Here is a 530,105-nt window from a genome sequence, read left to right as displayed (position 1 = left end):
TAAAAAGCCTTATATTTGAGGAATTGCGGTGTGCTCAACTCACAGAAGACAAACACACACTGGAAATAAATGTCACACTGGTAAATTAATATCAACAGAGGCAAATAGAAAAAAAGGAGTTCTTTCTCTCTGTGTCCTTCACATAATTCACCAAATAGCAGACAAAGACATCTACTAATAATGTTCATTAAAACCCTGCGGATATATAGTTTGCAGTACGTGAATCCATTTCCTTTCCATGGCCTTCCTCTGTCTCTAAGACCTTCCAGTCCCAAACGCCTCAAACTATGTAGCGCATGCTGTTCAAAATGTAAATATAAAATAGTTATGCCACTACCATTTTCTAATCTTATGTTGTTTGAGTCGTTGTAATATTTCATGTCAAATGACAGATTGCCTGGCCAATCGGTTGAGAGCAGTATTTTTTTTTTTTTTTTCATTGCGGAGGAAGTTTTGAGTCAATCACACATGAGTGGCTAAAAGAGATCGTGCAAGGAGGAAAGAAAGCTTTGAGATCCCCTTTTGTAATAAATTGGAATTTTAAATTCAACTCCGCTTTTTATTCGTGTTTGGTCAACTACTTGCTTCACTCTATGTAGTTAGCCGTCTGAGCACCTACTCATAGGGCTGGGGTCAGCAACCTGCGGCTCTGGAGTTTACAGTTTACACAGTACTCGCAAAAAAGGTTCACATATTAGGTTCTCCGCTGAAACCTAAGGGTTAGGGTTAGGGTTAGGGTTATACATAGATTGAGTGAACTTAATTGGATCTTTGGTCGGACATTTGAATGCTTTAACAATCTATTCAAATTTTCACTACTTTTTGCACAACTTGTCTAATAAGCGAACGACAAAAACAAACCCCAAAAATACTTTAAGATACATGTTTTGATTTGATCAAAAATCATATAGGTCATATACAGTATTGACAATTTTTGAGTTAGGTTCAAACATCAGTCTACCGCTCTGCCTTGTCATGGAGGGAAGGAGAAAAACGTTTCTGTGCTCTCTATTGTCTGTCTCTTCTAGGTGCAATTTACATTTTCCCTTGATTAAAAAAATAAAAAGACTGACAACAAATTTAATCGTCTTTTTTCTTCCTGTAGAGCATCGTTTTACTGTCATGTGTGAATATGTGAGAAGTGGCCCAATAAGCAACACTGTGATACTTGTGAGAACCGTTTTGAGATTTCTACCTTTATAGTGAGGACATTTTGGAGAAGTGAGGGCATTTAGGTCGGTCCTCACTTTTTTAGACCTTTTTTTGGGGGCCAAGACTTGCTTTTAGAGTTTGAATTGGTTTGAATAGCGGTAGGGCAGTGCTTCTCAAATAGTGGTGCGGGCCCCCCTGGGGGGGAGGGGGGGGGGATCCCAGGAAAAAGGCTTTGTTTTTGTCATGTGGAATGTAATTGCAATAAAGTCATATTTTTCATCATTTTCTTTCAGTTTCAGGCACCTTGGTCACTTGCTTCTTTTTTTTCCGTTTTAGACTAAGCTATAACCCGTATAAACACGACAAAAATAATTAACATTTGTTGAAAGTTGATTTATATTGCGTTTTTCTGTTAATGTTAAAAAGGATACAGGTAGGTATACTTAAACAGTTTTCATCAATAATAACCGTATTTATATTCAGTGCATCAACGGGGGGGGGGGGGGGGGGGTCTTTTTTAGGGGGGGCCAGTCAAAATATAGTTGAGAAACACTGGGTTAGGGTTAGACAATCATTTCTTATGGTTAAGTTTAGGGTTAGGAGCTAGGAAATGCATTATGTGCATTATGTGGTAAAAAAAAAAAAGAAAGTACTCACAAGTATAGCCGTACAAACGGATTGTGAGTGTTTTTTTACACAGCAAAGGGGCAGTTGAAGCTCTTTTATTATACCACCGTAAACCCTGGAGTGGGGGTGACACATTAATAGTCTTTTAGGTTACAATTTTAATAGGATGATGATTTAGATTATAATGAACAAAAGTGAATAACAAGCACGCCCTTGTTGATCCTGGTCATATAATACGGTATGATATTGATGTTGCCTATTCAGTCAGAGGCAGTAATTCCATTTCCATTCTCATTAGCTAACTGAGACTACTTTCACTTTTGTGTAGAAGTGTAAAAGCATATTCCAATTGGAACTACTGATTCAGACAGCGAGAAGCCTTTAATACGATGCCACGGCTATTCCACCTCTCAAGGGGAAGATGATAAAGCGTCTAATATATCACAGAGAATAATAACCATTTCTACCTCACTAGAGTTTAAAAGGTGAACTATCTCACCCTGGAGGAGAGTCTTTTCGGAGGGATTTCATATGCATGACAACATGAAACTGCATGGACGATCATACAGAGGATGTCCTCTAAAAGTACACACTTTTGTCGCTGCTTTTGAGTGCCCCAGGCATAGAGAAATTCTTAATTTAGTTGGACCATCTGTGTCGTGACAAAGTTGGGTTAATTAAAGCCTCAAGTTTATTATTAGTTTTTAATAATGGCAATGTAGATAAGTGGAACCTCCTCAGCATTTGATAACTTTGAGGAAAATATGCGGTGTGACTTACACAATTTTCAGCATTATTGCATGATGATATTCAAAAATTCAAACACTGTCTTGCTTTCAATGACAGTGATTTATAGCATTTGAATTGCCTGTAAAATGGCTGTGATTTATTCGAGAGAAAAACAAATACAAGCAAAAAATGGGGAAGGCAGATGGAATTTATAGCACTCAAGTTACTTTAGGAGCTTCATATTCTCAAAGATTGTTTGGACTGCATTAATGAATATAACAAAAACAAAATGATGGCAATATTTTAGCAGCATCGGTACAATGGCTGCTATGTATGACATGTACCATGTATGCACAATAGAAAGGTGCAAATGGATTTCAAATGAATTATAATTTGATAGCCAAAATTGGCTTTTCTTGCTTCTTGCTTCATCACTGGGCTTGCACTGGCCAAATGACTGCTTTTTAAACAGTGACGGTTTTCATTCATCCATCCATCTATTCATTCATTATCTTCTGCAATCCATTCATTATTTTCTGCTTTACCCCTTACTTAGGGGACAATTTCAAAGGTTTCCATTTGCAACTATAACTTAATCCATTGATGTCTTATCTTACCGCATTTTCCACACTAAGATTCTCACCGGATTATAAGGCGCACCTTCAATGAATGGCCCAGTTTGAAATGTTTTTCATATATCAGGCGCACCACATTATAAAGCACATAGGATAGAATCTACAGTATTGGCTGGCGTTGCATGAATAGAGCTACGCTAAAGGGAGTGTCAACAAAACAACCAGATAAGTCAGTCAAAGACATTCTGATTAAGGCAATCAGAAGAATAAAGATGATTTGTAGAACATTCTACCTGAAGAAAAAATACCTCTTGACTACCGTATTTTCCGCACCATAAGGCGCACCTAAAAGCCTTGTTTTTTTTTTGTTTTTTTTTAAAGCTGATGGTGCGCCTTATAATCAGGTGCCCTTATATATGGATCAATATTGAGATTGGGATTCATAGATGGGGAATGAAGTGATAAAGTAAGCTTTACCCGTTTCTTTTGTGGGTTTACAAGGTTGGTCATATTGACATTGAGTTATTAAGCTATTGAGAGTTTAGAGTTATTATTTGAGTTATTATTGTTCTTACTTTGAGTGTTACTATATTGTGATTGAAAACGTTTTAAAATATGTCATTAATTGAGGGTGTGCCTTATCGTGCGGAAAATACGGTACATTAAAAGACTGTAGATTAATGCTCTAACCAATCAAGAGTTTGAAAAATAACATACAATTACGATTCAATTAAATCTTCATCCTATTTTTTTTTAATCAAATTGCAATCAAAAACCTTTTTGTGGCACATGTTTTGTTGGTTTAAAAACATGTTATGGATTCATTTGATTAAATTGCGCTTTCTTTTACAAAAACTTGCATTTTTTTATCCACATTGCTCCCATATAAATTGCATCAAAACTGGAGCATATACAGTATAGCATGTACAAATATCAAACAGTGCGTTATCAAAAGTTTAACTGTAAAAAATACATTTATAACTGAAATACAGGGATAAAAATTGCCATGGTGATTAAGTTATTCTAATTTTTTCATCCCCCTAAATTGAAAACTCAAGGTTTATGCGCCGTATAAGGCGTACCAGTATTACAAGGCTCTCTGTCAGCTCCTGAGAAAATACAAGGCTTTTAGCTGCGCCTTAGCGTGGATAATACAGTACTATTTTTGTGTTTTTTAAGTTAGGTCGGTAACAGCATAAGTCAAGATCTGGTTGATTATTGGTTTTGTCATGTTTTCTAGTGCTTGTATTTGTCAGTGTCTCTCATTAGTGTGCATGTCAATCTGGTTCATTGTGTCAACCAATCGGCTCCCTCCAATCACTTGTGTCTTGTCTAGGTGTTCCTTATTCAGTACATTTACATGTGATCAACAACCCATTTAAAACTCAAATATTGGCAATGTTCAGATCTTAAACGCGTGTGCAACAACTAGAATAAACTTGTATTTGGGTTTCTAAAAACCTAAATCAGACTGCTGAGTTACTCCTTTTCTAACCAGAATATATGGTCACGTACACTCATTGGGGTTACCCTCAATAGTTTGTGCTCTATGCATGCTTTAACTGCAAAGGTTATGGGTTTTCTTGAGGAAAAAACACTTAAAATGTGCCGCAACACCATTTCAAGCTCGCCATAGCGAGCAAGCAGGGGTTGGTGGGTGGCGGCAAAGCCACTCACGTTACTTTGCCACTTTCCGGTCGAAACTTGGATTTACCGCTTACCATTTCGAGAGTGAGGAAAAAAACAATTACCTTGTTAACATACAGTACATAATAAGTATGTATTATATTGACAGTAAGAGTATAAGAGCAAATTTGAGTTTCTGGAGCATTCAGAATATCTCTGTTTACATCCTTTACCCAATAGGTAGTGTTGATTGTGTTATCCCAAATCTCAACATAACTTGCTGCAATGATCTTTGTGTTTACTTCTCAGAAAAATAAACGGCTTCAAGTTATGCTTGCTAAGTAGCAACGGAACATGGGTGGCTTTAACTTCTGCCTATGGCAATTTTCCCCCCTTTCTTGGTCATTATAATGAGGTTTAAACAGATTAGCAGCAGTTTTCTCTCAAGCCATGCAAGTGCAGAGTTGCACGATTTGATATTTCCATAAACATAAGAGACAAAACTCAGATGCAACAAAGACGCTCGCTGTGGGAGCGAGGAGGAAATCACTAATGTACAACTGTAGTGAGTAACATGATCATATACAGTATATTATTGACAGTACAAATTAAGAAACTGAAATGATGTTTGTGTCATGATGTTAGCCGTACCTAGTCGTTTAAAACTACACGATTAACGTAATCACCTTCGATAAAGTATGGAAATGGAGATATATGAACGAATGTATAAATGCACATAATTTTTTTGGGGTGGTTTGCTGACATGAGTTCCAGGATATAGTGTTTCTTTCTCTAATTAAAATCAGTCTTCCTCAATGCCCTGCCTCAGTTAGCAATACCAAATTATCAGCAGCATTGTCATGTATGTGCATAGCATTTTCCCAGACAGCCTGTTCAGGCCGCTTCAAAAAACAAATATCATCAGAATAGGAAGACATAGGACGCGCATACTTAGCTTTATGAAAGGTGAGGAGAAAACTATTACACGGAGCTTGCGTTTTTCCTGCAGTTTCTCTCGCCACCTCGCAACCAGGCTATTAGTATTTGCTTCTTGACTAGTTTCTTTGTTAGCAATCACTTGCGCTACAATCACATGCTCTTTTCATGCTTCTCAAATACTGTACAGGTTGACTGAAAATTATGGACCGTATGTCATACGGCCCTGTTTTTTTTTTTTTTTGCTAACTGCGAACATGAGTGGTAAATCGTAGACCACATTTAAGTGTGCTTCAAGCACTTTAGCAGGCAGGCTTGGTTTCCATAGATATACAGTATATATATATATATATATATATATATATATATATATATATATATATATATATATATATATATATATATATATATATAGTATACAGTATGTGCGTGCGTGTGTGTGTAATCCACATTTTCTGCAAACAGCTATTCACAACGCATAATATGTAATCTGTATTTGCTTTAAGTGTAAAACCTGTTATAGATGTTGTGAAATAGCTGCAGAGAGAGCTATAGAGGACTGGTAATCAGGCTGTGAAATTGACAGATGCCCAGTGACACTCACACATAAGTGAGCAAGCTTTAAAATCAATACAATTCAGTGATCTCAAACAAGAAAAGGTTGTTTAATTGCAGGCCGCACTAATTGAAATCAATGGCTTATCTGATGACAGTTAACCTTTCCCCCGTAAGATTCATAAACAAGTCAGAAAGATGGTCGAGCTGCAAGCATACTGCTGGCTTTCAACATTTATTTGCCGTATCAGCGCCTGTACATTTTTTTGCTGATTCACACTTTCCAAGATGCTTATAGGGCCATTCAATGAGGGTTCCATCCCAAGATCAAAAAGCTGGCGCACTAACTTTCTAGATTTAATGGAGGTCCATCTGTATGTGTTGTCTAATCAATAAAATCATTGAGGATTAAAAGAGCATGTGCACGTCGATAGCATACGAAAAAGGTCATTGTGCTTGTAGCTGATTTATACTCAAAGGAAATGCCATTGTCAAAGAAGTAGATCTCAGATTCCATTATTCATACGTACTGTATGTGCACATGAATGTGCCACCGCTCAAACTGTATCAAATTTACATGTTAATTCGGACAAAAAATGCTTATTTGATCAAGAGTGTGTAAGGCCACAACTGTGTCAACTCATATAACAGAGGAAAGGGATGTTTTTAATCACCAGAGGGAGCGTCGGTAAATTTTGCAAGTCTGTCATTCGCCAGTGTCTGGACCACACACCCACCACTATTTCAAGCCCAACCAAGATTATCATCATCAATCTTTTCTAAATCATTGTTATTTTTACAACACTTTCATTATTGCTAAATTACAATTTGACGCTGCTATTCTCGGACAGTCATTCAGTCCGTTGTTGTCAATTCGTCATCATTAATTTAACTACACAGCAGATTACTGTTCATAATCACTATTTTAGGACTGTCGGATCTTTTATTTTATTATTTATTGTTTACTTTAAAGGATGAATGGTCACTCATTTCAATAACCTCAGTTCATGTACTTTTCAAACAGAAATATTAGCATTGTTAGTTTCATCAGTTTAGGAAAAATCAATAATGACTCCAAAATGCCTCCTTGAAATGGGCATTATAGCTCATGTCTGGACATGAGTCATAGCAGGGATCCGAAACAATTTCTCAGTTGGAAATCAATTGTATTCCATTGCATATGTACATAATCTGTGTTGATTTGGCACCAAAAATGGATGCAGACATCCCTAATAATAGCCACTTCCAATTTATATAACATCTCAATGATCAGCCTTTCCTTGGCAAACTTGAACAAGAAAATGATGTTGAACGTCAAACTCCATACATCCAAAGTGGGAGGATGGACAAACAGCACAGCGCTCCTTGGCTATCTGCGTTGAGGATGTTCAGAGCATAAAAGCACCGGTCAGGATTTTTTCAGAGCGCTACCCTAAAATAGAACGTCACAGCAGCCACATTTGGCTGTCAAGTTGGTCCCATTGCTGGAGGTCCGGTGTGGTCCATTTATAGGTCTGTCTGTGCATCCATCTTCATATGAATTAATTTGCGCATCCTCGGCAGGGTTGCATGCAGACATGTGGGATTTTTCACCAACTTTCAAATTGTGTGAAGATATCCGAGACTTGTCACTATTCAAGGCCTGACTCAAAGAGCCACTTAATGAGCACGTGTTGCCCTGTGTGGTCAGCTCAGGTATAGCTATCTATGCCGCTTAGCTCCAGGGTAAGAAGAATATTAAGCTTGCTAACATATGTTGATGTCCACATTTGAACGTTGCTGTGGACTGCAATGGCCGGTTAGCCAGTTACCTGTGCCAGCTCGTTAGCTGAAGGAGATTATGGCCAACAGCGGCGGTCCGTGCGTTCCACACTTACACCTTCAGTGACGTCCGACTCGAATGAATACCCCTCAGAAGCACACATACGCATTACTGGGCATTGCATCATTCTAATTGTATAAAACAATGGCTATTTTCCGGAGCGCTTAAACGTCAATTAACCTGCATCAGCAATTAATCTCATCACTATAAGTGATTCTGTCTAAAGAATTTAAAATGATTTGTCCACAAACTTTCATCAAGTCCACCAAGAGCAGGCAAGCCTTAACAAGATTGTATGCTAAATTACAAATCACATTTTAATATTAGAACATCATTTTATTTCTTCATGTTGCCGAGAGAACTATAGACTAGCTAAGGAGGCTGCATTAGAGCAATCCCTCCACACAGTTGATCAGACCATTGAGCGGACACGTATGACTCAACAATGTCACTTTTATTCCTCTTACAATATCCACTGCCAAACGCGGCAACTCCAGGGAACTCACCTGAATGGTTTTCCAACATAAACAAGACTAATGCAAGCCCCCTTCCTAGGACATTTACCTGCCCAGTGCCCAACAAGTGCACGAAAATGAACCTACCCTAGCATACACACACACAAACAAAATCCACCCCATACACTCCCAGTGTAGGGGCAACAAGGAATTTACAACAAAATATGAAGGAAATAAAATGACAAATACATATTTAAAATGAAAACAAAATACATCAATCAAATGCTTGCACTCACAAAATGGCTGTCTCTAAAAACGCTTAATTCAACACAAAATCCGTCCTTCTTTCTTTCCTTCAGAAGACTTCAATGACTTGGTTGTTCAGTGTGTTTGTTTGCTTGTTTGTCAGTGTGTTTCAGTTTCAACAAGTTATACTTTGCTTTCGTTGCTCTTCATGGCATGAAACACAGCCTGATAGCAGTATTTACGGTGACTAAATAACAGACGTTGCAAGTGATATTGGCAACATAAGATGGAATTTGTTTATATGTACAGTCGGCCCCCGGTTTACTAACACCCTCTTTTACGAACGTTTCGACTTACGAGCGTGGTCCGCGGAGTTTTTTGTCCCCCACTTACGCACAGACCATTCACCTTACGAGCAATCTGACATGCCGGCCATTGTATTTGTTCATGTATTTTTGCTTTGCCACGTCTTCAAAATCAGCAGTAAAAGCTTGTCACAGCAACGTAAAACGATATTGCTCTTACAATGTCACAGTCACTGTCTCAGTCACGGTCTCACTCACGGAGATGCTATTGGCCGGCGTCACGTCAATCACAGAAATGCCGATATGCTATTGGCCAAACGCCTTTATCTAGCTTGATGGCACAGCTGGTCGGGACTGAAGGAAGGAGAGAAAATGAGTGAAAAACGGAAGGAAGGAATGTTGTGAAGACTTTGCAAACTTTATCTGTTAGACACGGCTTCTAAAATTGCTAGTGGCGGTAAAGGAAGAAGTAAGAGGATGATGACAATAGAAACCAAGCAGGAGATAATAATAAAAAAAAAAAAAATACGAAGGAAGCGCACGCATGGCTCGTGAGTGTGGACGGAACCGCTCGGCAATCTTCTAACTTTCCTTGCCGGGGGACGGACCTCGATCGACAACAAAATTGAGAGACTTCTTCTATTATGGATTAAAGAGAAGGAAACCGCCGGTGATATGTTCTAGTTTTGAGAAAAGTTCCCGTTTAAGAAAATAAATCAATAAATTCTGCGGGTTGGTCTCTGCTCCCCTCCGCCTCCACCCAGCTCAAGTCACGTCGCCCCAAAGGTAAATGTCATTTTTCCTTTGTATATTTATGTTATTTAATTTAACTGTACAGTAGGTTATGTTACTCATTTTTAATATGTGTATAAAGTCGTGACGTTTTTACCTAAGGTTTTTGCACATGTTGCACGCATTCACGAATTAACATAGGTTTGGATTGCCCGTCATACGAGCAGTTCGAGTTACGAGCGTAGCCACTGAATGGATTAAGTTCGTAACACGGGGGCCCACTGTATATTAATCACCCTATCCACATTTAAGTGACAGAGCATGCAAATATATGGGTATACAGTTCAAGAGGACCACCTAGTGAAAGTTTTTATTTTCATTTTTTGTGCTTTATTTGTAAAACCTAATAACCTAATGTTGAAATTTAGTTTTTCTTTTAACAAACTTTTTAACTCCATAGCTCAGCCCTCATTTGAGAAGAAGGCAAAACAAACGTTCACAGTGTGTTAACTTGAGGGAGCGGCTGACAATGAGGAACCATACAAGTGAATGGAAAATGCTGGACTGAAAGACGGCACGGAGACGCTAATCATGGCAGCACAAGAACAGGCCCTGAACACAAGATCAATAGAGTTTGGGCTCTATCACACCAGAAAGAAGGCTGTGCAAAGCCCTGGAGGTAGTGCAGCACATCACAGCAGGGTGTAAGATGCTGACGTGCAAGGCATACATGGAGTGGCATTATCAAGTTCCTGGGACATCTGTACCAAATATAGATTGGAGGTACAAGAATCAAAATGGCAGACCCCCCGGTGTTGGCCAACCAGCCCAATAGTAATAATATAATAGTGGTGGATAAACATCAGAAGACAGCAATTGTGAAAGATGTAGCAATCCCTAGTGACAACATCTGGACAAAGGAACATGAAAAGCTGTAGAAATACCAAGGGCTGAAGGAAGAACCAGAGTAAATACGGAGTGTAAAAAAAATAAATACATAAAAAATAAACTGTTGTTCCGATAGTAATCAGGACACTCGGGTCAGTTATCCCCAGGCTGGAAGGGTGGATTTACCAGATACCACGAACAACATCTGACTTCTCTGCGCAGAAAAATGCATTACTGGGAACAGCTAAGATCCTGCACTAGAACCCTTAAGCTCCCAGGCCTCAGGTTGAGGACCCGAGCTTGAAGGGCATACTGCCCAGGGTGCGTGTGGACACATTTTTTTTATATTAAATATATGTATTCAACATTAATACTTCAAAGAATAAATCACAAAATTTACTAAATGACATTTTAAAAATGCATACTAAGACATGCACAAACATATTTTTAGATAAAGGCAGGGCCCCAAACATTTTACTGCTCCATAATCTTTCTCATTAAGATATTTTCAAGTGTCAAAAGGAAAACAAATAATTCATAATATCGCTCGCCATAGCTGCATTTTGTGTCAAAGCATTGGATCAATTTCCTCAACCACTTACCCTCAATAGGGTTGCCAGCTTGTAACAAAGTTGTCCATAATTTTCGTCTGCTATACCTACTCTATATAAACAGTATTTGCTTTGCTGTTCAAGAAAAAAGGCATTCTTCTCTATTCATTGAATTATGGAAAATAATGATTCAGCACCGAAATTTGACTTTTGGTCATGGTTAGCCTCAAGGTCAGGTGCATTGAAGCATGGGGTATGGGCCTCAAACATTTTAGTGCTCCATAATCTTTCTCACAAAGACATTTTCAAGTGTCAAAAGGAAAATAAATGATTCATAATATCGCTTACCATAGCTGTATTTTGTTTCAAAGCATTTGGTATTTGATTATTTTTCTCAACCACTTACCCTCAATAGAGGTGTGAGCTTGCAATAAAGTTGCCATTAGTTATCATCTGCTATACCTATATAAACAACATTTGCTGTTCAATAACTAAGGGATTCTATTCTATTCATTGAATTAAGGAAATAAAATGGCAATAAAATTTCACTTTTTGTCATGGTTAGCACAGTTGCAATGAAGCATGGGGGATTTGTAGCCAGTTTTTCATGATTTATTAAATGCAACAGTCCAGAACTTAACGTTTTATGTGCTATGGATCTAGTGTGAGAGGACTCGGCAGTGGAATTTGACTTTGCAATTTACTCTTATTTATGTTGGATCCCCAATCTATGGCGCCTGACAGAACCGCCAAAAATCCATGCTGATCCTGCTCGTGGTGGGTCTTCAATCTTCTGAAGTCACCACGACGCCAATTTTTTTAAATCGTGTTTTTTTTGTTTCTTTTACCGCCGGGTGGAAGTGATTTAGGCACGTTACTGCTACCTGGTTTGGAGTGCAGATACTGCAATTATCATTGTCTGACTTTGTGCATCGAACCAAGATGTTCCAACTACAAAACCCCATAGCCTACACCTTTTTTACATAATCATACATTATCCGTATTTATGTGTCTTGAAATATGCAATTTTCTTTGAGAAGCAGTTTTGCAAATGAAAAACTACACTTACTCAGCAACTATCTTATTTTGAGGAGCAACGCTGATATTACAACAATATACCTGTAAACAGCATTGTGACTTGGAAGAGTGTAAGCTAATCCATAAATTTGTTTACAGTGCAGCAGATGTGGTCATACATGCTCACAGACGATGTGTAATTCTAATGATGCCAGAAAACTGGCCTTGCTACCTGTTGCATGAGTTGCAGCCCAGCATAAGTAATTCCGAACTGCTAAATGTGATGGAAATGTGTGTTTGCTTATTGAGAAAGTATTGAGGCAGTAAGAGCACTTTTTTTCACTTTACGACGTGGACTGCGAAGTTTTTTGGCCCATCTTTACTGCATTTTTCTCACTTTACGACATCAACAACCATCAAAACCTGGTGGGTTTGCTGTGTTTATGTTGTTTTGCCTCCCTCTGCAGGCGATTTGAGGTAGTTGCTTATTTTCTGGTCACATCAAACTGCCTGAGCTGCAACACGTCACTGAGATGATGGTCTGTGTCAAAGTGTCACTAAGATGCCGACATGCTAAAGATTTGATCCTAGTGTGAGTGCTTACAATATCTTATTGTGCATTTAAGTGCTTAATATAAACTTTAATTGGTTAGCTATTGGTCCCAAGATTGCCCGTGATGTTAAAGGGAGAAGTAAGAAGATGATTAGTATGGAAACGAAGCTGGAGATAATCAAGAAATATGAAGAAGGCTTGGCTAGGCTAGGCTACCCTCGCTATGGATTATGGCCGTAAGTAGCTCAAGTCAATGTCACTCAAAGGTAAAAAAAAATGTAATTTTCCTATATATATTTTTATTTCTGATGTTAATTAATTGTATACATATATAGTATATTTAAGTAGCACTTACTACACTAGTTTTTTAACCATTTTTAATATTTATATCAAATTTTGATAAATTTTACATGGGGTTTTATATGAATTAGCTAATTACCGTGGGTTTTATTGCCCACCGTACAATGGTTTCATCTAACGATCCCGACCCCGGAATGGATTAATTTCGTATAGCAGGGGGCCAGGGTACTGTATGTACCTGTGCCCTTTTCTAACCTTAGCCCTTCAAGTTAAGTACTGTCATTAGTATGTTTAGTGTCTTTTTTTGTGAAGTTATACTGAAAAATGAAAAGCTATTGTCTGACGGTATGTAGCCTTCCTTAAAATCAGCAAAATGAGGATATGTATACCCTGTCGATTCTTTTTTGACTCATTTAAAACCAGAGCAATCCATCCATATTTGAACAAGGGTTTGATTCATGCATAGACACACTCCCTGATCTCCCTGGCTAATCCCCTCATTGGCAGAGGCAAGGACGCGTTGACAATTTAAGACCTCTTTCCTAAAACCCCATAAATAGTCTTGTTGACCGATCACAACATCACATCAGGAGGATTTCAATAAACATCATCAAGTAAGGTAATTTCAAAAGTGTAAAATTCTTGATTCAAAAGTTTCCATTGGTGCACAGGGATGGGTCATACTCATTGTGCCCCAATCATCCTTCACCAAGTTGTTCAGATGCTTTTGTTCTTTAACTTTGCTGTTTATATATTAGGTTTCACATTCATTCATGAACCTGTATGGAGCAGAATTCCACCCAGGGGGCTGCACTCGATATGGCATGTGCCAAAACCAGTGCTTTATGTGGGCTAATATGCAGCGGTACAAAGTGGGTGTTGATGTCTCACTTAGTGCACCGGACAGTGTTTGGTAAGTTACTTCAAAACTGTAATGCGTTATTACTGTCATTTCAAAGTAATTAGTTACATTACAATATTAATGTATTTGAAACAATGCAACTACTGTTGCATTACTTTCACCAACATAACTGGGAATAGGGATTTGCCATTCCAAATGTAGCTCACTACACTCATTACAGATCTAGTGGAAGGTTGGCTTAAGCCTAAAAGCACTACACATCATTGAATCTGTATTGTAAAACTTTAAAGTCACGTTTTTTTTGTTTTTTAATTGTGTTAATTGTGTTTATGTTACAAACATTTGCGACTTGTAATGCTATGCTTAGAGATTGCTTTCCCCATACTAACAATTTAGCTGCCCACTTGAAAAAGTTCATATTCATAACTTTGATATAAATGTATTGAGAACCATCAATAGTTTTCATTTGGACAACAGCTTTTCACCTAATAGTTCGGTACTGCAATTTCCTATGAAATGACAATGTATCTTGTTTTTTTTTTTTCTTCAACATATTTTATACTATAAAAGCTACAGTTTAGTTTGCTTAAAAATAGTATTTTTTTGTGGAAAAAGGTGTGCTCCTTACAAATCAAAACTTAATAAATATCATTGTCTTGCAAACATGATCCACATAATATGATGATTCTTTGCACTTGTGTAGATTGAAGCAGAAATTGTTAATTAATTGAATCGATTTGAATCGAATCGTGAGACAGCCAAAGATTCCCAATCCTACTAAATAGTACCATTCCCAGGTTCTGCACAGAGGCAACATTGTCCAAAAAAAAAAAAAAAAAGGCTGTAACGCTCGCAATTTAACACTTAAGGACTATATTGCATTCAGCAGTTAGAGCAAGGCTTCGTTACCATCATTGAGATAGCAGCTGCACGTATGTCGGACGCAAGGCCATTTGAAGAGCGAGCAGCATTTCTTTTATCCAGACAAGTTGTGATAATGATAACTTTTCCATAGGGGATAGATAAAGGCTACGCAGCAAGGTGTCTCCAGTAGATTGAAAAAGAACAGTGAAGCACCAGGAGTCATCAGATGAAATTGCACTTGACTGTGTATTTCTCACGCATTTGAGCCTTTGCCATTCGGCAAAAGGCACGGATACGAACTACACTCGAGTCTGTTAACTGATTGACTTCATGAAGCTAGGCGCTCCTAAGTGTGGCTTGATTCTTTGCTCCAAACAAAAAAACTGGGTCACTGGGACCAAAAGGCACAAGTCTGTTGCAAACTCTCTCCTCTTGCCTCTTTGCTCGAGGGAAACTGAAATGACAAAAAAAAAAAGAAGACAGAAACTGTTATACATTATTTGCCTTGCAAGAAAATGAGCAAGCCATCATGGCAGGTGTTCAATTAATATATTATTTCTATGTATATATTTGGATATTTATATTTCCTCCAAGACATCTCATGAGAAAGTAAGTGAACTTTTTGTTTGGTGTCAAAGTTGGGGTTAGCAAGTGCCTGTGTTTTTGGTGTGCACACAAACAATGCTTCCAAGCATGAAGTTTTTGCGTGGGTGGTTGTTTGTTGCAATTGTTTGAAATACAGTCTCTGCCTGTCACTGTCTCTGTGTAAGACGAAGACATCCATCTTTACTGTGACATGAAACAATCTTTTTCAGCATGTGGAATTGGCTGATTGAAGACAAGGTTGTGATGGTAAGCCCTCCTGCTATTGGAGACCACCTCAAATGAACTATTTCACAGATATGACTTGAATTTGTATTATTTGAAACTCACTGTTAGAATAATTGCATGTAGGTTATCCAATAGTTGGTATGCAATCACTTAAAAAGTGTGTTATGTGATCAGTATATTGGTAGATTAGGATGACTGTTTTTCTGTTACTTTTGGTTGCAAAGAAGAGAAATTGACGCGTCTCAAGCAGCTTCGAGAAAGAGACAGGCCCGGGATCAACGGGGTTCTCGTGACCTGACCAGTCACGCATCCTGTTCCTAAGGCGATAACAGCATGAACTCTAAACTGCATTCCTCACCATCATAAACCAATTGTTTACATTTTTTTCCAAACGTCTCCCCCAATCATTTAGGGCAACAATGACGTTTGTGCCTAGGGACCTCTTGATCTCATGAAAAGAGAGGGTGCAGAGAGGCTGTTTCAGAACGCAGTAGAATGAGCAGTCCTTCTCTGTTCTCCTCATGCATGAGAAAGAAAAAAAAAGCATTTTTTCCTTCATGTATAGTTTCTCACAGATGTCTAACAGGTGAACCTGACACCCACGACTGAGTAAAAATTATATTTTATGAATAAATGTAGTTGTACTTTTTTAAACAAATAAAGTGTTTTGTCTCAGGTGTTAATTTGTCACAGACATAAATGTGCATGCTACATACCATTTATTGTTCTCTACAGAAGCTGCTGATTTTAGACTCCCAGTTGATTACTGAATTATCCTACACCAAAATGTTCTTGTTCTAAACTATTGTCTGAAAAGGAACAGTAGGTTCTTCCCATATGACACTTCTACATTGACACATTTTTCTCAAAAGTCACATCCGGGCCATTAATATTACTCAGTCATCTTGTGCTCTTCTAATCATAAGAAAAAAAAATTCATTTATAATCCATGTCCGAGTCTGGGGCTTTGGACTATCAAAGTCTCATTGCAGTTCATAAAAATATATCTCTGCCCCAAATGAGGGAAGCAATCTGCAGGATCTCTTACTTTTAAAATAAACTCCAAAGGAAGGTAGGCTATTGTTTTTTTTATTCTTCTGTGATGGCATAATCCAATGTAAATTCATTGTCTTTAGAATAAATGAAAGCCTAATTTTTGCCAGAGCAGAGAACTCAGTGTGATATATAGCGAATGTCTGAAATGACCTGAATGTACTCACATTTTGAATCCAATAAAGAGAATAATCGTCGCTTTCAAGTGCACTATAAAATGATCCTTCACCTGTAGGGTGAAACAGGGCAGTCATTAAGCCTGTCCAGCCCTCACAAAGTCAAAATTACAGCGAAAATAAAGCATGCCTACAAAAGGTGGGCCAGTATGCAGCAATCAAACAAAAGCAACAATTCAAAATTACATGATCATTACAAAGAGTGCTTCATAAGTTTGACACTTTATCTTATATTTAAATGTTGGTTGAAGATATGAAAATCCAACTTATGTTCTCTGAAAGCTTGTACGTTTTTTGTTGATTGATTGGCTGAGTTGAACTGCTGGTTGCCTCGCCCTGTTTCTCTCTATTCACTCCACGACTATTATAAAACGCAAAGAACCCCGCTACCTTGGCGCCAACAGCAAAACATGTCACAGATTCCTCTTCTATCTGGCTTGCTAGCTAATAGCATTTGGCCACAGATTATTACCCATCTTTGATTACAAACTTGTCGTTGCCAACAGGTCATCACACGTTTTTCAAATTACCCTAAAGTATGTGATTGCATATAGGTTATCGTATGACTCCAAAAGTTTGAATGAGATCATGTTTACTTTTTTCAGCAATATTGAGAATTCTTTAACCTGAACACATTCCTTCATGTAAATAATTGCAGCAAAGGTTATAAATTGATGTTTTTGCAAAGATCCAGAAGTATCAGTCACAAATTAAAGACAGCTCTTAAAATACAATTGGAAGGTTAGGGAAAGCAATGCTCTGCAAAGCACATAATTACAAACAGCATTTAAAAGGATTTAAAGAGAAGAAAAAGGTATTTCTTCTTCCACATGTGGCATGAGGGGCTAAAACTGTTTCCTGGTGGTGAGTGTTAGACCCTGCTTTTACAGCGTGTGGCCAATTTGCAATCAAGGCCTCACTATAAAACAGATGGTAATGCTCTTGCCCTCTCCCACGCACTCCTTGACTCGGAGGTCCACCCACTTGGGGGGTACCTTTCGCCGCCGTTCTTAATGCACCAAGGTAATGTCGGTCGGCTGCCCTCACTTGTGTTATTTTATCTGCTAGTCTAGTATTGTGCTCCAGGCTAATTGTAAAGTATGGTCCTTGGCGGTTTCATGCAGTGAGTTTGCCGTGGTCTGCAACACAGTGGCTGTGTTCCCGTTCTCCCATGACTAAACTATCTGCTCCGCAGGTATGAAGTACAGGCATTGGTTTTTATCGATAGCGGACACAGCTGCTTTGTTTTGGATTGTTACCACTGTGCCTTTACGCTGGAGTGGTGCTCACTTGGCATGACCAGAAGGGCTTTGCGCCCAGCTTTCCCTTCCTCTGATCCCGTGGCAAGGACCAACGCCTATCGACCCTGTCGATAAAACGAAATAAAAAGTTAGTTAGATAAAATTGTACGCGGAAAGAATAATCTTAGGATGTAATGAATAAAGAGGTGCTACTTGGACATGTAAGCATATAGGCTGATGACAAAAACTGCTATTAACAATCCGGGGGGAGAAAAAATTGAATTTGAATCGCTCAACGTGAATATTGTGGGGGTTATACATGACATTACTCTGTATAGTTTTACTCAAATCATTAAATTTTGCTATTTCTGTGTTGCACAATTTAAAATTACATATCTGTAACATGTCTGCCACATCTCCAGTTAATAGTGCATTTTTTTCTAGGTGGAGTTCTCCTGCCGCAGCAAGGGGGTGGGGTCACGACACACACGATGGCTATTGTCATCAAGGCCTTTAAGGCGGCCAGTCCAGGAGGACAATCGCCATGTTATTCCATGAGCCACTCCCTAGTGAAGCCAGTGTGATTCCCAGCATTCATGTTCCCAAGAATCTGCCTTTGTGCATTTTTGGTTTGTACTTTGATTTATTGTTTGTTAAAAGCAAAACACAAAGTAGTATTCTCAGCATTTGTAACAGGCTTCTATTATGAACATTAGAGCCGAACTTGATACTCTGTAACAAAAACTAACAGAAACTAAAAGGAACTCAAATAAACTAATAAAAACTAATAGAAACTGAAGTGTCACAATACATGGTTCTGATGACCCGTTGTATATGGTGCAACGAGTTACATCATGCGTGAAGGAGACACTCGACACCTGGCAATGGCTCACAGCAAAAGCGTTGTTTCAATGTTCCGTTGTATCCGGTGGAAGATTACCTGGGTGCGGGATGGAGGAGTTGTTACGTCCCGCATACACAGCCTGTGACCGTCGATGTGTCAACAGCAAGCAGGTTAGGGCGGGGCTACGATTAGTCGATTGCACTCAGTGTTCATAAAGAGGGGAAGGTTCCTCAATATGTTGTGGGGTTTGAGAGGAGAAAAGTATTTGCACACCTCATTGACGAAGAGGAAAAAGTGAGAGGAATCTTAGATTACACGTTAATTTGGAATAACACTTAGTTTAATTGTTTGTTCATACACTATACATTGATATTCAGTACATACAATTTAGATTGTCTACATTGTTTGTCAGTTAGTTTCTGTGTTTGTCACTTAGTCTATGTATTTCTCTTTTGTTTGTTGGTTTAGCTGTTTGTCTGGCTGCATTAAGTGTTTGTGTGACTGAGCAAGGAAAGGCAAACTAGTCAGAGAATGGAGGAAGGGCCAACTAATAGTCAGATCTTATGTGTGGAAGCACTTTTTCCTTTTTGCCACAAAAACGATCAAGTGTCAGATCTGTGCTCAAGAGCTGGCTTTTACTAATAACACACTTCTATGTTACACGCAAGACACCCTGAAATGACATCAATCCAGGTACTCCTGCTGCTCCAGTTGCTTCTGGAGTAACGGGACAAGGTAAGACTTGGCAAGTGCAATGTGTATGTAGTCAACAGATAGAAACATCTTTAAATGTAAATTTTACATTGAAAAGGTTTTGTGAATAATTGGTGTTCACATTGTTCAAAGGATAACAGGCTGGATGAGGCCTTGGTGGACATGATTGTGCAGGACTGCAAGCCATTTTCCAAAAGGTTTGAGACCTTTTGTTCATAAGCTGGACCCAACATGTGTCCTCCCTAAAAGACAAGCACTCAGAGGCATGGTTGATGAGAAATATAAAGATGCAAAAGCAAGGGCAGAGCTACAGACAATTGTGGAAGTCAACCTGACTACAGACACGTGGACATCTGTCAATATAGATGCTTTTCTTGGGGGTCACATACCATTCTATTAATGAAAAACACCAACTGTCATCTGTACTGTCACAGAATTTAATTTAGAGTTGATGACAATTTTTGTTGTCCTGAGGACCTGCTTGATATGAGCCTAAAAGGCACAACGACGGGCAAAGATATTTTTGAAGCCGTGTCAGATGCAGTTGAAAAGACGGGGCTGAAATGGGATGAGCTCTGTGGAGTAACAACGGATGGGGGTCCGGCTATGACAGGCGAGTGCAAAGGAATGGCATTGATGGTCAAAGAGCGGAGGTGAGGCTCTTCGAATGCACTGTATATTCCACCAAGAAGCACGGTGCGCAAAGAATGTTCAACTGGGCGATGTGATAAACACTATTGTAAAAACTGTCAACATATTTTGAGCTAGAGGACTGTACCACAGAGAATTTCAAGCTTTCCTATCTGATATGGATGCTGAATACAGAGACGTACTCTACTACTGTGACGTACACTCTGCGCTCCAGCGGTTCTATTCTCTGGGATTAGAAATCGATCGGATTTTGAAAGAGAAGGGCGGACCTCTTCATGATCTGAAAGATCCGCCATGGCTGGCAGACCTGGCATTTTTAGCTGATCTTAATCATCCTCTGAACAAGGGCCTACATGGCAAAGAACAGCTTATGCCACACCTGTATGCGCATATAAAAGCCTTCTATGAAAAGCTCCGCCTGTTTGAGACACAACTCCAAAACATGAATGTTACGCACATCCCAGCGCAATCTGAAATCAAGTCATCTTATCAAAAGGCCAATATTTTCACTAAAAAGGAAAAATGTGTCTGTGAGTGCATCTCACGTGACAGAATTCAACTAACGTTTCAAAGATTTTTCTGTCATTGAGAGAGATCAAGCTTTTCTCCACCCCCTTCCTGGTGGACGCAGAAGTGGAAGAGAGTCTGCAGTTAGGACTCATTGTAATGCAGTGTGAGGATTCTCTGAAGAGTCAACATCAGCTTCTCTCCCTCCCTGACTTCAATCGGAGTTTTGATAAGAACAAGTTTCCTCAGATGAGACGCCACGAAAAAAAGAATGATGAGCCTGTTCGGCTAAACATATGTGAACAAACAGTTTCTCTGTTAAATCAGAGCAAAGGCAAACTGAGAAACAGAATGACTGATAGCCATCGCTCTGAAGTCCTTCGTGTCTCAACACCAAACTTTCTCCTGATATGTCCAAAGTCCAAAGCACAACATCACTGCTACCATCGAGTACAATGTTCCTCATATCATAGGTGAGTTAGAAATACACTCATATTCATGTTTGTCAACATGTCACCTCTCGTGTGTGGCCCGGCACTTTGTTTATTTTTCGGTATTTGACCCTCATTAAAAAAAAAAAAAAGGTGGACACCCCTGCTTGAAGTGGTTATTTTGGTCTTGTTGACACAAAAATATTTTTCACCGCCGTATTTCATTTGAGTTGGTCGCATCATGTTTATTGAGAACATTTCACAACTCACCAGTTCATCACACACCATGTGAACTATTCCTGTAAATGATTTCTTTTAGTTTTTATACATTTGAGAAAACTGAAGGTGAGGGCAAACGTGCAGTGCACACTGGCATAGCCAATTGTATGCAGCCTGGGTGCCAAAAACTGGTTCGACCGACATCTCAACTTCCAGGGCCCATCTAACTGCACCCCGTCAAACAGTGAGTTAAAACAGCGAGTTAAAACAGCGAATATATAAAGTAGAAAATAATTTATGCAATCTTGAAAATACTAATGTAGCAATTTATCATAATTTATATTTTCTCCAAATAGACACATCCTTCGGGCAGAAATAGCAAGCGTGGCTGCAGCCGTTCCACGGAGCCGCCCTTCAAGACGCACCAGCTCTCCATGGAGCAGTATGCCAAGCCCATGCGCAACCAGAAAAAGGCCACTCAGACCACTCAAGGTGAAGAAAATTAAATAGAAATATATTGGTATGTTTAAGGTTAAAAGATAATGTATTTACGAGTTCAAATTGAACAATTAGCTTTTAAATATGACCTTAACAATTTAACAAACAACAGTATGCATTCAGGCGTTGCCCCTGTCGGATTTAAAAACGTGTCTTGATGACGATCGGCATGGATTCGATCATGTTCTTTTCGCCAGCTACGTAACTACCACTAGAAAGCTCACCAATCTTCTTGTTTGCAGTTTGCGGCAAAGTAAGCGCATAGCAAGAGTCATCTAGAGCAAATTACTGTAACTGCAAGGCAGAACAGAAACATTTAAACTGAAAAGACAAGACTGTGTTCAAACAGTGGAAGCTTGACAATCTCAGAATGGGCTGCGTGGTGACGTCATGACACAGTTCTTTAGGTGGAAGCAGACACGAAGCGTACCAATTTCATATAAAAGGATCTTTTATGTAGATTTAAATTGTAGTAAATGAGCATAGACTTAAGTGAGTATCAGTGCTTACATTTTTCTACACTAAAAACGGCAGTTACGAATGTAACAGCGGTTCTATGAGCCCCGGATAACCGCCACATGTGGTGCTAAAAGCACGGAATAAGCCTTCGTGCAAGCGCAAGACAAGAATGCATACCATCAAAAACTTCATGTACTGTATATGACACCGGGGACATATATAAGGCAGAGTCACTCCGTAGTTTGTCCCTCTGAACATACTCGCATGAACAATGCAGAGACAAGGAATCCAAGTGACAAGTAACACTGGCGGTCATCCAGGTCTCATAGAACCGCTGTTACATATGTAACTGTTGTTCTAATTCACCCCTCCAGACCACCAGACACAAACAAATTCCACTTGTTGTTATACAACAAACACGTGGAAATAGCCCTGGCGTTGACAATAGAGCGCCTGACTGAATCAGAGCAGCAGCTCAGCATTGGCTGGGGCCCCTCAGAGTCCACACACACATGCGAAGTCGATGAGGGCGGGGATGCCAAACTCACCCCTCTTACTGGGATTCGACCGAGCTGGAAGATGCCAAACGCACAAGGACGTGCCGATCCCGAAGGAATCGCAGGAAGTGGATGAAAGCCAGATGCACAGCCCGAAGTTCCAGGACATTGATGTGGTCTGCAGTGTCCGCCGACGACCAATGCCCCTGAGTGAACCTGTGCTTCCAAACAGCACCCTAGCCGGAGAGACTGGCATCTGTGGATACCACTTCCCAACAAGGCGACACCACTCCCAGGCGAACACCCGCAACCACAAAAGCACGCCGGTAAGTAGACAGCGATGAGACACCCATAGGCATCGGTGCCAATGTCTCTTGGCATATCTGTAGGGAACAAAGGTGTAGGAGCCCCAGAGGAACCACTGCGGTGAGAGAAGTCAACTTGCCTAGTAGGCATAAAAAATGTCCGAATGGGAGGCGCCTGTTTAGGCGGAAAAAAAAACCCAGGACACGCAAAACATCATCCATTTACTGAAGTGAAGGGCAGGCCTGCATGGCGACGAACAAAGGTGGTCTGTTGTGAAGGAACCAGAGCTGACTTTGCCAAGTTCATCTTGATCCCCAACCAAGACACGTGACAAAGGAGCACGGTAGTATCCCTGACCACCTGAGCACGACCAGGTACGGGAAAACGTTCATGCCCCTCGCCTGCAGGAGAGCAAGGGCCGCCTTCACAAAGCGAGTGAACACACTTGGTGAAATTGAGAGGCCGAACGGAAGCACCCGGAACTGCCAGTGGGCACCCCTGTGAGCAAAGCACAAGAAAAAGCCTGTGATGTGACGTGTTGGGGACATGAAAGTAAGCGTCTGTCAGTTCGACTGACGTGAACCATTCGTCGAGACTGACTGACCGCAATACGTCGGACGTCGTAAGCATGCGAAATCGTAACCTTCTTGAGGTAACGATTGAGCCCTCTCAAGTCCAAAATCGGACAAAAAACACCTGTCTTCTTTGGGACGAGGAAATAAGGAGAATAAAGTATTTGTTTTTTTAAAATGGCAGTAGCGGGGGCAACTAAGTAGGCAAAATCTAAGTTTAGTTAAGTCATTCTAAGTTTGCAGTTTTGATGTGACTTCTGTGTTACTTATCACTGTTGTATGTGCAATACATTAACAAAGCATTATTTAGAAAGAAAAATAATCACGTCATTGCAGCATTTTTTTTTTTTTGGTTACAAACCTTTTGCATCCTTAAGATTGTCTCTCCAGCAAGTCACAACAATGTCCTCAGCAGCCCTCTTGTTGTTCCCTTGTGGAGAGAGTTGAATACTAAAGATGGTGTCCATCAGGTCAGCAGTCATGTTTTGAGGCTTATAACAGATGAGGGGATGAAAGCTATCTGGATGTTTTTGTATTTTCTCTAACACCCCAAGCAATTCACATGAATAGCATAAACCGCAACTTAACTTGTGCAAAGTTAAATTGCCCCTTGCTAGTATGTGTCACGCAAATTACGGATGGGCAACTGGTAGCACACGGGCTGCATAGCCATAATCTGACCATTTCAATGTCTTTACACAAGTTTTTTCTACCTCTCTACAAACTATAACAAATATTTCATAAACCACTGACAAAATGATGTACTTTTTTCTTGAAGCACAAATTCATGGGTGCCAAACGGTGAGCATATGTCAAGTGTAGTTTGCAGTTCTTCCCAATCAATACTAGATCTAAAATATAGCTTAATTGTGGTGGAAATGAATATTAGACAGTGCATTTGAGTAGGTTGCATTTGAGTTTACGCTACACATGTATGGCAGAATCATGTTGTCAAGCTGATCGCTTACCAAAACATTACAATAATTTCTCTCAAATTAATCAATTATCCATTTGCCTTTACTTTAGCATCCTGTAAAATATAATAGAGTTGGCATTGTTTGTTGTAATAAAGATAAATTGTTGAAAAGCAAAAAATTCAAAAATACCCTGAAAATAATCAAACACAAATTTGAGTTGGATAAAAAACACTACATTACTTTGAATTGTTTTGCTGTTATTTTTGATTTGGGATCGTAGAAATTCTTTCATCAAAGCATTTCAAAATGTCACTAACAGTATCAGGAGTATATTCAAACGAAGAATAGTTGGCAGTAAGGCGAGTCGTCAGCTACAGGCAGAGTGCAAACATGAGCAGGCTGTAATAGTCAGCGACCTGGAAGGCTTGGTATAGGGACTCAAGACAATCTGGCAAGTACTGTGAGGGAGAGACAGGGTTTGGCATTGGTAGTATATTTTTCACGCTGCCTTTGATACGTTCAACCACAGCATACTACTCACCTACCATCGATCCATCAGCTTCAAAAACACTGATTTTGTGGACAGCCGTCCCAGAAAAATTGTGGCTGTTGCTATAAAGATGACCGACCACAGACTGAATCCTATGGTTTAGATAAGAGATGTCATGAAAATTTTAAGCGTAAAAAGGCAAGTGAGGTAATCCTTTTGGGAACATATTGTAAAGTGTTATAAATGTGAGTGGAATACGTGAAGGGTCAAACTAAACTAACATGCTGTAGTTATTGGCAATCGCTTATTAGCCCCAGGTTTTTTTTTGTTTGTTTGTTTTGTTTTTTTTAAACCATACTCTCCCAAAAAGATATTTATTCTTTGTGTACAGCTTTTGTCGTGCCACTGAGTGCAGTGAGACAAAATGATCCATCTACAGTATCAACAGCAGTGAGTTTTTCTGACAAGGAGAGGGGGTAATAATGAGTTCAAAGACACCCCTATGCCAAAAACACAAATAAAAGTAATTAAAGACAAGAGTAACATCAATCTGGCATGGGGGTGCACGGCTGGTCGACTCAGTGAATGATTTCTGCAGGGCAGTATAGCTGAATGTCTGGCTGCCTGGGCCACTATCCCGGCTGTTCTGAGCCAGAGTAAAATGCTTTAATTGGGAAAGAGTTACTGCCCCACATTGTTCACTCTTAAGGATGAGTAACGGAGGCTGTTTATGACAATAATATTATACAGCCAGGTGATAAAAATGAATGTACATATTTGTCTTTGGGCATGGAAGTGTTACACTAAGGCCACCGTATATTAGCAATATAATAAAAAAAAAGTACCAAAGTTTGGTCTACAAATCAACAGTACAAAGAAAATGGTTACCTAAAAACCAGTGGAATTATAACAGTAGTGGGCCGTCAGGGGCAGCAAGGCCTTCTTTGCTTGGCTAATATAACCTGACATTATCATAACTATAAAAAACTATAACAATTATAATAACTTACAATAAAAGTCAATTTCATTTTAAATTATTTTTACTATATACATATTTATATTATATATAAAATTATTCCCCATATTATGTTCTTTTTGTGTCATATTACAGTATATCAATATGGTTACACACCTCCTAAACACTGTACTGCAGTTTTAATGTAAAGTTTTTAGCCAATTAGAATTCAGCTAACGTGTGTCGCCAGGCAGACTTTCAGACGTTCAGCATTCGCATGAACAGTATGACTGCTTCTGTGCAGTGTGCAATGACATATTGTGTACGGGCCCATATTTTGCTAGACAGCTGCAATATGGTGTTATATTTGTGTCACAATTGCGAGCAAAAAAAAAAAAAAAAAAACATTGAGCAGAGAAAATAAAACTGAGCGAGTGAAAACAGATTTTGAGCGCGGAAAAAAACGATTGAAAAGAAGTTGCTCGCCTCAAAATCCCTTTTTGCTCGTTCTCGATAGCCTTCTCTCGCTCAACATCTCATTTTTTTTCTTTTTCGCGCGCTCGCAATTGTAGCACAAATATAACGCCATACAATGGCTGAAGAAAAGTAGCATTGGCGTCCATGTCAATACCAAAAGATTTAATAGGGACAGCCGTTTCACATGAGTTGATGTTTTTGACATTTTATGTCATTCATACTCAATTGTCATGTTTGGTCGGGTTGTGTTGTTGTAGGGTTTTGTTCCACTTGCGTCTGCCTTTGTTGTCTGCGTTCTCGTTAGTTCGATTTGGTCCACCTGTCTGGTGGCTCTTTGTCCAGTTTGCTCCCGATTCGGTCCTGCCTCTTTCCCGTGAAAACTTCCTTTTTTGAGCCACATATTTCTCGGTTTTTCTGCATTTTCTTGGTTCCCTTCCTTCCTCTTCCCAACTCACCATGCCCAGATGTGACACTTACATTAAATGGCCATTTGTAATTTAGCATCCGATCTTGTTAAAGCTTGCCTGCATTTGGTGGACTTCATGAAACTTCGTGGACAAACAATTTTAAATGATTACTTATTCTAAGTTACGCCACGTAGAATGATACGTTTTAATTGCCGGTGCGATTTTATTGATGTTTAAATGCTCTAAAAAAAAAAAAAAAAAAAAGTGCACGTAGCCCAGTAATTTGTACGAGGGGTCCAGTCACTGAAAGCTTAAGTGTGAAACGGCGGTGGTCCCAGCTACAGAAGCTAGCTCTTGGCACATGGAATGTCACCTCTTTCTTTCTCAAAAGACATTGCTTTTGAGAATATTATGACAAAACTGGTGTGTTCCTGGTGGATTAGCTAAACAGAAGCACTTTTTTGAACGCTTGGAAAGTTTGACTTTGGTCCATGTATAGCACATTTCTCCAGCCGAACAATGACAGAATTGAGGGGAGACAAAGATTAAGAAAACACCAAAGAAAGGGCAAAGGAAATAATTTCTTCCAAGATTTTATTTCCAATACTCTGTGTATGGTGAAGTTAAAATAATACCCAATCCATTGTTTTGATATGGAAACAGATGTAAAGTGAAAGTAAAGTGGATCAATGTTTTGAGAATTCTTTTACATATGTGACCAAAAATTTTACTCTTGAATCAATTACTTAATAGAGTGAAAAAGCATTGTAATGCATGACTTTACTCTCATTTGTAACAAGTACAATATTACTATTTTTGTATGTGTAATATATTACATTACCATATTACAGTAAATAGTAATGCATTGCAGTGATTACATTACTTTTGTAATGCATTTCCCTCAACACTGTCCTGATTCTGATTTTATATTTACGTATTGTGTATATAGCCTCTATACTAGCTATAAACTAAAGTGCCTGGGACAATGTCAGAACATTAAATAAAAAAAAAAAAAAAAACAAAGCTGGCACCTCACTCCAGTCAATATCTTGCCCACTGCAAGTGAACAATGTAAAGTGGAAGTCTGACAGAATTCAGATAATGCAGAGTCAACCATCTTGTGTATGTAAATGTGGATTCTGTTTGAAATGCCTCTTCAAAATGGTAAAACTTCCAAATGAAAGTTTCTTCTTTAGAGTCCTTCATGATGCTGGACCGTGTTTGACAATGGTGTTGGTCTTGTCAATTTGTTTGAGTACTGGTGCTTACCAGTAATCACTCAATTAATCGATGAAGAAACTAATTTTTGTCACAAATTCATACTACATATGGCAAATGCTGCTATATTATAAATTCCCGTGTATAATGCGTATAATGTGTAATATGCAATGTTTATTGTGTATTTTCCACCAAAAGAATATTGATCCCAAATCCAGGAAAAATATCATTTGAGCTGGGCACTGAGAAACAGGAGTCGAGTTGACCCAGGTTACAATACAAATTCTCCCAGAATCCCCCATATTTTAAAATGACAGGGTTAAATTTAAATGCCTAGTTAGCTGGTCAGAAGAAGCAGGGCCAAAGTTAGACCATGTGCACGTTGGGGATTTTGGCAATCCCCACTTAGCATCCATAGGCATTGTGGTGCAAGTGTACTCACGGCCCATCATCTATATTTGTGTTTAAAAGTGGACAAAAATCGAGGTCAACTCAAAGCAGGTTAGAGCAACAGGAAGTAATATGAAGGGCTATCAGTTTATGGGAAGACCCCGATCACGTCATTGATTTCTCACAATAATTAAGAAACAGCTGCAGTAAATATATAAATCAAGTGTAATATGCAGTGAATATGTCATATGCATAATCGTTAGTAAAATTCCTTGATGTTCTATCACTTGTAAACAATTTGCAGAACAGGTCTGTGGCCTACTCATGTGATCCTCAGGGGCTACCCAGTGCCAGCGGGCACCTCGTTGGTGTCCCCAGTTTTAGAGGCACATGTGGTGTATCACAGGCCGACAGATTCAGCTCTGGGGATATGTGTGGTGTAATCATTCATAAATATAGACAATAAGTTTGTGGCATTACCTCAGAATCATTATAATAATGAACTGATTATAATCACAATAATAATCACTAGAAATAAACACACACACACACACACACACACACACACACACACACACACCATGACCCGCAAGTAAAAAGGTATAAATGAGAGGTGTTGTCCCACCTGGCTACAAAATCTGGGTGCAAATGGCAGCGTCTGTGCCACTGACAGCAGCCAAGCTAACATCTTCCGTAATGAGCACCATCTTGCAGTTCCTTTTTAAATACTCTGTACTGCGCTCCACTCTGTCCCTTTTGTACTTTAATGGAAAAAGAGTTATCAACATTCCATCCCCACAAACATTCAAATACCCCCTTGTACTTGTGAGGTTCTACCGAAGTGGCGATAAAAGTGCAGGCGAACTGTTTGGACATCAGACATCTGACATCAGATCCTTATGGAAACTCCATGGTTTGGTTTGGTCTCAGCATTGGATCTCTGCCCTTTGCAGATGCTGTGGTGCAATTGGCTTCTCCAGTGATCTCCAACTCTATTTGAAGCGGTTGGCAGCAGGGTGTAAAGCTGTCGGGACGAAGATCAGCGCCTTCAATGCAAGGATCTTGAGTCAAACCTGGCCGGCTGGAGGACAACTCATAGAAAATCTCCCCATTGCCCTCCATGGTGGTCACTCTTGCCCGCTCAGTGGAAATTCTTCTTGCCATTGTTGTTTGCAGATAGATGGGTCTGCTGGTCATTGAGGAGGCAACTGTATACAAAGTCCAGGGAGAATGTCACGATTCGATCAGAGACTGAGGAAAAACTTAGGCTGGGTTCACACTGCAGGCTGAATGACCCCATTTAAAAAAAATTGTGTCACTTTCCCACTTGAATCTGATGTTTTGATAGCAATGTGAACAACACATTCGATTTTTTTTCTAATGCGGCCATTTGAATATATGGTACTAAATCTGATACGTAGCCAGTCTTTTGACAAACAACCTCAATCTGAATGGCCAGGTCGCATTCATTCGACTCACCCGTAACAAACAAGTGACAAATGTCACAATTCTGCGCTCAAAAAGGCACAAGCACATTGGAAAAACCAACACAATAGCAGACGAAGCAGATGCAACTCATTTAAGGGAAAGCGAGGTGTATTTTAGACTTTATGGGTGTGTCCATATTCTTCTGGCTGGATCCTCTGAATGGTATATTTTTTGGCCACATGGCGTCATTTCCGGCGCAACAAGACTGCACACAGTGTCCAATTTCACACGGCCTTTAAGCACAGACTTCAAATCTGCCTTATGATTCCATTGCATGCGTCTCCACTCCACCGCGTCGCTGTGCAGCGGTCTGGCATATTTACGCAACTTGAAAAATCTGGTCCGCCGTGGTCAATTCCACAGTTCAGAAAGCTCCAAACAGGATAAGAACTTGATCAACTGGGAGGCTCAGTCCGACCCATACACCCGAGGCCCTCCTGGGGGGAGGAACCTTGGGGGGCGGTGTCAATTGCCGCAGCGGGAGAGTTCCCACCCCCCCTCGGAATCAATGGCCACAACGCATGTTGAAAGTGTGGATTACCTGGACGTTACTATGTTCAAGGGCCCGAACTTTCCGGTCACGTCGGTACTGGACTTAAAAGTCCATTTTAAGGAGACGGACACACACGCGCTGCTGTGGAGAACGAGCCTACACCCTACCCACTCATTTGGCGGCATCATTGTTGCAACTGCTATGAATTTTCAGAATCTGCAGCCAGGAGGAGTATTTTCTGTGGTCACCTCTACGTGTCTTGATGTCTTGAAATGGAGGGTGTATCGCAAAAATTTGGGTGACCGATTGGTCCACAGTGTATTGGCACCAGAAGTGGGCTGGAGGGAGAAATGTCTGATTCTGGGCTATCAGCCCCTGCTCTTTGTGCAAAATGGCACTACAGGTCGACTAATTCATATCCCGCTGGTTCGGGAACTGTACAGACCGAATTGTGTGTACCCGTTACGATGCTCAGATAGTGGGATGATGTATGTGGGGAGTAAGTCACTATTGTATCGTCTGAACGGGTTGAAGGGAGATTTGAAGGATCCACAGGGGTTGCATCCACGCTGAGTGCAGCATTTTGTACTGCACGTCTTTAAGTCCCTGGAGTGCAAGACACTGCAGGTGGGTCCCCTGTGGGATCATGGGACGTGTAGGGGGGTAGTTTGTGAGTGGATACAGAACTGGGTACGAGACATCCGTTCAGATTGAATGAGGGATGGAATTGGGATGGACCGAACGGCATGCATTAACTCATCGGGGGCCTGGATCACATCTTTTTATGTAGGCTGTTTGGCCTGATCAGGCGAGGGATGAGTGGCTCCGGCGTAGTGGGGATCCCGCCGGGCCCTCGGTGTGGAGTGTGCACTACGGGTTGGGGTGTCCGTCCCGCCCCAGATCTATAATACAAACCTAAGGGTTAGGGTTAGAGAAGAAAAAGACTCTTGGGTATCCTTCAAGAGCCACAGCAACCCTATGTCCCTGTTAATGACAAAACGTTACCATTTTATGTTCCAGTACTCTATAGAATGGACAAAAATGAAAGCAGGTCAAATTGGACATTATAAGCATTCTTCACACTTATAAAAATAGTTCACATCACCACACACCGTCACCACCTACTCAGTGGGAATCCCATGCAGGTAACGCTCAGCAAGCAGGTAGACGCAGCATCATTGCATCCCCTGCTCCCAACTCCACTATCGCCCCTTACTACAACAGTACAAACTATAGGAGCGTTCATGTGCATTGTAACTAATGACACATCTGAAACAGGTGAGGGGGAGGGTTCAGATACTCCAAATTGACAATATTTCGTGTTCTGGTCTGCTCATGTTGAAGTCACTTATTAATATATACAGTTACTTTGTTGTTATCCATTTTACTTAAGTTGTGAGTTTGTGTTTAACTGCTGTCTGCTTTTCAGATGGCTCAATTATTTGAGAGTGCTGTGAAATAAAAAGAATTGTAAAAAGCATACCTTAGTGCTACAGCCAGTCTTTTGAGGCTCGATGGCTGCTCTGAATGTGGTGATTTGGCGTCTTAAATCAGAACCAATAATGGACATGAGCTCATCCATTTTGGAAACAGACATCCCGAAATATTGGTGATGGCGTTCGCTGTCGAACCACAACTCTCGCCCAAGATGATGAAAGTCACTCAGAAAATACACACAAAACAATGCAAAAATATGCACAAAACAATAAATACATCAATGTGAATCTTGCATTTGAAACGGATTCCTCCAGTCAATTTGAATGGCTTTTTAACCAACTTTGCTTCCACACATCCTTCACAGAATGCAATCCCTTTTTTTGGCAGCAGTATTTACTCCATTCACCAGATTTTTGTGTTCCTTCGGCTTCGTGGTGTGACCACCGCACTGGTGCTACAAACTGACCACTACTGATACACGGTGAGATACAGTTCAACTTGGCTTCAATATCCAGCCTGGATCGTCCATCATCTCTTTGCATTCCCATACCTTGAAGTTCTCCCTTTCTTCCATGTATGTAGAAATAAGATGTTTTGAACTGTACTATATTCCCTTTCTTGGTATCAGCTCCTGCTGAGAATAGAGCCCCAGACAGCTTTGGAACATACAGCAGATCATACATCGTGACATTTTTTACATCACTCAATATGAAGGTCATTTTCCTGTTGACAATTCCTAGGGTGTCAACCACCCTGCCATCACTTAGTTTTACAGGCGATCTTCTTCTGAATTGCTGGTGGTCCTGAACAATTCCTTTATCACATGTCATGTGATTTGATGATCTGGAATCAATCAACCATTCAACCTGTTGTGGTATGTCACTGCTTGCCTCTTTTATGTTTTTTGAGGAATCTTCTTCCTCCTCACACACTCAGGAAAACCAGTTTATGCATGAAATGCAAGCAAACATCAGAGCCTTTAAAACCCAGCTGGTTTTATTTTCGAAGCAAATGTCAGACAAATCCTTTGCTCATTTCCCCAGACTGGCTACGTTAAAAGAGGCACTGCAACGTGTGAAAAATTAAAGTCACTGGATGAGGAAGTCTGCCGTCGTCTTTTTGATTTAGGAAAAATTGACTTGCACTTCAGTTGGTGTCAGGTCCCTTCTCACAAGACCCGGAATCAGTGCCACAGAAGCTGCAGTTTGAACTGAGTAATCTCCAATGTGACATGGTGTTAAAGGGCAAGTTCAACTCCTTGAAACTGGATAGGTTTAATGCTTCATTGAATGCAGCCAAACATCCAGAGGATGGCGCAGAGGATGCTGGTGTTGTCAGACACACACTTTGAAATGGAGACAAAAGTTTATTAGAAAAAAAAAAATTACATTTCATACAAGTTCTACATGTCTGCTGATAGTGTCTGGGACAGCAGATGGCTTTGAATGCTCTGATTGCACACCACTGCTTCCATGAGCAATAAAAATTGTAGCTTTACTTTTGAAAAAGTGTGCTCTTTATCTTTATGATATTAGAGTAGCATTCATTCATAGATTAAGGTGAATAGAAAGAAAAGATTTACATGTCATCATAAATGCTGACTGTTTTGATCAGTTGAGAGATACCATATTTCAATGGAACTCTCAAATTGGTTGGTTTGCATACCGTATTTTAATAGCCCGTTGAGGGCTCTGAAGACAATTGCTTCTGACATTACATGAAAACACTTCTAAGATGAAAACATCAAAACACTGTCTCCACGTCCTCTGTTCCTATCTTTGCTTCTTTTCTGCCTCCCTTTGTCAGTACCTAAGCAGTTGTTTCTCAGTCATCCATCCTTGAACATCAGCTTTTCCTGTTCCCAACAACTGCATCATGCATAAAGAAAGACTGTTGTCACTATTATAATTGTGACATGTGGCTCACAGTGTACCTATCAACTATTCAAACAGCGAAGTAAACAAGGCTCAATGCATTTGACGTTGATTTTAGTGTTTTGCTGTGTGAGCCTTTCTGGCTCAAATATGAACAGACTTGAATCATAGTACAGTCAGTACTCCGAACTACAGACCTCAGTCAAATGCAAATTCCTGAACCCGGAAAAAAAACATATGCATTAAATTTTCATATGATATTTTACGTATCCGGAAAGCAGAACCTGTTCAGAGGGCCGCTTTAGGGCAAACACTGGAAGATCCCGCTCCGTGTAAAGGAGAAGTATTTTACTTTTATAAATCTAATATCATCGGCCCCAAATCGGTGACTCTTTAGTGTTATGGGTTTGGCTGTAATTACGAACAATTTTAATGTTATTCATTTACGTCCTGTAGATCATGGTGTCCATAAGAAAAAGAATGTTAAAGAGTGACAGTGGATAGAAAGTAGGGCTCATATCAGTATCAATCGATACCTTAACCGTATTTCAAGGTATTGGTACTCGTGACAGCGCTTTAAGTTTTCTGAGAAGACGAGTGTTTTTTTTTTTTAATTATTCCTTACCATTCAAGAGTAAATATTAAATAAATGTAAATGTTACGTAAAACAGATGCAGTAAATTATGTTTTATTTCAAATTTGATCATTTATATTACATTGATTTTCAAGGCAACACTATTGGTTTTTGTTTTGTATTATTTTAGTTAAAAAGAAAGTAATACTTTAAAATTAAAATTAAGGAATCAAACATCAAATAGTTAAAGAAATCATAACTATTACTTATTGTGAGACAAATCACATCATGGATACTATAATTATTTAATACTGCACTAACATAACTTTAAGCTGATGGGAACTTTCAATGCTGATATATGACATAGCTTGACATAATTCTTTTCCAGTTTCGGTCGAAGTAGGGAGCATACATTTTCCTTTCCAGAGACCAAACACATCTGATGTCTTGGTTTTCAAAGATGGATTTTCTCTGCTTTAAATGTGGTTCCAGCAATATGTCTGTGAAAAATAGCTCACCCAAGCTATTTCATTCCAGTGTTAAATTAGCTAATCACATCAACCTTAAGGTACCTTAGCACTTTGCATGACCTTCAATTTTCCTCACCATCTCTTGGTGAGAACAAGCTTTACCAAAAGTGTTGCTTGTTTGAAGCCACGGAGACGTTGATTGAAGGTGGGAGCAATAAAAACACAAACTGGTTACAAATAAACCGATGACTGCAAATTTCCCCATAGAACCCAATAAAGAACAACTTGTTGCTTGAACGCTCGTTTTTTAAAATTAGGTAATAAATTAAAAACAGGTCTGTGCTCTTTATAGTTTTAAGAACAAATAGAAGTTTGAGCCTAAAAGAAAAAAAAGGGCTGTCACACTAACTTAAAAACCCTGTTGTCTATAGCCACCCTTTACACACACATGCATACTATGAAAGGGAACCCCCTCATGTTTTCTGACTACACATTGCTGGAGTGAATGCTGCAGCAAGGTCCCCGCAATCCTTATAAAGTGAAATATTTTTTTTATTTTTAAGGTCTTAAAATGCCCTCAATTTTAGAATTAAGTTCTTAAATTTAATGTCTTTCCGATCTGTCTGGTCTCGTGCTTAATTTTCATTTTAACCACCGAACCATCTGGCGGCAGCACCTCGATCTACGTGCTTGCAACTTTAGTGACTGAAGAGGAATGCAACGCGTTACGTTTGCGTTGCCTAGTTTCAAGCAGCAGAGCGAGAGTCGATTGGCGATGGGAAAGTGTGTGTTTAGTGACAGTTGGTTGGAGGACGACAGGTATCGGGGATGGCTGATGAAAGTAGAGAACGTTCATGAAGCAAGGTTTACTGTGTGCCAAAAACAATTCAGCCAGGGACAATTATAAAGCCACTTAACCATGTCAGGATGGAAAATCACAGCTCCTGATTTGTGTCCATCTGACGAGTCTTGAGCTCTCTGATGAGCTGTTCAGCCTCACCGCACCTTTGCGCTGCTCTCTATATGTATGTTTGGGTTTTTTTCTGTCGTCTACGTCTTAAGTTTTTTCCTCTCAGAGGACTTGAAAAGGTCTTAAAAGTCTTTAAATTTGCTGCTAAGATATGTGCAGATCCCCTGTACAGTAACTTTGCAACTGAAGACATTTCGCAAGCTTCAGTCTTTATAGATGGTGTGTTAAACAGTGCATACAGAAGATCTGTGAGCAGAAATTTGAAGCCAGTTGGTTTTAGTACATTACATCATCTGTCTTTTCTTTAAAATTGTTAATTCTAACTGTCTTCCACACAACTGTGACATAAAACGTTTCAGTTGACATAAATTTCAGTTAGTACCACTATTTGAACTGATGGTATTTTGAATAATTAACTGTGATAGTTTGATTACTTTTTGCAATGGAATAATGTAAATTACCTGACAAGTTAAAGTGTATCTAAAAAGCAAAACCATATCCATTTTCATAAGCGCTTATCGCAAGAGTTACAAGAGATGGCACTCGAGCAGATAATGAGGGTTGTGTTTACCTGATACGTCACATGAAGGAGGAACGACCTCATAGTGATCCTCTACCACCTGCTCTAGAGAAAAGACACGTCCACCTTATCCAAGGATACGTTCAGGTCTTTTTCCTCTAAGTTTCATTCCTGGTTTAGGGAGGACAAATTTTCCACCAAGTTGGCCAAGTAAACAACACCGTTTTATTCATTTGTTACGAAGGTTTACAGTAGAAAATGCCCAAGTGACCAAAAGGTGTGTTTAGGAGCACAAGGCTTTTATCGTACGATGTTGTCATCCATAAATCACCCGCAACTGTTATCATCAGTAGTGGTTTCCAGAGGGAACAGAAGAAACAGATGCTACCGTGTATGTTCTTATAACATGCCTTTTGCTTTGTTGGCAATAGGGCTGTCACTAACGATTATTTTAATCAGTGATATTTTTTGGTCAGTCAATTAATTGTGACTTTTTGACACAGTTTTGCATTTTAATTTCAGTAAGAAACCTGTTTTGTCTCCCGAATTCACTTTTTTGTGGTAGGCTTGTGAGGATAAGTGGTCAAGATGAATCTTTTGTGGCCGGCCAGCATTGAACGGCGTCATGAAGAGGGCGAGGTGAGGTGATAGGTGTGGCTTCAGTAAATAAGTCGTTTTACATAGAAATATATGGACACTAAAACTCACATATAATAAGAAATCAAATCACCAATGTGTCAAATATAATTTACCATATTTTCCGCACTATAAGCCGCATTGGTGGTATTTAAGCCACAACATCAAAAATTGAGTAAAAAAAACAAAAAATAACTTTTGTCATGGATAAGCCGCACTGAACTATAAGCCACAGGTTAGAACAGATATTTGTGCAGAAAGATGGCATATGGAAAGTGTTTTTTTTTCTTTTATAATTGTTTTTAACTTAACATGGCTGCATGTTTAGCACTAACAGAGTTCAAAATCAAAAATTGATAGCTTCTTCTTCTGTCTCCCTTTGTTTAAACCCGCACATAAACCACACTGGACTATATACGGCAGGTCTCAAATCATGAGAAAAAAGTTGAGGCTCATTGTCCGAAAAATAAGGCCAATGCATATTTACCATTTACCATGCATATACCACCATTTACCATTACCATGATGTCGGTCCTTTAAAAAGTTATGTTTTTTTACAATGACCAAAAAAAGGTGTTTTACCTTCTTAAACCAGTTGTTGGATTTGTTAACTATTAGATGACAATTGGTTCAACATAAAGCCTAAAGCACACTGACTTGATTGGCTGATTTCTCAAAGTCTGTTCTGTAACAGTGTCATTACATAAGTAAAATATACAACTGGTTCTAGAAGCAAACACCATGCTGGCTCAAAATGCTGGCTGTTATTTGGTTTTGATTTGTTTTGTGGCACATTTCAAAAATCAATGTCTTACTCATAAATGAACACCGGGATTAATGACTTTAGGTCGTGGGACAATAAATAAAATAATTTTCTTCAACAACACCAACTCTAATGAAGTTGGGACACTGTAAAATGGTAATAAAAACAGAAAATTATATTTGTTAAAATTATTCAACCTGTATTCAATTGGATATAACAAATATAAGATATTTAATTTTTAAACTAATAAACGTTTTTTTGCAAATATTTACTTGTTTTGAATTTGATCCCTTAAACATATTCCAATGAATTTGGGACGAGCATGCTCACCATGGTGTAATGTCACCTTCCCTTCTAACAACACTCACGCTGGACTGTGTAATGACAACTGGGACAGGCCCCAGCAAGCTCACAATCCTCCGTGAGGACAAAGTGTTTAAGATAATGGATGGATGGATGGTTTCCTCTGGTTCTGGAAATGTAGTGAACTTTGAACTCAAAAACTGAGGTATGCATTGTACTGTATATTTAAGAGGACCGTCCTCTCCCCTACCAAAACTGATGACAATTGAAATTTAAGGCAACACAGTGGAACAAAATGTGATTTTTCTTGTATAAAGAAGGGAATTTTGAATTTTTTGTGTGTGCTTCATGCTCTCCTTGTGCTTTTATGAATTTTCTTTTAATACTTTTGTGTCCTCCAACAGTCTAAAATCACATTGGCTCATCTTATCAAGGTTTACTTGACAGAGTGGTTCATAGCACCACTGAGTAGGAAAGAGCTGTTGTGCAAAGGAAAAGTATTGCTTCAAAAGTTTTATGAGATGGATCTGTTGGCTAAATGCAGTGTAATTTTAGATGAACAGTTCTGCTTTGTTAGTCAAAAATCAGTGAAAAAATAATGAATGTCACTGCTGGGAGTGCAACAAAGAGGACAGACGTGTTTGAAGGCACGCAAGCATTGCTGCTGGTGTGCAAAGCTACAGCACCTCTGGAAGCCCCCACTCATTTATTTATGTTTTTGTGGCTGAAATGAGTGTGCCGTTGTGTTGATCTTTCAGGCACTTTCTGTTATTACAGGGGATCCACAATTTACACAGTTCTACTTCTTCCACTTTGTCAAAACTTGACGTTAGATACGCCCTTGCCCAGTGAGTCTCAAGTCAATAACTGCGTCATCGTTCAATGGATGACATGTAGTTAAAAATTATAGACAGTGCGTTTACAATGGTACGGCCACGACATCCTCTTTCCAATTGGCGTAAGAATGTATTTTTCTAGAAGGCTTCTCAGTTGGCGCTGTTTTCCTCTCTTACATTTGTGAAACTATGTTTTAGTGGCGAAGTGACTACCATACAGTTTACTGTAGCTGCAGTAACCTTCCATGCTGGGAGAACTTTTTTTTTAAATACTTGTAACTTCAAGATGGCGCGTCATGCATTCTCTATAGCTCAGGTCGCGGGGTAGTCGTCTTAGCAAGAGAGCCAAGACTTTCCTCTCCCAAGCCACTTCATTCAGCTCCTCCGGGGAAGATTCCAAAGCATTCCCGGGCTAGCTGAGAGACATAGACTCCAATGAGTCCTGGTAGATACCTGGGGCTCCATTATGGTGGGACATACCCTTTGCAGAGAGGCGTCTTAGAGGCATCCTGAACAAAAGCCTTATTCTAACCAGGTGCCTGAGACACTTCAACTGGCTTCTCTCAATGTGAGGAAATTGCAGTTGGACTGATTCCCTCCACGATGACCGAGCTTCTCATCCTGAACTCCAAAGAACTCCCCAAGAGACATGGTCAAACACCTTCCCCAAATTCACAAAACACATGTACACTGGTTGGGGAAACTCCCCTGCACCCTAGAGGACACATCCAAGGGGGTGTAGAGCTGGTCTACAGTTCCACCACCGGAATTAGAAGTACACCGCTCTTACTGAATCCAAGATTCGACCTCCCAATAGAACTTTCCAATGAGGATTTGGAGTCTGATGCCTTTGCAGTTGGAGGACACCCTCCCATCTGATTTCTTTACAAAAAGGAATCACTAGCACAGTCAATCAATCCAGAGATACTGTCCCCAATGTCCATGCGATGTTGCAGAGGCGTGTCATCCAATAAAGCTCCTCAAAATCCTCTAGGAACTCCGGGCTGGTCATCCACTTGGATTTAATGTTCCCCGCCTCCCTTGGAGGTGTGTGTGTGTGAAGAATATTTATAATGTCCAGTTTTCTTTTATTTTTATCCGATCTGTACAGTGCTGGTACTTGGTTCATCATAAAATGGTATCAGTCATCGTGTTCATCCAGGGGGACATAGGGGTGCTGTGGCTCTTGAAGTATACCCAAGAGTCTCTCTCCCATATACCCCTGACGCTGAGCTCGACCTCTATTGGCGGATGTTGGTCTTGAGGTCGTTGTACCAGTCATACTCCTTGCCCCTGTTCTGTCCCTAGAACTCCAGGAACGGGAAGGTCTTTCAGGGGCAGGACCTAAAGTGTGGCAAACAGAGGAGGCAGGAGAAGGGGTGGACTCCCTTGATTCTCCTATCAGAGATTCAGGTCTTGCTACCTCCTCTGTTGCTGCTGCTGCTGGGGGGGGTGCCATATTGACAGATTGAAGAGAATTGGAGAGAAATTGCAGAGGGCTTCAATGTTGGAACTTTCCCAATTGTTTGGGTACCCTCAATGGAAAGCATATAATTAAAAGACCCCATGGAAGCATATATTTTAATTAGACTAAAACATCTTCTAATGTGCTTTTAGCGTTGGTGGTCTACAGATTTCCAGTTATCCAAGTAGGAGACTATGGCAGCTCGAGTGATGGGGGCACCCATGCTAATTTAGCTCTGGGAATTGGCCTCGCAAATGCTGCTCAGCATGTGCTGCCAGATACTCCTATCCCAGGCACTGAAACACCTATGCCACATGTCATTGTTGCTGATGCAGCATTTCCACTTAAAACATACAGTATTTGATGAGGCCCTACCCTGGACCTCGACTAGAAAAGAAGAAACGCATAATTAACTACCGGCAAGGATGGTGGTGGAATGCGCATTTGGCCTTTTGGCAACAAGATGGAGACTGCTATTCTAAGAAAATAAATGTTTTACCTGATAACATGGTCACTGTTGTGATGGCATCCTACACAACTACCTACTAAACCCTACAAATAATGCCAGTCTGCTCGAAGAAGCAGAACAGCATGGGAGGTGTTTGAGGCCCGTAAGATGACAACCTGGCCAGCGGCCAGCTGTAGAGGCCAGGGCTGTGAGGGAGGTATTTTGTCACTACTTCGGTTCACCTGAAGGCAGTGTAACATGGCAAGATAGGATGGAATGAAGTTTGATTTGTTTTTCTTCAATAAAAAACTTAAATGTGCTCTGAGTGTCGCTTAATATTACCCATTGTGACATCTACTGTATTCCTTTGAACACGTATACCTTGTCTATTAATATATTTTATGAGACACTATACAAAATGTTCATTGTCCTTATGGCAATAAAGGTAATCCGTGCAAATTAACCCTGGGAATTTGTATTGAATCCTAATAGCATTCAGTGTTCTAGGTAGACTAGCTTATTAGCAGGGGGGTTGACCGTGTACCTGCATGAGCTTGATTGAACCAGAGGCTGAAGCATACATTTTCACATTATGTATCAAGTACTTTTTAATGTATTTAACTGCTGTGAGGCGTATTACTGCTATTTCCAAGTTAATCCAATTTTGTTCGATTGTTATAATGGTTAGTCGGTGGGAGGAGGGAAACATCTTCGCCTCTTGGGGCTTTGCCCTGGGTCCATGCATGTTTTTGGAGAATGGGATGAAACTGGAGTGCCCGGAGAGAACCGATGCAGGCTCGGGGAGAACATACAAACTTTTCACAGAAAGGCCGGAGCCAGGTGGCTTTGAACTCAGGTCCCTTAACTGTGAGGCGGACGTGCTAACCACTGCCCCATCAAACCCCCCCTAGACAGACAGATCCAAACACAAACAACCACAGAATTCTGTGCTTCTGCAGGAAATTGGAGCATGTATAATTTGCAAGTCAAATGAGTATTTTTCACTATGCCTTGGAATAGGATACCAGTACAGTACTGTGAGAATGCCGAAATGACTTTTTTTTTGTGATCATAAAAAGCTGACATCTTGAGAGAAACAGTCCTGGAAACAATGTCTTTTCACAAGAGTAAAATGGATTAGTAATGAAATCCACTGACAACCAAAGACATCATTATCCCAGGCAAGCTGTACAATTATTCACTATATGCCACATGTCATTTTGATATCTTAATATCTCTGCTGATTTGACTTTCCTTGCAAATACAACAATGGTACCAAACATTCCCAATGCAGGGGCGAATTAATCTGCCTGTGTGTGTGTGTGTGTGTGTGTGTGTGTGTGTGTGTGTGTGTGTGTGTGTGTGTGTGTGTGTGTGTGTGTGTGTGTGTGTCAGGTTTTGCAAGGAGGAAAGTATTGCTCATCATTGTCTCCCAAATTCGAGTGTTGGCCCATGGTGAAATGAGGTCTCTCGAACAGACGTCCCAACAATTGTTGTGCAGTGCCATTGTTGTTTTACCATCTTTTCCCTCCTCCCATCAATGGGATCTTCTGTCTTGCCACAGTTGACAGCTTATCTTCCATTCAGTCAGCCACATTTCCCCAAATGCAGAAATCCTTGCATCTTTTGGCTCCTTTGAACAAGTTAATATCTGAAGGCACTTTTGCTATCTCCGAGCCAGAACGACTTATTTAATGGCATAATTAGATTCCCATCTCACCATATACTCCCCCTACCTTAGGCTTTCCGTTCCTCATTTACTTTGCTTTCTTAGGATTAAAAGGGCACATCTTCAAAAGTTCTAATAAAAGCGCTATGTAAGTGCATAGTTGTAGCATCTGTGTTTAACAGTGTAGCAGATAAATAGATTTAATGAATTAAATGAGAAATAAATTTGCCTGAAAGTCCCAATACCCACCGCACCCCTGTTCTGATGTTATGAGTAGTTCTGTTTCATCCCAAACGTGCTATGCCAGTGTTACGAAGCGTGGTCAGCAGGAAAGGGAGACACGCAAGAGTTCAGGGCAGAAAAAAGACGAGCGAAAGCGATGAGATGTAATTGGATCAGCACTTCCCCTCAGTGGGTCCAACCAGGAACGGGATCAAAGAGCTGTTTTGTTTTCGAACAACATTGTGCTTTGTCAACAGTAGATACCCACAGTCAAGTCGACAGTTAGGGCATGACATGCTGCTGGTAATCATTTCAAAATAAAAGAATACCAAGGCATTCATGTCCATATATTATTTGGCATGGTTAGGTTTATTTTGAAGTTTGTTTTCGTGCTGCATCATGTTTTACTGTCATGCAGACCTTTGCAGCAAATGACCTATTATTCCTCAAATTTTAAGATCTTGCAGTATAAGAGCTCATCCCAGTGCTGGTGGACATGCTAGGTACTGTACAGTGAAAATACAGAGCCATTCCAGGTCTCCTATGCTGCCAAATTCATTAATTACCATAATTCCCCCAAAATAAGACGCACCTGTGTACAAGACGCACACTTAATTTGGGGGTCAAATTCTGGTATTTTCTACGTGACTGTGTATAAGACACCAACACTTTAGCAGCAATGTAAAAACTAAAGCAAAACAGAATGAATCACATCTTTTGTAAACTCTTCATATTTCCTTGTGTTCAGATCCGTAAGTTCTATATTTGTTGCACGTTAAGTCAATCGTGTTTTCGATTTCCCACATTGTGAGCAGTCTGCAAACACCTTACCACTGTCATGTTAAATGCGCTCAAAGCTGTTGTTCTTCCTTTTCCTCGCAACGTATTTCGAGTTCATGTTACAGCATCCGTGTTTTTAAATGTGGTTTATGATTGCGTGTGTATATGCCTAAACGAGTCAAATTGATTAACTTTCCGTGTTCTCTAACCGGTGCGCTCTTAATTGAATCAGCTGGAGACATCATGACTTTTTCCTCTCGGTTTTCGGAACATTCCAATCAGCCCGCTTCTTTTATTGAAAATAAAGCCGTAACAACCTAAGCTAAGACGAGCTGCTGTTAGCTGTAACAGGCACTTGATGCTAACAGTTAACTGACGTCCCCTCCTCTAGTTACACCATTACGTTAATTATTGTTTGGAAAAATACGGTCGATATACAAATGTACATCTGCACATTCAAACTCAACTAAAATGACATACTAAAATAACATAATTAAGTTACAGTGAACCCACGTTTATCGTGGTAGATAGGTTCCAGAACCAGCCGCGATAGCCGAAAATCGGTGAAGTACATATATATATATATATATATATATATATATATATATATATATATATATATATATATATATATATATATATATCTTTTATAAAAAAAAATGGTATTTCAAGTGTAAACTATCTATTATAATGAACTTTGATTGTAGTCGTAAATCCACTAATGAGAAAAAAATCCTTTTAGGTGTACTTTACAATTTTTTAAATAAATATTCTTATTTATACTCAGCGCATTGAGTGGCTGGGTGAGAAAAATTATTTTATTTTATTTTATTTTATTTTATTCCTAGGGGGGCTTAGCAAAACATAATTGAGAAGCACTGCATTAATATAAAATGCTACCGCTTGTGTGTGTGTGCGTGTGTGTGCTCGTGATTGGTTGCTCACTCTCAAAGTCCTTTGCACACCTATTGCAGATTTGGCCTTGATTAGTGATTATGTTCGCTTCATCCAAATGAGGTTTACCACATTTTATAGACTTGAGGCCTCAGCATTAATCAAGTCACCAAATCCTTCACATCTCCTAGCACTCAATTGTATCTATTGTAAACATCCACGTCAGTTTGAAAGAACGTGTGGAAGCCGTCAAGTATTCCAAAATCCAATATAATAGCGGAACACACACACAAAATGAAAAGCATGCAACTGATCTATGATTCTAGCAATTTGGCGCAATAAGTGTGTTGTGTGACTGGGGGTACTTTGTTTGAAATAGAATCTGACAAGACTAGCACCTGAACTACTGTATGGTAGTGCATGTGGGGGCTAGGCTTCGAGTTGAGGAACAGCTCCAGCTGGGCTCCTGGGAAGTTTCACCCAGTTAAGGGTTCCCATGTCGGTCATTAGCAAGCTTCATATAAAGTAACTGCTGCTGTATGGTGAAAGAAAATCTATACTTTTAAAGGCAGCCAATCTGACATTGTTGCTTTGTGGATTGGAGCGTGTCTTTCCTGCGGAAATCTTTCCACCTACAGAGCATCGTGCACTTTATATTTTTGCTGCTGAAATAGATGCTTAACAATTGTGTAATCCTGCTCTGACTTATTGCAGTCCGCAACAGTGGGGAAATGTCATCATGTACAATATAAGATGCTGTACTTAAAGCAACGTGTAAATTTAAAGTCATTTTTAGTAACTGAACACTTCATTCCACTACTGGCATTCCACTACTGGCGTTCCATTAAAGGCGTTTACATTATATGCTTAATTTTTCTTCTTGTTTTACTAAATATTTTGTCATACATGCAACATTCTACCTAAGCGCTGCACCTCCCCAGCCACAGTAAGTTAAGGTAGTGGGGAAACATGTACAAATAGGAAACAGGCGACGAAGTGAATAATCGATATCAACCTGTAATATATCAATATCAACATTACATTTTAATTTTATTTCACATTTTACAAAGTAGATTTTTTTTCCCCACAAGTAATTATACATAAGTTCGTAATTATACATTTTTTGTAAGGAGTAGCTGTAGCACTGTAATGCACTCAGACGCCAAATAATTTTTTTCACAGATCTTATTTGGCATACAAACCGAGGGAAGTAACAAAAGACGCTTGCAAAAGTAGCAAGGATGGGAGAAAAAAAACAAACACATGATTCCAAATCATGCAAACGCTCTGAGGTGAGCAAGCGATAGACAACAGCGAGGCGTTTCAGCAGCCTTGCAGCTAATTTCTGACTGGCTGCAGGTGTGTTGCCAACTGAACCGCCCCCATCCTTTACTCTGTCTCTCGGCGTGGAGAAAGAAGCAAAGACATTACCTTTAAAATACCTAGGTACCTATTTAAAATAAAACATTTTACAATAGTCTTAGTCTAAATTTATAACTCATAAATCTTTTCATAAATACATATAGTGAAGGGCAAACTTCCACCGTCTGATCTTGGGTAAAAAAAAAATTGGGATACAATCCCAAGTAAGATTATCAGCAAATCGTCTCCGAAGACGTTTATTTCCAACAAATTGGATGGGTCCGAAGACGACAATCCGTAGAAGAGGATGTTGTAACGAGGATGTTTGAAGAATTGACGAGGAAATGGAAGAGAATGTCCGGGAGTTAAATGGGAGGATCTATTTGGCATGTCAGTCATGATGACTTTTAGGGCTGTTAGGCAAATTAATATTCACCTTTGTCAAACGAAGAAAGCATTTGAACTTCTAATTGTTTGATTGTTGCTACATTAGTTTCAGCATTTTTGCCTACGCGCAACAGTATGTTACTCGACATGCAATGTAGAAATGCCTCTTAAAGTACCGTAATTTGTTCATTTTAAACACATGCAATTCTTTTTAATTGGACAGTCATGATATATATATATATATCAACATCCCTGATTTCCGTCATTTTTATGTTGTGACGTGGAATACTGAGATTTTTCATCCCCTCTTTATGACATTTTCCCGGTTATGCGACCGAAATAGCTGTCATGACCCTAGGGGCTTGGCTGTATTTGTGTTGTTTTGCCTCTATCTGCTGGTGTTTTAGTTAATTGCACTTATTTTCTATTGCCGTCTGCTTCCAAGAATTTCGTTGTTGATACAATTATACTATTGTTACGTGTAACCCAGGGACATGAGTGGGTAATGGAGCCCAACCAGACACACGAGACTGTTCAAGGTACAAAATGGAGTTAATTAAACAAAGGTCACGCGACAAAACACAAAGTACAAATAAGATCTCAAAGTACAACAAAAGGTGAGGCGGAAGCGTCTAAACCAGGCATGTCCAAACCCGGTCCTCGAGGGCCACCTATCCTGCATGTTTTTGATGTTTCCGTCATCCAATGCAGCTGATTCAAATGATCAGGTTTGTTGTCAGGCTTCCGCTGAGCTTGCTGATGAGCTGATCATTTAAATCAGGTGTAGCAGGAGGACAGAAACCTACAAAAGATGCCGGATAGGCGGCCCTCGAGGACTGGGTTTGGACACGCCTGGTCTAAACGCTAGAGTCCAAGAAACACAGGGCACGAGGAAGCGGGGTCGACAGGAGGACAACTGCAAAACCAAGTACTGTACAACAAAAAGACAGGAAAAAGGCAAAAAGTCAAATAAAGTACAAACCAAAAGCACTTCAAGGGAAGGTAACTCGGGAATAGAACGCTGGGACAATCCCTGAGCTTCTCAGGGAGTAGCCAAGGAATAACCCGGTGTTGTCCTCTTGCACGATCACCTTAAAAAGGCCTCAATGACATTTGTCATCAGTAGTGCGACCGTTGACACGCGCCCACGTGACGGCAGCAGAACTCCGCCTCAAACACAGCCACAATCGACTGGGAACATGACAACTATACATATGACAATAAAACTCTTGAATCTGTCACTCCTTAAGTCAGACTTATAATTGCGTTTTTGTCATTCACCAAAATTGCTGGGAAAAAAAGGGTGGGAGAAGGGGGGGACTTACAGTATGAGCGAAGTCGACTTGTACTTTGAGGAATACGGTACACTTGTAGACTTGAATTATGATTACAACATGAGCGGCGATCAAGTGTTTTTTCCTCTCTCGACCACCATCTCACGCTCCTCAAATTCTCACTCATTAAAACCCTCCAGTTCACGCAGGTCCCTTACCACACTTTTTTTTTTTTTTTTTGCCGACCTCCTCTGAAAGGTTCCCAGCACATTTCAAGTTGCTTCTCTGCCCCTTGTCACTTTATTTTTTATTTGTACCCTCATTTCCTCTTTACAGTCTTCTACTTTGCCCACCTTCATAGGAGTCTCATACACCCACTTCTACCGCTTTTAAATCTTCTTGATCTCAGGGCTGTCTCTCTTCGATTATCTAGCAGTGCCTGCAGGAAAGAGTCACGCTGAAGTTCAATTCTGTCAGCTTTTATGGCTCTTTTAATGTTTTTGCTTGAAGTGCAGCTTTTTTTTTCTGAAAATGTCTGTTCTCTATGTTTGTTTCAAGGCACCTGCTAATTGGGTCTTAAACCAAATAAATGGTAGTGTTGTTTTTGGCAGCCTGTTTTTGTTTTCGTAAAGTCCTTTTAATTGGTTGCCCTTTTGGTATTGGTCAGTTTTCGGCAGGTTCATACATTTTTAGTCTCAAAGTTTTAGTCGACTAAAAATCAGAGCGTTTTAGAGGTACTATAGTCATGTAGTCACTTTAGTCATTTAGGTCAATGAAAACTAATAACATTATTGTCAAGTCATGGAAACAAGAAAACTGATTACCGGCTATATTTTTGTCTAGTCTTTGTCAAAGGCAATGCATGTTATTTTAGTCTTTATCTTTTATTTTGGCATGGTCTATTCTTCCTTTTTCACTTTTAGTGAAAGGAAAACTGATAAGTGTCATTCTAGTCAAATGAAAACTAATGACATTTTTGTCTCGTTCCCACCAAAAGCAGTTGTACTTCAGCTTTTGTTTAAGAAATGCAATTCTGTTTAATCATTTGATTAGTCAATTAATTTTGATCCAACCAAATTTTTTACCTGCAGACTCAAGAATACATCCATTTAAGACATGTACTGATTTGGATTATGTTATACAACATTTTTATTTGACCAATTATGCTAGCAGTGCACACACACCCATTTAAATAAGACAGCATCTGCATGACGGAACATAATCTTAATGCATTTCAACAGTAATTTTGGCTCAGTGGTTAGCACGTCCACCTCACAGTTCAGGGACCTGAGCTCAAATACACCTCGCTTTGGCCTTACTTTGTGGAGTTTGCATGTTCTCCCCGAGCCCACATACATTCGCTCCAGGCACTCTGGCTTTCCCCCACACAAAAACATGCATGGCAGGTGGAATGGACAAACTACAATTTCAATTTATTACATATTCAAAGTAATCTAGGTAAGAGATTTACAACACTCCAGTAAAGTCTCTTTTTTTTCTCCCTTACGTCTATCTAACAGTGTGTGTGTTTCATGAGGTAAACCGGCACTCCTCCCTTGGTTTTACCGAACAAGCGGGAGTTGGGGCGGGACTAGATTACAACTCCTGCCCTCATTAGTCTATGGTCACGCCTGGAGCCAGTCACTTGTCCAGTAAGAGTGCCCATCTCCCTCATAAAATACACACGCTGGTAGATAGACGCAAGGGAGAGGAGGAAAGATGCTTCGCCGGAGCATTGTAAATCTCTTACCTTGAGTTGTTTTATAATAAATTGGAATTTCAAGTGTCAATTCAGATTTTTTTATCATGTTTGGACAGCTGCAGGCTTCATTTTAATTTTACTTCTGGGTGCCGCTAATATAACCGGGGCTCTCTGTGAGACTACAGCCAAATGGATGGGAAGGGAAGGGAAGGGAAGGGATAACACTACAGTTACTGTTTAGGGTTTAATAAGTAAGGATTTAAGTAAATGTGTATTGCAGTAATATTTGTCTTCAATATGTAAAGTATAAATACTTTTCACTTTTCACATTTAAAAAACTCAGGTACACACTTATACACATGCATGAAAAACACAGACTAGTCAAAAATCCGAAATCTCCAAATGGCCCTGGCTGTGTTGCTGTTTATTTTGTTGTAAAAAAAAAAAAAATGTTTGTATAATTGCAATTCATTCCACTGAATCAAACCAAATGGAATCAAATATAGCCTTCTTAAACTATAAATCACCTCACGGATCGAGATTTTTTTGTATTAGAGATATGAACAGCACTAATACATGGCAATGTTTGACTATAGGTCTATCTATTAGATTCTTTACCAATTAAAATGAAAGGTGACAGACTTTTACATGGAGGTGGAGATTGCTAACGGCCCAGCTGTAAAAAAGTAATGATCTTCAGCACAATTTGATCAAACGAATGAATCCATTTACATTCTTCACGTCGGTATACATTTTAAATATGCATTGCAAATACGCAGCGCACGTGAAACACATGTAAATTACTCGATGGGAAAAAAATTACAGGTTTGCCATGCTACTCAAAAGAAGCATCAGTGTGAGGTGGCCTCACAGCTTTCTTTTTAATTATCCACCTGAAGAAGTATTGTTTATGGTCACACTGACGTAAACAACTTGTGAAAGCTCTCTCGCAAGTACTGATAGGATATCACACCGTCTCAAAAGAGGCTATTATTTCCGAAATTTGACACCTGTCCCATAGATGTTCTTTGCTGAATGGCTTGTCTGTTCGTGACAGCCATTAGCACACCTTGCACTGCTGAATAATTAACAATCTGATGTGAAATGACATTTATAGATATGAACAAATGGGCTCCTGTCCCCTTTTCCCCTTTCCAGAGCCCTCTCACTAAACTGTTCAAAGTGCTCTGGGGTTAGTTCAATACACATCCAATGGGGAGTGCTGAAAAGGTTAATGAATTCAACACTGAAGACATGACTCCTCTTACAGTGGGCAAAGCAAGACATGGTGGGTGCAAATGGTTTCAACAGAATGGTGATTGGGGCACAGCAATGAAAGAGTATGTCACTGCCCTCTAAAGGTGGAATTTAGCTGGTGCACCGTGGTCACGTCAGTGATCGCTGTTCATATCTTGCTAATTTTGCTGTTGCAATTTATAGTTCTGATTGATATTTTATTGTGATGAAAATATACTTCTTGAAAAACCTGTGTTTCCTTTTTTTCTATTCATACGTGTGTTACTCAGAATATACACTATAAATGTGTATGGCATGTATGCATACACTATCAAGAAAAAGGATTTGTCACCTTCTCAAATTCTTGCCGTGAATTAGATTTTGGGGGAAATCTGATTCCTTTTCACTGATCACACCAAAGCATGGTTACCTCTTGAGGTGTTCTATTAATAAATCAGATATAAATAAACCTGTTCAACAAAATGAGGTAGGTCAAGAGACCTCAGTTAGCTGCCAGAAAATGTCATGACCCATAGATATTCAAGAACAGATGAGGGATAAAGTAATTGAGATATGGAAATTTGGACAAAATGGTGCCAAAAGCTTTAGGAACGTGAACACCATGACAGCCAATATCCACAAATTGAGAAACCTTCCCAAGAGTGGCTGGACTAGAATAATTAGACCAGTGCTTCTCAAATATATTTCACCAAGCCTCCCTTAGAAATGGGAAAACTTTTCGCGCCACGCCCCACTCGACACGCTATAAATAAGATTATTATCCATCAAAATTGTATAAGTACTGTATACCTAAACCTGCATGCTTTTTAACAACAAAAGAAAAAAGTAATATGAATCCCATTTCAACAACGTTTAGTTATTTGTTACAGCCTTGATGAGGGTTACAGCTTAGTAATTACCACAGACTGCATTTTTTTACTTAATAAACATGGTTTGGACAATGTAGTGTTGCATTTTATTGCTTGTGTTGTTAGACACGTACTGCATTTTGTTAACATACGGGCACATTCGCGCAGGACGTACAGTCGTTTCCCACATAAGGAAATTCTGTTATATATCTGGAAATAAGAGCAATTACCTAAAAATTCTTCAAGCGGGAGGCAAAACAACAAAGACAACCAACCCCACAGGTCATGACAGTTTTGATGTTAATCGTAAAGTGGGATAAATGACTTAAAATGGGGACGAAAAAAGTCCGTATTCCACATTGTAACGTGAAAAAAAGGTAAGCCAGGGACGTCGTAACCCGGGGGTCCACTGTATTTCCAATTTTGAATGTCATTCAATGAGTTCGACATTGGCTAAATTTGACACCTTTAGGGTGTAACTCTCGATCTCCCGTTTGCAAGCACTGAGAAGGGGCGGCAGCGTGACATCATCATGTTTTGACAATCTATGCAATATGTTAGCCTTCTAGTGTTTTGTTTTTGTTTGTTTTTTTATGATTTGTCATCATGTTTACACAATCTTTGCAATATTTTAGCCCCCTAGTGGGTTTTTAGTTTTTTTTTTGGATGCTTTTCCTGTCACACAACAAAAAAACATCTATAAGCAAAATTTGGGTCAAAATTTCACCCAGGGGTCAATTTTGAGTGTGACTCTGAATCTGGACCTCCACAGGTTAATAAAATTGATAGATTTTGTTGTCAGCACATTCAACTATGTAAATAAAAGGTATTTAATAAGAATACTTTATTTATTCATATGTAGGATGAGTTATTTGGGTTAGGGTTACCACGATGCGGGCCACCAGCGCCCACCATTCTGTCGACTTTGGGCAAAATATTATTTGCAAGGCAATAAATCGAAGCTGAAATCTGATTGGACAAAAAAAAAGGAAAAAAAAACAGAAACAATAGAAGCCTAGAACGAAGACTTTGACAATAAAAGTGCTAGAAATAAATTATGGTCTTTGCTGTGCTGCGATGTGTATTAGACATTGCGGAATTATTGCAGTTTGTATTCAGGACAGTAAGCATCGCTGCATTGGAAGCTCACACTCCCCCTCCCTTGTTATCTTGTCAGTGAACAACAGCACATTCAAATTCACCAACAAGTAGAGCGAAATAAAGAAGGGAGCCAGAGAGAAGTCAGGGGGATTTGTGTGCCTGTGTATTCCCTTGTTTCAGTAGCTGAACAGGATCTCACACTGCATCTCAACGGCATAACAGAGGGTGTCAGCAGCAAGAGACCTGAACCACTGACCAGAAACAATCCCCCAGGCAGGCAATGCTTTTCTGCTTCTCCTTCACAAATCACTCCATCCCTCAATCTAACCTGCTTCCCTTTAAACCAAATTGACAAGCAAATATTCAGTTGCCAGACAATGGTACGAAAAAACCAGATGCCTTGTGTTTTGATAAAGAAAAATAGCTACTACAAATAAAATACATTTATATAACAACGAAAAAATATGTCATATCAGCTTACAGAAATCTACTGGAGCAGAAACCGGCTCAAGGGTCTGTGCTGTAATTGGCTGCAAATAACTTTCACTGTGTGTCTTCTGCACCCCATGAGATAGTTTCGGATATTTTTTCGACGTGGCAGACTTTAAAATTACAAACAAACAGAGGTGGGCATTTTACACTTTTTCTTGCTGGTCCATCATTCATATTTCGTCCAAACACCGGACCTCCTTCAGTCTCCGTCGGTTCGTTAGGCTGATCTCAGTTGTAATTGATGGTCTGTTGCTTTGTCGGCCACATTTCACCAGCACTTCCAATAGTCCCATTGCTCCATCATCAAGTTAAAATTTGCACTTAAAAAAAGTACCTCTTTGTGATATCATCTCTGCAAGTAAACTTTTCTGTCAGTGGGGCAGTAATTTGGATGTAAAACTTTATTAACCTAATATACGGTCATAGGAAGCGATAATCCTCATGCTGCCCTTAACTAAGGCCTTGTCTAGCTGTAGCCGGGGTTCTTGCAAACGGGCAGTAAATGTCTCCGTATTGTTGTATTTGCTATATGTGGCCGGACTTTTTTTTTCCCCATCAAAACCGAATGTTTCAAAACCTCCGGCCAAAGTGGGGATTTGCCCTATCCTCTGGTTTCGCGTAACCATCTTAAACCAGAGATTTGCGTCATCATGCGTCAGAATTTGGCGACACGACGGCCGCCTAGCGATATGCCATAATTGTAAGTCAACAAAACAAACACTGTTCTGGATTCGTATAGACGTGATCTCTTGAAATGGGCAATCCACAATAACGAGGGGGAGACTATGCGGGTTTAAACTAACCGGTTACATGTACACAAGGCCTAAGAAACCATTGTTCTCCACGTTACGCACAGTCATGGTTCCATCAGAACAAAATTCACATGTGAGCACAAGTCATCCGTCACTTACACTGCAACCAAGTCCAAGTAAAAAGCAAGGTTTTTCTGACCTGGATTTGCTAAGTGATGCATTTTCTTGGCCTTTTCCTTAGCACACAGCTCACACCTTGATTTGCATTTCCTGGCTGACCCAACAGTTCTCTCATCTGCCTGCGTCCCTGAGGTGGACGATTTTCAAATCAACGTGCGTCCCTTGGACTCTTTGTTTGTTGACATCACAATATTAATCAGTGTTCATCTCCTCTTTTATTCAACAAAACTTGATGACTCCTGAACATGTTTTACAACATCCGCCATACTGTGCTGTGTGATAGCATAGCGGGTAATTCTGCTGCTTCCTCATACTCATACGGCCACCAGTTGATTAGTTAGCGGATAAAACTGCAGCAACCTTATGGGAGTATTTTTGCTAACTTTGCTGCTCAGTCTGACTGTGTCTTACGTTTCCATATTTACAAGCAGTTTCGTCGTTAGCCAACAAAACAATGGATTCGTTGGGTGACAGCTGACGAAAACCAACCGCTCTCTCATGTTTAGTCCATCGTTTCAAAACGGTACCGTATGTAGTCTGTTTTTTGGTGGCCGTCTCCCAGCTGAGAGGCCGTGGGTTAGATCCCCCGACCATCAAACCATGTCGAAGTGTCCTTGAGCAAGACGCTCATCCCCCAATTGTTCCTGTGTCATCAGTGGGTAAATAACCTGTTAATGTAAAGCGCTTTGAGTACCCAAGGTAGAAAAGCTCTGTATAAGTGAAAGTCCATTTACCATTTACCAAGTCCATTTGGTAGGCAGTGGGAATAAATGCATCATTTCTTATTTACAGCCCATCTTCATTCCTCTTGCTGTCTCACAGCCAGGACACTGTCACAGACATTTCCGCGAACATCAACTTAGCAGACTGAACACCATTTATTTCACATCTTTCAACATCTCAGTCAATATTCTTTGTGACTTTACCAATAGGAGCTGGAGAATAGGAAGTACTGTGGAATTTCGATACTTTAAATGGACTTTCACTTATATAGCGCTTTTCTACCTAGAGGACTCAAAGCACTTGACACTAACTAGTCATTTACCTACTGATGATGCAGCATCAGGAGCAACTGGGGGTTCAGTGTCTTGCTCAAGGACACAACATGGTCTTGACGGTCGGAGAATCTAACCCACAACCTCTCAGCTGGCAGACGACCACTGTACCACCGAGCCATGTCGCCCACACTTTATACTTTTGTTTTTCCCCATAGTTTCAAGCTGTCACCATGTATGAAACACACATACTGCAAGCATTTTAGTAACATTTTAATATTCTTATTTTTAGTAACAGTTAATCATAGGTATAAAAAAACACCCAATGATGTTTTTATATACAGTAATATCTTTTATAATTAGCAATACACATTGCTTTAGAAAAAAGGTAATTCAAAAAAGGCATAAATACAACAATGACTAAAGTAATCAAAAACGTCAACAAAATTTAGATTGAGAACTATATATATAAAATGTACCACTTTTTAAATGAGAAGTCAATTGATCAAACAAATGACATGTATAAATACATAAAATGAACAATAACAAAAAGATAAAAGTAGATTAAGGGTAATAATACAATCACACTGGTGTAAGCGGAGAATGGAATGAAGATAGTAGATACAAATAATATGGATGGATGGATGCCTACCGGCTTTGCTTCTACTTTATTGGTTTGTAATCTTGACCCACACCCTATGTTATTTTTGGAGTGACTACTTTTCATTTCTGTAAGCAGAGACATAGGTTATTAGGCTTAGACATCAACTTTGATCACTTAGCGATGTGACTCCGCCTGGCCCTCTTCGATGCCTTTGTTCCGGAATTTCTGGCCTGGATTCAGTCTGAAGTCGTGCAGCACTCTCACCCTTCTTCTTGAAAGACTTTCCCTGCTAGCGGCAAATGCAATGGCATATAAAGCAGAATAATTTGGTAACTGTAAGATGTGGAGAACACAGTGGATTGATTGAAACTTGAAATCCCAGCCACAGTAATGTTTATTCCTGGGGTCAGAGCACCGGACCTTGAAACTTGTGTTACAAACTTTGCAAATGTCACTAGACAATAGAAAGAAAACAAGTGAGTCATGATTCCCCATGACTTGAGCAACAGTGATGTCAATTTCAGTTGACAGCAAGTGTCAAAATAGCTGTTCCCTGATATTGATCATAAATGGGTAGATTTTGCTGCTTAATTCATGTTCTAAAAATGTGATATTTATCAAATTTCTGTGAGGGGTCTTAGTACTTCTTTAAAGATGACTGACATTGTTATTACTAGTGCTGGGTATTGTCGTATTGCAATACACGTATTTTGTTTTGCAATATATAGATATTATCGCTCAGCAATAGTTATTACATGTCAGGGTTTTTTTTTTTTTTTTTTTTTTTTTTTTTTTTTTTTTTTACATTTGCACAATAGCTGTGACCCCGCACACGGATGCTCTTTTTGGGGGTAAAATGAGGATGTGTCATGCAAAGAAGGGGCCACACTGCATTGCTGAATTCTGATTCATCAACATGAACAAAAACATTCAAAAAATGTGCTCATATGCAAATATTGTGACTCTAACTGATTTCTCATATTTGGTCAACCTGTGCCTGGAGTATTAAGATTCATATGCATTTATTGGAAGTGAGAGGCGATGAGAGTTTAAGTGAGAATAATCTGCTGAGCGCCATCATTCTTTCGAACAATATAAATTACTTTTCGTGCCTTCCATAAAATCCGTTGAAGCAGTCTGTGTTCCAATTCTTACCCATTCTTACTGGCTTGCTATTTATCCGTAACCCAAAGTCAAGAATATGGGTCTCCTGAACAGGTTTTGGATATCATTGTTATTCAAATGTATATGCATTGTTATCTAAATATAGTATTGGTGTGTGTTTTTCCTCACACATTTCCCACAGTGCAATAAAGTTAGTATAACAGTTAGTATAAGAGCAAAAGTAAACTTTCAAATACCCATTAAAAACGACAAAATCATAGGTGGAACAGGGGGTTTCAAACAAGATCGAAGTCGAATGACATCTTCACAAAGGTTGCTGGAAAATCCGTGCGTCTTCTGTGTGGAGAAAGTGCGGTGGTAATGAATTAGTATAATCTGAGACAGCATCATGAAAGGAAACACACAGACAAAAACAAGCATATGAACATGGCAAAAAGGCTTTTAAAAGTGATTAAAAACAAGAAGAATATAATAGGTAGGTGCACTTTGTGCGTGACCCCCTAAAGATCTAACCCTAACCCTTCGCCAAATAGCACCAGTAATTTCACAAGCCATTTAGAGCAGTGCGTTAGTAATGGGTTACTTAATGAAAAAAAAAAAAAAAAACACGCAGAGGATTGAGAGTGGAGATAAAACAAAGCAGGCAAAATTAGCGCTCTCGCGCGAGACTCGTGGCGGAGTATTTCATACGTAGAAGATATGCTGCCGCTTTCCACGGTGGATTCACCAACATTTCGAAACTTTGCCAGCAAGATCCCTGTCGCAATTAGCAATATTGACAACATAAGATAACGCTCATTTTGACTGTACAGTTGCTATTAATTAGAATATAAATAGTTCTAGTCAGTGTGTTTCAAATGAACCATACAAAAACTCATGTTAAACAGTCGGTTAAACACAATAACGAGGATATAGGCTAGCTACTGATGTTAGCTGCACTGAAACCATCTATTTTCGGAAGGTCTTTGCCTAACCTAGCCAACTAAATTTGAAAATTAACATTGTCATTGTGGAATGCACTAACTATTTCTGCCTAAAGTATAAACGATTCATCATTAGGCAGCAAAGCTCAGTCAACTAATCATTGAATAACTAATCATATACTAACTGTAAAGCCCTTTGAGACTTCAATGATTCAGGGCTCTACAAAGAAAATTTGATTGATTGATAAAAGGGCTTAAAATACAAAAGAACGATTCTGTATCTTGTCATGTCTTTAGAGGTTTACAACACAGTACAGATGAAATGATTTGTACTGTTTTCCGTCTTAAGCCAGCCTCCCATCGGATGTGTAATGAGCGTAATTGGGGAGAGTAACATCAAAGTAATGCAATAGTAGTGTAATGCCTTACATTTCAAATACAACACTATTGTAAGATAACTAATTATTTTGAAATGACAGTAATAAGTAATAAATAATGTGTTACAGTTTTGAAGTAACATGTCATTGAAAACTTGTAATTGTGATCATTAATGGTAATGGTAGTAATCGTTTATTTTTTTGTTTTTTTATTTATTTATTTATTTATTTATTTTTTGGGGGGGGTGCGCACTGGGTCCTTTGGGGTCAAGGCAAAACAGGTGTTCAGGCCCCCTGAGCTTCACTTCCAAATACACCACATTGATGTCAGATGCTGTTTTTATCTACCATATTTTCCGCGCTTTAGGGTGCACCGAATTATAAAATGCATGTTCAATGAATGGCCTATTTGAAAATTGTTTTCATATATAAGGCGCATGGATTAGAAGCTACTGTAGTGGCTGGGGTTGTGGTATACATCCATTAGATGGAGCTGAGCTAATGGGAATGGCAACAAAACAGTCTGATATATCAGTCAAACTTTTCAATCAGAAACTAAGAATAAAGATGATTTGTGGAAAGTACTATGTGAAGAAAGGGAGAAAATACCTTTTGATTATATTAAAAGACTGTTTAGATCAATGCCAAAATGAATCAAGAGTTTCAAAGAATATAATTATCATTCAATTGAATATTTAATTTACATTTTTTAAATCAAATTGCAAAAACAGTGAAAAAAAAACACACTTTAAACAAAAAACAAGCAGTTTATGCACCTTGTCTAAATTAATTCAAAACTGGAGCATATACAGAATCCATCTGTAAAGAAACTAGTACTCTGGCACCTCCAAATGGTTGCATGAACCGACTGCATGATATTTGCAGACTGGGAATGGCTAGACTGTACTGTATGTGCTCACTCACTGACTGACCCTTATAAAGTAATAAATGATATATTAAAACACGAATTGATTTCAAATGAAACGTCTTGGCCTTTCAAAGCATTGCAGGGTGGCACCAATAATTTTGTTCAGGTATATATAGATAGTACATTTTACGTGGTCAAAAGGGTAACAGAACTTTCCCCTTAAGTCATTCAGTCATGAACCGCTAAAATATAGAATTACGAACAATATAGGTACGTAACAGCACACGTTCTACACACAATCCATTCCAGCATGCCTGAAAAGGGGTAGAAAGAAATATAATCCTTATAATATTTATTCAAATTGATTGTCCTGATTTCTGCGTGTCTGACAATTGGTAAAAGAATTTGTTTGTTTGTTTTTAAAACATTAACACTTGTCATCTAATTTTATAAATGCAGTGGCACACACCATTTGTACAAGGAAGTGTGGGCCAAAATATTTCCACAGAGATGTGTAAAACTACTTGGTTTCATGTTTCTGCTCAAGTTGGCCTAACCAAGTATTATATTCAAGGGGCAATTACTTTTTTCACACAAAACCAAGTTAGCTTGAATATTTTTTCCCACGCTCAATGAATGAATGAATGAATGAATGATTTATTTTGAACACATATAATATATATATATATATATATATATATATATATATATATATATATATATATATATATATATATATATATATATATATATATATATATATATAGTATATCGTTTGTACATACACAATAAAAAGATACAATTTAAAATACATTAGAAAAAGATACTCTGTTGGAAAAGAAGTATCCCTATCCCTTCTTAAGCATTGTTGTATTATATTATATATTACTATTGCTACATAGACATATGTACACATCTGATACTAGCTGTCTTTGGGCAGTAAGCTGGGGACAAAGATTGCCTTTTTGTAGTCAACAACGAGGCTGAGTGGATAATTTTGTTTGGCATACTTTGAGGAATAATGTCAAAGGAAAGGCTTGTCTTGTCACCTTCTACCCTTAGACGAGTGAATATCCTGCGTAAGATGATTAGCAAATCATTTGACCACCTGTGGAAGAGTACCGAGCATGTTTGAAGAGATGACGAGGAGGAAAAAGAGCACGTCCGAGGTTGCCATTCATTGAAATGGGAGGAGCTATTTGGTGAACTTGTACTCTGAGAAGTACGGTATGTTCTTTTGTGCACAAGAGTAATGCCAGTTGGATATAATCATCCAGAGTTACCAGAGATGTCTTCTGCTTCGGATAAATACCAAAAAGTAATTCTAAAATCTGGTCAAATTCCTTTCGTTGGATTCCCAGTCTGGCTGCCCTCCGCTTTCACCACTTGGCCTTCCTGGTTGTGTGCCTTGAATAGAAGCACCTGTGGCTAAAGACAAAATGTGGCAATGTTTTTAACTTTCTGGACCTGGTATTCCCCTCTCTGGTGCTTATATGCTAAGCTTGATTGCTTCGAGAAAAGCAGAGCAGACATGACAGTCTCACCCCCTAAATTTTCTTGAATGTTATTTGAAGGACAGAATAGTATTACTTTCTGCTGGTATTTGTGTTTTGGGGGTTAGTTTGGGGGTATTCAGTTATTTTCTGTGTTTTTAATTGTGCTTTGAGTTGTGGGGTTTTGTTCATGTGTTTAAGTTCATGTTTTTGTTCCCCCTCGTGTCAGTCCTCGTCAATGTGATTGTGTCCACCTGTCAGTGTTAACCTGCTTCCCTTTTGTTATGTTGATATTCGTAGCAGGCAATGATCGGCCAGCTTGGAGTGTGTTCTCTGTCAGAGGGGACGTTAGGGTCGAGCTAGTGAGGACAAGAGAGAGAGAGTAAGGCAGGTGTGGGCAATTCCAGGCCTCGGGGCCCGGTGTCCTGTATGTTTTCTCTCTCAAACACACCTGATTCAAATGATTAGGATTATTTACAAACTCCAGCAGAGCTTGTTGATGAGCTAATGGTTTAGATCAGGTGTGTTAGGGAGAGACAACTGGAAAACATGCAGGACACTGGCCCTCGAGGGCTGGAGTTGCCCACCCCTGTTGCCCTATCAACACGTAGCCAGGGTTCTGACAAATGGGCAGTGAATTTCCCCAATTTGACATATGTGGTCTGGCTTTTTTTTTTTTTTTCCCAGCAAAACCGAATGTTCAAAAACCTCTGGCCGAAGTGGAGATGTGCCCAAGCCTCCAGTTTCTTGGTTGCGTGTAACCAGCTTAAACAGAGATTTTTTTCCCATCAAAGGCAGATACTGGTGACGTCAGAGACAGAAAGAAGTTCTTTCTGATTGGACAGAATTTGGTGACACTCCTGCCGCCTAGCGACTTGGCATGCTTGCAAGCGAATGAAACTGCACTGTGCTGGATTAATATAGATGTGAATTCTTGAAATAAACAAGCAATAACGACAAGGGGGAGACTATGCCAATTTAAATAAGCCGGTTACATATAGACAAGGCCTAAGCGAGACCACACGGAGCAGCGTTAAGCAGCTGTGTGTCATTTAATTAAGATTTAAGACCTGTCGACAAATTAGTTTGATGTTGAAGTTTTGTGTGTTTTCCTGGTGTGCGTCCGCGACAGGTGAGTTGTCACCCAAAAACGCGCATTAGCATTTGCTAACTCTAAGCCAGTGAGCTAGGTCATCCACGCGTTAGTTTGTTTAGAGTGACTGTCTCTGTTTAGTTGATAATTGTGCCTTATATCTCTCTGTTTTAGAAAAACCAAACCCATACTCACACACAGCCTTTTAACCAAAGAGGAATTTGAATTAAACTGGGGTAAATAATGAAACCCCCGGCCTCCTCTTCCTTCTGCCAACTCGCCGCCTTCCCACTTTCCATGTCATCAATTGGCGCTCTGGTTGGCATCCTTAGCTTCAAGGAAATAGACATTCGAACCCCCAAATCCACCCAAGGCTATCAATATGGCCTACCCAACTGATATGACATTACAAAGTATTATAAGTTACATAGTGATACCTTTTAGAGTACATATATTTGCAACTTGTCCTTTAACACTTTACTGGGCACAGAGCGGCCGCTTTCAGCCGATAGTTCTAAACAGGCAATAAACGGCCTTTATAAGGCACACATTTTTTCTATTTTCAAGTCCTAAACAGGTAAAGCGTATTCAGGATTTTAAGGGTACGTTAGAATTTAAGAAACGGCTGTTACGGACGCTTTCGTTGGTTATGCCGTTTGCGGCCATGAAATCATCAAACTTTTTCAAGATGTTTTACAATAAACGGGAGATTTGATTCCGGTTTCTAACGACAGACCTTATGGGTCAAGGTTAATTTGTCTAGGTAGTGGTTATCGTAACATTACAAAAATTCAATAATTGCGTGAATCCTGGAGCCAGTGAACGTCATCAAAATCTGGGCACCTTTAGTTGCTGATCGTTTATGGCTTTTGGTTCCTTGACCCTTGTTTTCACTGAGTGGTTTCATTGTGCCTACACTTTAAAGAGTTCTACTCATAAAAATGAATGAAAACAATGATTGTTTGTTCTTTACCTCCTTCTCATCTGTGTCACTCGAGTAAATAATCGGACTTTTACATAGGTGTGAATTCGAGATTGAACGTTTGTGTACATATAGTCTGTGCCCTTTGGTTTGCTGGCGCTCGTCCATTGCTTCCTTCCTTGGAGAAGAGGTATAGAAAACAGATGCTGCCTTGACATGCCTAATCTGAACAAATACTTTTTTGTAATCCCTAATGGTGTACTTTATACAAAAGTAAAAGCTTCTACTGCCAACAGCCTGGTGAGACGTTTCATAAATATGTTCCATCCAGCTTGCAGCTGCATTAAGATTTTCTCCAGGGCATTTTTAAACTCCAATCATGCAAGATGTCCCCTCACTGAAGAGAAAATGTTCTTCTGTTTGTATAATTGATTGCTCATCCCCTGCGTAAAGTCACGTCAACATCCTCAAGTGCCAGATGTCCTTACACTACAAAATGACTATTTATGTTATTTGGTGAGAGTGCCGTTGAGCCACAGGTTTCATTAGGCTAGTTTAGCTATGGCAGATAGAAACAGATGCTTCATAGTCATTCATTTACACACTCAAAGGATCTATTTCAGAGTGGAGTACACACTTTTAAAAAAAAAAATCAACTTTATTCACAGAAGGTTATATTATACAAAAAATAATATTTATAAAAAAATAAATAGCATACATTTCAAAGTGATTGACTATCAACAGTGCACTTTAAATGGACTTGTTGTTATAAACATAAACATTTGTGTACATAATCCCTGATTTTCTTGACTTCCATTCTGCACTGTCCTATACCCTTCCTCTCTTTTTGAAGATTTTATCCCAAAGCTGACTCAGGGTTCTTGAGCAACTTCTGGAATTCTGGTGCAATTTTTTCCTTGAAGTTCCGGTGCACATGACTTTCCCTCAGCTTTTCTTTTTCTTTCGATGCACTCCGTCTTGCGCTTCTCATCTTTGTTTATCCTTGAAAAAGTGAGAGGGGGGGAAAAACTGGGTTTAGGCCAATGCGCTAATACGAAACATCTGGAGGAGTTGGTGTGAGGATTTTTTTTTCCCATCTCCTTGTAAAAGCTGTGTAATAGTATGCTCTTCCTGGGGGGTTCTCTTGGGAGCTCAGATGCATTTTAGTTTTTAAAGCCTCATGTGATATGATGTGTGGAATGTGCATCCATTAAAAGTTCACTCTAAAGTTGTTGGTATCATGTGTATGGTTTTACCTTTCCCAGCACCTAAGAAAAGCCCTGGCCATCCTTCCCTCTGTGTTTATGCAGATCTTTTCAGTGGCGTTGTCCAATCTTTTAAAAGAGACACTGAAAGAAAAAAAAACACAAAGGAAAACTTTAACCAAAGTTAGCGCAGCACAGGAAGCAAACACCTCACGTTTCACTCGGTCTTGCTTACATCAACTCCGTTTTATCGCAGCCGGGTCTCTTTTCAAGCACTTGGAAATCAGACATATTTCCTTTGATGAATTTGATTGTGTTGTGGCATGAGCAACGACCAGCAAAGTCATGAGCTGTAATCAAGATTATTTAGAAGCAACGAAACGGTTAGGCAGAAATCAAAGCAACGCAACTTAAAATTCCTTTTTGCAGCTGAACTCACCTCGATAGAGCTGTATGCAAAACCCGGCTACGACAACCAAGAAAGCGCAGCTGCTCACAGCCAAGGCCATTTTTATGTCCCGATATCCTCACAAGAACTTCACTCGGAAGTGTGGGGAAAGAAGTGGGAGGCTTCTGACGCCGTCCTCCTGTTTTATACTGAGCAGTGAGTGGGTTTTTCCCAGAATCCATGCATTTTCTCATCAAGCCAAACCTGAACTGGAATTTCCACACGGCCCATGGGGACGAACGAGGGAGAATGGGAAGCAAGAAGTGAAAGTGAGCGGTCACATGATCACGTGAATTCCCGAAAATAGACATAGTTACTAGCATACAGAAGGTGGGCAGTACTCTGGTACTGACGGACGTCCGTCACCCAAACGAGCTTTACACGCTTAGTCGAAACATGCTTTCTACTTGATGTGAATGTGACAGATGACATAGTTAAAAGTGAATTTTAAGATATGTAACTATCGTGTGAAACGTTTTTTCAAGCAGTTAAGAAAGTGGATGGTTAGATGGACCAACTACAGAGGCTAAAAACTATTTGAAGCACAATGATGAAGGCTAATGGACATGATTGCTTGTTACAGTCTAGTGCCGGTAATTTAGTTTGTTTTAGGCTCTTTGACTTAATTTGAATGATTTAAGTGAAGATTGTAAAGGCCAAGCTAGATAGAGTACTGTTTTTTTTTCAGATATTTTATTATTTTTTGTGGGAAAACAGGTTTGATTTTATGGAGGGGTTGCGGGCATTCATGACGGGAGTGAGCGACGGCCCACGATTGGCTAATAGAGCGACGGACAGACGATTGCAAATTTCTGCATACAAATAATGGCGGGTGGACAATGACCGAAGGGGGTGGGCACGAAACCACTAACAGACAAGCAAAAAACTGTAAAATGCCCACCTCTGATTTCTAGTTGCAAAGAAAGTGGGGTTAGAATTGACACAAATAGTGAGCCTGATGAGCGCCTCCAGCGTAGAAGTCTCCTTCCTGGCCGTCTTTGATAAGTGGGTTCAGTCCCAAGCGGAAAAACCTGCACAGCGCCGCCTCACTGAATCCACTCTGGGCGGCCAGGATACCACTGTACTGCACTACTACTATATTCATGTTGATGGGTTGCGTTTATTTTCCTTTAACTCACAATGAAACCCAAACTAGCTTGCTGCCGATATCTGGCAAAACTGTTACGTCTTGAGTCTGATGTATGTGACAGCAGATTAAAATATTGGAGTGACCTAAGGTAGGTCACGCCAATATTTTAAATGGCTGATTTCGATCTTGGGGCCACATTGACCGTGCCCCATGGAAGACAACTATTTTGAGCCTGCATAGTGCTCCACTAGCGCCGTCTGGTGGGCCGGGCACCACTGGCCCCAGATGCTGGGACGCCCCTGCTCAAAAATAATATTCATCCAAGGAAATTCCCGATTTGTTGATTTCTGTGGATAGATTTGTTTTTATTGGTTGTTGATGTCAGTTAAGTGTGCTGAATGTATGAATGCATGACTGAAAGACGTACTGCTACTGCTGTAACACCTTAATTTCCTGAAAAATTAATAAAGTATCATCTATTGTATCTAAACCTCATCTGTTCAACAGTTACAGGATAATTGGTCTGATGTACCATCAAATGACAAGAGACATTTTCTTTGGTATCATCAGCTGACTGGGAGATGCAGCTACTACAAATAATGCCTATGTTACGTCAATAAATGTTTTTTTTTTTACCTGTTCTGTGTGGCTGTTATTTTTTTTTTTAAAGTAAACACCAAACAATGTCAGATCAACACTCTACAAAGTTGAAATGTATAGGACATCGGAGTTCATTTTACCTAACATTATTGATAAGGTCAAAAGCTATCACCATAATTTTTTTTTTTTTAAACCTACATTACAGGTTCAAAATATATGAACATTATTGAACATTTACTGGTACACTTGGTGAATTACTGGTACTAAATGTAATTCTAGAAAAGAATACATCATTCTTGAATTTGCAATGACCCGCATACTGCCATGCAAATCAAAGTGTATTTCGAAGCAGTACCAAAAACAGAACAAACAAACAAATGACTGCAAAAACCACAACACAAATCAAGCCCGAATTGCAGCAGTTTGTTTGTCCCATTCATCCTACCAAGTAAATTGTCAAAGGGCTTTCATGCCCCTGGCAGCGTCAGTCAGGGTAAGCGGTTCTAGGTGAAGGCCCAGACAAATTAAAGCAGAAATTGTAACGACAAAATACGGACAGTGTTTTCTTTCCCCTGCACATGGGCCATTAAGCCACCCCTCTGGAGTCAAGTCGACATGGGCCTCAATTGACAGCTGGCAAATTGTGCGATGGGAAATAAATGACAAATTCAACTCTACTTTATTTTGGTGGTGATGGGAGGCCATGGGAGCAGTATTGGGTAGGTTACTTCAAAACCGTAATGCCTACCATACCTGGAAATATGGATTTACCCTTCTGAATGGAGCTCATTTCGCTCATTACACATCCAGTGGAAGGTTGGCTTAAGCCTAAAAACAGCACAAATCATTTGATCTGTATTACAAACCTTTAAAGACAAGATACATTTTTTTGTACAGTATTTTAATTCCTTTGTTGCTTGGCTTCACAACATAGTGATGCATTGTTTATGCTTTAGGCAAAAACAGTTACTGCATTCCACAATTTCAATGTTAATATTCAAATTCAAGTTCAGTCAGCTAGCTTGAGGATAGACGTTTCAAAAATAAGATTCAAAGAGATTTTATTGTCACTTGTGAAAGGTTGGCTTAAGCCTAAGACCTGTACAAATCATTTAATCTATATTGTGTTGGAAACCTTTTAAAGACAAAATGCGAAATCTTATTTTTGTATTTGAATTCCTTTAGAACTTAGCTTCACAGCATAGTGATGCATTGTTTATGCTGTAGGCAAAAACAGTGCATTTCGCAATTTCAATGTTTATATTAAATTATATTATATATACCAACAGAACTGATGGACCGACGGTGTAATTTATTCCTGACCGGAAAAAAGGATGTTCTGACGATGATGGAAAGGGGGTGGTCTGCAAGCCAACTTATTTTAGTTCAATAAGCGAAAAGAGGCCTGGTGGGTTGATGGACATATGATGTAATGTCTATCCCAATTGATTGCAACTCCGACATTTTTAAACAGACATTTAATTTCACACAAAAAGGTAGCTAAGGTGTCATTGATGTATATCGAAGTGTAACAGTTGTATTTTCGATCAGTCTCATAGTAAAGAAGGTCTTACATTCCATTATGATCACAAGTTACAATGTTTTGAACAACAATCAAATGTTCATGAAAGGGTCTCATAATCACAAAGCACCCTACAAAATTATTGGCATCCTTGGTTAAGGGACATTGTGTAAGACTCAGATCATTTTTCATTAAAAAAGAATAAATTAAATGATTATAAATTTCAAAGACTTGCAAACAAATGTGTTCTTGACAACCAACAGTATGTTTTAAATATAGTCGTAGGTCTAGTGAGCATTCAATTATATTACATGGAGGTGGCCCTCCACCATGTCTGTTATAGATACTGCCAATGTTAAATGCAGTACCTCCTGCTGTCCGTTATGAAAAACGGTCTAAATCTTACATATTGTCCTTTTAATGTCAAATAAATTATCTTCTAAATCATATAGGAATCAAGAAAATCCAACTGTGTATTCAAGCGCATTTATTCAGAGGGGAAAAATATCCCACATTAAGAAAAAGTTCATTTTCAGGCTTTTCACACATCCAGGAGTACTACCTATTATGGTGGGTACTGAACTATATAATTCTTTAACAATTTACACTTTTGATAAATAAATTCAATTAATACAATCAAGACCACATATCCAGAAATATATTTTTATAATATTTATATAAAATACAAATTATACATATATATATATATATATACATATATATATATATATATATATATATATATATATATATATATATATATATATATATGTATGTATATATGTATATTATATATATATATATATATATATATATGTATGTATATATGTATATTATATATATATATATATATATATATATATATATATATATATATATATATATATATATATATATATGAAATACTGTAGCAGATATGCAGATATGTTGACATTAAAAAGAAACACTGCTCATATACAGAATTACAAATACCTTGATGGTGTTATCATACATCTTGAGTAGAACTCTATTGTGTAAAGTCATTCTTGCAATAAATTCATTTATCTTGAGGGTACTTCAAAAAACAGGTAGTAGGAATCATTGGTTGAGGTTCAACTAAAAATATAATATTTTGTTTTTATGATGAATTTCTGTTGCATTAACAAAACCAATTCTTCCATGTAATCAGCATTTGCTATGTAATCAGGTTATAAAAACTAACTTGATATTCAATGTGATTCTCATTTTGCAAGGGCATTCTTGAAAAGACTTCACATGAATCTTCAGTTTGCACATTACTGTTGAGCAACATGTGACAGGATTGGCATCAATTTTGATCAATTATTTAAACTAAAATAGATAAAATCAAACTTTGTTGCCAATCAATCAGTTTACAGACCTTTTCAGCTCATGCAAGATGTTTAATGGTCATCATTACTGTGCTATCACAAATCATGTTCCTATTATTAGGCTGCATTCAGGAAGAAGAAAGTGCATTCACTATAGCATGTGTGAAATGAAAACAAATGTTATGTATTAACTAAAAAAAAACAACCCAAAGATCACTCTGTACCTAAACCCGTTCCAAATAACTGAAAGGGTTAACCCAACCGGGGCTGAAAGCGCAGATCTGCTTAAGCCTCTCTTCATCTGCGGTGTCCCTTCACCTTTTTGTTCCTGGCAGGGGTCTTGATAGGCATACTGGAAGATCCATTCTCCATTACCTCAGGAGATGAAGCTCCTGGGGGAAACGTGGGAGAAAAACGTCTTGGCTCTTCATCAATACTTGATGTGAAGGTCTCAGCAAGGGAACATTTCAGAGGGCTGTAAAGGGGGAAAAATACAACAAGTTAAAAAATTAAAAGGGAAAAAAGAAAGAAGAGATTACAAAGGAGGTAAACTAAAATGTTATTACCGGAAATTGTGTATACTGCAGTGGCATGATGTCAAGGCAAAGCACAATGATTAATCACGTGTCTTGTAGGAGTGCCCGTCTCCCTCATAAACCTCAAACACGCTTGTTAAGTAGAAGTGAGGGAGGCCAAGAGAGGAGTGCCCGTCTCCATCATGAAACTCACAGGCTTGTTACATAGGCGCAAAGCTCGGCCAGGAGTGAGCATCCCTGCAGTGGAGCATTGTAAATCACTTACTTCCGAGTTCTTTTATAATAAATTGGAATTTCAAGGGTAAACTCTCATTGTTATCATGATTGTTCGGCTCCAAGCTCGAATTAGATTTCCGGGTGCCACTAATATAACTGTGGCGCATCGTGAGACTACAGCCGAATGGATGGGAAGGGACAACAGCACAGTTACTCTATAAGGTTGCATAATTTAAGATTTAAGTAAATATACAAATATTACTGCAGTAATATTTCTCTCTCTTAAGACGCAGCTGAATGAAGAAATGAGCCCAGACTTGGGAATCAAACCCACCCTGTGCTCACTCTTCCATGGTGGTCCGCTTCCTACACGCACTAAAAGACAAGAACAAATCCCGCTAGCGAGGATCACTTTTATTTTATTTTTTTTGACACCGGCCTTTTCATGTATATCATCACGAGGCAAGCAGAGAAGGACCTGCAGAGACGAGGACCACTGCTGCTTTAAAACAGAAGAGCATAACTGAGGAATCACCTGGCGTAGCTTCTACCCTGTGAGACAACTAAGACATCATTTATAATAGTGTCATAACTACAGGATGGAACCATCTGTGGATAACCACTGTGGAATAAGAAGAAAGCAGCACTGAGAACTGATAGCACACACCTATACACATGCACACACACTGACCACTACCGCATTGTGTAATGGTTGCCAAATTGCTGAACCTTCAGGACAGCAACACTTGTAACTGAGGGCTACTCTAATCAATAAAAAAGAGGACTTGACATATATGTGGCACGGCCGTAAGAGATTGTACTGTAGCTGTACACATCTCTGTCAGTGCTCCTCGCAAGCAAAAACAGTCTAAAGCACAGGTGTCAAACTCAAGGCCCGAGGGCCAAATCCAGCCCGCCAAGTCATTTTATGTGGCCTGCGAAAGCAAATCATGTAAGTTTCCATGACCCTTGCTAAACTCTGATCCAAAACTTTAGCTTGTCGTGTATAATGAAAAATAAAGTTGAGATTTTTTGGTTTGTTCTGTTACAGTAATGTAAACAATAAATGAACAAACTAGGCTGCTTTACTTCTGATTTCAAAACATTTAAGCTATCAATTTGCTGTGTACAGTAATAATATTATGAGACAATTTAAAATCGACTTGGTTTCCTCAACATATCGGCCCACTGAAGGAAGTTCTCGCTACAAAATGGCCCGCGACAAAAATGAGTTTGACACCTCTGGTCTAAAGCCTCTTGTCTTCCTTCCTTGTGTGTTATTTATTACATGTTCTAGGTTGGCGGAACCTGACAGATAGCCCTCTTAAAGACAAATGGACTTTTAAGACGCCCTGTGTGGATGGAGAAAAATGCTAAATGTCTAGCAAAACCTTAGCCATGAGTTTAAAAACTAACTTTAAAAATTGTGTTGGAATAGGATATAAAAAGCAGGTTGTCAGTTTTAAATGTGACACAACCTTCATAAGCACTCCGGTATCAACCAGGGCAAAAATGAGCAGTGTTTTCTCACACAAAAACAAAGGGAAACATAGTCTTCCGTGTGGCAAAACCCAAGCGCTTTAGTGCATATGATAGCACCGTAATGTTAAAAAAAAAGTATGTTCTTGAGTGTAGCTGTGAGAGATCCATCCATCCATTTCCTATAGCCACTTATCCTCGCAAGGTTCACAGGCTTGCTGGTGCCTATCACAGCTGCCTTGGAGCAGTAGGCAGGCGACACCCTGAACTGGTTGCCATTTGAATGCAGGGCACACAAAGACCAACAACTATTAAAGCACCCAATGACACCTAGGACATTTTAGTATGTCATGCTGTGAGAGATGCCAGAGTCAAAAGCACTGTTTCATTTTCACTGATTCTCCAGCCCTGGTTAAAGCTAGATGGAAAGTTGCAGCGTATGTATGCGTATTACCTGCTGGGTGTGCATGGGCTACTGTTGTGTCGGCGAACGGGCCGCAATCGAGGTTCAAAGGAGAAACCTTCTTTTAAACTGTCCAGGACTGAAGGAGCCACATAGGTGAAACCCTGATGGAAATCAAAAACATTTTCACCTCAAACAGATGGAAAATATTCCCATGTAACTTATTATTTTGAAAGACATTACAGTATCACAACAGTGTGCAAGTAGCAATGACAAAGTACATTTGACTGAAAAGCTTTGGGTTTGACATCAAAATACGGTTATGAAAGCTCAACATTTCACCCTTTATTTCCAGGTAGCCTATAGCAATTTAAGGTTGAACCCATACATTTTCTATCTGAGAGAAAGAGGTCTTTGTGACCTACCTGTGTTTTTAAAGTCTACATTTTGCACAAGACGTTATGAAAAGACATGGAGAGGATGCACCGGAAGATGTGCACCACACAAAGGAATAAGGGTTTGCCAACAAAAAAAAAAATCTTGGGAGAAATGTTCACAAACAGTTCAGACTAAGTATTTTACCACAGTCATTAGGTGTGAACAACTAAAACAACAAAAAATCTTGCTCATGATTACAAACATTGCAAATGTCATCTGGGAAACTCAGTGGAGATCATGGCAAAGCTTGAACCTCTTACATGATTGCCGTTCGTTAAGCTTTTCAAGGTTCAAATAATGAAAAGTTATGTCTCTGGTTTCAAATGGTGTATGTGTATTCAGTGACGGCACTGAAATTATGCCTCTCTCTACTTGTTAACTGTCAATCAAGTACCACTATACCCATCTACAAATCACCAATGCACAATTGTTATGCTTACAGACCCCTGTATGTATTGTATTGGGTCACCAAAGCCAGAATCAAATTCTAGGCCAGATGACACTAACCAGTGTTGTAACTGATGTCAATGAAGTTTGATGAAAGGAAGTTAGTGCTCACATGACTACAGAATGTTTTTTTGTTTTGTTTTGTTTTGTTTTACAAGAACTATAAACTGAACAAGTACATTAAAAAATTACATCAACATCCATTGATCTATCTGAGACACAACCTTACTCATATCACTATGCAACAGATTGTTTCATAGTTACTCGCTTAAAGCTGAATTATCAAAACAGTTACCATACATTAACTAGGTCACTTTGGATTTTTACCAATATACTGTAGACACAGATCAAACAGCCATTGTGAGTTTTGTTGATGTTTACAGGCCTGCAAACAAATTTGATTATCAAGAAAAGTCCATTTGATCATTTGTCCAAATATAAAATTAAGGTTGTTATTTTAGTTTAATCACAAATAAAGGGAAATATTTCAGGCCTTAGTTTTGAGGCAGAATATTTCATGTTGATAATTTTTTGTGGCCTTTTTTCCCCATCCCTACTCACTGCAAAGGTGAGCTCTCCACTTTGACTGAGTAAGGTGTCATCTGGACTGTCCACTGGGGTCTGTCTGGTAAACCTGGTGTCAAATTGGCTCACGTCTTCATCGGACTGCTACATGAACAAAGAAACAAATGGAACACTCAATTAGAAAAAACAAAAAAGGGTTAAAAGAATACATCCATAAAATATGGATTTGAACTCAATAGCAGCTTTCAGACCAAAAAGAACAGGAACTCTGAATTCAAGGTACCTAGCCCTATGTTTTTTTTGTTTGTTTGTTTTTTTTCAAATCAGACTGACGACGTCTGCACTACTCCTCCTGCACAGCAAGTGGCATTAAACGTAACACTAAAAGACACAAAGCACAATGATGCACGAAAGAAGCGTCCATTGACCCTGCGTTGTAATTTGTTGCAAGTTGCAACACGCTGCATGCCGATGGAGCCAAATCAGTGTTTTCTTTTATTCAAATTCAGCTCAGTTAGTATCATAATAATAAGTTGATATACTTTATTAGAGGTGGGAAATTGACTGACAAAGCTACGAGTCGCTGACGGAACCCCAGATTTCTGCCTTGTGCCTTTCTTCTTGGAGTTGAAGCAATTTGCCATTGGATGTATCCTCGTATCTGTAAATACTGATATACACACCTACCCAAAACAAGACACCGCCAAGTTCAAGCAACCAATTAGCATTTGTTAGCACAGCATGCCCTGCTTCATGGTACTTGCAGGTGGTCCTTGTAAAACCTTCCAAATACAGTGTATGAAAAAGGGGAGTACACAAACTGCCAAGGTGCATCAGAAAGTTTTTCAATTGGTTCCTGCGGTCTGAAGGCACTAAGGAGACATTAAACAAACAAATGTTTTACCAGCTGTGGCTTGTATGGTGGCTCAATTTTCTTGTTTAATAGGTCATCCCACTTGATTTGCTTGAAGAATGGATGTGCCTAGGGGAGGGGGGTACAAGATTATGTTTAAAAAATCATTTCATTGACCTTTTGTTTATACAGTGGACCCCCAGTTTACGACGTCCCTGCCTTATGTTTCTTTTTTCACCTTATGACGTGGACCGTGACGTTGTTTTGTCCCCTCTTTATGGCATTTTTTTCGCCTTATGACATAAAAAAAAAAAACAATTTCTCTTCTTAAACATGGCGGTCAATGTGCTTGCGTCTCTGCTAGTCGCTCCGCACTCATACGTCACGACATGCATCACTGCCTACGTCACTACAATACTGGTCTGCTATTGGTCTGCGTCACAACTCCCTAAGATACTGGTCTGCTATTGGTCGGCGTCAAGGAGTCACTAAGATGCTGGTCTGCTATTGGTTTTGACATACATATGCACATTTTTATATTGGACACATTCTTACTTACAGTAATTATGGTAATGAGACAAGCTAAAGGGCAGAAGTCAGATGGCTGTTAAAGATGGCAGCTAAAAGCAGCTAGTGTTAGCTGAGGTTGTTACATTATTATTTGTAATTAAAAAAAAAAAAATGACCACACTGAAACAACGTCCACGTGCACCCACACACAGGAATATTATGGTAGCTTTTAATGAGAAAATAACACTTGTAGCAGAGCAGTTTGCATATTGTGAGAGTACTATAAGGTTTGGGCCCTCACTGACCAAGCAGGACAACAAGGAAGTCCAACTCGTGGTGAAACTCTACCAGAGGCTCTCTCCAAGGCACATTCAGCTCCTCCGTGCACGGTCTCTCTCTCACTTGTTGAGCAACTCACTCATCCGTAAGCAACACACTGGTCTCACTCATTAAACCCTCAATAAACATACAGTGCGTCCTACACGCACTAACATAGAAAAAGACTAGAATTTGACCCTAAAATTAAGGGTAGGTCCTACACATAGGTGCGTCCAGTATTTGGAGAATTACTGTACATCCAGCACGATACCACATCTAACAATTCTTTCAGGAAAAACATTTTTGGTTATACGTAAATGAGTGATGACTTAATAGATGTTCAGCTCACCTGTATTTTGTTTCACAGGGTATTGTAACTGTGTTATTAAATTCCCCAAATCCACCATAAAGGCTTTTTAAAGCAAGTTGTGTTTTGATATAGTATGTGAAAACAATTACAAGACTGATGCAGAGAGACAATCTACTCTGAAATGGCAAAATAATCTTAACATTTGCCCTTGGGGGATCAATCTGACCTGCAGGCTAATTTTGAAATTAAAAAATGAACTGCATCTACTAGGAATATCCCAATCACATTTAGTTCCATCAGAGTCTTAGTCCAAGTAACCTAATGTAAGTTGAAATGTGAGGATTGATTGATTCTTGTTCCGAAACTTCTGAAAAATGAATTGAGGTGATAAAAAAGATCTATCTTTTTTAATCTACATTATTATTGCAGTATTATTTTTGTTTGAAGGTAATGGCAACTAAGAAAATTTATGGTGGTACATGCACTCAGCAGTTCATTTGAATGATTAATGTTCATGTTCAAATTAATGTTTTAAGGCCTGAACAAACTTTTGAGCAAATATGAGAGGACTGGTTAACTCGCGTAAAAAAAAAAAAAAAAAAAAAAAAAAAATCGAAGATAAAAAACATTTCTTTGCTTTAGCCAGGAGATGGTGCAATCACTCCAACGAAAAATAAGTTTATGTAAGTCTTCAGGACTGGACTCTTTCTCAAATAGGTGAAATTTGGAGATTTAAACACTTTAGCCCAGTAAAATCAAAAACGAAAAAACTAAAATAGAAGAATCAACTTAGAAGTGCCAAAAAAATAAAAAAATACTTGAATTTCAGAACCCTAACCCAACATACAGCTGGATACCGTCTTATTTTAAACATGGATTTATGAGCTTTGCGAGCAAAAGGGTCTTAAAGGGTTTCTTTCTCTTCTACACCTACTCTAAGCACGAGTGAAATTGAAACTTACTTTGATATCAGCACCGTCTGCTTTACTGGACCCAAGTCTTTGGGATGGATTCTTCTTCAACAGCTAGATACAGAAAAAGAGAAAAGAGATTCACGGTCTGACGATAATACAGAAAAAGAGAAAAGAGATTCAAGGTCTGATGATAAACTATATATTGGTCTCTTTTTAAGTCAGAGCAACTATTGTACATATTCTATTTTGCTCATTACAAAATAATTGTCTGTAGATTATTCAAACTATTTGTTTGACATCTTGTGAATAAAACTACATCTTCCACTAGAATTGTAACACAAAATGTAATGCAATTGACCAGTGATGAAACCAGAAGTACCGTATTTTCCGCACTATAAGGCGCACCCTCAATTAATGACATTCTAAAAGTTTTTCCATATATAAGGCGCACCGGATTATAAAGCGCACCCTCAATTAATGACATATTTGAAAACTTTTTCAATCACAATATAGTAATACTCAAAGTAATAATAATAACTCAAATAATAACTCTAAACTCAGTCAATATGACCATCGTTGTTCAACTGTAAACACACAAAAGAAACAGGTAAAGCTTACTTTATCAGTTCATTCCCCCTCTACGAATCCCAATCTCAATATCGATCCATATATAAGGCGCACCTGATTATAGTGCGGAACATACGGTAGTAACAAAATGTAAAGAAATGCAGTATGCTTTCAGATCTCAAGTTGTAATGTATTTTCTATTTTTTCTAAAATATCAAGATTAGTTGTCAATATTATTTACCCTTAGTGGATTTGGAAAAACAACTACTGAAGGTCATAAGATTAGGTATTAAGTCATAATTTTCCCTGAGTAATTGTCAAACTGGTTTAGCAAGAAGGCTCAAGTGAATTGATTGTTCCTGTATGCAAGTTACCTTAGGTATGTTCGCAATAGTGACAAAGTCAAACATTAACTTGCAAACACAAATCTATCCTTGCAGATAGCTGGAAACCACTCATCATATAGCAAAAGCCGTTGACTTGTTTGATTTAAGTCTTTTTTTCCATGGGGTATTGCTCTGACAATGTGCATTATTACTTTTATATAAAAACAACTCCTAACAACCAACGTAATTAGACCTGTATCTGATCTTTTGGGGGTAGTGTGAACAATGCAGATGCGATTTTTTCAAAGGCAACCCAGGCCACTTGGGTATGTGGTCTTACATCCAATAAGTGTCCCATCTTTAGACATGCACTTCAGTCTGAACAACAAGGTCACATTCATCCGACTTGCATGTAACAAATAAGCAGCAAACATCACAATGTCCTTAATGGGCATGCGGGACAATTTGGGGTTGTTTAGCATTCAAACACAGGTCACATACACGTCGCATTTATCTGGAAATGTGAAAGACCTCACACAAAAATTTGATTCCACAAAAAGCCCTGCAGTGTGATCGAAGCCTCTTGTTTACAGACCTTTTTGATGAGATCCTTGGCATCGATGGTCAGATATGGAGGTAGATTAAGTTTACATTTCAAAATCTTATCAATGGTCTTTTTTCGGTTTTCCGCTGTGAATGGAGGCTAGAGAGAAGGGCAAGAACACATTGAAGCATATTTATCAACATCAGAGTTCATCAAGAAAATAGTCTCCATAATCAATGAAAAGAAGTTTGTGCATTGAAAGCTATTGTATTCAACAATCAGGTTCGTCACTGAGGAAAAAAAAACAAAGAAACACAATTTCTATTCTCGAGGTCTATCTCATTCATCGAGGTACAGTTTTGTCAGTGCTTTTGTTCTCCACAAATTAAAAGCATTTCCCAAATGTGTGATAATGTGAGCCTCTTATATTAGTAATGTATTAGTAGCCATATTTATTCGATTATTATGGTGCTAATCGGATGATTATCGGACTGGCAATATACCACAACTTTAGAAGTCACGGTTATTTAAAAACGTCCAACTCTGTCAAAACCCATACTTTTTTTTTCCCCACTCACGTCGTCTACCTCAGCGATGCCCCAACCTTTTTATCACTACGGACTGGTCAATGCTTGGGATTTATATTATATGTATATCACACATGAGTCCCCCCTCTGCTGCAACAAGCAATCGCAGTGTCCTTTACCTGGTTTGTCAGCTTCAGTACCACTGTCAGTTTGCTACTGCGTCTGACTACGGCGGGTAAAGTGGCTAACTTTTTATCACATGCTACTTTAACGGAGTGATTCATGTGATATCGCACAAGGTAGGATGCGAGCTGTCTATCAAGCTAAAGTGTCAAGAAGAGTCAAGAGGGCGAACGAATGAAACATTTATCCCAGTCCAAACAAAGTCAGCTGTCTGGGAAGTTTTCGGCTTTCGAAGACAAGCAAGCAACACTGCGAGTGAAGAACAAGCTAGTAGTATAGCAAGTGAGAGAGAGAGAGCAAAAAAAAAAAAAAAAGAGAGAGAGAGTGCGCTTGTTTGTCTAAGCGTGGTAAATATTCAACATAAAATGACAGAATACACACAGTACTATAGTAGTTGATGGATTTGATCATTTTTAAATATTATTTTATACTAAGAGAGCATATTTCAGTAAAAATTGGAGGTGTTCCATTAGAAATAATTCATGTTTACGTTTATTGGTGAGCAAAACCCGTGTTGCTCCATGCTTTTTTTGAATTTACATATTTAATTTAGCATGGTAAATAGTTGTTATTGTACCAAATGCTGTAGTATATATTTTGTTTAAATTTGACCAAATTACCAAAATAAAAAAATATTTTAAAATGGTATATTTTAGAGCTATAATTTCGATTCTGTGATACCGCCGTCCACCTCAGACCAACGATGAAAGTGCTGTGCTAAAATAGACTACTAAAAGAGAGAATACACTAAATAAATAAGGCATAACTGTAACAAAACAGAAACATAAATCATTAATTATTGGATGATAGAGACACACGCTTGCCTGTTACTAAAATGATAGTTCTTAGCTACCCTGGAAACGTTTTCTCTTACCGATCCAGTCATCATGTCATACATCAGAGCCCCAAGGCTCCACCAGTCTACCGCTCTGTTATGGCCTGACCTTGTCAAAATCTCGGGAGCCCTGCAACAGACAGTTGACGCAAAAAAAGAGTGAAAAATCATACAACTGATTCCTCTCTACAATAGACCCTATAATAGACATACCATGGCCCAAAAGGTTAAAGACAAAGTATCGACTAATTGTTTGTATTCAGTGAAGAGGAAGTCTTGACGTTAAAGGAATCTAAGAGTTTGAGCTTAAAGTAGTTCATTAGATGTTGCTACATTCTATGTATGAGAGTGTGAGACTGTAAAGTGAACAAAACAATATGGGGTGCACGGGAGTGTAAGAATGGAATGTTTCAGAGCAAACAGTGCTAGTCGCGGGGACGAGATGACCTTGGCACCTGGTGAAAAACAACTTTGAGGAAAACTACAACCAGGAGGAGTAAGCAAGCGATTCTGCAAGGGAAGAAAGACCAATGAAAGCAAGCTAAAGTTAACTGCAGTATACACATAGCCAATAAAATAATGCCAGGATGCCTTTGTTGATGTGCCATTTGCATATTGTGTAGTATAACTCATTGCTGGGCAACTCGGATGAGAGTACGTCTGCTGGTGGCAACAGCGGCGTACAGGGCTGTATTGAGAGGGACCCGAGACCCAGGTGCTTGTATTAGATCTGCGTGCTAGGAATAAATCCACTCGTGTGTGAAAATGCCGGCTTCCTGATACCTTTCTATTGCAGAACGAGCGCGCAAATTGTTGGATGAGTGGCAGTTGGGTAAGGTCACAAATTGGAGTCAGATTACTAACTTGAGTTTATGTTGATTTAGAAATAAAATTCCAACAACGTGTACTATGTATGGACTAGTACTATTAAACATGTGAATGGGTAAATATAAGCCTTTATATAGTGCTGTACCATATGATATCGAAAGTGCTATAAGTCCATTAATGTAATTCCATTCACCATCTAATTGTATACACAGTGGTGACATGGAGTCAAGGCCTTCATAGCTTTCACTGCAGGCACTCACACAATCAGAAGCACTGGTTGTCGGAGAGTCGTTCAGATACTTTTTTTGTGAAAAAAAAAAAAAAGTAAAAGTCAATGCCTTTTGAGTAATTATGTACTCTAATGATGAAATAGTATAATAAATATTGTTTTGCTCACTCCTTAATGTCGTCATTTTCATGACCTTTACTTACTACTGATGACACATGACTTTCGTGACAAATTAGTCAGGACATACAAATTTCCACTTTAATGCTTGTTTATTTGGGATGAAGTGTAAATTAAATATGAAGAATGAAACATGATTTTTTTTAATGTGGCCAAATGCATTTGGGATTTAATATCAATGGTAAAACATCTGGTGACCGCTAGGCCAACCAAATGGCAAACCATATTTGAATTGACACAAAAATCTTAAATTTCCTATAGTGAGTTTGGCAAAAAAAATAAATAAATAAAAACACAAACGCCTGTGTTACTCACATGTACTCTATGGTTCCACAAAATGTGTGTGTGAAGCTTCCATCATGAATTGACTCCTTACAGAGGCCAAAGTCAGTTAGCTTGATGTGTCCTTCGAAAATAATAGTAAGAAAAAACATTAATTCGCACCACTGACTGTTACAATTAGGAATACGCAATGGTGGAAATTGACTTTATGATATAAAATAATGAAAGGCCATGCCTTGTCAATAAATTTTGATTTTTCAGAACATTGGGTCAAATAATGAGGAAAGGTTCGAAGAGCACATTGACAACTAAAACAAATGAGAAGATTAAGAAAAAATAAAATAAAAATGAAAAAAAAATCCAGTGTATGCATGCACTATAACCAAGACATTTTGTTTGATGTTACCTTGATGATTAAGCATGACGTTCTCAGGTTTGAGGTCTCTGTAAATGATTCCATTGGAGTGAAGGTGACCAAGAGCCAGTATGATCTCGCCGAGATAAAAACTGCCCAGACACAAATTGCTTGAATCAGTTCCCAAAATCAAGGTATAGTGTACACAGACATTAGACATGATTGCAAAAAAAGCAATTTCCTAACCTCAAATTCCAACATTGACCTACAGCGGATGTAGCAAACTAGCAGACAGACTATACCATTTTACAATTTCAATTGGGACTAGTTGGGACTAGGCATGGGATGACTGGCAATATAACGCGGTTCTAGAAGTCACTGTTATTTAAAGCTTCTGCAACACGACCCTAGATAAAGTGGAAGATAATGGATGAATGGATTTTCTTATTTTAGTTCAAATTGGATTGGACGTGTTCAATCAGAAATAATTCATGTATACTTTACTTTATTGCTGAGCAAAATTCGTGTTGCTAACTAAAGGTTTGTTTTGATTTTATTTCCATATTTATTTTAATGTAACATGGGAAATGTTTGTTATTGTAACAAACGCTGTATTATAAATGTATTTTGTTTAAAAATAAAAGTGGTTTTATAAATTGGGAAAATGGCAATTTACCCAATTTTAAAATAATATGTTTTGGAGATGTAATTTCATTTCCGTAATAGCGCAATACTGTGATATATTCGATCACTTGTAAACTATTTGCAGAATAGGTCTGCAGGCTACTCATGTGATCCTCGAGAGCTACCCAGTGCCCGCGGGCACCACATTAGTGACATTAGTGTAATAGTTATAGAATTTATAGCCAACTTCAAAGAGTAGTGTTTGTCCACATGTTATTTGGGGGAAAAGACATGTTTCTTGCAAAACAAAACTTAGTAAATGTAAAAAAAAAAAAAAAAGACCACTTTTTTTTATTCTGACTTGCAAAGCAGATTGAAGTTGTGTGATGATTCTTTGCACATCAATAGATTGAAGCAGAAATATTTTTTGATTGAATCAAATAATTTTGAATCGAAAATCGATTCTGAATTGAATCCGAGACCCTAAAATCATAATCGAATCAAGAGACAGTCAAAGAGTCTCGCTCCTAGTTTTGGGATATCAAAATATTAATCATCGTCCATTTACGCTTTTATTCAGAAAAACTTGACCACTTAAATTTTTTACAATTTGGTTCGCCATGTTTGCTTTGATCTCGCAGGTCAGGTTTTCTTGTTTTTACCCGAGATCTTGTTGTCGTGAGATTTGGTCTACAGGATCTCATTATAGAAAAAAAAAAACTCCTAAAAGTGCTATATTCAAGCTCGAAATAACAGCAACTCAAACAACATTTTTTTTAGTATCAGTGACTAGTGAAGTAAAACACGGGTCAGGTTACAATGAGCCAGAAAGTAAAAAGTGAAAGCAAAATGCTCCGAAAGATAGAGAAGAGGAACAAATGTTGACAAGTTGAAGTTAAGTTATATCAGTGGTTGCGATATGAAGAAGATGATGATGGATGCTACAGTACATGTAAGTTCATTCTATTATTTTAATACATTTTACTGTTACATTTGTTAATATCTGTTGTTGGTTTTTGCTCACATCTTGTAAACACAGTTTGAACCTTAAAGTTTGTGGGCTTTTTGGGACTCCATACATTTCTGTCGGGACCCACAGTATTTTAGTAAAGGTAAAGTAGAGGTAAAATGACCACTGGGAAATGCAGTGCAGCCTTCCAAATTAAGCACACAAGTTAAAATAAGATATACAGGTAAGTCAAAATTACAAACTGAAGTGCTTTAGGAATTCTTGACACTGAATAAGATGTGTAAGTTTCCTATGCCTTGGGCTTCATAATGCAGTAACAACTTTGGGTTAACCAAAGCTTCTGTAAGCAACTCCTCTGATTGCTACCACCCAACTGAGTCTGCTGCCACTCTTCTGCTCGCCCCATTACTGTAATAACCGTAAGAGTGTGTATGTTGTCTGTGTTGACTCTAAGAGAATATACTGTAGGTTGAAGATAATTTGCAAATGATTGTATTGTTTTATTTTCATTTTGCACAATGTCCCAACTTGATTGAAATTGGAGATGTATCCGTAAAATAAAGCTGTATTAAATAGTACGTTTACATTTTCTGCAACAGGATTGACAATTCCTTACCAAGCAGTATCCTCCATGAAAATGCCTTCCTTCTCCAATTGCATAAATAGCTCTCCTCCTGGTGACATACAACTACAATTAAGGTATAACAGTCCAACTCTCAAAAGTACAGATACAATGCAACCTTTAAAGGAAGAAGACAATCTTTTCAAAAACAGCAGTTAAAAAGTCGATTTGTTCAAATTTGGAAAAACTGTTTCCCATACAGAAATCTAGGAATAGACTAACCTGTCTAAACTTAAACAAGTCTAATCAATTTGCTTCTGAGATCTTATTTAACTTGGGATTCACAAATCCCAGACGACAGAGCCTCATTCTAAAGTAAATAGCCTACAAGTAAGGATGTTCTGAAAACCTGGGGTGGAATAGGCTGACACGCATTTTAAATGTGTGTGTTTATCTGTGTATATGCATGTGTGAGCGCTAATCAGAATGCAAACACCGTTCTGAGGAAAGACTTAAAAATTAAAGCGTGGTAAGGCTATTTCATTGACCCTGGTATGATCTAGTGCAGTGGTCCGCAACTACCGGTCCGCAGACCAGTACTGGTCCGTGGATCAACTGGTACCGGGCCTCATTGGCTGCACCCAAAAGGATGTTTTGGAGATTATTTAGTTTAACAGTTAATACATTTGTGCTTGAGCTTTGTTTTTTTGGCGCCACCTTTGGCTGCTGTTGATATTACATACATAGTGAGAAGGATGATGTGGTTTTTAGAGTAGCCAGTTTTTAGAACAGTAAACCCAACAACTCATGTGTGTGTGTGTGTGTGTGTGTGTGTGTGCGTGTGTGTGTGTGTGTGTGTGTGTTCGGGGCGGTTCTTAAATATTTTTTCATAATGATTAGAATTTGCTTCAAGAAATGATTTCCATAAGATTCAAACATATAGATTCAGATTCATACCGTTTTCATATCGTCCAGCCAAATCTGTCTGCCTGTGTACCTCAAATAAATCTACCATCCATCGCATCCACCGCAATATAAAACTGCTTTTAGTTGATCTAAAATTTGGTCTACTTTTGGAAACAAGATTGCAAAATGCGCCATGGGGGTGCAGCACAATTGCAACAGAATTTGTATTGAAGCATGGTCTGCCGAAATCACGGACATGATAGGCTTGACCGACGTCGTCACGAAAATGATGACACTCCCATTTCTAGGCATAGCGCAGTCAACTCTCTTACTAAAATGTCAAGATACGCTAGCGAAGCGGCCTCACTATTCACTGACACGCCCAGAAACCCACAAAGCCGCCTGCCAAATTCCCTAACATGGAAAACTCGACTTGCACCTGTACTAAAATGAAGTTACGCTGGTTTTTACGCCAAACACACATGCCAAAGAGATACATTGCTTCAGTAGGGCCTACTTACCACTTAGGTACTCCAGTATGAGGTAGAGTTTACCACCAGTCTGGAAGGCGTAGAGGAGATCCACTATGAAAGGATGTCTCACGGTTTCAAGGATCTCCCTCTCTGCTCGTGTATGGGCAGTGTCTTTGGCATTGCACACAATTATGGCCTCAAAACAAACATATGGGAGGGCCAACTGGTTAGGGGCAAATGTGTACTTTCTTTTTTCAAGGAGGTTACAAGATGTATTCAAAAGTACCTTTCTGAGAACCTTCATGGCGAATACTTTCCCTGACATGGCACCTTGAACCTTCCTCACCTGAAAAACCTATTAGGAAAATGCATGTTATCACTAACATAGGCAATGTGTTTGTGTGTTCTTAACAGTAATCAAGAAAAGGCAGTCTCTTTCTTTCTTAAAAGTTTTACAGATTTTTCACAAATGAGGTGCTGTTGGGAAAGGAAGAACCTGAACAAAAATTCTCAAGTCCACAAAGTAAGTTTTTGCGGTATCTTACCATAAAAATGCATTTCAAGTACACAAGAAAAGCTTCATCATGCAACAAGACAATGAGCCCAAAATGCTGCCAAAACAACAAAAGACTTTTTCAAGGGAAACAAGTGGTCGTAGAGCTTTCAAAAACTAGACGATAACTCAATAGCGCATATGTATTTTACCTTTTCAAAACTCAAGCTTAGTTTGTTCACACATATACACCAAGAAATAAAAGTAGGAATGACGAACTTTTGTCTGATATTCATCTTTCAATCTGCAACACAAATGTATTTTGTATAACACAAAAATAAAGGAACTGACTTTGTTCCAATACATTTGGAAAGGACCCTATATTAAAAACATGGCATTTAAACAGGTGCAAGGAATGTATAGCTTTCAAAGTACACTACATGGGAAGCTGATTTGAGGACATTTGTAAGCTCATTCGCACTGCTTTTCATAATTTGTGATGGTCACTAACATGTTTGAAATAGTAGAACTTTGATGTGTATATTGTCAAAATCATGTGAAAAAGTAAAATAGTAACACAGACACGTGTTGACAGTTTAGCAGCCGTTTTTTAAGAAACGGGATGGTAGTAACTATTTCCTGGCATTAGACTCAAATAGAAGAAATTTTGTAAACTATTTAAAGTAAATTATCTTTAAAACAGAAAGAAATTTTCTGAGTACTAAAGCAGCAAGATCAAGTGAAATCCAAACAAACTAGTATCAACATTTATCAGGTTTACTTCAAGACAATTCACTTTCTAACTTCCTGAAAATGTACACATGCGCGCACACACGCACACACACACGCATGCATGCAGGCATGCACACACACACACACACACACACACACACACGAACCTTGCCATAAGCTCCTTTTCCAAGCACAGTGAGTAGTTCAAAGAACTCAGGTCCAACTTTCTCACTGTCTCGATTGACACATTCACTAGTCAACTCCACTTCTTCTTTCGGCACACTGGATTAAAGAAAAAACAAAAAAATAGAAATGACACATGACAATTTGAGTATAAAAATGTATTACACGTGATGCATCCAGTTGTCATTTAATATTTGTCAATACACATGTTTGTTGTATGCATACATGTATTCCATATGCAGGTCAAAGGAGCAATATTCTACAGTTTGATAATAAGATGGTGTTTGGACTTTTGTGTCGCATACTGTATTTGCCAAAACAGTTTGCCCCAAATCACCCTAGTTTTAAAGGAGGGGCATTTTGGGACTGGATGTGACATCAGGTCATTGACGGCCATCCCTTGCCCCACCAAGTGTTATCGCAGATCGTTGTCATCATTGCTAAAAGCCACATTGCATATTACATATTGCATATTGAATGCTTTTTGCCATCACCAACAACAACATCAACAAGTTACAGTGGATAATTTCAAGAAAATTGATGAAAAGATGAACTTTGAAGGCTGCTTTACTCACATATTTCGACTACAAACATCACTGGCTCCCAAGCAGCTGTCTAACCGTTAAGTTTTTTGACAGCACAGTAGGACCTTCTTTCTTGTTGAAATGTAATCCAAACATTGCTCTGCTCTTTTGCTGTTCAAAAATTGATATTCTCCGCTTTAACGTGGTTCCAGTCAGACTTGTGTAAATAGTTAAATCGATTGTCAGAGCCCCCCTTTAACGTGCTAACTCGATTAGCTTAGCATGATCAGTTGTCACACTGGTAATTTTTCGACAGCACAGAAGGTCATTCTTTCTTGCTGCAATGTAATCCAGATATGTCGAAGATGATTAAGAAGATCCTTGTCAGGAGGAAGAACTTCTGGGAATACTTCAAAATAAAAGCTTACCAAGGCCGTTTGTATCATACACTATTAGTTAAAATGCAGTTTATTTTGAATTGACTGGTCTTTTCATAACGTTTGGCGGATGTTTGGTTGTTTCATCATAATGAAGTAGATACATAACAGGCAGCTCATTCTCCCCTTGTACTCGTTGTACTTCTTGCCCAAAAATCTGGAAAAAAAAATAATAAAACAAAACAAAACAAAATCATGTTATCCCTATTAAACACGGTCCAGTAAATGTGTCTATCCTGCCTGGGTCATTTTACTTGGTAAGTTTTCACAGAGTGCCCCGATACCCATACTATCCAGTCACCTTTCTGCGATAAATTTGTATTTGGAATTAATAGCTTAATGCACACAAAAGTGTGCGTAAAGCATGCATACAAATATTCTCATACAAAGTAGGGATTTTGCAATTAGAACTTGTGAGGACATGCATAAATTAATGAATGGACCGGTCTGACCATGCGTACACATAAAACCTAACAAACTGAAATAGAACAAGAATTGCCCAGACATAGATGGAACCATAGCCAGTGTTGCGACAGTTATCCTGGAAAATGAACTTATTTATTAAACTGATTACATGGTTCTTAAGTAACATTTATTTTATTGATTACTTGATTTTAAATTGTTTAGAATACAAGAATATCTATTAGTAACTTTCGGAAGATATCAACAATTGAGTTTAATATTAAAATGATGTGGTTTGGCAAATATTTCATTGGATGTTCATTTTTAACATTAAGGATGTGTTTCTTGATAAAAATATAAGGAAGGTGGAATAAAATGAGGCTTTTTGACTTGATCATTTTTAACAAAAGATGTCAGCTTCCAAATACTGTATAGCGTGTAATTCATGGATTCCAAAAGTCGGTGTGGTATGCAAAATTTGAAGGCTCAAATTTCTGATCCTTACATTTGATATCGTAAGGCACTAAAGCAGGGATCACCTAACTTTTTGAAACTGAGAGCTCCTCCTTTGGTACGGAGTAATACAAGGGGCTACCAGTTTGATACCCACTTATGAAATGACAAATTTCCTCAAAGTATCTGACATAATGTTATTGTTACAGGTTAATTAATGTTATGTACTTTTGTGTGAAAACCGATCATGTTAATGATTGTTGATGATTTTTTGTTTTTTGTTTTTTTTCATTAAAAAAAAAGAAAAACAGAAATACTGTGGAACAACGCACTGTGAGGGTTTTTGACTTTGAGTTGACGGACATGCTGCGGGCTCTCCTACAAGACACGTGATTGGCTCCCGGCACAAAACTGACCAATGAGGTCAGGAGTGGATTACAACTCCGCAAAGATGTTACGAGAGTGCTGTTGTAATGAATTGGAATTTCAAGTCTAAACTCTGCATGCTTGTTATCATGTTTAGTCAGCTACAGGCTCCACTCTAGGTTGACGTCTAAGGGTTGTTACACCGAGGGCAACTCTGGCCCACCAAGCTCCCTGACAACGGCCAAGGGATGGAAACGGCCAAGGGATGGAAACGGGGAAGGAGGGTTTCCTCACAGAGTTCACCACGGGGAGTTTTTGGTCCCAACTGACAGCGAAAAACGAGGGAACACTGTAAATGTAAAATTCCTAGAAAATCACAATGTTGTAAACTATTTGCAGAGCAAATATGTGATGCTTCAGGGCTACCTGGTGCCCACGGGCAGGGTCTTGCTGACCCCTGCCTAAGGGGCCTTGGGGGAGGGTTGGCGTGTCAAACTAGTTGAAGGGGTGTCTTTAGGGAGAGTCTCTGACCTATCATGGAATGGCCCATGTGCAAGGTGTGTTAAGAGTGAATTTGTCACGATAATTTTGTCGAAAACTAGTCGGGTGAAGCCAAGGTCCCCTGAGCCGCTTGACTTTGTCAACTGTGAAGTGATAGAATATTTCCATTTAAAGAAGCTCTTTGATGAACAAGAAAGTGCCTGTAAAATTAATTATGTCGATTGTTCAATTCCAAGCTTAATTTTAACGTACATATTGGCATGATACAGACCATAAAATAAGAGTACAATACCACTCCACCCAATGCAGGCCAAAGATAAGAAAATATTTGATAAGGGCTGTCACTATTGAATATTAACATAATCAGTTAGTTTATTGATTAATTGGATAGTTGATAGTCGATTCCTTTTTATTTACCAATTATTGCGTTATTATTTGGGATTGTTTAGTGATTCAAAAAACAGATTTACAACAAGTAAACAATACAAAATGAGACGAACTGACGTTGTTCGCAGCTTTTTGAAACCCATCTGTTAGTGGTCACTCAGAGTTTTCAACGTAAAAGCAGATGTTTGCAAAAGTGTTATTTTGCATCAACATAATAATAATTGGTCTGCTTTCATGAAGGACGACAAAATTCAATAAGTAATGCTGACCTGTTGAAATCAGAGGATTTGAAAGATTATAAGTTCAACAATCGCGCTAAACAATTGTTCGATTATCAAAATAGCTTTCAATTAATTCGATAGAGTAGTTATTGATTAAATTTTATAGCTCTACTGCCTTTTCTGCTGGCCTAAACATACTCAGAAAACAGTAATTCATAAATATTTTTATTCATTTGTATTGATATTTACTGTATATTAATTTTCAACTTCAACTTGCATTGTTTCACGAAAGCAGCAACGAGACACCAAATGTCGGCTGGACACTTAAAAGCTACGGCAATTTGGGGACACCAGTTGAACATTCATTCTTGGAATTTTAAGTGTATTCTGCCTGAAACACAAGCAGACAGATGCAGCTTTCTGCATTAGCATTAGCCTCCATGTCCATGTCCATATCTACAAATGGACACACAGAAAAATTGCTCACCATAAGTCTTCTTGAAGAAAGAAGGATGTTTTTTATTTTCAAATAAGGAGGCACATTGCGGCTCCACATTGGTTAGTGCAAACACTTGTATTTTTTTTACAGATTTTTGTAATGTTTATTAGTTGTTAAATAAATGGCAACCAAACGAAATGTCAGAAATACCAATAATAATTTATTTTAAATGCTCTGGAGATTAAAGGTTGCTTGATTAGCCAAAATTAAGGGTTGTGTAATATATAACCGGATTTTCCAGACTATAAGCCGCACCGGTATATATGCCGCAGCACCAAAATATGAGAAAAAAATAAAAAATAAAATAAAGGATTTTTCTCACGGATAAGCCGCACTGGCCTATAAGCCACAGGTAATAACATTAGATACAGTATTTATGCAAAAAGATGGTATATGGAAGTTAACGTGTATATATATATATATATATATATATATATATATATATATATATATATATATATATATATATAATAATTTTATTATTTAATTTTTTTGTACTTGTCTGCCAACAGCATCCTCTTTTTAACAGACTGAACATGCCTGCATGTTTAGTCCCAACATATTTATAGAACATGGATGGATATTTTCAACACCAACAGAATACTGTTTGTTAGATAGTAGTTCAAAATCGAAATACTTCAATAGCATTTTCTTTTGTCTCCCTTTGTTTGATAGATTATTTTTGTGAACATATAAACACATTACACATAATTAATATACACAATCATAATTACATAAATAAAATCATGTGTACTGTATATAAAATTTACACGTCAAAAAATGTACCCAAAATTGTATACATTCTCTTATTCAATTTAGAAACATATATTTTTTTAATAATATATTTTTAAAACTCTTTGAGCACAGCCATTGATTAATATCTTTTCAGTTCTATTTCATAGTTGTTCCATAAATTAAAACCTCGATTAGATACACACATTTGCCTGCTGGTGGCTAGCAAAAAGAAAAATAAACAACAACAGATAAGCCGCGCTGGACTATACGCCACAGGGCTAAAATCATGAGGAAAAAGTCGCGGCTTATAGTCCGAAACATACGGTCTTGATACTCAAGACCTGGTGTCATATTGATGGCATATTATTAACAATAATAATTATCATCACCATAAATATGATGTCACTGAAGGTCCAGTGTTCAAAGAAACCTTTGGAAAATGTCTTCATCAGTTCTTAAATTTGATCATTATGGGCTGATTTGCTGTCGTCAATATATTGGTTCAAACAAATGTACCTTTAGTGGTATTAGGCATTTACATAAATGAACATGAAACTGAAGTGGTGAAGTGGTGGTCTCTTTTTTCCATGGCTGTATGTTTAAGTGTGTGTTTAAGATGAATTGAACTCACTTGTCAGGTTCTGTTAAGATGCCAACACAAACATCATCCTAAGGATGGGGGGGAAAGCCCAAGTAGTTAAAACATATACAAGTACAGTGTTTTGTGTATTAATGTGCAAAGGTCTTGGGCCACCATTACATATTTTGTTTCAGCAATGTCATAATGACTACAAGTTAGCCAAATGGTGCAGCAAAAACCCCCTACACAGGCTTAATTTTTAGTAAATGAAAACCAATTTACAAAACTTTACATTTGTGTTTTTTAGTCCATCTGTTTTTTTTTTTTTTTTCTTTGTCTTACAAATCAAATAAGCAGGTTTAGGCACCCTGCCACTCCAACCTTTTGTGAACATTGGTTTAGTATTCACTTGTGTAAACCAGCTGTGTGGGCTATTTTGTTTTTCGGGTCATTCCATCCCAACCCCACCCCCCAACCTACCTCCAAAAGAAAAAAAAAAAAAAAAAAGCCAAGTCAATTTTAATTTTAATGAAGCTGCGTGGAGGCTGTGGGTTCGCTTTCGGTTACTGTCTTCCTAAGTGGGGGTCTGCATGTTTACCCCATGCCCGTGTGGCCTTTCTATGAGCATTTCGGTTGCCTCCCACATCCCAAAAACATGCAAGGTAGGTATTTTGGACCCTCTAAATTGCCGCTGTGTGTAATTATGAGTGTAAATTAATGGCAACCGATGGCCTTTTATACCATTACATAATATGGCATACAGCTTTTTGTATTAAATACATTCAGTGAACTACCAAATACAGTGCAGAGCTGATTGTTTTGATGGAAAAAAATCCTGTATTGCGGAAAGATGCGTTGTGAAGATTTCCTGCATGCTAGATAGGCGAGTTATCTAAAATTGCACTTGCCACTGGAGCTCCTTGGAAGTCGAAGTAGTACTGCAGAACACATATTTACCGGTACTTAAATCTTATACTGGAAATGTATGGGTATGCCTTCTCTTTCCGTGTCTTGGCTGTAAAGATCAAAATAAACAGCTGCTCCGGTGTTCAACTATAAGCAAGTAACAAGGAGCTTACCAAACATGATTTAAAAGCAGAGTTTGCCATTTAAATTCCAAAGCTTTTTTTCATCTTTTACGATCTTTCAACCGCCTGTGTGCTCAAAGAAGCACACGTCCTCTGCTATGACCAAAAATAAAGAAATAGAAGGATTGCCGTTCTCACCTGAGTGGGTTACAACTCCAGCCCTCAATTGGTCAATTGCCACATAGGAGTGCCCTTTGAGCTTAATGACTGAGTGCTTGGCCAATCAGGTGACAAATCACTACTGGGGTCCAAATATTGACCAAGTTAGTAGGTCAAAACATGCACCAACCAACAGATGGATATGGAATCCTTGTTGAATTCCCTTTCCGATGGTATCGGTTTTGTGATGAATGGCCAAGTAGTTCCTGACATATAAGGCTTAAAAGAGGGAAAGACACACCGTTTTTTTATTTATAAAAAAAAATTGTTGTATGTAGATTATTTAGTATTGCGTCATCATTATCAACAAGTAACCCAACTTTCACTGAAATCAAAATTGGCTTGATTAAACCCACCTAATGATTTGCCATGGAATGACCCTCAAAAAAGCAATGTGTAAGACTGAGCGACATCTAGTGCTAAACCAAGAGAATGCATTGATTTTGAAGCACGCCCACAACGGTGTCTCAAAGACCTCACTTCAGAAATGGATTACCACTACACTAATGTTCGTGTAGTTTTCTTGTTCGGGAAGCCATAATAGAAAATGGCTGTATCAGCCTCCTGCGCAGCATGACCTAATAGAATAATATTATAATCCTATAATAGTTACTGGGAATGTACCATCACAATTTTTGAGGCGAAAATGCATTTTGGGTTTCCACGCAAATCACAATTAACACCGAAACAATACAACCAAAAAAGAATGTTGTGTTGACGAAAAAAAAAAAAGCAAACAAGTGCCTGTCTGAATTTCACATGAGCACAGAGATGGAGATGGGCGTCAGTTGGTAGGAAAACACTGTCAACGGGTTGGGAAAAGAGAGCACTGCTGAGCCGACACTTCATCCCTGGGATTAGGGGCGAGACAAAAAAAAGACCTACCCAAGAAAGCACAACATCAAATTACACTTCTATGGCATGTTGCAAAAGCCAACTTTCTAATAAACACACACCAAAAAAAAAAAACACAAAGACGACAATGCAATAACTGTAAGAGGCTTTTATTTGAGTTTGAGTCATGACTCAGTTATTATTGCCACTATATTACATCTCTACCAACATTAACACACCGCCACTTAGGGCTGCACAATTAATCGAATTTTAATTGCAATTACGATATTGGCTGCCACGTTTAATTAAGATAATCCTCGGCAATATTAACATTTAAAAAGTCAAACACTTTTTTTGCATTACAAGTGAAATCAGGTACTTTGTCATCCTACCACCAACATGTTTCCCACATGTTTGCATAAAAGCTTTTCTCACGCTAATATATTATTTATCTATGTGAAATGGCATTGAGTTTCTCACCTGATTCCTAATACATAAGGAGATATCTGTCAATTGAGAGGCACTTAGAAAAATCCCATTGGCAAAAAATTGGAATAAATTCGGTTTGAAATGACCAAAAATGACATTTTGACTGCTAACTGATTCAAATTAAAAGTAAATAATATGCTTGCTTCGAAGTAGGCTTATTTTTTTGCATTGGGTTGCACTCAGCAAGTAAGTTAGCTATGTTGCCCTGTGTGCTAAGTTTTTGTCATGTCTTGTGAATTTTTTTTAATATTTACTTTCTTTATTTTATTTATTTTTTTTTCATTTGTAAGGTCTGATCCATGGCAAGGTCCAAACCAAACACCCAATGCCTCAGCGTGACACAGTTGATCAGTAACACAGTCCAGCTCTTATTTAGTATTGTTTCAGAGCAAATTTCGAAATTCTTTTGTTTTATTGAATTGTCAATAAGACATGTCTTTCTTTTTGAAAATGCTTTTAATGCTGTACTTATAACTGTGAATTGTGTAAATAAAAGATGTATTTGCCTATCATTCCAAATATAAGTATTAAAATTATTTTTAACCCATTATATGACTATAATGAAGACAATATTAAAATATATACTTTGTTTCAATGGTTTACATAAAGAAGTTTTAAGCATGAAAGAATGATTGATATTATGCGATGAATACTACTAAATTATTTTAAATTAGGACAAGCAAAAATAGGTTTGCTTTGGCATATTAAATAACGTTAATACTTAAAGATCAAACGTTCTGGTTATACCAATTGAGTGTTTCTTTTTTCAATTGAACAAAGCCTAAATTCTGACAATGACAAATTCTGTCAATATTTTTAAGTTAAGCTCGTGTTTTCCTTTTTTAATGTAAGAAACCGCTATAGTCAATTACACTGCCATTGTACTGTATGGTACAAGTCTCCAGGGTAAGCTGCTAACGAAGTATGTGGTGCGTTCAAACAAAGTCTGACATTTAAAACTCTGACAGAAAAATCAGTCAGAGCATTCAACGTTAATAACTGTAATTGCTGTAATAATGTGGGCTTTATAAAGACTCAACTACAGTACATCGAGAAGAATGGAGGTGAAATTATTTTGAATTTTACTTAATTACAATAAATGATCCATTACAATACCTACTCAAATAACTTGGCTTCTGTCTTCAATCCTAGTGGTTGCGGTCAATAAAAATGGAGACTAAACCTGTCTTTATAATATACAAATACTTTAACATTTAACACCCAAGAAAAATGAAAACAATTAAATTAGTTCCCTTTAAAACAGCATTAAAACACGAAACAAATATCCCAAGCCATAGTATGCAGTTTTAGCTCATTTCCATCAATCATTTACAGACCTGAGCAAGCTGCTTGTGACGTTACAATATGTTCACGAGGTAGATTGCTGCCGTGGTGTTGTGTGTGATTTTTTTTTTTCGGGGTCTTGGTTTGCAACCATTCATTCTCGTATTCTGTTTTCGGTTTCAACCAGACATTTATTTTGGTTTATGGCCAAGCATTCTCATTTTCTGTTTTTGGGTTCGGCCAAAGATTGTCATTTTGGTGACTCCCTCATTAGATGTCGCTAAATCTTAACACATTGTCCTTTTAAGTAATATTGGCTGCTGTAGGGGGGAAAAAAGGCTATTATACGATAGTGGCACCATCAGACATTTGCACAGAAATGTACACTTGTAAAACATAAGACCAGAACATTTTAATATAACAGTAGTATTTAAAGAGGAAAAAAAATATCAAGACAGACCTCTGTATCACTGATATCTTCAGTCTCCAAGTCTATGTTGAACACTTCCGCCATCCTGAAATGGACACACGTCAGGCAATGTACATGATGTTTCTTAATTCAATGTCACTTTTCAAAAACTGTGTGTGGCCGGCAACTAAGTGACTGGCAAGGGTAGGAAAATAAAACCGGTTTCACTTGAATGGTGAACTCTTCAAGTTGTCTTGCTGTGGTAGTTTTGTCAGGCCATGGCTTTTTACATAACAATTAGCATTGTTATTTTTTTGTGTTTGTATTTATTTTATTGCAATTTGCAGATGATGCCATTCAGTGGAAAGAAGAATGTGATTAAGTAGCTAAAAAGTTTATTGAGAAAAACTTGAATGAGAATGAGTTGAGGACACGTGTTCAAAGCAGAAGTCTCAAAGCGTTTGGCAAGAAATAGTATACATATTGATGGGGGGGTATACATGCACTGGATTAGTGGAAATTAATTAAACATTAATTTCTTGGACTTTTGTGTTCGATTTTGTTGCAGATAGCGTTTTTTAAGGAAAATATATATGGTAACAACGTGACGCAGAGCTCCTTAACATCTTTGTGCTTTTTAAGTGGCTATACAAGTATCTTACGATGTGTGCAGTTAAAATAGGCCCATTGAAAAAAACAACGAATACATTGTGCGCTGTCAATTGAACTGTTCAGCCAGTATATATAATTCGTATTAATTATAAGACAAATATAATGTATTAAAACACACCTCGATAGCGTTTGAACGCTTAAAAGATATTTTTATGCTTGGAAGTCATTCACGAGCAATGCTAACACAGGCGCAACATAAGCACGTGAGGCCCAAACAACCCTTTTTGATAATGGTTGCTTTCAAAATATGCAAAGACTTGCCGAGTTGCCATTGCTTCCCGACCAACTCGTGACCTGATGTTTACGATTGTCACTAAGGATGACACCTGTGTTGACAACATAGCTTAGCCCACTGTAAAATCCGCTAACGTAAAGTTAACTAGCTCACCTGGCAGCACTTTCCATCCGGAGAGTCCTTAGCGAACTCTATTACTGTGGTTATGTATGTGCTATTTATCTTTAATAAAAAAAAAAAATGTTTGCGATTACAGTATTTGGTCCTTCCACAATGTGGTCAACAACCTCATAAGTGTGTTTCACTCTCGTGGAGACCCAGGATCCCCTCGTTCGGGCTTCCTGGTTGTTGTCAGTGCCACGTCATTAATGACGCCGACGTCATGTGTGACGTCAGGGGAAGTACGTGCAGCGTACAATAGGTTTCAAAACAAATTCTGTGGTTTGATCAGGGATGTTATCTACATATGCGTAGTATTGTGAGTAATGCTTTACGAAAGTAATGTATTTACTGTAATGCATCGCTTTTTACTGTATTGCAGTAATGTAATGCGTTACACACACAAAATAGTAATATTGTACTCGTTACAAATTCGAGTGAAGTAATGCATTACAATGCATTTTGAGTCTGAAAGTGGTGTGTGTTGTGTGTGCTCCACCCACCTCTCAATTCGCCTAAAACACCGCGAGATCGGATGAGAAAAGTACGGGGGAAAAGGTTTAGTTGATATATTTCTGGTCGATGTGTATCATGATGATGCATACAAAACTCATGTTTGCCAGTACCTGTTTTTGCCTACAGCATAAACAATGCCTTACTATGCTGTGAAGCTAACTTATAAAGGGATTAAAATACAAAATAATTTTATCTTGTCTTTAAAGGTTTACAATACAGATGAAATGATTTATGCTGTTTTTAGGCTTAAACCACCCTTTCACAGGATGTGTAATGAGTAATGAGCTACATTTAGAATGGCAAATCCATATTTCCAGTTATGGTGGTGAGAGTAATAGAAAAGTAATGCAATGGTAGTGTAATGCATTACATTTCAAACACAGTAATATTGTGATGTAACTAATTACATTGAAATGACAGTAATAAGTAAAAAATAATGCATTACAGTTTTGAAGTAACTTGCCCAACACTGAATATGCGGGATCTTTAAAGAAATATCACATCCCAGTGACATCTGGTGATTATGCTATACAAAACTGCATCAAATTCAACTATAGGAAGACCGTGTTTAGTTAATTGTCCTGTAAATCAGTAGTTCTCTAAGCGGAGTCCAAGGACCCCTCTGTGGCTCTGTGGCCTGCATGCAGGGGGTCCATAAAATAATGGTGAATAAAAAAGTGCTCGAATGATTTTTTGTTTGTTTTGTTTCCGCAAACATTTGCTTTGGGGGTTCTTGTAAAATTTTATTTTCCTGACTCCAAAATTGTTGAGAAAACCTGCTCTAAAGGATGATTAACCTGCATGTTGTCCACAAACTATCGCTCAAACTCAGTTAAATAGATACCCCCCCCCTTTTTTTTCATGAGAAGTGTGGCAGATAGAGACTTTGTTTTAACAATGACAGCTGTCTGTAATTGTGTTTGGACTTGAGTGACAGACGTTGAAAAAGTAAATAAGAAGGCCCCAGCGAGATTTGAACTCGCGACCCCTGGTTTACAAGACCAGTGCTCTAACCCCTGAGCTATGGAGCCCGGGCCTTTTTGCGCAAATTCATATAAATTGTTTACTTAAAAACATACAAACAATATTGGACAACAAGTGTACGAGCAATTCGTTGTTTCACCAGGCGGTGGCCAACGCCGACTGCACATCCCTGGCATTGGCCCTGTTGACTGTATTAAGTCATTAAATAAAATTACAATAAAGAACGAAATTATTTGTTGTAGAATTGCCACACGCTAGCACCATGCAACTATAAGGTAATCATAGTGGACCAATTCAACACGACAGCTGATGATTCACCGTACGTCCTCCTGGTTTTTGGCTTTGTGCGAGTTGCGGGTTGCGAGTGTTGAATAGCAGCGAGTGGGGCGGGGATCGTGCAGTAGCCACCAGTTTTCTCCACAGATTAGCCCACTGCGGAGTTAAATTGGACACGGAAGAAAACATCATCGACCCGAGAGGTTCAATGTAATCATTGATATTGGGGTTTTCTCTTGGGTCTTTGATTCATTCGTGGTCTCCAATTTCGTTTGCACTAGAAGAGAGGCGGTTGCCTTTGTTTGTGAGCGAAGAGAAGCAATGGTTGAGTCAAGGGAACGCAAGAGCTGAGTTGCCTTTTGAAAAAGCGTGCGTCGATGCAGGATTGTAACCGATTTTTGGATGGTGGACCCAGGAGATCACATCAGCAGGTGAATGGCATTTGGTGTCTTTAACAAGGGAAATTCGGTTTACTAGAGTTCGCCATCACAAGTAATTACTCGCTAAAGGGTTTTATTATTATTATGATTATTACTATTAAGAAAACCCGGCACTGCAACGTGTCCATTTTGAAGTTACTTTTTTATTTATTTGCAAGGAAACCGCTGCAAATTCACAGGGACCGCGACTAGTCGACGGAACAAGTTCTCGCATCCGGGTTGCACCCGAGATAGAGAGTCGTTCCTACTAAGTGTAGGCTTTGGTGGGAAGCTACTGTTTTTCTCTACAGTTACGCCCGAACAGGAGGAAAAACATTAGCAGCCGCCACATACGCCCCGCGGAGGACCTATGTAGTGCGTGATTCCACGGCGAAAACAGCCAAAATTGCCTTTTTATGCTTAGCTCGCGTCAGCACACTCAGATGTACAGGGCTGATTCTCAAGATGGTAAAAGGCCTCGCTTTAAAAATCAAAAGAGTCTTCAGAGATTATATCAACGCGTTTGTAAGGATTGGTAGCAAAACAAGCATCCGATCAATGTAGAGCGTCTTTTGTTTGTGTTTTATTCGTGATCAGTTCACTTATTGCTGCGTTGTAGCAAAGACTCACAATAGAAGACTATTGTGATTTTCTTCACTGTGTGAGCATGCGAGGAATTTGGCTATTTGTTCAGCAATGCTTCGCTTTCTCTTGGCATTAGCTCTGCAGCCGATTCATGTAAGCTACAGCACCTCGCATTTATATGTGATATCTCAGTTGGCTGATCGAAATTGTTTACTGATGATGTTGATGATGTTTGGCTTTCTCATCTTTGAATATTTGTTCAGGGCCAACAATAACAACATGCTCGTGGCCTCTGCCGTTGTGGTTTGGGAATGGCTCAACGAACACGGTCGGTGGCGGCCTTACAGCTCAGCCGTCTCCCATCAAATAGAAGCGGCCATTCGCAGTGGAGATACCCGCGGGGGAAGTGTGGTCCTCGGCCAGGTGGAGAGTCGACTCTCTCCGTACATCATTGATCTCCAGTCAATGCACCAGTTCAGACAAGACACAGGTAAGACAAAGATCATGTATTCATGTTCCTAATTTCATTGTATACTTGCTGTACAATGACAACAAAGGTATTCGGTTCTATTTTATGTTAATGTAAAGGTTAGCGATTAATGGCTAGTATGTCATGTATGCAGTCCATCACAACTGGATGATTGTTGTCACTCGAAATTGATAAATTGCCTGCACATATAGATGGGGCCAGCTTTTGCCTGAGGATGGCTTATCCTCAAAATTTTATTCATGAAAGTAAGGTATATCGTGTAACATACTCTGTTGTTGTTTTGGGGCTTTTTTGACCAAAAAGTAGTGGCATTTGTTCAAAACAAAATGACAGACGCGGCCTAGCGGGGCAGAGGTTAGACGCTTCACAGTTTAGGGACCCGAGTTCAACCCCACTAACTTCAGCCTTCTTGTGTGGAATTTGCACAAGAAGAGAGGTGTGGGCTCTCTCCAGGCAATCCGGCTTCCTCCCACACTTCAGAAACATGCATGGAAGGTGCATTGGACATACTAAATTGTCCTTTGGTGTAAATGGCACCTGCGAGCCTTGTGAGGATCAGCGGGTCTAGGAAATGAATAGATGAATTGACAAAATGGCAGAATAGCTTCAGAAAGGATGAAAATAAGTCATTCTGGAAGGAGGACAGGTGATGTGTAAGACCGTGTCTACTCTGTTTTGAGATAATTTCTCACCCGAGGCCAGACTGATTTACTGGTTGACTGATTTCATTAAACAGTTGACATTTAACCTGTATAAATCCTGTAAAAAAGTTGTTAACAGTTGTTGAAAGTTGGTTCATATTGTTTTTTCCTCTTGTCATTGTTAAAAGGGATATAGTTTTAGGTATGCTTCTATAATTTTTATAATAATCCTATTTATGGTAGGCATGGCATTGGTGCGAAATGTTTTCTTTTTCCGAGGGGAGACTTAAATGAATGTTTGTAGAGTAAAGCCCAACAGTATAATCCATTTCTTATATAACAGTAAATGCTGTTTTGTGGTTTTGGAACTCAGGTTGTTGGAGCCAAAAAGCTTTTTGTGTATTTTAATTTGTTTATCTTAAGAGAGTTAAACAAATTGTCAGAAGACATGCCAATCTATTATGGTGGGTGGAACCACGGTTGCCATGGTTACATAAATACTGCCGGTTGGTGATTGCACTCAGGTGCGACAGGGCAAGTGGCAAACAGTTTTCGATCGTGCGTGGTCATTAAGGTAGATTTTCAGTTTGGTTTGTTACTCGAATTATTGTTTTATCAGTATATTGAAATCGAAATGTGCTGCCAATCAAATGAATCATAAGAATGTTGACGAAAATAAACGGATTGGCATATCCAACGCAATTGCAAGAGACTATTGAAATTATTTGATCGAGGCACGCGTACTAACAAAACCTTAGCCAGTTGCCCCGCTGTTCAGCCTATAGGCAAAGGCTGTACACAGGTATTTTACTGATTTCTTAAAAATAAATCAATACAATTGAAATACTAAAATAATATAATATTCCTGATTAAAAACACACACACACTAATCATTAGTGAATAATATTACCATCCTGGCTGGGGGAACCCATTTAAACATTTGTATAAAATCTTAATTTGTGGTTGAAGGAAAAAAAAAATCTGAATGCAAAAAATCCAAATACTTTCTCTTTCTGACTTTTTCATTTTCTGTAACCCTGAACCAGTTTCATAAATATTTATTCACTTCTAAGATCAGTGCTGTGTTAAAAAATAAATAGATAAATAATATCCAGGAAAATACGCATATTGAAATAACGTGCTATTCAATTTTAGGAATTTCCTGCTTTGCGTACATTTCAGCCAGTAGATGCCCTATATATGCTACTGACAACATAAATTTAGTATACATGAGTGGTTCTCTTTTTATAGCTGCTTGGTCCAGGCACATTGAAGCTCCCTTCCATATACCACAATTTGCATCTTAAAAAGTTGAAATTATGGCTATATAGTACAGTAGGGCAATGTGAGATAAACTTCTATGTCGCAGAAGAAATACTGAGTGACACTTACTGAAATGCATGTATGTGATCTACTTTTCTATGTGGTGTGCAACAACAATACTCAAGCACAGTGTACACATGCAAATAAAAATATTCACTTGCACTCAACACAGTATACCAAGACAAGAACAAATAATCACATTTACATTTTTGTCTCTTGATCTCAGGAACTATCCGTCCTGTGAGGAGGAGTTTCTATGACCCGACCTCAGCCCCAGGACAAGGCTGGCAGTGGGAGTGGGAAAATGATGCAGGTTCATGGACACCATATGACATAGAGGTGGCCATTGCCATCGAAAATGCTCATAGCCGCCAGCAGCCCTGCCTTGACCTGACATCCCTTGGCTTCTGCTACCTCATTGATTTTCAGAACATGACACAGGTACGATTTTTTTTGTGTGCGTGTTTGTGTGGATGCGCACGCATTTGTGTGTTTGTGTATGGGATCCATAATACATACTTAACACTGGGCTTTATGTTGGCCAGTTGTGTCCACTTCATTTTTAATATCCAAATATAATTGACACCGACCCCAACACAGATTAATCGAGAATATACATTTTCCAGCGATGTGCAGTGGTTAGCACGTCTGCCTTACAGTTCAGGAACTCAAGTTCAAATACCCCTCGCTCTGGCCTTCCAGTGTGGACTTTGCATGTTCTCCCCAAGCCCGCCTTTGTTCTCTCCAGACACTCCTGCTTCCTCCAACACTCCAAAAACATGCATGGCAGGTGTATTGAACATACTAAATTGTCCTTTGGTGTGATTGGGTGTGTGAATGGTTGTTCGTCCCGCTGTGCCCTGCGATTGGCTGACAACCAGTTGAGGGTGTCCCCCGCTACTCATAGTCAGCTGGGATAGGCATCAGCAGGCTGCAACCCTAGTTAGGATAAGGACACCACAGCTAAATAACTTGCTGAGTGCAAACCAATGAAAAAAATAAGCCTAATTAGAACCAAGCACATTACAGTGGATCCCCGGGTTACAGCGTCCCTGTCTTAAGTATTTTTTCATGTTGCAATGTGGAATACTGAGTTTTTCTTTACGATATTTTCCCTGCTTTTTCAACAAAAACAACTGTCATGACCCTAGGAGGTTGGCTGTATTTGTGTTGTTTTGTCTCCATCTGTAGGCGTTTTTAGGTAATTGCACTTATTTTCTGTTCTGTTGCCTAACTGCCTCCATGCAACGTATCACTACAATGCTAGTCAGCTATTGGTCACCGACTCCTCACGGAGATGCTGGTCTGCTATTGGTCGGCCTCACCTGTTTCAAAATGGCGGCACGATAAAGCTTTGTTCTATAGCAAGTGGTTACAAAACCGTATTTGATTTATAAGGAAACAAAGCTGGAGATAATCAGGAAATACAAAGCTAGCCTAGCCTAGCCTACCCTTACTAGGGAATATATATAATAAGCGCCACTCAAAGGTAAATAAATCCTTTCTATATTTTTGATTTATGATGTTTTCTGATTGTATACATGTATTTTATACATAGGTAACACTTACTATACTATTTTGGTACCATTTTTTTATTGTGTATGTTCAATTTTGATGTTTTTTACCCGGGGTTCTAAACACATTAGCTATTTAACATAAATTTGGCTTGCCCGCCATACGGTGAATTCGCCCTACGAGCCCAACTGCGGAACGGATTAATCTCGTAACACGGGGGCCCACTGTATTTACTTTTTAGCAAATTTGAATCAATGAACAGTCAAAATGTCATTTTTGTCTTTTCAAACTGAATTTATTCAAATTTTTGGGGATTTTTTCAAAATGGGTCTCAATTGACAGTTAGCACTGTAAATATTAGGAATCGGGTGAAACTCAACGCCATTTCACACTGGTAAATAATATATTAGGGTGAGAAAATAAGGCTTTTGTCATGCAAACATGTGGGAAACTGTGCCTCCTGATGGTAGTGCTTGATTTGACTTGTAATAAAAGAAAAGTGCTTGAGTTTTTAAATGTTAATATTGCCGTGGATCGGCTTAATTAATCGTGGCAGCCAATAGCGTGATTGCAATTAAAACTCGATTGTGCAGCCCTAATTTAAACAAACAATTAAAAAAAAACTGCATTCACTTGAGATCACTTAATACTTGCGGGTTTTAGTTTGACTGTTTTATACTAGTTTACATAATTTCTAAATTTTGGTCACTGCAGGAATTTAATGCACTGTAATTTTTCTAGTTTCCAATGAGGCTGTTATTTACTTACTAATCTTCATTGGAGTAAAATAATTAAGCGCTTTAGATTTTATGAAGTGGAGAATGATGCTTTCTGCTGACCAAGGAAAATAATTACTTTGTAATTTAAGTAGCGGAAGTGCCTTCTGCTGACTTTAAAAAGACTGTTTTTTTTTTTGTTTGTTTGATTTTTTGCAAGCTAATAAAAAGTAGTACAGAGAATGTACGTTTAATAAATATTCCTGGTGTTGCATTACAACATCCATGTGCTTTGTGAAATACAGAAATTTGAAAGGTTAATAAGAAAAAATAATGGATGTATTAATTGTGGTATTTGGGCTTAATTCTATTTTGTGCACAAAACCACATGGATGGAGCGAGATCTCTGACGACGAGATGTTGAGGGACTGAAATGCCAAGAGCTTTCTCATCCCTGCACAGCACAAGATTTATTTATTTATTTTTTTTTACTTATTGGCTTTTTCGGTCACAAGTGCAATGGAGTACATACAATAGAATGCATGACTTTGAAACACGCAGCCAAAAGTGGTGAGAAGGCCAGCTAACGCTTCAAATAAACCTTACTTGTATTAAATAATGTATGGACATGAATGCCTTTGGAACAATTTTAAACTGTTCCTGCCTTCCAGAGCGAGTCACATCACGACTCCTGATATTATTAAAAAAAAAAAAAAAAAAAAAAGCAATGTTGTTCTGAAATCATTTTCAATCGCCAATTCAGAGCACTAAAAAATATAATCATGCTGCCATTTTATTTTACGGCAACCTGTTGGAGTCGTCTAAAGCTGCACTCCCCAACCACTGATCCGTGGATCGACTGGTGAATGAAAAAAATCTTTGAAAACTGGAAAATGTGTATGGGCATTATTTTATACTTTACAAATTTTGCCAAAGCTTAATCGCGTCTCATTGTGTACTTAATCTCATGACATCTCGTTTTACGGGATTTGTGTCTTGTCCCATCTCTACAAATCATGATGTGGGCTAACTGAAGATATAAAAATATTGTGATGAAATTGTATGGCACATTTTCCATATCAGCCAAAGAAGAAAAACACACTTTTTTGTGTTTTGTAGGTGAATAGACAGAGCCAAAGGTGTCGAAGGATTCAGCGACGTGCTGACATCGCCTATCCCCTAGTGTCTGGGCCCCTTCCATTGCCAAAAGGAGGAGGTGTAGGAGGAGGGCTCACAGGTGCCCTGCTAGGGGTTGGAGTATCAGGGTCCAGCATGAGAACTGGAAACTCTGTCTACGCAAACGGGGGCATAATGACTACTGGACTAGGACAGCCTTGCTCCTGCCAACAGTGCATGCTTGTCTTTAGTGTGAAAACAAACACAGGAGGAGCCGGCGCACTAACCATACAGCGGTCCAAGACCTCAGCGCCCACCTCCTCAAAACCTGTGAATCCACTTAAATCGGCCACACTGGGGAGAGGACAGCACCTGAAGTCCAACTGCAACACCTACCAGACGCTGCCACATGGCCTTGCCATCTCTAAAAACACTGCATCTCCAAGAAGAAATGCCCAGCTCTTTGCTCAATCTCTTGCTGCACTCACCACAGGGACCTCCAGTCTCGCTATTTCCTCATCTTCCAGGCCACCTCCTCCATCGCTCCCGCCCCCTCAGCCACCATCGTCTAACATGACTGTGAATCCTCCGGCCATTCCAGCAAAACAGTCCTCATCTTTAGCCAATGAATCAGTGCCAACTGCCACATTAATTACCCCATCTAGCACTGTGACCACACCCCCATCCCCTGTGCCATCTCCGTCGCCAGCAGTAATGAAGCCACAACGTGCGCCATCGTCCGTATCCAAAGTTTGCCATGCCCCGCTACCACAAAGATCAAGCTTAGCTGGACTTAGTAGACCAGCGCTGCAGAGGATTGCCATGGCCCAGTCAAGAGCCCTAATAGCATCAGGGTAAGTGAAGAAAACTTACACTGTACATTTCAGATTTTCATCTCAAAAACCTTTGTCTTCTCTAACTGAAAAGTTTGTGGCATCTAATTTAAAAGTCATTCAGTTTTAGTCGTAAGTTTTACATATACTGTACATCGCAATTGTCGTGTCTCCTTCAAACATACTTTTCATAAATCTAGGACTCCAGCTATCGGATAAATATTTTTTTTTTCTTTAAAGATTTCTCTCGGTTGGCCCGGCGGACTGCATGTTTCCAGCGCTCAGTAGAGAGGGGGGCCAACCCAGAGTAGTGGCAAGCGAGGACTAGCTCTGCCGGTCTTGGTGCAGGCCGGCTGTGGCGGCAGTTACTCTTTGCGGAATCGATGCTCTGACTCTGCTTGGCCCGGCGGTTCACTGTGGCCGGCGATTACCGTTAATGCTGGACTCAAAGTGAGAATTGACCAAGAATAGTAGCTAGCTGGATTTATCTCTGCCAGCTGCTCCTGCATGGCAGAGAGGGGCTTCTTCCTCCTTCCTTTGTCCGTACTTCTTCCTCTCAGCGAATTAGGAATTGAAATTTAGCATTGACATTTTAAAATGTGAGCAGTTTTGGGAGAACCGGAATTTTAGGCCAACTCGACAGGGGATACACATTTTCCTGGGGGTAATGACCCTCTGGTTGGCGATTCTCTGCCCAGAAGCATTTTGATCCAACCAAAACAAAACCCCAAAAATAGAGATGGGCTGAGGGGAGTTTGTGGACAAAATCACTGCCACGCATTAACAGAAGCCCAGAAGTGTTGATTGAGATATATTTCATCTGTACACATGGATCATTTATTTCTAAGGGGAAAAGTAGCAGACCCCACCTTTAAAGGTAAAGTGTGTAGAACTCATTTTAAAAACCTAGTACTAGACTTGTAGGTCAAGTACTCGCTAATTATATTACATGGGGGGCGCCACTCAGATGGAGGCTGTCATAGTTTTTTTAGCTACGGAAAGCAGAGGAGGAAAACTTTGAAACGTAATTCAAATTGCGTTTTGGATGACTGTCATCGTCTTGTGTCCTGCCAAGTGAGTTTCTGGTTTGTTTGCCAATCACAATCGCAAATAGAAACAGAAGAAGGAAGAGTCACTTTCTCGCTCTCTCGCTAGCTTGGTGTAGGCTTTGTTGTAGGATGGTCTTTGACACACTGTAGTATGCATGCTTCAAAATCGCTGCATTACCTTAGTTCACCATTAAATGCCACTAAAGCTCCCACACATTTACCTTGAAGGAGAGATGGCATAAAGTTTAGGAGCGTTGACATCTCGGAAAAAATCGTATGTAACTAAGTCAGTGCTCAACTAATGATCACCGTTTTAAATGATACTTTCCAAATTAGTCCCTTGGTTCTGTAATCTCACTTTTTTATTGGCTTCTCAATTAAAACAGAACTGATATCAAGTATATGACCACCTATTGATCAGGTGAACTGTCAAGCTAATCTAGCTTGGTTAGTTTCTCAGCTATTTATCTTAACATGTCAGACAGATGAAAAGAAATATAGACGTTTCTTCAAGTTTCAAACCTTGCATGTTGCTATTGTCTTTTTCCCGGTTACATCGAAACGATCATTCTTTATTCCAAAATGTTGAACCATTTTTCTCTTCACAATTGACTGCTAGTAACGAACCACTTTGCTTTTTACATTCAGCAAATTCAGTTGGCGAACTTGGGCGTGTTCAGAAATACTTGCTGAGCGTGCACTGCTTCGCTCTGACCATTTAGAAACACAGAAGAATGTTGAAATTTGGTGTTTGTAAATTCATTGTACACCAAAATCAGAGTGCCGTTGCGCTCTCATTGAAATTTAAACTCGGGACACTGCACACCAGTGGGTTAACAGTTCAAGCACGGGCCGCTGGTTAGAACAGGGGTGTCAAGGTCAATTGGACAAGGTGGCCAAATGAAAAAATTAACTCGAAAAAAAAAATTAAGTCGAGGGCTGGACCGATTGGAAAATTCATTAAAATATTGAAAAAGACTGTATTTACTCTAGGCAAACTACCGTATTTTCCGCACTATAAGGCGCACCTAAAAGCCTGAATTTTTTTTAAAAAGCTGATGGTGCGCCTTATAATCAGGTGCGCCTTATATAGGGATCAATATTGAGATTGGGATTCGTAGATGGGGAACGAACTGATAAAATAAGCGTTACCTGTTTCTTTTGTGTGTTTAGAGTTGAACAAGGTTGGTCATATTGACATTGCGTTATTATGCTATTGAGAGTTTAGAGTTATTATTTGAGTTATTATTGTTATTACTTTGAGTATTACTACATTGTGATTGAAAAAGTTTGAAAATATGTCATTAATTGAGGGTGCGCCTTATAATCCGGTGCGCCTTATACATGGAAAAAGTTCGAAGACATGCTGTTTTGTTGAAAGGATCGGTGCCGGTCGGCGCTCAGGAGACAAAGACAACACTCAACAAAAGACCAACGTTCCCAAATGCTATTTAGCCCAAACAACTGGCATATTTATTTTGACCAAATGCAAGTTCTCAAATAGTTGACATTGCGTGAAATCATCATATGAGCCTCTTACCTATGCCGAGAAGGTGGAGAGCCAACACCCAAGTAGAGCTCCGCTTGTCAACCGGCTGGGCGTCCGTACGTAACCCGCAGCAGACTCTACTTGTTTGTACTCTGCATCTCTCTTTTGTATTTTTTAGTTGCGTACGCGAGGAAGGGCGGGTGGCCTACCCGTCCGCCCTGGCGGCGCAACACCTGTTTCCCGATTTGATATTGACACTTAAGTGTGTCCTTCAGGCTCTGAAAAACATCTTGCTCAAAAACATCTTGTACAATAATATCTGTCAACTTCCCACGACAATGTTCTTCTTTGTTATGGGAACAAGACAGTAAAGCGGTCAAATGTCCTGACCAAAAACAAGTTAGTGAAAAACAGCATATATAACCATGGTTGCACAATATATTTGGGTTTTCAACGGCTATGGGAAGCATCACTAATTACAATTCCTCTCATTCCACTCTTGAGGCTTCACATATTAGTTGATATACCCGTCAAACGTTGATGGTAACACTATTTCATTTCCCGTATGTTCAAAAATATCATGAAAGAACATGGACCATACTTCCTGCAACGTTAGGTTTCGGTGAATATATTGATGTGTTAAATATCCTTGCCATCTAGCATAAATGTATACATGAGTGGGATGAGGCGTCAACTTAACAGTGTAGATCTCGACACCAAAGTGTCCGTTGCGTATGTCAAGGTGTACAATCATCTCATGCGTTGCATAATCACCCACTCCACCTCAGCTCGGATACGTCTTACATAGATACACGTTAGCAGGTTACATATTGATAGCAATACTATTACAATAACCAACAGAATCAGAGGGGGCACCAAAGTCCTCCTAGCAGTGACCGACATCCCTGAAAAGATGTCCCACCAGTGATGGGCTGAGGACTGTTGTACTATTTTAGCAGCATGTTGTACCCGTCCGCTGGCTACCAATGTGGACACCATGAGTTTGGAGATGTTAGACGTATGTGATTGTATAATTTCCTGAACTTCAGTGGACTGTTCCAATGCACATTTGAAACGCTCCAGTGAGAGGTTCCAGGGATTACCATAACTTTTGGAAGCCATACCCCTACCTGATGTATAGCCTCTGACGCATGTTGCCCTGTGTTAAATAACATTGTTCTAGTTACTTCATTATCTGCAGCATTAGCCACACCATACAGTGTTCCCGTTCCTCCTAAGAAAATATCATACCAAGCTCTACGTTTTCGTGTGCAGTGTGGTATATCGGGGAATTTTATTTCCCAGTACACTCGGGTCTTAACCCTAGCTTGTGCCATGTGTGTACAGGTGTCCAATATTGGTGCTATGTGTGTTCTTGTAGCATTAGGTTTCCCAGGTATCACCCATATTACATACAAAAATGTGTTCCGTCCCGAAATTTCAGTGTTGTCATAGAAAAACTGGGTTTTTTCTACGGTAATTGTCCACCTCGTCCCGTTATGCTCATTGCAGTCCCTGGTCATCCTGTTGAAGTGGCACATGGGTACCACTGTAGTGACGGTTAAGTTGCATCCTTGTTCCATCACCGGGATGTCCCTTCCTGCAAGGCACTTTCTGCATTTCCACATCTGATAATTGCTGGTGACGTTTACCACGTAGCAGGCGTGGTAAGCTGGACAGGTGTAGTTTCCTTGAGTACGGTCCCGGGTACTGCTTTTCCATCTTATGTGGAACCGCTGGATCTGCTCCAATTTGTCACTCTCCGTCATTGCGCAGCAAAGTTGGACCGTGGCACCAAGGACAAGGATACATGTGACCCAGCAGAAGACACTGTCACCTCTTGGGCCCTCAGTCTTCCTTGGTCTGGCTATGGCGCCTCTCCAATGATGGTTTTCCAATCAGCAAACACCACCACGGCATCTGTATTACGACAAATAGTGCATACTACAAACATATGATTAATTCTCTCTTGTATAACATTTTGGCACCGGTACATTTATCCATTTTTCCACTCTAGGATATAAGACGCTCACAGTAGCATCTTGCCCTTGAGCTATAATTTCTGCTGGTCGGGGAGGACCGTCTGGCTGTTTTACCCAAACTTCTTTCGAATGAATTTTCCACCCTGTGGCATGCCATGTGGGCATCCACATAAGAAGCCCCTGGTCTACTGACCACGAATCTGTAAATATGCAGAGTCCTTGCGGCCCTCCTTGTATAATTACCATGTGTACAGCTTTCAAGTCAGCCCATTGACTACTCTTTTCTTCTACTACTCCACTCTCAGCTGAATAATCAATTTATCTAATCTCTGAGTGTTGGATATCACTCACGTCTACATTTTTGTTTATAATATAATTCCATCCAGCCCTGCAACCCTTCTCAGTTGCTGTCAATATGTTCAAACCGTTTATCCATTATCTACCATAATGCGATTTGTTTAAAAAAAAAAAACGCTTACAAACTATACTATAACAAACAATTAACATATCAACTGGTTCATCCTCCTTTTGCACAGTTGAATCTATTTTACCATAAAATCTGATCCTATCATGCTAATCTCTCCAAACAACCATTACACATAAAGCATCGATCTTCCACCTTCTAAATTCATATCTTGTAAGGCGCCAGGCTTTCCTCAGCATTTGCGTACCCCTTTTCCCTTTTTTTTTTTTTGAACAGGGCCAGTATACAAAAACAATTCTGCCCTCTCTGCCTCCCTCTGTCTCAACATGCAAAATTTACCACTTGGATCATGAAATACAACTCCCCATCACACATCCATGCAGACCTCTATACAAGTGTGGTTGGCAGAGAAGGGTCACATTTCTGCCTTCAGAAAGTGGAAAATAAATTATAAAATAAATCGCAATTGCTGTAAAAAAAAAAGAAAAGGGGGGCAGAGGCCCCTGATTGCCACCCCTGCTCTCCGCGCCCCTGCCCTGTCCCGTTAGCTGCAATTCTCGCAAGCAGCCCTGTTTGATGTCCACTTGGCTGTCTTATTTTCTCTGCAAGTCATTTAGTGGCCGTTGCCACTTCCAAATTCAACTTTTTCTCTTTTATCAATTTTGCTATTTGAAATTTTTCTTCAGCTTTGTTCTACCAAATTCAGTGGTCTCTATCAATTTGCCAATTTCAAATATTTTCCACTTTGAAGAAAAACAACAGCAACAACAACAAAACCAACTCTAGCAACAACGACAATTCTCACAACTATGACAACAACAATAACAGCAACACATGCAGCAAACTGTGTGAACATTTCAACAGAGCAAGCTTCACAGGCTTACACTCACAATCACTTCTCATTTTCATACCACAGCCTCCCAAGCTGGCTATCATACAACAACATGCCTACATATTATTAAACTACGAAAACACAACATCTACAATCACTTCAACATCATCTAGCTATCCACCCCTGGCATAGCCTCACATATAACACATCAACTTTGTGTATTTTATTTGTGTTTCAACCACTAATTATTCATTGCCAGTTAATCTAGCATTCGAAAACATCCTAATTTTTAATTCAGTCTCAACTGATCCCATAATACATTTTTCCATTTTCCTCATTTCACCTGTGTGCTGAAAATCAACCCCGCGAATAGACCAGTTCCTGCCCACAAACCTCAGGTTTGAAACCATCTCAAATCTGTCACCTTGACTTTCAACTATACAAACTAAATAAAACATGATCTAACAGTGTCTTTTAGCCACATTTCAACCAATATCGTCTATCTCCAACAATCCAACATATGAACATGCAACACACCAACAGTTACACACCAGCAAACTGACAAATACACACGCAGATCCACATCACGCAACATGCAGTTTACAACGTATATGCAGACTTTATTAAGCACGTACAAGACACATTTTTGCGCACACCATTTCAAATGGCATCACTCCTTTGGCTTCCTATCAACCCTCAGTACTCAGATGTGGAGCTGAGACCCAGTCCCGAAAAGGGTCTTGCTGCCGTGGCCACGGTCTTGCCTGGTTGTCAACTCCGCCTCTGAAAACCTCAGGTGTCTGGGCTCAAGAATATGGTGGTAAACTCAGGCACAAATTGTTGGTGTCTGCCTTCCACCGCTAATCTGGGTCTCCTGTCTAGCTGTGTTAGTTGCCGACAGGTTGGTGGCTGCAGTCAAATCATCATCTCCCCAAACATCCCCGTTCCACTCCTCCGAATTCCACTGCGCTGATAGCCCAATAGTAAATGAACGGGTTTGCGCTTGTTCTATTTTACAAAATTTCTTCTTTCGCCCTCTTCGCGCTACTCGGGAGATATGCATTACAACTTTTTCCGTTATACTCTGCATTTTTGCCAAATTCTTCTTTAATTTTTTTTCACTATAACCTCTAACTGGATAACCTCTTGCCCCTTTTGATTTTCTGCGCTTCTAACTTTATCCAATTCCAACACGCAATTTTTCCAAGCTTCCGCACACCTCCACAACATCTGCAACGTGCCTTCCAGCAGAGCACGAGCATTCACTTCCACCCGCTTCAACATATCACACAATGCCAGCGGAGTGGCGGCGGGATTCCAAGCTTCCGCACACATCCAAAACATCTGCAGCGTGCCTCCCAGCGGAGCACGAGCATTCACTTCCACCCGCTTCAACATATCACACAATGCCAGCGGAGTGGCGGCGGGATTCACTCCTGTCCACGGTCCAGGGCGTCCCCCACGCTCCCGTAAGACAGCTTCTACTTCTCGGAAAGTGGTGCCTTCCCACCCGGGCACCACCTCCTCCTCTGGTGCCACTTCCGCACCCTTATTTCTCTTTCTAAAACAACGCATTCTGTTTTTATCTCCTGCGCGTAGCCCGCACAATCCTGCCGACAACGCCAAAAATGTTTTGTTGAAAGGATCGGTGCCGGTCGGCGCTCAGGAGACAAAGACAACACTCAACAAAAGACCAACGTTCCCAAATGCTATTTAGCCCAAACAACTGGCATATTTATTTTGACCAAATGCAAGTTCTCAAATAGTTGACATTGCGTGAAATCATCATATGAGCCTCTTACCTATGCCGAGAAGGTGGAGAGCCAACACCCAAGTAGAGCTCCGCTTGTCAACCGGCTGGGCGTCCGTACGTAACCCGCAGCAGACTCTACTTGTTTGTACTCTGCATCTCTCTTTTGTATTTTTTAGTTGCGTACGCGAGGAAGGGCGGGTGGCCTACCCGTCCGCCCTGGCGGCGCAACACCTGTTTCCCGATTTGATATTGACACTTAAGTGTGTCCTTCAGGCTCTGAAAAACATCTTGCTCAAAAACATCTTGTACAATAATATCTGTCAACTTCCCACGACAATGTTCTTCTTTGTTATGGGAACAAGACAGTAAAGCGGTCAAATGTCCTGACCAAAAACAAGTTAGTGAAAAACAGCATATATAACCATGGTTGCACAATATATTTGGGTTTTCAACGGCTATGGGAAGCATCACTAATTACAATTCCTCTCACATGCCATTAATTGAGGGTGCGCCTTATAATCCGGTGCACCTTATAGTGCGGAAAATACGGTAATTGAACCTAATATAAACCTAACAAATGTATCACTTCACGTTTGGATCGGATGAATGAAGCAATATTGTCTGATGGCTCTGTCAACAGGCACAACCCTAAGACCAACTTCCTTCATATGAAAATGCCCATGTCATCCACATTAAATGACTGAGACAGTATTACTGAAGGCACTAGCAGTTTATTTCCTGAGGCTAATGGCAAAAGTAGGCTTAATTTACTCTCAAAGTAATAAATATCTGCAATTTCAATAATCAGTCACTCAAATATCTATATATTTTTAAATATTGAAAAATAACTTGTTGGTAATTCACTATGGCGGATTGCCCTTTAACTTAGGTGGTATCATTTTCACAGCAATATTGACCATATAACCTACCTGACAAAATCACCTTTGGCCATTGCCTACCATGTGCTTTGGTTCCTCTGCAGACACCTCCATACAGATCAGATCACTAACTTTAAGCATAACATTTTCAATAATACTGTCCTTGACAGCAGCCTTGCTTTGTGATTTGTGTGTGTGCTTTTGTGATTTAAGACTTCATTTTAATTGTTCCACCTGTTGTCGCATATTTTCCATTCATTTCTTTTGTCATCGTAGTCCGCGTTTCGATTCATGATGCAGTCTCAGACTATAGTATTTCATTACCGCCACAATTTCTCCACACAGAAGACACACAGGTTTTCCAGCAACCTCTGTGAACATGTCGTCCGACTTAGACCTTGTTCTAATTGTCCACCTCAGTTTTGCCGTTTTTGATCGGTGTCACAAAGTTGACTTTTGCTTTTATGATTGCTAATGATTCTGATGAATAATGAACTGAAGCTGCCTCCAGGTCAGCTGCCGCCACCGCTGCATTGTGGGAAGTGTAGTATTAGTGCAGGTCAAAAACCTGCGGTTCACAAGCTGCAGTAAGCCAGGATGCTGGGTCACTTAATAAATCAATGTCATTTTAGGGGCCAGAGAAAATCTTATTGCGTGCTAGATCCATCCTGCAGTTCATGACTTTGACAACCGTGGTTTAGAAAACACAAAGGTTGCGTTAAGAAATTAACAGGAAGGGAACGCCGCATCACCTCTCCAAACACACCATTCTTATGATTCATTCAGACCAAATGCGTAAATAACGAAACAGGCGACACGTTTGAATTGCAGTCAATATAGTTCGCACAACCTGACCCAAAGGCACATCGGACAACGCGAAGGATGCGTATGCAGCAACATGACACTTTAAATTTTGCTTATTTTGCCTGTTTAAAGAAATTAAAAAAAATTTAAAAAAATGTAATTTGCCCCATCGCGACAGCCAATCCTCTTCGGGAACGTTCAATGTTGCACACAGGAGGCAGGATTTAATCATGGAAGCTGGTTTGTAGACACCCGGACCTGCGCAACACAGCCAAGTGAGGAACTTGGGATACCTGGTAGGGACAGTATTTACTTCCCTTTTTTGACCGCTGTTGAACTGTAGTGCAACATTAACATCACGATATTTCAGCACAAAACCTGAAATGGAGAAAAATGTGGCATTCCTTTGTGCTGAGTTCCTGTTCTGTATATTCTTGCTGTCAGTAGAGCTGCAAAATAATTATGAGTGTCAAGAGTCACTCATTCAGCTCATATTTGAAAGCAAACCCTATTCAAGGGTTTCAGTCCAGTTGTTTAATTTGCACCAGGCTCATTTTGTGTTTATTCACACACCCGCTTAAAGGCTTCAGACTTGTGGGGGAAGCAAAGAATGGTCACATCATTTGTTTGGTGTATTTTCTTTTCTTTACAGTTTTACAATATAAATTATGTGCACCTTATATTGGGCACCCCCAGCCCCCCACCCCAATACACTTTTTTGAATAAACAATAAAACAATTTTACATGACACTTACACAAACCAAAACAAGATGATCAGAGTGCGATTGTCACTTTGCGATGTGCTCATTGGTTAATTGAATGCCGTCACATCTTTGACCAGAAAATGGCATCCCCAAACGCCTTGCGCAACTATTATTTCTTCACTTAAATTATATTTAAAAAGCAAAAGAACACAAAGCTCTTAATACTTCAAAAAATGTAAAAATTGCTTTTTACTTTTTAAGTCAGTACAATGAATGCGCCAAGCAAGATTGTGTGCAGTATGCAGTTCAGTTCATGAAACCATCACTGAAACGATGACTTCCCTAACCATGCTGGTCACTTCCAATGAGGAGAAAGTGTTGCTCAATGCAATACATAGAGGAGACTTTCTCTTAATAGCTGTTCCTGCATACTAATACTTTATTACTGAGCCAGTCCTGGCTGCATGTATGTATGCAGTACTTGCTAACTAGACTATTATGCACTTCCATGGTCCTAAGTATATGGCATTTTCAACATTTCTCTGTGACAAACTGTTACCAGCAGTGACAATTGACACAGGTGGTGACATTTACGACGGATTAAAATGAGGGACACAATATACTGTGATGAAAATCCAAGCGTTGAACACGAAGCTAAGTGAGCCATATGTTAACACCATTGATATATACAAACACAGTTCTAATGTCATGTATAAATGCGGATTGTTAAAAGTAAAGAATCTTGTCTTGCAAATTGCAGGGGTTTGGTGTTGATAATCGCTTTTCACTTTAAAAAAAAGGTCGAACGGTTTTGAAATGCGTGTTTTTTATGTTATTTTTTTCATCCGTATGCCCTTTTCTCCAGACATTTCTCTTTCTTTACACTGTGGTTCGTCTCCCTCATCCTGCTCCTTCACTTCCAAGCAGTCTGGGGCCCTAAGAGCCTTATTGTTGGTCTCCATAGTAACCTTTGTTGGCTTACACAAGCCTGGGCCACATTAGCAGCACAATACTGAGTCTCTGCTACTTTTCCCCTCTTCCATCCCCCACTCTCTGTTTTGCCCCGTGATTTTTATTTTTACACTGGGTTTTATCTGCTGCCATCCAATGCAATAAATTTTGGATGTCTCATGTTTTTATAGTTTACTTTGTGTTCAATTTCAGAGCTATAGAAACATTCCTTTCACACAAGACTTTTCAGTCTTGGTGACACGTACGTGGTGGGGTCATGTGTCGGAATGGTGAATTATCATAATGGGGAGAGCTTTTGTGTGGATATAGGGTAGACAGACACCATTCTCTGAAAGGGGAGACGCATATACATATGCACACTTTGTTGTGTGTCGGTGTGTGTGTATGTGTCTTCGATGTATCCATGAATGCGCCAAAGACCAAGGCTCACAAAATGTTGGTGAGAGGGAGAGAGGTTTAAACCAAAAAAACGTGTCAGCAAACTAAAACTAAAAACTGATCACATGACACATTAGGACAGGGAGAAGTTACACCCAAACACCATTTCTTGCACTCACAGCTACATCGCCCTTCTCTCTCCTATGGTAAGCGTAAATATTGACTGACCTCACAAGAGATAAAGTGAGGAATGTTTGCTACCCCTGCAGTTCCACATTCCGGGAAGCAAAAATAAATAAATAAATAATGAATGAGGACAAGGAAGCTCTTTGGGCCTAGATGCATACAGACTTATCCATACATAAGTTCTGAGAAGTGTTTTCATTTTAATTATTCCAGACCGCTCGTGCTAAGAATCCAGCTTTTAAAAGCTAACTGACAGTTGGTCCACCTTTTCCCTTTACTATTTTATTTTATTTGAGTCTCTAAGTGTTGTATTCACACCTGACTTCCATACAAACATGGTGGATTTGGTTCCAACTTGATGACTGCATTCAAACTGTTCTACCTTGTGATAGAAATTTGAGAATTTAAATGAAACAGGCTAACTACATATTTGAAGTTGAAGTGATATATATTTGTATCCATATTTAGCTCATATGTTAAAAAGAAAAGAGACCCTTAGTGTCTATGTGTGGTTTTGTGTGCATTTGAGTGCATGTGTGTCTTGTGTGCGTGTGTGTGTGCGTGAGAACTCAAGTGAGAGAAAGAACGTGTAGGAGTCTGTTATTGTCTGACATCTAAATCAGCCCAGTTGATGTCCATCTGGGCCCAAGGGAATAGAGAAGTGTTCAGGGCGCAGAGATTGTGGGAGTTTGAGAGACAAAGCTTAAGTCTCCATCCCCCATCAAAGAATGGAGGTTTTTTGTTGTTGTTGTTTTTTTTTTTTCTTCAAGTAATTCTCTAGTGCTTCTCTCCGTTTTGCCTACTTTTTTTTTTATTTTTGTCAGATTTAATTACACAGAAAATGGCAAGTTAAAATAACTTAATTTTGTTTGATTTCTCAGATAGTTTACACACACACGCACATGGTTCTCACAAACGTAGCCGTAGAGGAATACACACACACATGACAGGTGCAGTCACATCCCCTCAAATTGTTTTGATGTAACCCCCTGTTAATTTTGCTCAACCTTTGTCAGAGTGATCAATCTGTGAAAGAAAAAAAAAATTAAATGGAAATGTGGGCGATGACGTCGTGAATTAATGCCTTGCCGCGTGTTCGCCATGCTGCATTAGAGATGAGATGGAACTTAAGTCTTTAGGCATCAGTTTTTTAAATTTAATATTTAATTTTCGAAGTATTATTTCAAAAGGTTGTAGCTTGAAAATGGTTCACAATAAAGGAATACATTTGAAGTTGCTTGGTGCAATTTTGCTACTTTGGCGCTTAAAGTGGTCAAAGTTCCCACTGGCTACCAGACATTCAACACAACGCAATGCAATTTTACTTTTATTGCACATTCAATACAAAATACAATGTGATTTTTATGGTTCAAAGTTTGGTAGTCTATTATTCTCTTTAAAATTATTTTCCAACTTCAAAGCATCTTATGTCTCTGTCGTGTCTGTGTCGCCTGCGTGACTGTGCATTAAGCCATATATGCCTTTTGCTCGAGCTCTTGCACAGCTAACCAATCAAATGCTGCTATGGGCGGAATGATGCTGGAGCAAGACTCCCCTGTCACTGAAGTGCAGCTGTATTAGTTAGTTTTTCTTCGCCGGACTTTATTGCCCATAAGAATTTGAAAAATGTTGACCCTGATAATAAGTCCAGCTGATAATCATTCTCGCCATAGCTATAAGTGTAGTGAAATGTATGGGAGAATTCCATATATCAAGCCACTTTATAAAACAGGCAAACATTGTGGGAAAGCCAGCCAATGCTTCAAAATGAACTCTGCCATAACAAGTAATATATGACCACAACAGCCTTAGGATACTTTTATTTTGAAATCACATTCAAATGTCAATTCAGGGCACTAAAAAAAACCACAAGTGGGCCACAAGTGCAATGGAATACATTGCAGAATACACTGCATGACAATAAAACGCAATGCCAAACTGAGCTCGCCAAATAATGTATTGACATGAACGTTTTTATTTTGAAGTTCTTCACAGAAATGCACATCGCAAGAACAGTGCCAACTCTTTCTAATACAAAACTCCCTTACCTGAATGAACTGCGACACCCATTACAGACAAACAACACAAAGTTGTTCTGAAATCACGTTCGATCCAATGCAGGGCACTAAAAAACTACCTAATTACGCTGACATTTTGTTGTGCGGCGTCTGTTGCCTGCGTGTAGCGCAGCCTCTGTTATAAATTAGCCACTAACTAGCATCGCTCCATTTCTCGTCTCGTCTTGTTCTCGTGTGGTGGCCCGACAAATTATGGTGCCCTTTCCAGAACCGGTACTGGTCCTGTATTTCACTGCCACTGGGTGGATACCTATTATGTCACAGTTCGGACAATTCAATATATTGATTAAAATCTTTAATATTTGTCATTAGTATCATTAAAAGTGAGTTAACTGGAATACTTTCTGGACTAATCATTCCTAGCTTTGTTTTGGAGAACCAAAAACAGGTAAATGAAGCTTTAATTAATATGAAAGACAGTTCCTCTACCACAATAATTGTATAAACTTCCTCAATACCACATAATACTGATAGCTAAAATATTTTTTTAATAGCATGCAAATATAAAATACATTTAAGTTTCAAATATGCAGAGTAAACTCTTTATCAAAGTCTGTGTACATGATTTGTCAGTGAGAGATGATTGGCTTTGTGACGATGCAGGTAATCCTAGAGTGTGGCTGTATGACGTCCATTCCTGAGCAGATGGAAAATCTCTGGATTAGCTCGGAAAAACACACACACACACACACACAGCCATCCTTGGTCATAACCATCATACCGTGTCAGTGTGTTCTCAGTAACCGCAATACAAAGACCGCAAAAGATGCAGACAAAGAAAGGAAAGTGCTAGATGTGTTTTTTTTTGCTGGACTACATTTTGGATACCTTTTTTTTTTTTTAATCCCCTTTTACTATTCATTAGATTTCTTTTTTGGGGGGAGCAAAGTCGGATGTCCTTTTGAGGCTAGGATAAAAATGACTGTCATCTGTTTTTCAATGTGAGGCTCTACATTTGTTTTTATTGATTTGAGACAATGAAGCGGTAACATAATTGAGAAACGGTAAGTCACTCAACACAACCGTGAACAATTTGTGACTTATTTTGCAGTGTGCCCACTGTGCCCGTGAAGAATCTCAACGGATCTAGTCCCGTTCACCCTGCACTGGCAGGTGAGATCTTGTGAGCTATGCTGCAGCATTCAAAATGACATTGAAATGACAATACACGGCACAATAACTTGTCAAAAACCTTTCTTTCGAACTTAACTTCTTCGATCTTTTTTTGTTTTTCAGGTATCACAGGTATTCTGATGAGTGCCGCTGCTCTGCCAGTGTGCCTGACAAGACCTCCTAAACTTGTTCTACACCCTCCACCTGTCAGCAAGAGTGACATCAAACCCGTGCCAGGCTTTGGCCACTGCTGCAGAAAGACCACCAAGAAACAGGCCCGCAAGGGTAAGCACGGGTTTCCAGAGTACATCAATAGAGATTGCATTGTGCTCTCAATGAATACCCTAATACATATAAAACTGTCTCATCAAGTATGCTTTCATAACGTCTGTAGGTAAGACTCCAGAGGATGTGGTGAAGAAGTACCTGCAAAAAGTAAGGAGTCCACCAGATGAGGTAAGACCAGTAGATACGCTTCCAGATTAGATTCAAAGATTGGGGAAGCGTGAGAATTTGGTTTGGTCTTACTGTTTGTTTGCTCCTCCAGGATTGTACTATATGTATGGAACCTTTAGGGGGCCCTTCTGGATACAAAGGTCCAGGGGTGGGACCTGTGTCCAGAGCAGAATCTGTTGGTCGACTGGCTCAGTGTGGACACCAGTATCATTTCCAGTGTCTGGTGGCCATGTATAATAATGGCAACAAGGATGGCAGGTGTGTTAAAATCTTCTTTTACTAGTAAAGAAAACATGCCTCAACAATTCAGCCCAAAATTATACAGTTAAAATTTGTGAGTGTCCTTCCCCTTTGGTGCTTTGGGGGTTGCATACACAAAAACTCTTGATAATGCCATCTTGCCACAATTGTCAACTCAAGTATAGACATAGAACACAGAATTAACAATTAAAATGTCATATCCGGTTTTGTTGCCCTGTACTTAAGACTCCTTCTTTGCTCCCTATTGATATGAATTCAATGAAATCCTTTAATATACCGAATGTCACCCTTTTACATCAGTCTTCAGTGTCCCACCTGTAAAACTATCTACGGTGTAAAGACTGGAAACCAACCAGCAGGGAAGATGGAGTATCACATTATCCCTCACTCACTACCGGGGCATCCCGACTGCAAAACCATTCGCATAATCTATAACATTCCACCAGGCATTCAGGTATTTGAAAAGAAGTCACACTCTTCGTTTGTTATTTTGAATTGCATCCTTATTCTTTAAACAGTGAAGATCACTGTGGAATTTCGTCTTGTGTGTGGTCAGGGACCAGAGCATCCGAATCCAGGGAAGCCCTTCACAGCCAGAGGCTTTCCAAGACACTGCTACCTTCCAGACAGTGACAAAGGGCGCAAGGTAAACATATTTCACCATGCTATTACTGATGCGTGAACGCATGACTTTGTCAAAACGTTTCCGTGATGTCCTTTTATTGTTCCATCGTGATTGTGCCCCATAAAATGAAACAGTGCAAGGTTGCATGTTTGTGGTCTAACCTGGTCTGGTATGTTTTTTGTTTTTTTTTGGTCTTTTACTAGAAAATTATTGCTTGATTTTCTACTCTGCAGAGTTTGACCATTTTCAATTACTTTGTTCATATTGTCTCTCCATCTCTTTAGAGCTGCAGATATCGAATAATGTGGAATTTGGATAGCTGACTTAAAAAAACATCTTTTAAATAATCTGGTATTTGGATAGTAAACGGTATTTCAGTTGTATAGTGCTGCTTTTCCCTACAAGGCTTTCAAAGTGCTTTCCATTAGACTACTCGTTCAACTACTGATGACACACTATCAGTAGCACCCAGGGTTTCTGTATCTTGCTCAGGGATACTTCAACATGGTCACAATGGCTAGGGACGGAACCAAGAACCTCTGAATCATGAGATGACCACTTTTCAGCCCAATAAATTAAAATATGCAAATATACTTTAAAAGACATTTACCTTTTATGCTTTGTGAAAGAACAACTGAGAATACAGAAGAGAATATTACACATTTCACTTTATAACAAACAACTATCTGCCATATTTCTCCAAGTACAAGTCAAGTTTTTTTCCTCATTTTCAACCTCCATATTAGGGGGTCGATTTATGACCGCATAACTCAAACCACACCAATTTTTACCAGATATCTGTGTTTGAATAGCATGAATTTGAATACAAAATAAAATAATGTCATTTACAAGGCTTAATACGGTCAAAAAATAAAGCATTGAAGCTTCAAATCATTTTATTGTTGCAACTGTAGTTTCAGCATTTGCGTTTACGCGCACGTTTACATTGCCTCGCTCTTGTATGTTGCAACAGTATGTTGTTTGAAATGAGGTCGACATGTGCTCTGAGAAGTTCAGTAGTTTTTATTATAAGATAATCAGCATTTTTTCTATACCTCAATTTTAACCGTTCATGGAAGTTGCCTTTTCTGCGATGAAAACTAGTGAGTGTGGGATTAGGTTAAAAGTAATTTTAGGATTTGTTTCACTGCGACTGTTCGTCACATATCTGAATGTTTGTCACCAGGTATTGCGCCTGCTTCTGGTGGCGTGGGACCGTAGGTTGATCTTTTCAGTTGGAACTTCAAGCACCACTGGTGAATCTGACACAGTCATATGGAATGAGGTACACTCTTGAGTTTATCATTATTAAAATATAGTAGACCTGTCATATTAGATTCCAGCGAATCAATTGTCCTGTTCTTCTTTAGGTTCACCACAAAACAGAGTTTGGCTCCAACCTGACAGGTCATGGCTTTCCTGACCCTGGACACCTAGACAATGTTCTGGATGAGCTCCGAGCTCAGGGCATCACAGAAGATGATGAATTGACAGAAAAGTGATCAGCTGTGGAACCAGAGTTGACAATGTGGGCAAGAAGGAAAATTGGCCTCACCAGATACCAGAGGCTAGTTGGAGGACAACAACAGGCACCCTGGCAGTATTTAAAAGGGGTGCATTGAATTTTTTTAAGCCTTTTTGTTCAAGTAACCACTTTTTTAAAATTGTGATTTTCTGACTAGTAGTTTGCCTGTTATTCCAATACTGTACAGTTAAATACTCTCTAAAGCCCATATTTCAATGAGCAGTGAATGCTTGCAAAAATAGTGAAATGTGGGTTAAGATTGCCGATGCTAGAGAGGACGTGACACTTAGTTCTTCACACTGAGGAATGCAAATAGTGGTACTTAATCTGTTTCACAGCACCTGTTTGGATGAGTTTAAGGATCCTTAGAGCAAAAGAGAATGGTGAAGCGGTTCATGAAACAGCAATTTAAAATCAAGGCTCAGCCTGCACCAACATGTAACTTAATTCATCACCATAATTATTCAAGCCATCTCCAATGGTGGACAGCAGACAAGTGAATGCAGGGAAAAGGTACGCGGACCTTTTGGCCGCTAGAATCGCCTGCTACTGTTGCCAAGAGTTGGCAAAGTGTTCCAGAGATTTCCATACTTCGGCAAAGGAGTGGCAAAAAGGTGCTAATCTTTGCAACAGTGTCCCGGTTACCGTAATTCCCCAAATACAAGACACACTTTTTTTTCTCAAAAATGAGGGCCAAAAGTATGGGTGCGTCCTATAAACGGTAATGTAAAAATGTGATTTTTTTTTTTTTTTTTTTCACCATTTGTGGAAGATTCATCTGTTAATCACATAAGCTGAGTCTTTATAGACAGATGGGCATTTTGATATCGGCCGTATTCTTACTTATACAATAACTACAGTAATGGGACGATCTGGAGGGCGATGTTGGTTGGCTATTAGCAATATTAGCTTGTTAGGGCAATATTCTCAATAAAAGAAGCAAGAAGACTGAACAAACGTCCAAGTCCATCCTTGTTCACACACAGGAACAAAAACAGAGAGGATCATATCAAAGTTATGATGTCTCCAGCTGATGCAATTAACAGTATTCCTGTTAAGAGAACACAGAAAGGTCATTTGTCAGATACACACAATCATAAACTTGGTGAACCACCGATGCTGCTCAACTTCGGGTTATTTATGGTAAAATGAACTTGAACTGCGTTGCGAGTAAAAAGGAAAACTGCTTTGAGCGCATTTAACTCTCTTGAGGCATTCATTGACTGCTCACAATGTGGGAAACCTGAAACAATATATAATTTACGGATATGAACACAAGAATATATGAAGAGTTTAAAAAAGATCAGATTTATTCTGTTTTTCTCTATTTTGTACATTGTTGCCAAAATGTGGGTGTGTCTTATACACAGTAACTTAGAAAATACCAGTCTTATACATGGGTGCATCTTATATTTGGGGAATTACAGTACCGTCTCTCTTTCGCAACAGTTTCCAAAGCATTCACACGTTGTCTCTAAGCATTACTAAAGGTCTATTGACAAACATTCCCTACATTTAAAAAAAAATAGTGAATCCTATCTTTGCAAGCATTTGCTGCTCAGCGATACACACCTTTAATATGCATATGGTGGAAGAAAGAGGGGTTATTTGCTACTCAGGATCTAGGTACAAACAGTCCACAAGTGAAAAGTGAAATGGTACTAATAACAAAGGACAAAAACGAGTTTACTCCGTGAAATAGTAGACAATGGTATGACTGAAAAAATGGAGAGAAGGGACCAAAAGCGAAAGATGTCTGTTGTGGGAAAGGGGATTGTCCAGGAAAACTGGCTGCAAGAGAGGACAAGGATTTATGAATGTATTATAGGATAAGAGTAACGCTAACTTGTATGGTATTTTACAGTTGCTGAATATGACAAAAATCGAGAAGGAAGGCCAAGTGATAGGTGGAACGGCACCCCTTTGTTTTTGTCCCAAATGAAGTTGTGCCATGCTGCTCCCCCTTTTGTTTTTTCTGTTGGACTACTCTTAGCCTGCAAGTATCTGGGGCCCATTCATGTCGCCACCTACTTATGCTTTTCATCAGTGCCATGATATTTTTTTGACCTTTTGGTTATCAAAAAGTGGTTATTGTTGTGTATAAAATGGCAATCTAAATCAAGGCCCTTTCCCTTAACCCTCTGTTATGTCCTGCAAATGTAAAGCTGAGGTACAGGCACACATTAGATTACTCTGAGGTGTCAGTGTTTATGTTGTAATAACCTAGGTATTGAATTTCTTTTAAAAAATCTGGAGTATTCGTAGTTATTTTTCCCCCTCCTTCTGTGTAAAATGGCATATTTGTTCCTGTGAGATTTTGATTCCAGACATTCGTACCGGCTTAGACTGCAACAGATTTGGGCACCGAGGCAACCTCTTTTCTCAATGGTACGCACTCCGCCCCAAAAAATAAGGTTGCACCGGTGCCAACCAGCCTTTTTAAATCTTTCAGCGCTAAGCGTTAACTGACAAGGCGAGCCATTTTTGAGCATTTTGACATATTTCAAGGTCGACAGAATATTGTATTTTATGCCTATGTAGACATTGATGGTATCATATGAAATATTGGATTACATTTGTTACCATTTGTTACATTTGTTTACTTAACAACAGTTGTTAAGTAAAATTCTATCTTATTCCACATTTTTAGTTAGCATTGTTTGAAAATAGGTCATATGGTTGACAAATGCTGTTTTGGACAAAAGGAAAAAAAATCCTCGCACACATGTTTTGATAAGTTTTTTTTTTTTTTTTTTGGAGTGTCTGAAACCTCTCAGCAGTCCTTCCCTTTGATAAAAGATGAACAAAAACAGTGAAAATGTGTTTTTGATGGCAAAATAACAGTTTGAGTATGTATATAACTACATTAGAGCAGTGCTTGATTGGCATATGATTAAGAGGAGCGCTGGCCACGAGTGTCAGCTACCCGTTGTTTAAAAACAAACAAACAAAAAAAAAAAACCGTTAAGAATTCTTGTTACCGACACACAACCTAAATATTTTACATGACGAAAATTCTCGCCCATGGCCCTGAAAGAGTTAAGGGAAGGGAAAGCTATTAGTGACGCTCTGTACCTTCGTTTCAAATGTTTCATATTTGCTTAAGTGCAATTTTGTGAACAGAGCTTGAGTCCGTTACTGTAGGTGAAGCTCCTGAAAAGGTTATACTTGATGTAAGAGACTCTGTGTGACTATCGCAAGCATAACAAAACCACGGTGTTCAAGTCACAACCAATACGGACTCCAAGAACTTCACGATGACCAGATCATTAGTCCACTTACCTACCAGTATTATCTTAAATTGCAGGCATCTATTCTTTTCTTTTTTTTATGCGATGCACTGGAAACTTGGATGCACCTAACTTTTGTGCTGGTGCACCAAAGGAAAAAAATACGGGCGCACCGGTGCAAACTACAAACAGTTAGTCTCGAGCCCTGATAATGGCAAGTGATAATGCACTGCCCACTTCTTGTTTTGGGTCTGTAAATTGCCTGATATCTCAATGGTTCGAGTAAGCGCATGCGTGTCGCGAGAGAATAGCTGTGTACTGTGTATACTACCAACATGCTTTAAGTAAAAAAAAATATTAGCTATTTCTATCTTTTTTTTATATATCTATATATTTTCTGTAGTAATGATATCATTTGGGAACTTGGAGGATGATGACGATGATAACGATGGTACTCACTGTATGGTTAATCCTGTTATCTGTTAATGTGAACTGTAGCGACAACTTTTATGGACAATAGTATATTCCTTACATTATCATAGATTTAATAGAATTTGTTGTACATTTAATGTGTATTCATCATGAGTTTTTCTTTTTTGGTACTTTGGTTTACATTTTTTAATACAATGGATTTTTCCATTTTCATTGCATACAGAAGTGAGGCTGATTTGAGACATCTTTTCTTAGAAAAGGAATGTGATGATTTACATTTATTTGCGTGTCAAATGAATTTGTAATAACTACAAACCCTTTTACACTTTCATTTTTTGGATGGTTTGAGACTGTGATTATTTTGGACCGACGCGTTATCTTGACTATCCTTGCATCTTGTCCAATCTCTTGCTCTGTTGACGTAAAAAACATGTCTTCATTACGTTGTTGACATCTAATGTCTTGATAAAGAGTGATATTCTGATGTATTGTCAGAGTGTTTGAACAATTTGAGCAAAGCAGAGAAAGGCATCTAACTCATTATTCGAGCTGTGATCCACTTTTGGAAGCAGATTTTTTTTTTTTTGCCATTTGCAGTTCATCCAGATGGCAAACATTCATTCCTCCTAATGTGAGCTCTCGGGATTTTGCTGGTCTGATGGGACACAGATTAAAGTGTGTCCTCTACTTGAAGGACTTAGGTCATTACAATAAATGCTGGAGAATGACTGATTAATACATGTTAGAATAAACTATGTATGAAATCTCAGAGACTATTTCTGTTTTCATTTCATTGTATTTACCTAGTGTCATTTTATTGATGTCACTTAAGGTGAAATTCAGTTTACATAAAAATGCTGTATAGTTTACAGCGCAACAACCAGGGTTAGGCACTTAAGTCAGCGCTGACGGACGCCTGTTTTGCCGATTAGACCGACAGATGACGCAAATACAAATTAAACGGCAAATTAAATATGTTGGAATTGCAATTATCAGCCGCCGTAGTAATCAGCGGGATATACATTACGACAGATGTCCGTCAGTTCTACACGCCCCTTTTAGCTTACTGAAATATAATTCAATTAACTTGCGTGATTATCTGCTCTATTGCTGCAATTTTATAGCAGTCTCTCAGTCTTTCTTTTCTTGATGTAACCCCTGTGGAATAGGTTTTCAGCCAAGTACCCCTTTACAAGTGCAAAGCATCTTGGCGTAAAAAAAAAAAAAAAATATATATATATATATATATATATATATATATATATATATATATATATATATATATATATATAACCCCTGTGGAATAGGTTTTCAGCCAAGTACCCCTTTACAAGTGCAAAGCATCTTGGCGTAAAAAAAAAAAAAATATATATATATATATATATATATATATATATATATATATATATATATATATATATATATATATATATATATATATAACTTTTCAGCCAAGTACCCCTTTACAAGTGCAAAGCATCTTGGCGTAAAAAAAAAAAAAAAAAATATATATATATATATATATATATATATATATATTTTTTTTTTTTTTTACGCCAAGATGCTTTGCACTTGTAAAGGGGTACTTGGCTGAAAACCTATTCCACAGGGGTTACATCAAGAAAAGAAAGACTGAGAGACTGCTATAAAATATATATATATATTATATATAATATATATATATATATATATATATATATATATATATATATATATATATATATATATATATATATATATATATGTATTAAAACATGTCATCAGTGTGTGATTTATTAAACTTTAGAAGCTTTCAAACTTCATTTGTGTTGGTTCAACATATAGTGTCCTCTTTTGGATCATAGAAGAGATCTGTTTTAAAAAAGAAATAACCTAATAATAAATGTTTGTCTATAAAACAATCAACAAAAGCTGTCAGGCCTTTTCTCGAAAACAAATTATGAATAATTATTTGTCCACAGAAAAATGTTAAACATAAAGTGTCCTCTTTTAGGATTACGGTAGAGATTTGTTCACAAAATTACATCATTAACTCAGTTATTCATAAATATTTGTCCCCAAAAAATAATCAACAGAATGTGTCAGAGCTACTCTCAAAAGGACATAAATTTAAATAAATACTTGTCCACTGAATGATATTAAACATAAATCGTACCCTTTTTGAATCACAGTGGAGATCTGTTGAACAATAAGTAATTATTAGTAATGTTTAATCACAAAATAATCAACATAAACCTGTTCTGAATGATGAAATATTTATGAATAAAATGTGTCATCAGCAATGTATTACACGTTAGCTTTATTTTTTTAGATCACGGTAGAAATTTTTGTTTGAGTTATTGTTATAGTTTAACCTGACACGAGAAGCGAAGTGTATCATGTGATTATAAATATACACTTTAAAATCTGACTAGTTAAGAGTGGAGTATAGAAAGTGCAGTAGTTGGGTATCAATCACTGGGCTGCCAATATTACGATTAACGTTTCGATTAGTAAACTAGTCACTTCACGCAGATTGTGGTGAGACACCTACAATCGAAGTTCATCAGGAAAAAAAAAAATCGTAGTTGTTCCTTCCTTCAGTCTGCTTTCAATCAAAACTCATACTGTACTCAATCTCGCAGACCAAAAGTTAGAAGCAAAGTTCTGGGATGCGTTTCTTTTTCAAGCAACCAATAGGGCTGCACCAAATTTGCATTATTTCTCTGATTGGCTCTTGGCCCGGAAAAGCAAGATAAAAGCTTTTAATTGCCTGATTAAAGACTTTTTTTTTTTTTAATTCACGTCAACATTACTTTAGTGTATGTGACATGACATTTTGACAAATGTTAATGAAACTTTCTTCTATATTTGTAGGGCAGGCAGTTATAAATGAGAACCGACATTCTCCAGATGTGCGTCTTGCAAAGCATCCTTATGCTACCACGGGCATGATAACAAACTGCATACATAACCCATCTGCTTTCTGTGAGATGAGATTTGGTTTAATAAATATGATAATGCATAACAACCTAGAGTTAAGCTCTTCAGCCAGCTTTGTCTTCTTAGTACACTTATATTACTGTGATGTGTTTCTATTGCAGGGTGACTGCAAAATCATACAATTAAACTTCAATGTAAATTCAAAAACATAATTAGCATAAGAATGCAGACAAATATAGTTTAGTTACTAAGCAAGGACGATACAGACAAAACCAAAAAAAAAAAAAAAAAGGTCAAAGTTTGCCCTCTGGTGGTGGCGACGAAAAAAATCAAAAAAACTGAAGGACTGTTGAAGACCGAAAGGGTGCGTGGCTCTGGAATGTCCGCCCAGAAAATAAATAAATAAATAATCTCACAAACATATGCAGGCAGCAAGGAGACGTGATTTAACAATACAAAGTCAGGTTAATACATGTACACACACTTACAGTATGTTACAGATTCAGCCATTCACACACACCAATGCCAAGTGGAAACCGAACCCACCTTTTTAGTAGCATCTGCCAAGTGCCTTTTATGAAATTTTGTGTGGTCACATCTAACAAGTTTAATTTTCACCAAATCCTGTCATGACCTGGCTTTCTGCACGTAATAGTTGCCGGTTTACAGAGTTCCTTTTCGATGTAGCTGGAACGAGCCTTCTTTTCACACCTGTGGACAATTTACTCTTTACAGCAAGAGTAGGGAATTGCAGTTTCTTGAGAATTGTTTTCTACTCGTTTTCTGCGTCTCCTTGCTACTCACATGGTTTAAATCAGGGTTTCAATGGCAGGGGGGTGTGGATAACCCCAGGGAAAAGGATTAGTTTTTCCCATGTGAAGTGCCATGTGAAGAAGGTTTTTCTGCATGATTCAGAATTCCACGAGCACATTTTTAGGCAAAAACACACGAGGGACCGCGTAGATAAAACAGGTGTCAAACTCAAGGCCCAGGGGCCAGATCCGGCCTCCCACATAATTGTATGTGGCCCACGAAATGCTAATTATGACTACAAGTTTCTGGCTAAAATATGACATTTTCAAGTTGTCTTCAACTTTTACCACTTCTTTCTTGTGACCAAAACCCCCTTCAAAATGTATCAATGTGTGACAATCATAATTCACATTTCTTGGACTTCATATTCAAAGCAGCCCTCCAACAGAAACTAAAACTACAATGTGGCCCATAAAAACGAGTTTGACACCCCTAGCATATGTTATATGTCTTTTTTTTTTCTTTTTTTTCAAACTTGACTTTCCCTTGAAGACTTTCACCCGCGTTGGGACAATGCATCCCACAGCTTTTCAAAAAATCGCGGTGTGTATAGAAATCTTAGCAATAACATGAAATGGCATCCCAATGGTTCATTACACACCTATCGACAGATTCCAGCTGGATTCATCATCTTTTCCATGCACAAAAAGCCAGTGCTGGGCCCACTGTCAACAAGATAAACTGGGTTTTTACTTTCTCATGAATGAACCATCTTGCACTGCGGAAATATATTAATAATATGTGCAATATATATGTGTCTTACTATATATTACATTGATTACTACTGTATATATTGTAGGCGCTTGGCGATAATTTTCACTTCTCTGGAACGTTTGTATTATTATTATTATTATTATTATTATTATTATTATTATTATTATTATTATTATTAAATTCCTAGGGCCTGTAACTTAATCTATTGAAGTGGGAATTTTTAAACAAGTTTTAGTATAAACAAGTACATAATGTATGCCATACGTAAAAAAAAAAAAAAAACCGTTGTGAAAGGGTTAAAAGCCCTAACTGCATTGACATAATTCATCTCCTTTCATTAGCCGTAACTGGGGTTCTCTCTTTTACGCACGTAATTATAAAGGAAGTACAGTAGCAGCAACGTTTACTTTAAATGCACCAACAACTTATACTGGTCCACAAGCAAAACTTTATATTGAATGCGACAATAAATTGTGCTGGTCCACTAACAAAACAGTCGAAGTCAATAATATTGAGGCGCGTGCACGCGTGAGTCCGAATGCGTGCTCGTTCGCGTCATTTCCAAACGCACGTTCACGTGAACGTATTGAATGCGTCACCCGGGCGCCGTTGCACTGTTTATGCGCCTACCTACGCTGGCATTTAAGGATAAATGTTTCGATTTCAGGTGAGTATTTTTCCCATGATACAACTGCCGTGTTCGGGAATTAGTTTCCGTTGTTAAAAGGAACATGAGTGGCGTTTCTCGGATCTAAGCGCGTTATACGCGGAGTCTTGCGACTGCCACATTGGCGGCCTGTGAAGCAGCCCGCTTGCCTGCGCTAACGAGCCGCGAGAGGAAGAGAAGAGCAGCACCTCACAGTCTTTGCCTGTAGACCGTGGATGTTGTGTTTTTTCATCAAGAACCCCATGTCCGTCTGTCATTGTTGTCTGTGATGTAATGGATGCCCAAACTGCACGTAGTCTGTCACGTTCGGATGGGGATGAATTTGTAAGGTCGTGCGCAAGATGACGTCAGGATTAGCATTGTTGCTAACGTGTTGCCTGTAACCTGTGTGGTGACAGATAATGCGTACGTGGATTCTCACGGTCGGTGCAATTTAACATCGTGCTAGAGGTACACCAGAAACACACGCTGATGTTCTGTCTGTCTGCGTTTTACACCGAGAGAGTCAGTCGTTGCAAACCCGCTTGTATAACCCGTAGTTACGTAGATAGTGTTTCTATATTGGTAATATGTTTGTACTAAATATACATTGCCATTTTGGGTGTTGTCAATAATACACGTGTGCTGCTTTAATATTTTAACCAAATAATTATCTCACACTTTGGTCTTGAATTCAAAATGGTCTTGCATACAATCCAGAGAAAAGTAGCTAGCTCGCTAAGCTACAATAAATTGAGCAAAGTAGTTAGACTACTATAGTGCTACTTCAGTTGGGTGGGCTCCTTCAAAAGCAAAACATTTATTTTGTCTGTACATAAACACTGAGTGCTTTCACCCAGGGTCGTACAGGCAATCTGGTTTAGAGGGCTGATGCCTGGTGGGCCTTTCCATTTTGAGATTGTTATGCTTCTTTTTATTTTCCTACTCCAATTATCCTGAGAATAGCTCGCAATTAAGAGGGAACAATTCATTCATTCACAATAGTGATGGATCCGGCAATACCAACGCATCAATGCGTGGGTCGAGCTCATGGAACCCGGAATGAAAAAAAACACATTGACAGATGAAGCCCAACGAAACAGTAGATTTTGTCTGCCATTTTCAATCGTCGTCATAATCGTCACCTGGCATGATCTAGCACCACCTGTGTCACAACAACAGCTCATCAGCTGAATAAATCTTTCACATTCATGAAAGAATGTTTAAACTGCCATATATTGGGAGCTCGGAAGTGTAGTTTACGCACAGTCTAAATGGCAGCAAGCATACATACTGTACATGCATGCACCCAGGAATGACTAACTGAGTGCTAGAGCACGAGTATGCAGCAGCTACTATTAAGAAAGTGTCATTAATGTATTGCACTGAGCATTACTATCTCTTACTGTTTGTAACGAGCTCTGTTCAGAAGAATTTTTGTAATGTAGAGTTCAAAGATGATCTACAACCAATTTACACCAGATATGCAGTTTCAAATGTAATTTCAACATCCAATTGGAATTCCCCCCGCTGTTGTATTTTCCAGTCCCTGGATGAAGACTGTACGTTGGAGGAAGAAGAAGATGGACTCGTAGAAGAAGATGAAGATGATATTGACCAGTTTAACGATGACACCTTTGGGGCTGGGGCTATAGGTTAGTTTTGCTTTTGATTGCATCTGTCACCTTCCCTTGGGAATGTAATATTTTCAAATAAGACTATTTTTTTTATTTTTGACAGGAGTGTATGTGACACTCAACAATAAACCACTATTTTTTGGCTCATCTCTTCCAGATGATGACTGGCAAGAGGAACATAAGCGGCTTGCTGAGCTTGATGAGCGAGATGAACTTGGAGAGGATCTTGGGTTAGAATTGGGAGTGAAAGATGAATCAAGTTCTGGAGCAGCTGAGAGTTCATTGTCCAACTCCGTCACATCTGGGGCAGGCAGTCTTCCCTTTCACTCACCCCTCCCTTTACAACACCACTCCTCTGGTGGCATAAATCAATCAGGTAAGTTATGTCGGAAATACATTTCTTCAGAAGTGAATGAAAACTTTGTTGGAGAAAAAGCTTGCTGGGTACCTAAATCTATAAACACAGCTACTTACTGTACTAAAACGGAGAGGATCATAAACTGTGAGGTTCAGGTATGATTATGATGTCTCCAGCTAGCTCTTTTAGGGTGGCAAAATATGGATGTATATGCTCTGGTGAGAGAACATGGACAGTTGCTCCATTCAGCACATTTATTAATCGTGGTCTGCAATAATACAGGCAAAGAAGAACAAACATTAACATACATACAAACATACTGTACATACCCCATTTAATCCACTACTCAGCAGGCAGCATAACATTCTAAACTTCCAAACTCACAGCATTCAGCGCTAGCCAAACACAAATAAATGCTACATCATATGAACAAAACTCCATTAGCATAATTAGCATGCTAGCCTAGTATAACAACATAAATGTACAGGACGTCATACACAAGCATACGCCTGCTCTATAACACACAACTAACACCCAAAATGAACATCATAAGGAAATAAACTCACCTTTCATCACATACACACAATCACAAATGTGCTAGAACATGTATTATGAGCAACTTTTTCAATTTATGTCACAGGCTCAATGGTGTCACGGACGAGGAAAAAGAGAAAATTACGGTGAACCATTCACATTAGACTAGTGTTGCGTTCATGGAACACTCACAGCGTGGGAAATTGCACATTGTAATTTCGTTTGATGTGCAGTTTGTGTACAAACAGATAAACAATGTGGGCTTTCTAACATGTACTATACACCATATTGCCTATTGGCACTTTTGCTGCGCAAACCAAGTTGCCATGACTGCCGTTCAAAATGTACGCAAATTACATAAGTCAATCATAAAACTGAATTTCAAAAGCTATTAATTTCAAGGGAACTACCGGTACTTGGCACAAATGAAAATGCGAAAGAGCCAAACGCATAGAACACACACATTGCTGTTCTAGTATAGGTCTTTACTTTTCACACGCCAACACAAAACTGTACAATATTGTCTAAATCAGTGGTTATCAACCTTTTTTCAAAGATGTACCCCCTGTGAAGTATGCTTTTAATTAAGTACCCCTTAATCAGTGCAAAGAATGTTTGGGATAAAAAAAAAAAAAAAAAAAAGACTTAAAAAATCCTCAATGTCTGATATATTAAACTTTAGAACCTCTCAAAATGTATTTGTACTAGCCCCCAAAAACTAATCAAAATAAAGTTTCCTCTTTTGGATCATAGAAGAGATCTGTTATCAAAAAGAAATAACTTAATTCTTAATAAACATCTGGCCACAAAAAATAATCAACAAAGTGTCAGACTTAATCTCAGAAAAAATAAATTATGAATAAATATTTGTCTACAGAAAAATATTCCATTTAAAGCGTCTTCTTTTGGGATCATAGGAGAGGTCTGTTCACAAAAATAAATCATTAACTTGGAGTTCCTTCAAGTACCCCCAGGGGTACCCATGGCCCATTTTAGAACCACTGGTCTAAATCATTAAAGTCAAAGTTACAATGTCCAAAGGACCAAAAGTTCATTCCAACGACCCCCCTGGGTGAGAGGCATGGTCCTAATGCCCATTAAATGCACCCACTTCATACAAAATTATTCATTTTCTAGCAGTCTGCTTAATAAACAGAACACATTATGAAAATTCAGGTAATCTCATCTTGTCCTTGTGGACTCCCTTCTGGTAAGACATCCAGTCTCGTGGGATTTCTCTCACAAGTGTTTGCTGCTTTCTGTTGGTCGAGCATACGAAATCTAAAATGAAATACTTTTAAGATTGTGACTGTAATGTTACAAATGTGAACAAATATGAAGTAAGCAACGGACTTCAACCAAACCCTGTATTGGGCTGTTGCCGTTTACTGTCAGATTTGGAAGATGGAAGAAGAGAAGGTGACTTGGCTGAGTCGCTGGCAAGACTTGTCCTGGAAGCTGACCCGGCTATTGCTGGAGTCGGGACCGCAGAGAGACCTGTTTTTTCCCCAAACCGAAGGTTGGGGAATGACTCGAGGTCCAGAGTCCTGCACCAATCATCCCCCATATCACATTTACCTCAACCCCATCAGCAGCCTCATCTACGCCAGCGGCCTCCTGGGCCCCCCACCTTAGGTAAGGCCTAAAAACAAACATGCACGTGTGTTCTGTGTTCCAGTGTCACCTGTGACGATTTCACTCTTAAAAAATTGCATGACGGTGGATCTGGTAAAATCTTGGTTCATTCTATAATATGCTTTGCCGATGTTTTCTTGCACAGCTGCAGGCCATCATCCCTCCTCAGTACTCACCTACCAACAGCAGCAACATTTACTGCGTTCTGTACCTGGTTCCATTGGCCAGGTTAGTACTAAATGCTTTTTTTAAGAGTCCGTACTTTGTGTGTGTGTGTGTGTATATAATAAAAAATAAATAAATTCATAACTAAATAAATAAATACACACACACACACATACTTTCATAAGCTAAACACGATTGCTAGCTTGGTACAACTCCACAGCTGTAAAAAAAAAGTTATGACTGTACATACCAGGTATCTCAAGTTTTTTGCTCACTATTCCATAAGCCTCCCGTCCTAACCACAAAGCGGCATAATAATTTACTGCCTGAACAAGATCCTGTGTGCGAGGTACCTTCTCAAAGATGGTTGAACGTGAGGCGCAAAAAAGAAAAAGAAAAAAAAATTCCATCCTGCATACACAAAGCTACGGTGACTTTAATTGAATCGCACCGCCAGAAACTCTCATCCCATGTTTGGTGTAAAGTTAGCATCACTGCTCTTGTTTGTAGTGTAGGCATACTTGAGATTACCAGAATAGCAGGCCCGACATTTAACATCTGAGGCAACTGTCTTAAACCTATGCCAGTCCAGATAATCCATCCTAATACCAAGACTGATGTGTGAGAGCAAGCATGAAGCCTCATTTGAACAAGCAATAAGGCATCCAGACTGATGGAAAATCTAAAAAAGAAAAATTACCGCTAATCATGGGAAAATTCAACCTCATTTTTTTGCTCCTTGTGTGTGTGTGTTCCTGTATGGCTATACAGTGGAACCCCAATATACAAATGCTTGTGTACACAAAATAATCACTTTACGAGTAAAAATTCGGCCTAAGTTTTGCCTCTTAAAATTCAATATATGACCGATAACTCGCATGCTCCAAGAGAAAACTTTTAATATGGCGTTTATTACGAGCTTGGAACATATTAGGCAATTTACATGTAAAATGTGATTCAATATTGTTAGGTAATCATTTCTGATGGTTTGGGTTTGGGCCTAGGAAATGCATTACGTCCAGGTATGCCTTCACAAGTATAGCAGTTCATATGTGTGTGTATGCAGACTTCACCCAGTTAGCCTCCAGTGGTTGGTCAGATGAGCAAAATGGCACCCATGCTTACAGCTTCCCCGAGGGTAGATGTGACTACACAAAGTAGTTTATCACCACCTCTGTTTCAATGTGTGCATCAATAATGTATCCATTGTTGATCATATTTGAGGGTCCAGAAAAGTATGATATTAAAGTGTGTGTCTATACATATATACATTTAAATTTATATATGTATTCTTTTCCCTCATTTTCCAGATGAACTCACGTAATATCTGGGAGAATAGTATGGGTTTCGGACCAGTCAGTGTTAGCCCGGGATTGGTTACACACATGGAGGTGAGTAGACTAGTTTTACATTTTTGTTGTCGTTATATTTGTCATTTAATGAATTCAAATATAATCTTTTGATGACAGACTTTTTGTGTATCACTTGGAAATAAAACCATACCAAATGGAGTCATGTTGCATTGTTGGAACCTTTTTCATTATTTTAGATTTGACTTAGCAATAACAAACAGCAATGAGGATAGGCCCCTTGGATTTTTGTGAAGGTCAAGACCAGGACGATTGCAGACTTCCATATTGGAATTTTGTTTTTGCTTGCACATGGAAATAAGCCGGAGCAAGTTAACAAATTTGAACATTTTGCTGTAATCGACTGCAAATTATCTGCACCCAAGTACCGGTACTAAGATGTTGAGACTTAATTCATTGTAGTTCATGTTTCCTATTACTTCTGGTCTCCACAGTTGTAATTCCTATACTTTTCACCTGGTTAAGATGTAAATACCTTCAAATTGAATCTGAAACTTTGCCGTCTTTGATCATTGTGAAGCAACATGCGTAAATGAAACACCCATTCATAATTTTGTGGGAATGTCACTTATTTTTGTTACGAAATTTCAGATTGCTCATGTGCATTGCAACAAAATAAATTACATGAAAATCTTAAGCACACACTTGCAATTATTTGCACAAATAACAAACGTAGTTGTTATTTCAAGCTTATTAGGCCACAGATGGACTGTTTGAGTCTAGCCCATTTCTAAACAAATTAGGGTGAATGTGACCCCTGAACTAAAATGAGTTTAACACCTGTGCTCAAACTATTTGGCAAAGGTTCTGCATATTATTCTATTTTGTTGTTTTGTTTTTAATACCCTGCGCTTGCTATTGAATGTGTCTTCAGGATAGTCCATTAATGTCAATAATAAAGGAGGTGGGTCTTCCAAAACGTCCATCTCAGGGGAGGAATGATGAAGGGCGAGATTTGTCAGAAAGGGTGCCACCTCCACGCTCCTCTTCTCCTGTGATTGGCTCCCCTCCAGTAAGGGCAGTGCCAATTGGGACTCCACCAAAACAACCAATGGGTCACTCCTTAAATCATCAGGTAAAAAGCATATCACAGCTCCTGGTAATTCACATCATTTCTTTCTTTCTTTTTTATTTTTTTTTCTTTGTTGAAGACATTGTAGAAATTCTTTTGACAAAATGCTGTAGGAACATGCACAAGTCTGTAGAAGCTCACTTGCAGGAACATGCACAAGTCTTTTGAACCTTACTAAAACCTTTACTTGTAGAAACTGTCTGCCATTTGACAAGATGCTACTATCTTTCACCTGTTCGAGCTATCCTCGGCATCACATATTTCTAGCCCTTGACAAAATTTGTAAAATCCCGTTGTACTACTTTGTAGTTACTGTATTTTTATGTACTGTATTTTCTGCACTATAAGGCATACCTAAAAACCTAAAATGAAGTTTAATATTACATTATTTATATTAATATTGTATTAATAGGGTATTCTTCAGATAGTACTGTCCACAAATCATCTTTCTTCTTGATTTCTAAATGTCTATTAATAAAGTTTGTCTGTCTTACCTGATCGCTTTGTTGACAGTCCCTTTAGTGCAGTTCCATCTAGTGGATGCATAACGCCTTATAGTGCGGAAAAAACGGTACACGAGAACACAATTTTTAAAAAGTTTGTGTATGTGTGTGTGCGTCTGTAGATTCATCATCCTACAGCAGTTCATGTGAGAGCACCAATCCAGCACAGATACCCTCCTCCTTTCCCTGAACGTTTGTCACCCAACACCTTGCTCAATTTTGCTGTGAGTTTTTATCCCCCTCTCAAATCTATCGATCTATCGATCTAATAAAATTAATTTTAAATGATAATTAATGAATCGATCTTCGTTTATCCCATTGTTTCCTAAAGTCATGAGAACAAAACTAAACAAATGTATCACTTTTATGTTAAGGTTGTAATTACTTCATTTTTTTCACTTAAAACTTGTTGTAGTAACTTGTTTTTTTTTCCCCTCCCCCACAACAACCATGCCTCTATGCCCCGACACCACAAGAACTCGCCATTGTGTCGTGGACCATTTCCACCAGGAATCAATCCCATGTTGTCGCAGATACAACGAGCCCAGCTTCTCAACTCACAGGTCAGTGATGTACGCATTTAAAATGAGCTTGATATCTTTGACACCAAAATTGACACCAAAAGCCGGCGTGTCCGGAGAGAACCCAGGTGGGTTCGGGGAGAAAAAATTCAAATCTGATATTGATTCCAGGGGGGGATGAAGTGAACGTGTACTTATTCAAATTATCTACACCTGGCTTGACATAGCCGTGCCATTTTACCCTTTTTCTTTGCATCAAGTGTGCAGTCGAATTAGCCAAGATTCTGCACTTTCTCTGTTATCCAGGATTTCTATATTCCACTTTTGTGCAATACTCCTCAGGTCTGTTCCACAACTGCAGTAAACGTTTGTTTGAGGTTATTGTCTGGAAGCACAACTAAATCTGAAAGTTCATACACTCTTTACACCCTGTACTGCGACGTTGACATGTTGTTCAGTAAACGCAGGTAAATGTATATTGTAATTGAAGAAAACTGAGTTTGTTATTGTGGCGAGTAATTAGATCAGATGGTACAGCCATCAAAAAAGAATCCAGTTCTTTTCAGAGGGTTCCCATATTTTTCTTTTCTTAGAACTGTAAGCATTCATTTGAAAGTACTGTTTTGTATTTTGGGGATTTTTTGGCATCACACATCTCCATGTTTCTAGGTGGCCGGAGTTCCCCGTGGTGGTCCGGTGCCTCCTTTGTTACCAGCCGGAGGTGGTTTCAGACCATTTTTTGGTGGCCCGCACCCTCCACATGGTCATCGAATGGGGCCGCCGCATCCTCACGGCCATCCCAACCACATGCCACCCATCAGGCACAATGCCACTCATCTCCATCCTCAACATCGACGCATACTCACACAGCGCATGCAAAACCGAGGCGGGTATGTATTTTTCACATTGCAACATTTGGACTTTCTCATTAAATATCTGATCTGTACCATTTTACCTCTCTGAAGAGACCGAAGTAGAACAGGAAGTGACTGGCGCAGCAGGGACCCATATAGCAACCTGATGACTCAGAAAGAGAAGGAATGGGTCACTAAAATCCAAATGATGCAACTTCAAAGTACTGATCCTTTCCTGGATGACTACTACTATCAGGTGTGTTTGGATATGATAGTGTTGCGTATTTTCTTTTGAAACTTTGAATTGTGCATGTGTCTATACAGTGGAACATCTGAGGTTTTATAGTTTATGACAATAATGTGATTACATTCTATTGGGAATATATGCCTATGACACTAAACACTAACGCGGCGATTCCACTGCATGCGTCTGCGGTCTGCATCCACACACCCGCACACACTGCGGGCATCTGCAGTTTGCCGCGATGCGCCGTGCAGCGTAACAAGATTCCTTGGGAAGTCAAACTACGCATGCACTGGGATCATCTACTGGTCGAGTGGGGGGACGTTTTCTAAACTTCTCGAAACAACCGAAGCTCCGTTTGTGGAAAGTTTGCTTGGATAACACTTCATTGCATAAGCCTTAAAAAGGCTTCTCGGGTCTCCTAAGGTGACTATACACGGGTCCCATTCACTGTGAAGCTGTGAATGCTGTGCTAAAAAAGCGCATGGTCAAGCTTTTTTTTTTTTTCCAGCAATACTCTCGCACTCTCCCTCTTGTGCGCACGTCAACTAACTCATCAACTAACTCCTAACATAATAATTCAAAACAGAAAACAAATGTGAAAAAATGAAAACACAATGCATACTAGATATGTTACATATGCTCAATTTACAATAGGTGAGTACATACAACGTTTGTTTTAACTAACGTTAGTGCTCCTTTTGTTTCGATGGCAATGGCACAGACAAGCAGAAGCAGGCGCGTTTCACTTCATCCAATCAATCAGCAAAGGAGAACACAATTTTGCCTCTGTATCCAGATATAGACCACCCCCCCCCCCCCCCCCCCCCCCCCCCCCCCCCCCCCGTCCTTTTACCGGTGCTTTCTGAACTGTGGAATTGACCATGGCGGCAGACCAAATTTTTCAAGTCTCGCGTAAAGTTGACGGACCGCGGCAGAGCAGAGCTGACGCATGTAGCGGAATCGCTCTCATTCATTAACATGGGTGCGTCGTGCGCAGTGGAGAGGACGCAGTGGAATCGCCCCGTAACAACGCATTGTTGATTTGGACCACTGTTGTTTACCGTCACAGGAGATATCATACAGTATCTTGTGAAACGTACCTCAGTTCAGTCAGCATATTTGGCTTAAAATATTGTATGTTTTGTTTTTCATGACTTTTTTGCAACAGCTTTTCCAAAGGAATGGTCCCCATACTTTATGTGGGTGACACCACAAAAAAACCTTAGCATAGCTCACAAGAGCTCACTTCAATGAGCATCAAATCAAATGTCATTATTTTAATTCCATTCTTACAGCAAGAATTTGCTGTGAATTCCGATTCATTAATTAAAAAAACAAACAAAAACAAATTAAAACAAATGTCAACCAGGATAGGATTGTGTTCAACCTCAGGGGTTCCACTGTCAAAAGAATACAGTATAGCAGTTTTGTATATTGTAAATTCAGGCCAATCCTGCTGCAGTAATTTACTGTTATTCTATGATTGTAATGCATCCTTAAATTTTTACATAGCACTACTATGAAAAGATGGAGAAACGTCAGGAAAAAGAGAGAGACAGCAGTAAAAAAGATCACACTACCAAGCTCATCACTCCACAAGTGGCAAAGATTGAACACACCTACAGACCAGGTAAATTTAAACACTACAAGAGCCTGTTCTGGCTCCTTATGAGCCATTGTACCGTTTCTGTGGTTACAAAACAATTCATTTCGTTCATTTAAAAGTTTGCGTAAATGTGAAAGGACAACCGGAACCTGTTGCGTTGTGCACTTCCTGTTTTCCCATCGAGCAAGAAAGGAATGCTTGAAGAGCGACAACTCCCAAGTCCTCAAGTCTTGAGCCAAGCGCAGCCTTTTTACTATTCTGCCCTCGCTGACGTTTCAGCTAGCTAGGCAGATAGGCAACTCCTCCAAAAAAGACACACCTACTTTAAAGCATCTAAAGTGATTAAAAAGGGGAAGAATCACCAACAGGTGTCTTTTTTTGGAGGAGTTGCATATGTGCCTAGCTAGCTGAAACGTCAGCGAGGGCAGAATAGAGCCTGAACAGAGGCCTGTACTTTAAGCGCATTCACACTCCAAAAATACCCCGCTACATCAGGTGATGAAATGCATCACTGAGATGCCACCAGACACAATGCTCAGGAAGACTTCAGAAAACCACTGTCAGTAAATACAGTTGGTCACTACATCAGTAAGTGTGGGTTAAAACTCTACCATGCAAAGCAAAAGCCGTTTATGAACACCGTCCAGAAACGCCGCTGGGTTCTCTGGACCCGATCTCATGCAAAATGGACTGATGCACACAGTGGAAAAGTGTTTTGTGGTCTGATGAGTCCACTTTTCAAATTGTTTTTGGAAACACTAGACGTCGTGCCCCCTGGGCCAAAGAGGAAGCGAACCTTCCGGACTGTTATCATTGCAAAGTTCAAAAGCCAGCATCTGTGATGGTATGGGGGTGCATTAGTTCCCATGGCATGGGTGACTTACAGTTCTGTGAAGGCAACATAAATGCTCAAAAGTTCATACAGATTTTGGAGCAACATATGCTGCCATCCAAGCGACATCTTTTTTTTACGGACGCCGCTGCGTATTTCAGGAAGATAATGCCAAGTCACATTCTGGCTTTGAAGTAAAAGATTCCAGCTTCTCCCCTGGGCTGCTTGCAGTCCTGAGCTGTCTCCCATTGAAAATGTGTGGCACATTATGAAGCGTAAAATACGACAGAGAAGACCCCGGACTGTTGAACAACTTAAGCGGTTTATCAAGCAAGAATCGGAAAGAATTCCACATGAGAAGCTAAGAGAATTTGAGAATTCCTCTCTTCCAAAATGTTTGCGTGTTATTAAAAGGAAAGGTGATGTAACCAAGTGCCCTTTCCCAACTTCTACTGGATGGGTTGCAGCCAGGAAATTCTAAGTTCATTATTATTTGGCAAAAAAAAAGAATGTTTATCAGTTTGAACATTAACTGTATTGTCTTTGTAGTGTATTCAATTGAATATGGGTTGAGAAGGATTTTCAAATCGTTGTATTTTGTTTTTATTTACATTTTACACAATTTCCCAACTTCAACCAAATCCGGTTTGTATTTCTCTCCTCAGTGGTCACAATATTTTGATGTCACTTAATGAAGTAAACTTTATCCATAAACTCCCCAAATTTGAGCTCTCTATTGGCATTAGATATTCATGGAAATCTTGAAGACAATTGATAGCAGGATTTTGACAGTCACGTTCACACCTCGTCAGTTTTCTGTTCTGACAGTTTCGTCGTTCTATTACAACGATAATAATAGTAGTAGTAGTAGTAATAATAGTAGTAGGGAATTTTAATCTAAAGATGTCTGTTTTGCACACCATAAAATTGCTGACATTATGCTTACTCAGTTAAAGATATGTAAAATATTGAATGACAGTTTGTAGCTTTTTGTTTCAATATTTATTTATATAGTAAATTTGAGGCAGCACACTACTGTACTTATTTTTAATCTGTTTGATTTTAGAAAAAAATAAGATAACACCTGGCAAATGTTGAACTGAAAGAAATGCCATATGAGTTAAGGGGGGTAGAACTCATGATATGTTGAGTAAAGTTTTTAGGATTGCCTGCAGAAAAAGGTAATCCAAGAGTACAGATCTGTTATGTACAGTCTCTCGAGTGTACTTTAGTTCCTTGTTGGGAAACGTATGTTAATAAAGAGTGCTGATGAATCATGTTTTCTTGCAGTTCAGTTTGCAGGGTCTTTGGGTAAACTGACAGTTTCAAGTGTCAACAATCCACGTAAAATGATCGACGCAGTAGTGACCACGCGCTCAGATGACGAGGTACGTTTTATACGGTGTCTGTGCAGTTTTCTTTTAGCAGTCATTACAGCATTCTAAAGCGGAACAGGTCGATGAAGAACTTTGAGAAACATCAAATAGTTCAAAAGATGCACAGACATTTTGCACACATTAATGATGCCACATCAGCAGTTTTTGGTTTAGTTTGAGTAAAATAATATGAATTATTTGTTAGCTTCAGACACATCATTTAAGATGTACTGTCGAGTCACTTTTCTTACATCATGTTTGCTTTTATTACCAGGAGAAGAGGGAAAAGCAGGTCTGGAATAAACGACGACAGATTCTCTACACTGTGGAAAAGGTAAGATGGCAGTCATGTACGGTGGGCCCCTGTGTTACGAACTTAATCCGTTCAGCGGCTAGGCTCGTAACTCGAATTGGCCGTATGACGGGCAATCCAAACCTATGTTAATTAGTGAATGCGTGCAATGCGTGCAAAAATCTTAGGTAAAAACATCACGACTTTATACACATATTAAAAATTAGTAACAATCAACTGTACAGTTAAATTAAATGACATAAATATACAAAGGAAAAATGACATTTACCTTTGGGGCAACGTGACTTGAGCTGGTGGTGGGTGGAGGCGGAGGGGAGCAGAGACCAACCCGCAGAATTTATTTATTTATTTTCTTAAACAAGAACTTTTCTCAAACGAGAACATATCACCGGCGATTTCCTTCTCTTTAATCCATAACAGAAGAAGCCTCTCCATTTTGTTGTCGACCGAGGTCCGTCCCCCGGCAAGGAAAGTCTTGCCCTTAGAAGATTGCTGAGCGGTTACCGCCATACTCACTAGCAAGGTTAACTATGCGTGCGCCTCCTTCGTATTTTTTTATTATCTCCTGCTTCGTTTCTATTGTCATCATCCTCTTACTTCTTCCTTTACCGTCACTAGCAATTTTCGAAGCCATGTCTAACAGATAATGTTTGCAAAGTCTTCACAATACACCGACCAGCTGTGCCATCAAGCTAGATGAAGGCGTTTGGCCAATAGCATATCGGCATTTCTGTGATTGACGTGACGCCGGCCAATAGCATATCCGCATCTCCGTGACTGAGACCGTGACTGTGACCTTAATCGACCAATAGCATATCGACATCTCCGTGACTGTGACCTTAATAGACCAATTAGCATATCGGCATTTCCATGACATGCGAGAAAATTTATTTTTGTTGATGCAGCAAAGCAAAAAAAAAAAAAAATGGGGACACACTGACCAGCATGTTGGATGGTTCGTAAGACGAAAGGTTTGTGCGTAAGAGGGGGACACAAAAACGCCGTTATCCACATTGTAAGATGAAAAATACGTAAACGGGAGGTTCGTAAACCGGGGGCTCACTGTATATGTATATTGACCCCTTATGCTGAAATGCTATCCTAATGCTAATGCTCACCATTTTCAGATATACAGTTTGCTGCTTGAGGTTCAAGACTTTGAAAAACGTTTTGTCCTTGCACCAGAGGAGGACAGGGAAGCTTTACTGGAGCAGCACAAAACCAATACCGTGCAGCTCTGTAACTCGCTGCAAGAGAAAGAGTGGGATGACAGGTAGGAACAATGGGCAGTCAACCCTGGCTATCCGCAGGTGTTAGAAACCCAGAGCGACCATGAGGAGCTAAAATTAGATACCGTATATTCCGCACATAAAAGCCTTCAAATTTTCCTGAAGCTGACAGTGCGCCTTACAATCCGGTGCGCCTTATGTAGAGATTACACCAGAAGTATTCATTTTGGGGGGGGAACAAAAAGAATAAAATACCTTAATTGCCATGTAAATTATTCATTGTTTACCTCTGCATTTGAATTATAAATGTATTTTTTTACCTTTAAAATTGTTTAAAACACACTGAAATTTTGATATGCTCGTATGTATTATGTATATATGGACAAGGCACAAAAATGGCATATTCTTTTAAACTCTTGATTTGTCTTAGTATTGATCTAAAGTATTTTCATGTAATCTAAGTATTTTCCCGCCCCCATTCTTCGGATAGTACTTTCCACAAATTTTATTCCGATTTCTGATTGTATATTTAGAAGGTTTGACTGAAATGAGATTACCTTTCCATCCATCTAATGCATGCATAATGCAACCCCGGCCACTACTGTGACTTCTATTCTACATGCCTGATAAAGCGATGCGTCTTATGTATGAAAACAGTTTCAAAATATATAATCTGGTGCGGAAAGTACGGTAGTTCTCTCCGGGCACTCCGGCTTCCTCCCACATTCCAAAAACATGCATGATTGGTGTATTGGACATTCCAAATTGCTCTTAATTGTGGTCGTGAGTATGAACAGTTGTTTGTCTCGGTGTGCCCTGCAATTGGCTGGCAGCAAGTCAGAGACCCTGGTGAGGATAAGCGGCTGTTGAAAATGATTGGGTCGATGAACTGACAAGCGGCTGTTGAAAATGATTGGGTAGATGAACTAACGCAAAAGAATCAGAACATTTTGGAATATTTTGAATCACTCATGGATTAATGTAAATTGGTACGTGTTTCAGAGAATGATTCTGTTATACAAAATGGTAATTTGAGAATCAGCGAGGGTTGACATCTGAACATCTGAACCTGAAAGACTTTATTTGGCCACAGAAACACGTATTGCACAGACTAATATATTCCTTATGTTCTCTGGGAAGGGTGAGTGATGAGCGCTGTGTCATGATCATGTCAGTGAGGAAAGGCAAGCGGCTCATTTCCAGGCTCCTCCCCTACCTACCCCACTCTCACGCTGCTGCCGTTGTAATGGCAATCGCCCGCAACCTTGCAACCCTGGCCAAGAAGGACAAGCAGGACCAGGTAATTAAGAGATTTTACATACTTACACTACTAGAAAATCCTCTGGGAGAATTTTATTATTTGTGACTGAAAGCTGAAGCACACTTAGGTTCTACAAGAATTCAAAGTAAAATTTGGAATGGTTTTGAGTGGCCTAGACAAAATCTGGACTTGAATACATTTGAAATGCTGTGGTATGATCATAAAACATAGGTTTATGGCCCATTTTTGAGTCTTTTTTTTCTTATATCTATCGATCGATCGATCTATCTATGCATAATGCATATGCAACTGAGGGTTCAGTGACACTTAGACATGATCTTGATGGTCGGGGGATCGAACCCACAGCCTTTCGGCTGGCAGACGACCACTCTACCACCGAGCCATGTCGCCCAAAAATCCGAAAAAGTTGTATAAATTGGGTTTGAAATGACCAAAAATGGCATTTTGACTGCTAAGTCCATATCCACTTGAAGTGATTCTGGTATTTTTGTTTTTTGTTTTTTTTTTCTTGCAAAAAAAAATTTAAGGCTGTTGTAGGTGTTCTTACAGGTCTATTGTAGTATGTGTGTGGGTCTACGTAGGCTTCATTTTTTCCAAGCATCCAACCTTGTTTATACACTGCTTGTTTAAAAAAAAAAAAAAAGCGCAGTAAATAGATGCAGTCTTCCTCAAATGTCGTTGAAAATCAAATTCCAATCTTTAAGATACTGAAAACGTGTGTCCTATATTTGGGGAACTGCGTCAAACAGAGCATATGTGTTTACTTGTGGCAGTGAACATTTTTTTTACAGGTACTGTATATTTGGACTGATATGTCTGCTCTTACTAGGTTCTCTGCTGGTTGGTAGAGCCAGTCTCTGTGGTGATCATGTCAATGTCAAGCACCGCCCTTACAGACTTGCTCCAGGAGCTTCAGGGCAGTGAGGGTCAACTTACCACTGTACTGCACAACAAGGTACACACTTTATTGTATTGATTTATTTTTTAATGCAATACAACCAAAAAGTCTGGCCGGCAATATGTCAATCAGGTCAAGGGGCCCTCCTCCAAGATGTGGGCACCAATGAGGAGTGGATTTCAATTTCCAAGCGGGAGTGGGTTGCAGCTCCTGCCCTCATTGTTCGATTGTCGCGCCTGGAGCCAGTCACGTGCTGCGTTTTGTAGGAGTGCCCCTTGAGCTGATTGACAGATGCCTGCTTGGAGGAAAGAAAGCTTTGAGATCCTCTTAGCTTTTGTAATAAATTGGAATTTCAAGTGTAAACTGCTTTTAAATCATGTTTGGTCAGCTACTTGCTTCACTCTAGTTAGACGTCCGAGCGCCTGTTCGTAGATTAGCTGCGGCTCACCGTGATCCCGACTAGGTACAGCCGATACATGGAAACGAGAAGGGAAGAAAGTACTACGAGTACTCTGTCATTTTTATTCATTTAAGATTAAAGTAAAGTACAGTGGGCCCCCGGGTTACGAACTTAATCCGTTCAGCGGCTACGCTCGTATCTCGGATTGCTCGTATAGCGGGCAATCCAAACCCATGTTAATTCGTGAATGCGTGCAACGCGCGTCGAAGCCTTAGGTAAAAACGACACACTGTATACATATATTAAAATTGAGTGACATAATCTGCTGTACACTTGCATAATATAATAAATACAATGGATAAATAGCTTTTACCTTTGAAACGACGAGACTTGAGCTGGGTGTAAGCAGAGGGGGGCAGAGTCCAACGCTCAAAGTTAACACGGCGATAGATATGCTATTGGTCTTACAGTGTTACAGTAACTCTTTCAGTCAGGGTGCAAATCACGCAGATACTAAAACATCATCCTCTTATTTCTTTCTTTACCGCTGCTAGTAATTTTAGAAGCTATGTCTAACAGATAAAGTTTGAAAAGTCTTCACAACATTCCGTTTTTCACTAATTTTCTCTCCTTCCTTCCATCCTGTCCCATCAAGCTAGATAAAGGCGTTCGGCCAATAGCATATCGGCATTTCTGTGATTGACGTGTGACGCCGGCCAATAGCATCTCCGTGAGTGAGACCGGGTGACCTTAATCGACCAATAGCATATTCGCATCTCCGTGACTGACTGATAATTATTCGCACTTTTTTTTTTTAAACGGTTGGAATGTATTGACAATTAATTTTAAAAAAAACACACATTTAAACCAATGACAATTCTTTGTCCTGCAATCGGCACATTTAATTTCATGTCAGCTGTTTTTCCCTTTAGCTGTACAAACACTACACTTAAATGGTAATATATTTAGACACCGTGAGTGAGACAGTCAGTGTGACGTTGTAAGACCAATAGCGTTCACGTTTCTGCCACAAGTATCTACTGATGATTGATGATGTCGCTACTGTTGATTTTATTGACGCAATCAAACGAGAACATTTCCACATACTCAATGGCCGGAATGTCGAATTGCTCGTAAGGCGAGAGGTTTGTTCGTAAGCGGAGGACAAAAATCTCCCTGATCCACGCTCGTAAGGCGAATTGTTCGTAAATCAGGGTGCTCGTAAGCCGGGGGCCGACTGTACTTCAGTAGTTCGACATCGGAGGAGTGCTCGTGACGTGTACATTTACATTTAACTGGTTATTAGAGAGCCTTCACAGTGCGTCTCTCTGCAATATAGCTTTTTTTTTTTTAAATAAATGCTTACAATGCAATAATTCCGCACACACACACCACGCTACAGTGTTGTAGTGTTATTGACTGTGTTATTGACTGTGGTGACCTTTTGTAGCAGTTTATACTCCTCTGTACTGGCTCTCCCATACACGCAACAAGCAACAAAGATTGAATGTGTGTTTTTTTCTGGTCAGTTTGGTGTGACGCTGCTCTATCTGATCTTGAGTGAAGGAGAGAGGATGCAAAGCTCTAACCCCAACTGTCAGCTCATGGACGACAATCGATGGTGAGATAACTTTGGGATGTTTCAGTCCTCCTTTGCGCTCTCCTGCTTTCCACTACCTATTTGGCCGTTTCTTTTTTTTTTTAATCTATAGTATTTACTGTTCCTCTTGTAATTCTACTTTTTCCAAACCCTGATGGTTATTCAGGACAGAGCTGGTGTTTGCTGTCACCAGGGAGTTGCTCAGCATTCCCTCTTCATCCCTCTCATCGCCCCTCTTCACACCAACCAACCTGATCCCCCTCTTCTCACGCTTTATTGACCGCCAACGCTTGGATTTGTTACAGGAAAAGTTACAGTAAGCCACAACCATGTCCACACAACAAGTACAGTATGTACAATTTACAGTGTTGAGTCACGCTATTTTTTTTCTTCTTTTCTTCAGGATGTTTGCATTTAGTATAAATGAGAAGGCAGGGCCTTGGTCGTACAAGAATACAAAAATGTACACAAATTACATTGATCGAGTCAGTCATATAACTGAATTAGAAATGCTTTTTATTCCAATGCAAAACGTTAATTAGATGCCAATGAGTTCTTATCAACGCAAAACCTTTGCATATGCTAACGTATACCAAGCTGAAATTAATGGCACAAACGAAAATCTTAACAAGCTAAACGCATACAAGGCAGCGCTATATATAAGATGCTAACATTAGATCGCATATTATCCACAATCACAAGTTGTTGGATCAATAAACTTGGTAATTTTTGGCATATTATCATCAATGACAATATTTAGACAAAATAGTACAACTTGTGGGCCAGGTTTCACCAAGAAACATAGGAACTTGTGCGTCACCTGACTGCTCAGTTGAAGCTACACCATCCCTCTCGCTACAGAATGTAATATCAACAGCGGCCAAAGGCGGCGCCAAAACTCAAAGGTCAAGCCAAACAAACCACAAATGAATGAACTGTTAAAAGATAAACTAATAAGTTCTAAAACATCATCATTTAGGATGCAGCCCCGTACCAGTTGATCCACAGACCGGTACCGGGCCGCGGTTGAAAAAAAAAAAAAAAAAAGTTTACATCCATAGGCAACAATATGGCAACAACAACAGTTGGGTGCAAGGACCAACCCAGTGAACAACTTCTCGCATCCATTCCTAACATCGTGTCATGTATTGTAATTAACCAGAAGGAGACGTATTCCACGTTGCATACCTTAATTAAATATATATATTGTGTCTTTCTCAGGATATCCGACTTGCCCAGGTAGAAGTCTCCACATCATCAGTCCAACCCACCCCACACTTGATGCAGACGTGTGTGTGTGTGTGCGTGCGTGCATGCGTGAGTGTGTGCCTGTGGGTGTGTGCGTGCGGCATAATGTAGTCATTTTAATCCTGTGTGTGTTCATGTGTCTGTGTGAGAATGAACGTTTTGTTATTATTGAAACCTGCATTTTTTTTAAGTCTAGAATTTTGATTACAAATATGCCCATGATGAACCTTCAAATTAAAAACTATTTCTATTATATAAAAAAGTACACTGTTATCTTCTTTTCCAGTTCTTTATATGCAGTGATAAATTCATCTGCTTTAAAGTTTTGTTTGTAAACTCTTATTGGAGGCTGTATTGTGTGGTTGAACTTTTAAAGGTAACCAGAAAGGGGGGGGGGGGGGGGGGGGTACTTTTTCAAAGTTCACATCATCAGAGACAATTGGGGGGGGTGCTTCTTGATCAAGGTACAAACTTTGGGGGGTTAGTCATAAACTGCTCCTTGTCAGAAGTGCCTTGGGATAACCTTTGATTTGATGCTTTATGCATGAATAAAATTGGCTTACTCAGAAAAATTAACGCTTTGGGTTTTTGTTTTTTTTTTAGTTTCTCAATTAAATCGAATGTGAACGTTTTGAAAGAGTTGGGTAAGTTTATTTTCACATGCACTGAAAAGATCACTGCATAAATTGGGAGGGCACTTGTTTAACACTTTTGCAAATATAAATTCAACCATGCGGCTCTTTTCATACAATCATTTTTACTCACTTAGGCTACCCACAAAAAACTCCTGCATTAAATCCATATTCAAGCGGTTAAGACTCTTCACACACACACATTCATTTGGTTTGAGGGGATAACTTTTCAAGTTTATTTTAAAATTTAACGCTGATAATACCAAAAGTTAATCAACATTTTATAGGTACGCTATAACAGGTGTATATAGCTGGAGTCCCAACAAAATGATAATTACTGTTTATTACAGACGTATCGAAAGGAATCTCAAGCATATCATTATTTTAATTCGCAAATGCCTTTGGTGCTAATCAATACACTATGTTCTAGTTATGGTGAACTGTGTAATATTAAAATTAAAAAAAAGATTTTTCTTTGTGTCATTACTCCTCATTTGTTACCACTATATTCTCTTGAATATCTACAGTATCATAAATCTAGCTACAGTATCATCGCATTTCACTTGATTTACAAAGTAAACAACTTTTTCTATAGCATTTTGACAACAGCTGCAACGGTAACGAAGCACTGTATAGAAGATATAACCGGACTACGCTTTATACATGGTAAATATTTGCTGGTCTCATTTGTGGCCCGTCGATATGTGGGGGACTGACCAATCAGAGTGACCTCTGCTGGCCAAACAAGCAACAAGCACTGCAATTGATCTGGAAAAAATCAAAATCACGAACGCTTAAGTGGAATTCTATTATGAATCAGATTAATCTATTACAAGTAAAGATTTTAGATTGTTTACTTTCATTGCTTGGCTTTCCGTAACAGTCCATCTGGCCCCTTAAAGGGCTTTTGTTATCTGAAGCATTCACTGAACAAGTCATTTGTAGAGGCCATCGTATTCTTCGAAGTCTTGTTACCCTGAACGCTCACTAGTTTATGGCCCCGCACTTTCCACTTTGTGTTCAAGCAGTAGGCGGCGTACGCCCTTTAGTCAAATTTTATTTTTAGCATTTTCTTTTTCCTCGACGTCAGTGGTCTTCAACTTTTTTCAGTGATGTTTTCAGCCAAGAACCCCCTTAACCAGTGCAAAGCATTGTTAGGGTAAAAAAAAAAAAAAGACTCAATATGTCATCAGTGTTTGATTGATTAAACTTTAGAACCCTTCAAACTTCTTTTGTATTGGTCCACAAAAAAATCAACATTAAGTGCCCTCTTTTGGATGATAAAAGATAAATTATCAAAAAACATAACTTAATTATTAATACATTTTTGTCCACAAAAAATAAACATAGTGTCTAACGTGTTCTCAAAAAGAAGTAATTATAAATATTTTTTCACAGAAAAATATTCAACAGAAAGCATCTTTTGAGATTACTGTAGGGATCTGTTCACAAAAACAACGTTTTAACTTAATTGCTAATATTTGTCCGCAAAAAATAATCAACATAGTGTCAGACCTGTTCTCAAAAAGAAATCCACAGCAAAATATTGAACTTAAAGTATCCTGTTTTGGGATCATAGTAGAGATGCGTTCTCTAATAATAATAATAATAATAATAATAATAATAATAATAATTCATTTGACAGGTAAATTGATGTGGCATGTGCCATGTTGGGTCTGTGGCGAGGCGAAGAAACCACACATTGCTGTGCTAGTGGAGATCTTTACTCTTCGCATGCCATCACAAAACTGATACAACAAAGTCCAAAACAGCCAAGACAAAGCCAACAGGTTCAAAGCATCAAAGGATCATAGCAACATGCCTACTGGGTGAGAGACATGGTCCTAGTGTCCGCCACAGGTCTAACTATTCTAGTATAGAGGAGAATCTGGGTTTTAATAATATGAAATTGAATTACCTACTAAACACAAAATTTGTTTTATGAACTTATATTTTCCTGAAACAATTGATAACTTCAATAATTATTTTTTAAGGATTTTTTGCACGTTTGTTTGTTTGTTTAATTTAAAATCTCAAATATCCCCTGAAGTTCCTTCAAGTACCTCCAGGAGTACTGGTACCCCGTTGAAAAACCACTGCTCTACGTGATCAGTTCAAGTCCCGCCCTTAACTCTTAGTTTAATTAAATTATTTTTGGTTTTCTACTAAGTTAACAATTTATTGGTGATAATCAGGAGTTGCTTGTCAAAAACCTCAACGACCCTCTTTCTTTCACGTTTATTGACGAACAGAACCTATATGCAGTTCAACGTTTTCCATTTGGCTTGTGACGAATCTGCAGTCAAAAAACACAAAATTACTGGACTGCCGTTGTCCGAGACCACATGTGTAATCAGTCGCCAGTCAATTTTAAGATCCAGATGATGTGTGGAACACGGGCGCAAAACTCGTTCTGCGACATAACACGAAAATTGAGAAATTCTACGCATTCTTTTCTTGATTCGATCTGAAGGTGCAATTATTGAGAGGCACTGGGGTGGGGATTGGGCAAAGGTACTGACGCTGCATGGAAATCCTCCTCGTTGCAAGCCACAAATTTGGACGAGCTTCTGCAAAGGCCTTGCACAAAACAAGCGCTGGGACGTCAAATTGGATTCTCATACCAATAGCCATTGAATCGCCCTACACATAATGTATTACCAATTTAATGTAATATGCATCGTTGGGCAACAGGTGGCTCCGTGGCGCAATGGATAGCGCATTGGACTTCTAGGCTCTGTGCAGCGATTCAAAGGTTGTGGGTTCGAGTCCCACCGGAGTCGCATTTTTTTAAGCAGTTTTGATTGTGTCGTTCTCATCTTCTGTCATTTAACTGGTCGTGTAAATTAAAAGGTTCTTTGAAGACTTTTCAGCAGTTTAGATTTTGCCGTCACCGAATAAGTTTTTAAAATAAATTAGAATATTAATAATTTCAATACTGATACCAGCGAGTATTTAAAGGTTGTAGTTTGTAAACGTTCAGTCGTGGACACCTCTAAAGCCCCCAATAAGATCACGATCGTGTTGATTCCTACCAGTAGATGGCGTACACATTAAAGTGTTTAAGAATGTTGAACCGCAGACAGGAGGGCACAGAGCACCAGAGACCAAGACGCAAGAGGACTCAAATGATGGCCGTTCTTATGAAATCACTGCATTTGATTTTTCTCATGGCTGTCTCCGAAGCGGTAAGAAATCCCACCTCATTCTTAAACATTAATGGTAGTGAAAGTTTTTTTTTTTTTCTTTGCTGACAGACTTTTGGTCATTCATCAGAGTATGAGTATGATGAATGATAATTCATATAAATGAAAGTCAATTTACATGAGCAAATTTAATGCTGGGCCAGTGTGCTCTGAGTAAATCCGCGAAGCCCCGTTAGCTTGTTTTCAATTGTTTGGCATAGGGCTGCACGATTATGGCCAAAATAATAATCGCGGTTATTTTGGTCAATATCGAAATCACGATTATTAATCACGTTATTCATCAACATGTGTATTATATGCATTTTTTAAACAAGCAGTATATAAACAAGGCTTCAAGGCTTGATACTTACAAATAATAGCAATAAACTAAAATATATAAATAAAGTCAATAATTAAAACAAATGTCACACAGCTAACTTAGGTGCTGAGTGTAAACCAATGGAAAAAAGAAGCCTACTTAAAACCAAGCACATTATTTAAGTCAATTTTAATCAATTAGCAGTGGAAATGTCATTTTCGGTCATTTCAAACCGAATTTATTCCAATTTTGGGTCTCAATTGACAGATAGCACTGTATATATCAGGAAACGGATTTGGATTTGGCTTTTCCCTCCAGGTTCCTGGAAGCTTGCAAAGCGCTTGATTTGATTTACCGACAGAAGTGCTTGACTTTTTAAAAGTTAATATCGCCGGGGATCAGCTTCACCAATCGTGAAGCCGATATCGTGATTAAACCTCGATTCATTGTGCAGCCCTAGTTTGGCACAGTTTTTAAAAGGATATAGAATTGTCCATTTGTTTTTTAGCGAAAGATGTTTTGTCGCCTGTCCGACTAACAAGGCTTGGAATTAACCACATAAACTGAATCGATATTTGAAATTTACTCAACATGTTTTTTTCACTTCATTGAATGTTATAGACCTTTTTATATCATCAAACACGATCCAACTAATGTCAATGGTAATATGATACTTGTAATAGTCATGTGGAGAATGGCTTTAATAATTTTGATAAGACCAGGGCTTCTCACACTTTATGGAGTCAGGGACCCCTTTGAGAAAGCAAATTTTCCAAGGAACCCGATTGCAAATGTTTGCGTAAACAAACAAAAAAAAAAACCTTTTTTTTATCAGCAACATATTTAGTTTGATAACAAGTATATTTGATAGTTTTCAGTTACACTGAAGTTTAGAAAATACAAATTGAAAATTGCACCTCCTTATAACAACCGGGGTCAATTTCGCCCCAAAAATGTTGCTACCGTTTATTTGCATTATAAAATCAAATGCCGCTTTAGTGTGCTGGCTTCCTTGCCTCGTTAGCAAGCAATCGTAGACACAAAACGCATTTTGACACATTTCAAAATGATTACATTTATAAAAATATATCAAACACATATACTGTATATTCAACACAAACATATGTGTTTTTTTTTTAATATATATATATATATATAGACCCCCGCCAGTCAGGCCACGGACCCCGGGCGGTCTGCAAACCCCAAGTTGAGAACCGCGGCTTTAGCCACGGCTCACGCGTTCGTATTGCCGAGCTGAACTAAATCGGCGCCTGCGATGACTTGCGCGACCCGATTCTTTTCCAGGTCTCTACGCCGTGTGAACAGATGGTGGTCGGCCTGCAAGCGAAGATCCAGGAGCTGACAAATGTCATCAACCAGCAGCACCGATACATAAAGGTGCTGCACGGCCATCAGGCTCAGCAGCTGAAGCACATCCCCAATTCACATCTGGGACCCCAAAACCTCCACAGAGGTACGCCTTTCTTTCCGCCTGCTCACGCTCAACAGACTAAATAACGCAACTAGCGTACAATGGTATGTTAAGGCGGTCCGCGGCGTCCTTGGTGTTTGCTTTGGCACGTTTGAAAGGGTCGCTCCGTAATATGTCAACGTTCCTACAACACTCCGCAACAAAGCGTGCCCAGTAATAAGTGGGAAATGATGCATTACAGTTTGAACCTAACCGCCCAAGAAAAACGCTAACTCAGGGTAATCCCCCCAAATTCTAATCAATGTTACGATGAACAAAATAGCGTACAACTGCGATGAAAATGAAAGGATATCGGTAATAGAACATGTCAATTATTTCTAACACGGGTGCATTAATTGGTGGCATTTCTGGCTATGAGCGCCTCACTCAACACATGCATTCAAAACGCGTCCATCGCTTGCTCCCGACTTGTGTGTTCAGACTGCTCCGAGGTGTTTGCCGATGGAAACGCGGCCAGCGGCTTATATGTGATCCGCCCCGATAGCTCCCCCGCAGCGCTCAGTGTCTACTGCGACATGAACAACGGAGGAGGGTGGACAGTTTTTCAGCGGAGAAGAGATGGCAAAGAAAACTTCGACAGGTGTGTGTAACTGTGCCAATACGGAATAAAAAGAAGATCGAAAACGTCATTCGGAATAAGTGCGATAATCCGTCTACGTACGCAGGGCTTGGGTGGAGTACAAGCACGGCTTCGGGGATCTGCATTCTCCGGATGGAGAATTCTGGATGGGCAATGATGCCTTACACCAGCTCACCTCACAAGGTGTATCTCACAAGGCATACAGTATCTCCGCATTCGCTCGAAGTGAAATGTCACAAGTTAACAAAAGGTCTCTTCTAGGAGAGTACGACTTGCGCATTAATATGGAAGATTTTGAGGGGAAAGAAAGATTTGCCGAGTACAAGAACTTTAAGGTGGACAGCGAGACGGTAAGGTCGCAAGCGCCTTATCTTTAACCTCCCCGTGGTGTTGTGAGAAAAGAAGGACGCTTCATTTCTCACAACACTTTGGCTTTTATTTAGACTGAACGTGTCGTTTCTGAGCGCGAGCAAAGATACAGGTTTGAGGACTTGTTATCTGTGTGAACGCTTCGGCGCTGATTTACTCGTTGGCACATCTACAAAAAGTCACTTTCAGCCTTTCATGTTCAAAGTCGTCACCCTTGAGTCAAACACATACTGCGGTCTTGTGTTTGTATAGTTATCTTTTGTAACATCAGTCCCAAAACCTTTCACATACCCAACCTACTATGCCACCTTTGAATCTGCTCCTCTCATTAGGATAAAGTATCTTATTCAACGTGGGTAGGCAGCTCGGTGGAAGAGTGGTTAGTCCGTCCCCCTCACAGAGTCCCGAATTCATTTCCACCTCACGCCGGACTTCCTGCGTGGAGTTTGCCTGTTCTCCCCAAGCCTGCGTGGATTCTCTCCGGCGCGCCGGCTTCCTCCCACATTCCAAAAAACATGCGTGGCAGGTGTATTGGACACTCTAAATCAGAGGTGTCAAACTCCAGTCCTCGAGGGCCGGTATCCTGCATGTTTTCTAAACTTCTCTCTCTAATACAGCTGATTCATATGATTAGAATCATTTTCAAGCTCCTGTAGCATTTGCTAATAAGCTAATTATTCCAATCAGATGTGTTTGGGAAAGAAAAACGGAAAACATGCCCTCGAAGACTGGATTTGACAGCCATGCTCTAAAGCACAGGTGTCAAACTCAAGGCCCGGGGGCCAACTCCGGCCCACCACGTCATGCCCGCGAAAGCAAATCATGTAAGTTTCCATGACCCTTGCTAAAGTCAGTTCCAAAACTTTAGCTTGTTGTGTATAATGAAAAATAAAGTTGAGATTTTTTGGTTTGTCATATAAACAATAAATGAACAAACTAGAATGCTTCTGATTTCAAAATTTGTTGTGTACGGTAATAATACTATGAGATCATTTAAAGTCGACTTGGTTTCCTCAACATATCGGCCCAATGAAGGAAGTTCTGGCTACAAAATGCCCCCCCCCCCCCAAAAAAAAGAGTCTAATCATGATCAAGCTCTTGAAAATAATCCTAATAATTTGAATCAGATGTGTCTGAGATAGAGGGTTTGAAAAGAGCCAGGGTAACGGCCCTCGAGGACTGGAATTTGACACTTATGCTCTAATTTGTCCTTAGGTTTGATTGGGTGCCTGAATGGTCGTTCGTCCCTCTGTGCCCTGCAACTGGCTAGCAACCAGTTGAAGGTGCCCCTCGCAGACGGCTGGGATAGGCACCACTAAGCAGCTATAGAAAAATGGATGGATGCATTTTATTCAACTGTTTGACCATTTTTACTGTTGTGGAATCTGCGGTAGTGTGCCCATTGTTTTGTTATCAATCTCTGACATTAACGTCACATTTTTCTGACTTATCTGTGGAAGGACTTGTACCGGTTGCATTTGGGGGAGTACAACGGGAATGCAGGGGACGCCCTGGCTGATGTGCGCAGCACCAAGAAAGAAACTCCAGGCAGATCGGCCGGGATCAAATTCAGCACCTACGATAAGCAGCCTAATGGAGACGGCAAGTGCATCAGGCACAGCAAGTCAGGCTGGTGGTTCAGCAGGTCAAAATCTTTTCTCCTTTTAATTGACCCACGTGCGGAAAAATGAATGGGCTCCATTGCATTTTCTTCTCATATTGCGAATTCTCCTGGGCAGGTGTGATTCAGGAAACCTTAATGGTCATTACTACAAAGGACCGTACCAAGCGATGACCGACGACGGGGTGGTGTGGTACACTTGGCACGGATGGTGGTACTCCATCAAATCAGTAGTCATGATGGTACGGGCCGCCGACCTTCAGCATCCAAAAGCCAAGGCACTTGGACGGCTGCACCCGGGGAAAAGGGCAGGCCACATCCCTCGCCAAACACTTGGCCGTTGACTGAAAATCACGCTAACTTTGCAGTTACAACAGCAGACTGTACTATGTAGTTCTTGAGATGACTTGACTGTACTTCTGTTGTTTCATGTTTTGGTTAAAGCGTCACTGCAGTTGGATTACAATAATTAAAACGTTACCAAAATTGGATGTCATGTTGTATCTATCCCGTTTCCAAAAATGAGAAAACATTGAGGTATTCGGGGTATATCTGAAGTTTTTGGGAATGATAACGGGCACTTTTCTACATTAGGTCCTCAAACACCGGCTAATCGTTTAGCTACTGATGACACATCAGCAGGCGCAATTGGGGGTTCAGTGTCTTGCTTAACCCTTGAGCGCACATTTTGCAAACTATACACATTGTATTTTTTCCCGTTTGTTATGAATGCTTTTAAAGGCGTAATAATTTAAGCGACGGTATTTACGAATATTTCTTGACTTCAACCACTCGAACTGTCCAGTGGCGTTAGTTGTATCCATATATGCGTATGTAGGTTACATTTAACGCCCACAAAAAATTGAAAAGTGGTACGGTCTGTTTTTTTTAGCCTGTGAAGTGATGACAACACTTTCATAGCCATTAACTGGTCTCTACCGCCACCTACTGTCTTGAGGGTTAAGGTTACGCAAACACAAGTCAACAAAAATTTTCGGTTTGCTTACAGTTAGACCAACACTCAACGGAATGTTGCAATAATTGCAGGAAACCGTTGTAATAAATCCTATTAAAATGCATCTCAAAAATTTTAATTCTAATGTTTTTTATGGTCCAAAATATGATTATTGCTGTACACAAAATCGCACGTCCTGCTGCAATCACATAGAAATGTCAGAATCGATGCATTTTGAAAATGTACACGTTTTAATCATCTGTTGGAAATTTCAGCTCCCTAGTGTCCCCCCCCCCCATTGATTATTTTATGATATCATAAAAAAATATCAAATTAATTTCCATAATTCGTAACATAATGCCACAAGGGTTAAGGACACTCCAACATTGTCACGATGGTCAGGATGGAACCCACCACCTTTCGGTAGGGAAACAACCAGTCAACCATTGAGCCGTGCTGCCCAATTGGAGGGTTTAAAAAGAAAGAGAGAGAGAGAGGAGAGAGAGAGAGAGAGAGAGAGAGAGAGAGAGAGAGAGAGAGAGAGAGAGAGAGAGAGAGAGAGAGAGAGAGAGCAAAACCCTTAAAACCCTTAAAGCGCAGGTGTCAAACTCAAGGCCCGGGGGCCAAATCCGGCCCGCCACATTATTTTGTGGCCCGCAAAATGCTGATCATGACTTCAAGTTTCTGACTAAATAGGTAAAATTAACACTTAATTTTTTTTTGACTTCACAGCCATAATGGCCTTCCAACAGAAAATAAAAGTATAATTTGGCCCACGATTAAAATGTGTTTGAAAACCTCCGACTGCACCGTGAGGAAAAAACAAAACAAAACAACAAACAATTACCGTCATTACAATGAGGCATTCATTATTGAATGAATTTCTGTATGCCTGGTTTTGCGTACTCATTAAACGAGAACTTTCACATGTATTATACACCTACATCACAGGTGTCGAGGCTTGTAGGCCCAATCCGCCCCACCACATCCTTTTATGTGGCCCGCAAAATGCTAATTATGAGTTCAAATTTCTGACTAACTAAAATGTATTTGACTTCACAGCCATAACGGCCAGCCAACAGAAAGTTAAAGTACACTTAAAATTTTTTTGACTTCACAGCCATAATGGCCTTCCGACAGAAAATAAAAGTATAATTTGGCCCATGATTAAAATGTGTCTGACACCCCTGATTTAAATTTCTGGGTGTCCAGGGATTTTTCACTAACCCTTATTATCACCCAACGACTTTGAAAGGATCATAACATTGTAAAATATAAATATATATATATATATATATATATATATATATATATATATATATATATATATATATATATATATATATATATAGTCAAAATGTGCAGTGGAATCTGCCCTATCTATCTATCTATCTATCTATCTATCTATCTATCTATCTATCTATCTATCTATCTATATTTTTTGGGGGGTACACTTTATGTTCGGTACACAAATTGTAAAAATGCAATAATGGCAAAGGTAATTACGCTGTATATTTATGAAATTGGAATATTTATTATGTCATAATTTTTGAAGACTTTTGCATTATAGGAGTCCAGGCTAAGCCAATCATCGAAGTCGTTAAAAGGGTTGCAAAATTGGCCACTTGCGAGTTGCCGTTGAAAGGATTAAAGCAAAAATTGGGGGAAAACACGAGCTTTTCAATATGTCCAAAATTGACAATATTTCCAATTTTCAAATGAGCCTGACATGGACGAATTTTGACACATCTTAGGAGACCTCTTGTTTGCAAGCATTTAGAATGGATGGCAGCATGGCATATTGAAAGTTGTCATGTTTTGACAATCTACCGTATTTTCCACACTATAAGGCGCACTTAAAAGTCTTGAATTTTCTGAAAAGCTGACAGTGCGCTTTATAATCCAGTGCACCTTATACAGCACATAAACTGCAAGTTTGTAAATTCTTCTATTTTTACTTCTGCATTTCAGTTACGAGTGTATTTTTTGCGATTAAAATTTTTATAACACCCTGTTTGAAATTTTGATGTGCTGTACATATACTGTATGCTCCAATTTTGAAGGAATTTATATGGGGTCAAGGTGGCTTTTTGCAAAAGAATGTGCGATTTTTAAAAATAAATCCAGAAACTGTTTCTGAATCAACAAAACAATAAATTATAAGGTTTTTGGTTGCAATTCGATTAAATAGTTTGAGTATTTATCTGAATCATAATGATATTTCGGATAGTGCTAAAATAAAACGGATTTTTATTCATTTTGGGAGTGAGCGGAGTTGTGAGAACACATATTCTATTAATATAGTTTGACTGACTTATCTGATTGTTTTGTTGACATTCCCTTTAGCGCAGCCCCATCTAGTGGATGCATAGCGCAACAGCAGCAACTACTGTAGTTTCTATTCTATGCGCCTTATAATACAGAGCGTCTTATATATGAAAATCATTTTAAAATAGGTCATTCATTGAAGCCTTATAATCCAGTGCGCCTTATAGTGTGGAAAATATGCAATATTTCAGCCTTCGAGTGTCTCTTTTTTTGTATGCTTTTCCTGTGAAATCACACCTGAAAATCATCAAAAAGCATATCAAAAAGCCCAAGTTGGGTCAACATTTTCCCTATGGGTTCAAGGAACGTGTCTCTAAATAAATGATTTCACACTGTGAGAAAGGTTAGTCAAATGTGACAACATAAGTGACCAGCTATAAAATCAGGTCGTGAGGTGATTTTTCCAAGGTGACAATTGTACTTATTTAAGAGGGATTTTAAGGAATCAAAGCATGATATAATCATTTTCTTAAATGGGAGTTCGGGTATCATTTGGTCAGGCAGAGTTACAAAGGAGAGTTACATTCCACATAGTAGAGTAAGGTTGGAAGGAGCAAACAAAGAACAAGAACATCCAAGTTCAAGTCTATGGGTTTAGGTCAGTTGAACTAAAGGAGAAGTCCTCGTTTGCTCACTTAAGCACGTGAAGTTCTTCTTCCGGCGGCCTGAAGCAGCCCAGCGATTGAGCTACGCTCTTTGGAGACAACTCTTTCCTCTCGAAACGAAAAACACAGGCTGACAATCCTTGTGAAGCCACCAACATGGAAATGAGCGATAACGGTTTGCCGAGCAAATAAAGTACACGTCCCGTCAAGTTTTCCCAGCTTCATCCTAGTTTTGGACATGACAGAAAAAAAGGCAGATAACCATAAGGAGAGGTGCTATATACAGACCCTGAGCAATGCCTGTGATTTTCTTGAGCTTTGGAGTCAGAAGCTAAACAAGCCCCACGCTAATATCCAAGTGCATCTTGCCATGTCTCTGCATTCAAAGCAAGGGATATTTGACTCCAAAATGTTCCAAAGGAATCCTGCATTCAACAATTTGTGGCCCTTCCATCCATCTGGTGCTGGGAATAAGCTCTTTGGAGGAAAGAGGGTGCCGTTATCTCGGCGATAAGGGCGCACCGGCTGGGAAGGACGCCGAGTTCCGCGGAGAGCTGAAGGGAGACGTGGGGGACAGGCGGCGTGGACTCCCCACTAAGTCGCCATTGTGCAGTTTCCACAGCAGCTCCTCGTTCTCCATCGACAGACGCTTGTTGACCTTGGACTCTTTCTGCAGTGTCTGCTGCAATATGGCTTGCTCACTGGACAGCTGCCTGCAGTCACAGTCGGAGACATCTTTTTCAAAGGGGCACACTCATTGCGAAGAACGTTCTGGAAATGGCATTAAGATGCGGAGGCGACTTTTCTTTTTTCTCAAAATTTGCCGTGTCCATTCTTTAGAATATATTGCAGACAAGGCTATCTGGTGAGCAGTGAGGATAGCGGGTTATTCAAATTTAAAGGGATAATTTTACAGTCACGGGTGGCACCAAAGTCTGGTATCAGCATTTTCTTCTTGCTGATGTAATGCAGCTTCAACCTCACGAGGGCGCCGTTTGTTGATATAATTCCTTGAGCTGTTATTTCAAATGTCTAGCTATCTATTTATCTATACACATAAATGTATATATTTTTTATTATATTTATATTAACTCTTTCAGTGTCAAGCGTTATTTGGAAAAAGAAACCTCTAGAGGGCCAGTATATTAAGCCTTTTCACTCATCTGTCAAGGTTGACAGAATATTATGTGCTATGTCTAAGTAAATATGGGTGCTGTCATATGAAAGATTGACTTCCATTCCTTACTTTGAATTGCATGTAGATAATAACTGTGTTATAAGTGTGGAAACACGTCCATCTATCGGTCACAGTTATCACTACAGTGCTCAACTGGATTATATTAGGTAAACAATAGTCAAGGGTGTCAGCTCTCCTCCAGAACCAAAACGCATTTGCCCAGAATTTTACTATAGTTATTACAATTTAAAAAGACGAGAATTGTCGTCCATGGCACTGAATGAGTTAATAACCCAAATTATTTCAAGGACGCCCAGGGGTAAGGCCACGGACACCCGTTGTTCGCGGACCTCCCTTTGAGAACCTAACTTTAAAAGGATAGACTAATGAACCAGCCTATCTATATACAAACACGTGTACAGTATATACGTACCTTGAGAGAGCTGCATGTTTGTCCATCCTGGCTTTGTAGTCCTCGTTTTCCTGCTGAATCTTCGTCAGACATTCCTCCAGTTTCACGTTAGTCTCCACCTAGGACACACCAAGTGACACACTTTTAAGCCTCGAGAGCACCATGAAAAACATTGTTCTTTAACTTGGGATTGATTTGATGACAATGCCTAAAAATGAATACAGTACTACTAACCAGTTTGTCCATTTCCATGAGCTTCTTTTCCTTTTGGTGCAGCTGGTTATTCTTGATTTCTAGCACCACCTTCAAACTTTCAAGCTCCTGCTCCAGGTAAACGACGTGGGAGTCCTTCTACATACATGCACACATACACAGCTTATTATTACAGGAAGGTATTTCTCCGTGTACAAGTTGAGTTTTTTTTCTCTCATTTTCAAACCCTGTATTGAGGGGGGGTCGACTTATACCCGCATAACACAAAATATGACGTTGACGAATGACGTTAATTCAAATGTGAAATAAGTCATATGCCATTTACAAGGCTTAAAATGATTATATATACTTCTACTTCAATATGGTATGCCTCCGTTTTAGCGTGTTTGCACTTTCAAATGCACTTTTGTCAAGCGCCGCCTTATTGCCTCCTTGTTGTCAACAATGAGGCTGCGAGGATCATTTTTCCAACGGACTTTGACCCATTATGAAAAGGAAAGGCTGGCTTGATGTTTCTCCTTCAGCCCTCGGACATGTGCTTGAACAAGCCGACACGGATATCGGCAGGTGGGGGGAGATAGCGGATGGCAACGTTCCATGCTCTGATCAAACAACAGTTGTCACTTGGGTAAAGAACGTCCCAAGTAAGACGATCAGTAAATCGTCACAGAAGACGTACGTTTTAAACAAATAGGACAGGTCAGAAGATGACTACCTGTGGAAGAGTAACGAAGATGTCTGCACAAATGGTGAGCAGGAAGGAGAGGATGTCTGGGATTTAAATGGGAGGAGCTATGTGGCGAGTCAGATTATGATGATGACTTTGAGAGCTTTTCAATGAATTCATATTCAACCGTGTCTAAAAACGAAAGCACTTCAAATCATTTTATTGTTGCAACATTAGGTTCAGCATTTGCGTCCACGAGCGCACGCACATTGCCTCGCACTTGTCTTGTTTCCGCCCCACCCCCTCACTCCATAACCGCAAATAACCGTATGTTATTTGCTATACGATGAAGAAATGGGTCTAAAAATACTGTAATTTTGTGATGTTAATACCCATGTGTTTTCATTGGACAGCCACGATAAGTGTAACTACTAAAGTCAGGCGTAGACTTGTACTCGCGTTTTTGCAAAATTCACTCAAATTGAAGTAAAAAAGGCAGTTTGAATAATACACCGAGAAATACGGTACTTGCCCTAATGCAACCATGAGAAATCAAGAAGGCTCCTCTAACCTCTTAAGCGTATTGGCTTCTATTATATTGTGCATATCCAGCAAACGATGTGATTTTTTTTTTCCTTTCCTGTCAAATGCATGCATTACATTCTTCTATTATTCAGTAAGTTGCAAAGTGATTGTCATCAAGGAGTTCAGCTTTTGTAAAGTTGTGGGAAAAGTATTGTTCTGCAGGCCAGCAGAGGGCAGCTGTGCTCATATCTGCACAACCTTAGTTCTGCTCTTTGAACTTAGTACCGTTCTTTTTCACAAAGTCGTGAAATGATTATCAAAAGACTCATGTGAGGCCATGTTGCACCAGTAAAAGTCCCGACCTGATTTTTGTCTGTCAGTATCCGCCTCTCTTCCTCTGCTTTCAGCTTTTCGTTGAGGGCCGCGTTTTCGGCTGACAGCTCCGATATTTTGTCCTGATAGAAGGAAGAAATGAGAATTAACATTTGATCCTCAACAAAATCAGTCCCCAAAATATAATTTGGTCCTGTCAGGTGAAATAATGAAGGGTTATCGAACAATTTTTTTAAATCCAATTCCAATTAAATTGTGTTAAATACAAACAGAATCGTGATCAACCTACACTTAATACGACTACTATATTTAGCAGTGGCGGTGCGTGCATGTCACACTCAGGCCTTCAATGATGTCCTAGCTTATGGAATTATATTTGTGCCACAATCGCGAGCAAGCAATGAAAGATTTTGAGCGAGCAAGGATAGATTTTTAGCATAGAAAAAAATGAGCGAGTTTGGGTGAGCAACGATGGATTTTGAGCACAGAAAAACTTTTTGCTCTGTCACAATCTCAAATTGCTCGTTCACGAAAGCCTTTACTCCCTTGCTCAACATCTAACTCTCCGCTCGATCAAGTCGTGTACTCTCTGCGCGCTCAGTGTGGCACACACGTCACGAATGTGCCACAAATCCAGCCAATCAGAGCACATAGATTTGACTGCTTGGTCTCCAGTTACTGTAAATTGCTTGTTATGTTCACTCGGAAAGAGCAAACAAGATCGCGTCACACCGACTTGGGTGGGAGGTGGACTTATATCATTAAAGTACAAAAACTAACAAGGTACTTCTATCAAACGAGACAGTAAAAATAATACTAAAAATAATGCACATACATTGTTTCCAAAGAAGTCCTTCTGGGTCAACACAACAAGCAAGCTAACTGACTTTTGGGTAGTAGGCTGGTTGCCAGCCAATTGCAAGCATTCATGCACCCAATCACACCTAAGGACAATTTAGTATGTCCAATTCACCTGCCATGCATGTTTTTGGAGTGTGGGAGGAAGCCGGAGTGCCGGGAGAGAACCTGCACAGGCTCGGGGAGAACATGCAAACTCCACACAGCAAGGCCGGAGCGAAGTGGATTTGAATTCAGGTCCCTGATCTGTGAGACGGACGTGCTAACCACTGCTCCACCGAACCGCCTACCACAGAAGATGAAATCCCTTAAAGGGCCTCTTTCATTGAAATTCAACTTTTTGGAGCTTTTAACAATGTTACAATATTGCTTTGTCACCCTAAATACCCCCAAAGTGTTATTTTCATTCGTTGATGCATTTTGAAGGCTTCCTTGCACATTCTGCGCTCTCAAAATCTGAGCAGATGACCAGGGATTAAGTCTACTTGGTACTTTTACTTCCTGGTTAGAAATACAGCCACCACAAAAACCCATTTATCAAAAAAAGTGAATTTCGAAAGCGTCAAAGGTAGGATTCCAACATTGATATGCACACATTTAACTGTGGAAAACTTAAAATCACATATTGCCCTTTGATTCCTTGCAATTGTAAGATGAGGAAGATTGTCTTTAAACTGTTCCAATATTTCATCAAAGAAGTTCCTCAGCTTTACGTCTATCAATTATTAGGCAAGCTCTTTTTGTCACCAATAATGGCACCCCGCCTTTCCCAAATTTCCATATTCATCTGTGGGATGTTACGGACGCGTATTTTGATGAGCATTGGTCAAGTTTCTCCCTCTTTTTTTTGCCACCTACCCCACCGTTTTTGGAACGTGCTGCAGATGTGGAATTCTAATAGGTTAAAAAGGAATTTGCAAACCATTGTCTTCTATTTTTATTTACAGTACGATTTAAACATCGAGCCGACTTCATTGGAATTGGGTTTGTATTAAAGTGATGTCCCAGTTTCAGTGCTTTGACAATCAGTATTTATGATGAAGAGGTTTGCTTGAATAAAAATTTCAACTCCTCTTACAGAAAGTGTGGTTTCTGTTTCCTGTCGCGTTTTCTCCAGGTTCTCCAGATCGGATTCCTGAGTTCTTTTCAGCACTAAAATGAACAGTTTGAGAAACACACATTCATATCAAATGTATATTAGAGTATATCAACCATTGCTAAATGATTGTGTCTGTTTTATATTATGCGTTAAACTCACCTTGTAGTGAGGCCTCGTGCTGCTCTTTGATACACTCAATGATTTGGTTGTGAGTTTCTTCCTGGTTCTTCCTCTCAGCTTCATGCCTGGTCTTCATTTCCTCCACCTGGCGAAGTGGATGCAACGGTCATTTAGTTAGTGATCACTGAGCTCTGCTCAAAGTACATCACTGTGAACACTTTTTTTATCGTTAAAAGATATTATGTTCGTCGTAAGGCTGTCAAACCGGACCTTTGGAGATTAAAATTCTATAAAGCATGAAGGAAAAACGAACTCAGTTGACTCAGTTCTACTTAACATCGTTTGGCAGACGAGCTAACTTTGCAACCAATCTAAGTCACCGGCACAAAAACAGACAAAAACGGGCATCGTTTTGATTGAAAAAGTTGATTGCCCTGTTCAAACATCTGGCAGAAGGTTAGATTTTCACTGTGTTCTGTTGAAATAAATATAAACCCTACTCCCCTGTTATCCTGTTTGACCGGCTACAGGCTCCACTCTAGGTCACTGTGCGCTAGCTGGTTTTCCCAAACCTTGTGGCAGCCTCACGGTCTCTAACCTGCCAAGCTACTATCATCACATGTTCACTGTAATTTTTATGTGTGTAAACAAGGATGACCTCGGACGCCGGTTCAGTCTGCTTGCTTCTTTTATTGAAAACAATGCGGTGGTTGCAGCTAGCAAGCTGCTTGTGTTAGCCGAGGTTGTTCGCCACGGCTGCTTACAACCAACCGACTGCTTCTAGTCAAGCTCGTCCCATTACCGTAATTACCATAAGTAAGAATACATCCAATATAGAAATTAGCATCTGTTCGTCATAACTTGGCTCACGTGCCTGAGTGATGCAATCTTCCTCAAACGTTGTTGAAAAAAACGTCTGATCTTTAAGTTTGGTTAATAGGACCCACCCATTATTTGGCCTTCATTTTTTTTGGGAAAAAAAAACATCCTATATTTGGGAATTACAGTATTATGGTTAATTTTGCGACCACAGTGAGGATAAATGGCTATAGAAAATGGATGGACGGATGGATGAATTAGTTTAAAAAACAATTGTTTGACAGCACTTGTTTGTGCATATTAATCTTTTATCAAATCATCTGATTCATCAAAATGGACATGAGAACTGAAGCAAGTTTGTTATCACTGCTATTCTACACTGTCATTGGTTGGTTCTCGTGGTTTGTTTAATACAAGTGAAAATATATATATTTTTTATTAGCTACAGTACAAGTATGTGTTGCAACAATTACCATCATATTTGTGTTCCATCAACCAGCTGCAATTATAAGATGTTGTGAAGTTGTTCTTCATCTTTAGTGTCATTGTTGAGTTCTTTTTTTTTTTTGTCCCATATAGACTAAGCCAAAGAAAATGTAATTAACAATGTCCAACCCTCAATGTTCTTTTGTGCCATCAACACGAGCGCCAAAAGTGACAACTGGAATGTGTGTGCATGTATATAAACTCTGAATTTTAAGCAACAACTTCCTTCTTATCTCAAGACGTTTGGAAGCAAAGTGGCAAAGACCAAGCTTTTAAGATTTGTGCGAGATTTTGCCAGCAGCTGATTGTTGGCTAAAGAATACTTAAGTGTGTTCTCTGACCTGCTGTTCCATTAACATACAACATTTGTCCGCCTCCTCCTGGTACGTTTGATGGACTTTGTCCCACTCTGTTTGGTAAAACGTCCTTAATCTGACAAACACAAACAAGACAGAATAAAAATGAGTTTATACATAAAACTATGATTGTACATTTTCTGCGTGTTAAAGTGCTGTACCTGTCCTCCAGTTTGATTAATTCCTCCTTGTGTTGCTCATCGAGCCTTTTCAAGGCCTCCTCCAAATTTATGCGTGCCTCCTCCTTTTCCTTGTGCAGACGGTCACAACACTGAGACGATGCCACTGTACGGACAAAAAAAATCATGCGTTTAACATTCAATGCCGCTTCAACAACAATTTGTCGCACTTTGAATGGTAAATGAACCTATGTACAGTAATAGGTCTGAAAATCACAGTAATTGTTGCATGTGATTCTGCTGGGCTCATCTGAACAGGCAACTTTGAACACGTATGTGTTTTTGTATAGTTTTTAATAATCCAAGTCAATTTGATGAGTTTCAACTGGCATATATTAAAAAAAAAAAAAAAAGAAAAAAATCCAAATCTAACTCATCGTACAATTACAATGTCTGTATCCACCTTATTCCTTAGGGCTATCATTGGGAAACGATAATGTTTGTGTATGTCTTCCAGTTTATAACTTTCGGTTGTCAATTTTTACTGGTCACGATGGGTGTCGCTTCATTAATTTGGTTAACACCCACCAACCCCCCTACCTGCATACCGTATTTTCTTTTTTTCATAGAAACATACCAGGCACGGCTTGGAAACTTGTTGCGCTTTAGCGGTTGCACTAACATGTGGGAACTTGCATAAAAAGTAGAATTTGTGACTACAAACCAACGTTTTGAACGTGCAACCCTTGCAGCAGTTAATATCGCCAAACGTGGCAGGATGGGGTGAAAAACAGAGAGGACGGAGACTAACTAGAAAGCATATGTTGGTTACAGAGAGGAAAGGCTTTGATGAATTCAAGGACATCTCTATCCATGGTAGACCAACTAAAGTGCTGATGGAGAACATCAAGGGTTTTTGGATTCCTGGATGGCTTGTCAGTTTGGATGAGCGTGCCCACCGCACCTCAGGCCGGAGACTATCTGATACGAAAAAGCAATTGAGGGGAAAGGAATTAGGGTCAGGCTGTCCTCTAACGACTGACTTTATAATCTCCCCAATCTCCTCAATCACTGTATGCAGGGGGAAGATACAATGGGCGCAGGGTCCCTGGTTGGCTTGTTCTAATCCGGAAACTACTTGAAAAGGGTGTCTTGCTTGACAGTGTGGGAACCAGCGTGATAGGACAGTATGAAGTTGAATCAGGTGAAGAGCAATGTCCAGTGGGATTGGTGGGAGTTAAGTATCAGATGCGGATCGGTTATATTCTAGATTCCTGTGGTCAGTCTTCACCAGGATCCAGCCAATGTCGTAGTTACTCTCTGCAGGAGACTGTTGTCAAAAGAATGCACATAACTGGAGCTTCCTGTCTTCCTGGGACCGCTGAACAGGATGACTCCTAACCTGACGTTCGAGGCTTCCATCTCCATGATAAACTGTTCGTCTGGGTCCGGCATCTGGAGAAAAGCCCATTCTTGGGGGCCAGAAAGACCTTCCCGGCCTCCGGTGTCCACCAGAAAGGAAGCTTGGAACTGGTGAGGGCAGTAATTGGAGCTGTCACTGTGCTGCAAATCTGAGGAAACGTTGTAATTGATTGCTGGGTGAAAGAACTGGCCAGAAGATGACAGCAGAGAAGTTGGCCGCACCTAATTTGGATCTTGTCTCGTGAATATATATCCTAGATAGACAGGGAGGAGGCATGACATTCACAAATATAAACCTTCACAAATATAGAGTTCGTGAAAATAAATCGGACATGAAACGGGAATCTGTTGGATAATAAAAGCTCCTCCTCCTCCACAACACAAACAGTGGTAAGCTGCACAGAGAGGACATGCCTGCTGTTCCAAGCACAAGGTGCCTCAGCGTCACCTCCTTGTGGACATTGACTCTCACTGACTGAGCTGACCATAAATGAGACACCACGTACCAAAGTCGATATGAGTAACCAACTCTATGCACCGTCCAGAGTGGACAGAAGAATTTGTCCTTGAAATGGCTGGAGAGGCAATGCAAAAAGGCATCAACAAGAACGGGGATGAGCCAAGGATTAAGGCTGGCTCTAGCTAGGATTTAATGGCATAATCAGCCACCACTCTGTCCCCTTGTTGCAGAGACATGGCCATCCCGGCCCAACTCATCGCCTGCACTGCTGAATCCAAATATATTCCAGATGTCTTGCAAAATCATCAGGAATAAAGTGCAGGCTGGTGATTATTGTCCTCATTCCACTAATCCCCACAGCCATGTCTGCCCCGTCAAGTGATTAACTCATTCAATGCTAGGGACATATTTTCAATAGTTTTTTAATGCTTCCAGACATTCAGTCCCAGATATTAAGTATCTGGGTTCGAATGTCTGGACTGAAAACATGAAAATACATCCCTGGTATTGAATGAATTATGACAAAGGCTACCTTAGCCTGATTGGAAGCGAACATTTGGCGCTGTAGCGGGATTTGTAGGGAGGAGTTAACAAAGAATGCTGCGCAAGTCTCTGGGTCGCTATCATAGTGCTCCGGGGTCCCAACCGGGGGCCTGAGGACATTGAAAGCAATCGGCTGATGAGCTGGAGTGGAGGATGTCGTAGCCTGAGCCAACGAGGTGCCGACGGCTATTAGTGAGCTGGCGTGAGTGTTGGTCCAACATTACCTTCATTTTGCCGAGGCAGTCCGGTTCAAAGGGCTTGCGAGCTGAGTCCATGACTAGCCAGAGTGTACGATCGCAATCAGAGAGTGGACCAAGAGTGTGCAGAGACGGTAAGATTGGAGAACATCTGTATTAGTAGGAAACTGGCCGCAGTTTGACAACGAGTGGCTTATACATGGAGGCTTGGGAGGCAGGGGACAGGCAGATGAAGCCAAGCCAAGGCAGAGAGTCCGATCAGGGAGGTGAAATAATAGTCAGCCAAGCAGAGCGGCTCTTTTTACTGGGGCAACAGGCGTATGGGTAGTCAGGTGCAGGCAGTGTCAAAATCCAGGTAGACAGAACAGGGCAGCAGGCGTTCAGAAAGTCAGGGGCAGACAGGGGGAAGATTCTGGGCAGACAGAACAGGAATTTGGGCGAGAAAGCTTGACATGAGGGTGAGATGATTTGACAGGGCCTAGCAGGAAAATGCAGGGTAGGTAACTGGTTTCATCTAGTGTTGATTAGACTAATTGAACGGAAAGTGGTTAGATAAGAAGGAGAATGAACTGGCTGGACAGGCAGTCCGAGACCATATGCAAGAGAAAAAAAAAAAAATATGTTCAACAATTTCCAAAAAGAACAAAACAATAAGAGAAACAACAAAAAGCTAAGTGTGAAAGGCCAACCGTTATGACATATTTGTCATGCTGTAAATGCAACACTTTTCTTTAACTGACATAAATCACTTAAGTAGCTCAAAAAGATTGTGTGAAGGGAGTAAAGCCAGATGTGGCTCTTATGCAGTGACATTTGACTCATTACAAACGTGAAAGGAGGAAGAGTATTACACAGTCAACACCTCGCAAGAAACAGCAGTCACTTTCAGTTCCACATTCCAGGTTCATTATTCTTATCAATGACAAATGATACATTCCTAGACAATTGCTAGTGAACTATGAATTATGTAGTCAACTCATACCTTTCATGACTACTTTAGCTCTCACAAGCATACGCATGCCTACTTGTTACATTTCAACAAGACACAATGCAGCTCTCACAAGCGTATGCATGCCTACCTGTTACATTTCAACAAGAGAAACACAGATGTATGTACATTCCAAATCAGATGTTTTATCAGTTTGAACTTCAAATTCTGATTAAGTAATATTTATTTCTCACTGCACCAATGATGGTGATGGCTTACTGATTGCCTTGACAGAGCGCACGAGACATTGACCACATACACACGTTTGATCAAAACTTGGCATGTAATGTAACTATGTACTGTCTGTTGCTGGAACAGTTGCTGGAACCCATTGAATAGGATTCAAATATTGTTTGTGCTTTGTGTGCATGCAGCTGCTGAAGTGGCAATTGAAACATAAAGCCAATAACAGCTGAGGAAATCCTATATGCCGGCTCGTGCTGCACCGCACACATTGGGCAATGTGTGCATTGTGGCGGCAGGTGGTTGTATTAAATAAATGCGCATCATCTATTCTCAACTTTTTTCTCCAATATAAACATATCCATCATCGAGCAAATAATAAAGTAGGCAATAAAAAAAAAAAGTGTTATTGTGCAATAAGGGCAGTAATAATGAATGGTAGAGTAGATGGAGTGCAAGAAACTGTACACATATGAGGATGCAAAATATCAAGTATTCCAAAATATTATGTATTAAGCAGCTTTCCCGCACTGTGCAGGGTTTGTAAGGTGCATGTGAGCATGCGGTAAAGTGACTGGTGATGAGGCAGATTAGTGCGTGAGGGATTTATTCAGAATCCGGACACTACATGTCAAATCAAGTACCGGTACTTTGTCATCCTACCACTAGGTGCATGACAAAAGTCTCTCCTCTTACTTACCTGAATACTTATTCTGAAATTTGTACTTTTAATCTAAAAGGCCGTGTTGTATTTCTGTTTCCTGTTTTACTTCTGAAGCTGTTTGTCTGTCTCGTGCATTTCGTGTTCTGTCGCTCATAACACGTCTTAGGTGTCGCCCTATTGCCAAATTGCACAAACTGCATTGACTACATTATTTATTTTCGCAAGCCACGGAGAGCCGCAACTCCGGAGCTGCTGGTTGCCGACACCCACCTTAAACGATAACATGTCACAGGAAAACTATTAAACTGTGAATGGGACACGACAGGTTGTTCCTGTTTGGACACACTGCAGAAGTCTAAAGATGTTACTGAGTCTGGGGTGTGTGTGTGTCTATAAGGTCTGTCACCGAAAATCATTTATCATTAACCTCATAAGCCCCATATTTCACCTCAAAGACAGTATAATATACAGTATATCCATAAACTTAAGAACTTGTGTTTTTATTTAATACACAAAAATTAAATAAAATAAATGAAATCAATTAAAATGAGTGCCAATGTCACTTATTAGCTTGCTGCATTACTTAGGATGACCATGAATAGTGAACATGTACAGTAGATCATTTACAACATCCGGGTAAGATAAGAAACAAGAAGCTATTTGTAGGTAGGTACCAGGAGAATAATAACGTTGAATTACAAGTGACGAACAGGGAAAATACTCAAAACAGACTTCTTTTTTAGACACAGACTTCTGATTGCTGGTAAAATCTGAAAAGGGGCTTTAAATGACATTTATATTTTTTCCTTTTACAGAAGTCTATGTAGATTTCTAGTTGTGATACAGAAACAAAAGCATATGGACATGCGCTACTGCAAGTGTGTCTAAATCCAGTCCTCGAGGGCTGGTATCCTGCATGTTTTCCAAGAATCATTCTCCAATACACCTGATTCAAATGATCAGAATCATTATCAAGCTTCTGCTGAGTATGCTGAAACATGATAAACTTGAATAATACCGGCCCTCGAGGACCGGGTTTGGACACACTTTCTCAACTCTGTGCCACTACTGCAGCTATTTGCAGCTTTTTGGCCTTTCACAAACTCATTTACCCACCTTTGATTGTTGCTGTTAAAACTGATTCAAATTAAACCGGTTATTTTTTCATGTAGCACAATGCATATTGCAGTCATTGATTTACTCAATGTTAGGACTAGGCAATAACATTTGCTCTATATCGATATACTGTAATCCGGTGATCCCTCGTTACGTCGCGTCTCCCCAATTGTGCCCTCGGTGCATCGCAGATTTCTTCACCAGAGTGTTGTATATCTCTTACCTACGTTTGTTTTGTAATAAATTGTAATTTCAAGTGTAAACTCTGATCGTTATCATGTTTGATTAGCTACAGGCTTCACTTTAATGAGACTTCCCGGCGCCACTAATATAATTGCAGCTCTCCGTGAGACTATAGCCGAATGGATGGGAAGGGATAACACTACAGATGCTGTATAAAGTTTAATAATTTAAGAGTTGAGTAATTATGTGTACTACAGTAATATGTATCTTAAATATGTAAAGTATAAACACTTTTCACATTTAAAAAACGTGGGTACCTCTACTTTGCGGCTTTTCACTTATCACGGGGGGGTTCTGGCACCCATTAACTAGTTTGACTTGTCTCCTTATTTTTCATAATATTTGAGTTAAGTCTTTGATTTAAAAAAAATAAACTACAGGTATCAAATTGAGTTAGTGAAGGAATGAGACGAGGGAGGGAAACCCTTACCCCCAAGTTCCTGCAGAACTTCTCAATGCAAGTAAATACATGCTGGGAATGAAATGGCCAAATGATGCGTATGTAAGATTAAAAATAAATTAAATTTGACGATGGGGAAACACGGACTAATTAAAATGATCAACGCTGATTCTATTTGTGGCAGCCCATGCGTGTGAGCCAAGGTCTATGCATTCTTCAGCTGTGTGTAAAGACATGTGCAAAGGTCAATCAAACCATAAAAGGAATGATTAGTCTGTGGTGGGACAACTGATGGAATGAACATGTATTGTTCAATATGGCCCCCATCAAAGGCTGAACAGTTGCGGTAATCGCGGTGAAGCACTTTTTTATCAGTTCGGTATATATTAAACACAGAGAATCTCCACTGTAGGAGAACACTTGACCGGGACATGCATCAATTCTTATAAACGATACTTAAAACTTGTCATGCACCCCTCGTACTTCCACCCACCAGGTCTGGCATGTAAATGTCTGTACTTCATAGTAATACAACATTTTAGATTTTTATTTATTTTTTTAGTCTTTAAGATCAAAGGAAGTTCTTTGTCATTAATAATTGGCAAGAGGAAGTACTGCATTAATAATACGACATGTTAACCTTACATGGCAATGCATGTAGTCATGTAAATGTGTCCTGTGGGGTTTTGACAGTGAATTGTTTTCTCTTTATTCTTGTCATGCAAAACGGCAATTATCATTATCCACCTTTGGTGCACATGCTCGTGAAAAAGGCATCTCCTGATGTACTGCATCTCAGGTGTCATGTTCTGGGTACCTATTGATATGGGCTGTGTTCCAGATTGGGGTCGGAGTCAAGGGCCGCACACCTGCCCTCCATCATAATCAGGGGACTATTTAGGTGCGGCCAAAGCAGGAAGACATCACCGGATTATTGGTCTTTGCAGCCCTCCAACGCCCATGCTTTTCTGCAGTTCCTCGCTCCCTCGTACATTTTGCCTCTCTGCCTGAGTCTTTCTGTTGTCACATTTCTTACCTTTGTTCCTGCCATTGGTGCCAGTCATTTAACTTACTGCTTTGTATTTTTTTGTTCACGTCCTCCTGCTGGTTCCGCTCCCATTCATGGTTGGTTACATGCACTTTTGCATCGTCACTTTTGTTTGTACTTCAAATCTATTTTTTCTTACCAATCCCCTTTTTGAATCGTTTTTTTTTTTTTTTTACTGGCCTCTGATTTCAAGTCTGGGTAAATATTCAAAGATCACAATTAACTTTTCTTTTTCTTTTTTTTACCTCAGTCACAATGGCCCTCTGATAGAAACTACAGTATAACCACAACGTGGCCCACAATAAAAATGAGGAAGATTTCCCCTGCCATAGAGCTATTTTTAAATATCCTGAGTTGACCCCACAGGTGTGAAATGCAAGGCCCAAGAGCCAAATGCGGCCCAAAAATGCAAATAATTCTTTCCTTTCTGGCTAAAATACCCTTTTTAATTTTTTTGCCCTGACACAAGATTTTTTGTGAGCAGTTTTTGTTACAGATATAATGGAGACTATTGAATTGTGCAGCTTATTGTACATGTGTGTCTGTACTCCATTTGTGATTGCTTACCTAGCTCCTCTTTGAGCTTTGCCAGTTCTAGTGACAAGTTCGTCGCTTGCTTGAAAGCCTCTTCACGCTGTAGATACAAGAATAAAACAACGCATAAGGACATGTGTTAAAATAGTAATAAAAATAATTGTATACCACTACTTATAAAAATAACAAGAATAATACAAAATAATCTGCCACTTGAGGTCCACAATCTAACATGATCCAAAACACGAATTGTATATTCTATTAATTAATAAAGAGGTAGTTTCACAACATGTAGAGTGCCTTTGTTTGCCTGTGTCCCCGTGTCCTAGACGCATAATTTTTGAGGACTTTCAAACAAACTTGCATTACTCGGACGCATCATTTTTTTGACATCAAAATATTAATCATCATCCATCTACTCTTTTAGTCAACAAAACTTGACGTCTTACAAACATTTTATTGACAACTTCATCCGCCATATTTGTTTTGATATTGCGGAAATAACGTTAATCGTGGAAAAACAAGAACACAGCTTGGTTAAGTAAATGTTGCTCATGGCATTTATTGTGCAAGTGTACTTATAAAGTGTGTACTGTAATATGTCGGGTTGCTACAGAAAAAAAGAAAGCTGAAAAAAGGGAAAATAACCTGACACCTGGAACAAATGAGAAATTGGAATTTGCTGACAGAAGGATGTCTATACCATGAATTCCTCAAGACACGTTCAATCACACACGTGCCTGCCAAACCATTCATACAAACGCATATTAAATCCATTGCACATCGATGAGCACATGCAATGCTACACTCCACAACATTTTCACAAGCATACAAGCACAAAATAACATAGCAGCAGTGCAATTTACAAGAGGAATGAATTTTACACACACTCTCTCACACACACACACACGCGCGCGCGCACGCACACACACACACACACACGTGCACACACACAGCCATAAAATCCATCTGTTGCTTAAGAGATCTGTTAAGTGAAAAAACATACTGAGGTGAAAGACAACAATGACTAAAGAAACAAACTACTCCGTTCAAGCGAAGTGATACAAAGCTGGTTGTAAAAAGCACATCATAAAATAACAAGATAAGAATAGTTAACGTTTCACTGTGAATAATGAATAAAACGCAAACAGTGACAAAAGCAACATTGAAATCGAAGCGAATGGCATTCTCTAACGCGTTACATTTTTGTCTTAACACTGTTTTTTTTTTTACACTTTTGACTAGGTTTCCCATAGAATATGAACACACACACCTTACGTTTCTTCTTGCGAACACGAGGAGCTTTGCTGGCAGCGGAGCCCATGATGCTTTCATTAAAGACACGGTGATACACAAAGGCATTCAGACAGTCAGTCAGACATTTAAAAAAAAAAAAAAAAAAACTCCACACACTTGTGTCTTCAGCTCATTTCTCTCTCCCGCTTCCTCCCGCAGCATATGACAAAACATACGTCAGCCACCGTCTCCCCAGTGTTGTGGATGGCTGACTCAGTGATTTGAACTCCACCCACAAACTACCTGTTTCTCAGAGGACTCCTTGTCCTCCTCCCTCAATCCAGCCCGCCCCTTCCAGTCTGGAATACTGCACTATGTAGGAATTTCACATACTGTGACACCCACTTCTTTTTCCCCCTCTTTGAGAACTTAAGTATTCTGAACTCCTGGTTTCTGGTATCTAGTTGGATCAGTCATTTATATGCAAAAGTGAAAAATCTGCAATAAATGGAATAAGTCACCAGTTGCCCAGAAAGGACGGATTGAATCAACAAGTACAACTTTTAAAATCCTTAAGTAAATGAGTTAATATTTATATTAAGTGTGTGAGTAGCTCAATCATAATAGAGGTTAGCGTGCATATGCAGTGGTACCTCTACTTACGAACGCCCCGTTAAGAAAAATTCAGCTCACGAAATGTCTCGGCGGAAAAATAGTCTCTAGTATCGAGAGAAAATTAAAAATACCAAAGGCAACATTACTGGCATATAAAATGAGAAACGAGACACCAGCACTCGCACTAACATGACTGGAATGTAATATATTATCACAACCTGTGATTGCTACGGTATGTTAGTTTGTGATGCATTTTTATAATTAATTACAATGCTTGCACACAAACGAGACAGTTTTTTGCAATTTACATTTACTGCGGTTCTCCACTTTTCATCTTTGTTTCATTCACGCTTCCCACCAACAATCTACACAATTAAACTAACAAACACAAAATTGACAAACTGACATCTTAGTAACAGCTGCCAGTACACATACATGAAAACACATAAGTAACATACCACTTAGGGCAGTCGCGTGTGATGTTCGCGTTGTTAGCACGTCGTTAGCACTTTAGCAATGACTTCACACAGAAGCACTTCACTTCACATGACCCTAAACTAAATTTACATGCTCAAAATAATCCAAATAAAAAAAAAAAACCTTGAACTGGTTGCCATCCGATTACAGGGCACACAGAGACCAACAGCCATTAAAGCACTCAATGACACCTAATGTCCAATGCCATGAATCTATCGTATTTTTCAAACTATAAACCACAATTTTTTCTCATGACTTGAGACCAATGACTTAGAGTCCAGTGAAAAAAAAGAACTTCCATATACCTTCTTTCTGCACAATATCTGACCTATGTGAATATTTGTGTCTTATAGTCCAGTGCAGCTTTTATGTGACAATTTGTTTTTGCTCAATTTTTGATTTTGGGCTTCAATACCGGTACATTTTATAATCCAAAAAATACGTTAAGTACAATGATGTAATTTGTCCTAATAAAGGCAAAATAGCAATTCATCTTAGAGTTAAAATGTAGGAATTCAGTGAAAAGTTGAAATACAAATGTACAAAAAAAAACAAGACCAAAAAAAGCTATCAAACACAAACAAGGTAGTTTTCGACACCAAATTGGATTTTAGGAGAAGAAAAGCCTGATGACGTCAAGTACCCTAAAAAAGGCTCCAAGCCTTTCTTGACAACAGCAAAAGGCACCACTCACACCCGAAAAAACCCTCTGGGGGAGGTGGAGGCCTCAAAGCTTCAGTCGTTACTCACCAGTCACCTTTCAAGAGCAGGAGGCAGATTAGATAATTACGGAATTCAGGGACACATTATCTCACGCCGACAAAGCAAAGAGGGGAAATGCGGCGGCAGCTGCATTCCTTCACTGCACCAACAGTAACACCCTCTACCCTTACATCTACTTTCCACAATCAATGAGAGTCAGTCAGGAGAAAAAAACACACATCACTTCCACATTTTACTGCCGATATGGCATTTTTTTAATCGATAAGATCAACTTCAGATCAACCTCAAACACAGAGATACTGTATATATGAAAATAGTTCTTTCCTTTTGTGTAAATATGTCTATCCATTTGTTACGACTATTGTGCCATGAGCCACAACTTTAGGAATTTGTCAATGTATGTATCTGTGTTATAAAAGACATTTATTATTTTTCCCCCATTTGCAGGAAGAAGTACTTCCCATTATTTACATATTTGAAGCAAGTTTGATCATGACTTCAAAAAACATGAACTGAAAAAAAAAAACTCATAACCAATGTATGAGTGTGGTTAAAATTCTTTCTGGAAGCACGTATGCCATTTATTAACGTGGAGACACGTGGCAATTAATACAAAGCCAAGAAGTTCACAATTTACTTGCTGCGACTTTTAATCAGGAAGATTTTGTAGTCTAAAGTGTATAGTAAGGAATTTCAAAACTGAAGAAAAGGGGAGTTCTCTCAGGAATGAAAATGAAAACATTTTAATAAGACTGGAACTTCAGAAAAGAAAAGCGTGACCCTTTAGGTTTTACATAAGAACTCAAGGCCCGGGGACCAGATCCGGCCCGCCACATCATTTTATGTGGCCTGCGAAATGCTGATTTGACTTCAAGTTTCTGGTTAAAATGTCAAACTTACAAGTTGTCATCAAAATATATATTTTTTTTGTTCCCAGTCTGTCTTTTGAACTGTTTTTACCGGTCTTCAAAACTAGGTAAGTGTGAGACAAACACACTTAAGATTTATTCCAGCTGTCTGACAGAAACTATAAGTACAACGTGGCCCACGATAAAAGTGAGTTTGTCACCCTTGCATTAGAACATCTGTCCCATCACGGTATAGGACAGACAGGGCTCAATAGGGATGCCATGGTTTTCATCCGCTGATGTTATTTACCGCTAGGTGTGGACTCAAAAACAGCCTCTCCCTATTTCTCAGTATCCCTACTAACCGGAGCCACTCAAACTTGTTCATACAAACATAAATGCCTACAGCTGGGTAATTATAGAATGCAGGCGCCTCAATCATAAATGGCAGAGAAAAAAAGGTCATATTTTCTACTGCATGATCACCTTATTTTGACTTGAAACAACTTGATGACTACCACTTTTATTTGTGTTTTATTCCACTTCAACCACAAAGAATGACCGTTTTTCTCAGAGACTACAATTTTTTTTCTGCTCATTTTCAACCAGCATATGAGGAGCGGCACCTTATAACCGCATAATCGACCAATTTTTTCCACATCTGTGTTTGAATGACATTAATTTTAATGCAAAATAAGTAATATGTCATTTACAATGATTAAAATGATTATATATACCTCTAAATCAATACAGTATGCATCCGTTTTGTAGAACGTTGCAAAAATGCACTTTCGTCAAGCATGCCTAATTGCCTCTTTGTTGGCAACAATGAGACGACGTGGATAATTTTTTAGGTGGATTTTGACGAAATATGAAAAGGAAAAGACGGCTTGACTTGTCTCCTACAGCCCTTGGATTTGTGCTTAAAGCCGGATGGATGGATGTCGACAGGTGGGGGGAGAAAAAGCGAAGGGCAACCTTCCACGCTCTGAGCTCACAAAAGTCTTCATTTGGGTAAAGAACATCCAAAGTAAGGTGATCAGCAAATAATCTCAAATAATAAGACCTCCATTTCAAACAAATTGAATGGGTCAGAAGATGACTACCCGTGGAAGAGTAACGAGGGTCTTGAACAATTGACGAGGCGATAGCAGAGGACGTCCGGGAGTTAAATGGGAGGAGCTATTTGGCGTGTCAGATAGTGAAAATGACTTTGAGGGCTTTTAAGTGAAATCACATTCAAGTGTGTCAAAAAATAAAGCATTGAAACTTCAAATCATTTTGTTGTTGAAACATTTGTTTCAGAAGTTGCGTTTACGCACACAGCTACATTGCCTCGCACTTGTCTCGTTTCCGCCTCATCCCCTCCCCCATAACTGCAACAGTATGTTACTCGATATGCGATGAAGAAATGCATCAAAAAGTACTTTAATGTCGTCATTTTAATAACGCACACCATGTGTTTTGTTTTTTTTTAAAATACAAAATTATAACATGTATTTATATTATATTATATTATAAATGTATTATATTATATTATATTATATTATATTATATTATATTATATTATATTATATTATATATTAACTCATTGAATGCTAGGGCGTTTACGTTTTTTAAGAGTCCAGACATTAAATCCCAGTTAGTTAAAGGGGATGTAACCCCAGAAAAATGTCTAGGCAATATGTTCTGGTGTAAACCCAGTATTCGAAATAATATTATATTTGTGGAAGCTGAATTAAGCGAATTGAATGTCTGGACTCTTAAAAAAACGTGAAAATATGTCCCTGGCATTGAATGAGTTAATCTGGTCCTCTGGACATTTACATTATCAAAGTTTCTGTAATGTTTAGAGCATTAATTTAGCGCCTATCCCAATAACAGTTTTGGTTAATTGCTGTAGAATGTGTTCATTTATTTTACAATAATCATGTAAATTGGTGAATTGTAAATACAATAAAAATTAATACATAAAAATACAACTGCATTATAAATAACAAAGAGTTAATTTCTGATAAAACTAATTAAATAAAATAAAACAAGACTTATTTTTTTGTTGAACGGTTTCATTGTTTTATTGCTGAATTTGGTTGGTTGGTCTCGCATGTTAATTACTGAAAGTAATTATTCACCTTATTATTTGACAATTAAATTCCTTTCCTCTCATTTCACCCAAAAAATAAGAATGAAGCATGCAAATGAAATTGAAATACCTCATTGAAGATATGTTGAATCACAGTAGCAAGAGCCTCCACTTTTTGATTGGCTTGGATGAGCAGTTTCCAAAGCTGGCTGGCCTGGTTTTTCTTCTCCGTAAGCTCTTTGCCCTGATTCTGTTTCGCTGCGACTGCACCAGGCTTGGGTGCACTTTGCAAACGCGTGACATGTTTGGGGCTCGACCGAGAACCTGCTCTTGCTTTGAACGCCGGTACGGGGTGTCCCGTGTTTCTTAAGACAGTGCTAGAGGAAACAGTAGCAGGTACTGGGGAAATTGTCTTTGCTGCAGCATTGGCATTCACAACATCAGATACCTTGAAAAAGAAAAAAAAATAAGTCACATGCATCTTTTTCAGATTCAAAGACGAACAAGAAAAAGGAAAAACAAAGAAAGGAAAAGACACTATTACTCTGAGAGATACCAGTGCTCGTGATGGATTCTGCTGCTTGGTTCCTGCTTCAAGTGCTGGAACTGCGGAGCTGCTGCGATTGCTTGCGCCTCTTGCATGGATGTCCCTGGGCTTGTTTTTGTCAACTGCAAAAGAACGACATCCTCTTATTTTGTGGTTGACAAGCACATTCAACATGGCGCGCACCATCACCACCACACACACAAATTTGTCTCATTCATTTGCCTTAGAGAAATTACCCTTCTGAGTGTATAGGCTCAGACGCATCATGGTATTGTGTGGTATCGATGGGAAAATTCTATGCATGTGCACTCTGGGTGCGCATTAGGGAGTGCATTAGAGACAAAAGCAATTAGAGAGCAACTTTAACGTCTCCGCCTATGCTCATTTCATCGCTCAGTAGTCCATCTCTGTTCTCTGCAATCTCTTCCTTTTGTTCCCCTGATACTTGGTATAAATTTATTGGCAAAGACTGGAAATAATGCTCACAAAAAGGAATCACATACATGTGCCACTATAAACAACAAAGGTCAGTGCTAATCACAGGATATTCATTGTATTAGCACTGTTAACAGTTACCTAGATTTCATCCTACTGAAAAAGGATCACAAAGATCCTCCTGATAGCTCCATGTAAAACAGTAGAATTGAGTTCAGGCTACACAGTACCTACAGAAGCAAAGCTAGAATGTATGTGTATGGTGGTGCCCTTGGTCTCCTTTGCAGAAATGTTAAAAAGTCCAGAGAAGAATCAACTTGGAAAATGCACCGAGTCATCAAAGCTCTGAAGATAACTTGAGGAGAATGCAACGTAACAAACAAACGTTCCAAACAAACTATGAGAGGTGCATGGCAATAGGCTCTGACTGTGCAATTCGAGCGTTCCTGTAATCTACTGTTTATTTCAAATATTTGAATGCATTTTGCTAAACACTCTAATTGGGGAAAAATGTTCATTTGCCTATTTTATGTTTAATTCCCCAATGCATGGGATGGATGGAAAGAGGCCATTACGTTTCCTGTTTGCTTTTGTGATACTGACACCTGCTGGTAGAAACAACAAAGTACAGTACAGTATTACCATGAACATTCCCAATAATCTATTGCAGAAATTAAATGCTCTTTTTCCAGATTATCAACACACTGTACACAGCTAATTAGCAAACCATTTTATATTGTGTATATTTTTAATTTCAAGGAATGCGAAATCCAACAAGCAATAGAAAATGTTGTAAATGTTGGTGGCCTATTAATGAACAAAGGATACACATTTAAGGTTCTCTAGTTCCAAACTCTGATTTCATTCAATACCCAATGTGAGGTTGAAGACAGGTGGAATTTAGCAGTCTGACTGCTACAGACACATTAACACGGGGAAAGAAAAGCAGCATATTCTCATTACGTATAATGTAGGAATGAGGAATTAATTGGACGACATTGAAGCAATCAAAGAAATTTTAAAGTAACCACATTGAAAAGCGACTGAATTGATTCATTGATGAAAGCACCAAGCAAACTCGCAGTGGTTTGTTTAACATGAAAACATAACATAGAAACCTGAATGTGTGTTTTTAAATGGACTAATAATTCAAACTCATCAGAACACCAAGGTTTGCTAAATCGCCGGCAACCACTGGTGCAAAATGACTCAAGCTGGAAATGTTTATATTTGTTGTGTTTTATCCAGTGTGTGATGGTGCTGTACCTGGAGTCTGCCAGTCACTGACGCGGAGCTGCCGAGCCAAGACTATGAGAAATTATAGTTAGCATGCATTTTAGGGAGGAGCTCTTCGTATCATGAGAATCAGCATAACAAAATGTGGGTTACTGTAATACACATAAAAAGGTGGTATTTTGGATTTCTTATAGAATATATATTTTTTTATATTTTTAATTTCATAGCTCTCCTTTACACAAGTACATGAGTGAGATGAGGGAAAGCATGAGTGGTAAAGGTTAGTTCAATTGGCAAAAAAAAAAAAAAGGAGTGCGGGAGTACAATATTAGAGATTTTCTAAAGGCGTTTGCATCATTAATGGCTCATCACTAGTGAAATGTCTGTTGAGCATAAAATAAACAAACGACCTGAAAAATATACTGGAAAAAAATGGACTGGATTGTGTGTGCAGCCTTCTGTTAATGTTAAGAAAAACCTCCAATAATTGAAATGAACAAAAACATAGAAATGCCTTGTTTTTTGCAGTTAATCTAGCAATCTTGGGAGCCATTGCTAACCCATTAAAGTTTGAATTAAGCACTAAAATGCACAATAAATACAATATTGTAAGCACTCACACTAGGATCAAGTCTGCGGCATGTCGCATCTTAGTGACACCATTTTAGTGACACCGTGAGCGACCAATAGCAGACCAGCATCTTAGTGACGCGTTGCAGCGCGGGCAGTTTGACGCAACCAGAAAATAAGAGCAATTACCTATAACGCCTGAAGATGGAGACAAAACAACACAGCCAACACCTAAAGTCATGACAGATGTTGGATGTTGTAAAGAGGGAAAAATGTTGAAAAGAGGGGACAAAAAACATTGCAGTCAATGTCATAAAGTGAGAAAAACTTAAATAATATGTGTACTGCAGGGACGTTGTAAACCGGGCGTCCACTGTACTGTTGTCCTTTCTTGTTCGCATCCATTTGCCTGTAGTCTCTCAGAGAGCCACACTTATGTTAGCAACGCCCGCTAATATACATGCAGTGTGAGTTTCACCAGGGAGACAAGCACTCCTACAAGACGCATGTTTGGCTCCCAGCGCAACCATTGACCAATGAGGACCGGTTACGTAGACCAAGAGAGGAGTGCCCGTCCCATTCATGGAACACACACACACACTGCAAGGATGAAGGGAGAGAGGAGAGCAGCGCTGCACCAGAGCATTGTAAATCTCTTACCTAGATTTCTTTTGTAGTAAATTGGAATTTCATGTGTAAACTCTAATTGTTATTATGTTTGGTCGGCTGCAAGCTTTCCTCTAATTAGACTTTCGGGTGTCGCTAATATAACCGCGGCTCTCCGTAAGACCACAGCCAAATAGATAGGAACGGAAAGGGACAACAGTACAGTTAGTGTACTGTATAAGGTTTAATAATTTAAGACTTAAATAATATGTGTACTGCAGTAATTTGATGTCCAAGGAGTGCCCGTGGCAAATAATTAATAGTTAACTTGTCTGTCAGGCGAGGTGAGGTGTATTTTGTCAAGGCTTGGGTACTGGGATTCAAGTACCAAGTGGTACCAGGACTAAAACGTCGGTTTTCTCTGAAGCGTTAAGATTAGAACATTTTGGTACTACGTTTCGAGGCCTAGTCCGCAGAGAGGAGCAAACCACACAAAACCAACAAATAAAGGTGCGCATAGATGAATCCAGAGACACGTCACACGAGTGAAGTAGAGCCAATAGGAAATGTGTGCTATGTGCCAACATGCAACAACAATACACTGTGCCAAACAGCAAGATAACATTACTATGCTTGTAGGTTGTGCCAATGAGGGAAGTTCAACGGAATGTAAAATGTGGTTTCACTTCATAAATAGACTAATTTGCTGAGTGTATCAGCAGAAAAATAAAGTAAAATTGTAATAACATACACAATAATGTAAAATGTTTAAAAAAAAAAAAAAAGATTGTGCACATTTTGGTTAGCTGGACAGAAGAAGCACAGGCGAAGGAAGACAGTGAGTGTGAAGCCACCCACGCTTGTTCCAGCTAGGCACATTCCCAGCGCCAGCTGAGAAGAGCGGCAAAGAGGGACAAGCTATGCCGTGCTCGGCGTGAGGTCCATAAAGATAATATGATGATACAAAGAAAGACAATCTTGAGGCAAATTTTTAGGGTGCCACATCACCCTTTTGTTATATGGACTTTTATACAAGTAATTTTCCAGAATCTTCAAGAAACGTGACTGAAGTGTCTTGCCCAAGGACAAAACGACACATTACTCGGACAGGGAGGGATTTGATGGCCGAATTTTCGGTTATTGGACGACCTTCTCTACTGCCTGAGTCACAACTGCCCTAAACATGGAAGTCTTGAGTAGCCGAGCGAGATGACATGCTTGACAGCAGTAATAATAATAATGTATATTGTCTATGAGTCCAACACTTTTTGCCAACTTTATACTGTATCTGGCCTGTCAAAATCTGTTATTTGTCTGTGGAATCAAATCACTCAAATGCAAACGTCAACTAATACTTAAGCATGTTATTATTCTCAACAAAACAATAGGTCAGTCAAGTTAAAAAAAATAAAATGAAGAAAACCAAAATGCAGCCTGACCAATGTTTAAGGGTTATAAAATACAGTAGAACTCCACTACAACAAAATCATATTTGCAGCCAGAAATGTTTCACAAGAGGGGACTTTTCACTATAGCAAATCTGTGTCTCGGACGTAAACAGAAAAAAACGTATTCTGCAATCTACAATCTGACTGTAGTTAAAAACAAAACCATCCAACAATGAGAAACAGAAAAAAGAAATTGCCAAATCTAAAATAAGCGATCATTGTCATAGTTACATCAATTTCTTGCATAATGTCTTTCACTTTTTTCATTCATTTTTCATCTTACTTTTATTCTTCAAGTGTCGAGCTTGGTTTAAGCTTGACACGTACGCGAATCAAATGATCCACGCGTCAAATGATGTTATTTCGGCAACCACGCCCCTCCGCGAAGAGTCCACGTGGAACAGATTTTCCACAACACGTGTCTTCCGGAATTTATTTACGAGCGAAAAACATGGCAGACAATCTATTGCTTATAGAAGTTTGCCGGAAAAAAAAAAAAACCTTTATGATTAGTCTGAATATAGTCTGTTATACAGAAGTGTTGTTTCTATACTGTAGAGCGGTGGTTCTTAACCTGGGTTCGATCGAACCCTATGGGTTCGGTGAGTCGGTCTCAGGGGTGCGCTGGAGCCTCCACCGCAGAGGTCCACCCCTCAGTCTAAAAAAAATCATATTTTATTTTTTTTACTAAAGAAGGGTTCGGTGAATGAGCGTATGAAACTGGTGGGGTTCGGTGCCTCCAACAAGGTTAAGAACCACTGCTGTAGAGTCTATTTACCGCCACCTAGAATATGGGAGAATATCGTCTGACTGTGGGGGGTATAAACCAGGTATAAACCAAGCTAGACTTTTGCTGCAGGCTTGTTTTCGTCGTAGTGAATTTCAGTGCAACGCAAATGCAGAAAAAAATATTTTGTATTATGCAACAGGCTTTTTTTTTCATTGTATGAAGTAAGAAAGTGGGAAAGCCTTCAATACAATGGATTTTTCAATACATGGATTTTTTATTCACAATGGGGGATTTTTTTTTGCACATGCAGGTTTTGTTGTAATTTTACTGTAAACCTGATGATAATAATAATTCATAAATAACTCACAGTAAATGCTTCACGACATGCTGTTTTTAGTCATAATGAAAAATAGTTTTTACTCCTGGCAGCATTATACAAAACTGATTTTACATATTAAACGATAAAACTCGATGGCCTTGATTGTCGCAGAAAACATCTCCAACCAGTGGTAAAAAAAAAAAAAAAACAACAACAACATTAAAACAGCTTTCTGGTGAAATTGGAAAATACTCCAGTGAGATACATTCTCTAATTCCCTTGCCGGCATTAGAGAAAACTCAACATCAGATTAAAGCTTGCACCACTGAACAAGCCTCAAAAATCACAGTGCAGTGTGTGTGTGTGTGTGTGTGTGTGTGTGTGTGTGTGTGTGTGTGTGTGTGTGCACTGACTAATGCTTCTAACCTACATTTTCGGGTGACAGCAAGCAGCAGTGGGGAAGTGGGTCTGTGAAGCTCAGACAGAGAAAAATATAGCAGCCAAACACGTGGATCTGGGCTCAGATAGCTCAAGGGAAATGACTTAGATAACAACTACAAAATGATGATGTAGCTTGCAAAGATTAAGAAGGAAATCATCAAGTAAGACTAAGCAGTATTTTAAACTGAATTAAAACATAATATAGAGATTGACAGCTCTATTACTGAGGGCTAAGTGATACATATCAACGTACTGCTGACGATGTGATGCCTTCGTCTAAAATGGTCAGAAAAATAAACACGCATTTCTACAAAAATGTTGATAATATTTTTGCGACATTGAGGCGCAGTAAACTGACAAAATTATTAAGGCAATAGGAAGCAAAAATAAAACACTAGAAGGCTAAAATATGGCATAGCGTGTCAAAACATGACGACTTTCAATACGCCGCGCTGCTTCTAAAATGCTTGCAAATGGGAGATTGAGAGGAACACTCTCTAAGTGTCAAATTTAGCCCATATCAGGCTTATTTACTGCCATTAAAAATTGGAAATAGTCCTTTTTTGACATAATGACCACGCAGGATTTTATCATGCATTTTCCTCGATTTTTGCATCAGTCCAAGTCGCAAACAGGATGCAATAGAATTATTTGTGTTGACACACAAAAATCAATGACATATTGCAAAAGTCTTCAAAAGTCATAATGCTCTGATCATGACATATTTCAATTTCATAAATATATAAATATACAGCGTAGTTACTTTTGCTAATATCGAATTTTTACCATTTTTGTACATAAAGGGGACGTAGGTTCCAAAAAATTAAAAATGTATACAATATAGGTATGGATAGGGTTGATGACACAGCACAAAGGGCTGGGGGTTGAAAGTAAAAATATAATCAAATTTGGTGATGTTATGAACCCATCAAAGACAGCCCAATTTGGGTGACAATAAAGCCAGGTAAGTGAAAAATCCGCGGAGACCCAGGGGTCAAAGCTCTACAGTACAGCTACACAATGTCGGGGGCTGCCGACATGTTAGACAAACATTCCACAATGAATGAACCTTTTTGAAAAAAATGAATTAGTAAACATCAGCTCGAGATCCTCGGCTGTTTGAGTGAATGTGTGTCTCTAGGCGTGGGGAACATAGCATAGTCAAAGCTATTCATCACGCCTTTGCTAAAGCGCTCGTGCAGAAATCTTATAAAAATGCGCACAGAGGCACACACACACAGGCCTAAGTAAGAACAACTGATGGTTCTATTGTAGCTACACAACAGAATAATAAAAAGCCCCACAGCTAAAGCAAGATTGGAGCAACAATGGCGGCCGATGTTAAAGACGAAGTGGGAGGAGGCAAGTGGCTGTTTTGGTAGCAGATTTGAGCCAAAGATGGAGAAATAACAGCTACAATCACTACAGACATGACAGAAATGATCCATTAAAGATAGAGGTGACACAATATTGCATTAGACATGCAGATCTAGTCTTAGCTATCTACATTAAATATGTTGTTTATGGCATGCACTAGCCACTAGATTGCGCGAAATCATTTTTACCATGTAAATTAAGAGACTCAAGGTGTTAAAAAGAATATACGTTTCTTTACTAGCTAGTCTCCTTCAATACCTACATTGCTTTTTGGTGGATGAGGCAAACTAAAGGGATGTTTGACTTCAGTTGAAAACACATGGTAAGGGCAAAATCGGAAAAGGGAAAGAAGGATAGCTACAAAGGACACCATGGAGTGAAAAAAAAAATCACATCATTAAATGATGTTATTCACAACAACAAGGTGGTTAAACGAATGATAAAGAGAACATTGTCATCTCCAGACCTGTGTGGAAGACCACTCTGTTCTTCCTGTATCCTGATAGCAGCTGAAGATTTTGGAAAAGTCCTTTGGCTGTCAGCTTCACATGGAAGTCAGACAGCGATAATCTTGGAGACCATAACATCTTCTGCGCCTATCCTCCAGAAGTGAATATCCTCTTCGGGTAAAGGAAAGCGGTGAAAATAGAATCAATTTTCCTGCTATTGTCCAAAAGTCTCAGCAAAAGGTGCCTTCAACTGTTTGATTTGCTTAGCAGTTGTCCTTGTTACCACCTCAGATAAATGTGTAGAAACACAATGACAATAAAATGTCCCGTTTCTCATCTGAAGGACCTGAATTAAATGCTCCAGAAGAGCAGAGGATCTCTCTTTGTTTCGTATACAAAAACCCACAGGGATTAAGAAAATAATGTGAAAACAAAAAGTGGAAATCCCTTCTGATGTCCTTTGCTGAAGCTATGTAGGAACCATAGGGGAAACCGGGGGGTGAAACTGCACCCGCAAAGATAGTAGCCACGCTGATTGAAGAAAAAAAATGGCGCCAAACAGGCTGTAAATTTCACAGCTGTCAAGGTGGTAGTGAACCACCCAGTAACGAAAGATGGAGAGAGGGAGAGAGAGGCAGCGGCAGGCAGAGTACTGACATGCTCTGAGAGAGGGCAAATTGGGAGGAGCGAAAATCCTCAATGCTGAAGCTGATTTGTAGTCCTGTCTCCGCTTCTACAAACTGGAAACAAACAGAATCACCCAAAGCTACGGAAACATAAACACAAAGACTAACAAAACCTGTGACAGGGTGATACAATCATCCACTGTCCATAAAAGCTATTTTGCTGCAGCCGTGTAAATGTGGAAAGCTGGTATATGTATAAACATGGACTGCTGCATGGAAAGGAGGGGGAGGGGAATGGTTGGGATATGAATAATCCTCCCCGCTCCCCCCCCTCCCCTTCATTCAGAGACCTTTTGCTAAGAGATTTCTGACACATCTACATATATTTAATTTTCAACCTAGATAACAAATAACATTACCATTACCAGTAAAAAAAAAAAAAAAAAAAACCTTCAAATTCAAATAGCCTTCAACTCAGATGCCACAAATGCCACGAGACGAGATGTCGCATCACATTAAGCCCAGGAGAACAAGACAAGCATAGATTTAAAATAACAAAATAAATAATATAATAAAACAATGCCCAATAGAATTTTTCCACTTCTCTAAATATGTTCACTTTATTTATCTATGTGTGTGTAAATGTGTGTGTGGTGTTTTTATATATATATATATATATATATATATATATATATATATATATATATATATATATATATATATATATATATATATATATATATGTGTGTGTGTGTGTGTGTGTATGTGTTAATTAACTTTAATTTTATATTAAATTGTGAATGTATTCATGACTCTTTAATAAAGCAATCAATTCAATCAGTTTAATATATTTTTAAAAATCTAATAATTTTGAAATGTGTCAAATACACCCACGTCACCATCAAAGAGCTTGATTATTTATCACTAAATATTTGGTAGCAACCTGTTTGAGGAAAATTGACCCAGTTTGGTTGAAAATTAACATAGATACTATATACACTTGTTTCCACAAACATTTGCAGTGGGGAGCCTTGGAAAGTTTGCTTTTTAAAAACAGGTCCCTAACTCCAAAAACACTTTGAAAACCCCTGTTCTAGAGCCACTTATCCTCCCAAGGGTCGCAGGCTTGCTGGTCCCTACCCCAGCTGTCTGCGAGCAGTAGCCGGGGTACACCCTCAACTGGTTGCCAGCCAATCGCAGGGCACACAGGGACGAACAGCCATTCAGGTACGCAATCACACCTAAGGACAATTTAGTATGTCCAATTCACCTGCCATACATGTTTTGGAGTGTGGGGAGGAAGCCCGAGTGCCTGGAGAAGTCATGCAAACTCCCCACAGGAAGGCCGGAGTTAGATGGATTTGAACTCGGGTCCGTGAAATGTGAGGCGGACGTGCAAACCACTGCTCTACCAAGCCACTCAGAAACCAATGTCATTTAAGAAAAAAAATAAAATAAAAAGCTTTCTGCGTCTCAAAGGTTCCACTCGGTTCTACCAGCATCATCCTATGTACCACCTAAGTGGCTTTCGGACCAAAAAGCCCAAGAAGCCTTGGATTCCTGGTTCCTGGTCTTTCTTGACAATTCAGCGTGGCCCATGAGTTTGCATTCACACACAGGACTGCTAGATGCTAGAATCAAACACGTGTGGTCCTTCTGAAGTTGTGTGACTACATGGCATCACAAGACTGATATAGTCTGAGTGAATAGTAGCTTACCACAAGCCACATAGAAACTTCCAGAGGCAGCCAGACACTCTAGCTCAAGCCACATGGAGGGATGCTGCCAATACAAGACCATGCTTCAATAATACACAGTGTCAACAATGTTTAAGCCATTTAGACCATGATATAGATTTTCCTTTGCAGCACCATGTTGTTGATGTTTAAATGACATCATTTAAAACTTATTAAGATTGAACCACAATCACAATAAAGAGTACACAAAGATGAAGTCCAGATGAAATATTACTGCAAAAGTGGTTCAGTTCTAAACTGTGTGTGCATGAGTGTGTCCTAACATCAGTTCAATAATTACAGAGGGACTGCAGCAGAATAATAAGTTTGCCTGTATGAACTACCACTTATGTGGCTAACTCGGCATTTCAGTTCAGTTTTAATGATCTTGTATGAACTGATACAAAAAAACAGAAACATTTCCACATAATAAACAGAGTGAGGATATTTATTTCAAGTGCCTCCCAGTCGAGCACTGACAGAAATATATCTCAGCCACTTCAAACATCTTGGTTCGGACCCAAAAAGCAGTCTCTGTTTATAGAGAATGGATTCATTAAAAATAGTGACAATCTGAACAACAGAATTGAATCAATCTTACTACAACTGTAGTTCTATGTGTCTTTAGCTAACCATTGGAGTGCCATAGGGCTCAGTGTTAGGACCCCTTTTTATTTAGACTTCATATTTTTAGTGATTTGCCACCCAATTATTCTGATGTTGAGTGCACAAGGTATGCCAATGACACATCGTTCCAACGATGATGTTGCAGCTAGACTACCTAAAGTGATGGCCAACGTCACAACATGGTTGCAAGTGTGCTGCCTGCCACTGAATGTGTCAAAAACTTTAGGTAAGTTCGTTAAAATCGGTAGCGTTTCTCATAATCTTGGAACGTAAGTAGTTAAGCAATCATTGCCAATTGTACCTCTATATAAATGTATTGGGCTAAGGCAGTGCTTCTCATTTATAATTTGCCAAACCCCCCTAGGAAAGAAAAAACTTTTCAAACCCCCCCACACACACACACACTCAATGCGCTGACTATAAATAGGTTTATTATGTATAAAAATCGTAAAAAGTATACTTAAACCTGTGTCTTTTTTTTTACGTTAACAAAAGAAAAAAGCAATATAAATCCAATTTCAACAACGGCTAATTCTTTTTTACAGCGTTTATTTGTTAGAGCTAAGTCTAAAACTGAAAAAAATAACCAAGTGGATCAAAGTGTCTTAAAATTAAAAAAGAAAAAAAAATGAATTCTTATTTTATTGCAATTAAATCTCACATAACAAACACAGACTCTTCTCACTTAAAGCAGTTTCCTCGCTCATGTTGCTCTTGATGGTGACTGTGCAATCCCTCTGTGCAAGCGTGTCTTTAGTTTGTTGGCATGGTCAGTAAGAGGTGGGAAAGAATGGAACAAAATACCAGCGGAGGTCAAAGGAAAAAACCACCTCCAAGTCCTGTGTTAAAGAATTGAACTTGGGGTACATAAATAATTATATCTGAAAACGTTGCCAACACTAACTAGCCTTGTTTTGTATCGTCCTTGTGTGGATTTAGTGTGTTTATCAATTTGGTTGAGAGTTTTACAGTGTGCTCCTTAAGTACTGTTAATTATTTGTTGTAATGTGCTGTGTGTTTATGAGGGACTTATCTCGGGTCGTACTATTCTAATGTTTCCCCTGTCATTTTTTTTTCATAGCCAGTGGAATACAGGAATTGTCAGGCTTTTTTAACAATGTTTGATCATGCAATTTGTGAAACGGCACTGCCCCCTTTCAAATAACAAAAACATGGTCCATTGATGAATTAAGACATTTTGACCAATGTGTTCTGTTGTTTGTCTTCTATGCCTTTGCAGCAGACGAACACGTGGCAGCGACAACAGATATGTATCCGTGTGAAGACAAAGGAACACTCAAGAGAAATGAAGAGTCAAATTTTGTTTCCTGACTTGTGTTAATAAACATATTATAGAAAACCAGATAAAGTCTTGTTTTATGTTGTTCAACTTTCAATTTTTTAGAGGACGGACATGGCTTGTTCCCATTGAGGCAGCAACATTGGGTACATTAGTATTTGACTTAAAGACGGGTTGTGTCAAAATTCATGTTTCTGAAACATTCGTAATATCTTCCTTTACATGTGTAAGTGCCGTGTTTTTCAACCTTTTTTGAGCCAAGGCACACTTTTTTCTTTTGAAATATCTCAGTAGCTGCTGCATACTTATGCCCTAACACTCAACAAGTTATTCCTGGGTACAAGTATGTGTGCTTGCCGCCAATTAAGACCTTTTAGAACTGTTACCAACGTTGGCGGGTGACAATTACATTAACAGACGAAAATTACAAACTACTGATCTGTTAGGGTTAATCCATTGTTTTAGCTGAACTTGAATATACTAAATAATATGTTTAATTAGATAATTTAACAACCTCTATCTTGCATTTACTGATCAAGAGCTGATCAGAGGAAGCTTGTCCATTTGCTTTGGACCCATTGGTTAGTTGAACGGGTCACCTCAAAATGGAACGCGGTAACGCATCCAAGTATGTATTGAAGCATTCAATATTAAAAAAAAAAAAAAAAAAGAGTTTCAAATATGCTCCTGTACATGTAAATGACATGCTCCAAGAAGGTTTCTCTCTTCCTACACTTGACATGATTATGTTTTCAGTCAGCAAATGGGAAATGTGGATTGAACATGCAGTCTTCAGGTGAACACACACATTTTTACTTTCATTGAGATTCAGAAAACTATATGCAAGATAATCTGTTGCTCCACTCATATTTTTACAAATACATGTACATAGACATCTCTTGGACATTTATGCTTTCAAATCCTGTTCATAAAACGTCCTCAAGAAGGCAGACACTAGTATTGACCACCGTTGCAAGTACAGGGGGCCCCCGTGTTACAGCGTCCCTGGCTTACGTCTTTTTCATGCTGCGATGTGAAATACTGAGTTTTTTCGTCCCTTCTTTGTGGTATTTTTCCGGTTTCGCGACAAAAACAACCATCATGACTCAAGGGCAGTGGTTCTTAACCTTGTTGGAGACACCGAACCGAACGGATTAATCTCGTAACATGGGGGCCCACTGTACTGACACCTTGAAATATATTAAGGTATCGTCCCGATACCTGGTATCGGTATTTGTCCATAAAGAACTTGTTTGTTTTGCTCTGAAAATAAGACTGAGACCACCACTAAGTACTGTACTTGGTGCTCATGAAGTAAAGATGTTAGTAGAACACATTTACCTATCTGAAATGTGACTTTTTGAAAAATTCAAGACATGCTGAAAACATTCACTTGTTAACTCTTTCAGTGACATGGATGAGAATTCTCATCTTTTAAAATACCCGTATTTACCACACTATAAAGTGCACCGGATTATAAGGCGCACCCTCAATTAATGACATATTTTTTTTAAAAAAATTCCATATATAAGGCGCACCGGATTCTAAGGGGCACCGTCAATTAATGACAGTTTAAAACTTTTTCAATTACAAAATAATACTCAAAGTTATAACAATAATAACTCAAATAATAACTAATTTCTCAATAACATAATAACTCAATGTCAATATGACTAACCTTGTTCAACTATAAACAGACAAAAGAAACAGGTAAAGCTTACTTTATCAGTTAATTCCCCGTCTACGGATCCCAATCTAAATATTGATCCATTCATAAGGTGCACCATCTGCTTTTTAAAAAAGAATAAGGCTTTTAGGTGTGCCTTATAGTACGGAAAATACGGTAGTAATAAAAGTAATAACACAGTTCTCATCAAATATATTTTTTATGGACGGTAGCTGACACCCTTGACTAGTGCTTATCTAATATTAAGCCATTTGAGCACTGTACTGATAACTGTGGCCATTGAATGGCAATGTTACCATACATACAGCACATATATTACATGATTATAATTCTAAGTAAGGAATGGAAATCAAAATTTCATATGATACCACCCACGTTTTCATAGTCATAGAACACAATATTCTGTCAGTCTGAGATGAGTAAAAATGTTAAATGTACTGGCACTCTAGAGGTTGCCTTTTCTGATAACATTTCGCACTGAAAGACTTAAAACCTCCCAATCTTTAGTGTTGAAAAATAATGCTCCATTATTGTCCTGAAAATGGTTAAGAGTTCTTCACGTGTCTGTATCCTCTATATCCTGACCAGATGTGTCCTTTGACCTCAACAGAGGAAGACAGAGTGTTGATGCTAGTGCACACACAGGCGCACGAAAAAACACACACACACACACACACGCACGCACACACACACACACACACACACACGCACACACACACACACACACACACACAGGAAACTGTTTGGAAGTAGTGAACTGCATCACAAGCTCACCTTTGCTTGCTCCATTATTCTGAATGCATCCCAGTGATGAAAAAACAAGGCTTGAAGGTAATCCTTTAACAGGAAGCTTGGATGCAGCATTTAAAACTGGTCGCCCACACAGCACAGAGGCTGGCTGGATACTAGATGGGGATTTTGAGTTGGAATCGGAAAAGCCAGAGGCCGTTGGTGAGGCCAGCTGCTCTGGAGTGCTGCGATGTTTGGAGATACCTGCAGGGGTATATTTTTGGTTAGAAGTTATGATGGTGACTCACTGTAAATGAATGACTAGCTTCATAAAACATCTCTAACATTCGGTTGATACTTGACAGCATATTCCCACAAACATGTTTAAAATTGGACAAAAACAATATCAGCAGTAGTTTTGCCATCCTACATTGTAAATGGAGGAGGTAAATTTTTACTATTTTGCTCTTCTCTCACACTTTTTTCCTCTTCAAACGGTATGTGATTGGTCAGTGTGGTATGTTGTCTCTGTTCTGTTCTACGCAGAGGGGGAAGGGTGGCAGCGTGCGCTTTCCGACTTCCAAACAAGAGAACAGAGCAGGAAGGGGAATGAGCGAGGGAGGAAGGGTAGAGAGGGAAGGGGCGACAGAGAAAGGGGAAGAGAAAAGTGTGAGTGTGAAGAAAGAAAGAAAGAAAGAAAGACAGAAAGACAGAAAGACAGAAAGAAAGAAAGAGAGAAAGAAAGAAAGAAAGAAAGAAAGAAAGAAAGAAAGAAAGATTTTTAACGTGGGCCACATTGTAGTTCTAGTTTCTGTCAGAGGGCCAGAACAACTGTTAAGTCAAATAAATTTTCGTATTTAAATAATCAAGTAACAAAAAATATTTTATTTCCTCATATTTCCTCTTTGTTGCATGCCAGTATAGTGCATGACTGCAATAAACTGCTAGATGAGAACCATCCCAATAGATCATGTCTTTACTATTATCACAATAGATCATATCCTTATTATTATTGTTTAGAAATACACTTTCCTGCTATACACAGAGTGACTTTAACAAATAAAAACTCTTGAGACTATTAAAAAAAAAAAAATCAACATAGGGCTGCACAATTACGGTCATCAAATTTTAAACGCGATCACGATATTGGCGGCCACCATTAATTAAGCTGATCTTCGGCAATATTAACATTTAAAGAGTCACAAGCCCCACAAGCTGGTGTTAAAAACATTGAGAACCTTGGAGGCAATCCTAGAATAATAAATTAAACCACCACAGTGATCATATAAAATAGATGAACAGTTTTCAATGTTCACACACAAAAGATCTATTCTTGGAGTCTCTGGTCAAGAGGCAGTGATTTCTTCCTGTGGCAAGGCCAACACATCAGAATTTGAGTTTTACCCCTTAAATACAGATGTTTTCTTTTTTTTTTTTCAAGAAAAATTAAAAAAAAAAAAGTATGGCATATATGACTTGTTTATAAGTCTAGGATGCTTGGAAAATTAGTTAAAAATTCTTAATTTCATAGATTAGGTCACAGACTCCGGAGTTTAATTTTTTGCTCCATCTGTATTTTATAATAATAATAATAATATATAATATTAATCATATAAATGTGCCAGATAAGTGAAAATTACCACCAAGTGCTCACAATACATAGTAATCAGTGTAATCTATAGTAACACACATATATAACACATATTATCAATATATTTCCGCAGCACTAGGTGGTTATTTCATGAGAAACTGTACAACGCAACCTATCTTGTTGACAGTGGGCCCAGCACTGGCTTGTTGCGTATGGAAAAGTTGCGAAATACCACTGCTGGGATGCAATTTCATTTTATTCTTACAATTTCTATACCCACTAAAATTTTTTGAAAAGCTGTTGTCCCATTGAGGGTGAAAGTGTTAAGACAAAGAGGTTTAATTTTACAGGTGAGCAACATTAGCATTTCCCCACAATGTAAATAACAGCCTACCGCAAGTTATAGCTAACAAGGGCCATGTTACACACAAGAGTGGAATTACAGGCTATAGGACACCAAGCAGGGGACATGGTGCTTAAGTTGAGAGTGGCAGTATCTCATCACATCATTTCCATTATGGTTATAAAGACAGACAGTGTTCACTCAAAAAGAAGTAAATAAAAAAAAATCGACAAGGATGAGGATTGCGGAAGGGGCAAAGAAACAAATGTGTCTTGTTTTTATGGATGCTGTATATAGTGTTTGTAGCTTGTGTCACATGTTTAAAAAGTGCAACCACCACCACACATGCTATGCTGCAAGGTTCAGGGAGCAAAACAATGAGTAAGGCTATGTGGTGTTGTGGTATGTGGAAGGTATTTTAACTGTCAGCTCCACTGTCAGAGTACTCACTGGTTGAACTTGCTCCAGAAAGGAAGTTGATTTGTTTCACACATACACAAGCAAATATCCACGCGCACATTTACAAAAAATAATAGAAACACACACACACAGCTAATAGGTTTTGTACTGTATGACTGGCATGCTGTTTTGGTTCATACTGTACATTGGGTGTGCAGAAAAACTTAAATTTTAACTCACCGTAGCTCTGACTTTGAGTGTGTCTCACTCTGGCTGGAGATCCATCCCAGGCACTCTGCCCTACTTCTTTCAACATAGGTCCATGAGTCTGGCTTTGCCGGGGCCTGGGGCCCTCTGGTCGAGAAGGTCCAGTCGCTGGTGGTGCAACTTGTCCCTTATCCACTCTAATGCTTTTGCCTGGCTGCCTTACAACCGGCCCTAATTTGGAGACTTTCTGCAGAAAGACTTTATGGTTAGTGACAGAGTTCCAGCTGAGGTGGCCGGGCTCACAGCTGTGACCTGAGACCATAATGTTAGACATTCCCTGCACAGTCAAGACTGAGGACTGAGAAAAGAGGGAAGGGAGGTAGTGAAGGAGCAGAGGGGAGGAGTGAGGGAGGAGTGTGTGTGCGTGCATCTGAGTGAGCGATTGTGTGTGTGTTTATTTATATATTTTACAATATAGTGCTATTATAAACAGAATATACAAAAATGTTTTGTGAACAGAGGTGGAAAATATTAGTGAAGCAGCACTTTTCAGAGGAAGATCAGGGTATTATTCTACCATTCCCATACACGTCATGGTCAACAGTTTTGAGAATGACAAAACTGTTAATTTGAACAAAGTCTGCTGTTTCAGTTTTTATAATGGCAATTTGCATATACACCAGAATGTTTTGAGGAATGAGCTCAACTGCAATTAATTGCCAGGAAAATTAACTCTATCACTAAAAGCACATTTCTACTGCATTTCAGCCCTGCCACTAACGGACCAGCTGATGCCATTTCAATGAAACGGGTGTCACACACATTAACACGGGTATGGGTGTGGATGAGGCCAAGGCTGGAGATCAACCTGTCTTGATTGAATGACTGGACACTTTAAAAGGAAGATGGTGAATGACACCATTGTTCCTCATTAGTTTGTCCTGGTTACCTGCAAGGAAAAACGTGCAGCCATCATTGCATTGCACAAAAAGATTGCACATCAGTCAACTTTCTATCGAATTATCAAGAACTTCAAGGAGAGAGGTTCAGTTGTTGCCAAAAAGGCTCCAGAGTGCCCATGACAGTCCAGCAAGCGCCAGGACCGTCTCCTAAAAGTGTTTCAACTGTGGGATCGGACCACCGCCAGTGCATACAGTAGCTTGCTCAGGAATGGCAGCAGGCAGGTGTGAGTGCATCTGCAAGCACAGTGATGCAAAGACTTTTGGAGGAAGGCCTGATGTCAAGGACGGCAGCAAAGAAGCCATTTCTCGCCAGTAAAAACATCAGGGACAGACTGACATTCCACATAAGGTACAAGGACTGGGCAAAGTCATTTTCTCTGATAAATCCCAGTTTCGATTGTTTGGGGCATCTGGAACCTACCATCAGGCCTGTCTCATGGCAACAGAGAAGCATCCTGAGACCATTCATTTGTGGCTTGGTGGCAATGGTGGCTTTTCGGTCAAGGGAATGGGCTCTCTCACAATCTTGCCTAAAAATATAGCCATGAATAAAGGAATGGTACCAGAACGTCCCAAGAGAGCAACTTTTTCCAATTGTCCAAGGGCTTTGGTGTTCGGTGATGAAAAATGCCTTTTCCAGCATGATGGAGCAGCATAAAGCAAAAGTCTTAACAAAATGGCTGGGGGAACAAAACATTAAGTTTTTTGGCCCATGGCCAGGAAACTCCCCAGATCTTAATCCCATTGAGAACTTGTGGCCAAGCCTCAAGAGACAGGTGGACAACCAAAAACGCACAAAATCTGCCAAAATCTGGATTTGGTCCACAAGTTGATTGACAGCATGCCAGGGAGATTTGCAGAGGTCTTGAAAAAGAAGGGGCAGAGCTGCAAATATTGTCTCAGTGCATAAAATCTGTGTAGTTGTCAATAAAAGCTTTTGATACTTATGATGTGCTTTTTAATTGCTTATTTTGTTATACCATAGAAAGATCTGACAAAAACACAGAAAAACCGTGAAGCAGCAGACTTTGTGGAAATTAATAGTTGTGTCATTCTCAAAACCTTTGGCCATGACTGCACTGTGTAAGGCAGGGCTTTTCAAACCTTTTCAAATCAGGGACCCCTTTCAGAAAGCATTTTTTCCAAGGACCCACATTGCAAATGATTGCGGGAAAAAAAAAAATCATTTAAACCAAACATAAGTGCCCTTTTTATTCGCCAACAGATTCAATTTAACAGGTATATTTGTTACTTTTCAGTTGTTCTAAAGTTTAGAAACTAAAAATTGAGTCCAAAACAGCATCATTAAAAAAAATGCTGCTTTAGTGTTGGTGGCTTCATCGCCTCATTAGCTTTTGCTTTCCAAAAAGGTGTCCCTGACTCCAAAAAGTTTGAGAACCCCTGCTAGAGTATATCTACGCACTACATAACCTCTGTCACCAGAGCTTTTTTCGGGATCCCATTTGATGAAAAACATCAGGTTGGGCATACGTTTCACGTTGATGAACTCAGAAAAGAGACTTACCCAAGTCTGATTCTTTGGCTTGTCCGAATTGGCCAGCATCAGGAGAGCCTCCCCAGACCCCTCCCAAAGGTCCTCCGCACATTCTTCACCAAGTCTTGGTCTTTGGTGATTAGACTCCACGCTTACTAAACATTTATCAGGTACCTCGTGGACTAACTTCCTGGTTTTGATCGCATATTGCTCCTCAGTCACTTCTGTGTGCAAGGCACTGGTGCGCAGTGAAAGTGTTTCACTGAAGACTACGTTTGGCCTTTTTAATGTTTTTGAGTCACTGGCTGTTGCCTTATGGTTGGTTTTGATGTTTGTGCTCTGTCTTTGATTATGTTTCAGAACCAGAGCAACTTTAAGAGTACCAGGAGATGGTTGTTGCTTTTTACTACCATAAAAAGCTTTCACTTCTTCCTTCTTGGGAACAGCTTTGTTTTCACGTTTTGAAGCAGAATTACTCTAGAAAAGAAAAAAAAAAAAGACGGAAAGTTCAGAGCAAGAAATCTTGAATGAAACGTTAGATCGATGAAATCAAAACCATAGTACGTACCTGGCCAGTTAGTTTTGTAGGTGGCTGGGTGGGTCGTGATCCAACTTTAGCCTTGATGTTTTTCAGGTCCAATTTGGGTAGCCTATTTTTCTCATGATTTGACATTTTGGAAGCTCCAACCAAGGGGACAACAGCAATGTCCAATTGACGTTTTTGCTTGCAGGGACCACTTGTAAGCTTGGGGACCATCACATACTTTTCTGTGCAATTTTGTGAATGTGCAATATCTTTGCCATCTTGTATAAGGCTGACTGAAGAGGGAGAAGCAGCTAATTTGTGGGTGGTGTCAAGAATGTCCTTAGACATTTTGCCAAGTGAATCGAGCGAACGTGGAATCTGTATTTCTTCAAACATTATTACTGATTTCTGTTGACTCAGAGTTTCATTCCCATTCATCTGTTCCTCAGGCATAAGTCCAGAGTTTGATTTGCTCAACAGGCTTGGATTAGGTGAGCTTGTGTGGCCTGTGCTGGTTCTCGGTACACAAACTGCTGAGCTGACCGAAAAATATAAAGATTCATCTTCCGCGTCATCATCATCATTATCAGCAAAATCATCTTCTGTGAGAACTTCTGTTGCTTCTGAGTGTGGAGTTGGTGAACCATGTCGCTCTCTATTTATGTCACAATGATTGCCATGGTCAACAGTATCAGATATAGGCGATTGAGACAGGGCAAGGTTGTCATTGTCATTCCGAGTTTCTTGGTGTTTACCACCAACGCGAGCATCAAGGTTAACTGTTACAGAGTTGTCATTTGATTCTGGCATCTCATTTGGTGTCTGAATTTTTGCAAAGGCATCATCATTACTCTCCTCAAGCATGGTTTTGTCCCGTTGCTCCCAGTTGGTAATGCCATCCACTACATTTTCTTTTGTTTCAGTCAAAGCATTTATCTGGGTAACTCCAAGCATGTCATAGTCTTCCGGATTTTCAGTATAGCCACTGCTGATGCTAGTACGACTAGAATCTAACTCAGGAGAGGATTCCCCCAAACAGAAGAAGGGCGAGGAAGAAAAGGATGATGGAACAACATTTCCATTGTGGTCTCCTGGACTGTTAAGTGAAAGTCTCATGCTGGCATCGCTCCTCTCCTCATCAGTGAAACTCTCACTGGACTTACAAAAACTCATCTTATTGTACAGACCCTTAAGTCATTTTACAATCCTGCAATTGTATTCAAACCCCTCGAGCCGAAGAAACAAACAGAACCTGAACATTTTCAGACAACAATGAAGTTTGATCAAATGTCCAATCCATTTTTTGGACTCAGGAGTTTGGAAGTGTCACTTGAGTATCCAAAAAGCATGTGCATTGGTGCGCCACTGTCAGACCACCGCGCCTGAAAAGGAGCAGAAGAAATGAAAATTGTAAACTGTGTAACAGACTCAGGAAGTAACCCACTTATTACACAATTATGAGGTTTTAGTTAACACGCCATCATTGTGAAGACCAGCATAATGGATGAATGAATGTATAAAATAAAGTAGATGGTCTCGAAGAAATTCATTGCCTCTATAAAAATAACTTACATGACTACTTCCAGATTAAAGCCTGCATGTTACAAAGCCAATTACATTTGAACCTGGGCCGTCTGCAAGACAGGCAGCAGCTCTCACGAATGAATAAACATGTGCTGCCCTCTCCAGGTTTAAATTCATTGCTGCATAGCTCAATGGAATATCTCCTCAGCAAATAAATTAGTTCAGGGGTAGGATATCCTGTCTTGAAAGACAGCTGATTCGAATGATCAGCTCATCAGCACGCTCTGTGGAAGACTGGTAACAATCCTGATCATTTGAAACAGGTGTGTTGACATAGGGTGATGTCGAAAACAGGTAGGAGACGGCTCTCTAAGAAACGGAGTTCCTTACACCTGGATTAGTGAAAAAGTCGCAGCTTTTTAGTAAGGGCAGATGGGCGACTTGGTGGAAGAATGGTTAACATGTTTGTCTCACAGTTCAGAGTCCCAGGTTCAATCCCAGCTCGCTCTGGCTTTCCCATGTGGAGTTTTCATGTTCTCCCTGAGCCTGTGTGGGTTCTCTCCGAGCACCCCTGCTTTCTACCACATTTCAAAAACATGCATGATGGGTGCACTGGACACTCCTAATTGCCTTTAGGTGTAGTTGTGAGTGTGAATGGTTGATTGTCTGTGTGCCCTACAATTGACTGGCAACCAGTTTAGGGTGTCCCCCACCCACTGCCTACAGATAGCTGAGATAGAGACCAGCAAACCGGGTGAAGAAAAGCGGCTCTAGGATGCCTTTATAAGCGATGCACATTCAATGTCAAATTCCTCAATTTAATTGTCAATATGAATCTCTCATTAAGTATACCACGTTAGACATACAATTTACAGTATCCCCACCAACCCCCCTTTTCACCCAATAATTGCCCCACTTCATCCATTTCAATTAACTTGCTATACTATAAAGCAAATTTTGTGTGTGTGTGTGTGTGTACGTGCGTGAGTGTATATGGGTCAAGGACAGAGTGACGGGAGGAGCAGCTATATAGAGATGATCAGATTAAGACAGCGTGCCATCTTCATTATCAAGTAATGACAATCAGGCCACTAGATGGTAGTGCAATTGCAGGTAGACAAAAAAGATTTGCACATTCCAAAGGAGGGCCTTGTGAAAAAAGACCCCTAACTGTGAGATTTTACACATCTTTTTCAATGAGACAAAGTCAGACACACAGAAGACACATTTGACTCAGTCTGGTATGTTTAAGTTATCAGTCTCAGTCAGCCGCTCGGGGTATTCGAACGCTGCTAGCTAGCGGCAAATTTGCACTAGAGGCTCCGCTAAACACTGGCAATAAGCGGCATACGATAAAATGTCACAGTAATTAAGTTGTGTTCTTATTGTGCCCTGAATTGGCAATCAAACGGGATTTCAGAATTACTTTGTGTTGATTGTTTAGATCGGGTGTTGTGCCTCACTATGGAAGAACAGTTGTGCAGGAGCAAGAGTTGTCACCATTGTTGTGATATGCTTTTCCGGGAAGAACTTAAAAAAAAAAAAATCCATGGCATTCTTGTCCATACGTTATTTGCTATGGTAAGTTTTATTTTTAAGCGTTTGGTGTCGTATCTTACTGTCATGCAGCCTATTCTGCTGTGTAGTTCATGCACTCCGCCCAAAAAACAAAAACAAAAAAAATCTTGCGCTGTGCAGGGACAAGAAACCTTGAGGCATTTTAGTCTTGCGTCTCCTATTATGTATATGTGTGCATAGGTGTGTATGCGTATATGCATGTTCTTAACATTCTATCCACCAAGAGTCATCGTTGAAGGTATGTCAATTTTGGCTTGTTCTAACGTGCTGTCAACACTCTGTGCCCAATCAGCAAAGAATGAAGTGCAGACGCTTACAGCACTTTTACTCGCGCTTGATCTATAATGGCAGTTTTTCTTTATCTTAAGGCCCTATTTACATACAACATTGCGCTAATGACATACCAGTGCAAAAACACCCAAAGTTTGACAGCTTGAAAGAGTGCAGTTTGCATACCTCTCCCCATTGTTACATAAGGCAAAGAAAAATGCAGTGCAAAGAACACTGTGACAGAACAAGGGCTGAATTATTCTGGAAAAAAATAAAATAAAATAAAATTGCATTTCTTTGCAAAAACTGTGATTGTGGTAATGAATGTGATTATTTAGATTAGGGCTGCACAACTAATGGAATCTTTTGCGATCACGGTATTGGCAACCACGATTAATTAAGCTGACCCTCTGAGATATTAACATTTAAAAAGCTGACACTATATATCAAATTAAGCACTTTGTCATCCTACCACCAGGGGGCAATGTTTTCCACATGTTTGCATGACAAAAGCTTTTTCTTTTCTCACGATATCATTTACCAGTGTGAAATGACGTTGAGTTTCTCAAGGGATTCCTAATACAAAGTATATATAGCTGGCTGACAATTGAGACCCATTTTGAAAAATCTAATTGGGAAAAAAGAGAATAAATTCAGTTTGAAATGACTAAAACTTACATTTTGACAGCTAATTGATTAAAATTTGCTGAAAAAAATGTGCTTGCTGCCATATTAATGAGCAGGAGAATCTCACGTTGTGTTTAATTGAAATGGGAATTTTGAGATTTCAAGTTTTGTTTTATATATACCTAAGTAATTTTATGTAATATGAAGAAAAAAAACCTGCCACCAGATTTTCAGATACAACTGACGTTTGTGCTTTTAATTTGGAAGGCCGCGCTATATTTCCGTTTCCTGTTTTTACATTCCCAAAACTGAATGTCTGTCTTGCATTACGTTTCATGCATACAGATGTCACCCTATCGCCAAATCACGCAAACAGCAACAAGCGCCGCTTGTTACGACATCCACGTAGTTGATCTGAACCAAACATTATTCATTTTTCCAAACCACGGAGAGCCGCAACATAAGGATGAAAGAGCCACATGTGGCTCCAGGGCCGCAGGTTGCCGATCCCTGGTGCATTCTTCTCGCGAACTGTGTTAAGTTCCACTGAGGAGCACCACTTTTACCTCAGCTTTCAGCTGGCGTTATTTGCTCACCCAAAACTGCCTTTCACTATTAGCGTCAGTTTCAGTGAATTAGACATTATTTATCAGAGAGTGATTTGCATAGGTGAAAAAAAATTCTCTGTCAAATATACGTATATAAGCTCATTTGAATATGCACACTGAGACGCATTTTACTTGGCATCTCAATTTGTGATGCATATCACAATCTATGCATCCTTTGTGACTTTGATGCTACCTAATTGCTCCATTTTTACTGGCTAGTGCCGCGTAAAATCCTTTAGTGAATCTGGCTCTCACTGTTCATTGTACTGGAAAATGTTTGATGACAGGTTTGTGATAGGATGGGGTCCAATAAACAGAATGGTAAATGGACATTGCACTTATTTAGCTCTTATCTACCTTCCTCAGGTACTCAAAGCGCTCACACTGAGAACTCATTTACTTACTCGTGGTGGTAAACTACGTTGTGTAGCCACAGCTACCCGGAGTAGACTGTCATATTGGCGAAGCCGCCATATTTTGCCTACAGCTTCTCAGACCAACCACTGGAGACAAGGCGGGTCTCTCTGGGTGTCTGGCCCAGGGGATCGGCATGCGGCGCTTTCATAATTATGTTTTAACTCCCCGTGGTTTGGGAAAATAATCCTTGGTTAAGATTGACAACATGGAAAAGTGTGCATTTGAATTGCAGTCAATGAAATTTGGGTGATCGGGTGACAACTATAGGATGTGTTTGGTGCGACGGCACACGAAATGTGACGAGAGACAGCCAATCAGTTTTAGGAAGGTAAAAACAGGAAACGCAAATATAGCGCGGCCTTCCAGATGAAAAGCACACATCTGAGCAGTAAAAACTAAAGCGCTTGAAGAATTTTTAACACTGAAAAAATCTTAATGCCCCTGCGTGTGAACAAAGATGGACTCAAACGTTAGGTCAGTCTGCTCGTTCTTTTCGTGAAACCAAGAAGGTAACAACCTTCGTTAGCAGAAACACCACTAAAAGCTATATGACAAACGGAGAACGTAAACAGGAAATACAGCGCAGTCTTCCAGATTAAAAGCAAACATTTCAAAATAAGATAACACAGGTAAGTAAACTTCAGCATTTGAAGCATTCTTAACACAGAATAAATCCCCCTTAACTCTCCCATTTTGTAAACACGGATGGATTCAGAGATTGGTTTGGTCTGCTTGCTTCTTCTTTTAATTAAAATTATATGGTACAACCTTGGTTAACCAAAGCTGCACCTCTGGTTGCTAACACTCAACTGCAGCTACCACTTTCCCACTCATTACATTCCCATAAGAATATATATATTCTTTTATATATATATATATATATATATATATATATATATATATATATATATATATATATATATATATATATATATATATATATATATATATATATATTCTCCCCGGAGACATGGTCGAGACAACGATTAACATCACCATCTTTTCCTTCCAGAGCAACTCTGATGTAAATAACTTTTTTTTTTGACTGACCTTTTTTTGGCTGACTTTCTTTTCCCTCCCATGCAGTACGATATTTTACGGTTAACCAGCACTACCTCTGTCGACACATTGAGCACTCCTAATCCAGCATGTTCTACTTAAACAGAAAAACACCCAGATACACAAAAATAGATATAGGTTGATTTGAACTATTAAAGGAGGGAGCTGAATGATGGTGAGCTGCTGTCTAAATATGTATTTGCCCCCACAGTAGAGCGGTTACACAGTAACATCCAGAGCACATTGAGTGGCCATACATGGTCAGAACCCTTCACTCAGCCTGAGCTGCACAGGGGTATTACTTCTGGAAGCAAGCAAAAATGCACATAAATACAAGAGTTTCGACTCTGCCGTTCATTGTTTAATCTTGACTCTGGCATCAGTTAAATTTGTTTCTTTCAACAATGTTAGAATTCTTATCTTTGAAAGCCAAATCCATTCAATGAAATGTATGAGATTTCTCTTTGGGACTCTGTATGGTTAAATTAAAACTACGACCGAAAAAAACGTGTCCATCCTGAGATTAAAAAATAACTATTAAAATTGAAACAATTCAAATGATGTGTTGTGTAATATGATGTTTTGATGACAAAAAAAAGACAGAAAGAGAGGGGCATCGCTTGGTAGGCTTCTGTCTGCAGTCAAGCATTTCAACCGATAAAAAAGCAAAACAAGAAAAAAAAACTATCTAGCTTTAACCTTTTTACTGGGACTACAGGCAAAAAAAAAGACCTAAAAGACCAACAACACACATGATGGGCCAACGGTGTGTTGCGAAGGCCAATTTCAAAATTAAAACACTAAATAATACATGAATGACAAAGGAATAACTGTACAGTATAGGGCTTTTATTTTTAAGCTAAAGTGGCTTGACGCTAAACAGACCTAATAACATAACCACACAACCAAAACTAAAAGGAAAAAAAAAATCATATCCAGTCGCTGATTGAAAATGCTAAAAAAAAAACGCTAGTCAATTATGCTCGAAAAGACAGTCTGTCAATGCATCAAATGTTAATAACTGATTACGATTTAGATGAAATTTATATTTGATATTGGTGCTCTCCTTCTTTTGCGAAAGAATGTCTTGACTCAGTCTTGCCATTTTGCCAGTCTCTTATTATTGATAACTCTGACCCACTTAATAACAATAAAGTATTCTATTCTAGTGGTAGGTATTTCAGTAAATCAAAATAAACAATAAACCGGCCTTTGCTGTATCTAATTATAAGTATTAACCACATAACAACTGAAGAACATTGAGTCTCCTTTAAACGCGTGTTAAAATACTGAATAAGAATATTGAAAGGAATAATATGCAATCTTATTTCATTTTTATTGTTCAGTTTGGAAGCTGTTGAAATTGAAAATGCAAGCTAAAAATGTTAAAAATACATGAATTGAGCTCGCTGGTCAAAACTGGACAATCCTGGCAAAAACCGTTGTTTCAGTTCACCTTAATGTACAATGTACAAGTTCCCAAGTTCTTTTCTCATCAAACTGGCATCACCTTAATCACCAGATCAATCAACTAAATGCTGATGATAAACATTTCAAAAATTTGGGGGTGAAAAACTTTTACGCTGGTTTTAATTCTAAAAAAATGTGAATGCATTTCAAGATAAAACACATTTGCAGAAAACATTTAGAAATATTGCTAACTTTTCTACGTCACGGCTTAATCTTAAATGAGTGACTAGCATTGCAGAAGTCAACCTTTCAAAGTCCTTCAACCTTTTACTATTGAAATGCCCTGTAGGTACAGCAATATATGTACATGCACATGCACATGCATTCTAGTGTGCTTATCAAGGACATAACTTACCAGAGCCGGAACATCTAATTCAATACTCAGTAATTCAGTATTCCTCCCTATGCTGCAAAACGTGTGTCGGGGGAAGCACCATTAGATCACCTCCTCTCTCTGCTTCAGTCTTGCTTGTGCTTCACTATGTATCCTCACATACACAATCTACACAGTCATTCCTCCTCCGCATCCACACAAACACACACAATCCCACGCTGTACTGCACGCTCATGCGTCACATCACATTATCATTGGGGTAGGTGCGTATCAACCGGACAGGGAAGACTACGCAGTACATGACGTAGTCATAGGAGGGAAAGGGGGAGGCAGGAAGCCCAAGGCACTGCGTTATATCGATGCACTTTTTGCTTCTGGCAATTCAGATCAGGAAAGAAAACTGCATCTGTGCCACAGACAGAACAGAGAAATGCACAAAGACAAACAGACAAGTCCTTGGGTGGGAGGTGTGACTCATCATATTTACACAATACGGAGGTGGGTAGGTGGACACGTGGCTACCGGCAACCTTTAGCCTTCTTAAGGACCACACGCTACCAGAAAACCATAGGAAAGCCCAATGTTATTGTCTGGTAAATTATGGCCCCCTCCCTGGTTCCTGCTCAACATGAGGTGAATGAGAAGTACTCATAGCTCAGCAGGGTTTAAGTTAGGTCAATGTCAGGGAAATTTCAACATTCATTAACCCAGAAATGCTGCAAAACTGCTTCAAACATTGGATTACAGTCACGTGCTTCACTTCACACATTTGCGTACCCTACCTATATTTCACCCATGACAACAACCAAGCCTGAGCTGATTTTTTTTTTTCCTGAAAAGTCTCTCTAAGATGTGCCGTCGCTTGAAGCACACTTAAATGTGGCGCTAGCTTTACCACTCATGTCCTCAGCTAACAGACAAATCTAATGCACTTGATACAGGGTCGTTAATTTTCAGTCAATATTTATTTGACGAGTATGACAAGAGCGTGTGAATATAGCACAATTTACAAGCTAATCTAGAAGCAATACCTGATCGCCCTCTTCCAAGGTGGAGAGACAAAAGTCAGAAAGAATGCAAGCTCTATAGTTTTCTCCTTGACTTTCATGAAGCTAAACGCGCGTGTCTATATCTTCGTATTCTGAGGATATTTGTTTGTTTACTGAAGCGACCGGCTGTCTGGGCTGTGTATCATTCTTGTGAAAGTGTGAAGAAGATTGTTACATTGTCACTTCACAGTTGATGGAGAATTTACCTTTGACTTCGTAAACTAGTGAGCACAATTAAAGGAAAACATCTTAAAAAAGATGTTATACACTCTACATTATTAAGCATGCCACAGCTTTCAAGCGATATGGGGAAGAAAAACAATCTCTGCTGACAAAAATCGAAATATAGTACTCAACCTTGCTCAGGAAATGACAACAGTGGATATTTTCCAAAAACTTATGCATGATAATGGAACTGTTATGAAGTTGTTGCTAATTCACAGTAAATGCAATTTCGTGCAGATAAAGGCGAAATAGAAAAAGGGTTTTGCCAGACAACTCTATCGGATCAAGAGAGGCTGCTGTAAAACAGCAGAGAGATATGTGAAGCCGCTGGTGCCCTGCAGTCCCACGAAACTCAAGATGTAGGAGCCTCAAGAAGTTTTCAAGTGTGCTTAAAGCGAATATTCATCCACCCCTAAACAATGCTCACAAGCAGAAACAGTTGCAGTGGGCTCAGGAATACATGAAGACAATTTTCAAACAGTTTTGTTTACAGATGAGTGCCGTGCAACCCGAGACAGCCCAGATGGCCGGAGTAGCGGATGGTTGGCGAATGACCACAACAAGGCTGAGATGACAGAGCAAGGAGGGGTGGAGCTGGCATGTTTTGGCCTGGAATCATTGGGAGAGAGCTGGTAAGCCTCGTTACGGTCCCCAAGTGTGAAAGTGACCTCTGCAGAGTATGTAGAGTTTGTGATGGACCGCTTTCTTCCATGGTACAAAAAGAAGAACTGTGCCTTCCGACAAAAACAAAACAAAACAAAACAAAAAACATCTTCAATGGATTTAAGGCTTATTAATGTGATATCAAGCAAGGGGTCCTTTATTAACATGTGACAATGCCTGTTTATTCAAAAGTTATTTCAATCAATATTTTATTCTAAATAGTCTTAATGCTACAAATTCAATGTGACATATTTAAGCTCTTTACAGCCTTACATGGTTAAATGTGAATAAATAAAGAATGGAAACGATGTGTAAACACTGTGCCTGTTATTTTTAGTGTGCTCTTGTTTTGATATCATTAAGAGCCTATCTTAAACGACGACCTGAATTAAATAAATTAGCCTACATTTATGTCTAAGTTCGTTTGTACTGCATCGAGATCCATAGCTTCGCTTAATCATTAGTCATGACGTCGCCAATAATGACGTCAAACGATTTGCTACGTATTACATGTTGGACACGTGAATTTACTTTTAAAATGTACCCGACTTTAGTTAGAGGTGTTGACATAGCCCCTACCTACAGTCCAGCAGACGGCACAGTCTGTACATTGTCCCATTTCTTTCCACCAATTATTGACGACGCTGAAGTTGGCTTCACCGGCGGGCTCCCGTGAAATGCAGCTTTGAGTCAGCTTTCCATTCCACCTTAAAAAAGCGCTCTCTCGCCTTTATGTTTTCCACATGTTTGCGCGACAGAAGCCTCTAATGTTCTCACTCCTTGTTTCTAACCTGTATCACACTGTCAAAAGGGGAGGCTGCAAAAAATCACCGGCATCAGCCAACATGAGTGTAGTCGTAGCGTGTGGTACAGACGACAAACTCAACGGCATTTAGTTATTGTGGCAACGGGAAAACGCTGAAATCTGTTTTAATAATCAAGTAAGTTTCTGTTGTGAAAATATGTGGAAAACATTGCCCCCTAAAGGCGAAAAGGCGCCAATGCGGTCTTTTAAGGTAGAATGGAAAGCTGAATCAAAGATGAGTTCACGTGAGCGCGCCAGTGAAGGCAACTTCAGCGTCGTCAAGAATTGTAGTGTTTTGTTTGTTTGTTTGTTTTTTACTTCACATGTTAATAATGAGATACGCCTCCTTGCGTCAAATGATTCGCTAACGTTTATTCCCATAACAAAGGAGGCTTATCAAAAGAGTTAAGTTATTGGCACTATGTCGTTTCCAATTCTGACAGTCGATTTTGCAGAGGCTATGTTTCACTGGTTATATGTGAAACGCCGGTACGTTATTCGTGCTCAAAAAGACAAATAAGAAAGAAGCACGCAAGAATTAACTCACCGTCATCAGCAGATCTTAAGAAGGATTTACGTTGAGCAATCAGCTGCACGCGGCTTTCACTTGCGCTGACCGGTGCTCGGAAGAAATGTGCACCACAGCCACGACAGGATTTCTCCAAGTTCCACCTGAGAAAACCTTAGCACACACAAGCAGACACACGCCTACGTCCCTCCCCGTGTTCAATACCCAATGCGTGCACACAAGGAGACCAGTCAAACTCCACTCAGGAAGGCTTGAGGGGAGATTAGAAGCCAACCTCTCGATTATGAAACAAGTATGTGCTCACGAAGCTAACGGACTGCCCATCGACCGCACTAGTAGCTTCACTATGACTCCAAATCCATATACAGTAATGTTTGAAAATCATAATCATAAAATTAATTATAAATTGAGCAGTCACGATGTTGTAGGGAGATTAACAGCCACATAACTACAACAATGAGTAAATAATAAGCGGTATAAAACATCTTTATTTGTAATGAATTCATCTTTATTTGTTAATTAGACTTCCCGTGGTTACCACGTCCGCCTCACAGTTTTGGGACATAAATTCAAATCCACCTTCCTGTGTGGAGTTTGCATGTTCTCCCTGGGCCCTCGTGTGTTCCCCCGGCACTCTGGCTTCTCCCATTCTCAAAAAACATGCATGGCAGGTGAATTGGACATACTAAATTGTCCTTTGGTGTGATTGGATGCATGAACGATTGTTTGTTTCTATGTGCCCTGCAATTGGCTGGCAACCAGTTCAGGGTGTCCCACGCTGACTGCCCCAAAGTCAGCAGGGATAGACACCAGCAAACCGGCGACCCTTGTGAGGATAGGTGGCTGTATAAAATGAATAATCTAAGGATTCTACTTCAGCTTTCGTATCTACATCAAGACCAATTGAAAGGGAATTTGTTTTTGTTTTTTTGTTTTTCCAAATCAGCTGCAGTGTTTCTTTTTGCCAGGAGAGGGCCCTCGCCTTTACAGAAGCTTCCCAAAATGAAGCAATTTTACAAGCAATTTGCCCCACATGTTCACAAATGGCCCCAAAACGTTTTATTTTACCATCGCTGACAATACAATATCCTTAAAATTGAAGCTTGATAAGCTATTGAAAGCTCATATTTGCCGTGACATTGCACCATTCTCTGCTTGACTAATGGCAGTGTGGATGATTCGCAAATCGACTTTGCCCTTTGCATATTTAACTCAATGGATCAGATCCATGAATTCAAAGGAGACATTCATGCAAAGACGTGAAGTCATGTCTCGCCAAGTCATAGCCGGGCACATTATGAGAGTTGTTTTCAAAATACTCTGCACTCTCAAGTTTTTGATTTATAAACTCAACACAATTTAGAGTCGTATCAATTGTTAAACACGCGTACATCATTTTGGAAGCGATTTTTTTCACTCTACAAAATGGTTGTCGGGCAATCGGGGGGCACAACTTGGAATCCAAACAAGTTAATATTTTTGTTTTTAACACTGCCATCTTGTGGTGGAGAATCACCACTTACCGTACGTAGCACCACTCGTTCGCCTCATCGCAACACAAGGACAAGAGATGGGATTTAATGCTCATCGAGGGGTCCGGATCTTGGCGATCCGTTCCTTTCAAAGAGCCGTTCAAAAGATTTGCTCTTTTGGCTCTTTTTAAATATTTAGTCAGTTTTAAGATGCCACCTTGGGTCGTCTCTGTTTAACCTGGAAATGTTCACTGGGAGAAATGAGGAGTTGATTTGTAGTCCAATAATTAAAACTCAGACAACAAATCAATATCTGGGTTTGAATTATTCTGAAACATTGATTATTAGTCTACCTCATCCCATAGGTTGGCGCAACGTCCCTCTGTTTAGGCAGTGGCGTCACTATTTTGGATTTACCTTTCCTACAAAGAGTGTGTATGTGGAAAGCTGTGCTGATTTATGTTATTCATACTATATCTACTCACAAATGAACATTAAAAACAAAGCCGGCTGCAACAAATGTATGTGCAAAACAGCTTTTACGACGAATACGTCCACACAAGAACATTATTATCGCACAAGAACAAAAAAAAAATATTTTGAAAATTAGACAAATAAATAAAATTTGAGGGAAAAAATAGTCCTCTATTACTGCGGGCTGCAATGGATGTGCAAAAGAGCAAAAATGTCGACGAGTCGAATGTCGACATCCTGTGTCCCTGATGTCTTGTCCTGCCTGCAGATTATGGGGCGGAGCCACCGGCAGCACACCTGCAGCCCGTTGTCATCAGGGGACTATTTAGTCCCGAAGCAGAAGGACATCGCCAATGGATGGATAGTTACATAAAATGCTTGAAACGCTGGACTGGGTGTTTTACACATTTTTTGTTCAAAAATAAAATCATGTCTGCAGCATTTGGTTCCTATTTTTCCGATGACCTCTCCAGTTGTTGTAGATGACCCTATTGCATGGCAACTATCGCAGTTGCACGCATATGAAAATATATTTTAGGTAGCTCAAATGTATGTATGTATGTATGTATGTATGTATGTATGTATGTATGTATAGTGTGTAGGCTATTGTACAGTATGTACTGTACAGTATGTATGCATGTATGTATGTATGTATGTATGTATGTATGTATGTATGTATGTATGTATGTATGTATGTATGTATGTATGTATATATAGTGTGTAGGCTACTGTACAGTATGTACTGTACAGTATGTATGCATGTATGTAAGTATGTATGTATAGTATAGTATAGTATAGTATAGTATTGTATTGTATTGTATTGTATTGTATTGTATTGTATTGTATTGTATTGTATTGTATTGTATTGTATCGTATTGTAATGCTCCGGAAGCGAGTAAGGATGCACTCAGTCGTCAGCGTGGCTCTAACAATTTATTTTCACTCAGAACAATGTGATAGTGAATCCCTAGAACGAGATGCTGTCGGCCGCAACTCACGCCAACTCCAACTAACTTGACAACCAGCGAGTTCTCCCTTACGTCCTAGTCCCTTGTCCGTCCTACCTCACGTGACCTCCCCAGCAACAGTGACTCCTCCCCATCCATTCGCAACAGAGCAACAATACATGGACATTACAGTATGTACACTAGGTGTGTATAATATGTAGTGCACAAGTGTATGTATGTATGTATGTATGTATGTATGTATGTATGTATGTATGTATGTATGTATGTATGTATGTATTGATAACAAGAACTTTTTTTTAAAGTATTAGTCATATACTGTAGATAAAATGAGAATAAATTATGTTTAGGGAGGAATTTTCCGTTTTTTTTTTTTGACTGACGGCCGCGTGCACAAGTCACGGCTCCGGCTCCTACCCAATGACAGCGGCACACAGTGCTTTTTTTCGATTGAGCCCTCACGTGAAGACTGCATGCACAGTACAAGCAACCCCCCTTAATTTATCTCTAGTGAGGGAGCAAGGCGCGTAGATATATAGGCAAGGAGGAGTTCAATTCTGTGCAATGCATCTGTGGATCCAGCCGCGACGAGGCGACGAGGCTCCCATCGTTCACGCGTATGTACCGTTCAAAAGAATCGGTTCGTTCACAAACGTCTCTAATCCAGCGTGCAGACAATTGACTAGCGCATAGGTGTCGAACTCCAGTCCTCGAGGGCCGGCATCCTGCATGTTTTCCGGTTTTCTTTCCCCAACACACCTGATTCAAATGATTAGCTCATTAGCAAGCTCTGCAGGAGCTTCAAAATGATCCCAATCATTTGAATCAGGTGTTTTTGAGGGAAAAGGTTTGAAAACATGTAGGATATCGGCCCTCGAGGACTGGAGGAGTTCGACACCTGTGGACTAGCGCCTAACAAATGACGGACCAGAAAAAAGTCAACTGTCGCCCTCTAGCGGGGGCAGAAGGATGGGAAAAACAACGTTGGACTGATGATTACAAGATCATATGGCTTGACAAACTGACGGACAAACGATGACGGAAAATTGGGCGGGGCTCTTACAAATGTAAGACCAGCAAAAAAAAGTGGCCCATCTCTGGTTATAGGTTGTTACATCCCTTTATGTTAAATATTGTTAATGATTTTTCACAATAATTAAAAACAGCTGTAGTAAATATGTAAATCATATTCCTGAAATACAAAAAAATCACAGTGTTCTATGACTTGTAAGCTCTTGGCAGAACAGGCCTGTGGGCTACTCGTGTGATCATTGGGGGCTACGGTTGCCCGCGGGTACCGCGTTGGTGACCCCCGCTTTACAGACGTGCCACATTAAATATGGCGAACGCCCTCACGTGTCACAGCAAAGGGTCAACTCGCTCAAGGCGGTGTGTGTATTCATGTCTGTGGCTGTAACAGCCGTGTGGACAGAGAGGGGGGCGCTGCTTCTGCATCAGAGCTTAGCTCCAAGACAGCAAGATGAGTGTTACAGGTCTGCTCTCTATCATTGTTTCGTAGCGAATATATTACAGAAACGCAAAAGATGTCATTATTTCAGGATGTCGTCTGAGCAACAGCCACGGGGAATGCAGGACGGTTGAGGTGAAACAGAGAATATAACGCTACAGACGATCAAAGGAATACACAGCTGTCCCTATTTGTCTCCACCATTTTGGCTGTCAGTGATGGAGCACATCCGGACGCCCAAGGTATCGTTGCCTTGTTAACTGATACTGAAATGTTCCGCTTCATTGTTTTCTTACTCAGTGGTTATTATCACCCTGTCACGAATTAACACTTACGCTGTGGTCATACTTCGCAAGCTGAGCAATGTTAGCCGCTGGCAGGGACAAGCGGCCAGGCAGCATCATTTCCAATGATGCCGATTGACCCTTGCCTCTAAAAAATAACGTTAGAATCTCTTTATTAGTAAGTCTAAATCCCTATTATGTCCCCCGTACTAGTCATTTTAAATCGCTATTATTGCCACCTGTACTGAACTGACATCCGCTAACCGTGACGCTTCATTGTACTGTGAAGCGTAATTTTCACTCGAAATCCTCCATTAGACATTATCATCGCTATGTTGACAAAATTCAATCTACAGAACCCTAACACTAATATGAGGGAAAAGAAATCTGCAAAAATGTTCAATTGACTCAAAAAAATAAACATGAGTTTTTTTTACTCTTATTTCCGCTTGATAATTTTTACATGTAAGATATTCCACCAGTACCGTTGTTTCCCTGACACGTGTGTGTGTGTGTGTGTGTGTGTGTGTGTGTGTGTGTGTGTGTGTGTGTGTGTGTGCTTCCATAAGGTGGAAAATGTGCGTCTGTTAGACAGGTCGAAGGGCCAGAGAAAGGCCAGTGTTGGGACCCTCTACATTTCAGCTACACATTCGATGTTTGTTGAAAACAATCCTGAGACACGTAAGGAAACATGGGTAAGTAGTGTTCTCCTCAATACATCCACTTGTTTCATTTAATCCATGACATATTCAAGGTGAAGTAGATTCTGTGTAAATCACTGCATTCCTTAATCTGGAATGGCTACTAAGTATAGGTAGGCCCATGCCATGTGAAGTAGCAAAAAATAAATAAAAAAATAAATAAATAACAAGTTATTAGCCTCCAATGGCAATATCAACATTCATTTCAAATTTTATGAACATGTTTTTTGTTGTTGTTCCAGGAAGAATCTGATACACAATAAAACCAACCTTTTATTTATTTATTTATTTATTTTTAACTACTGCTTTACATGATTGTTCACTTTTTATGAGCAGATTTCAAGCACTTCCCCATTAGAAGATGCTGACAATCACTTTATGATTTTAAATCACAAGACTAATTACTCAGCAGCTTTTTGGTTGTCTTGTGGCTTTAAAGGTGAACTCAACCCCAAATGTTCTTTCCAGTACTACGTTCTCTTCAACCCTACTAATCTAAGTTACTTAAAAGTGTCCTATTTGCCTATGACACACCCGTCTAATGCTCGGGGGAAAAGCTGAAACAGCTTCTGACAACTGTGGAAAATGAATTGAACACTTACCTTAAAGAAAACAACAGTGATATTTTTTGCCGTCAGACAAACCAAACATCAAGTCAAAATAAGGCTAGGCTCAACTGTATCTGTGAGTATGAAAACATAGTACAGTATATTTCTTGGATTAGTTATTGATGAAAAAATATGTTGGGAGTGACTAATATGGCGCAAACACAAATAAAACAAACACTACTCACCTTGTGTTTAACAGAAAAAAAGAATACATAAGTAAAAAAAAAAAAAAAATCCATTATTTACGGTACCGGGGTCAAACCCAATGGCCGGGGGCCAGATCCGGCCTGCCACATCAGTTTATGTGGCCCGCGAAATGCTGATTTGATTTAAAGTTTCTGGCTAAAATACTTATAACTTGCAAGTTGTTTTCAACCTTTAAAAAATTGTGGGCAAAACAAACAAGCATTTTCTTATCCCCAATCTCTCTTTTGAACAGTTTTTGCTGGCCTCTGATTTCAAAACTAGGTAAAATGTATTTGACTTCACAGTATTATACAATGTGGCCCACGATAAAAAATGAGTTTGACACACCTGATTTACAGTATACAGTATAACCCTTTGAAAGTTAATGACCAGAGTTATCAATTAGAGACTGGAGTGAAAGAACACAATCTGATTGAACACCTAAATTCTGCAGAAAATAGAAAGGTGTTGGCTCAGTGTAACACACTCTAAAGAGACCCTCTCTTCTTCTCCCTTTTGTTTTCAAGCAGGGTGTTAGGTTACAAAATTTATGTTGTAACATTTATGTTGAAAGAATTCATCCACACTTGTTAAGCGAGATGCCACTTAAATTTAAGCCAATCAGTTGAGGACTTTCAACTCTTTCTAGAGAAGTGGTTCAAATTGGTTCAACAAGTTCTTGCATGCAGCTGTATTCCATACAGTGAAAACTCCACTACCTTTTACCACACCCTGTTCAAATACAGATACATTGAATGCATGGTTTATATGGTTTTAAAATGAGATAACTTGTATATTTGCTGTGTGACAGTTAAACACGCCGCCTAACGCAATGAAAGGCCAGCCAATGCTCCCAAACTTTGCCATACCAAATGATGTACGGACATGAACATCTTGGAACGCTTTTATTTTGAAGTTCTTCCTGGAAGCATGTCGCAATGACAGTGACAGTCCCTACTGCACAAACCGTTGCTCCCTCTTGCAGTGAGTCACAAATCAGATGTGAACAATACGTTGTTCCGAAAACAATTGCCAAATCACACTAAAAACAATACTTAATTACACGGTCATTTTATTGTACGGCGCCTATTGCCTACATTAAGTGCAACGTCTAGCATGAATTAGCTGCTAGCTATCAGTTTTCAAGTGCCCCTGATAAGATGTCGGATTACTTTTTTTTTTTCAAATGGCTGCAATTTGTTAACCCAGCTCAGCTGCAGCTGAAATAATGAGCCTCTAAAAAAAGTGCCTCTCATGTTTATGTTTCATCTGTGTGCTAGCTGGTTAATTTTCTTGCAGTCTTTTCTTGAAAACCAAAAAATGTATACTGGACATTATTTTATATTGCAGATTTTGTCAAAATCTCATCTTGTCTCGTTCCGTGGACCCAGTCCCGTGAGATTTCTCATGGGATTTGTGTCTTATCTCATCCTTAATAAGGCATGAAGATACCTCAAACATTGCTTACGTTTCTGCAATGTTTTCCAGGATCTTAGGAAAACGACAAAAACCTCAACCTTTATGGAACTGTTACGTTTCTGCAATGTTTTCCAGGACTTTAGGAAAACGACACTAACCTCAACCTTTATGGAACTGTTGAATTTTATCCATCCATCCATCCATCCATCCATCCATCCATCCATCCATCCATCCATCCATCCATCCATCCATCCATCCATCCATCCATCCATCCATCCATCCATCCATCCATCCATCCATCCATCCATCATCTTACGCTTATCCGGGGCCGGGTCGCGAGGACAGCAGCCTCAGCAGTGAAGCCCAGACTTCCCTCTCCCTGGCCGCTTTGTCCAGCTCCTCTGAGAGGATCCTCAGCTGTTCCCAGGCCAGCTGAGAGACATAGTCTCAGGCCTCCTCCTGGTGGGAAATGCCTGCAACACCTCACCAGGGAGGCGTCTGGGAGGAAAGAAAACTCATTTTCAGCCGATACCTTAAACTCTTCCACTTGGTGCAGGACCTCTGGTGCAGGACCTCATTCTTGACCCAGAGAGGGGATTCCACCCTTTTCCGACTGAGGACCTTGATGTCGGATTTGGAGGTGCTGATCTTCATCCCAGCCGCTTCACACTCACCTGCAAGCCACCCCAGTGAGAGTTGCTGGTCATAGCCTAAAGAAATGAGACTCTCTAACCGGACCCCCTCAAAACTTCTGCTGCGCCTAGAGATTCTGTCCATAAAGGCAATGAACAAAGGGCAGCCTTGGCAGAGTCCAAACCCCACTGGAAACAGATTCAACTTACTGCCGTAAATGCAGACCAAAGTGTGACATCTGTGGTACAGGGACCAAGCAGCCCGTATCAAGGTGTCCGTTACTCCGCAGAACTCAAGGCACACGGTTGAATGCTTTTTTCAATTCAACAAAACACACGAAGACTGGATGCTTGAACTCCCATGCACTCTCAAGGATCCTGCTGAGGGTGTAGTGCTGGTCCACTTTTCCATTGCTCTGAGCTCAAATAACAACCAATCACAACTCAGCTCACAAATATAATCGCGTGACATAAGTCAGAAAACCGGAGAGCTTTGTTTGGTATTTGGCTACTCTGAGCAACGATGATGTCAATTTCAGGTGCACACAGTGCTGACAATCACAATGTAAAACCCTTATCCTCAATAATGTACGATAAGAAGTGATATATTCAGTGATCAATGCATCCATAGTGTTGTCTCGTGTTCATCTGGTATTGGTTCACGGGTCAGCAGTTCAAACCACTTCTGATGGCGGACTCTGTCAGACGTTATGAAGAACAAAGCTGTTTTTCCTGAAAGTATTTCAAAGTGCTTGAAGAGAGTTTTCATACTTTCTTTCTATAAATTGTAATCTTTGAATTTGTCTTGTCTTTCAGATCTTACACAGCATGGTAAGCAGTGTGGAGAGGTTGCCCACTGCACCCAGTGGTAGTCTGCTGATCTTCCGTTGCAAAGATTTCAGGATCTTCCACCTTCTCATGCCTCAGGAGAAAGATTGTTTTGATGTACACACCTCATTGTTGAGGTTGTCAAGACCAGGTTTGTGCATTTTGCCGAATGTCTTTTTTTTTTAAGACTGGTATATGTCCAACCTACTTCCACATTTGGCATAGCACTTCCACTTTGCCCAGGTAGATGGCAAAGGGGAGCATGATATAGTGGGAACTGTAAACATCTATTCTCCACAATGCCTTTTTTTTAATTAGAAGATGTCAGAACAGAATGAGCCAAGATGGCAATAACTGATGCGAAGGCTTCATTCATCTTTACACGTATCATACTAAAGTCTATTTGTATTAAACTTTTGTCTGCAGACACCAGCCATGAAGATTTAGCAGTAGTCAAGCTGTAGTCTTGCTCATTATTGCGGTATACACAAAACGCCTATGAACTTTTTTTTTTTTTTTTTTTTTCATATCTGGGTTTGCATGTGATTAGGTATGGGCTGATAACCGTAAAGGCAATATATCACGTTTTTGAATACTTTTCAGTACAGTAAAACTGCAATATTTTTGTTCAAGGTTATCATACCGTCAGATTCTGATATCATCCCATGCTTACATGTGATATCACTTATAGTGGACTGATTTTTACAGCATTGTGCAATAAAAAAATATATACGTTTCTACATATTCATATTTTCTACTTTCAGAAAAGTACAATGAGCTGTACTGTCTGTCCTTCAATCCCAATATTAATAAGGAGGAGAGGCAAGAGTCATGGAGCTTCATAGACCTCATGGCTGACTACAAAAGAATGGGAGTTCCAAATAACCTCTGGGTTGCTTCAGCAGCCAATAGTGAATACAGGGTTAGTTGCTGTACTTGTGATCTTTGAAAATATCATACTTTCTATTTTGTGTGTCTAGTTTTCATCTTTGGTTAAGTCACATCAGTTGGGCTGTGTGAAACTGCTAACATACAGTAAAGGTTCAAGTTAACCACTCCCCCCCTCCCCCCACAGAGACACACACATAACCCCCCCCACACACACACACACACACACACTTTCATATTCTTAAGAGGCATTGTTTTGTCTTATCATTTGGAAGTGTTTTGAACATACAGTATGTTGTCAGAAAATGAGCAACAAACAGTTCGTTGCAAAATAAATGTAGAAAGTGCAAAGGCGAATTATTTCAGATTTGAAACTGAAACCAGAGAGCAAAGGGAGCAAATGTTGTCTTTGCATGACGTGGAAAGAAAAGCTCTCGCTAAGAAACGGGCAACAACAGTTGAACCGTATTTTTATTGTTTAACGTTGTATACAACGTTGCCTTTACTGGAGATTTCTTTGTAGCCACTCCCTTTCTTAGTCCGGGTTTCATAAACCAAAATGCATACTGTACACAATCTCGCCGACCAAAAGTTAAAAGTAATGTTTAGAATTAAGTATTTAGAGATTTTTTTACTGCTTGTTTGATAAGCACATTTTAGGATGTGCTTCCACTGCAAGGCGGGCAAGTAAACAAAGGGTGCAGAACAAATATGCATTCTTTCTCTTGATTGGCTCTTGGCCAGGAAATGCAAGATAGCAATGCAAGTTTTTAATTTCCTAATTAAAAACCTTTTTTAGAAATTCAATCGGATTAATAATTTGTTTTACTTGTAGTGTATGTGACGGATGAAATTCAAGTTATGAGAACCTACATCCAACTTTTGAGCATTACAGAAAGCATGATTATGCCATCCAGTGGATATGATTGCTAATCGCACTCTCATCCTTCCTGCATCCACTCAGATGCATTCAATGAGATGTGTATTATATCTTAGTCTTAATGCCCTTTGTTTTCTTTGTTTACTTTTTACACTTATATTACTGTTATGTGTTTCAAGTGCAGCACAACAGTGGGGTTGCAGCCTTTGTATTAACTTTAAGTGTAAGTACAAAAATTGAAAAAAGAATTAGCATGAGTGCAGTGTGACTTACATAATTGACTGAAGTTGGCTGGGGGGTGCCAGCGAAGTAAATTGGGGGGAGGCGCCTGAATTTAGCAGGGTGGCAGAAGTTGCCGACGGACCGACTGTTATCTGACAGACCGATGAATGCAGTGTTCAGCTTGAAAAAAATGGCGGACTGACATAAGGGGAGAGGGAGGGGTACTGACGACTGACGATTGTCGGATCAGCAAAAGTAAGTTGCCCACCTCTGGTCTTTTATCCATATGCTGATACTGATTTGACTTCAGTGGCAGGTGTGTGTAGTGATAAACTCATACTTGCCAACTCTTCGTTTTACACTCATGAGACTCGCGATTTTCAAGCCTATCTCCCACATGTCTCTTCCTTTCAATCGTTTCTCTTTCAAATCCCGATTTACATTGACTGCTTGTCATGTCAATTTGTAATCTTTGTTTGAATTCATTAGTTTATGAATTTGTATTTATTTTCGGATGAAGTTTAATGCTAACTGTTCGTTTAAATGTTGGTTGAATTGTTCTTTGGAAATGATTTGAAAACAATGACAAATATTGTGATGTGTCAAGTATGTCATTGATGTGAGCATACCTGCATGGTGGACTTTAACTTTATCAATTGATTTAATTGTAGTTTATAGGGCGCACAAAGTATGTGAGCTTTTGTGTATTTATAGAATGAGGAACAGTTGATAAATAATAATTGGAAATATTTTGTCTTCATTTAGTTTACACAGTGTAAACAAACAATGGAAGAACTATAAAACTATTGTGCCCCGTGATTCAGTTAATTCATTTGGACGGTTTTAGGTCTATAAATCACCAGTCCTACTCCAGACAGTGGTGTCACAATAGTTCCTCGTAACAGCTATTGTAGCTGACCTTTTATATTTGTTTCATTTGTACAAAATGGGAACCTGCGACAACCTTGGACTAGTTCCCCCATGAGTCGGCTGTATACAAAGTAGCAGTATCTATTATATGCTGAATAATATATTGTGCGGCATCTTTTCCCAGATATGTGAAACATATCCATCGGAGCTATTTATTCCAAAGTCAGCCACACCTAGCATCGTTTTGGGCAGCTCACGGTTCAGGAGCCGAGGACGATTTCCCGCTCTGACGTACTTCCATCAGGATACACTGGTTAGTGTTTTACCTAAACTTAATGAACTACGAGTAATAAGCATAAAGCATTTCAGCATGAAGATGTTGATGTTTCATTGTTATTTAGGCTGCGATATGTAGGTGTAGTCAACCACTGTCCGGCTTCAGCGGGCGTTGTCAGGAGGACGAGTTGATGCTGAAAGCTGTAATGAAATCCAACCCTGGAAGTGCCTATATTTATGTGGTAGATACAAGGCCCAAGGTAACGCAACTCACCTCACACCACACACCAGAGGAGAGCTTCATAGAAAAATAGATGAAGTAAATTGAGTTCCACACTGCTCCTTCTGAATGTACGTCCAGTTGAATGCCATGGCAAACAGAGCTGCTGGTAAGGGCTATGAGAATGAAGACCACTACACCAATATCAAACTGCACTTCATCGGCATTGAAAACATTCACGTGATGAGGAACAGCCAACAGAGAATTATTGACAGTAAGTAAGATTGTAGCCCTTTATATACTGACCATGCAAGCTGTCTTTGTTTTTGTTTTTTTTTACCTTCTTCATGCTGGATTTCTGCCCTGTCTGAGTCAAAAGTCCAATTTATTTGTATAGCCCTAAATCATCATAGTCTCAAAGGGCTTCATCGGCGAAAAACAAATAACAGAGAATTTAACTAAGAACAAAAGAAATACAAAAAGGCATCCCCTGAGCAAATCTCACAGAAGAGCAAGGAAAAATTCAAAAACCCCATCTGATTAACATAAGAAACCTTCAGGAGGGACCACAGCGGGGAGGAGCCCCCTTGCAGGCTCAACGGGCTGCAATAGATGCCGAGTGCTAAAATAATACAATGTGCCATATTTAGAAATAAGTGTCCAGTGTGAAGGTGTCATGATGCCAGGAGACGTCATCAGGTAAGATCCTCCTCACAATCTGGCCCAGTGGGTCCATCCCGATAGAAGCGCCTCAATGGAGGTGGTCGACCTCAAACCACGTACCGGTTAGTTAGTGCAAGTCCGCATGGCAGCATTCAATTTGTCCATCGACATCTAGCGCCCTCTCCAAGCTGGGAGAAAGGGACTGGAAGGAAAAGAATGGATCTGCAGTCAAATGGACCCTTTAACTAAATGCTGGAGTATAGAAATGGGGTTTTAGTCTGGATTTAAACATTTCTACTGAGGTGGCTGTGCAAACCTTCATAGGTAAGGCATTCCAGAGCACAGGTGAGCAAAAAAAAAAAAAAAAAGCTTGGGATCAAGCAGACTTCTTTTTGGCTCCTTTTTGGTCACTAACAAACAGTGTTGGGCAAGTTACTTCAAAAGTGTAATGCATTATTTTTTACTTATTACTTTCATTTCAAAGTAATTGCCTTTTGTGTTGAAAGCAGTTGTGGCTTTTTCATGTACCGTAAATATTTCATCGCTCTCATTGCAGTGGGTGAAATGCGATCTCCATCAATGACTGACTTCCTTTGGAGTCTGGAAAACTCTGGTTGGCTGAAACACATTAAAGCCATTCTAGATGCTGGAGTCTTCATTGCCAGGGTATATGCTTACTATTTATGCCTTGTGAAGTAACACTTTGTTTACTGTCGTATATATGCTAGCCATATGGATACATACATACATACATGGAAAAACGTGTTGCAATGGGGTTTAAAGTGACATTAAAAGTGGCGTTGTTGGGTTGTAGGTAGTTTTGGCTTTTTGACAAATGGAGAAATGGTGTATTTTCAGGCAGTGGCTGATGAAGGAGTCAGCGTGTTGGTCCACTGTTCCGACGGCTGGGATAGGACAGCTCAGGCTTGTTCTGTTGCCAGTGTACTGTTGGACCCATTTTATCGAACCATAAAAGGACTTATGGTAAACGCATGCACAAACTAGCACACGAACACATACACACTCACAAATACTACAGTTGTATGTTGTGTGTACGGTATCTGCAAACCAGTGATGAATGCTGATAAAGAGTAGGTAAACTTATGAACGCAATCTTTTGTCTTTCCTTGATCATAACTCTGTTCAGCTCTGATCTACGTATTTGGTTGTGGAAAATTCACTCCTGTAATGTGATGTGTCAAGTATGTGGCTAAAGTATTTTCATTGTTCTAATCAAACATTTTCCTCTTCTCTCATATAGGTACTGATAGAAAGAGACTGGATCTCTTTTGGTCACAAGTTTTCTCACAGGTCTGTGCATCTTATAAAAGTTGATAACCGCATTTGTACATTAAAGGAGTTATATCCTGATATTTTAAACTTTGCACTGTTAAACATACAGTGATCCCTCGCTACATTGCGCCTCCCCAATCGCGCCTTGAGTGCATCGTGGATTTTTTTTTCATAAAAGAAAAAAAGATGTATTGCAAAAAGAAGCGTTGTCAAGGTTTCCTGCATGCCAGAGAGACCAGTGAACTACAAACGCACTTGCCACAGGCACTCCTCAGACGTCAAACTACTGCAGGACTGTACACATATTTACTTAAATCTTAAATTAAAAAGCCTTGAACAATAACTGTACTGTTACCTCTTCCCTTCCCATCCCTTTGGCTGTAGTCTCACGGAGAGCCGCGTTTATTTGGGGGCGCCCGGAAGTCTCATTGGAGTAAAGCCTGTAGCTTACCAAACAGGATGACAATCAAGAGGTTACACTTTAAACTAAAATTTATTACAAAAGAGTAAGAGATGTACAATGCTCCAATGCAGTGCTGCTCTCTCCTGGTCTCCCTTCACGTCTACATTAAGAACCGTAAGAGGTTAGTAGCAGAAGAAAAATGTGTGATCAAGTAGCAGTCTTTATCCAGCATTAATGTGCTCTTCGGTGAACATGCTTCATATTTTCACAACAATGTGAATGTATACTTACAGCTATGGTGTCTCAATTAGTTGAAATTGTGGCGATAGCAACGTCTTTCATTTGTAACTTTACGGCAAATCCTCTCATGTGTTGGTAAAAGTTCACCATAAAGTCCTCTGTTTATTGACAAGCACAAACGCCTACAGGTTGTCCAGCCGCATGCTCCAGAAAAAGGAATTACAACCATTCCTGGTGAAGGGATTCAGTTTCAACCTCAAATTCGGACTAAAAATAACCGCACACAATTCTTGAAGACAAAACCACATTTTCGCCACTTTGACATTTTCTACAATCAAAGCTTTATAACTAATAAACGAAAAGTTGTTGTTTATTTGGTCGACTAGGCGCAAAAAGGAAGAAAAAAATGACACTTTGGTTGCGTTAAGGCCGAGTTATTAACACCATAACACGGTTAAAAGCTCCAAGATAGGGCCTCATTAATAAAAGACCACACAATATGATTAGTGTTTTTCTTGTATATAATATCATGTTAGTTGCAATGACAATATTTGTATTTAATTATTTAGGTATGCCCACGTGGATGGCGATCCTAAAGAGGTGTCCCCAGTTATTGATCAGTTCTTGGAATGTGTGTGGCAGCTGTCTCAACAGTTTCCATGTGCCTTTGAGTTTAATGAGTGCTTCCTTATTGCTATACGCACACACGTCTACTCCTGCCAATATGGGACCTTCCTGGGCAACTGTCAGAAAGAACGCAAGGATATGAGGTACGAAGGCATCGTGACTCTAGCAGCAGGGCTAGGAACCTTTTGAGCTACAAGAACGTAGTTTGGGTGCTCAAGAAGGTCTCCCTAATATTATGGTTTTGTTTTTTCAATCAGTAAAGTCCTCAAAAAGTCTTCTCATTAGCCCTATCCATACATATGTATTTTCATATGTGTGCGTGTGTGTGTGTGTGTGTGTGTGTGTGTGTGTGTGTGTGTGTTTCAGGCTTCATGAGCGGAGTCATTCTGTGTGGCCGCACCTGTGGAGGGACAGAGCTGACTTTTCCAATCCACTGTATAAAGCTGAACTCAGTCAGTGTCAGGGTGTCCTGAGGCCTAACACTACCCCCTACTGTTTTAAGTAAGTCATGCAGCATAGACTCTCAATTGTGTACTGTACACCGTGATACAATTTTGACTAATAATTTCAGTATTACACATAAATCTCACAGAGTTCATTGATACAGGAAGATGCCATTCATCATTGATCTTTTCCAGGAAATATATTTTGGACTTTGAAAGATTTTTAGGTTGTATTTATAACCTTATTTGTAGCCAGCATACAAACACCAGCATCTATCCCACAGCTAGTTTTACTTTTTTTTTTTTTACTCAACCAAGCTTGAACTTGTGCCCACTTTTTTTTTTTTTTTTTTTTTTAGAATGTGGAAGGGACTCTACAACCTCATGGAGCAGTCAACACCCCCTTGCCAATCACCTGCAGACTTCCTGTCCACTATGAGGGAGGAGTCGCAGCAGCTGGAGGAGGAACTGACCAATCACCAGGAGGTAGCACCGGGAGGAAACGCTCACCACCACCCGAGCTCCAGACAAGGCATACAACACACAGAACACTCATGACATCCCTACAAATCTTCCGTCTCTAGTTCTCCTAGTTACTTCTTTGGAAGTATGCTGAAATTCTCAATATGATTTTTAATGAAACTGCATCACTCAGATATACAAAATGTGCTGTTGAGAATTTCTGCAGTACAGACCATCGCATCGGTATTGGCACTTTATTTAACCATATGTGGGCAACTTACATTTTTTTGCCCCGCCCCCTTACCATCGTCAGTCCGTCGGTTTTTCAAGCCAGACAAAATTGTAACCACTAGAAGGCGACATTTTTTCTGTTTTTGTATTTGCGCTTAAAGTCAACATGTCTGTAGTTCTACAGTTCTACAGCAATTGAAACACAACACAGTAATATAAGTAACAAGAAAACAAAGCCAGCCAAGGGGTTTAAAACCTAGGATATAATACACCATCATGTTTTGTTAACCCACATCTGAGGGAATGCAGGTGGGATGAAAGTGCTATTAGCGATCATGTCCACTGGATTGTATTATCATGCATTACATGATACTCAAATGGTGGATGGCGATTCTTATTTTTAACTGATTGGCCAACAATTGTTGACGGTTTTCAAAACTTGTCTAAATTGGTCTAAATTTCACCTGTCACATACACTACAAGTAAAACAAAGTATTGCTGAGGTCTTTAATAACTTAAGAATGAATTAATAACTTAATTAAAAAAAAAACTATCTATCTATCTTGCATTTCCTCGTCAAGAGCCAATCACAGAAAGAATGCAAATTTGTTCTGCACCCAAGCAAGGTGGTCACTTTTTCAAGTAATCGATACTTGAAAAAGTGACCACCTTGCAGTGAAAATGCATCCCAGAATGCGCTTATCAGCAAGCCATTTCTTGATGTAAAATCTATTTAAAAAGTAGAGCAAAAAAATTATTTCACACTTAATTCTAAACATTACTTTTAAGTTTTGGTTGGCAAGATTGTGTACAGTATTAGTTTTGGGTTTTGAAACCAAGACTAAGAAAGGGAGTAACTACAAAGAAATCTTCGGTAAAGTCATCTGTGTTCCAGCTGTGAATGACAAGTAGTGAATTGAACCAAGCCAGTTTATTCACTCAACTGGATATGTGTCTCCACTGCCTGGTGGTGCTGTAAAGTGACTACTGCCACGTTTGACAGCAGGCTGATTACAGTTAGTACTATTGAGATATAGCAGTATAGCAGATACAGCAATATAGCAGATAGCAATGCAAGTCAGTTGATCACGGTATTTTTTAGTGAGCTAAAAGGGGCATGGTGGGCTGACTGACATCTGACAAAATGTCTATCCCGGCCATTGTGACAATGATATAAATTGCAATTCCGACATTTTTATTTTACTGTTTTTATTAGCATTCCCGTCATCCATTGGTCCGTTGACAAAACGGGTGTCTGTCGGCGACAGACTGACAGTCGGTCGGTGCTGGCGAAGTACCCACTTCTTCATTACAAAGCAGTTCAATCAGTCGATGTTCTCACACATTCCCGCACGTTGCTTCGCAAATGTAAAGAAACACATCTTAGTTGCTTTTCCCTGATGAGTAAGTACTTCTCCCTTCTGTTATGCAGAGGATAGCCATGCTAACAGGAAAGCCAATAACGTGGGAGAAAGTAGTGGTTAAAAGAAGGGCTGTGCGTATCCAGCAGAGACACTGTGGTCCCGACCCACCGACCGCCTATCCAATCCCAGTCACCAGCCCATCGCAAGACCACAGGACCTTTGGAGCAGCTCAGTTGAAGGACCCCGCTCTCACCCTGCCTCTCGGCCGGCCCCCCCAGGCCAAGCATCCCGACGCAAATGACATCTTCATTCCCAGCGAGGTGGAGTCAGGCGTAGCTGACCTCAGCAGCTCGTCGTCCAGCGCTGGGGAGGAGGGCAAGGACCCAGTTACAGACCAGTTGGCCTTCACTACTGCCTGACTCAAAACTTTGGAGTGGAAGAAGACAGCTAAAAGAGCTATTAGCACTGTTTTATTTGACGACGACCCCCCCTTCCTGTTTCTTGGCAAAGGTATTTTATGTTTTGTCATGATTAAGATACAAGCTTTTTTTATTTCCATAGACAAAACGTGTGCTAATTCACTGTCATTTGGACTTTGAGAAATGCACTTTTACTAGCCGACAGTTCTAAATTTCATGCAAAATGTTTGAAATATTGTTCAATGCAAACCCCACAAGACTAATCATGTAGTCCCAAAAGATGCACAGCCTTCTGTTTTTTTACAAGTTAGAAATTTGGACAGTTGCTTCTTCATTGCGGTACAGAGAAATGCTGTGCTGGTTGTCATTGCCTTCATTTAAGCAAGTCGACAAGAGGAGAGATGACTGTCAAACATTTGTCATGTGGTATTAACTAGTGATGGGAAAATTTGGCTTTATGAACCATTTGATATATTTATTTCACTCTAAATAGAGCTCCTAATTTAAAAATAAAGACAATGGAAATATATTAAACATATCTCAAACTTTCCATTACCGTACAATGTTGTATATGATTTTATATCACCTTTGACACAATGGCAATTTAAAGTGACAATGAGCTATTTCGTTGGCTAAACATTTCTAATCGAGAAGTAACATGCCCGGATCCCGAAACCATGCTTCTCACTGATTCGCTGCCACGCCTCTTTGATGACGTTGCCCTAGTGCATTGGTTCTCAAGGTGGGGTCCGTGAAATCATTTGTGTTGAAACTGATTTGGTTTATCTTCTAACGGTTACAGATTGGTGCCTTGGAAAGACCATTGTTTTTTTTTTAATCAAAAATATTTATTTTTGTGTCTTATTTTATTTTGTATTAAATTGTGAAAGTATTCATGACTCTTCAATGAAACAACTAATTCAGTCAGTTTAAAATATTTTTTAAAATGTAATTTTAAATTGTCAAAATATGTTTTTTGTCTACATAATGAGGTAGCTAATGCTTGCTAATGAGGCTATGAAGCCAAAAAAGGCTAATGCTGTTTTTGACTAAATAGTTGGCAGAAAACCTTAAAGGGGGAACTTGACCCGGTTTGTTATGAGGAGGCGTGCACTTTGAATATATTTGAATATGCAAATTGAATATGTTGCTGAATAAATAGGGCACTTATGCTTGGCTTGAATTTTGTTTTGTTTTGTTACCCCTAGGGGGGTTCTTGGAAAATGTGCTTTCTAAAAAGGGTCCCTGACTCGAAAAGGTTTGAGTCAATTAGTGATGTAATCAAGTGAGGACCCTGCCGTTTTCTCTAATCAGGAGAAACCGCAACAATGAGCAGGAATGCCCAGAGATGCGCCAATGGAGGAAAATGACACTTTGGTGGTGTTTTTTTTTTTTTTTTTTTGTGAGGAACTAGCACTTTAACATGGCTAAAAGCTCCCCTAAAAACGATTTGTCATGATAAAGGCCCTTCAAATTTCCAATGTATCTTTAAACCAAACATCGGGGGTAGCAAAAAATCCCCCGAGTGGTTCATGAGGCTACATTTCCCCATCATTAGTTAACACGTGATTACCTTTCGAGATAACAAACTACCATTTTACAATATCGTGTAACTTGTAGTAGAGGTGCATGCCCAGTTTCAATGAATAAAAAGGGATATATGAGCTTTTAAGGGAAGTGTTAGCCTGAAGGCGGACTACCACAATACAATCCTTGAACCAGAACAAAATGTGAACGTTGTTTACGTCAAAAGCTGACCACATCCTATGATTTTCCCTGTCACTTTGTGCAATTTTATTTTATGTTTGTGTTTTAAATACCATCCTCAGATTGTACTGTGATTTACCAGTTGATGTATGGAACACAAATTCAAGCATTTTAAGACTTACACACATTGGTTCTTGGTCAAGGGACATCTAGAATTTGGTTCCAGGTGAATCCTGCTTGACTGCAGGTCCTTTGGCTGAATTCTCCAAGCAAAAGCCGAGTAGCATAACCAAGCTGGTATAATTATAGAGACACCTTTCTCACAGCGTTTATGCCTGTGGAGTATTGTAGAGACTTGACAAGAACATACAGTTTCACAATAACAGTTCTGCCCAGTTCAGAACAATACTGTAAAAATACATTTTTAAAATTTGAAAAAAAAAAGCTTGTAGAACAACAAAAAATGAAATTGTGTATAAATAGGAATGAAATTTCCACTGTTGCTTTTGCCTCAAATGTGTGTAGTATGTATTATCTACTGCTTAATCAATAAACACTCTTTAAAGTAGCAAGTCTCCTGGTATTACATTTAGTTATCTGAAAATACAAAAGATGTGATATGAAGTTTAATATCAGAAAAGCTTGAAAAAATATCACTAAATATCAGTGTTGGGCAAGTTACTTCAAAACTATAATGCATTATTTGTCCCTCTTTACAGTCATTACAAAGTAAGTAGTTACATTATAATATTACTGTATTTGAACTGTAAGGCACTACATTACTATTGCATTAATTTTACATTACTCTCACCAACATACTTGGAAATATCAATTTGGCATTCTAAATGCCGCTCATTATGCTCATTACACATTCAGTGGCATGACCTTAAACTAAACTTAAGTAAACTTGCATGCTCAATATTATCTCAAAGTAAATATTATTGCTCGCGTGGACTTGTAAATGATCCCTAGATTGCTGTAATTGTAAAACGAAAACGCAAAAAAACTTTACAAAGTTACCTGCATACCGGCAATACACCAGCGCCCCCTCAAGGCAACCAAATGAACTGCATTCATGTTATCAACTGCTTCAATTGATAATACAAATTTAAAGGGTTTAGGAGCGTTTTTTGGGCTATATATTATAATGCATTGTAACGTGCATTACTGTCATTTGTATTGAGTAAAATATTACTTTTTTGTGCATGTGTAATGACAGCACGGGTGTCAAACACAAGGCCCGGGGACCAGATCTGGCCCGTTACATCATTTTATGTGTCCCGCAAAATTCTGATTTGACTTGATGTTTCTGGCTAAAATGCCAAACTAGCAAGTTGTCAAATTTTTGTAGCCAATCTGTCTCATGAAGTGTTTACTGCCCTCTGATTTCAAAACTGGGTAGGTGTGTGACAAACACACTTAAAAGTTTTTTCCGATCCTCTGACAGAAACAATAACTACAACGTGGCCCACGATAAAAATTAGTTTGACACCCCTCCATTACAGTAATTACTTATGTAATGCATTACTCCCAACACTGCTAAATATAGTGTAAAGCAGGGCTAGCACTATATTTTTCACACACTAACAAACCAATTGAACTAAATCAAAACAAAAAACAACAAACACCCAACCTGAGGCATGGACAAAAACTGTAATGCACTTATTGGTCTTAATCAATATTTATTTGTGCGGTCAACCAAGTTTCATTAGGGATTTGATATATTAATTTGACAATCTCTGTACCTAAAGACAGTGCTGTACATCAACCCAAGTGGGAGCTGGACCATATATAAAACAAGCCAGACTACCAATGTGCACCCTAAATCATGGTCATATTGCAGGGTTGTAAATTGATTATGCGACTATAGTGTATGATATTATACACTTTATTATGATTATAGTGTATGAGATGAGTGAAATCATGTATCCAGAAATTATGCATATTCCCCCTCCACAATCTAAAACCGTTACCAGGAGTCTTAACTCTTTCAGTGCCAAGCGTTATCAATATTGGCAACCCTCTGATCCCATCCCATGAACTGTCTCCCAACATTTGATTTAAGGGGCGTTGTTAGCATACAGCCCGCAGACGGCCCAGGGTGTAACAGGCACTTGGTCGAGGAAAATGGTCGGCAAACTATGTACATCAGTAACACACAGAATGGATGTTTATAAAAAATACATATGTTGTGGGATATATATATAGGCTAAATATTTCTTTAATCACAGTTGCTAGAGTCAAGCTCCATCATAAACAGGTCCACATGCTTGTCACGAAACAGCAAAATCAAAGGAAGGTCATTCTTCAATGAAAATGGACAGTTATCCTGAGGTTGTCATTTTTCTGAACAGTTAAAAAAAAACGATGGACTTAATTATTCCTTTTTACAGTCCACAATATTCAAGTTATTCCTCATACATGATCAAAAAGTTAGCTTCGAAGTGATGACTTATCATCCTTAGTTGACGACAATATCCGCAATTAAAAATCCACATAATGTCGAAACTAGAAACCCTAACCTCAAACTTAAATTCCTCAAATTCCCAGTTCAGTCTCTCTTCCATCCTTAAAATGAAGTGTATGTACGTTTCTCATGAGAAGAAAAGCTCCTGGCAGAGTTTTTGTGTTTCTTCCGGACAGGTGACCTCATGACCGATGGTGCGAGGGTCACAGTAGATCTCATAGTCATTTCCTCCCTAAAACAGAGACAAATAAAGACACACAATGTATTGTTTTCAAACCCTGACGACAGACACAAGTGCACGTGTGCATACGCAAAAACGCACACGCAAACAGACACGTGCACACAGTGTTTTATTGACTCTTACAGTGCCAATGACAGGAATTCTCATCTTATAAAATAGTAATAAAAAAATAATAAAATTCTCATCATATACGTTTTATTATGGATGGTAGCTGACAACCTCGAGAAGTGCTTTTCTAATATTAAGCCAATTGACTATTGTAGTGATAACATTGGATGGCAGTGCTGCCATGCATACTACACATACGTTACATTGAGGGTGTCAAACATAGGGCCTGCGGTCCGGTTCTGGCCTGCAAATGGGTTCAATCTGGCCCGCGAAATGATCTAAAAATGATCCGAATTTTTTAATAAATGACGCCTGTTTTATGATTAACAGTAATGTTAACCGTATGTTGAGGGTTCACAGCATAATAAATAACAATAGATTTCTCCTTAGTTTTTGTCGGGTTTTTTTTTGTTTCACCAAAGCAAGTTAAAGAGCAAAAATGGCAAAATTGTGGAAGAGCAAAATTCTGCATTTTTGATGGACACTCAACTTGTACAGTAGACGACAACAGCATTTTTTCCACACAAACTTTAAATGTCATCAACGACGAAATATCACAACCTTAAAACTCAGCACTGTATACTCACAGGTTTAGTTTTGTCACCAAAGAAGTGAATGCTTGAGTATTTGTCTTTCTTGATGAGCCCCAGACAGTATCTTTTATCCCAACCATCAGGGAAGACGTCAAAGCTGATCTCCCCTCCTGCAGAGAAACCAGCTGTAGCAAAAAGAAATGGACTCGCATTCTGAACCGAGATAACTTACCGATTGAAAATGACAACCCCTTTCCTTTGAACTGCTCCTTTAAAACAGACACAAACTTCTCCCGGATTTTTTCTTTCTGTTGGGGCCAGAAACAAAACATCTGCTGATGATCTTACTTTGGTGGAGGTGTATTAATGAGCAAATTTTCACCTTTTTGGAGCTTTTCACCAAATGTTTGTTCCTCTGAGCATTCCTGCTAATTGCTAGGCTATCAATAGCGGCCCCTCCCGATCAGAGAACACGACAGTCTTTAGAACCCACAATTTTTACCGTCATTAATTAAGTAGCACCCTTGTACCCCTCATGCAGACTCAACACACACCCTCATTCTCCTATCAGACAGCAATGCACTTAGACAATGTCATATTTTTGGGGTTAGGAATTTAGCCGCCAAAATAACTCATATTTTTTAAAGACATTCAATCACCATTGTGCCAAAGGTGATGTACATATAATCATATACATACTTCAGTTAGCTGTGGAAAGTTCAAAACATCACGATACAGTGATTCCCCCCTACTTTGCGGTTAATGGGGGGTGTCAACCCCCCGCAAAGTCTGAAAACCGCGAAGTAGGGTATCAGTTCCTAGATTTCTATGTACGCCCCAATACAGCCGTAGTAACCATAAACAATCCTTTTTTTTTGGTATTTTATTTCCTTTCTCCTATTATTTAACATTATATTATCCTAATTAACATGATTGTATATTCATTAAATAACTAATATTACTTAGTTTGTTGAGAATTTGTTCTCAGGACTGGTTATCTGCACCAAGACTCCGGTGAAAGAGTATGCAAGTCATCACGAACTTCACATTTATTTTGAATTATGTATGGTGTATCCTGTAGTATCTGTTGAATAATAAATCAACAACAATCTTAAAGTCAGTAAACTAACATATAAACACTTAATCTATGAATTTACTGTATTTTTAGCCGACATTAGCGGGTTAGCAACAACTAACAACGACTAACTATAAAGTGCAACCTCTACACAAACGAACACATAAACAGAATAAACACTCATCGCTTACTATAGGCAGTAGCGTGCGTTATCAACATAAATGATAATAAACTATAAATATGACCTTACGTTGTCATTCCCTACGTCACCGTAACGAGCCGAATGACGCACAGAGAACGTAAAACAGGAAACGGAAATGCGACGCGACCCGACAAATTAAAAGCATGCATTTCAAAATAAGATACAGTCACAAATGCTAACGCTTGAAGAATTCTTAACATAGTTATTAACTAATATTACTTAGTTATTTGATGAATACAGTACTGTATAATGTACTTTATTTTTTCTTTTTTTTTCCATTTTTGCGCATTTTTTAAATTATTTTTTATTTTGAAATATTTTTAATTTTTCCTGGAAAAACCCGCGAAGTACTGAGATCGCAATATCTGAGACCGCGAAGTAGGAGGGATCACTGTGTAGGCTTTTTAAAGCAGAACTTTGGTGTCCCATTTTGAGGTATTGATGGGGTTAATGGGAGCAATATTGTAAAGCAAGATGGACAACTGCTCCAAAAAATTGACATTTCATGTTAGGGCCCCTTTAAGACAAGTCACTTGAATTATTCTCAAAGTATATGAGAGCTACCTGATCCAGCTCATAAAACTCTTTGCGTTCCTCTTGCGTACAGCTGCGTCCAATCGGTGAGACATTCAACATGCCGTTTCGAAATTCGATGAATGTACCCCTGCCAGAAAAAAAAAAAATGAAACACACAAAACACAACAACAAATTTCATCAAATGTTCATCTTATCGAAATATTTCACAATTTGAAATGTTGCATAGCAAGAAATATCTTGATAATGACAACAAGAGTGAAATGATAAATACCTTTTCTTGGGAAGTTTGATCATGGACAAGTAGCTGAGACAAAAATTGATAAATTCTTGTAGAAGCTCTTCTCCCATGTGGGCCTGGATGGACTGATGACAGCACATAAAATAGTAAAATCTTGATGAACAGAACATCTCAACGTCACTATCCAGTAGGCTTGAAATTCTAGTGGGTCTTACCTGAATAGATAGTAACTGACCGTCCTTGTAGGCCACAAGACCATTCTCCGCAAATACATAGTCCACTTTCTGGATCACTGTTTACAGACACAAACAGGGGGAAAGTATTCCTAAAATTAGCTACAAATCTGACTTTAAATCACTTATCTCATACAGCATAATGCAGTGGTACTCCACTGTGAACTTACAGTAAGTACACTCACAATAATACTGTATACACTAAGCATATTTCGCTTTCTAAGGGCAGCGTTGACAATGCATTCTCCGTCCTATTTCATTTCTCCAGACGGTGCTTAATGCATGGAATAATCTCTTCGTGCAAGCGCAGGTCAGAAATGCATACAAACAAACAGCATGAGTAACCCCCGAGCAGGCCTATCACTAGAGATTTTCTTTTTTTTTTTTTAAATTGTTAATTCATCTAATTATTCCCTTGAACAATCAAGTAATGGATCCCTATAACAGTCCATTTCATTTTAAATGTACTGTTACAATATATATATATATATATATATATACAGTGGGCCCCCGGGTTACGAACTTAATCCGTTCAACGGCTACGCTCGTATCTCGAATTGCTCGCATAGCGGGCAATCCAAACCCATGTTAATTCGTGAATGCGTGCAACGCGCGCAGAAACCTTAGGTAAAAACGTCACACTGTATACATATATTAAAATTGAGGGACATAATCTGCTGTACGCTTGCATTATATAACAAATACATTGGATAAATGGCTTTTACCTTCAGAAACGACGAGACTTGAGCTGGGTATAAGCAGAGGGGGGCAGAGACCAACGCTCAAAGTCAACACGCCGATAGATATGCTATTGGTCTTACAGTGTTACACTAACTCTTTCAGTCAGGGTGCAAATCACGGAGATACTAAAAAAGCATCCTCTTATTTCTTCCTTTACCGCTGCTAGTAATTTTAGAAGCTATGTCTAACAGATAAAGTTTGCAAAGTCTTCACAACATTCCGTTTTTCACTCATTTTCTCTCCTTCCTTCCATCCTGTGCCATCAAGCTAGATAAAGGCGTTCGGCCAATAGCATATCGGCATTTCTGTGATTGACGTGTGACGCCGGCCAATAGGATCTCCGTGAGTGAGACCGGGTGACCTTAATCGACCAATAGCATATTCGCATTTCCGTGACTGACTGATAATTATTCGCACTTTTTTTTTAAACGGTTGGAATGTATTGACAATTAATTAAAAAAAAAAACACACATTTAAACCAATGACAATTCTTTGTCCTGCAATGGGCACATTTAATTTCATGTCAGCTGTTTTTTCCCTTTAGCTGTACAAACACTACACTTAAATGGTAATATATTTAGACACCGTGAGTGAGACAGTCAGTGTGACGTTCTAAGAGCAATAGCGTTCACGTTGCTGCCACAAGTATCTACTGGTGATTTAAGTAATACATCTGCTGAATTTAATGACGCAGTTAAGCGAGAACATTTTTACATACTCAATGGCTGGCATGTCGGATTGCTCGTAAGGTGAAAGGTTTGTTCGTAAGTGGGGGACAAAAATCTCCGTGATCCACGCTCGTAAGGCGAATTGTTCGTAAATCAGGGTGTTCGTAAGCCGGGGGCCGACTGTATATATATATATATATATATATATATATATATATATATATATATATATATACACAATATATATATATATATATATAATTATTATTCTCCATATTCTGTTCTCTTCTTGTCATTTTATATCCATTTGGTTTTGCTCATTCCAGTGTGTTAGGTTAGTTTTTATCCAAGCAGAATTCAGTTAACTTGTGCTGCCAGGCTTTATGAGGCCTTCAGAATCACCAGTGCTGGCATCTGTACAATGTAAGTGAATGGGCACATATATTAAATGGACAGTTGCGATAGCCACTCAGATCACAAGTTGGTGAGAGTACGGCCAGCTAGAAGGCCTCACGTTGAATGTGACATGCCCTTTGATTGGATGGATTGGATGGGAGGCAGAGCTATGCAGATCAACGAAGCTACACCGTGTAGTTAGCACGTCTGCCTCACAGTTAAGAGAGATGAGTTCAATTCAAGCTGGCCTTCCTGTCTGCATGTTCTTCTCAAGCCCGTGTGGTTTCTCTCCAGGCAGAACATGCATGGCAGGTGTATTGGACACACTAAATTGTCCTTAGCTGTTATTGGGTGCACGAATGGTTGTTTGTCCCGGTGTGCCATGCAATTGGCTGGCAACCAGTTCAGTGTTCACCGCCTACTGCTTGAAGTCAGCTGGGATAGGTACCAGCAAGCCTGCGACCCTTGTGAGGATAAGCGGCTACAGCAAATGGATGGAAAGATAAATCTAAGAGTGAAAGTGCCTGTTAGCTAAAAAGAGCTCAATTTAGTCTTGTACAAATGCATAACATTGTAGGACGGCGGCAGCATCATGCATCACTGCCAGCATCCGACCATCCGCCATGAGCTGGGATAAAACCACTGTATCACTCCAACACAATTGCAGCACCGCCAAAGAATACTGACACAATGGAACAGAAAAGGCAGAAGAAAGTCTCAATGGAAATACAGTACCTCTTTAGTGTCCTTACATTATTAAAGCAATAGATTTTAATGTTTTAAAGGTATAGTGTGATATTCGTTTAGTTTTTGTATGTTGTTTTAAATGTACATTGTATGTATTGCACATAGGCTTGATTGGGGGAAAAAATGCAAATTAGTGGAACGATAAAGAATAGTTGTCACATCTGCCTCACAGTGCAGAGGCTATGGGTTCGATTCCGCCGTACTGTATGGATTTTCCATGTGGGTTTTATCTTAGTACTCTGGTTTCCTCCCACATTCCAAAAAACATACATTGTATTTACATTGGACACTCTAAATTGCCCTTAAGTTTGTTTGTAAGTGTGAATGGTTGTTGGTTTATGTGCCCTGCGATTGGCTGGCAAGCAGTTATGGGGTGCAGAGTGCCTACTGCCCCTAGAGACCTGGGATAGGCTCCAGGGACCCCGCAACCGTCATGTGAATAAGCGGTCAAGATAGAGTAAGGATGGAAAATTGCAAATTGTGTTATCTGTCAGAAAAATCACATTACATTTTCTTTCTGAAATCATCCTGCTCTACAGGCATCTGTGTCTCACCATCCTCTCCCAGTTGCTCTTTGATTTTGCTGAGATCCGACCCGCCCACCACGCCGACACGAACCCGAGTCTTCAACTTCTCAACAAACGCGGCCATTTCCACAGTTACAGGCTGAAAGCACACAATACAATCGCGTTTGGTACACAATAATATACTGTAACTACACAGTAAATGGCAGCTACTAAATTCTGCAGCAATAGCACAGAACCAAGCCTCTTTTTGAACAGGTTGTTTACAATTCACCAGAAAAGATTGAAAATGAAAGTGTGTATTTGAGGGAATAGATTTTTTTGTTTTTTTAAAGCAAACCTGCATAAAAACAGTTTTAAAATGAATACAGGTAGAAAACAAAAGGCCCTAAATGATCAAACAAATGAACAATAGTTGACGGTAGATGCCAGGTGACGCTGGCAAAACACACCAGAAATTCCACTGAATCAGTATGTTGCTAATAAAGAGTGATTGCTCGAGGAGTTAAGAAAGACAATCATTTGTAGTGCACAGATTATTTAATTTTATAATTGCCTATCGTTGCGTATCTTAAAATAATCACCAATAATTTGTTCATTCAAATGATTTGTTGAAACAAAATAAAAACAGGATACACGATAGAAAACTAAAGCGCAAAACTACCTTTCTTTAAAATAATACATCCATCCATTATTAAAATACAAAACCCGTAGAAAAGGAGCACATGCATATTTGCTTACAGAACTAAATATTACCGTTATTCAAGCTAAAGAAACCAAAGTAATGAAATAGTTTATACAACGATACGTAAAATAGTAAAACGACAACAGCAACTGTCCCAAATTCAGAGTTCCCAAAGTGAAAATTTTGAATGGAAAATATAGTAAATCCAATATTAAAGGTCAACAAGCCATAGTAAAAAAAAATAAATGCATATAGAAAGGAAAAACAATGCTTTACCTGAACAGGTTCTTCTGTTATTAATGATCATTTATCACCATTTACTGGTCCGTCTTTTACATTTCGTTGACACCCTGGACACCGCTGCTACTACTACTACTACACATCCAGGTAGTATTCATCTTACTCTCGCTCCGTCATCCAACTGATAGCTGTGCTTTCGCCTTTGTTGCGTCGCCACCACAAGCACACGTTGAGTAAAGTTGAGGCAAGCCATTTGTGTTGGTATACAACTCTATAACCTGCATGTGGGCATAGAATGATAACCCTATTGGGAATATATCGCGGTTTTAGAAGTCATGGTAATTCAGAACCGTTCAAGTCTATCAAAATTGCTAAATTTCTTTCACACCCACAACGTCTACCTTAACGGGGATATGCAGAGTGTAGCTCTCCTTGTGTATCACACATGAATCCTCTGCTGCCACGGCCAATCCCATCATCCTTTTATTGGTCTTGGTCTGATCTTGGTGGCGGTTATCATATGCTACTTCCACGGAGCGATTTATGTGAAATTGCACGAGGTCGGACGCAAGCAGTCTATCTAAAGTGTGGGTCGGGGCCAATGAGGGTCAAATAGGGCAAGTGTTTTAGTAACTCACTCCCGCCCCGGAGTTGTAGCTACAATTGCCCTCATTAGTCGATGGTTGCGCCAGGAGCCAATATTGTCATATTTGAAGTCATGCTTTGAGCGCCATCTTGTAAGATCAAAGGTGGCATTGAGGGTGTGCTAAGAATTGCAACTTGGTTTTATTTGGTCATGGTTTGTCCAATCATTTCCCAGAAAGGAGAAACGTCAGAATCGATTTGAATCATGAGAGAGCCAAAGAGTCACACCCCTCAAGTAAAATGTGCAACTCTGGCTGTTTGTTGCAATGAATGAGTACAGTGATCCCTCACTACTTCGCGCTTAGATTTTCGTGCCCTCGGTCTTTCACGGATTTATTAGAGGGATGATCAAACAGAAAATTTAGGTAAGAGATTTGCAATTGTCTGGTGAATGCCTTCTTGGTTCCTCTGCCTGTTGACAACAAAGTGTTTCAGGGTGCATTTGATGATTTACACGGCACATCAAAGAGGAGTTGCAATCACAGTGGAGTTGCAATTTACTCTGCCCCAACTCCTGCTTTTACTCCCACGGGGACGTACCGTGTTAGTCATCAAATGCACCCATAGCAAAGGCGCACACATTGTCGAGGCATTAGGCACAGCGCGCGCACACACATCGTCAAGGCAGAAACACAATGGAGCAGACTTTCACTGGACTGTTGGAAATCTCTTACCTAGATTTCTTTTAAAATAAAATGTTTTTTCTATTGTAAACTCTCCTTTGTTATCATGTTTGATCATGAACAGATTTGACTTTAATTCAACGTCCAGGGTGCTGCTAATATGACCGCAGCTGCGCAAGACTTCAAAGGAAAAGGGCAACTGTTCACTTACTGTGTACAGTGTATAAGGTTTAATCTTTAAAGACTTAAGTAAATATGTGTACTGCATATATATTTGTCTTAAATATTATGTATAGCATGAAGAGTTTTCACAATAAAAAAAAATATGGTCCCCTGATAACTTAAATATGCTTATAACTAAAGATTTAGAACACCTAATTTAAAGTGTGAATAAAAATTAATACAGTAAATAAATCACATTCTCTGGGTTAGGTAAATCCATTCTTTTGGGGGGATTATTATATGACAAGTGAAGCATCACAACACTTTTACAGTAACATTATGGAACATTTAATATAGTTTAAGTTTTCAATTATTTTAAGGTCACATATCATTGATTAAAATCATCATGTCAGTTCGCACATGTACGGTAGGTCTACGTTGTATCATAGCAAAAATTAAAGCCAATATTTATGTGAATATTATTAATATGATAAAACTCCCATTTACTTCTATTGATTTCTGGATTATTCAAGTCAATCTGGGGCAATTCACAGTATAACAATTTACAACAGCCTTACCATAACCGACTGGCTTGTTTTATTTGTGATACAAATTCATCTAATCTGTTTTGACATGCAGTGCGGTGGTTATTTATTTATTTATTTATTTTGGCATTATGTAACTTATCTCAGGTTTGGGACAGGTGTAATACTGGTTTGGTTAAGAGTTGCTGCTCAGCGTAGTCCAAGACATGGTCAGGGATTTTGTGTGAACGCTAAGATGCATCGAAAATTAGAGGGAATATTGATGTTTGATTGAAAATTAAAGTAAATATTGACTTGAGCTACTTGTTTACACTGTAAAGAGGCGCAACCAACAAGTGATGACTGGACGAAGCGTTACAGACACACCACTTCTAGCTTCGTGTGGCCAATGCCCTTCTAGAAAAAAAAAAGCGCAATTGAGTTCAGCCGAGGCGTTCAATCTTTTGAAGAACATGCGCTCACTCACATACTCTCACCTGTCTCGCGGCTGTCAATGTGCCGTCAACGTCAAATAGGCAGAGGATTTTCGCGTCCATCGCGACTTCGCCCATCTTGTCTCTCAGCTTCTTCACTACCCAAATCAGGGCACACTTTCGTTACTGCCACCTACCACGTTGGAGTGTGCATGACATAAGATACATTTGTACGGATATTCAATACTTAACAAAATAAAGAAATAAATACAAAAATAACTTTTGTACGGAGCCCCTCTAATGCCATGGTATGGAAAGAAATATTTCAGTATTTTTTTTATAGCCTGGCACCAGAGGTGCTTGGTAAACGTGCTCTCGGATCTGTGTAATAAAATAGCATGACGTTGTGTTTTATTACTGGTCAGACCGTTGTATTGGAACCGGGAACGATCCAATGCGCATGCGTCAAGCAGAAGCTCGAAGATAGGGAATTCTAACTGCATTGAACACAGACTTTTCAATTGTTCATCGAGCTTTAACGTAGAGGATAGTGTATGCTCATTTTTAGCGATGGACAAATCAAATGAGGCTTTTGTGCGTCATTTAGGGCCAACTGCTTCCAAAGTGACTTCCATTTCCTGAAACTTCTGTAACAGCATGGGACCTCTTCTGGTAGAAACTAACAGTGCAGTTGATTTGAAATTACCTTTCCTTTGAAAAACGTTTGGTTTTGACGCACACGCGAAAGTTGAATTGAATCATATTAACCAATAATGCTGAAGTGATTACAAATAAATATGTATACATTTTATTTATTGTTGTGTTCATGCGGGTATTCATCTCTTGACAACAACGGGAATGTCCACTTTATAATTTACTTTATATTAATGTACAAAACATTAATATAAAGTCAATTATAAAGAGATGTATAAAGCTGTGTGTCCAATTAACAAGCTAAATTGTGAATAACTTCAACTTTCAAGTAGTTAACCACAACAATAGATCAATATTATATATTTGTAATTAATACATATTTGTAATAAGGATTGAAATTCAGCTTTCATGTGTGCATTATAAACAAACGTTTTTCAAAGCTATGGATTCTGTAATATCTACTGCAGTGTTTGTTTCTGCCAAGAGAGGTCCCTCGCTGTTACAGAAGCTTCAGAAAATTAACCCGTTTTGGAAGCAATTTGCTCCAAAAGGCTCACCAAAGCTTAATTTGACCACCAACAAAAATGAGCCCACATTACCCCTAGCTAACACAAGCGTGATGAGCTATTTAAAGCTTTGTATTCCATCCCATTGTCGTCTGCCATGGCCGAGCAGCGGGACGCATGCGCAGTGGATGACGCGGAGCTCGATTCATTTCCATAGTAGTTGACGTCATAGCCACTCAATTTGCATATAGTGACTCAAAATCACGCTCGTACTCGTTCACACTCGTTTTAAATCCGTAGTCACAATAAAATAATTTAAACACACACTGTTTTGGTTTGTGGTCGCAGGGAAAATATTCAAAGCCACACGGATGGTTCATTTACGAATACGAACGGTTAAACACGCATACGTCTTTTTTGACACCAATCTAACTTCATACTCAAAACGAAACGAAGACAAACAAACTGGTTGGACCCCACCCCCACAACCTTTTTTTTAACTTGGAACAAAGACCCTTTCGCGCCATGTGTTTAAACCCCGCGGCTGACCAATCGATATTCAGACTTGAAATATACAGAGGATGTTTTCGCCAGCAGTATTATGACCAATCAAAATGGATCTTTACCCTCGTCATCCGTGTTCAAATTAAAACTTCCGAATTAGACCAATCCGCTTTTAGCGGGGAGGAGTTATACAAGTACTTCAAGGCAAGTTAGTGTGGCGTCGCAGACCGTGACAAAACCGCTAGGCTTTGTACTGTCTTCAGTTCGTCGCAGCTTGTCTAAACTGGTATCAGGTATTTGTCCTCCAATTTTATATATATGTTTTTAACCTATTATGTTCGTGATATCGTGTTAAGTAATTGTTGACGGCCATTAGAAGTACACACCGTACATGTTTTTGTCTCGAATAATATTTTATACCAACGCATGATTTGGGCGTTTAAATGTGTTAAAACTACCAGACGCGAATTTAAGTTAAGTATTGGTTGTTAAAATCATCATCGACTTAATTTGTCATAAGTGTATTTGTTAGTTAGGCCCGAACTGCGCAGGCCGCCTGCTTCTTGGTAAACAACTACAGCTCAAACGCCATTTGGTTAACAGCTTTGCACGATGGCGGCGCCTCAACTTTCGGAACAAACTAGCTAGGGGGGGCCTCGTTTTCTTTAGCTTCTTAGCGTTTATCTCACACAACATTTAACTAACCGGAACGCGTTGCGTGGAGGGGTTTACGAAGTTCTTAAGCCACTTTTATTAAGTTTTTACGAAGTTAACTTTAGGCGGGAAGGTACAAAATGGAGTCGCGTCTTTTTGTCCCTTCGAGGCAGAAAGCCGATTAAGGCTATGAAGCATCTTTCGGTTGTCCGTACGTTGTTTATTGTATGCAAGTACTTAGTACTTAGTACTTACTTACTTGTGTTCGCTAATTGCATTTATGACTACCGTAAAGCATCCTGATAATCTTATATATTTGTACTTTGTAAATACTCTTTTAACGTTTTTATTTTCTAACTTGCATTAAAACTACTTTTATCCATCTTTTAGATTTAAAAAAAGCAGCCATGACAAAGGATCCAAATAAGCCCAGAGGCAAAACCTCATCTTATGCTTTCTTTGTGGCGACCTGCCGTGAGGAGCATAAAAAGAAGCACCCAGGAACCAGTGTAGGGTTTGCAGAGTTTTCCAAGAAGTGCTCTGAAAGATGGAAGGTAATTTATTAAAAACACAAATTATTTATATATATATATATATATATATATATATATATATATATATATATATATATATAGTGGTTCTTTGTGTATGTGTTTAGAAATGCAGCTATAAACTTGAGTTTGAAACATTTATCTTAACATCAGCCGTTTTGTTTTGATGCAAGATGTGTGTTGTATTTTGTTGACTTGTCCTCAATGCATTGTCCACACAACCCTTTTTTGTCGTTTTTAATTTGTTTAATTATTTTTATAGACCATGTCTGGCAAAGAAAAGCAAAAGTTTGAGGAAATGGCCAAGAATGACAAGATCCGTTATGACAGAGAGATGAAAACTTATGTCCCTCCAAAAGGTGCCAAAAAGGGAAAGAAGAAGAAGGACCCTAATGCACCCAAAAGGCCACCGTAAGTAATTGTTTTTGTGTGTTTGGGGGCGGGGTATAAGAGTGGTTAGCGCATCTGCCTCTCAGTTCAGAGGTCCAACTTGTTCTGGGCTTCCTTGTGTGGCGTTTGCATGCGCTACCCTTGCCTGTGTGGGTCTTCCAGTAATCCGGTCTCCCACATTCAAAAAATATGCATGGTAGGTATATTGGGCACTCCAAATTGCCCTTGGGTGAGTGTGAATGCTGTTTGTGTCTTGTGTGTTAGCATCAATGGTATTTAGCAATAATGGTATCTGATTTTCTCTAGCTCCGCGTTCTTTGTGTTCTGCTCGGACCACCGCCCCAGGATCAAGGAGGAGAACCCTGGCATCTCAATTGGTGACATTGCTAAGAAACTTGGCGAATTGTGGTCTACACTGAGTGCTAAAGACAAGGCTCCATATGAGGCTAAAGCTGGCAAATTGAAGGAGAAATATGAGAAGGTATTGATGCTAACCTGTGTGGTGGTTCACCACATTTTAATAATACATCACCTACATGTAACACTTTAACTTATGCTTTCCAGGATGTTGCTGCTTACAGAGCGACAGGCGGCTCAGGGAAAACTGATGCTGGCAAGAAGAGTGGCCCAGGTAGGCCCAAGAAAGCCCAAGTAGTTGAAGAAGATGATGATGACGAAGAGGATGAAGATGACGAGGAAGACGATGAAGATGACGACGAGGAAGATGATGATTAAGCAGGCGGTTGTTATGCATGTAATGTTTGCAATGCGTGAAACCCAATTTATCCTTTTTTTTTCTTTTTTTTTTTTCATTGTGTGGGTGTTTAAACCGTATAGCCTGCTGTCCATGTTGTTCAACTTCTTTGGGTGATGTCAGACCTGTTATACCATGTCAAATTCAGGGATTTAGTTTTACCCCTTCACCCTCAATTAGTCCGCTTGTTTCTTTAGATCCTTGTTGCTGCATTGAAGGGTTTTTTTTTTTTTTTAATAATAATAAATTGTACCATACGAAGTACTTGACCTACCTGCTCTACTGTCACTGGACAGCAATGTATCAGCAAGGTTTTAAAGAAATGTTTTGCTTCTCATAGCACTGCTTAGGTATTTGTTTAGTGGTGCCGTATCTTCACTGTCATTTTATTCTGACTTCTAGTTTGACGTACAGGGGAAGTAAAGTTTAAAAAAGAAAAAAACTTTGCAATGGTTAATGTGCGATGTCTAAACACGATTTTCTAATTGATATGGTTCGTGGATTTTGAATTAAGCATCAAAATCAACCAGTTTTATTTTTGGGCAGTGCTCTGTTATTTTTCTGCTCAATTAAAAGTCCACAAATCTAAATCGGAATTCTTTGTTTGGACTAATATGTGTGCACAGAACATGTAAATACATTTTGGCTTGACTTCCCACCTTTCAAAAGTTAAAAAAAAAAAAAAAATGCAGTTTTATTGTTAAAATCTTCATGTAGAACTGTTTTGTTGGGGTTTTTTGTAATAAAAGTTTTGTATATTGGTTATAGTTATGTGATCTTTTATTTTCCCCTGCTAAGTTACTGCAAGTGTAGTTTTCATAACTTACTGTGAACCCACACTCCCAAGTTGTTTTAAATGTTTTCGGTTAAGCCTTATAGTGAAAATACTCAAGTGAAATATGGGCTGAAATTGTACAAAAACTGTTCAAGGCCAAAACTAAAACTTTTTGGACTTGCTGTCCATTAGTTCTGTGATTTACAATTTGCAGTGCTGTTAGCGATAAGGATTGCTGCAGAAAATTGGTTAATTACAATTATTAATTGATGCAGGTCAAAAATTACTGCAGATGTCTTCAAAAGCCAGTAAAAGGAACTATTTGTATAAATAAGTATATAAAATGTATGTTTATACATATATGTATTTACTATATTTCTCAAAATCAGAATAGATGCATTTTACTTCGTTTTATTCCTTGATATGTGGAGAAAACTCAAAATTTGACAGTTCCAGTAATTTGCATGTTGCTAAGTTGAAATCCTGTTTTGAGAAAAATGCTTTCTTCTTTAAAGGCATAGTGTAAGATTTAGACCGTTTTTCATTACAGACAGCAGGAGGTCCTGCATTTGCCATTGTCTGTAGCTATAACAAACATGGCCCCCTCCGGAGAAGTGCCACCCCCCTATGTAATGTAATTCAATGGTAACGACCTATGACTATATTTAAAATATACTGTCGGTCATTAAGGACACGTTCATTTGCAAGGTTTTGAAATTTACAATCATTTAATTTATTCCTTATTGATGAAAAACTCTAAATCTTACACTCCATATGTCCCTTTAAAATGCAAATAGCAACTGATTCCTTAGGAAAAAGCTACTGATCCAAAACCTTCAGGAAGTTTCGAATGACCCCTGAAAAGTAACTTCCAATAGCAGAAACAGGCATTATTTGAGATTTGAACACTTGGATATTAGGATGTTTGATGTCTCAGCAGATGAACCTGGGCAAAAAGGATTATTTGGACTCAAACCCAAAACCACCTTACCATTTAAGTTTACAGTTCATTCCTGAGACATCATCTGCCAAAGTTTGATTGTTTTACCGTTGCTACCTGTGTGTGATTGTATTTTTTGTATTTCATATCCTCTTAAAGAGATTATGTGTAATATTTAGACATTTATTCATTTTACAAACCCAATAAATGATTCAAAGAGGTGTAAATAAATGTGTTTGATCAAATCAATATTATTATATGTAATTTGTGCGTAATCGTTGTTTATATAACTTGAGGAGCGCTGCTCAGATGGGAGCAGCGCAATCATGTTTCTTTTAGCTACGGAAAGTGAAGGAGGAAAACTTGGGTCAACATCATTCAAATCACATCTAAGGACAATTTAGAGTGACCAACACACCCACCATGCATGTTTTTGGAATGTAGGAGGAAGCCGGAGGGAACCCACACAGGCATGGAGAAAACCTGCAAAGTCCCTCTTCTATTGCTGCACTTTTCGATCACTCCTGCAATGCCAACCCCACCGCGATTAATGGGGACCGGAATCTCCCCGCAAAAAGTAAAACCTGTGAAGTAGAGCCCCCACTTTAAATTTTTTTTTTAAGTCTTAATGCTATACATATTTAAAACAAATATTACTGCAGTACACATATCTACTTCAATCTTAAATGATTAAACCTTTTGCACTGTACAGTAAGTGAGCAGTTCGCCCTTTCCTTTGAAGTCTCATGCAGCTGCGTTCATATTAGCAGCGGCCTGGACGTTGAATTAAAGTCAAATCTGTGTCTCTGCCTCGACAATGTGTGTGCATGCGTGTGCCTACTGCCTCGACAATATGTGTGCCTTTACTGAGGGTGGGTTTGATGTCTAACACAGCACATCCCTGTGGGTGTAAAAGCGTGAGTTGGGGCGGGAGTAGATTGCAACTCCACGGGTACGTGCCATGTAACTCATTAAACGTACCCTGACACTCTTTGTTGTCAACAGGCAGAAGAGAAAAGATGACATGCACCAGACCATTGGAAATCTTAGATTTTTTTGATAATATAATGGTATTACAAGCGTAAACTCTCCAGAGTAATCATGTTTGACCATGTACGGATCTGACTTTAATTCAACATTCAGGCCGCTGCTAATATGACCGCAGCTGTGCAAGACTTCAAAGGAACGGGGCAAGCATTCACTTACTGCACAGTGTATAAGGTTTAATCATTTAAGACTTCAGTAAATATGTGTACTGCAGTAGTTCCATGTCCGAGGAGGGCCCAAGGCAAGTGCATTTGCCTTGTCACTGCAATACACTATCTCACCGCAGTACAGCATAGCTCAATAATAAAAGTCAATTTCAATTTACATTTCTTTTTACTAAATAAATAAATATATATATATATATATATATATATATATATATATATATATATATATGTCAAATTTTATTTGTATGGCCCTAAATCACCGGTCTCAAAGGGCTTCACAGATGAAAAGAGGTCATGTCGAGACCTCTTTCGAAAAAAGAAGTCGTACAGAGACATCTTTTCAGTGTAAGGTACACAACAGCATCCCCTGTCAAAGCTCCCAGAAGGGGAAGGGATAACTCAAAAACCCCAATTAGGGGAAAATCAGAAACCTCCAGAATGCTGGATGCTGCATGTACCAAACACAGACATACACATAAACAATATAAATCACAGAAAACATATTGTGCTATATAGTGCAGTGATGTCTTGACAGCAGGCAAAGCCATTGGGCAGGAACCATCCCACATTCCAACCAAGTGGACCGCAGACGGCCGATCTCCTAACACACGGTCGATCCGCGCAAGACCAAATGGAGGTGGTCCAGTCAACCCTCACCATCTAGCTAGCCCCCTCTCCGAGTCGGAAGAGGGGGGCAGGAAAAAGGAAAAAAGAAGAAAGCTGCAGACAGGCTCAATTAATTAAATGCTTTTGAATATAAATGTGTTTTTAGTCGGGATTTAAAGATTTCTACTGAGGTGGCTGTGCATATATATATATATATATATATATATATATATATATATATATATATATATATATATATATATATATATATATATATATATATATATATAATGTATATAATTATTCTCCATTTTCTGTTCTTTTCGTGTCATTTCATATCCATTTGGTTACACTCCTTGCAGTATTGTAATTTTATGTTCACGTTTTTAGCCAATTAGAATTCAGCTAACTTGTGTTGCTATGCTGTGTGAAATCTGCCTTCGGCAGAAGCCTGGGCATTCGTGTCACCACGCCGCGGGCTTCTGTGCAAGCGCAGATGGATATGTTAGTGGCCCTAATGCTTAATAGACAGCTGTAAGTCAATCGAGCCATAAGTTCGCATCTCGAGGCCTCACGTTGAACACAAAGGCGGTGCTATATTGTTATGTTTAACATCAGAAGTAGCTAAATAAAGTTATTTACAAAAAAAAAAACATGTTGGCAACCAAAAGGCAACCATGAAGCATAGGGCAAATCGAAGCCAGACCCGCGAACATTAAGCAGAAAATTCAAATCTTTGCTTTTTTTTTTTAACTCACAATGGCTGAAGAACAACACAACGGAAACGGAAATTGGACCTATGCGATTTTCAGAACTGGCATCCATGTCAATACAAAAGGATTTATTGTTAGCAGTGAATCGCAGAAACTCTAAAAGAAAGTCATTGAAGTATTTCTGAGGAAAGAAATAAGAATGGATTTTGCATTGAAAGAAGTGGGAAACACACGTTTTGGTGAGTCGAGCATTTAATTAATTCTTTTTCATTTTTAATGTTTTCGTAATTGTAGTTTGTTCACATTCAATTAGTGGTAAAGAAATAAAACACTGTTTTTATATGAATGTACGATTTGTAATTTAGCGTACAATCTTGATAAAGCTTGCCTGCTTTAGGTGTCACATTCCGTCTGTGTTTTTCCTGTTGTGGCCTTATTTTTTGGAGTTTGTCTTATTTTGCTTTTGGGCTCGTGTTGATTTCCCTGGTGTCTGTCATGAGTGTAATTTATGTCACCTGTCAGGAGCGTGTTCCAGCTCTAGTGTAGCTATAGCGTTTCGTCTTTTGCCCAGCTTGAGCGAGTAATAAATCGTTTGATTGAGCTCATTCATCCTGCCTCCCTGCATTAGGATCTACCATCCCACATCCGTCGCCAACATGTCGCTCCGACATGACACTTGGTGGACTTCATAAAACTTTGTGGACAAATAACTTAAAATGATAAATAATTATTTTAAGTTCTGGCAGTATCATAATACTATCAGCTGTATCATTATACTAATACAGCTTAATTGATAAGTTTCAATTGCTGATGCAGGTTTATTGATGTATAAATGCCCTGGAAATTAGCCTGTGTAGCCAAGTAATGCTTACATGTGCTTCTGAGGGGGCCGAATCACTGAAGGCCTTGTGTGAAAAATAAGGATCGCCATTTTTCGGTCACTGAGCAAGTTGGTCACTTTTAAGGTCCAAGTGGAATATTTTTGAATACATGTGACTTCCTGTGTATCATTGATATATATATATATATATATATATATATATATATATATATATATATATATATATATATATATATATATATATATATATATATATATATATATATATATATATATATATGTGTACTGCATATATATATATATATATATATATATATATGCAGTACACATATATATATATATATATATATATATATATATATATATATATATATATATATATATATATATATATATATATATATATATACATATATATATATATATATATATATATATATATATATATATATATATATATATATATATATATATATATATATATATATATATATATATATATATATATAGCTTGGAATATTTTTGAATACATGTGACTTCCTGTGTATCATTGATACATATACATTGATACATATATATATATGTATTGTATCAATGATACACAGGAAGTCACATGTATTCAAAAATATTCCACTTGGACCTTAAAAGTGACCAACTTGCTCAGTAAGCCTGCTCTCACTGGCTCGACCAGGAGACCGTGCCATGAATAAATCACGTCCTCGCACCGGTACTGTTCATAATGCTTGAGAAGTGACAGACTTACGTGCAATGACTGGCAGTAAGGACGACCAATAACGGTTTAAATTGAGCGTTCGAGACGTCCAATCACTGCGGTCACGGAGAACTTACTTGACCAGACTCGTTGGTAGGACAGCCTCAGTGTCGAGGAGCTGTCCGTTGTGCTCAAGTCAGCCCACAAGCGATGGTAAGCAGACGACCACCAAAGCAACAATTACCACCCCGTTCGTGCCGAAATATCGAGCAGCAGCGATGGCACACCAACACACACCCAAAACTGACGAAGGGCGAGTGTGACATCAGCATGCCTCTGATGTAGATGAGGGCGATATGCGAAATGCACGTCTCACAGTCGACACTATTTTTTTGCGTCTTAGTTAGCTTGTGCTGAAACCTGTTGATGTCATCTACACAAGCTTCAAGAACCAATATAAAATAGAGCTCCAAAACGAGCCCGTTTAAACACGCGAGTATAGCATATTGCTCTAAAGGTTGCTCACGTGACGTTATCTCATCGGTTATGAACTGATTCGTCGTTCACTATTGCTATCGTGCATAGATGGAAATGTTTCGATTATGTTAAGCTTAATCCGCATCTAGAGACCATGCTTTTCAAACGCTAACCGAGACTGCTTTTGCATCGCTGAAAATGATAAATTAGCGAAGGTAGAGTGACAGAACAAACAGTAGCACCAAACCCTTAAAATCTCGGACATTTTCCCTTTTTTACTCGCTCACATGGAGTGACATAAATACAAAAGATAGGGGACATAGAAACCTGCATGAGTCCGGCTCGGCCGTATAATCGTCTTGTAAGCATTAAGCTCTGTTAATTGAACCCCTATTACAATTGTTTGAGTACCTGCGGGTTTGTCAATTTGAGAGACGAGGATGCCGTTTGGTTCAAATTTTGCAGGTTGTTTCATCACATCTCCATGACACCGTTGTTTTTTTTTTCTTTTATATGAACTTTACCCATCATCGCACAAGCTGTTCTTTTATCAGCCAGGTTAATGTTGCAACCTCTCATCAAGGCTACCTGTTTCTTTTTTTCGTAATAATGTACAATTTCAGGGGAGCAAATTCAATACATTTAATTCAAATTTAAAATATCATTGGCGCTTTCCAAGCAGTCAGTATTCTCTTTAAAAGCCAAATATTGGCAATATTTGGGGTTTGAAATTTGGTGTAAGCAGCTAGGCTCATTGACCGAATATGATCATATCTGGCTTTTCAACAACCCTAATAAGATCCTTGTGTTATCTAACCCCTTTTCTAATCCAAAAATGTGGTCAAGAAAATATTTTTGTGTTATTTGTGTTCTGCACACCCTCTATAAAGGTAACTAAATACATGTGTCGCAATGACATGTAAATCTCCCCATATCGCGCGGGGGGGGGGGGGGGGGACTCACCATAGGGAGAAGTAAAGCAGCCTGCATTACCAGATTTCTCACTGTTGCCCAAAACACCAACCATTGACCATCTTATTCGGGTTTTTAAAGACCTGAATATTAGCTTATATGGATTATTTTATCCCTAACCCTCATCCTATTTATATGGCATTTAAAAACCGCAAAAATGGCCAATATTCGGGATTTAAAAGAATTATTGACTGCATGTAAATGCACTCAACAGTGTATATTTGAGGAAGAAACTGCAGAAGACAATTTCAGTTTAGTATCAGTCTAACGCCAAGTCGCTGCGTTTTACCTAGGACTGTACTGCCTGCACCTCATACCCGCGCTTGGCTCATTCTACCCCTTTTCCACCTCCTCTCAGATTTTGGCTTCTGGGTTTTTGCTATGGGGTGGTCTGTACTGTACACCAGCATCTAATTAACACTGTATTGAAACGAATAGCATCTGTGGCTCAGTTATATGATTGATTTAATCAATGTTGTAAGATATGTCATTCTTGCATATTTGTATGTTCTTTTCTTTACAGTTTTACAGATTTTAAATGAGTGAGCAATGTACCACTGACTCAACTGCTTTTAAGAAGAGTTACACTCATTTTGCTGTTCTATGTCTGTCTATCTAGATCAGGGGTGTCACAATATTTTTTTATCACAGGCCACATTGTAGTTAGTTTTCTTCAGAGGCCCGTTATGACTGTGAAGTCAAACAAATTTGAAGTATGATCTTTACACATATACACATTTTAAAATGGCTGCTAAAACTGTTGAAAAGGGGTATTGATAAAAAAAAAAGAAGTAAAAGTTGAAGACAAGTTGAACATTTTGCCTTATAGCCAGAAACGAAGTCATAATTAGCATTTCGCGAGCCACATAGAATTATGTGATGGGCCGGATCTGGCTCCCGTTCCTTGAGTTTGACACCTGTGGTCTAGATAGAAGCCTTTCTAACATCTAGAAAGGAAAAGAACAAATGAACTCTTTCCCTTGTATCTATTATCTGCATCTGAAAGCTATTTTACTTTGAAAAACCTTTTATCTTGGCCGGATTCTCTTGGTTTCGTTTCGGTCACTTGCGCCGCAAAATTTCACCCAGCTTTCAAGAGACAGGTGATGAGAAACAAGCTTAGGGTTCCTATTAGTTTGTCATGATGGTGAGCTCATATTTTATGTGCACTTTGTGTTTTGTACGTGATTGGCTTCGAGCTTCATGAAGAAGACTGGCCAGACAATCTGTCAATCAGCTCATGGGCACTCCTACAAGACACGTGATTGGCTTCTGCCCTCATTGGTCAATGTTGTGCCAACAGCCAATCACGTGTCTTGTAGGAGCCCGTGACCTGACTGACAGATTGCCTGGCCGGTCTTCTTCATGAATACTGGCTCCTTCATTGGCTCCTGCCCTCATTGGTCAATGTTGCACCGAGTGACAACTCAAACGCATGGCAGCAATAGAGAGAGAGGAGGATGACGACAGAAAGCATTTGAGAAGATGTTACCTTGACTGCTTTTGCAATAAATGCGAATTTCAAGTGTAAACGCAGCTTGTTATCATGTTTGGTCAACTCAGGCTCCACTCTAGTTTGACCTCTGAGGGCCGTTACCCTGTGGGCAACATCCGCTAGGTTCTCCGACTACAGCCAAAAGATGGAAGATGAAACAGATGAAAGCTAATAAGAGAGTGGGATAAAAGTTATAATACGACAAAATTGAGAAAAAAATACCTTCAACAAATAGAGGTGTATTAAAATACACTGATAACCATCATGTATCATAAGTAAGATTACTGTATGTAGTATTATGATAAGCCAAGCAGCAGTAGTGTGTGCTTTGGTTCCATATAATGTTTTGCAAATAAGTCATATATGAGTGTACTTGATTCAGTTAACTGTCCTTACATATTTCTTATGGATGTGTATTTGTTTAGGCAAGAATGGCCAAGGTAAAGCAGGTGGGTTTACTTGCAGCAGGTTGTCAACCCTGGAATAACGACGTATGCGCTGCCAGTGGAGACCGCTTCGCCTACTGTGCTACTCTTGCTATATACATCTACCAGGTATACTAATTATGCATTTCTATTTGAACCTGATGTGATAGATACTTTTTGTCCCAAAATGAAATATCATTCAACCCCAGCAGCGGCTCCTGGGATTTAGGCCGGCGTACTCCCTTGATGAATGTAGAAGCAACAACCCTAAGATTAAAATAAGGAGACAAGATAAGAACAGTTTTAGCTTAGTTTGATTTGTCAGGAACATGCCTTTTTTCACAAACTCAGCATGTGGACAACAACTGCTTCTCTTTGATGCTAGCTATAATTGTTGTAGCTTTTACAGTATAAAATAAGATGAAACACAAATAAAGTGCATCTGTATCATAAGAAAACAAGAAGCATATACAGTGGGCCCCCGTGTTACAAACTTAATCCGTTCAGCGGCTATGCTCGTAACTCGAATTGCTCGTATGACGGGCAATCCAAACCTATGTTAATGAGTGAATGCGTGCAACGCGTGCAAAAACCTTACGTAAAAACATCACGACTTTATTCACATATTAAAAATTAGTAACATAATCTACTGTACAGTTAAATGAAATCACAAATATACAAAGGAAAAATGACATTTACCTTTGGGGCGACGTGACTTGAGCTGGTGGTGGGTGGAGGCGGAGGGAAGCAGAGACGAACCCGCAGAATGTATTTTTTTTTCTTAAACGAGAACTTTTCTTAAACGAGAACGTATCACCGGCGAGTTCCTTCTCTTTAATCCATAAAAGAAGAAGCCTCTCCATTTTATTGTTGACCGAGGTCCGTCCCCTGGCAAAGAAAGTCTTGCCCTTAGAAGATTGCAGAGCGGCCATACTCACTAGCAAGGTTAACTTTGCGTGCGCCTCCTTCATATTTTTTTATTATCTCCTGCTTCGTTTCTATTGTCATCATCCTCTTACTTCTTCCTTTACCGCCACTTGCAATTTTAGAAGCCATGTCTAACAAATAAAGTTTGCAAAGTCTTCCCAACACACCGACCAGCTGTGCCATCAAGCTAGATGAAGGCGTTCGGCCAAAAGCATATCGGCATTTCTGTGATTGACGTGACGCCGGCCAATAGCATATCGGCATCTCCGTGACTGAGACCGTGACTGAGACCGTGACTGTGACCTTATAAGACCAATAGCATATCGGCGTATCAAGCCATACAAAATTGTAATAAAAAAATGTGTCTTTTTGGCCAACCTTCTACCACCACTAGAGGGCAACATTTGTCTTTTTTTTTTCTGATCCGTAATTCATCAGGCGCTGGTCTACTTCTGTCTGCACTCATACGAATTCTTCCTTCTGTTTTAGTACTTATACTTAAATTTAAAACCTTACCTCAAACGAGTTTAAAAATACCCACTTCCATTTCCACCAAGAAATACCACTGGGACTGTATATCTCTAGGCCAGTGGTTCTCAAGTGTGGGTCCGAGTACTCCAAGGGGTACTTGAAGGAACTTCAGGGGGCACTCGAGATAAACAATAAACAAACATGCAAAAATCCCTAAAAATAAGGATTGAATTAATTAAATGTTTCAAGAAAATATAAGTTCATAAAAAACATTTTATTATTCAGTAGATTATTCTATGTCATTATTTTAAAAACACAGATTCTACCCCACACTAAAATGGTTTGTTCCAACTTGTCACGTGCCACATCTCGTTATGTGTGAAATGAATGATTTTTTTTGTTTTTTTTTGTTTTTTTTTAGAGAACACGTCTCTACTATGATCCCAAAAGAGACTTAAAGTTGAATATTTTTTGTGGACAAATATTCATTTGTAATTATTTCTTTTTAAGAACTGGTCTGACACTTTATGTTGATTTTTTGTGGACAAATATTTTTCAGTAATTAAGTTATTTCTTTTTTTATAACAGATCTCTGCTATAATCCAAAAGAGGACACTTTATGTTATTTATTTTTTGGTAGACTAAAACAAATTAAGTTTGAGAGTTTCTAAAGTTTAATAAAACAGACACTCATGGCATGTTATGTCTTTTTTTTTTTTTTTTCAACCCCAAAAATTCTTTGCACTGATTAAGGAGTACTTGGCTGAAAACATATTTCACAGGGGGTACATGACTGAAAAAAGGTTGAGAACCACTGCCATAGACCACGATACTTGTTCAAAAAACGTTCCAGAGAAGTGACAATGATCACCAAACTTTTACAATACAGAGTAATCAGTGTAATCTATAATAACACACATATATAGTGCATACCAATACATTTCCGCAGTACTAGATGGTTAATTGAGGAGAAATTGTACAACACAAGCTATCCTGTTGACAGTCGGCCCGGCACAGGCTTGTTGTGTCTAGAAAAATTGCAAAATGCCACTGGAATCTTATATATAGGTGTCTAATGAACCGCTGGGATGCCATTTCATCTCATTGCTATCATTCCTATACCCACTGCGATTTTTGTATAGCTGCGGTACGCAATATCTCAACAGTATTGAAAGGGTTAAACCATTTTCAAGCTATTCTTTCTCTTTTTTTTATAAGAGTTGTTCTCAGGACAAATAAATATACTCACATTACTGTGCATGCTTCAGTATTGTGGCTGTGGATTATGTAAAGTTAAAAATGAGTATATAAAATTAAATTAATTAATTAAATATAAAATAAATTTCTGGAATGACCAAGGTAATGAAGACAAAATACAGTTGGACATAAGTTATTCTAACTGTGTAAGTTGTAATTGTAGGTCTACCCTTCTTAGGCCTTGAAGGCCTCGACAGCACAACACTTTCCAAACTTCACTAGCGTTCTTTAGGATACCACTGAACTCTATAACCTAATATTTGCATCTGTCTCTTGTAGTTGGACAAGCAGTACAATGAATTCAAGTTGAGATCCATCATGTCAGAACACAAAAAAACTATAATGGCCATCAGTTGGTGTCCTGACAACCCCGATCTGTTTGCATCAGCTTCAGCTGATAACCTGCTCATTGTGTGGAATGTAGCTGAGCAGAAGGCTGTTGCGCGATTGGACAACACCAAAGGTAGGTGGCTGATCCAAGCCACGATTTATTGCCAGAAATGTAAACATCATCACAGCATGTCTTTTTTTTTTCAGGTGTCCCGGCTGCAGTGAGTTGGTGCTGGAATTCAGTTGATGGTGTAGCTTATGTCTCTCAACGTGGCCCACTGTATATTTGGGTCCATGGGAATCCTGACTCTGGAGTGACAGTGCATAAAGAGGCCCACTCTTTCCTGTCTGATATCTGTCTCTTCAGATGGCACCCAACCAAAAAGGGAAAACTGGTATTTGGACATACGGATGGAAGTCTGTCTATTTTTCAGCCAGGTATGCGTGTTACCCCAGCATCCACTTTCCACCATTTGTTTGGTTTTTAGCTTTTCCTAGCACCAAACAGTACACCAATTTGTCTTAACTCCTCTTTCTTCTTGTGTGTAGGATGTAAAAGTCAAAAGCATGTGTTGCGTCCTGAGTCTTTGGAGGGAACGGATGAAGAAGACCCAGTCAGTGCCCTGGAATGGGACCCTTTGTCAACTGACTACTTACTAGGTTGGGAAAATTAGCAGAGGTGGGCACTTCGGCAACAGCGACGGACTGTCCGTCAGGCCGTTGCCGACGGACGACCGCTTTACCGACGAATGACGGGGAATGTTTAAAAAAAAACAAAAAAAAAACGATGAATTTAGAATGTCGGTAGGGCAGTTTTCATCTGTCGTTGTAATCATCGGGATAGACATTACGCGAGATGGGATAGACATTATGTCATCTGTCCGTCAGTCCGCCACACCCCTTTTTATTACGGAAGTGTAAGTCAACTGATCAACTGATTTGCATGTTTGTCTGCTATATTGCTGCATCTTTAGAGTAGAAACTGCAATCACTCTACAGTCAATTTGACAATAGTCAGCGCCACCAAGCAGTAGAGAAATATGTTCAGTTGAGTGAATTAACTGGGTTGGTTCAATTCACTACTTGTCATGAGCAGCTATAATACAGCTGACTTTACTGGAGATTTCTTTTAAGTTGCCGGTTTCATTAACCAAAATGCATACTGTACAAGTGTACACAATCGTGCCAACCAAAAGTTAAAAGAAATGTTTAGAATAAAGTGTGAACAGATTTTTTTGTTATTTTGCTTTTTAAATGTTTTCTGTAAAGAAATTGGCTTGCTGATAAGAACATTATGGGATGCATTTCTACTTCAAGGAGGTCACTCTTTTACGTAACCAATGGGTGCACAACAAATTTGCATTCTTTCTCTGATTTACTCTTGGTCAGGAAATGCAAGGTTTTTTAATTCCTTAATTATAGGCGGTTTTTTTTGTCGATGGAAGTTGGGGGGTGGGGTGGGGGGGAGTGATGGGGGGGCGGCTCAAGTTGGCAGGGTGGCCGAACCATCTGACGGACCAGCGATGAAAATTTTCAGCGTGAAAAAAATGGCGGACTGATGATGATGTAAAGGGGCCGTGGCAAAAACAACCTTTTGTTGTTGCGTGTTTTAAAGGGACACACCCACACTACTTGTTTTTCACTCTACTGTCAGATGGGTGAAAAACAAAACAATTGAAGGTGCAGGTGGGTCAAACTGAGAGTAGCAGGGAAATCACTGAGGCACTAAATTGGCCATAGTCAGAACTATTTGTCATGTCATGATGGAGAAAGAACCCACAGATGTACAGTATGATAGGAAGCTCAAGAAAAACAACACAAAGTTTAACTTTTACTAAGCTATGGAAATACTAAAGCTTCCCAAATGAAATAATCAGCTCATAACTCCAAACATACCAGAAAGTCTGTATTTTACCTGCTAAAGAGGAGTAGCAAGACAAATGTAACAGTGACTCTTTTTCACAGTGTCCAACCTCAATAATGGCATCCGGCTGGTGGACAGTGAGGCCTTGGCTTGCATTACGTCCTTCTGCTTCCCCTCAGCTGCTGCATCAGTTCAGTGCCTTGCGTGGATCCCCTCTGCCCCAGGCATGTTCATCACTGGAGGTAAACAAAAAAACAAAGCAACATGTGTGGCAGGTCCACCTTTGTGTTTCTTGCCAAATACGATATCTTACATTTCATATTCCAGTATACAGTACTAAGTAGCAAGAAAGCGGGATACACTATCAGTCTGTTTTACAACAACACAAACTGTACAGTACCCTGTCATTAAGAAAGCAGGTAGTCTCCACAGTTGCAATTTAATATGAATGTAATGTTTTAAGCTAGCATTTTCTTGTCTCTTTCAGACTCCCAGGTTGGAGTATTGAGGATATGGAATGTATCTCGCTCTACTCCTCTGGACAGTTTTAAATTGAAGAAGACAGGCTTTCATGCGTTACATGTCCTCAACTCTCCCCTTGCAAAGAAAGGTATGATTAAAAAATGTTGGCTCTTGAAAGGGATACACGCATCTTACACTGTAACAGTGTTTCTCAAATTAGTGGGGCAGGAGGCGATATTGCGGGGGGGACCCCGGATAAAGGATTTGTTTTTGGCATGTGAAGTGTAATTGTGATAAATAAAGGATTGGCATCTTTTTTTTCCAGGCACTTTGAATACTTTGACTATCTATCTATCTATCTATCTATCTATCTATCTATCTATCTATCTATCTATCTATCTATCTATCTATCTATCTATCTATCTATCTATCTATCTATCTATCTATCTATCTATCTATCTATCTATCTATCTATCTATCTATCTATCTATCTATCTATCTATCTATCTATCTATCTATCTATCTATCTATCTATCTATCTATCCAAACATCCATCCACCTATGTATCTATCTGAAAATTAGGCTTTACTGCACCATCTTTAGCCAATGGCAAAATAACAATTTGTTTGATTCTGCCCCCTCTGTATAAAGCACAGAAATGCTGTGCTGCAGATAAAAGTCAGCACACCAGCTCTACGAGTGAGGCAGTACCTCCTCCAACCTTGTCACAGAACCAGTCCTTCTCTTTGCCTCCTGGCCATGCAGTGTGCTGTTTTATGGATGGAGGGGTAGGACTCTATGACATGGGTGCTAAGAAGTGGGACTTTCTACGAGACCTGGTAATCCAATTGAATAACTTGTATTGTGTATTTGTCTTTAAATATTCTTTTTAAGTAACTGAAACATAATTTGCGTTATGGTAGTGTCGTGTGCGAAAAAGACTATTATATTCCTCAGTTGCCCATTTTCAGGGCCATGTCGAGACCATCTTCGACTGCAAGTTTAAGCCTGATGATCCTAACTTGTTGGCCACAGCTAGTTTTGATGGAACCATAAAAATCTGGGACACAAACACACTAACAGCAGTTTATACCTCCCCTGGAAACGAAGGAGTGGTTTACTCCTTGTCCTGGGCTCCAGGTACAAACACAAGCACCCACTACCCACACCTTAGACATGCACACACAAAATCAGTAAAATTTCTTAGTTTCACGGTAGAATGTAAACTCTCTTTATGTGTTTTGAAGGTGACCTAAACTGCATTGCAGGAGCTACATCTCGCAATGGAGCTTTCATTTGGGACATCAGGAAAGGAAAAATAATCACACGTTTTAATGAGGTGCTAGAAACTAATTTTGTTTTTTCACCGTATTTCTTGAAATTTTGTTTATTTAGGGAGAGTAACTTTTAGATGCAAGATCATAATCGGTAATAACTCATTCTTTTCTATTACATTTTTTGTCTGTTCTACTATATACGTATTGTGGATGAATATGATATTGTTAAGCCCTACAGTTTGTGACCTTTACCCAGATCAAATCGGTTTTTTGTACCTTTTACTTCTTCAGGTATACGTAAATGTAAAAACCTGACCCTTTGTTAATGTTGGTTTGATCCTCCTCTAGCATGGCAAAAATGGTATATTTTGTATATCATGGAGTCACAAAGATTCAAAGCGAATTGCAACCTGTAGTGGTGATGGATTTTGGTAAGTGAGCATTTTATTTTCATATTATGATATGACAGTGTGTCATTATGATGACAAAGTATTGATTACCGGTACATACATAAATTGCCTACAATTATCGGCACCCCTGGTTCTGGGCACTCCTACAAGACACGTTGTTGTTGGAGTTTTAATCTACTCCTGCCCTCATTGGTCGATTGTCGCACCGAGCCAATCACGGGTCCCGTAGAAGTGCTCGTGAGCTCATTGACAGATTGCCTGGCCAGTCAGTTGAGGACTTTACTTGGAGCAATCGCCCAGTGAAGTTCACACGGTGGCGCCGCCGAAGGAGAGCGATGAGGAGGAAAGAAAGGAAGCTGTCACCTTTAGTACTAAATTGGAATTTCAAGTGTAAACTCTGCTTCATTTCCGTTTGACTGTTGTGATCCTGAAGCATTTTGTAGTCCTGTTTTAATTTTTTAAGGTATTCGTGGACTTGCTTCGCAGTGTGATCCAGCTCGGCGAATTACCTGCTTACCAATTGGTATACTTTATCATTCCTCTTCACGGAAGAGAATTGGCGTTGCTCGGCTTCGATCCCATTAACGCTCAAGATCACTTCGTCATCTGTCCATCTATACATGAATATCTTACCCGCTTTAATCTTTTGGAACTCTCGGAATGGAGATCAACAAAATCAAGTGAAAATAAAAATGGTTGTGTATTATCGGCTGAGCTCACATACCCAAAAAAACAAACCCCCTAGCTCAACCAATCAATTAGCGTTAGTTTAGATAGCACACACCCATCAAGCATAGGTAGTTGAAGACACTATTCGCAACTAGCTACTTAACCCATCAGACCTGGAGCGTTTTTTCTTGGTGTGAATGAAAAGGAGAACTCACACTTCCAGGGTGCAGCGGATAGCTCCTGATAAAGTTCCTACAGTGTGAAAGGTGCTTATGTTTTCAGGATAAAGGGTCAGCATTTCATGAAAACTGCACATTTGTCTTTGCACTCATGATGTCAATTAACTCTTTCAGTGCCAAGCGTTATCTGAAGAAGAACGCCCTAGAGTGCCAACCAGTTTTGACCATTTTGACGCATCTTTCAAGACCGGCAAGACAGTAGATTGTATTGTACAGTATGAGTATGTAGACATTGGCGGTAATAGATACCTTATGAAAGATTGGAATCCATTCTTTACCTAGAAAAAGAAAGTAAGATTCTATCTTATTCCGTTCTTTCGTAATCACTGTTCACTTTGAAAACAGGTCATTTGAGTGACACCAAGCTATCTTGGACAAAAAGAGAAAATGAGCTTTTTTTGTGAAAAGATGTGGATTCTTCATAATAGTGACTTTGACAAAAATGTTTTTAGTAGAATCTGAAACACTCAACAGTCCTTCCCTTCAATAAAACACAAACAAATGTAGTGAAACTGTGTTTTTGATGGCAAGTATAACAGTTTGCGGATGTATATAACGACATTAGAACAGTACTCAATTGGCATAATATTAAGGGGAGTGCTGACCACGAGTGCCATCTAGCCATTCATTAAAAAAAAAAAAAAAATAGGTGATAAGAACTCTTGATAAGAACACACAACCTAAGTATTTTACATGACGAACATTCTCATCCATGGCACTGAAAGAGTTGGTACGACCCCATTTTACCATTAAACAACAATTAATCTTTGACATTGTTTCTTAAGATGGGTGAATACAGAAAGAGGGAACTTGGACCGTTCCACTTTGTACAATCTCTCCACTTTGTACAATCTCTCTAAATCATCCAACGACTTGGATCCTCTCCACTGCACTGTTCTATTTAGGCCCCTCCACAAATTTTCAATGGGGTTGACATCTGAGAATCGCGATGTCCATAGAGCAGCTTAATTCTGTGTTCTGTGTGTTCAATAAGAAGTGAATTTATTTAGGGCTTTTCAAAATCTTAACCAGGGGTGCCAATAAATATTGACAACATTGTATTATGAGTTTTTGTTGACTAACTTTTTTTTTTTTTAAACGAACAGTATCATTCGGACCATTGATGGTAAACTTCTTCATAAGTACAAACATCCTGCTGCAGTTTTTGGCTGTGACTGGAGTCAAAACAACAAGTATGTTCTACCTCCTTAACAGGGAAAGCAATGTATAATGTACCACAGCTCAGTTAATTAAAAACACAATCCACGAAGAAATCAAATCCAATTCATGGAGTGAACACATAAAATGTACCACATAAGACAGTTTAGTGCAGGGTAGGGTCCGGTTCCTCGAGAGCCATATCTTGCCTGTTTTTGACGCGTCTCAATTTTAACACACCTGCAATTTTTGGCTGTGACTGGAGTCAAAACAACAAGTATGTTCTTCCTCCTTAACAAGGAAAGCAATGTATCATGTACCACAGCTCTGTTAAAGAAAAAAAAAGTGTGTTAGGGAAGTTACTTCAATACTGTAATGCATTCTTTATTACTTATTACTAGCGCTTAAAAGTATTTAGTTACATAACAATTTTGCTGTAACGTTAGCAGCTATATCTGATAGCCGATATCATCGTTATTGTGTTAAACGTACTGTTTAATATGAGTTTCTGTATGCTTCATCTTGATACACATTAACCAAAACTATAGATTATTATTAATAGCAATTCTACAATGAAAATTAGCGATAGCTTACCTTGTCATTATATCTAGTTGAGACAGGGATCTTGCTGACAAGGTTTCCAAATGCTGGTGAATCCACTGTGGAAAACTCAGCACATCTTCTACATACTCCACCACGAGTCTCCTAACTTCTTGAGATGGAAGTGGCTGCTTTGTTTTATCCCCACTGTCAATCCTCCGTGTGATTTCTTTTCACTAACTTCACGTTATTATGGCTCCGCTCTAAATGCTTCATCAAATTACTGGTGCTAGTTGGCAAAGTGGACAGTTCTTTAGATGTTGCGCACAAAGTTCCCCTAACTATTATGTTCTTTTTGTCTTTATTGCTGATGAACTCAAAGTAATGGGTGTATGTCCATTGTGTGTACATATTGTCCATATTCAATCTGTCGTCTGCTGCTGCCGCACTCACCTCTGCTGTAGTAGATACATTCTAATAACATGAATCTCTTTATGTTTTTGACATTTGAGGAAAAAAAACACCATCTTCAGGTTAAAAATGCATTGTACCAAGTAAAATATGACTATTTCTGTGTGTGTAATATATTACACTATTGCGTTACAACAAAAAGTAAGGCATTACAGTAATTAGATTACTTTTGGCATGTATTACTCCTAACACTGGAAATAGGTCACTTTATGAGCTAAATCAGACACCGTGTGCATGTCTGACGTTGATCACCGTGGTCCAAGGCCCCCTCACGGAGTTTGTGCGAAAGCTCCGTCGCATCGAAAATTAGGAGGAACATTGATTGCTTCAGGGTATTAGTTTTTTTATACATTAACATTGCAATATTAGTTTTTTAACGTTTGACCTTTTCCCACAGGGATATGATTGCTACCGGTTGTGAGGATAAGAATGTTCGCGTGTATTATCTGGCCACCAGTTCAGACCAGCCACTCAAGGTCTTCACTGGACACGTAGCTAAAGTATTTCATGTCCGTTGGTCCCCACTCAGAGAGGGGATACTGTGCTCTGGATCAGATGACGGGTGGGTTTAAACACGAACCGTTAAAGAATAGAATAGAATCTCTTTATTGTAATTGTGTAGCTATTATTACAATATCTATTATACTAATAATTATGTACATTCTACATAATATTACTGACTTCTTCTGAATGTATGTTTTTTTTGTTATAAAGAAAAAAAAAGGCCCTTGAAATTAAAGAACGACCTGTGTGATTGTGTTTGGACAGTACTGTTCGTATATGGGACTACACACAGGATGCCTGTATCAATGTGTTGAGTGGTCATACAGCACCAGTCAGAGGCCTCATGTGGAACACGGAGATTCCATACCTCCTAATTTCAGGTATGCTTTTTGTACCTTTCTTCATAAAGCTCTGCTCATCCCCAATGAACCCAGTTTGAGTTCATAAAGGAGCAGTGAACACTTATTACAATGTACAAAACAGGAAATAATGGAACAAAAGAAACACAATTACAAGTAAAACATAAATAGTTGACAATTTTCATAATGGGTCAAAGTCCGCCGGAAAAAGTATCCACCCGGCCTCGTTGTTGACAACAAAAGGCAATAAGGCGGCGCTTGATGAAAGTCCTTTTGAAAGTGCAAACACAGATATGCAGAGAAAATGGGTCTAGTTTTGAGTTATGTGGATATCAGTCGACCCCCCAAATATGTGGGTTGAAAATGAGGAATAATAAACGCGACTTATACGCGTTTACGTTAAATACGGTACGTTTAGTGCAACCGTGTTCCAGTACACTCCAAATAGAACAGATACTCAGTTCAAACTAAAATCATGAAGAGATGACAGAAATATGTAATACTGTAAATCTATTTAATTTGAAGTCTAGCTGTTACACGTCTTCTGTCATACGTCAACAAGATTTAAGCAAATGCTACATCCACTCATCCCTTGATTTAAGCATGTGTGTAGTAGCTCCTAGATCCTCAATCTTCGCACCCCAATACGCATTTGAGGTACTCCAAAAACTGGCTGCGTGAAATCAGCACGTTTTGAGGAGCAAGGAGCTAGAAACGTTGCAGTGAAAATACATGAGCTGAGTCATGTATCCAGCAGCTCAAAACGTTGCTCACTCTGTTCTGCCATGATTTCCGGTCTGTTTCTTTCAATCAGCAATATGGTCCATACCCTTTCCGGTTTTTCTTAACTGTACTTCGTTTCGTCTTTTGTTAATGTGTTTCCTGAAATGTAAAAGTGTTTTGGCTTTTGGTCATTTCTTTTCTGAAATGTAAATTTGTTTCAGCATTTGTTACATTGTTTTGTGAAAACCCTGACCCCCTTGTTTTGTCTCTTTTTAAAATGTTTTCTGAAATATAAATTTGTTTCTTTTTTTTATTTAAAAGTTTTCTGATATGTACAGTAAATATTTTTTTTTGCTTTTGGTCATCTGTTTTTTGAAATGTAAAATTGTTTTGTCTTTCGTTAAAAAAAAATCTAAATTGTAAATTTGTTTCATGAAATGTAAATGTGTTTCACAGTTTGTTCATTTGTTTTCCACTTCAGGGCCAACATACTTAAGTACTGTATTTGCATCACTTAAATTACCTTTAAAAAAGAACTTCAAAAACCCAAATCATTTGTATCCTGTATCACCTATATTCCATTACTTTACTGTATTTCAGTGATGATGTTGGTATGCTAAACGTAGAGGTTATTGGCTCCAATACACATTGGAGTTTAATTCAGATACATAGCTTTTTTTTTTTTAATTATTTTTCTATAATGTCTTTTTTTCTAGGCTCCTGGGATTATACAATCAGAGTTTGGGACACAAGAGATGGCAACTGCCTGGACACAGTATATGACCACGGCGCAGATGTTTACGGTAAAATGATGAATAAATGACTTGAATATGAATGGCTGTGTCATAACTATACAAAAGTGACACTTGGAACCGAGCCCTGATGTCACTTCTCGGGACGGTTTTAAAAATAACACCAGTTATGGGATTTAGACAAAGTTAAACAAGAATCTCAGTTGACTACCATGTTTGCAGATGACATTGTGATCTGTAGTGCAACAGGTGGAGAAGAAGCTAGAGTGGTGGAGGTTGGCCTTGGAAAAGAGAGGAATGAAGGTTAGCTGCAGCAAGGCGGAGTATATGTCTGTGAATGGGAAGGACCCAAGTGGAAGAGTGAAGATCCAGAAAAAGAGGTGAAGAAGCGTGTGCAGGCTGGCTGGAACAGGTGGAGAAAAGTGTCAGGTGTGATGTGTGATCGAAGAATTTCAGCTATAAATTGAAAGGAAAGGACTGTGGTGAGACCAGCAATAATGTTTGGCCTGAAGACAGTGCCGTTGAGGAAAAGACAGGAGGCAGAGCTGAAGGTAGCAGAGATGACGATGCGTAGGTTCTCTTTGGGAGTGACCAAGATGGTTAGCGTAATAAAATGAATACATCAGAGGGACAGGCCATGTGGGAGTTTTGGGAGATAAAGTCAGATACTGAGATGGTTCGGACATGTACAGAGACGAGATAGTGAATATATATGTAGAAGGATGCTAAACTTGGAATTGCCAGGCAGGAGTTCAAGAGGAAGGCCAAAGAGAAGGTTTATAGATGCAGTGAAAGACTACATGAATGAAATTGGGGTGAGTGAAGAGAATGCAGGAGACAAGATTAAACGGAGGCAGTTGATTCGCCGTGGCGACCCCTGAAGGGAAAAAGCCCAAACAAGAAGAGGAGTTTTTCTAAGTTCTCGTTTCAAAATATAAGACCTTGCTGAGACTTTATATTAATAATGATACTGATACTTATCCAGCCTTGTGAGAAAAAAAAATGACGTTATGACTTGATGAGGACAAAGCGTTTGTGCTCACTGTCTAGTGATATGGGATACAAAACTGATGGCATTTCTGAATTTCATACAGGTAATTCAAGCACATTTGTTTTGTCAGAAGTCAAGAAGTGTGTATCTAAATAGTTGCCCTTTGCATCAGTCAGTACACAAGAAGTACATTTCAGTTTCAAAAAGGTCAGTGACCCCGGCTGTAATGTTTCCATACATTGCATCACAACGCAGTATTTAACAATTTCATTAGAGGGTTTTGGTATTCTCGAATGGTGTGGAATGATGTTTTTTTTTGCTAAAGCATTTTATTAGTATTACTATTTGAAGGACTTATTCCCATAACAACAGCAACAACAACAAGAGCAATGACGGTCACGCATTGTTGTGGGATTCCACTCTTTAACAAAAGGAGTCGCCTCAAATCGGCCAAAGGGTTTTTGCTGGTCACTCCACTATAAAGACCACGTTGGGCTGATAGGACTTGTATGTTTGTCTGTGTGTGTGTTTAAGGTTTAACATGCCATCAGAGTCGTCCTTTCACCATGGCCAGCTGTAGCAGAGACAGCACAGTGAGGCTGTGGTCTCTGATACCCCTAATTTCTCCACTGCTGCTAAACATCCTCACTAACCAACCTTGGGAGAAGATAATTGGAAACACTGGTATACTTTATTTATAACGGGTTAATTCTGTTTTGTCTTGTTCTGAATTGTAAAAATGTATAGACTCGCTGTGGTGATATGTCTTGCAGATAAAGCTATGGTCCCCAGTTCTCCACCTTTGCTCTGTGGTAAAGTGTCAAGAGACATCAAGCAGGAGCTGGAGAAACTAAACTCTGACATGACAGCCAAGAAGCTGCGCTGGTTCTCTGAATGCTTCTCTGTAACTATTTTCTATATTTTTTGACGTTTTAGTTTTGAATTTACTGTAAAAACAATATTTGATGGTTTATGGTGTACAAAGCTAAAGCTATATGCAATGAACAATGCTACTTCAGTCCATTAATCCAATTTAGCATCATTGTTGCTCGTCTGGGTCCCGAGTAGTCACTGTAGCCGATCATTGAAATGGGTGGCTCACTAGTCAAATACAGGGTTGACATATACCCTATTTCTCAGAGTGCAATTTTTTTTCCCCCTTATTTTCAACCCTCATATTGGGGGGGTCGACTTATCACCGCATAACTCGAAACGGACCATTTTTCTTCACATATATGTGTTTGAATAACATTAATTCAAATGCGAAAAAAGTAATATGTCATTTACAAGGGTTAAAATGATTAAATACACCCACAATTTCATATAATGTGCAATCATTGCAATGCGCGAAAATGCACTTTTGTCAAATGCCGCCTAATTGCCTCTTTGTTGCCAACAACGAGGCTGCGTGGATAATTTTCTCTGTGGACTTTGACGCGCAATGTAAAGGAAAAGGCTTGACTTGTCTACTTCAGCCTTTGGACGCGTGCTTAAAGAAGCCGTTGAAAAAAAATGCGAGAGCAGCAGCATGAATGTCCGCAGTTGGGGTGGGTGGTGGTACACAGTGAAGGGCAACCTTGCACGCTCTGACCTCTCCACTTCATCACTTGCGTAAAACTTGGGAGAGTATCCCGAATAAGATGATTAGCAAATCACTTGACAACCCGTGGAAGAGTAACAAGCATGTTTGAAGAGACGTGGAGGAAGAAAAAGAGCATGTTCGAGATAGCCATACAATAAAGGGAGGAGGAGCTACTGTTTTTGGCGTGTCAGATAGATGACTTTTAGGGCTTTCGACATGTTAATATTCAGCTATGTCAAATAAAACATTGACACTTCAAATCTTTTTATTGTTGCTCGCAGTCTTGTCTGTGCCCTCCTCCACTCCATAAGCACAATGGTATGATACTCGATATACGATGTAAAAATGCCACTAAAAGTACCGTAATTTCATCATTCTAAGACCACACACCCTGAGTTTTATTTAGAAAACAATAATCTATGTAACCTCTTAAGTCAGGGGTAGACCAATAACCTAATTTTTGGAAAATTCACCCAAATTGCACTTGCACTCTGAGAAATATGGTCGTGAAAAACACCTAGTCACAATCAGAGTAGATGGAGAATTCATAGAATCTGTTAACCTAACAAGTTTTGGATTCCAGGTAATCCTGTCTCATGCAGCACTACTACTACAACATTGATCAAAATTATGGTAACAGATAGTACCCAGTTAAAATTGTGAATCGCATGTAAAAAAAAAAAAAATGCTATATATCAACACAAGTATTTTCCTAACTTTAGAATCACTAAAATGGCAGTATTCTGTTGGTGGTATGTTGAAAAAAATCCATCCATCCATCCATCCATTTTTCTATAAATATGTTGGGACTAAACATGCAGGCATGTTAAAGAGAAGATGCTGCTGATGGCAGACAAAAAAAAATCTTTCATGTTCCATCTTTTTGCATAAATATCTGATGTTAAGGCCTGCGGCTTATAATCCAGTGTGGCGTATCTGTGACAATTTTTTTTTTAAGTGTGTGTATTTAAAGTGTATTTGCATATGCCTGCAACTACGGCGTCAAAAGGGCTTCTCCAAAGCTGGAGCCGTCATCAGTAAAAAGAGGAACAGACCGAAGACAAATGCTGATGAAAATGTTTTGCTTAGGACTTAAAAAAAAAAAAGAAAAAGTGAAACATCCAAACCAGTGTCACAAGCATTTTATAAACCTACCATCATCACAGTTTCCTGTTGCACAAGCGTTTTTCTTTTTCATTTTGGATGAATGACACAACAGTGCATTAGTTTTTCATGGCGCTCTGCCCAAATGTCAAACAATAAAGCAACACAGTTTTATCCAGCAGAAATCACCACACTGTTTTGCATCAAATGCTTTGAATCACTGAGACATTTCGACACAACTGTTTCATTAACACAATCCCAAAACAGTTACAAAACAGTTAATAACAATGCTATGACCTAATCATTTAAAAAAAAAAAATCGTGTATTTGGTCCTAGATAAACATTTTTTTTCGCGTCATTTTGAAATAAAGTGTGACAGTTAATGAAGAAAACATTCTTTTATCACAAATCTAAATTATTATAAATTGCACTCATCAGTTTTTTTCCCCTCCTCCTTGCAAAACATTAACAATTCAGTATAAAATGAAGATGATGCATTACTTCTGATAAAACAACTAATAAAAATTGGAATCTTTAGGTGATTTATTTAGACATTTCTAACCATTTTGTGACTAATTGTGTGCATATGTTTTTTTCCCTGATAGCCTCCAGGGGGAAGCAGCAACTTGTGGGATCTGGTGTCAGTCATTAATGGGCAGGACGACTCACTGCTACCTGGCAGCTACAGCAAAGGTGTCATGCACATGAAGCACCTGCTAAAGTTTAAAACAGTAAGTATCTGTTTCAAACCTTCTTATTTGCAGATGACGAGCGACACAAAAATGTAACTGTCTTTACTGCCCGCCTAATAGTTTCTTTGCTAATTACCATGAACAGCTGGTACTTTGTGATCCATTTCCAAAGACTACAGCAACTACATTATCACCACTTGTGCAAAACCAGTTTTCATTTTTCATTTTAGTTTAAAGTTCATTTCAATTCTAAAAAGCCTTGCTGGAAGCAAGCTTGTTTTCCAGTGGTGTCCTGATCACAAACAAATAATTAAAACAAACAAAACATGTAAATGCAAGGTGCAAGCATAAAATAAATAAATAATAAATAAAAGTGGATATTAAGTTGTCATTAACATTCTGAATATAAAACATTTGAAATGACTCCATGAAATCAAGGTTCCCACCAGGGAGCCTACTCTTGAGCACACTCCTACCTCTGAAGCTAGCATGGTCGGACCTGTTTAGTACTTGGATGGGAATACCAGGTGCTGGACGCTTCCAGGTGGAGCCACCCTTAGGTCTCTCAAGACTTCGGTCTGTGGGGACCAGGCCTCGGGTGCCTTTTGCCGTAAACCCCAAGTGGTTACGAAAACAAATACAGAAGTAACTGCAACTATTTCTGCCCAATGCCTCACCCGAGGCGAAGAGGCACTAATTAAATTACTAAGTAAGGCATCCACCTGCACCGAAATAAATGTGGCAACATTTACTTAAAGGGACACATTTTTCTATAACTACATTTATATTGTTGTGTATTCAATATTTTACATGTTTATAATCTTCCTGCCCTCTTGTGTTTTCCCTTAGTCTGAAGCCCAGGAATTGACCATTGTCAAGATGTCTAAATTCGGAGGGGGCATCGGCGCTCCCAGTAAAGAAGAACGCCTTAAAGAAGCTGGAGATATCTACCTGAGGCTAGGACAAATTCAGCGATACTGTGAATTAATGGTGGAGCTTGGACAGGTGCGCCATCTGCACTTATGCATATTTCTTTTTTGTTCTGCTCAGTACATCACACTCCTTAAATTTTTCCTCCACAAACTTTTGTTTGAACATGATAGCAAACTATAGTATAAGACAGGGGTGGGCAACTCCAGCCCTCGAGGGCCGGGGTCCTGCATGTTTTCCAGTTTTCTCTCCCTAAAACACCTGATTTAAACCATTAGCTCATCAACAAGCTCTGCTGGAGCTTGAGAATAAGCCTAATCATTTGATTCAGGTGTGTTTGAGAGAGAAAACAGGAAAACATGCAGGACACCGGCCCCCGAGGCCTGGAGTTGCCCACCCCTGGTATAAGATGAGTTGAAAACAACTATATTGTCTACTCATGAAGAAAAACCTTTTAACAAACCTATGTTTTTTGTTTGTTTGTTTCATGTCACATCAAATGACAAATGAAAAAGAGAATAATAATTGTGATTCAGTGTATATATTTCTCTCGGCAGTGGGAGAAAGCATTAGCTGTAGCACCAGGAGTGTCCATGAAGTACTGGAAAAAACTGATGCAAAGGTAGGTTTTTATTTTCGCTGATAACATGATCAATAAAGTAAAAAGAATATTGAGCTATGACAAATGAGTACTAGCAGCACATTACTGAGCAAAAACAGGGCTGATACTAGCAAAGTTAAGGTACGATTACTGTAATCCTCCAAATATAGGATGTACCTGGGTGTAGGATGCACCCTTAATTTCAGGGTCAAATTTTGGTATTTTCTATGTTACTGTGTGCAGGACAAAGTAAAAACAAATGCGATAATAGCTAAAGTAAATATGCTGTATATTTATATATTTATGAAATTGAAACAAGAATATTTTATATGTCATGACTAAAGTATTATGACTTTTAAACATGTAGTTCTTAGATCAAAGTCTTTTGTCAACTACAAGTCCCACAATGCATAGCAAGAACTTTGCATCATGGGAGTCAGGCTTAGCCACTCAATGAAGTCGTTGAAAGTCTTGCGAATATCATAAATTGTCCGCTAGCGCCCAGTGTTTTGGGGTCTCAACCCCAAAATTTCAATTGCACCTTGTTCGCGAGTTGCAATTGAAAGCACTGACGCAACAATTGGGGGAAATGCATGATAAAACATGAGGTTTCAATATGTCCAATATTGACATTATTTACACTTTTTAATGGCAGCAAATGAGCCCAAAACAAGCTAAATTTGACATCTGCAGTGTGTACCTCTCGACTCCCTGTTTGCATGCATTTTGAAGGGATGGCAGATTGTCAACATGTTTTGACAATCTAAGCAATGTTTTAGCCTCGTAGTCAATGTGACAATAGTCAATTTACTTCATTTCCAAGCAGTGGAGAAATATGTTCAGTTGAGTAAATAAACTAGGTTGTTTGAATTCACTACTTGTCATTCACAGCTATACCACAGTTGAATTCAGTGGGGATTTCTTTGAATGTGCTCCCTTTCTGAATCATGGTTTCATGAATCAAAATGCATAGTGTACATAATATCGCCGACCAAAACTCAAAAGTAACGACGGATCGACGAATACAATCTTAAGCGTGAAAAAAATGGCGGACTGACGATGACGGGGGGGGGGGTATTCTGCCGTCTCCTACATCCACTTTGAGAACCACTGGTTTATAGGACGCACCCATACTTTTGGCCTTGATTTTTGGGAAAAAGATGTGCATCTTTTGGGGAATAACAATATTTAGCCTGCTGAGAAGATGTACGAAAAGAGATGTTCAATTACTTAGTTTAAAAGACAAGAAGACCAAACACACATGAAACATTCCTTTGGCAAAATGTATTTTCTACGGTGACAGACCTCTTGTACCATATGCCCAACGACTAGTGAATAAAAGATATGTTTTTGACCTTTCCATTGACAAAATACTTAAATGTCACTCCCTCCATTGTCACTCTGTTTTGCCTGTATTGCAGGAGAGCTGATCAGCTGATGATGGAAGATAACGATGAGGCAATCCCCTACTGCATTGCCACGGGAGACATTAAAAAACTTGTAACATTCTTCACTGGCAGAGGACAATTGCTTGAAGCCCTGCTTATTGCACAGGTAGTGTAGGAAATCAGGAGAAGCTCGGTGGTCTAAGCCGATACTCCTTCACATTGAGAGGAGCCAGTTGATTAGGTGTTCCTTGGATGTACCCCGGGAGGAGGCCCTGGGGATGACCCAAGACACGCTAAAGAGCCTATATCTTTTGGCTGGCCTGGGAACGCCTGGGGATCCCCCCGGAGGAACTACCGAAATGGCTGGGGAGTGAGGGCTTTTTGACCTGACTCCAGATAAAGCGTTAGAAAATGGATGGATGGATAGATGATAGACTTCTCAAGAGACCTTATAGTTTTTGTTTTATTTATGGACTGTGGAAAATCGAACATAGGCAGTTTTCTCCTTAGAGATAATTGACAAGGACAGGATAACAGTTTTCTGAGTGTGGTCATGTGACTTTTCCAAATTGAGCCGTGTTTGGTTGTTGCCTGAACCAGTGGCAAAATGTATGCCCCCTCAGATAGATAACACCTGGTGGATTTTGCTGATTCATTCATATTCCACAAATGCAACATTAACTAGAATATTGATTATTGGGGCTGCGTAAGGAACATTTTTCTTAAACGACTTCCCCTTTAAACATTGTTAGCCTTGTTTTTGCGGCAGGAGCCCATCTCCTATTATGAAACAGATGGATTTTTCATTGTGTGAGGAAGTAAGAAAGAGGGAAAAGCTTCAATGCATGTATTTTTTTTCACATTAGGTTTTTTTTTTTTTTTTTGCTCATGCAGGTTTCCGTAGAGGAGTTTTACTGTATTTTACCAGTAAGTTTTCACGAGATCCCGGATACAAGCAGCCAAAATTAGTTTGGGCCGCAGGCTATCCTGGTTCCTTCTTAGAGATACTGTAGCTGAGAAGCTCAGTCAGGAGAGACTCAGAGTAGAGCCGTTGCTGCTTCACAATGAGAGGAGCTAGCTGATGATGTGTTGCGGGCATGTCCCACCAGGAGGAACCCAGGACACACCGGAGAGACTATGTCTCTCAGCTGGCCTGGGAGTGCCTGCATGGGGATCCACCCAGACGAGCTGGATAAAGTGGCCAAATGTTCAATGTTTGATATTGGCTTTTATTAGGGACCATCCACGCATTTCATTTTAACAAAAAATTGACAAAAGCACATTTTGTCCGATTGCTGACATTAGTAGGCTATTACTTACTGCAGTTCAAATTGTCTTCATATCTGCCTTTTTGTAATAAGAGAGGTTTGATAAATAAATATGCCATAACATGACAGAAATTTTCACCAAACCTCAATAAAAAACACATTTTGTAGTAGAAGGCAACAATTAACCACTACTTAACTACAGCTCAAATTGTCTTCACTTCTGGAATTTTGAACAATTAAGAGACATACATTGTGAAAAATATTCACCGAAAATCAATTAAAACAATTGTTCTCACTCTAACGGCTGTAGTTAGAAGGCAATCATTGGCCACTACGAAATAAAGTCTTCTTTTTACTGTACATATTTATATAATATGCACCAATCGGAACAGCATTCCCAATTTCATTCCATTCCTGGTATACAATAACAAAAAAGGCATTCTATTCTATTCTATTCTATTCTGTTCTATTCTATTCCACAGATCAAATCGTCTTTGTCTGTTTTTTGGACTGACAATTAGGGGACAAAAATAGTCAAGAAAAATAGAAAGTGACAAAAAACATACCCCATAAATCAATAAAAACATCTCTTATTCTAATTGTCGTAATAGTATGCAATCACTGGCCGCTACTGATGATAGCTCAAATTGTATTTCTATCTGTCTTTTTGGAGGAGAGAGAGAGAGAAACATTTATGAAATAATAATATCGCTGTGTTAATTAACAACTCACCTGCCGATTTACGCCACAAAGGACATGTACATCTGGACAGGCACACTGCATTGATAGCTCCTTGTGTGACCCTCTCTCCTCTTTTAATGTCACGATGAATACATGCAACCACACACATACAAATAATGATAAAACAACATGCCAAAACTTGGATAATTGATAGAAATTCTCTGAAGTATAACCGCTTCAAAACATTGCCACTCATCAGCACCGAAAAAGACAGTAACTTATGAGATTCAGCTGAAAATACATTGCATGCATACAAGTTCAAATGTTACATTAGTTCTCCTTCAGAAATAATACAAAATGTATAATCGATTGAAAGTATTATGATTGTTTGTGTTTTAGGGGGCATGTGAGGGAAACATCCGTACACCCCAAACCTCCTCAATCAACCACAAGACTAATGATGTGGATAACAGACATCAATACAAAAGGTAAAGTACACTAACGTACCAAAAGCACATATGATTGGTCATTTGCCATTGTTGTACAGGGTGAACTACACTTAAGATCATTGCTTTATCAACAGAACAGTTAGGACTGCGGCTGTTTTGTTTTTCATGGCATACGACATCATTTTAATGTAAGCTATTAAAATTACTTACAATTAGACACTCTAATTGTACCTGGAAGGCCATTTAAGTGGTGGCATTCTTTGGATGTTTGAGCAATCAAGAATATATACCTGCCTGACTGACAGTCAACAGCTTGGACAAGACTGGGCAAGACACAATGTAGAAATGCCCCAAAAATTACCATAATTTTTTGATAATTTTTGATATGGTTCACCAGTTTTCAAACAAGTTTTCCAAAGTGGCTGGACGGTAGCCATTCCGTTTTTGTGAGGCTTTCACCGGCTTTAGGAAAAAAATCCTCTCACAGCGCACAGATGATGCTGGTGTAGAAAGGTTAGTGAGAGCCAGTTCGAATAAAATGGGGAAATTATGTTTTTCCAGTTGCCAATACTGCAGTGGCTGGTCTTCAAAACAACGTCTTTGCATTTTGCTACGCCAAAAAAGTAAACCACTTCCTGAATCAGTCTCGTGATACAACAATTCGGGAAGGTTCAAACGGCATTGGTTATGTCAATGCACCACTCTTCACTTTGCGGCTGCACTGATCTCACGACACACACTTTGAAGTCTTTGTTCATTTCGCCATTACTAGGAAATTTAAAATGACCTCTGAAGATTTCTATTTCATGTTCCCTGTTTATTTGTTCACAGTCTTCTTCACAATGTATGCGAACAACTGGCTGAGTGGTACTTTGAGGATGGCTGCGCTGTACTTGCTGCATGCTGCCACCTAGCGGTCGATAATGTCAAGGTACAAATGTGTAAATGTAAATGTGGACATCCAATGTGTCTAACAATGCATGTACATTCAAGAAAAGAAAAGTACAATATGTGATCGGCAAAAAAATTGAACTGAAAACTCAGTATTAGTGACAAAAATTCTGCTCGCTGGTGACTGTCATTGAATGTCCTGGTGTATGCTCCCACATTTTCATTTTGTATCACACAGGTGGTACAGGACAACAATTTCTTCTGTCGTTATAAGCTTTCCTCAAGCCATCTTTACCTGCTCAGGTGGGGCTGGTTTGAGAGCACAGAATAAGCAAGGAATGCTTAGAAAGAGGTCGCTAGTCCAGAATCAGCCCAAAAACAGATTAAATACATTTCCACCAGGCCCTAACTCTCATGTCATCAGTATTTTTATTTGTTTTTCCACTTCTTACAATTTCTCTTCCTCCTCATCTCCCTCTTGCTTCTTCATCTCCACATTTTCTTATTACTTTTATAATTCTCACAGCTCATTTTTCTTGCTCCCTCGATTAAACTCCGCACCGACAGCTTTACTTGCGGCTACTTTATAATGCTCTGGCCGATTGAAAAGTGCACTTATTATCTAAAACGTTTTTCTCTCCGTGGACCAAACTGTGGCAGAACAGTGTGAATAATAACAATGGATGTGTATAGTTTGCAAGGAATCTGTTGAATATGTTGATTTGGAATTTGTTCGTAAAGTTGAGTTTTGTTCACACTTTTGCATAGTGTGTGTGGCAAAATTACAAACTCTTTGCAAAGCAGTGTTTGTCCTTTTAGTTTAGTAAATTCGAATAATTGTCATTCATTTTAGAAAGTGTGTTACATGAATCACTTTTAGAGTTTAAGAATTCAGAAAAACAAATGTAATGTTGTTAATTCCATATTTCTTTATGTTTTAGTTAGCCATGTCTAGTCTGATCAGAGGTAATGAACTGGAGTTGGCTGCATGTGTCGGGATAGTCCTTGGAGAGAAAGCTGCTGAGAGCACAGCCTACTGTCTTGAACTCCTTGCCAGAAAGTACATGACCCCACTGACTTGGTGAGTCCGCCTACTCAATAATAATGTGTAAGGCTTGCAGGGTTTAAAAATGCCTACTTTCGTTATGAGTATATATAGAGTTCTTGGCTAAAATGTGTCAAAGCAATTGTGAAATTACCCATTTTGGTATTTATTTATCTATGTGAACCATCACTTTACCGTGGTGGACGGGTTTGCGTGTCCCAGTGATCCAGGAGCTGTCTCAGGCTTTATGCCCCTGGTAGGGTCTCCCATTACAAACAGGTCCTAGGTGAGGGACCAGACTAAGCACAGCTCCCTTTATGATGAGTAAATGATCAACTTTGTGGTCATATAATCGGATTTGCAGCTGCAAGTTTTAAACACTCGGGTGAACGGGGGGGAGGGGGGCAGAGCTTTCAACTGATCATCACCTAGTGGTGTGTTGGCTCCGTTGATGGTGGAGGATTCTGGTCAGACCTGGCAGATCCAAACATGTCGTGAAGGGAAGATCTGGCAGAGTCCCCTGTCAGAAGGACTTTCAACTCCCACGTCCGGCAGACGAGGGAACTTGAGCCCGAGTGGACCATGTTCCGTGCCTCCATTTTTGAGGTAGATGATCGGATTTGCGAATTGGATTGTGAACTTCTGTGCGTGGGAGGCCATGGAAAATAACTTACGGGTGGTCTTGAGGAAATTATGGTCCACCATACTTTGTCTCATAACAGGGAGGCATTGCACCATTAACACTGTGTACAGTGGAGATGTAGTGTGCCTGACTGCAACTCGCACCATCGTGAGCCAGTGTGCAGATTACTTTGAAGACCCTCTCAATTCCTTTGAGGTTACAGAGTCTGGAAACTCTAAGGTGGGCTCTTCTATCTCTGGGGCTGAAGTCACCAACATGGTGAAAAAACTCTTGGATGGCAAGGCCTCAGGAGTGGACAAGATACCCCTGGAGTTCCTAAAGGCTCTGGATGTTGTGGGGCTGTTCTGGTTGACAGACCTCTACAGCATTGCATGCACAACGGGGACAGTGCCTCTGGTTTGGCAGACAGGGGTGGCTGGGTTGTCCCTCTTTTTAAGAAAGGGGACCAGAGGATGTGTTCCAACTACAGAGAGATCACACTCCTCAGCATGCCCGGGAAAGTCTATTCAGGGGTGCTGGAATGGAGGGTACATCAGGAAGTCGAAGCTTGGATTCAGGAGGAACAGTGTGGTTTTCGTCCCGGCCGTGGAACAGTGGACCAGCTCTCCCCCCTTGCCAGGATCCTCGAGGGTCCAGGGGAGTCCACTCAACGGTCTACATGTCTTTTGTGGACTTGGAAAAGGCGTTCCATCATGTCTCTCAGCGAGTTCTGTGGGTGGTGGTTTGGGTGTACTTGATACTCGACCACCTGATATGGGCTGTTTGGTCCCTGTACTACCGATAGCAGGCTGCTATTGGCACAGATTCTGTTCAATAACACTGACATTACAATGTAGCAAATCTGTGTGAGTACTGTTGGAAAAATGTGAAAAAGTAATCTATGATTTATATTGAATACATTACATTACAAATGTTAGGAATAAAGACTATAGACATACATGACATGACCTCACTTTTGTCATCAAATGTCAACAGCATTTATAAACAACGTATTCATTATTTAAAAACCATCAACACAAAATAATGACTACAATAAGATCTAGGGACTAATTAATAAAAACACATTTATTTACAAAAAGTTCCATGTGTTTACATCAATTCCCATCGTACTTGAAACCGCCTCCCAAGTTCCCTCTTTCCTTTGCAGTGTGGAGATCTTTAAAAGCATGGTGAGGGTGTGTGTGTGTATATATATATATATATATATATATATATATATATATATATCTCAACAACGAACATTACAATACAATATGCATACATTCTTAATTTTACAAGCAATGTGAAGATCAGCACTGCAACTTACAAGCCTAATTGACCAGGTGCCATGCTTGTGCCAAATAGCTTGCTGATTGCCATATAGCTTGCTGATCGGCAAATAACTTACTGATCGTTTCACCATCCAGTAAACCTGCAGCAAAGATTCAATGGTTAATTTCCCCTGTAATTTGTTGCCATTTTTACAAATAGTTCTAAATAGAAGTGAAGATAAAAACCTGTCAAGGTTTTAACATGCCCCATAAAATGTGTATCTGCTCTTTGGGCTCTGAGTCTTTTGACTCCTGTGATTTGTGATTTGATGAAAAAAAAAATCGAATTAATCTTTATTGTGTTTATTTTCAGGGATCTCTCAGTTGACCTACTAAGAATGATTCCTGAGAATCATATTTTACTAGCTAAGGTCTGCGCATTTTACCCTGGAAATACTGCAGAAATCAATCAATTACACGAAAGGGTAAGTGGCCTCCTGTAATTTACAAAAATCTCAAGAATACACCAAAACACAACACTTTTTTTCCCCATTTTAATGAAATTAATGAAAAGATTATTCATGTACAAATATACTGTCTCCTTTACCCTGAAAATTTACTACCCTGAAAACGTATGGGCCAAGCTTAGATCATCATTGCAAAAGCAAACAATGCAGGTCAGGTAAAAGCACAAAGGTGGGTATCATACTCTGTTTTGCTGATCCGTCAGTTGTTGCTGCACCACCCTGCTTCTGTCGTCGTAGGTCCAACATTTCTTTACACCCAAAATCCTAGTTGTGGTCTGTCGGCTTAGACAATCGCCGGTCCATCGCTTGCTTCATTCTACTACAACATAATAATCATTTAATATCTGTAAAACTACCTGTACATAGTACTCCCACTTACTTGGCTTACTTGATCATCATCATGCTTTAGGTCATCTTAAGTCTTGATGGCCTAGTCTATCTAGCCATCTAATTTAGCTGTTTGAGTAGCTATTATAGGTGACGGTACCATTCAAAACGGTCACGTTTGATTCAACCTCACCTTTCACATGCACAACAAGTAAAAGCAAGATTTTGCTGAGCTTGAATTTACTAAATAATGCCTTTTATTAGAAAATAAAAGAATATATATCTTGCATTTCCTTGCTAAGAGCCAATCAGAGTGAGCATGTTCCTTTGCGATGTGTCCATTGGTTACTTGACTACCATTCATCTCTGAGGCATCCCAGAATGCTTTGCTCAACAATCTGCCAGTAATTTCTTTATGAAACTATATTTCAAAAGCAAAATAATACCGAAAAACATGCATTCTGTGCACAAGATTGTGTACTCTATATACTGTATTTCAGTTCATGAAATCTTGACTCAGAAAATCCATACATACCTGTCTGATAGGGAGAACATAGCTAGGATGCAAAGCAGGAACAAGCCTCCTGAACCCTTTGTCCTCCACAATAAAGAACGGCTATAAATCCTTGATGACTATCTCACCCAAAGCATCATCCACACTACTTTTGTTTCCTGAAAATATGATCATAAACTAATTAGAAAATGAAATACTGCATCAAATTGTGTTGGAAAATTAAACATAAATTATTTGTTGAGACTGAGATTTAGACTTAGTGGACCCCAGACCCGGCCTACATCGCAGTAGAAGTCTGCCTTAGGACAGTTAAATGCTTTGAGTGCCACCTTCATACATGTAGAACATCGTTCTAATGTTAATTGATTTTCAACACTACATGAATTTCTTGCATAATGTCTTTCACTTTGCTTATTCATCTTTCATCTTTATTGCTTTTATCCTGTCTTCAAGTTTTAAGCTTGGTTTAAGCTTGACACTTACGCGAATGAAATGATCCGCGCGTCAAATGACGTTATTTCGGCAACCACGCCTCTCCGCGCCGAGTCTGTGCAGAACAGATTTTCAGCAACGCATATCTTTCGGAATTTCTTTACAAGCGGACAACATAGTGGACAAACTATTGCTTATGGAATTTTGCCAGTAAAAACACCTTCATGCTTCGTCTGCAAAGGAATACCGTGATGTAAGTAGCATAAACAACTGGCGAGCGCCACGTTGAGGAGAGATGAGTCTGTTTAACAACGCTTGGAAGAATTTAGATGGTTTGAATCTACTGGGATTCTGTTATAGAGTAATGTTTTTTGTATGCTATAGAGTCCATTTACTGCCACCTATAGTATAGGAGAATATCGTCTGACTGTGGGAGAAAGCTGCTCTGAGTTTAAAGTGCTGCAAAACGCCTGTCGGCGCGTCAAGTATAAACCAAGCTAGACTTATGCTGTAGGCTTGTTTTCGGCATAGTGAATTTCAGTGCAATGTAATTGCAGAAAAAAACATTTCGGATTATGCAACAGGGTTTTTTTGTTGTATGAGGAAGTAAGTAAGTGGGCAAGAATTCAATGCATGGATTTTTTTTCACAATGGGGGATTTTTTTGCACATGCAGGTTTTCCCTGTAGAGAAGTTTTACTGGAAGTCATTTTTGTGGGTTTGCTCTGGCTTTTATTGAAGCTGGAGTAACCGGCAGTGCAACAGGATGTGATTGATGTTTTTTTTTTTTTTTTCATCTTCGCTTGGACACGATTAAGGTACTCGTAAATCTAAATGAAGCTACAAAACAGAGCGATAGTGAGTCATTTTAAATTAGCCCATGCACTAACAAAACTGACTTGATAATACATACATACATACATTATGCTCTGTGCCTGATGGCAGTTTTATGTAATAACTGTATGTCACTAAATCTAATGAGGAAATCATTGCTGTAACAAATTTTCAAATGGTTATATTTGCACACAATTCATCCTTGAAGCATTATTACGCTTACCGGTGTTGGGTTGTTCATGACCTGGCTCCTTCTCATTTAGGGCTCAATGAAGTGTTGTTATTGTATCCTAGCTCTTTGGAACACAATAGGCACTTCAATTTACAAGGAGAATATACAAATTATTCATCCCTTCAAAACACACATTCAATCCCAATTGTAATTTTTGTCTTACCTTATTCGAATCAATAAATTCAGTATTCCTCAACTGGGGAAAACGTCCTTTTTCTCAAAGGCTCCATCACAGTTATAGGAACAGTAATCAACAAGCGAATTACCAACAGCTCAAAACACCTACATAAATACTCACAGAACGTGGCAAAATGGGGAACCTGCATCAGTTTTGTTTCCGCTTAAATAGGTCAATCATTCAACTGGACTTTTCGAACCACTTCCTAAATCAGTCACTTGGTTCGGCCGGTTTCGGGACGTCGCACAGCATCAGTCACGTCATGTGAACAAGTGCTCGGTGCGTGCTTCAAATACTCGCTCCCAGTTTACTCGGTACATGCATCGATGACACGACTCAGAGAACCCATCACCAAAAGTCACAATGTCCGTCAGCAAAACAGGAGTCTGTCGGTGTGGACGGTCTGCCCACCTCTGAAAAACGAGATTGAAAAGTCTTTGCTGAAAATACTTGTTTTGCCACCATAAAAGTGACAAGAAATTTGGCAATACATTAATCCCTTGTTGATCGCGGTTAAAGGGTACCGGAACCCCACGATAAGTGAATTCCGCAAAGTAGGCTTTGGACACTGTACATATGTAAATAAAATGCATGAAATGTTTAATAAAACCTTGCCTACCTTTCTTCAGCTAACCATAATGCGGCGGCTGAACAGGCACGTGTCACTTTTCAGACAACACACAACATACATTGCACCAGAGTGTGGCATGTGACCACTAACTCTCCCCACCGCCATGATCACCCCCACTGCCATTATACTGAGCCACAACGCCCATTCTTCACAATTATTGGTTTTCTTAAAAAGCCAGCCTTGGTCTCTGTTGTCCATTCTTGTTCAAACAGAACCGCCATAATCACTGCAGTGCTCACTTCACACGTACCTTGTCCATGCAGGCATGAAACATTATTTCTGTTGGGTGTAACGTAATAAAACGTGTACATGCAACAGCCTTTTCAGAATGCCAGGCCACTAGTGGGCGCCACTGTTGAAAATTTCTAATGTCGATGACAACTGCAGACTAGGGTTAGGGTTAGGCAGAACCCAAAAAATCAATAACTTTTTATTTTGCTGCATGTGCACTGATGAAATTTATGGTTTGACCATGACCATGTATTTGTCGTTTCAGTGTTGTCTCCCCTCATTAGAGGAATGTAAAGCCTTGGCAGAGGAATCTTACCGTGAAGGAAATCTCTTTGAAGCTGTTAAATTTCACCTTCTGACCTCTGAACCTGAGAACGCCCTTAAGATAGCAATTGATCACGTCAAAGGTTTTGACAGCTCTCCATTGCTTGATTTCTGAACACCTATTATGACCTTATGCTTGTGACATTTAGAGGTTGTCGGTATTACAATGTCATTGACAAAAATGTTGATACATGTCTTTTCTCAATGCTTTAACTGTTGCTCGTTATAACCTTTATGTTCCCTACTAATCACTGATTGCTTTTGAAAGAAATACAATGACAATAAGTCAGTATTTAGAATGTGTTTAGGTGCGATACATTTTAATTCCACATCATTGGTTAAATAAATATACTGTAAGATATATTTTAAGTAGTTTATCTGTCTGTGTATCTGACTCCACCTATTGGCAATGATACACTACAACGGTGCAAGAAATAGTTAATTTCCTAGAAGGCAAATCTGGTATTACTTGTCTTTCTGTTTGTACACATGCATAATTATATCATTAATCATAGGTTGTGTTTAATTTTGATCACCCTCAGAACAACTGACTGGATCTGACTGGACAGTGGACACTATTCAGCCAATCCTTGACCTGTTGAGCTATATCCGAACCGAGCGCCTTCTCATGGCCAAATTCACTAAGTAAATTAATTATTATATTCATTCAATTACATCTACTTCACATGTCCTTTCAGAATTTTTCATCATGTGTATGTCTAGAGCCCGCAGTGAGCTGTTGATCCTATGTGGTTACATCGGTGGTCTGCTTGCCATAAAAAGAGAATATTCAAGCATCGTACCTGCACTCTATGAATATACCAGGTAGACAAAATTTACCTTTCATTTGCATCATTGCACAAAAAGAAACTTGTAGTTGTTGGTGTGAAAATTGACATTTTGACACTTTTAAGTATACCTGTGGTGCTGTGAAGAAAATTATTTAGGGTTATCAAGAAAAACAATCTAAATGTGTTTTTTGATTTTGATTGTTGTTTCAAAGCAAGGTTCCAAGTACAATAGCTTGGGCAACCTATTTTTCAAGACAACGTGCACATGGTCAAGCTTGCCTCTAAGGAGCAGAGATGTATTGGTCCATTTCTGAGTCTTGTCGGACTCAGTCAGTCCGACAATTTTCCCAGAGTCAATAATGGTTGTAGAACCTTTCATCAGTATTGCGTCTGGAAATTTTCGCAACTGATTCGTGTTTGTCAAAATCTGACCAAGAAAATGCTGCGCGTTTTGCGGGAGATGAATGGCAGCCACACCAGCTGCCCACGATTCTGCATCACATCTCCACAGGCAAGTATATGTGTGCATATTGTCTCGACAAAAAGGTTCGGTAAGCTATTATATGTTGGCTTTAAAACAACCAGCTGGCACCCGTTATCTTGAGCATGTCAAGACAAATATCAGTAAAGTTTCATCGTAATCATACAATAATGACTAAAAATAAAGACTTGATAACATAAACATCTCTGAGTGTATTACTGTAACATTTCCCTCTCTGTGACGTAGTCAGTTGTTGAAGCGGAGAGAAGTGAGCGTTCCTCTCAAGATTGAGCAGCTGTCGACGGAGCTGGATGCTTGGCGGGCATGCACTCAGAGTAGCGGCAAGTAGGTGAACACACATTCACACACAGCACCCATGACAAATCCTGATGTTAATTACAATCGGCCAGAGTAAGATATGAGTTTTAGGAGGAAGCCAATGGCACGAGGGACATTTTTTTCAGTGTCAAATCAAAATAAATGACATTGTTAGAAAACAGGGGACATGGCAGGTGGCTGGTTACCATGTCCGCATAGTGGCGCAGAAGTTGTGGGCTTAAATCCTCGCCCCTGCTTTCCTGTGTGGTTTGCATGTTCTCGTGCTTGCGTGAGTTTTCTCCCATTGCTTCGATTTCCTCCGACTTTCCAAAAACATGTATGGTGGGTATATTGGACTTCCTAAATTGTTCTTAGGAGTGTTTGTGAGTATCAGTGGTTGTTTCTCTTTGTGTACAATTGGCTGGCAACCAGCTCAGGGTGTACTCCGCCCACTGCTCGAAGAAAGCTAGGACAGGCTACAGCACAGAGACCCTTTTGAGGATAAACGGTGAAGTTGATGGATGGATGGCCGGATGCTTGTTTCCCAGCGATAAGCAAGGAGGAAAGGAGTAGGAGGAAAATTGCATTGCCTAGTCTTTCAAACTTGAACTTGCAGGTGCGTTGTTGAGTTCATAACTCTTGGTAACCAACTCTGTGAAACAGCAACTTACCTCTCAAAGTGTAGAAATTACACTTTGGAAATTAAAATGAACTCCCACATATTTGTCATATCAATGTTAACATTGTCCCAATTATTGCTGTGTAGACACCAGCACACCCACGACCCTTGTGAGGATAAGTGGTTCAGAAAACGGAAGGAAGGTGGACACAATGAATGTGCAGTTGAACTGCCATTGATTGTCAACTAGTTAGCACAACGTTGATGATGAAAATAATCAACAATTGTTTTTGGGTGGATTAGTTATTTATTTATGAATTTATTGGCATTTTGTTTTTCCTCACAAAGCTGCTTTGTCCTGTGCTTTTCACTCCGGCTCAAGCCATGCCTGTTTGTGATGCACATACGCAGTAGTGATGCGCCATAATTTCATGATGAAAACAGAAGTACTGTGTATAGTGGGGCGGGCCCCCCTCGGCCCAGATTGCAATCAAATAAGGATTGGCATCTTTTTTTTATTTATTTCGGGCACTTTGATATTTTTTTCAGTTTCAGACTAACCTGTACCCTTTATACACGCTGTTACAGTTTAGCTGTTGTTTCAAGTTGATTTATATTCCTTTCAGGTTAAAAAGGATCCAGTTTTAGATATACCTATGATTTTTTTTATAGATAATCTTATACATCTTATAGTCATGTTTATAATGTGAAGTGTAATTGCAATAAAATAAGGATTGGCATCAGATTTTGTTTCAGACACTTTGATGGTAAATGGACTTTCACCTATATAGTGCTTTTCTACCTTGGGTACTCAAAGCGCTTTACACTAACTATTCATTTAGCTACTGAAGACGCAGCATCAGGAGCAACTGGGGGTTCAGTGTCTTGCTCAAGGACACTTTGACATGGTCTTGATGGTCGGGGAATCGAATTCACAGCCTGGGAGACGACCACTCTACCACCCAGCCATGCCGCCCAAGGCGCTAGGGGTCATTTATATTTCTTTTTTAGAACTTCATAAATACAGTTTAAAAGTTGTTTAAAGTTGATTTATATTGCTTTTTGTTAATGTTATAAAGGATGCATCTTTATAGATGATAATCTTATTTATACTCATATTTATAATATGAAGTGTACCTGCAATAAAATAAGGATAGGCATCTTTGATTCACTCGTTAATAGTGTTCTGTTTTAGACTAACTTGTATAAATACTGTCAACAGGTAGTCAAGTTGTTGAGAGTTGATTTATATTGCTTTTTCTCTTTTGTTAATTTTTCAAAAGGATACTATTTTAGGTAAACATACAATTTTTATAGATAATAGTCATTCATAGTTAGTGCGTCAAGTGCGGGAGTGGCTTGAAAGGTTTTCGTTTTTTGCGAGAGGGGGCTTTGCAAAATATTATTGAGAAGCGCTGTGCTTAGCAACAATGCTCAGGCACATTTTGCCTAACTTAGTATGACGCAAACCATCCTGAAGGTCTAGTTAAACATTGACTTTAACCAACATTTTTGGCGGGGGCAAAAATACAGAAAATTGTTAAGCGCCATGTTTATCTGCCATTTTAATAGCGCTCCATCAGAGAGTGAAGCAAAGGATTTCTCCTGCATTGAGAAAAGACTCCTGCCTGTGAATTCAGGTAGGAACAGTTCGTAACATACAAAAGTGCGTAAAACCAAGTAACCAAGTAAATTTTAAACACCTGATCTTCTTCCTTAGTCACATGCGGTGCTGATTATGTGACAGGCTCGAATCTGCCAAGTCACTCTGACGTCCAGCTCTCCTGTTTTACTGGTCACAGAATACAGGTGTGTGTGTGTGTTTTTTTTTTTTTTGGTTTGTATTTTAAACATTAGACCTTCATTGAACAATTTTTTAGGTCTATCTGCATGATGTTAAATGTTAAAAAATATCTTGGGCTCATATACATTCACTTTGAATGTCTTGAAAAATATTAAGGATATAAAAACTTCCCGGACATATTCTGGAAACGTTTCATCTCAAGTGTTTCATAGAATATTCAAAGATGTTCAATGTGAGAAACATTGGTCACTCGTCAAGCTGATAGTAATACATGCTAAACGTGTTCCAGCATTGCGTTGTTGCAATAGCTTTCGTTGTGAAAAAGAACTCTTTTGCAGTTAAATGCATATACATGCAACGTTCCACAGTCAAAAACATGCAGAAATATGGGATTTTCATTCCTAACCGGGAAGTGAAACATCTCGTTGACTGAAACCGCATCTTTCGCAATCTGACTGCCACGCCCCTTCATTATGTTGTTCTAAAGCTGATCAGCCAGAAAACAATAACAATAGAAATAAGCAGAGGTGGGCACCTCACATTTTTTTGCTGGTCCGACATCCGTCAGTCGTCAGTGCCCTGCCCCCTCACGTCAATGTCAGTCAGCCATTTTTTTTCACGTTGAAAATTGAAAAAAACATCGGTCCATCAGAAGACGGCTGGTCCGCAACTTACGCCACACCAGCGGTTTTTGTTGCCCCCCTGGCTGTCAACGTCCGTCGACAACCCCCCCAAGCCAACCATGTAAATCACACTACACTCAAAATTCATTTGTATTTTTGATTTTTGTAATTCGACAAAGTTAACTCAATGTCTGTAATTCTACCGTTGTATTGCACTTGAAACACATAACTGTAATTGTAAGTGTAACATGAAAAGATGAGAGTTGACTAAGTGCTTTAACCCTAAACTATATTATAGCATCATGTTGGTCAAACTGCATCTGGGATGAAAATGCAATTGGCAATCATGTCCACTGGATAGCATTTTTATGCTTTGCATGATACTCTAATGCGAACAAATATAGAAGGTTGTCATTCAAATTTGTCTCAATTACATCTAACACATTAGATAATTTAAAAAACTTCTTTCTTGCATTCCCTTACCATGAGCCAATCAGAGAAAGCATGCAAATTTGTTGTGCAGCCATTGGTTACTTGAAAGAGTGACCCTTTACATAAAAAAAAAAATCTATTAACACTTAATTTTAAACATTATTTTTAACATATGGTTGGTGAGACCAAAATGCATGCAGTACACAACTGCATGCGTTTTGGTTCATGAAACCAAGAACGGTAGCAACTACAAATTAATCTCCAGTAAAATCAGCTGCGTTGTAGCTGTGAACGATAAGTAGTGAAATGAACCACCACTGTTAATTAACTCAACTGAACCTATTTCTCTACTGCTTGGTGGGGCTGCAAAGTGACTAATGTCACATTGTCTGTAGATTGTTTGTAGTTTGTACTTCTCAAAATTTGCCTTTTTTTCTTTTACCTTTCCCGTCATTTCTCGGTCCATCTGGAAAAATCCTCTTTTATATTGGCCAGAAATAAAAATAGGCACGGGTGTTCAGGAGTAGTGTGGAGGCGGTATAAGGGGCTTCCTCATCATCGTGCCTCTCCTAAATCCTCTCTAATCTGCATGGGTGGGGTCGGTGCTGAGAGCACAGAACAAGCAATTGTTCAAGGAAGAAAAATAACACTTTGGGGTTATCTAGGGTGAGAAATGAACATTGTAACATAGTTAAGAGCTTCAAAAGGTTGAATTTTAACCAGGAGGCCTTTAACACTTTCACTCCCGTTGGGACAATGCATCCCACAGCTTTTGCAAAAATGGCAGTGGGTATAGGAATGGTAGATGAAATGGCATCCCAGCGGTTCATTACATACCTATTGACAGAGTCTAGTAACTTTTCCATACACAACAAACCAGTGCTGGGCTCACTATCAACAAGGTAGGTTGCACTGTACTTACTGTATTTCTCGTGAATTAACGATCTAGTACTGCAGAAATAGATGTATTGATAATATGTGCTATATATATACAGTCGGCCCCCGGCTTACGAGCACCCTGATTTACGAACAATTCGCCTTACGAGCGTGGATCAGGGAGATTTTTGTCCTCCGCTTACGAACAAACCTCTCGCCGTACGAGCAATTCGACATGCCGGCCATTGAGTACGTAGAAATGTTCTCGTTTTAATTGCGTCAATATAATCATCAGTAGAGACATCATCAATTATCAGTAGATACTTGTGGCAGTAACGTGAACGCTATTGGTCTTACAACGTCACACTAACTGTCTCACTCACGGTGTCTAAATATATTACCATTTAAGTGTAGTGTTTGTACAGCTAAAGGGAAAAACAGCTGACATGAAATTAAATGTGCCGATTGCAGGACAAAGAATTGTCATTGGTTTAAATGTGTGGTTTTTTTTAAATTAATTGTCAATACATTCCAACCGTTTAAAAAAAAAAGTGCGAATAATTATCAGTCAGTCACGGAGATGCGAATATGCTATTGGTCGATTAAGGTCACCCGGTCTCACTCACGGAGATGCTATTGGCCGGCGTCACACGTCAATCACAGAAATGCCGATATGCTATTGGCCGAACGCCTTTATCTAGCTTGATGGGACAGGATGGAAGGAAGGAGAGAAAATTAGTGAAAAACGGAATGTTGTGAAGACTTTGCAAACTTTATCTGTTAGACATAGCTTCTAAAATTACTAGCAGCGGTAAAGAAAGAAATAAGAGGATGATGTTTTAGTATCTGCGTGATTTGCACCCTGACTGAAAGAGTTACTGTAACACTGTAAAACCAATAGCATATCTATCGCCGTGTTAATTTTGAGCGTTGGACTCTGCCCCCCTCTGCTTACACCTAGCTTAAGTCTCGTCGTTTCAAAGGTAAAAGCTATTTATCCATTGTATTTATCTTATAATGCAAGTGTACAGCAGATTATGTCACTCAATTTTAATATATGTATACATTGTGTCGTTTTTACCTAAGACTTCGGCGCGCGTTGCACGCATTCACGAATTAACATGGGTTTGGATTGCCCGCTATACGAGCAATTTGAGATACGAGCGTAGCCGCTGAACGGATTAAGTTCGTAACCCGGGGGCCCACTGTATATGTATGTTACTATAGATCCCACTGATTACTATTTATTGTAGGCATTTGTCAATCTTTTTTTTATTTTTTGTACAAATATTGTGGTCTATGGGATGTACAGTATAACTTCTGTAACATCTTTCAGTGTGTAATGTGTGTGTAAGTTATAGTTTTTTAACTAAGCTTCTTTTTTGGCGTGCAGGGTCCAGTGTTTTTACTTGAAGATGGCAAATCAGCTATTTCCCTGAATGATGCTCTGATGTGGGCAAAAGTCAACCCCTTCTCCCCACTAGGGACGGGAGTGCGTATTAACCCCTTCTAACACTTCTCTCCAGACACACACACACGCACTCCCAGATGCACACACGTACATGAAGAGGGTGTGTGAAAAACAAAATTGTTTGTGTAGGAAGAGATTACTGAGCCAATCATGATAAAAATCAAAATAAAGTCATTTTAATGGTGCATTTCTTGATCAATAAGATCAATGTTGATCAATGTTTCAAAGATTCCTGTTTTGTACATATTGTTACTGTGTCAGAACCATCCTTTGTATGACAACAGTTCTATTGGAGGAGAAACGTACTTATGGTGGGTCAGCCATCTTGTTTGTACATATACATACACAGTATGTCTCTGACTTAGTTTATTTCATCACTGTGAATAGAACAGATGGACGGCCAAATAAAGATATCTTTGCACACCCTGTGTTGTTTTTCTCCTCTAATTGTATACATAAAAAAGATACGTAATTGCTAAAAAGTCAAAGAAGCATGAAAAGGCAAGTAATATTTACCCCATAAAAAATGCATCGTTCCATTAATCCAGTGCTTCTCAAATAGTGGGGCGGGCCCCACTGGGGGGGCGTGAGGTGATGCCAGGGGGGGCTCGGATGATCCCAGGAAAAAGGCTTTGTTTCTGTCGTGTGGAATATAATTGCAATAAAGGAAATTTTCATCATTTTCTTTTAGTTTCAGGCACTTTGGTGCACTTGCTTCTTTTTTTCCGTTTTAGACTAAGCTGTAACCCTTATAAACGCGATACAAATAATTAACAGTTGTTGAAATTTGATTTAGATTGCGTTTTTCTGTTGTTAATGTTAAAAAGGATACATGTATAGGTATACTTAAACAATTTTCATCAATAATAATCTTATTTATAGTCAGTGCATCGACTGGGGGGGGCAAAAAGTTTTCTCTTTTCTCGGGGGGGGCTGGCAAAATATAGTTGAAAAAAACTGCATTGTCAGATTTACTATATTTAAACTCACTTGAATTATGTGAATAATTAAAGAAAAAAAATCAAATTTTTTATTCATGTACTATATTAGCTCCAAGTTTACTGATGAACCTTGGCATCCAGTTAAATTAGATTTGCGTTTGCTAGACATACAGTATTAGCAAAATCTTAAAACTCATTTAAATACTATGTATGTACTATATAATGCTCTGATGAATTTAAGAAAAAAATCTCATCCTTTGTTTTACATATCAGTTAAGTTCACAGATGAACATTTGGCATCATCCAGTTCCATTAGATTTTTGTTGGAATACTTACCTCTTGGATGAGTGTGGCAACAGTTTATGACAGGTTGAACATGGACAATACGTCCACAAGATGGACACACACCCATTACTTTCAGTTGGTCAAAAATAAAGACAAGACAAATACTATAGTTAGGTGCACTTTGTGTGCGAAAGAGCTGTCCACTTAGCCAAATAGCACCAGTAATTTGACAAAACATGTAGAGCGATGCCATTGTAACGTGAAGTTAGGAAAAAGAAATCACACGGAGGATTTAGAGGGGAGATAAAACAAAGCAGGCAAAATGATCGTTCTCTCGCTCAGGGATGCCACTTCCACCTCAAGACTTTGCGAGACTTGTGGCGGAGTCTATCCTACAGTATGTAGAGGATACGCTGCCGCTTCCCACAGTGCGTTGGCAAGCATTTTGAAACCCTGTCAGCGAGATCCTTGTCGCAACGAGCAGTAATGACAAGGTAAGCTAACACTAATTTTCATAGTACAATTGCTATTATTATTAGTTACGAAATAGTTGTGGTCAATGTGTATCAAGATGAAGCATGCAAAAAGTCATGTTAAACAGTACCTTAAACACTATAATAATGCTGAAGGCTAGCTGCTAATGTTAGCCCCACGAAACTACAGTATTTTTGAAACGTCTCTCCCTGACCTAGTCAACTGGACTTGAATTTGAATACAGTATTAGCATTTAAATTGTAGAATGCACTAACAGTTTTTTCAAAAGCACAAATAATGTATACCTGTGCTGTGAAGTAATAAAATGATTAACACAGGTAAAAAAAGATTCTGTATCTAGTCATGTCCTTTAAAGTTTATAATACAATACAGATCAAATTATTTGGATTGTTTTCCGGCTCAAGCCAAACTTTCACTGGATGTGTAATGAGCGTAATGAGCCACATTTAGTATGGCAAATCCATATTTCCAGTTAAGGTGGTGAGAGTAACATAAAAGTAAAGCAAAAGTAGTGTAACATTTCAAATACAGTAATGCAGTAGTATTGTAACGTAACTAACTTTGAAATGACAGTAATAAGTAATAAATAATAATTTCCCTTTTGAAGTAACTTGCCCATCACTGCTGATCACACGGACTTATTGTACTATTCTAATGTTCACTGGTTAAGCTTAGGCAAGGTATGTTAACGTTTGCTGGAGCTCAAGCAGAAGGTTATGTCATTTTTGGAGCTACTTGAGAATAGTACTGATAATTGTCCTGAGCTGAATGACACAGATTGGCTTTGTGATTTAGCTTTTATTGTAGACATAATGACACAGATGAACGAGCTGAATGAAGAAGGGAAAATTCAGTTTGTGCAATGCAAGCAAACAAACAAGCTGGTTTTATTGTTTTAAGTGAGTCAGAAAAATGATTTTCTCATTTCCCCAGATTGGCTACGTTAAAAGAGGTCCCACAGCATGTGAAAAAAAAATATAGACAACCACTGGATGACCAGCATTAGGAATTCTGCCGTTGGTTTTGTGATTTTGGAAAAACTGAAAGAGCACTTCAATTGGAGTCATGCCCCTTCTCACAAAACCCGGAAACGGTGCCACAGGAGCTGCAGTTTGAACTCCGATGTGACATGGTCAAGTTCAACTCCCTGAAACTGGATTTATGCTTCATTAAGTGCAGCCAAATTTCCAAACATCCAGAGGATGGCACTGAGGATGTTGGTGTTGTTGGGCTCTACTTACTGTATGTATGTCAGCAGACTTTTAGTATGATGAACACCAACAAAGTAGCCACAGATCCCAGATGACGGCTAAAATGGGTGATTAACAATACTGTTCTCATGAAAAGGTATGTAAATACTTTAATGATGACAATAACTTTTGCTCTGTTCGTTTGACGTGCACTGTTAGCAAATAGGCTACCGTTTTTATTTTATTTTATTTTTTGGCCCGGTTGTCATTTTAAAAGACAAGGTGGCCCCCGAGCCAAAATCTTTTATGTGGGAAAAAATAAGTGCCATACTTGCCATATTTTACTGTTGCCTGGTGAATCAGGCGGTGGTTAACAACATTTCATTAATTTAATTTACGAGTAAGTAAATCTACATTGGTAGTAATAAATAAATATAAATAAATTCTGCCAGTTTGAAATGTCTGAATGCATTTGAATGCACCACAGATCTGTGCATTGGGAGATGTCAACACTCTCGTTAGCATCTAGTCGCGTCAAGGCCAAAGACTTGCGCCATATCCTACAATGATGGCATCATGAACTAGCTTTTTTGTTTTTTTTCAATATTTAACTATGTTCTTGGTTTATTTTTACTAGGGGTGGTCAAATTACTTAATTACATGGGGACTGTGTGCTGGTACGCTGGAGAATAAAATAGCAAAGTGGTGGTATAGCGTACCACAGCATATTGGCCGACTCAAAGCAGTGGTATTTAATATAATTATACATTAAGGGGTCATAATCTTTCGCTTATAGTTTATAGTTTACTCATCACAACATTAATGCAACAACTTTTGATTGTCTTTGCTCTTGCAAAATGATAAGATTAAACACACTAACAAAAGCCCCCCATATATATATATATATATATATATATATATATATATATATATATATATATATATATATATATATATATATATATATATATATATATTTTTTTTTTTTTTCATGTACATATATTTTTCTTTAAAAGAAAAACAACACTAGACAAACCCATTTATGGGTGTTCAGTAGCATGCTTAACGGCTGCATTATTCTAAATACTTGAAGTTCTTAGAAACAAAGCTCCTGAGATCAAAGCATGTAATGGAATATAAAACTACTGGTTAAAAAAAATAGCCCTTTGTGTAAGTCATTGTAAAGTACAAACAGTAAAAAAAAACAAAAAACAAAAATAACATCTCAAAATTAAAAGAGATAAATCCATATATGCTGTGTTTGATGGTATTTGATGGTCCCGTGGCCCTTGAGCATGTTAAGGCAACCCTGGATTTTTCAGTGCTTTAGTTAATACAAATGGGGTGAATATTCCACTTGCATTGCACGTTTAAGTCTGTTCCCCCAAAGATTGTACTTGCGCTGAAAATTTCAGGTTAGGGGGCACTATGCTCCTAGTTAACCTATTCAATGCCAGGGATGTATTTTCACATTTTTTTTAAAGAGTCTGGACATGCAATCCCAGATACAGTAAAACTCGACAACGAAACCTGCATGTGCAAAAAAAATTCCCCAGCGTGTAAAAAAAAAAAAAAATCTATGCATTGAAGCCTTTCCTTCTTTGTTACTTCCTCATACAATGAAAAAAAACCCTGTTGGATAAGACTATAAATATTTTTTGATTTTGCGGTTAGGCAACGGAGTGGGGCGCGGCGGACGTGGTGGAATCGCCGGGACATGACGCGCTGACTTGATACTCTGAGCAGCCCCCACCCCCGCAGTCAGAAGATATTCTCCCATACTCTAGGTGGCGGTAAATGGACTCTTCAGCATTCAAACAACACTACTGTATAACAGAGGAAGAATAGAATCCTAAACAATTCAAAGGGTCTACACTCCTCGTCTCTCCTCACCGTGGTGCTCGCCAGGAGCTGCTGACGGTATTTAGATCACGGTCTTTTTTAAGATGAATCATAAAGTTTTTTTTTTTTCTAAACCGCGAATAAGCAGTAGTTTGTCCACCATGTTGCCCATCGTAAATAAATTCCAAAAGACACGCGTTTCTGAAAATCTGTTCCGTGCGGACGAAGGGTAGTGGTTGCCAAAATAACGCAATTTGAGGTGCGGATCACTTGATTCGTTCACTATTTTTTGTATGCAATATCAACAGCAACCAGAAGCGGCGCCAAAAAACAAAGATCAAACACAAACGTATGAACTGTTAAAGTAAATAATTTCCAAAACATTATTTCGGATGCAGCCCACACGACCTGGTAGCAGTTGATCCGGACCGGTGGTTGGGGACCACTGTTCTAAGGTATCAATTCATTACTTAAGTATGTAGAACTGAATGCCCAGACTCTTAAAAAATACGTCCCTGGCATTGAATGAGTTGAAAAAGTTAGACTGGATCCCTAGTTACCAGATTTTCAAAAACTAGATTTGTACCATCATTTTGGTTTATGTCTGTTTCAGGAGTTAGGTATTTATTTTTTAACTATTCAGTCAAACCCCACCAAAAGCAGTTTTTTTGCTTTGCGTAGTTGATATCAATTCCAGATTTTTTCTATTTTCTGGCTTTCTCTGTCCCTATCCTCTGCGAATAACAACGGTCAACTGTATTGCAGTTTTGGTTTGCTGAAGGTTGCATGTAGCAAAGGAAATGTTGCATTCATTTGATCATTTCATCGAACGATTCCTTATGTTTTTTTTCTGTTTAATCAATCTAAATGTTAAATGTTTGGTATGTTCCAGTTGTTTACATTCTTGTACTGTATGTATGTTGTGCTATAAGATGGCGGCGCGCACGGGTCAGGTACAGCAGCACTTAGATCTTCAAATCCCCAATTTAGTTGTTGACCTGTACAATGACAATAAAATAAATAAAGGTAGCGGATGAGCCTTAGAATAGAATGTAAACATTTGTGGATTCTATTCTGACACGACTCCCACACAACCACTGCGTGTTGTCCTGACATGTCAGACTTGTCATGACATGTTTTAGTCGTTCAGGTCACAGCTGTGCACCGCTACCCTCTTACAGCAAGGGACATTTCAGTAGGCGGGGGTCAAGCGGACATGGGTTCATAAGTGTGGAAGTGGATTCCTTTGGAGCATGTAATCTTCATCACTGCACCGTTGAGGCTGGTGTCAGTGATCAATTTCATCATGCCTTCTGCAATCATTGATGGCCTAGAGAAAGATCCAAGGGAGAAAGTAGGTGTTATAGACGGCTTTTCAAAAATAAGCACTTTTATTTATTCACACATTTTAAGAGCTCTATGAGCATTTTGCACTGAACCATACATCACCTTTTTTCAAAAGAGCAACTGTTATATTGGCCTCATTTAAACTTGTCGGTCGGTCTTTGCCATGCGTTTGACTTTCTGACTTCAACAATATTCACATTCAACTCGTATGTTTCCTCCTGTAGGCGTCATAAACAGGAATGTGCTGTACACAATATGGGGTCCCAAAACGCCGTGCTTGTTCCCTGCTTTCTTCTGTACATTTTTGGCAAATGTTTCTACCTGATTTTGAAGAATTAGATCTGGTTTACTGTATTTCTCCGCGTACAAGTCGACCTCGTGCATAAGTAGGCATGGGCCGCCATTTTGAAGTCACGGTTATTTAAAACTGTCCAAATCTGACAAAACCGGTAAGTTTTCGTTTTTTCCCTCCTGCGTCATCTGCCTTAACGGGCAATTTGCAGCCTGTAGCGAGATCCTCCTCTCGATGTGTCTCATACTCTTTGGCTGCTGCAGCCAATCATGTCCACTTCCTGGTTTGTCATCTTCAGTACCACTGTAACTTAGCTACTGCGGCTAACTTCCTAGGCTAACATGCTTATGCTACTTTTACGGATATCGCTCGAGGTAGGACGCGAGCAGTCTATCGAGCTAAAGTGTGGATCAAAAAAGCCAACCCTCAACATGAAATGACAGAATCCATATTGTACTATTAATTAATACATATAGTAGTTGAATGATTGATTTGAATTAAACTACTATCACAAGATGGTAGTTAACTTCAAATTCAAATAGTTTTCAAAATATTGTGCATTTATATTTTCAATATTATCGTGTATGGTAAATGATTGTTGTTGTTACAAATGGCATATTATATATTTTGTTTAAAAATAAATCTATTTATATAAAATGTGAAAATGATGGAAAAAAACTCGAATTGTACTTGGAGAAAGATGGTACACCAAATTTTATGTGGACCTTTTTGTCAGAGTACATCTTGTACATCTTGTACAACATGTCCCTTGCACGAGCCTCTCTCCCCACCTGCTACAAGGCCACCACCATAGTCCCTGTCCCCAAGCAACGGACTGTGACCTCCCTGAATGATTACCGTCCCATAGCGCTCACCCCAATCACAATGAAGTGCTGTGAGAGGATTGTCATGACGCACCTCAAAAAGACCATTCCAGACACTGTGGACCCTCCCATTTGCGTATCGACAGAAACAGTCCACGGACGATACACCGCCATTCACACAGAGCTCACGCACTTGGAATGCAAGGACACATATGTAAGAATGCTCTTCGTTGATTACAGCTCAGCGTTTAACACATTCATCCCTGACAAACTGACGGACAAGCTCCTTGCACTTGGTCTGGCACCCCGCCTCTGCAACCAGGTGCTCAACTTCCTCACCGGCAGACCCCAATCAGTCAGAGTCCACAAACGCACATCCAGCACCAGGACTTTAAGCACAGGGGCACCCCAGGGCTGTGTGCTGAGACCCCTGCTTTACACACTCTTCACCTATGACTGACGCAACATCATCAAGGACAAGACACACCCACAAAACGATCTGTTTGAAATGCTGCCATCAGACAGACGCTACAAGAGTCTGAGGGCTAGGACTGCCAGACTGGCTAACAGCTTCGACCCACAAGCCCTCCGGATTCTCAACAAATCCCTCACAAACGAAATCTGCCTCCTACTGCACGCGTAAACATTTCTTGCACTAAAACATTTTTTTTTAAATTTTGCACTACATGATATTCTGCACTACATTATTAGCACCATTGTCTCTGTTTGTTGTTTATTGCTATTTATTGCTCAATTATGGAATACAGTCTGCTGCTCGGGGAAGTGAAACAATAAGAATTTCATTGTGTGGTACAACTATACATATGACAACAAATCTCTTGAATGTCTTGTCTCTGGCAATTGTTTATGTTTATTTTTGCATGTGTCACAGAGGGCAGACTCACTGTAAAACTCCAAACTTGTTCATGCTGCGCTTGAAATCATCCTTGAATCGAAAGTATTTCCCCATGTTTTCCTCCTTTTCTACCGAGTGTAGCAGAGGAGTGTCGACAAAGGCAGGACACAGCACATTGATACGCACGCCGTAATCACTTTGAGAAGACGCATCCTGTAAAAAAAATGACATTGACGTCCCACTCGGCCAGTGGCTACTAAATGTTTGCGTTTGTCATGGGTGCACGTGTGCTTCTTACGGCCATTGCTCTGGTGAAACCAATGACTCCATGTTTTGTGGCTGTGTAGACAGGCTGATGAGGAGAGTGCAGAAAGGCTGCAGTTGAAAGAACGATGAAAGAAAATATCAGAGTTAATGTTAATCACGGTAATCGTATAGCTATAACCTCCTAAGAAATATTCAGTTGTCAACATATCATGGTGGAGCGGTCTGTGTGTCCCTAAGTCACACTGAGGCCTGTACCTAAGCGGTGGATTAGACAAAGCACAACTCAGAACCCCCACCGGTGAAGAAAACTATCGAGCCATGTTTTCTTTCACCTGATAGCAGGTCCACCTCAGGAGCTATGCTATGTCCAGATTTTACCCACTGCGAGCCTGCCTGGTGGACACTGCTTGGGTCTGTTGTGATAATGAAGGAACATAGCCGAAAGTTCAAGTTCTCAATTTACGAATCTGTCTACATTCACATACTCACCTACCGTACCTTGAATAGCTACAGAAAGATACATTTATTGTCATCGTTCAAGGAACTGTCCAACAAAATTAAAAGTTCCCCACATTCAGTGCCATTTAAGAAATAAAACAAGTAAAACATTAAATTACTAAAATAAAACAATAGGGGATAAGTATTAAACGAAAAACGGCAATCGTAGTCTGATGAATTCAAAATAGTTTGACACAGGAGAAAAATATTATTATTATTATCCAGTGTCCCCTTGTTTTTCAAGTTTAATGGGTACCAACACCCCCCGTGAAAAGTGAAATCAGCGAAGTAGGATCTACTCCTGCCCATGATTTGTAATCAACCCCTGCTGTTATTGGTCGATGGTTTAGCTGGGAGCCAATCACGTGTCTTGTCGGAATGCATGTGAGCTGATTGACAGATGGGTTGCCTTCCTGGTGAAACTCACACACTGTGAGTGAGATGCGGAAGGAGCAGCAGGAGAGGAGTGACCACGAAAGAGAGTGTCGTAAATCTGTTTTTCACTTATCGCGAGGGTGTTCCGGTCTCTATTAACCTTGAAAAACGAGGGATCACTGTAATATGAACATAATACTTTTATTCAGTCACTTTTGTTTTGTTTTTTTGATAGTTAAATCGTTTTTTTTTCTTTCGTCACACAATACAGCTGACAATACGATGTCGGATTAAAGCGATGGAGCAAATCTAGGGGTTTAGTCGATTGTTTCAAAAAGGTTTGTCTTCATTTGGTCCGTCAGCAAAAGTCCGACAGTGACCACTGTATGTAACTTACCTGCCATAGAGGATACGTTGATTATTGTGCCTCCTTCCTTGCCATGCTCCTTACTCATATGTTCCAGAGCCAGGTAGGTCCCATTTATGACAGAAGTCTATAAAGGCACACGCTCATTATGGTAACATTCCTAAAGACAGGAAAACACTATATATATATATATATATATATATATATATATATATATATATATATATATATATATATATATGACCAATGAGGTTCATTTCTTTCAATTGTTTTACAAAGAAGCTTTACTTGCTTCTCAGCACGTCAAGACAACCAGATAAAACATCAGATAGTGTAGATCCCCTGGAAAACAAGTGCTGGTTTGTTTGCTGATGAGGAATTTCCTCTTCTTAATTAGCCCAACATGCAAAGATGGTCAAGATAAATGTTGCTCTCTGTGCGCAGCCAACTTGAGAAAAAACATTAACTGTACAGTCCTCTATTGTGTGCATTTCTGTGTACACCATCTCAAGCTTTAAAAACTCAAGTCAGTTGTTTGACCAGTGTGAAATATTTTGTGCTGTTCCTCTCCCCGTCATGTTCTCCGTTTCTCGCTTGTCATTTTTGTCGATGTGAGCTATCATTTGCCTAACTTCACTGACATTACTGAGGAATTCACATCTTTCTTTTGACGACTTCAACATAGTCTCACCTTGGTCCTTGACCAGAATATCACTACTGAATTTGTATTATGATGAACGGTCAGATTTGAAACAGAAACATTATAACAAAATGCTGGATCACAAATTGATTCATGTTTAAGGATGACAGGCCTAAAGCACACATGTAAGAAAAAAAGGTCAGTGCAAAACTGATCATGTTTTCTTTAGGTCACATTTCTCTTCCATGCAAAACTTTAGAAATCTCTCAGACAACTAACCCTCTTCTCTGCAGCACTGCTGAATAGACCTGTCCTAACCAGAGAGACTGAGGACTTTGATCCTTGTCAAAAGTTATGTCATAGATATACAGTCTATGAGTAGGAGCAAATAGGATGCAAGTAGAAGCACCCTTGTCTTGATGCAACCACCTGCCCCAGTTTCCTGTGAGACATACAGACTACAGTCCAATGATTGGTTGAAAGGGAATCAAAACAAATCACAAGAACACAAAAATACTTTCTAGTTGAGGATTCGATGGAGCAAATTGGAGATCGTAATATTACTAAGCAAGTATAACACCACACCTATGATCAGCACAAGACAGGAAGGCTCTCCAGCGTGTGATCAAGACCTCACAGCGCATCTGTGGAGCAGCCTTCCCCTCACTGCAGGACATTTACCTCACCAGAATTCTGTGGAGGACACACAACCTCATCAGGGACAACACTCACCCACACCACGACCTGTTTGAACTGCTGCCACCAGGCAGATGCTACAGGAGCCTGAGAGCCAGCACTGCCAGGCTGGCAAACAGCTTCTACCCACAGGCTATACGGAATCCCCCACGCACTAATCTGCCTCTTCACCAGTCACATGCACCTTACAACCCTGCACAGTGCAGGAAAGTTGCTAAATACATCATATTTTGCACTACATTATGTTTTGCACTCATGTCATCCTCATACGTTTACAGTTTTTCTTTTCTACTCCATCTACTCCATAATATGCTTAGCATGTAAGTCTATTCATTTATTAGTGGTTCATTATTACTGCTCTATTACAGTTTTTTTGTTTTTGTTTAATTGCCTTCTTTTTTATTTGCTTGATTATGGAATGTAGTCTACTCAGGGAAAGTGAACAGAATAAGAATTTCATTGTGTAGTATTACTATGCATATGCCGATAAAACTCTGGAATATTGAATCATCACCAGGTTCACTTTTATGGTCTTCTCCCAGTTCTTTTCATTGTTGATTCCAGCATTGTTGATGACAATGTCAAGATGACCAAACTGGTCCACTGTGCTCTGGAAGGCATCTAAATGACAGATATCAAAGAGCATTCATGAATGATTTCAGACATATCACAAGGCAGAATCAAAACTTGACACCCACTTTATGACCGCAATCTTTTAATGCATGTTTTCTAAAACTACCTCTGAAGCAAAATGAAAAAAGTGGTACCTCCATTATCCCAATTCAAGGAAAAAAAACAAATAAAAAAGGTAGATCATTTACGTATATAACCCTTTTCCACCTTTCAAAGTCCTCACAGCATAGTTGACTACTCATTCACCAACTGATAACGGAGCATCTGGAGGAACGGGGCATTTGGTATCTTACTCAAAAATACTGTGACATGGTTGCCTGGGTCATGAATTCAATCCACAACCTTCGAGTTGGAAGACAAGCAATCTACTGCTGAACTATGCCACTATAGTGGCAATTCCTGCTCTAAAGTGATGTCATACTGATGAACAAGCTTAGCCTTATGCAATTCAACTTACTGAAAAGCAACTGCTACAAGAATAATTCAAAATTCTTGAGCAGTGCCTTCTGCTGTGAAATTAATGTCATCTTGAGCTGTAATATATTTTTAACTGGCTACTATGAGTACAACAGGTGGAACACTCATGGTATGGGCGTTATCATCACCTTATTGTTGATTGAGAACAAATTTAGCCCATTTCGGGGTCATTTACTGCCATTTAAAATGGGAAATAATGTCAATTTTGGACGTATTGAAAACCCCATGTATTATCATGCATTTTCCCGATTTTTGCATTAATCCTTTCAATTTCAACTCACGAACAAGGCGCAATAGACATTTTTGTGTTGACACCCCAAAACAACCAGGTGGTGCTGGTGGTCAATTAATGACATTTGCAAAGCCTTTCAATGACTTCAGTGGTTGGCTTACTGCAGGCTGGAGTCCCAAAACGCAAAAGTCTTTAAAAGTCAGAATACTCTAATTATGACATAATAAATATTCCTATTTCAATTTCATAAATATATAAACATACAGCGTAGTTACTTACTATTGCATTTATCTATCTATCTATCTATCTATCTATCTATCTATCTATCTATCTATCTATCTATCTATCTATCTATCTATCTATCTATCTATCTATCTATCTATCTATCTATCTATCTATCTATCTATCTATCTGGGTAGAGTAGATGCCGCTGAAAAGTTCGAACGGTTAAAAGTAAATGTATATATTTATATTTGACAATATTATGAGCCTTTCAAAGTCAGCCCAAGTTGGGTGTTAATAAGGCCAGGCTAGTGAAAAATCTTCGGACACCCAGGGATTAAGGTCCCATATATCTTACCTACCGTTAGATTTAAATAAACTGATTGGATTAAGTGCTAAATGTTACACAACTTCAATGAGAACAATGTAAATGTTTTATTCGAAATCAAGACATTCGATGTTAAAGTTAACTTTCAGAAAAATTCTGAATTATGGACAGCTGCTGAGCAAGCTATTTAGCAGTCTCCAATATGGTGAAGGACCACAGAGCGTATACGTAAATCTCTCTCACAACGAGACCGCAGCTTGTTGTTTATCTCCACGTGATCAGACAGATCAGGTTTCATTAACAACTGACGAAACTCAAGGTGGTAAAACCGGCATGTGTAAATAGTGGCTGCATTCCACACTTGGTCACTACTCAATTAGAAACAAACACACCTGACTTCAGAAAACTTACCTCTGTAACACAGAGGTAAAACCACTGCTCCACAACAGTAACACTAGCGCATATTAAGAAGCAACACCAAACAGCATTCCATCCTTGTTAGCCTGCAGGCTTTTACAGTAAGCGTCCCATATCAAGATCTCTTTCCTTTCGCTCGTCGTCTCACTCACTCAGTTACATTTCCCCATTTACAGCGCACAACGTTCAACGTGCCGCACTGTCAAACCCGCAGCATAAATGCAGCGAAAGAATCAGTCAAGTGACTATGTACAAGACCAGACAAGCTTTCGAATGAACTCTGATTGGTGCTTGTCAGCAGTGTTGGGAGTAATGCATTACAAAAGTAATGTAATTAGTGTAATGCATTACTTTTCTGCTGTAGCGCAGTAGTGTAATGCATTACACACAAAAAATAGTAGTAGTTTACTTGGTACAAATGAGAATGTACAATGCATATTTAACCTGAAAGTATTGTTTTTTTTCCCCCAAAATTTGTGGTGGGTTTTTCCCAAAATATGTTAAAAACAACGTGAGATCCAAGGTGAAAAGTTCAGGGCAAAATGTTTACTTCCTATTATTAGGATCTACCACAGCAGAGATGAATGAGGCAGCAGCAGATGACAGGTTGAAAATGGACATACGTCCACACGATGGACATACATCCATTCCTTTCAGTTCGTCAGAAATAAAGACGAGAAGAATATAATAGTTAGGTGCACTTTGTGCACGATACCTAAAGAGCTGTCCACTTCGCCAAATACCACCAGTTATTTGACAATAATAATGTGAAGTTAGCAAAAAAGAAAAGAGTGGGGATAAAACATAGTAGGCAAAATGATCGTACTCTTGCTCAGTGATGCCTCTTCCACCTCAAGAGGTTAGGAGACTCGTGGAAGAGTATTTTGTAGGTAGAAGATATACTGCTTTTTTTCACAGTGGATTCACCAGCATTTGGAAACCTTGTCGGGACGATCGCAACAAGCAATAATGACAAGATAAGCTAACGCTAATTTTCACTGTACAATTGCTATTAATCCTTGTACACACACTTTGCAAACTACTGCATACACGTTGCATTTTTTTTTGCCTAATTTTGTAAATGCTTTTAAAGGCATAATAATTAAAGTTATTTATGATTTTTTTTTCCCTTCAACCACTCAAATTGTTCTTGTTGCATTGGTTCTAGCCTAACATATGTAGGTAAAATTTATTACCACCCACAAAAAAATTGAAAAATAGTTTAGTCTGTCTTTGTAGTCTGTGACGTGAAAATGACACTTTAAGACATAGCCATTAGCTGGTCTCTACCGCCACCTACTGTCTTGAGGTGAAACATAAGTCAACAAAGAATTTTATGTTGCTGACATATGACCGCCGCTCAATGGAATTTTGCAAAAATGGCAGGAAAAACAATGTAATAAATCCTATTAAAACACATCTCAAAAATTGTAATTACAATTGTTTTGTTTGGGCTGAAATTTGGACAATGAATTTTTGTGTACACAAAATCTCGCACGTCCAGCTGCAATCACATAGAAATGTCAGAATCATTGCATTTTTAAATTGTACATGATTTTAAAGATCTGCTGGAATTTTTTTTTTTTTTTTTTTTTTTGGCCATTGATTCTCTTATGATATCATAAAACTTTCAAAGGAATTTCCATAATTTGTAAGACGCTGCCACAAGTTCTGGTCAATGTGTATCAAGACAAAGCATACAAAAGATCATGTTAAACAGTACGTTAAACACATATAAACGTGTTGCAATAGTAGTGTAATGCCTCACATTGCAAATACAGTAATATTGTAATGTAACTAATTACTTTGAGTTGACAGTAATAAGTAACGAAAAATGCATTACAGGTTTGAAGTAACTTGGTAGAAGCCGTTCCCAAACGCAGCCTTTCAACAAACGGAAGCGCAGAAGCAAGTAATTGCCTCTGGAAAACAATTGCAAGGCCTGCTCCCCCTTAAAAAAAAAAACAAAAAAAACCCTGCAGTTTGTATGCTTTACCTTGAAGTCGTGCCTCCTCCAACTGATTTCCGTTGGCGTTGTTGTTATCAATGTGCTATTGTGTTAATGCTAAAGCCGTGAGAGCAAAGGCAAGAATTTCCTTTTAAGGAACACGTGAATTACAGCAATTGTCTTCATTACAGTCTGTCACTTCACGCGGGACACTTACATGACAGAGTGACAGTTACCTCTCAGCGAGTCTCCATTGGACACGTCACATTGAATAAAGATGTTGCTGTCATCTCCAAATTCCGCATCCAACTGTTTCTTGCAGTCTTCGCCTCGGGCCTTGTTCAGGTCAACCACAGCTACCTAAATGACATAAACGCTTTAAGCAAAACTTCAAAAGGGGTATAACAACATAGAAACACCGCAGTTCTTTCCTTAAGTGTCCCCACACCGAAAAAGGAAATTTGTCGACGTTCCTTCTGCGACAAAGCTCCATTTGACTGGAATAGTTGCATTATATCTTTACCGCAATTCCACTAATATAAGACGCACCTGTGTATAAGATGCACCCTTAATTTTGAGGTCAAACTCGTATTTTCTGTCTTACCATGTAACACTTTGGCAACAATGTGACAAAAAAACAAAACAAAACAAAACAAAACAAAACAAAACAAAACAAAGCAAATCTCTTCTTTATAAACTCTTCATATTTTCTTGTGTTCATATCAGTAAGTTATATACTGTAGTTGTTGCGTGTTAAGTTAACCGTCGTTCAGATTTCCCACATTGTGAGCGGTCAGTAAACGCCTTGCCAGTGCAACGTTGAATATGTTCAAAGCTGTTGTTTTTCCTTTTTCTCGAGTTCATTTTACCATAGATACCTGAAGTTGAGCAACATCTGTGTTTCACCAAGTTTATGATTGTGTGTATATGCCAAAAGACCACAATTTATGAATAGGTCAAATGGAATAACTTTCCATTTTCTCTAACCAATGCACTCTTAATTGAATCAACTGGAGACATCATCACTTTTTCTCTCAGTTTTAGTAATATTCCTGTGTGAACCCGGATGAACCGTTGGTTCAGTCTGCCTGCTTTTTTTTTTGTTTAATTGAAAAGAATTCTGCTCCTGTTAATTAAGCTCCTGTTAGCTGTAACAGGCACTTGATGCTAACAGCCTACTGACGTCCCCGCTCCTCTAGCTCGTCCCTTTACGCTAATTATTATAAGTAAGACATACTGTAAAAATACACGTGTGCGTCAAAAACCGTCCTATGTGGATGACAGATCAACCTTCCTCGAATGATGTTGAAAAAAAAAATCTAATTTTTAAGTTTATTTTGAAGTTATAGGATGCACCCATACTTTTTACCTTCATTTTTGGGAAAGAAGTGTGTCTTATATTTAGGGAATTATGGGAGCTTCTTTTATTCATGAAAATCATCTATTTTAACTTTTATTAACCCATTTTGCACCTGCTCCTGTTTCCCAAGAGACAATAGAATACTCCAACCTATGTATGACAGATTTGTCTACCCATCTTTATTTCGTTATTATTATATTTAGTTCAATTCCATAGCCACTTATCCTCGCACTGGTCGCTGGATTCGGGCAGTAAGCGGCGACCACCCTGAACTGTTTGCTGCCAAATGCAGGGCACACCGAGACAAACAACCGTTCACACTCACAAACATACCTAAAGGCAATTTGGAGTGTCCAAAACGGCTACTTCTGTTTTGGGAATGTGCGAGGAAGCCGAGAACGTGCAAACTCCACACAGGAAGGCCGGAGCGAACTATATATATATATATATATATATATATCACAATTTAACTCTCACATTAATTAAAGAGATGTACAGCAAACTCCAACCAAGCAACATAAACAGTGAGGTACAATTTTTTATTGATTAATATATGTTCTACACATCACAATATAATCCAGGTATTTACTGCACAGTAAAGTTTGCAGAGTAAGTTTTATGATACATTTTCTTCGAAATTTTACTCTGTTAAGACTGGTAACAGATACAGTTTAAATTTTTAGAGTAGAATGTATTCTACAAAATATGTTGCATACTTACTCATTAATTTCAGGCAACATACAGACAATTTTACAACTAAACGGTAGTATCAACTCGGCCTTCCCGGTAAGAGAGTGGGTAGAAGAAAACATATTTAATCCTACCTCTTCTTCCATATATTAAAAAAAAATGTTTTGCTACTTCATGACAAATAGTAGATTGTGTAATTACAATGAAACAATTAAGAATGATGTCATAGTGGCTTTACCAAAGGAATTTTGAACACATCGCAACAACAATTTCATCTCAGCAATGGTAAGGGTAACCGGTCCCAACAAGGTAACAAACAAACAAGCACAAATTGCATACATCAATCATAATAAGTCAATACAACCATACTGCAGTTGGAATGAGATAACACGTATGCTCGAGCGCCAGTAAAACAGAGTATCGATGTTTAAGACCTTCTCCAAGTACTGTGACGCGACTGTCTGTTGGTTTAGCTGTTTGAAGTGCATCTGTTTGTTCTATTTCAACTGTATCTGATTGTTCCACACACATACACACAAAATTAGTCCTGGGTATTGTGTCTTGAATTTTAGGTAATGTAACATTTTATGAGCGTTTTCTTTCATTTTTTTCATCGTTGAATGCTTTATACAAGAATATTAACATACTATATTTTACAAGCTCAACTAATTTGATCAGATTTGTATGTTCGAGAAAAACTCACCCTGTGAACACTTCACTACATGCTTCTGCATTACAATCTAGTGATTGGAATGCTGGTACATTTTTCCACACTAAAAAGGTAGAATTGATACATAATAGAAGCATGCTTTTTAATTCATTACTGATTTGGGAACCTTTTGTTTTTATTTGTCTGATGTGAGCTTTCTATGATAACATCAATTATCACACCAAAATAGTTTGCTTCATGCACAATTTCAGTTTGAACAACATTCATATGTATTTGCAATTTGGGGTTAGTTTTAAAATGACCAAACATCATATTGAAGAATAATGCATTTATGTCCAATCACCTTTTAAAAAATAATTTGAATTCCTTGTTAAATCACTACTATAGAATGTTCTGACAGTTTCTTCCACTCCATCTACTCCATAATATGCTCAGGATGATAGTCTATTCATTATAGTGATGATACTCTATTACTGTGTATTTTTTTGTTTTGTTTATATATATATATATATATATATATATATATATATATATATATATATATATATATATATATATATATATATATATATATCACAGGTGTCAAACTTAAGGCCAGGGCCACTCTATGCGGCCCACGAAATGCTGATTTGAAATTTCTGGCAAAAATACCACATTTGCAAGTTGTCTTCAATTTTTAACATTTTCGGGGGTAAAAAACACACTTTTTTTGTCCCTCATCTCTTTTTGCACAGATTTTACTGGCCTCTGAGTTCCAAAATAGATAAATGTGTGTCCAACACATTTTAAATTTATTTGACTTCACAGTCATACCAATCCTCAGAAACTATAACTACAGTGTGTTGACACCCCCTATATATATATATATATATATATATATATATATATATATATATATATATATATATATATATATATATATATATATATATATATATATATATATATATAAATTGTAAAGTCATATAAAGGTAGCACAGATAATCTGTGCTGCCAGGTGAAGCCAAAGCAGGTAGGTCAAAACAGGTTGTACAGAATAGATAAGAGCCAAGAGGTGTCTGTTAATGAAAACACAATGTTTAATGGCTACCTTGCAATGCAGCGAGTAAAAATCGGAGGTGAAAAGAAGCGAGTGCGACCGATCAGGACTGACCTTAGCTGAGTTCTGTAGGAGGGACTGGACCACGGCTCTCCCAATGCCTTGAGCTCCCCCGGTCACCAGAGCCACCCTTCCATTTAGAGACATGATACACTTTGGCTTCTCTGTCAGTATGTGGGGACTTTAAATTGTTTTTTTGCTGTCCACCTATCTGGGGACTCACACACCCTTCGCTCTCTTTGTACACACTCAGAGGCTTGCTAACTATTCTCTCCGGTTCTACTCTTTTGGTAGGTTGTGCTTTGCCTCCTTCTTTCCCTCCCCCCTTCTCTCCTTCTGCTTATCGGGCTGAACAAATGCTGTGTGTGTGCATGCGCATGCGAGAGAGCGAGAGAGAGAAAGAGGGAGAGAGAGAGGACGTCACATACTCTAAGTAAACTGTTGAGTAATAATTACAGATTTATGGAAGGTGTACCTGCCCTCTTACCTCCTTTTATTTCCTTGTACCCGGCCTTTTCCCAGCATTCTTTCATGCCTCTCACCTCAAGACACATTTTAAGTCCTAATCAATGATCGCTCCAGTTTTCACCTGAGCATGACAGTGGGGTGCCGAATTTAGCTGTTGTGTTGAATTACCTCAGGTAGCTGCAGCTATAGGGTACAAGTTTTCAACTCCAAGAAGGAAGAGAGCAGCCGCGCAAGCTTTCACTGATTGATAAAAGAAGAAAGTAACCTGTAAAAGTGATTCACTTTTAGTAATTGATCCTGTTTAAACCCTACCACATGATTGACAATACAGACCATAGTCAATTTTAGAGCAACAATATATTTGATCCTAACAGGTTCTTTGTCTTGGTGATTTTGCCTTTGCATCTAAGTAGCCAATGAAAAAGTAAAAATGCCCAAAATATGCCCATTGGCTGTTAGAACCTCTGTTAAAACCCACACTCCAGTTTTGGACTATACCAGTTGGCACGCCTGTCAAGTTTTGACCATGTCTTGGAGTGACTTTTTAAAGTCACGTTATATGCATGTTCAAGGCTGTGCAATCTTTGATGTTGCTATCTTATGTGCGGGGGACACCCACGTAAGATGGTGCCCTACACCCTGTGTGTGCTGTGCATAGAGAAAACAGCAGCCCTGGGCCCGGTGTGAAGTTCTTAAAGGGGCCCGAACATGAAAGCTAAGCATTCCTTACTTATTCTGTGCTCTTGCACTGACCCCATCCGTGCAGATGAAAACGGCTTGAAATGCGCTTTTGACAACAGGAGCAAGACAGGAGCATTTCGTACCTCCCCTACACCTCCCTGTACCGCTCGTGCAAGAGAATTTACAAGCCTATCTTGTCTTTTAGTTTCGTTTTGGTTTCGGAGCTTAGGAGGAGAGATTTTGCACCGAGTCGGCCAAGAAAACAGCAACATTTTATTTATTAGCTACAATTGTTAACTGTAGAAAATGCTGAAGTGGCGAAAATGTGTCTGTAGGAGCACACGGCCAATTTGCGTCAGCCGTAAATAATTCACCTGCGGAAGGAACTATTGTTATAACCTCTGTCAAACGGGAAAAATAACGTACGCGTAACATTTTCTACGACTATATTACATTGACGATCGATCCCTTGCAACGGAACGCCGGCACCCGGAACCCGAAAGCCATCCAAAAGCCCACAAACGCCGGAAGTTTCCGTTCGATACTATGGACTAACTGTGTTCGCTCCTCCCTCGTCAATCTTTTTTCCTCTGATCCAAAACGGTGACATGTAAGTGACTTCATTCTGATGAGCAGTGGTGCAGTGGAGGCTATACAGCCATATAAAGTGTATACCCACTTTATTTAGTAAGCATTGCCTATTCCCATTTCTAACCTCCCCTGATGCGCTCCTTTCAGTAATATCCAACTGCCGATAGCCTCTTTTCCATCAAGAATGGCTCGATGCCAGTCAAGGGAGATTAATTGGTCATCCATATAAGACAAGTTTTGAGGCACAGATGTGCATTTATAAATCGGATGTATTTTTTAGCGTAATGTGACGAGCGAAGGGAGAGGGACATCAGTTGGCTGTCTGCATCAAGGACCTGTTGCAGCGAACAACATGTGTTAGCTGAGGTCGCTCCAGCATTATTTCAATGAAAGAAGCAGGCAGACTTAACCAACGTCCAAGTCCATCCTTGTTCACATGCAGGAATATTACAAAAAAAGAGAGGAAAAATTATGTCTCCAGCTGATTCAATTAAGAGTGCTTCAGTTAGAGCTGTACATGGTTCTCATCCTTTTTTCAGTGATGTACTCAATGTGAAATGTTTTCAGCCAGTGCAAAACATTTTTGGGTTTAAAAAAAAAAAAAAATCGAGATTTATGAAACTTCATTTGTATTAGTCCACAAAAATAACTATCCTTAAGTGTCCTCTTTTTGGATCATAGAAGAAATCTTTATGATAAAAGGAATAACTTAATTATTAATACATATTTTTCCACACACAATTTAAAAAAAAAATCAATCTGATGCAACCACTCTTCAGACCTGTAGATGTCAGACATGTGTTCACAAAAATAAATCATTAATTTGACAGGTAACGAGAGGTGGCACGTGACAAGTTGGATCGAACCATTCTAGAATGGAGGAGAATCTAGCTTTTTACAATAATGGAATTGAATAACCTACTGCACTGAACATAAAGTCTGTTTTATGAACTTATATTTCCCTTCAAGTACCCCCATGGTTACTAGTACCCCATTTGAAAACCACTGAGTTTCAGGACACAGAAAGGTCATCTTTTTGACCTATTTATTAATTGTGGTCTTTTGGCATATACACACAATCATAAACTTGGTGAAACATGGATGCTGTTCAACTTTGGGTACTTATGATAAAATGAATTTGAACTGTGACGCGAGGAAAAGGAAACGCAAAAGCTTTGAGCGCATTCAGCGTGACACTGGTGAGGCGTTTGCTCACCAATCACAACGTGGGAAATCTGAAAAACACTTAACAACACGGAACAAATATATCTATCTATCTATCTATCTATCTATCTATCTATCTATCTATCTATCTATCTATCTATCTATATATATATATATATATATATATATATATATATATATATATATATATATATATATATATATATAATTTTTTTTTTTTGGGGGGGGGGGTTGGTATTTCATTCACTAATCTCCTGTATGCTTCATCTTGCTGAAAATATTTCCACTAGGTGATTCAGATTGTTAATCTGCAAGAGGGGGGGGGGGGGGGGGGGGGGGGGGTCCTTGTCTTTCTTATGACTGCTGTGATCACAGAAGTATGTGTGAGAGACAGAGATGCCTTATTTTTGGATTTTGTTTTGTTATGTAGAATGAATGATGATAATGAATGACCAGACATGTGGAGTACAAAAAAAATTGAAGAATATAAAAAAATGTCTACGAAATTCTGCTTGTGTGACCAGTAATACACTAAGATACTGCTCCGAATTAATTCATTACGATTATTTAACAGTTAGTGGAAAAGACAGATTTCTGGTTAGAGTTATCTTATATGTCATTGGTTCTAAAATGGTCCTATTTTTCTTAAAAAAAAGGGTGACGTTTGGAGTATACCCACTTCTCAAGGGACCACAACACCATTGATTACATTATCAATGTATTTGAAATATAAGGCTTAGGGTTAGTTCTAATAGTGCAGGAGCAGCACACCTTTTCCGTGTGCGCTGTGGGGCCGAGACTGTTGCTAGGGCCACTGCTTAACGTTGAAGCTTTGGTGGTTTTATGAGGGCAAGGACATTGGTTTTGCAGATGGCCCCAGCCTTGGTAAATATGGCAGTGAATCCTGCCCTTTTTAAAGTTATTGTATCGGTCTGGCATTAAGATGTGTGTGGAACAAGCATAGGTGGTGAAGGGCTGGTTGAAGATGGGACCGACATCTTGGGTTCCCGAATGCGCGCGCAGCCCTTTTCATAGTCTTGTGTTGTCACACTTTGGTGAGGGTTGCTGGCCCTCTTGCTAGCAATCCCATCGTCACCCACACCAATTGTAAACACTTCAACAGCTATGGACTCTTGTTTACTTTCTGTTTTGTTGCCATAAGCCACGGCTATTTGTCCATAAATGTTATCACTGAACAGGTGTAAGGTTTTGCCAGACTTAGGTACTCGTCGGCTTAGCTTTTCAGTGACTGCGGCTGCATAGTTAGAGGATCATGGGTGGTTTTAAGATCATCCGCTAGATAGTGGTAATCTCACTTTCGGTCGCGAGGAATACGGTGGACAAAGGCTCTTGCTGCTCCTATTAGACAGCATTTCAACTGTGTTGCCTTACTCTGTTTTACTAAGTTTGGTATTATCACATACAGTTAAACTACTCTACAACGAAACCTGCATGTGCATAAAAAATCCCCCAGTGTGAAAATAAATCCGAAATGTTCTTTTCTTCATTTGCGTTGCACTAAAATTCACTACGGCAAAAACAGGCAGGAAAAGTCTAGGTTGGTTAATACTTGACTTTATACTCAGATTGGCTTCCCCCGCAGTTAGGCGATATTCTCCCATACTATAGGTGGCAGTAAATTGACTCTACAGCATACAAATACATAATACATAATACATACAATAATACATACAAACACTACTGTATAAGAGAGGTAGAGAATCCTTGTAGCTTTAAACAATCTAAATTCTTCCAAGCATTTTTAAACAGACTCCTCATCTCTCCCCAACGAGGTGCTCGCCAGGGGTTGTTGACGGTAATTATATCCCGGTATTCCTTTGCAGACGAATCATAAAGATGTTTGTACTGGCGAATTTCCACAAGCAATCGTTCTTCCGCCATGTTGTCAGCTCGTAAAGAATTTCCGGAAGGTACGCGTTGCGGGAAATCTGGTTCTCGTGGACTCCACGCGGAGCGGCGTGGTTGCCGAAATAACGTCATTTTGACATGTGCGGCCGTGCGGAGATTAAACCAAGCCAACACTTGAAGACAGGATAAAAGTAATAAAGATGAAAGCTGGATGAAGCAAAGTCAAAGACATTATGCAAGATATTGATGCAAGGGTGAAAATCAATGCTTCTCCTTATTGCATTTTTTTCGTTCTTTTTTTATGTTTTGTTTTTAACTTCAGTTTGATCATAGCTTGCACAACACGTTTCTCATGTTTACATCTGAGACATGGATCTGCTATAGTGAAAAGTCCCCTGTTGTGGCAGACACCCATTTTGTTGACGAATGACGAGAATGCTAAAAAAATTGCGATTTAAAAACGTTGGAAATGCAATTTTCGTCTGTCATCACCCTACGTCCTCTTTTTTCTTGATTAAATATAATTTAACTGACTTGCATGACTTTCTGATATGTTGCGGCATTTTTATCGTGCAATCTGCAATCAGCCTGCTGTTAATGTAACAAAAGTCACTTTACAGAAAGCAGTGGAGAAACTTGTTCAGCGGAGTGAATAAACTGGGTTGGTTCATTTCACATTTGCTTTTTAAATATTTTATAAGGCGCAACTGTGGAGAGGATGCACCCTCAATTTTGCAGTCAAATTCTGGTATTTTCTGTGTAACCGTGTATAAGATGCACCAACACTCTGGCAACAATGTATAAAGTATAGCAGATCAGAATAAAACTCACCTTCATAAATTCTTCATATTTCCCTGTGTTTATATCCTTAAATGATATATTTGTTGCAGGTTAAATTACCGTATTTTCCGCACTATAAGGCACACCTAAAAGCCTTCATTTTTTTAAAAAGCTTATGGTGCGCCTTATAATCAGGTGCGCCTTATATATGGATATATATTGAGATTGGGATTCATAGATGGGGAACGAACTGATAAAGTAAGTTTTACCTGTTTCTTTTGTGTGTTTACAGTTGGGCAAGGTTGCTCATATTGACATTGAGTTATTATGCTATTGAGAGTTTAGTTATTATTTGAGTTATTATTGTTATTACTTTGAGTATTACTATATAGTGATTGAAAAAGAATATGTCATTAATTGAGGGTGCGCCTTATAATCTGGTGCGCCTTATATATGGAAAAAGTTTTAATACGTCATTAATTGAGGGTGCGCCTTATAATAGTGCGGAAAATATGGTAAATGTGTTTCAGATTTCTCACCTTGTGAGTGGTCAGTGAACGCACCACCAGTGTAATATGCTCCAAGAAGTTGTTTTATCTTTTCCTCGCCACCCAGTTCATTTTGCCATAAATACCCGAAGTTGCGGACCATCCATGTTCCATTAAGTTTATGATTGTGTGTATATGTCAAAAGACCACAATTAATAAACGAGTGAAAGAAATACCTTTCTTTGTTCTCTAACTGGAGCGTTGGTTTCCAGTTAAGTCAATGAAGCACTGGCCGCTAACAGGCACCTGATGTCCACCCTCTAGCTCGTACCATTACGGCAATTATTGTAAGTACGAATAGAGCCGATAAAAAAAGAAACATCTGAGTGCCAAAAATCGGATTGTGTGGCTGACAGATCAATCTTGCTCAAATGGTGTCAATTAATAAAAATAAAATCTTTGACTTACCATTTATAGAACGCAGCCATACTTTTGGCTTCCATTATTGAAAAAAAAAGGGCATCTTATATTTGGGGAGTTATGGTAGTTTCTTTCATTCATTTTACCAACCACTTGCCCACTCTGCTCATGGGTGTGTAGGGGAAAAGAAGATATTTAGATTAGTGGGGCCACATATAACATTTTATTGTAAAGGCAGTTTTTGATGTGCCTTCTCTTTTAAAGGGCCAATAACATATTTTATTTTTTCCACTGTGTAATATGTGCATATAGACTACATTGGGCACATTGGTAATTACGAGCCCTTCTCTGATATTCTATTCTTTATTTACTCAACTCAAATCTGGAAATCTGTCTGTGGTTTGTTTCGGAAAGCGCAGTGGAAGAATGGTTAGCACGTCTGCTTCACAATTCCTGTGTGGAGTTTGCATGTTCTCCCCGTGCCCGTGGGGGTCTTCTTCTCTGATGTATTGGACACTCCAAATTGCCCTTAGGTGTGATTGTGAATTGTTATTTGTCTTTGCGTGCTCTACGATTGGCTGGCAACCAGTCCAGGATGTCCCTCACTTACTGCCCGAAGGTGGCTGGGACAGGCACCAGCAAGCCAGCGACACTCGTGAGGATAAGCGGTTCTAGAAAATGGGTGGATGTACAGTGGACCCCCGGTTTACGAAATCCCTGCCTTACGTTTTTTTCACCTCACGATGTGGTGTGCGACACTGGAAAATAAAAGTGGAAGTTGGACCCAAACAGAGGCAGGACTCAAAGTAGCAAAGAAATATTAATTTTAATGACAAAAGGAGTACGTAACACGCTAGTGGAACAGAGACGTAAATAGAATAAACCAAACGCACTATGGGTGTAAACCAGAAACCAACGGCGACATTGACGAAACTGTACAATGTGACTACTAAGCCAAAAAGGGCAGGAGGGGCAGAACCGACAGAGCGATGACATCTAACGATAAAAGTCGCAAAAGAAAGCGCTCGAAATAAACTTGAGGTTGACAAAGTGACAACAAAAGACGGCTCGGGAAAGTACTCACAAAAGTAGCAACAGATGAATCGACACGAAACGGACAAAGAAACAACTAGGCGGTGGCTCGGGAATAACTCGGAATAACTGGATTGCGTGGAAACACGCGGGATCCCCAGAATAATCCGACGTCGTCGCTCTGTTTCAGCTGCATTAAATAGTCAGTGATTGCCTATTGCCGTCCGGTGTGTTGCCGGTGATTCCGCCCCTCTGACAGGCTCTGTTGACATATGGATTCCCGCAAGGGAGAGGCAGAACAAATCAAAACACACGACATGGACTGCGTCATTTTTTTGTCCCCTCTTTACGCCATTTTTTTCGCCTTACGACACCTCAAATATGGCGTGTCTACTAGGGGCAACTCATACGTGCTCATACGTCACTGCTTACGTCACTACAATGCGGATCTGCTATTGGTCAATGTTACGACTCCCTAAGATACTGGTTTACAATCCGTCGGCGTCACAGGGGTCACAAAGATGCTGGTCTGCTATTGGTCGGCGGATGGGGTCACAAAGACTAAAGACTAAAGACCTGATCTCGTTTGAGTGCTTTCAATGTGATATTTATTGTGCATTTTAAGTGCTTAATTCAAACTTTAATTGGCTAGCCATTGGTCCCAAGATTCCTAGTGATGTTAAAGAGAGAAGTAAGAAGATGATTTATATGGAAACGAAGCTGGAGATAATCAAGAAATACGAAGAAGTCTAAGATAGCCTAGCCTAAGCTAGGCTACCCTCACTAGTGAATATGGCCATAACAAGCTCCTCACTTCCCTTAAAGGTAAATAAATCCTTTATATATTTTTTATTTATTATGTTATTTAATTGTATGCATGTATATTATATATAAGCAGCTCATATTATACTATTTCAATACAAATTTTTTATATGTATGTACAGTTTAGATATTTTTCACCTGGGGTTTTACATGCATTAGCTAATTAACATAGGTTTGGATTCCCCGCTTTACAGCTAATTCGCCTTAATCTCGTAAACTGGGGGCCCACTGTACTTTTCCTTCAAGGTTGTTCAGCCTCGGCCAAGAAGACCTTTTTTTGCTCCAGCTTCTAATGCAGCTGCGGCGGGGTTTTGCTGCCCTCTAGTGTCTTTTTGGAGGCCATCAATGGCACCCATGGTCTGGGACTTCCAATCAGTTATTACACGGTGTATTATTGAGTTATATTTAATGTTACAGTATGCAAAGTACATGTATGTGGTATACTGTTCCATACTTGAGACCTGTTTCTATAAAAATCGATTCAAACAAAAGAAAATTAAAAAAGAAGATGGCACCACTGAGCTCGATGGAGTCATACTTCTCTTTTGACCAACGTAGGCCTTGAAAAAGATGCTGGGGGCAGCAACAAACCACTGCAGCATCAGAAGAAGGAGCATATGTTCAACAAAAACGTACAAAACAGGACATCCGATGGGTGGCACATTAGCTGACTGGTTAGCAAGTCCACCATACAGTGCACAAGTGATGTGTTCGAATCTGGCTCCGGCCTTCCTGTTGGAATTTGCATGTTCTTCTCGCACTGTGTGTCTTTTCTCCAGACACTCAGGTTTCATCCCACACTCCAAAAACATGCACGGTAGGTATAATCAACACTCTAAATTGTCCTTAGGTGTGTTTGTGAGAGAGTAAGTTTGTTTGTGCCCTATGAATGGCTGGTAGCCAGTTAAGAGTGTACCTTGCCTAAGACAAATTTGAATGGTTCCAGCATGCTTGCGATCTCCATGAGGACAAAGCTGTTCAGATATAGGATGGATAGACATCAGAGGCTTGTTTTTTAAAAAAAAAATATTATTATTTTGAATGTTCAACAAGTGGCAGAACAGAATGAAAGTTTATATACTATAGTCCCTCTCTTTCTACACACCCTAACTATGGAGATGATGCTGTACATGGGATAAAATATATTACAGCCTTTATGACAAAAAGCTATAAAAAAAAAATACACGGACAGAGCACTAAATGTATGGGATTGACCCGGGATGATTTTTGGTGTGAACGGAAAAGGGAACTCACGCTACGCGGGCACAGCGGAAGAGGTCCTGCCGTATGAAAGGGGCTAATGTCCCCGCCTCCCCTGGGCTGGCTATTTTACAGCCAGCCGCATGGGTAAAATCATGGCACATATATTTTTTAACAACAGTTAGTGTCAAGTAAGTGTACATTTTTGCTATGGTCCCAGTTCCTCATGAATAGCGAGGGTCAACTAAGAAAATCTTTTTTAAAAAATCAACAACAAACAACTAAGATGAATACATGAAAAAAACTTTCTTTCTGGTCCCTTATATATCCCAAAAAATTATTGTTTGTTAAATGGCACCAAATGAATGGATTTTTTTTTATCATGACCTTTATTCTGTTTGCTCATAAAATACATATATTTTTTTAAAACACAAAAGTAATGTAACACAAATATCCAAAGGATGGAAAATCAGTGGTTGTCCAACTTCTTTTGAGAGTGCAGTGAAGTGAGATAAATTGAACATAAGCAAATGGTGCTGTAGTGTCTCATTTTGGACACTGGGTGGCACCCACGTAATGAATATTTACAACAGTAGAATCTAAAAGCTCACGAAGAAGAAGTCATGCGGCAGAGTCAAATACAGAAGCCCTGTGTGCTAACTGCTGAGCTGCAAATAAAGTAAAAAGTAAAGTAAAAAGATTAAAAAAAAAGGTTAACAGTTAACCTTTTTTAAATCTTTTTTTTCTTTGGATAAAAGAAACGATCACACAGAAACATGACTCGATGAAACCATTAAAAAAGCAACGGCAATACAGTAATTTGGACAACGGACTAATGGTTATTTATTATTAAATAAAAGGGCCACTGTGTAAGATTTAGACCGTTTTTCAGTAAAAAGGAATAAATAAAATGATTATAAATCCCAAAAATTGTGAATACATTTGTTCGTAATGACCGACAGAATGTTTCGAATAGAATCGTAGGTCAGTTATCGTTCAATTATATTACAAGGGGGTGGCACTTCTCCTGAGGCTGCCATGTTTGTTATAGCTATGGACAATAGTAAATGCAGCACCTCCAGCTGTCCGTAGTGAAAAATTGTCAAATATTACACAGTGTCCTTATAATGTTTGAATGGAAACATCTTGCGGGCCGGATTAAACCCTCAGATCCAGATGCCAGATGTGGGCCGTGTGTCTGACACCCCTAGATTAAGCACTTTGAGTAAACGCAAAAGTGACACAGAAGAAGACACTATTGAAATACAGGTAGTATATTACTTGAGTTTGAATTGCCATTTAGCATGGCCCTCGTCCTGGAAAACACAAAAAGAAAAGCATATGTTGTGAAAATTAACAAGTGAGGGTGCATGAAAGAGAGCCTGATAAATGAATGGCTAATGGCGTGCTACGGCAGGCAATCAAGTGGATTTTCTCACGAAAAAAACAAAAGACAAAACATTGTTCGTTATGGACAGCATGCGGGCCAATGTAACGGATTCAGTGAAAGCAGCCATAAAAAAACCCCAAAACAATACATTTGCAGCCGCTGGACATAAGTGTGAATTGTGCTTTTAAAGTTGGACTCCGTCTTCAGTGGGAGGCTTGGTAAAAATAGGTAAAAATACAGGTACAAATAATTCACGAAGACTGTCTGCGTGACAAGAGCAACTGCTGCTGCACAATTAGTAATGTACCTCAAGACGAAAATGACACCCTGAGCCGCAACGACCGAAGAACCTACGCTGATGACGTTTTCCTGGAGTTGTTGAATTCAGACAGTGAAGACAAGAACTTCAGTGGATTTAGTGAAGAGGAAGACGATAGCGCTGAATAAGTCCTGGTTGGCTTTCAATCATTCGCATTAAGATTGAGTGCATGTTAAAGTTGTGTGGGTCCTGTATTTGGTCTGCTATTATGAAAATATTTTGGTGCTCCGCTTCTATAAACCCCTGTCAGCACACAGTTGAAAAAGTGTTTTGAATAAAAACAGAACAAAAAAAACATGTTTATCTGATGTTAAAAACATGCGGCTGATGCGGCTAATGCATGACAAAAGATTATTTTGTGCTCATTTTTGGCAGGAGCGGCTTATATACAGGTGCGGTTTATAGCCTGCAAAGTACGGTATGAATGAGAGTTGAAATCCACCATTTGAGTGTCATGTAAAACATGATAATGCCATCCAGTAGACATGATTGCTAATTGCTCTTTCATCCCATCTGCATTCTCTTTAGATGTGGGTTGTACAGCGAACCAGCTACTTCGCGGTTGGACCATCGCGGATTCACTACATCGCACATTTTTTTTATAACGCCAATTCACGACCACGGATTTTTTTCATTACTGTACTGTATTGAGGAGAGACATGCTGACGGTTTCTTGCGTGCCAGACAGATGAAGTAACAATAAATGCACTTGCCACAGGCCCTCCTCGGACGTGGAATTACTGCAGTATACATATTTATTAAAATCTTAAATGATTAAACTTTATACACTGTACAGTAAGTGAACAGTTCCCCCTTTAAAGTCTTGCGCAGCTGTGGTCTTATTAGCAGTGGCCCGGGTGTTAAATTAATATCATTTCTGTACATGATCAAACATGATAACAATGGAGCGTTTACACTTGAAATACCATTTAATTATGAAAGAAATCTAGGTAAGAGATTTCCAACGGTCAAACGTCTGCTCCATTGTGCCTATGCCTGGACAATGTGTGTGCCTTTGCTGTGGGAGCGCTTCATGACTGACACGGCACATCCCTGTGGAGTTTTAAATTACTCCCGCCCCAACTCCCACTTTTACACGCACAGGGACATGCCGTGTCAGTCATGAAACACACCCACAGCAAAGGCACACACGTTGTCCAGGCAGAAGCAGAGTGAGGAGCAGATGTTCAACAGACCGTTAGAAATCTCTTACCTAGATTTCTTTTGTAATAAAAGATTAGTCTTTAATTCAAGATCAATATGACCGCATCTGTGCGAGACTTCAAAGGAAAGGGGGAACTGTTCACTCACTGTGCAGTGTATAAGGTTTAATCAAGCAATATTTAAGTAAATATGAGTACTGCAGTAATATTTATCTTAAATAATGTATATAGCGTGAAGAGTTTTCACGTATAATATATATATATATATATATATATATATATATATATATATATATATATATATATATATATATATATGTATATGTATGTATGTACATAAATATGGGGTGTGCTACATGATGGGTTTTATTTATTGCGGAGGGATTCCGGTCCCCATTAACCAGGGTTAACTAGAGTTAAAGCCTTTAGCTGGCTTTGTTTGCATGTTACACTTATCTTACTGTGTTGTGTTTCAATTGCTGTTTAACTGTAGAACAACAGCTTTAACCCCTCAGATGAAAAGTGACAAACCATGATAACAATGAGCGTTTACACTTGAAATCCCAACTTATTAGAAAAGAAATCTAGATAAGAGATTTACAATGCTCCAGTGATGCACTGCCCTTTCCTCCTCTCCCTTCGTGTCTATCTATAAGTGTATGGGTTTCATGAGGGAGTCCTGCACTCCTGCAAAACAGGCGATTGGCTCCCGGTGCGACCATCGACCAATGAGAGCAGTTGTAACTACTCCTGCCCTCATTGGTCAAGTGTATTGTAGGAGTAGCCCCGTCTGCATATTTAGAATTTGAACCGGGTTCGACGAAACGTAAATTTGTTCTGTTGAGAGTGTTATTAAGGAGGAATGGGGATTCTTTTCGTAGGAACTTTGGTAAAAAAAACAAAACATTGACTTTTTGGATATCTAAATCTTTGGCATTTTAATTGAATGATGTGAAAGTTTGTCATATCAAAAAGGGACACTTTGAATCTGTTTTGTTTAAATTGTCATTGGGAATTACTAAGAGTTCTGGTCGTGGTAAACATTTAGAATTTTTCATCAATGGGTATTTTTGGTAGGTTGAAAATCTCTCCCAAGGTGAGTTGAACGAGCTGGGTGAATGAGCTGAATTTATCTTTGGAATGAAAGATGCGCAACATTTGATGAAACTTGATATGTGGAATCGAGGCATGAGATGCATGTCACGAAAGTAAGGAATAAGAAAAGAAAACTTAAAATAAATATGCATGACGTCTTTCAGCATTCACACAACCAAAAAGAAGAGTTCAAATAAGTCAGACATCAAGGCTATATTTACACAAATTGTACAATTCTGATATATACTTTCTAATGTGGCTTTATGTGGATATTTACAGTGGCCCTGAAGTGCAAATCACACAAACAAAAAAAACTAAGCCAACAAAAAAAGGTAATCGCAAGCAACACATTAGAAGAGAGAAGCACACAAGAAAAAAGACGTAAACAAGAAAAAAGATGCAATCAAAAAAAGGACGCAAACATAAAAATGAAGTAAACAAGAAAAAGAACACACACAAGAAAAAAGACGCAAACAAGAAAAAAGTATGTAAGTCAAGGAAGTATTGTTGATGGGCCCATGCAATCCCCTCAAGTGGCTCATTTGGTTTTGCTACAGTATTGCCTTTGGAACCCAGCGTCCCTGGTTTGAGTTTTTCCCTTCGTTTTCCAACTTAAACAGCGACAGTCATCAACAGCCCATCATAAACAGTGACAGAAAAAAAAAATAATGACACTGGTTTAAAACACCATAATGTTTTTCAACATAAGACTTGCACATAAGTACAATTTGAAATCTCAAATTCCAGTTAAACAATTTTGGAAATCAAAATGTTTTTGTACACTTCACTATGAAAAACAAAACACTTGTAAACACATACTTACATACATTTTTCTTTCTTTTTTCTTGCGTGTGACCTTTTTCTTGTTTGCTTCTTTTTTTCTTTTTTGCTTTCTTTTTCTTGTTTTCATCTTTTGTCTTGTTGGCTTCTTTTTTCTTGCGTGCCTCTCTCTTGTAAGGCGTATTTTTTTTCGATTGTTTTTTTTTTGGGGGGGGGGGGGGATTTGCAGGGGCATTGTAAAAACCAAATAACCAAGCAACCAACCAAACAAAACCATTATAGGACATACTAGAACCCAATCAGCCATGACTCATATCAGTTATGAATTGAAGAAGACAACACAGTTAAATTAAACAGGTCACACTTAAAAAGCTATGGAATGTTAAACTTCTTTCTTAAACTTGTTGTTGTTTTAGGTGTTCAGTTAACACAAGGACATTGAGAATGGATATGGTTTTGGGAATGTATTGGAGATGGAATAATAACGACCCCAAAAATGAAATAGGCACTAAATATCAACTGGCGATAACATGTGGCAGTGAAAATTCCGCAACGTAGATCTCAAACCACACGACCTTTGCGGAATGAGTTAGAAAACCCCATGTGCCCGAGTCAAATGTCTTCAACGCAACCAAACTACGACAATTTCTCATCTGTGTACAGTATGCTTGTTTCTTCCCGTCCATTTTGTGGCAACTCTGTGCAGTGCGAGCTCACAGTTTGCAGGTCAATAAAGGTAATGTGACCAGGAGGCAAAGGAAGAAAGCATGTCCTCACACAGTAGTAAAAGTGTATTTGCATTTATGCGTGCATATAGCATATAGGTCTTTTGTTCTCTATGGCTAATGGAAATCTTCATGGCGAAGTATTTTATAAAGAACCCAGTAGAATATATTGAAAAAGAGGAAGGCTAGGGGGAAACCGGCCCTCGACACCGTGTCAATCTTTTTGGCTCGGTCAATAAATAACTTTCTCATTTCCTCTGTGCTTTTCCCTCCTCCCGAAGCCACTCCCGGGGGATTCTGGCCAGTGTTTACCGGGGCTCCTTGAGTGTTCAATGCGGTGGCGGTATTGTTAGTGGTGGCCTTTGGGTCCTTGCTGTTGCTGGGAGTGGACGTTAAAGCAGCTGTAGAGGTCAGTCTGGTCTCATGTATTTCCCCTTCCTGCTGGATAGAAGGGAGCGGCAGAGATCTTATTACAGCCATTGTGTGTTGCATGCACTTTGAAATGAATAAGCGAGATATTGGACGAGATCAATTTACAGTTAAAAGCGTATGAGCTTGCTTTACGGGTAAAGTAATAAACAATCTATTCTACAGTTAATTCATATTTTTCACCTCGTGTTTACATCCACATTTTAAATGAGTGACAATTAAATAATATGTAACTGAAATGATCGGTTGAACGTTAGTTAAGGTTTTGTGAAAAAAGTTTTGCCTCCAAAGTAATTAATTACGTTTTCCCGTCACAGAATGTGCTCCTACTAAGCCAAACACTCGGGGGTCCGCGGCCTGACTGCAGGGGTCCATGAAATAATTTGGGTTATTAAAAAAAAAAAAAAAAAAAAAAATATATATATATATATATATATATATATACGCATGTGTGTTTGTGTTCACTTTATTTTACATTAAATTGTGAAAGTATTTGTGACTTCAATAAGGCAATTAATTTAACCAGTTTAATATATTTTTTTAAAATGTAATAATTTTGAAATGATTAATCCACGTCATCATCAAAAAGCATGATTATTTAGTCACTAAATATTCGACAGCAACCTGTTTGGAGAAAATTGACCCAGTTTGTGATGCAGAAACGTGCAATTTGCAATTTTTTATTTTGTAAACTTCAGTATGGCTGAAAATGAACATATAGACTTGTTGGTGAATAAAAAGGCCTCTTATGTTTGGCTTAAATAATTTTTTTGTTTGTTTTGTTTCTGCAATCGTTTGCAATGGTCCCCAACTCCAAAATGTTTAAGAACCCCTGGCGTAGAGCACAACGATTTAAATATCGTTACACCCAGCTTTTCTTGAAAAACATTTTAGCAGTAAAGATAGTCCGTGTATACATAAAAAGAATCAGAATTGTGTTTATAATTGCAGTGCTTTGAATAATTTAAATATGGCAAAGTAAACCTGTTTGCTTTCCTGAATTGTACAATATGTCTATGAAGCAGCATTCTGTCATCGGTATTGCTCTCGATTGCTTGATTTACTCGATGTTTGAACGAGCAAAAACACTCGGATGGCACACACTTGAATGATTACACAAGTAGATTTGACAGTTGATACGCTAACCAGGCGCACCGAAGAATAGGAATGGGCATAATTGCTGCACGGTTCAGCTTGCAGGCTCTGGCAAGAACATGAGCAAACATTGATTTAGCACGCACAATTTGATTTATCAATCTTGGGTCGAACCGTGACTTTGCATCTTTAACACCACGTCTGATAAGACAGGTACTAATTGGCCCAGCAAGTGAAACTAGGGCATTACCTTTACCAGTATATTCATTTGTGCTTTGTTTGGCTTGATCTTTGTTTTTTGGCGCCGCCTCTGTCCTCTGTTGATATTACATTTTGTAGTGAGTAAGGATGGTGTGGCTTCAACTGAGAGCAGTCACTGACGGTGACGCACACGTTGTTCAGTCGGTCGAGCGTCTGTAAGTTGTACTTTCTTTGTAAGAACGTTGTCATTTATGAGAACAAGCCCAACATCAGTTTGTTTATCCAAAAAGCTATAACCGTGGATAAATTCCTCGCTGATGTTAGTTCTTATCTTCATCAGGTTATATAATGCTTCCTTGTATGCGTTTAGCTCGTTAGCATTTTCGTTTGAGCCAGGGTTTTCCTTTTTGTATGTTAACATATGCAAAAGTTTTGCATTGTTAAGAACTCATTTGGATCAAATGTATGTATTGTATTGAAACTAATAGCATTTTTAATTCAGTTACATCACTGACTTAATCAATGTAAATTTGTGTACATTTTTGTGTATTTTGAGACGGCAGCCATAAAGTATTCAAGACTCATGCAAGCTGAGGGCTCCAATTATTATGTCGTTAACGGTGAGCTCATATTTAATGTGTACTTTGAATTCGCCATTTGCAAGCCTTTCAATAACTTTGTTGAACGGGTTAGCCTGACTCCCATAATGCAAAGTTCTGGCTGTGCATTGTGGGACTTGAAGTTGCCAAAAGGCTTCAATCCAAGAACTAAAAGTTGCAAGAAAGCTTTTATTTTGTTGCAGGGAAGCATTTTATTTCATGCAACGCATACATTATGTCTGCGTATTCTCGTCTGCAAAATCTGCAGCATCGTCTAGCTGTAAACATTTTTTATTTTTTTTTACTCATGAAATGAACATTCTTTGAAATGTAACAGCCTTGGGATACATATACGTTAAGGCCAGGTTAGTGAAATATCCCCGGGGGTTAAAGTGCAAAACTATTTCACATCTTTTACACCCGTTGCCGACTGTGTTGGGGTAAGTAACCCTAATTCATTACAGTTAGTGACCATGTAATGTTGCAAACGGTATTAGGAAGCTCAGTAAATTAGGCCCCAAGTGTTTGGATCTCACTATATGTTGAATAATTGCTTCCAAGACAGGCAGTTATTCATAGAAATTGAATGTACAATATTTAACAGACATTTTTCTGTTCATGACAGCCTCCGTATGGGTATGTCCACATCAACTCTTAAACTGTTTGATTTACTGGCAGAATACCAACAAGGCACACAATACATTGGCTGCATTATGCCGCGTGCACATGCAGGTACATGCTGACACACTCCATGTATTGTGCCATTCATTACCCTGTAGTTGGTGCTGTAGATGTTGGTCATAGATCCATAGAGAGGGACTGATGCCTTGAGGCCGTTGTCAATGTTTACACGACGGAGGGATTCAGAAAGCTCATCTGCATCAACTGCACCTTCACAGTTCTACCAGCCGTCAGCATGCAAACCAGTAATCGTTGGAGATAAACCAAAAGGGGGAGGGGAAAAAAAAAACATCTAATACCAATACAAATTAGGGGGAACTCACGTCAATCATGTTGTATTTTTTAAATAATTGTTATTTATTAAATAATTATATTTTAGTGATGTGGGTCTAATTCCAAACAACCTGCAATTTTTCTAAAAACGTAGGAAAATTGCCAATACATATTTAACCACAACTATAATGCGATACATTTTTTCTTTTAAATTTGATTTTTTTTATCCTCATTCCTTCCAGTCCCCCTTAATTTTTTTTTTATACATGCTTGATATTTTCCATTCTCATGCATCCGTCCAACCAATGTTTTGATTGCTTTTAACTCCTCTTAAAGGTGGCATTATTGCTGGTGCCTATCCCAGTCGGGCAGTAGGTGGGCTACATCCTGAAATGGTTGCCAGCCAATCGCAGGGCAAACTGAGACGAATGACCATTCAAACAAGCACACCTATGCGCAATTTGGTGTGTTGGATATACCTAAAATGCATTTGCTTGGGATTGTGGGAACAAACCAGAGTACCGAAAGAAAGCCCACTAGGGCACCAGGAGAACATGCTAACTCCACACTGGAAGGCCGGCGCTGGAATCAAACCTTCACATGTGAGGTGGGCACGGTAACCAGGTTTCCTTCTTTCCTTCGCACACATTTCACGTACATGATTTTTAATTGACAACATTTCCTTATTTTAGTTTTAAGCTATCCATCCATATCCAACTACTATATATATATATATATATATATATATATATATATATATATATATATATATATATATGTGTGTGTGTGTGTGTGTGTGTGTGTGTGTATACATGTGATGTGTTTTGATGAAATGGTTGTGTATGTTGGGGACATTATATTTTGAGGCTCTGTGGCGCAGAGAATAGCACGTCTGCCTCACCGTTCAAAGGTCCCGGTTAAAAACCACCTGGCTCCGGCCTTTCTGTGTGGAGTTTGCATGTTCTGCCCGAGCCCGCGTGGGTTCTCTCCGGGCACACCAGCTTCCTCTCAGACTCCAAAAACATGCATGGCAGGTGAATTGGACATACTAAATTGTCCTTAGGTGTGATTAGGTGCGTGGACGGTTATTTGTCTCTGTGTGCCCTGCGATTGGCTGGCAACCAGTTCAGGGTGTCCCCCGGCTACTGCCCGAAGCCACCTGAGCTAGGCGCCAGCAAGCTTGCGACCCCTGTGGGGATAAGCGGCTCTAGAAAATGGATGGACATATATATTATATATGTATGTATTTTGCAATAATTGCGTAGTCTAATTATATACCAATAAATACATATAAATATTAGATAAACAGACGCTAAATTTTATCTGCAGTAAATGTGAAATTTTGACTCAATGCTGATCCTCCCAGTACATTAAGAGTCATATCATGCACCAACTCATCTTTATTAGATGGCCTGTCAAAAAAGGAACACAACTACTGTGATGCAGTCATGCAGAGACATGCATTAACACACCAATGAGATTGGCAAACATCATCATGCTTAGTCAAATATCCAGAAGCCTCCCTTCTCATTTGATTTTGGTGCAAGCAAATGTCATACTAGCTTGCTACCACTAGCCTTAAATGATGTCTTTTTGTACCTTGCTCTTCTTGGGGTGCCGCCTAATTCGTAGCAGTTCTTTATGTTGCCTTGAAACAAAATTAACCGCTGCATACTCCAACAGGGCAGAGAAGACAAATAGAAGACACACCGCCATCCAGATGTCTATGGCCTTGACATAGGACACCTGTGAGATAAACACACCTAATAGTAAAAGTCCACATTTTGTGTATGCTCGAGGAATTTCTTGCAATTAAATACATTCATTTGAAAAGCCCATGTAAGCCCCCTTTGTCAAAAACTCTGCTGTAATTCTTGTTTTACAGCATGTCATCCTAAAACCTTTTGTTTTTTACGATAGAAACTACCGGTACTTGTGCATCTGATGCCTCTAGTGTCAGTGGATGTGACCTCCTTTTAAATGAAATTATGCTGTATTCAAACATGCGTAACATAGTGGAGTGCAAAGTTCTGTTTGGCACTGGGAACACGATAAACCTCCTTGCTTCTAAACACACACACACACACGTATACACGTACTTTTATATGGTGTATGTGTAGTGTATGTGTGAGAGAAATGGGCATGCTAATGAGGGTTACATAACAGTGCTTCATGTCTGATTTGTTCTCATGCATACAAGATATCAGAAGAACACTCAAGGGTTCTTTCTCTCACACACAACAGACATGTAGTGTGCTTTATTCAACAGATCCTTGAAATCAAGATTTTTTTTCAAGAAAACAGTAACTAACGCTACAACAATACCACTTTAATTTTCTATGTGATCGTGTCTTAAAAGTGCATTGCAATATAATGTGATATAGCAAAGGCGTACTGTGATATCTTGGGCAAAGTTTGTTTTTTTCTTTAAATCTGTGGTATATATATTAACAAAATTATTTGAAAAATTATTCAAATAGGCAAACTTGATTTATTCCTTTTCAGAACCTACACATAATTGACATCAATGAGCACACATCAATCATTCTTTAAAAAAAAAAAAAAGCAGCATGTCTACATTTTTCATTCCAAGCATGCTATTGACTGTGTTATTCCATCCTTAGCAGTTGAGAATATTCTTTCAGATGGCACTGATGTGGCACAAATACGGAGATAGCACTTTTGCCACACGTGCCTCTTATTGCGCACCACTTTGTCTGTGACGTCACTCGTGTTGGTGAAAAAATAGGACATACACCAAAGAGAAATCTATTTTTATCATTGATCAAATACAGTGAAACCATGAGATACGGCCACCTCTGTACATGTTTTTTTTTTTAATCATATTACAAAACCGAATTGGCAGATCAAAGAAACAAATGAAATAAAATAAAACAAAACTTGAAATCTCCAAATTCCCATTTGAATTAAACACAACATGAGATTCTATTGCTGGTTAATATGGCTGCTTGTTGAGAACTAGTAAAAGTCAGATATTGCTGGGCTTCTCTGGAACACATACGAAGCTTACTACTGACAACCTGAACAGGAGAAGGAAGCCCAAGATATGACTGCAATAACAGAAACAAAGGAAATGTTATCTACGTATAATATAGTTTTCTTTTTCTGCCGTTTGCCCTCCTTCTCTGCTGCTGCTTTGGAACATGGGCTCATTCGAAAGGCCATGTATTGTAACATTTAATGTGGTGTTTTTGAAGCGCTTGGAATGATTAAGATGTAAAACACAATTGATAATATGACAAAAATTATGATACAAAAGCCACTCCGGAGTGGATTGACTTGGATTGAGTGGATTGAAAAAAGAAGACAAAAATCAGGCATTTAAAAACCAATACGCGATACATTGGAAACCGAACAGTCTATTGCAATACGCGCATTACGTGATTTTGTTTCACAATATATCTATATTATGGCCCAGCAGGAATAACAGTGGAGTACAATAACCGATAACTTCCTACTTGTCCATACAGTCACATTTTTTTGCTACTTTCTGACCAAAAGTTCTGATGGATATCGGTATTATAATAGTATAATAAAGTTGGTGATGTTTTACTATCACCCCAACTAGTGTTGTGTGTGAGTATTTGTGATGCATTTTGACAAAATCAAGTTTATGTCCTATTTTATTGCCCTATTTATTGGCTTTACATATCAACAAAAAAAATCAAACGAATCAAAATCAAAGAATCAAAATAAAGACATTTAATGCCTATGTAATGGAAAAATGCATTAAATGTATCAACGAAAAAGCTTACAGGTGTGTGCAAGCTTGACTTTGTAATTATCCTTGATGAACTGCTTCACTTGAATGAAATTGGTACACTTAACTAGCTAAAGATGTTCACCATCAATATACATACACGCAATAGAGCAAGCATTAGCTTACTGATGATGCACATATGAATCCTTTAGCAATGCTGTCAGTGATTTTTTTGATCAAACGTGCTGCTATGATACAAGCCACGTGCCATTTTATAATCAGGGCTGAAAGACCATCCTGGGGCTTGCACAACGGGGGCATCTATATATTTATCTGTATCAATGTATCTATGTGGTTGACTAGTGATGACGAAACCAAAGCTTTTTGAACCACTGAAACCGTCTGCGGCAATTGTGTCGAAATGCGTCAGAGTTTCTAAGCAGTTGACATGAACGAGTGTGGTGAGTCACGGCACTGCTTTTTGAATCACTGGATCAATTTGAGACAATTGTGTTCGAACTGGGTTAGTGGTTCAAAGCGTTTGGCGCAATTCAGTGAGGAGACATCTTCTGGATAAAATTAGATTGGTATCACATTTGGGCAAACCGTCATGAAACGGTAAGGCATTATTGTTTCATTCTTACAAAATCATAAAAATGAAAGGCTCTTGCAACAGGAAACTGTAATGATGGTAGTTTTATAAAACGCTTGAGACACTGGGGTAGGGATTTGGGTGTTTCACATATTTTTATTTGAAATTATTTTCTGGAGCATTCTGTTTCAGTCTTGTTCCTTTTTATTCTGATTACAGTGGACACCCGGTTTACGACGTCCCTACCTTACGCCTTTTTTTTTTTTTCCATTTTACGACATGGACCTTGATGTTTTTTTTGTCCCCTCTTTACACCATTGTTTTGGCTTACGACGGCTTCGGTGTGCGTGCGTGACAGCGAGTCACTCCGTGCTCATGTCTATACACGTCTCACTGCTTACGTCACTAATATGCTGGTCTGCTATTGGTCGGCGTCAGGACTCCCCAAGATGCTGGTCTAATATTGGTCGGCGTCAGGACTCCCCAAGATGCTGGTCTAATATTGGTCGGCGTCACTCGTTCCAAAATGGCAGCCCGTTAAAGCTTTGTTCTCCTGTGAGTGCTTACAAAAATGTATTTATAGTGCATTTTAGTGCTTAATTCAAACTTGAATTGGTTAGCCATGATGGCTAATGATGCTAAAGAGAGAAGTAAGAAGTTGATTTATATGGAAACTAAGCTGTAGATAATCAAGAAATACGAAGAAGGCTAAGCTAGCTTAGGCTAGGCTACTCTCACTAGGGAATATGGTCATAACAAGCATGTCACATCAAGTTAAATAAATCCTCTCTATAGTTTTTATCTATGATGTTTTTTAATTGTATACATGTATATTATACGTATATACGTAACGCTCAGTATACTATTTTGATACCAATTTTTAAGATGTCGATACAATTTTGATGTTTTTACCTGGGGTTTCACGCACATTAGTTAATTAACATAGGTTTGGATTGTCCGCCGTACGGCAAATTCGCGTTACGATTCCAACCGCGGAACGGATCAATCTCATAAACCAGGGGCCCACTGTACTTCTTCAGCTTTAGAGAAGACCCTTTCACATGGCACTGAAGTTGCAGGCATATGCAATTACGTTATAGATAGCTCTCAGATATTTTGAAGGGTCTGTAGGTATCAGGTAAGTAGTGTTGAACATCCAGTTATGTCAACTGAGGTCACTTTGTGGGGCATCTTTAAGAAATCATTACAGAAAAATATGAAATCCACTGTTAGATTAACGGTCTCAAAGGAGATTCCAGGCCAATGCAACTGACCAACTCGGCAGTCCAGAATGACACACCGTTTTTCAGTGTGAAACTCTTGGGTTGAGGGCGCAGAGGCAAGCCCCTGCAGACTGTAAAAAAAAAAAATAATACAAATTGACATAGTCCTTTTATTAGGCCATATGCAAGCACTGATCAAACGAAGGGACATTACCTATCGTGTCATGGGTGTGGCTTGTTCGGAGCTCCTTGTCTTTAGTCCAACACATTCAGTTGCCACAGAGAGTGGCTGGCAGTCCTGCACAACCGAGGCCTCACCCATCTCAGCCTGTCGTGCTTTGAACAATGTGAACAATGTAAATAGTTATTCACACGTAACCTTTTGAATGTAAAGAATATATTTAAAGCCTTTTCTATCTGTTGACTACACACACATAACAATTGGCATAGGCTTACCTTTTCTCGTTCCTCAGAAGCAGCTGGAGCAACAGGATTTGGTGTTATGGTGTCTTGAGTATGAGTGTCTCAACATTGAAGAGGTGTTATTTGTAAAGGCCAGCTCTTGAGCGCGATGTGACACTTGATCCTTTTTGGTGCAATAAGGTCAATGTCCTCCCACACATAAGGCTCTTTTAGTTGGCCTTTTCCTCTATTCGCTTCTATTATTTCACCTTTCCTCACTCTCAAACAAGCACACAATCGCTCAAACACTTAATGCTCTCACTAAAACAAACAGACAAATAAATAAACTTACTAGACAAGCAAATAAACGAAGACAAACTAACAGACAAAAAAAAACTCCAGACGGACAAACGAACAAACAACTGACAAAGTAAAAGATGAACTATTTTATGTATGCGGGCTTATGTATGTCCTGTACAGTATGTACGCATGCATGCATAAATGTGTGTGTGAATATCGATGTATATATAGTGTGTGAATGAATAAATTATGCGTAATTGCAAACTAATTTGATGTGTAATCTAATCTATCAGGAGTTGACACGTGGACTTTCAGAGCTGACAAGCATGGGCGGTAACAACCCCTTTCCGCGGTCAAGTAATCTTCCACCGGCTACAACGGGACATCGTCACAACGAATTATGAAACTTTTGCTGCAAGTTCCTGGCAGGTGTCAAGCGTACCAGCACTAGCGAGACTTGTTTTAAAATATAGGTGAAAAAACACCTTTTGAAACAATTTCTAGCATTTCAAAATGTCTCATGCCATTTGGTTTTATGCGTTGCTCTGTTGGCATTTGAACTAACAACAAGGGAAGAAGAAGTCAGGCGTTCAACAAGCTCATTTGTGTTTGCTCAGCATCCTTCTCTACAACTGTGACTAAATTAGGGTGCATTTGGAAATGTTTAGAACGTGCGTTGCTACATCCGACCGTGCGGAAATTCATTGCGCTGCCATTCAGAAATTCAGACTGCCCCAAAAAGCAGCTTTTGTGAGCAAAGTAGGTGCTCCAACTGGAGACGGCTGGGCCAGTGCGTTAACCCTGACAACAGACAAATCTGTCCATCCATCTATTAGCTACCACATTGTCCGCAGTCAGGTTGCGAGGATAGCAAAATCGTTCTTCTTCGCAATTTCTAGGCATCCTAACCAGATATCCGAACCACCTCAACTGGATGCTCTCAACGTGGAGGAGCAGCAGCTTGACACTGAGCCCGAACGATCAAGCGTCTCACCCTATCTCTACGGAGAGCCCAGACATTGTGCGGAAGAAACTCTTTTGTTGTATCCGGGAGCTTATTCTTTCGGTCACAACCCTCAGCTTGTGACTACAGGTAATAAATCATTTCAGGATGTTGGTTTGTGTTACATGAATTTTCACTGCTTCACGCATTCCCATCAATTAACACAAATGCATGGGCATTTACTGTATATAGTAATACCCACTCCACCAGCAGAAACTTAACTAAACAAATGCCAGATGTCTCTATTGTTTCATGTAATGTTGGATGGACACACTGTCAGATCTCATACACGGTAAGCATGCTTCGAAGCAGTTGTCCACTATTGTTTCTGTGTGGTCGGTGTGATACTGTACGTTCAGTCAGTGTAGTCTGAAGATCGGTGGGGAAAAAAAACCCAAAACAAATCACAGCTGCCCTCCTCCTAAATGTTATTATTGATGGAGGCACCTATGGTTCCACATAAAAGTGTGAGACTGTCTATACAAGGAGTTGGCAACTCCGGTCCAAGAGGGCCGCAATCTTGCATGTATTCGATGTCTCCCTTCTATAACACACCTAATTAAAAAAATAGATAGCCTTTATTATCATTACACCTGCACAAGTACAAGGAATGAAATAGGAGACAGGATATAGTTCAAGTCCGGAAGAAAATCCCACATGGGCCAACAAAGAAAATACAAGAAATCTCACACATTAAGTAGCGGCTGAGGGATGAGTCTTGAGTTTTATTCACTTGCCCAAACGCCTCCAAAGAAGCTTGTTGTCCAATCCAGACGGCCTGGGAAACTTTGCGATGAATCAGTAAGGTGGATCTCCTTTATCAAGATTCCAATAATGTAAGTGTTCCCCAAGGCCTATTCAGACAAGATCGATAGACACACCGCCCTCACTACAGAGGTGTATCCAGCAGCGGATATCCCGGAGGACCAAGAGGGCTCGCTCCCAGCCTTTCCTTGTTGAGAAAATTTTGTCTGAAGAGTAGAAAGCTCGTCTGACCAATCCCAAATGAGATTTTTGGAATAGACTATTGCAAGAGAGTAGAATGATAGTAGGGAGCGGAGCAGAGCAGAAAGCATCCACCTCCGTCCAGATGGTCAAGAAAATGAACAGGATTGTTAAACTGCTTATTTGAATATTGTGTGATATAGGAAAAAGACAACAAAATCATGCTGTATTATCATGTATTATGAAGAAAAGATGAAGGAAGGCTGTTTTTGTTCATAATGGCTAGGCATGGGATGATATCAGATTCTGATGGTGTGATGACCTTGAGCCAAAATATCACGATATCACGGTATTTAAATTACAGCTCGGACATATATTATTTTAAAATATGTTTTTGGTAAATTGCCATTTTTTGACATAAGCATCACTAAGATGCTGGTCTACTATTGGTCGGCGTTGCGGCGTCCCTAAGATGCTGGTCTGCCATTGGCCAGCGTCACGGCCGATATGCTAAAGATTTGATCTCGTGTGAGAGCTTACAATATCGTATTTATTGTGCATTTTTTTTTTTTTTTGCTTAATTCAAACTTAAGTTGGTTACACATGGGTCCCAAGATTGCATGAGATGTTAAAGGGAAAATTAGGAAGATGATTAGCATGAAAATAAAGCTAGAGATAATTAAGAAATACGAAGAAGGCTAGGCTAGGCTACCCTCGCTAGGGAATATGGCGGTAAGTAGCTCGAGTAAGGTCACTCCAAAGGTAAATAAAATTTAATTTTTACTTTATAAGTTTTTTATTTCTGTTATTTCATTATATACATGTATATTATATACAGTATAAGTAGCACTTATGATACCGTTTTGTTACTTATGTTTAATATGTACAGTATATACAATTTTTGATGGTTTTACCTGGGGTTTGATACACATTAGCTAATTACCATAGGTTTCTATTGTCCGACATACAAATATTTCGGCTTACAATCCCAACACGGGAATGGATTAATTTCGTATGGCGGGGTTCCACTGCATGTAAATTTTGATGTACCTACTATACAATACATTTCAGCAAATCAGTCTATAAGTAATATTAATGTATACATATTTGATATACGTATCAAGACATGCCTGTTTAATCTTGGCATTTATGATGCCCATAAGATAAACTTGTTAGTCACTCTAAAATATTTTGCAAAATAAATGGCATAAGTCAATATAAATGTACTTGATACAAATCCAACAATACACTAATTAAGTCAAATAGTAATGAGCAGGCATGGCCTTGTACACCATAAAAAATGGTATAACTACTGCTGTTTTTGTTTTATTGCCTACCTTATTATTTGCTCGATTATGGAATGTAGTCTGCTCGGGGAAGTGAAGAGAATAAGAATTTCATTGTGTGGTACTTCTATGCATATGACAATCAAACTCTTGAATCTTGAATCAAGTGATGATGCGACTTGAGAGCGAGAAAGCTGGTAGCACTGGCTTTCGTGTAATCATGTCGAACAGCTCATGCACAGTAATGAGAGTTACTGTCTTAAATAATGTATTCTTGTACATCCATTCTTCTGAGCTGTCTGCCAGAATGAGCATGCTTTGAGTTAGGCGGTACTCTAACTGTCAAATTGTTTTAGGATGTTAAAAGAAGCGTGAAGCATCTGAATGAAAGCTCCAATACTCACCTTTGGTAATGACGTCCTGGAGCCGGAACTCTGTGTTGTCATTGTGAGGACAGTTGTGATGCCAAGTGCCACTCTGGCCGGGGCTGCATCCATGTTAATCCAAAAGGATACCCAGGATAAAATAACTATCAGCAGAGATGGGATGTACATTTGGATCAGATAGTAGCCCATCTGACGCTCCAAGTGGAACCGCACTTCAATACAAGTAAATTTACCTGAAACATGGCACATACACAACACAGCGTACTGATGAACATTTTTGTTGACCTAAAAATCCCCAAGTATGTTTTTATGAGCTCCATCTGGAAAAGCCGTCTACTATTTTTATCCCTTCTTGTGACATAATTTTCCTTGTTTCTACAGTTCCACTTAGGAGTGCGAGTGGGCAGAAAGCTTGTTGCTACACCTGCTAAATATTTCATGCTGATAATATCTAGGTACAACTTCAGGGAAAGGCAGTGGCTTAAGTATTAAACGCTGGAATTGGAAGTTCATTTGGCTCAATCTTGCTGGAGGTACTTACAATTTGTTAATACTTCAGACTCAGGTTGCCACTAAAAACCACTAGTAACCCACATGTTTTAATGGCAACATAGAGTGTAAATTGGCATGGGATGATATCAGAACCTGACAGTGTGATAAATATCATGAAAAATATCATGGTATCGTGGTATTGAAAACACAGTTCTAGAATATATAACATCTTTTTAACATCTGTTATGGCAGTATTTTATTTTAGATGGTAGCATTTTTTATCAAAATATATAACACGAGAATAACAAACATTTTCCAGGTGCGAAGAAATTCAAAACAAATAAATACAAATGCACAATATTTTGAAAAAAATGATTGATTTGAAATTAACTTCCATTGAGTGATTGTAATTTCAAATCAATCATTCAACTACTATGTGCATTATCTAGTAGTACAATGTGGATTCTGTCATTTCATGTCGACCAGGGTTGGTTTTCTTGACCCACACTTTAGCTCGTTAGACTGCTCGAACAATATCACATAAAACGCTCCATAAAAGTAGGATAAATATTATGCCACATTAGCCATGGCAGTTAGCTGCAGTAGCTAATTTACAGTGGTACTGAAGTCGACAAACCAGGAAGAGGACGTGATTGGCTGTGGCAGCCAAAGAGTATGAGTCACATCGAAAGAAGGCTCCCGCTGCAGGCTGCAAATTGCCCGTTAAGGCAGACGACGTGTGAGGGGTGGGGAAAAAAAAAAGAATGTTTCGTCAGACTTAGGCAGTTTTAAATAACCGTGTTTCTCAAAATCATGATATATTGCCACTACGGTTTTTGGTCCATGCCTAATTGTGACAAATCTCATTTTGATGTAATTTTAGTCTTTTCAAAATAAGTACTATTTCTCAATTGAGATATTTTTATCAACATATAGTGCTTATGGAAAATATTAACGATCTTGGAAGTATTCCAGTTGCGTTGTCATAGTCTAAAATCATAAAGCCAACCAAGTTTGCCTGGGTCCCTGCGTCCCCGACGCATGATTTATGCTGTGGGACGCATCATTTCAATTTAATGTGTTGTCCTCGGATGCAACATTTTTTTTGTAGGGGCGTTGCTAAATTATTGTTTCACACAAGGCAAAAGCAGCCTGCAACGGGTGGCATTCTCTCAATGTGACACAAACTCTTTGGCTAACTAATCACTTCTCATGTTCACTTTTTGGTTTATTATCCTCTTGATGTGACTCTCACTCTTTGGCTGCCTTAGCCAATTGCTACTTTGATGCTTCTTTCACAGAGTGTTGTATTGGATAGCGTTTGAGGTAGGATGTGAGCAGTCTATCCAGCTAAAGTGTAGGTCAAGAAGGCAAACCAATCAACAAATGAAGTCGGCTGTCAGAGGTTTTTGGCTTTCAAAAACAGTCTGCGCCAATGCGAGACTGACAAACAGAACAATGCTATTAAGGGGCAAACTGACTCATCGACATAAAATGATAGAATTCATATTCTACTATTCATACTATTAATTAATACACATTGTAGTTGAACGATTGATTTTAATATCCTACTATCACTCGATAGTTCATTTCAAATCAGTCTTCTTTCAAAATATTGTGCATTTATACTATGAATAAAAACGTTTATATCTTTTAGAAAAAGGGATATTTATTCAAAAAGATTTTAAAATGATATATTTTAGGGCTGTAATTTCAAAAAAATGATATTTTTGGTCAACGTTACCTTATGATAACGTCAGATTGCGATATTGTCCCAAATGTCTACTAAAAAACATTCAAAACAAACAAATATGTTACAACGGTGACTGATAATTCTCCCAATATGCTCAGAGTGATCAAACTGACAAACGTTTCATGCTTTGCGCACACAATTTAGCTGCTCACTTGAAAAAGTTGATTTTCACCTCTCGTTTATCATAAATGTACCAACAAATACTAATATTTTGCATTTGGGCAACAGTTTTTCCACATGTTTTGGTACTGCAAGTTCCTTGGACAATGTATCTTGTTCTAATTTTGTTTAATCTTTTTTTATACTATAACAGGTATATAATTTATGCCTACAATATCAGTTGTCCACAGGGTATTTTTTGGGAAAAAGGCATGTTACTTACTGATCAAAACTTTGTACTGGAAAAAAAAAGACACTTTCCCTTTTTTTACTATACTTTATGATGAATCTTTGCAAATCTATACATTGAAGTGGAAATCTTTTCGATTAAATCAAATCATTTTGAATCGGGTATCCCAAAATCTGAATCGAATCGTGATATTAATAAAATAAAATATTAATCATTGTCCATTTATTTTTTTTTCAGCAAAACCTGACCACTTAGTCCACCATGTTTGTTTTGATCTCGCGAGTCATATTTTCTTCTTTTTACCCGAGATCTCGTCATGAGATTTCGTCTGGTTCTGGATCTGGTTATAGAATGAAAAATCCTAAAAGTGCTATCTTTAGGCCCGACACAACATCAACTCAGCAATTTTGTGAGTATCAGTGACAAGTCAAGTAATACACAATCAGGCAACACTGAGCCAAAACGAAACGCTTTGGAAGATCGAGAAGGGGAGCAAATATGTTGACATATTAAAGCTGAGGGGATTTTTCTACCAAAATGGATCAATATATAAAATCTATGAAGAAAATTATGATGGAGGCCACATGTAAGTTCATTCTATCATTTCAACAATACATTTTACCGTGACATTTGTTCATATCTGGTGTTGACACATGAAAGGTAACACTTGTCAGCGAAACGTGAATCTCATCGCCTCCTAGGTCAAACTCTACACACAGGAGGCAATAAACAGTCATGATTGCTGTAGAGCAGGCATGTCCAAACCCGGTCCTCGAGGGCCACCTATCCTGCATGTTTTTGATGTTTCCGTCATCCAATGCAGCTGATTCAAATGATCAGGTTTGTTGTCAGGCTTCCGCTGAGCTTGCTGATGAGCTGTTCATTTAAATCAGGTGTAGCAGGAGGACAGAAACCTACAAAAGATGCCGGATAGGCGGCCCTCGAGGACTGGGTTTGGACACGCTTGCTGTAGAGGCAGACGTTGTCTTGTATAGATTATTTACAACAGACTTGTTTGTGTGTGTGAGTGTGCGTGTGTGTGTGTTACCTGTGTTGTAGTGCTTGGTACAATATCTGAGGTCGGACTCATCTTTAAGGATAAATTGTGGGAGCGTCAGTCCTTCGGCCACTTGGACCGGCCCATTTTCCTGCCACTCAAAGATCAGGTCATTCATGGTGTAACCAACTGTAAAAGGCAATACATAAAATACAGAATCAATAATTTTGTTTCAAGATGTGGATTAGTAGGAGCCCTTCTATAAGGAAGTTTCAGATTCAAAAAGTCTCAGTTTGAGTTCCGTCGCAGCAAAAAAAAAGTAACTACCGGTTGTTGTTGGAGGGATGTTCGTCTAGATCCTGTGACTACAATGAGTGTGACCTGAGCAAGACCCTGAGCAAGACACTGAACCCTCCAAAACTCATAGTGCCTTACATTAGTGTAGTAATTATACCATTCAAACATTTAAACAAATATGGGCCAACTAAAAAAAACCTCCTCAGTGCGGAAACCGGAATAAGATATAACCACAGGGAGGACAAATAAACCAAGATTTGAACCCTCAATCTCAAAACATATAAAGTACTTGACACATTTGTTCTCATTTTAGTTTTTTTTCAAGAAACCAAAACAACACAATCTTAGTCATTCAATGTGTTATTTTTGCTAATCACAACCTGTCATAAAAAATTATAAGAAGTGGTTTTATTATCACTGAGGTAACGTTTACAAAAGAGAAAACAGGACAGTAGGCTTTGTTTGTTTTTGGGAGGGTGTCATTTAAAAAAAAAGTTTTTTGTTAATTACAGTATATTTGTTTTCACTTGTTTTTTAAATTTGTTTTTATATTTTACAATTTTTGTTTCTCGTTTATTATGATTGTTGCCATTTTTTATTTTTTGTTCATTATGTACTTTCACTTATTGCATGTTTTAAGGCTCCAAGACCCCTCACCTTACGCTTAAAACAATTTAATAAGGCAGGCATGAACATTTTCTTACATTTTCTCTTTTTAAACACTCAAAACTTGAATCTTGCGCTGGTAAGAGAAATTGAAAAATTAATCCAATTGGCCCGTTTATAAATTGTGGTCTTTTTGGCAAATACACTCATATATAACTTAAAGATATGAACACAAGAAAGTATAAAGTTAACAAAAGTTTAGACTTATTGCAATAGTTTTTACATTGTTGCCAATGTGTTGGTGCGTCTTTTACATGGTAACATAGAAAACACCAGAATTCGACCCCAAATTTAAGGGTGTGTCTTGAGGAAAAATACCACAAGCCAAGCCCTTTAAAAGTGTTAAAAGTAAAATGCTGATCAAGGATATAATTTAGGTCTCTACTATGTTTTATTCCATTTATCCCAAAAATATAAGTTGCAGACTTGAGGTTTCCTTCTGGACATTGACCCTGGTTGATTCTATTATCCAACTGTCCCTTTTCTGATAATATCCCCAAAAGCAACACATTGTATGAGATCTGTGATTTGAATGATGTGGAAAGTGAAACTAATATTTTCCTGTATTCCACACTTCATGACAGTTTTGGTTCATCACTATTATACAACAAAACACTGATAATACAGTATATAGTAGTCGGAGTTGTGTGATTCTAATGTTTTGGAATTGACGCTTTTATTTCAAACACATGGATAAAGGGGCAATAGAAGCATTTTTTTAACTGATTGCTTGTTGTACACGCTTGTTGCATTATTTAATGGTCTGGTTGCTCATAAATGCACCCATAGTCATTTGCATGACATAAAAAAAAAAATCATTCAATCAAGAGGTAAACATCTATGTATGTTGAAACCATATGTGACTGCCGTGCTTACTGTGATGAGAAAGTAACTCTTCACAAGCCGCATCTGTATTCAGTTGACGGGGACAGATTACACATTCTGGTATGTTTATATTAAGATAATCATTTAAATGACCATGCTCTGACCAGGATGATCCTGCTTGATAGAGATTAAAAACGGTAAAGAGTAAGAAAAGAAACCGCTGAGCTGTGCAATAGGTGGAGGCTTAAAAAAACTGCATTAAGATCCATGGATTTAAAAAGTGGAACAGCTGGTCCATGCCTAAAGTCAGACACAAAAGATGTAGTTGGTCTTACTTGTTAAGGGTCTGGCGTGTGTGCGTGTGCGTGCATGCCTGAATAAACATATTGAAAGAGTCAAAAAAAGATGAAAAGAAAAAATGGAGTTCATGCCCATAGTCTCAAGGGTGTCTGCACTTGGCCTGGAAGGTAATTTCCTTCTGGTTTCCATCAAATATGGACTGTTGAAATTTTTTCCCCCAAGTGTTAGGGTCAGGCAAAAAATAAATAAATAAAAGAAAAAAAGAAATCCTGTACCCCCCCCAAAATTTTCAACTGCTGTGGCAAGGGGAGTTTTAAAAATAACACCATCCTGTCAGAGAAAACCACCACAAACACACGTGCAATTGATAGGAATAAGCCTCCATATGTGCAAGAGGTCATATTTTGATTAAAGGAGTTCAAAGGCAAAGGCAATTGTGTCACTAAAACGTATCACTGGACTGTACACAAGTGTTGTTGTTTTTCTAGTGGTCAGAATTATTACATCAGTGTGCTGCATCATTTCAGCAAAAATAATCTCATATAGACATCATTTATGATGACTTGATTTATGCACGTTATGACAAAATCTGTGGTGAATGGGCTAAATCTTATAATAAATGGCTATGAATCTCATCCATGTGTTTTCAGTCCCTAAAGCAGAGCTTCCCAACCACCGGTCCAACCCTGGTACCGATCCGCGGATCAATTGGTACCGGGCCGCATTTGCTGCACCCAAAATAATGTACTACAGTCATTTTCTTTTATGTATTATACGAAATTGAAAGCAATTTTATTTTTGAAAAATCTTTTATTTTGAAATAGACGACTTGACTGTCACTGGACACGCCACGGGGTCTCTTCCGACATCGACCTAGAGTGGAGCTCTAGCTGACCAAACATGAAAACAGGGAAGCAGCGTTTACACTCAAAATTCATATTTATTACAACAGCAATTATAGCATCATTCCGAAGCTCTCTTTTGTCCTCACAGTACTCTTTCAGCCCCGCCATCTCACTCGCGTGTGAGATTAGCTACTGGAGGTAGTTTTGGACAGCTTGGACAAGGCTTGCCAGACAACCTGTCAATCGGTTCACAGGCATTCCTACAAGACACGTGATTGGATACCGATGGATATATATATATATATATATATATATATATATATATATATATATATATATATATATACAGTGGGCCCCCGGGTTACGAACTTAATCCGTTCAGCGGCTACGCTCGTATCTCGAATTGCTCGTATAGCGGGCAATCCAAACCCATGTTAATTCGTGAATGCGTGCAACGCGCGCCGAAGCCTTAGGTAAAAACGACACACCGTATACACGTATCACACACCGTATACACGTATCAAAATTGAGCGACGTAATCTGCTGTACGCTTGCATTATATTATAAATACAATGGATAAATAGCTTTTACCTTTGTAACGACGAGACTTGAGCTGGGTGTAAGCAGAGGGGGGCAGAGTCCAACACTCAAAATTAACACGGCGATAGATATGCTATTGGTCTTACAGTGTTACAGTAACTCTTTCAGTCAGGGTGCAAATCACGCAGATACTAAAACATCATCCTCTTATTTCTTTCTTTACCGCTGCTAGTAATTTTAGAAGCTATGTCTAACAGATAAAGTTTGCAAAGTCTTCACAACATTCCGTTTTTCACTAATTTTCTCTCCTTCCTTCCATCCTGTCCCATCAAGCTAGATAAAGGCGTTCGGCCAATAGCATATCGGCATTTCTGTGATTGACGTGTGACGCCGGCCAATAGCATCTCCGTGAGTGAGACCGGGTGACCTTAATCGACCAATAGCATATTCGCATCTCCGTGACTGACTGATAATTATTCGCACTTTTTTTTTTAAACGGTTGGAATGTATTGACAATTAATTTAAAAAAAACCACACATTTAAACCAATGACAATTCTTTGTCCTGCAATCGGCACATTTAATTTCATGTCAGCTGTTTTTCCCTTTAGCTGTACAAACACTACACTTAAATGGTAATATATTTAGACACCGTGAGTGAGACAGTCAGTGTGACGTTCTAAGACCAATAGCGTTCACGTTACTGCCACAAGTATCTACTGATGGTTGATGATGTCGCTACTGTTGATTTTATTGACGCAATTAAACGGGAACAATTCCACATACTCAATGGCCGGCATGTCGAATTGCTCGTAAGGCGAGAGGTTTGTTCGTAAGCGGAGGACAAAAATCTCCCTGATCCACGCTCGTAAGGCGAATTGTTCGTAAATCAGGGTGCTCGTAAGCCGGGGGCCGACTGTATATATATATATATATATATATATATATATATATATATATATATATATATATATATATATATATATATATATATATATATATATATATAATAAATGGGATAATTTTACAGGTACCAAAAAAATAAATAAAAAAATATAGTATTAAAACACATCTGAAGGTGCTATGTTCTATTAAGCCTCAGTACTTACAGCTTTCTAACTGCATAATGCAGGTCTGAACATCCATGGGGAAGTTTTTTAGATCCATTGGACATGACAGCGTTAATGTTAATCTGAAAGCACAGAGAAAAAGATCTAAGTGAGAAGCGAAACACACTAACAGGGTTTTAAATGTGGACCGAAACGATACATGTCCTTCACATTCAAGGACTTAAAGGCAGACATCACATACAGCAAAAGGGATTCTTTAAAACAAAGCTGTCAAACTGATACAAACTCATAACATTATTATATAAACTCATAACATCGTCAAAAAATATCCATGCATATGTATATTTATGAAGAATTTTAATTTTGTGACAAAGAAAAACATTAACAGCTATTTGTGTGAAGCAAAATGCTTCCCTGCAGCAAAATAAAAGCTTCCCTGCAACATTTAGTTTTTGGATTGAAGCCTTTTGTCAACTACAAGTCCCACTATGCATAGAAAGAACTTTGCATTGTGGGAGTCCGGCTAAGCCTCTCAATGAAGCCAGTGAACGGCTTGCAAATCTGCCAGCGCCCTCCAGTGGTTTTGGGGTCTCAACACAGAATTTCTATTGCAGGATTAATTAAAAAATCAGGGAAATACATGATAAAACAATGGGTTTTCAACATGTCCAAAATTGACAGTACAGTGGATCCCCGGGTTACAGCGTCCCTGGCTTACATTTTTTTCATGTTGCGATGTGGAAGACAGTTTTTCATGTCATGATCCTAGGGGCTTGGCTGCACTTGTGTTGTTTTGTATCCACCTGCAGGCATTTTTAGGTAATTGCACTTATTTTCTGTTGCCGTCAATGATTCCATGCAACGCGTCACTACAATGCTGGTCTGCTATTGGTCGGCGTCTCCTCACCGAGATGCTAGTCTGCTATTGGTCAGCCTCACTCGTTTCAAAATGGCAGAACGGAAAAGTTTTGTTCTATAGTGAGCGGTTACAAAACCGTATTTATAGTGCATTTTACTGCTTAATTCAAACTGGGTTAGTCATGCTAGCCTTGTTAGTGATGTTAAAGAGAGAAGTAAGATGATTTATATGGAAATTAAGATGGAGAAATTAAGATCAAGAAATATGAAGCTAGCCTAGCCTAGGCTACCCTTACTATGGAATATGGGCTTAACATGTGCCACTCAAAGGTAAATAAATCATATCTATATATTTTATTTATGATGTTTCCTGATTGTATACATCTATATTATAAATACGTAGCACTATACTATTTTGGTACCAATTTTTAATATGCATGTACAATTTTGTTGTTTTTACCTGCTATTTAACATAGGTTTGGATTGCCCACCATATGGTGAATTTGCCTTACGAGCTCGACCGTGGAACGAATTAATCTCGTACCACGGGGGCCCACTGTATTTCCCTTTTTTAATACAAGTAAATGAGCCCAAAATGGGCTCAGTTTGAAATTTGTAGGGTGTACATCTTGACCTCCTGTTTGTAAGCATTTAAGAAGGGAGGGCAGGATTGTATATTGAAAGTCGATATGTTTTGACAACCTATGCAATATTTTAGTCTCCTAGGGTTTTTTGGGATGCTTTTTCTCTGATATCACACATCAAAAACATCTAAAAGAGCAAGCTGAGTCCCTCAGGGTTTAAATGAAAAACCAAGTTCAAAGCCACCATGCTCTGGCCTGCATGGGTTCTCTCCGGGCACTTCGGCTTTCTCCCACACTCCAAAAACATGCATGGCAGGTGTATTGGACATACTAAATTGCCTATAGGTATGTCAATGGTTGCCCGGCAATTGGCTGGCAACATATATATATATACATATATATACAGTATGTATATATATATATATATATATATATATATATATATATATATATATATATATATACAGTATGTATATATATATATATATATATATATATATATATATATATATATATATATATATATATATATATATATATATATATATATATACTTTTTATATACTCTTGTACACAGTCACAATGAAACTCACCTTATAGAGTATAAAACATTTCCATTCTTAAAAATCCGCAGCAACTTGTTGTCTGTTGTAACTTCATGGAAGTGTGCACCTTTTTCATTGGCGAAGAACAGATCTGGCTTCCAAATTGAGTCTAACATCGAGGGGTCCAAGTCCAATGAGTCATCTGGATATTCTGCGTAGGCAAGCCTGGGATCATTCCACTGTTGACGAAGGAAGATGTTTACACGATAGTCCTAAATGCACAAGAAAAGACACTGATTCATTATGGATCTTGGCCAATAGGATGTTTCATCCAAAAATGCATCACCTGGTAACAAAAAAAAGATTTAACCATTTTCTTCATATGATTTACCTTAAAACACTCAAACGGCATTTGTTGATGTACATTTATCAAATTGAATTTATAGTTTACTTAAAGTAAAAAAAAAATAATATATAAAAATATTGTACTTCTTGACTGTACTTTTACTCATGGGAACAAATTTAAAATGGCCCTCAACGCTACACCACAGATTAGGTCTGCTCACAGTCACAACCAACTCGGCATCTTTTTTTTCAGGCACATTGATGCACTTAGGTTTTTCTTCTGTTTAGACAAACCTTTAAAGCAGGGGTGTCAAACTCATTCTTATCGAGGGCCACATTGCAGTTACAGTTTCTGTCAGAGGGCCGGGATGACTGTGATAAAATACATTTTGGGTGTATTTGTTACACTTCCAACTAGTTTTGAAATCGGAGAGAGGGTGAGGGAAAAAAGCACTTGCTTTTTGTCCCAAACAATTTCAAATTGACTTACAAATGTGATATTTTGACCGGAAACTTGAATTGGAATGGGCGTTTCGCGATCTGCGGATTTGGCCCCCGGGCCTTGAGTTTGACACCTGTGCTTTAAAGGGACAATGTCTAAAATTTAGACCGTTTTTCATTAAAAAGAAATCAATTAAATGATTATAAATGTCAAAATCCTGCAAAAAAATGTGTTCTGAATGACCAACAGTAGGTTTTAAATATACTCCGGAGGCTGCCATGTCTGTTATAGCTACAGACAATAGTAAATGCACCTCCTGCTTCCCATAATGAAAAACTTAATCTAAATCTTACACATTGTCCCTTTAACCTGTATAAATTCAGTAAAAAAAAAAAAAGTAGCTAACAATAGTTAAAAGTATTTTTAAATCGCTGTTTCATTGTGCCAATGATATAAAGGATACATTTTTAGGTCCTGTATCTTCCGTACGATAAGGCGCACCGGTATATAAGATGCAGCAGCAAAATATGAGCAAAAAAAAAAGAAACAATTTTGTCATGAATAAGATGCACTGGACTATAAGCTGCAGGTAATAGCAGATCATTACGCAAAAAGTTGGTATATGAAGTTCCTCTCTTTGACAGACGGAACATGCCTGCATGTTAAGCCCCAACATATTTATAGAAAATGGATGGGTATCTGTTATTTGAATAGCAGTTCAAAATATTGAGAAGCACTGGTATATGCCAAAATTAATAAATCAGTTAATATATGAGTCGCACACACACACACACACACACACACACACACACACACACACATAGGTGCACATCATTTTTTTTCGCAAGTTACTCTCATGAGTACCAGGACGTAGTGTATGGTACTCTACCTTTATTTGACTAAAAAGTCTTTCTTTTATGAAAAAAGTCTTCCCCAATGTCATTGTTCCTGTCCCTCCCACATTAAGCACAGTGTCTGTGTGCACCGCAGCGTCGTCACATTATTCAACCTGTGCCCTCAAAAACTTTCATAAGTCTATCACCGGTTTAACTAGTTCAAGGAGGGCAGAAGTCAATTCTACACCACTGTAAAGTGATAAAATAAACGATCTCGTTCACACCCTCACCAGAATGATACGCAGCCTCGACAGCCAGTTCAAGCTACTTCAGTAAATAAACAAATATCCAAATCTATACAAATATACATAAATAGGAAGACATAGGACTTGCATGCTTAGGTTTATGAAAGGATGTGGAGGAAACTATACCCGTAGATTCTACATACTGTGTAGAGTAGACCATGTTGTAAGATGTTGTGCATGTTAATGAATGAGACTGATTCCACATCTGTGTAGCCGCTGAGCTGCGCCGCATCATGGCTGCGTCATTGCACCGCGGTCCACCAACTTTACGCAAGACTTGTACGCTCTGCCCTAAATGTAATCTACAGTCATGAATTTACAAAGAAAAAGCACTCAATGTTGACAAGATTGTCTTTACTTTGGGGATTGATTGGATGAACCCAAAAGCGATTGGTTTTCCTTCTCTGTGCCAGTCATCAGGACAAAAAGACTTTCCTCCTGTTAATTGGCAATTTAAATTACTGTTTGAGTCACAATTCTATCAATTCACTTGAAAGTTAAAATGAATAATCTATGTACTTATCCATTGTAAATGAAGCATGCAGTTCAGTGTTATTCACGCAAACATTCTCCAAATGGAGCAGGTTTTGTTTTTCCAGAGGTTTAGAAATGTTTTTTTTTTTTTTTAACATGCGAGTTGGTCGTCCCCGCGCAAGCGCAGTTTTACCCTCCAGGGACTCCGTGGAGCAGCAGAGACGCATGTAGTGGGTGGGGGTTTGCGGCCCGGTTGAGGTGGCTTGAGCAGCGCTGCGTGGTGGACACGCAGTATTTGAAATCCGTGGGGCATTATGTGGATTGCACGGGTTACACAGAGCCTGCGTTGTTCCTGTCTTTTGTCTTGCCACCCACCAAGTGGGCCATTAAGTATTACTTCTCGGTTAGCGCGTTTGTTAGCCACAAGTTGCACTACATTCATGTACTCTTTTCATCCTCGTCAAATAAAGGATGATTGAAAATGTTCGTCCTTGAATGCACCGATTTTGTCTGCCTGCTGATGATATGAGCACTAAATATTGCACCACATTTAAGTGTGTACAGCACATTTTGGAGCCACTTATCAGAAAGAAAGAAAAAAAAATGTGTTCAGCCCAGCTTCAGTTGCCTTCAAGCATGTAGCGTACGCAAATGCGTGGAGTGAAGCACGCAACGTTAGACATGCAACGTTAAGCATCACTGATTTCTGTCTCGCATGCGTACCTGCGTACCACTTTTTCATGCCTGTGTGTGTGTGTGTGTGTGTGTGTGTGTATATATAGATATACACACATATACGTATAAATATATATATATATATATATATATATATATATATATATATATATATATATATATATATATATATATATATATATATATATAAAATTACAGTAGCCATGCAGCATGATTTGATTTATTTAACATATAAACATGATATACGTATATAAAAAATGATAATCAAATCAAATAAAATAATTAAATTAAAGAAGAGAAAAAAATAAGCAATAGATATAGCAGTTTACATGTTCAAAAGGAGCTGGAAGAAGTTCTAACATAATATATCAATACAAAGTTATAGTTTATAGTAAAGTAATGTAATATGTCATGTATGAAAAACAGAAACACACACCTCTTAATTCACAATTTTCTATAGAAAATCAAGTTTTATACATAATTCACATATTTAAGTATGGCTAAGTATGGCTAATGATTCACATTTTTTTCAGATCTATTCCATAATTATTCCATAAATTAATGCCTTTAATGGAGACACACATTTGCTTTTTGTTGGTCCTTGTCTTGGATTTTTTTTTTTTTTTAATTGTGAATGCTGAAGCATATTCGATTGTTACATGATACATTATTAGTGCTGTTTTTAATAATTAATAAATGGGTTTGTTCTGTATATTTTGAATGATTGATCATTCTTGTAGCTTTTTTTGTATATTGAGAACAGGCATAGTGTTTTTTTGGTTTTGCGTCGATTAAAAGCCAGATAAATTTGATTCAATTTCCTCTTTCTATTGCAATTGAGTCGATTGTGATTTTGACTTGGAGCTTACTTTTTCTAGAAACAATTTCTAGGTGATAAACTTAGTTTTCTTTAACTTCGGGGATTATTTGTTTGTGTCAAACCAGTTTTTTAGTAATTGAAATCCTCTTCCACAGGGGTCAGAAGTTTTCCAGCACTATTCGTGCAAAGGTTAGTGTGATACATAACCATCTTAGTCGAAATATACTTGCAAATGACCATTTGCATGACATTTCTTACATCAGCAAGTCAAGGTCCTCAGAACGCCTACCGTCGCTGCCAATGTAAATTTGAGGGGAAACACTGCTATTCAAATGCCAGTTTCATATTAATGTACAATAGGAATACAGCAAATTGGATTTTAATGACGCTCACACGCTATTTCCGCTTACTGAGCTGTACTTCTTGGATATGCCTCATTAAAAAATGTTCACACTAATTCATTTTGAGGCTTTAGGCTTTAGACATTTGATGTGAATGTGATTCCTTCAAAAGTTTCTTAATCATCAGTGCTCCAGAACACTAATCAGTGTTTGATTAGATGGGATCTTTGAGGACAGGTGGTGGTACATCATGAGCATTGCTGAGGGATCAAATGAATCATAATATATTCAATTTCAATTTGGTATTCAAGAAGGGGTGGGGAGGGAAGATGGGAAGAGAGAAAGAGAGAGTAACATTGTGTTTACATGAACTGCAATTATCACCATCCTGTGACATTTTTGGATAGACGAATCCACTTCAATGTTTTGCAAAAAAAAAAAAAAAAAAAAAAAAAAAAAAAAAAAGGAAATCTGTCTTAAATGTGTTAAGGTCTACAGGTCTACATATGTGTTTCCCAGATATATATATATATATATATATATATATATATATATATATATATATATATATATGTATATGTGCCCGTGATAGGGCAGTAAAACGGTAGCAACATGGTAGCAACACGCTAGTAACACAGTATAACAGGTCTGGTAAAACAGGTCTGGTAAAAGAACATACTGGTAAAAATCACGGTAAGCCGTCTTCATCTTCCTCCTTTGAACTGAAGCCATCGAAGTCATCTTCCTCAGTGGTGGAATGAAACAGTGTCATATAGACGTCGTCCCACACTCCCTCAGCCTCTCTCACTGTCACTGTGCCCTCCTCTTCGTCACGCAGCAGACCGGCTTTTCGGAACCCGTTGGTGATGGTGATTTTTTTTACGCTCCCCCACGCTGTCAGGATCCACTTGTGAAAAAGTTGCCTTTCGCATGCGGCCAGTTTTAGTGAAAGATTTCTCGCCGCTGGTCATCCAATTCTCCCATTCAACACGGAGCGCCACTTTAAATGCACGATTCACACTAATGTCAAGCGGCTGCAAATACTTTGTTGTGCCCCCAGGAATCACAGCTGGAATGGAGTTTGTCCTGCGTCATATGCCTTTCTTTTTGCATTTTCCATGATGAGGGTATGTTCACGCTAATTTAATTTATGCACAAGACAGGAAGTTGCACTCTTCCTCGACGCATATATTCCACCGGTCTTAATCTTACCTTTTCTACTCGAGCGCCCCTAGCGGCCGTTAGAAAAATTACATAAATTGGCCGCATCACTGAATAAGCCGCAGGGTTGAAAGTTTTGGAAAAAAGTAGCGGCTTATAGTCCGGAATTTACGGTATATAGTTCTCCATATTCTGTTCTCTTTATGTCATTCCATCCCCATGGTTACGCTCCTTCCAGTGTTGCAGTTTTAGGTTAGAGCAGGGGTGGGCAATTCCAGGCCTCGGGGGCCGGTGTCCTGCATGTTTTCCTGTTTTCTCTCTCAAACACACCTGATTCAAATGATTAGGATTATTCTCAAGCTCCAGCAGAGCTTGTTGATGAGCTAATGGTTTAAATCAGGTGTGTTAGGGAGAGAAAACTGGAAAACATGCAGGACACCGGCCCTCGAGGGCTGGAGTTGCCCACCCCTGGGTTAGAGTTTTTGTTCAATTCAGCTAATTTGTGTCACCAGGTTGTATGATATCTGTATGAAAGGCTTCAGAATCAACATTTGCGGGCATCTGTGCACTGGGGGTTATGGTTGGGCAGATAGAGTTAATAGACAGTTGCAGTAGCCAATCAGATCATGAGATTGTGACAGCAAGGCCAGCTAGGAAGCCTCACGTTGAACGTGACGTGATTGGACACTCAGCATAGGAGGCAGAGCTATGCAGGTCAACCAAGCTTGGCTGTTTGGCGTTGACAATTCTGGTGTCCTGTGCTTCTGTAGAGCGGTCATTCTCTGGCTTTTTTAAAGCATATTAAAACATACGATAGGAATAGATTTACTGTTGGAACTGAAACTGTACAAGCAAGTTATTGATGTCTTCTTGAGGAAAGAAAGAAGAATGGATTTTGTGTTGAAGTAATGTTTCAGGAGACCGCTGGTTTGGTGAGTGCAAGCATTTTATTTATATTTTTTTTTTCATTTTTAATGTTTTTGTCATTTTATTTCATTCATATTAAATTCATGGTACATACATAAAATGATGCTCTTTTTATATTAAACTGTGATTTGTAATTTAGCAAGCATAATTTAGGCGTAAGTGTGAAACGCACAGGCCGCCGCTGGTTTGATTTAATCTTGAAGTGTAAATTTTACTATGGCGTATTTTTTGCTTTTATTAGCTGCTATGTGCAATTACTATATACATAAATCTTTTTGAAGCGAGGAACTCCGGGGAGGTTTCCTGAGACACGCTTGCTACAAGTAGTCTAAAAACATGTATTCAGGATGCACAATATTTACACTCTTACAGCTTGAAACCTTTTGCTGCAGGGAAAGGAAAATGAAAGAAAATAACACAGGCTTTGAAATCAGTGAATTCCACCATTGTGAAATCCTAGAGGGACTAGTTAAATTCCTGCTTGAATAAATGTTAATGTAACCATACATCACCACTAAACAGAAAAGACAGTAGCTACCATGAGCAACCAGTCAACAAATGTGTACATGTTTTTACTTGAACTGTTTTGCTTTAGAGACAAACCTGGACCATTTTAATTTGTCCCTTTGTGCTCTGCTCACACACAAAGAGAATGGATTAAGAGGGATTGCGTGAGCAATTGAAAAAAAAAAAAGTCTAACAGGAATAAATCTGTTTACCATAGATAGCGTGTGCAGACTACAGTGACCAAACCTGGCTCTAAGCCTTCTGTGTGTGCATGCTCGCGTGTGCATGTGTCTGGGTGACTAACATCAAATATTTAATATTTAACATTATATCCCTGAACCCTTATCCGATCCCTTTGATCTTTACATCAAAGGCATTCATGTCAAAAAGAAAGTATTGCAGGAATACACAAGGGAGCTGAAATATCACCCAGATGGTGACTACATGTCAAAGTCCAACATGGCACAACCACTTAGTTATCACACTACCGGGAGTGTGCTATCCCTGGGCTAAAATATTGTGAGAACGATGTGGGGGGAAAAAAAATGCCTAAAAATTATAAAAATAATGCACTCTGTATTCATATCCCCTTTTAGGGTGAACAAAAGGTGTTTCACAAAAATTATCACGAAGATAGGTGCTCTTAACAGTGACCTTTGTTTTATCACTTAAAATAGCTAAATCAATATTTTATCTCTTATAAAACTACAATTCCAAATGTTATGATGTCTGTAAATGTTTTCTCATGAGATTATACCATATTTGAATGTGTAGTGATGTTATGTCACTAGGATCTGTTTATCTAGAGCAGGGGTTCTCAAAATTTGGGGGACGTCTTTTTGAATTTTCCAAGGACCTCCATTGCAAATGTTTGCTGAAAGAAAAAACGCCAAACAATTTAAGCCAAACATAATTGCCCTTTTCATTCAGCAACACATTCAATTTGTCAACAAGTATGTTTGTCACTTTTCAGCAAAACTGAAGTTTAGGTCATAAAATTTGCAAATTCCACACCTGGTTGCTGCCAATTATTTAGTAAAAAGCAACATTATAACGTAAACTGCTGCTTTAGATTTGCTGGCTAAATCGCCTCATTAGCAAGCAGTTGTAGACACAAAACGCATTTTGACAAATTTAAAATGTATTACATTTTAAAAAATATATGAAAATGGTTGAATTTATTGCTTTATTGAAGTCATGAATATTTTCACAAATGAATATAAAATGAAATGAACACGCAAACACACACACACACATATATATATATATATATATATATATATAGTGGACTCCCGGATTACAGCATCCCTGGCTTACGTTTTTTCCATGTTATGGTGTGGAATACTGAGGTTTTTTTCGTCCCCTCTTTTAGGTCTTTTCCCCACTTTGCAACAAAAACAACTGTCATGACCCTAGGGGTTGTATTTGAGTTGTTTTGAGTTGTTTGTTCCATCTGGGGGCGTTTTTAAGTTATTGCAATTATATTCTGTTGCCGTCATTGCCTCCCTGCCATGCATCACTACAATGCTGGTCTGCTATTGGTCGGCGTCTCCTCACGAAGATGCTGGTCTGCTATTGGGCGGCCTCACTTGTTTCAAAATGGCGGAACGGTAAAGCTATGTTCTATCGCCAGTGGTAGTGCATTTTATTGCTTAATTCAAACTTGAATGGGTTAGCCATGTCTCCCACGATTGCTAGTGATATTAAAGAGAGAAGTAAGAAGATGATTTATATGGAAACGAAGCTGGACATAATCAAGAATTACGAAGCTAGCCTAGCCTAGGCTGCCTTTACATGGGAATCTGGGCATAACAAGCGTAAGAAGGTGATTTATATGGAATTTCTGTGTTATTCATTTTAATACAAAACGTTAATTAGACGCAATACAAGGCAACACTATATACTATGCTGAAGATGAAAACTAACATTAGCTAGCAGGTTATCTACAGTCACAAGCTGGACCAACAAACAACTCATTCTTGCAGGCCAGATCTCACCAAGAGAAGGAACAACTGTTCCCAACTGAAGCCCATCCTTCCCCACCACAAAGTGCACTTTCAAAAGCTGCCAGAAGCGGCGCTTAAAAAAAAACAAAGACTAAGGCAAACAAGGCACAAATCTGCAACTGTTAAAAGATAAACTAAATCAGTTCCAAAACACCCAAATTATTTCAGGGGCTCCCTGCCAGGGGTCCGCGGACCCCACGTTGAGAAACACTGATCTAGAGTCCTAGAGTAGTTCTGGAGTCCTTTAAAGTATGAACTGTCTTTCAAAACGTGTTTGCCTTGACCCTTTTATTTACCCTCTTAATTTGCTGTCCCCTTTTTGGCCATATGCCGCAACCAAGTTTAATAATCAGTCAACAGTTTAGAGTTACAGTGCTGGGCAGTGATGACGGAAAAATGTGATTTTTTTATTTGTATTTTTTTTTCTACCCATTCAATTCTCTTGTCATTTACACTCTTTCAAGCAAAGATTACTATACTAAATGAATTGTATTATTTCTGCATTTTTTAAAGATTTTTTTCTTATTGCCAGTACCAAGTGTGACACATACATTAGACTACTGCGTGTTGCTAAACCCAAGACTCAATACTTTGCAAAGTACAGCTTTTTCAACAGAATGACTTATGTTAAGCTTGTACATATAAAAAAAAAATCCATGGTCATGAAACATGCACAAGATGTTGTTTGGTGTGCATTTTCCACCAACCTCATAGATTAACTTGAAAACTTGAGAGTACATTTTGGCAACATATGACCCACAGGCCACACCCAGTGGCGGTTGAGTTTCAATACTTCAGCCATAATGAAATCAAAATATAACATCAAGTATGGATTGCTTTTATTTTGATGTGCCTGCGTGTGAACTTGGCATTCAAACAAAAGCAGCAGCTTGTCATCTGACTTTGACAATTAACAACATTTTATAGCGATGATCTAAAAATAAAAATAAAATAAAAATAAAAAAGAAAGATGAGACGAATGAGAGCAGGAACGGATTACAACTGCTGGGCGGGAATGGTTTACAACTCCTGCACTCAATGTCGCACCGGGAACCAATCATGTGTCTTATAGGAATGCCCATGAGCTGACTGACTGATTGTCTCGCGAGTCTTGTCCAAGCAACCGACTATCCCCAGAAGCAGTCCTACCTCACACCCGAGTGAGAACGCGCAGCGGTTTAGGAGGACAAAACAGCGCGCCGTTGCAATAAATTGGAATTTCGAGTGTAAACGCTGCTTTCCCGTTACCACGTTTGGTCAGCTAGAGGCTCCACTCTATGTTCGCGGGTCATAACCCCAAGGGAAACTCCGGCCCTCCTTGTTCCCCGACTACAGCCGATGCATTGAAACGAGAAGGGATAACAGTACGATTTTGAGGGGTTTTGGTCACACATGGTGATGCAATACTTGAAGTCTGACTCGCAGACACTATAAAATGTGATGTATGTAATATATTGATGTGCAACATAACGTTGAGTCCTGAGTTCCTGCAACCTTAAAGTATTTGCTTGCTGTCAGAGTTACTAAATGTCTCGACTGCACATCTGCTATTCCTGTCTGCTTGACTGTCCCTTCTCATTTTGATCACTTTCTGCTTCTGTCATCACCTCTGTGTTGTACTGATTCTGGTCACGGTTAAAAACATGATTTCTTTTGGAAATATATGGGGACTTTTCGGAAGCGCAAGATAATTGTGCTTGACCTTATTAGTCTGAACAATTCATTGATTAATTTCCTGGAATTACACTATATAGACTCCAAATGAGTCTAATAACAGCATTGAATTCAAATGGATATACAGTAGCTGCTGTGCGATTAAGAATAGAAAAAAACAGGCAGATCCCTTACTAAAATGCAGTTACAGCGGCCAACTTGCCATTCCCACAGGGCAAAAATTCATATATGCCTGTAGTTAGTTTTGCATAGCATCTGTACAGTATATGTTGCTGCCTCATGTAGCGGTAGTTGTTTGAAGAGTCATAATTCACTAAAGCATCTATCATCATTTCAGTGAGCCCATCTATTGCATTTCATGATATTGCATTAAACTAGTGGTTTTTTATTAGCTGGCATGACAGCCAAGTGTCAAAGTCAAGGCCTGGAGGCGAGATTTGGCCCGCCACATCGTTTTATGTGACAAATGACTTTTGTCAACGTCATGTTTCTTGCAAATCGAAGTCTTAAAAGAAAAACCAGAGTGTTCTGTATGGATTGTAAATATCTTTTGATTATTTGAGTTTGAATATTGGACTTTTACTGAATGTCTGTTCAGTATTTGATCACCCCCCCCCCCCCCCCCCCAAAAAAAAAGGGGTATAACACGATTTCACTGGACTTAACTTCTTTCTAAGGTTTAAATAAGTTGCTATTTCTCAAGTGCTTAAATCAGCCACATTATGAATGTTACTTCGTTCTTCAAAAACATCTTAACTTCTAGGTTGCTTGCACATTGCGTCACTTCCTCATAACTCACGAGGAAAGAATGGTATTCCAGAATGGTTTGCTGATCTATGTTCAAGCTAACGACACACTCAAATAATAAAAAGCAAAATGAAACAAAAATCTCTGACTACTTGACTCTAAAGATTTTATTTTATTGTTTTTTTTTCTTTCTTTCTTCTAATGTGGCTGGGTGGGACAGTGGTTGGCAAATCCGCCTCACAGTTCAGGGACCCGAATTCAAATACACCTCGCTCTGGCCTTCCTGTGTGGAGTTTGCATGTTCTCCCTGAGCCCGTGTGCCATGCCGGCTGCCTCCCACATTCCGAAAAAAATATGAATGGCAGGTTAATTGTCCTAAGGTGTGATTGCGTATGTGAAGGGTTATTCTTTGTGTGTCCTGCAATTGTCTGGCAACCAGTTCAGAATGTCCCCCGCTTCTGCCCGAAGCCAGCTGGGATAGGCACCAGCAAGGCTGCAACCCTTATGAGTATAAGTGGATACAGAAAATTAATGGATGATTTTTTTTTTCTACTTTTGCTTGTTTCTGCCTGTAAAATGATTAAGTTGAGCAAGATTGCGTACACATATGCATTTACATGAAACCATGACTGTGGACCGTGCAACCAACAATGAGATCCAAGTACACGTGCAAACATATGAAAACTGTGAATCACGTGTCCACCAATGTTTCTGAATGGGTTTAAAGACAGTTCATTTGTGTTCAAGCACACCAGATGCACACCAGATTTTTGCCCTTCCAGGAGAAAACTATATATATATATATATATATATATATATATATATATATATATATATATAAATATATATATATATTCAATTTTATCTATGTACATACCATGGTGGTTTCAGCAATGGAACCAAAGCTGTTGATGAAAATGTTACAGGAAACATTGACTGGAGGACCTATAAGGGAAGAATAACAACTATTATATTATATTGCATTGTGACATAATAGTTTACTTACCTAAATGAGTTGAATAAACAGTGATCTGTGTTCTGCTCTACTGGAGCTGCTCTGGAGACTGAAAGTACTCACTCCAGTACTGTACATAATTGGCTTGTTCCAAACGTCATCTTATAGTTTGACATCAATAACCGAGAATCAAGTGGAACCAGGACAATGATGCCAGTTCTCGTGGAAACGTTCACATTTACAAATGTTGGAGCTAAATTTTATTTCCTAGTTTTATTTCTTGATTATCTCCAGCTTTGTTTCCATTTAAATCATCTTCTTACTTCTCTCTTTAGCATCACTAGCCATCATGGCTAACCAATTCAAGTTTGAATTAAGCACTAAAATGCATTATAAATATGTTTTTGTAAGCACTCAGAGGCAAACAAAGCTTTAACGTTCCGCCATTTTGGAAACTGTGAACGCCGATCAATACCAGACCAGTATCTTAGTCATGACGCCGACCTATAGCACACCAGCATTCTAGTGACGTAAGCGGTGACGCGTGTATAGACATGCGAGTGTGGAGCGACTCGCAGTCACGCACTCACATTGACCGCCATGTTTGAGGAGGACTTTTTGTCGTATCCCAAAAAAATGGCTCAAACTGGGGGTCCACTATGTGTGTATATATATATATATATATGTATGTATACACACACACACACATATATATACACACACACACATATATACATATATATATATATATATATATATATATATATATATATATATATATATATATGTATGTATGTATGTATGTATGTATGTATGTATGTATGTATGTATGTATGTGTGTGTGTATGTATGTATGTATGTATGTATGTGTGTGTGTGTGTATTTTCCAGCTTGGTTAAAGTCATACCTTTAAAATTTGGTCTTATTCTTGCATCATATCCAGATGTCCTCCCCATTAGTTTGTCCAGAAAGTCAGAAGGAGACATTGGGACCTGTCGTGTTCTAGCAGCATGGTCAACCTCCTTACATTGGCCAACACTGTTTTATAAAGAAAAACACAAAAGTTGTCAATATTTAGATTGCACAAAACATATTTTGGCTTAACAGAGAACAGTGATTCGCAACGTTTTTACACCAAGTACTTAGCTGTCAAATTACTGGGGGTGTCCCTATCTGATCTTAATATCGGATCTCTGTTATCTATCAAGAGAAAAAAAAAATAACAACAACAAAATATTATATTGGTCTACATCCAAAATCTCCAATATTAGCACTCATATTACATAAGCTTCTTTTCAGCAGTGTTGGCATTGAGCATGCAGAGCCCACGTGATCAAAACAACCACACGTGTGAGTCCGTTAATGGAGTAATGAGTGGAAGATATCAGTTGTGTGGGAATAACGTTCATTAAAATAAAATAAAGACATTGTAGCTGAGTTCTGAAGCACTAAAAAAATAAAAGCATGTTTCATTTCTGCTGATATTGTATCAAAATCTATATCGGTTTCGGAATGTATTCTAGACACGAGGTTCTTAAATTTTTTGGAGTCAGGGACCCCTTTTAGAAAGCAAATTTTCTAAGCTCGACAGACAGCGAACAGCAAATGAAAATAATTCTCTTACTTTAGTTGTGTCCGTAGTACAGCTCTCACTCATTTACATTATAAAACTGTAAAGAAGAGAAAATACCGTACACCAAACAAAACTTAGGTAAGTCCCATAAGCAAAAATGATATATCTTACTAAATGTACACAAATTGCATTGATTGAATCAACCATTTAACTAGGGCTGCATGATTAATTGAATTTTAATCGTGATCTCGATATTGGCTGCCACGATTATTCAAGATGATAATCGACGATATTAACATTTAAAAAGCCGCAGCTACGTAGCACTGTACAGCATATGTAAAATCAAGCACTTTCAGTCATCCTACCGCCAGGGGACAAACGCAAGGGACTTCATTAATCATTGGGCAGAAAACATGGCGGAGGAGTTGTCCGGGGGGGCTGCTTTAAAAACCACATCACAAACGTATGGAGGGAGTATGGTATGGACTTTCAGTCCACTTTCTTTTTAATCGCGAGAGGAGAGGGGAGGGGGCGAGCTTGCTGTGCACTTCACGGTAGATCCGTAAAAAAGAGCATTACTGAGAACTTTCACTTTTCTGGGATGTGACAATATTTTCACGGACAGCACTTTTGTATTAAATATTGAAGCTATGTTTGTATATACACTGCTTGTTTAAAAAACGTGCAATAAATAGACATGTTTGACCAAATATGATGAATAATCGTGATTAATAATCATGATCGCAATATTAACCAAAATAATCGTGATTATTATTTTGCTCAAAATCGTGCAGCCCTACATATAACTGAATTACAAATAATATTCCTTTCAGTATGAAAAACAAACGGGTATGATTACCACCGCAAAACATTTGCATATTTCCCAAAAGGAAATACGTAGCACAAACGAAAATGCTAATGAGACAAACACACACAAGGCAACACTATTTAACATTCTAAAGCACGTAATCTACAGTCATGAGTTGGACCAACAAACTACTAATTTTGGGCATGTTAGCATAAATAAACAAAGAAAACACAACTCACAGATGCTTGTGGGCCAGATCTCACAAAGAGAAGGAACAACGCATGCGCACTGACTGCAACTGCTCCCAACTGATGCCTCATTGTCTTTCCCCACCACAAAATGCATTGTCAACAGCGGCCAGAGATGCCGCCAAAAAAACAAAGACGAAGCCAAACAAGGGACATATCTGTAACTGTTAAAATATACTGTAAACTAACTGTTCCAAAACACACAAATGATTTCATGGACCCTCTGCGGCTAGGCCGCGGACCCTCCCCCATCCCTCAAAAGAAGATAACCGGAAAAAAAAAGATTGTTAATAGAAACAAATGATTGTATTGCCCAGTAAAAGAAATACAAATAGGGGTGCCTGCCTCACTATTTGAGAAGGACTAAATAACTTACTACTACCCTTTTTTTCAATGTTTGCATGTTAGTCTCATTAATAATATGAAAACCTTTAAATACTTTGATGGTTTTAGACAGCAAGCACTGCGTTTTTTTTTATTCATTTTGGAAAGATAAGATCACATTTAATAGTGATTTTATGCTGAAATGTGAGAAATTCCAAAAGGTTCAGATACTTATTCATGCCACTGTACATATATTTCCATCCATTGTCTTAACCGCTTGTCTTCACCAGGGTTGCCGTCAGGGTACATCCTGAACTAGTTGCCAGCCAATCACTAAAATGTCTATTTTCGGATCTCTACAAAAAAAACAAAACAAAACAAAAAAAACCCTTCTTAAGGTCTAATTAAAAAAATAAAATAAAATCTCCTCCACCTTGTGTGCATAGATGCTGGGCCAGTAGTCAGGTAATTCTTTCAGTGATGCACTCATTTTAGACATTATTACTTTTCAATGCCAGTAACTGCACACATTTTCGGTCTGATGCTCTGGGTCAGAGAAGACCTGACAAATTGCAACAGTATGGTCTACCTATTGGTACCTGTCCTGCATAAGATCAAAGTGAAGGAAGAGGCCATATCTATTTTTTAAAATATTGATGGAAAAAGAAGTCTGGCTTCTGTTTTGTAATTTTGTAAACATGGCCAAAAGGGTAGGTGCTTTAACACCACTAGGGGTCAATCTCTGCCTGTCCCTAATACAAACTATACTGTATGTTTGTGGGTATTTCCCAAAATATCTCTGTGCCCTGACAAATAAACCAACACACACACACACACACCCACACACGGCATGCCTTTTTAGGCTCATCAGCCTTTTACTGTGGCATTTTGGAGACATTTACCCTGATGAAGCATAACCTTGGTGATTTAGTTGGCCTGTACTTCGATTACTCATTTGACCTAACATGAGTGTACGCTGACAGCTAAAGGCAAGCAGACCAGTTCTCATTACATTCGTTTTATTCATTACTTGAGCTTTGGGAAAACCGACAAATATGGAATCCATAAATATCCATATATCATTATCTTAGTGCTGTATAGACACATAAATTCAAATAATTTGTGAAAACATTTGGGGGATTTTCTCCTTTACCATTATTTTATTTTTTAAATATTATGTTATTATATAAGGCATTGGAGGGCAGCACAGTTTTTTTTCTGAAAGGCACTACTAAAAAACTAGTGCATTGGAGTGTATAGTGCCACCGCAAAGGAAGATGTTAACATTACAATAAAATGATGCAAAACACTAATATCCATCCAGTGTTAAGATACTCTGAAGATATTTTGGGGAATGGCAGAAATTATTTATCTAAATCTTACATAAGGCAGCCCTGTGTCGCAGTGGTTAGCACGTCCGCCTCACAGTTCAGGGACCCGAGTTCAAATCCAACCCCATTTTGGCCTTCCTGTGTAGTGTTTGTATGTTCTCCCCAAGCCCACGCGGCTTCCTCCCACACTCAAAAAATATGCATGGCAGGTCACAATAAATTTTCCTTAGTTGTGATTGGGTGCATGAATGGTTGTTTGGCCCTCTGTACCCTGTGATTGGCTGTCAGTTCAGGGTGACCCCCACCTACTGCCCGAGGTCCGCTGGGATAGGCACCAGCAAGCCTGCCACCCTTGTAAGGATAAGCAGCTTAAGAAAATAGATGAATGGATACATCTTACATAAGATAGTGTTTGTAAGTCTGGAACCAACCTGAGTTATAGGGATACTTGAACATTGTCCCTTTTAATAATAATAGGTCTGTATATGTAAAAAGAACACCAAAATCCTACCTCAATAAAAGCTCAGAAGTGATGTAAAATATTTTTTTGTGCCTGCTTCCAACAGATGCCCCAAAACCGAGAGCAGTTAGCATGATACCAGATGTCATAGAACGCTGAAGGCAAGCATTGTAATGGTTCCTGGGTTGTTTTGTCACGTTCAATTATCATCTAAAAGTGTGTGCAGTTGCCACCACAATTCATGAGCACATTCCCACTCTTGTCCACTTCAACTTGTGACCAGTACGGAGCTGTTGAATATTTACACATTGAGCTTGAGACTCACGCAGAAAAAATACAGAGAGGAATAAAAATGGTTTGACACACTGTCATGGTTTGACCACTGTCAAAATATTCACCTGAACACAACCAATTTTATTTTTAAACATAACATATTTGGTCCATTAATACATGTGTACCATATTTATTTATTTAAGTATTTATCTATCCAGCCATCCATTTTTAATAGCCGCTTATCCTTACAGGGGTCGCAGGCTTGCTGGTGCCTATCCCAGCTGACTTTGGGCTATAGGCAGGTGACACCCTGAATGGTTGCCAGCCAATTGCAGGGCACACCGGGTCGAACAGCCATTGAGAGAGCCAATCTAAGGACAATTTAGTGCATAGGTGTCAAAGTTAAGGCCCGATGCGGCCCGCCACATCATTTTATGTGGCCTGCAAAATGCTAATAAGGACTTCAAATTTCTGGCAAAAATACCAAATTTGCAAGTAGTCCTCATTTTTTTTTTTTTTTTTTTTTACCAATCCCCTTTTGAACATATTTTACTCTCCTACGATTTCTAAACTACCATATTCCTCCATGTACCTCCGTTACTTTGTGCAATAGTCAACCCTCCCTTTTTTACCTTAATTTGGGTGAATTTTACAAAAACATGCATATAAGTCTACCCCTGATTTAGTGGTTACACATATCATGGCTGATCAATTAAAACACATGCTGTGTGTTATTAAAATAACATAATTACGGTATTTTTAGACACATTTCTTCATTGTGTATGAATAACATACTGTTGCGGTTATGGGGGGGGTGGAAACGAGACAATGCGAGGCATTGTATGCATGCGCGTAGACGCAAATGCTGAAACTATTGTTGCAACAATAAAACGATTTGAAGGGTCAATGTTTTATTTTTTTGACACAGCTGAATATGAATTTGTCAAAAAGCCCTCAAAGTCATTATCCCTATCTGAAACGCCAAATAGCTGCTCCCATTTAAATCCTGGATGTTCTCTCCTTCCTGCTTGTCATTTAAGCAAACATCACACAACGTTACTCTTCCACAGGTAGTCATCTTCGGACTGGTCCAATTTGTTTGAAATGGAGGTCTCCTCCCACCTGCTGACATCCACACGTGCCATGCCACTGCTCTCGCATTTTTGTCTTGAACGGACAAGTCAAGCTGTCTTTTCCTTTTCATGATGGGTCAAATGGGTCAACCGCAAAAATTATCCACAAAGCCTCATTGTTGACAGCAAAGAGGCAATAAGGTGGCGCTTGGCAAAAGTGCATTTGAAAGTGCAAACGCGCTAAAACAGATGTATAGTATATTGAGTTAGAGGTATATATATTAATTTTAAAGCCTTGTAAATGACATGATATTACTTGTTTTGCATTCAAAATTGAATGCTATTCAAACATAGATATGTGGAGAAAATGGTCTAGTTTTGAGTTATGCAGGTATAAGTCGACCCCCCAATATGGGGGTTGATAATGATGGAAAAAAAAAAACTCGACTTGTACACGGAGAAATACGGTAAACGTGTGACGATCGCACATAAGATTTAGTTAACCAAAGTGGTCCTCCGGCAGAAACTACAATGCGGCCGATTATAAAAATAGGTTTGACACCCTTGATTTAGTGTGTCCAATACACCTGCCAAGCATGTTTTTTGAGTGTGGGAGGAAGCCGGAGTGCCCGAAACAATGTATTATATTTCCTCAATATCTTTGAACGTTTTAAAAAAATAAGCACTTATGTTTGCCTTTTTGAAGTTACATTTTGAAAGGCATCTATTAACTTTATTTCAATCTGTAAACCGTTGTGTAATCATCTCCCAGAAGTGGGTGACATCATCAAAATACATCGTATTTATTGGTTTAGATGAGCAAACTTGTTATGTCCTCCAGCATGATGCTTAGGTCAAAACCGGTTAAGACAAAGACCTCCCCCATTCCCCATGTTTGCAAAGAAGGTAAAAAAAAGAAAAAAGATTGCCGTCCAATTATTTAAGAGACAATTTGTTGAGTCAACACAATAACAACACAACAATTTGCCAATCATTATCTGAGCAATTTAGTACAGGGGCCAACAGCAGACTTGATGTCAGCCATGACAAAAAGTGTCATTCCCACGCAGACTGAATCCAGAGGTTGATCAAAAAATGTTGTGACTTTCATTGATGACTACACACGATGCTGCGAGGTATACTTTATGAAACAGAAAATTGAGGTGCTGAGCAAATTCAAGGAGTGTGAGAGAATATTCTCAAATGAGTCTGGTCTGAGCGTCAAAAAACTGAGGACGGATAATGGTGGTGAGTATGCATCAAAGGAATTTCAAGAACTGTACCTCTCACCACAGCAAGTTGTTGTTGGAGAAAGAAAAAAACAGGACATTAGTTGAAGCAGCCAGAAACATGCCGTCACATGCAACGTTACCCAAAATGTTTTTGGGCAGAGGCTGTAGTCACAGTGGCTTACATACAGAACAGTCTGCCCACAGCTGTTCTGAAAAAAGAGACACCCTACGAGAGATGCTATTGAAAGGAGCCTGACATGGGCCACATGAAGGTATTTGGCTGTATTATTTATGCTCATATCCCAGATGAAGAAAGAAGGAAACGGGACAAAAAGGCTGTGACGCTTCTTTTTGTCGTATATATATAAAAAAAAAAGCCAAGGAATATCGCCGTATGATGAAGACAAGAAAAGGAGGATTCTAATCAGCCATGATGTCATTTTTCATGAATCAAACTTTGACTGGATGCAGGAAGTGAAAGTACCCTGCTCAGAGCGACATGAGGACACAGCTGAGAGCCCTTACAAGAAGAGAAAAACTTCCTTCCTATCGTGTTGTCTTTGATGGCTGTGCATTTGCATGCTCGTGAATAAAACTCTTCTAAATAATAAAAAGATAGAGGTCAAAAGAAAATTCAATATCAGCAAGATTATTTGTAATGTTTCGCACCACAGAGAACAGAGTTTTGATCCTTACACAGTAATCTCTCAAAGTCCTGATTCATTTAGTTGGTTTAGCTTGCCGGGGGACTCTTTAATTTGTTAAAAAGGTTTCATAACAAAAGGGAAAAAAAAAAACAATGCGTTTGAATGATTCAATTTCAATGAATGGTTGCAGAGAGAAGTATCAATATGATACTTTCTTATCCTTTTAAACAGGGAATATTTATCTTTTCACGTTTAAATACAATCAAATACTCCCATTGTGAGTTTTATATTTTTACTTACACTTTAACATAATTCCATATTTGATGGCATGTCGTACAGTAGTTATAGTCTTACTTGATAAATGCTAATAAGTATTTAAACAAACTTCCTTGCTCACAAAACCTTTTCTGTGTCCTTGCATTACGAGAGTAATATCATTGAATGTTTTTGATAGTGTGGTCGTTTTCTGACGTTCTTGCTAACTTACTTAGCGAGTACAAACCAATGAAAAACATATGCCAACTTAAAACCAAGCACATTATTTACTTGTTACCAAATTTTAGTCAATTCACAGTCAAAATGTCCTTTTCGGGTCATTTCAAACCAAATCTACACCAATTTTTTGCCGATCGGATTTTTCGAAATGGGTCTCAAATGACAGCACTGTAGCACTGTAAATGTTAGTAATCAGGTGAGAAACTCAACGCCAGTTCACACTGGTAATTAATATATTAGAATGAGAAAATAAGAGGCTTTTGTCATGCACACATGTGGGAAACATTGCCCCTTTGTGATAAGATGATAACGTGCTTGATTTGACTTGAAAAATGTGCTTGACTTTTTAAATGTTAATATTGCCGGTGAGCACCTTAATCAATTGTGGCAATCATGATCGTGATTAAAACTCAATTAATTGTGCAGCCCTACTTGATTTGGAAAAAAAATCGCATTTCAGTGTGTAACAAAAATTGCAATTAAATTTTTTGTTTCTTAAATCTTTCAGCCTTACGGCATTCTTTCCCGCCTCCCTCTGCCTCCAAAAATGTGCTCCAAACTGCAGTTAATTGTCATATAGTAGAGATGAATGAATGAATGGATGGATGGATGGATGGATGGATGGATGGAGGGAGGGAGGGAGGGAGGGAGGGAGGGATGGAGGGAGGGAGGGAGGGAGGGAGGGATGGATGGATAGATAGATAGATAGATAGATAGATAGATAGATAGATAGATAGATAGATAGATAGATAGATAGATAGATAGATAGATAGATAGATAGATAGATAGATAGATTTGGTAGGTATGATGTGTGAAATGGGGAAAAAATAGACAAATACAGTTGAAAGCAATATTTGCACCGGAAAATGAACGGCACCGTTACATTTAAAATAGACAAATTAAGTTGAAAGCAATATTTGCACCGGAAAATGAACGACACCGTTACATTTTTCGTAGTAAGTAGTGTTATATCATTGCCTTCTACTCCAGCAATCAGAATGATTGAAATAAAAAATCAATTGATTTTTGGTCAATATTGTTGTCCATCTATGACAATTTTATTCTTAAAACGTGTCTTCTCCAAAAAGAGAAATATAAAAAGAGTTTGTGACGGTCCTTAAAAAACAAACAAACAAATAAATAAATAAAATAAACGTTGTCAGTCAGGTCAACTTGTACTCGGTCTTCTCTAGCTGTGGCGTGAATTTATTTGACTAGCCTCTTACCTGATAAACAGCGACAGTCTCCAAACGAGTATGAAGACTCCAGCACAGTAGTTCTTTCTCCTCATGGCTCCAGCTACTTTCGGACAGACCCGTCCCGTCTTCCCGCAGAGTTGGGCGCTATCAGCAGTGAAAACAGCTCGTGCTCCTTGCTGTAATTTAAAAAAGCGCTCAAAACATGCTACGCAAGCCCAGGATTCCCCAAAATTACATGATTCCGTGTTTTCACATCAATAACACTAAGTTGCGCATGACGCATAATTATAAAGGCAACAACAACAACAACAACATCGACCAAAAGGTTAACGCGAAAAAAAAGGACCAGTGCGCGCCAGCAGTACATCCTCATCTCTCTGCCCTTGCATCGCCCCAACTAAGTACAGACGCAGAAAGAACCGCCTACTTGCTGGCATGATTGACAGCCCCCGGAGCCAATCATCTTATCCCAAACTGAAGCGCATCTGAAACGAGAAGGCCAGCGAACTGGAGCTAATTCCGCACACACCGATGCATCGTCTCCTCAGTAATGGGTCTCTGTTGCTCTCCATCCTGCTGGCCTGACGTCTTCCTCCGGTTCTTTCCATTTGTTTCTTCCTCCATCTGGCTCAGACACACGTTCTCATTCCGCTCTACTGGGCAGATGAACATTGAGACACATGTGGGTGATATTCCCTATCGTAAAGTAGCCGAAGTTGATGTAAGTTTAACATATGTGGCCAAAGTGTGAAAGGGAAAAGCTGGGAAGTTGAATGAAGTCACATTTACAGTCACGATTATTTTAATGACTGTAACCCCATTGAAAGCAGCAAGATTGCAGCAAGCACCATTTACAGTATGCCTTTCCTTCAAACCATATTCGAGCTAACAGCCTTTTGAAATAGTGATGTCAAAACATTTTTTTAAAACTTTGGCACACAAAGGGTTAAGTATGAGCGTAAGAAAAAGCATCTAGAAAAAAAGTCAATCTATGCTCATGTACTGTAAGCTATGAAGAAACTCATAAAATATACTTTGCACCGCACTTAATGGAGAGGAACTAGTGAATCAGTAATCTATCTTTACAATCTTTTCCATCACTAGCATAACTCATTTCTACCAATTGGCCAATTTGGATGCGTTAAATTCCCACCAAAAACAAAGAGCCTAAAGGCGAGGCGCTCAACTAACCGGTGGATCTACGTTCCTGCCCCCACCTATCAAAGAAAGAACGAGATCCCGGATACTAGTGGCCGAAATGAGTGTCCTCCGCAGGATGTCTGGGATCTCCCTTAGAGATAGGGTGAGAGAGTCATTCATCTAGGAGGCGCTGATTTTTAAGCCACTGCTCCTGCACGGACGTGCAGCTGACCAGCCATCATCTCAGGTTAAAGCCTGGAGAAAGCACGGCTCATTGACCTCCGTGAAGATAACCAAAATTGGACAGCAGTTTCGCTTGCCCGGTTGTGAGTCCGGGCCCACCTCTGAAGTCAGGCCTGGAGGTGCGGCTCACTGGCGAGCACCTGTGGCCGGATCTGCACCCATGGAGCCAGGCTGTACACAAACCAAAAAAGTGATATTGTGTCCACCTTCCCAGAGGCTCAACAACGGAAACAGGAGTGCCTTGTGAGCAGAGTGCTGGCAAAAGGCCGAAACATCGATCCTCAGCTGCAGAAGCTAGCTCTAAGAACATGGAAGGTCACCTCTCCAGCAGCGAAGGAGCTTGAGCTAGTGTGTGAGGTAGAAAATCTCAGACAAGACATAGCCACACCTGCCTTCACACACAGCTGGGATCAGTCCTTTTGAGACGGGGTGGTCCATCTTCCACTCTGGAGTTGCCAAAAGTGATAGGCTCAGAGCAGGTGCGGCCACATTTATTGTCCCCCGGTTCTGTGCCTGTACATTGGGGCTCACCCGAGTGAACCAAACGGTAGCCTGCCTCAGCCTTTTGGTATGGGGAAAGGTACTGACTGTTGTTTGTGCCTATGTACCTAACAGCAGTTCAGTTGGAGTCCTTGGACGGTGTCCTGGAGGTTGCTTCCTCTGGGACTCTGGGGACTCCCTTGTTCGGCATAGGGACTAGGGAAAAGGGTGGCATGCCCTTTCCGATTCGAGAATGAGATCACCAGTGAGGGCGGTATGGAGCAGGACGAAACAGGAAAAAGACAGGTGGATTTGGTGTAGTGTCTGTTGTGATGTGAAGGCTGTATTGTTTTGTCATGGTGAAGAAGACAAAACTCACTATTTACCAGACAATGTACGTTCTGATGCACACCTATAATTGCAAGCTGTGGGTCAAAAGATTAACATCCTGGATACTAGCGGCCAAAATTAGTTTTCTCCACAGGGTTTCTGGGCTGTTCCTTATGATAGGGTGAGAAACTCGGGCATCAGGAAGGGGGTCAGGCAAGTGACTGCTTCTACATGTTGAAAGGAACCAGCTGAGGTGGTTCTGGAATCTGGTTAGGATGCCTACTGAATGCCTCCCATGTGAGGTGCTTCGGCTATATCGGGGAGGATCCAGGACGCTCTGATGGGAGTATATCTCTTGGCTGGCCAGGGAACTTCTGAGGATTCACCCAGAGAAGTGGTGCGATATGGCTGGGAATATGTGGTCTTGGCTTCCCTGCTGAAGCTTCTACACCAGCAGATGTTGGATGTATGGATGATTATATTTAGGGATCAGTGATTGTGGGTTTTGTAACTGAACAAAACCGTTCGTCTTCCCTCATCCTCATCTTCTTAATGTGAAAGATATGAATTAAACATTAGGTTCAGGGTATTAGAGTCGCACGATGAAATTTTTAACATTTTCTGTCAGCTGCCTACTACTCCCTGCACCTGCTCTGATCCAGCTACCTAAATATGGCAAGGTCATACAATACAATGACATTCTAAGATTACATTTAGATTGACTGTGGACTATGAATTCAGCTGTAAAAGCTACCTGTTTCAATCCATCTCAGGGGGTGGCCATTTTTCTACTCGTTGTCGACTGAAAACGAAATCTGAGTTCCTCGGGTCTTAGTTAACGACCGGTCACGGCTCAGCTTGTGAACATCATGTTTTCAAACTCCCTAAATGTATTCTCCTTTGCAAGATTGATTAGTCGCCCCATTTTTTCCCCTTGGTTGCAATTTAGTGTTTGCGGCCAATAAGAAGGCTACCCTTTTGGTTGTCCCATAGGGAGCTAAGTGCTTATCTTGCTATGAGCTACACGGTTTGCCCTGCTCTACAAAGGTGTGACATGTCAGCACTGATTACGATCCAAACATTATGTAATCACCGCAGTATGAATTTGTATAAGAAGCTGGACTAAAATGATGAAATATAAGAAAAACCCCAAAGAGTCAAGGTAGATTAAACCAATCCTAATTCAGCCTGTGTCACTCTTGCTCAGGACCTTTAAGGAACGCGGGACCAGCTGCCAACCTCTGTCAACCGCAAAAAACGGGCTGTGGCTCTCAAGGACCACACTTGGCCCCCTTTTGCCTTTGTCTGTGAAAGGGTGCTTTGCAAAACCTTCTGATTATAATGCTTTGCAAATTGTTCTGGGTATATTTGCACTAGACTCCAACGATTCACACTATTCTGTTTACACTGTTAACAAGCACCTTAAGTATACTTCTGTACTGGACTTATGTGTATCTTGTGTACTTTATTTCTCATATTTTATATCTCGACTTGAGGATACTGCTGGTAATGTGAATTTCCCTACAGGGATGAATAAAGTATCTATCTATCTATCTATCTATCTATCTATCTATCTATCTATAAGCCTTGATGTTGGCTTCTACAAAGAACCCTCTAAGAGTTTATGCAACAACATTTTATCAAGAACAAATGTAATGTAAACATAGATAAGATTTTTTTTACCCATTCCCACGGGTACGGGACCTTTGAGCTTTCCGAATTTCCTGTTTGAAGTGTGACAGATGTCACATTTGTCTTGACAATTAGGCCAGTGCCTCTGGCCTCAACAAACCCCCTTTCGCTCATAGTACACATCCTGAAGGACTCAGAACACATCAACCATTTTATTCCAATCTAGTGTTACTTTCCCTCTGACACTCCCAAGGCTGAAATCTCTGGTGAGCAAATTTTCTCTGAAAGTGAGGATAATGTGAGGACATAACGCTTTTGCATAATCTGCATGCTGACATTGGCATTTACCTCAAAGCATGCCGTGCTCACACACACAGCCCGGAGCGTGACTGTTGACTCTAACCAAGTCCTTTTATAGCACAAAAAAGTCAGAATATGTTTTTTATCTGTATTCTGCTAGGAATACTGCCAAAATCTTGTAGCTGAACTGATCGTATATTTTGTAGTCGTAATGGGCAATTTAATCTGTCATAAATGTGTCCATTTTGCGATTTAGACAGAGGAATTTTGTATGGGTGTGTACATTATCCACTTTCTGGGAGTGTCACGTCATTGCGACAGATATATCAACATTTTTACTGGCCCCTTGCAATTTTGCACGTTAATATAGTGCCGTGAAAAAAGAGAGGAGACAGTCGTGCCAAATTGTGTGACAGCCTGCTTAACTTGTGGACATAAATAGCATGAGAGGCTAAGGAGAGAGCGGGAGAAACAGAGAGAGAATGCATTATTAACTCACCTCATTACAGCTCACGGTTAAACACCAAGAGTACCAAGGAAGGCAATAGGAATAAAAAAAGGAGTTTGACAGTTTTTAATGTCTCTGATATTTTGTTTTTACTTTAAGATTAATCAAATGAATCGTTTTCATTTCTTCGTGTTCATTGAACAATTGCACTCAAACGGAATGACAAAATCCGCATAGCAAAAATAGCTGTTTGATCATAAAGGAGGCATAGTCAAAACTGTCCTACCCTTAGGTTGTATCAACAACAATCACCAGCAGCAAAAATGCATACCACAAGACTTGACAAGTACCTATCTGTTCATCGTTGTTTGGAATTATGCTCTCATCTGTGTTTGTTTCATCTATGGAATGATAACATGTAGCCTGAATGTATCTATGTAAGAGAAATGCCAAGAGAAACAAATGATGGCGGACAGCATGTATCCCAAATAACAAGGCCTTCAAGCACATAATGTAGTCTAAGTGGATCTCTAAAGGTGACCTTGCTCTGAGGGTACAATGAGCCTCATCCAAGCCATTCTACAACTGACAGTGAAATGCTGAACATGTTAGATATTCACTCACACGCATGTACTTACAGACATGCAAAGACACACATACACTGACATGCACAGAAGCGCAACATTGCTTTGCTTTTTATACGCCGCGAATAAAACAAGGTGTTTCATCCATTTATCTACCCTATTTTTGATCATTCTTCAAAAGAAGCGTCTCGTCAGTCTACTTTAGTTGTCATGAGCCATTTACATTAACCCAAAGTTATTACTACGTCTAAGGATTTGCTTCAAATTGTTGTTTGGCAAAACAGGAAAATATCCAAGAATCCCTTTGTTGAGTAAGAGCAATCAAACATTCAATGCGGATTCTCTTGAAGTCAGAGAGCAGAAACTATTGTACTTGTAGCCTAATTTATTTAAGAAAGACATGCTTTATCACTTAAAATATATTTCCAAGAATATATTCAATCCTGTTTCTCCAGAGTTGACAAAGCATGTAGAGAGGCAATTAAACACCGTGTGATGAACTTTCAAAAGTCAGTGAGCTTGACATGTATTGTCCTTTTAACCCTTACTTCTTTCCTAGGCAGTAAACAATCGTCTTCATCATGCGGAAGTGTTGCTCGTTTGGAGGACAGTATCCTGCTTATACTTGGTTTTATATTTTACAAATGACCCTCCTATTGAATTGAAAATGATCGCATTTCTTCCAGACAGTGTGAAAAGGTCACTACAATAATGTTAGAAAAGGTGTCATATGTTACAATGACCTCACTGTTATATGTAAATATACTATAAAATCACATTTGTTAATTAAGATTCCATGACACAGAAAAAGTCAATCTGTCAACATGATGGTAATTTATGAGATATGAGTCTTTCTGGTTGAAAGACCTCGTGACCCACAATTTAAATGCTCTCCTTGCCTCGCATATGTAAAGTAGGACACTGACATCCCCATGTTGTCTGAAGATGGCATCCTTTTCCTTTCCAAGATCATCTAGGGAATGCTTGTCCACTGCTCCTTTGCGTCCTATGTTTTGTCAACATACCATTTTTCTTATGCCATGCTCAAAATACAACTATATCTTTAACTACACAGAGTCTAAAAAAAAAAAAAAAAAAAATCTAGATGAGTGTTGTAATCATGTAACCTACATTGAGTTATTCTAAAAGTTAGCCATTTTAATTGTATTTCTTTTTATATATTTACTCCATTTGCTTTGAGTTTTCAAAATGGGTATCCAATAATCCCTCATTTTTTGTGGCGGAATTTTCATGGGAAAATCATTTATACTTTGCATATTTTAGAACAGATTTTACTGCAGTACTCACATTTCCTTAAATCATAAATGAACAAACCTTATACAGTAACTGTCATTTTATCCCTTCCCTTCCCATCCCTTTGGCTGTAGTCTCACAGTCGCGGTTATATTAGCGGCGCCCAGAAGTCACATTAAAGTGAAGCCTGTGGTGGTCCAAACATGAGAACAGTCAGAGTTTACACTTGAAATTCCAATTCATTACAAAATAAATCTAGGTAAGAGAGTGCTGCTCTTTCCTCCTCGTCCTTCGTGTCAACCTAACCTGCGTGTGTGAGTTTCATAAAGTAGACGGGGATTCCTACAAGACCATCGACCAATAAGGGCAGGAGTTGTAATCTGCCCCCGCCCCAAATTCTGCCCTCTGGTCAAAGGTCGCGCCGGGAGCCACACACCGGTTAGGTTACAAACAAAGAGGAGGAGAAAGCAGCGTTGTACCGGCACACTGAAAATTTCTTACTATGATTTCTTTTGTAATACATTAGAATTTCAAGTGTAAACTCTGATTATTATTACGTTTGGTCAGCTACAGGCTTCACTTTAATGAGATTTCCGTGCGGCACTAATATAACCACGGCTCTTCGTGAGACTACAGCCAAAGGGATCGGAAGGGATAACACTACAGTTACTGTACACCATTGAATAATTTAAGATTTAAGTACATTTGTGTACTGCAGTAGTTTGACATCCAAGGAGTGCCTGTGTCAAGTGGATTTACTGTATAGTTATCTCGTCTGTTTGGCATACAGGAAACCTTCATCAATCTTTGCAATACAGCTTTTTTTCACATTCTATAAAATGTTTATACTCTCCAGGGTTGTCACAAGCCAATCTCAATCAACACCTAAGCAAAAGGGGGGACCTACCTCTGATCATTGGCCAGTCAATTCCAGCACAATAAGTAAGAGGAAAAGTGGAGGCATGTAAAATTTGCAAAAAGCAAAGAAAAAAAATGATATAAAGGAAATATTTATGACAGATGTACGGTATATTATGGCTCTCAAATACTGTTGACGTGCGTTTTACCATTTCCCCAGCTCAACAGCACACTTCCAGGTGAGGATCATGTTACAAGCATTCCTGAATAAAGGCACGCCCTGCCCAAACAGGAGGGATAAAGGCGAAGGTGAGCCGCTCATGTCTTTATACTTAAGATTGGTAATAATGTTTTTGCTTCCGTGATGGACTCCCACATGAAAACGGGGAAGGTTTACCTGCAACCTCGCAAAGCTGGCAAAGTAAGTACTGAGTTGTTTGAATGCATCGTGTCGGTTTACTGACTTCAAGTGGAAAAGATCTATTCTTTGTGACAAAGTCAGCCTGTCAATGTTCTAATGTTCAGTTTGTATTTGACAATGGAAACTAATCAGTTCTCACGTAAAATACGAGGGACAGTTGTGCTTCATTGGAGCAACATTACTCATTTTTCTGATTGAATTTATACATTTGTCACAGTTCAATTATTACTATTTGCTTCATTGAAAGTCTGTAATGAACAGTTGTCTTTTTTTTTTTTTGGAGGAGGAGGCTGGGGCAGGGGATATGTACAGCTGTGTTGTGCAAATAAGCAAGCAGGAGCGGAGCCAAAATGAGCATGTTGAAACACATCCAGCTTCTGTAACAGAGATTCTTGTGTAGTGCTGAGTATTGTGTCTTAAAAGTGTATTGCGATATATTGCCATTCAGCGAAGGCATATTGTGATATACTGTATTGGGCAATGTTTGTTAAAAAAAATAAAATAAAAACAAAATCTATGGCATATTAATTAAAAATGACTGAAACAAAACACAAGGAAATAATTAGGATTTACTAAATCTATTTATTCTTCTTCAGAAGTCACACATCTTCGACTTCTATGAGCACATATTAAACATTCTTTTTTGAAAAATAATGTCCACATTTTTTCATTTCAAGAATCCCCATGACGGTATGATGGTATTATGGTATTGAAATTACAGCTCTGAAACATATAATTTAAAAATCTTGATTGATAGATAGCCATTTTTCTTCATTAAACAAACTTTTATTTTCAAACAAAATAAATAATACAGCATTCGTTACAAGAACAAACATTTACCATGCTAAATTAAAATAAATATGTAAATAAAATCAAAACAAAGCATCCAAACAGATTTTGTTGACAACTAAACATATAGCATTGTGAGACAGCAAACAACATTGGAGAAAACATCATCTGTCCTTTGACTGGACATCTAAACTAGTACTATCACTGAACCACAACATTTAAACAAATCTGTTGTCTCTCTTGTTTTCAAAGTATTTATCTATGTATTGTTCTCTTTTCTTTTAGAAATGGAAGCCAGTGTTATTGTCGCTGTTTCCACCCAGCAACAATGAAGCTGGTCGATTGGAGATTAACTTTATAGGAGGTACACTAATCTCGCCTTTTTTGTGTTTTTGTTTCCAAAATCTTTCAATTCATCCTCTATAGTTTTAGTATAAACATACTGTACAGTATGTGCGGGGATCAGAGAATACATATGCTCTTAAATATTTGGCATAGTCATCTTTCAAATGTCCATAGCAACCAGAACCATAGGAAGAAGATAAGGATCGGAAATGTTTAGGAAATGTTGCATGACGACTGGAAAGTAAATTTTGATAGCAGATAAGGGCACCATCTGAGATTTGACAACTAAAATCTGGGGAAGTGCGATATCCTTGACAGATAAAATTGTTGCCCAAAATGTTTCCATGAAGTTTAGAATTAATTCTTTTGCATCATTTACCAAAGTTTGCTGGTTTTACTTATGCTACCTTGTTTGTGTGTGTGTGTGTGTGTTCATTTTTGCTTTTATGTCATAATGGAGTACACCTCCTGAGATAATGAAAATCTCTGCGTGAACCAATTTTTCTCGTGGGGACTGAAGACAGGTCCTCACGGCCACAAACACTGCAATCAATAGAAAAAAAAAAAAACCTCTCCTGCAATTTGCAGAAAAAAAGTGGTCCCCAGAAGGCTGTTTTTCATGATGTGCGTTGCTACTTGTCATATACATAAGTGATGCTGTCAGAACTTAAAAAAATAAATAATAATAATTTAAAATAAATATCTAGGAAATTTTATGAAGTCCAAATTACAAATCGTAGTTTAATATGAGCAGAACATCATGATTTTTCTTTACTATTAATTGAATATGAGCGAAACAAAAAAAAAACACAAATATATTAAAAATGAAACAATAAATTAATGAAAGGCTTGGAGTCACCAAAACAAAGAGCAATGACAATCGATCAGTCATTTCAATGTCTCCCTATTTTTCTTGACCTCTTCATGCTCAAGCTTTTCTCTTTGCACTGAGATATATATATATATATATATATATATATATATATATATATATATATATATATATATATATATATATATATATATATATATATATATGAGTAAATGAATTTAAACTGAAATTGACTTTTTTTTCATTATAGTTATTATAATGACTGTAGTTTATTATAGTTATGATAATGATGTCAGGTTATGTTAGGCCAGCAGTGGAGCCCTTGCTGGCCCTGATGAACCACCACTGGGGTAACACAGTGCCCCAAGTGGTCAGATAGCGTACTGCAGTGTATATTTACACCACGGGGACCATTTTTCCTTCATTGTGTGTGTGTGTGTGTGTGTGTGTGTGTGTGTGTGTGTGTGTGTGCGCACACCCTTGGTTTTTGCCATATGGTGGGATCAAATCCCAGGTTTTACTGCCTTTGTGTGCACTTGTGGGAGACATTTTGATGGACTCCACAAGCTCAGACCTCTTTTTGAGGCTCAAGACTTTGATTTAGAGTATAGGTGTTCACTGGATTTTGGTTGAGGTTAGGGCAAGGTTTAGATAATCTGTTGTGATGGTTAAAGTTAGGGGCGAGGAAATGCATTATGTCAACGGGATGTCCCCACCACGATAGAAAAGGTCTCTGTGCGTGCGTGTTTAGGTGTTTGTGCGTGTGTGCATCCACATGCATGTGTGTATGTGTGTGTCTGTGTGTGTGTGCATGCATCCACATGCGTGTATGTGCGTGTGTGTGCTGTGCATGTGTGTGTGTGTGTGTGTGTGTGTGCGTGTGCATGTGGGAGTGAGAGAGAGAAAGGGGGGAGCAACAAAAACATGCATGCAGCAGCAGGGTGAGCAGCAGAAGATGTAAAGTAAATTTGACAGCTTAAATAGACCCCAGGATTGTGGAGATGGAGTTATATAAGATCACCGGATGAACATTCTCTTGTTATCTGTTTGCACTTGCATGCGTGCGTCACTGGTATACACATTACATATGATGAGTCCAATAATCTCGCAAACAATCACATATAAAAATTAAAACACGAGAGAACACAAAGTAAATTCAAATGCACCTGGCAGTTTTACTAAGATGTGGGCAAACAAAAGCAAATGCTTAAATGCACATATTAACTCAGAGGAGAATCATTTAAGAGAGATTTTATCAATGATGATGTATACGGCTCCCAATGGATATAATAAACACAAAATCTCGCATATTCTTGGGAGCAGTGAATTTGAAACATTCACACATGGTGAGTTGACCCAAAAGTGTCCAAGTGGCTGCCAATATAAGTCATGCTTAATTTCTATGCCAGTGTGTCTATAGATAGATAGATAGATAGATAGATAGATAGATAGATAGATAGATAGATAGATAGATAGATAGATAGATAGATAGATAGATAGATAGATAGATAGATAGATAGATAGATAGATAGATGGATAGAGCTTTTTATCTAGGGCTATATTTCCATTAACAATGCAAGTGTGCTGGGAAATTAATGCATTCATCTTTAATTTGTGGCAATACAAGCCTCATTCACCTGTTTTAGACAATTTGGCAGACCACACGGTACACCATTCTTGTTCCAGTCAACCAAGTTTCTTTCCACATGCCCCCAGTGCACCTGCCAATTTGAAGGCTGTGGACAAGAGTGGATTACAACTCCTGCCCTCATTTGTTGACGTCACGGCGGGAGTCAATCATACTTCGTATAGGAACGACTGTTGCATCTGCAGCTACAGTCAACTTGTCTTTATTTGACATGCAGGAAACCTTCATAGTACATCTGGGATAGGCACCAGCATGCCAGGGACCCTGGTGAGGATAATCGGCTACAGAAAATGGATGGATGGATGGATGGATGGATGGATGGATGGATGGATGGATGGATAAATGGGTCTGATGTTAGCAATTTTGGAGATGATTGTAGAGGTAAATCACTAGAAATTCTTATCCGTCTCGCTGTATTGCCTATCATTTCATCATAGACTGTATGTGCAGTTATACTTTCTCAGTTGCCTGTGATCAGCATTGTTTACATAATTCCCACAGGACATTCACTTTATTGTTTTCACTCACTTACATGTGAACGTGTCCCGGTGGAACTTAGAAATTTATAAGCCATATTCAGCACAGATGTTCCAGTGCACAAAGCTGATTGCTTGCCGTTCAGTCGATTTTGTCCTCGCTTCCAACTAACACCCTCTTCAAAGGCCATCAAAAGCCATTTCCCTTCAGTATTGTCATGAGGTCTGAGATACAATTTCTTCTGTTCTTTCTTCTGTTCATATATATATATATATATATATATATATATATACACACACACATAAAAGTAAAATATAGAGTTAGGCAATTTTAAATCTTATTCTTGGTCAGGAATAGAGCACAACAAACTAAGAAAAAATAATGGTTGGAGAGGCTTGTGCATTCAAACTCTTCTTCTTCTAGCTCTTCTTTTCTAGGTTCTTGACTGATGCGTGCTTGTGGATTAATAGATTGTACAGGCAGGGTGTCCTGAACCTGGAGGTTTCTCTCTTCCTCATGAAAATATTGAAACTATCCTATTCATGCCATTGGCCCATTTGTCACTTGTACCCTATTGAGTCGTTCTTCCCATACAGAGGCTTCTGAGAAGGAACGATTGAAATGGACCTTGCCTTCACTGCTAAACTGAAGAGCTCACAAGTCATGCTTTGTCAGGCCAAACATGATAACAGGGAAAATTCCACTTGAAATTGAATTTATAATTTATAATAACAGCGCTCTGTTTTGTTGTCAGCGTATTGCGCACATTCTCAGTATCTACAAGACACGTGATAGGCAGTTACTGTATAAGGGTTAAAAATTGAATATTTAAGTAAATATATGTACTGCAGTAATCATCGTCCCAAATACAAAAAGTATAAATAATTTTCACATGAAAAAAATTAAAATTCCAATTTACCTGATTTCACTTTTGCTGGGTTTTTTCAGTCCCCATCAACCGCATTAACCTGCACGTCTCCATCTTGGGAATTGTATGGATTCACAATGCAGTTCATCAAAGCCTCTTCTGCAGACATTTTCTGTTCCCTTGAAACAGGAATTGTGACTTTAAATCTTTTATCAACCATTTCTGAAACTTCTGATTTGAACCGATGCCTCAGGAGGTCAAGTAGTATGTCTAGTAACTGAAAGGACATCTGTTTAAATCCTGCTTTTTTCCATCTTGTGCTGTTGTGTCCTTGGGTAACACACTTGACACAACTTGCCCCCAGTGCAACTCACAGTGATGTGTGGCTAGTCGAATGTTTGGTAGTGTCAGACAGGCTGTAGGCGCTCACTGGAAGTCACGCCTCTGTCAGTGTGTCCCAGGGCAGCTGTGGCTTCTTATTTAATGTACCGCCACGAATGCGAGTACGTGAATAAGTCATTCCCTGCGAGAGCTTTGAATGTTTGATAGCAAAAAAAAGCACAAAAAAATCAAATCCATTATTATTATTATTGAGATGCAATTCTACCACTGTCTGTACGCTCACATTTTGTATTGCACAAACCAAGAACACATTAAATCAACAACACAATCACGCTGTTGTGGCATATGAGATTTAAATGTTTTAACATTTTGGAAAGAAGAAGAAAAGGTGTGCAATTGTATTGTGCATTTTACAGATGTTAACATGTCAAGGCACGGGAGCTCATCTTTCTCTCATTAAATGTTTTGGACAACATATAGAAGAGGCATTTTTCAGCTTTAATGTAGGAAAGTCAACTTCTGGCATTTGGAAACAAAGAGCTGTATTTTATCTAAAAATAAATCATTCAAATGTCAATGAACAAATTTGCCTACTGCAATATGCATAGTAAAATGTGGCTGGTGCAGATTATACTGGTGATGGGAAAATGAAGTTTCATAAAAAGCACTTGTCATAATTTTTACTCTTCTAGAAGGTGCTCTTGGTTTAAAACTGAAGGCTAGTGCGATGGAAATGTATTAAATGGCCACTGCATCTTTAAACCAACAGTGCCATCTTGAGAAGCAAAAATTATATACAGTGATTCCTCGCTACTTTGCGCCTCCACTATCATGCCTTCCGTGCATCGCAGATTTTTTATTTTTTTTAACTATATTACAGAGAGACGCACTGTGAAGGTTCCCTCCATGCCAGACAGACGAGTTACCTATAAATGCAATTGACATGGGCACTCCTTGGACGTGGAACTACTGCAGTACACATATTTACTTGAATCTTAAATTGTTAAAACTTATACAGTACAGTTACTGTACTGTTATCCCTTCCCGTTCTCATCCATTTGGCTGTAGTCTCACAGAGAGCCTCGGTTATATTAGCGGTGCCTGGAAGCCTAACTAGAGTTAAGCTTGTAGCTGACCAAACATGATAACAATCAGAGTTTACATTTGAAATTCCAATTTATTACAAAATAAATCTAGGTAAGAGATTTGTAACGCGCCACTCCTGCGCTGTTCTCCTCCTTCCTATCATCCTAGCAGCGTGTGTATTCCATGAGGGAGATGGGCACTCCTGTTTTGGTCTACCTCACAGGCGGGAGTTGGGGCGTTAATAACTTACAACTCCTGACCTCATTAGTTGATGGTCGCGCCGGGAGTCAATCACGTGTCTTATAGGAGTGTCTGTCTCCCTGATGAAAGTCTTGTTAGGGATACCAAGAGAGGAGTGCCCCTCTCCCTCATTCCGGGCACTGTTAATATAACCGTGGCTCTCCGTGAGACTACAGCCAAATGGATGGGAACGGGAAGCGACAACAGTACAGTTACTGTACTGTATAAGGTTTAATAATGTAAGATTCAAGTAAATATGCGTACTGCAGTAATATTTGTCTTAAATATGTAAAGTATAATTAATGTTCACATAAAAAAGACAAAAAAACAACCTCAAATACCCATGAAAATTTTGTCGGGGGGTGGGACTGATACTACTTTACAGCTTTTCACTTATCGGGGCATTTCGAGTCCCCATTAACCGCGAAAAATGAGGGATTACTTTCGTATCATAAGTTTTTAAATTGCTCCTGATAGAACACATTAAAATCCCTCTTCAGGTCATCACTCCCTTTAAAAAAATTCTTACAGACATTGCAATGAATTCAGGCACAGTGTCTAAACCTTTGTGCTCATTTCATGTTGCAGGTGATGGTGGAGGAAGAGATCATGTTGCAGCATTGAAGAGACACCACCAACCTCAAGAGACCAAGGTCAAAGTAATCCAACTCTCGGACCTTGGAAGCGTTCTGAGACTCCCACCAAATGCTGAAGCCTGTCCCACGGTGCCTGGAAATATCTTGCAGGATTTCCACAAACTGAACTATATAGCTGATTTAAAATGTTACCTGGTTTCAGGAAAACATGTCAGCTTTTTGTGTGGAGTCAAAAGAGAGAACAATGGTGTTCGCTACGCAAAAAGCCGACTGCGTGGACTGGGTAGAGAAACTTTGTCACAAAAACATTCAGGTCAGAGCAGAAATGATATTGTTTGATTCCTCTCTAAACCAAACTATTTCGGGTCGTGTTAATTGGCGATTCTTCTCTCTCCTCAGAAGAGCGCTGGCTCAGAAACAAGTCAGCTTCATATGGAAGAAAATCAAATATATACAACAACACATGACGGTAACCTCAAGTATTGTGCTTTTAGATTTTGTCATCAAATACCACCACCCAAGCAAACACTGTGACATTTAAGATGGAACCTTTTGTTTTAACGTTATGTTTCCAGTAGGATAGAACAAACTTTTGGTAACTTGCTCATCAAGTATCAGGAACAGTAAAGTATTAGGAATATTATTATTCTGTACCGTGGCATTTCACACAGCCTTTGTCCCATGTTTTCAGCCGCTGACTTCTGCGTAGTGGTGCAAAGAACGGATGCAGCAATACGTTGTGGACTGCAGGGTTCATACTGGCTACAGGTTGGACGAATGAACCTCCTTCTGATGGATATTCAGAAGGTCAACATTGTTAGACAATGGCCATATGAATTGCTGAGGCGTTATGGTAACGATAAGGTGAGTGTTTTCAAATGTCTAAATGTCGTAATTATCAATAATTCGAGGACAATGAACATTCAATTGAAATACAGGCTACATGAAAGAAGAGAATATCTTTCCTGTTTCACTTCAACTAAGCAAAAGAAACAGCAGTAAGATTGAGAATCACTTCTTACCTATGTTGTTGATTTTTTTTTTTTTTTTTCACTAGCTGTACCGACCCAATATCTTGGCCCAGTAATACAAAAGGGATGACACTGGTTCGTTTTATTCGACTGAGAAATAATTTGTCTTTTTTATTCCGAACTATGCCACTTAAAAGAAAAAAAAAATCCATTGTGTCGTCATCCCAATGTACTAGTACCCCAACAAGACGTACAAATCTCCATTGCAGCCAAATGCTAAGATGAACAGAATTTGAGCTGTGAATTTTTGAAAGTCCATTTTTAGACATTTACATGGGTCTTAATTTTGCCCCCTTGTCCCAGAGGGTTCATCTGATAAACTTGGGAACTGAGAAAACAACTGGAAAAAAAATCTTGACTATTCAAAATACTATATGATGGGGGCGGGGCATCACATTTTACTTTTCATATTTCCTTTACCACGAAAGACAAATAGCTACTTTTGCATCTAAACAAGTCTAAAAACACACGAAACTTTGCAAAGGGCAAGGCTAAATCATAGATTTAGGGTAATTCGGTACCGTATTTCTCTATGTACTAGTCAACCACCCCTTTATTACTTCAATTTGGGTGAATTTGACAAAAGCGCGAGTCTATCCCTGATTTAGTGGTTACGCCTTTCATGGCTGTCCAATTAAAACACAAGGTGTGTGTTATTTAAATGACTTTTAAATGCATTTTTTCATCAAATATGAATTACATACTGTTGCTGTTATTGGGATTTGAATTAATGTTATACAAACAAATGGGTCTGGTTTTGAGTTGTGCGGGTAAGTTAACGCCCCTGCTAAACATATGACAATAAAACTAGGGGTGAAATAGAATTCTTATGGCAACGGTTTTGTTTTTAGATGCTATATACATAGAGTTGAAATGAAATGTAGAGTACAAAGTTGTAGATGAATTATTTATTCAAAGTACTTTGAAATTGATATGTTCTAACAACAGACGGGCCTTGTACTGCTGTTAGAAGCATGAAAGTAGGCAAAATCCCATTGAAATGCTCATACCGTTGATGACGATAAAGTCGTTGTCCATCGTTCCCAAAACTTACTACTAAATCCTAAACTTGCCAAAAATCCTCGGGTCATCTGCCAAGCACTGCACGTTTTCTGCATCTTATTTAAGCCCATGTGGGTTTACTTCTTCCATTCCCAAAACATGCATGGTATATGTATTGGGCTCTCCAAATTACTCTTAGATGTGCTTGTGAGTGGTCGTACCCGAAAACAGCTGGGGTAGGCTCCAGCATGCCACATTCCCTCATGTGGATAAGCAGCTATTGAAAGCAGATATGTGAGCATGTCTTTCACAATATTAAACCTCTATAACCTAATCTGTTTTGAATATGGGTTTATTATAGTTGTATCTTTTTTGAATGGTCATAATTTGACATTTTATTGTAACATGTTCCTTTTTTTTCTTCCCTTCCTTTACCAGCTGACCTTGACCATTGAAGCAGGCAGAAGATGTGAAAGTGGTCCGGGAACGTTCACCTTTGAAACACAACAATCTGAGACTATTTTCAACCTGATTCAGAGCACAATCAAGGAAAAGACTTTATCTGTGACGTCGGCTACCCTTAACCAGGATGACGACAAAGGTTTGCCACCCAAAATCCAAGCGAATTCTCCTCGCCCTGACAAATTGGACATGACCAGAATGGCATCCATTCTGGAAAATCCAAGGTTACAGACAAAGACACCTGCTCTGAAAGAGGACAATAAGGGATGTCGAGAAGATTTGGCTGATTCATCAGAAAATCAAACATTACATCCAGCTCCAATTACCCTCATGCCTCTCCCAATGGTCCCATTTTGCGGCAAGCTCTCTGGAAATCTTCATGGTTCCCAACCTGAAGCTGAATATGCCGACCCAGCCGACTGCATCCGAAATGTAGCAGAACCTCAAGATACAATGTCTCATGTCTATGTAGACCCCGCAAGTGTTCTCCCCCTTCATCCTCCAAGTTCTAAGGAAACTATCGATCCAGTTTCCAACTCCTTCACACCACATCCCTCCTTGATCATCAGTCACCCAGATTCAGTTTATTCAGAGGTGTTTGACAAAGTCACCCTGGGCAACAATGAGCCAAATGCCAAATGGCGTGAACAACGTACTATCCCTTTTACAGACGATGAACCGATTTACAGTGAACCTGTGAACAAGGAAGATGATGTTTCTGAAACTAAAGTTGAAACCAAACCAGACCCATTTGCCCACCTCTATGCTCAAGTGAATAAAACACCGCTATCACGTAGTCCCTCTTCAACCCCGCCCTCCTCCTCGTCATCATCCTTAGCCAGCAGCATCGCTGCTACAAAAATCGTTGGCACACTTGATGACGTGATCTATGAGAACTTGGGCATCATTTAGCATTGTTGTTCATTGCATTATGGAACACTCTCAAAACTGAATAGCACAACTGTCTTAAAACTGCACACTGGAAATTTAAAAAATACACGTCCACATTGTTATGTTCAAATGAGTCCACTGTATGTTTTCCATCTACTTTATACCTTTCTAAATAAACATGTCTCTCGATATGGGAGGAAAAAAAGCAGTGTGAGGCAAGAATGAACTTAACTGATTTCTCGCTGGTTATGTGGTTGGTAATTTTCTAAGAGACACCCCATCCAGAAGTGTGCAAGTTGGTTGTTATAAAGACTCGATAACCATGACTCACAGTGAAGAGCTGTTCAAAAAACGTCATACTTACGATAACTACCTTAATGGGACGAGCTGGGGGGCATCAATTGGCTGTTAGCTGCTAACAGCAGCTTGTGTTAGCTGAGGTTGTTGTTGCATTATTTTCAAGAAAAGAAGCGAGCAAGCTGAACCTCTGTCTGAGTCCATGCTTGCTCACACACATATATTTTATAAAAGTGAGAGGATCATGTAAAAGTTATTCAATTAAGATTTCACCAGTTACAGAACACTGAAAAGTATTCCATTTGACTTGTTTAATAATTGCGCTCTTTTGGCATATACACACAATCATTAAGTTGGTGAAACATCGATGCTGCTTAACTTCAGGTATTTATGGTGAAATGAACTTGAACTGCGTCACGAAGAAAAGGAAAAACAACTGCTTTGAGCGCATTCAACACTATGCTGAATAGACGTTTACTGACTGTTCACAATGTGGGAAATCTGAAACATGCTTAATTTAACATGCAACAAATACAGTGTTACAACGTCCCTGATTTACGTTATTTTCATGTCGCAACCTGCAATAATGAGTTTTTTCATTCTCTCTTTATGACATTTTCCCAGATTTGCGACAAAAACAACTGTCATGACCATCGTAGGTTTTCTGAATTTGTGTGTTTTGCCTCCATCTTCTGGCGTTTTGTGTAATTGCACTTATTTACTACTGCCGTCTAACTGCTTCCATGCAACACGTGACGACAATGCTGGTCTGCTATTGGTCAGCGTCTCCTCACGGAGATGGTGGTCTGCTATTAGTCGGCCTCACTTGTTTCAAAATGGCGGAACGGTAAAGCTTTGTTTGTTTGTGAGTGGTTACAAAACCGTATTTATAGTACATTTTACTGCTTAATTCAAAGTTGAAAGGGTGAGCAATGGGTCCCAAGATTGCTAGTGATGTTAAAGAGAGAAGTAAGAAGATGATCTATATGGAAACGATGCTGGAGATAACCCTTATTAGGGCATATGGGCATAACAAGTGCCACTCAAAGGTAAATAAATCTTTCATATATATATATATATATATATATATATATATATATATATATATATATATATATGTGTGTGTGTGTTATGATGTTTTCTGATTGTATACACGTATATTATATATACGTAGCACTTATATCTATACTATTTTTATACAATTTTTTAATATTTATGTACAATTTCGATGTTTTTACCTGGGGTTCTAAACGCATTAGCTATTTAACATAGGTTTGGATTTCCCGTCATACAATGAATTCGCCTTACGACCCCAACCGCGGAACAGATTAATGTCTTAACACAGGGGCCCACTGTTTGTAATTTACCGATATGAAAACAAGAAAAATTGAACAGTTTTCAAGAGATGAGATTTATTAAATTTTACCATCATTTTTTACATTGCTGCCAATGCGTTGCTGCGTCCTTTACACGGTGACATAGAAAATAACAGAATTTGACCCAAAATCAAGAGGTGCATTTTAAACCCAAATGGTCATATATTTGGGGGATTACGGTATTTAAAATCTAGACACAACTACGATGATCTGGTTTTGTTCATGTTAATACCCCTAGAGGACAGTATTGCCTGGGGAATAGAGTTCTATGGCTTGATGTTACGTTAATGTGCGGTATACAAGAGAATAAGCGTGCAAAACGAAACTATGCACACATTGAAAAAGAGTAACACTTTTGTGAATCATTGACTTAATTTGAGGAGAAATTTTCAAATTTTATGGAGCATTTTTTTGCAGCTTCACCCCAGCGATTTAAACCGAGGGGTTTTCTTAAACATTAATATGACATTAGTAACTATTGTTTTTATTTTTTATATACAGTACTCAATTTGTATTTCTTTTTTTTTTTTTTTTTAATTCACCCGGTGACGGTGCGTGTTTGTTTCTTGATAATAAACGTCGAGATGCCGTTTTTTGGGGGGGTCAATTGTTGCATACAAAACAAAGGCATGTTTGACAATTGGTTATGGTTCATATTCGTTCATTTGAATTACAATTTTAATTTGGGGGTAACGTAACTATTCATTTTTTGCTTAATTTGAGTTGAAAGACAATGCACTGCCGTTTAAAACGCAGTCTTATTTTGAAAACAATTTACATTACTGATATTATAAAAATGTCATATTTTATTGACACACTTTTTCGGTTATAGTGTTTATATACTACGTGTATGCTGTAATTAATTTCCGGTTCAAAATTATTGAGCGTTTATTTTATTACCAGAGACCAAGCAATTAATTTTCGAAACAGTGTTTTGGTGCGTACCGAAACCCATTGGAGAATTTATGTACTGTATATTACAGCTCATTTCCTTATTATTGAGAGATGGCAACGCTTTTCCGATTTGAATGATATTTTTCATTCAGCCACGAGATGTCGCTGTGGAGGATGCTTCGAACGTTCTATAAGTGATTCTTTAGGAATCAAATACAGTAATTTGATCGTTCAATTGTTTAATGTCGTTCATTCCTACCTAACGGGCTGTGATAGGCTATTGTAGATAAGACTGGCCGGCACAAATCACGCCCTTTTACCTTTATATTTTTAGTACATTAGCGATAACATTGTTTAACACAATTAAAGGTCTATAAAAAGCATGTTTTTTTTTTCAAGTCACTTTGTCATGTTTCATTTTTGTTTCCACCTGTGCTTGTCAATAGTGCTAGATACAAAGTATCGACCAAAAAAACGACCATATAACATGAATTGAAAGTATCAACCAAAAACCGACCATATAACATGAATTCAAAGTATCAACGAAGAACGCCCAAGACCATTACAACAAGAATCAGAAAGTAAAAAGGCATAAATCAAAACGAAGGGTAAACCGACTCTCTGTGGAAGAACGCCGCCACATAATATCTGCAAATAAACTAAGAAACCAATGTAAAACACAAAATAGCCACTGGAACAGGAAGTAAAGGCACAAAAAACAGAGCAGTGGCGTCTCTTTGTCTCTCGTGCTCCACCAGATGGCGCTGGTAGACCACTATGCAGGCTCAAAATTGATGTTTTATCCTTATTAAGTAATAATCTATAAAATAGTAATTATCACGAAAAGATATCTATGATTATGAATACCGATTATGTTAACAATGCAATTCTGTTGTAAACATTTTTTTTCAAACACAATTTTTGTAACTGCGACTCAAATAGGGCCAGCCCTGAGCATTTCTTTAAGTCAGTGTTTCTCAATGACGGGTCCACCGACCCCCGGTGTCAGTGGTCTGACTGCAGTAGATCTGTAAAAGTATTAAGGGTAATTAAAAAAAAACAACAAAAAACAAAAAAACTATAGTTGTGTTAATGTAATTTTATATTAAATTGTGAATGTATTCGAGACTCTTCAATAAGCAATCATGGTGACGTGAGAGCGGGGCGATGAGAGGAAGCGTTTGGAGTGAGTTTCAGCTGTTCTGCTCCCCAAGAAGTTCAAGTTCTGTTTTTCCTATCCATCTAATGAAAGGTGTTTGGAACACTTTACACCTTAATTATTATTACTATTATTATTATATTTATCTATTAGTAAACTAAGCAATTTGTAAACTGAGGGTAGCTAGTAGGGTAGCTAGTAGTCGAGACGTAACAAACTTGTTCAGGTTTGGTTTTTATGTGAGCTGAACGATAATAAAAGCAATTTATCAAGATGAATGATGAAGATGGTTGACGAAATATTATAAAATATTACAAAAACAAAGTGTCTCAGAAGTGATAGACACTATATTGGAAACTGAACATCATCTTCTGATCTACATATTGTGTTACTTCATATTGCAATATATCTATATATCCAGGGGTGCACACAACTGGTACGCAGGTATGCATGTGAGTAACCATATCACTGATGCATAATGCTGCATGCTTCACTTTGTGCATTTGCATATCTGTAACAATTGAGCCTGAGCTGAACAAACATTTTTTTTCCTTCTTAAAAGTAGCTCCAAGGTGTGCTGTGGCTTAACGTACACTCAATTGTAGCCGCTCATGTCCTCATTTAGCGTACAAAACAGGTGCATGTGATAGATGGTCGGAAAATTTTCAGTCATCCTTTTTATGTAGATGCTTTAATAAAAACTAAATTTAGCACATTGCCACTTGAGCAAAAATTAGACGTGAAATGTTTGGGACTGCATCTGCTGGTGGATTTGAATTTCGTTCAAGAAGGAAAGGACAAAGGCTGCACCTTCAACCCTGAATAGCTCAAAAGGAAAACATGGCTAACCGCATGTGTGATCAGAAAATCGCTGTTTTGCTTTCCTTGTCTGCTCTCCAGGGGAGACACTACATAAACTACAATGGGATTCAAAGATTTGTAACATCTTTCAGAACGTCTCACATGATGAGAATTGCCTGAAACTGGGTATCCTTGGGACTGCTAACGAAACTGCGCAAGTGCACAGCGGAATAAACGTCTCATTGTACTGCACAATCAGCAAACTGAGAAAAACGGGCATGTATTCGTAAGAATTACAACATTTTTAAAACGCTGAGGTGAATGAAAAACGGCCTTACGCAGTGAAGAATCAGCTGCCTCTGTGAATCTGAACACTTTCTGCAACATTTTTGAGACTGAAGGTGATTCCAGGCACAGCGGTCATGAGTGGGCATCTCCATTGCATTTAGACACTAATCAGAGAGAAGTACCGCGCATTGCGAGGTACACCAGCTAAATCGGACTTTAAAGCAGGTGTGCACCACAGAGTATTCTTTGCTAATTTGTCCACCTTTGCTACATTTTCTCTAAGTCGCCTAAAACAACCGCCGCTCTTGCTCAAACATCTGCTCAGTGCATCCTAAGACCTGCAGCCACCTGGCGGACTTTTGAAAGCAGAATATTGATTGCCTTTTGGGAGGATCTTGCTGATGTCAAAAAGTGTCCATGTAATATCTGCACAGAACCTGGGTGGGATGAGAGTTTCTACTCATGAAGCATACATTATGGTCTTACCATGTACTCAGGTTTTGAAGTTTTCTAACATTTTATGCCCAAATTTGACATTCTGTACAACACACTGCAAAAACGGAGTGTGGGTGCGAATTCGGTCTTCCACACCATGGACAACGACAAACACTGTGTGGGACGACTGAGAGAAACAGATGATGACACTGTTCAAGAGAGAGAGGCAGCATTGAAGAAATGGAGGAAAACAAACACTGCAGCAGTCATGAAGAAAGCTTGTGATAACTTGATTTCAAATGCAATTCAAAGCAGCACAGCTCATGGACAGCACGCTTTTCAATAAGTTCAGCAAATCATTTTCATGTGATGAATTTTAATCCATTCATGTAGCTGGTTATCCTCACAAAGGGCGCAGGCTTGCTGGTGTCTATGCCAGCTGACTTTGGGCACTAGGCGTGGGGCACCCTTAACTGGTTGCCAGCCTATTGCAGGGCATACAGAGATGAGCAAACATCCACGCACCCTTTCACACCTAAGGACAATTTCGTATGGCCAATACACCTACCATGCATGTTTCTTGGAGGGTGGGAGAAAGCCAGAGTGCCTGGAGCAAACCTATGCAAGCTTGTGGAGAACATGCAAACTCTGCATGGGAAGGCTGGAGCCAGCTGGATTCCAACTTGGGTCCTTTAGCTAGTGCCCAAAGTCAGCTGGGAGAGGCACCAGCAAGCCTGCAATTTTAGGCCACTCAGCTGCGGTCACTTTCCTATCCTTCCTGGAGCATCTTCTTGGCTTCTGCCAAATTAATGCACTTGCCCAAAACATCCCTCTGGAAACTCCTCCTGTGCTTCCAGGAGCAAGGGATGCCTGATTTTAGGCCACTTGTCCGCACTCACCAGATTGTCCCTCCAGGAGTTCTCCCTGAGCTTCGAAGGACTCATGGTTGATTTATTTTAATCCACTGCTGTGCTAAAATGCTTGTCCTTCCTGGAGCTGCTCCAGGGCTTTTATGGGTTCAGGGGTAGATGATTTCTTCCCAGATTGCTGCTCTTAGTGGCCGGTCCTTCCTGGAGCTTTTCCTGGGATTCCAGGGGCAAGGGATGCCTAATTTTAGAACACTAGGTTTTGCTCACCGGCATGTCCCTCCTGGAGCTCACCCTGAGCTTTTAGGGGATCAGGGGTTCTTGACTTTGCCCTTTTTGTATTGATCGCTTGCCAGTCCCTTCCCTCCAAGTTTCAACCAGCTCAAGAGTGATTTGTTTTTAACCACTTAAGTGTGTTCGCCTGCGTGTCGAGCCTGGAACTCCTCCTGTGCTTGGTGAGGCTCAAGGGTGGCTGATTTTTGGCCTATTTGCAGGTGTCGCTGCCTGTCCCTTCTGAAGCTTTCCCTTGGGTTACATGATCTCAATGGGTGGCTAATTTTCAGCCACTTTGCCGCGCTTGACAGCTTGCCCCTCCTTGTCTTTCAGTGGCTCTGGAGTGGCTGGCTTTTGGCTACATTGTTGGGCTCACCGGCCAGCCCCTCCTAGAGTTACCCCTGGGCATTGAGAGGCTACTTGCTAGCTGATTTTTGGCTACTTTTCTGCATTTGCAGGCCTGTCCCTAACGGAGGATCCTCTGCGCATCAAGGGTACCATGTGTGGCTGATTTTCAGCCAATTTTCTGCGCTAGCTTCTGGTGCTGCCCCTATGCTTCAAAGGGCTCAGGGGTTGCAGATTTTTGGCTAGCCCGTCCCTCCTGGAGCTCCCCGTGAGCTTCCAGGAGCAAGGGGATTTATAATTTTCAGCCACTTGGCTTCGCTTGCCTGCTTGTGCCTCCTGGAACTCCCCCTGGGCTGCCAGGGGTTTGGGGGTGTCTGATTTTGGGCCATTTTTTCTGTGCAAGTCTGCCTGCTCCTTGTGTTGCTCCCCCAGGGATAACAGGCACTCACGATGTGACTAGCTTTTGTTCAACTTGCTGAGCTCTCTGTCTTGTGCTTCCTGGAAATCCTCCTGGCTATCCGGGATTAAGGGGGTGCCTGACTTCTGCTGCCTTACTTGAGCTGGCAGGACTGTCCCTCTTTAAGCTCCCCATTGGCAGGGGTTTGGGAGTGCATGATTGTATGCCACTTTGCTGAGATCGCAACCGGTAACTCCTGGAGCCCCGCCGGGCTTTGAAGGTCAAGGAGTGGATGATTTTGTGCCTCTTTGCTGCGCTCACTTGCTTGCCAGTCTCAATCTCACCCTGGACTTTCAGTGGTTCACAAGTAACAGATAAAGTGAGATGTGAAATGGTGCAAAATGGGAAGGGAATTCAGCAGACTGGCAGGAGGCTGATGAGAGGACTTGTGTTGACTGCGGATTGGACAGGCCTTGATGAACTCACACACGTCTTTGTCCATGGTAGTTCAGGGCTCAACGGGCTTGACGGGAGTTCAGTCTTTTGCCCAATCAGATGTATTCCAAGTTTTTGTGGTATGTCCATACCAGGAAAAACCAATGTCTAACCAGTGACGCCACTCCTCCAGAGCGATCTTGACCGCCAGCAGTTCACGGTTCCCAAGATCATAGCTTCTTACTTTGGAGGACAGGCGACTGGAGGAAAAAGTGCATGGATGGAGCTTCCTGTCTTACGGAGACCACTGGGACAGGAAAGGCCCTTACCCAACCTCAGAAGCATCCACCTTGACCACAAACTGCCGTTCAGGATCAGGTATGGACTGAAATGAAACAGGGTCCAGAAGGCCCCATCAGATGAGGGGGTCCACATGAAAGTTACTTTGGAACTCGTGAGGTACGTGAGTGGAAGTGCCACTGCACTGTCATTCCTGATAAAGCGTCTGTAAAAATGGGCAAATCTGAGGAAGTTTTGCAGCTGCTTCCAGGTCTCCAGCACAAGCCAGAAAGTGATGGAAGAAACCTTTGCAGAATCCACACTGATACAGTTTTGAGCAATAATAAACCCTAGGAACGAAACCGTGAACATGTGGAACTCAAATTTCTCTGCTTTGACATGTAAGAAATTCTCAAGCAGACGTTGCAGAACTTTACGCACATGGTGGACATACTCTTCTAGTGTGCAGAAAAAACTACGACGTCGTTGAAGTATTAAAAGACAATATTGTCTTGCATGTCTCGCCAGACATCATTTACTAGTGCTTGCAAAACTGCTGTGGCATTGCTATGACCAAAGAGCATGAGCAGATTTTCGTAATGTCCAAGGAGAGTGTTAAACCCAGTTCTCCATTATACCCCTTCTCTGATCCTCACCAAACAGTAGGTATTGTGCAAGCCCAGCTTTGAGAAGTATGAAGCGCCCTGAAGGAACTTGAAGTGGGAGGGTTGGAGCTGAATTTCAGCCAATTTGCTGCAATCACTAGATTGCTCCTCTTGGAGCTGCTCCTGGGTTTTCAGCACCTCACCAGGGAGGCGTCCGGGAAGCATCCTAACCAAATGCCCGAACCACCTCAACTGGCTCCTTTCAACGTGGAGGAGCAGCGTCTCGACACTGAGTCCCTCCCGGATGACAGAGCTCCTCACCCTATCTCTAAAGGAGAGCCTGGACACTGTGTGAAAGAAACTGATTTCGGCCGCTTGTATTCAGGATCTTGTTCTTTCAGTCATGACCCACAGTTTGTGACCATAGGTGAGGGCAGGAACGAAGATTGACTGGTAAATAGAGAGTTTTGCCCTTCTCTCACCATTCTGTTGCCACTATAATGCGTCTTTTTCCCCACAATCAATCAAGTAGTTGTACACTACTCTTACATATCTCCACGCGCTCCTGGATGAAACCTCTGATTGTGAAAGTACAATCTGGCCAATCATGCACCCAGCATTGTGCCCCTCTGCCTTGGATCGCCTTGGCCAAGTTAAGAATCAAGATAATTCTGGGTCGCCAGGTGGCTCAAGTTACGGAGCAGTTAATGGCCGTCGCCAAATCCTTCGTTACACTCCAGCTTCTCCATGTGCTCTGAACACTATGACCATGAATCAGAGAGATATGAGGCTTCCTGGTCAATTCCTTTCTGCTGTTTGTTTTGGTTGGGGTTTTCACTGTTTGGTTAGGGCTTCTACTGTGAATTATGCATTTCAAAAAATACGTGATTTATAATTTGGAAGCTGGAGTGGCCGGACGAGCCTACGAGGGTTCAGGGACTACATGCACACTCCACGTGGAAAGGCTGGATTGAGGTGGGTTTGAACTCAGATCCCTGAACTGTGAAGCAGAAATGCTAAGCATTGGTTCACCCAGCTGCCTTGAATTAATAGGGTGAAAAGAAATTCCTCAAGCAACGCATTATTGCAGTCCTGAGCTAAATATATTTTTTTCTCAGCACTTGGGCCTCTAATTCACTTTTTCAAGTAACCAATGAGTTTACACCCAAATTTGCATTCTGTCTCTGATTGGGGCTTGTCCAGGAAATGCAGAATGGAAATAGCTTTAATTCCCTAATTAAATACGTTTTTTTTATTTTTTTTTTATTTTATTTAATTCAAACTCAGCATTACTTTGTTTTACTTGTAGTGTATGTGAGAGATGAAATTTAGACAAATGTACAACTTTTTGGTTCTATAGTTGTAGGGCAGGCAGTTATAAATTATATCATGATAATGCCATCTAGTGGACATTATTGTTAACTGCACTCTGATCCAACTTGCATTCTTTTAAGATGTGGGTTTCCATATTATTATGGCGCTAGTGTATTATAGTCTATGGTTAAATCCCTTAGCTGGCTTTGTTTTCGGGTTACACTTATATTACTGTAATGTGTGTCAATTGCAGTGTAACCGTTGAACCACAGAAATTGTGTTACTTTTAAGTGTAAGTACAAAAACAGAAAAAAATAATTAGTATGAGTGCAGACAAAAGTAGAACAGCGCCTGATGAATGACAGACCAGAAAAAAAAAGTCAAATTTCGCCCTTGAGGTGGCGGAAGATTGGGCAAAAATACACAGACGGACTGACAGACCGCCAATTACAATTTTGTCTGGCTTGAAAAAATGACGGACTGACGATAACTGAAAGGGGGCGGGGCTCTGACGAAAAAAAAACGTGCCCACCTCTGCAAATATTTAGTATTTTAGTGTAGTAGTTTTGCAAAAGGCATGTACCGTATTTTCCCCACTATAAGGCGCATCCTCAATTAATGACATATTTTAAAACCTTTTCCACATATAAGGTGCACCGCATTATAAGGCGCAACAATAGAAGCAGTCAAAATTTATTAGTAGATTACAAACCATCTTTCTGACAACTCCATTCACTCCCAAAATGAATAAACAACTGTCTTATGTTTTATTTGATTAGTATTTCTGTGACAGTTTATCTTTTAACAGCAAGGTATAACATGTAGTGCAACATTTATATCAGGGAACTTTTCCTCCAGTGCAATCACAATATAGTAATACTCAAAGTAATAACAATAATAGCTCAAATAATATCTCTAAACTCTCAATAGCATAATAACTAAATGTCAATATGACCAACCTTGTTCAACTGTAAACACACAAAAGAAACAGGTAAAGCTTACTTTATCACTTCATTCCCCATCTACAAATCCCAATCTCAATATTGATCCACATATAAGGCGCATCGGATTATAAGGCGCGCCATCAGCTTTAAAAAAAAATAAGGCTTTTAGGTGCACCTTATAGTGTGGAAAATAAGGTAATAATTAGCCTTTCTTTTGCGTATTGTGATGCAGATGGTGTTATGAAATGATCACAGCACATTTTTATTGGCCAATTTTCTGTTCGTGTGCATTGATTGAAACGTTTATCCTGCAGGTTCATTATCATTTTTTTTTCACTCATTTGAGCCTTTCGTAAAAATCACAAGAAATTAATAAAAAAAAACAACTTTCCAATAGGGATACAATATACTATATTATGCCCAATGCTTTAGTCTGCAGTATCTACAGAGCAGCACGCATGGTGATAGATCCTTAGATAGGATGTGAAGAAATGAGCAAATGAGGAGACACGGTGCCTAAAGCAGGGCTGCTCTGGTTCTCCATCATCTGCAGAAAGAGAAAAACACATAGGCGCGTGCACACGCAGCCTCCCACATACACGCACAAGCACACTGTGGTGATCGCTAGCAAGGGGCTTTAAACCGCTTCACCCGATCCTGAGACAAAGGGATTCTAACCTGCAACAATGGAGGAAAACATGGATGAATCACAAAGTCAGAAAGGTAGGTCGTGAGTGAAATGGATTATTTTCATCTTGTTATACGTGTGTTTCATTGTTCTTCTGTTCACACATCCTTTCAAAAGGCTTTGTGTATTGTGAGCAAATACACCATACATGTATTGTTTCTAGAGGAAAAACGTAAAATACAGTCTATTTTTTAAATTTTCTTCACGATTCAGAAGAAAATATTTAAGATACCATTTCTACTCTTATGCATGTTTGTCGTTATTTAGCAAGAGACCGTAATCATTGATGAACTGCTTTTGAAAAATACGGCAGAACATAGAGCCATATTCTGTTGTGTGTCTTTTGATGAATGGATAATGAAGCAGATTGAGGATGAGATGAAATGGCAGACTCTGGAGGGATGGGGTTTTGCTTAGAAAGGCTGGGTGGACAGATGGATGAATGGAAGGTATGGTCGGATAAAAAAAAAAGATAGCTTCGACGAAGTATGTAGAAATGGAAAGGGGGAAAGAGGTTAAAAACAAAGTGGAACAGTGATTGATGCCTCTGTTGGGATTTTCTTTGTTAGGCTCTATTGTTGCTGCTTCACGCTTGTCTGAGCATCTTTTCCTCTCCTCTCTCTACGTGTCTCTTGTTTTTGGCTGTCTATGTGGCTCTCCCCTGCTTTCCCTCCATTTTCTATGCCTATCCTGTGAGTCCCTCACTGGTTTTCCTCAGTATGTGTGACTGTTTATTGTTTCAAATGAATATCTGTTCAAATGAATTTTGATGCCTTTTTACCTCAGTATTTGATTTCTTCCCTGGTTCTTACATGGATTGCCTGGCTCTGCAATCTATCATCCATCTTTATTTTGGCCGTTAAAAAAACCTTTTTCTTCGTTCGTCATTATTTCGGTCAATTTTTAGACGATGTTTTTCACAGTATGTTATTTGTCCTGTTGTTGCCTGCCAAAATGGGCGTGTCCGTTTTCCTCCTTGCATCCTGATCTTGAAAAATAACATATTCCAGTCACACAGATTCCAATGACTAAAATTGTATTGGAGGTTTCCTACCTCTAAGCATGACAAACATCATTATTGTTTATTCCGTGGATTTTTTATTCCTTTTTGTCTTCTTTTTTTCCATATTTGCTGCTGCAATTTGATGTAAACATTGTTTCATCCAAATGATCTTTTATGGATCCTGCTCTTCTCTGCCCTGTCCCTAAAATTGTTCTTTTTTTTTTTTTTAATGTCAATATAGCAACAATATTCAGCCCTGTCAATAAATAACTGGCTCGGGCGACGCCCACGACACCCTCTCCCTCCCCCCCATCAAGGCAGCCTGTATGGCGCTACATTGCAAACCATATTTTACAACACAATGATCCTTTTGAAAGAAATGAATTTTAAAGTCAGTGGAATTGAACAAGCTATTCAATCACTTGCCACACCAGCCGATTAGTGCTTATCTTCGGCACCCGCACTTTATGCTCCACCTGTTTGCCACTATCATTTAGTCTCCGCTCTTTCTTATCCTTGTCCCTTGACATCCAGTGAAGCAGAATGTACGATCATTACAACTACACGTTTTACAACAATATTCAGCAGCTAGTTTGTTCTTTAGCGATATAAAACAATCTATTCTGTTGGGTTGTCAGGAGGTTTTTTGATGGCAGATTTTTTATTTTTACCTGACATTTTTTTCCAGCTATTGGCCATGCACCAAGTTTGAATGCTTCCTAGATTTCTTTTCTTTTCATCTCCTCTGCATTATTTTGTTAGCATTCTGTTGCGTGAATGCCCATGGACCCACTACTGTATTCTCTAATTGAATGCCTATTGATTTTTTGCAAACACAAGCACCACGGCTAAATGTGATTCATCATTATCAATACATTGAAAGTATATTTTATCCATGATGATTTGTATAGAGACTGACAGTATGGAGATGACTTAATTGCTTAGTAGTTGATACCATTCTATATGTAATCATATTATATGGTAACGTAAGTTAAGATGTAAGTTAAAAGAAAAAACATTGACTATCAAATGATTCCATCCTGATGATGTAATCTGGTTTTTGGTTGATATGCTTCCTCTGTAATTAAATTGTTTAAGGTCTGAATGTACTGTATATACATATATAAGAGAATATAGCTGACGATAGACCCAATTATTTAAGCCCCCAATCACTAAATGCCCTAAACATAAACCTATACGTACGCATAGCCCAACTTGAGAACTACTACTGGTCATCATGGATTTTTGCAGAGCTTTAAATTTTTTTATTGTGATTTCTATATGAAACGTTAAAAATACCCTCCCAAAAATGTTCCAATAGGGACATTTGATTTGATTTTGATTTAATAACCATTAAATCTGTTCGAATATATACAAAGGATTGTAATGAGACTTTTGCATATTCAAAAGGAGATGTTCATTACCAAAAAAATCCCTAAAATATGCTATTCAAAAGACTAGCACTTTTTTGTTTTTTTAAACATTTGTATTATACTCAGGCAAAATGCACTGGTATCAGTTTGCAGTGCAAGTCATTTCATAGTTTAACCCTTTCGCCTGATAGTCTGAACTTTATTAAGAACATGTTTTTATTATTTTTTTTATTTTTAGGTCCTAAACAGGCACGAATTTTCAGGATTTTAGAGGCATTTAGGACTACGTTAGAATTGAAGCAATGACTGTTATGGATGCTTTCAGACGTTTTGCCTATTTAGACTATCGGGCGAAAGCGGCCGCTATGCCCAGTAAGAGCCTACTTCACAAATATTGTTAGTAGTCACTACATCAAGCATGTTCGGAATTCATTTTGACTTGTGGATGAGTCTAAGATGAAAAAAGCCATATTCTCTTTGAAACATCCATCTTAACCTCACAAGGCTTGCTAGTGCCTATCCCAGCTGACTCTAGGCAGTGGGCGGGAGACACGCTGAACCGGTTGCCAGCCGACTGCAGGGCACAGAGAGACGAACAACCATTCGCACCTAAGGACAATTTAATACTGTATGTCCAATTCATCTGTCATGCATCTTTGTGGAGTGTGGTAGGAAGCCGTCGTGCCCAAAGAGAACACACGTAGGCTCGGGGAGAACAAGCAAACCCCATAAACAGGAAGGCCGGAGCTCGGTTGATTTGAACTCGGGTCTCTTTACCTGTGAGGCAGGCGGATGTGCTATTCACTGCGCCACCGAGCCGCCCCTCTTTGGAACATTCTATATATAAACATAGAGAACACTTTCCACATGTTGGCTAGCATACATGTTCGTTGCATCTGAAATGTTTTGACAAAAGCTATCACAGCTTTCAAATCTAGCCTGTAGCAACTCATGTCACCTCAACCTTTCCGGCAGTTGATCCGCACTTCTCCACCTCTGCCTTTGCCTACTTTCCCTTCTCTGATCTCAGTCCCTCTATTCGATTTTTTTTCACTCCAAAGCTAAAAACCCACTTAACAAATGTACAGCGCTAATAAGCTTGACGACAACGGGAAATCGACTCCATCCATTTTGTCTTGTTTTTGTTTGTTTTTTCGAGACATGAGACTGACAGACAGATGCCAAGTCCAGGTGATTGGACACGTTATAATTTCCCCCTCCCATACAAGCAACACAGCATGACTGACTCGCTCCAATCTGTTCAATCTACAAAACAATTCTGGTTTTATGCGGGTTTGTGTGTGTGCGTGTGTTGTGTGTATTTACTCCTTGTGTCAAACCTCAGCGTCTTCTCAAGTACACTAACAGTTCATTGCAACATATTTAACATTTTACCTATCTTTGAAGCAGAGTAGTTACTAAGATAATTAATTAATTAATTAATCATTGAGATATATGAAGTGTCAAATGGTTGGAAACACGTTCAATTTCAAATGACCTGAAACACATTTACATGGTGAGAGACTCAAGCTATTAAAAGGACAGTGTGTAAGATTTTGACCCTTTTTCATTGAAAAGGAATGAATTAAATGATTGTAAATGTCAAAAACTTGCAAAGGAATGTGTTCTTAAACAGAAGGTTTCAAATACAATCATGGGTCTAGTTATCATTCATTTATATTACATGGGGGGTAGCACTTCTCCGAGGAGGCGGCCATGTTTGTTATAGCTATGACGACGAGCTGGGACGACACCCCTTTTTGAGAACCCCTGCTGTAGATTATAAACATCTACCGTTGTCATTGTTTGGGGTTATTTTTCAAATTATAAATAGTTCTTCATGAAGTAAATGACTTCATTATTACATATCAGGGCATTTTTAAAATCAATTGACTAAAACAATGGACTAAAAAGCTTTCATCAAATACTGTCCAGCATTTTCTGGAGCATCCATATTTCTAAACAATTAATGTACTAGTTACTACCACTACCACGACTACTACCAGAACAACCATGCATGTTTTCGGGATTGTTGGAGGAAACCAGAGTAGCTGAAGAAAACCCACGCACGCGGTCATCACTCCACACAGGAAGGCCGAGCTGGAAGCGAACTGAGGACATCATAACTGTGAATGGTGAATGCATCAATGGTCTTTTTTTCAGAGTTTAAAATGTCAGAGTGCATTTGAACCCATCGTACATCTTGTTCTTACCTTACAGCGGTGGGTACTGATGGCCAGTAAGGCATTCTTCGCTGGCCTGAACCTAGTCAGAAAAAGCACATGTATTCATTTTTTCAGCAGGACGTCATCACATCTACAGCACATCTTACCACTGTCTTGATTTTTGTGTGATGATGTGTGACACATTCTCCTGCATGCAAGCTACATTGCAAAATTTGCAAACCCATTTTGTTTGCTTACAATATATTGTGGGTGGGCTTGAGAGACATCAGCTTGTCTTTGCCTCAACTGTATATACAGAAGCACTACGGTAGATGTTATCACTTCATTCAATGGTTTCCTAGAAGATTATGGGAATGGGTCTGCTGGAATCAGCGGATCCATATCGGAATCCACTCTTCTGACAAATCCAGCTCGGCTTTGCAGAATTTGCCATCCTTTAAATCATGTCGCAAACGTTGGCTCCGGCATTCAAAGGTGTCGAGGCACGCATCCTTGACCACTTGTTCAAAATGCACTCTGCTGTCAGTCCCCCAACTGGACAGAGCTCCGCAGTTCTTTCTGTCCGCCAGGCTGGCCACGTCTTTCTATCCAGCAGAAGCAGTGCTCGCATAAAATGGCCAAAGTTAACCCCCTAAGTGCTCAAATGGCTAAATATTAAGAGGACCGCTGGCCACAAGTCATCTATCCATAAAAAAATGTAATTGACGAGAATTCTTGTCACTGGCACACAACCCATGCATTTTAAATGACAACAATTCTCATTCATGGTGCCTACTTTAACCTGAAAAGTCAACTATTTGGAGCTTTAACCATGTACCAATGTTGATTTCTCACCTTAAATACAGTGATCCCTCGTTTCTTGCGGTTGATGGCGACCAGAACCTCCTTCTGATAAGTGTAAAACCGCAACGTAGCCCTCAATGGTTGATGGCAGGAGGGTAGGGTAGGAGTTTTAACCTACTCCCACCCTAACTCGCATGGTCGTGTCAATCACATGTCTTGTAGGCGTACCCGAGAGCTGTGCTTCCTCAATGTAACACACGCTGTGACAAAGACTCAAATGGAGCAGCTGCAGTGCGCTGCAAATCTCTAACAGAGATTCTTTTTCTATTAAATTGGAATTTCATGTGTAAACTCTGATTGTTATCATCTTTGGTCAGCTACGGACTTTGTTTAAATTAGACTTCCGGGCGTTGCTAATATAAATGTGGCTCTCCCTGAGACTACAAAGGGGTGGTAAAGGATAACAGTACAGTTACTGTATAAGGTTTCACAATTTAAGATTTAAGTAAATATATGTACTGCAGTAATTCGACGCCTGAGGAGTTTCCGTTGAAAAGTACATTTGTCGTCAACTCGTCTGTCTGGCATGCAGGAAACCTTCACAGTGCGTCTCTGCGCAAATTATCTTTTTTTTTCTTTTCAAAGAAACATCCACGATGCAAAAGGGGGCAATAGACGAGGCACGACGTAGCGACGGATCACTGTTCTCTCAAAGTATTATTTTCCTTCGTTGATACATTTCTATGCATTCTTTGCTTACTCAGCATTCTCACGCTGGCCCCACCCAGGCAGACTAAAATAGCTTGAAATACGCTTATGATGACAGGAGCGAGACAGGAGCAATTCTTACCTCTCCAACACCTTCCCCCTAGAGTCTGTGCAAGAGAAAATACAGGGCAATCTTATCCACATATTTTAGTTTCCTTTTGTTTCCTGAGCTGAGGAGGAGATATTTTACACCGAGTCGGCCAAGTAAACTGCAAAGTTTCATTAGCTACAACGTTTTACTATAGAAAATACTGAAGTCGCCAAAATGTGTGTTTGGGAGCACACAGTCGGACCATCAGAAGTAAATAATTCACCTGCGGGCGGAACAATTGTTATGAATACTGGGCTTCCACAGCTACACGGTAAGTAAGGTGCGATCTCTGCAAACAAGCCGTTTTACTTCGTTGTTAGAAATATCGGTTCCATAAAAGTCATAAAAGAAATTAAATCACAAATGAGCAAAACGTAATTTGTATGCACGCACTACGCGGTAGAAAGTATTTGATTATCAACTCACGGCCCCTTTAAAGAAACCGAGTTATAAAACATACATTATTTGGTTATTCTTTTATTGTTTGTTTGTTTTATCAGCGTTTTAGGCAGAATTAAGGATGAGTTGTGAATTATGACGATGGCAGTGAAGCAGAGAGGCTGGAGCCCTATACGGGAAATACTGAATTTGGTGGTAACTATACTTGTAGAAAAATACTTCTGTGACCACTCTTGTTTGCATAAGTGCTAAATCGACTCTGAAAGAAAGCTGACAAATGAAAGAGGAAGCTTCATATCTATTTCATTTTTATGACCGCTAACAGAGATGAACCTAATGGAGAGAAGAAATAATCAATATAAATCTACTTAGTGCATTCATAGTGGGAGTGCGTGAGCAGCGTGACACAAGAATGAGAAGCAAATATTTGATTGTAATACCACACAGGGGAAATAAAAAAAAAACAATGATTTGTTTTTTATGCCCTCTTTTGTGTCTCTCAATGTGAATTTGTTGCATACATAAATAAATAAAAAGTTATCAGTAGTTAAGGTTACATGGCATACATAATTGGATATTATTTCAAATAATATAATTTTCTATGAAATGGAAGTCCTCATTTTAAGATAAAAATAAAATTATTAAAAAAAAGTGGATAATTTGAAGTATGGTATATGATTTATTTCCCTGCAAAAAATAAAACCCTATAAGTTGAAGGTTTTAAAAATAGTATATATATATATATATATATATATATATATATATATATATATATATATATATATATATATATATATATATATATGACTATGCTGCAATAGCAATTCAGCTCAAAAGCATGTACATGGTTTTGGATATCTACTTTTGTTGGTGAAACTATTTTTGCTAAAACAGGGATGCCACAAGAGAGGAGCCAGATCAGATTGTACACCCTCACAGGAAAGAGTTTGATCCCTGTTGTGCAGTAGACACATAAGCACTGTTTGAGTTGTTTCATGGAATCCTGGGCCCAGTGTGCGTGTGTGTGTGCGTGTGTGTGTGTATAGTGCGTATGCGCGTTGTTCTGCCCCCCACCCCCCGCTTTTTTTTACTTTATTTTTTGGTGTTTTTTATATCCTCGTATGGACTTCTGCCACGGCTGAACATACGCAGTCTTTTTTCAAGTCAACGTCCACCTGTCATTGCACTTTCCTTAATGCAGTATTACCACTCCAGGCAGTAACCTCAGATTTGTGTCTTGGAAAGGGGTGGGGACCACAACAAAAGCAAGTAAGATTATTGCTCATCGACAGCTGTTTAAAGGAGACTTTTTTTTTCTCCAGGAGACACATCTTAAAAACAGAGAGGTGATGCGGCTCTGAAGGGTGGATTAAAAATGTGCACCATTCTAAATTTAATGCCAAGGCTAGAGGCCAGCTATATTAATAAGTAAAAACATTAAATTCCAACAACATAAAATAATCTCTGACCTGGATGGCCATTTTGTACTAGTCTCTGGGAATCTGCAAGGTTCCCTTGTGATGTTAGCTTTAGTGTGTGGGCCAAATTGGATGCTTTTATCAGAAAATTATATTCTTCTTTACAAGAATTAGAGAGTTTATGTCTCATTAAATGGAGGTTATTTTAATTTAGTTCAAGACATTTTGCTTGATAGTTCTTCATCGAAAGCCTTCTCTCTAAATCAGCGCGACTTTTTTAAAGCTTGGTGACATGTTATGCACCGGTGGTGACGTGCAAATCGTGCGTGATAAAGGTGGCAATTTTGCTTGTGAAGCTAGAGCTGAAGTGACCTCAAAACTAGTATTAGGTGTTAAAGTTGACAGTGGAGAAACCCTGGCAGATCTCGATAGAATTAATGAAGCTTTTGTTTAATTATACTTGGACCTGTATGCCTGTGGTGCATGAGATGCTTCAGAAATGACTTCCCTCAGATAGAAAAGATGTCAGCTAGGGATATTACAGTGACTCATCTGCAAAAAGCTATTAAATGTCTTAGTTCTGGTAAATCTTCAGGCCGGGGTGGCTTCTCTGTCAAATATTTTAAAGTTGTAGACAATGCAGACCTTCAAGAGGGAATATATGATAAAAAAAAATTAAAAAAAATTAAACTGTCAATTTCCCCAAGACACAGTCTAAAGCCACAATCTCTTTGATACTGAAAATAGACAAGGATCTATTGTTATGTGGTAGCTTCGACTGACTGTCGAATAAAAGTGAGACCAATCTCACTTTTAAATTTAGATTTTCAAATCCTGGCAAAATTTCTTGCACTTTGACTACAGTGCCTTATACAATCTCTCTAGACCAAACTGGATTCATGACTGGATGGCATTCTTACCACAACTCTGTGATGAGTATCTCCCATAATTGTATGCAGGCCCCAATTATAAATGAGAGATCAGGCCGGTATCATAAATACGTGTCTAGGGGAGACTGGGGTTCGAATCCCAGAGAGGGAATACATGCAGCAAATGAAGGAAACCCACAATCAAGGCTAACAAAGAAACAGCTATTAGTCCAGTGTTCCAATATATGTAATCAAAATCTGCTATTAAAACAAGCGATTAATGAAATACAACAATGATGCCATGGCAAGGGGGAACCATTATCATCCATCGCCACAATCAGAGATTGGTACCATGCCCCAACAAACAGCCTCAACACAAGGGCTGCTGACCTGAGAAGGAGGTTTGTGACCCGACTGGAAACCTGGAGCCCCCGATGAATACCAAAGTACCTTTAGCAGATCTATATGAATGCTGCTCTGAACCTCCACAATCTCCACAAGAATAACAAGCTGATACATAGTACAGCAATCATGGGGATGCTTGGATACGCAGTACAGCAACAGTAATCATCGAGATGCTTGAATAAGGTGGACTTGGGACATAACAAACAGTACCCGCCATGGAAGACATGATTAGAGGCCATGGAAAAGACGATGAAGGCAACCCGGAGAGAAGTGAACCAGAAAGGAAACATGGTGAATAACCATAGGACCCATCCCATCCAGCTACTGACCAATCAACTATCAAGTTGGAAGGCCCTGTAAGGCAAAAATGAGTAAGGCATCACTGCGGAAAGGAATTGGCAATAGATAGAGCAGTCGCTCGAGATTGTAAGAAGAGACAGACATACCTGGATTGACTACAAGAAAGTTTACGACTCGATGCCGCAAACATGGATACAAGAATGTCTAGAACTTAAGGACCTTCATCTAGTGCAGTGTTTCTCAACTATATTTTGCCAGGCACCCCCTAGAAGAGAGAAAACGTTTTGCACGACCCCCCCCCCCCCCCCCCCCCCCCCCCCCGCCCATTGATGCACTGGTTATAAATCAGATTATTATTGATGAAAATTGTTTAAGTCTACCTACACATGTATCCTTTTTAACATTAACAACAGAAAAACACAATATAAATCAACTTTCAACATCTGTTAATTATTTTTAGCGCGTTTATACGGGCTACAGATTAGTCTAAAACGGAAAAAAAGAAGCAAGTGCACCAAAGTGCCTGAAACTAAAAGAAAATGATGAAAATTATTACTTTATTGCAATTACATTCCACATGACAAAAACAAAGCCTTTTTCCTGGGATCATACACGTCCCCCCTGGCATCACCTCCCCCCAGAACAAAACAGAACAAATACTGCGCAAAATATCCAATAAAAATGGCCTTTTCTCTTGATAGCCGAAGACTAGTGAGCATCAAGGCCACAGTCCAGGATGAAACATTGAAAATACAAGACTACATTAGAAAGATGGCCCTGATGGATGAACTGCTAAGTGACTGTCTCAGGCAGCTGAACCCTGAGGAGGGTGCAGAGGAGGAGGAACAGACAACCTGGAGGGAAAAAACCCCTACATGGCATGTACTACCGTCAGATAGAGGAAGTGACTATCTAGAAAACCGACCAGTGGCTGGATAATACAGGGCTGACAGACATCACAGAGGCACTAATTATGGCAGCACAAGAACAGGCCATAAGCACAAGAGCCATAGAGGCCAGGATCTACCAGAGTAGACCAGACTCAAGATGCAGACTGTGTAAAGAAGCCCCTGAGACAGTCCAGTACATACAGTAGTAGCAGGGTATAAGATGCTAGATGGAGAGGCACAACAAAGTGACGGGAATAGTATACAGGAAAATCTGCAACCAGTATGGAATAGAAGTACCTAAATTCTGAAGAACCATACTACAGAAGGTGGGTGCGAACAGGTCTAAAGTACTGTGGTACTTCAGCTTCCAGACAAACGACAAACGGGTGCTGGGTAGCCAACCAGACATAGTGGTGGTGGACAAAGAGCAGAAAAGGGTAGGGGTAATAGATGTGGCGATCCCAGCTGATGGCAACATCAGAAAGAAGGAACATGAGAAGGTTGAGAAGTATCAAGGGTTGAAAGAGCAGCTGGAACAGATGTGGAGGGTCAATAGTTGCGTGGTCCCCATGGTAAACTGGGTGAGTGGCTCCAGCAAATCTCTGGAACAACATCACTCAGTCCAGCAAAGTGCAGTCCTAGGAACATCCAAGATACTGCGCAGAAGCCTCAAACTCCCAAGTGTCTGGAAGAGGACCAGAGCTTGAGGATGACATGGATACCACCCCGCTGGGGTATAAACAATCCCTGTCCCAATTTCTTATAAAACTATAAAGGACAACAAAGTCAATTGGTTTGCGTAACAAGAGTTGTGTTCTGAGATCTTAGAAAAGAAGGAAAATATGAGGAATGTGAGACAAAACAAGTCTTCGTCCATGTCCCAACAAGGGCATAGAATAAGCTTGGGAAAAAAAATCCTTGCACAGGTGTGAACAAAAAAGCACATCTCCAACAACATATAAATGGCTGGGGGGCATTGGTGGTGGGGGTATCGTGGCCACATTTAGACAGTGCCAGAGCTGTGCTCTGCTCAAAAATCGGGCTTATAGCTTTAGTCTTTGGTGATAATAAAGATAATGATTTCAGTAATTTAGGCCAACAAGTTAGTATTGCTATAAAACAATTCAGTGGACCCCCGTGTTACGAGATTAACTTGTTCCGTGGTTGGGGTCGTAAGGTGAATTGGTCGTATGACGGGCAATCCAAACCTATATTAAATAGCTAATGCGTTTAGAACCCCAGGTAAAAACATCAAAATTGTACATACATATAAAAATTGGTACTAAAATAGTATAGTAAGTGCTATGTGTGTATAATATACATGTATACAATCAGAAAACATCATAAATAAAAAAAAATATAGAAAGGATTTATTTACCTTTGAGTGCCACTTGTTATGCTGATATTCCCTAATAAGGGTTATCTCCAGCATCGTTTCCATATAAATGATCTTCTTACTTCTAACTAACATCTCTAGCAATCTTGGGACCCATTGCTCACCCTTTCAACTTTGAAGTAAAATGTACTATAAATACGGTTTTGTAACCACTCACAATCGAACAAAGCTTTACCGTTCTGCCATTTTAAACAAGTGGGGCCGACCAATGGCAGACCACCATCTCCGTGAGGAGACGCCGACCAATAGCCGACCAGCATTGTAGTTGCGCGTTGGATGGAAGCAGACGGCAATAGAAAATAAGTGTAATTACCTAAAACGCCAGCAGATAGAGGCAAAACAACACAAATACAGCCAAACCCCTAGGGTCATGACAGCTATTTTGGTCGCATAACTGGGAAAATGTCATAAAGAGGGGATGCAAAAACTCAGTATTCCATGGCGCAACATGAAAATGATGTAAATCAGGGACGTTGTAACTTGGGGGTCCACTGTAGTTGGCAATTACAATTTTGTGGCAATGAAGTTAAAGAAAACTGTCAAAGCGATATACAATAATTTTTTCATGGACTGTCCAGCGTGCGCGATGTCTAAGGATTAGATGTTCATTATTTAATTAGTTTATTTTTTAATGTCACTTCCATCAAAATTTGTGTCGCTTTCTACATCATCTCTCGACTGTTAAAGTTAGGTTTAGTGCAGTAAAGAGTTAAAAATGAATACTTATGAATATTATTTGATCTTATTACCAGGCAGTTTCTGAAAAAAAATACAAGAAAAAACAAAAACAGGTGGCAAAAAAATGGCAAGGGCTTGCCCATGAAGGCCTGTTTCCATCTAGTCTAATACTTTGGATGGATGAACACAAAATAGATTCAATCGCTGCTACAAACGCTCCTCTGGCAGGTTGTGAAGGATGTTTTCTGAAAGCCCATAGTCATCTCTAATGGAATCCCCAGCTATAGGTTGTGCTGGGTGCGTACACTCCTCGCGACTCCGCCTTGAAAGACAAACTAGACGGTCAGGGCAATGAGCATAGTGTTGTTTGCCAACTTAGCTTTAGGAGGTAAACATGTGGGTGTGTTGATGTACACTTGGCATTTGTGTAGAGAGCCACGAACAGTGGTGAACGAACACATCCTCAGGGGACATTGTTGCTGATGTAGCATGTGGATTACATTCTTTAACCCTGCCTGTCAGAGTGCATAGCTTGGAGAAGAGCCATTCAAGGATGGTGATGTTTAAGGGGTGACGATCTCCTGTGATAGCTTACAGACATTGCTAGATTGACATATAGCTTTGATTCAGAATTTTCCACCTCGTGCAGTCTAAATAGTTGTGTAATATCAACTTTATTTTTTTGAGCACTTCTTCACTGTTTTGCCAATTTAAATTTGTGCTTGGTATGATTTGGGATTGAGCTTTGATCAGACAAACCCAAAGTTGCACAGAGAACAGATCGATATTTGTCTTTCAGGATGTTGGAGCAACTATCTGGAACTATCTTTTCCCTCAAGCTTTGTGATAAGCAGAGGCTTGACGATTAGTCTCTGTGTTTCTCAATACCCAGTCAGCCATGATTTGCAGTGTGTTTACATTAGCATTGATTTGGAACACAAACACTGGTGAGGATGAAAACTCCTGCACTGGAGTGTTTCTTTAGCACCCTGATAATATTGCACTAACAATCATTAATATGGAAGCATATTCTTCCATCTTTAGTTTGCCCTGAAAATTTTGTAATCCATAGAATACACTGCATCAAAAAGAAAAGAAAAAGAACTATACTACCCCTCCTGTACACCCTCACAAACGAGAAAACATCCTGATGTTTATGGAGCATATACAGGCATTTGTGATTACTGTGCCCCAGTTTTTACCAGGTCACTGGGTCTTGCCAGCTTATCAAACCCAAATATGCAAATATGAGGGGGATTATGTCCTTGCTGAATCACAGCATACAACACACAGTGGCAAACACCTGCACACACATTTTGTTGCTATCTTTGCAATATTTAGATATTATATAATATTTAGACAATGACAAAAATCACTCTTCCACACTCTCATAACACATTTATAACACAGTGTTTCACTCTCCTCTATCTGCCTCAGAGCTGCCTCACTAGTGTGACGAATAATCATCCTCCAAATAATGGCTGAATGATTGGTTAGTGGTGCAAAAATCCATCCACCCATGTTTTAATATAAAATAGCTTAGTTGTAATTAACATTTTCTTGAATTCAGCCATTCAATGCAAACATTTTTGAATAAGATGTTTATTTTTATGGCTCTTATCTTGACATGAAACATGGTCTATTGATCTCTGCGGAATACCCCACTGTGCAGACTGACATGATTCGTGTCTGTGCAGGGAAATGTGTATTAGTATGGCTGTGATGCTTGCCGAGCTGCACTGTTGCCATAACAACGCTACAGGCAAAGTGGGTCAGCAAGGCTCCTGCCACACCCCTGCTGGCATGGCAACATGGCTGTTCAATTAAACATGTAGGATTACATAGACAATTGAAAACACACAGTCTTTTTTCGAAGAATTAGAGAGATAGTTTCATCGTTCTCGTACATTTTGTCTTTGCGTCGAAGCATGATGCTTGTATGTATGTATGTGCGTGGTCCTTTTGCTTTTCATTTAGCTTTACTTCGAAGCCATCCTTTCTGGACGGATTGAAAAATGAGCCAAAACCAAAGTGGCCTCTCAAATATCAGTCAAAATTAAAAAAAAAAAAATACCGCAAGGTTATGGGGGAGACGATTTGTCATTATCAACGTCAAGAAACACAAGATAAGACAAAATGAAACATAACAGCTGTGACCATTGTAAAGGGATAATTTCTCGATAAAGGACATCAGAGCAGAAGAGGACACAGGGAGCTACTGGAGTTTTAAAACCACCCCCAGCTTTTTTAGAGGTTGTAAATTCAGTGACTGTGGTTGCCACTCGAATAAACTCAGTGAACCCAATCCTGGCTCACTATATCACAATTGACACGACAGATGTCCTGGCCACATCCTACTACACTAGTTCAATGAATTGCAATAACCTGTAGGATGAAAGGTCATTTCCATCATTTCCATTCAGTTCTTTACATTTGACTTACTTAAAATGAAATAGCTACAATGGAATCCAGTCATCCTGGCTTTCTGTATCCTTCACATCTGGGTCTCACCGATACAGTGTCATCAACGTAGGCCTATATCTGCTCTTCTTAAATTTTAATAGAGGGAAAATGAATAAACCCTTGATTGCACATTACAACAATATGAACAATCTTTAGACCATCCCTATAGGTTAAATATCCTGATACGGGTCAAAATAATGATTGTACATTTCTACTGGGTTATCCACTTCAGGTTGGAGTTGATTGAATCTGGAGTTGACTTGACTGACTGAAAAACAGCAACTCCAACTCAAATATATATATTAATATCTATGCGGTTGACCGCTTGCTTGCTTCTTTTTTTTTAAAGAATTGCATAGCATTTCAAAATGTTGATGTTGATGTTCAAATTAACAACCAGAAAGAGATTCAACACACACAATTTGTGTTTGTTTTACATATATTCATGAGGGAAGATTTTGCAAGGGGTTCCATGAAAAGATTAAGAGCATTGTGAAGAAAAGCATTTGGTAATATTTCACATGTATTGTTATTTTTCTCTCTCTCTCTCTCTCTCTCTCTCTCTCTATATATATATATATATATATATATATATATATATATATATATATATATATATATATATATATATATAAATACTTTGCTTTTATTCTCATTTTAAAATTTGGTCAACAGCTTTCATTCTTGTGCTACCAACCCCATCTTGGGCATGATCATGTATAGTCATTGCTTCATTACGCAATCACGTTTTTCTGTATATGTTCAGGTTGTAAGGAGTGTTGCGAGCGATGTGTGGGGAGTCTTCCCTGGGCATCCCTCATTGCCACCATCCTGCTTTACATGGGCGTGGCCTTGTTCTGCGGATGTGGTCATGAAGCTTTGAGTGGGACGGTCACCATCCTCCAGAATTACTTTGAAGTGATCCGAGCGCCTGGAGAAACACTGGATGTGTTCACCATGTAAGTAACTACAGTAACATGAACTTCATATGGATACACTATGTAATCAAGCTTGCTAGTAGATCATTTTAGTTTTCATTTAAATGAATAACAATATTATATTGTGTGTCTTCACTTACTCAGGACTTTTTTCCCAGGCTATACTTTGAAAAAAAAACACAGAATAATGTCAGGCAAAGTCCCTGACCAAGGTCTTGCCACTCCTCCACCTGTAGAAACAACAGTCTATAACCTGACCTTTAAATAATCCGTTGTTTCTACACATGACTCAAATGGAAACTAAAACTACCTCAAACTATGTTTCATATACAGAAATAAATTTAGTTCATGTAGAAAGATTGATCTTTTTATGGTCAGAGAAATGTCAGATTTTAGCAACATAAATGTTTTGTCACCTACATAGAGTAATGTTTAAATTGAGCAAATATTTCACCAATCACAAAAATATGTCAACTCATAATGGTCCCTGTTTCGGTTTGTCACAATCATCCATCAATCCAAATTTTTTTTAACAGTTTGCCCTTACAAGGTTTGCGGGCTTGCTGGTGCCTCGCAGCTATGTTTCGGCCCAGCCAATCGCAGAGCACATCAGAAACACATGATCAGTCACACTCACAAGCACACCTAGGGGAAAGATGGAGTGGCCATTCAAGATCTTAGAATTGTGGGAGCAAACCGGAGTACCCAGAGAAAACCCACGAGGGCACGAGGAAACATGCAAATGTTCACGGAAATCTGCGCCATTGACACTCACAAACACACCTAGAGGCAATTTGGACTCTCCATGTCGGTTTTTGGAAATGTGGTAGCAAACCGGAGAACCCGGAGAAAACCCACGAGAGCATGAAAAAACATGCAAATGTTCACGTGACTCTGTGTGTCACGATATATTCTGAATGAATCAAACTGAACTTGGCAGTAGCAGAGATGTTCACATGTAATTTTTGGGGCCGACTGATCAGTGTTTTTTGATATTATTAGGGATGTATGTACAATGGCTTTGGATGAACAAATGTTCCTTCCCACAAGTCATTGGAAGAGGGATGGGACCTTTGCCATTACTTAATTCTAGGTGGCATTTTGGATGTCATCGGTGATTTGTTAATTTCTGCAAAACAAATTTCTGAAAGTGAATCAGTAAGCTAGTGTCATTTTTGCCTGGCTCCTGGGAATCAGTCAGACAGGGCCGTGATGCTAATAGCGGCAACAACATATCATTGCATTTTACATTTTCAGCAGTTATCTGTAGGTAGATAATGGATTAAATATCATCTTTACGTACAGTGGCTATTTATTTTCTTCTGAAATATGATTTATTTGGGTGGTGATATGTCTAATCTGGAAGTAAGACCTGGCTTCCTTAATTCCTGCTTCAATATGCAGATGCAATGCCCCCTTTCATGATGTCCTGTCAGTGCACTGAGAGTGACTGCTAGGAAAATGAGAGCGTGTGTTGAGTTTGCATGGACGGTACGCTGATTGGGAGGGGGTGCTAGTGAGAATGCTGAAATTAGTAGGAACACTTAGATACGCGTGAATGGATGAAAACACCACGTCTAACATTCTTATATAGTATGGCACAGGTTCTGTAAATTGAGTATGATTCTGTAATTGACTGAAGCCATTCATGGATGGATTATGCTTCACTTTGCTTTGTCTATATTGTTCAAGTTTAAATCACATGTCCACCATGATTCACTGCAACAACAACAACAAAAAGACTGTACAATAGACTTTTTTGGCGGTTGTTTCTCCATTAAATGGCTCATCTACTTTTGTTGTTTAAAAACAACATACACCACTGTAATAGTTTGATTAAACGAAAGAGATTTCAAGGAAACATTAGAAATGAAAGAGTGATGTTTATTTTCTCTGCAGCATTGACATCCTGAGGTACATCATCTATGGCCTTGCAGCTGGATTCTTTGTCTTTGGAGTGCTGTTGCTGGTGGAGGCATTTTTCACCACTGGAGCAATTAGGGATCTGTATGGAGAGTTCAAGATCACTGCTTGCGGACGCTGCCTGACTGCATTTGTAAGAAATCTAAGATTCAGCTCAAGAGAAATAATAGGACTCTACTTTTTATCTCATGTCCTTTCAAAAATAGGTGGTTCCTTCAAACACGCATTTATTTTCAAGAAGATAGTGTTTTCTTTGTACTAACACAAACACACGCATGCAGTGAATAGTCTGTGGCCACTATAATCTCATATATATGATGGATCAAAACACAAAATTACGTTGTAATTGAAGAAGTCTAAAGTAGTAAGACTTTATTGGGATCATTCATGGACACAACACTACTTTTCAGTGTAGCCGAATGAGCTGGAAAAAGTTGTTTTTCCTTTTCCTTGCGACGCAGAATGTGTTTGTTTAACCATCAATACCCAAAGTTGCACAGCATCCCTGTTTCACCAAGTTTATGATCGTGTATACATGCCAAAAGATCGCAATTAATAAACAATTAAAACGGAATACCATTCCGTGTTCTCTAACTGAAGCACTTGGCTGCATACCTTGCCACTCTCCCTAGAATCAGCTGGAGACATCCTTACCAAGTCTGGACTCGGATGTTGTTTTAGTTTGCTCGCTTCTTTTATTGAAAATAATGCCCTAATAACCTCAGCTGACACCACCTGCTTTTAGCTGCAAAAGGCACTGGTTGCTAAAAGCCAAATGACGTTCACCTTCTAGCTCGTCGCATTACAGTGATTATTGAAAGTAAGAATATGGCAGATTTAAAAAATGCACATCTGTGCATCAAAACTCGGTTTATGTGGATGACGGATCAATCTTCCTCAAATGTTGTCGAATAATAAAACTAATCGAACAACTCATTTTGAAGTTACCAGTATAGCATAGATGTCAAACTCCAATCCTTGAGGGCTGGTATCCCGCATGTTTTACGGTTTTCTGTCCCCAACGCACCCGATTCAAATGATTGGCTTATTAGCAAGCTCTGCAGAAGCTTGAAAATCACAGTCAATTTGTACTATAACGCTCTGTGCCAAAGTTTTTGTTACTCACAGCAATTATAAATCAAACAGATCTGATAAACAGGTCGAGGAGGAATATTGCTAATTCTGTGTGACAAAATTTATATTTCTAGTTTTGTATTCTGATTGACAATTTCTTTCTGTGTGTTCAGCTGATGTTCCTGGCCTACCTGTTTTTCCTGGTCTGGCTGGGTGTGACAGCATTCACCAGCCTGCCCGTCTTCATGTACTTCAATGTTTGGTCCATGTGCAAGAACACTAGCCTGGTTGAAGGAGCCAACCTCTGTCTGGACCTCCGCCAGTTTGGTATGTAACATGTGTAACATTACTCGTGCTTGGAATTTGTCCAATGAATAAACTCCTCATCCTGAACGTGGGTTTGATTCATCTAATCATTCCCTAGAATGGTAAACATGACACCCAACCATTGCTAATTTCTAAAACACTTGTCCCTCATAACCAAAGCTGCCAATCCCAATACCTCTACAATCTGTAACGTTTTTTTTTCTTCTTGAAAATAATATCTTCAGTAGTAACTCCCACATTTAAACACATAATGTGTGATAAAATACAAATCATATAAATATGTACTATACTATGAATATAAAAAGCCTTTTCATCAGAGTCTTGGAAACAATCACTGCTGTGCAAACATATTTATCGTACCATTGATATAATATTTGTCACTCTTCTCATATGCAACCGCTTGGGAGCGGCAGTTGCCTAATACCATCAGAAACTCCCCTTTGATTTTTCTTTATCTTTGCAATTTCTTTGTTTTCTATGTGACACTGCCAAAACAGACACAAGTGATGGGAAAGATTACGATAAATGTCATAGAAGCAACATTGTATAAGATATGTCACAAAAAGAGACGCAGGACTCAGTTAAATAATGGTAACAATAATACTAATGAATTAGTAAGTTATTTATTTGAAAGGGACAATGCATATGAATGAACATTCACAAAATGTACCAGAATCAGACAGTGGTAAATTTAATAATTAATTCATTAACTAATATTTTTGCTCCTCCATGAGCCGTCACCTTACTGTGGTGGTGATTTTAGAAGCTGAGTTGTCTGGGGCCTTATGCCCATGGCAGGGTCATGCATGGCAAACGCGTCAAAGGCAGGGACCAGAAAAAGCACAGCTCACAAATTCCTTTTGACAAATACAAACATTGGACACCTACACAAATTCCAGGACAAATTTATATAGCCCGGGCACAGGGTGCCCCCCCGGCACAGGTCACAGCCCCCCCTCTGGAGCCAGTTCTTGGGGATGGGGCTCGTTGGCAAGTGCCTTGTGGTCTGGCATGCACCCATTAAGGTCGAAAAGGAGCGTGGCTCCACTTTTCCATGGGCCCACCACCTGTGTGAGTCGAATGAATGGGTAGGTCGAATGAATTGTGAGCTAGGTGGCGGCCAGGTGCGGGGAACAATCTCCAGAAGATTTCTGACTTGACATAGTCAGACTTGCCTCAACTCACACCTTGGGTTCTGATACCAGTCATCTTGAGAGGGACTGGACTCTCTTCCACTCTCGAGTTGCCCACAGTGAGGGCTGTAGAGCAGGGGTGGGCATACTGATTGCCCCCGGCTCTGCACCTGAACATTGGGGTTCACCCCAATGAAGGAAAGCTTAGCCTCTCTTTGCCATCGGGCAGCTCTTGACTGTTGTTTAGACATATGAACCAAAACAACACCTCATTTAATCCAATCTTGTTGGAGTTGTTGGCAGATATACTGAATAGTGCTTCCTCGTTCTGCTGAGGGACTTCAGAGCTCATTTGGGCAATGACAGTGAGACCTGGAAGGGCATTTTTAGGAGAAACAGAACCAGAGTGGAGTTTTGTTATTGGACTTCTACGCTCATCATGGACTATCTATAACAAACACCATGTTCAAACAAAAGTCTGTCCATCTGTGCACTTGTCATTCGGACTCTTCAATTATTGACTTTGTGTTCGTGTAATCAGATTTACAACACTGTATTTCAGATTTTTAGGTGAAGAATGGGGTGGAGCTTTCAATTGATCACCACCTGGTGGTGTGTAGGCTTTGATGATGGGGAAGGATGCCAGTCTGAGCCGGAAGATCCAAACATATCATGAAGGACGGCCGGGAACAGCTGGCAGAGTCCACTGTCAGAAGGAGTTTCAAACTCCCACCTCCGGCAGGATTTTTCCCATGTTCCGGGAGAGGCATTGAGTCCTTGAGGCCATTTGTGGTGGGTGCGTGTAGGTACTCACTGAACCTGGTGGTGGACACAGGTGTTAACGGATGTCGTCAATCAAAGAATGAGGCCTATTGGGGACTCCCAGGCAGCTGACAAGTACCGACTGGCCAAGCGAAGTACAGCAGTCGGAGAGGGAAAAACTCGGGTGTGGGAGGAGTTCAGTGAGCCCATGAAAACAAATTCCGGATGACTTTGGAGAAATTCTGGTTCGCCATCTGGCCTGTCAGTAGGGGGGAGCAGTGCATGGTGGAGATGTGGCGCTGCCGACCTCAACTCAGAGCCAGTGGAGGGAATATTTCAAAGACCTCCTCAATTCCTCTGAGGAAGCAGAATATCGTAACAACCCGGTGGGCTCTCTACTGTCTCCTTGGTGCAAAAGCTCCGGGAATGGATAAGATCACCCCAGTGTTCCTCCTTGACACACCTCACAAACATCTCATAGGCATTGGGGACAGTGCCTCTGAATTGGTAGACTGGGCTGCTGGTCATCTTTTTTTAAGAAAGGAGACTGGAAATTGAATGGAGGGATTACACCTCAGCCTCCCCGGTAGGGTCTACAAGATGCTGTAGAGTCCGACGAGAAGTTGAACCTCAGATTCAGAAGGATCAGTGGGGTTTTTCACGCTCATCAACTCACAAGCAAAACTGACTCATTTTAAATGTTTGGTCATGATAAACTCATACAGCAATGACAACTATGTGTAATTTTCACACCAAACTCACTCTGCTCTACATTTGAAATGTAAAAACAGACATTAGGATTTCTTTTTCTCTTGACCAATTTTCTTTTCATCAGGAGCTGTAACCATATCTGAGGAGAGAAAGGTTTGCACGGGATCTGAAAAGTTCTTCAAAATGTGTGAATCTAATGAGGTAAGAACTCCTGCATTATTTGGTCTGATCCAATAAGAAGAAAAATAATTAAAAAAAAAAACATTAAAAAACTTACAGATGAACCATTCTAAGTCAAATTATAACTCTTGCAGCTGGACTTGACCTTTCACCTGTTTGTGTGTGCATTGGCTGGAGCAGGAGCTGCTGTGATCGCAATGGTGAGCAAACAACTAGTCGACATACTTCTGGACCCTCTAGCAAATTTTATTATTGGATATTTTGTGCAGTATTTGTTCTGTTTTGATTTCAACTAAATTATGGAATTTAAAGTGTTTAATTTGAAATAATAGATGACTTGGTTCTACATCATCGGGTAATAATTCATTTACCTTTTTTGGGGAGAGTTGATGCTCTGAGTATGTATTTTTTAAGTACTGCCTCATATCTCTACACAACATGTAAAAAATGGCAGTAATAATAAACAATATAACGTTATTATATAATGTTTACTTTGTCCATGCTAACTATATTTTCCATCGATTCATTTTTGTTTTATTTCTGCGTCGGGTCATGGGGGCTACTACTCGAGCAGAGAAGCCCAGACTTCCCTCTCCCGGTCATTTGATCTAGGTCCTCAAGGAGGATCTCCTTGCCATTCGAGAGATATAGTTTCACCAGCCTGGCCGAAGGTCGTCCCCAGGGCTTGATCCCGGTGGGACATGCCTAAAACACTTCACCAGTGAGGTGTCCGAGGGCATCCTAAGCAGATAACTGAACCACCTCAACTGGCTCCTCTCAATGTGGAGGAGAAGCGGCTCGAAACTGAGCTATCCAGGAGTGCCTGGATGACAAAGCTTTTCACCTTATTTCTAAGGGGGAGCCTGGACCGAAACTCATTTCGGACGGTTGTTTCCAGGATTTCGTTCTTTCAGTTACGACCCATAGCTCGTGACCATAGGTGACGGCAGGAACAAGTAATCAAAGAACTTTGCAGTTCGGCTCAGCTCTTTCTTTACCAAGGCTGTTCCCACCAGATCTTTCCGTCGTGCCAGGCCTTCTCGGCCACATTCCTGTTCTGACTGCCTGAATTCTGACCTTGCCTATCCCTGAAAACTGTAACGCCTGCTATCCCGGAAATAAGACCAGCTGGAAAGAATTCACATGCAGGGAGCTCTGGGGTGGCGTCAGGAGAGAACAATCCTGCCAAAGCCATCCCCATCCTTTGTAGGGCACCTACCGGGAGTGAACACACAACACACTGCCTGTGTATCTTTGCACCTGTCAGGCAGCCACCATGAGACAATCCAGTTCTGTATACTTGATCATCCAAACATTCCCCTGATTTTGGGTCTCCCCTTGTTGCGTCATCACAACCCTGCATGGGATCAGCTTGTTATCACTCCTGCCTCAAGCGGGCCTCTGTTCCAGGGTCCAGCACAGTCCTGCCAGTCAAGCCCAATGTCACGAGGATCCCGCCTGAGAAACCTTCAGACAATGCATTGTCTATTGGTGTCCCGGCAACATTAACATATAGCAGCACTAGCCTCTTGCCCAAATGACCTTTCAACACCCCTTTCAACTGCATTCAACACCTCAATTATACATTATGAATATTTGGTCGTGGCTTTCGGACTCATTAAAACCCCACACATTCAAGGACTGTTTTCTGATGTTCTGAGGGACAAGCTCAACAGATACTGTATGTTTTCGTATAGCTTGACAAAATCCTCGTTTCCTCGGCTGCTAGAAGAGCATATCCAGCTGGTCTGCTGAAAAACTGCAAAAGTGTGAATTTCATGTCTTGTATGTGCCATTCCTTGTTTATATTATCATCAACGACTGCATTCTAATGGGCCCGGTGAAGGTTTGTACAAAATACCAAAACATGTTTTAATTTTTTTATTGCACTGTATTAATTTGCTGTGCACTTAGTGGTTGAGAAGAGTGAGCAATTGTGCTCATGCATAGTTAAGAGGGAACATTGCCTACTGCCCCAATACATTTGGTTTGGTTGATGGGCTTCTGGTGAAAAGATGCAAAAGTAGTTTGTGAATCTATCATTCACTGAGTGGGGCTCGTTTGGTGCAGGAGATGAAGTCCTTGATGAAGCCCTGGATGTCAACTGCAGTTAGCCATTGAGCTGGAAGTGTTCTGACCGGTACTGTGAAACAAGGAGCATAATGTAGACAGGGGACAATATTGGTAGGCTTTACACAATTTTGAAGTAAAAAAAAAACAGGAGCAGGGCTGGACAAAACAGGGCATGGGAGGCTAAAGGTTTTGATATGTAACTGAGCAACTCAAGCGTATATACGGAAAGACATCAGGCCAAGTGAAAAGAATTGCCCTTAAAAAGAATTGCTGAAGAACACTTCTTTTCGTCCAAGGATTTGACACAAATCACAGATCTGCCACTTCTGTTCCAAGTCAGAGTTTCCGTCTGAGTCCTGCTCCTAGATTACTGAAAGACCAAAAGTGTTTAGTGCAAAACAAAACCAGGCCCGCAGGATTAGAAGATAATCTGTCTCTGTGATGCCTGTGCATGGCCTTAAATAATGTGGAGCTCTTGCACCCTGAAAACCCAATCTTGACAGCCAACCAATTTTTTTCAATGGGCACTGAGCCCAGACGATTAAGACTAAAGGACTGTGCAGCCCCCCTCTGCCTGATCCACCATTTAGGTCCAGATTGTTTTAATTCAAAGCGGTGTCCATTCTCCCTGCCTGGAAGGCACACCTCAAGAGGGCGCCCTAGTCAACGTTCGGCTAAAGATTACCTGGAAGGACTGGTTTAAATGCATGTTCGTTCTTTCCCATTGATGTGGTTGCGCCGGGCTCATTTTTGTTTGTTTGTTTTTAAACGTGTGTTTCGGAAGGTAATGAAGCTTTACCTGTAGCAACCAAAGGTTCTTCAGTGGTTTCAAGTAGAATATCATAGTGCTGGACAGCCTACACTGGTTTAGATAAATCTTTATCACTCACCAAAGCATTATAGTTTCGTACTGTAGCTTGTTTAGCAAGTGAAAAAAGATGCATATGTGCATGGGACATTGTGGTTGCATGATTCCCGAATGCCCGAGTCAAAAGAATTTGGAGAAAAACCCGGTAAATGTATCATATAGATGCGACATAACTTATCCAAATATACATACAATAACTGAGGTTCCGCGGTATTCTCAGCAATCACTCGACACGAATAAATGTCTCTCTTCCTGCTTTCCTTTTGTTCCTTTAGGTCCATTTTCTGATGGCATTGGCGGCTAACTGGGGATACCTGAAGGATGCCAGTCGGATGCAGAAATATGAAGATATCAAGTCAAAGGAGGAGCAGGAGCTTCATGATATCCACTCTACACGCTCCAAAGAACGCCTCAATGCCTACACATAAACACACGAGATGGAAAACAACACATGCATCTGCCAAACAGACACACAAAACAGTTTATATACACACACACACACACGCACACACACACACACACACACACACACATTTGCAACACACAGTCACGCCAACAACCATTGCATACAATTAAAAATAACACATCAGTAAAACCTGTATATTCATACAGTTCTGTGGTAGACACCCAAAATGATGAAGACAAAAAAAAAAAAAAATGATATCCTCCGTGTGCTTCCAGTTGATCTTGTGCCTTGGTGCTCTATGCTAATTGGCTAAACATCACACGTTCAGCGAGTTAATAGCCAGAAAAAGGAATATGATTTAATCAACATCAGTGGGACATGAAAGGTTATTTTAATGTTTCGGATGTAAATAAATCAGACATTTAGTAAGGTGCGAGACCATCGGAATCTTAATTAAAATGGTAAATACAAAACATTTTAGTGAAAAAACAAAGGCTCTTGGCTGTTTAAGGGTAAATAATTTTACAATGAATAGTAGTAACCGGCTTTAAATCGAGAAAGAAAGAAAGAACCTAATTTAGGAGACCCTGTATAGCCGTATAGTTCATATAATAAAGCAGACCTACAAATACAATAAAAACCAGGCTGAAAATTAAAACTAATCCAGCATGAATGTACAGTACTTAACAACCTGTCATAAAACTGAGGAGATGCCACCCTGCATCATGAAGCGCTTGAAATGTATAATTTTTGAAGTAGAAAGTCTGGCAGCTTTACTGTTTTGTTGTAAAACAACATATTTGAAAATTCACGGCAAAAAAGTATCCGTTTTGTAAGACCTTTGACATTCTTTTGTGTTAGATGTTAAACACAAATTGGATCAAAAAAAGTCAATAAAAAAACAAAATATAGGGGATGGTATTATAGAATGCGCAGCACTGGACACCACAATGTAAGAAATGATAATGGCAAATGTCTCTTACTAGCATTACACACTGAGGCAACAGTCAGCTGAAGACACACGGAAAGCAGTATGTCGACTCATCTTTTCTTGGAGGGTGGATAATATCAAGACACCACCATCAGGAACCTCAATACTATCGATGCACAGATCCAGATCTGACACATGTGCACGCACACACACAAACACACGCACACAAACACACACGCACAAATATATATATATATATATATATATATATATATATATATATATATATATATATATATATATATATATATATATATATATATATATATATATATATATATATATATATATATATATACGTGTTTGTGTGGCTGAATGGTCAGTATTGTACAGGCTGTGTTGTATGGTGGTGTCATGCTGTGCTATCATCTATCCACATTGTGATTACTGGTATTACAAGCAAATATGGTTTACGGAGAAGTTTGTACTTATATGAGTACAAATGGTAAGCTTGACTCACTAGACCTTGACCAAATCTTTTACCCAACTCTCACCCGGAGCCCAGTTTCATCAATTGTTTCCTAGACAGAACAGTACTCACTTCTTATTAGAGTAAACACTAGTAGAGTACATTCCACAAATGGTCAGGTAGTTAGCAGGGTTTTTTTTTGTTTTTTTGTGTTGTTTTTTTCAGAAAAAATCAACTTAGAGGGCCCCTACCATGGATATTCAACTTTTTGGAGATTTTTACCTTGCTACAATGGTAATTTTTAACACTAACTTCCCCCAGATTTAGTTTATTTAATTGAAGCATTTCTAAGGTTTCTTTCATTATTCTGTGCTCTCAGCACCGGATCTTTGAAGTAGATAAATGGCTTGCGAGAGGCCCGATGATGATTATAGTCCCTCGCAGCGCCTTTGAATGGCACTCGTTCCGCCTGTGCAAGACATGCCCACCTTATCTGAAGCGACGCTCATGTTTTTTACTTGCGTTTTCATTCCTGAGTCGGGGAGGAAAGATTTTGCACTGAGTCAACCAAGTAAACTACGAGGTTTTATTTTTTTGTTGAAAATATTACTTTAAAAAATGCCCAAGTGGTGAAAATGTGTGTTAGGGAGCACACAGCCGGACAATGACTGTAGTCCGTATTTCACCCGTGGGCAAAACTGTTGTTATGAGTAGAGGTTTTCCGGAGGGCACCGACGATCTCTTAACTCGTGTTGTTCTTTGTGGGCTCTCAAGTGTATTTTATGTCAGTAAAACGCCTGTTTTTGGCTCCTTCATTCACACTGCTGGGATAGCATCCAGAGCCCCACAATTCTCAGGATAAGCGGTCAAAATGACGGATGGATGATTCGTGGCTGGCTGGTTGGTTTTGGAATGACGTTATGAAGATGATGCAGCAGCCCCATTGTGAGGGATGTGGATCAGCTCGTGAGGTTTTTTTTTCTTCATGGTTCGAAATGTCTCTAACCAAAACCCCCTCTTATTTTAAAAGAAACGTGCCAATTGTAATTTACATGCATATTGTACATTGAACTTTGGAAAACAAAATATAATGGTAATGGGCCCTATAGGAATGTTTAATAGTTAATTCAGTTAATGCGTGAATCCAACCATTTATTGTAAGGTGGCAAGTTGACAACAAGTTCTACTTTATACATTACGTCTGACTCATTAGATGGATGATTAGCTTACATTTAAAGCAATTGTGAAAGTGGGCTTCTTCCCCCTTCTTCTCTGACAATGTGCGTGTAAACTTGTGATTTGTACTCCAGAAACAGCACATCTTAGCAGCACAAAGTGTCATGTAAATGTCATATTGTCTTCAAGTCTGTGAAGACTTCGTTTTCTCACTTTTTGGAATTTTTGCCACATTTCTACCAGCCTCTTTGATGTGTGATTTTAACATTGGGATACATGCAAAGGGCAAGTGTGTAAAGGGATCGGGGTGGGGGTTTATTTCACCTTCACAGTTTCATGTGATTCTGCACAAACGACACAGGAAACATACACATGTAAACACTAGTCATTGTGAGACTTTCATTCTATGGTTTTTTTGGCTCGTTTTTGTGTATGAGGCTCAATTTATACCAGAATTGCTCTTTTACCATTCAATTAATTTTGGTCCTCGCTAGAAAAGACACTGGTATCAGGAAGAGATAACTGAACGGTATCTCTGTGAATTAACTGTGGCTTTATTATGTTTTCTAGGTAAGGTTGAACTTGTTCTTTCTAGTTCTGCTTGGATATCTTTAGGGATATATTATTTTACATAAACATTTGAGGGCCTTGGCTAGACAAATTTGTTGGCTTTAACAACAATTATTTTGTTTGATTTCAAGTGCTTATTCCATTGGGCATGCTGCATTACCCATTTATGGATCAAGAACCACATTGCAGCTTCATTTTAATTCAAGTTTCGTTCATTTTAAGTGGTAAGAATCTGATTAGTATATTGATTGTATGATACCTATAAGCTAAGGGAATGTGAGTCTCTATCTGCCAGTAGAGATGGTTGAAAAAGTAATAGCCAGAGGTGGGCAACTTACATTTTTCTGCAGGTCCGACATTCGTCAGTCGTCAGAGCCCTGCCCCCTTATAGTCATTGTCAGTCCTTCATTTTTTCAAGCCATAGAAAATTGTAATCATCAATTTGTCTATGTAATTTTGCCCAACCTTCCGCCACCACTAGAGGGTGACATTTTACTTTTTTTTTCTGGTGCGTCATTCATCAGGCACTGGTCTACTTCTGTCTGCACTCATGTGACACTGCACTCTTCCAAATTACTTTTTCTGATTTTGTACTTACACTTGAAGTGAACACTGTCTCTGTAGTTCTACAGTTACACTGCAATAGAAATAAAACACAGTAATATAAGGGTAAAACAAAGCCAGCTAAGGGGGTTTACCCTAGGTTGTAATAAAATAATATAACTGCATGACTTACTTTTATCGATGAAGGTTTTCAACACTTTTCATTCAAATTTGTTTGAATTTGTCAGCAATATAGCGGATAAACATGCACGTCAGTTGAATTATATTTCAATAAGCAAAATGACAGACACATGATGGGCATCTGACGTAATGTCTATCCCGACGATTACAACAGGGGATGAAAATTGCAATTCCTACGGACTGACAGACCGTCCGTCAGGGCTGACAAAGTGCCCACCTCCGGTAATAGCTACAGAGTTGAGATAAAGATCACAGATTGATTAATAGACTGTAATGGATGAGGCTACCAGCAGAGAAATACACATTTTTACACACAAATACATTTCACTATTGCTATCACTCTGAGCCATAGCTACCGCTCTTTCGTTTTTCAAAGCAACATTTCACTATTTTATTACGGACTTTTAATTCTATTTTTGTCAAATTAGAATTACATATGGGTGTGTAAAAAGCTGACTCCATGTGAGGTTTTTTTCTGAGCAGTATTATGCACTGCACTAAATACAGTATAGTCTGTATAAATATACCTGTACACGTATATGTGAAACAGTTGGGGCAAGTAGGAAAAGGATTTCTGAAGGTAACAAAGTTTCTCACCAACTGCATTTACGCCCGATATTGATGAAACACAAAATTATGTCAAGATATTTTTGCAACACCTTGGCGGGTTACTTAACAATAATATGACCTTTTTACCCAAATTGTAAATTGGATGCAGCATTTTAGACACTGTAATAAACTACGATCAGGAGATGAACACCAAACAGATAAAATGTGTTTCTAACATTTAAAAGTTTTGAAAAGATCGTAGTGCCATGTAGAAAACTATCGATGAAATGATTATTATTTGAAACTTAAGTTTAACCAACTTAAGAGAAGACAATAAGTTCTTCCAAAGTGTAAATGCAGCCTGGATTTGGCACAATGGGAAACCTTCACCAGTACGTGACTGCGTTCTGATATGTCTTTGCTTGAATACAGTCAATATTTTTAAGGGTCTGTCGTTCAACATAAACAGTATTTATTTCATATCGTTTCATTGCCTGACAATGGATGTCTTGTCAGTGTTTTTAACCTCAGATACAAAAAAAAAAATGTTTTCGTGCACTTATTGACCATTGTAAGCTCTCTATCTCTTATTCTTGGTGTGTATGTGCATTGACGTCCCCTTTGTGGGACCTGTGTATAGTCTTGCAGAAATATGAAGAAGTAACAAAGATGAAAATAAATTAATTCTTAAAAATGAAGAAAATCTTACTCTTAAGTGAATAAAAAAAAAGACAGTGAACTAGTTGTTGTTTGTGGCATGGTTATGCATTCAATGGTCATAATTTTAATGATTAAACAGTACAAAAAATTATTTCCACTCGCGCTGTTCTGCTACTTTTGTTTTTCTTGTCCACTTTTTCGCTTGTAGTATTAAAGTCCTAGTAGTGTTGCTAAACTGTCTAGCTTGTTTAGTTGTTTACCACCAGAGCAATATATTATACCAGTTTTACAAAATATATTGAAATATGAATCCTTAAGCTTAAACCCTTGGCATACAAGTGCATGATATAAGTGCTCGTTTCAAGTGATATGATTATTAGATTTTTTTCTTTTTTCAAGAGGTTTGCAGCTAAGATTTAATGTATTGCTCTGGCTGCCCATTATACACCAAAGCAGCCCACATCCTTTGCTTCTTTCTCTGAAATATCCCGTAGATTTTGATGAGTCCACTCTTGGCAAAGTTGAAAGCACGCTGCGGAGTTTCTTTGTCTTTGGTCCTTGGAACTGTGTTGTCACTAATATCACCTTGTTACCTAGCAACAAGACCAAGGTACACAGCTCGTGTAGCAAAAGCAACATGTCAGGACAGCTTCTTAAAACATATTATAAGATCAATGAAAATCCGGATCAGCTTTAGCCAAAAAGGTCACTGAATTGCTGTTACATATTTTGTGAAATGGACATTTTCAGAGTGAATCAAGAATGGTGTTAGAAAGTGGAAGGGGATGTGAGCTCCACGCGACCCTTTTATTTAAATATCCTTGTGAAAATGTTTGTAATCCCGTGTCTTTCTTGTCTACCCATTGTCTATTGCTTAGTTGGACTCACATACCTTGACAACACTGGCTTTTGCCCTGTGAGATTTCAACATGAAGCTAAAACCACAAAATATGATTCCCTCACTCAGTGAGATTTTGTTTTTCTTTTTATTCTTTAGAGTGACTTCTGCAGCTCGAACAATCAACTCCTTCGTTATAGGAAGAACAATGTACTCTGTTTTTTGTATTAATTCAGCTCTTGACCATCATGAGCATCAACATAGAGTTCAAAACTAATATGAGACTGGAACCTTAAAACTATTATCGGCTGTGTACACAAATATCAAGGGTGGACATTTTGGACGTAGGGAGAATTCATTTTTTTCTTCGTTTCCATTGTAAACTTTTTATTTATTTTATTTTATAAACTGTCATTTTTTGTTGATTAGTAGCAAGCTTTCTTTGATTCACTCCCCAATTTTTGTAAATATCTAGGCCAACAGCTTGAACAGACAGTGGCTTTTTTTTTATTTGGAAAGATATAAACTTGCTTGCATATATAAATAAAATGAAATATTACACTTGTGTACTTGTTAATAAAGAAACCACTGAGTTTGTGTCTTGATTTCATAAAACAAATGTGTCTCAACATGACATACTTACTGAGAAACAAAAATGACGTACCGTAATTCTCTTCGTATAAATCGACTTCGTGCATAGGTCAAAGCCCCTCCCCTTTTTCTTTTTTAGCTCAATTTGATTGAATTTTATAAGTCTACCCCTGACTTTGGTTGTTACACATTTCATGACTGTCTTATTAAAACACATAGTGTGTGTTACTAAAATACCCAAATGACGGTACTTTCAGACACATTTCTTCGTCATATGCGAATAGTATACTGTTGTGATTATGGGGGGGAGGGGGTGAGGCGGGAACGAGCCAAGTGCGAGGCAATGTACGTGTGTGTGTAGATGCAAATGCTGAAACTAATGTTGCGACAATACAACGATTGGAAGTTTCATTGAGTCCACACGCAAAATTATCCACGCAACCTCGTTTTTGACAACAAAGAGGCAATAAGGAGACGCTTGACGAAAGTGCATTTGAAACGCACTCAAACGGATGCATACTAACATGTAATCATTTTAAGCCTTGTATCTCACAAGCTTTTCCTTATTTTGCATTCCAATTAATTTTATTCAAACACAGGTATGTGGAGAAAATTGGTCTGGTTTTGAATCATGCGGGTATAAATTGAACCCCCATCCCCCAATTAGGGGGCTGCAAAATGAGGACAAAAAAACTCGACTTGTACACGGTGAAAAACGGTATTTGCGCTCCATGTTCAGGTATGTTTTTACTATTGTAATAATCACTCAATTATGTGACTCTTCAGGCCAATACATATCAGAAGTATTGTTTCGGGTTGGGCACAGAATAGCAGCCCCTCTCTGCCATTTACCCGCCCACACAAGACAGAGCTACTGTATTCTTTGCTTGCCGCTTCTCTCGGCTGGGCTTGCTCTCCACCGAGCGCGGGAGCTGGGAACACGTGGGCCGTGGGGTCAACCTAGAGAAGCAGCAAGCGTGGGGCCGACCGAAAGAAGCGGTTGTCATGTGTTGCTGTGAGGGCTTGTTGCAAATATATCATGTTCAGCAGTGTTGGGAGTAATCAGTGCTCATTTTAGGTCCCTGGGACGCCCAATACTAAAATACCATGGGTCCCAACAGAAATGTTTGGATTCCCAAAAATCGTGCAGACAAAATTTAGGATTCAAACTGTATTCACAAGAGGTGAGCATAAACTAACAATAGATGTTAACAAATGCCACAGTCAAATTTATTAAAATAATAGAATGAACTTGCATGTAGCCTCTGTCATCATCTTCTTTATATAGCAACCACTAAAAAACAGCACATTTTGGGGAAAAAAAGTCTGCTTATTTAAAAGAGTTAGAAGAAGATACATTGCCTTTTCCAAGAAATTTGCAGTACCAAATTACGTGAAAAAGTGTTGTCCAAATGAAAAATATTAATCCTTCTCAGCATATTTATGACAAATGAGGGAAGAAAATAAACATTTGTGTGAACAGCTGCATTGTAGGTGCAAAGCATGAAGCGTGTGCCAGTTTGCTCATCTCCGTGCATATCGGGAGACTTATCTGTCACAATTGTACATGTTATTTATTTTGAATGAATGTGAGCAGGCTTCGGACGATATCCAATGAGATTGCTTGTTGTGATCACCCGGAACCAGCAAACGAGAGTGCGTCACATCGACTTGGGCGGAGGAGGTGGCCTTATATCATTAAAGTCCAAAAACTAACAAGGTAGTTCTGTCAAATGAAACGATGCTGCAATAACAATATTAAAAGTAATTCCCATACATTGTTTCCAAAGAAGGATACCTTTTCCCGCCCAAGTCCGTGTTGACGCACTCTCGTTTGCTCGTTCCGGCTGCACCAACAAGCAATCTCATTGGATACCAAGCTGTCAATCAATGTGCTTTTACAAGCTCTGATTGGCTATTTTTGTGGCACAAACGTAACGTGTGAGCAGAACTGAGCCCGTGCAGAGAACGACTCCAGCGAGCGAGAGCTCGATGTTGAGCAAACGCGATGTTGAGCGAGGGAGGGAGGAGTATCGCGAGCGATAGTGAGATGTTGAGCGAGGGAGGGCTATCGCGAGCGAGCAAAAAGGAATTTTGAGCAAGCAACTTCATTTTTTGAATGCGCTCAAAATCTGTTTTCACTCGTTCAGTTTTATTTTTTGCGCTCAATTTTTTTTTTTTTGCACGCTCGCAATTGTGGCACAAATATAACGCCATACTGGTCTGCTTAGGACGATACTGATCACATCAATGCTCTAGCGCTGAGTGCAGTTCATCTGACACTCATACACTTTCTAGCCTTCCTTTGTGCTTGACCAGTAGGACAAAACCTTAACAGGTTTCCACATAAACCAGCAAGGCGGGGCAAGGCCTACACTGTACCATACGGCCCCCACCTGCTCAATCTGGAGGGGGTTTATCGGATGGCCTATCTTCCAGGTATTCTGGAATACCCAATATACCCAATATTAACCATTAGCGCCACTGTTGGTTAGTATTAAAACTGCCAAATCTCTGAACTCATCAGTCACTTCCTCATACAACTGCAGTTTTTTTTTCAACATTTAGTATAATGAGGGGCATTTTTAAACTTTTTTTTTATTTAAATAGCTGAAATATTCATTAATATGTTCATGTAACTATCGTTCAGTGTGGAGAATCCAAACTTTCTCATGGTCATGCTACAACTAATACAAAATAAATGCATTTGTTTAATTTGGAGGGAATTTTTAGTCTTAGTAATCATTAATAAGCACATTATTGACATCTGTGAGCACACATTAAACATTCTTTTTTCAAAATCCACAATTACACATCCGTACAGCATAAAATGTGACATTACAATGAAATACCTTGCCGGTCAAATGCTGAACTTTTGCTGACCTATTATACACTCTGTAGATGGATACAATCTGTTATGGAAGGTTGACTTCTGCCTTGACCACTCCCTTTAATTTACATATTATGTTCTGCTTTTCTGGACGCTATTTGGGACATGCTTGAGACTGGATGGTGACGTTGCATGTGTACTGTCAAATTGGTTGTCCATTGACATCCAATTTGATCGCAATCGCAAAAACACATGGCAACTCAATCCACGTTAGTGTTGCCAGTCTTCCCTTTTTTTTCAAGTCAGAAATGAGTTTTTTCTTCAAAATCTTGTCAATCCCAGCACATTTTGAACAGGCTGTCGAGGTCTTCTTGGGGAGCCGGTCTCATGGACGTTAAGTGGTCCTGTAACGCCGTCTAGCGGCATGGCAAAACCGTTGCGCGTGCCGACATACAGCATTTTTAGACGCCACTCACTGCGTTTTATTATTACATTTCTTCTGCGTTTTGTGAGGTGTAATTTTCAGTTGAGTTTTAAGTTTCAATTTTCAATCTCATCGGAAAAAACGTCTTTAGGAGTTTTTCTATACGTGAACCTTCAAATAGACTAGAGTCTAACAGGACAGTGGAATGCAGTGATTTTCAACCTTTTTTGAGTGAGCCACGGCACATTTTTTTTGCATGTACAAAATCTTTGAGCACACCAACAACCAAAATGAAACAATATGACATTCCAACACAGGACATACAGTATAACACTTAATATAGATAATAATTGATAATTGTATTTGCATTCACTTATCGTGAAACCTGGGCGCTTTTCAACGAACACAAAATGGATATCCTGGCAGGAATAAGAGAATGACATACACAAAGGTCTTCCTCAACAAATCTCTGTAACTCAATTTCTTTTGAGTTTTCATCTCACGTAACTCCTTGGCAACAGATAAACAAAACCTGTCCAAAGCAAGATCAGCAGAGTTAGACCACAATCTTGTTTTGATTCATTTAACCCAGTTATGGCACTCTGCGGAGGCTGAAGTAAAGTAGATTTACAACTTCTCCTCAAGCGCTTTCAAACGTGTGTCAAACAACTCACACATTGCATTGCCTGTGAGGAATATGTCAAGGTTGCCTCGCTGCACATGCTGTTACCAGAGCTGCATCTTTACATTGGAATCCATTGATTTAATCAGTGATTGTGTGTTCAGTTCATTCAGATGATGACATATATTAGCCGGGTGTGCCAGCTTTGCACGCCATGCATCACATGATAGCAGCTTTAAGTAATCAGACCTCTCCGTCAAAAAAACTTGAAGTTCCTCTTGCCTCTCATACACACTCCATGTGTAGCAATAGAACTTCATGTTCCGTTCCTATTTCCTCACACAAGGGCGCAAATAAGCGACATTTCAAAGGTCGTGTCTCCACATAGTTTACTATGAGCACAGCATCGTCCAATACTAAAAATAGACTAGGGTTTTTGAATAAGGGCCTCACTGCGCAAAAAACAGGGCGTAACTCTAACTTCCAAGCCTTTGATGCCTCTGACCATGGCTGACCATCAGTGCAGTGACCTGTGCAATTTTCCCACGTTTGAAACAAACATCCAATTCAGCGGAGAATGATGCACTTGTTCAACCAGAGAGCTTTTTTAAATGAATGAATGAAAGGATTTTTTAAACGAATTACTCTTGTTTACTATTATTATTATTGTTATTGTTATTGTTATTGTTATTAATATTATTATTATTGACATTGTTATTGTGGAATTTGTAAATGTAAAAAGAAATGTACTTTTCGGAATCAGTACTTTATTTTAATTTTTTGCCTGTGCATCATCATTACATCCCTATTAACTGTTTGAGATTAGAACGTTTCCCACGGCACACCTGACAACCTTTCACAACTCACTTAGTATGGCTCAGCAACCCTGGTTGAAAATCACTGCCCTAGTGGTCAGTGAGAGAGTGCATAGAAACATAATTCAAGGAAGATTCTTAAGCAGAGGATGAGGAGCTCTGACAAGAAAGTAAGGGAAGGATTTCTGTGTTCAACTTAGTTACTTACTACAGTCAAGGTCATCTCATTCTAGCTTCAAAGAGAATCCTCACCTACACTCAGCGAAATGTTCTTTGTTTGCAGGTGGTCACTGAATAACATGCTGAATACTTATTTTCCATTACAATTCTCCCATTTGTATGTAACATTGAAACACAAAAATGAGAAGACAGGAAAAACAAGGTGAAAATAAAACTCCAAAAACAAGCAGGGCAGGTGTATCGGACATACTAAATTGTCCTTAGGTGTGATTGGGTGCGTGAATGGTTGTGCGTCACTGTGTGCCCTGCGATTGGCTGGCAACCGGTTCAGGGCGACCCTTGTGAGGGTACAGAAAATGGATGGATAAATGGAAAAAAAGGTGAAAGCTAACCATAAAAAAAGTTCAGGGAGCCATGTAAAAGGGTTATTCTGTGTGTGTGCAGGTACATGTTTCATCCTATTTGTTTGGGTTTGTCTTTTGTTTTAACGTCAGTTCATTGAGGCCACCGTCGAGGCCACGTTGATGGATTGTAGAGCTGACTAACGCACTTTGCATTTGTGTGTGTGCAATAAACGTGTCCATCACATTTCAGTCTCCTGTCATACTATAAACTACCCAACACAGAGGTCAAGAGATTTCCACATCACCTGAAGAGCGGGGTTACGCATGGTAAATTATACGAGAACTGCTTAAGTCCATGTCATTGAATGAGTTCATAAAAGAAAATTACATTTCTGTTCATTTAATTTTTCTTACATTAAATTGTGAATGTATTCATGACTCTTCAATAAAGCAACCAATTCAACCAGTTTAATATATTCTTAAAGTTGTAATAATTTTGAAATTTGTCAACTAGACCCAAGTAATCCATGTCATCATGACAGAACTTGACCTTTGTAAGACGGTCCACTTCATCTAATGAGGAAAAAATACAGAGGACTGCATTGAATTTGGATTTATTGCTAACAACGATGGAGGACCAAAAAAGATTTTAAGTGATTTTTTTGTGTTTCGTTTCCACAGACATTGCAATGGGGGCCCTTGGAAAATTTGCTTTCTAAAAGGGGTCCCTGACTCCCAAAAAATGGAGAACCCCTGACCTATTACAAAGAGAGGACACATTGAAGATTTCAAAAGTGAGGTTCAGATGGGTTTGAATATTGTGGCCGAGCTAAGAGATCTGTAATTTGTTTTTAAGTGTGCCGTTTTCTGCCGACAGCTCCTCCGCTGGCCGGGCGATATGAACAGTGTTTTGTGATATTACAAGTAATCCCAAAATAAGCTCCACCTTGTTTAATGGCTTCATTTACAAAATGAGTGCCCACCGTCATGAGAAATTTGGGTGGGAATTTCCCATCTGGGAATGATTTCCCTCAGAAATGCTTTTGCCACTGCATTAGCAGTTTGTAGTGCGGTAAGAAAGTCCTCAATTCAATTAGACCACATGTCAACCATTACAAGACAGTAGCTTTTCCCCTCCGATTGCGTGAGCTCGATGTTGTGTGTGCATCATGAGGCGTTCAAATGCCCGTGTAGGTAGTGGATGTGCAGCTCACTGTGGGAGTTTGACCTCTTGACCTGTATTTTATGTGACACAAATCAAACGGGCCTCACAGTATTTTTATGCCAGTGTGATGGGACGCCTTGTTGAACAGCGTGTGTTAAAGCGGAAAACAAACCCCCTTTCTGTAACTCGTGTCAATTTAGCAAAGAAAGGGAAAAAAACGCTTTGGCATATAAGAATTTACATTTGAACTCAGCCAGGTTTTAGTAGTTGTGTCAAAAAGGGCCCCTAATGATTTCCATAGAGTCCTCTCACCGTGCGTGGCAAAGTGTTGCATGTCACGCAGTGACGCAATTGAGTCGGATGTGAGATTGGACGTGTCGAAAAAGCTGTGGGTATGGCTGAGCGGTTTAGAGGCCGCGGCTTTGGCGGCCATAGCAGCAGTAGTGTTTCTCAATTGACACGGGGTCGGAATTATTGTTGTGTGTGGAACATTTACAAACCAAATAGAGGATGGCAACAAATGGCCTCTCGGAGCTCAGCGATCAGAGAGTGGTTGAGGACTGGTTTCCTATTGGACTTCAGGAAAGGACAAGCAATGGTGAGTGAGGCTAGCTCTGCTGCCTGTGCTGAGAGTTGACATGGAAGAGGGCCAGAATGCTCCACAGCAGAACCAGTGACAAGAAAAACACAACATAGTTAGTGCCAAACTCATCAAAAGATGCAGAGACATTAACATGCAAAATCAGGTCAGGGTTAGCAAAAGGCGCGCCCTATAAGTTAGTTCTGGGAGTACAAAAGATGTCAATTTCATTAAGCTGTTGCTTCGTTCACCATCATCAGGCATGGGCAGAAGAGGGGGTTTAAATCGGCCAAAAGTGCTGAGCTTTATTCAGCGCCATTTTGATACAATGTTTCGCAGGCCCTTAACTCTGCTTGTGATTTAGGATTTAGGGTTTGATCAGGGGTTCTGAGCAAAATGTTGTACAATACTATTACAATGACTTCTCTGAAGTTTTTTGTCCTGTCTGTATATCCCACTAGGGCACATATGTCAAAGTCATAGCCCTGAGATTATATTGAGTTATTATTAGAACTGGCCTACAAGATTAAAACGGCTTGCGGGTTGCAGGGTGTTTTATACACACCGAGACTATATTTCCCACAATGGGTGGGGCACCCCGAGCAGGAGGCCGCTTCATTTCATTATTCATCAGAAGTCATTAGCTAGCATAACAGCAAAAGTCAACTTTGACCCGAAGTGAACCCATGCGGCCACAGGGAGAGCATGCAAACACTGACAAAGAAGGCTGGAGCAAGCTGGAATTGAACTCGCGGACGTGTTAATCACTCTTCCACCTTGCCGCTCCAATGCTAACATTCATCCATACATTTTCTATAGCCGCTTATCCTCACTAGGGTCACTGGTTTGCTGGTGCCTATCCAAGCTGTTACCGCGCGTCTCAAAGTGTGGCCACGAAATATCCATCCATCATCTTGACCGCTCATCCTCACGAGGGTCACCTAAAGTGGAAAATTAAAAACCATTCCCGATTATTTTAATGTAGACCTACAAAATTTTCTAGAAACGTGTAGCACCCAAAGATGTACAAAAAAACTGTAAGCCTCTTCTAACCAGGAGTTGTTATCCACTCTTGACTAGGCCAACGTCCAGGGAGTGCCCCTGGCATGGGCGTTTACGGTCAACTCGTCTGTTTGGCATGCGGGAAAAAATCACGTCGCTCCACAAAAATGTCTTTTTTTCATGAAAAAAAAAAATGAAGCACTGAGGAAGCTCAAAATGACAAGGGAACACTGTACCTGAAAATTTCTCAGGAAAGCCTCGGGATATAGCCGAACACCACATAATGGGATGTTTTGATCAACGGGCATGGCCTATATGGCACCGGACAATAAAAACAGCTCTAACTTGACCTAGATGATCCCATTGTGTCAAAATGTCACCTATTCAATGTGAGTCCAGTATTGAAGACAACTACAGACTTATTTTTCATTGTAGTGGTAGAGCTACCTAGTGGCATCAAAAATCAAAAAGATATTTTTTTTATCTTTTGTTACATTTGTATTGTATGTACTGCACTTTGGCTGTTTAACAAATGTAACTAAAAACTTTTCAGAAAAGCCTCATGACAAGGATCATGAGGTTCCGACGTTTCAATCATTGATGAAGTCTATAAAACACTGCAAAATCTGATGCCCTAATCTGTAACAGCTGCTGTAAATACACACAGATTATTTCGATAATGGGTATGGCCTGCATTGCATCGCAAAGTTGGAGTCATGCAAACATAAAAACTGCTGTAACTGTGATGCAAATTTCTCAAAGTTTCTCAGATTTGATGAGACTCCGGTACTTCAGACTTCGACACTCTTTTATTTCACCTTACTGCTAACACCATCTAGTGGTGGCAAAAAAATATCTTACTTTATTTATGTATTTTTTTTAAAGGATAGTGTGTAAGATTTAAACCGTTTTTCATTACGGACAGCAGGAGGGGCTGCAGGTGCTGCATTTACCATTGTTCGTAGCTATAACAAACATGGCCGCCTCTGGAGAAGTGCCACCCCCCATATACAGTAATATAATGATTATATTTTTTTACTTTTTAATGAAAAATGGTCTAAATCTTACACACTGTCCCTTTAAGTTTCTAATGTTTTGTGTTGAACAATGTCTTATTGTGCCTCAGGTTGCAAGGGCCCTTTAATCGCTGTTCAAAACGCTAGTTAATCATTTTTTTGAGAATCGGAATCCGGAATACTTTGTGTTCATGCTATGTAAGACGTGATACATTCATAGAAGCTTGAGCAGCTGTTGCATGAAAATGGATTTAATGATGGCTGCCATAAAGTTGTGGTCATTTACGTGCATTGCAAACATATCTATTCATACGGCCTTTGTGTTTTTTGAGTCATTCTTAAGTTTATTATTGAACAATGACAATTTTTGCAATGGTTTTAGTAAGAAATAATTTAACATTCAGCTTCTCTTCCTACACCATTTGAATTTATGGACTTGTTCTTGGGGTCTCATATGTTAATCCCCATCCAAACACAAAACCCCCTACTGTGTGTGCAACTATCAGTTAGCCCATTAGTTCACCTCATGTCACACACAACTTTAATGGTTTTAGATTTTTTCTCTCTCTCTCTCTCGTTCTCTCTCTCTCTCTCTTTCTCACATATGCACTCACACACATACACCTACACGCACGCACCACACACACTCACTCACACACATGCAAAGCTATAATACTGTCACACACAGAGAGACACAGTCACACACATGGTCACTAATGGAGTCCTGGTTTTTATGTTTTTACTTATGATTGACTTTTGAGTGCACTGAGATATGTGTGTTTGTGTGTGTGTGTGTGGAGGGGGGGGGGGGGGGGGGGGGGGGGGGGGCTGGAGGTGGGGCAGGGGCACTCTTTACCAGGTTTTAGATGTGTTCCCAGACCTGCTGATCAAAAACATGCACTCGCGTACTGGACAATGTGGGGGTCTGCAAGGTCCCGGGTGGTCTCAGAATTTATAGCATGCTGAGTTCATACGTGTGTATGTGTGTGTTCCCAGTGTGTGTGTGGGTGGGGAGGGTGGGGTGATGTTAGTTACCTGTTAGGTTAGAGAATGTGTATTCCTTTACAAGCCCCAGCTAATTTTTCAAAGTGGGCAGAACAAGTTCCTTTTGTAGATCACATCTTTCATTGACTCAAGATTCATTGCTCATATAATAATATTTGTAGGACTGCCATAATTACAAGGTTATAGCTGTTACTTTCATTGAAACTATGCCTTGCGGATGATATCCTGGTCAGTCATTGATCAAATAGAATTACAATCATTATTCTAATATTCGATCACACCTACCTGGATATAAAAATAGCGTGAACTCAGTTGTGTCCATATTGTGTCCATATGCATGTGCTCTTTCTGCCCGAGTCGTATTATGGCACTATGCAATGGAAAAGTAGAAACACTTCAAATGATGAACACCACTGACAGAAGTAAGATGTAAATAGTTTAGAGAAACATCTCTTAGATTAGTAAATTACATGACTGATTTCCGTCTTATCATTTTAATATTATTTTTTTAAAATTGACTGACATTATCTGCTAATTGAATCTATGGTATTGGTGTAGGTTTAGTAAGTATTATGTTCAAGAAATAATTGCTGGTTGTTGTTTTTCTTCAGTGGTTTGTACGTTACTTGGTCATCAAGAATGCGTATACAGAAACATTTACATAGATTTAAAACATATGATACTGTATCGATCAGTTGTAGCTGAATGAAACTACACTACATTGGTCATCTCAGCCAACTTTGTCCTGGCTGCCTCCCCTGACTTTATGAAACCGATGGGGCGTCATCGGCACCTCGCGTTGAGGTTGACCCGGGAATTTTCGGAGGTTTGTTCAACCAAGTCTCCATTCCTGTTCCTCCTTTCTTGTCAAAAAGTACTGTAAATTTTGCGGTCATGGTGACACCAACATGCATGTATTCATCTGAAGCCTTATAAAATCAAAGCCCACACTTTAGGAAATAAATTGTTTCATTGAGTCATGTGTTTTGACATGTTAAAAAATCTCTTTCTGTTGTCAATTGAGGTACAAAATTTAAAGAAATGCATTTTGAAATGATTTATATTCTCTGCTTGACTCTGTTAAAGCTGTGAGGAGACGTAACAGCATACCGTATTTTCCGCTGATGGTGCGCCTTATAATCAGGTGTGCCTTATATATGGATCGATATTGAGATTGGGATTCGCAAATGGGGAATAAACTGATAAAGTAAGCTTTACCTGTTTCTTTTATGTGTTTACGGTTGAACAAGGTTGCTCATATTGACATTGAGTTATTATGCTATTGAAAGTTTAGCGTTATTATTTGAGTTATTGTTATCACTTTGAGTATTACTATAATGTGATTGAAAAAGTTTTAAAATCTGTCCCTAATTGAGGGTGCGCCTTGTATATGGAAAAAGTTTGAAAATATGTCATTAATTGGGGGTGCGCCTTATAATCCGGCTTATAGTGCAGAAAATACGATAATTCAAGGACAGCCAGACACTGACTTTGGTCTCGACCATATGGGGTCGAAAAAACCTAAAACATCAAAAAAAAGAAACGTATATGACCCCTGGATGGTAAAATTGAAGGGGCCTGGGAAATTGAAGGCAATGCGCAAGATCTTAGTTTTTTCCAAGGACTGCACTCTATATGTCAGATGTTATTCCTAATATCTGCTAGAGCCATCTATCCATCTTGAGCATAACCGCCCCAAGTGCCCTGAGTGACTGGTACCACAGTTGACTAACCCCATAGCCTTTGCTCAGATTCTTCTATCAGCCCTTGGTATTTATCTAGTGTTTTGGTTTTCTTTTCTGAATTTTGGTGTCATTCAGGAATGCTGTTTTCAAACGTTTATCCACCGCTTCAGTTCTTATGTGGACTGATAACAATGATGAAGCGGTCAATGTCTCAATGAGAGCAGGAGTTGTATTCCCCTCATGTTGTAATCCTGCCCTCATGAACTTTGTTACGCCGGGAGCCAATCACTTGTCTTGTAGGAGTACTCGTGTGCTGATTGACTGATTGTCTAGACAGTCAATCTTACCAAAGCCGTTGACTGCCTCCAGCGAACAGCCTCCACCTCACATGCTAGAAAGTGCAGAAAAAGTACTACAGTCAAAACAAAACACAGCTCTGTTGAAAATAATTGGAATTTCGAGTGTAAAGTCTGGTTTCCTGTTTATAATGTTTGTTCAGCTACCAGCTATATAAATAAATAAATAATTTAAAAAATCTCTCTCTCTCTCTCTCTCTCTCTCTCTCTCTATATATATATATATATATATATATATATATATATATATATATATATATATATATATATATATATATATATATATATACATATAAAGAGGTGAATCAAGGGCTATGCTCAAAATGAGTTTTAAAAATATATTATTAAAAATGTAAAAATTGTAAATGTAATTGGCCTGTTCCCGCAGGCTGGAGGGCATTCTCGTTAACAGTTGCTGGCTTCTGCGCACGCTCACATGGATATGTGAGCGGCCTGTACAACTTAAAAGACAGCTTTAATACCCAAGCGAGTCTTAAGATTGCCATCTAGAAGCCTCACGGTGACGTTGAGTGGATGCTCACTGCAGGAGACGGTGCAATGCTCAACAAGCAAGCTACGCGGTGTGGCCTTTGGCTGATTGTTTTAGATGCATTGCATAGCTATTAGCTAACCTGTTTTGACTTGACCATATTTCTGACTGGGCTAGCAGGGGCGTGAGCTAACCCTGGCAAATAATTCTACTGGGAATGCCTTTTGTTTTCAAAGGATTGATTTGGTGTGTGGAGCTACACTGGATTTGCAAACTTCAATTGGTAAACCAAGGAAGCAAGAGACACCAAAGCACGGCTGAACACACATGCTACAGTGCTTTCAAAACCTTATGGGGACACGCGAGTGAATATACAATAATGTATTGTACATCTTCAGTTTAAAGGTAAAGAGAGCTCGTCAATGCGCAATGGTGCTTTTAAAAAACTTTTGGGAACACCCGAGTGGATACACTGGACATCTCAGTGCAAAGAGAAAGCTTGAAGCATGAAGAGGTCAAGAAAAGTCGGGAGATATTGAAAAGACTGATCGATTTTGACGGTCATTTGTTTTTCATTTTTAACATGCTAGTGTTATTTTATTTTGTTCATATTCAATCAATAGTAAGGAAATAAAATTAATAATAATAAATTAGTAATTTAGACTTCAAAAAAATTGTGTGGATATTTATTTTAAATTATGAATATTTTTTTTTAAAATTTTGACAGCATAATGACAAGTTTCAATGGCTGATGCGGGTTTATTGACTTTTGAAAGCCTGTGTAGGCAGTAATATGTACTTGTGGGCACAGAGGGGTATTTATTCGAGATTCTGACGTCACAGAAGGCATACGAGGGAAAGTCAAGGACTGCCACTATACAGTATACAGTATATACAGCGTCCCTGGCTTCCATTATTTCACGTTGCGATGTGAAACACTGAGTTTTTTCGTACCCCCTTTACGGTATTTTCCCGGCTTTGCGACAAAAAAAACTGTCGTGAACCTGGGGGGGTGGCTATATATATACAGCGTCCCTGGCTTCCATTTTTTTCACGTTGCGATGTGAAATACTGAGTTTTTTCGTACCCCCTTTACGGTATTTTCTCGGCTTTTCGTCAAAAACAACTTTCATGACCCTAGGGGGGATGGCTGTATTTCTTTTGATTTTGTCTCCAACTGCAGGCATTTTTAGGTAATTGCACTCATTTTCTGTTGCCGTCATATGACGGAGATGCTGGTCTGCTATTGGTCGGCCTCACTCATTTCAAAATGGCAGAATAGTAAAGGTTTGTTCTATCGCAAGTGGTTACAAAACCGTATTTATAGTGCATTTTACCGTTTAATTCAAACTTGAATGGGTTAGCCATGGGTCGCAAGATTGCTAGTGGTGTTAAAGAAAGAAGTAAGAAGATGATTTATTTGGAAACGAAGCTGGAGATAATTAAGAAATAGGTTCTAGCCTACCCTTACTAGGGAATATGGGCATAATAAGCGCCACTGAAAGTTAATAAATACTTTCCATATTTTTGTATTTATGATGTTTTCTGATTGTATAAACGTATATTATATAAATGTAGCACTTACTATACTATTTTGGGAACAATTTTTAAAATGTATGACCAATTTCTATGTTATTACCTGGGGTTCGAAAAGCATTAGCTTTTTACCATAGATTTGAATTGCGTGAATTCGCCTATAAACCCAACTGCGGAACGGATTAATCTCGTAACACGGGGGCCCGCTGTGTATGTGTGTGTGTCACAGTTCCAGATAGCTTAGGTAATTGACTTGTAACCACACCCAGCTTTACCATGATTGATGAGCTTGTGTATTTCAGTGGTCTTGATCTATGCTGGCAGGAGCATAGGTTCCTGATATGTCTTCGTAAGCAAGATAGGTCGAAGGCTTGTGACCAGATGAAACCAATTAACCGGCCTTCCGGGTTTGGCCGTGCAACTTCGGAGTAATAACCTTGGCTCGTAAAAACAACTGTGTTCTACAAAAAGGAAGACCTTTACATAACTAGGTGTGACTGTCTTGCCTCTGCCCTCAAACAATGTGGGTTTGTCTACCGAATGTCCTGAAACCCCATCCCTGTATAAACTTTTTTTACTGTTGACCACAAAGCATTATTCCCTGTCATAATTTACTGTTTTAGGAAAAGAAGAAAAACAAGTTATTTTGACAATAAATTGGCATTTTTGTTGATAATGTAACAAAATACTCATCAAGATGTCTGAATAAGAGGGCAAACAGAAAAGAGATGCTTCATAATTAGTGAAAAAACAAATGCCACATACATGTTCAGGTATGCAAACATAACCTAACCAAAGTTAGGGTGTTGCTCTCCTAATTGAAGTAAGATTAACATAAACCTTAAACAGCTGTCCTTTCCCAGGCTTAGATTGTGTTGAACATTGGGACTTACAGTATATGTTAGGTCTTGACTTAAAATGATGCCAGCAATAAATTTCATGGCCCTGAAAAACTCACTACATACCAAATATATTTTATTTTTTACTATAATGACAACATCTTAATGAAGCTAATTTTTGGTCGGCATGGCCTACGTTCATTCATCTGTCTTTGTCCTTGAGGGATGGAGACACACGTTCTAATACAGATTCCTGGTTTGTTTCTCCACATTCTGTTGTCACCTAGTGTTTGAAAATGATCAACTGTCTTCACCAAAATTAAATGCACAGCTTTATTCTGTACAATTAACCCTGTTAAAAAAAACAAAAAAAGTGATTGGCACAGTATTTTGGACTTTATTGACAATAAATTTCTGCTCCTATGAAAAGCCATTCTCACCTCCACAGTGATACAGCCAAGGTTTAAAGTATGAAATAATAGTATATCAGTAACAAGATCATTATTTACTACCAGCCATGGCTAATCAGTGGCTGAATGCTAGGTGAGCCCCGCTAACTGCTGTGGATTTTCAAGTTATTAAAACAGTACGTCTGTGAATTTTTGTGAAATGCTGTTTCCCTGGCAACATGCTGCTCACTGACAAAGGCAATAATTTTGAGACTCGTAAGTGAATGCAGTCATGATACTGACAAATTCATCAATATTAAATTTATGCCGTTTTTTTCACATTCATACATGTCTTCAAATATTATAGTAATAGTAGTTATTTGAATTTTTATTTCAACACTTAATTGCCTTTAAAAAGATACATCATGCATAGAGGTACATCAAAAATGTGAAAGTCAAAATGATGATTTGTTCTCAATCTCAAAACAACTTTGAATCTTCTATTAAGGTTACATCTAGGCATAGCAGCTGAGTTTCTTGCAAACGGGCAGTAAAGGTCTCCAGTGTGCCCTATATGCCTCTGGAAACTGTAAAATGGACTTTCACTTATATAGCGCTTTTCTACCTTTGGAGCTCAAAGCGCTTTACACTAACTAGTCATTTACAGACTGATGACACGGCATCGGGAGGACTTGGGGGTTCAGTGTCTTTCTCGATGATGCTTCGACATGGTGACGATGGTTGGCGGATCGAACCCACAGCCTCTCAGCTGGGAGATGAGCAAACTACCTCCAAGCCACGCCACCACTAAACCTTTGGGTCCCCGGGACTCGCAATACTTAAAAGCTATGTGTGCCAACAGAAATTCTGGGGGACCCAAATGTTGCGCAATATAAAGGACAAAGTAAGTCTAAGGTTCTAACTGCATTTACAAGACATGAGCAAAAGCCAACAACACACATTAGAAAATGTCACAGTATAATTTATTGAAAAAACAGGATGAACGTGACATAAAAACTGTTTGGTAGAAAAGTACGCTTTTGACATTTAGCGCTTGTTTGTTTAGCTTCAACGTGTCTTTTTTGTTCTTCTTCCACAGCATTTTTTGATTACTTTCTAGAGTGTTGTTAGCTGATTGTGTATTACTTGACTTGTCACTGATACTGTAAACATTGAAGAGTTAATGTTGTTTTGGGTTAGGGTTAGCGTTCGGGTAAGTTTTTTTCCTATAATGAGATACTGCAGATAAAATCTCACAACAATGAGATCACAAGTAAAAATGAGACATAATCTGTGAGATCAAAACAAACACGTGGACGAAGTTGTAAAAAATATTTGTAAGTGGTCAACTTTTGCTGAATGAAAGAGTAAATAGGGGATGATTATTATTTTGATGTTGAATATTTGTATGAATATTTGTTTTTGGTTAGTTTATACAATTCATATGCACGAGCGAGAGAGCAACGACAGTCAACAAAATTGATTCTAATTTCTGAAAAAGTTAAGACATATGAACTTACAAGAAGAAAATGAATTAAAGAGAAGAGCCAATACTTTACGTGGACAGCCACATCCTCTTGCTCTTGCTCCCTGCCATTTAGTTTGTGGTGGCAAAACTGCCAAAATCAAAAAAGACTGCTTAGGCAGAGATTGTTTTTGAATTTTAATCAGAGTTGTGATTGGCCCAGGAATTTGGAACAAGCAGGGTGATGCAGCAGTGGAAGGAGGGAAATGTTATACAAATACCACGATTTGACCAAGAAATGATTAAGGCAAATTGCTATGTGGCTGACAACATACTCATGTATATTGTATAAAGTTGAATTCCAGCTACAATGCACCTAATATTTATTTTTGTGGCTTTTGACTTTTCTTTTACCTTGAAACCTTAACCTCACCTAACAATGTCTAAACACAGAACAGGAATAGCAGCGCGGCTACAGCCAGTTCCACACATTGCTCACCCTGAGGTACTTCTTGTCAACTTCTGCTTCCACCACCATAATAAAAACCAAAAGATACATTAAACCACTTCATCATTGCTTTGCTTTGCTTTGAGAGTAATACACCCATCTTGCTATGAGGTCGTCACAGCTGGACAAAAGAGCACTTCGAGTTGCATATATATATATATATATATATATATATATATATATATATATATATATATATATATATATATATATATATATATATATATATATAGATAGATAGATAGATAGATAGATAGATAGATAGATAGATAGATAGATAGATAGATAGATAGACCCTAACCCTACAGAAAACATTTGTATGCAAAGATTGTCTTAACATGGCTTAATTTGTTATCTTGGTGCACTGTCAAGTAGCCAAATGCTTGCTGTTGTCTGTGTGCTTAAAAACATATTAAAGTATTAATAATACTATTGTAGCATTAGTAGTTACTGGTATTTCATCAAAGACAAGATTAGCAAAAGGAGCTTCCCCAAGGAAATGAATGAAATTAATTAATTTGTAAAAATGAAATAGGGTTGTTTGATTCAACACTAAAACATGTCACTGCAAATAACCTTTGGTCGCTTGTTTTAGGGTGTTCAAATTAAGGAAGGCAGTCAAGCAGAAATTGTGGCCCATCTGCTCTTCACGAAGAAGATGCAGCAGAAAAGGATAATGAATTTTTTCTAGCTAATTGGCAGCGCCACTCTTTGGCCTTCTCCATACATAACAGGACTATTTAAGGCCTTGTCTACTTACGGTTTGTTGCAAACAGGCAGTAAATGTCTGTTTTGCCCTATATGTGGCCAGGCTTTTTTTTTTCATGAAAATCGAATGTTTCAAAACTTCTGGCCAAGCCTCTGGTTTGGTGTGAGCAGCTTCAACAGGGATTTGTGTCATCGCGCTACTCTTTTTTTAAGTCAGAGGTGAAAGTTCTTTCTGATTGGACAGAATTTGCAACATTAGCTAGGCAGTAGAAGTGTCGTCAAATTTCATCCATTCAGAAAGAACCTCCCTCTCTCAACGTCATCGTCACCAGCTTCCTTAGTGGAAAAAAAGTAGAGTGAATGTGGAACCAGAGAGTTTTGCAACATTCTCCACTTTGGCAGGAGTTTTGGAGACCTTTGGATTTAATGAAAAAAAGTCCCTGACAAACAAATTAGATAAGGCCAACCATGGACATTTACCTGCGCATAAGTGGTACATTGGTACACAAGCATGACAGAAATCATCAATGCGTAACCTTGCGGATACACTTTGCACATTTGTGTTCTTGACCTAACTTTTACCCGTGACAACAACCTGAGCTGAACATTTTTATCTCCCTGAAAAGTGGTTTAATAATGGTGTAAGATTTGCCACTCATCCAGCCATCTCTCATCCTCATCCTCAGCCAGCAAAGAAAACAGGAGCGTTTTTAAACAGGGTCTAAAATTTTCAGTATGAAAAGAGCATGTGAATGTAGCGCAACTTATGGCTAACAAGCTAATCGAGAAGCATTAGCCAATCACCCGCTTGCTAGGTTGCAAGACAAACTGCAGGAATAACACAGGCTCTGTCTAATCGTACTGTATATACGTATATACCCCAAAGGATAAAAAATTAATAAACGGCTCCAGTAATGGATGGATGGATAGAAAATGGTACTCCCTTTTGAAAAAAATGGCACCCCCAAAAGGTGGGAGAGGAAGCAAGAGTAGGCAGAGTAAGAAAGAGAGGGGTCTGTACAAATTAAGGGCTTCCAGATGTTTTGGTATTGTTGTAAAAGGAGAAATTCTATTGCAGCTTTAGGCACCTAACTTTTTCACTTTGCACAAGACAAGAAGGGGAGTTGTGATCTTTGGGTCTAAGATGATGATGTTGTGAGGAAGATACGCATTGCTTCTGATTTGACAGAGCTGCTCCTCCATACATCCAGAACACACGCTGTGCATAAGGCCCCACCCTTTGTGGGGGACCACATTTTGTCAAAGAGAACATATTGTGACATTTGACTAATGTTAGGGAACTTTCCTACATGTTATTGACATATCCTCCAAATGTCTGTTTTGCAGTGGGGGATTGTGAGGGCCTGAACAGCAAATCCTAACCTTGACCTGCATGTCAAACTTGTATACTGTAAAACTTGTATCCTGTGTAAATTGTACAATTTTGTTTCCAACATTCATTTGATTTAAATTATTTGTGAGTGACTTGACACTGCAGTCCACAGACATTTGTGGGTTATTAATATTATTATCATTATTTGTTCAATGTTCCTGTATGTTGTGGTACCAGGGCAAAGTTCCCAATAGGGCTTCAGACTCAGATTTGCAGGAACAACAAAAAGCTGTTTTTGAGACAAGTCAAATCAAATTTATTTCTATAGCCCATAATCACAATTGTTTATAATTAAATGTGGATGTTGGTGCAGTTGATGTCAAACCTGCAGGCATTTTAGCAAGTCCAGGGCTTCGCAAGTGACACTCCTTCAAGAAACGTGATTGGCTTCCTTCGTGACCATTGATCGATGATGACAGCAGTGGATTGCAACTCCTGGGCGGGAGTTGATTCCAACTCTTACCCTCATTGGTCATTGTTGCACTGGGACCCAATCACATGTTTTGTAGGAGTGCCCATGAGCTGATTGACAAATTGGCTGAGCTGTCTTGCTCATGAAGCCCACACACACGCAAGTGAGATGAAAACGCGTGGCAGAAAGAGAGCGGTGTGTACGAAAAAGAGCACTGGAACTCTGTTACATTGAATGCCCTCGTAATAAATTGGAATTTCCAAGTGTAAAATCTGCTTGTTATTGTCTTTGGTCAGCTACAGTCTCTGCTCAAGTTTGATGTCTTAGGGCCGTTACTTCGAGAGCAACTCAGGTCCTTCACTGACGCCAGCTAAGGGATGACAGTTACTGTATAAGTTTTATTAATTTTGAGATTTAAGTTAAAAGGCGTACTGCAGTAATATTTGTCTCAAATAGTAAAAATACTTTTACATTTAAAAAATGCGGGTACCCACATACATATGTATGAAAATTCCTGGAAGGTGGAGAGTGTGGGTCCCTACTTTGCGGATTTCACATTTCGCAGGGGGTTTCCGGTCCCCATTAAACATGAAAAACGAAGGGAACGCTCTAATTGTTTAGCCTCTGACATATACAGCTGCAAAATGCATATGTACATACATACATACATACATACATATTTACATACAGTCATGATAACATAGACTGGTAGACATATTTTCTTGCTACCCCTCCAAATCTAGCTTTTTGTTTGCCATGTATTTTTTTGTGGGAAGAGAATTAACACTCAACTGTTCATCAATCAGTGATGATTGGCACGCTTTAACTGCTGCATTAGTGTATTTTTTGAGGTTCTAAGAAGTCATGCTCCTGTCATAACATTATAAAATATGCAAGACCTGATTTAAATATTCCTTTGAGTAAGTCATAGTAAAACAAGTTAAAGAAATTCAAGAACAGTGTTTATATGATTCCTCTTTTAGATATTTTTTTTAATTCATTCATTTATTGTTTATCTATTGGAATCAAGAATCATTAGAAACCAAGTTTAGACTTGTCTGATTTCTAACGTCGCCACCATCTAAATATAGTGGGGCTATATTTAATGGTTGGCCCGGCAGCCCATGAGCAGGTGAAAACAGCCCTGTTCGCTGCTCTTTTGGTCATTATCCAACAAATAAATGAATAAATAAATACATTGGAACTGTCTATAGGCTGCAAAAATTAGACAAACAGCTAGAGGATCATCAATACCATTTTTCTTGTGCCTGTGTGCATGTGCGTGCGTTTTTGTATGCGTGGGTGTGTATAAATGTGTGTGTCTGTTTGCCTATGAAACGGCAATTAGTAATATTACCAGGAGAAAATATCCAATTAACATACAATTGATTTGGGAAATTTGGTTAGCATTTTAATCTCATTTTATAATGCTACAAAATCAGATTATCTAATCCGCTTTTTTCCCCTCTGCCTTTGACCATCTCACACTGACATTTTGAATGACATGTTACAACTGGCTCTCTGGTCATGTGCCTTTTTCGGCTCAACCCAGTCAACTTGTTATTGACAGCAATCAGACTTGTAAGTTTATTGAAGTTGATGCTAAACCTGCTGGCTTGTTTACAGTTACTCAAAAGACAAATGTGTGCATGTTACCATTTGTTTAGCATGTCAATGGTGAGGACTACAAAGAAGAAATTCAGTTTGTGACCCATTTTTAAACAGCTACACAACATCACCGATCATTCTTTTAATATTTTGCGGTGAGAAAACGTATAAAGACACAGAAAAATAAAACACTATAGACAAGAAGAGAGGAAACACTAACTTGTTTGTTTTCATATTAATTGTGGAAAATGTCAAAGGGTGATAGCAAGAGTTGGAAAATGTGGAGCGACCAGAGGGGGTCATCAAAAGGTCGAGCATGTCTGACGCCAGCTCTTTCACCAATTATCTGTTCTGGAGTCTAATTTTAGCTACAGTGTCACTCCAGTCCTTGCTGGGACATGAAAGCCTCTCAAATGCTCCTCAGTTTTTTTTTTTAACTCTCTTCATCAACAAACCAATTTTGTTGCCAGATAAGACATTATCAATAGATGATTGACAGCTCCATCAGATTAAATGACAAGAAGACAACCAGGAAGCCTGTAACTGACCTCAGGGATCAATCAGTTGTGTTGTAGGTACTACTCTTGGTAGGTAATCTGATTGTTTTGAGATACTGGAGGTCATGTCATATATTCCTGAATCCATTAACCCCGATTCTGGATCGCTGGAAAGACTCTTAGGCTACCTCCACACAGCAGGGCCAAATGCTCAATTTCGATATTTTTGTGAAATCCGATTTTTTTTGGTTTTGTTAGGTTATTCACATTTCCAAATCCAAATAATGTAAATGTGACTTGTATGTGACCTGCGTGGTAACTCTAAACGGCCAAAAACTGTCCTGTGTGTGCATTGAGGACACTGTGGCGTAACATACAATGGGCATATTAACTGTCAGTGTTCATATAAATACCACAATGAATGGCCAAATAGTGCCTGGCAAGGTTCAAATAAATGTCTGTCATGCCAGAATGTCTTCAATCTGTTAGATTTGAGGAGGAAATTGAAAAGGGGTGAGGTTTTTGGCCATGTAAGTTTTTGGAGCATCAACTAAGAACAAGAGAGAGAGACACTGCACACCTGACACTCCCTTCATTGAGTTGTCTCTGCTTTGTCTGCAATTAGTTCCTGCATCCCATCAGTGGCAGGCTGCAGTTCCTGCGCCTCACCCTCAACAGGATCCTGTTACTGCAACCCCATCAGCCGGAGGCTCTTGTGCCTGCGCTCATGCTCCGCATCAACAACAAGCCACTGTTCCTGCTACACATCAGTGCTAGGCCCCCGTTCATGCTCTGCAGGTCTCTGTTCCTCCTTCCTGTCAGCACAAAGCCTACTTTCCTGCTCCGTGTCAGAAACAGGCACCACTTCCTGCTCTGCGTCTGTGCCAAGCCCGATTCCTGCTCCGCGTCAGTGCCAGGCCCTCAACCCTGTTCCGGTGATGCAAGTCCTGTGGCTACCCTTCATGCCTGATCGAGTTGTGCTCGTCATGTAGCCCCCCCCCATCCCTGTTCTGGCAGTGCACTTCCTGCAGCCGGCCTTCGCTTTGTCTTTGAAGGCACAATCTCTGCAGCTGTCTTTCATTCATGTTCAGGTGATGCAAGCATTGCTGCCATCCTCCAACCCTGTTCTGGCAATGCAAGGGCTTGGACTCTTTTCCACTCTGGAGTTGCCGGCAGAGAGAGGCGCAGAAAAGAAGTGAGCATACTTATTGCCCCCCGGCTCAGCAGCTGTACATTAGGGTTTACCCCGGCGGACAAGTGGGTAGCCTCCCTCTGCCTTCAGGTGGGGGGATGGGTCCTGACAGTTGTTTGTGACTATGCAACAAACAGCAGCTCACAGTAACCTTGGAGGGTCTGCTGAAGGCCGCACCCTCTGAAACTTCAATGCTCACGTGGGCAATGACAGTGAGGCCTGGAGGGCGTGTTCAGAAGGAACAGCCCAAATGATCTGAACCTGAGCGTTCCTTTGTTATTGAACTTCTGTGCTCTTTGTGAATTGTCCATAACAAACACCATGTTCAAGCAAACTGGTGGTGTTTTGGCTCCGATGTTGGCAAAGGATGCTGGTCAGAACTGGCAGACCCAAATGTATCGTGAAGGTCTGCTGGGAATGTTTGGCAGAATCCCTTCTCAGAAGGAGTTTCAATTCCCAACTCCAGCAGAATATTTCATACATCCCAGGGTGGTCAAAAAAACTCATTGGTCTGCTCTGAGTTTCTAAAGGCTCTGGATGTTTTAAGGCTGTCCTGGTTGACACGTCTCTACAACATTGTGTGGACAACACAGGCAGCGCCCCTGGATTAGCTAGCAGATTGCGGTGGTGTGTTCCAACAACAGAGGGTTCACACTCCTCAGCCTCCCTGGTAAGGTCTATTCGAGAGTACTGTCGAGGAGGCTCCATCAGGAAGTCAAACCTTGGATTAAGGAGAAGCAGTGTATTTTTTGTCCTGGCCGTGGAAAAGTGGACCACGTCTACACTTTCGGCAGGGTCCCCAAGGGTGCACAGGAGTTCGCCCAACCAGTCAAATTCATTTACTGTGAGGGTTGGACTTTGCCCAGTCTGTCCTTTGTCACCTATTCTGTTCATTACTTTTACGGCAGAATAACAATTTTTAGGTGCCGCCGAAGCATTGAGGTGGCCCAGTGTAGGGCTCTCAGAATTTCATCTCTGCTATCTGCAGATGATGTGGTGCTGTTTGCTTCGCTGGAATGGTTTGCAGACAAGTGAGAAGTGGCTGAGATAAATATCAGCACCTCCAAATCTGAAACTGGCCCTCAGTCGGAAAAGGTTAGAGACCTCTCTCCAGGTGGAGGATGAGGTCCTGCCCCAAATTGAATAGTTTAAGTATCTTGGGGTTTTGTCCACAAGTGGGGGTAGGATGGAACTGGAAAATGACAGGGGGATTGATGCAGGGTCTGCTGTGTTGCGGACCCTGTATTGGTCTGTTGTGGTGAAGAAAGAGCTGATACAAAGGGCAAAGCTCTCGATTTACCTGTCGATCTATGTTCCCTCTCTCACCTATGGTCACAAGCTGTGTGTCGTGACCAAAAGAACGATATCCCGGCCATACAAAGTGGCCGAAATGAGTGTCCTCCACAGGGTGTCCGGTCTCTCCTTTAGAGATAGGGTGAGAAGTTCCGTCCCATCTGCCAAAAAGACAGCCTTATCAACCATGTCTTCCGCCCGCATGGGCTCCCTCTCGACGTGGTTTCAGACCAAGGTTTACGATTTTCATCTACCTTCTGGGAGGGATTCTGCAAAATTCTTGGGGGCACTGCCAGTCTCTCTTCTGGCTTATACCCTCAGTCCAATGGACAGACTGAGAGAGTCAATTAGGAATTGTATAAGTTTAAGGCTCTGAGGTGCCTGGTGTCTCAACATCAGTCCTCGTGGTCTTCCCACATTTTGTAGGCCGAATACACCCACAATTTTCTGACCAACTCCATCATAGTCCTGCCCCCTTTCTAAAGCATTTATGGCTATCATCTTCCTGTTTTTTCGGATTTTGACAAATGACTCCTGCCTGTCAGCGCTCGCCTTTGCCAGGCAGTGTTAGCCTGGACGCGGACACTCTCAGCCATGCAGATTGCCTTTGAGCCTGCTTCTTTGATTCTTATCCCATCCGGGAGATGATTAGTCCTGCAAGGGTGCGTCTCACTCTTCCTTGCTCCATGACAGTTTCCTACCAGCAGGCATTTACAACCTCAACAGAATGGGATAAAGAGGAAGGTAAAATGGGTTCCATTGAACCTTTGGATCTGAGTGATATCGTAAGATTTTGTGGCTCTCAATGACTGGCATTTTAAGTATTAAAACGTTTACCTCCAAGGTTGGTCAGGTGCCCCCAGCAGATACCTCAAACAACATTTGATGTCTCCCTGCAGAAGAGTGCAATAAAGTTGAGATCCCTCAAGCGTCTAGGCCTCTGGTAGAGAACCCAAGCTTGAAGGAGATAATGGTGAAGGTGGGTAACACAATTTTTTAAACATTTTTTTTTCAATACCATGTACGTAATATATATATATATATATATATATATATATACACGTGTGTGTGCGTATGTCTGTTTATGTGTAATTCATGGAATTTCCAAAATTCTAACTGCGTCCCTTGATTTAATATAACACTTCATTTTATATATTAAAAGAATAATGTCCAAGATTTAGAACAGTTTTCATTAAACAAGGAATACATTAAAATATTACACATTTCAAAAATGTGCAAATAAATGTGTTCTTAATGACCAACAGTTTTGAATATATCATAGGTCTAGTTATCATTCAATTATATTCCATGTCTGTGATACTTACGGTCCGCTAGAGCAGGAGTGTGAAGTGCTGCATTTACCGTAATGCCCCTAAAGTTGCCACTGGCGTGTGCAAAGCAAATACACATACTACCTTTGATGTTATATGCTATTATATTCTTACACCGTCGTCATTAAACTGAAATGTGCTTATCAAAATAAATCCTTAAATTGTCAAATATCTTGACATCTGTATTTGAGCGTATGACGTCACCTGTCATTCTCCAAGGTCTTTTTGAATCTCACTTTATGGGCCAAAAAAATCAATATCTTGAACAATAAACCATTCGTGCTCTCGCAGTCACATAATGTTTTTTTACATAAATAAAACTCTTTCCCGCTCTCGAGGCATATTTTTTGTAGCCAAATGAAAAGTCTCAATCGTCTCTTTCCATGTAAACAGGTGGTGGTTTATTAAATTCGTAACACAAATTACAGACAATATTTAACATTATTCACATAGCCACCACTCACTTTTCAACACTGACAGTTTATCGCCACAGTAACGTCACAAATTACGCGCCAGCCCAGAGAGACAGACCAAACATAATTGCAGGTAACTTCACAACAAACGTTTTTGGGTGGTATTGAGAAATATGTCTTCGGACACTCAGTGGAGTGGCAGTTTGGCTTGTCCTAATGGCCACATTGCACATAAATATTTCGATAAAAACGGAGAGCACACAGAACTCCCAATATATTCGTGTGGGGTTAAATCGTGGTGGCCCAGAAGATAAATGGTTTAGATATCTTCAAGTAGCCTGCATATGTTCCCTTTATTTTCTTAAAAGAGAAGGAAACTTAACCGAAAATAATCCCGCGCCGTGCCGTTTAAAGAAAAAAAAGAGAGACAAAACACGGTTGGTCTTTTCTTTGAACCTCCTTATTCCTGACGCGGTTTCTGTAGTCTGACGCTGTAATCTTATCTTTGCATTTTTCTCTGTGAAGACGGGGATTGAAATTTCCAATCGCAGTGTTTACTTGAATTGTTCATTGAGGTCACAAATAAAGGCCCGGTTTTGCAGTTGAAAGATGTATAGAAAACAAACAGCCGAAAGCACCCCACGATTGGGAATAATACAAATACATATGCCGGCATCTATTTCTTCCTTTTCCGGAAAGAGAAGGGGCTCTCTGCGGCCCGAGGTCCATACCAGACAAAGGGCGATGACTTGATAGTTCATCTGAGTGCGTCTCGACCGGAGCAGCGGGGAACCGAGTGCAATAGACTTGCTGGATGGAGAGGCTACTGTTTGAGTTCCAAAGCCCAAACGTGCTGGGGCCAACCTGTGCGCCCTTTCGTCTTTTTGTCGCTCAGTGACGATGAACATGATGACGATGAAGCTGTCTTGGGGATATCCACCTGCAGACAAATGACATTTATGTGAGAACGTGAACTTTTTCTTCGGATATATGCAAGGCAGTTCACAGCTCCGGTTTTGAAATTAGATGTAAAAAGGTGCATTTATATTTGATGCAACGATCGTCAAAATCACAACTCCATTACAAATCAATGTGACAATACAAGCCTGTTGAAAATAGCTTTACGCTTAGTAGTTTTCACATACAAATTTAAGGCGTTCATTTTTTTTTACTTGTATTTATTTATTTATTTATTTATTTGTTGTATTTAATTATTGAATATGAATGCATTTCCATTCATTTTCTTAATCACTTGTTCTCACAAGGTTGCGGAACTGCTCATTTATTAATTTATTTAAATGTTAACGTGCATGTCAATGAACGCAATCAATTGTCAACGTGTATTGTCAATGAACAATAAAAAAATGATACCTTGCATACATTTTAAAATATAAACCATTTAAATCAAACATTTTTCTGTCCTTCAAAATAACTACAAAAACGACGCTATATTTAAATAACATTGAAAACTAAAATGTTACCACCTCCTTCACAAATGGTGTGCGTTTTGCTTATATCTTCATATGGCCTCATAGTGAAACCATTTCATGTAATTGATAGCCAATTATGTCAGCGTGTCATATAACAAAAACATGAGCTTTACTCCAAAACATCGAAGTAATCAGTGACAGCGAATATGCTTTCATCAAAAAAATATTCAGTCGGTGTTACACTGGCTGACGATATTGTAACCCAGTCGCCAGAAATTACACAGATTAAACGCCAATCGACTTACACCATTTGAAAATATTTATATTGATCGAAACCTGAATATTGACTGTGGCGGATTACTTCAACATTTTTAAATTAAGATCACATTTTCTGTTTTCATTGCACGTGTAGACACAAGTACGTAATATTATTAGGCCTATTTTATCCGGCTCAACTGCATGGCCCCGTTTTACTCATCATTTATACAACCATAACGTCGAAAACAAAATAAATTAATTATATAAATGATAAAAAGGAAAATACCAACAACGTTTATGCGTTTGTAACACCTAAACAAATACGATGTGAATAATAGTTAAGTCTAAAAATTACATTTCCACGGCCTCCCAGAGATATTAATAATGATATTGATAAAAAATATTAATAATGATAATCATATTAATACTGGCCATTGTTCACAGAAACGTTGTTTTTTAGTGCTTGTCGCGATTCTAAAACCCGAACACTAACAAACCAGAGTAATATTTTACACTTCTTCTGATCAATTTAAATATTCCAAACGAACGAGAATTTCCTTCACATTCAATGGCTAAGACACTTTTGGATCTGCAAGCATACAATCCTTTCCTGGCTCTGCGGCAATTATTCTGTTCAAATTTACACTACTGGGAAACTACTGCTTAAGATATACACACCCTCGCTCCAAAGCCAACAACAAGCAAGGCAACAATACGAAGTTCTGAAATTACAGGTATATGCAAGTATGTCAAGGAGTGTTAGGTCTTGCACTTATCGAGCCTCTGGTCTTAAATTACTGGATTTAAGTCACCAATCTGTCTGAAGATGTACGCCATGCAAACGGCCAACAATGGTAATTATATATATATATATATATATATATATATATATATATATATATATATATATATATATATATATATATATATATATATATATATATATATATATATATATATATATATATATATATATATATATACATTCATACATACTCACATTCATGTCTACTATGTATGTGTTTTTTGTTTTTTTTTTCTATCCGAGGAATCCTCCTTCCGTGATTTTGGGCAATTTGAGGAATGTGTGTTTCCTTACCGAGCTGCAGCTTGAAAACGTGTGCCAGGATAGCGTCCCCCAACACTAGTGATTCCAAGTTGTAACGTGGTAAAACATATTTGCCTGACTTAAAAAAAAAACGACATAAGTGCAATGCGGCCGATACAAGAAATACTAAATGATATAGTCTTTTTTTTTTTTTTTGCTATTACTTTGTCTGCTTTTGCTGTCGTGTGGGTCTGCTCATTGAATTTGCACATACAGCGTGGTATGATCACAATGTAGCTAAATAACTGCGATCTATTGTATTATTATGCCTCAATTAACGAATCAAATGAACTCCACGTTGAAGTCTAAGTAATATAATAACGGCACAATATAATATCCGTAACATACCCAAATGGATATAAAATGTATGGCTACATGTGAGGGCAAAATCACGGAAAGGCCTCGCTGAGAATAGATTTGTGCTAAACTATACTCTTGGCTCCACGATGTCTGTGAGTAGGGCTCCAACGACCAATTTTCTGGCACCGCTCCTCCCATAGGCTTGATCATTTCGACTAATCTTTATTGTGTTCAACATTTTCGGGTTTGACGCAGCTCAATGAGAATTTTTTTCTGCCCCGAATAGGTTTTGTCTTCACGCGTTTGTCTTGGGAATCTTGTTATAAAGTTATTTTCGTGGTTATGCTGTTTCCGTAAAAAGAGGCCAATTTACTCTCGTAAGTTCGATCGGTAATTTATTCACAAGTTTAGCAAGAGACGAATACATACGAAAGCTATTAGTTTGTCAGAACATGGATATTGGATCTGCTGGCACTAAAATTACATACACATACAAACAGAGACACACACACACAAACACATACACCCACCCACATACACATTATATATATATATATATATATATATATATATATATATATATATATATATATATATATATATATATATATATATATATATATATATATATATTCTGATGCTTCTGAAACCTATTTTCCTATCGCATATTATTGTTTTCATCTTGATCAAAAACAGAGTTGGAGTCTGCCTTAGACGACTGGGTTAAGCTTGTGTATTTTTATATTTTTTCTAATTGTCAGATGTACAATGAGCTTACTAATAACAATCACGTGACATAATTTTTTCACGCTGACAAACTGATGTTATGAGATTTTTGGAGGCCTGCATTTTTGCATGGCTTTACGGCTGGTCTTACCGGCTCTCCCTTCCTCCGCTCCTCCCGTGTCTCTGTCTTCTTCAGCTCGGCCTTGAATGCCAGAGTGTCCCCGTGCTGGCCGTCCTTCTCCAGGATGTCCATCAGGTAGGAGATGTAGCTGGTGGCCAGCCGAAGCGTCTTGATCTTGGACAGTTTGGTGTCGGCGGGGACATTGGGGATACACTCCCTCAGTTCGGCGAAGGCCGAATTGATACTTTGAGTCCGCCGCCTCTCTTTCCGGTTTGCAGTCGGCCTCCGCTTGACCGTCCGAGGAAGTGCGTGGTGGTGGTGGTGGTGATGCATACCCACCTGGGATCCGTTCACAGAAATCGCGCCGGCCCCGGAGACCAATGCGCCGTGTCCGTAGTGGTGATGGTGGTGGTGCGGATCCCGGCCGCTTGTGGTCCCATTCCCGCTGTTGCCGTGATAATCGGGACTGTAGCCCGGCGCTAGGCCATACTCGGCCGGCGACATATCCGCGTGACTAATGAGCCAGCCGGTAAAGTACGGGGGCGCTCCGGTGTCGTCGTGACACCGACCCGCCGCGGCCGCGTGCAGGGAGTAATGGTGACTGTCGTGGTGGTGCATGACTGGATGGTGAGGAAAGCCTGATACCAGACTCATCGCGACACACGCGCGCGCAAACGCATGCACGCACAAGCCGTGCACGTACACTGAATTTTAAAGGATGCTGCTAAGTCGCTGGTTAACGACTGTCCAGAGCATATGTTTGCATTTTCAATAAGAGTCTCCACATCGCGACGGGAAGAACAGAAAGCGCCTGGCTAGACCGACGTCGGCCACCCAACTTTCCACATAGTCCTTGCAACTTTCTGCACTGAATCCAATCCGAATACGCGTGACTCCTCTTCGATTTTCCACGTAAATCTCCTTTCACCGATTCGTCATCTTCTACGCTGTCAGCATCGGAGCCGTTTGGCAGGGCAGGGTCTGTGTGTAGGAACCCGTTCAACACGACCGCCTATAGTTGATCCTGCGAATAGAAAGCGGAGAGAGAGGTAGAGGGAGAGAGAGAGAGAGAGAGAGAGAGAGAGAGAGAGAGAGAGAGAGAGAGACTACGTCATACACAACCAAGGGAGGAAGACAGAGTGACTTGCACACTTCTCCGTCCGCTCAAATGGCCAACCTTCCACCCGCCACTGGCCTCTGCAGAAGGTCTGTTTCCTTGTCTTTATCAATGGCCTGCTAAGTAGGTCTTCTGGCATACGTGCACGCGCACGTACACAGCGTATTGTAACCACATGAACTGCTGTATCAACAGTAACGCGATATGTTCTTGGCAGTGGGATTCACAAAGATTAGGTGGCCAAACGTATTACGCGTCCATGTTTTTAAATATTATAATGCAAATTCAATACTTGCTTGAAATTATGGCACCAAAAACTGTGACGTTTACTTTAATTGCACGTCTATTAAAATGTTACGCATTGGCTGCAGGAGATGATTAAATTGCGTTTGGTTCAGTACGGATATATGTTTGGAAAACTGGTTGGCTGTGGAGGTCTAGTTCACTTCCCTCACAGATCATCATCAAGCAATATTGTCCCAATGCCAATATCCGAATAACAAAATTATATAATCATTAATGTAAAGGATACTTAAATGAGGCGACCACGTGGTTGACAACTGGGATGCGTTTTTCCTCGGGTTCAATTTAGGCCAATATGTCTATAAGAAAAGGAGGCCAGACCCAGCGACACAAGCCAGTCCTTAAACGCGTGTGAAGCTTGTCAGTCGCCGTTTATACCAAGTGAATCAGTTAAGTCACAGACATCACATATTCGCCGAAAAACAAACAATCAGAAAACAGTGTACAAGACGACTTGGTTGTACAGTAGGAATAAATTTAAAGTTTTCCATTATAAATGCTTAAGCGGTGCCAGGATTTCTACAAAAATATAAGTTATCGTAAAATATTCACACGGGTTTAATTGTAAAATTATAAATTGCTATGTCAGATTGAAACTATGAATATAGTTGTCAAGACAAAGACCAATGTTATAACTAAAAACAAATGGATTAATTTAGCTTACTCGTTAAATAAGAACCTGGGAACCAAAGGCAAATATGCACATTTCGGCAATTATTGGAAAGCGTGATAAAATACATTTGACACTTTCCAAGCATCAGAAAAAAACTAGAAAGAGAGATAAAACACATATAATACGCCCCAAACGTCAGAAAAAAAATAACTACGAGGCATCCCAATACTACTACTGCTACCACTACTACTACTACTACTATTACTACTACTACTACTACTACTACTACTACTACTACTACTACTACTACTACTACTAATAATAATAATAATAATAGTTAGTATTTAATAGAAGTTCCGAGGTGACTGTGATGGACTCTAAACTTTCACACGATAAGAAAAGTGTCTTTTGAAAGTCGAAACGAATTATTCGAATTCATGTGAGTTACTTTGTTCTATTTTATATATTTATTGCATCAGCTAAGTCTATAGTTTCTATATATTGTTCTATATTCAATACAGCGCGTGATTAAAATCAATTTAGTTAAATAATTATACTACGGGCGAACAGAAAACATTTGCGATTCATATAGATACTCAAGACCTTAAAAAGGCTTGAGTGACATAGAACTTCCTGTGCATTTGGGAACAGAACGTTTTAATACCACAGGAACAGTGGATATTTTTTCAATTGAAGAGCAAATTCATCGGAACATGAAGCAACCTGAATTGTGTTAAGTTGACTCATTTGCAAAATGTTACCTAACATTATTATTATTATTACTATTATTATTATTGTTGTTGTTGTTGTTGTTATTATTAATATTTTCTGGCAGATAAGCCAGAAATAAAATCGAATCCAGAAATAGTCAAATTATCTTTAAAATGCTTTCTGCTGTTAAGAGAACACTGTTAAGAATATCTAATATATTTGATTTAAATAAGATTCATAAATACTTGTCTAAGAGCATATTCAATAACATTTTCATGAAAAAATAACATTATTATGGTGGTATATGCGCCCGACTTTGGCATAGGCATTTGATGAGGGCGGTATGGGTCACTTACTTTTTTTTTGTCACGTGATAGTGAACTGGCTTGTACGTGCTCAACGACCAACTGTCCCGGAAATTGGCTTCTGCTCTCCCAGAATGCCAAAGATAACATAAAATGATCGGATGCCTTGAAATTGACATGGTCATCACTATGTTGCAATGAGCACATTAAATTAATTTGCGTAACATTCCAGAAGGCCACAAAAGTTCAACTGATAGTGTACACTGTTATATACAGCCTAATGACAAAAGAAACCATTTTTTTCTTTAAAAACAAGTCACGGGTAAGTATACAATCCTGTCATGGGCACATATTTAGTAAACTGTTCGACTCATAGGGATTTCTTATTTTTGTCAGTACGGTATATACGTTATTTGGAATGACACGCAGGGTAATATTGTGTTTTGCTGCTTTGTTCTAAGGATGGTGCTCCATTTTGTGGTTGTTGTTTTCTAGTCCTCAATCTGATTTCTTTATATATTTCTATAATGTCATCAGTGCAATGAAACATAATACAAGAATGTTGTAAAGGAAGCTAAAGCAACATCTTATAGCTGAGTAGTCACGTGGTGCGTGATACGTTTGAAGGAAAACAATGCCTTTATTATAACGATTATAAGGCTATTTTGCGGCTTCAGACAGATTTATTTTTTTGGGGGTGGGGTCAATATGGCTCTTTCGGCATTTTGGCTCTACCCTATTGCTTTGTATCTTGTTCTCGCCACACTCTTATTTGTACTTCCAGTTTCCAGTTGTTGTTTGGTCTCCCGTGTCGTTGTTTCCTTGCATGTAGTGCTATTTTCTTCCCGGCTCCTGGCTCCTTCCTTTCGTCTGCTGACTCTACAAGTTCACCTTTTGTTTTTGTCGCGTTAGGTTTGAGCGCGCAGTCAGTACTGACGGGCAGCCAGACAACGCCACCTTGGGAGTTTCACCCAAAGAAGATGGGGGCGTCGTTTAAAAGGGTATTCATGTACATATACCATGGGGACAGAGGCAAGGGTCCAATACATGTATAACAATTGTATTTAAATGAACGTAAAGTGTTGGCTGTGAACACAACTACACGTGGCTAGAGTTTAAGTACAATGGACGGATTGGGGAGCGATTCTCTCTCTCTTAACTCAACACGCACAAACGCACACGCATCAAACACACACGCACACTCAATTTCAAACAAACAAAAATATCATGGCAAAGAAAAACAGGGACCCTTTGACAAAACTGCCACCGGAGACTCCAGTCGTGTAAAAAGAAAAAAAAAAAAAACACATTAAAATTGACGATGACATACCTAAACGCAGCCACTGGAAAAATGCAGGCCTTCACGGTCACATCCGATATGCTATTGCTCTTACAATGTCACAGTCACTGTCTTAGTCAAGGTGTCAGTCACGGAGATGCCGATATGCTATTGGCCGATTAAGGTCACAGTCCCGGTTTCACTCACAGGGATGCGGATATGCTATTGGCCGATGTCACGTCAATCACAGAAATGCCGATATGCTATTGGCCGAACGCCTTTATCTAGCTTGATGGCACAGCTGGTCGGGATGGAAGGGAGGAGAGAAAAGGAGTGAAAAACAGAAGGAAGGAAGGTTGTGAAGACTTTGCAAACTTTATCTGTTAGACATGGCTTCTAAAATTGCTAGTGGCAGTAAAAGGAAGAAGTAAGAGGATGATGACAATAGAAACGAAGCAGGACATAATAAAAAAATACGAAGGAGGCGCACGCATAGTTAACCTTGCTCGTGAGTATGGCCGTAACCTCTCGGCAATCTTCTAAGGGCAAGACTTTCCTTGCCAGGGGACGGAACTCGGTCGACAACAAAATGGAGAGGCTTCTTCTATTACGGATTAAAGAGAAGGAAGTCGCCGGTGATATGTTCTAGTTTGAGAAAAGTTCTTGTTTAAAAAAAAAAAAAATCAATAAATTCTGCAGGTTGGTCTCTGCTCCCCTCCGCCTCCACCCAGCTCAAGTCACGTCGCCCCAAAGGTAAATGTCATTTTTCCTTTGTATATTTATGTTATTTAATTTAACTGTACAGTAGATTATGTTACTAATTCTTAATATGTGTATAAAGTCGTGATGTTTTTACCTAAGGTTTTTGCACGGGTTCCACGCATTCACTAATTAACATAGGATTGGATTGCCCGTCATACGAGCAATTTGAGTTACGAGCGTAGCCGCTGAACGGATTAAGTTCGTAACACGGGGGCCCACTGTATATATTAAAACAATTCATAAGAGCACTGTAACAGGGTTTCTTTCAGTCTGCTGCCAAAACGCTGCTGGAAGGGTCCTGGTCGTCAACACAAGGGGTGCAGATTGGAAGAAGGAGGCACAGCTAGTAGGACACGACAGGCAAATGGTAATTCAAAGCATAAATGCACTGATTCGTAATTGCAGTGGTCCCCTGCCATACGAAATTAATCAGTTCCCAGGTTGGGATGGTAAGGCAAAATTGTAGTATGGCGGGTAATAGAAACCTATGGTAATTAGCTAATGCATGTCAAACCCCAGGTAAAAACATAAAAATTGTATAAACATTTTAAAATGTGGTCACAAAATATTATAGGAAGTGGTACTTATATATGATGTACATGTATACAATTGAATAACATCGTAAATAAAAAATATATAAAGTGTTCGTTTACCTTTGAGTGACATGAAGAGCTTGTAATGGCTATATGGCGAGGGTAGCTGAGCCAAGCCTAGCCTTCTTTGTAATAATTCAATTTCTCCAGCATCATTTCCATACTCTTCATCATCTTACTTCTCTCTTTAACATCACTAGCCATCTTGGGACCCATGAATAACAAATTCAAGTTTGAATTAAGCACTAAAACGTACAATAAATACGATACTGTTAGCACTCACACAAGAACAAATCGTTAACATGCGGCCATTTTTACACAGTGAAGGTGACCAATAGCAGACCAGCATCTTAGTGACTCCTTGACGCCGACCAATAGCAGACCAGTATCTTAGGGAGTCTTAATGCCGACCAATAGTAGGCCAGTATTGTAGTGATGTAGGCAGTGACGTATGAGTGCAGAGTGACTAGTAGAGTCACGCAAGCACACTGACCTCCATGTTTGAGAAGAGAAGTTGTTGTTTTTGATGTCATAAGGCGAAAAAAAAATTGCACAAAAAGGGGACAAAAAATGTCACAGTCCACGTCGTAAGGTGAAAAAGACATGAGGCAGGGACGTTGTAAACCAGGGGTCCACTGTACTATTGCTGGTCTCACTTTATTCTGTCCCTTCTAAATAAAAAGAATACAATGGCATTGTCCAGATTGATTTTATTAATACAAAGATAAACAGATACAGGCCACACACCTGCAGATCAGATATGCAGGTCACAGGAATGCAAAGGGAGCACAATAGCTAATCAGGCTGTGTTGCAGACAGCGTTGAGCGCTGGAATGACAGGACCCTCATCCAAAAAAGCCGCAAATGACCATACAATCACACTAGTATAAAATAAAACCAATATTAGACTAGCAAAACAAAGGACAAAAATCAGAGCAGCTAACCGACATTGCCTTAAGTGCAAGGTGTAGGACGATAACCAAGGTACACAAGAACGAGCACGGACCTCAAAGCCAAAGAGCAAGATGAGACAAGCATAATGTGGTCTTCTTTTATTGCATAGCTTTGATTGACTAATAGGCTAAGTACTATCATGAGCAGGATATAGAATTTTTTTTTCTTTTTGCTGCCACTACTAATATTTTCCTCATGTCTTAAATGCCATGTCTTACATGCTTCCCCTGTTAATAAATATCGATTGATTGCTTTGATTTGGTTCTACTGTTTTTAGGAACCTCAGACCTCATAAGCCCGTGGGCAGACTACTTCAAAGACTTCCTCTATTCTACTGACATGTCTTTCTTTGAGGAAAGTCTGGAAACTTCAAGGTTGGCTCTCGGATCTCTGTGGCTGAAGTCACCAAGATGGTAAAAAAAAGTCCTTGGTGGCATGCTTCTGGGGATGTCAAGAATAACCGCAGGACAGGGGCGGGTTAAGGACCCCAACCAGACACACGAGGAAGGTTCAAGCAAAGCTAGTTTATTTATTATAAAGTGCAGGACTAGGGTGGAAACAAAAAGAGTAAAATAAGGGCAAACTATAAAACAAGGAGAGACAAAAGTGTCTAGGTATTCAAGTCCAACTGGAAAGAAAGGCAACAAGGGAGCGGAGTCTGCAGGAGATCGACTGGAACACAAAGTAACAACAGAAATCATGACCAAGCAAAAATGTCAAATACAAAGTACAAACGAAAATAGTCTCGGGAAAGAAGAAGGCAAATCAGTTGGGTGCTTCATGTAACTGCAACATGCGTAGCGAAGGAATACACCAGCATCGTTCTGCCGCACCGACCGCCCTTAAAAATCCCTGATGGCAAGTTTGTGACAGGTGTGCTGTCGTTGACTCCGCCCCACGTGACGGAAGGAGAACCCCACCTAGAGGCAGAGCAAAATCAGTGGGGAACATGATAGGATGAGATCTGCCTGGAGTTCCTAAAGGCTTTGGATGTTGTGGGGCTGTCCTGGTTGACACGCCTCTACAATATTGCAGAGACATAAGGGATAAGAGACACCTCTGGATTGGCAGACTAGGGTGATGGTACCCCTTTTTCAGTAGGAGGATTGGAGGAAGATTTCCAAATACAAAAGTGTCAAACTCCTTCGCCTTCCCGGTAATGTCTCTTCAGGGGTGCTGGTTAGGAGGGTCAGTCAGAAGTCAAATCTTGGATTCAACAGAAGCAGTGTGTTTTTCGCCCCAGCTCCACACCCTCAGCAGGCTCCTCGAGGGTGCATGGGAGTTCACCCAACCAGTCTTCCTATATTTCTTGGAGTTGGAGAAAGCGTTCGACCGTATCCTCTGGGAGTTCTGTGAGGTGTGCTTTGGGAGTACAGGGTACCAAATCCTCTAATATGGGCTGTTCGGTTCCTGTGCCACCATTGTCAGAGTTTGCTCTGCATTGCCAGCTATAAGTCAAATTCGTTTCCAGTATGAGTTAGGCTCTGCCAAGCCTGCCCTATGTTACCTAATCTGTCATATTCTAGTATTTCTAGCTACAGCCAAGGTGTTGAGGGGGTCCGGTTTGGGGGTCTTAGCATTGCAGCTCTGCTGTTTTTGGATGATGTGATGCTGTTGACTTCTTCAGGCCATGACCACCAACACTCACTGGAATGATTCACAGCTTAATGTGAAGCGGCTACAATGAAGTCCAGCACCTCTAAATCTGAAACTATGGTCCTCAGTCGGAAAAGGGTGGTGTGCACTTTCTGGGTCGAGGATGCGATCCTGCTCCAAGTGGAGGAGTTCGGTTATCTGGGGGTTTAGTTCACCAGTGAAAGTAGGATAGAACGGGAGATTGACAGGCTGGTTGGTGCAGCATCTGCTGTGATGTGGACTCTGTACTGATCTGTGAAGTTGAACAATTCATTGGTCAAGCTTAATTTCTGTCCTCACCTTTGGTCACAGGCTATGGGTCATGGAAGAGATGAGAATGAGTTTTGAGATACAAGCGGCCGAAATGAGTTTCCTCCACAGAGTTACACGCTCATCCAAGATGGACTCGGAATAGAGCAGTTGCTCTTCCTCATCGAGAGGAGCCCAGTGAGGTGGCCGGGGAGAGGCAAGTCTGGGATTCCCTGCTGAAGCTGATGCCCCGTGACCCAACCTTGTATGAAACATTAGAAAATGGATGTTTTTTTTTCTGTTCATATCCTTTACACATACATGTAACAGAATATTCCAGGCATAAAATAAGAACAAGATACAGTCTGTGGTTAAGTTGTCTACTCCTAAATCAAGGAAGCACTTGCAAAAGTTCTTTCATAACAACCAAGAAAATACCATTTTACTGGACACCTGAAGATCAAATTGATTTATTTTTTATTTTTTATTTTTTTAAATAAATGTTTCTTATAATGTTTGCATTTGAATCCCCTTTTCCTACTCACCTTAATCCTGATTTCATGTTTTTTGTCAAATTTGATTCTTCAGCTTCAGAAATGTTGACCAGAAGTAGTAATAGTTCCTTTAAGACTCGGGATGAGACATCGGGCAGAGATAACTGCTGTCGCTTCTTTCGCTGTTTCCATAACTGTATGGGCTATAAGGTGACTGCGTGGTTGGCCCAATGTGCCCACGGCCTGGTCCCCACGGACCAAAGTCCAGAGAGACCTAAGGTGGGCTCCACCTAGAGTCTAGGTCCTAGACGCTTGCAGCACCTGGTGTACCCAGGTGGTTTCCCATCCAACTACTAACCAGGCCCAACCAGTAATATAGCTGTAAGCGCCATGCAGTTGACCAGTAGTGGTGTAGTAAGATATGCTTAGAAATGTTTTCTTAAAATACTAAACTTATATAGTTTAAGTCGAAGTGGGGCTACGTGATTGGCAGAGAGATTGGGCATCTGGAGACTGGAAACACGAGTCACTGCCATCTTGGATCACCCCTGCAGGACTTGTTTGTGTGATTTACTGATGATCAAGTAGTGTTATGAATTTGAAGAAAGATGTTTTTGAATGATGAGAGTCTATTACTGTGTAAAGTAAAGTGCACCAAGTGCTGGAACAACAAAGAATAGTCAGTTAAGGATCATTGAAAATTTCTGCCACAAAAAAAAAAAACAATAAAACCATTTGGTACAAATAAAACTGAGCACATCCACAACCTTTTGTTTTTTACTTGCTTTTGATCATATACTGTATGTCAATTCAGTTCAAAAGTTAATTCAAGGCAGCTAACCAGGCAATATTTGATCTGTGAATAACTAATTTCTATGAGGAAACAGTAGACACATTGACTTGGTACACAGCATTTTTGCAAAAAGTGTGTTTGTTACATACCTTAAAAGGTATATGATGGCTGGATGCCTTGGGAGGTAACACGTTACTTTGCACGCAAAAATGACATCCACTCAGAATAAATTTTGAAGTACACCTTAGGTCAGACACATTTTACTATCTGTCTTGTCGCTCATCCTGGATGAAACTCGGCCAAACACACAGCACGGTCTGAGTCCCTTGTTGTGAATAAAAACCACTGAATTGAAATTGTCCTTTGTTAAATTTTTGTCATGACTGAATTTTTGAAGTTGGAACAAATAAGCATTACGTTTATAGTCTGTAGTATCATGTTCAATAATACTTGAATGTCGATGCACATTTTCATTACTCAAGTGTTTTTCAAGGTAACCAGTTCTCGAGCGTTTTCCATGTAAACTCAAGTTTACATTGTGAAATTGTATCTTTCATTTTTCAGGTCTGTTGCGCTATAATGCAGAGTCCTCGTTCTTTACAAAAATACAGAGACTGTCATGTATTAATATCGTCGCTGCAAGGTTTACTGCAATATAACTCCCACGTTCAGTCTAGTGGAGTCTAAGTAAAACGACTGCTGCATTGTAAACTCTGTCTCCCCGTCCTTCTGCGGCGCCAGTTAAGTCGACCTGTGACGGCACCCTCTCACTACCTCGAGGGCAACTTCAGCTCTGGAGAGAGAATCTCGCTGTGTCTCCCAACCATACAGTCACAGGACGTGAAGAGGAAAACACCGGCTAAGCCTGCCCCATTAAGAGAACCTTCCGCTGCGGCGAATGGGTGTTGCATTTCAGTACAGCAGTAGGAATAGGGGGGTGGGGCTGCTCGGGGAGGCGAGGAGAGTTAGCGGCTGCCCGCCACGCCCAGAATGCTGTTTGTTGTAAAAGAAAATAGGCTTTGTGTCAAAAACAGGCTCATGCCTGGTCAGTCTCCTTACTACAATTAATAGATCACTGGGCATGTATAAGAAGGGGTTGCCAAAGTTTTATGAAACACTTTTCATGCTCTTTATTTATGTATGTACAATGCCCGTAATCTTACTTTGCAGAATCAGTTATCGTGGGGCCTTTCTGGTTCCCATTAAACGCGACAAACAAGAGATCAAGAAAAAAAGAATACTGGTCTATTGGGGAATATGGCCATAACAAACTTGTCACAGGTAAATAAATCCTTCTTATATTTTTTATTTATTTATGGTGTTTTTTAATTGTATGCATGTATATTATGTATACGTAGCACTTACTATACTATTTTGATACTATTTTTTTTTATGTATATGCTATTATGATGTTTTTACCTGGAGTTTTACATGCATTAGTGAATTAACATAGGTTTGAATTTCACAACAGTAAATTTTTCATTTTTGCAGCCATACATTTTTCACAACAGGGGACTTTTCACTGTAGCAAATCCATCTCACTGATGTAAACATAAAAATTGTGTTGTGCAATCTACAGTACAGTCAGACTAAAAACAAAACCATTCAACTTTGGAAAAAAGAAAAAAGAAAGAAATTGCCAAATCTACAATAAGCATTAATTTTTCATACATACATCAATTTGTTGCATAATATAATAATATTTTTTGTCGTATGGGGAAGTAAGAAAGAGGGAAAGGCTTCAGACTTTTCACACTGGGAGGTATTTTTGCACATGCAGGTTTCGTTGTAGAGGAGTTTTATTGTAGGTTCTCTTGAAAATCAGGGCTGTTTTTTTAAAAGTGAAAGTGTATATTCACAACATTATATTTCACATGTGGGTGAGAGGAACAATCAAATGTGCGCAAATTTTGATGGGGAATAAAATGACCACTTTAGAGTTTAAGTAATGGGATTATTCTTCCTGTTGTGTGGGAGATCAGAAGCAGTAGAGGTAGACTGGGTTGTAGAAAGTATGAGCAAAAATTCTCTGTGAGAAAAGCTTATGATTTATATTAGTTTAAGTGTTGAACTGGGTGCCAATTGTGCGTGTGTTTTCATGTGTGTGTGTCTGTATATGTTTGCGTGCACGCGTGCGCATGTCAGCCTGCTCTGTGTAATCCATCTATGTGAGTGGGAGCTGTTGCAGTAATTTGGATCAGTTTGTGTCTCCTGATAATGATATATAATTAGACTGTAGGTCAGTCGGTCAGACTCCTGATCTCGCTCCCCCTCTCTGTCACACCCCCTCCCTCTCTTTCTTTTTTCTCTCCCTCTCTCTTTTTTCTCCCCATCCATCTTCTTTCTTTCTTTCTTTCTTTCTTTCTTTCTTTCTTTCTTTCTTTCTTTCTTTCTTTCTTTCTTTCTTTCTTTCTTTCTTTCTTTCTTTCTTTCATAGCACATGCAGACCTACGTATCCCCATGCCCTATCCTCTGATCTTAGCCTTACTTCCTTTGCATAAATAAACCTTGATAGAGGGTTAGGATTTGAGAAAAGAGAGAAATTGATTCATTAGCTTCACAAAACAAGTGGTTATTACGGGATAACATTGTCTAATTGTTAACATCTATTTGAAAATACTTTAACCCCAATTACATTGTACAACCCTGTAATAAATCAGAATGAGCTTGAGAAATGATTCTCAGAATCTGCTTTCACACTGGAAGCCTTTGAAGCTCTCGTTATGCGATTCACTTCTCCTGCCATTTTGTCTTGTAGTTATTTACCATCCTCTCTGGTCCTTACTCAGGGTTTAAGGACAAATTCCCTGAAAATCTGGCAGAGTAAGTAACTCACGTGGATAATATTAATATCCACATGAACTTGTCATCAGAACCACTTACTGGAATAATTGATACGTTTGGTTTTACACAGGTAACACTGAGAACGATTGTACTAATCTGGGTCAGAGCAACCTCAAACGTTACAATATTATGGCGCGCTGGTGTTATAACTGATAATTTTCTTCTAAAAGTCCTAGCTCATCATCGATCAAAACCAAAATTAGAATAGCCACAACATTAGTTTACTGACCACTGCCGTGCTCTCTGAATTACTGTCTCGGTCAACTGTTCTTTTCCACCCTATAATGGTTTAATTGATAAGCTCAAAGATTTAACACCATTTTCCTAAATGCCCTCGACTCCGTGGCACAATTGAGAGTTAAAACCCGTCACAAGAGGAATACTCCATGGTTTGCTGAGGAAACTCTAAAACTCATGTAGGAAACTTGAGTGTAAATGGCAATTGACCAAACTTGAGGTCTTCTGTCAGCCTTGATGTGATAGCTTGTTGAAAAACAGAGGTTCTTATTTTAGCGAAAGCTAACTATTACTACTTACTAATTAGTCTTAATAAAAAGTCTCAATAAAAAGAACACTAAATCATTATTTGATGCAGTAGCAGTTCTAACGTAACTCCGCAGACCACGTTTATTTATACATACATTTTATTTTCAGCTCAGGATGAAATTTAGGACACCTTGCCTAAAACCCACTTGAATACTGCAACTACGGAAATTATTGGAGACAGTCAGGCAAATACATTTTTGATAACCTTCTCCCATTTTGATTTTGTATCTTTGGAAAGACTTACACAACTCATTGGTGCTTCAAAACAGACAACCCGCATGCTTAACTCGTTTCCTGGCCAACTCGTTCAAGAATTGTTCCCGATTTTAGGACCATCTGTATTGAATATAATTAATCTATTGCTCTTCTCCGACACTTTTAAGACCGTTGGTATTTAACCATTAGTTAAGCGATCTATCCTCAATCCACAATTATAGGCTAGTAACACGTCTACCAATTATTGAAAAAATCCTTGAATATGTTGAAGCACAACAGCTCAGTGATTACCTGCATATGTCTGCAAAGAGTGAGTTTTCTTACTATGGTCACTGACAGGCTGGTGCCTATCCCAGCTGACTTTGGGCAGGGGGGCATTACCCTGAACTGGTTGCCAGTCAGTAGCAGAGCACACTGAGACAAACGACCACTCATACTCACAAACACGTCAAAGGGCAATATGGGGTGCCCAATTCACATGCTAACCAGGTTTCCTACGCGCCGCCCCCGCCTGATTCAGCCCTTGCTAAAGTAACAAACGACCTTCTGTTATCTATGGAACTCCAGCGCCTCATCACTATTATTATTACTCAGCCCAAGCGCTGCTTTTGACACTGTTGCTCATCACGTACAAGCAGAGCGCCGTGAAACGTGTTGTTATTTCAGGCTCAGCACTTTCTCAGTTTAGATCTTACCTCTGTTTTGCATGGCAATGCTACCCACTAAATTTTACGTTGGTACGTATGGTGTCCCACAGGAATCAGTATTTGGTCCATTATTATTTTGCATTTATATGCTCCTGCTTGGTATTATTATACATAAATATGATCTTAGTTTTCATTGTGATGCCAATGATACAAAACTATATGTGCCTTTAGAAATAATAAATTCTTGTAACCACTGTAACCTGCGGCCCTCCCTTTCAGAGATGGATGGATGGATGATGGATGTCTCCCAGTTTTCTGTTTCTCAACCAAAATAAAACAGAGATGTTGATTATTGGCCCAACTCATCATCAGCATCTGTTTAAGAATAGCACTCTGAACCCTGATAAATGGGTGGGGTACTTTGCTTGATTTTTTGAATATTTTCCATCATTTTGGTATTTAAAGTGCCACAGAAAAAAGGTGCAATTACCTAAAGCGCCTGTAGAAAGAGACAAAACAACACAAATACAACCAAGCCCCTAGGGTCATGACAGTTGTGTTTGTCACAAAACCGGGAAAATACCATAAAGAAGTGACGAAAAAACCTCAGTATTCCATATCACAACATGAAAAAAACATTAAAAAAAAACAACAACAAAAAACGTATACATTCTCCATTTTGGGACCGACGTAATTATTTTCCCCCAATTTCTGTCACATTGGGAACTTTGGTATCATTGTGTAATTTGGAATCCCCAGGGGAGTATTCTCCTTCATTTTGAGTACTTTTCTTCATTCTTGGGTACATTCTTTCGTTATGAGAATACTGGTACTTTTCTTCATTTTAAGACTTTCAGGGGTACTTTCATTCATTTTGAGCTACTGTTATTAATTTTGGGAAACTCTCTATCGTTGAAATTTTGCTTTTTATCTTCATTTTGGTGTTCTTTCCTACATTGTGGGGTGCTTTTGGTCATAATGGCAATTTGGGCATGGGAATAATGGATTTCCTTCAAAAACTTTTCATTCAGCCTCTCAGCCTTCACACATTTCTTCAAATCTTTTCCCTTTGTCTTTATTGAATCATTAGTTTTCTTTTTTGTTTTATAATCAAGCGACCGTATGCCAAGCCTTGATGACAGAGTATTGATTTGATCTAAAAGATAATAAGCAAATAAGGGTAACACTCGTTATTATTCTGTTTTTATTTCAAGTGACAATCTTCTTGACAGTATTTGACTTCATATTTTGTGTAGACACTTTAGGTCCAGGAAGAGCTCTTTGCAAACTCTGCGTGCATTGACAGAGTGGAACTGAAAGTCATTGGTGACAGATGAGACATAGATCAAGTGGGCTGAAGAGGTCATAGAGTTGGCGATGGAGACAGTGATTACGGCCAAGATGAGACCGAACATGAGTAACTGCTCTCGGACCATCAGATGGTTGACACGATAGAGATAGTTCCTTGAGAAAAATGTAATCACACCATAGAAAAACATGCAATAGACCAAATTATTTCAAATTGGAATATTTGAAATGAAATAAAATGGAGAAATTATATAAAACCAACTTACTCATAGTATCTTAACACTATTTTCAGAGTCCCGAAGATTACACAGCATCTCGGCAAACTCCGTGAAATAGCAGTTGACCTGACATGGATTACAACTTTCACAAAATATTTGGTAATCTGCATTTTATGCCTAGGCCTTCTTAGCATAATTTTACCAAAGAGATTATTAGAATCTTCTTTTTATTAGTCTTTCTAAAAAAAAAAAAAAAAAATAAGAAGGGTAGTAAAAAATGTATTGTACAGTACTTGATTAATAAATAGAAAAAAACCCACAGAATTATTTTGAATCCTTCAGCTGTTTTTTTCTGTATCACGGATGGGACTTGCTGCAAATTTAGAAACACTTGTTTATCTATTTATTTATTTTTTACTAAATCTTTTACTGTTTTTGTGAGCCCTAGTTACTCTACTAGCTTGTCAACAAAACTAGATAAGAAAACTAAAAAAAGACCAAACAAACAGAAATACGAAACATTTATGAGTAGAAATGAAATGAATTGTTGTCCTTTTTTTCCCACAAGGTCTCAACAGGAATTAGCTTTCAAAATAAGCACTGATCCTGAGTTCTAACCTGGATATAATTAAAGCTCTGTTGCATAGTGATGTTCTCCCACAAAGATTTGGAGTATACTTTGCATTCCAACTCAGATTTTCATATTGCAGTTCACATTGAAGATGGAAATGTTCTCAAGCGATCCTTCCTCCACAAAGCCTGACATTTTAACAGGCTTGTGCACCCTTTTGAAACGCACCACCCGTTCACCATGAACACAAAATGATTCAATTCATCATCATTACTATCGCGGAATATTGAGTGTTTCACCACAGCAACAAAAATCACCACTAGTAGTAATCCGCTATCATTACGGAAAGCCTGAACTGCATCATGATTAATGGATCACATCAGCCATGTGTGCATATGTAATTACTGCATCATTAAGGAATCGTCCAAACTTTGTTTAGAGTTTCCACAAGCCTAGCTGTGTATAATGAAAAACATGCATTATAGTATATATTACATAGCATATCATGCACGAGGTATTATACACAATCTTCAGTAGTTATTGTCCACTTGTTGGTTAAAAAACAAAATTCTATACATCATTAACTGTCTGACAGTGTTTGTGTGTGAGTGGGAGTGGGAGTTGGGGCATGCATGGGTTGCGCTAGTAGGTCATGTGTATGTTGCCTGCTCTCCATATGGCAGCATTTACTGTATAAACTCACAGCTTGGAGTCGCTGACACTTAGACTCAGAGGTGTGTGGGCCCTACGGAGATTTTTGGACCCCATTACAAGATATTAAATAGGGCCTCATCACTGAAGGCAAAATCAGTGTAATTTCTTTAACCACATCTTAAAAACCTAACGTGCGAATCCTACTTTCACACATCAAACGCCTTTGACAAATTGCACCTCCTGTAGCGATTAAAGATATCTGTATCTGTCGCTTTTGGAGGTGTGTGTGTGTGTGTGTTTTTTTTTTTAATTTTATCTTTAGAGCTATTTTTTAATCTAAAATAACAACTGCATTTGTCAATTTATTGTCAAATTAAAAACAGAGCCCCCGCTTGGGGAAATAAAAACATTGAAATGAAGCAAGCTCATATCAGAGCAGATGTTATTTTTCCTTTTTTTTTTTTTTTTGTCAGGCAGTGTAAAGGACACATTACCCCGGGGAAACCATGGCGTATCCTAGCTCAACCTTCGCCTCTTCTCATTCACTGACCAAAGCAAATGCCACAGAATCGTTTTCTGAAAATTCTATTCAATCGTCTGGTCCACATTGTTGAAAACAATTTCTAATTTATTGTTAAAATAGACTAAAATATAACACATCTTTAGGGTCACCAATCCTAAAACCTTTAAGCTTTTAAGGGGATGTGTCCATATGTCCTTTGAAAAGTTGAAGGAAATGAACAGTTCACCAGCAGAAAATACAATTGTGTAAAATGCAGTGGATGGATGGACTACAACAGACAGGGCCGTTAAAATTTTACTTAAACTGTCGCTCATACTATTGGTAATGATGACAGTAAATGATATCAACATTTATTGATTCCCAACAAAGAATTTTCATTTAGAAAATATGAATACATCCGAGTTGAAATGGTGCTGAATGCTTTGTGGACCTATCGGTTTAAAATTAGATGCCAAATCTCTTCAGTCATAAAAATTAAAAGTAAAACCAGAGATTTTGATCTCCCAATTGGAGTGTGTTTCACAGATAAAAATGCCCATTATTTAAAAAAAGAAAAGCACATTATGACTTTTGAAAACAAACCAAAAAACTAGCAACACTTGCATTCATTCCCACTTGCCCATACCACTTGATTCAGGGTCATGACTTAATTTGGGCTTCCAAACAGAATATAAAGTGTCATCTGTTCCTGTGAAAACTGTTTCTTGTAAATCCAAACAGCCTGTATTGCCTACTTACAGAGGAGAGCAGAATATAACTGAGAGAAATTGATTCATTTCTTTGTGGTTAACATGCAGACCAGACACCGTGTTTATAATTCTTGTTCCAACAGGAGGCTGCTCAATAAACAACTTGACACTCTGATTTATCACTGTAATTCTTCATGGTTTGTAAATATGACTGCGGTTCTTTTTCTCTCCGTTAATAGCGCCTCTCAAGATATTTACACTCTACAAAGTTAAACTTCCAAGAGCATAACACATAATATCCATCCATCCATCCATCCATCCATCCATCCATCTAATTCGTCCGGGTCCCAGGGCAGCAGCTTCAGCCAGAAAGCATCACTTCACATTTCAAAAAAAAGACATCACAAAAAAGAGAACTGCCCCAGGACTAGCTTACACATTAAGAAATATAGGCAGATGCCAAGGACGCCATCCAATAGGGGCCACCAACACTCAGTTCAAAAATTCACATTCAGTTATGTTCAGACAAATTCACTCTAAAATGCATGTAAAAAAACAAAGAGCAACTAAAATTTGAAACGAATGCAGATAATCAAATAACTGAAACGGAGCTACGTTAATTCATTTGAAAATCAATGTTACCACATCGATACCAAGGACCGAAAGTGCCAAAATACAATAAATAAATGCACCATTCTATAATTAAATAAAAGTAACATTAAATATTTAAATGTTTGATTAAATGTTTTATTTATTAAAAGTATTTATTGAATTAATGAGACTTTTAATTCATTAATAAAATATTTATTGAATTAATGACACATTGTTTTGGCGTTTCATGCATTTATTTTATCTGTCAACCTTGCTCGTCAAAGTTTGACGAAAATTCCATTCATCCATCTTCTGCCGCTGCATTTCGGGGTTGGGTCCTGGAGGCAGCAGCTTGAGCAAGGAGACCCAGACTTCCCTCACCCCGGCCACCATGTCAAAGGCCAGAAACAAAGGTCAAAGGTAAATGTAGCAGGACTTTGACAAATTCATAAAAACAAAAAAGGTAACACTATGATATTTCTTCATAATATTCCATATTAGACAATAATTCTGAAGACCATTAATCTACAAATAATGTCAATGCTATGAACCAGATCATCGAGCTTGATACACCATATATGCTGAAGAAGAAACACTAAATATAATTACCGTATTTTCCGCACTATAAGGCGCACCTAGTGCAATTAATGACACATTTTAAAACTTTTTCCATATATAAGGCGCACTGGATCATAAGGCGCACTCTCAATTAATGACAAATTTTCAAACTTTTTCAATCACAATATAGTAGTACTCAAAGTATTAACAATAATAACTCAAATAATAACTCTAAACTCTCATTAGCATAATAACTCAATGTCAATATGAGCAACCTTGTTCAACTGTAAACACACAAAAGAAACAGGTAAAGCTTACTTTATCACTTCATTCCCCATCTATGAATCCCAATCTCAATATTGACCCATATATAAGGCGTACATGATTATGAGGCGCACCATCAGCTTTTTAAAAAAATTAAGGCTTATAGGTGTGCTTTATAGTGCGGAAAATACGGTAGCAATATTGACACTGATATAAACTTATATTATTTTCATGTTCCCCATCTTTTATTTTGTTGTACTCCGAGTCAGAGCCCTTCTTCCGTCACGAGGGGGTGGAGTCGCCGGCCATGCACACATGTTCCCCATTACGTTCTCTGGCTTTTTAAGCTGGCCATTTCAGGAGAGCGATTGCCAGGTTATTTCTTTGCCATGCTCTATAGCCGCCTAGTGATTCCTAGCGTTCCTTTTCCGCGTTCTACTCTATTGAGAGACTTTGGTTTGTACTTTGATAATGTTTTGCATTTTCTTGTGGATAATTTCTGGTGCTACTTTGTTTGCAGTCGCTCTCCAGTTGACTCCGCTGCAACCTTCCCCTCAGTTGGACTCTGTCTTTGCTCCAGACGTTCTTGTTTCGTCTTCTGTTGGTACTTTGTGGTTTTTGTTTGATACTTTTACGTTTTGGACTGTTTTTGTTTTCCACGCTTTGCATACGCCTTGTTAATAAACTCCTATTGACTCTCTCCACCTCGTGTGTTTGATTGGGGTCCTTCTCCATTCGGGATCCGCGGGTTATTTGTGACAATCATAAGGTGAAGATGATGTGTAAATGCTATCAAGACTTTCAAATCGCACGTGACTGTTCACATCAATTTATGCACGTCTATTTGCACACTCTGACACAATAAAGAACTTATTAATCATGGTAGCATGCATACCAAACCGCACGTATCTTCAATGTCTGCCATTACGACTAGACTGTAATTGTCAATAATCTCCACTAAGAAGCATTAAGTTTCGAACAAAAAAAAAAAGGTTTTGGTAAGTTTAAGTGTAAGATTCTTTGCTCAACTGTGTGCATGCAATTTATTCATTCAAAACATATTTAAAAGTAATGTAACCATAAGATCGATTCTAGCGAATGTCCACAAAGGACACTTTACAATTTTAAAGGAAGGACTCAACTTGAGCTTGTCATCTTGCAACATCATATTTGGCGATGATTGTTGACAACCATTTGCAAATATTAGCAACCATATCCCACTCCATTTGGTACTGACTGAAACTCTTTGTGACCACCAAGGGCAGCAGGAACATTCTGATCCAACCTTGTATAAAAAGGGTGTGTCTTTCTCAGCATTCAGTTTTCAACCAATGAAGATGGATTTCAGTTTGTTTGAAGTTAATATCTGACAGGAAGGGGCACACACAGCTGTTCCATCTTTAATTATCATCCCCAAAAATTCAAGAACAAAGAAAAAAAAAAGAAGAAGTAGTTCTGTCATATAAAGAATGTAAATTACAACCACATAAAAAACTTTTAGTTTTTTTTAAGTTTAGTTCTACAGGATTAGGATAGAAATAACTCAATTTTGGAGAAAAGTAAACAGAACATCAGGTCTCTGAGCCATTTATTCAAAATACTATTGGTTTATTACCCAGAGAGTAACACCATTGTTTGAGAATAAAATTGTTTCATTTCCTTTTTGATTTACGGTAAATATGTAAACATTACATGCTGTCTTGATTTTAGCACAGATTAAACAAGAATAAATATGTTGACCTTATATGACTGCTACATTAAGTCAATAGGCAGTGCATTTGTTTTTTGTTTTTTTGTCTGCATGGTTGCAATCTACTTGTAAAACTAGAAAAGGTGTAACTCCTAAAGAAATTGCATGTGAAGGCAAAAGTGCTGAAGGGAGAGGCGTTGAATGGTAGAATGATGTTGAATGTTTGAACGACATGAATCTGAAAAAATGTGAACATACAAAGTTGGAACGGATTGAATAGGCCAAATAATGTAGAAGGGACAAGGGAAAAACTGAAAAAAGTGGAAATTCTGTGGGTATTCAAATTGCAAACACATAAATGAATAGGTGAAAGACAGTGTATGGCAGTGGAAAGAACAATCTTTAATATACAAGGTGAATGTGAAATGGGGATGCTCAAAAAGCAAAATGTTAAATCTTCCATTGGATATGAATATTGGAATATTGAGATGAAAATATGGAATTATGGGAAAATATTAATATGTATAAATTATTTGAATCCATAAAGCAGAACGAAGGATTTAAATGTTGTCAATATGAAATGGAAAAGCTCAAAATGTGAAATGTTAAATGTCTCATCGGATATGAATATCGGAATATATCGGAGGTAAAAATATGGTATTATGGGAAAATATTATTATGTATAAATTATTGGAATGATCCATAAGGAGAAATGAATGAGGTAAATGTTGTCAATATGAAATGTGAAAGCTCCAAATGTGAAATGTTAAATCTCCCATTGGATATGAATATTGAAATATTGAAGTGAAAATATGTAATTATGGGAAATTTGTATGAATTATGTATAAATTATTGGAATGATGGAAATGATCCATAAATTGACATGAATGAATTACATTTTGTGAATATGAAATGGGAAAGCTCATATGTGACATCACTGGAATGATGGGAATGCTCCCTTAGGCGAGATGAATGAGCTAAATAATGAAAATATGAAATGTGAAAGCTGTAAATATGAAATGTAAAATCACCCAATGATAAGTCAACAAGATTTTTGGGTGGAAAACAGGGAGTTGTGGGAAAATGATAAATAATTGTATTGAGAAAAATGGAAGCTTTCGCCTTCACACAATAATAATAATAGAAAAAAAAATAGATCCATACTTTTAGCCCAACATTTTCCAAACAAGTCAGTTTGTCCAGAGTGAGAGCGAGAGAGATTTATTGTCATTTGTATAGTTGTACCACATGATGAAATTCTTATTCTGTACATTCTTCACTACTTAAATGTTGGTGCTTGATTGTCTTTGTCTTCGAAAATCTCCTTCACAAACTGTTTCACAACTTACCGTTTTCTGTCCGGGTCGTCCTTGAATTCATCCAAACTGGCATTATAAAATATCAAGTATTCCTCTAAAAAACACTGCCAACAGATCTTTCTCAGCCAATGTTAATGCCTTCCTGCTACCAGCCACAGACGACGAAAAGGAATATACAGAAGGAGTAACAGTGGCAACAATGGGTGCAACTATACAACTCAGGTGCATCTTCCTCACCAGAAGGGAGTTCTGCAGCTGCGACTTTGGCATTCAACTCCCTATTCTCCTGTCGCCTTTTTTGTTTCATGGCAGGCGTGTGAATGAAGCAATTTGGTAGGAATGGACAGGCACGGTCACTTGGTCTTGGGCTTGCCTTTGGCATCCACTAAAACCAACGGCAGCATGTCTTGCAACTTTCAACAGCATGTACTCGGACGTTACATAATGATGGCGACAACAGAAGTCGCAGGGAAAAACTGTTGGCAACAATCAGCTGGTAAACCCCTACCGACCGTGCATCGTCATGACCGGGAGGGCGTTCTGTGGCTGGGACTAGGGCATGCAACTCCATGTCCTCCTGCAACCTTTTTTTTGCTTCTGGGCTGGCATGTAGGCCGCTCTTGATGGCTGCGCGGTGTTATACGTAAAAAAACAGGCTACGTGCGTGGAGTAGCTGACAGGGAATGAAACAATTTGGTACGATTGGACGAGGTACTGTCATTGTCATGAAATGAAGAAACTTGTAATGGAGGTGTCGGAATAGCGCCCAAACTTGTGACCTCCTTGAAAGGACTGTATTTGACTGATTCAGAGGATCCTCAATCTTATCAGGTTGTCCGGCCAGAACATAAAATGATGCACACTCTCATGCCACTCTTTATTTGTATATAATGTTCTATTTATTTATCTGGGTTGGTGTGTGTGAGGGTGTGTATGTGTTTGTGTGTTTGATTGTGGGTGTGATTGTGTTTTCTATGTGTGATTGTTGTGTGTGGTCTCTGCAAAGGAGAGCAGACATTCACTAAACATTGATAACTAACATAACTAACATTGTACAATATGTTACATCATATGCTCACATTACTCTATATTAGCTTAGAATAACATAAACAACACAGGCAAACATACCGTACAATATTAGGAAAATGAATTCAACCCAATCGTTCAAAATGTGCGTCAGGTAGGAAAGGGTTAATGGAGCCGAATCGATTTGAGTGAGCGGTGACGTCACTCCCTTACGGAGTAAGAATCACTTTGGCACACACGGCAAACATGAGACAAATATGCACATTTTGTGGATGAAACTTTAACGTGAATACTAAAAGTTAAGTATGAAAAGTACGGTATATTTGCCTTTAGCAATTATACCAAACTTAGATGCAATAACAACTTAGACATTAATGGACAAAGTGAAGCAGTGCAAACGTAAACATGTATCCAAAACCACGAACAGACAACATATTCAAACGGTACTTGCATTCTCATGGACGCACGAATAATAATGAAAGGAATGAGGTAATCCACAGAATGACTGAAAGCAGAAAAAATGACTGTTCGTTACAACGATACCTGCCGACTGACCGGCGAAAGAGCAAAACAACCTATGATAGTGTAAACAGAGTCCTGATTGGTAGTGGAGGAATGAAACACAACTTGTGATTGGTTGCTAGGCGGTTGCTAGGAAGATCACATGACCACAGGAGAAACATGTCCAGACGTAAATAGTAATAACAGAACAATTCAAACACGAAATCGTTAAGTATAATCAGAAACTTCTTAACAAAACTGCTCCATTTTCTTTTGCCAAGTCAGTAGACCAAAAGGCAAAAAATGAAGAAGACACGCCTAGCTCTCAGTTCTTTAAGGCAAGACACAAAAAGTTGTTTACAATATTAATGAGCGGGAGCAATTTTGTAAAAATATTAAAACTCAGTCACTGGCTTCGCGCAAGAGCCAGTACAAAATGGACCTAATAATCAACAAACAGCTCAAATGGGCACTCTGTAACCAAAATTGAGCAGAAAAATCAAGGAAATTTGCAACAGTTAATGGCAAAAGACTTGTGTGAGGGAGGTCCAATCTTAAGAACCGGTATATTTAAGACCCAGTACAGAGGAGATAGGGATTGGGTTAGCAAAAATCCACTTTCAAATGACATTCATTGAAATGCTCCTTTCTAAACCAAAAGAAAACACTGATAAATATGCATTTTTGACAAAAAAAAAGGGAGATTGGCTCGCTAAACAAAGCCACTTGCCAAAAGTGGTGTTCCAGTGTATATTAAAATGACAGTTAAATAACCCCCTTAAAAAACATCTTTCTTTTTTTTTTGCAAATTTCTTTTTTTTTTTTTTTTTTAATCGCAAGGCTCCTCATGTGAGGGCTCAGAATGATGGCTGAAAGGCCACCAGTTGCCATCCCTGATCTGTAGCATTTCCTCATTTCTTTCCTTGTTGCTTTCTTCATTCTATGTTGAACCTAAACATTGGGGCAGTCTGTCTCTCATCTTTGGTGGCCCCGCTCATTGAATCATGTTCCATGTTTGATGTCTAGTCATTATCAAAATCACATTAGCCTATTCTATTCTGCTGTATAGGCCTACTGTATTCAGCCTGTGTGCGTTCCACTGTCTCATCTTAAGCCCAATATAATTAACAGCCTGACCTTGTGCCATCGGACAGCGCCATCGTTCCTAATAAACCCTAATAACCTCACAATCACGCAGCCTGCTTGTGTGCGTGAGTCTGTGTGTGTGCGCTTGTGTGCTGGCGACTACATAGACTGTTATGCTGAAAATAAAACGAGTAGCTAAAGTTGTGAATTTCAGGGTATTATGTCTGCATGTTCTTCCCTTTCTTACGTTTGTGTAGGTTTGAAATTTCTAGTCTTAACTCTTTCCTGAGTGTGACAAGAAATGATTTGCGTTCAACGGTAGGACAAAGATACTGATACTTTTGCTAACCTCAGCTATGACGGAGTGGCAATCATGCAGATAGAAATGGCTTACATCATATTTGACTTAATGCATTTACTTTCTCTGCATTCTTTGGCGCACCACACATCGAATGAAGTGATCAAGCATGACTTTAGTAAGCCTTTGCAAAATAAGTGGGATTGATGTACACCAAGTGATTGACCTGCTGCAACAGAAAAACTGCCGCCCTGTATCGGGTTTTGAGTTGGGTGGGATTTTTTGTCTGTCTCACGATTTGATTCCATTCTGATTTTGGGGTCCCCGAAACAATTCGGAATGGATTTTCGATTCAAAACGATCTATTCAATTAATTAAAAACAATTTCTGCTTCGATAGAAGTGCAAGACAGAATAACAGAGGGATTCAGTGAACTACTTTTTTTATTTTTTTACAGTTATTAAGTTTTGGTTTGTAAGGAGCATGCCTTTTTCTACAAAAATAGCATGTGGACAACAGCTACTTTTTTTAAGACTCACTATAACCTGCATAGCTTCTAATATTAAATAAAAAGAAACAAAAATCATAAAGGGTAGAACAAGATACTCTGTCATTTCCCATAGTGAAAACTATTGATATTTCTCAGTACATTTATGACAAAGAAATGAAAATTAACTTTTTCAAGTGAGCAGTTAAATTGTTAGTATGAAGAGGAGGAGTATCAGCTTAGTATCAGCTAAACCCTGAAGTCACGACACAAGTCGTCCTCAATGTAGTTTGTAGCTTTGAACCCACATCTTGGCATCAACATCAGCAGAGTGAATATATGATATGTAGAACTATACTGTTATCACAACAGCAAGCCAAATGCAAAGTCTCCAAAACCATGACGCTGAGCGTCTTGCCACTTTATTTTAATTCAGTGGAGTGAGCTTCATGAACATGCAGTCAAACTAAAAGTAAAAACTAAATGAGCATTAGCCATTACTAAACGATGCGCCACAAATAACCCGTGCGAAGGGATGTGAATCGATGCTATTGTCATGCTAAACCAGCATGGTCGCAATATTTTCAGATGCTAATTAGATCATTGGCAAGAGTATGATGTGTACAAAAGGTGTTCAGAGCTGGCAAGTGTCAAGAGCACGTGGCAACAACGATGTCCAAAACACAGACTTACAGTATTTGAATGAGAAAGGCATCTGAATGAGCATGGCCTACATTTTATCCTTAACACATAGCGACTTCCTGACTGTGCCTCCAAAATAAAGCTGATGGTGACTGCATGAACAAACGTGTGTGTTTGTAAACTCAACAACGCCATATCTAGCACAAAATAGCACTGTTTTTAAATCAACAAAACTATTTGAAGCTTTTTGGTTGCAATTTGATTAAAATATATTAAAGAAATGTATCTCAAATATTAAATAAATATTACATATTAGAACTCTTGATTCATTTTGGCATCTGTCTAAACAGTCTTTTAATGTAATCAAGAGGTATTTTTCCCCATTCTTCAGATCACACTGAACTAAAACAGCCGTTCTATGATTTCTTCTATGACTAAAGTTTGACTGACTTAGGTGGTTGTTTTATTGACATTCTCTTTAGCGCAGCTCTATCTAGTGTATGCATAGCGCAACTCCATCTAGTGGATGCATAACGCTACCCCAGCCACTACTGTAGCTCTATTCTTTGCGCCTTATAATCCGGTGCGCCTTATAGTGCGGAAAAAACGGCACCTTAAACTAACATCACATGTCACTTTAGCTCTCAATTATTACCTTAACAATTTAACAAACAACATTATGCTATACAGTACTAGGAATGACTATCCTAATGTGTTACAGTTGTGACTGACAGGTGTATGCTGCTTCTCTCTCTGACTCTGCTCGAAACGGCTTTAGCACCTGAGTGTAAACTGTTCGGAAAAAAAAAACCTGGTGGCTACCTGGTACCTTTCTAGGTAACAGGAGCAAGCTGTATCAGCTGTATCAAGCTATTATAATTCATAGGTGTAAAGTGTCTGCAATTCTTTTGCTCCATTGACAGAGCATGGCAATAATTCAACCAAGTTGTTTTGCTAACTTGCAGTCATGGCTCCAGAATAAGAATAAGCACAAAAGAGTGAAACGATTCTCTTGAAATGCTATATTCAAGTGTCTATAATGATGAATTGCATTGAAGAATGCATGACCAGATTTTTTTTTAATTCAGTAAATAATGATTATCACTATAAACATTCATTCATCAGTTTGAGTTGATGAGGTCAACTCCAGCTGACCTTATTAGTCACCCAGCTGAAGTTGGAAAACTCAAGCACTGACTATCTTTGGACTTGCTTCTGTGACTGTGTGTGTGCATCTGACTGTGTGTGCATGTTCTCTCCAGAATGGCTTCAGGCATGTTGTTGCTTACCTCATAAGGGCCATGAAAGAACCGCCAGACCACCATCAGACACACACACATCCACACACACACACACACGCACGCGCGCGCACACACATATATAGATACACACTACAGACTATTGTGCTATGCTGAGCGCAACTTCAGTGATTAGTGGCCTAGTCTCATGTCTTTGACAAAGTCCCAAAATGTCACTGGGAAACCATTCACACACTGACATGCTGCATGTCAAGTGTGTTCATCTCTGTCTTGCTCTTGCAGAGCGTTTAAAGCTAAAGGGATCATTTTTCTTCGTTAGTGTTGGTCATTAACATGTAGCCTGCAGACACAAATACTAGCTCTACATAGTACACATGTCTCACGGGAGTGTCTCTGTGATGTACATAGAGAAGTATACAAAGAAATTAACCCATTCATTTGGAAGATTGTAACATCTTGCATTAAAGTTTCAAAGCTATTCTTCAGAGCATTCTAGGGAAGGGTCTAGAATCTAGATCTTATTTAGATTCTAAATAACTGGGTAGGGACTACTTCAAATGATGTTATCCGTATTCTTTATTATTGTTGTGTGAAGGCTTCGGGCATTCTTACATTGTTATTCCAATTCAATGTGATTATGTGGAGCTCTACTTTGTCTCGCATTTCCGACATTATTTGTTTGATTTGTTTCCTTCAAATTTTCACCTGATTGAGAAAATTCATGCCATCTGGGCTACTTTTTTTTCCCCCCAAATTTCCATTCACCCGTTTGCTCTGTCACATGACACAAATGGGCATGACGATCAACAGTCACTATATCAGCAAACTCATCATATTCAAATCTTCTTGGAGCTTTTCTGATTCTCTCACTTGTTCTGACGAGGCTTGCAGCTGTCTCCTCATCATGTCGTCTTTCACTCTCATCTGTTTTTAATGTTATGTCCTTCTCTGAGCAGGGTACTTTTACTTCAGGTTTCCAGTCGAAGTTTGATTCATAGAAAAATGACATCACGACGGAGAAGAATCATACTTTTTCCTTCATCATGCAGGTGGTATCCTTTGACATTGTTTGTATATCATTCTCTCTCATAGGGCGTCTCTTCCTTCAGAACAGCTGTGGACAATTTTTTTTTTTTATTCCTGCAACACCTTTTTGCTGCGGTGAGTGAGGTACAGTCATTTCATGGTGGATGCCTTGCGACTTCAAATATTCTTGAAACTCCTTTGATGTGTACTCATCACTGTTATCGGTCCTCCTCTTTGTGATGCTCAGACTAGACTCACTTGAGAATGTTCTCTCAAATTCCTGTATTGTGCTCAGCACCTCATTTTTCTGTTTCATAAAGTATACCTTGCAGCATCTTCAGTCATCAATGAAAGTCACAAAACTCTTCGATCCATATATAGATTCGGTCTGCGTGGGACCGCTGATTCCACTGTGAATCAGCTGCATATTTCGTTCGGTATGGATTCCTTTTGAATGTTTTTTTTTTTTTTTTTAGCCCAACTTGACTTCCAGACATCTTTCACAGAAGGCAAGTTTATGCTGTTCACCAAATCTTTGAGTTCCTTAAGCTTAGTGGTGAGACCAAGGCGCCGGAGCTACACTGAAGCACTCTGACATACAGTTTCAATTCCTTCAATATCCAGCTGATATAGTCCATCAACACGTTGTGTTCCCATACCTTGAAGTGTTTGTCCATGTATGGAGCAACGAGAATTTTAAACTGTACTGTATTCCCTTTCTTGGTAACTGCTCCCACTGCGAATATATTCCCAGGCAGCTTTGGAATATACAGCACATCATAAATAGTGACATTATTTACATCACTTGATTTGAAGGACATTTTCATGAAGAGATTTCCCATTCCTAGGGCGTCAACTACCCTGCCATCACTCAGGTTCACTGACAGTGCTTTTTGTGAATTGTTTCTAGTTTTGAAGAATTTCTTTATCACTCATTCTCAATTTTTGAGGACCCAATACAACTAATAGAAAATCCAACAAGAACTGAACGGAGGGTAAAGTGACAAACCAAAAATATAAACAAAAGTGAAGGTCAAGGGGTATCGACAGGGGGACAGCGACTGGGGGCCAATGGAAACTTGGGACTGGAAAATACATTGATGTTTTACAGCAAAAAACAACAACGTTAGACAATGACCCGCAAACTAACTGAACGTAAACTGGGACTTAAATAGACGCCGCACTTAATGAAAAAACATGAAAAAGCTGGGTAGTAACAAAAGGCAGAGGGAGTTGATTGGATGACACAAGGAGGGCAGTTACACAGGTGGACACAAATCATGCTAATAAGAATGGACGCGATATAGGAAAAAGACAAGAACTGAAAAACCCCCAAATTGAAAATATACCCCCCCCCCAAACACAAACAAAAACAAAACAAAAACAAAAAAAAACAACACCAACGCACAAAAAAAACATGACACAAATGGAAAAAAATCTATAGTGGCTGTCTTTGAACGTAGTGTCCAGTTTGGTTATTCGTGGACTCTGGCTTCAGAATTGGACCCTGAGCAGCTCATCGACACATGCAGATGTTGCTCTGGTAAATTCCTTGTTTGCATTGGGGAAGTGGTGATTATGCAGCAGCTATGATCCTAAATATACGATTTTGCTTGTAAAGCACAGTGGAGGCAATTTCATGGCTAACTTTATCTGGAGCAGAACACTATTGGATTCTGACAGTAAGTGATGATTTTCTTGACCAGCTCTAACCCTAGTGGCATAACAAATGATAATGCGGTAATTCCAAGAGCATCTCATTCTCATATATTCTTAGTTTCTTTCATCAGAAACTCATTAACAAAAAAGTGTTTATTTCAGCCTTCAAGTCGCTCTATATGTTATTATGTGCTATTTTCACTTATTTCCCTACAGATATTTGGTAGGATTTGTTCTCCCTTCTCACTGTTTGCCTATAAAGCCAGTTAACTTGCTGTCACGTACCTGTCTGACCACATTCGATTCAATCAATCTGAGCACCACTTGTTGCAACTAATCAAGCTCCCTCCCCCTAGTATATAAGCCTGCCTCTTCCTTCTTTGTGTATTCATGCCAAGCGCTGTTGCGGACCTGTCTGAACAGCCTGCCCAGATTCCCATCTTGCCTGCCTGTATTTCGAGCTTGCCCGCCCCCAACAAGCCAAACTCCTGCTGTCCCGGTCAGAAGACCTGCTCTGCCTACCTGGCCAAAATTCTGCCTGTCCCTGATTGGATTATCTATCCTGACTTGGCTCCCTCTGCCCATTATCTGTCCCCTGAGACTCCGTGTGCAAGCCATCCACTGTTACCTACCTGCCTTGTTACCCTGCTTTCAATAAACCAGTTGTGCACCACTCTCGCCTGTTGTGTCTGCATGCTCTTGGGTCAAATTTCAAAATGTGTCTTCCCTCACATAAATAGAGTTTTTTGTTGTGACTGCCTGGATCAAGTGGTTTCAGGTCAATAAACACAAATGTGCCACCCATGTTTGGCAACCTCAGCCTTTGAAGCATTTTGAGTTCAGAGGCTAGCCGAGAGCAGAGTAACAGTTACATTTTTCCGTCAGATGAAACATCAACACGCACCTCCGAGAAGGACTTTGACTGCAGGACTACAGGTAATTCAAAGCAAAATGTAGCTTTGGGGGTTAGTGAGACAACCATCGGGAATGGGATGAGGACATTGAGAACAACTTGCGAATTTCTGGTCCACCATGTGACATCTCAGGTGGGTGAAGAAGTGCGCCATCAACACTATGTATAGTCACGAGGGGACACTGCATGACCTCGACAGAGGACATTGTGAATCAGTAGGAAGAAAACAAGAAGACCTCCTCCGAGTCTGGGGACTTTGAGCGTGGGCTCTGGGGTTGGAGTCGCCAAGGTGATTACAAATGGCCTCAGTGGCATGGCCCTGATAGCGGATTAGTTCAGCTCCGCTTTTCATAAAATTGTTGTGAGGCTGTTCAAGATGACCCCTCAACAGCATTGCATGGACATTAGGAGCTTACACAAACACCTTGATGATGATATTCATCGTTGTACAAATAGGCTTTACTCAAATATGCTAGACTTACTCATCCCTATGTACCACTTAACTTCACTAGATTATGTTTACTCTCTGCTTCTGATGGCCACGCCAGCCCCATTTATTTTTTGTAAGATTAAAATCTTGCTGTATTTTATAATGGTTTATCACCATCTATGAGCAGCTATGGAATGACACAGCTGTCAATCGGGTATTGCAATACTCATTTAGTTTGCCGGCAGAGCTGTAAAAAGCATAATAAAACAAAGCAAAATACAACCAAATACAATCACTAATATAGATTTAGTTTAAAATGCGATATGTTTTTATGTGAAGCTTACTTGCATGGTTCCATTGTTGGCAACAGTGGGATCCATGGGATTATGAATAAAATATGTTTGAATCAAAGAATGAGAGTAGTCACTAAATGTACAAGTGTTCAAGGAACACTCAAAGTGGTACAGCCAGGAAGTGTCTCATTTTAAGTCCTCGATGGACTGTGGACACAGAATGAGCACATGTGTATGCGTGTGTGCGTGTGTGTGCACACTTGCACGTCTGTATGAGCAACATTCACTGAGGTCAGGGTCTTGGGTTAGGGTTAGAAAAAAAATAGATCTACATCCCTGGGTAATAGTTTAAAGCTGCAGACATATAGGCACACGCAAACACACACCTACACAATGTGCGCGTACAAACACACACACTCGCACACACACATAAAGGAGCCGTGGTAGTTGTAGTGTTATTATTGTAATTGTGCTGCCAGTTTGTCTGTGTGTCACCCTTACCGAGCCCCAAAATGCGACTGGACAAAAAGTGTTTGAAAAGTCAATTAAGGCACCGAAATAGCTGGCCCAAATGTCACTGGGTAGTAGTAAAGAGGTTGGGAAGGGCTTCAGATGTGTAAAGTGAATCACATACAATTTTACAGTTAAGCATGATCGCAACAGAGTATGTTTACACTGGCAGTCCATATTTGATGAATTTTATAATGATTACACAGTATGAGGAAAACTGAGCGAGTTTCTTAAGTATACAGGAGAATAACTGCAAGTGCTTATCTTGCGCTTTCCTATGCAATGTACATGATTTAGACCTGGTATTTGCTTAGATTGTTGTATTTGTATTAACTGTAAACAAGCTTAAAGTGACTGGTTTGAACACTGACGGATAATCACTTACAAAATCCTACTCACACTCCAATTCATTAGGCTAACATAATTTTATGGTCTACCTGTACCCAAGCAACCAAATCATGTTCTTACAAACCGTTTCTATCGCATTTGATAAAAACTATACTTAAGATGTCCCTTTATTATAATGATTATTGTTACTATCGCTTGCATTCTTTTGTACATGTTTTCACTTTTTCATTTCACTTTTTCATTCAGTCAAATTAATCAAATCAATCAAATCAATCAAATTTATCAACAGTGATTTTTGGGGGGGGAAATAAAAAACAAATTATATTGCGCATGAGATGCATTGAGAAGGTTTTCTGCATGAAGGTAGGCAAGTTATTTATGAATACACTTGCATTGGCACTCCTTGGAAGTCAAACTACTACTGCAGTGCACATAATTACTTAAATCTTAAATTATGAAAACTTGTCCAGTAAATGTTATATTATATATATATATATATATATATATATATATATATATATATATATATATATATATATATATATATATGGGTGTGTGTGTGTGTGTGTGTGTATGTATGTATATACAGTGGGTCCCCGTTTTACAGTGACCCTGGCTTCCATCCCTTGCTTTTTCATGTTGAGATGTGAAATACTGTGTTTTTTCGTCCCCTCTTTACAGTATTTTCCCGGCTTTGCGACAAAAACAACTGTCATGACCCTAGGGAGTTGGCTCTATTTGTGTTGTTTTGCCTTCCATCTGCTGGCGTTTTAGGTAATTGCACTTATTCACTATTGCCGTCAAACTGCTTCCATGCAACGTGTCACTACAATGCTGGTCTGCTATTGGTCGGCGTCTCCTCACGGAGATGCTGCTCTGCTATTGGTCGGCCTCATTCGTTTCAAAATGGCGGAGCGGTAAAGCTTTGTTCGATTGTGAGTAGTTATAAAATCGTGTTTATAGTGCATTTTATTGCTTAGTTCAAAGTTGAATGGGTTAGCCATGGAGCCCAAGAAAATTCGCGATGTCAAAGAGGGAAGTAAGAAAATGATTATATGGAAAAGAAGCTGGAGATAATCAAGAAATACGAAGCTAGCCTAGCCTAGCCTACCCTTACTAGGGAATATGGGCATAACAAGCGCCACTCAAAGGTAAATAAATCCTTTCCATTTTTTTTATAAATGATTTTTTTTAATTGTATACAGTACATGTACTGTTTTGGTCCCATTTTTTATGATGTAAGTACAATGTTGATGTTTTTACCTTGGGTTCTAAATGCATTAGCTATTTAACATAGGTTTGGATTGCCTGCCATACGATGAATTTGCCTTGCGAGCCCAACCGTTGAACAGATTAATCTCGGTATTGTAATAAACTCACACAAAAATAGTAATATTGTACTCATTACAAGTGAGACTAAAGTATTGCATTACATTGCATTTTTAACTTAAAAGTGGTGTCCGCTCCCTCTTCAAATTCACTAAAAACACCATGAGAAATTCCAGGGCTAAATGTTTACTTGGTGAACTACTACAGAGTGAATATGGACAATGTGTACACAAGATTGCCATACGGCCATTACTTTCAGTTTGTCTGAGATAAAGACAAGAAAAATATAATCGTTAGGTGCACTTTGTGCGTGACATTTAAAAAGCTGTCCACTTCGTGAAATAGGACCAGTAATTTGAAAAAACATTTAGAGTGGGGCCACAGTAACGTGAAGTTAGCGAAAAGAAAAGACGTGGATTGCGCTCCGATATCAAGAGGTGTGAAGATCCGTTAGAAAATGTGCTGCTGCTTTCCACAGTGGATTCACCAGCATTTGGAAAACTTGTCAGCAAGATTCCTGTCACAACTAGCAATAATGACAAGGTAAGCTAACGCTAATTTTCACTGTACAATTGCTATTAATAATACTCTATAAATACATTGTTCTGGTCAGTGTGCATCAAGTTGAAGCATATAACACTCATGATAGCCAGTACATTAAACACTTAAACAATGATGTAGACTAGCTGCTAACATTAGCCCTACCAAAACCGTTTATTTTTTTTAAACATCTGTCCCTAACCTAGCCAACTGAACTTGAATTTGAATATTAACATTGAATTTGCGAAATGCACTAACTGTTTTTGCCTACAGCATAAACAACGCATCAGTATGCTGTGAAGCTAATTTATGAAGGGATTATAATACAAAAAAAAACTTCTCCTTAAAAGTTTACAATACAATACAGATGAAGTAATTTGTACTGTTCTTAGGCTTATGCCTACCTTTCACTGGATGGAGCGTAATGAGCTACATTTAGAATGGTGAATCCATGTTTTGAGTTATGGTAGTGAGAGTAATATACATGTAAAAGTAATGCAATTGCAGTGTAATGCATTATAATAATATTATAATGTAACTAATTACCTTGAAATGGCAGTAATAAAATATGAATAATGCATTACGGTTTAGAAGTAACTTGAAGTAGTAGTAACCAACCAGAAGTAACCAACAATGCCCAAAAACATCACAGGTTAATTTACTTGAGAAAGTCATTGCAGTGGAGTTGATTACGTTCAGGAAACTATTAAACGTTCATATTTAAGTTGATTTTGATTTTTGGATTTTTGTTACACAATGTGTTGTAAGGTAATTTTAAACACATTGAGTGCACATTCGCTGGCGAATTTCATAATTAAATTTACACCTTTAAAGGAAGGAAACATTTGCTTTTTTTTCTTATCTTTATTAATTTAAAGTGCTATTTTTACCTACTTTATATCACACAATCAAGTAGTTAGCAAGACAGCAAATGGGGGTCTAAAATTGATGTATAAGGAGTTTCATCTAAAGCAACACACACATGAGGTTGACTTCAGAGTCCTAATCAACTTTTTTATGAGGGTCAGGTAACGGTTGTCAGCGACCTTGAGTAGAGGCTACAGAAGGCCACTCGCAGCCCACCCAGCTTTTATGGATCATCAGCATGCAACTTAAAAGAGGCACGTGCACACATACACACACCCACGCATGCACACACCTACACAGCCCACACACACACACATACACACAAATCAGAGAAATGGTCCTGATATCATCAGATAAGAAAATAATAGAATAGAATACAATAGCTTTATTTACAATGAAACATATGATGAAATTGGGGGCAATACTTCGATTGGTGCATAATAAAGACATACTGTATAGGGTAAGGGCATCTCAGAGGCGCAGTGAACAGCATGATCGTCTTACAGTTAAAGAGACCCGAGTTCAAATCCAGCCCGCTCCGGCCTTCCTGTGTGGAGTTTGCATGTTGTCCCCAAGCCTGCATGGGTTCTCTTCGGGCACGCCGGCTTCCTCTCACATCCTCTGTGTGCCCTGCAAATGGCTGGCAAATAGTTCAGGTGTCCCCCGCCTACTGCCCGAAGACAGCTGGGATAGGCACCAGCAGGCCTGCGACCCATGTGAAGATAAGCAATGAACAGAATAAGAATTTTGATGCAAAGTATTACTATGCATATGAAAATAAAAGTCTTGAATCACATCAGCTCTTTGTTCACGTAAGGAAAATTGGAACATGAAGAAAAGAACACTGTTCCTTCTGTGAAGCATGGAGAATGCTCTGCTATGGTCCGATGGACGTTTTGCTGCATCTGTCATTGGCTGTCTTGAATTAATGCGAGGCACAATGAAATGTCAAGACTATCAAGGGATTTTAGACCGAAATGTGGTGGTTAGTGTCAAAAAGCTTGGCCTCAGATCATGGGTGCTGTAACAGGACAATGACCCAAAAGAAAATACAAAAAGTTGAGATTAGTTTTGTTCCATGCAGATAGCATACAGAATTCAGTGTCATAAAATGCATTGTTTGTTATGTGTTAATACTTAGCACATCTGTCATCTCATAATATCGCTTAGCAAATCTATGGCAAATACCCATGTGCGTGTGTGTGTGTGTGTGTCTGCGTGTACGCGTGTGATTTGTGCATTACTCGCAGCTAGTTTCCTGCTGAGGGAAGGAGATAAAACCACTGCTTTCATCTATATGTGTTTCTTTATAGGCTCAACTGCGTGTGTGTATGTGCACGTGTCCGCACATGTGTATGACGGTGGTGTTTGCTCCCACTGGCCCTTGTACATGCCACCCTGTTGAACTGTGCCCCCTGGCATCTTATCTAAAGCCAACAATTGTCGGACCCAGCTTTCAAATTGGACAGTGATTTGAAATTGGATGCACAAATCAGTTAAATACATCTTTTTCATCTCAGGAAACTGGCTCAGATTGAGCCCGTTCTTTCCCAACAGCACTTCCAAACAGTAATCCATTCCTTGTTACATTTCAGATGGATTACTCCAAAGCATTTTCCATGTAATTGTGATTGGTGCAAAATATTGCCGCTCACGTCCTAATTGGTGCTCGTAAGGCGAACCACGTAACTCCACTTCACTGCCTCTCTGAATATCTAAGAGTTCATTTCAAGATAATTCTCTTTGTTTCCAAATCGTTAAATGGACTTTTTCCATCTTACCTCGATGAACTCCTCATACACCTACCTACTGCCTCAGGTCTGCTGACCAGATGCTATTGAAGGTGTGGAGGCCTAAGCCAAACTTCAGAGGGAATGGAGCCTTTTCTGTGGCCAGCCCTTCCCTTTGGAATGAGCTTCAGTAAGACATCAGGCAAGGTTTCGCCCCGTCCAACATTAAAACATGTTTTAAGATACATTTCTATTCTTTAGCTTTCAGCTTAGCATGAGACTCTGCACTCTTGTGTTGTATTTTGTTTGTTTTTTGTTTTTTTTTTAATTTGAAATTAATATTTCTATATATTTATTATTTATTGTTTTGTGTGTGTGTGTGTGTGTGTGTGTGTGTGTGTGTGTGTGTGTGTTCCCTTACTGCTTTATCCAACCACCCATTTTGTAGAGTCACTTATCCGCACAAGGGTCGCAGGCTTGCTGGTGCCTATTCCAGCTGATTTCGGGCAATAGGTAAGGGACACCCTGAACTGGTTGCCAGCCAGTTGCAGGGCACACATAGACTAGCAACCATTTAGGCACAAGTTGGACCAACAAACGACTAATTGTGGGCATATTAGCATAAATGACAACATTCCAAAAAAGAAAACACAACTCACAGACACTCGTGGATGAGATTTCACCAAGAGAAGGAACAACGCATGAGCACTGACAGCAACTGCTCCCAACTGAAGCCACATCGTCGTTCCCCACCACAAAAATTCACTATCAACAGCTGCCAGAGGTGGCGCCAAAAAACAAAACAAAGATTAAGCCAAACAAGGCACAAATTTGTAACTGTTTAAAGATCAACTGAATTAGTTCCAAAACACCCAAATTATTTCACAGACCCCCTCCAGTGAGGCCGCGGACCCCCGGGGGTCTGCGGACCCCACTTTGAGAACCAATGATTTATGGTATATGCTGAATGAAGCCAAATATTGTTATTGAATTAAATGCACATAATGTATTACCTATTGTTAAATGTACATTAGTTACCTTTTATGACATTTTTTTCTATAAAATACAGCATCAGATGTTGTGCAAAACATCAAGACTGTGAAACAGCAGATGTTTTAGCAAGTGCAGAATTCAAGGTGTGAAGCAGATCATGTTTCTCAGACAGAGGATTGTGCTTCTTTGTCACAACTTAGCGAGCTATCGGTCTCGTCTCTTGCACTGGTCAATTCACGTAAAGTTTATTCTTGTTTAAAAGAGCAATCTCATGGTATGTTAAGCATTCCACAATTAAATATATGCATTCATTTCATGAAATAGCCGAAATGGCCGTCAGCCCTGCCCCCTCGTTGCCGCAGGAGAGCTCTAAGACCAAGCACAATGAGTGTGCTGGGACGTGACAGATGGATAACCAAACCGGTCTAAAGTTTTTTTTCTTAGAACTGGTCTTGTTTCAGGATTACCATTTTTTTTTTTTTTTTTTTAGACTAGGTGTAACTGTAGTCGGTGCTGCATTTGTTAGTCACTTTCATTTTGAAGGTCGACAATGGCACTCATTTGCTGTGTTTTACTGTAATACACAGTATTTAAAAACACTTGGGCAACTGTGATTTCTGTGATCAAGTGGAAGCTTGCCTGACCACAGTGCTCAAAACACGAGAGCTCCAGAGTTCCACTACATACTCAATTCGTTATTAGACTCTGCTTCTATTTCTCCGCTTATGTGATGGCTTTGCAATTTTCTATTTCTATTGCTATGCTTTGACGAGAGGCACTGTTTAAGCCTTTTCAGGCTTACTTGTTGTGGAATTGCATTTGATCCTTATGTATCAGATGGGTTAAAAAGGCAAAATACAATTTTGTGGTTGACATACCAAATTGTGGATGGGAGTGAATGAGTCAATAAGCCTGCAAGCCACATGAGCCTGTTCATGATGTGTTCAAATACTTTACCCTTTCCTTACTGATTTGGAAAAAAAAAATGAAAACAATTAAAGTCCAGGATTCATAGGAAAATTAGTTATTAAAAAATTCCCCCTTCCATAGATTAGGTGACAGGCCATGGGATTTTTTTGTCCCATTGGTATTTTGTATATTTATAATTAATCATTTATAATATATTTTATAATAATAATAAGCATCATCATCATCATCATCTAAATGTCACGTTTATTGCGACGGGGCATGGTGAGTGGAGGCGAGGAAGGAGGGGCCCCAAAAAAAGCAGGAAACTGAGAGGAACTAACTCAAAAAAAATAAGGTTTTATAATAAAACAAGGCATGAACAAGTAACAAAAAAAAGAACAAAGTAGCAACAGAACCAAAATAAACTCACGGAGAACTGCAAAGCGGCAGCATAACAGCAAGGAAAAAGAAACAGCAATGACCCGACAAGAACTGAATGCAAACTGGGGATTTAAATAAGCTTAACACTTAAAAAGGAACACATAACAGCTGGAGAGAGATGAAAGGCAGGGGAGCCTGATTGGATGACACGAGGAGGGCAGGTAAACAGGCAGGTGGACAAGATAAAACTAACGAGGCAGACAGGAAGGCAGCCGCAAGGGAAACTAAAATTAACTTAAGAATATGAAGAGAACCTACACAACCCCAAAAAACCACATACCCCAACCAAACATGACAATAAAAGTGCCAGAGAAGTGAAAATGTCCACCAAACCTACAATACATAGTTACCACTGTAGTCTATAGTAACACACATATACAGCACATATTATCAATACCTGTATATTTCCGCACTACTAGATGGTTAATTCACCAGAAATTGTGCAACGCAAGCTACGTTGGTGACGGTTGGCCCAGCACTGGCTTTTTGTGGCCTCAATGCCACTAGAATCTGTCGATAGATGTGTAATGAACCTCTGGATGCCATTTCATTTTTTTGCTACCTTACCCACGGCAAGTTTGAAAAATTTGAAAAGGTTTGGGACGACTGATTGCAGCCTGTACCAAAAAGATGCAGCAATATAGCAGATACATATCCAAGTCAGTTGAATTATATTTTAGTGACCAAAAAGGGTTGAGGCGGGCTGATAGACATCTGAGGTCATGTCGATCACGATGATTACAATGACAGATGAAAATTGCAATTCCGACATGATTTTAATTTTCTTTTTTTTTTTTTTTTTTTTTTACCATTCCCGTCATTTGTCGATCCATAGGCAAAATGGACTGACGGACAGTTCGTCAGTGCTGATGAGGTGCCCACCTCTGGTATTAAAATCAGGGGTGTTAATAAATGTAGCTCACATAATTATGCCCGCATGATAGATGAAAACAAATTATTGGTATTTCTTTTTCTAATTTGGAATTTTTCTTTTCACAGAAAAAATGCAGTTGAATATTTTTTTTTCGCCACTAGGTCCTTTCTTATTTCGAAAATAAAGACACTTAATTAAATGCTAAAGGCAACAATTTAGCCAAAGATGACAGAGAGAGAGAGCGAGAGAGAGAGAGAGAGAGAGAGAGAGAGAATACTTCTTTTGATTGTCCATGCTTCAGGGCAAAGATGAATCTATTTATACTATAGACACAACCTAGAAATAGAACACACAAAATAGCCATTGACAAGGGCTTTGTGTGCGTACGTGTGTGCACGTCTGTGTGTGCGCGTATGTTTCTTTACAAGAAAAGAGCTACACCTTCTGACCTCTGCACAAGCCAGGGTCAAAGTGCAGCAACTTTGTGTGTGTCTGTTTTAACATGATAACACAAAATGGCCAAAATGACAAGCAGACACAAACATTGCAGGAAGTTTTGCCTAATTCCAATCTAATGACCGAATCAGATTTTTGGGGGTTATTAATTTGTACATATTAAGGGCTCAAGCAACACGCTGCTTTGCGCTTCTGCCTCACAGTTCTGAGGTTGTGGATTCAAATCCAGACACTGGCCTTCCTATGTAAAGTATACATGTTTTCGCTGTGCGGCGCGTAATTCTGTTGTTCTCTTATTTATCAAATATATGGTAGATTAATTGAAGACTCAAAATTGTCCATTGGTGTGAATGTGAGTATAAATGGTTCTTTGTCTATTCGGGCCCAGCAATCAGTTGGCAACCAATTAAGGTAAGGTACACCTTAGCTCTTGCCCAAAGACAGCTGGCATAGGCTCCAACACATTCATGACCCTTATAAGGAAAAGTTGTTTGAAAAAAAAGATGAATGAATGATAGTGACAGATTGATGAGTCGACTTCTCTTGACGTGAAGATTTAAGATGATTTGCCACTTATGCCATGTCACTTTTCCATCGGCTAATTTGCAGAGTCTTTTGAGTCCCCCTTGTGCTGCAGTCACCTGACTATAATATTGTGTGGAGCAGTGAAATGTCCAATGAACATGACAGCACAATCGTCATATGTATGCATGGTTCTGAGTTTACCGTATTTTTCAGGATACAAGTCAAGTTGTTTTTCCCTCAATCTATACTGGGGGGTCAATTTATACCCGCATAACTCAAAACAGACCAATTTTTTCACATATATTCTATTGAAGAGCATTGATTTGATTGCTAAATAAGTAATATGTCATTTACAAGGCTTAGAATAATGACATCTATCTATAATTTGATATACAGTAGTATGCAACCGTTTTAGCGCGTTTCCACTTTCAAATGCAATTTTGTCAAGCACGGACATATCGCCTCTTTATTCTCAACAACGAGGCTGCGTGTATAACATTTCCGACAGACTTTGACCCATTATGAACAAAAAAGACGGCTTGAGTTGTCCATTCAAGACGCCTTGAAGTCAGCAGGTGGGGGGAGAAACACAGCGAAGAGCAGTGCCACGGTCGTCACTTGGATAAAGAAGGCAACGCAAAGTATTTCTGGAGATCTCCGTTAATTGGACAAATCCCAAGATGACTACCAGTGGTAGAGAAACGAGGATGTTTGCGCAAATGACGAGCAGGAAGGAGAGGATTTAAATGGGAGGAGCTATTTGGCGTGTCAGAACGTGATGATGACTTTGAGGGCTTTTAAATGAATTCACATTCAACAATGTCAAAAAATTAAGCACTGAAACTTCAAATTGTTTTATTCTTGTAACATCCGTTTCTCCATTTGTGTCTACGCATGTCTCTCCGCGTAACCACAACAGTATGTTATTTGATATACAATGGAGAAATGCGCCTAAAAGTTCCGTAATTTCATCATCTTAATTAGGGGGCGGAACGGTTCGGTGGTAGTGGTCATCTCCCGGCTGAGAGGCTGTGGGTTCGATACCCCGACCATCAAGACCATGTACAAGTGTCCTTGAGCAAGACACTGAACCCCCAGTTGCTCCTGATGCTGCGAAATCAGTAGCTAAGTGACTGGTTTGTGTAAAGCGCTTTGAGTAGCCAAGGTAGAAAAAATACCTGAAACAGTTTCTTTGCTTAGGACCTTGTCATCAGTTAGAATTTGGGGCGGCTGTGGCTCAGGCAGCAGATGTCTTGGGGCAAGACTTTTCACATACCGTCCCTCCAATGCTTGGTCGGTGTGGCTGTAGTCACAATGTAGCATACCACCACCCGAGTTTGAATGTGTCAGTGCATGAATAATTTATCCATTGTAAAGCCTCTTTGAGTGTGGAAAAGCTAAATTTAAAAGTGAGGATATTATTATTCACTTGTGAACCATTTATTTGTTGAAAGAATTTATCAAGTGTTATTTCAAGGGCTAGGTTCTGTCATGTTTCATACTATGTCCAGTTTTTTGTTAGAAAGTCTCCTTTCTACATTGTGCAACATTCCATATGGATGTAAATTCACTATTAAATTGACTAACAATAATTTAGCACACTGGAAATAGCATTTCCTTATCCGAAGGAAAAAAAAGGGACAGAGATAGAGAGAGCATGGTTTCTGATGACAACTATTTCAAGGTGTCACACTCGAGCCAAAGTAAATTATCAGACACACACACACACACACACACGCACACACACCTCATTGCTCTATTTCTGTCCGTTTTTCTCCCCAGTCTAAACAAATGTGTTATCTTTTCCCCTTATTAATGGTAGCAACGGGTCACACAAGCAGGCCTAACAAGGGGGCTATTAAGAGAAACATCTTAGTGGCATTTCACAACACGTCTTACGGCAATGACACATGTAAACATAAACATTTATTATACTTCCACAAACACTTACATATTACTTTTCCACATTTGTACTTCTTAATAACCTGTCTTTAGAAGGTTTTTATAGAACATGGATACTTTTTCATTCTGTTGCATGGTGTTAATTACTAGCCAAAATCATTTGAGTTTCTTTCTTAAACATTTTAACATAATACAGAGAAATAAGATCGTTGTGCACCTTCAACATTTAACCTTAAAGCATCCAAAGAATGCATTTTGCTTTGTATGATTAACACAATACTCTATCAGACAACAAAAAAGGGGTTTGAAAACTGTTTGGAAGTTGCAGGGCTTTTTTTTTTTTTTTTACTATACACCAAAAGACTGAAGTACACACCCTCCGTGCCATGGCTGGCGCCAGTGATTACGCTGTTAAACAAAATCAGTTTCCTGTGTTTGGTTTGATGGATGCCATCATTCTCATGGATCTAAAACAGGTAAATGTGCCCTCTGACAACCTTTAACCCTATTATTACCACTGACTTTACCTACCCCCTCCAAATTTCTCTGACCCTTCGGAACGATTCTCCAGATTTGTGTGTGTGTGTGTGTGTGTGTGTGTGTGTGTGGGGGGGGGTATCCCGACATTTTTTTTTTTCGGTCGAACAGTTTTGCCAGTATGATTTTTTTTGTCCCTGTGTGCCCTGCAATTTGCCGGCAACTTGCCCCTCCACCTACTGCTTGAAGACAGCTGGGATAGGCACCAGCAAGCCAGCGACTCAACTGATTAAAAGCAACTATAGAAAAGGGACGGATGGATGATTTAATAAAATGAGCAACTTCCTAATTTTGCAGAGAATGTTTTTGCAAATTAATCACAGGGACCTGAAGCAACGGTTTTGAATAGGAGTGTGCAAAAAAAAAAAAAAAAACGATTTTCATCAGAATCACGATTCTCACTTATGACGCCTTAAATTGTTATAAAAGGTCATTAAATCAAAATTAAAATATAACAGAGATCCATACACTTCCTGTCGGCTTTTGCGACAGCCCATTCGAGTTTGTCAAGCTTATTTGAAAGCAGTCTTGTCACGCTCACACAGCTGAGAGTTTACGTTTTCCTGTTCTGCCTTTCAGGCAAGTTTCAGTTCATTTGTTCTAGATTTGAAGCTATGCTTTTATTTTGCCACAAGCTGTGTAAACGGGAAGTGTGGTGAGCGTGGGGGTATTAATCTCAGACTGGGGCAATGCCAGCATGCATAATGTTGTTTGTTAAATTGTTAAAGGGATAATGTATAAGAATTAGACCATTTTTCATTACGGACAGCAGGAGGTGCTGCATTTACCATTGTCCGTAGCTACAACAAACATGACAGCCTTCGCAGGAGTGCCACCCCCATGTAATAAGATTTAATGATAACTAGACCTACAATTATATTCAAACCATACTGTTGGTTATTAAGAACACATTTATTAGCAAGTTTTGGAAATTTATAATTGTTTAAATTATTCCTTTTTAATGAAAAACTGTCTAAATCTTACATACTTTCCCTTTAAGGTGATATTTGAGAGTTAAAGTGACATATGATGTTAGTTTAAGGTAATTGCTGTCCAATTGTCAGCTAACGAAAGTTCATCTTTTCCACCTGCTCTAAATGTGTGCTATCAAAGAACATGGCTGATTTGAGTTACTCTGCTGATGTTGATGCCAAGATGTGCATTCAAAGCAACAAACTACTATGAGGACATCTTGTGTCATCGCTTCAGAGTTTAGCTTGCTCTCTACCTCGGACAAGCTTAAACTCGTCTCAGTGAGGACAGTACAGTTTCAATCAATCAATCAATCAATCAATCAATCAATCAATCAATCAATCAATCAATCATTTGTATAGCCCCGAATCACCGAAGTCTCAAAGTTTCTCTTCACTTGTAAGGAATAGACTATAGAAATAAATGAGCTAACCAAGAAAAAAATAGTCATGCAGAACATAAAGCAAATAGTTAGTAATCAATACAAAACAGTGTTTGCAAACTCCAAATAAATTCACAAACACACAATGAATAAAAATACTGTGATAATATGTTACAAACAATTGTGACTGATAACGCTCCCGACGTTTTCCCCTTACCTTTACCTGTACTAACAATTTAGCTGCTCACTTAAAAAACTTAATTTTCATATCTTGTTTGTCATAAATGTACTGAGAAATACCAATGTTTTTCATTTGGGCAACAGTTTTTCGCAAAATATTTTGCACTGCAGTTCCCTATATTTTGTTCTACTTTTTTTAATTTAGTTTGACCTTATTTTATACAATAAAAGAAATACAGTAATACCGTTGATAGTTAGCTTCAAAAATAGCAGTTGTCCGCATGTTATTTTTGTGAAAAAAGGCATGCTCCAAACAAATAAAAACTTAATAAATGTCAAAAACAATACACTGTCTCCCCTTTATTTGGTCTCACACTTCTATAGATTGAAGGAGAAATCATTTTTAGCTATTTTAATCGAATCGTTTTGAATCGAAATTCACTGAGAATAAAAAATCGATTCTGAGTCGAATTGGAGACCCCAAAATTGGAATCGAATCGATGGCTAGCGATTCCCACCGCTAGTTTTTACAATAGTTTCTAGAAGAATAATAACATTATAAATTATAAATTTAATCAATTGTTTGTCTGGTTTGTATTTTAAACCGTTTTAATTTCAAAATGCATACATACATGGCCAGTGTTTCATAAAATATATAACATATTTATATTGATTTCGTTACATAAATGTAAATATGAAGTTGATATAAATAACTTAAAGTTATCCAACAGTCTGAGAAAACCCCATGTATTTAAAAATAGCAGATATATCAGTGATCAAAATGTTCCCCTAGTTGTGGCAGAAGCCAGCGACTAATAAGGGGTGGTCATCATGAAAACTCCTGGCTACTACCGAGCTGCGATCCTGTTGTGCGGGGGGTTGAAGAAATGTTTCAATTTTATTTTCACAATTAAAAGTAGCTCCACAAGCAGACTTCCTTGCCTGGAGTTCATTCAAGTCAAAATTTTGCCATTAGCCAAGCTAGCAGCACTCAAATCCGACGAGCCGTAGGCCTCTCGGGAGAAGCGCGGCTCGTTCCATCACAACACACTCATGGAATAAACCATATGACTCCTCATTGGTGTGTCCCTGCCGGTCTCAGCTTCAGGTCAGCCTACTTTCAGATGACAGTTCCTTTGGGCCAAATTCCAGCTCCGGTAACAAGACGAGTACCACTCCATGCGGCAGCGCCACCTACCCTCGCTCTAGCGCCCTGAGCACGAACTTTCTCAAACACTGCCCAGGTTCAATGGATGTGGAAATAGCCCACAAGTGAGCTGGGACAATGAGAATGGTATCCCTCTCTACTTGGATTGTCGCTCGGCAGGCATACGCTTGTTGTAGTTTATTCAATAAGCATTTGGGATAGTAATTAGGCAACTCATTCTCTGTTTAGCAATTTTATGTGTTTAGATCAGCCACAAAGTCTTATGTACATCGCATACAGTGATTCAAATCCAATTATGTTGTGTCTTGACACAGACATGCATACAGTGGGTGAAATAAATAATAAAAATAAATACAATAACACGTCACCCATTTCCTGAGTAAATGCATTTCTAAAGGTGCTATTGACTTGATATTGTCACTAGATATGTCAACATGCAGTTGACATATGCAAAGATGTCAGAACACATATGACTATAAATTGAATAATATGAAGTAGAGCAGAAAAGAAGTATTGAACGCCTGAAAGAAAGGGATTCTATAACAAGCATGAGGTGTCAAAACTCCTGGTAAAATAAACCAGTAAATGGAAAGCAATCACTGCAAATTCATCCCAGTTGATTTAATCAGAACTGAAGGCCTATACGAGGCTGTCACATTACCAAGGTCTCATAAAAGGAACACCTCATGATGGGTAAGAGCAAGGATCTTTCACAAGACATGTGCAACACTATTGTTGCGAAACATAATGAGGGAATGGGGTAAAGAAGGATTTCTAAACTCCTAAATATTCCTCTGAGTACTGTTGGAGCCATTATCAGAAATGGAAAGATAGCCGTTTCACCGTAAACAATCCACGGTTAGGAGTTCCTTGCAAGATTTCTGACAGAAGAGTGATGGGACTTGCAAGAAGAGTTGTTCAAAAGCCAAGAATCACTTGTGGTGAGCTAAAAAGAGACTCGGAAGTGTCAGGTACATTAGTTTCTAAAAGGACAATTAGTACCGCAGTGGCTCACAACACACCATTTCTCAACAAAACGCATGTTAAAGCTCTAAAGTTTGCTGCTGAGAATTTGGACAAGCCAGGAACTGGGAAAATATGATCTGATCAGATGAGTCCGAAATACACCTGTTGGGATACAAACATACTCACAATGTGTGGAGGAAAAATGGCACAGCCCATCACCCCAAAACACAATATCTAATGTAAAGTGTGGGGGTGGAAACATCATGGTGTGGGGCTGTTTTTCAACAAATTGTACTGGCAAACTCAATTAAAAGGAAGATGAATGGGCAAATGTAAAGGGGTATTCTTGATCAGAATCTGCTGCCGTCTGTCAAAATGATGGCAACGAATCAAGGGTGGACATTTCAACAAGATAATGATCTCAAACATACAGCCAAGGAAACTTTCACTTGGTTTCAAAGAAAGAAAGTAAAGCTACTGAGTTCATCGGAGAGGTCCCAGGAACCTTCAGGACTTAACCTTTTTTTTTTTTTTTTTTAAGTGGATGAATGGGCCAAAACGTATGAGAGCAGTAAAATAGTAAATACAAGTAGATACCATCTCTACGTTGTCATCAGACACACTCATCAGCATCTTGCATATATCTTCTGTGTATTGTACAGAAGAGCCAGAGGGCCAATAGCAGCAGCCAACAATCGTTGTTTTACATTTGTGGAAGATGAACTATCAGCCAAATTAGTCTAGAAATGTGACCATTCTATGATATCTGATTTTAACTGCAATACTATTTGGCACATATTAGGCTATACCACCCTTGGTTCCATTTCTGTCATTTCTAAAGACATTGTCGTTATCTATAGTGATCTTAAAGTTATTAACGGAAGTGTCAAGATGAGCTTTAGCTAAACCCTTAATGCGGAATTTTGATTTATACATTTTTTATATTATTTCTATTGACCAAATTTTACCTGTCACCTATGAACAATATTTAAAACAACACAAGAGGTTCACAGATGATCGGAAATCAACTGTCACAAGGGGACTTGGGCCCTTGGATAAATGATAAGTTTATCCTGTTTAAAAAAGGAAATGTCAATTGTGTTATTCATTTACTTATACGTGGTGGGCACTGGAAACATCTGACTTAGTCCTGGCAATACAGACCAAACTCTGGTCACAAGGTCCCTAGAGGGTCGAATGCATTCTCTAAGTCCAAGAAGTACACATAGACTGGTTTAGGAGAATCACCTACACCCTTGAGGACACCACCGAGGGTGTAGAGTTGGTCCAGTATTCCATGTCCAGGAAGAAAATTACACTGCATCCCCATAATCATAGATTGTACTTCTCCATGAACCCCCCCCAAACCCTGAATAAACATTATTAGTGAGGCTTAGGAGTGAGGTCCTCCTATAGTTGGAACATACCTTTCAGTCTTTTTCAATTAAGATAAATTGATCAACTTTGCGTTTGAGAAAATCGAAAAAAATCCAATAATAAAACTATGCGGCAGTTGAAGTATGCTACTGAACACTGCTGTAGTTTGAGCTAAAGTTGTATTGCTTTTGTTAAAGGTACAGTGGGTAGAATTCAGTGAGTTAGTCATTGTAAAAATGCACTAAAAATGTCAATAACATGCAAACAAAGGTGTTCTTTCACATCAACAACTTTTTTTAATATACAGGAATCAAATGTCTAGTAATCGCTAATTATGTTTAATGGGGAGAGCCGCTCAGGTGAAGGCTGACATGTTTTTATCACAAATAAAAACAGAGTAAAAATGCCAATCATAAATAAAAGAAAGAAGAGTAGAATAAGAAAAAAAGGGGTGCTGGAGGAGATTCTGCTAAACGACGCATGCAAGAAACTATCGCGACGGGCACGAATCGTTTTGGTAGTTTAGATGACCACGGTTATCCTACGCATTTGATGTCATCCACCAAACACAAAAGAAAATGCTAGTAAAGACATACAACAAGACATTACCTTGGAGAAAGCCTTGAAAGAGCAGTAGTCTTGTGTTCTCTGAGGCCCGCTACCTTCAAGTGCTGTGTTGTTGCATGTTTTTAACCCTAGTGTGCCTGCATTACTGTAGTAGATGTTCCCATCCTGCACACCTTTGGCCGTGGCTTCCTTGTTTGTGTGTGCTGAAGCCCGGGGTAACTAACCAGTGCTTGCATTTTTTTGCCCAATTTTTATAGATTAAGTGCTATTGTATTGGTATTCACTCTTTGCTCTCTCACTCTCACTCTCTTACTGACGTGTTATCTCACTCGCTTGGTGCAAGCTTGCAAAGTATGGTCTCTTTGAGACATCTTAATGCACATGGCTGCACCAGTTCTATCGCTCGTCACCGACTGAGGTGGCCCACCCGGCCGACTGGAGTAAAATCACCAACCCAGCAAAGGGATCTGTTGCCACAGTGGAATCTTGGCTGGCACCGGAGCTGAGGGGATCCACAGGAAAGAGGCCCATGCTTGTTCAGTGTTGCCACTGTGGCTTGGTGGAGAGTAGGCAGCGGGGCTCTATCAAGAGAAGTAGCTCGCCGAGATGAGTTGCCATGCAACCGTGTCGGCCGGAACGGCTACGCGTCACACTCTTCCCGATATAGAAATTGAAATATAGCACCAACTCAAAATTCTAAACAATTCTGGAAGAAGCAATGTGATCGTTCCGCTTCCACTCAATTTCTGATTCTTGGTGTAGAACCCTGTTCATTACCAAATGAAACTTGCTATTTTGCATCTGTGTGTATGTGGGTGGGGGGTGATCAGCCCGTGTGCGTGCGCGCGCATGTGTTTTTTCTCTGTATGAGAGTGAGAAAGAGAGAAAGAAACGTGAGACAGCTGGAGTATGTCAAGACTGACGAGAGACATTCCTGTTAGTGTAGCATAACCTTCTACTGCTTTGCTGATAACACTGGCACCTCGGTCTGTCACGCACGAACGTGCACTCACAGACACACACGCATGCAAACACGTGCACGCACACACACGCACACACACACTATCTCCCGCACTGCACAACCACTACTAATGCCATGGGAACCAGACAGTGGGTCCAACTTTGTGTTAAATTATTCCACTGTGAACTCAACAACACACACACATGCAGACGCAGACACACACACACTCTCAGTGACCTCACTGTGGAAAATTTAAGATATCATTTTGTATCTGTTGTACTTACACATTAACGTGCTTGTGTGCCACTAACAGACACACAAAAATTCATTATGATTAACTGAGGGTTTGTATTTTGTTGTTGTTCAGTATGTGTAATCGGTGTTGATTACTGTTTTTTTTTTTTTTACCCTGGAAGTATTTTGTGCTTAAAATTATGTATTCTTAGAAAAAAACATGGCTGCACGTTGCCATTTTTCAAGAACATTGTCATGAGGCTACAGGGTAGTAGAAGGTGCGGGGGTGTGGACGCAAATGCCGGAAAGCTGAAAGGAAATACCTCAAAAAATAATAATTTAATATGAATATAGCAAAAAATCAAACATAGATAAAAATGGCATAGAAAGTAGCAAACAAAACCTACCTGAAATAAACCTACTACAAAGGACTCGACTGTAGGCTCTTTTAAACACGGGACTACAACTCACGAGGACAGCGAGGAGCTGAGAGCACAACAACATCCACATAGACAAAGAATCAATATTGTACAATATAAAATATAACCTTGCTATATTAAAGGGGTCTCCACATTCATCCATTTACTTTAGTTGTTTATCCTTACAAGTCTGCTGGCATTTTCTATCCCAGCCATCTTCTGGCATTATGTGAGGGACACCCAAAATACTGTCAAATTATGACTTAGTTGATTCTAAAGCTGCTCAAATAATGCAGAAAGCATACGATAGCCAACTTTGTAGCACTATTCAGAAGCAGTTTGAGATTGAAAAATTGAAAAAAAAAAAGGTTGCTGTATCAATTGAGGGGCACACGTTACTTTAAAAAATAAATAACAGATGAAATGAAACAAAGTTTTGTCGTTTTAAGATACTAAATTATGGAATAATTTGGTAATTGAATTGAAGTATGTAAATCGCGTGCTGTATTTGAAGGAGATTTAAAAGTATAGTATTAGAAGATTAGAAGTGTTTTTTTGTTTTTTTGTTTTTTTTTACATCTGCAAAGAGAAACATGTTTTATTCTTGTAAGGGATACAAATAACCACACTCAAATATACTCACATGAGTACAAAGTACAAAACAAGGAATAGGGCAAGATTCTGTACTTTTTCCTACTTCCTTTGAACATTTAAACCATGTAAACTGAATAGCCATATATATTTTTTGTGATTTTACTTATATTTTATTTTTAAATCTTGTAATTTGTTAATAGGTTCAATAAAGTCGACCCTGTCAAACAACAATTCACCATTTCTCAAAGTTTACTTCATCTGTAGTGTACTTTCTCACACTCGCTCAGCTGCCGCGGTACTTATAGTTAGACATTAGTTGCATTACGCTTGGGATTATTTGGAATCATCTGTTCATCCATCATCATAACCGTTTATCCTCACAAGGGTCATGCGTGTCCTAGAGCCTGCCCAAACTGTCTTTGGACTGTAGGGGGCAACGCTAAACTGGTTGCCAGCCAATCGCAGAATTTTGAATTAGATTTAGCAAAACAACAACACACCTGTCACATTAGGGCTTGGCTAAAAAAAAAAAGTGAAAGTATCACAATAGATGAGCAGATCCGGGAGCACGGATGGACAGGTATGAGTTGAAATTTTATTGATACATAAGGTATTCTGTTTGGTTGACTTGCACTTGGTGGCAGGCCAATGAAATTGAGCCAAGGCAGATTGCACGTTAAGGAAAACTGGCCGAAGGCATAGACAGGCAGCTGAGACAGGTCTTCTTGTCAAAGTAGCTGGTAGGCGAGTGGTCGGGGACAGGCCAAGTCGAGACACAGGTAGGCAGGAATGATCGGCAGGCAGGCAAGTGGCCAGAATGGCAGGTTTGGGGCACAGGCAGGCAGGAATGCGTGGCAGGCAGGCAAGTGGTCATAGACTGGCAGCGTTGAGGCACACACAGGCAATAATAGATGGCAGGCAGGTGAGTGGTCAGGTACAGTGAGGGTCGAGGCACAAGCAGGCAAGAAAAGTCGGGCAGGCAGGCAGGTGAGCGGCTAGGTAAATGCAGGGTCAAAACGCGGGCAAAGGTAGTTACTGGAAGGCTTGGTATGGGGACCCAAGACAATCTGGCAAGTACTGGCAGGGAGAGGCATGGTTTTATTCAGTTCAGGAAAATTGGTTGAAGCTGGTGGTAATTTGGACAGATGGATTAGAATATGGATCAACCGATTTGTGAGAAAGAGAATGAGGTGGCTGGACTGACAAGCTGTGACAGAAAGAGAGAACCAAACAGTGACGAAACTCAGTCAGCCTGAATTTTAACATAAAAGGCGCGCACAGCAGAAAACCCAAACTGAGCAGTGGAACACCCCAAGTAGACAAGATTTTTCTGAAAGAGCAATAACTTACCTTCCAGAAGCCCTGTGTGCTTTCCACGCTGTATTATTGGAAACGATTGTAAGTAAGGTATTCCAATTTCCACATAGGGGAGAAACTTGTCATTTCAAACCTCTGTGAAGATCAATTTAACACTTCCTGTGGCACCTACAAAGTAGAATCTTTACATATTCTAGGACAGGACAGCTTTAAAACAAGGAATGACAATAACAGTTCATGTACACACAGGGACAACATTCTTTTCTTGATTTTTGGAGCTCTTTTGTTAGGATTTGTGTTATTGGTCTCTGATTTGTCATCAATTTTCCTGATGCGGCCATGTTAATGCAGGTAGGCTATAGTCCCATGGATGTGAAATTTCGCAATAATCTGTGCAACTGTAGTCAGAGGAATATCAACCTGCATGGAGATATTCTTATAGCCTTTTATATAGCCCTTAACCTGCATGTCAATATTTTTCTTTGTAATCTCCTGAGACAAGGCTTCCTTTGCGGAGGAGCTGAAAAATGCCATCTGGAAAAAAAAACCCTTCAGACCTGAGGCGACTGGAGCAGTTTGCTCATGAAAGGTGCAGAAGTCTTATTGACAGTTACAGGAATAGTTTAATTGCAGTCTCAATAGGTTGTTTAACAAAATATTAAGGCTATGGTAACATTATTTGTGTCCGCGCATGTTTCTTGAGTTCTTTTTTTTAAATCATTTTGTTGAAGCATGATTATAAAACAATATCTGACTTTGACTGGTAAAATTTCATAGAAATGTTATTTGTTACTACTTAGATTGTCACATTGAAGTTATTTTATTCACAACTGTGAATTTTCTTCCATTAAACAAAGGGTGCCAACAATTTTGTCCATGCAGGGATATCGCACTTTAAAACAGCCATTGCTGCATACAAAATTGTGTACATATGATGAAATTGGTCATGCAATAACACACACAGTGAAAACAACTCCGGCATTCCATGTCCCCCCGGCTATACTCAAAGGATGCCATCAGTTTTGTCTTAAGTTTGATGTAAACAAAAATCTTTAACCACATCTTTTACCACCTGGAAACGGGATGGAATAACTGTACTGTTATTGTCTAAGGTTTAATTATTGAACACTTAAATAAATATGTGCACTGTATTATTGTTTGTTTCAAATATGGTAAAGTGTTAATACTTTTCACATATTTCAGATATTCCCACATGCACATGCACTGAAATTCTTGTGGTGGTTGAATTTCACGGGGGGGGGGGGGGGGGGTCCTCATTAACAATGAAAAATGAGAAGACACTGTACATATCTGACTAAATATCATATTAATTAAAAGCATTGTACTTTATTGAACACAAATCAGTTGGGACACTGCACATTCTATTTTAAAACAAGAAAGTTGCAATTAGTAATTACATTTTATAATGTTTCACAGAAAAAAAAAAAAGTATGTTCCAAGCAGCATTGACATGTGTCTTTGGAAAGACAAAAAATTACCGTACAGATTAAGAAATGTTCTAAAATTCAACTTTGCTGAGTACCTTAAACCAGGGGTAACCAATGTGGTGCCCTTGGGCACCAGCTAACCCCTGAGAATCACATGGCTTACAAGTGATAGAATATTGTCAAACAATTATACATGTATAACATTTACATTACATATTACGTTACATATTACACCTGATTTAAATATTTACTACAGTTTTTATTTTGAGAATTCATGAACAGGATGGGTGTCTTCATATAAAATGGTAGCCCTTCATATTGCGCAGTAGCAAAGAAGTAGCTCTTTCAAACAGGGTGGTGATTCCTGCCTTAAACTAATGTTTTGTTTCATAACCATGGTTTCTGTGTGTGTGAGGGGAGGATGGAGCGTTAGATCGACAGGCGATCGGTGCAGCGTCTGCTGTGCTGCGGACTCTGTACTGGGTTTTCCTGGTAAGAGTGTCACCTTTCAGCTCAGTTATCTCTTTACCCGTCAATTTGAGTTCCGGCTTTCACCTGCGGTCACGAGCTGTGGGCTGTGACCAAAAGAACGGGATCCAGGATACAAGCGGCCGAAGTGAGTTTGCTTCAGAGAATGTCTGAGCTCTCCCTCGGACATGGGGGAGAAGCTCGTTATCTGCGCAGGAGTCAGCATCGAGCCTCTGCTCCTCTGCATTGAGAAGAGGTTGTGTTTATTTAGATGAAATTTGTGTTTTATGTTAAATTTTAAAATGTTCAATAAATCACTCAATCAATCAAATCAACTCATTGCGATTGTTCTGTACGAATTAGAGAACAAATTATGCCATTTGGGGCCATCAACAGACACTTGAGTCTCATTTGAGCAAGTCCATGATGCATAGCCACATCGAAGCCAGACCTGCGCACATGTAGCAGAAAAGTCAAATCTACTCACTTTTTTTTTTTAACCCACTATAGCTGAAGAAGAACAAAACGGAAATTGGACCTACGTGACTTTCAGCATTGATGCATATGTCAATACAAAAGGATTTATTATTGGCAATGAAACGCAAAAACTCTATAAGCAAGCCATTGAAGTCCTTCTGAGGAAAGAAATAAGAATAAATTTTGTATTGAAAGAAGTGGAAGACACATGTTTTGGTGAGTCAAGCACGAGTAATAAATCGTTTCATTGAGCCCATCTCATCCTGCCTCCCTGCATTTTGGATCCACCTTCCCACATACGTCGCCAACATGCCGTGCCGACATGACACTTGGTGGACTTCATAAAACTTTGTGGACAAATAATTTGAAATTATTATTAATTGTTTTAAGTTCTGGCAGATCACGTATAATGATAAGTTTCAATTGCTGATGCGGGTTTATTGATGTTTAAATGCTCTGGAAAATAGCCTGTGTAGCCCACTGAAATATCCACCCGCACTTGCGCAGAAGCCCGTACCGTGGTGAAGCGAATGCCCTGGCTTCTGGTGAAGGCAGATTTCACACAGCATAGCGACACAAGTTAGATGAATTCTAATTGACAAAAAACTCTAACATAAAACTACAGCACTGCAAGGAGCATAACCAAATGGATATAAAATGTCACGAAAAGAACAGATTATGGAGAATAATTTTATATATAAAATATATATATTCAGAAAAAATGTATGTAAAATGAAATTGACTTTCATTATAGTTGTTATAATTATTATAGTTTATTATAGTTATGATAATATCAGGTTATTTTAGGCTAGCAGAGAAGGCCTTGCTGACGGCCCACCATTGCCATTTTCTATAAATATGTTGTGACTTAACATGCAGGCATGTTCAGTCTGTTACGCTTGGTAGAAAAAGGAAGATACAGTGGGCCCCCGGTTTACGAACCCCCTGTTTTACGTATTTTTCATCTTACGACTTGAATCATGGCATTTTTTTATCCCCCTCTTTCACAAACCTTTCGTCTTACGAACCATCCAACATGCCGGTCAGTGTGTCCGCACTGTTTTTTTTGCTTTGCTGCATCAACAAAAACAACTTTTCTCGCATGTCACGGAAATGCCGATATGCTATTGCTTTAATAAGGTCACAGTCACGGTGTCAGTCACGGTCTCAGTCACGGAGATGCTGATATGCTATTGGTCGATTAAGGTCACAGTCACGGTCTCAGTCACGGAGATGCGGATATGCTATTGGCCGGCGTCACGTCAATCACAGAAATGCCGATATTCTATTGCCTTCATCTAGCTTGATGGCACAGCTGGTCGGTGTGTTGTGAAGACTTTGCAAACTTTATCTGTTAGAAATGGCTTCTAAAATTGCAAGTGGTGGTAAAGGAAGAAGTAAGAGGATGATGACAATAGAAACCAAGCAGGAGATAATAAAAAAATATGAAGGAGGCGCACGCATAGTTAACCTTGCTAGTGAGTATGGCTGTAACCATACTCAACAACAAAATGGAGAGGCTTCTTCTTTTATGGATTAAAGACAAGGAAATGGCCGGTGATATGTTCTCGTTTGAGAAAAGTTCTCGTTTAAGAAAATAAATAAATTCTACGGGTTGGTCTCTCCTCCCCTCCACCTCCACCCAGCTGAAGTCACGTCGCTCCAAAAGTAAATGTCATTTTTCCTTTGTATAATTATGTTATTAAATTTAACTGTACAGTAGATTATGTTACAAATTTTTAACATGTGTATAAAGTTGTGATGTTTTTACCTTAGGTTTTTGCACGGGTTGCACACATTCACTAATTAACATAGGTTTGGATTGCCCGTCATACGACCAAATGGAGTTACGAGCCTAGCCGCTGAACGGATTAAATTACCATTTTACCATATACCATCTTTTTGCATAAACATTTGATGTTACGACCTGGAGTTTATAGACCAGTGTGGCTTATCCATGACAGCAATTGTTTTTTTGCTAAAATTTTGCTGCAGCGGTTTATAATCCAGAAAATACGGTCATTTTCAAAACTTTGCCCATCCATTATTCGACTGACAAATGCAATATGGTTCATCTTGAAAAAAAAAAAGGCAGACTGATGGTGACGGAAGTAGCCCTGCACCAAATGAATGATGGATCTCTCTGGGTTGTTACGAGTAGATGAAGGATTGACAAAGAAAAGACAGTTGGAATGACCATTACCAATGTAATGCAATCCAGTGTAACTGTTGAACGCAACCCCCTCCAAGATGGCAAATGGAAAAAAAAAAAAGGGGGAATGTCTCATGTGCAATATGCTAATGAACGCTTTGGAATAATTCACGGAATAACCAAATTGACTTTTTCTGGAACATATATAAACTGTTGTTTTATTGATGTATTTTATGCACGCTCTATGTGAGTCCACTCACATCGAAAAAAGACCCTGTGTATGAAATATAGCCCTTGGCAAATAGACAAATAGGAGAGAGATATGGGAGGCATCCACAGGAGCAGTGCTGACCAGATGCCTCAATGATGATGTCCAGACAAGGCTCTGGTCCATCCTTAATTCAGTTAACATACTCCAATGGGCCCCTGAGCGTGTATTTCGGTGTGTAGTGTCTGTATGTTTGTTGGATTCGGATTGGCACTTGCGCCTTGTCTCTGGTGCAACAAACAAAAGGTTAACTGAATTTGGTCAAAATGTGATTGAGGAATCCCATTTTACCGCCTTTGTGTTTGTGCATGAGTGTATGTCTAATAGTTTACATTCTGGCCATTAAATGTACCGGTAGTAAGACAGATGTTTGACTATCTTTTTTGTTCATCATAAAATCAAGCTTAAAATACACACACACACACATGAATTCAAAACAAATAGAACAATATTGCCATCATCTGCTTCTTCTGTACAGTTAATGAAACCTCAAAAGTAGGGGAAGCGGAAATCCATACTCCATACTAGCTAGGTTTTGAGCCCTTTGTTGTTTTGTCCTGCGCCTCCTGAAGGGTTTTTTGCTTTTGATTTTTGGTCAATGTGTATGTAAGTCACACAGCTGTCATTTGGATAAATGAAATGCATACCAAATAAAAAAGAATTGAACTGTTGACATTAACATCCACAATTGCCAGACCCAAATAAGAAAAACAACTACTTCCTGCTTCTGCATCTAGGAATCATTGGAAATGTAGCCTGATTCAAGCCCACACTTTAAACACCAGTTAGTTGAGTTTACTTGGAAAATACTAGCAAACCAAGTACCCCAAAGAAACTAAGCAATGTACCGAGGAAAGCTTACATCCATTCACCTCAATATTTCAGCACTTACAATTGTCACAGAAGACGATTTTTCAAAATGTCTTCAATTCAGTAGATGTAATGCTCAGCTGTTACAGCCTAAAATGTTCAATAAAGACATAATTTAATGGTTTTTTTTCTGTTAAGTGGATTCCATTTGTAGAAAGGCACTCACATGATACATTTGGCAGTTTTATCCGGGTTAACAACTTTCCACCATTATTCAAACCTGACTCCTTGTGGCCCAAGACAGCTGTGTTAGACACCAAGCCATTATGGACCACTTTAAACATATGAAGAAAACATGCGAATAAAGATTTCTTGTTTGATTCTGTGCACCATGTCCGCTGTCTGCTACAAGAGATTCCTATAATTCCCCAGGTATAAGACACACTTTTTCCCCCCAAAATGAAGGCCAAAAGTATATCTCTGTGCTATCCTATAAACGTTAGTATAAAAAGTTGATTTTTTGTTGTTGTTGTTTTTGTTAATTCGACATAAGTCCAGAATGATTGATTCGTTAGCCGCATAAGCTGAGTTTTGACGCGCAGATGTGCGGCTGCTGCATGTGCTGCTGCATGTGCTGCTCCATGTGCTGCTGCTGCTGCTCTAAACTCCACACGCTCCTCCTGAATTTAAGCTCCAGAGCCTGAGGAATATGATCCCGCTATAGTTGGAACACACCCTCTGGTAACCCAACCTAAACAGGGGGAACACCAACCCCGTCTGCCAAATCCAAGTCCACCATGTCCATGTTGCAGAGGTGTGTCAATCAGGACAACGCTATGACATCCGGTGCCTTCAGGAACACTTGGCGGATCTCTTCCACACCTAGGCCCTCGCCACCAAGGAGTTTTCTGACTTCAGTCCCGGAGATATGAGAGTCCACGTTGAGCAGAGTTTCCAGACTCTGCTCTCTCGGAAGACGTGCCACTGTAATCAAGGAGGTCTTCGAAGTATTCTGCCCACTGGCTAACGACGTTCTGAGTTGAGTCCACTGTACACAGTGATAACAGTTTCCCCCTCATGAAACACCCGATGGTGGAACAGAACTTTCTCAAAGCCGTCTGGAAGTCGTTTTCCATGACCTCACCAAACTCCTCCCATACTTTGGTTGGTACCAGTCAGCGGCCTCTGGAGTCCCAGAGGCTAAAAAGGCCTGGTAGGACTCCTTCGTCAACTTGACGACTTCCCTCACTGGTCCACCAGTGGCCATAACTCCGATCATCCGCCGCTGCAGTGATGAAACAGAACATGGCTCAGTCCAGCTCAATGTCTGCCAGAGGTGGGAGTTGAAACCCCTTCTCACAAGTGATCCTGACAATCGGTCGCGGCAGAGCCTCATAATACTTGCCAAGTCTGACCGGCATGCTACCCCAACATCAGTGCCGACACACCATCAGGTGGTGATTATTTTATACTATAAAAGCTATGCAATTTACAGCTAGATTTTGTCTGTCAAGACATCTTCGCACTGGACGTTTCCTGCCGAATATGGCATACTGTGTTTATCTGCATTTGAATTGGTTTGTATTTGGTACACGCAGCATCCACTTCAACCTGTTGAGCCTGGAAGGGGGCTCCTCTCACCCGTGGTCCTTTCGCAAGGTTTCTGATCTTCCCCAAATTGGGGTTTTTAAGTTTTTGCTTCCCTTTTCTGGGAGCTTTGATAAGGGGATGCTGTTGTGTATTTATGATGAAAAGAAGTCTCTGTACGACTTCTTTTCTGCAAAAAAAAAAAAAGTCTCGATATGACTTCTTTTCACCTGTGAAGCCCTTTGAGACTTTGGTGATTCAGGACTAAACAAATAAGCTTGATTTGATTTGATTTGATTTGA

At 39.2% G+C, this 530,105-nt stretch overlaps 15 protein-coding genes, 1 long non-coding RNA gene, 2 other non-coding genes and 2 pseudogenes across 37 annotated transcripts; 10 read left to right on the top strand and 10 right to left on the bottom strand.

Moving 5' to 3' along the window:
• Positions 1 to 22,942: 22,942 nt before the first annotated feature.
• LOC148420752 (uncharacterized) lies at positions 22,943 to 41,205 on the top strand (annotated as a pseudogene).
• A 21,709-nt stretch (positions 41,206 to 62,914) lies between these two features.
• LOC148420751 (uncharacterized) lies at positions 62,915 to 64,148 on the bottom strand. The gene is made up of 4 exons (XM_088419867.1): positions 63,890 to 64,148; positions 63,686 to 63,800; positions 63,502 to 63,594; positions 62,915 to 63,247 (listed from the first exon to the last, which is right to left on the bottom strand). Exons 1-4 carry the CDS (start codon positions 63,957 to 63,959, stop codon positions 63,118 to 63,120), a joined length of 408 nt encoding a protein of 135 aa, XP_088275993.1. The 5' UTR covers positions 63,960 to 64,148; the 3' UTR covers positions 62,915 to 63,117.
• Positions 64,149 to 67,998: 3,850 nt separating this feature from the next.
• LOC148420750 (ribosomal protein S6 kinase beta-1-like) lies at positions 67,999 to 95,806 on the bottom strand. 2 transcript variants are annotated; one of them, XM_088419606.1, is made up of 16 exons: positions 95,612 to 95,806; positions 94,603 to 94,657; positions 90,340 to 90,377; positions 85,168 to 85,282; positions 84,062 to 84,130; positions 83,824 to 83,971; positions 82,451 to 82,508; positions 80,292 to 80,392; positions 79,919 to 80,009; positions 78,409 to 78,499; positions 76,876 to 76,983; positions 75,436 to 75,498; positions 73,387 to 73,464; positions 72,519 to 72,626; positions 71,124 to 71,236; positions 67,999 to 68,913 (listed from the first exon to the last, which is right to left on the bottom strand). In XM_088419606.1, exons 1-16 carry the CDS (start codon positions 95,626 to 95,628, stop codon positions 68,736 to 68,738), a joined length of 1,431 nt encoding a protein of 476 aa, XP_088275732.1. In that variant the 5' UTR covers positions 95,629 to 95,806; the 3' UTR covers positions 67,999 to 68,735. The 2 variants fall into 2 exon arrangements, with proteins under 2 accessions (XP_088275732.1, XP_088275733.1); XM_088419607.1 differs by lacking the exons at positions 90,340 to 90,377; positions 94,603 to 94,657; positions 95,612 to 95,806 and adding an exon at positions 85,759 to 86,042.
• Positions 95,807 to 97,091: 1,285 nt separating this feature from the next.
• On the bottom strand, positions 97,092 to 97,164 carry trnat-ugu (transfer RNA threonine (anticodon UGU)). Its single transcript has one exon. It is a non-coding gene; the product is annotated as a tRNA-Thr (tRNA).
• Positions 97,165 to 97,566: 402 nt separating this feature from the next.
• LOC148420747 (E3 ubiquitin-protein ligase DTX4-like) lies at positions 97,567 to 126,971 on the top strand. 2 transcript variants are annotated; one of them, XM_088419302.1, is made up of 12 exons: positions 97,567 to 97,824; positions 98,661 to 98,887; positions 101,078 to 101,292; positions 104,202 to 105,052; positions 119,612 to 119,673; positions 119,797 to 119,958; positions 120,068 to 120,129; positions 120,221 to 120,387; positions 120,691 to 120,844; positions 120,947 to 121,036; positions 122,202 to 122,300; positions 122,386 to 126,971. In XM_088419302.1, exons 1-12 carry the CDS (start codon positions 97,796 to 97,798, stop codon positions 122,515 to 122,517), a joined length of 2,250 nt encoding a protein of 749 aa, XP_088275428.1. In that variant the 5' UTR covers positions 97,567 to 97,795; the 3' UTR covers positions 122,518 to 126,971. The 2 variants fall into 2 exon arrangements, with proteins under 2 accessions (XP_088275428.1, XP_088275429.1); XM_088419303.1 differs by lacking the exon at positions 97,567 to 97,824 and adding an exon at positions 98,457 to 98,550.
• Positions 107,526 to 111,908, bottom strand: LOC148420748 (uncharacterized; annotated as a pseudogene).
• Positions 126,972 to 131,169: 4,198 nt separating the features above from the next.
• On the top strand, positions 131,170 to 151,242 carry patl1 (PAT1 homolog 1, processing body mRNA decay factor). Its single transcript, XM_088419676.1, has 20 exons — positions 131,170 to 131,318; positions 132,844 to 132,952; positions 133,092 to 133,310; positions 135,222 to 135,461; positions 135,607 to 135,689; positions 136,937 to 137,017; positions 137,871 to 138,071; positions 138,694 to 138,795; positions 139,048 to 139,134; positions 139,762 to 139,982; positions 140,058 to 140,202; positions 141,706 to 141,823; positions 143,922 to 144,019; positions 144,282 to 144,341; positions 145,448 to 145,593; positions 146,690 to 146,849; positions 147,661 to 147,786; positions 149,659 to 149,750; positions 149,896 to 150,045; positions 150,951 to 151,242. Exons 1-20 carry the CDS (start codon positions 131,304 to 131,306, stop codon positions 150,970 to 150,972), a joined length of 2,475 nt encoding a protein of 824 aa, XP_088275802.1. The 5' UTR covers positions 131,170 to 131,303; the 3' UTR covers positions 150,973 to 151,242.
• A 2,702-nt stretch (positions 151,243 to 153,944) lies between these two features.
• On the top strand, positions 153,945 to 159,666 carry LOC148420744 (fibrinogen-like protein 1). 3 transcript variants are annotated; one of them, XM_088419677.1, is made up of 7 exons: positions 153,945 to 154,797; positions 156,419 to 156,587; positions 157,026 to 157,185; positions 157,271 to 157,368; positions 157,447 to 157,535; positions 159,015 to 159,199; positions 159,294 to 159,666. In XM_088419677.1, exons 1-7 carry the CDS (start codon positions 154,651 to 154,653, stop codon positions 159,517 to 159,519), a joined length of 1,074 nt encoding a protein of 357 aa, XP_088275803.1. In that variant the 5' UTR covers positions 153,945 to 154,650; the 3' UTR covers positions 159,520 to 159,666. The 3 variants fall into 3 exon arrangements, with proteins under 3 accessions (XP_088275803.1, XP_088275805.1, XP_088275804.1); XM_088419679.1 differs by having other exon boundaries at positions 153,946 to 154,797; positions 156,288 to 156,587; XM_088419678.1 differs by having other exon boundaries at positions 153,946 to 154,797; positions 156,284 to 156,587.
• On the top strand, positions 154,306 to 154,392 carry trnar-ucu (transfer RNA arginine (anticodon UCU)). Its single transcript is given in 2 exon segments — positions 154,306 to 154,342; positions 154,357 to 154,392. It is a non-coding gene; the product is annotated as a tRNA-Arg (tRNA).
• Positions 159,667 to 161,644: 1,978 nt separating the features above from the next.
• Positions 161,645 to 215,777, bottom strand: LOC148420743 (microtubule-associated tumor suppressor 1 homolog A-like). 2 transcript variants are annotated; one of them, XM_088419503.1, is made up of 16 exons: positions 215,590 to 215,777; positions 204,456 to 205,795; positions 203,918 to 204,364; positions 201,464 to 201,677; positions 198,936 to 199,154; positions 184,584 to 184,696; positions 184,158 to 184,475; positions 178,079 to 178,145; positions 170,290 to 170,413; positions 170,114 to 170,204; positions 168,507 to 168,612; positions 168,327 to 168,400; positions 166,420 to 166,512; positions 164,887 to 165,003; positions 164,674 to 164,771; positions 161,645 to 163,776 (listed from the first exon to the last, which is right to left on the bottom strand). In XM_088419503.1, exons 2-16 carry the CDS (start codon positions 205,584 to 205,586, stop codon positions 163,563 to 163,565), a joined length of 3,426 nt encoding a protein of 1,141 aa, XP_088275629.1. In that variant the 5' UTR covers positions 205,587 to 205,795; positions 215,590 to 215,777; the 3' UTR covers positions 161,645 to 163,562. The 2 variants fall into 2 exon arrangements, with proteins under 2 accessions (XP_088275629.1, XP_088275630.1); XM_088419504.1 differs by lacking the exons at positions 198,936 to 199,154; positions 201,464 to 201,677; positions 203,918 to 204,364; positions 204,456 to 205,795; positions 215,590 to 215,777 and adding exons at positions 186,276 to 186,317; positions 192,203 to 192,938.
• Positions 215,778 to 219,825: 4,048 nt separating this feature from the next.
• On the top strand, positions 219,826 to 236,384 carry mtmr7b (myotubularin related protein 7b). Of its 3 annotated transcripts, XM_088420121.1 has the most exons (15): positions 219,826 to 219,975; positions 220,042 to 220,192; positions 220,804 to 220,929; positions 224,597 to 224,759; positions 225,373 to 225,530; positions 227,653 to 227,781; positions 227,870 to 228,004; positions 228,106 to 228,238; positions 229,184 to 229,293; positions 229,486 to 229,611; positions 229,889 to 229,938; positions 231,133 to 231,333; positions 231,557 to 231,691; positions 231,993 to 232,119; positions 233,759 to 236,384. In XM_088420121.1, exons 2-15 carry the CDS (start codon positions 220,169 to 220,171, stop codon positions 234,107 to 234,109), a joined length of 1,968 nt encoding a protein of 655 aa, XP_088276247.1. In that variant the 5' UTR covers positions 219,826 to 219,975; positions 220,042 to 220,168; the 3' UTR covers positions 234,110 to 236,384. The 3 variants fall into 3 exon arrangements, with proteins under 3 accessions (XP_088276247.1, XP_088276246.1, XP_088276248.1); XM_088420120.1 differs by having other exon boundaries at positions 219,943 to 220,192; XM_088420122.1 differs by having other exon boundaries at positions 219,943 to 220,192; positions 231,993 to 232,165; positions 233,759 to 233,965.
• Positions 236,385 to 237,478: 1,094 nt separating this feature from the next.
• On the bottom strand, positions 237,479 to 248,219 carry pmm2 (phosphomannomutase 2). Of its 3 annotated transcripts, none has more exons than XM_088420488.1 (8): positions 247,903 to 248,219; positions 244,557 to 244,668; positions 241,433 to 241,509; positions 241,251 to 241,342; positions 241,007 to 241,106; positions 239,398 to 239,473; positions 239,220 to 239,335; positions 237,479 to 238,515 (listed from the first exon to the last, which is right to left on the bottom strand). In XM_088420488.1, the coding sequence occupies exons 1-8, from the start codon at positions 247,975 to 247,977 to the stop codon at positions 238,411 to 238,413; spliced, it is 753 nt and encodes a 250-aa protein (XP_088276614.1). In that variant the 5' UTR covers positions 247,978 to 248,219; the 3' UTR covers positions 237,479 to 238,410. The 3 variants fall into 3 exon arrangements, with proteins under 3 accessions (XP_088276614.1, XP_088276613.1, XP_088276615.1); XM_088420487.1 differs by lacking the exon at positions 247,903 to 248,219 and adding an exon at positions 245,853 to 246,312; XM_088420489.1 differs by lacking the exon at positions 247,903 to 248,219 and adding an exon at positions 245,488 to 245,775.
• Positions 248,220 to 249,686: 1,467 nt separating this feature from the next.
• On the top strand, positions 249,687 to 252,619 carry hmgb2a (high mobility group box 2a). Its single transcript, XM_088420490.1, has 5 exons — positions 249,687 to 249,796; positions 250,548 to 250,711; positions 250,971 to 251,119; positions 251,405 to 251,579; positions 251,663 to 252,619. Exons 2-5 carry the CDS (start codon positions 250,565 to 250,567, stop codon positions 251,831 to 251,833), a joined length of 642 nt encoding a protein of 213 aa, XP_088276616.1. The 5' UTR covers positions 249,687 to 249,796; positions 250,548 to 250,564; the 3' UTR covers positions 251,834 to 252,619.
• A 5,162-nt stretch (positions 252,620 to 257,781) lies between these two features.
• wdr17 (WD repeat domain 17) lies at positions 257,782 to 299,021 on the top strand. 2 transcript variants are annotated; one of them, XM_088420485.1, is made up of 32 exons: positions 257,783 to 257,866; positions 261,023 to 261,151; positions 263,957 to 264,140; positions 264,215 to 264,445; positions 264,557 to 264,667; positions 265,973 to 266,113; positions 266,359 to 266,481; positions 266,985 to 267,172; positions 267,305 to 267,473; positions 267,581 to 267,672; positions 267,959 to 268,041; positions 270,035 to 270,121; positions 271,495 to 271,659; positions 271,866 to 271,981; positions 273,400 to 273,486; positions 274,961 to 275,110; positions 275,200 to 275,330; positions 277,719 to 277,844; positions 278,655 to 278,810; positions 279,293 to 279,357; positions 280,758 to 280,890; positions 283,073 to 283,161; positions 283,954 to 284,053; positions 284,955 to 285,094; positions 287,325 to 287,436; positions 291,122 to 291,263; positions 291,723 to 291,825; positions 291,904 to 292,005; positions 292,699 to 292,797; positions 294,962 to 295,029; positions 295,110 to 295,198; positions 298,518 to 299,021. In XM_088420485.1, exons 1-32 carry the CDS (start codon positions 257,864 to 257,866, stop codon positions 298,635 to 298,637), a joined length of 3,834 nt encoding a protein of 1,277 aa, XP_088276611.1. In that variant the 5' UTR covers positions 257,783 to 257,863; the 3' UTR covers positions 298,638 to 299,021. The 2 variants fall into 2 exon arrangements, with proteins under 2 accessions (XP_088276612.1, XP_088276611.1); XM_088420486.1 differs by lacking the exons at positions 292,699 to 292,797; positions 294,962 to 295,029; positions 295,110 to 295,198; positions 298,518 to 299,021 and having other exon boundaries at positions 257,782 to 257,866; positions 291,879 to 292,005.
• Positions 299,022 to 302,493: 3,472 nt separating this feature from the next.
• Positions 302,494 to 317,879, bottom strand: hpgd (15-hydroxyprostaglandin dehydrogenase). Its single transcript, XM_088420140.1, has 7 exons — positions 317,641 to 317,879; positions 314,004 to 314,127; positions 310,025 to 310,131; positions 308,205 to 308,301; positions 306,966 to 307,042; positions 306,717 to 306,880; positions 302,494 to 304,678 (listed from the first exon to the last, which is right to left on the bottom strand). The coding sequence occupies exons 1-7, from the start codon at positions 317,731 to 317,733 to the stop codon at positions 304,555 to 304,557; spliced, it is 786 nt and encodes a 261-aa protein (XP_088276266.1). The 5' UTR covers positions 317,734 to 317,879; the 3' UTR covers positions 302,494 to 304,554.
• A 13,404-nt stretch (positions 317,880 to 331,283) lies between these two features.
• On the bottom strand, positions 331,284 to 378,141 carry glra3 (glycine receptor, alpha 3). 7 transcript variants are annotated; one of them, XM_088418695.1, is made up of 10 exons: positions 377,776 to 378,141; positions 368,993 to 369,123; positions 368,008 to 368,075; positions 355,898 to 356,121; positions 353,902 to 353,984; positions 349,373 to 349,510; positions 345,749 to 345,963; positions 337,472 to 337,618; positions 335,691 to 335,819; positions 331,284 to 333,035 (listed from the first exon to the last, which is right to left on the bottom strand). In XM_088418695.1, exons 1-10 carry the CDS (start codon positions 377,838 to 377,840, stop codon positions 332,712 to 332,714), a joined length of 1,524 nt encoding a protein of 507 aa, XP_088274821.1. In that variant the 5' UTR covers positions 377,841 to 378,141; the 3' UTR covers positions 331,284 to 332,711. The 7 variants fall into 7 exon arrangements, with proteins under 7 accessions (XP_088274821.1, XP_088274822.1, XP_088274825.1 ...); XM_088418696.1 differs by having other exon boundaries at positions 331,284 to 333,032; XM_088418699.1 differs by having other exon boundaries at positions 345,749 to 345,873.
• LOC148420737 (uncharacterized) lies at positions 338,236 to 345,585 on the bottom strand. Its single transcript, XR_015866072.1, has 3 exons — positions 341,865 to 345,585; positions 341,623 to 341,744; positions 338,236 to 341,539 (listed from the first exon to the last, which is right to left on the bottom strand). It is a non-coding gene; the product is annotated as an uncharacterized LOC148420737 (long non-coding RNA).
• Positions 374,146 to 396,473, top strand: LOC148420735 (docking protein 2-like). Of its 4 annotated transcripts, none has more exons than XM_088418693.1 (9): positions 374,146 to 374,376; positions 385,016 to 385,101; positions 385,238 to 385,326; positions 386,513 to 386,591; positions 392,654 to 392,790; positions 392,864 to 392,974; positions 393,061 to 393,130; positions 393,353 to 393,525; positions 395,133 to 396,472. In XM_088418693.1, the coding sequence occupies exons 6-9, from the start codon at positions 392,870 to 392,872 to the stop codon at positions 396,066 to 396,068; spliced, it is 1,284 nt and encodes a 427-aa protein (XP_088274819.1). In that variant the 5' UTR covers positions 374,146 to 374,376; positions 385,016 to 385,101; positions 385,238 to 385,326; positions 386,513 to 386,591; positions 392,654 to 392,790; positions 392,864 to 392,869; the 3' UTR covers positions 396,069 to 396,472. The 4 variants fall into 4 exon arrangements, with proteins under 4 accessions (XP_088274819.1, XP_088274820.1, XP_088274818.1 ...); XM_088418694.1 differs by having other exon boundaries at positions 374,146 to 374,447; XM_088418692.1 differs by lacking the exon at positions 374,146 to 374,376 and having other exon boundaries at positions 384,796 to 385,101.
• A 10,748-nt stretch (positions 396,474 to 407,221) lies between these two features.
• Positions 407,222 to 434,030, top strand: gpm6ab (glycoprotein M6Ab). Its single transcript, XM_088419353.1, has 7 exons — positions 407,222 to 407,478; positions 423,232 to 423,424; positions 425,303 to 425,459; positions 426,574 to 426,727; positions 429,458 to 429,534; positions 429,648 to 429,713; positions 432,730 to 434,030. The coding sequence occupies exons 1-7, from the start codon at positions 407,442 to 407,444 to the stop codon at positions 432,880 to 432,882; spliced, it is 837 nt and encodes a 278-aa protein (XP_088275479.1). The 5' UTR covers positions 407,222 to 407,441; the 3' UTR covers positions 432,883 to 434,030.
• Positions 434,031 to 465,629: 31,599 nt separating this feature from the next.
• hand2 (heart and neural crest derivatives expressed 2) lies at positions 465,630 to 473,853 on the bottom strand. Its single transcript, XM_088419911.1, has 3 exons — positions 473,809 to 473,853; positions 469,460 to 470,453; positions 465,630 to 466,426 (listed from the first exon to the last, which is right to left on the bottom strand). Exons 2-3 carry the CDS (start codon positions 470,081 to 470,083, stop codon positions 466,310 to 466,312), a joined length of 741 nt encoding a protein of 246 aa, XP_088276037.1. The 5' UTR covers positions 470,084 to 470,453; positions 473,809 to 473,853; the 3' UTR covers positions 465,630 to 466,309.
• Positions 473,854 to 530,105: the final 56,252 nt, after the last annotated feature.

The sequence above is a fragment of the Hippichthys cyanospilos genome, chromosome 7 (genome assembly GCF_059441005.1).
Source record: "Hippichthys cyanospilos isolate Australia breed blue-spotted pipefish chromosome 7, RoL_Hcya_1.0, whole genome shotgun sequence".
Taxonomy (NCBI): Eukaryota; Metazoa; Chordata; class Actinopteri; order Syngnathiformes; family Syngnathidae; genus Hippichthys; species Hippichthys cyanospilos.
This window is presented reverse-complemented; position numbering and strand designations above follow the sequence as displayed.

What these genes read in the sequence shown, in the direction of transcription:
- LOC148420735 (XM_088418691.1), top strand. Translation starts at nt 385,382, where the DNA reads ATGGACTCCCACATGAAAACGGGGAAGGTTTACCTGCAACCTCGCAAA. An exon ending in ATATACAACAACACATGACG is followed by an intron (nt 393,131 to 393,352) that starts GTAACCTCAAGT and finishes CCATGTTTTCAG; the next exon opens with CCGCTGACTTCTGCGTAGTG. An exon ending in GGCGTTATGGTAACGATAAG is followed by an intron (nt 393,526 to 395,132) that starts GTGAGTGTTTTC and finishes TTCCTTTACCAG; the next exon opens with CTGACCTTGACCATTGAAGC.
- hpgd (XM_088420140.1), bottom strand. Translation starts at nt 317,733, where the DNA reads ATGTCTCTAAATGGAAGGGTGGCTCTGGTGACCGGGGGAGCTCAAGGC. An exon ending in AGACCATAAAAGTGAACCTG is followed by an intron (nt 308,302 to 310,024) that starts GTGATGATTCAA and finishes GTGCCTTTATAG; the next exon opens with ACTTCTGTCATAAATGGGAC. An exon ending in CAACGTATCCTCTATGGCAG is followed by an intron (nt 307,043 to 308,204) that starts GTAAGTTACATA and finishes TTTCAACTGCAG; the next exon opens with CCTTTCTGCACTCTCCTCAT.
- mtmr7b (XM_088420121.1), top strand. Translation starts at nt 220,169, where the DNA reads ATGGAGCACATCCGGACGCCCAAG. An exon ending in TGGTAGATACAAGGCCCAAG is followed by an intron (nt 228,005 to 228,105) that starts GTAACGCAACTC and finishes ATGTACGTCCAG; the next exon opens with TTGAATGCCATGGCAAACAG. An exon ending in CCAACAGAGAATTATTGACA is followed by an intron (nt 228,239 to 229,183) that starts GTAAGTAAGATT and finishes CTCTCATTGCAG; the next exon opens with TGGGTGAAATGCGATCTCCA.
- LOC148420743 (XM_088419503.1), bottom strand. Translation starts at nt 205,586, where the DNA reads ATGAGTTTTTGTAAGTCCAGTGAGAGTTTCACTGATGAGGAGAGGAGC. An exon ending in AGAATCCATCACGAGCACTG is followed by an intron (nt 184,476 to 184,583) that starts GTATCTCTCAGA and finishes TTCTTTTTCAAG; the next exon opens with GTATCTGATGTTGTGAATGC. An exon ending in TTCAACATATCTTCAATGAG is followed by an intron (nt 178,146 to 184,157) that starts GTATTTCAATTT and finishes TTGTATCTACAG; the next exon opens with CGTGAAGAGGCTTTCAAGCA.
- wdr17 (XM_088420485.1), top strand. An exon ending in CTCCTTGTCCTGGGCTCCAG is followed by an intron (nt 267,474 to 267,580) that starts GTACAAACACAA and finishes TGTGTTTTGAAG; the next exon opens with GTGACCTAAACTGCATTGCA. An exon ending in TAATGGTGGAGCTTGGACAG is followed by an intron (nt 278,811 to 279,292) that starts GTGCGCCATCTG and finishes TTCTCTCGGCAG; the next exon opens with TGGGAGAAAGCATTAGCTGT.
- LOC148420744 (XM_088419677.1), top strand. Translation starts at nt 154,651, where the DNA reads ATGGCGTACACATTAAAGTGTTTAAGAATGTTGAACCGCAGACAGGAG. An exon ending in TCATGGCTGTCTCCGAAGCG is followed by an intron (nt 154,798 to 156,418) that starts GTAAGAAATCCC and finishes ATTCTTTTCCAG; the next exon opens with GTCTCTACGCCGTGTGAACA. An exon ending in GGCAAAGAAAACTTCGACAG is followed by an intron (nt 157,186 to 157,270) that starts GTGTGTGTAACT and finishes CTACGTACGCAG; the next exon opens with GGCTTGGGTGGAGTACAAGC.
- LOC148420750 (XM_088419606.1), bottom strand. An exon ending in GAAAAGGAGCTTATGGCAAG is followed by an intron (nt 84,131 to 85,167) that starts GTTCGTGTGTGT and finishes TTTTCCTAATAG; the next exon opens with GTTTTTCAGGTGAGGAAGGT. An exon ending in ATGACATGATGACTGGATCG is followed by an intron (nt 76,984 to 78,408) that starts GTAAGAGAAAAC and finishes CCTTCTCTCTAG; the next exon opens with CCTCCATTCACAGCGGAAAA.
- pmm2 (XM_088420487.1), bottom strand. Translation starts at nt 245,930, where the DNA reads ATGATGGGATTGGCCGTGGCAGCAGAGGATTCATGTGTGATACACAAG. An exon ending in GTCAGTTACTATCTATTCAG is followed by an intron (nt 241,343 to 241,432) that starts GTAAGACCCACT and finishes TGCTGTCATCAG; the next exon opens with TCCATCCAGGCCCACATGGG. An exon ending in GGGGTTGTCATTTTCAATCG is followed by an intron (nt 239,336 to 239,397) that starts GTAAGTTATCTC and finishes GTTTCTCTGCAG; the next exon opens with GAGGGGAGATCAGCTTTGAC.
- patl1 (XM_088419676.1), top strand. An exon ending in TCCTGGGCCCCCCACCTTAG is followed by an intron (nt 135,462 to 135,606) that starts GTAAGGCCTAAA and finishes TTTCTTGCACAG; the next exon opens with CTGCAGGCCATCATCCCTCC. An exon ending in TTGTTACAGGAAAAGTTACA is followed by an intron (nt 150,046 to 150,950) that starts GTAAGCCACAAC and finishes TGTCTTTCTCAG; the next exon opens with GATATCCGACTTGCCCAGGT.
- LOC148420747 (XM_088419302.1), top strand. Translation starts at nt 97,796, where the DNA reads ATGGTGGACCCAGGAGATCACATCAGCAG. An exon ending in CCAGTTCAGACAAGACACAG is followed by an intron (nt 98,888 to 101,077) that starts GTAAGACAAAGA and finishes TCTTGATCTCAG; the next exon opens with GAACTATCCGTCCTGTGAGG. An exon ending in ACAGTGACAAAGGGCGCAAG is followed by an intron (nt 121,037 to 122,201) that starts GTAAACATATTT and finishes GTTTGTCACCAG; the next exon opens with GTATTGCGCCTGCTTCTGGT.
- gpm6ab (XM_088419353.1), top strand. Translation starts at nt 407,442, where the DNA reads ATGGAGGAAAACATGGATGAATCACAAAGTCAGAAAG. An exon ending in TCTGGACCTCCGCCAGTTTG is followed by an intron (nt 426,728 to 429,457) that starts GTATGTAACATG and finishes TCTTTTCATCAG; the next exon opens with GAGCTGTAACCATATCTGAG. An exon ending in GAGCTGCTGTGATCGCAATG is followed by an intron (nt 429,714 to 432,729) that starts GTGAGCAAACAA and finishes TTGTTCCTTTAG; the next exon opens with GTCCATTTTCTGATGGCATT.
- hand2 (XM_088419911.1), bottom strand. Translation starts at nt 470,083, where the DNA reads ATGAGTCTGGTATCAGGCTTTCCTCACCATCCAGTCATGCACCACCAC. An exon ending in AGCGGAGGAAGGGAGAGCCG is followed by an intron (nt 466,427 to 469,459) that starts GTAAGACCAGCC and finishes ATTTGTCTGCAG; the next exon opens with GTGGATATCCCCAAGACAGC.
- LOC148420751 (XM_088419867.1), bottom strand. Translation starts at nt 63,959, where the DNA reads ATGGCCTTGGCTGTGAGCAGCTGCGCTTTCTTGGTTGTCGTAGCCGGG. An exon ending in TGCGATAAAACGGAGTTGAT is followed by an intron (nt 63,595 to 63,685) that starts GTAAGCAAGACC and finishes TTTTTCTTTCAG; the next exon opens with TGTCTCTTTTAAAAGATTGG. An exon ending in TTTCTTAGGTGCTGGGAAAG is followed by an intron (nt 63,248 to 63,501) that starts GTAAAACCATAC and finishes CACTTTTTCAAG; the next exon opens with GATAAACAAAGATGAGAAGC.
- glra3 (XM_088418695.1), bottom strand. Translation starts at nt 377,840, where the DNA reads ATGAGGAGAAAGAACTACTGTGCTGGAGTCTTCATACTCGTTTGGAGA. An exon ending in AATAAGACCAAATTTTAAAG is followed by an intron (nt 368,076 to 368,992) that starts GTATGACTTTAA and finishes CTTCCCTTATAG; the next exon opens with GTCCTCCAGTCAATGTTTCC. An exon ending in TACCAAGCACTACAACACAG is followed by an intron (nt 345,964 to 349,372) that starts GTAACACACACA and finishes GCCATGTTTCAG; the next exon opens with GTAAATTTACTTGTATTGAA.
- hmgb2a (XM_088420490.1), top strand. Translation starts at nt 250,565, where the DNA reads ATGACAAAGGATCCAAATAAGCCCAGAGGCAAAACCTCATCTTATGCT. An exon ending in AATGCACCCAAAAGGCCACC is followed by an intron (nt 251,120 to 251,404) that starts GTAAGTAATTGT and finishes GATTTTCTCTAG; the next exon opens with CTCCGCGTTCTTTGTGTTCT. An exon ending in TGAAGGAGAAATATGAGAAG is followed by an intron (nt 251,580 to 251,662) that starts GTATTGATGCTA and finishes TATGCTTTCCAG; the next exon opens with GATGTTGCTGCTTACAGAGC.